This window comes from Macaca mulatta, chromosome 2 (assembly GCF_049350105.2).
Source record: "Macaca mulatta isolate MMU2019108-1 chromosome 2, T2T-MMU8v2.0, whole genome shotgun sequence".
Classification (NCBI taxonomy): domain Eukaryota; kingdom Metazoa; phylum Chordata; class Mammalia; order Primates; family Cercopithecidae; genus Macaca; species Macaca mulatta.
The window spans coordinates 90,481,278-91,057,993 of NC_133407.1; the positions used below are offsets into that span (position 1 = coordinate 90,481,278).

Below are 576,716 nucleotides of genomic sequence, written 5' to 3' on the forward strand. Positions count from 1 at the left end.
AGCAAAGTCGTGAAAAGATAAATTACTCTGTGTGCGTATCTGTGTATGTTTCTCCCACATGGGGTAAAAGACACAAAAGCTCAGTAGTGAATCACCATCTCTAGAACCAGTGAGTGCAGGCTTTAGGTCTAACTTCATTTATGTAGAAATGAGGCAGTTCAGCTATGCACAGAAATTAAAGTGTACAGGGGGAAAGTGCTAAACAAAATATGAATTGTAATGAAATCTAAAATGCCAGTGGTCCTATTATTGTGTGTTTTATGTGGCCGTGAGGTCAAACAGCATGGGTAATGAGAGGTCATGATAGCTAAAACTCAGAGCACTAATGGCTCTAACCCACTGGTGAAAGCAGTGATCTCACTAAAATGCAGCACTAATGGAAATAGCTCCATTGGGAAAAAGCCAGCATCTGTATCTTATGAAAATGGAGAGAAAGAGAGAAATCTTTTTAATCCGCCTAAAAATCTATTGTTTCAAAGAATAATGCTTTTAAAAATCGCTTGGGAAATTTCTCTTGCAAGTGCTTGCTTCTAATGCTTCCTCTACCCAGACTCCAATCTTCTAGCTTTCCCTCCAGCGAGCGAACCAGCCAGCTGTGTCAGTGCCATTCGGAAGTGCATTCCTGGATATGGCAACTGTGATCAACATCCCCATGATATGAGAGATCTGTGGTTAAGCAATGTACAAGGAGGCTGCCAGGAAAAAAGATGGCACTAGTTGGAGCTAAATATTTCCTGAGGCTTATAAGTATCCAAAAAGCCCCTGAGCCTCCCACCGCAGCCAAAACCAAATCAGTCAGAGACCCTCCCTGTTCCTGTACAGCCCATTGGAAGAGATAGCTTCCCATTGCCTTTTACTATTTTTTGTTTGTTTTGTTTTTGCTTTGGTACAGTTTTTACCTCATTTTAAGAGAAAAATGGTAAAGAGACCAACTCCAGGTTTTGCCCCTAGCCATGGAAATTATAAGAGGACCTCTACTTTGACCACTCTCTCTGTTCAAAGAGTTCTTACATGATACATTTCACTAGATGTTAGGCCAGGATTATTTCTAAACTTTTTAAAAAAGTTATCAGTATAATGTTCTCCATTTATTTAGGAGAAAGATGGCAAATGAAACATAAAACTCCACCATATATCAGAATTGCTGAGATAACATTTTTAGTCCCATATCATGGAAATTGAAAAAAATGGGAAATTTTAAAAGATAGTGAAATATACAGACAGGCACACAGCGAGAAAGAAGGAGGAAATGTATTTAGGAAGAAAAGAGATTAGATCCTTCTATTCCGTAGCATTCTGCCAGCTGTGCAATCGTGACGGGAGGCAAACATTAAGCTCATTTCTTACTCAACCATTCATTCCTTTCATTCCTTTTGAGAGTATGAAAACACATCCAATTTGCCTCTCTCCAGACAAACAGAGTGTTCCAGAGTCTTATAGTATGATTTATATTTTTATAAGACAGTTTTATATAAAAAAAAATTTCATATATTGTTTTAATCTTAAAACAATTATTAGCAAATTGGATGAAGAGGCATAGAGAAGCCAATGTGAAAAGTAAGGATGGGGAAAGAAAGATGTGATAAAGAGATCAATACCCAAACAAAGACTAAAAAGAAGAAACAGAGGGTGAGGGAGAAGAAGCAGAAGAAGAATTGAATACATTACAAATGGAGTGTTCATCAAAGCAGGTAAATTAGTTTTGTGAATTATTCTTGTAGCCCCTGTATTGTTTGCATAAGCTATTGAATGGCAAGGCAATGAGGATTAATACCTCTCTTAATAGTATTGTTGGCTAACTTGTGAAAACAGTCTTCAGTTGTCTTCCCTAGATCTTAAAAGGCTGTGTTCTGAATTATAGAGGAACAACAGTCCATCTGGAGTAAATTATTCTCTTGGTCTGAAAAACAGGGAGCAGAACATCACCCCACTTTCTAGCATATTGATTCTCAACCTTCTCCTTCATCCAATCACATAAGAATGTCACACTCCCATCACTCATGCAGTGATCCCCCTTGAGAAAGGATGGTGGGGGTGCAGACTCCTCAAGATGGAGGCTTCACAATTCCTGGGATGGACGCTGAGGGGTGTGGCAGGGGAGCAGGGACACAGTCATGTGGCTGTTGGAGTTTGAATCTCCTTGCTAGGAAAATCCCAGTGCTTCTAAAATAACCCCTACTGCTTGCCACACCTGGTTGTGAATTACTGTTGTAGAATTTTAGTATAAATCAAGATCCCCAGTTCTAAACTAAAGCCTGATATTCAGCCCAGAGGAGGCATGGAATGACGGAAGTTTATCTGGATAGCCAGAGGGCAACAGGAAAATGATGTTACCTTGCCTTGTGAAGAAAGGGAGTAGGGATACCCACACTGATTGCCTGAGCCGCCTGCCTTTTATTCATTCCCCATGTCAAGCCATCCCACCTATCTTCCCCAAATCTCCATGAATCATGGCACCTTCTCACTTAGAGCCCACTGTGTCAACGCCCTCAGTATAATAAAGCATCTCCATGAACTACCCCTACAACCTTCTCTAGCTTCACCTGCATAGTCTACCCCCTCCAAATGACCCATGACCCGGTCACTGTTCCCCACATGATTCCCCTGAACTTTCAGGCCCCCAAGCATTCCTCAAACTATTGTCTGCACAATTGAGCTTCCTTTCCCTCACATACAATTCTAACAATGTTCTTGCTATTATTTGTGATCTAGCTCGAATCACAAATCCTCTAAGAAATGTCCCCACTTCAAATCAAAATAAGTCTTTTATTCCATTTATGTTTATAGCACTATGGACTATATTTGTATTTTCTCTTTCATCCACTCACTGCTGTGGACTGAATTCCATTCCCCCCACAATTCCTATGTTAAAGTACTTACTCCCAACATGACTGTATTTCAGGAGGCGATTAAGGCTAAACTAGATCATAAGGGTGTGACCCTAATTCAATAGAACTGATGATGTCCTTATACAAAGGGGAAAAGATAGTAGAGTCCTCTCTCTCTCTTTCCTGCCCTCAACTCCAAGCACACAAAGAAAGAACAACCATGTAAGGATACAACAAGAGGGTGGCTGTTTGCAAGCCAAGCAGAGAGGCTTTCGGAGAAACCAAATCTGCTGGCACCTTGATCTTAGACTTCCAGTCCCCGGAACTGTGAGAAAATAAATTCCTGTTGTTTAAACCACTCAATGTGTGATATTTTGTTAGGGCAGCTGGAGAAAGCTAATACATTTAGCCAACTTGTGTTGGGAACCTAATATATATTAGACCTCTTGATCATGCCCCCTGTGTAACATTGCCAGCTGTGCATCAGTATAACTGCCCAACAGGAAGCTCTTTGTGGAGCGGTAAGGCTCAGAGTCAAGTACATGCCTTCTTAAGACTACAGGCTTACTCATCTTCTGAATTAAAACCAAATTTTGCTTAAACTACATGTTGGCCCTAGAGAAGAGGAAGACATTTGCAGTATGATAGACAATATTGCCTTTCCTCAGGGCACATTTCAGCTCCTCTTCTGAGCATCCCACTGCACATGTTTATCTCATTGTTTCTGCCTGAGCCCTCCTGGCTCTTGAACGAAGAAACTTCTAAGCTAACGGAGCACAGCCCATGAGTTGGTTTCTAACCATGGCCACGGCTGCTGGCTGGCTTCCTCTTACCACCTAGTCTAAGAAAGACAAATGCATTTGAAATCCACTTCTTTTTCTCCAATGTACACCCTCCTTTTCTTTGTTTTAATAATTCAGTTTGTTTTCACATTTGGAAAAGAACAAATGAGATGCACAAAATTCCCCCCTTTCTCTACTCCCTTTGGCTTTTTACACTGGACTGCAAAAGACTGTCCAAGTTCATGAAAATTGACTATTGCCATTTAAATAATCTAATCTCCACAAACCTCTTAACACCCAAACAATAACCTTTTAAGGCACAGCAAGATAATTAATACTGAAAATAGTCTCTGCAGGGGATCTGTGTATCTGCCTGCCCACATTTCCCATTCTGAAGAAATATCTAGCTTGTAGTTGTAAGTTTATGGAAAGATTTACCACACCAAACATGAATTATATTTTAATAGGCCTCTCCTTCCACATATTTTACAAATTGATTAACTTAACTGACCAAATACTAATTAAATATGCATTAGGAAATGGTTTGTATTCAACAGCTTCGCTAATATTCTTGCTGATGTTTTCGAACCCACTGAGTCGGAAAATCAATGCCATAGAGTCTGTTTCTCTGCCATATCCCTGCATACTGCACCAGCTCCCTGGTGCTGATGGGCAGTGCACTGGGAGGAAAGAGTCAAGCCAGGGGGAGGTGGGAAATCATTATTTAAAGGCCAGATGCCACCATTAGCATTGCTAGCAAATTCAAAGATGCATACGAGTATAGAGATAGCTCTCCCTTATTATTCACCTTGGTTTTTTTTGTGAATTGAGAGCATCCAATGGAACTGGAGTAAGACTGATAAAAATCCTATCTAGCAAGAACCCTTGTCCCTGACAATCCTGCAAACACTGCTCATTCTGAACACTACTCTTGCTGAGGAAACACCTTTTTCTCCTGAGTACCAGGCCCAGTCACACCCTGTCCCTAAAGCAGGAGTTCTTATTCTGGAGTTTGAGGACAGGCTTCTGGAAATCTGTGAAGCTGCTGAATTTTGAACGTAGAGCACATTTTGGAGCAAGGATCTGTTGAGCTTTCAACAGATCTTAAATATACCCGTAAGTTCAGAAACATCAGGAATGAAAATTCTCCCCAACTCAGTCCTATAATTGCCCTGGCTTATTGCCTTCCTGCAGATGGGCAGTTGCCTTCCTTCTCCACCTTACACCTCTTTCTGTACATGCCATGTCATATACCTAGAATCCTCCCCACCTCCACTGCCTGACTATCTCTTACTCATCCTTTGGATGTTTGATTAAACATTGGTCTGACCGCTCTGCTCCAGACCATTTCCCCTAATAATTTTCTTTGAAGGCACTTAACACAGTGTATAATTTAATATCTGTTCATTTAGTTCACTAATGTTTGTCTCTCCCCTTAAAACTATAAACACCATAAGGATAGAGACCATATCAGTTTTCTTTTCCATTTTATCAGAACATGGAATATTGTACGTGCTTATATAATGTTTGCTGTGTGAATGAAAAATACATGAATAATAAATACATAACAAATATATTATAATAAATATATATAATTACATGTAATATATAATAAATATATAATATATAATGTAATATATAATAAATACATAATAAATTAATGTGTATACCAAGCCTCATTCTCTATGCCTCCTACAGCTAAACTGGCTTATACTGTCCTCTTAATTTTCTGAAATTCTAAATTCTCAAGCACACAGTGACATCATTCATTTGGACAATGTTACTTTTTACCTGCCTGCATCATCTAAGTCTTAGTCACTCAGGTGACCTAAGAGTCCTTTGGGACAGAGAAAGGTCTTACAACCTTTGTGTAACTCCCATTTCACTTGGCTCATAATTGAGTGTGCATTAGGAAATAGTGAGATGCACGTGTTGAATATAATAAACTCAACCCAGATCTGCTGTCAAGTACCCCAAAGCCAGCCAGTCATATTTAGCTCATTCTGTTCCATACTAATTTACAATAATTGACAAGGTGTTAAGTATTTGGCCTGCCTTCCAAATTGATCACCAGCTTCCTAAGAGTCTGGATTCTTCCTTCTTTTCTAGGACATCTAGCGTGGTGCTGGATGCTCAATGGATTCACAATCAGCCTTATGGCTGACCATAACACAAAGAACAGGGTTAAACAGTCAGTAGCTATGTTTTCCATGAGACTTAAAAAAAATGTAAATGGGAAAAAAGTTAAGACTGGCCTGAGTTTTCTGATCTCCTTTGGTTTCCACAAGTTTTAGCTTCCCCATTGCAGAACGCTAAAGGACATCACACTAACTTCTGTCGGGAAATCTGAATGGGCATCCATTAGGGCTCTGGCCCTCATTTCTCACAGATGAGCCACTTTTTTACTGAATCACTTTATGCTGCTCATCCTGATGCCCTGACAATATTTTCTTCTCAGTTAGAAACCTGCAATATGAACTACAGGGGTAGTCCATATCCTTCTCATTCACTTCCCATCTGCTGTTCACCTTCAGGGCAAAGCCCACACACTTAATCAGACCTCACTGATGAGTAAATTTTGGACAGATTAGGGAGAGAAAAATTAAGATAGATTACTGTATCTGGATGCCCAGAAGCTCAGGCAATGGGAATATTTCATACATCAGTCAACAAATATCTGAAGGTAGCATCTGTTCAGTATCATTATTTATGAGAAAGGTAGGAGCAAAATGCATGGAGTTTGTGAAGCAAAAGAGATTCTGTTACATATTCTGAAAAGAAGCAATATTACAGCAACTATAAAATTGGTATTACCATTGTGCCTTTTGATGCACCATGCTTTTAGAGTTGGAACATGGCAACGGTATACCTCCTTTTGGGAGGTAATGAAACGAAACTGAGTGTCTTATATTAAGATCAGACACAACTCTATCTAGGAGAGCAAATAACACACATCAAAAATCTCCACGTTGAATGCTTTGTTGCAAAACACCCATAGGAAATCCTTTGTATTAGTTTGCTAGGGATGCCGTAACAAAATATCACGGCCTGGGTGGTTTAAACAACAGAACTTTATTTTCCCACAGCTCTGGAGGCTAGAAGTTCAAGATCAAGTTGTAAGTGGGTTTGGTTTCTTTGAGGTCTCTCTTCTTGGCTTGCAGATGCCAGCCTACTCTCCATGTCCTCACATGGTCACCCCTTGGTCTATGTGTTGTCTGTTTCCTAATCTCTTCTTTTTTATAAAAGATATCAGTCATATTGAATTAGAGCCCATTCATATGATATCATTTTACCTTAATTATCACTTAAAAGATGCTGTCTCTCGATAGTCACATTCTGACATACATACTGGGGTTAGGACTTCAACATATGAATTTTGAGGAGACAAAATTAAACACCCTAGTTTCTTGCAATAGTATTATCTCCTCCTAACCTGTCTCTCCCTACCTTCAGTACCTTTCTTCTCTAAATTATACCACGGCCAGAGATTTTTCCTGAACACAGGTCTTACCTTGTCATCCTCCTGCCTAAAAAACACCTTATTTTCTATAGATTATAAAATGAAATTCACACTCTAACTGGGCACACAAGGCCATTTCTTGTGTGTCTTATCTGTGACTCTTCCATTCACAAATTAATTGAACTCTGCCCTCTTCTCCGGATAGGTCTCCCAACTGACAGCCTATGGACCTTTAATTGTAAGTTTCCTTCTGCCTAGAATTCACCACCCACCTCTACCCCTTCCCAAAACACATCTACTCAACAATCCCAGACGCACCAACCTCCAGCACCATCATCATAAGCTCGATCTTTCTAAATCACAATTCTGTTCATTTTAAGAGAATTCTCAAATCCTTCCTCCTTTAGTAACTATGTCCTGATACCCCTCAATAGAAAGAAATCTCTTCTTTCTCCAAATTCCTATTGTGACCAATCTTATTGCATTTAACAACAATATAATATACAAAGAAATATGTTATCTTATTTGGAGACTGGATCTTCATTAGTTTCCTGAGGCTGCCATAACTTATTACCACACTTTTGGTGGCTTAAGCAACAGAAATTTATTGTCATAGTTCTGGAGGCCAGAAGTTCAAAATCAAGATACTGGTAGAGTTGCATTCCCTGTGAAAATTCTAGGATAAAATTAATTTCCTTTGTCTTCTAGTTTCTGGTAGCTGTGGGTATTTCTTGATTTATGGCCACATCACTCCAATCTCTGCCTCTGTAGCTATGTTGCCTCATTTGTTCTTGGAATTAGGCTTATCTTGATAATCCAGAAGTATCTCTTCATCTTAAGATTCTTAATTATATGTGTAAGGAACTTTTTCCAAATAAGGCTTTGGGAATTAGGACCTGCACATATCTTTTTTGGAGGCCAGCATCGAACCCATTACAGGATGCAATCTGATCCATTTCTATATCCCCATAGTGTCTAAAAGTGTCCTACATAGGTAGGTGCTCAACAGATATTTGTGGAATGGATGGATAGCAAGTAAAATAATCTAGTTAGTTCAATCCTAACTGTTGATAGATAATTCACTGAATGAACAACCTGTTACTCTGAAATAGCAAAATCAGTGGATTGTTTTAGTGTTTCCAAAGTAATGCTTTTGAGCATTGCCGTTGCAAAAAGGAAACAAAAATCATTGATGGGTTTCTAGTATAATTAAATGTCTTAGCTAGATAAACTACTTAATAATAACGTTTACATCAAAGACAATTTTTTATATGTTTCAATTAACATTTTCTCTCTGTTCTGTTGTATTCTAAATACCTGATATTTAGAATACATTTGATAGAATGATTCTTATGCAGAACAAAATAAAACTGACTTATAGTAAGTTTTAATTTCATACATTAACAAACATTTCTTGCAAAGCAACAGACTTGTATATTACTCATAGTCAAGTGTTGATCATTAATTATTTAAAATGGGGCATCATTTCTTCTGAAATCATTTATTTTGTGGCCAGATATTGCATGATATCATTTAGTTTGTGGCCAGATATTGCAAATAGCACACAGTGCAGCTTGAAGTATACGTTTAAAAGATAATGAAACTTACTTTTCTTTTAGCATAGCTGCATTTTTGCAATGTAGAAAAGACCTGTTTAAGTTAGCACCTTAACAGTGGGCAGCACTTTATGCTCTTTAAACTCCTTGCCTGTGTTGTATTATTTCATGAAATCACATGACAAGCATGAAAAGAAGATAAGACCTACTTGATTCAAATTTCTAATCACTGGTGAGGCTCTTTTCAGAATGTACTTTTGTAATGGGCAATAAAATCCCCTTCACAGGGAACAAATATTCACCAGGATCTATAAAGATAAAAGACTTTTATTTTTTTCTACAGAGCTTGCTAAAATCCATTCTGTCCATTTTGTCTGTAGATAAAAAAGACATGTGACCTAGGAATAAGCAAAGGAAAGCTGTATCTTTAGAATTATTGATTGTTGGCTTTTAGAGTTGGAAAGGGTCTTAGAAACGCTCTAGGCTTCAGACTTCGTTGAGTCTTACAGGGGTTAAGTGACTTTTCCAAGGTCACAGCATTCCCAAAAATTTAGGACTAGAACCCAAGTCCTTGATTCCCAGGCCTGTGACTACCGCACCGCAGTTGGAATTCTCAGTCATAGACTTTATATAAATATATATTATCAGAGTGTCACATGATGCAACCTAGATAATGTGATTTTGTAGCTCTCGTGTATTATGTGGGTTCAGGAAGATGAAAAACATCCAGTGGCAGCTTGTTAACGTCTGCTGTCAGCTCTGTGTTCACTGATATCACATTGGTAGTGTTTATACCATGGAAATCAGCAAACACTACAGATTAGGACTTAACTAGTGAGGAGGTGGGTATAGTTAGCTAATTTTTAAACATTTGTTAGTATATCGCTGATAAAATTCTCACCCTCCTCTGTAAGAACAACATTCACCTTTGATTCCCTGGATTCATCATAGAAAAATGGGCTTAGAAATACTATTTTTTCTTTAAGATCTGAATGTGAAATAACAACAGTTACTATTCATTATATGATTACCAATATGCCAGGAACTCTTCGTGGAATTTTACATGTTTTGCTCTTTAAATTTGCCCTGATAGTCCTTTAAGGTAGGTACTCTTACTACCCTCATTTCACATATGAGGAAACTGAAACCTAGAGTTGATGTATAATTTACCAACCTTTGCTGATAATAAGCAGAAGAACTAGAATTGAAAACCAGATTTTGCTCCAAAGTCTTTGTTCTTTCCTCAATGTTATATTCTTTTCATCTTAGCCCTATGAACTATATTCTTTGAATTAATAATTATAGCCACAGCTACTGGGTGTCTACTAGTGCCTGATGTTGTGTTAGGCCATATACAAATATAAATTATCTTGCAAAGTGGGTGTTATTAGCACCTTGCATTGTACTGATGAATAAACTGGCAGAAAGGTTAAGTGATTTGTTCTCAGTCACAAAGCCAGGATGCTGTGGGTAGAATCTACAGGAGGCCTGCCCACCCCAGACCTCTACTTCTCACACCCTCAAAAGGACTGTGAGCTGACAGCTCCAACCCATGATGACATTTGGTGAATGTGACTGATACACCACAGCTGTAACCTCCGCCAAAGTTCCACCTTTTGTTTTTTGATCCCCGTGTCACAGGCAATGCAGAGGCACTTTAGAATTCTTCTATAAAACAGAAGTTGTAGTAACATATGTATCAAGACTTTGGTGAAATTACAGAGCTGAGCAGAGTGACTATGATCATCCAAACAACGTGACCTGAGCCTTCCAAAAACCATCACGGTTATTGATAGACCTTTCATTTCTACTTGGAATGAGCATACAGCAATTTTTTTCTCTCACTCACTTGCAGACAGCCTCAGCACTCAGACCAAAAATGAGAACAATTTTTGCTGTTGCTATTATTTAGTTTTTTTCATAATCATAAACTTAAGTCTGCTATACAATTAGGTATGGAAGGGAATAAGGGAAACATGGAACCCAAAGGGAATGAGAGCACAAAGATTATAGAATACTGCAAACAAATGGAGTGGAGGGGTGCTCTCCTGACTACAGAAGGAATGGTCTGGTGGTTAAGGTAAAACACAAGTCAAACTTATTGGAATTGTCCACAGGCAGCAATGGTGATCTTCTTGCTGGTCTTGTCATTCCTGGACCCAAAGCACTCCATGGAGTCCACAATATTTATGCCTCCTTTCACCTTGCCAAAGACCACATGCTTGCCCTCCAACCACTCAGTCTTGGCGGTGCAGATGAAAAACTGGGAACCATTTGTGTTGGGTCCAGCATTGCCGTGGACAAGATCCTAGGACCTGTATGCTTCAGGATGAAGTTCTTGTTATCAAATTTCTCCCCATAGATGGACTTGCCACCAGTGCCATTATGGTATTTGAAGTCAGCACCCTGACACATAAACCCTGGAATAATTATGTGAAAGCAGGAACCCTTATAACCAAATCCTTTCTGTCCAGTGCTCAGAGCATAAAAGTTTTCTGCTGTCTTCGGAACCTTGTCTGCAAACAGTTCTAAGGAGACATGGCCCAAGTGCTTGCCATTGACAGTGATGTGGAAGAACACGGTGGGGTAGATCATGGCTGACAGTACGGGGCTACCAGTGTTGGTGGTGTCTGCAAAGCAGCCGAGAATGATTTTAAAATGCTCAGCCTCCCAAATGGCTTTTGAGGTCCAAGTTGCACAACACAATAGAGTAAATACTTTGAACTACAAAGAAGAAAAAACTTTATGCTTATTACCCATCACTGCTTCTGGCCTTACTCTACTCCAAATTTGTTGATAGTGGTGGTAGAAAGCCCAAAACTCACATGAGATATAATAGGAAATGTGAAAAATGATCATGGTGGATTTAAAAAGAAACACTTCATGATAAACCATGAGAACTGATGTAAGTGGTTAGAATGAAAAGGAGGACCTACACATTTTTCAGCCAAATATAAGTTATTAAGTGTCTGATGGAACTCAAATTTATGTCTCTAAACTACTTCAATTATCTGGCCAATTTATATGGCTGTATTTAGCCCCATATGGTTCTTCAGTGTTGTGTTAAGTACTAGGGAATGGCTGAGAATATGGGGAGTAAAGGAAACCTTTGTTTCCTAAGTATTATTTTATTTCCTTGTTATTGTAGTAGCTTATTATCTATCTAAGGACATAAAGCTAACATCTTCTAAACAATCTAGGAATAATTACATGTTAAATAGTGTGTCTCCATACAAGAGAAGTATGTATGCCGGTCACATGGGCTAAACTTGTCTGGATATCCTTGAGAGAAAATAACTAAAGAGTGGGAGAGACATAGGGCTTGACTGGCTGTTTAATAATGAATATCATTTACATAAGTAGTGAGCAAGTCATTCCAGCCATTTAAAGTGAAAACAAAGGGAAAACCAAAATCCTAGGTAGGAATGAGCCCACTGTGGTCTGGGAACATTTCTCAAATGTTATTTTCAAAGTGAGAAATCAGACTGTAGAGGAAACATGGGTCCAATCTGAAGGCCCCAGCTGGCCACTCAGGGGAGTTTGAGCTTAAAGGGCAAGGCATCAGGAACTCATTCTAAGTCTTCGAAAAAGAATAACACAATGAAGGTGGTGACTCAAGAAGAAAGGTCCATTCTGCCTCTGCCACCCCATGTCTCTACATGTTTGTCTCCCAGTGCTTTCCTGCAGCTCCTGAGCCAGTCCTGGCCAAAGCAGGCCACAGAAACCTTCAGCATTTGGAGCAACTGTCCCCTTAACCCTATTGGTGGATCTCGGCAATATTTTCCTTCACATTCTCAGTATTTCAACACTGACTCTTCACATCTTTCCCTAACCTGCCAAAAGGTGTGGATATCTGCTGATAACCCCTAGGCTCCTGGGTGACCCTCCACCCTCCGGGTGCCCAGGGACTATGCCTCCTAAAGTCTCTACATTGCCTTGTCACCATCCACTCCTGCAGAGGTAAGATGTTTACTCTACAGGCTTTTTTGGTGCCTAAGGCCTTGCAGCTTCATGTGCCATCTCTTAGGTGAAGACTGCCTGGATTTACCACCTCTGTGCTTTGACCTCCTGGGGACCTCTGACCTTTGGAGAGCTAATGCCTGTCATATATATTTGCTGTGATTTCACATTTTGTGTTTTCTGAAGCAATACTAGCCCACTTAGCTACATCTCCACTATTATAAACAGCTAGAGCCATCAAGCCTAGACCTCCTGATCCATCCTTCCTAGAATATCATTTTTTTTTTTTGGTCTATCAGTTAACCTGGTAAACATTTATTCACCTCCTGATATGGTTTGGCTCTTTGTCCCTACCCAAATCTTGTTGAAATGTAATCCTCAATGTTGGAGGAGGGGCTTGATGAGAGGTGACTGGATCATGGGGGCAGACTTCTCCCTTGCTGTTCTCATGAAAGTGAATGAGTTCTTATGAGATTTGGTTGTTTAAAAGAGTAGCACCTCCTTCTTTCTCTCTCTCTCTCTCTCTCTCCTTGTCCACCATGTGAAGATGTGCTTGCTTCCACTTCACCTTCTTCCATGATTGTAAGTTTCCTGAGGCCTCCCCAGTCATGCTTCCTGTACAGTCTATAGAATTGTGAGTCAACTAAACCTCTTTTCTTTATAAGTTACCCCCTCCAGGTAGTTCTTTATAGCAATGCAAGAACAGACTAATACAGAAAATTGGTACCAGGAAGTGGGGCATTAATATAAAGATATGTGAAAATGTGGAAGCAACTTTGGAACTGGGTAGCAGGCAGAGGTTGGAATAGTTTGGAGGGCTCAGAAGAAGGCAAGTTGAGGGAAAGCTTGGAACTTCCTAGAGTATTGTTAAACCGTTGTGATCAAAATGCTGACAGTAATATGGACAATGAAATCCAGGCTGAGGTAGTCTCAGATAGGGATGAGGAACTTTGGGAACCGGAGCAACAGTCACTTTTGTTATGCATTAGCTAAAAGGATGGAGGCACTATGCCCCTGCCCTAGAGATCTGTGGAATTTTTAACTTGAGAGAGTTGATTTAGGGTGAAGAAATCTAAATAACAAAGCGTTCAAGATGTAGCCTTGCTTCTTCTAACAGCATATGCTTATATTCATGAGCAAAGAGATTATCTGAAACTGGAACTTATATTTAAAAGTGAAGCAGAATATAAAAGTTTGGAAAAATTGCAACCTGACCATGTTGTAGAAAAGAAAAATCCATTTTCAGGGGAAAAATTAAAACTGGCTGCAGAAAATTACAAAAGTAAAGAGGAGCCAAAGGTTAATAGCCAAGACAATGGGGAAAATGCCAGGAAGACATTTCAGAGACCTTCACAGTAGCCATTCCCATCACAGGCCCAGAGGCCTAGGAGGGAAAAATGGTTTTGTGGGCTGGGCCCAGGGCCCCACTGCCATGCACAACCTCAGGACACTGCTACCTGTGCCCCAGCCACTCCAGCTCCAACCATGGCTCAAAGGGCCCCAGATACATCTCAGACCAATGCTCCAGAGGGTGCAAGCCATAAACCTTGGCAGCTTCCACGTGGTGTTAAGCCTGTGCATACACAGAGGGTAAAAGCTGAGACTTGGGAGCCTCTGCCTAGATTTCAGAGGATGTATGGAAATTCCTGAATGTCCAGGCAGAGGTCTGCTGCAGGGGAAGAGCCCTCATGTAGAACTTCTACTAAGGGAGTGCAGAAGGGAAATGTGGGGTTGGAACCCCAACACAGAGTCCTCACTGGGGCACTGCCTAGTGGGGCTGTGAGAAGAGAGCCATCATCCTCCAGATTCCAGAATGGTAGATCCACTGACAGCTTGAAGCTTTCACTGTGTGCATGGAAAAGCCACAGGCATTCAATGCCAGCCTGTGAAAGTAGCCACAAGGCCCATACCCTGTGGCACCACAAGGGTGAATCTGCCCCAAGGCCTTGGTAGCATACCCCTTGCATCAGTGTGGCCTAGATGTGAGACATGGAGTCAAAGGAGACTATTTTGGAGCCTTAAGATTTAATGACTGCCCTGCTGGGTTTTGGATGGATCCTGTAGCCCCTTTGTTTTGGCCAATTTCTCTCTTTTGAAATGGGAGCATCCAATGCCTATTTCCCTGTTGTATCTTGGAAGTAACTAATTTGTTTTTGATTTTACAGGCTCATAGGCAAAAGGAAATTGCCCTGTCTCAGATGAGAATTTGAACTTGGATTTCTGAGTTAATGCTGGAATAAGTTAAGACTTTGGGAGACTGTTGGAAATACATGATTGTGTTTTGAGATGTGAGAAGGACATAAGTTTTTGGCAGGGCCAAATGAAATGTTATGGCTCTGTATCCCCACCCAAATCTCATGTTGAATTTTAATCCTCAACTTTGGAGGAGGGATCTGGTGGCAGGTGATTGGATCATGGGGGCAGACATTCCCCTTGCTATTTTCATGATAGTGAATGAGTTCTCATGAGATCTGGTTGCTGAAAAGTGTGTTGCACCTCCCACTTCACTCTCTGTGTCTCCTGCTCTGCCATGTGAAGACATGCTTGCTTCCTTTTCACCGTTCACAATGATTGTAAGTTTCCTGAGGCCTCCTCAGCCATGCTTCCTGTAAAGCCTTCAGAACTGTGAGTCAAGTGTCTTTTCTTCATAAACTACCCAGTCTCAGGTAGTTTTTTATAGCAGTGTGAGAATGGAGTAATACACTGCCCAACTCATAGCTCGAGAAACCTCTGCCCTCCCTCTACCCCTCCAACACATACATGCACACATGCATGCATGCACGTGTGCGTGCATGCACACACACACACACATACACGCATTGCAGTTTAGTGCAGACCTCACCTTGTCCTCACTATGCCCTACTGGATCTAGAAAGTTTTGAGGGCAAACCTGTCACATTTCTCTCTCCCCCAGCAGACCAAGAGCCCTTTGAGGGCAAGGACATGAGAATTTCTTCCTTCACATAGGTGGAGAGTGAATTCCTTAGTGATGAATCCAGAGCCATGTCATAGCTCTTTTCTTCTCTCTGTATGACCTGAATTGATAACTATAACCAGTGATATGAAAGAACAGTGTGGTCCCAGCCTTCTGAAGGAACAAATAATTAGTAGATATTCAAAGGGAGCAGGGGAATACATTTCACACACTGCATTCCACTCTACTTAGGTGCCAGGGAAATAAGAAATGCATGAAAGAGTATATGCTCGCCCCTATGTTAGCAGTTATCACACTGTACTGTAATTTAATTATCTGTCTCCTTATTAGATTCTGGACTCCATGGGGTTCAGCATCATGTCCTTTTCATTTCTGTGTTCCCAGGCCCATCTCAATACCTAGCCATCTGCAGCTCAGTGCTGAGGGCTACTCTCCATCTCCTGCCACATCATGTGCTTACACCCTCTGCCCCTGGATAATTAGAGGGAGAAGTATTGGCAGGTTTTGAAGTGGGGAGTGATAGTACGCATTGATCTAAGCATGCCCCAAAATTAAGACCTGTACACTACGTGTGGCATAAACTCCATGGATGGCTGACCTCTTATCTTCAGTCGACATCTAGTAACTTACAGTTGGTTTTAAGGAGTAAGCAGTATCTTGGAAAAAAAGGTCTGTTAACTCCAGCAATCCCAGACTTCCAGTGAGCACTGGGACAGGAAGGTGACACAAGGTGAGGGGGCAATCTAAAACTTGACAAGAAGAAAAGAATATTTGGCTAATCTCCCAACTTCAGGAAACACAAAACCCTATCAGCCTGAAGAAACATTAGAAGTTTACGATGCAGAAATAAGTAGCTTGTGTGTGACACATTCCCAACTTATGTTAAGGCAGCTATTACAATGGAATGCTCTCCAATGGATGGGACCAGATTAGACTCCATTGCTACCAGCCAAATGCAGCTCGGGAAAATTGGCAATTGCATGCAAATGGGAAGTGATTAGTATTATCTCTGCCATTAGACTCTTCCCAATGGGAAGGTGACAGAGCAGTCTTTGAAATAGACTATTAGAAGAAGCAGACATGTGTCTGGCTTGTCTTTTAAAGACATTGTTTTGTCTCTGCATTTTTTTCCCCTGAATAGTGTTTAATTATGTATTCATTAATTTAATTAACATCATTGATTGAGCACCTCCCAGTACTAGGCAAAGTGCTCATCTCTAAAATTCTAAGATAGATAAGAAGATCCTTGCCTTTCAGACTAGTAGGGGAGAAGGGTGAAAACAGTTAAAATTACAATGATGTAGTCAGAAATGGCCAGCTGAATAAGACTTTGCTTTTCTGTGGAAAGGGTAAGAAGTCTGGAAGGTCAGACTTTCTGGTGAATCTTTTGTTATGCCAAGTCCTGAAGTGTGTACAAGGAGTGGGCAGGCAGAAGGTTGTTCACCAAGGCATGCAGGTAAGGGAGAAGGTCATGCTATGGGAGAACCTCAGGTCTTTCATTAGGGTAGGGGATCAGAGGCATGAGGCAGGAAAGAGGCAGTGCTAAGTTGGCTTGATAATCCAATCCAAGGCATACCTTAAGGGATTTGATCCTATAGAGATTTCTTTTTTTTCTAATGACAAGGAGAATGAAGTATTTATCAATCTCACTACCCAAATGAGGAGTTTCTATTGAGATATAGTCCACTTTTGTTCATTTGCTTTGCTTTTGGTGGAGAGAAGGGGAGTGGATAGATAATATTTTTAATCCTTTTAAGTATTAATGCTTCTAATCTAATAGATGTCAGCACTTCAAGGGACCTTAAAGATTATTGAATTCAATCTTGTTATTTTATAGATGATGAAATTGAGCTCTACAAAGGTTAAATGACTTGCTCAAGGTCATGTAAATAACAAAGAGCCTAGAGCCCACTTTTCTTGCTTTTTAAATCCTTTGAGTATATCACTGAAATTTACGAACCAGCCCAACCTTAACATACTTCACTTTTCAGAAAGCTCACCTTTTCCGTTGTCTCAATGTACAAGCTTTCATCTAGATACTGCTCTTTCCTGGCCTCTTCCCCACATTCTAGGGTTGTGCCCACTTTGTAGGCCATGAAACTTCTTCTTCCTCCTCTATACCCATCTCATCAGACCCCCTTGGTATGTGAAGAACATAGAAATATATTCTAGCCTGCCAGGTATGGCTCAAAAATGCAGTCTTCCAAGCTGTTGGGAGTGGTATGGGTATATTGCTTTAGTTTTTGTTAAATCATTTTGCTTTTATTTAAAAAAATTAATATTTAAGTAATTGTCCCTGACTTAAATATTCCCTATAAATATGATACTGACAGACCTCAGAAAACCACCATTTCTGGCATCAGCCATCAATCTTACCTTCTCTTTGTCTCCCACTTCTTCCAAACTCAGGATGTAGTCAAACTAAAATGCAAATATGTATTGACCTATTTTTCTTTATTTCACAACTTAAGAGATATCTTTACCAATCCTTGTAAAGTTTGGTACTATATCACAGTCATCACTAAAAGTGAGTCAAAATTCTTTTTGTTTTTTTGTAAACTATGTTCGGAGGAAGTGATTCAGATAATGGAAAATTTTAGCCAGGCTGGCTTCCTTTGACAAATCTCATATCAGAACCATATTCAATAGTAGTCTAAAAGAAACCCTCCTGGAATGATGTAAAAGTGTTTGTCTCCCTCAAGAAAAATGGCCAGAACTGTAGTGTATGCATCACTCCTAAGACATCAGCTGTGGACTTGACTACCGAAACTTGACCATGGCTTTCACCACCTTTTCCCAGTAAGTGAAGGCTGAAACCGGCTTAATAGCTATCCATGTTAATGCAGGCAGCTTGGGTTACTTCTTTACACATCACCTAAAACATAGGTGATCGAAGATTGCTTGAGTGATTTCTCCGTGCTACCTAACACAAGTGATCAAAAATCGCTTGTAGAAATGAATGAAATAAGAGTAGAAAGGAGACTTGCCAGGCTTGAATTCTTCTGTCATAGGGGTACTTTTAAGCCTAGGGTTATAAATGCATTCCTCTGGGACTATGTTTCTGCAAAACATGTCTCTTGAGACCAGGTTGTAAAATTGTTGCCATGAACCTCTCAGTCATGTTCACATCAGATGCAAGAGTCAAAAGTATGGTGGTAACTACTTCTATGTTGTTTTTAGACCAATCCACACCATTGTCTTGTATGAGAAAATGTTATCTTAAGAATGAGTATGGAACAGAGCGATATTACATCTCAAAAAAAAAAGAAGAAGAAGAAGAAGAAGAAAAGAAAAGAATGAGTGTGCTTATGCTCATCACGATGGAGACTTTTGATCCTCACTTTTAGAAAGCTCTCTGGGAAAATATTTGCCAGCTCTTTGGATTGGGAAATAAAATGGAGTTCATTAGGTTCCTCCCTCAAGTGCCATGCTCAAGAAACCATGTATTGATCAGGCAGTCACTTTAGAAATGTGACCTCCAAAATTCTCAGTGAGGAAGTAATCTATTGCCTAGGAGATGTTTATTTTCCACCCCTCTGATGATTAAATTTAAATCTTAGTCAAGGTTTAGGCTTCCTACCAAGTCATCCGACTATTAAAATAATACAACTGTGCATGGACGTACAGAGAAATATAATTTAATACAGGGTGGCAATTAATACAGTTTAATACAATTTATAATACATATGTGTATTTGTGGGGAGTGGATATAAGATTAGGAAAAGTAGTAAAGGATGAAGCTGAGAAATTAGGCTGGTGCAAGATCACAAAACTCCTTAACTCTCATACTTCAGAGTCTGGGATTAACTACTCCTGCCTTTATACTCTCCGTTTCCCAATCAGTGTCATCAGTGTATCTATAACATTCATTCATCTGATTGATTTATGTTTACCTTTCCTACTAGATAGTAAACAACACGAAGGCGGAGCCTATATCCAAGCAGTCTCTTTCTTCAGTGCTTGGCATCATAAGTAAGGGGACCATTCCAACAAATGTTAGCTGACGTCAACATGATTGTTGTACAGAATCAAAACAATGATTTTTTTTTTTTTTTGAGTCTCACTCTGTCGCCCCGGCTGGAGTGCAGTGGTGTGATGTCTGCTCACTACAACCACTGCCTGCCGGATTCAAGCAATTCTCCTCCCTCAGCCTCCTGAGTAGCTGGGATTACAGGTGCATTCCACCATGCCCAGCTAATTTGTGTATTTATAGTAGAGACAGCTTTTCACCATGTTGGTCAGGCTGGTCTCGAACTCCTGACCTCGTGATCTGCCCATCTTGGCCTCCCAAAGTGCTGGGATTACAGGTGTGAAAAACAATGATTTTTTAAAGTAAAAGCAAGAGTGAATGAATGAAGAATCTGGGTATGTGATCATGTTTCATTGCTTCTCATTGTGTTGTATGTCACTCTATAAGAGTAAACCACAAAGGAAAACTTCACTGACCCCAGGCTATCTCTGTCACCTGAGGCAGTTCACTTCAGTCATATAGGATGCAGAGCAAAATTCAATAAAGTCAACACCATTTGCTCATTGACTTTTACATTAAAATTAGATTAAAATGGGAGTTAATGGGCTCTGCTGTGTTGCTTGTGCTTATCAGCTCCTGAGGGAGTTCCAATTAGGCAGATTAATTCTATGAATCAGTATAAATTTAACCCATATAATATTCTAAGACTATCACTCCATATACTACTACAAAACTTTCTTCTATTTTATAAAATAAGAACAGATCTTATAGACTCTCTCTCTTACAGAAAATGTTTAATTCACAACTCAGCCAATAAGGAAATATATCATACCTTGGTATCCATGCGGTATTGATTCTAGGAATCTTCCCCACAATATCAAAATCCACAGAAGTCTCTTATATAAATGGTCAGTATTTGCATGTGACCCAAACAATCCTCCCATATACTTTAAATTATCTCTAGATTTCTTGTAATACTTAATACAATCAATGCAAATGCTATATAATGGTTATTTTCCTATATTGTTTGGGGAATAATGCCAAGAAAAAATTCTGTACGTGTCTGGTGCAAACACAACCATCCATCGTTTTTTAGTATTTTTAATTTTCAATTTTTTTTTTTTTTTTTAGAGAGGGTCTGGCTCAGACAGGAGTGCAGCGGCATGATTTCACCGCAATCTCCTCCTCCTGGGCTCAAGAGATCCTCCCACCTCAGCCTCCTGAATAGCTGGGACTACACGTGTAAGCTACCACACCTGGCTAAGTTTTTTTTTCTTTTTCTTTCTTTTTTTTTTTTTTTTTTGTAGAGATGGGGTTTAACCGTGTTGTCCAGGCTGGTCTCAAACTCCTGAGCTCAAGTGATCCACCTACTTCGGCTTCCCAAAATGCTGGGATTACAGACATAAGCCACTGCACCCAGCTAAAGTATTTTATTCCAAGGTTAGTTGAACCCATGGATATAGAGCCCCCGGATATGAAGGCCAACTGTAGATAGGTTCTAGGACTTCTTTATATTTGAGATTTTTGCCATTGAATGACAAATAATAATAGTAATAGCAATAACATATGAACAATAACAACCACTTTGGTCATCTGTTATGATTCAGAAACTTTTCTAGCTGCTGCTGAGTAAGAATATTACTCCTATTTTCCAGATAAGAAAGCCGAGTTTAAAAAAAAGTCAAAGCATTTGCATGAGAAAAACTAGTAAATAATTAAACCAGAATTAAATTCTTTGATCTATCCAGTTCCAAGCTTCAACTCTTTTCATTATGACACTTCCTTTTATGCATCCTTTTCTATACTTTATAACAAATGATTACGTTCAGGTCATCCAATTTCAGTATGAGTCAAATCCCAATGTGGATGCAGGCAAATGCACAAACCCCTGACAGCAAGCTTCTTGGCAGGACCATGAGGAATGAGCTTGTTTGGGGTGATATTATTATGATGTTACATGAGTCATTTGGCTAAATTGAGTTTAAAGGGGAACTAGATTTGGGGAGAAACAAAGAGGCATATGGGAAAAGAACAGGTGCTTTATTTGGTCTTGCCTATAATTTACAAAAGGCGACAATCCCATCAAAAGAAAAAATAAGCAAATCTGCCAGTACATAGAAGATAAATGGCAACCTGAGAATATGTGTCTCTTATGATCATCTCTGATACATTTACCTTAACAGATAGAGAATAGAAATTGTGATGGAGGAAAAGAGAGGAATGGTGTTGGGGAGGGGGGCTGGAGAGGAGTATTCTGTGTGTGTGCTCCCAACATGTTCACATGGTTAACAGTAAATGCAAAGAGCATATCACCTATGAAAATAATATCCTTTGAGGATTTGAAGCCAGTTATTGCTACTCTGAAACAATAAACCTGATTACATTAATAAAAATTCTTTTTATTTGTCCAAAATTTTGCAACTTTTTGTGATTTTTTTCAATTTTCTCACAATTAAAATCCATTGATTCTTATTCATATATAAAATTCTAAGTAATTAATCCAAAGTTTTAATTTTTATCCAGTCTTAAGTAGTAGAAAAACTATTCTTACAAATTAACAACTAAAATTTCTTAGTTTTTAAAAGTCTAAATAGAATGAGTTTTGAAAGGGAGATAATATAGGATGATATTAAAAGCATGGGATTTGAATGATACCAAGAAAGCCTCAGATACCCATCTGTTCTTCCCCAGTGTTCTCATCTACTCTGCTAACTTTTTATTGTCAGGGAGTCTTTGCTTCCCATTAAGTGTTGTACTCCACCCATCCTCTCTTGCGTATGTAAAAATATCTAAGAGGGACTGATATTACAACTCATTAATGTGAGCTTGAAGAAGCCAACTAGTCATTGGACAAAAGATGACAACTTGCTTTTACCTTGCATTAATTCGATCAATTTGAAACACTAGAGATTCATGTTGAAAAGGACAATGAAGCCAGACAGATTCTATGGATATGAGAGCAATGCCTGACCCACACCATGTAGCATGTCACTTGTCGAGTGCTTCCATGCCTGTTCCAATATGTTCATGTGGCAGAAGAGAAAACCTTAGCCCACACTAACGATGGTTTGCTGTCTGCCACATAGCCAATCTAGAGGTTGGACAAAGAAATTAAAAGCAAAGATTATCCAGCTCTTGAATCTGCAGGTACAGTGTTCCTCTTTTAAAAATATATTCATGTGTCTGTTGGCTGTATGAATGTCTTCTTTTGAGAAATGTCTGTTCATATCCTTTGCCCACTTTTTGATGGGGTGTTTGTTTTTTTCTTGTAAATTTGTTTCAGTTCTTTGTAGGTTCTGGATATTAGCCCTTTGTCAGATGAGTAGATTGCAAAAATTTTCTCCCATTTCGTAGGTTGCCTGTTCACTCTGATGGTAGTTTCTTTTGCTGTGCAGAAGCTCTTTAGTTTAATTAGATTCCATTTGTCAATTTTGGCTTCTGTTGCCATTGCTTTTGGTGTTTTAGACATGAAGTCCTTGCCCATGCCTATGTCCTGAATGGTATTACCTAGGTTTTCTTCTAGGGTTTTTATGGTATTAGGTCTAACATTTAAGTCTCTAATCCATCTCGAATTAATTTTCATATAAGGAGTAAGGAAAGGATCCAGTTTCAGCTTTCTACTTATGGCTAGCCAATTTTCCCAGCATCATTTATTAAACAGGGAATACTTTCCCCATTTCTTGTTTTTCTCAGGTTTGTCAAAGATCAGATGGTTGTAGATGTGTGGTATTATTTCTGAGGAACTCTGTTCTGTTCCATTGGTCTATATCTCTGTTTTGGTACCAGTACCATGCTGTTTTGGTTACTGTAGCCTTGTAGTATAGTTTGAAGTCAGGTAGCGTGATGCCTCCAGCTTTGTTCTTTTGATTTAGGATTGTCTTGGCAATGCGGGCTCTTTTTTGGTTCCATATGAACTTTAAAGCAGGTTTTTCCAATTCTGTGAAGAAAGTAATTGGTAGCTTGATGGGGATGGCATTGAATCTATAAATTACCTTGGGCAGTATGGCCATTTTCACAATATTGATTCTACCTATCCATGAGCATGGTATGTTCTTCCATTTGTTTGTGTCCTCTTTTATTTCACTGAGCAGTGGTTTGTAGTTCTCCTTGAAGAGGTCCTTTACATCCCTTGTAAGTTGGATTCCTAGGTATTTCATTCTCTTTGAAGCAATTGTGAATGGAAGTTCATTCCTGATTTGGCTCTCTGTTTGTCTGTTACTGGTGTATAAGAATGCTTGTGATTTTTCACATTGATTTTGTATCCTGAGACTTTGCTGAAGTTGCTTATCAGCTTAAGGAGATTTGGGGGTGAGATGATGGAGTTTTCTAAATATACAATCATGTCATCTGCAAACAGGAACAATTTGACTTCTTCTTTTCCTAACTGAATACCCTTGATTTCTTTCTCTTGCCTGATTGCCCTAGCCAGAACTTCCAACACTATGTTGAATAGGAGTGGTGAGAGAGGGCATCCCTGTTTTGTGCCAGTTTTCAAAGGGAATGCTTCCAGTTTTTGCCCATTCAGTATGATATTGGCTGTGGGTTTGTCATAAATGGCTCTTATGATTTTGAGATATGTTCCATCAATACCGAATTTATTGAGAGTTTTTAGCATGAAGGGCTGTTGAATTTTGTCAAAGGCCTTTTCTGCATCTATTGAGATAATCATGTGGTTTTTGTCTTGGTTCTGTTTATATGCTGGATTACGTTTATTGATTTGCGTATGTTGAACCAGCCTTGCATCTCAGGGATGAAGCCCACTTGATCATGGTGGATAAGCTTTTTGATGTGCTGCTGGATTCAGCTTGCCAGTATTCTATTGAGGATTTTTGCATCAATGTTCATCAGGGATATTGGTCTAAAATTCTCTTTTTTTGTTGTGTTTCTGCCAGGCTTTGGTATCAGGATGATGTCGTCATCACTGGCCATCAGAGAAATGCAACTCAAAACCACAATGAGATACCATCTCACACCAGTTAGAATGGCAATCATTAAAAAGTCAGGAAACAACAGGTGCTGGAGAGGATGTGGAGAAATAGGAACACTTTTACACTGTTGGTGGGATTGTAAACTAGTTCAACCATTATGGAAAACAGTATGGCGATTCCTCAAGGATCTAGAACTAGAAGTACCATATGACCCAGCCATCCCATTACTGGGTATATACCCAAAGGATTATAAATCATGCTGCTATAAAGACACATGCACACATATGTTCATTGTGGCACTATTCACAATAGCAAAGACTTGGAATCAACCCAAATGTCCATCAGTGACAGACTGGATTAAGAAAATGTGGCACATATACACCAGGGAACACTATGCAGCCATAAAAAAGGATGAGTTTGGGTCCTTTGTAGGGACATGGATGCAGCCGGAAACCATCATTCTCAGCAAACTATGGCAAGAACAGAAAACCAAACACCACCTGTTCTCACTCATAGGTGGGAACTGAACAATGAGATCACCTGGATTCTGGAAGGGGAACATCACACACAGGGGCCTATTATGGGGAGGGGGGAGGGGGGAGGGATTGCACTGGGAGTTATACCTGATGTAAAGGACGAGTTGATGGGTGCTGATGAGTTGATGGGTGAAGCACACTCACATGGCAAAAGTATACATATGTAACAAACCTGCACGTTATGCACATGTACCCTAGAACTTAAAGTATAATAATAATAATAATAATAATAAATAAAGATAAGAGGATTGAAGTGACTTAGATAAATTCCATAGTCTGACTTAGATTCTAGAAAATAGGTCAAAAGAGGGTAGGAGTGTGTTCAATGTGGTGGACCCACTTATATTACTTTCAACTGTGTAACATTTTTGTCAAATAGAGAAATTATTCTGCAATAACTGTTTCTCTTATTTCATTTAAACTTGTAGTGTTTCCTGAATAAGAGTTTAAATAATTTTATACTTCTTCTTACTGAGGCATATGTGGTGTTGGTATATGTAGTTGTGTTTTTTAAAAACCAACTTAAATGATTCATTAAAAAGTATATATAATGCAAAAATTCTACCAGTCATATGTAAAATTATGTATATAATATGTATCATGTATGAAATATGCTCATATTGAAATGTGACTGAATAAAAATGAGATTTTCTTTCCCTATGAAATATTGAGCAAAATTATTATCTCTGATCCCCAAATATGATTATATTTTAAAATAAATCAAAATTATATAATAAAAAATAAATAAACAAAAATATATTCATTTATAACACAATTTGATTTAATTGTGTATAAGACCACTTTTTACTATGCAAAGGGACACTGAATAGTGAAACTGGCAGAAGGAAAAAATGTAAAACCTCTGAAGTTTGGCGATAATTGTAGAATTCGTTGGCCTAAGTCTTTATAACGTACTTTAAGAAAGAAGACAATGAAATCCAAAAACACTAAAAACCCAAAGCCAGAGATGTAAGCTACTAATTTCTATAGAACTTCATATCCTGAACTGATGGAGCAATTTGTATAAGCAATTCAAGTATACAGAGAACATTACTTACGGCATTTTCTAGACAATTTATCTATGTGATAAGCCAGAAAATAAGGGAGAAATATTGCATGCCTCTGCTGAGCTGTCAACAATGAAACATACAGGAATCAAGCATTGTTAGAAACAGAATGGGAAATCCTGTATCTGCGTTTCATAACAATGGCTTATTATTGATGTACACATAAAGGTCTCATATCTAACTTCTGTGCATGATTAGCCACATTAGCTGATTTTGCAAAATGGACTCCCATGTTCCGTAGCTGAGAATCAATTGACTTGTCTTATTTATTTAACAATAGCACCATACTTAATAATCTAAAGTCCTGACTCAGAGCTTTCACAAGTGACACATATTTATCCTAGCTAAAAAAATCAAAAGTCCACAGTTTCAAACAGTGCCTTATTTGCCTCACAGAATCATTCCTAGGATTTGTTAGAAAGAAAAACTGACTCCTGTGGAGATGTTTGATTTCTGTAGCATTCCTTCTGTTCCTAATCTGTACCAACGTGAAGTAATAAGTGACACAGGAAGAGGCTGCCTTGAATCTCTTTCTAGGGGGGACACTTCTTGCTTGGCATGCCTGAGAGGGCTCTAAGACAGTGCAAGTATTGATGCTTCACCCTAGTGCAGGCGTCTCACTTAATTCCCTGAAACAAGCCTTAATAAGAACAGGAAATGTATTGACGGGCAGAAAAAAAAAAAAAAAAACCTATATTATCATATGCAATATGCCACATACAATTTTTTCACATTTAAACACAAACATTGGCCAAATGTGGTGGCTCAGCCTGTAATCTCAGCATTTTGGGAGGCCCAAGTGGGAGGATTATTTGAGCCCAAGAGTTAGAGGCCAGCCTGGGCCACATAGTAGGACTCTATCTCTACAAAAATAAAATAATTAGCCAGGCATGGTGGTGCATGCCTATACTACCAGCTACTCAGGAGGCTGAGGCAGAAGGATTGCTTGAGCCTAGGAGGTCGAGGCTGCAGTGAGCCGTGATTGCACCACTGCACTCCAGCCTGGGTGACAGAATAAGACCTTGCCTCCAGATTGAAAAAAAATAAAGAAAGAAACAAATGTAAACAGCAACTATAGTAACATGCCCAATGCAAACAATTGTTTACTTGATATGTCAGATGAAGAACAAATTACTAATTATTATATTATACAGCTTGGTAGAGCAGAAAGTCTATGGCTTTTATAGCAAAAGGTAAGTTTGAATGTCGGTTCAGTCACTAATCAGCTGCATAAGTGCGTAAGTGTGGGGACATTGCTCCACTTCCTGGAGACGGCTTGGCCTCTATAATATCTACCATGCTAAGTTTCTTTAAGTGTAGAAATAGTACGTAATGTTTAGCTCTTACTAGATACTAAATCTAGTACCTAGTAAGTATGTATGTAATGTAATGTTTAGCTCTTACTAGGTACTTATTTGGACATTATTGCTATTATGATTGCAGTATGATCCTGGTGTTTGTGTCCATATCTAGATGATGCGGGGGGAGGTCTGTATTGGTCTCAATAGGACAGGACAGGAACCCCCCCATCCCACCACCATTTTTTCTACCCTGCTCCATGCCTTCTTTGGTTGAATGATCTCTTTTCAGTTTCGATCTGACATTTTTTTGGTTCAGCCAAACGTTTGAAATCAAACGTTCAGCAACGGCTACTACTATATCTAATTTCAAAAATTTTAGCCATAGGCATCTTTCAAAAAAGTTTTAATGATACAAAACAGAAAAAAGTAGAAGTGTTCTGCCGGAAGTCTCCTCAACCCCATAGAGATTCGTAAGACGTAGGCAGAACGCCTGGCACTTTTTAGAGTGACCAGTGGTTCTCAGCCAAGGTGCTGGTGAGCCCTGGCATGAACTCGGAAATGTGTGTGAGCCATTACAGCTGTCACAGTGATGTCTGGAGTCACTGCTGGCATTTAACAGGAGAGAAACAGAAAAGCTAAATAATCTACAAGGAGAAGGACCCCCTCACTTTGGAAGACTATCACCGCCCCCAATGCCATTAGTGTCCCCACTGAAACATTTCAGAGCTCTGTCTCTTCTTTCTTTTATTTGCACAAGCCTGTGTGTGACATAAATGAGTCACTCTGGCAATGCCTTGTACACACAGCCTTCTGCTCCACTCTGCTTGAGTGTGAGAGGTGTCGTTTACCTCAGTGGCTATAGCATGGAGTGAAAGACTATCTTCTAGGCCAGATACCTCTCTTGTAGCCTCAAATTGTGAAAGTCATAATGACGCCAAGCAGAAGTCTGAAGCCGAGAGAAATTATATGTCTTTCCCAAGGTCACACACATAACACTGAGGAACTGGATCTACTGGACTCCAAAGCCCATTTCTGTAGTCCGAGAAACTGCCTCACAAGCCAGTGATACTAATCTCCATGTTATCAACAGATGCTCCCTGTTAAGCACGGTGCAAAGTCCAAAGTAAAATGAAGGCACAGTCTCTGCTCACAGGAAGTTCACAATCTGGCTGGATCCATGGGACATACACATTGGAAGCACAAATCCCAATATAGCAAAATTGCTGTGTGCCTTATAAGTTTAGAGATTGGAAAGCTCAGTAAGAGTAGGAATCATTCAGAGTGCTGAAGGGGGGAGGTGGTATGTTTCCCACTACCACTACTACTAAAGGTTGATTTAGAGGAATTAGAGGATCTGCAAACTTTACCTGTAAAGGGCTAGACAGTAAATATTTTAGGATTTGTGGACAATACATTTACTGTTGTAACTACTGAACTCTGCTATTGAGCAGAATCATAATGTGATAGCCACAGGCAATATGTAAACAAAAGGGCATGGCTGTGTTCCAATAAAATTTTATTTACAATAACAGATGGCAGACTGGATTTGACCTGAAGGCTTTTTTGTCAGCCCCTGGGTTAGACTGCAGATTTAGTTATAAACCTCTTAATCTGGACTTCAAGGCCTTTCCAATTGGACTAAAATCTACCTTTTCAATACCTCTGTGCTTCTCATCAGGTAGACCATTAAGGCAGGAGTTCCATTTGCACAAAGATGCAAGAATGCAAAAGTCATGTCCTAGGCAAAGAAATGTCAGCATGGCTAGGGAAGAGGATTCTTTTGAAGAGTAGAGAGAGTCTGGAAACATAGATTTGACTCCAATGGCAGAGTATCTGTCTCTTGAGAGTCAGGTTAGGGGATTTAGACCTGAACCTATAGGCAATGGAGATACTTTAGGCATTTAAGTAGGGAAGAGAGACATTTTTATAAGGTCAATATTTTTTTCAGATCAAGGTTTTTCTGACCTTCATAGACATCAGTAACATTCACTATATTTGTGGTAGATATGTATTTCTCCCACCCAGATCTCCCTTCATGGAAGAACTTGCTGTCCCCATGAGGAATGCAGTCTGTAGCTGGCCTTCCACTGTCTGCTCCTTCAGGGTCGCCCTCTACTTCAGAAACATGCCCCGTCCAAGGTCAAGTCCTTCCTAGCAGTCCACACCCAGTGACTGAGTGAGGCAAGGGTGTGAAGGCTCACAACTGCCTGTCGAAGGACACTCTGATGGGCAATATTTCTTCCAAAGCTCACTGCCAGAAGGTCCAAGGCTCTGGAGGCTCTGCATCACAGCTTAACTTCTTCCTCTGCCCAATGTCGCTTCTTCCTGCTTTCCTTCACATATATATGTCTTGTACCTTGTATGGGTTGAATTGTGGGCACCCAAAATTTGTGTGTTGACGTCCCAACCCCTAGTATCTCAGAATATGACCTTATTGGAAAACAGTCATTGTAGATGTAACTTGTTAAGATGAGACCATATTGGAATTAGGTAGGCTTTAATGCAATATGAGTGGTGGCCTTACGAAAAGGGGAAATTTTGACATAGACACACACACAAACACAGGAAGAACGCTATAAGAAGATGAAGGTAGAAATTGGGGTGATGCTGCCACAAGCCAAGGAAGACCAAAGAATGCCAACAAATCAGCAAAAGGTGTGTGGAAGTCATAGAAGAGAGCCTTCCCTCATAGCCCTCAGAAAGAACCAACCCTGCCACACTTTGACTTCAGATTCAGTCTCCAAAACTGTGAGACAATGCATTTCTGTTTTGTTTGTTTGTTGTTTGTTTTGAGATGGAATTTTGCTCTTGTTGCCCAACAAGTACATTGCTGTAGTGCAATGGTGCAATCTAGGCTCACTGCAACCTCCACCTCCCAGGATCAAGAGATTCTCCTGCCTCAGGCTCCTGAGTAGCTGGGATTACAGGCATGTGTCACCATGCCTGGCTAATTTTTTATGTTTAGTAGAGATGGGGTTTCTCCATGTTGGTCAGGCTGGTCTCAAACTCCCACCCTCAGGTGATCTGCCCGCCTTGACCTCCCAAATTGCTGGGATTACAGGCATGCACCACTGCACCCAGCCAAAGTCTCTGTTTTTTAAGTCACTCAATTTGTGGTACATTGTTATAGCAGCCCAAGGAAATTAATTCATACCCCAAAGTCTGTCTCAGTGTCAGAGAAGCCAAGCTGGGGCAATATTATCTTAATACAAAGATAACTTGAAAATGTTAAACAATAATGTAGCATGCCCTGAAGTAAAGAGTAAAACAAAATTAATAAAGAAGGTTTCACATAGACTTTTACATCAAGTATAAAACCTTCAAATTATTTTCATTTACAAAAGGAAAGATTTGTGTGTGTGTTTGTGTGTGTGTATTTGTTTTTCTAAGAAAAGTAAAATAAAAACAGACACCAGAGCAAAAGTAAAGAATCAGAGGCAAGAATGAGCAAAAGTAAAGATGCAGAGGCAAGAATATGGGAGGATAATAATAAGTATAACAATATTTTTATGAAATATTGAAAACATGGTTTAATTAGGTAACATAAAATTGTTGATTATGTGGAGTATCCACGATGCAGGGAAAATAAATGATCCAGGTGAAAGTTCTGCTTTGGTCTATCTTTAGATAGAAACCACTGTGTTCCAAATTTTTACTGTAATTAAATTATGAACTTCCTATTAAGCTTAATCTACTTGTTGCAATTGTGAAATATGCTTTCTTTGTTCTAAAAGGTATCTGGATTAAATCCAATGCAGCAAACATTCCTTTCTTATAACAAGACATTTTCTACAGATTTTTTACTTGTAACCTTTATTTACGCTTATATTATACATCAGTGACAAAGTTTGGGATTACCATGGCTTCAAAGATCTTAGTTTATCATAATGGTACCCAAACAGATCAAAGGTTAAAGCGAATGAGAGAAGCAGGGTACAGATGGAAACAATTAAACATGACCATCTGGACTTTACTCTCAAATCAACCTCAGATGAGGGTGTGACCTTGAGTAAAGTCTCTTCCCTACTTAATGCCTAAAGTATCTCCATTGCCTATAGGTTCAGGTCTAAATTCCCTAATCTGGCTCTCAAGATACTCTGCCATTGGACTCAAATCTGTGTTTCCAGACTCTCTCTACTCTTCAACAGTACTTGCTCTCTTTAATTGTCAATTTTCTCTTCTGTAAAAGTGAGGGTTAAACCAGATGACCTTTACGTTTTGAACTTTGTTGTTTTAAGTTTTGAAACAGTGGACGTACAATGAGCAAAAGAGTGAGGGATAGCCACAAATATAGGCTTCAGGAGAAGTGGTTGTAAGGCACCAGTTTTCAGCTGTAAGCCATACCCTTCTGTAGCACATCCCAAACACCCATGCGTTCTGGCATGAGAAGCGATACCCTCAGCACGCACTCAGAGTAAAAATTGCTCATTTCACAGGGCATCCCTTCTATACTGCTGTGATCATGTTCTCCCCTCCAGCAGAGAGGAGAATACACAGGCCTTTTAACAAGGTTGATCTGGGCTCAAGTCATACTTTTAGCATAAACAGTAAGTTCCTTTGTATATACAACATAAGCCCTATGAAGTTCTTTACCTTGCTGGTGAAAGGAAGACAACAGTGTGAATTATATATCAATAAAACTAGTTTTTAAAAAAAGATGACAGTAGCTGCCTTAAAAGGTCACTGAAAAGAGTGGTCATGATATGTGCAGAGAATCTGAATTTAGGAAGTACTCAAGTCAGCAGCTACTGATACTCTACTCTCAATAACATATGTTAACATGAGCATTTTAGAGTTTTCAATTCTCTTTTACTAGGATTTGCTTCTTTAATCTCCTCGGCAGAATTAATGAGTCTAAAAAGCAAATAATAAAGCTAGGGAGGTTTCTAAGAATGTACCCACAGAGCACGTAAAACCATGAAATTATCTTTCCTTTTCCCCTCATGCCTCAGCTGATTGGGGAAATAAATGAATCTTCGGTAAACATTCCTGGCATCAGATGATATTTCTAAGAATTGTATTATGCCTCCAACGTCTGTGTAAGTTAATTATCTTCATGAATATTGGTAATTATTTGGAAAGCGTGCTCCTAAATCTATTCAAACCATCATTGAAGACTCAATCAGGAGTCTATTCGCACTCAAAGCAGATGTGAAGTAAGTTATCTGCTATATGTGTACCATAGTCTTTTCACATGAAAATGGGGCAGTTATGATGGGGTGAGGGTAGGGGTGATGGTTTCATCAAAAAAGTCTTTGAGAGCCTTTAAAAATCATTTAGCATTAGACCTAGAGGAAAAATTAGAGAAACAGTAATTTAATCTACTCCTCATTTTCATTTGAAGTTACTGGGGCATAGAAGTTTAAATAATTTACCCAAAGCTACAACTTTGTGGTGGTGTAACTCAAACTAAAATCTTTATGGCCTAACTTCCACATAAATATCCTTTCCACATACTACCCTGCTTCACCATGGCAAAAAAAGATAGGAACAACAATAGACATGGGAGTGCAGCTATCTCTTCAATATACTGATTTCGTTTCTTTTGGGTAGATATCTAGCAGTGGGATTGCTGGATCATATAGTAGCTCTACTTTTAGTTTGAGGAACCTCCAAACTGTTCTCCAAGGTGGTCATACTAAAATAACATTGACACATACTTCATGTTACTGGGCACATTAAAATCCGGATGTTTAATCTTATCGTGTAAACATATATTTCCTCCCCTGCTGCCAGCCCAGAAGCTACAGAAAGTGAGAACATGCCAGAAGACACAAGTGTGCTAATATGGTTTGGGCCTGTGTCCCTGCCTAAATCTAACAACGAATTGTAACCCCCAATGTTGGAGTGAGGCCTGGTGGGAGGTAATTGCATCATGGGGGCAGTTCTTATGAATGGTTTAGCACCATCCCCTCAGTTGTGTTCTTGTGATAGTGAGTGAGTGAATTATCATGAGATCTGGTTATTTAGAAGTGTGTAGAACCTCTCTGCTCTCTCTCCTCCTCCTGCTCCTGCCATGTAAGATGTGCCTGTTTCACCTTCACCTTCCACGATGATTGTAAGTTTCCTGAGGCCTCCCCAGAAGCAGAAACCACTATGCTTCTTGTATAGCCTGCAGAACCATGAGCCAATTCAACTTCTTTTCTCCACACATTTCCCATCTTCAGGTATTTCTTTGTAGCAATGTGAGAATGGACTAATAAACGTGCCCTATGGAGCCCTGTGATATCATAGGAAGAATGCAGACTTTGACTCCAGAATGATAGGGGCTTAAATGACATTTTAGTGTAACTTTGAGTTTCTTACTGCACCAATATGAGCCTCAATTCCCTGTCATTCCAACAAAGTAGAGATGATGCCTGTCTTGAGGGATTAACAAGGAAGCAGAGAGTGCACATGTAAAGATTCTGGCACATAGTAGGCATTCAATAAATGCCACTTATTTATTACCTCTGAGGTTCACTCATGGCTCAGCCATTTTGTTCACCATCACCACCACAAGGCCGTTTGGAGAGGGCTGAGAATATCACGTTGAGAAAAGGCTTGAGGTCTAACTGCCTCCAGCTGCAATAGATATTGGAGCTTGGCCTTCCTCTTGCCTTGCTTGGTCCTTGGCTTTGGTCCATAAGTGGGGTCTACAGCCTGCTTTCTTCACCAGGTGGTGAGCTTTTGAGGATATCTTTGTTTCCCCAGTGCTTTTCCCAGAGGCTTACAAGAGTCTTAAATCAATCCATGTGTATGAAAGGAGAACACTGCAGAGGAATTCAGAGTAAGGGAGACCCACCTGTCCTGTCTTTCCCTTCTGTTTCAAGGAGGCATTCTCCTAACTACTCTGAACACTCTTGCTCTGAGGTGTCCGGGCATTTCATTGTCTGCATTGTTCTATTTCTAATACACACACCCTCACAGAAATCCACAGCTCTCACATGTTCAGTTTCATCTGAAAAAGTCACATTTTCTCAAGAAAACTAAGTTCATGCTCTCAGGCAATAAAAATACCTTGTTTGTTTATTCATTTCCTCCTCCATTCCCAAACCCCATATTATACGCCTTGATGTGATTCAAAAAAGCTGTTCTCAACAGCATTTCCCCTCCCTCCCCCATTTCTTCTTTGAAAATATAGCATGACATTACTAACCAAAAAGACATCTGCCATCTGGTGAAGTCCTATTTTTACTGCCAAGGAAGCCAAAATATTAATTACCTTAAAATAGTAACACCTTTTTTTTTTCCTACTGATCCTCTTTTTTTTAGTCTTTAACATTTATATATTTACTTATTTTTAAGATACAACACAGTTATATTATAATTATCTTTTAATTTGACACTTTTTACTTTTTAAAAAACGTTCATCTTTATTTTAGATTCATAGGGTACATGTGCAGATTTGTTACATGGGTATATAGTGTGATGCAGAGGTTTGGGGTATGACAGTCTCTGTCACCCAGATAGGGAGCACAGTACCCAATAAGTAGTTTTCAGTCCTTGCCTTCCTGTCTCTCTTCCCCTGGTAGTAGTCTCCAGTGTCCATCCACATAAAGACACATCCTATATTTATGTCCATGTGTACCCAATGTTTAGTTTCTACTTATAAGTGAGAACATGCAATATTTGGTTTTCTGTTCGTGCATTAATTTGCTGAGGACTTTTTTTTTTTTTTTTTAAGAAACAGGGTTTCACCATGTTGGCCATATTGGTCTCAAACTCCTGACCTCAAGTGATCTGCCTACCTTGGCCTCCCAAAGTGCTGGGATTACAGGTATGAGCCACTGCACCCTGTCCAAAGAACATAATTTTGTTCTTTCTTATAGCTGCATAGTATTCCATGGTGTATATTGTACCACATTTCCTTTATCCAATCCTCCATTGATGGGCATCTAGGTTGATTACATGTCTTCGCCATTGTGAATAGTGCTGCCATGAACATATAAGCACATGTCTTTTTGGTAAAATGACTTATTTTCCTTTGGGTATATACCCAGTAATGGGATCACTGAGACAAATGGTAGTTCTGTTTTACACTCTTTGAAAAATCTCCAAACTGCTTTCCACAGTGGCTGGACTAATTTACATTCCCATCAACAGTGCATAAGCCTTCCTTTTTCTCTTCTGCAGCCTCACCAGTATTTGTTATTTTGACATTTAAATAATAGCTAGCTGGGTGCAGTGGCTCATGCCGATAATCTCAGCTCTTTGGGAGGGCAAGGCAGGTGGATTACTTGAGCTCAAGAGTTCAAGACCAGCCTGGGCAACATGGTAAAACCCTGTCTCTACAAAAAATACAAAAAAAAAAAAAAGAAAGAAAGAAAGAAAGAAAGAAAGAAAGAAAGAAAGAAAGAAAGAAAGAAAGAAAGAAAGAAAGAAATTAGCTGGGCATGGTGTCACATACCTGTAGACCCAGCTACTCAGGAGCCTGAGGTGGGAAGATAAGTTGAGGTTGAGGCTGCAGTGAGCCATGATCGCACCACTGCACTCCAGCCTGGGTGGCAGAGCGAGGCCGCATCTCAAATAATAATAATAGTGATAATAATAATAGTAATAGCCATTCTAACTCGTGTGAGATGATATCTCATTGTAGTTTTGATTTGCATTTCTCTGCTGTTTAGTGATGCTGAACATCTTTTCATATGTTTGTTGGCTGCTTGTATGTCTTCTTTTGAGAAATGTCTGTTCATGTCTTTTGCACACTGTTTAAAAGGATTACTTTTTGCTTGTTGAACTGTTTAAGTTCCTAAGAGATTCTGGATGCTAGTGGACCCCTACCTTTCAGCATATATAAAAATTAACTCAAGATGGATTAAATATTTAAATGTAAGTCCTCAAACTCTAAAATACTAGAAGAAAACCTAGGAAACACCATTCTGGACATCAGCCTTGGCAAAGAATTTATGGCTAAGTCCTCAAAAGCAACTGCAACAAACACAAAAATTGATAAATGAACCTAATTAAACTAAATAGCTTCTACATGGCAAAAGAAACTATCAACAGAGTAAACAGACATGCTACAGAATAGGAGAAAATATTTACGAACTATTTATCCTCTTTTATAAATGTCTTCAAAATACGTTTATCAGAAACAGTCACAGGCTATTTGAGATTAAGAGGTGATCACCCAACCACATATGTCATAGATAGTCCTGTGATTTAATTATCACCCAAGTATTTAAATAAAATAAAGGTCCAAAACATGCATTTGGAGATTCAGAAAATAAATGACAAATTGCAACTTCTAGATTTACATAGATGGAGCCTTCTCTCTTTAATGCTGCCAGCAGACAGTCTGAATATTGAAGCTTTTGGCTCTTTTGAGCTTTTTAAGACATTTGAAAATCAACACCTTGAAAACCTTTAGACATTTTCCATCGTAAAAGGTAGAGTTGATTTTTATATATAAGGATTTGTGATCTCCAAAAGCGTCAGGGAATGTACCTGTCTGAATGAACTCTGCTGAAAAAAATGCATCTTCAACTCCATCATCATCTTCATTGTCACCATTTACCAGGAGTTTACTATATATCTGAAATTGTACGAAGGGCCTTACATGTTGCAATTCACTTAATTTTGACACTAACTCTAAAAAGGGTGTAATGTCAATCTTATTTTATAAGTGGGAAACTGAGGCACAGAGAAGCTTATTTCCCCAGTCATGCAGGTAGAACATAACAGAACCATAATTCAGATTCAGGTGAGCCCGGTTCTCAAACTCATGCTATCGCCACTACCAACCAATTTCTCACTGAAGTCTTGATGTCTGTGACTGATGAATTACGTCTTCTAGAATCTTAAGAATTGAGCTATTCATTAAAATATCTACAACTCATTTGTTAATAAAAGGAATTAATAGAATCATGGGATACTGTGAAAACCATGATATTCTAAAATAGAAAATGAAATCATGACACTAATAGATTTGTTGAGGCTGAGATTTTTTTTAAAAAATTAGCTAATATGTGCTTTTTAGACTCACTTCTTGGAGGGGAGCCTTCTCTAACTGTCAGGGGCTAGAGACTTCCTGCTGCTGTTGTTTGCTAACACCTTAGTCAGCCTGCTTAGGAACATGCTGACAACATTAAAGACGGGCTGGATGTACTCATGGAAAGATAAATTTTAAAAATGAGCTGGAGGACAGGAGTGAGGCTTTTGTTTTTCTTCTGTGTGTGTGTGTGTGTGTTTTCAGCACATGTCATTAGGCAAACAAATGATGCCATTTTCTTTGCTTTGTTTCTGAAACAAAAATGGTAGTGGGTAGAATAAATCACATCTCAGAGATCAGTAACTTTACAGTCAGAATCAGACCATTAAAATCCTCAACAGGCATCAAACATCAAAAAACAGAAACAGAACACTTGGAGACAATACTATGGTAAAGATGCTTCTTTCCCTCTAATCAAACCTACCCTGATAAAAGAGATTTACAGAATGAAGAAGATATGTCTGTACATTGTTGCCTTAAAAAATATTTGTTGGCTTCACGTTTCCCCTTACTATTAAATGAATGTGTGACGATATGAAAATTTGATCACTTGCTAAACTTTTAGTTCACTTCAACAGATGAGGCCTCTTGTAGGTTGCTGAAGGTGGAATTGGGCTTTTCGGGATGAGTCTGTCTCCATCATGGACCCTCAAGCAACTGGTACAAGCCAAAGAATAGAAAATGCTGGAGCTTAGCATGAGGTAATAACTTAAAGTTAGAAGAAACTTACTGTAGTTTATCCTCTGCATGTGAAGGGAGAAATGACCATGCTTAGTTGTTACTGGCAAGGACTTCTTTCTTATAGCTCATGGGAAACTCTCAAAATTCTTTTAAAAATATAATGCCTCACCGTGTGGTACACTATGGACTGCAAAAAGTTGGAGTTGCCTTTTTTCTAGTTAAATGCCAGACTTTTTTTTTTTTTACCTATTCACATAGATCTTGTAGTTATGTACTCATTTTCATTCATTCCTTCATTAAATCATTTCATAAGTAATTATAGAGCACATACCATGTGCCACGGGCACTTCTAGGTCTGAGAATACAAAGATGGATAGATGAGTAAGATTTGATCTGTACTTTCAAGAAGCTCACATTCTAATTCTATCCAGTGTGATTAATGAGCCTTTAACAGGGGAATGTACACAATGCAGTAGAGGCGAGTGTAAGGGATGTAACTCTACCCAGGAAGGTCAAAAAGGGCTTCACACGGAGTGAGGCTTCAGCTGAGACCTGACGGAAAAAGAACAGTTCGCCAAGTAGACATAAGGAAAAGGGGCTGTCCAGGAAGAAAGTGAATTTAGACAAGACACAGGGTGCAATGGTCTTCATGCACAGTCGGACCTTTACGGGTAGTAAACTTAAGGATTCAGTTATTCAAGAGATAATATGGGCTGAAAATTAGAAAACCTTTAAAATATTTTTGAAACTTTCTAAACAACTGACAATAGTTTAATAAAGGAGGCTAAGGAGGGTTGGGGTGCCTCCTGCCCTAAATAAGATTAGGTTTCTTCATTTTTAGATAACTACTCTCCCATAATGCATCCCTTATGGCTCACATTAGAAAGAGAAAAGCCATCTTCACTCTGCAAAAGTGATCAGAGTAGATGTCCTAAATAAATATAGACAGGTATTTAACCAGAGACATAATCCAAAGCTGAGAAGACCACAGGCTTCAAACTAATAATCCATATGTGATCTGTCCAGTTATCCCTCTAAGAGGAGGCGCACCTTCAGATTTTGCTCCATGCCACCTTCCTGTCGTGCCCTGCAGCACTCAGCTGGCTCTTCTAACTGCAGTGCTGCATTGCTGACTCACAGGCAATCTGATAACTACCCAGAAACTCACTGTCTTTTTCTGCCTTTCCACACATAGCTGGCTCTTTCCCCTCATAAATATGGGCACATATGAGCCTTCTCCCCATCCCCTGTCTTCCTCTGCTCCTAGTTAGAAACGAGTTTTCTGTATTTATTTTCTAAATCACCAAAGTCACTTTGAATTCTGAATCTATCTTTTATCAAAGTAATAGAGCCCAGTTTACACAGCCTTGTCACTGATATACTTAATAATCTCCATTGGTCTCTGCTGTGTCATTGATTGAAATGTGACTTACCCTGGTTCTAAGACTTCTTGCTACTGAACATCACTTGTATCTCTAACCATTAATTTTCAAAGACTATTCTCAGATTATGGTTTTAGGAAGATGCTATGTAGTTAGAAGTGTATGTGTTCTTAGGCATATTTCCATAAGGATCGATACTGTGCTGCAAACTCAATTTAGAAACATTACCAAGGTCAAGAGAAATGACATCCATAGAAACCAAAACTACCCTTCTGCCCTACATGAGACTAGGTTTTTCTGACAGGGCTTGATCTTGACAAGCAATAACCTCAAGACCAACTGGCAGTTGTAGTCTTTAGAGTATTCAAAGGGATTTTATACAGCTGAACCTAATGTTGATTCTGTGAGGTAGGTATTTGAAGTCCTATTTAACAGATGAGAAAGCTGAAGAACACAAAAGTTAAAGGATTTGCCCTGATTCACACACAAGTAAATGCCTAAACACAGATTTGAAGGCAAGTATTCCTAGGTCAAATCCTGTATCAACTCTAGGGTTCTGGAAAGATGAATTTTATAATAGTTTCCCCTGTTAAAAAGGTAGAGTTATAATCCTATAATTTTCCATGTCATCTCTAGGCACCTTCCTGGATTCCTATTAATTCTTTTTAATTGAGCTAATATTACATCAACAAAAGCACGTCATGGAATGTAAGTCAGCCCAGGTTTTCAAATAAGAAAATCAGTGAACCATGTCTGAAAACACATGTTAGCCTAGGGACCTAACAAGTGACGTTCAGTAGAATAAAGTCTTGCAGGCAAGGTAAGTAATGTTTGAGCGGATGGCGTCTCGAAGAGCTCAGACTACAGATCTTGTGTGACCATTCTTTGCTCCATTTCTTTTTCTGCCTTTTAGTTTGCTGTCTGCCCTTTTCTAAAGAACTTGTCTGTATTTTCTATCATGCTGAGTTTTAGCATATTGGTTCTAAAACGCTAAGCAATTGAAATTGAAAAATGGCAATAAGAAGATGAAATCAAAGTATGTGTAAATTTTTAAAAGCATTATACCAGATTTTTAATCTGTTTTTTTTTAAGATAGAAGGAATGAATTAGCCCCAATACTTTGATAGGTGAAGCTAATGGCATAAACTTAATTTAAGGTCATAGACCCAAAAAAAGCCTGTTTTATGTGATGAAGACAGCATCTTAGGGAACTGATAAGAGCTCTGTGTGTCAAATTTTCCAGATTATGGATGGATAATTTATTCTCTAAACTGCTTTTGATTACCCTAAAGAAGGAACGGTGGCAGTAACTACTGGAAGGCTTTGGAGAAATTAACAAACCTAAGAGAATAGTGATTGTGGGACCCCTAAATAATAGTGAAATGTGAGGGTTTCTAAGTCATTGTAGGCTCTGCCAGAGAGATAACGTTTGATCAGTAATCCACTACACCAGCAGGCATCAATCGACTCTCAGCAGAATATGTAGAGGGAGGGGAAGCTGAAACAACTTCCCAGCACTCACATGGGTCTATTTGAAGCCAAGTGAATTCTGTGACCTATCAAGGAAAGCAAGAGTTGGAAATTCCTTTGGAATTACCCAATATAGCTCTTATACAGACGGCCCAATTTGGTCAAATGCCACCTGTGTATATAAATATAAGGAATCTCATATAGTTTTGGGAGAGAACTAAAAAGTCCGTCAGCAAACAGTTTTGAAAAAGGATGCTGCGGTTATTCTATATGCTTTCCATTTGGTTATAACCTGACATAATTCCGTCTTTGAAGGATTACTAAAGCCTTGGTTATGCCCAGAAGACAAATCACTTTTATTATCCTTTTTAGAGTGCTCTATATTCTTTATGTGACAAATATTTTTTTAAAACAGCATTTAAGTGTACTAAATTAAATATATCATGTGACCTAGATGTATACATTGAATATGTCAAAAAGAGCAGAAGCAACTTTAGCAGCTTCGTTCTGCATATCGTTTTACATTTTATCAAATGCTGTCTTATTTGGTTCTCACTATACTTTTATGAGGTGGGGATACATATTAGTATCCTTATATTAGAAATGAGAAAGGTGAATGTACATGACTTTTCCAAGATGACATTCAAAATTACTCCATGCAAATTTCAAAAACAGCAGTCATGATACTGAAATCCACATTTCCCAACTATAAATACAGTGCTTTTGCCTCCTAGCTAGGCATCTAGAGAAATATCAGCAAAGTGGCCAGGTGCGATGGCTTACGCCTGTAATCCCAGCACTTTGGGTGGCAGAGGCAGGTGGATCATGAGGTCAGGAGTTTGAGACCAGCTGGGTCAGGATGGTGAAATCCCGTCTCTACTAAAAATACAAAAATTACCTGGACATGGTGATACGCACCTGTAATCCTAGCTACTTGGGAGGCTGAGGCAGGAGAATCACTTGAACCCAGGAGGAGGAGGTTTCAGTGAGCCGAGATCGTGCCATTGCACTCCAGCCTGGGCAACAAGAGTGAAACTCCATCTTTAAAAAAAAAAAAAAAAAAAAAAAAGAAGTATCACCAAAGATTGCTTATTAAAATTTTCCCTAGCACTGGTCTCCTTCATTCTTTAAGAACCCACCAACATGGATATAAAGAGTTCAAATGAAGGCAGTTGGTCAGTCAGGCTACCTGTCTCTGCTGAGCACCTGTTAATTTCTAAGCAATTGCTAACAGCATTAATAAACGAGATTATGGAAGTCAAAAGACATATACAACCCAACCTCATCTCTAGAGATACAAACAATTGTAATTAAATATGGCACATTATAAAATACTGACATGAATAAAGGAAGAAATCACAGCTTATTCTGGGTGGGGTCAGGTAAGATTTCCCTGAGAATACGGCACTTGAAATGAGTTTTGAAGTTGGAGGGGTGTGGCCTTACTTTCCATATGGTACATTTTACATGCCCTAATAAACAGGACAACTGACTATAAATTATACTGATTATTAAAAATTTTGCAGGTTGGCTGGAATTAGGAGAAAGCAGTTAAATATAAGCTACTAATTGCCAAGCATATTACCTATTCTTCATTCCCCTTGGAGAAGTAGCATCTGGAACAGATGTTTTAAGGAACGGTCAGCCAGACCCTCAACAATTTGATAACTAATGACCAGACAAATGAAAGGGATGACAGAGTCATGTTTACAGGAGAATAAGAAAATCTTTCACATCTGGGCCATGTAACAATGGCAGATGGCAAAGGCTAGAGTGAGAGACAAAAAAAAAAAAAAACCTACAAGAAGTGACAAGTTCTAGCAGCTGCAGAATCAAGCTCACCTACTGAACTCTTCTGAATTCATTCAGAAGAAATTTTCCCCTTGACAGCCTTGAGATTTGTAGTTAAAAAGATGCATGCTGCACAAGCAATGATTGTCAAAAGTGTTCACTGAGTCATCAGCCAGCAAAATACCATAGCAAAACACTAGAGAATTTGTATAAAACACCATGCAAAAGGTGAAGACTTCTTCTGGATCACTGAACAGGGCTTCTGGAACATCTCTGCCCCCACCCTCATCCCATTCTTTCAGGACACAATGGCAAGAACAAAGAAATGAGCAAGTAATCTAGCAGATATGGACACAGTTGGCAGTTCATGAAGTAGAACACGAATAAAATCCATTATCAGCACCATTTGTCAGGTGTGCATGTGGCCATAAAACAAAAGAACACAATTCATCCATTCACAAAGAGACAAGTTTTGTCATCATCAAGAATGGGCCTCTCAACAGGAAGTAACCACCATTGCTGTTACCAGGGGTAGTAAAAGCAAGGCAATAGAGGCTTTAGTATTGGTGGATTGTTCATCTCTTCATACATTGATTCAGTTAACTTTTATCGCACATGTTCTATGTGTCAGGCACAGAGCTAGATACTGGGTGTGCAAAGATAAATGGACCTCATTTCTGTGCTGAAGCAGCCTTTCTTATGAGCAATGCATGGGCATCTATGGGAGGGCAGGAGTAGGTCTTAAAAATGAGACATTCCCCAGATGGAAAAGAAAGGAGAAGCATGAGCAGTCATGGAAGGCAAAGAGGGCAGCATGAGCACAAGCAGAGATGGCAGAAAACATCAAACATGGGGGCTAGACAAAGATCTCAGTGGACAGTGACCTGTGAGTAACACAGTGAAGAAAATGAAGCTCCAAAAGGAGGCAGGGCCATGCAAGAATGCCTTCATATGTCAGGAAGCTTGAACTTCTTGATAGACCAATGTGGAACCAATCACGAGTTTTGAGCTAAGAATCCCTAACTAATTTCGTATTTTAACTGAAATTTCCTTAGAGTTTTACATTTAGAATATTTGCCATTGAATTTTGGAAAACAGTCTTTATTATATTTAAATTGTCTTTCTTTTTTCTTTTTTAATTTTTACTTAGAATTTTATTAGGACTGGATATTGACTTTTATCAAATGCCTTTTAATGTATTTTAATAAGATAATATGGCTTTTCCCCTTGAATTTGTTGAAAGCTTATATTGATAGATTAATAGATGTTGCATTTCTTGAATGAATCCTAGTTTGACACAATGCATTATTACTTTTTCCAGAGTAACTTTATTCTGGTTTGTTACTGAAGTCATTCTGACTTTATAGAAATCAAATTAAATGATTTACTCATTTTTTATGATCTGGATTAGAAATAGCTTTACAATTAAATATTCTTTAAAATTTAAGTAAAATTTCAGCTGTGAACACATCTGATCTTTTATGTGATGATTGGTTTATTAGCATGCTTGTTATCTAAGTTTTCACATTTTATTTTATTACTATTTTTTAGTGTATATATTTACAGTTATATATTCCTTCTATATTTTACAATTATATCTTCTTTCTAATTGATGTCATGTATTTGTGCTCATTGTGTTTTCTCTAATTGCACTCACAGTATCTCTATTTCATTAGTTTTTTTAAAGTTTTAGATTAATTTGTCTTTCCTTTCATTTCCTTTTTTCCTATTCTATTAATTGCTACTTCTTTTTAAAAATTGCTTTTCTAATCTTTTCAGATGTATACTACTTGCTTTACTTTCTCATCTTTCTTTTCTAATAGTACAGGCATTTGGAGCTGTATATTTTAAGAGTAGTAACTTACAGAATAAAGAGTCTCCCTTTGTAGTTCTTAGACAAATAATAATTTCCATTTGACTTCCTGTTTCTACAATGGTAATTCAAGAGCACTTTTTAAAATTTTATTTATAAGAAATAATCTTTCTTTAGCCACGTCTCATTTATTTATGCCACAAATTATACTTGACAGAAGACCATGGCTCATGGCTCACACCCAACTTTTAAAAATTTGTAAAGTTTTCCTTTGTTAGTCAAGTACATAATTATCACCATTATTATTATTACTATGATTATTTCATAATTGTAATTCTCCATTTGAAAGATGGAAGCTTTTTACAAATACTTACTGATGTATGATACTCTTCAATTGCTTTATGATTTTACTTATTTTTTGCCTATTTAATCTGTCCAATTCTTAGAGAGAGCTATCACTTCCTTAAATTAGCGTCACCTATTATAATTTTTTAAACGTTCTCAAATTTTTAATTGTTTTTGCTTTGTGTATTTAACTAGTTGATGTTTTCTAATTAGTGGGTAAATATAGGTTTATGATTATCATTACTTCCTTAAGTAGTATCAGTTTTATCATTATATAATATTTCTTTTTATCCTCTATAATGCTTTCAAGTTTAAATATATCAACTGCCACTAATATTATAACTTTCTATTAGCTTGCATTTGTATGATACCTCTTTTTTCACCTCTTTATCTTCAATCTTTGTTCACCTTTATCTTATTTTCCTTTAAATATGGGTTTTCTTTTAAATATGGGTTAAATTTGCTTTTACCCAATCTGACATCTCAGTCTTTCAAAGGGAAAATTTTGTCAAATGATATAGTAACCATTGTACTTGATTTTATGTCTTCCTTTACACTTTATTTTAATTATTTCTTTTAATTATTTTATATTACTTTTTTTTTCTTTCCCCTATCTTTGCTGATCATGCTATTATCTATTGTGGTTTTTCTTTTCTTTTTTTTTTTTTTTTCTTGTTAATTTGGGACTTTTATGGTACTATTATATCAATGATTATCTTTTCTCACACTCATTATTTTTGAGTGTTAAATGCACATTTTCACACCAGAACACACTGTACAATCAAGATGCTATATTTCCTCTCAATTTGCTCCCTCTCCTGTCCTCTACAATATGAGATCTTAAATGCCTGGCCTTCTCCTCCTTTACCCAGATAGGAAACCTTTGGAAAGTTTTTACGTATTCCCTCCCCTAGCCTGACTCCTAGTTTTTGCTGAGTCAGCCTAGAACTCTTGTTCTAAGCTTTTTAAAAATAATAATCCAAATTCCTCTTTCAGTAAGACTATTTATTCTACTTCAAGAGTCCTTACAGAGCACTGTTGCCACATAGTACCAGCCAGCCTTTTCCTGTCCAACATTTGTGTATGTGTCTGTGAGTGTGGATGTGTGTACCAAGTGTCACCAATCGCCATGTATTCTTTTCATCAGCCTCCACCAGTTGTTTGATTCTTTCAACAAATCCTGTTTTAGTAACCAAGGACCTATTGGAGTACTGCTCTTTTAAGACTATGATGAGAAAATTCAATAAATCCTACTTACAACAGGTTTTCAGTTTTACCTCTGCTGGAAATAATATCTTGTCTCTTTTTAAAACTTTTTCTTCTTCTGCCCCTATAGCTGTTTTTAGCTGTTCAGTTGTTTGGATTAAATCCTCAAGTCTCTTATCTTTTTCTGATTCTTTACATTTTTGCTCTGTGCCTCAAACTGTACCTCGCACTTGATCCTCACCTCAACAGTGACCAGCTTATTTGATATCTAATAAAAAGTGTAGTTGGAAAGTCATGTGTTCAGCTCTAAAAATTGTGTCCAGAACTTGAATTTTGTTATTTACACACACACACATACACACACACACACACACACACAGAGAGAGAGAGAGAGAGAGAGAGAGAGAGAATGTTGTATTTTGTCTCCTTTTGAAGCTCTATTTTGCTGATCATGTATTCAGTTTGTTTGGCATACTCATTTTCTTTCTAGCTGCTGAATCCTCTTAGATGGGTTGTTATTTTCTTTGTTAGCTGATTGGTATCACATATGATCCCTGGAGAATCCAAATGTAGCATTCTGGGAGTGTCTACTCCCATGGGCCCTTGACATACAAGTAGGCAGTGTTGCCCCCTCCTGAACACCTGAAGGAAGTCTCTTTGTTTTCAGGTATCTTCACATTCTCCCAGGCTCAGTGCCAAAGAGGAGACAACCCACATGTTTTGCTATTTCTTTTCCTGTTGGATTCCATAGAAACCAATCAAATTTTAATAAGGAGCTTCCCCAGGAATTTATAAATCCCATGGGTTAAGTCTTCCAATGATATGCTATTTTCTTGTCATTGCCCTGTGACTTCCAGCAGTAAGTTTCCAGGCATTCATCCATTCCTTGGAGTTTTCTTCACAGGAAATTCAACAGAGTTCAGGGTCACACCTGCAAAGGGCCATCAGTCTATTGGAGAAAGGAAAAGAGTGGAAGTGAGCCACACTCAACTAACTGTATCATAAAATCTCCTCTTCTTTGTTAATACATTTTTGCACTTACTATTGTTTTTGTTAAATAACTCACTAAACATTTCTTCATCATTTAATACAGCTGAGTAATTTGAAAATTAATATCACATACATGACCATTAATAATACAGTATTAAATAAAAATAGACAATTATCCAAGTTATCATGAAAATATAAGGAAAAAAGGAAAGTTAATCCTAATCCTTTTTAAAACACAAATTTGCCACAATTATTTTAGCCTGTGCTACCACTTCTCAGTTGAGAAATACAAGACTATCGCCTGTAGTCATGCAGGTTTTCTATGCTGTGATTCCAGAACTGCCATTCATATATGTAGACATCATAGTGTTTTTCTACTTATTGAGACTATTTTCTAACAGAAAGTTCATAAATTCTGATGAAGGGGTGGCTTTTTCTAATTTTTACAAAGTCACCATCTGGCCACATGCATGGTTAAGATTTCACCAAAGTGTCTCTATTTTATGAGCTTCATTTTCTAAGAGAAATAGGAAAGGTAACGCTTTAAACTTAAAGATAATGTGAAGTTGTTTTGAATGGCTTCTTTGATTTTGTAATGCATTCTAGTGCCTCTACCCAAGACTTTTTCTTGTAGTTGGCAAAACTCTAGTGATTTTTTTCTTCAAACATTCTGTGATTGTTTTTTAAATTTCCCTTCAGAAATGATAGATTCATGGAATGTTTATCCATTGTATTCTTGTATAAGAAAAAAGGTCATTCTCTATTTCCATAATAATATACTCAAATTTTAAATAAACATTTGGGTACATTCTACACTTTTTGACAAGTCCAGATGCTTCTCATTATGTATTTTCCAGACATAGTTGGGTCATGCTATCAACAAGCTTGATAGCTTGTTGCTATCAAGCACTTTGTAGAGAGCTTTAAGGATGTGAGTTTTGACACGTGTCAATAATTTCAGGTTATTAATTTCCTTCATTATCTTGCATATTTTCTCATATTTCAAGCTCATTTTTAAAAAGTTACTGTTTTTAGCTAGCCAGAGATCTATCACAGTTGAAAATATAACTTTAGAATTAGCATACTTTAGACATAAATTAGGTATGGCACTAGAATCATGCACACACACACAATTTAAGTTACTTCACTGGTAGAAATTAAAATAAAACAGGGACTCATTTAAATTAACATTTAATTGAATGCAATTTTAGCAAGATGTTGATCTGATTTGTATGTGGGCAGTTTTCTTATGTGTAACAACCAAAAAAATACTGAATCTTAGAAAGGAAATAAACTCTTTCTTCATATAGCAAGCAACATAAGTTTCTTCTAACTTGCCAAGAAATCGTATGCTCCCACCCTTTTGTATTAGCATCACAGTTCCCACTGAGGGCTTGTTTTCTGTTCATTTTGACTTATATCACAAAAGCTCCCTGAAGACAAAAAGCTTCCAGATCCCAATGACTCTTAGTTCATAAAATTGCTCTTTTTTCCGAGTTTACATTATTAATGATGTTGAATAACCTGATTTTATGCATCTGTTAAAAACTTTGCAGAACACAAAAATTCAAAACTCCTGTCCCTACAGTCTTTGATCAAATTCATTTTCCAGGAAAACGCACCAGATTTACCATATGGATTTGCATACATCAGAATCCCCTGGAAGTAGAAATACCCAAAGTTTTAAAGGACACAGTGAGGAAGAGATTCTGCTTTGAGCAATAGGAATAACATGAATCTAGGGACCAGACTTTGCAGTAGTTCTTCACTTTCCCTCTTCCCACAATAAGAATGAGAACATTTCTACTTCAAGAAACTGAAACAAAAATGCCAACACTAGTTATCCTTTTCTTTTGCCCCCTCTCTTCCCTCTTGTTATATGACGAGTGATTTCCAGTTTAGTCCCCAAAGCAAAAAGAAAGTGAAATAAACCTGTGTGGAAGATTGGAATAAAGCATTCTTTTCTCACCATGATGTCTCTTCTGCCAAAAGTAGAGTCATACTCCACTCATGGGACTATGAAAATACTACAACCCTTCAACAGAGCAATTCAGCAAGAGCATACCAAGACCCTTTAGAATGCTCGTACATTTCAGCCCAACAATCCACACATAGAAATCTATCCTAAAATAACGTAATTGGAGATGTAGACAAAGATTTTGGTACTAAGCCTTCAGCAAAGCCATTTTGCTAATGAAAAATGAAAATAACTTGTGTGTTAACCAATGAGGGTTGTTGAAACAAATTATAGAGATGCATGTGATAAAATACTATACTTTTATTTAAAAGATTTAAACATTTCAAAATAACATGGAAAGCATATTGTAAGGATAAGGAGAAAATAAATATATAAAACTCTATGTAATGAAATTCTTACTTTTTAATATTATAATAGAAGTTATCTCTGGATTGTGGGATCATAGGAAACTTAAAATATTCTTTGTATACTTTTGATTTTTATGTGTTTTCTATACTCTGATTTTTCAATACTGAGTGTATATCCCTTTTATAATCTGAATTAAACAAGGTTTAGGGATTTTTTGTTTTATTTTTAAGGAATAAAACAGGACATACAATGACACTACCATCCTATCTTCATGAAAACAACTTTACAAAAAGACTTCAATATACAAATATATGTGTTTATATCCATTTTGCTGATTCTTTTTCTAAGTAAATTATGAAACAAGGAAATATGTATTAAGACTTCCTAGATGCCTAGCATTTAATAAGCCCTTAAAAATTCTCCACCTAGCAAAGATACAATACATTTATCAGGATTATGCTATCATTTGGTAAAGCAAAACGTTTCACAAAAATATCCACATTTTGATAAAAAGCATTTTGTTTGTTAAGTGTTCCTTCTTTTACTCTAAGAATCTAGCAACATAAAATGAGCTAATAAAATATACACATGAATGTAAACACCAACGTACATATAAATTTTTGCGTTTTATAGCTAACCTTGGAGCTCTCTGCATACCAAAGATTTTTGTTTTTGTTTCATTTCGTTTGGAAGACAGATGTCTTTTAATTAACATGATATTGAAAGCAGCAGGTATCATATCTAATGCTATGTTGTATAGCAACCAGTATCATCTTCCCATTGATTGCACATAGATACACTGAGCCTGGAGTGCCACATTCATATAGTCCGTGTTTCCAGTAAGCAGGAAGACTGCAGCTAGGTCCTGGGAAGTAGGAGATTCTAAATGAAATAAAACCTCAGCAACTGTCAATCCTCTATTTTATGTTTTATTTTAAAACTGATTTATGTTCAGTACTCTGACAGGCTTCAGAAGGATGGTAATGAAGCCCCAATAAGCTGTCTGCCAAATGCAATGCCTCAGCCAAAGAACTATGGCTTCTGAAAGTGGTTAAACTAGCTTATTCCAGTGCTTTCTCATGGGATCCAAGAGTGGGCTCTGCAGCATCTCTATCTGTGTTTGGTGGGGAATCAGAGAGTGTTGGAGAGGGTGTTACTGTTCTGAAAATTCAGATAAAATTAATTAACATGTATATCATATTAGCACTTACCTCCTTCTCCCATTTAACTATATGCATACAGAATGGTAATAACACTACATAAAACCTGCAGGTAAGGCTAACTGCCACAAGGTTGGTGGTGGGGGTTAGGTTCTATAGGACTTGCTCTCTTAATTGTGGTAAAGAGAGACAGAAAAGCAGTCAAAGAATCCAAGAATATGACCCAAATCATGGTCTTACTGGGTGGATTTTTGCTTGTAGCCCACAGGTCAGGAAGTCCTGTGCAGCTGCAATTATTACAAAATGATTCAATATTGATTCTGTAATTAGAATGATTATGAATTTCTATAGCTTACCTTTTAAAAATATTTAGCAACTGTATCATAATTTGCAATAAAACAAAATGTTTCTTAAAAGCCATGAGTATTTGCCACATGGAAGGAGAAAATATATATATTTTCTAGCAATCTCTTATTTTATGCTTTTTTTCTGTAGTTTATTTTAAAAACTTTATTTTTTTAGAGCAGTTTTAGGTTCACAGCAAAGTTGAGAGAAAGACAGAGGTTTCCCACATACCCTCTCACTGTATTCCTTGCCTCACATATGCAGTGCCTTCCGCATTATCTACATCTCCCACCAGAGTGGTACATTTATTAAAATTGATGAACCTATACTTAATTTTAAAATTGTTGAACCTATATTTAGGTTCATCATAATTACTCAAAGTCCATAGTTTACATTAAGGTTCATGCTTGGTGATGTACATTCTATGGGTTTGGACAATATGGCATGATCCATCATTACAGTATTATGCAGACTATTTTCACTGCCCTAAAAATTTTCTGTGCTTTGCCCATTCATCCCTCCCCTGACCTCCCATCCCCTGCGATGATGATCTTTTTACTGTCTCCATTGTTTTCACTTTTCCAGAACATCAGGTTGCTGAAATTAGTATGTAGAATTTTCAGATTGGCTTACTTCACTTAGTAATGTGCATTTGACCATCCTCCATGTCTTTTCATGGCTTGATAGCTCTTTTTTTCAGTGCTGAATAATATTCCATTGTCTGGGTGTACCACAGTTTATTTATTCAGCTACTGAAGGACATCTTGGTTGCTTCCAAATGTTGGCAATTATGAATAAAGCTGCTATAAACATTTGTGTGCAAGTTTTTGTGTAGACACAAGTTTTCAGCTCCTTTGGATAAATACCAAGCAGCCTGTTTGTTGGATCATATGGTAAGAGTATGCTTTGCTTACTGTCTTGCACAGTGGCTGCACCATTTTGCATTTCCACCAGTAATGAATGAGAGTTCCTGTTGCTCCACATCCTCTCCAGAATTTGGTGTTGTCACTGTTCTAGATTTTGACCCTTCTAATAGGTGCACAGTGGTAGTGCGTTGTTTTAATTTGCATTTCCCTGATGACATATGATGTGGAGCGTCTTTTCATATGCTTATTTGCCATCAATATATATTTCTTGGTGAAGTGTCTGTTAAGGTCTTTGGCACATTTTTAAATCAGGTTGTGTGTTTTCTTATTGTTAGATCTTAAGTGTTCCTTGTGTAGCTAGGATAGCAGTCCTTTATAAAATATGTTTTGCAAATATTTTCTACCAGTCTGTAGCTTCTCTTTGTCTCTCTTATTTTTAAATTAAAAAAAAATCTTCTGCTGCATATATTTCTGAAGTAGAAGTTTTAACTAAAAAATATAGGACCTAGGTGAAAAATTTTATGAAATAAGAACAACACTGGATTATGATGACATACTCACAGGCTACATGATTGTAAAAAAATCATTAAACCTCCCTTATCTTCAATTTACCTAGATGGAAATGTAATTGTTAATATTTGCCTTATATTATATATGAGCAAATATACTCCAGAAATGTAAACTTTTAGAAATTATAATTTCATGAAAACTTTTTTAGAAAAATTTTAAATTTGAAGGAAAATTTTTGTGAAAAGTGATACAGACCAATCATTTCTATTTAAGAAATAAGATACTAGTTTAATGTTAGATTTTCTTCAACTGTTGTCTTTAATTGCCTTCTAAATTTATGCATTTGAGTTTATACTAGAAAATGCTTTTTGTATGCACCTAAAGTGGAATTGTAGATCACTTCAGAGTGAGTCAGCTTCGACATTCACAGAAATATAATAATAAGGAAGCAGTGTCTAAACTAACTTTCCTGTTGTTTCTAGAAAAATAGTCATAATAGGGCAAAAGCAGTTACTTGCTGTCTTATTCAGAGCATAAATTATAGACTCCAAAATATAATTAGCACTTGTGTCTGTAACAGATAGCTACATTTTCTGGTTATGTATCTATCAAATTTTCATTTTAATAGTGATGACTCATAATGAAATTATGCATTCATCGTTCCATTCATTAAACCATTTTACTAGCAGGCTGTGCATGTGAACTGCAAATTCTGTGCATGTGTGATCACACCACTCTCCCCCAGTCTCGAGTTCTTAACCTAGTATTGGTTAACACACACAAATTCTTTCCAGACCAAGTTCTCGGATGTACATTCAGGGAGCAGATGCAGTTGAAATGTTATCAAGTTACAGATGCACAAAGTATTCTTGCTGAATGTGTTTGGTAATATAGCTCTGAAATGTCACTTCAGACCCTGCCTTCTCCTGGCCCAAACTTCACTCTCCAGGGAACCATCCAGAAAAGTGATGCTAAGAGTTACTAAATTCACTCCTCAGATCAGCTGTTTTCAAAATGGTAGAATAAGCTTTCAACAAATTCAGCGTCGGTTTCTCTCTTGTTGAAGAAGGTATGAGCTTCAAAGACACTTTATTATCTGAAACTTCATGATAGAGGTAGAACTAAATCAACAGCTATTGAAATGTGATCCAGAAAACAAAACAAATGCAAGGAAGGGATTGTATCTTATATGATTCAACAGGAGAAATTTTTCTCTCTTCTACCTCCTCTAGAGAGGTTCTTTCCATGCTTCCTTTTCTTCCTATCTCTTTTCTCCTCTTTTTCGTTTTGTGGCCCTCTCCTCATCTTCAGTCATGCATCTCTCTCTTTCTTCCTGCTCTGTAATAACTGACATTTATTTCAGTACGTGGCCCTCTCCTCATCTTCAGTCATGCATCTCTCTCTTTCTTCCTGCTCTGTAATAACTGACATTTATTTCAGTACGTCTCTTTATAAAGAGCTTTACTCATACATTATGTCCCTTCACTCACATCACTGCAGTCTTAGAACAGCCGTTGCTATCATTTCATTCGATCATAGTGAAGTGTAAACAGGCTAGCAGACTGTTTCAAAGTCAGGCTGCCTTATTTCATACCTGTTCCCTCTTCCAACACCACGCTACCTCAATAAATTCTTTCCTCCCTTCCTCATAAATCTCTTTTCTCCTTTTTCTCTTCTTTCTCTTCCTTCAGCTTCCCTTCCTCGTTTCCTGCTCTTTCACTACCTCAACAAACCACCTTATGCTCCACCCCATTCCCATCTGAACACTGCTCCTTCCAGAAACCTCCTTTATTCTCAGATGGGTCGAGTTAGGCACTTTCTTTGCTCCTCCAGAAACAGAGCCTCAAGAAAGCATCACTAACAATCCCCGCCCCAGGCCCACCTTCTCGCTTTATCCCATTATCAAAATCTTATTCATTTATCTCTTGTATTTTTAGCCGCTGTTTTCTGAATTAACCACAGATAAAAATTGGAGGGAAGTATACAACTGGAGTATTTTTTCTGATTCCTCCTCTCTGCTTTCTTCCCCTCCCCTTTTCTCTTCTCCCTTCTCCTCTCCTTTCCTATTCCTTTCTTTTCTCTTCTCTTCTCTTCTCTTCCCTTCTTTCTCTAAATCATATAGTGGTGTTTAGGTTAGAATTTAAATATTTCCTTACATTTGAAAAAATAACTGTGATATATAATTTATAATATTACTTTTCCTTTTTTAATTATTTATTTATTTATTTATTTTTGAGATGGAGTTTTGCTCTTGTTGCCCAGGCTGGAGTGCAATGGCATGATCTCGGCTTATCGCAACCTCCGCCTCCAGAGTTCAAACAATTCTCCTGCCTCAACCTCCCGAGTAGCTGGAATTACAGGCATGTACCACCAAGCCCAGCTAATTTTTTGTATGTTTAGTAGAGACGGGGTTTCTCCATGTTGGTCAGGCTGATCTTGAACTCCTGACCTCAGGTGATCTGCCCGCCTCGGCCTCCCAAAATGCTGGGATTACAGGCATGAGCCACCACGCCCAAGCCCCATTATTTTTAAAAGAGAATATCGCAAATACTTTTGCGCTGAAATAATTTTTCTATTACAAATGTTTGGATTATTTGCTTGCCTATAAAAGACAGGATTTTCATAAAATCTTGAAGCATTGTTTTCCAACAATTTCTTTTCGGAGTTTTTATACCCTCACTTCAGTGGTGTCAGTTACTCCAATTATGAACTGTGAAGCTGAGGTACTAAAGAAAATAATTTTGTATTCCCTGGACTCCTCACAACTGTGAAAATTTAATTACTCTGGTGAGAAATAGTTCCTCCTGGATGACCATGAGGCTAGTGAAATGTCTTGGACACTTAACATGAAAGAATTTTTTTCTTTTACTACTCGGAAAACTGAACATTTGAAAAAATCTTTTTCTCTTTTTCCTACCAACTAAATGGGCAAAGTTTTTTTTTTTTTTTTTTTTTTTAAATTTTAGTTGCAATAAGTATTTTCTGACTTTGGTTGTCCCAGGAAAACCACTATAAAAGATACTCAAAGAGAATAAAATGTAATTATGGTTTGTGATACAAGGAAATTTTTCCTCTAAATCACATTTCATTCCTGAGAAGAAACTGAGCAGTCAAGCAAAAGCTAAAATTCACACACCATCAGGGCATATTCAAACTGACAACCAGGAGTCTAGAAAAAGAAAGGTTCGAGAACACCCTGGTTAACATAGTGGACCTCTGTCTCGAGAGAGAGAGAGAGAGAGAGAGAAAGAAAGAAAGAAAGAGAGAGAGAGAGAGAGAGAAAGAGAGAGGGAAAGAGAGAGAGAGAGAAAGAGAGAGGGAAAGAGAGAGAGAAAGAGAGAAGGAAGGAAGGAAGGAAGGAAGGAAGGAAGGAAGGAAGGAAGGAAGGAAGGAAGGAAGGAAGGAAGGAGGGAAGGAGGGAAGGAGGGAAGGAGGGAAGGAGGGAAGGAAGGAAGGAAGGAAGGAAGGAAGGAAGGAGGGAAGGAGGGAAGGAGGGAAGGAGGGAAGGAGGGAAGGAAGGAAGGAAGGAAGGAAGGAAGGAAGGAGGGAAGGAGGGAAGGAGGGAAGGAGGGAAGGAAGGAAGGAAGGAAGGAAGGAAGGAAGGAGGGAGGGAGGGAGGGAGGGAAGGAAGGAAGGAAGGAAGGAAGGAAGGAAGGAAGGAAGGAAGGAAGGAAGGAAGGGGAGAAAAAGAAAGAGAGAGAGAGAGACAGAGAGGGAGGGAGGGAGGGAGGGAGGGACAAAGGAGTGGAGGAAACAGTATCTTTGCTTTATCAGACATCTGAGCAATTCAGATATTCGGTTATTACATTAATAAAATAATGGATGCTATGACCTGATCATTAGAGCATTTCTAGATTACAAAACTACCAGTAATTAAATAGTAGTGATTTATAATCATTCTCTCCAAAATTTTGTTGTAGTAGTTTGTAGCAGTTTTTGTTTGTTAATTACTACTCATTTTTAGTTCTATAGGCCAGTATAATACACATCCGTCCATATTACATCTGCTGCTCTCTTTAACCCCTTCCCTGGAGCAGACCATCTAGTTTCCGTAGTAACTACTACAAAACTATTGCTCCTGGGGTAGAAAGAAGAAAGGAAATGCAGAAGGTAATGAATAAGTTGGGTAGTTGGAGGATAAAATGTTACTTGAGCTACTAAGAACTTTCTCTGCTTCCTTACTTGCAAAGGTACTTAACTTTTCAGAGTAGCACTTCCAGCAGACTAATACCCTCTTCTCTGACCAATGTTAAGAAATCCCTCTTCTATCTTCCATGATCATGACTGTCCAAAGTGGAGCAAGACAGTGTACACATTCCCATTCTTTCCGTCCACCATTCATTCTTTCCGTTTGACAATTGTGCCTGACATGTGATTGCTTCGGTCTGAAACACAAAGCTTTGCGAGTCAGCATAAAATAAACACTTTGTGCACTAAATGATCCATTCAGTCCAGTTGATCTATAATTTGAGATTTTGTGTACATGTGTACCTTAAGTCATACCTCAGTAATAATGAGAACTTTTCTTCTTTGGATTGATTCTCATACCTAACTCCAGAGAACACTTATTTTTGTAACTGGGAAGAGCAGGAATCCCTTACTGGGAGTAAGAGAATTGTTTGGAGAATCCTAGATTGTTTACTACCAAGTTCACTTTCCGTATCGAAAATACCTATTTGGCTGTCTCTCCTATAGTTAAGAAGGATTTGGAAATCTGATCCAGTGCAGGGCGATGTCGGTCTGGGAAGGAAGACTGTGAGCCCTCTCTCCCTTTTTAATATGAGAATTCGAAAGCAGTGGGGAAGTGATGTTGGACCTATCACAGCATTGCTAACAGACAGCCTATTACAGTATTTAATAAAAACAGAAACAGCATGCCTATCATAGGCTAATAAATCCTACCTCCTGCACGCTTCAAAACAGTATGAAGCAGCTTTAACGGAGCTCCAGATAACTAATTTCAAGCATGGCTGTCTAGCGTGCCTGTCACTCCTATTGTCCTTCCAAACTCTTTCAGACATTTTGAGCAGGGAGAATTAAAGCTATGAGTTAGAAAGGGTTGTGACATTAATGGTCCACAAAGGCTTTAGGCACAAGAGGTAATGATGATTACCGGTGGCTATTTGGAGGACTGCACTGGATCGCTGTCATTAAAAATTAAGCGTGGCTTTTGAGGAAGATGTGACAACTACCGGAGGTAGGATTTGCATGTAAAACAAAGGAATCTGTTGCTGTTTCATGCTTTTTTGTTTGCTCTGTGGCGTGCGGATCGTGAATTGCAGCCAGGTGCGGAGTGAGAAGCAGGAAGAGGAGGGAGAGGGGAGTGGGAGATGGTCTGCTTAGAGCAAAACACAGTGGCTACTATTATGTTTTATGGCAGAAATGCCTCCAGGACAAAGTGGCACCAGGCTTATAGCCTGCTGAGTGTACATTCCACTCTGCTTTTCCTGTGGAGTAGAATGTTTAGAGGTCACGAAGGAAACACTTTGCCTCTTATCTGTGGTGCCAGCTGGGCTATTGGTAGGGCTGAGTGAAGACTTTGGTGGGTGGAAGGCATAAAGGTCCAAGAAAAATAAAGAGGAAGCGGTCCTTAAGATTTGAAACCTGTTAGATAAATATTTTATTTCTACAGTCAATGTGTTTTGATGGTCAGAGTCTGATTTTTTCAAAGGGGAAATTGGAAGATTAGGACAAATTTCCCTGACAAAGAACTACTTCCTATGTAATCTATTATAAAAGAAAATTGGGTACCTTCGTCCGTTTTGCATATTGAAAGGCTGACCCACACTGTTTGGGTTCATGATTTTGCTAAGCAGAGCAAGAGTTTTCGACTAAAAGAAGGGGCTTTCTCTCGGTTCCTGCTCTTGCTTTTCAACAACTGCCGGGGCTGCAGATGGAAATGGTGATTTGGTAGAGGTTATGGACTTGACATTTTACCTATTTGTTTTGTTTTGTTTTTCAAATGAACAGCATAAAAACACAATTCTCCTTCAAATATGAGAGGGGCAGTTGGGTTCCAAAGTCCAGTGGATAATGGGTAGATTTACAAAGGAACTTATTATTACTGCTTTGTACTTTATATGGGATCGGTATAGCACAATCAGAAAAGGAAATGTCAGGAAATCACAAGCTGAGATTTCTAAGGCAAAAGTACAATGATCAGAAACCAGTGTTTTCTCAACTTGATCTATGGTGCAAATTTCAGTCTTTGTCATTGCATATGACCCTCAATGTGAAGTGGCAGGAACATAGTAAGTGAATTTCTCAGTGCTGTTGTGTTGTTTCCCCAGTGGACTTCACAAACTCTGAGCTGTAAAGATGTTGCTTTATATTCTGAAAAACTCTATATTCTGAGGCATAGATTGGTTATAACGAATGGCAGATACATGAAATAATTATAAATTTATAAAAGAATGCAATATTCTTCAAATGCATCTAAAACTTCCATACTAATGCAGAATTAACTAGAAATAAAAGTGTAAGACAATTAGAGTATGTTTGTTTTCAGCTAAATACTGCAATTAAGGATAAGTAGGGCTTTTGCTCTTCTCTGATGCAGTTGAGTTTGTGTATTTGTGAGCTTCTGTATATATACTGTAATCCACATACAAAGTTGAAATCATTGCCCCATAGTAGATGGCATCTATGTTAAAGTTTCCTGTTTGTTTTTCCTAACAGTGTGGTGGATTTTACTGAACCAGCCGAACTCTCTTGGCTGGTCTTTACGTGACCAGACCACATGTCCATGAAATGACTGTATGGAATTCTTGGTGCATTTGATAGCTATGACATCGTTTTCTGCTTCTATGTGGCCAGTGGAATGTGTGCCCTTGACCTTGTAAAGTCCCTTCTCCAGCCAATTGACCTCACCAGTCAAGAATGCATGTATAGAAAGAGAGAGCTCAAAATACACAAACAAAAATACACACATACATTTTACTTACTGTTGTTAGAGGTTTAAAAATCAATATTATTTCTATTATTTTCATTAATTTCATTAAGGGTAAAAGGACTTTCAGTGCCTCTAGTCTTACCAATATCTTCTGAATCTAATTGCATCAAGTATTTACTTTGGAGGCAATTCGTGCCATGAAAGTTGTCAACAGGAGAAATTATTTTGCTGTGGTTATGCTCATAACACTTTACTGATAAACTAAAATGAATTTTTACAATTTTCACAGATTGATGAGGAAAAAGTTTCCATATTAATTCTTGATGATATATGTGTCTGGACTGAACGCCCACAACATGAAAAATATAGAGGAGATATGGTGCTTGTTTTTCTTCTTTGTAAGCTGTGAGGAAAGCCAAACCAAGTAATTTAGTCAAAACAATCTACTTTGTATCACAAATTAATTTCATTGCCTGTTTACATTGGTAGATATCAGCCAAAACATTTTGAGATATCTTTTTCTTTCAGCTTCTGCTACATCTAGTAATAAAAAACAAACAATTCTCCAGCTATGCAAAAAGCAAGTCTGCAATCCCCCTTGATGTAAAAAATAAGCACAGCTTTAGTCAGTCCTGTTTCCTCAGTCCCCATGGATAACACAGCCATCGTATCGTCACCAAGACACTTAGAATCCAAAGTTGTCCTTGTTCTCTGTCTCTCTCATATACACAGACAGTCATCATCCTGCTTTATTGGAAGATATTGGACCAGATAATTCTCAAACTAACACAATCTTCCCTTGGATCATCTCTCCTTCTCATCAAAATGTAATTAAAAATAAATCTTCCAAAGATAAATTTCTGCTATTATATCAAATAAAAAAGCAGACTGCAAGAATGTATATATAATTTTGTTAATGCATATGTGTGTGTGAAAAAAAACTAGAAAAAAGGGCATCAAAATGTTAGCAGCAGTTATCTCAGTGAGGTGGAATTGGTGCATTTTATTCTCTTCATTCATTTGCACGGTTGCTATATTTTTTTCAAAGAGCATCTATTATATCAATAGCAAGAAGGCATGTCATAAAAGTTTATTTCTAGCTCCTGTTACCATCTTTGCCCATGATCCTCCTGCATATCATGTACTATGTCTTCACCTCAAATTCCAAAGTCATTTGCTTGTCTAAGCACAACTGATTAAAGATGCCATTCCATTGTCAAATCCTCTTCATCCTTAGGTTTCTTGGTACTTCATGAAAAACAACATTGTCCTTTTTCAGGGACTGACTCCTACCTCTTAACTCAGGTTTCTGAAATAAAAGGAAAGCGAGAGAGAGTGTGTGTGTACGTGTTGAGTATGTGTGTGTGTATCTGAGATTTCTCCCTATTTTGTAAATGGAGACTTTTTCAATCTCCTGCTGGTTCCTCATTATTTCCTAAATCTTTAAATGTTGGAGTGTTCCATGGATCAACTATAAATTTCTTCTTTATCTATACTTAAGCCCTAAATGAGTTCAATCTAGTATCAAGCCCTCAGAAACTTCCCATATACAGAGAGCTCACAAATGCTAATCTCTAACCTTGACTTTTCCTCTAACTTCCATACTTACATATCCAACTACCTATATAACATTTCCACTTAAACGTCTTACAGGCATCTCACACAGGATATGCTCAAAATCAAATTTCTGAATTGCACAAAATGTCCTCCTTCTATATTTTTCTCCATCTGGGTAAATGGGAACTTCACCATTGCACTTGCTCAGAAAAACCTTGGAGTCCTCGGTGATCCTCTCTTTCTTTTGCACATCACAGGAAATCCTAGTGCCTCTACCTTCAAACTATGCCTAGCTTTAATTGTTTCTTATCATTTCCACTGCTGCCACTCTGGGCAAGTCACTACCAACTCTCACATTATTACATATTTTTCACAGTTGGTCTCTTACTTCTGCCTCCCTTCTCGCACCCACATGTTCTATTCTCTACCCAATACCGGTGGTCATTTCAATATTGAAGTTAAGTCATACCTTCTGCTCAAAAGCCTCCAATGTCTTTCTGTATGACTGCAGATAGAAGCCAAGGTCTTACAGTGGCCCGTGTGCCCTGGAATAATCTGGTTCCTCCCTGTACCCTTCTGCTACCACTCTTTCCCATTCCACTGCCACCATGCTGGCCTCCTGGGCTAGGGCTCAAATCCACCAAGCACTCTCAAACCTCAGAGCCTTTGACTTGCTCTGCCTGCTGCCTAAAGAATTCTTCCCCTGCATAGTCACTTGACTCAGTTCTTTACTTTTTTTTCAGGTCTCTGCTGAATGTCAGAAAACTTCCCTGAAAACACCTTTCAAATCACAACCTTTTGCATACTTCTTATTCCCAGACAATGCTTTCTTTTTCTCTGCAGCATACCATATTATCCCCAGGACATTACATGCTAAGATTTTATTGTCTATCTCCCTTCTCCTCAATTGTAAACTCTATGAAAGCAGAAATTTTTATTTGCCTTCTGAAGTATTCATAGCACTTAGAATAGGGCCTCTTATGCAGTAGGCACTTAATGAGCAATTGTCAAATGAATGAACAAGTTGTTCAATGTAGGAATTAAATGTTTTCCTTCATCAAAATCCATTAGTAGCATTAGATTCCAAGTATAAGTTTTTCAACTTGAGAGTCAGAGCTCTCAACTTGAGTGTCATAACATTCTGTTGCTTTTTCCAAAGAGAAAAATATTGAGCACCTTCAAGAAAGTTAAGGAAATTCATTAAGATGGTTTTCTTTCCCCTCCCTGCACAGGAGGGGGGAAAAATCACATCACTGATTCCAATCCATGTCAAAGCAAATGAAAATTCAATTTGTCTGAATTTGATCTTATCCAAAAGATGACTTCTATTTCAAAAAGGACATTTTCACAGATCTCCTATACAAATGACTGTAAATGTTGACATGTCCTATATTTTCTTTGCTCTTCCCTGGTGATAAGGAAAGGAATGGTAAAATCAAGTTGGAAGGGATGATTGGGGTCAGTATGGCTTCCTAAGGGTACAAGCCCCAGTAGCCTGTGCAGCAACAGGAATCAATTAATACTAATCAATAATCGTACTGTTCATTTACACTTTCAAAATCAGCATTGTACAATCTCATGGTCTATTAAACAGTGACTTCTCTACCATTTATACATTTTTTTAATCAATTAAAATATAATACAATAATCTTATTGTACAAATTGGATGTAAATAATAATGTCCAATATTTCTAGAATGTTTTATAGTGTCAAGAGGTTGTGTGATGTGAAAAGGATGCAGCATCGGAGATAAATACAAGTATTAAGACAAGATAAACTTGGTTTGAGTCTCACTTCACGTTGTTAGATATGGGTTGTAAATTTCTTTTCAAAGAATTAATATCAGTATGTTCAATTCTTTGCCTTCTACTTTTAAACTTAACTTCCTCGTAAAGCAACCTTTTTTGATTACCTACTCCACCCTGACTCATTCTGATCACCTGCTCCACCCTAACTCATTCAGATTGCCTGCTACCTGCTCTTACCTGACTCCCGCAGAAGCACTCACCCTGTCATTCTCTTTAGATTAGCCAATCGGAATTAGTTTATCCTGTGCAGTCTAACCCTAGCCAATAGGGGAACGACACAGCAGCAGGGGCCACGTGTCGTTCCCCTCCCTTGTCCAAGTGTGCGCTCACCATTGCTCCATCTGTAAGGGTGCACCCTTCTATAGAAGTAACTTGCCTTGCTGAGAATTAAAAAGAAAATTTTACATTCGAGTGCTATTCCTTTTGCAGCACCAAAACTTTAAATATAACAATAGCTACATGATGTTGAGCAAGTTTCTTAAATCTTACTGAGCCTCAGTTTCCTTAGTGGTAATTGGTGACGGTAATAACTACCTGGTTGGGTTGAAGATTAAATGTCATAATATATACCACTTTCCCATTAGAGTAACTGGCTCAGAGGAGAAGCTCAAAAAGTAATAGTTATCTTATTACTATTGTTATTTAATCTTCACAGCATACCTCAGCAGTAGATATTATACCTTCCATTGAACAGATAAGAAAACTCAGAAGTAGGAAAGGTAATCAAATTGCTCAAGGTCAAAGAGCTACTGTGCTATCAAAATTTAGTCTCTATTCAGCTGTAAAGACTCCTGATAAATAGAATGTTAGATTAACCGTCTTTAATGTATTTGATGACTGAACGCTACCAGTGATTAGGGGGATTTTTTTTAAAGGAAGAATCTAAAGAATAGAATCGTCTTTCATATTTGAAGAATGCAGGTGTCTCATGTGCTCTTTCCCTAAAGAAAGTACACTCAAACTCCCAGGAAACAATTTGAATGAATGCAAACTAACAAATTAAGAAGGCCCTCTCTAGACACGCCGTATCATGGAGTATTAGAAAACCAGTTTCACAGCCCTGAATATCTTCGTTTGAATCCCAATTCTGCATCTTGCCTGAGTCTCCCTTTCCTCAGCAGGAATGTAGGTAGTAATGGTATATTATTCATGGGGTCACAAGGATTAAATGAAATAACCTGTGCCCAGGTATCAGCACCATGCTTGGCACAAATTAGTGCATAATGCCTTGACCCATTTGTATGAAACTATTATGATCGAAGATGAAACTATCAAGTTGAATTGTGTTTATTATTATAATACTGCGAGATTTGGTTTAAAAGTCTCCTTTAGTTTTTACTTCTTGGTATTTCATGTCTCCAAATTCATTCAATGGATGTCATCTAAGAGTCATTTGACCAGAACCAGAAACCAATTTTCCTGAAATGTATGACATTTGCTCATTTCTTATTAGACCCAAAATGAAAGAAGCAATTCTGGAAAAATCAAAGAAAATGTCTGCCTCTCTGAGATACCAAACCTATTTTTATAATTCACATACCTGGGACAGAACTTCAACCCAGTGCCTTCCGTTGGCATTGTCAGGCTTCAACTTCAACATGTCCAGTGTCTTCACTCTGTGGCTGCACTGACAGAAACCCTGAGAAACTGACCAGGTGAATGCACGATCATACAAATGACTTCAGTGCACAACGTGCGTGAAATTGGCAATTAGCCTCATCAGTTACTCTAGATTTAGCATGAATTTTTGAATCCAAAGGGTGTTTCATTTAATCACTCAAAAAAAATCACTACCTCCAATTAAGCTATTTGGAAACTTTCAAATCCTGGTCTACTACATAGGTTAAACTTTTCTTTGGTCAATTCTGAGCTTCATTCTGCACCAAATAACTTCTCAAATTTCTGATTCCTGAAGCTTGGTAACTAATGGTTGAATTTTGGGGGATGTTTTCCTTAACATTTTGTAATTTCTCAAGTCTTCCTCTGTAAGTGCAACTGGTCCCAACACTAATATCTCTCTCCAAAAGTGTGTATGTGTCACTGTCATAAAAATGTCACAGATTTTTAAGATTTGATTTTTTTTCTTAATCTTCACAATATGTTGCTCCTTTTTGTTGCAAGAATACTCTGTGCATGGCCTTTATTACACTTTGCTATGATCTTTGGTTCACTTATCTGCCTCCTTCCACCCCTCCTTAAACTGTAAGTCTCTGAAAGGTTAAGGACTAGGTCATCATCATCACAGTACTTTCAGTGCCTAGCAGAGTTCACGGCAGTAGTTAACGCTCAATAAGTGTTTCTTGAAAGAACAAATCAATCATATCTATAGTAGATTTCTTAGTGTCCAGTTTGACCTAAAAAGGGTAAATGCCCACATGGTCAAAAAAAAAATCATACACCGCAGAAATACAGTACTGCAGGGAATTATTTTATAATAATTAAGCCCTGGATCTGCCATGGGCTCACTAACCTCTCATTCACCTGTTCTCTCACCTCTTCTCTTTATATTCCCAGGCCCACATCAAATGCTCTTTTTGACTGTTTCTCCCTTCCTTCCTCTCTGCTGTCTGCCCACAGCCACTACCCTATTTTTCTAAAGCACATGGTGGGAACTTCCATTCGAAGCTGACTTTGAGTTTGACAGCCCAGACAGCAAATGCCTAAACCCCCTCCTCATCAAAGCCAGGGTGACAGATGAGCCTGGGTGAGTATTTCAGCTCTGGGAAGGGGAGAAAATGAATCAGCAGTCAAATGTCAAGTTTGCTGACTCTTTAGGAAAGAAAGAGAAGATACTTATAATACTGGACAGGAGGGCTTTGGCTTACATTTGCCAGCTTTATACTAAATAGGGAAAATGTCAGCTGAATCCCACATGTAGATTCCTTGTCATCTTGGTGTTTTCCTGAGTGTAAAATTAAAACTCCAAAAGATTCTGGACATGAGAGCTCATTTTCAGTTTTCAACAAATCTAGCTGATGAACAAAAACACAGGCAAGTAGTAAAATATGCAACTAAAATTTTAAAGTCTAATTTTTAGCCAGATAATTAGGTTGCAAACTCATTGAAAGCAGCAACGATGTTTTTATAAATCTCAGATGACTAGAACTATATTAAAAATATACAATAGGTTTTTTAAAAACAATTTCTTGATTAATATATGTCCTCCTCCTCACCCTATCCCCTAAGGTAAAGCCATGTTAGGGAAATCAAGAAAATGTCTTATCTTTATTTACCAGGCTGCTTGACTGGGGATTTAGGGTTCCAGAAACCACACAAGTTTTAATTCCACAGAATCTCCTTTGCACACCGTGGTGTAGAGAGGGCACTTATAGAAGGGGAAGGAGATTATAGAAGGGGAAGGAAAGAGCAGCATATGAGTTCTGATGTTGTCTGTTTGGTTGTGGAATCCTGTCACTCACAGGCATTTCTATGATTGGAAATCATTTACAAAATTAGTCCACATAGGATTCTTACTAAGGAGGATTCAATTTGGAAATTTCTTGAAATAAAGCCCTTACTACACTATGTGTGTCTGGGAATGTCACTGACATAGTTCAGGACTTCATAAATAATGAGTTTGGTTTTGTAAGACATTTGAAGTCTTTTCTTCATTGGATTTTTCACTGGAAAGCTGGTAAAGGTCAAGCACCTGACTCCATAACTCATCCACAAAGGTAAAATATCTCTCAAAGTAAAACTCTGAGAAAGTTAAAAATAGCCAGCAATTCAAATGCAAATCTAGAATCTTTCTTGCTTTGCATCAGATGCAGAGAATCATTCTGGACATGCTGCATAAGGCACTTTATGAGAAGGATAGAGAAGCAGTTGGTAAATCTTGCTCATGAGATAATTCTTGAATGTCTTCAGTTTGGTTCTGCATAAGCATCTGAAAATTTCAGACTACATGAAGAACGTATAGTCCATGAAATTGAACTCCTACAGAAGGATTCTATTTCTGTAGAAATGCTGGAACTATTGGTTGTCTCTGGATTGTTTGTTTCCTACTATATTTCAAATGAGGAAATTAGAAGAAGGGGAAAAAAAACCTGACATCCAGAAGAAAATAATACCTAACTTTAGAGGCCACATTTTAATCATGTTTTAACAGGATTAGTCCCATTTCTCCCTCTCTGTGAAGGTGATCATTCACTGGTTTAACTTTGCTTCATGGTGGTTTTATTTGGTCCTGTGTGGTGCTTGGGAACAGCCATGTGAGGCTCTCTGTGTAGATAACTCAAGGTAACTGTTTGCTTTGAAAACATAAAAATAGAACAGCACAGGACTCATTTCTCTGTTGGAATGAATCAAAAGAAAAGTTGAGATAGAGAAATAAAGTTTATGTATAAAGGAGAAGGAAAGTTTAGATAACATATACCCAAATATGAGAAAATTTTTGTGGGTATAGAAAACATAACAATAGAACTGGTACAAAGAAAACTGGCTAGAGAATGTCTGTAACAATCTGCTTCTCAATCTTCTGGGTCTATTTCCCCACTGACACGTGGATTTAGTGTTTGCTGAACTGAAAGTGAAAAATAAATGGTATAAAGAAAACGAATGTGCTCTGATTTACATGCCTATATGAAGAAAGCTGTCTTTTTTCATATAAGCATATAAAGTTGTAATTTTGATTTCAGGCACATGGTGGTATTTAGTATGTTCATTGCAGCTTACATCCTAATGAGAAGTAAAAGAAAATTAATAAACAAGATAAAAAGGAAGCTATTTACGTCACCTCAAGCTATGAATGTCCTAAGGTGTCTACACATTTTAAAAACTCATTCTCCATCCTACTACCCTTTAAATTATAGCCTATTACAGGGAGTAAGTGGGGACCATGCCCTGACAGAGTGTCAATGTGTCTGGAGAGCAAGGGTCAGCAGCATGTATTTGGAAATAAGGCTAAAAGGTAGAAAAGAGCCATGCTAGGTAAGACCTTACAGGTCACATTAATGAGTTTGCTCATCATTCTAAGAGCAATGGAAAGCCATCCAAGGTATCAGGCAGGGGGCTGACAAGGTAGTTGCGCTTTCCAAAGGTATCTATGACTGCAATGTTGTGATCAAAATGGAGAAGAACAAAAGTGGATGCCAAGAAGCCAGATGAAAGGCTACTGTAGTAATCCAGATGATGCTAGCCTAGCCCAGGCAGCAGTGAAATGGCGGAAAGACAGTCAGAAAAATATGTATCTGTAAAGTGCTATATTTGAATACATTCCCAATGATCATGTGACAGAAACTTAACCCCCAATGCAACAGTGTTAAAAGGTGGGACCTTTAGGTGAGTAGGTCATGAGTGCTCTGCCCTGAAGAATAGATTAGTGCCATTTTCGCCGGAGTGGGTTAGTTATTGTGGAAGTGGGTCCCTAATAAAAGGACGAGTATGGCCCCCTTTTCCTCCTTCACCTCTCTGTTATGTGTGTGCACTCTGTTGCTCTTCCGCTTTCCACCACTGGCCCTTGACCTTGAACTTCCCAGCCTCCAGGTGTGTAAGAAATAAATCTCTGTTCTGTATGAATTCCTGAGTCTCAGGTGTTCTGTTATAGCAGCATAAAATGAACTAAGACAGAAAATCACTTCATAGAGTTGCTCATAGACTAAATTTGAGAGGTGGGTAGAGAAAGAGACAATGTCAAGGATAACTCTATATTTCTGGCTTAAACAACTAGATAGATGGTGAGATTATGGAACACTGGAAAAGGACTAGAGTTCCCTTTCATCAAAAAACATTTTAAAATTACGTGTGTGTGTGTGTATGTGTAAGTGTGTGTGTGTGTATATATGTATATGTGTATGTATGTATGCATGTATGTATATTCTTCAAATCCTCTCTTTATTTGACTTGAATTATGTTTAACTATTTAACTTCCCAGGTTCTCTCCTACTTTATAGTTCTTTTTATCTTTTCTCCTTTCCTGGATTCTTTATCTTCTCTTACTCTTTTTTTTTTTTTTTTTTTTTTTTTTTTTTTTTTGAGACGGAGTCTCGCTCTGTTGCCCAGGCTGGAGTGCAGTGGCGCGATCTCGGCTCACTGCAAGCTCCGCCTCCCGGGTTCCCGCCATTCTCCTGCCTCAGCCTCCTGAGTAGCTGGGACTACAGGCGCCCGCCACCGCGCCCGGCTAATTTTTTGTATTTTTAGTAGAGACGGGGTTTCACTGTGGTCTCGATCTCCTGACCTTGTGATCCGCCCGCCTCGGCCTCCCAAAGTGCTGGGATTACAGGCTTGAGCCACCGCGCCCGGCCTCTTCTCTTACTCTTTAGAGCTTTTTTCAGTAATTGCAAATATCATCCATCCACACTTAAAACCCAAGCCATCTTTCCAGCTGCAACCTTGCTCTTCTAACCCAAGTCCTATGTTGTCTACTACCTATGTTGACATTTCCCTGCTGCTGCCATTTTTAGACTTCAAAATTCACTTGGCAAAATTAAACGCTTATCAGACCTAATAAATCTATACAGTCTCATGTTTCTATTCATTGTACCACAAATCTTCCAGCTATTAAAGCCAATAATTATCTTTGAATCCTCTTCCAATGATAGACCTAATTGACCTACTGATTTTTCCTTCAAAATATCTTTTGTTTCTGTGCCTTTTCTCTTCATGGACAAATAAAGTCCCTTTATTGGCACACTTTGGTTATTAAGATAGTTTGCTAAATAACCTCCTCAACTCTACTCTCATATTTTTCAAAGTGGTAGTTATTGAATCACCTGCGCAAGAATTATCTGGGGAGCTTTGTAGAAATATCAATTCATGTGGCCCATATTTAATCAGAATCTTTTTGTGTAAGGCCTGGAAATTTATCAAATACTATAGATAGATCTAGTATATATTATACATTTTGAGAAAAAAATGTTCCAATCTCTTTCTGCCCTGGGTTTCTTCTGCCTAGATCATCCAAATGAGTAGTTTCAAAGCATGACCTTAAGCATGGAACTTCCTTCATCACAGCCATTGGCTCTCACTTAACCAAGCAAATCAAGTCTCCTAGGACTAGATGTCAAGACCCTCCAATTTCTGATGGCCAGATGAATTTCTAGCCTAATCCTTACCTCCCTTCTCTCACTCTGTTACAACTAAACTATACTACTTGCCATATCTCACACATGCCTGTCATGTCTTTATACCTCTGTCCATGAGCCTCATGCATTTCAAACCTCCAGAAAAGGTCTCTTTCCCCTCTCATTTTCACCTGTCAAAATCGACCAGTTCTCAATGGTTCCTCTTAAATGAAGCCTCCCCTTAATCCTTTCCCATGTTTCCTCTTCCTTTTCTATTCCTTTCACTCCAAGCTAGAAGGAGCCTCTCCAATCTTTGAACTCCTTCAGCAGATTTTACCTTTTGGTACTTACTTGTCACATAATTACATGTATAAATAAGTTTTCCTTTTTCACTTCTACTCACAAAATTGAAGACAGGAACTATGTTTTATGAAAAGATGAATTGATGAATGGAAAGAAAGTTGACCTGAGTTCAAAATCCATCTAGTGCATGTCCTTGGGCAAATAATTGAGTTCCCTTATTAAGTGAGATTATGTCACTTACTTCATAGAATTTTGGTCAGTATAAGTAGAGGTATCTTATAAAAAGTTGAGCAACATGAAATGGCAAATATTTCATTTTCACTGACAAAATGGAAATTTCATTATACTTGGTGGTTCTCTACATTTTAGTATGTTTTTCTTTAAAATATTGTGTATACTATGCTTTACATCCACTTTACACATCTTGTGCACTGAATATATAAATGAACATAGTAATGCTATTCTTATTAGCATGAAGAGAGAGAAGAATTAGAGAGACTCTGAAATAGAGAGAAGAGAGAAAAGAAGGGAAACTCAATCTGCCTCAGGGCTTACCTTGCCTCTTCCTTTTTCTTTTCTTTTTTTTTTTTCTTGAGATGCAGTCTCACTCTGTCGTCCAGGCTGGAGTGCAATGGCACAGTCGTGGCTCACTGCAATCTCTGCCTCTCGAGTTCAAGCGATTCTCCTGTCTCAGCCTACCGAGTAGCTGGGATTACAGATTTACAGGCACACACCACCACGCCCAGCACTTTTTTTTTTTTTGGTATTTTTAGTAGAGACGAGGTTTCACCATGTTGGCCAGGCTGGTCTCGAACTCCTGACCTTAGGTGATCTGCCTGCCTCAGCCTCCCAAAGTGCTGGGATTACAGGCGTGAACCACCGTGTTGGGTTGCCTGTTCCTTTTTCAAAGCAGGTGAGCACACAGCAGTTTTAACAATAAGCTAAAGCAAGCTCTTTTCTAATGAGAAAGTTCTGTTAAAGAAAGGTCAGCAAGAAAAGTAGCAACACTCATTGTCTCTTGTTTATGGTCCATCTGAGCATCATGTAAACTTGCTCAAATTTCTCTCCTGTGCGTTGTTATTTTACCTAGAGTTTACCTAAATCACATTCCATTCTACCCTGGCTGGAATTCTTTGTCATTAATCAGAATAACAATAATGTTTCCAAATGTAACTTACAAGAAAAGTATGCATTTTTTTTTCTTCTTTTCAGCTATCTTTCCATCCCCTTGCATTATTTATGAAAAGAAAAATACCTCTTGACCAGTTAACTTAAAGGAAACTCTTACCTTGATAAGGTCAGTGTTGTGTCGGCTATACAAGTAAATTAACTAAGAAATTGATGTCATTTTCAGGTTCTCGCTTTAAATCTTCAGACTTTGCAACCCCAAGGAGAGATTCTTTGTCTAATACTTCCTTTGTTAAAAACTAATTTGCCCCACGAAGGCATTACATTAAAAGAGGTCCTTGAGGATTATACATTATTCAAGAGGTATGTCAAGTTCCCAGGAGTTAGGAGTGAGATAGTGAGACAAATACCATGCAAAGGTACACAGTGCTTTGAATATTTTCATAGAAAAAATGTTACTAACAGAAGCTAAGAAAAGAACAAAGCTCTAAGAGGGAACATCAGTATTAGCAGGGTTCCAATCTCTTTTTTGCCACTAGTGGGGCAATTACGTGATATTGAGCAAGTTAGCATCTCGGTGCCTCAGTTTCCTCCTCTGTAAAATGGGATCGGACTACCTGCCACGCAAGGGCTTCATGTAAGTTAAATGAAATCATGTATGCCACATGGCTGGCCCAGTGCAGCACATAGTAGCATTTCAATAAATGATTCCTGTTTTTATTATTAAGATGAGAGTGGGTAATCATGTCAAATATTACAGAGAATTCAAAGGAACGGCTTTGGATTTTGTGATTTGGGATCTGAATTCAATGTCAAAGTGGGAGACCATTTTCCACAAAGAGGATAAGCACCAAAATCAGGTTGCAATGACATTAAAGGACTGAGCAAGTGGTGAGGATGTGGATTATTCTTTCCAAGAAAAAATATTCCCCAAAAGGAAAGTAAGAGTGAGGGCAGTTGACAAAGGTCTGGTGAGGATGAAGGAACAGTACAGACGCTTTTTCTTCCCAGAGGCTGGCTGTGAGAGCCTTTTGGTAGTTGATGAAGTAATATCTTATCCTATTTTGTAGATTACACATTGAATTCACTCAAAATTTATCTTCTATTGTTCTCACAACTCTGTGTGGTGAGCATCACCATCCCCATTTAGGACAGAAAACTGAAGTTAAAAAGCATTGAAAGCCCTATCCCACGTCCCATGACAAATAATGGCAGAGCCAGGATTTCCACCAACTCCTCTAACATAAACTGCAGGCCACACTGCCTGACCTAACTATGAACCCATCACTTCTGCCTCTCGAACCTTCTTCACTAAGACATGTGCATTTCCGGAGGGGATAGGGGAAATCCTTGGAGAAATAGTTGTTTGTTCTAAGGTGGCCACTGCTAACAAGTCCTTAAAAATATCCACAATGTTACACAACATTTATTGAGCGCTTTGCAGATGGCAGACAGTTTACACAATAATATCAGTTATAGCTTGTGAACCTTTATTAAGTCAAGGACTGTACTAGGCATTTTACTTGCATTTGAAGTTCAGAACAGTCCTAAAATCCCTATCATGCACTTGAGAAATCTGTCACTCAGAAAGCATGATCAGCTTGCCCAGGATCCAATATTCAAGCTGAAGCCCGCCAGACTGACAGACTTTCAAGTATCCCATTTGACACCTGCTGGCCATTTGGCACACTTTCTCCCTAGGTACCAGTGTGCACAAGCCCCAAGTGTGCAGGCCTGGACTATAAGGTCCCAAGAGGGCCACACTCAGAGCTCCAGAACCCAGAAGAAAGCACATGACTCACACACAAACATCTGGGGCAGCTAACCCAGGCAATCTGCTTTCCTGTGGATCAAAATCTATCTTTTGTCTTTCTATATGCACAAGGTAATGCATGGTGCTGGTCCCCATCCAGACGCTGACCAAGGTTTACAGATACGATTCTAAATGTCGACTGTGGAAGAATGATGTAACAGCACTCCCACCACAAACTCCCACACTGAGGAGTTGTGAAAGAGAAAGAAGATTTCAGCAAAGAAGGAAAATGTTTTATAACAGATTTCCTATTCTTTTCTTAACATATCATCAAATTGTTTCTCTATTTTTCTGCAGTTTTATTTTTTGAATAACCCCCCCACCAAAATATTCTATTCTTTTGCCACCATCTCTAAGACAGTTCAGTTTGACAACCCATTTCAGACAAAATACAATTATGCCTCTATTTTATTTACCTAATAATTTCCATAACTCTGTATATCAATGGCAATATAAGCTTTATTTTCTTTCTGTCTCATTTCCCCAAAATCAGCCTTGATCTCATTAATGTGATGCATGGGCTGCTTTTCTGTAAAATCACCTTTCCCAAAACGAGGTAGAATTTAGACCACAGTTCTTTCCATCTCTATTAGTTTTTTAAATACGTATTTGTAACTGTTTTAACTCAAGCAAATATAATAAGTATCCTTCCTTTCGCTTTTCTCTAAATTATCGGAATTCAAACAATCTATTATTCTAAAATTATTATAATTTGTATTCAAAAGCAATGTCCTAATAAGTCACATATTTTAAGCCTCAGTAGTCTGCTAGATTTGTGAATAAATACCATAGTCACTTGTGACAGCCCCCATAATGATGCTTAGATTTCTCTCTTTGCCAACTAGTGCAGAGTTTGATGTTATTTGTGTTTCGAAGGCATAATAACGCCTAAAGGTTTCTTACTGGTAGTTCTACAATAAAGATAAGCAGAAAAAAACTGCCCTATGTTGTTATCTTAGCTGGATTTTTCTCACTGCTTGTCAACTTGCTTCCTCTGCAGTGATATTGCATTCATTCATAATCACAAAAGAAAATCAATTTTAATAAAACATTAAAATGAAATTTCACCCGAACCTTCACCTGAAACTTGAACTTCTAAATTGCAGGTCACCTAAAGTCAGTTAAGATTTATGACAGATACATAAAATGTGAGGAAGGAAACAGATTTCCTTTATTATCCTACCTAAGTACCATCTGGCACCATGCTAGAAAAGAACGCAAAATCCTGGTTTGCGCTAGTCTTAATCTGGATATGTTTGTAAGATTTGATTTAAAATTTTGAAAAATGAACTGAATATTGGCCAACACAGACTTTAACAATGCCCACTGAAAACAAAATTAAAAGGCATGGGCAAGCCACTCAAATGCAAGAAATTATGGGAATTGTGACCCAGACACAAAAAGAGAGCTTTTGGCTGAGGAATGTCACTCAGCACTGAGCGTTCTCTGATTAGCTTCAGAGAGATTCCTTTTTTTTTTTTTTTTTTTTTTTTTTTGACAGTCTCCCTCTGTGGCCCGGGCTGGAGTGCAGTGGTACCACCTTGGCCCACCGCAACCTTCATTTCGTCTCTTGGGTTCAAGTGATTCTCTTGCCTCAGCCCTCCCAGGGAGCAGGGATTCCAGGTGCACATGCTACCACGCCCAGACAATTTTTATATTTTTTAGTACATACTGGGTTTCACCGTGTTGGCCAGGCTGTTCTCAAACTCCTGACCTCAAGGGATCTGCCTGTCATGGTCTCCCAAAGTGCTGGGATTACAGGTGAGAGCCACCGCACCCAGCCACAGTTTCTATAGTACTGGAGGATTGTTCATATCAGTTTTCCTAAAAATAAAAGAGGGAATGAAGGTAAGCAGAGAAAACAAATGCAAATAATTAGACGAAACCATTGAAAAGAGATATACCAGAGCCAGATCGTTTTAACAAAACTATTCAGAGTAATAATAGCTAACGTTTACTGATGACTTACTATATTTATGTGTCAGGTGTTATGCTTACATGATTATCTCATCTCATCCTGATGATAAAGCTATGAGGTAGGTTTTTTTTTTAAATATCTGTTTCTCAGATGAGGAAACTGAGGCACAGAAAAGACCTTCAACTTCTTCAAAGTTATAGTTAACAAGAGTTACGGCCTTGATTCAAGTTCAGCTGATCCAGTCCTGATTCCAGAATGTATATACTTTATCCCTATTGTAATAACTTTCAAATCACTATGCATATAAAATCATAACCTTCAGAGGATATGGTTGTAGATACATTTGAATCAGCTTTTAATAAGAATTCATACGTGAAATATTTATCAGAGTCAAATCTCAAAACTTCATTTGGTACCAAAGAACCGTGCCTATTGTCATCTGGTGTTATAGAATGGAACTTCAAATCATAGTGATGTTTAGAGAGTTCATAAACATGTATGTTTAAAGAAGAAATTTTTTTCTCTTATCAGTGTCAGCTAGAACCTTATGAGAAATGACAATTCCTTTCTTTCTTTCTGATGTAGAACAAGTGACCTAACTTGCAAATTAATTTAATTCAATTCTTTTTTTTTCTTTCTTTTTTTTTAATTATTATTATACTTTAAGTTCTAGGGTACATGTGCATAACGTGCAGGTTTGTTACATATGTATACTTGTGCCATGTTGCTGTGCTGCACCCATCAACTCGTCATTTACATCAGGTATAACTCCCAATGCAATCCCTCCCCCCTCCCCCCTCCCTCCTCCCCATGATAGGCCCCGGTGTGTGATGTTCCCCTTCCTGAGTACAAGTGATCTCATTGTTCAGTTCCCACCTATGAGTGAGAACATGTGGTGTTTGGTTTTCTGTTCTTGTGATAGTTTGCTAAGAATGATGGTTTCCAGCTGCATCCGTGTCCCTACAAAGGACACAAACTCATCCTTTTTTATGGCTGCATAGTATTCCATGGTGTATATGTGCCACATTTTCTTAATCCAGTCTGTCACTGATGGACATTTGGGTTGATTCCAAGTCTTTGCTATTGTGAATAGTGCCGCAATAAACATACGTGTGCATGTGTCTTTATAGCAGCATGAGTTATAATCCTTTGGGTATATACCCAGTAATGGGATGGCTGGGTCATATGGTACATCTAGTTCTAGATCCTTGAGGAATCGCCATACTGTTTTCCATAATGGTTGAACTAGTTTACAATCCCACCAACAGTGTAAAAGTGTTCCTATTTCTCCACATCCTCTCCAGCACCTGTTGTTTCCTGACTTTTGAATGATCGCCATTCTAACTGGTGTGAGATGATATCTCATTGTGGTTTTGATTTGCATTTCTCTGATGGCCAGTGATGATAAGCATTTTTTCATGTTTCTGTTGGCTGTATGAATGTCTTCTTTTGAGAAATGTCTGTTCATATCCTTTGCCCACTTTTTGATGGGGCTGTTTGTTTTTTTCTTGTAAATTTGTTTGAGTTCTTTGTAGGTTCTGGATATTAGCCCTTTGTCAGATGAGTAGATTGCAAAAGTTTTCTCCCATTCTGTAGGTTGCCTGTTCACTCTGATGGTAGTTTCTTTTGCTGTGCAGAAGCTCTTTAGTTTAATTAGATCCCATTTGTCAATTTTGGCTTTTGTTGCCGTTGCTTTTGGTGTTTTAGACATGATGTCTTTGCCCATGCCTATGTCCTGAATGGTACTACCTAGGTTTTCCTCTAGGGTTTTTATGGTATTAGGTCTAACATTTAAGTCTCTAATCCATCTTGAATTAATTTTCGTATAAGGAGTAAGGAAAGGATCCAGTTTCAGCTTTCTACTTATGGCTAGCCAATTCTTTTTAACATCAATTACCAAGCCCCTTTCAGAAAAAAAAAGCACTTATGGTTTTCCTTCCTCTCAAAAATAAAGAACTCAAGTTTGCATTATTTCTATGAAATAAGTATAATTTACATGCAGAAGTCAGTAGGCTAGTAAGAAACTAAGGTTGATAAACACACTAGAAGATATGTTCCCTTACTCTCAAGTTGCTTGCAAATTAGTATTGATTACTACTCAAAAGAAAGCACTGTCTCGCTTTTCAAAAGCATATGGGTCTTGTGTAAGGATATGGGTCTCTGCTCTCTGCAAGTGACTTTATTATGGATAGAAGTTGTCTAGAGAGGACTTCAAAAGACTGTCAAACTAATCCTTCCTTAGCAGGTAGCTGATAAGAATATATGACCAAGACCACTGTTCTTGTCATTTACATTGGGATTACTAAAAGTTATGCCTTCAGGATGAAAAGAGAGGTGATAGAAATGGTGGCCTGACAGATCAGAGGAGCTGGCATGTTAGAAGAGTGTCCTCACACATGGAAAGCCCCCATGCTACCTGCTGCTCAGGTGGACTCTGCAACTGAGAAGTTCCAAGAGCAATGAGAGTCAAAAGAAAGACTGAACAGAACATTTTACTCTTTCTCAATAAAATAACTCTTCATCATCCACAAACCTTCCCCTAGCAAAAAATTTTCTTCCCTGTGCTGCCAACTCCTGTTATCTGACACAATACACAATTTAATCTAATGGAATCACATGAAGTTAAGAGTGTGAGCTTTCACACCTGGGATTTGGCCCCTATCCTCTCATTACTAGCTATGTCATCTTGGGTGAGTTACTTAAGGTTTTCAGCATCAGTTTCTACATCTATAAAATGGGTGCTCATAATGTTTATCTAGCAGGTCTTTTGGGAAGTTTGCATGAAATGACATATATAAGACATGTGCTCATATGATGGGTGAGCAATCAAAACTAGTCATTGTCATAAAAGCATGGGCTATGTTCACAAAGCCCTATTGTCACTGTTCACTTTATGGTGAATAGCCATTTCCACTGTATTGCAGTTTGTGGGGAGGAGGCCCAGTGGGAGGAAGAATGGGGAGATATTTTTGTTTACTCAGATAGATTGTAAGTCCCTGATCCTTGATACTAACTACATCCAAGAAAGAATATCATATCTGACATTAAGGGCCTAACCTAAGTGGTGGAGACTATACACCCGGTGCTGTATTAGAAAGTAGAATGTGCTCACTGTTATACCAGACTCACAAAGCACTTTGGGATCACTAAAGAGGGGAAAGCTAATTTTGACCAGGAGTTGAGGATGCCATCATGGAAGCCTGCATATTTGATCTGTGTCTTTTTTTTTTTTTTTTTTTTTTTTTTTTTTTTTTTTTTTTTTTTTTTTTTGAGACGGAGTCTCACGCTGTTGCCCAGGCTGGAGTGCAGTGGCGCGGTCTCGGCTCACTGCAAGCTCCGCCTCCCGGGTTCCCGCCATTCTCCTGCCTCAGCCTCCTGAGTAGCTGGGACTACAGGCGCCCGCCACCGCGCCCGGCTAATTTTTTGTATTTTTAGTAGAGACGGGGTTTCACAGTGGTCTCGATCTCCTGACCTTGTGATCCGCCCGCCTCGGCCTCCCAAAGTGCTGGGATTACAGGCTTGAGCCACCGCGCCCGGCTGATCTGTGTCTTAAACAAGGGATTGAATACAAATTAGAAATAAGAAGGAAATAGACACCTCAAAATTTCAAAAGCAAAACAGTCACAACTTGGGATGCATAGGATATGGAGAGTAAGTAGGAAAAAGAAGAGTGAAAGATAACCAAAATTTAGAAGCCCAGAAAACTGGAAGGACAGTGCTGACTGAAGTTCAGCAGGATGTCACAGAGAAGGGGTGAAATCAGTAGAAGATGATAAACTCAGGTTGAGTTTGAGGTGGAGGAAGAACATCCAGATGAGGATATATCCCAGTGAAGTATAACTTGTATAACTTACAACTCAAGGAAGAGATGCAGATTCCAGAGTCATTTTCATGGATGTGATCATTTAAACTTAAGCAATCATTTTAGGGAAGAGAATAAATCAATAATTTAATGGCAACTAGTATAGAACAGTAAGAAGCAGCTATGCTTTGGGGACTCATAGACACACAGTTTTGTTTGTTTGTTTTTTGTTTTATGTTTTTTGTTTTTTTGAGATGGAGTTTTGTTCTTATTGCCCAGGCTAGAGTGCAGTGGTGCAACCTTGGCTCACTGCAACCTCTGCCTTCCAGTTTCAAGCGATTCTCCTGCCTCAGCCTCCCAAGTAGCTGGGATTACAGGTGCCCGCCATCACGCCTAGCTAATTTTTTTGTATTTTTAGTAGATACAGGGTTTCACCATCTTAGTCAGGCTGGTCTCAAACTGCTGACCTCGTGATCTACCTGCCTTGGCCTCCCAAAGTGCTGGGATTGCAGGCGTGAGCCACCGCGCCTGGCCGACATATAGTTTTAAAGGAAACTGTGCAACTGGGAAGGAAACCAGGCGAATGTAGAATCACAGATGCCAAAGGAAGAGCGAATTCTATAGTGGCAAGGGTGATTGGGAATGTCAGGCCCTAAAGAGAACCTGAGTAGCATGAAGCATGAGGGACTGTGTATGCCACATGGTGACTGCATAGAAAGCTGTTTCAGGGCTACCAAGGAGCAGAACCATTGAGAAGGTAAAGTAGGAGAGAGATGCATAGAATCGTAGCTTGAGGGACAAGGGAAGGTGTTTTATTAGGATAATAGAAGCCTAAATACGTTTGCAGGTTGGAGGCAAGGAGCCAGTAAAACGGATTAAAACTGAAGAATTAACAAGGATTAATTAATCAATCAAGACCTCCAGAGCACTGTTTGTCAACCCTTTCTTAACATAAAACTCACCTAGGACCCTTATTATAATACTAACACCTGCTCCTGATTCTGATCAGGATTATTTACTAGTTTTCCCAGGTGATTCAAATCTGTATCTAGGTATGAGAGTCACTGACGTAGAAGAACTGGACATTGGATTAAGACCACTATAGATGGTTATTTTGCAATGACAAAGTTTCTCTTTTTCCTCTGAGATGAGGGTAGTATAGTACTGGGGTGGAGGAGTAAGAAAAGGATGAATTAAGAGCAGAAACATTTAGAAAGACTTTGAAAGAACTCTTGATGAATGGCTTCAAACTGAGAAAGTAGAAGGTGAGATGCTTACATTAAGGGTGCAAAAGTAAGATTGGGCCATGAAAGAAATTTAAAACATTTCAAATAACTATTAAGATTTCCACAGAGATAAACAAACTGTCCAATTACTGCTTTATTCTCTCTACCCTTATTAGTTGGCCATGCCTTCACAAATAAAGGGCATTACTGTGTTTCCTGTTACTCTTATGAAAAAGTGAAAAAGAAATATTATAATTGGGGAAGAGCTAGAACAATAGTAACGTTAATAGAGCCTTAGTGAAGACTTTAAGTAAGGGAATCAACAATAAGGAAATCTAAGCAGTGCATTGAGATCTCTGTGAAATCACTGAGAATTCATCCTTGATGGGATCTTGGAGATTATCTCACCCATCTCCTCCCATTTAAATTATGAGTAAACTAGGATTCAGGGAGATTCTGTGATTTGACCACCATCAAACAGCAAGTTAGCAACACCAAGAGACGCTGAAATGAAGCCTTGGAGCCCCACACCAGTGCCTTCAGCTCCTGCACACACTTGGCCTCCTGACCTCTGTCATGAGGTTCCTGGTTAGAAATGGCTGTCGTTCTTTTGGGAGGATTAATAAGAAAATCTGTATGTTGCTTTTAGCCCTTCACAAGAGAGAGAAAAAAAATATGTTCGATTTCTTCTTTATTGCTGTTATTACGTGAACCAGATTGAATTGCTGCATCTCTGAAGAGTTTCTTATGACTAGTGTGAAGTGTCCCATTTTAACCCACGTCAATTTTAAATTGCCCATAGAATACACAGATAACTGACTGTAATAATTCAGTTGCCACACTCAATACATTGTTTGAAATCCAATGAAAGGCAAAAGGAAAACTCGCAATCCTACAGAATCAGCAGGATAGATCCTGCAAGCTGTAACAGGACTTATTTGAATTAATTAAAAAGGAGCTAGGTGTGTAGTAACAAGATCAGTGGGTCTCCTCTGCGTGGCTACAATACAAGGGTAGGAACTGCAATCCTCTGGGCTTGGGGTTTTTTAAATCTGTAAAACAAGATGAATAAGCTAGAACACTTCTTCCAGAATTAAGACTCTCATTTTTGTCTGTATTTTAATTTTTGTCATCCCTCCACCAACATTTCTAAAATAGTTAAAATCAAACTATAAAGAATATTTCAAGGATCACAGTTGCAGGTTTTTTAAATTACAAATAAATTTATGGCTCAATTTCAGGTTCCTTATCTGTAAAATAGAGGAGCATTGGTGTAAATATTCTAAACTCAGCTCTGTGCTTCAGTGGGCTTTTCACTACCTTTAGTTAGTTGCACTAGGCTGGTTGCTATTTACTTTGCATGGTTGACTGCTCTCTTCCCACATTGTGTGCCAGGAAGGGCACTGCACCTTGGTACAAACACTGCTGGGCACCTTTCTGTTTTCCTTCTTTGCTTCATCCTATACAAGTATGCAGTACACTCTTGGGTTGTTTCATGAGCCCTGGGGGCACGTTGGAAGGAACTGAGAGAAAGAGCAACAAAGCGGCGAGTGGTGTGACAGGGCAGCATGCACTGTGGGTAAGCTGGACTCACCAAAGAACTGTGTTTATTTTGCATTCATCTCCATGAATTAATAAAAAGAACTGGTGACACACAAAGAGAGGAGAGGCTACGATTTAAAAGAGCTGTATTGGTTTAGATGTTTTGTAAAATGATTACGTTATGGAAAAGTGTAGAAAATGTGATATTTCCTGGCTTTGGAACTATCTGTATGACTATAAAGTCAGGAGTGAAGGCACATAAGGACTTGTAGGAATGGTTTCTTTCACAGGAAAGTGATTTTTCTTTTCTTAGTTGGATTTATGGTTATTCTTGATTCTAATGCATATTTTCTCATATTTTAAAAGATTGCATGATGTTAATTCACAAGTCTCAGATTTCAACTCTAATATAATACATCGGAATCATGACTTTTCTCAGCCTTTCAAATTCTCAATTATTTTACTATCAGAATTTTCTTGTATTTGAACAATTTTTTAGAAGAAGCTCTGTCTAGACATGAAAACTGAGTTGGAAAATGGATATAAGCATCTAGATGACTCTAGAAAAAAAATCTTAATTGTTTTAGGCAACAAGTGTCTAGTCTTCCCTGATGTTAATTATCCAAATATGTATTTTATATCACTAATTAACTTTTCACAACTATAAATTGTCTTACAAAAACATTTAACAACACTATTATTTTCCAGGACTCGTTTTTCCTCTGCATACTAGATCACAGTATTTTTAGTGATGAGAAAATGTATACAAATTCAAACTGACAGCAATTCATGAATCTCTAATATTCCAATATGCTCTGGTATATGTTGTCCACTTTGCAAAAATGATTATTAATAGCCTGACTGCAAAATTGTTTAAGAAACATTTCATTTTAAATTAGCCATAATTAATTTTTTCAGACTATACAGATGCATGAAGTTCATTTTCCTTGCCCATATTTAGTTTTTCCTGTTTAACAAAAATTATATATAATATATATAAAATATATATTAAAACAATATATGTATATTTATATATTCCTTTATGTGTATGCAATATATTTATTATATATATTATACATATCCCTTTTATTAAACAGGGAAAATGAGTATATAAATTACTAATATATATAAATTACTTTATATATATATATATAAAAAATTAAGAACTACAAGAAAAAAATTGGCAAGTAATTAGTCATTTCATTTGATTATTTTAGATCACCAAACAGAATACTTCAAGTTTTCCAAGATACTTTGTACCGTTTGGTTCAAATGTTTCCTCTGAGAGGCTAATTTATTAGCAACAACAGAGTGAGTTAGAGATAAGAAAGGGTGAGAACCCAAGTAATTGACATCCAATCAGGAGGCCTTTGTCTGAGAACCTGAGGTGACTAATAAAAACTGACAATCTAAGGGAGAGAGACTTCTATCTGGAGAGTATTTCTCATGAAAACAAATACTGCACAATTAAATTAAATATATCACCCCACTGAAGCAATTGCTATTCCCAACTTTATCCTTAGAATTCTTTTTCCAAGCTTGAGATTGTTGTATGGGCAAATATTCTCCACTGAACCACACAAGCACAACTAAATCAATCAACCAGTAGTCAGTCAATCAATGAAATCTATCTAAAGCCAAAGTTTTCTTCTCCTAAATGTAGCGAGATAATTGACTGTGCTCTACACTGTGCTTTGAAGATAGAGAGTTCACTGACATAAGGTAATAAAGAATTTAAACATTAGCTAACAATTTTGAGCGCTACGTGTCAGGGATGTGCTAAATGATTTCTGTCTCGTTTTTTATCAGAATTTTTGAATTAACTATATGAAGTTAGTGCATTTTTGTCCCCAAATGTGGACACTAAGGCTTGACTACAGTTGCTTGCCCAAGATAACACAGCTGCTAAACAACAGAACCAAGATGCAAACCCAGGGTGACCTGATTACCACACTATACCATCTTCTTAGGCACAGCACTGTTTTGCTTCAGATGTTTCTGGACACTCAGAAGCACAGAGCAGAGTATCAGTTATCTGAGGCTAAAAGGCATGCCATATGTTGCCTCTGCATCCAAAAAAGTGCCAATGATAATGCCACACTCAGAGTGTTGTTTGAAAAATATCTATTGAATTGTATTCACAAATGAAAACTCTTTTCTCTAATGATGTATCATCTCACTCTGCTAAGAAATCAAGTATGGTTTCATAAAATTTTAGTCATAAAGATAATGTTATTTGAACAGGAACAAGATGGCATTATGAATAATAGATTTCAATCTATTAAGCACAGAGCTACAGCAACAGTTTAACAGGATAATGCAAGGATTATTATAAAATTTTTAGAGATTACTGTAAGTAGCACATGATCCCCTTTGCTATTAATAAAAACAAAACAATGCTGAGAAATAGGCCATTTTGTGTACTTGCTTTTACATGAAACCTGTATGGAGTTGTGCAACTAGACTAGGGTTAGGACAGCCGAGTTCTGGTCTTGGTTCTGAAACTAAATGGCTCTATGACTCTCAGCAAAAGACTGACCTTTTCAGGCCTAAATCTCCTCATGGTTAAATGTAGGGAAGGATCAGATGAGATAATTTATAAGGTCCTTCCAACTCTAAAATCCCATCATTCTGTAATAGTGCTACATTAGATTCCAATGTTAGCATAGTTGGAAATGCTCACTTCACAATTTTTTACCTTTTGCAAAATTCCCTGTATCAGGAGATTCAAAACATACTTTATGACAAAACTCAGAAGGGAAAGAAATACAGCAGCCTTTTAGCTATAATCTGGTATGCAGCAACTATAGTGTATGTGCAAGGTGAAGGAAGAGTGACAAAGTGAGACTAACAAAAGGAAAAACAAAACTGTCACCATTACAGGACACCAGACCAGCCAAGACATGATGAAAGACATGGCAAGATTCACACAGGGAATTAGAGCAATCTGAGCCATTTTCTAGAACTTTCTCATAACACAATATTAATTGGGTTTACTTAAAATTCAGTTATCCACTTTGGTGTACATAAAATAAAATCTAAAACATTATAATCAGGACTTACTGTACTTACAATTAGTGACAGTTCCTGTACAAATACAGTTTCTAGTAACATTGTATATAAAGCAATGCTATATATATAGACCTGGAACCCTCAGTGCTCGGTTCTGTGCCTACCTTTCTATAATTAGCTGTGTTATCTTGATTAATGAATGTGACCTTTTTGACAGATACGTTGCTTAGCTCTAACACAACTGATCTTATACTGATAAAAAAAAATATGTTTTGGTTATTGCAATCACTCACTGACTTCTAAGAAGTAGGTCCTGGTAAGTGGAGGGTCTGTTGTTAGCTGAGGGGATGACAAATGTGACCACTATGTTTGGCACAGCTGGGCCAAGACTGCATAATAAAGGGAAAGAGATTGAGAAGCCCCAGAGAGAGGATTCTGGGAAGGGAATCAAAGTAGACTCTTTAATGTTGAATCATTCAAAATAGAAATCCGTGTCTTAAAATCCCCAAAACATAGAAATGAAAAGCCACAACAAGAAAACTGAGAAGACATCTGCAAAGTACTTTTAAAACATTGAGATTCTGGCTGGGTGTGGTGGCTCACGCCTGTAATCCCAGCACTTTGGGAGGCCAAGGCAGGCGGATCACGAGGTCAGGAGTTCAAGACCAGTTTGACCAACATGGTGAAACCCCATCTCTACTAAAAATACAAAAATTAGCCAGGTGTGGTGGCATGTGCCTGTCATCCCAGCCACTCAAGAGGCTGAGACAGGAGAATCCCTTGAACCCGGGAGGCAGAGGTTGCAGTGAGCTGAGGTCGTGCCACTGCACTCCAGCCTGGGTGACAGAGCAAGACTCCGTCTCAAAAAAAATTGAGATTCTGATTACAGTGGGTACCATATGTCATAGAAGGACAATGATTAATATATAACAATAGTGACTAAAACAAACTGTGACTGAGACAAGAAATACAGTACCGATGTAGGTCTGAATATCATAGTACTGAGAACGGGACATTTAATCTGACTGGAAAAATTGAGAGGAAAAATCAGACCTACCTAACAATTGCATGTTGTTGCTTTGTATAAAGTAGAGTAGTTAGAAAGTAAATGGATGGGATTAGAGATTTATCAAACACCCACTTCTGGTGAGGCACAGTGCTAGGTGATGTGCATGCATTGCCTTATCTAATCCTCATATTAATCTTGAGAAAAAAGGTAATTTATTCCCATTTCTGCACAAGAAAATTAGAGCTCAGTTTTAAAAACTTGCCCACCTCTCATAAACTTGATGGAGTATAAGTCAATACAAATGTTTGGGAGGGTAATTCATCCAAATCTATCAAAAAATTTAAGAAGCAAAATTATTACCTCAGCAATGAGAGTTTTAGCCATTTATTCCTCAGAAATACTTTTTCATGTGTGCAAAGATATTATGTGCAATTTTCCTCATTGCTGCATTATTTGTAATATTTAAAATTTTGGAGGCAACCTAACAGCTATTTGGTAAAACAACTTATGATACATCTATATTCTAGAATACTTTAAAGGAAATAAAAATATTAAAGTATAAGAAATTAAATTCATTTGGAAGAATATTTTAGTAAATTTCTTAGTATAAAGATCAAAATACAAAAATATAATAAGTAGCAAAATTAACTTTTTATTAATAAAGTATATATCCATCTGTATGGATATAGTGAACGATCTGGAACACTACATGCCAAGTGATTAACAGTAGTTACAGCTATAGAATGAGATGAAGAGCTAGAACAGAAGAGACCACATCCTACTTTCTGCTGTTCTGTATCATTTGAACTATCTCCAACAGAAAAGTACCATTCCATTAAAAAAGGTGGAAAGGCATAATGAACCCAAAGTCACACGAGCAGCCACCAGCATTTGGGACTTACAGTTCTTGCTTCAGTATTTGACTTCTAAGTTTACATTTTGGGATTCCTCTTCTTCTGAAATGACATTACACTGTCTAGAGTGGAAAATGATGACGCGCAGCAGAATTATGTGAGAGAATAGAAAAAAGTGTCCAAGGAAAATCAATTAAAGCATGGATGAAGGCCATGGCAACAGCCACAAACTCATCCTTTTGCCAAGAATTAATATATACCTCTAGACATGAAGATTGATACAAAGAAAGTGTTGTGTCACATGAGTTTGTTTTTCTAAGAGTGTCATTCTTTAGAGCAGGTCTAACTATGTGATTAAATTACCCCCAGAAGACATGGTCAGGGACACACAGCTATCATTGATAAAACCACTTTCAAATTCTCTACCAATGCATTTATAGCTCCAAACTTAAATCTTCAGCATCTCCTCTGGCTTTTCTCATATAGTATCCTGCTGAAAATCAGGATGCTGATCAATCACGTCCTCACAATATAAATCTCATACCAGGAAGAAGAGCTGGATTTTTAGAAACACTACAATATTTAATAACACTGATTATAATTATTAATGAAATCTAGAACCCAGAAACAAGGTAACAAAGAGTAAAACCTAAATATAAAAAATTCAGAAATATGTCCGAAGTTCCATGAATATTGAAGGTAGACAAACTAAATGACAGTAATTTATCTCTTCGAATCTTACTGGCAGGTTCTTACTGGCAAGGGGAATATCATGAGAATAAACTGAAGCACCCAAAGATGGTTGAACCAGATGTCCTCTAAGGTCTTTTCTTCTCTTATATGCATTTCTTCTAAAACATCTAGGTAATAATACATGAAGTCTTTCAGATGAAAATGATCAAGGCTGATCTGCTAAGGTCTATGGTAGTCTATAACTTTCTCAAGGTATAATTTTAGTCCAACTTTTTTCTGGCCTATTAAAAAACAGGATAAAACCACGTTTAGAATGTGCAGTTTACTAAAGGTATTAATTTTCTATTAGATACTTTTAGAGGTAGGTCTAAATACAAATTGAATCACATCTGTAAAGTTCAATGGTCTCAGCACTTGAGTGGCAGTATCTGGCTGTATCACACAAACACACACGCACACTTGCACATGTGCACACACATGTGTGTGCACACACACATACACACTCCTACTTGGCAATGTTAGCTCAGAGAAAACTCATAAATACTATGACACACAAGCCATTCAAAAACTTTCTCCAAAACCAAATCAAAAGAAATATCAGTCTATCTAGACATTACATCCTGTCTTCTTCAAGAAAACCACTGTTCCTTTCTTTTTTGTTTTGAACCCAATGTCAGAGAGGAATAGCATATTAATTTAATTTTTTAAATCAAGCAAACATAAAAAAATCTATCCCTTACTTTAAATTTAGATAAATGTGTACAAATACAGAAAACTCCATATGAATGTTACTCAAGTGGGGGCATTTCAGTAAAAATTCATTTTACTAAGGATACATTCACAATGCGCGCTTTGCAAAAGTTACCAAATATTACTATGCTTAACAATGTGCATTCATATTGTATGAATTAACCACCTAATGGTTCCCCAGGAAATACTACAGCAAAACACATTGATGTTGGTATAATTGAGAAGCATTCATTTAAAGAAAAACTTCCTATCTTTTGTAGCTCTAGGTACTGAGGATGCATTATGATGAATAATTACACAGATTAATAAGATGTCTTCAAACCTTCTGGTACTTAATGAGAGTAGTTAGATTATTTCCAAACAAGCATATTGAGACTCTATTGAAGGTGTACTTTGCATATCACTATTCTAGGTTTTCTCATTCTGATCTTTATCCTTGCCAGTATCTGACCAGAAGTAGAAAGATCAATGGAAGTAATGTAAGTTTCTGAGTATACATGTAGATGAGAGTACACATGTGTGAGAGTGTGTGAGAGTGTGTGTGTCCAAATAGCTCACTTAAGCATGGTATCATTTATCAGCCAATATCTGTTTGAAAATTACCTGCAATGTAGAAAATAGTTGAGGGGGAAGTCCTGAGTAACAAATAGAAATGTCTAAAACTGGAGATTAAGTAGACACGTATGTAATACAACTAGTGGCTTAGAGAAGGTATTCAATAAATGATCACTATATTATTATCATCATTATTCCCTCGGCATGGCTACACAGAGAACCTGAAATCACTAGCAAACTTATTTAGCCTTAAAGCAGATAAGAAGCAATCAGCTGAAATGGAGGACACATTTTGCTATAGTCAGGCCTGCTTATAATAGCAAAGAGTTACAGCTAGCATTCTAACAATAAAGAAAAAATATAGAGAAAATTATCAAAGACAGACATAACTTAAAGAGCAGCATGTGCCAGGACATTTGCACCAGGACAAATAGTTTAGACTATTTGTAGCCAGAGAGAGCATCATTTACTATTTGCAAAACACACACTTTATGTTCTTAATGATGACACTGTTAAAAATAGCAGCTGTGGAGTCAGACCTATCTGAGTTCAAATCCCAGCTCTACCACCCTGTGGTTTTGTGATCTTGGCTAAGTTACTTAACCATGATTCTCAGTTTACTACTCCCTTAAATAAAGAGTCCGTCTCTTCCTCACAGTACTAAGTCTAAATGAAATGGTGAATGTAATTGACTAACACAGGGCCCACCACATGGATTCCATTTAGGTAACTACATTATTATTACCACATTTTGCTTAAGAAAACACAAAAATGTGTGATTTAAGATCCCTTTCAAATATTTTAATGTTACAAAACAATGTTTTCACTTAAAGAGGTAGTTTTTAGTTATCTAGAAAATTAACATATGGAAAGTCTAATTTCCACATGACACTGCTGTTAGACTTGGTTTATAATATATACTCAGACACAGATAAGAAGATATGTAATCAAAGACAGAAAGAAAAAGTAGTTTCCCTTTCTCCTTTTTATCTGAGTCAAAGCAAGTTCATAAATGTCTCAGATTCTAAAGGCTGTTGACTAATTGTTGAAACAGGGCCAGCCACTACACCACTGTGAGTGTAACTACACCAGTTTGGATGTATGTTTCTGCTGTGTTTCTTTCATGATACCTTCCTGTTTCCCTTTTTGAAACAACAGACAAAATCTGGATCCCTCCAGAAAACACATTCATAAATGCCAGTGATATCTTGAACACTCACAATGTCAGAGGAAGGAATTCCACTTGGAAAGAGCACAAAACCTTCTGATGACATTCATGCTATAATCATGGGGAGAGTCAATCAGTTTAACAGTCACAGTACTTCATAGCTCTTGAGAGGAATGATAAAAGAAAAGGGAGAGAAATATATCATAACCAGCACTTTTCCAGTGCTTAGAAGACACTCAATGAATACTTATTGAACTAATAAATGCATTTATCCTACCTGGAATGCGTAGAGAAATTTTTAAGATGATAGATAGATAGATAGATAGATAGATAGATAGATAGATAGATAGATAGATAGATAGATGGATACATAGACTGAACTAGGACCTTGGTTCAAAAGAACTGAGTCTCTGTATTATTCAGAACTGTTTTGGATATAACTGACAGAAACACATTTCAAATACATCCCACCAAATATTAATTATACTGGCTTACATAAGTAAAAATATCAGGTGTTGACTGGCTTAGCATAGCTGCTCAAAAGTGTTCTCTCTTTATTTCTCGGCTCTTTTTCTTTTGGGTTGGCTACATTTTCCAGAAGTTTTCCCCCATGTATTAGGAATAGATAGCCACCAGAAGCTTCAGAGCTACACAGACTTTGCCCTCAGTAGGACAGAGAGGCTCTCTCTTCAAACATCCAAATAATTACCTTAAAAGAGGACTTCAAGTGGCATGACCCTGCTTAAATCTGATTGGCCCCACACGATCATGGTGGCTAATCACAATGGTTAGAAACATAGCACATTCTAATTTACCACTTTGGTTCATGTAACCACATCTATGGTGTAGAGGGGCGCACTACCCTTTGATGGATAGCCTCATCCAAATCATGGTAAGAGAAATAGGCAATTTCCAAAAGAAAGGATGTAGAAGAAACAAAATAATATATGTCACCTACAGCTTCCTCCATAAATTACTTTTACATCCTTGGTTGGTTCCCTCCTGGAGCCTCCACAGTACTGTAGTCAGTTGTTTACAACTGCCAGACTGCCTCAGGATTTAAACATTCTGAGCAGAAAAACATGTTTTCCTCACAACCTGATGTGTTGAACACCATCTGCACTCTTTAATTTCAAGGGGTAACTTATGCAAAACCACTTTGTAAACTGTAAAGAATTATATAAATGTAAATATTTAGGATAACTAAGTTAATTGTCTTCACCCTTCTGAAAGAGTTAAAAAGTCTGCCCTTCTATCTCAAAATTCAGTGATTTTCAAGGGATAATGCATAACTGCTTCCAGCAATAGCTTCTGCATCTATGCCTCCTTTACCTTATATCTGTTTATTGTATGCCTTTTTTTTTCCTGATTTATATCAAGAAGGGGCTGAAGATGAAATTTTAAAACTGTGTTATTATCTTGAAACATAACTCCTGTAGTATTCATTGTAATATTGTTTCTCTACTCCTGGCACGGAGCAAGATTATTTGGAATGTAGCCATGTCTGTTTTTCTTTTCTTTTGTTAGTAATGACATCTAATCTGGTATGCATTGGCCCTTTCTCCTGTGCATGTTATTTATTTTAATCTTCAGAATGAAGTAGTTTGTTTTCAATACTCCCCAATTTATTTGTAGTGTCTTACAAATCATCACTATCTTGAAACTTCCGTCTCTCACCCATTGAAAATGGTTTCCTAGTTTTCATGTATTTTTAATTATGCTGGGAGACAAATCACAACCCTCTCAAGGAGGACTATGTTTTATACATTTTTAAAATCACTCACAACGCCCTGCAATAAAAAAAGTCCCCCACAATTTTTTAAATTTAGTCTGAGAAATTAGGAAGTCATTAGACAAAATGTGAAAATATTTAAAGAAAGACTAGAAACTTATCTCATCAAAATGAACCCAACTGCAATAGAAGGTCATTATAATTAAAATATTTCCAGTCCCTTCTTGACAGTGACCAATAGTAATGATGCCTTTTTTTTTTTCTCTTGGTAAATGTTTCCTTTGTTAATAACTCAGTATAACAAAGACTTTTAGTCCTCAGTTCTTTTCACATAATTGTCACTAGCTATTGTGGAGAGGAAAAAACATAAACTCTTGATTCTGGAACGAAGAACAAGTGAAAAAGGAGCAGAAGGCACTAGCTAAAAGAGCAAAAACCTGGCAAAGAAATGACTGCCAAGAGAAATACGAAATGCAGCAATTTTTATTCTCACAAAAATGGGGGTAAAAGGTAATATCATTATTGAACTCTGGTAAGAAGAAAAGGAGCTTTGACCACAAACATATGCTATCTTACTTTACAATTTACACCAAAGTTTTATCTGTTTTGCCTCATAGGATGTAGCCATTCAACAATGCTTTGAAATAGCTATTATATGTTCATCACTTTGGGATTAGGAAACTGTGTTTCAGACTTAAAGTGGTTTTTCCCAAGAAAGCAAGGTTAGCCGTATTCTGATGTAAACATTTTGTACTGTTTCCAGAATGTCACAGACGTTTCTGTTTTCTTCCACAAATTAACTGTAAACTTTTACAACACTGAATTACTATCTGTATTTATACAATCTCTAATTTATTATAATTGTATTCTTTCTACTTTTTAGTTGCTCTATATATGTATATGTATGTGTAGCAGAACCTTTTGTGATTTTTTTTTTTTTATTTATCAGGCATCATGGCTTTCCCTGGCTCTATTGGTCAAGAGTGTTTTGTTGTTGTTGTTGTTGTTGTTGCTGTTTTAACACAAATGACTGTTTTGAAACTGACAGCTTTCACATTTCCCCTTTTGATCAAAATCTAATAATGCATTACATAAATATATTTATTTATATTTATGTAATATAAATAAAATAGAAGGAATAAATAAATAAAATAGAAGGAATATTTGTAAGTAAGGCAAATTCTGTGGATCTGCCTTTTCCTTATGGATATATATTTTTTTCTGTTTTATTTATTTATTTATTTATTTATTTTAAGTTCTGGGATACATGTGCAGAACATGCAGGTTTGTTACATAGGTACACATGTGCCATGGTGGTTTGCTGCACCTATCAACCTGTCATCGAGGTTTTAAGCCCCACATGCATTAGGTATTTGATCTAATGCTCTCCCTCCCCTTCCCCCCAACCCCCCGACAGGCCCTGGTGTGTGATGTTCCCCTCCCTGTGTCCATGTGTTCTCATTGTTCAACTCCCAATTATGAGTGAGCACATGCAGTGTTTGGTTTTCTCTTCCTGTGTTAGTTTGCTGAGAATGATGGTTTCCAGCCCATCCATGTCCCTGCAAAGGACATGAAGTCATTCCTTTTTATGGCTGCATAGTATTCCATGGTATATATATGCCACATTTTCTTTATCCAGCCTATCATTGATGGGCCTTTGGGTTGGTTCCAAGTGTTTGCTATTGTAAACAGCGCCACAATAAATATACATGTGCATGTGTCTATTTGTTTCCCACTCTGTAAATTACTGTACAAGTGTAAGAATTTATTTTTTGAATTTTAAATTCTGCCATTCTGAATATTTCGTTATTTACCCAGTAGTCATTCAGGAGCAGGTTGTTCAGTTTCCATGCAGTTCTGTGGTTTTCAGTGAGTTTCTTAATCCGGAGTTCTAATTTTATTGCACTGTGGTCTTAGAGACTGTTTGTTATGATTTCTGTTCTTTTGCATTTGCTGAGGAGTGTTTTACTTCCAATTAAGAATAAGTGTGATGCGGTGCTTAGAAGAACATATATTCTGTTGATTTGGGGTGGAGAGTTCTGTTCATGTCTATTAGGTCTGCTTGGTCCATAGCTGAGTTCAAGTCCTGAATATCCTTGTTAATTTTCTGTCTCGTTGATCTGTCTAATATTGACAGTGGGGTGTTAAAGTCTCCCATTATTATTGTGTGGGAGTCTAAGTCTCTTTGCAGGTCTCTAAGAACTTGGTTTATGTATCTGTTTGCTCCTGTATTGGGTGCATATATATCTAGGATAGTTAGCTCTTCTTGTTACATTGATGTTTTTACTTTTATGTAATGCCCTTCTTTGTCTTTTTTGATCTTTGTTAGTTTAAAGTTTGTTTTATGAGAGACTAGGATTGCAAACCCTGCTTCCTTTTGCTTTCCATTTGCTTAGTAAATATTCCTCCATCTCTTTATTTTGAGCCTTTGTGTGTCTTTGCATGTTAGATTGGTCTCCTGAATACAGCAAACTGATGGGTCTTGACTCTTTATCCTATTTGCCAGTCTGTGTCTTGTAATTGGGGCATTTAGCCTGTTTACATTTGAGGTTAATATTGTCATGTGTGAATTTGATCCTGTCATTATGATGCTAGCTGGTTATTTTGCCTATTAGTTGGTGCAGTTTCTTCATAGTGTTGATGGTCTTTATACTTTGGTATGTTTTTGCAGTGGCTGGTACCAGTTTTTCCTTTCCATATTTAGGGCTTCCTTCAGGAACTTTTGTAAGGCAGGCCTGGTGGTGACAAAATCTCTCAGCATTTGCTTGTCTGTAAACTACTTTATTTCTTCTTCATGTATGAAGCTTAGTTTGGCTGGATATGAAATTCTGGGTTGAAAATTCTTTTCTTTAAGAGTGTTGAATATTGGCTCCCACTCTCTTCTGGCTTGTAGGGTTTCTGCAGAGAGATCTGTTGTTAGTGTGATGGGCTTCCCTTTGTGGGTAACCCGACCTTTCTCTCTGTCTGTCTTTAACATTTTCTCCTTCATTTCAACCTTGGTGAATTTGACAATTACATGTCTTGGGGTTGCTCTTCTCAAGGAGTACCTTTGTGGTGTTCTCTGTATTTCCTGAATTTGAATGTTGGCCTGTCTTGCTAGGTTGGGGAAGTTCTCCTGGATTATACCCTGAAAAATGTTTTCCAACTTGGTTCCATTCTCCCCATCATTTTCACGTACACCAATCAAACGGAGGTTTGATCTTTTCACATAGTGCCATATTTCTTGGAGGCTTTGTTCATTCCTTTTCATTCTTTTTTCTCTAGTCTTGTCTTCATGCTTTACTTCATCAAGTTGATCTTCAATCTCTTATATCCTTTCTTCCACTTGACCGATTTGGCTGTTGATACTTGTGTATGCTTCATGAAGTTCTTGTACTGTGTTTTTCAGCTCCATCAGGTCATTTATGTTCTTCTCTAAACTGGTTATTCTAGTTAGCAATTCATCTAACCTTTTTTCAAGGTTCTTAGCTTCCTTGCATTGGGTTAGAACATGCTCCTTTAGCTTAGAGGAGTTTGTTATTACCCACCTTCTGAAGCCTACTTCTGTCAATTCATTAAACTCATTCTCTGTCCAGTTTTGTTCCCTTGCTGGTGAGGAGTTGTGATCCTTTGGAGGAGAAGAGATGTTCTGGTTTTTGGAATTTTCAGAATTGTTGAGCTGGTTTTTCCTCATCTTCATGGATTTATCTACCTTTGGTCTTTGATGTTGGGTTGCAAAGACCATGGGAAAAGCACAGTATCTGGGCCAAGTGCATGGTTCCTCATAGCACAGTCCCTCATGGCTTCCCTTGGCTAGGGGAGGGAGTTCCCCAATCCATTGTGCTTCCTGGGTGAGGCAATGCCCCACCTTGCTTCTGCTTGCCCTCCATGGGCTACACCCACTATCTAACCAGTCTCAATGAGATGAGCTAAGTACCTCAGTTGGAAACGCAGAAATCACCCACTTTCTGCACTGATTTCACTAGAAGTTGCAGACCAGAGCTGTTCCTATTCAGCCATGTTACCAGCCATCCCCCTTATCTGATTTTGTGTAAGCTTAGAGTGATGTAGGAAAGGTAGCAGGACTGAAAATATAACCTCTAAAACTGGGACAATTTTCTGACTTAAAAATAATATAATAATAAGTAAGTTCTTTGAAACTGATGAGAACAAAGACACAGTGTACAAGAATCTCTGGAACACAGCTAAAGCAGTGTTTAGAGGGAAATTTATAGCACTAAATGCCCACAGGAGAAAGCAGGAAAGATCTCAAATTAAGTCCCTAAGATCATAATTAAAAGAACTAGAAAAGCAAGAGCAAACAAATTCAAAAGCTAATAGAAGACAAGACAAGAAATAACTAAGATAAGAGCAGAACTGAAGGAGATAGAAACATGAAAAACCCTTCAAAAAATCAAAGAATCCAAGAGTTGGTTTTCTGAAAAGATTTAACAAAATACATAGACCACTCTCCAGGCTAATGAAGAAGAAAAGAGAGAAGAATCAAATGGACACAATAAAAAATGATAAAGGGGATATCACCACCTATATCACAGAAATACAAACTACCATCAGAGAATACTACAAATACCTCTATGCAAATAAACTAGAAAATCTAGAACAAATGGATAAACTGGACACATACACCCTCCCAAGACTAAACCAGGAAGAAGTCGAATCTCTGATTATACCAATAACAAGTTCTGAAATTGAGGCCATAATTAATAGCCTACCAACCAAAAAAAAACCCAGGACCAGATGAATTCACAGCCAAATTCCATCAGAGGTAAAAGAGAATCTGGTACCGTTTGTTCTGAAACTATTCCAAAAAATAGAAAAAGAGGGACTCCTCCCTAACTCATTTTAGAAGACCAGCATCATCCTGATACCAAAACCTGGCAGAGACACAACAGAAAAAAATGAAAATTTCACGCCAGTATCAGGCCTGATGAACAATGATGCGAAAATCCTCATTAAAATGCTGGCAAACTGAATCCAGAAGCACATCAGAAAGCTTGTCCACCACAATCAAGTTGGCTTGCATCCCCGGGATGCAAGGCTGGTTCAACATATGCAAATCAATAAACATAATCCATTACATCACCAGAACCAACGACAGAAACCACATGACTATCTCAATGGATGCAGAAAAGGCCTTCAATAAAATTCAACACTTCTTCATGCTAAAAACTCAATAAACTAGGTACTGATAGAATGTATCAAAATAATAAGAGCTATTTATGAAAAACCCACAGCCAATACCATACTGAATAGGCAAAAGCTGGAAGCATTACCTTTGAAAACTGGCACAAGACAAGGATGCCCTCTCCCACCACTCCTATTCGACATAGTATTGGAAGTTCTGGCCAGGACAATCAGGCAAGAGAAATAAATAAAAGGTATTCAAATACGAAGAGAGGAAGTCAAATTGTCTCTGTTTGAAGGTGATATGATTATGTATTTAGAAAACGCCATCACCTCAGCCCAAAATCTGCTTAAGCTGATAAGCAACTTCAGCAAAGTCTCAGGAGACAAAATCAATGTGCAAAAATCACAAGCATTTCTATACACCAATAATAGAAAAACAAGGAGCCAAATCATGAGTGAACTCCCATTCACAATTGCTACAAAGAGAATAAAATACTTAGGAATCCAACTTACAAGGGATATGAAGGACCTCTTCAAGGAGAACTACAAACCACTGTTTAAGGAAATAAGACAGGATACAAACAAATAGAAAAACATTCCATGCTCATGGATAGGAAGAATCAATATAGTTAAAATGGCCATACTGTCCAAAGGAATTTATAGATTCAAGGCTATCCCCATAAAGCTACCATTGACTTTCTTCGCAGAATTAGAAAAAACTACTTTAAAGTTCATATGGAACCTAAAAAGAGCCCGCATAGCCAAGACAATCCTAAGCAAAAAGAACAAAGCTGGAGGCATCATATTACCTGACTTCAAACTATACCACAAGGCTACAGTAACCAAAACAGCATGGTACTGGTACCAAAACAGAGATATAGACCATTGGAACAGAACACAGGCCTCAGAAATAACACCACACATCTACAACCATCTGGTCTTTGATAAACCTGATAAAAACAAGCAATGGGGAAAAGATTCCCTATTTAATAAATGTTATTGGGAAAACTGGCTAGCCATATGCAGAAAACTGAAACTGGACCCCTTCCTTACACCTTATACAAAAATTAACTCAAGATGGATTAAAGACTTAAACATAAGACTTAAAACCATAAAAACCCTAGAAGAAAATCTAGGCAATATCATTCAGGATGTAAGCATAGGCAGACTTCGTGACTAAAACACCAAAAGCAATGGCAACAAAAGCCAAAATTGACAAATGGGATCTAATTAAGCTAAAGAGCTTCTGCCCAGCAAAAGAAACTATCATCAGAGTGAACAGGCAACCTAAAGAATAGGAGAAAATTTTTGCAATCTATCCATCTGACAAAGGGTAATGTCAAGAATCTACAAGGAGCTTAAACAAATTTTCAAGAAAAAAGAACAACCCCATCAAAAAATGGGCAAAAAATATGAACAGACACTTCTCAAAATAAGACATTTATGCGGCCAACAAACATATGACAAAAAAGCTCATCATCACTGATCATTAGAGAAATGCAAATCAAAACCACAATGAGATACCATCTCAAGCCAGTTAGACTGGCAATCATTAAAAAGTCAGGAAACAGATGCTGGAGAGGATGTGGAGAAATAGGAATGCTTTTACACTGTTGGTGGGAGTGTATATTAGTTCAACCATTGTGGAAGACAGTGTGGCAGTTCCTCAAGGATCTAGAACCAGAAATACCATTTGACTCTGCAACTCCATTACTGGGTATATACCCAAAGGATTATAAATCATTCCAATATTAAGACACATGCTCATATATGTTTATTGCAGCACTGTCACAATAGCAAAGACTTGCTAGCAACCCAAATGCCCATCAACGATAGACTGGATAAAGAAAAGGTGACACATATACACCAGTGAATACTATGTAGCCATAAAAAAACGATGAGTTCATGTCCTTTGCAGGGACATGGATGAAGCTGGAAATCATCATTCTTGGCAAACTAACACAGGAACAGAAAACCAAACACCATGTGTTCTCTCTCATAAGTGGGAGTTGAACAATGAGAACACATGGACACAGGGAGGGGAACATCACACACTGGGACTTGTCGTGGGTGGGGGACTAGGGGAGGGATAGCCTTAGGAGAAATACCTAATGTAGGTGACAGGTTGATAGGTACAGCAAACCACCATGGCACCTGTATACCTATGTAACAAGCCTGCACGTTCTGCACATGTATCCCAGAACTTAAAGTATAAAAAAAAAGGAAAAAAAATCAGATAGGGAGCATAACAAATATTTTAATTTGTTTCCTTAAGACATGTCATGTAACTGCAAGATAATGGGTTGTCTAGTTTTACAAATACAGGGCAAATCATTCAATAGGTCACTTTTTTGATTGACCTCTTCCCACATCTATCACTAATTTTCTTTAAAAGTTAATTTACATTGAGCTTTCCCTCCAGAATAATTATTTTTCTATACCCATTGTCTGTATCTTTCTTAGGCCTTCCACAAATAGGAAGACTTTGCATATTATTTTGTTTATATGCCCATTTATAAGAAAAAAATAATAATGTCACTATGAATCAGCACAATGCAGAAAAAAAGACCTTGGATTGAATATTATTTTTACTGCTAAACTATTGAGTGACCATGAGCAAATTATTTAACTTTTCTGAGAATCAGTTCCTCAATAGTAAAATTGAAGAAGGAAAGACATGGTATATGTAAAACTTCTGGCATAAAATAAGAATCTAATGATATTAGTTCTCTTTAAAAATGGAATAATCTTCTAGAAGTTCACTTGGTTATAAGAGGAAAGAGAATGTGCTTTGAGTTCAATATAATCTATGTCTTAGGACTTCAAGTGAACAGTCGTAAAGTATACATTATTCACTTGAGGGATGAAATGGCAACCTAGAGTTGTTAATACATATTAAAATGTATGTTTCAGAAATAAAAAAGTTACTATAAAAATTGCTAATATACTTATAGGGTAATTGACTGTTTAAAGTATGATCCATTTGTCATTTGCATTCCACACAGTAACAGGAGCAATTACATTAGATTATACTAGTCATTGGTTAAATCTTATTTTCTTATTTAAATCAAAATTAAGTTATACAAATATAAAAAGGGAACTTAATAATGGCAAGTTTCTATCTCTTTTTGGCTGGGAATTCATCAGAAACCTTTAATTCAGTAATTGGAGGTGATATTCTATAGTTGTAAATAGTTAAGAACTTTAAGCTATTTATTTCAAATATGACTGAGTTACAAAATATAAAAACAATAACTGTTTCTCACTGATTGGATCTTTTACCATGATGTCCTCAAGAAGACAGAATATAAAAGCAGCATAAAAATTTCCTTTTCACAGCTAAAATCTACTAGCTGTGTAATCCTGGCAAGTTACTTAACTTCTCTGAGGCACAGAAATTTTTATTCCTAAAAGTGGGAATAATACCTTATTCTCTTCACAGAGATGTTTTGAAGAACAAATGAGATAATGCACATAAATGTACTCAGAAACACTAGGTCAGAAAGGAAGGAACTGACCAGAGTTAATGGTTCCTTTCTTTGAGTTCCAATAGCAGGCTGTTCACTGCACTCCACAGTATAATAATTACCTGTTCTCATGGCCTGAAAGTGATGCAGTAGCAGGTGGAAGAATTAACCGGAGGTCTGTGAAGCTCCACACTAAGCTATCTTCCCTGTTAGGAAAACTTGGGTTAAATCATTTATTTAACCAGAAATTGTGTTATTTTTGTCATGTTTTGTAATGTCTAACTTCTCCAAGGGTGCTGGCAAAGGAGATGTACAGAAGACAAAAGGCAGCTAGCCAAGGGGTTGTCCTAACTGGCAGAACTAACACGTCTGCTTTAAAAAGATGATGAAAGGGATGGCTTATGTATCTGGGTATGGCTTTTACATCCCAGCCCACACACAAGTTTAGTGGCTCCAAAGCAGCTTGCTGCTCACCTTAAAAAACCCTGAATGAGAATGAGAAACTGATCCAAGGTTGGTGTATTAGAGGATTCTTACATGTACAGACTAAGACAAATTAGGGAGGCTTAGTGAGAGACAGTGCTGGGTACTTTGCCACAGGCAATAGTTGTTCTGACTTTATAGGAGAGATCCTGCCCAGTCTCCCACAGGTGCTCTTTCCCTCCTTCCCTCCCTCTCCAAAAGAAAAAGTTTGTACGAAAAGTCATCCTTATTATTTTTGTTTTGGATTAAGTAGTCAAATTTCTACTATATTAATATCATGTAAGTGGCAGCCATTTAAATTCACTCTCTTGATAGAAAGGTGAGTTGATTATCACACCTGCTATTTTTTTTCACTGCCAAAAGATTGCAATAAGCTCCCTCCATCACCCTCAAAAAACAAACAGAAAGCATCTGAGGCATAGCCATTGTTTACATATTGTATTTGTGTGCAGCTATCTACAATGTTCTTTCTTCTAAGAAGGAGTTTATCTGCCAGTATTTTTGGCTTTAGTAGCAGCGCTCTTCTTGATAGACTAAGAGAAGGATCTACAGAAAAGTCATCTGATTAAGGTTTTGGGTCAAATTAAAACTCTCTGGACAGGATCCTCTTTCCTTCACTTAGATTTCTGCAAACAGAAAGCAGATTATTCTCCCGGCAAATAGCAACTCTAGAAACGCTTGTGGTTTTCAGACTTTGGCAAAACTTGTTGAAAACAGCATCATCATAATACATTTGTACAAACGCGAATTTCAGTGGCTCTTTTGTCCCACATGATGCATGATGACATTTATGAAGGTCTGTTTTATCCCCTCAGGGTCATTTCTTTTGTGTTCCTACAGAGCCAATCGGCTTCATGTAAGTCCAAGTTATTATATTAATCATCCCTTTCACTAGACTAGAGAACTTCTTTTTCATGGTCCATATCATGGCCACAATGCATCAAAGGTAGGATCATTGTTTTCCACTTATTTTTGCTACTAGAACCCCAAATTCTAATAAAAGAAATTTTTAGGGTTGGGAAGGGGAGAGAGACAGGGGCCAGAAACAGATTCCATCATCAGCGATCTTGTCTGGGTATTTGAACATACCAAGCCTGGGATACTTCCTGTAACACTGTGTTCAGGGTTCAGTCTGACTTGCTTTCTTCCAGATGTAAGGTGGGCTGACTTGGGCTTGATCCAGAGACTTAGGCATCTGATAAAAGCTGCCTGAGTAGTTTTGCATTTTTATTAATAAAGCAATATAATGCTGGTTTTCTAGGGCACAGTAGTCTCACTTAAAACATGTATAAACTGCTTTATTAGAGATTATAGCACTATTGGGAGAGAAAATAAAAGTGATCATTTATATGATAATGTGAGCTGATAATTTGGGAATGATTCATTCTCATTAATGTTCGCACACTGCCATGTAAGTTTATTAGTTAGTGTGTGTGGTAGAACAGAAGGTAAGGCCTTTGATAAAACAATCTTTAATTGAGGATTTTTTCTGTATAGTAGAGTGGTATAGAAAACTTAGTGAGATTGTAAGGTGCAGAAACAGCCACTGCTCCCCTTTTGCTGTTTCTCTACCCTGTCCCTTGCTCTTTGCCTCGTTTACACAGGCTGGGGCAACTGCGATAAGCACATGGATGTGTCAAGAGGGGATTTTGTGGAGGAAATTCAAGTTCAGGATGGAGGATTTGACTAGATGAATTCTAAGATTCCTTCCATCTTTGACTTTCCCTTGGCCTAAGCAGGAGGTGGAAATAATTTCCAGCTGCAAACACCAGCAGAGAGCCAAATTAAAAAGAAATTTTGTGATATGCCACTGGACAGGAAAAAAAAAAAAGAAACAAGTAATTGTGGTAACAAATCCAGCATGTCAGGAAGTCTAAAGATGAGCTCTTTCAGTCAACATTATATTTTAGCATAAAATAAATCTTGTGTCTTTAAAATTTACTTTTTGAAGACAGTCTCTCACATTATATATATGTGTGTGTGTGTGTGTGTATATATATATATATATATACTTTTTTTTTTTTCAGAAGAATAGAAGGAGGGCAGGAGAGGGCACTTTTTTTTTTTTTTTTTTTTTTTTTGAGACAGAATCTCACTCTGTTGCCAGGCTGGAGTGCAGTGGCACGATCTCGGCTCACTGCAACCTCCGCCTCCAGGGTTCAAGCGATTCTCCTGCCTCAGCCTCCTGAGTAGCTGGGCTTACGGGAACACGCCACCATGCCTGGCTAATTTTTGTGTTTTTAGTAGAGACGGGGTTTCATCGTGTTGGTCAGGCTGGTCTCAAACTCCTGACCTCGTGATCCACCGACCTCAGCCTCCCAAAGCTGGGATTATAGGCATGAACCACTGGGCCCGGCCCAAAATGCCAATCTTTTCTCTTGTGGTTTCTGGGTTTGATGTCAAGATTATAAAACTATTCTCCTATGCTTTTTCTAGTACAATATTGTTTTTTATGTTTACATTTTTTAATCCACCTGGACTAAAATGTGGATTAAAACCACCTTTTGGATACCAAGGAGGAGTATACTTTTATTTTTCTCTAAATATATGTAATAAAATAGTCTCTTTTTCCTTTACTGATTCAAAATGCCACATTTACTGTGTGAACATAGTAATTGGGGAAGAGGACATGATACGAACTCTATTCTGCTCGATGGGTCTATTGATCTATTCCTCTTTTGTCATTAAATGGCTCTTAACTTCTTCAGTTTTTATACTATATTTTCCAATTTCCTAGGGAAAATCTTTTTAAGGTATTTTCATTTATTCATTTTTACTAGATAATCCCTAATAAATTTTCCAACAGAAATGGATTATCCCAAGCTGACTTAAGGCCTGGGAAGTGTTGGGAAACAGAGAGTGGAAGAAGGACCCCTGGAGTCCAAGGACCTTTCTCCTCCAATGAACAGAACTCAGGGGATTGATCACCTTTGCCAGTAATTTTTTTTTTTTTTTTTTTTTTTTTTTTTTTTTTGAGATGGGATTTCCCTCTTGTTGCCCAGGCTGGAGTGCAATGGCACCATCTCGGCTGACTGCAACTTCTGCCTCCTGGGTTCAAGCAGTTCTCCTGCCTCCACCTCCAGAGTAACTGGGATTACAGGGATGTGCCACCACGCCAAGCTACTTTGTCTGTGTGTGTGTGTGTGTGTGTGTGTGTGTGTGTGTGTGTGTGTGTGTTTGTGTGTGTGTTTAGTAGAGATGGGGTTTCACCATGTTGGTCAGGCTGGTCTCAAACTCACAACCTCGGATGATCCGCCCACCTCGGCCTCCCAAAGTGCTGGGATTACAGGTATGAGCCAGTAATCATTTTATCAGGGGCTCTGTCTGACCTGCTAAGAGATGGTAGGTAACAGAGCACCTGTATAACATCAGGCACTGTGTCAAGGACTTCACTGAGCAGATCAACCCTGCCTTTAAGAAGTTCATAGCCTATCAGAGAGAGGTCCCCTCTGAAAAAAAAGGCCTCATTCCAATGAGAGGTTAAAAGCTCTGTCACCATTACCCGAGGTGGAAACAAAAGAGTCCTATCAGTGTATAATTTATTTATCTAATGGGAGATTTACAATTTTCATGGAACTTTAAGCGGGGAGATGGTAGAAAGTAATTAAAATTCTGCCTTAAGAGAGTGTTAGCAAGCCTCAAATGAAAGCTTCTTCATTTACTTCTCACCTGTGTCATGTCATATATTCCTCTACAGAAGCAAGTTTCTCATTGTAGAAAGGTGATCTCTGTTAATATAATGCTATTTATCAAATGTTTTTCATATACCAGACACATACATACATGCATATATGTGTGTGGGTATATATATAGTTTTTAATTTGATTTTTATCTATATTCATAAATATCATATGTATATATGTGTGGATATCACATATTGTATATAAACATGTATACATATACACGTATTCCTGACAACCACTCTGGGAGGTAGCTATTATGACTTCCGTTTGAAGACACTGAACCCAGCTACCCAGCATCATTACACCACTTATAAAACCTTGGGCAATTACCACAGTACTCTAAGTCTCAGGCTTCTCATGGAGAAAATAAGAGGGGCCATTCAAAGGACTATTGTGAGTAATTTATGAGATAATGGATATCAAACATGGAGCAAGGACCTGGCACAAAGAAAGTGCTCGAGAGCTAATGACTGTTCAGGTCACACAGCTATTAAGTGGTTTAACAGAGCCTGTGTGAATGAAGTGATTCCCCTCAGGCTTAAATCAAACACTAAATACTTAGTAGGGTTGCTTTTTAAAACCATCTTCTTTGGCCCTAAAAAAGACTCCTCACTAAAAAGAAGGGCAAGTTTATCTAAGTAGAAAATTACCTAAAACATATCATCATTATCAAATAAATGTAATGGGTTTCTACTCCAACATTTTAACAGCTCAGCTTCCCCACTTCCAAGCCCTCCAATTAGAAAATAGCAGGTTTGCGGAGCCCAAATTTCTGACAGAAATAGTAGGTGCATTGTAAAAATCACTGAATTTTGTTAGCACGTTTGGTTCTGCCTGAGCTCACATGCAAACACCACAGCCAGTGCTAATTCAATGAGATCTGTCTCCACACCCCACTTCCTAATTCCCAATTATGGTGTCTCAGAAACAACCAGCAGATCATAGGGACTCACACCATGGTTTTTTTTTGGGGGGGGGGGCGGGGGTTGTGTTTTTTGTTGTTGTTGTTTGTTTCTGAGATAAGGTCTTGATCTTTCACTCAAGCTATAATGCAGTAGTGCAATCATAGCCCACTGTAGCCTTGAACTCCTGGGCTCAAGTAATCCTCCAGCCTCAGCCTCCCAAGTAGTTAGGACAAGTGTGTGCCACCATACCTGACAAATTTTTAAATATTTTTGTAGAAACCAGTCCCTTGCTGTATTGCCTACGCTGGTCTCAAACTCCTTGACAATCGATTTATTTCAGCCTGATCCCATCCAGGATTCCCTCACATTTGAAAAGAGATTGTGTGAGGCCATTTGGAAGGGTACTGACCTGTCCTAGATGAAGTTTTAAAACCTGGACCCAGCGTAATTAACCATTCAATAAATTCTTGCAGGTTAATTCACTGAAGTTGCAAGACCAGGTAAAAGTGAGATCTCAAAACTCTGTTCTGCAATCCCCTAAAGAAAGTCATAACATTTTAAATTGTTCACCCTGAGCTGGGAATTTTTTTTTAATGGCCTACCATGTAAGACGAGATCAAGTCAGATCTGTATCCATAACAATACACATAAAATTACTGGCCCAAATGTATGACAGTGAGAGGTAAGGTTTGGTATGAGACTAAAATGTTATTCCATTGAGATTGGGGAAGGTTTAACCAGAAAAATTGCATCTAACCATTTTTATTCATCTTCTTCCACTTATCCTCCTCCCTTCTCTCTCTTGTTTAGTGCTGGAAGGTCATAGTGACAAGTATTCATTGAGAAGAAAAGCAGGAGAATGGGTATTTGCAAAAAGAATGGGTAGAACAATTTTAACTGTACATTTTTTATACTTTTTTCTCCCCTTCATATATACACTATTCCACTAAAAAAATTGAACCTCATCTTAGTTATTGTTGACTTTAAGGGAAAAAAAGAGCTTTTCAACATTTTCAAATTTCAAAAATTTTTACTTTTTTTTGTATTTATGAATTTAGTTTCTGTCATGATGTATCATATAACATAATTGCATTAACTTTTTTAAAAAAATTAAGGGAAAAAAGCACTCATTGTCCTACCACTTGGAAATAATAATAGCTGACATTTATTGAGCACTTTGTATATTCCAGGTACTTCTCCAAGAGCTGTATGCATTATCTTGTTTAATCCTCATCAACGCTATGAAGTAGGCACTACTAGTATCTCTGATCTATGGTTGAAATTAATGCACAGAACAATTAAGTAACATGCCTTGAGCCATACAGTTTGTAGTTGGTGAAAACACTACTCAAACTAAGAGTACATCGTGACTGATCATGATTGAGTATATCATGCCAGTGCCCAGCCCCTCCACGACTCTACTTTTATATAATACTTTAATCACTTTTTAAGGTAGAGTTAGGATCCTACTGCACTTACAATTTTGGAACAGCACTAGTAAATTCTTTTACCCCCAAAATTTCCTCCTATTGGAATGAAAAAGAAAGCAAGTCTACTAACTTCATTTCAATTTTTTTTTATTATGTTGCATCATCCATGAGCCACTAAAAAACAAAGCACAGATTAGTGACCGAAAGCCAGTTACTTCAGAATTTGGCTCAGGAAACTTGTAAAACAAAATGGTGTAATCTGCAATGGAGAGGAAGCTAATATTTCATAAGTCACATTTTGAAAGGTCTTTAGTTCTCATCCTCTCACAGTTAGATCGGAGGACTCCAGTAGAAAAAAATCCCAAACATCCCTGTATATAATCAATACTCAATGGTTAAGACTAATAAATACTCATTTGAGGAATCAGCATATACATGAGTCCACCAAAAGAAAGAGCTGTTTCACATTCCTTGTCTTTCATTGCACAGATCACTAGGTTTTCATTGCTATTCCCTTCTTCGGGGCTCATTCTGTCTTTTTCTAGAACCAAGTGCTCTACCAGTAAGATTCAAAACATGAGGAACTCATCATTTCCATTTTCTTAAAAACTTTTTGCATGCTCATCCGCAAGCCTTCTCAGGAGGAGGTAGCACTCCCCATCTCTCATTGCTTTAGATCAGTCTTCCCCAAAGAAACCCACATTGAAGAAGGTGGCACTCAGCCAGACTGTCACATGACTATAAAGAGGCTATAGATGCCACTGGGACCTCCATTGCTGATGGTGTGTTTTTATAATCTGACATCCGTATCAAGGAGTGAGAGGCAGCTTGGCCTTCAGAGAATAAGGGCTGGTCCCTGGACTCCTAAGTTTAACTTGAAGACTCCAGCCCTTCTTGCTATAGGCAAATCCCTAAATGTCTTTGGTCACAGTGCTTTCCTGTGAAACCCTGGGACTCTGATGTAGAATATCAGGTTGGTCAGTCAGCAGGTTGAAAAGATCAGGCTCAGCTTTTCCCTACTCCCCTGGCTTCATTGAGAGCAGCTCTACTTTATTTTTTTTTTTAGAGTTCTATATAAAACTTTGTTTGAAAACAGGACTTTCAAACATTTTTTTTCTTTTTGGTAAAAATTACTGAATAAGATGATTCCTAGTGTTGGTTTTAGTCCTATGTGAATTTTTATAATAACCCAGTTCAACTTTGTATCTTTCCATGTGAGGGCAAAAGTGCATTCCCTTCGTATATGTGGCATATATTGCTTTCCATAGGATTTTCTTCTTTGCTATAACTGGCAGTATTTATGAATGGTCTGAATTATCTTAATCACACCAGCAGTTGTAAATCATGTTCAGGTTGCATAATGTGTGATCTCTCACCCTTAGCCCTCAAACAAAGCATTCCTGAAAGGCATAGTTTGTCTGCATTATTTCAGACTATGGGAATGTAAGAGTGCAGGTGGAACACAAAGGTAATACAGATGAGCTTCTGCCTCCCACAAGAGAGCAACCACATCTGTTTTCCTAAGCCAGAGGTCCATTGAGGACAAAGACATCATTTAATACTTATGTTTATCTCACACTCTGTTAAGGAATGATGCCTATGTGAAATGCATCGAAATCAGGAGGACTTGATTCACAAATGGTTGAAAAGGGATAACTGTATTTGCAATTATTATGCTATGTTGGCATCAGCCACAAAGGGCTCTATGATGGCCTATGTGTGCTATGTGTGCTTTCCATAAAAAGAGATGTTCATAGAGAACTAATATCTATCAACCTGAAATCTGGGTTATACTATAGTCTCTTTAAAGTTCTGGTAGGTCTATATGTTTTGGTAAACTCCTGGTTTGTGTCTGCTTATTTTGTTTTATGGGAGTCATTCTTAAAATATGACACATAGACCATCTACATTAGCATCACTGCAGTGAGGTATTTTTTTAAAGTGAAGCTTTCTATGGAATCAGAATCTCTGTGAGAAGGGCCCGGTTTGTTACCATACTCTCTGGAGCTTCTAATGCACACTGAAGTTATTTTCTTTTTTCGTGTGACTCTTTTGCTTTAATATGGCCTCAGAAAATACCATTTAATATTCCAAATGTTTTGGTCACTAAAGGTATAAAGTTTGACAAGTCCTTTTACCCTTCAATTTATTTGTTTAAGAAATGAAGTAGGAGCAGAGGGAAGGCGGCTCTAGTGTTAGGAGTGGGGTGTTGTAGATGGTCTCTATGGGTCCTGCCAACTAACATGCCATTCCTGAGTTTTAGGTTAACTTAAGCTTGGAGGCCAGAGCAGTTTGTTACCTAGGTATTTTTGGAGTTATTATCCATTATATGGCACCTACTCAACCTGGAGAAACAGAAACTTTTAAAATATTTATGTACATATTTATGACGTGTAAAATGGAAAATGATACATCTGGGAACAAGTACCAAAAATGAAATAAGTGTCTAATAAAATAAGCAAACCAGTAAGAAGTCATATATCACCTGACTCAGTTCCTTCTACAGGGACTAATCAAATGAAATGCATCTTGAAATCCACAATTAAACATGCCACAGAGTCTAGCCAGGGAAGACTGCATTGAAAGACGTGATTTGACTTTTATGAGTTCACTTTTTCATTGGATAAGTTAAATTTTGTAAACTGATTTCAAAGTGGTTTTGGAGTCTTAAGCTGAATTCTCCCCACTGAAGTCTACTCTGAAAACTAACTGGTGACAAAGTTTTATTCTATTGATTTTGACCAATGCTTATTTTGTTGACCAATAGTTATTTAATGTCCATAATATGGCATGTTCCACTTCCTGGAATGACCTAATCACCTCCCGTCTCTATCCCTACCAATTCCCCGGCCTCAGATTGGGCTTTTGTCTCTCTTTCCCATGTTATCGCAATGTCCTTCCAACAGGTCATCCTTTTCCTTTCAATACATCTCCACCCTAGATTCTTAAAATGCAAGTCTTATTATGTCAGTCTTCTGCTTGAAACTCTTTATTGGCTACTCTTTACCTATTGGATAAAGTCCAACCTCTTGGTCATGGCATACCAGACCATTCATTACCTGACTAAGCCTTTATCTCTAATCATGTCTGCATGACCCCAGAGACACTGAAATTCCAAGCAGGCAAGTTCTTTGAGAGCCATAACTTTGAAAATGCTATTTTGTCTTCTGGTATGCCCTCTTCTCTATCTCCCTCCTTACCTACCCAAGAGTGCCTGGTGTATTTGAGGAATATCAGGAAGACCACTGAGGCAAGAGTAAAGTGAGTGAAGGGAAGACTATTAGGAGATTAGGTGGGAGGCAGAAAATGGGGCAGATGATGTAGGACCTTATACTTTGAGTAATATGGAATGTCACTGGAAGGATTCTAGCAAATAATTGGTGTGATCTGTTTTGTATTTTAAAGACTCACTCTGGCTTCCATGGTGAGAATGTCTGTGAGAGTGAGAAGTGTGAGAAGAGCAAAAGCAGAGAGACCAATTATGAAGAAATTACACTGACCTGAGCAAGAAATTAGTGTGGAAGCAGTGAAGATGGTGGGAAGTTGCCAGAATCTGGACGTGTTTTGAAACTAGAAGCAATAGGATTTGCTGGTGAATTGATGTAGAATACGACAGAATGAAGAAATCAAAGATGACCCCCATGTTTGGGGTCAAAGGAATTGGAAAATTAAAGTAGCCATTTACTGAGATAGAATAGAAAGAGCATATTTGCAGAGGATAGGAGCACATTAGAAGTTCAATCTTGGAAATGGTGAATTGAGATGCTTATTAGACGCTGAAGTGAGGATGCCTTATAGACAATTAGATGTTTTAGTCTGGAATTCAAGGGGGAGGCTTCATCTAGATAAATTAACTCAGAAGTTGTCAACATATAAGCATTATTTATAAGTGAGCATAGATTTAAAAAAGAGGAATGTTAACACAGAAAAAGCACTAAAAATGTGAAATGAATAAACAAGATCCCAACCTGCACAACAATACTAAAGTCTCATATCAGTATCATTAGAGAGATTTCATTCTTCACCATACTCTCTTATGAAAAATCTGTTTGCAATTCTCGTTTCCAGTGACACACTACTAATGAAGTTATTTATTAGGCTAATATAGACATGGACATACAATTATCTGTTTGAATATTGAATTACTAATGTCTTATTATCCCATGCCTTAGTGGTCATATACAGTATTTGGAAAAAAAAAATCAATACATCAATATGATGAGGCTGTCAACTGTTAGATGGCTATCACTGCTAAAAGAGATATTTTGCAATATTAAAAATTTGTCACATCCTCACATGATGCCTAACAGTTTCCAGTGTGCTTTATCATCCATTATCTCTGTTTGACTTTGAACCTCATGACATCCAAACACTAGGTAGGTCAGTGTTATTATCCCTGATTTAAATTTTGAGAAACTAAGACTCAGGAGGTGAAGTGATTTACTTGAGCTGATGAATGGGTCATCATGGTTTGAATCCTGGTAGTCCAAGTGACTGCTCCTCTTCAATTTGTCACCTGAAAAGCCTGAGGTCCTGCTCATCCTTAGCTGCTGATATGGTTTGGCTGTGTCCCCACCCAAATCTCATCTTGAATTGTAGTTCCCATAATCCCCATGTGTTGTGGGAGGGACCAGGTGGTGATAATTGAATCATAGGGGGCAGTTTCCCCATCTTGTTCTCATGGTAGTGAGTTAGTGCTAATGATATCTGGTGGTTTTTATAAGGGGCTTCCCCACTAGATGGGCATTCATTCTCCTTCCTGCTGCCATGTGAAAAAGGATGTGTTTGCTTCCCCTTCCACCATAATTGTAAGTTTCCTGAGGCCTTCCCAGCCATGCTGAGCTGTGAGTCAGTTAAACCTCTTTCCTTTAGAAATTACCCAATCTCTGGTATGTCTTTATTAGCAGCGTGAGAACAGACTAATACAGTTGCCAAACCAATAAATGGCGCAGGATGGCAAGTAGCATAGGTCTTTTTCACATTTCAAATTGAAGTCTAAGGAAATGAATGGTCTTTACTGGGCACCATTCAGTAGGTCAGATGCTCTGTGTGAGGATCTGGGTTTAATCACTAGAAACCCTCAGCCAGGGGATCTTGAGCTTTCTGAAGAAGTACTGAAGGGAAGGAGAATTATGACCCCAAGAATGTGTTTGGACTCAGCTTGAGACGCACCTTCCACTCAACCACCTCACCCACTTAGCTCTTGCACCTTTGAGCTGAGATTTGTTCCCACAGATGCCAACACATTGACATTTTATCTTGCTCTTCAATCTTAATCACTTGGATGCTTTCCTTCTATTAGCTAAGTTTCTAAGTCCTACTCACACATTCCCATGCATCCAGTTGCAGATTATCTATTTTCAATTTTAATGGCCTCTCCTCAATAATGATGGTTCAGAATAAGAACTTATATCATTGATTTTATACTTTTATATACACTTGGCCTTTGCTGATGTTATTTAAGCTGCACAACAATCATATTAGAAAGGCATTCTTTTTGTATTTTAAAAATGAGAGAACAAACTCAGAAAGACTAAAACATTCTTTCCTTTGATCACAAAGCTACTAATAATTGGAAGAGTTGGGATACAAACTCAATGAACATATAAATCCAAATTCCAAGCTTTCCCTAACTACACTACCACCTCCCCTCATCATGACCCTATGCTCCTTTCCAGAAGACAATATCAAACATAAGCCAAATTGTAGTCTATTTCATCCTCTGGATGAGATTAATTTGCTTCTTCTTTCTGCCTTAAAAGAGTCAACAAGTTTTTCTGTGGTCCTCTCCCATCTTCTAGCCCTACATTCCCAACACCACCCCACCACCCTGCCAGGGACTGCCAAACCCTGATACCATTAGTGAAGTCCAGGAATGAATGAGATATCTTTACAACAGCCTGATTTAAAGAAACTTCTATTCTTCTAAAAGGCAAGAGATTCAATTTTGTACTAGACACTAAATCTCAAACAGGACCCACAAATCTCTACCAAAACTAAAAGATATAATTTATTGGAGAACCTTTTTCAGTTAATACATCCAATCCATTGTCTGCTTCACATTTAAGGTTTCTATGTGGCATATGGCTGGAGAGGAGAGAAGAGGGTGGCTGGAGTTTCCATCCTGAGGTTCAGCCTTCACAGGTGTGCCTGCTGCTCTTCTCCACACAGATGCCATGCATGCATGCTGAGGAGACTCATAAAAGAACAGGGTTAGTAATGCACAGTCTAAGGCTACCTGACTTAAACAGGCATCATGGGGAGAAATTTAATTCACACACTGGCATTCTTATGCCTCTTTTCTATAATGGGTTTTGATCACATCATAAAGGAGCCCCTCAGCCAGTTGAAAATCATTGCCTTGCTAATGAATTATGATTGCGGGCACTCCGGAATGCTATGTTGATTGTGATGTTAATAGGTACAAAGATATACAATGTACAGCTCAATAACCATTCCATTAATGTCTAGTTTAAAGTTTATTTCGGATATCATCATTATGAAGGAGAAAGTGACCCACAGGACAGCCACTGGGAAAAGTAAAGCTCACTTATAAGCAGGCAGGCATCTAAAAGCCATTTGCCTCTCCCTAGCTTCATTCCTCATGAAATGTGCACAATATTGAGTTTGCACAGTTAGGCCCATTGAATAATGAAAGAGAAGGTTTCACTTGGATAAAATTGGCATGCAAAGCATGAGTGGGAACAAAGTCACATTGTCATTTCCACTTAGTGACACAGTGATACAACAAACACATTATTCACCATGAATTGCATTAAGACTCCTGAAGCAGAAATACTGGATGGAGGTGCTCCAGTATCACAGTGTCAGTAATTTCACACAAATATACTCAAATGATGTGCTCTTCACCATTCATTTTCCTAACTACCGTGGGTTATGTTTGACAAGGTTATAGGCAAGATATTTAGATGGTGATTTTCATCTTTCCCTCTCTGAGCAAGTTATGCTAGTAAAGAGTGGTCCTGTTGGTAATCTCCTTGGCTACAACTTCTTCTTTTGTGTTGGCTCTGAAATATCTCAAATGTTAAAAAATTGGGGTGGGAGGAAGAAATGCCCAGAAAAGTGAAACATGGAGCCTTAATAAGAACTCAGATTTTTAAACTGTTAGAAAACAGTTTGATGATCAGGAATTCAGGAAAATGCAGGACAAAAAAAACAAGAAATACAGACTTCTAATTAGAGTTTAAAACCAGCCTCAAAACTTGCTACAGGAGCTCAGGTACCTGACCATTTGCTATAACCCCTCCATCTTAACCTCTAAACTCTCTAACCTGGAGAGTAGTTCCGTATATAAAAGCGTTTGTTGGGATGAGCTTGGGATTTGTAGAGAACTCCAGGTTTGAATCCTGGACATAGCCACACAGCAGCACTTTTCTGCGATGCAAATCATAGACACTAAAGGTCTGTAAAGCACTGAGAATATGAATTGTTATATAGAGAGACAGTGACCAGATTTCTTAGCAAGCTAATAGGTATTATGATTATTTATTTATTTATTCACCCATTCACTCATTCATTTATGTACTCATTCTGGTAAGGAAACTTTTCCCAGTAATTCACATCAGTAATGAACTAAACAGAGAGAGAGATTTGTTTTTTAGAAAGAAAGCTATGATGGCCGGGTGCGGTGGCTCAAGCCTGTAATCCCAGCACTTTGGGAGGCCGAGACGGGCGGATCACGACGTCAGGAGTTCGAGACCATCCTGGCTAACACGGTGAAACCCCGTCTCTACTAAAAAATACAAAAAACTAGCCGGGCGAGGTGGTGGGCGCCTGTAGTCCCAGCTACTCGGGAGGCTGAGGCAGGAGAATGGCGTAAAAACCCGGGAGGCGGAGCTTGCAGTGAGCTGAGATCCGGCCACTGCACTCCAGCCTGGGCGACACAGCAAGACTCCATCTCAAAAAAAAAAAAAAAAAAAAAAAAAAAGAAAGCTATGATTACAGTAGAGTTTATTCATTGGTTAGAAGAAAGGGGGAAGGAGGGACAAAGGAAAGAAGGAACCGGTATGGAACTGGTGATGTTTGAGCTGTGTTGTCAAGATGGACTCTCAGGGGTCAGAACAGAAAAGGCCAGGCCCAGGGGGAGCAACCTGAGCAAGGAGGAAGGGGTTAGAGTGCACACGTGACCAGGGACCTCATTTGATCCATATATGGGGCCATGTTGAAGTTAAGCATGACTGGGGAAAGATCAAATCTTGAAGCTCTTGTGTGTCATATTAAGGAGTGTGTGCAGTCTTCTCTAAATCAGTCAGTCTTCATTCTCGCTGCACATTACACTGCAGGAGTTTTAGAAATACACTCAGAACCCATCCCAAAATATTTGATTATTTGGTTTGGGGATAAACTCAAGATTGGAATTTTCAGCTCTACTCACAGACAGCTAGGGATCACCGCTATGCTACACAGATGGAGTTATGCCGAGGATTTTTAAGCAAAGACATGTCAAGGTCAGTTTTGTGTTTTACAAGGACAAGTCCAGCAGATGTGTGGAGAGTGGATCGAGAGAGGGTGAAAACCAAGTAGGAGATTAACATAGTGTATTATAGCAGTAATTTTCAAACTGTGGCTCACCAAAGCTCTAAGGTTTTATGGAGTTCTGCAAAGGTTGTAAAACACTTGCTTTCAATTTTATTTTTAAAATATTTGCTTAATTACTATTAAAAAGAATAATTGACAAAAATTCAATGTGATATGGATCAAATTTTAATACATCAGGAATGGTTGAATTTATTTTTCCAATTTAATTCAATAAAGATGCTCCTGAAATCTTAATTGATGAATAGCTTGGAATTATATGGCAAGCTACTAAAAAAGCAGGAAAGAGAAAAAGTCATCAGGCTATGGGATTTTTAAAAAAATATGTGCTATCAAAACAATACACATCAAATGTTGACGACAAATCACAACACACAATTCCAGATTTCAAGTATTTTGTGTTCCTCACACTCATTGTCCTTACACATGACTTTTTTTTATCTTGTGCATTTCTTTAAGAAAGTGGCAATATACACATAAAATTTTATTTTTGTGTGTATTCATTATTCATTTTATGCATACATAATAGTATTATGCTTATTAGTATTAAGCACGTTCACTTTGTTGTGCAACTAATTTCCAAAACCTTTTGATCTTACAAAACTGAAACTTTATACCCATTAAACACACATCTCATTTCCCTCTCCCCTGCCAGCACTGGGAACCACCATTCTACTTTTATGTTTCTATGAATTTGACTAATCTAGATACTTCATACAAGAGGTGTTCTGCAGTATTTCTCTTTTGGTGACTAGCCTTTTTGTTGAGTTGGAGTCTCACTCTGTCACCCAGCCAGGCTGGAGTCAAGTGGCATGATCTTGGCTCACTGAGATCTCCGCTTCCTGGGTTCAAATGATTCTCCTTCCTCAGCCTCCCAAATAGCTGGGATTACAGGTGTATGCCATCATGCCCAGCTAATTTTTGTATTTTTAGGAGAGATGGGGTTTCATCATGTTGGCCAGGTTGGTCTTGAACTCCTGACCTCAGGTGATCCACCTACCTCGGCCTCCCAAAGTGCTAGGATTACAGGTATGAGCCAGTGGGCCCAGTTGTGACTAGCCTATTTTATTTAGCATAATGTCCTTAAGATTTATTCATGTTGTATCACATGTCAGAATTTTCTTCCTTTTTAAGGCTGAATATTCCATTGTACATATATGCCACATTTTGTTTATTCGTTTGTCCATCAACAGGCATTTGGGTTGCTTTCATGTCCTGGCTATTGTGAATAGTGCTGCTATGAACGTGGGTGTGCAAATATCTCTTCAAGACCCTTCAATTACCTTGAATAGATAACCAGAAGTAGAATTGCTAGATCATACAGTAACTCTATTTTTAATTTTTTAAGAAATACATTGACTTTTAATAAGTAAAAGCTACGTATTGGAAAATAAATATATCCATATAAAAAGCAGCCTTATCTATTTTATAAAACAGAATTCTACATAAGCATTTGTTTCATAAAGGGTAGGAAGGGATCTGCTGCTTTGGAGAGAAAGGAAAGGGAAGATGGGGACTTCAGGACAGAGCTGGTAGGAATGAAGGACAAGGGCAGACATTGCTCAGAGAGGTTAATGAGGTGATTTTGCTGGTTCCAAGTCTTTGCTAGTGTGAATAGTGCTGCAATAAACATATGTGTGTGTGTATTTTTATAGTAGAATGATTTATAACCCTTTGGGCAGATACTCAGTAATGAGATTGCTGGGTCAAATGGTATTTCTAATTCTAGATCCTTGAGAAATCACCACACTGTCTTCCACAATGGTTGAACTAATTTACACTCCCACCAACAGTGTAAAAGTGTTCCTATTTCTCCATATCCTCCCCAGTATCAAAGATAGACTAGACAAAGAAAATGTGGAACATATACACCATGGAATACTATGCAGCCATAAAAAAGGATGAGTTCATGTCCTTTGCAGGGACATGGATGAAGCTAGAAACCATCATTCTCAGCAAACTAACACAGAAACAGAAAACCAGACACTGCATGTTCTCACTCATACATGGGAGTTGAACAATGAGAAGCATATGGACACAGGGAGGGAAACATTACACACGGGGCCTGTCAGGGGGTGGCGGGGGTAAGGGGAGGGATAGCATTAGGACAAATACCTAATGCAAATGATGGGTTGATGGGTGCAGCAAACCACCATGGCACATGTGTACCTGTGTAACAAACCTGCACACTCTGGACATGTATCCCAGAGCTTAAGTATAATAAAAATAAATAAATAAATAACAATTTTAAAAACGAAGGTGATTTTGTTAAGATCTTTAAGACCTCCCTGCAACCACCCCTGGTCTTTTTAATGAATGTGGCCTTGTGAGGGGTTTTTCAGTTGTATGAAAACAACGCAAACCTCTTTGGATAGCATAATCTTGAAGTCAGTGAAGATCCCTGTCCACAGCTGACTCAGAAAGAACACTTCTACAAGAAGTATAGAAAAACTAAACATTGCATCACTTTCCTGGCCTTTCCTCAGCAGGGTCCCTCCTTTTGAGTCACAGGGTAAAGGAAGCGTACAGAAAAGTTCCTCATTCTATTTTACCTGGAAGCCTTGGTGGCTTTTTTGATATTCTAAAAGTTAGAGAACCACCAATAAATTCTGCATTGTGCTGTGAAAAAGCAGATTACCTAAGATTTCCATATTAGTACACAGGGTTTCTGTCAGAAAGAGTTGAAAACTAACAGTGGCACTCTCAAGCAATTAGTTGGGGCCACAAAGGAACAAAGGCAACAAAAGAAAAGCCATTATGCAAATATCTGGCCAGTAATTGTCTGACCATTTTGAAGAGCCTTGGCAAAGAATTGGAGGAGAGTAGGTAAATTAAAGGGTTTTCTGCCAGACTGAATTATTAGATCTCTCTATAACTAATAAGAGGCTTCTGCATGATTTTTCCTCAACAGGCTTATTGACAGTCTTGATATGATAGAGGAGAGAGTTATAAGAAGGACGGATCCAGGATAATACCCTAAGCACCGCTCAGATGACTTAGCTGGTGTGGCGGAAACCTGGAATATAGGGGAAAGTATGACTTTGGAGAATTAGAAGAGATTGCCAATCTAGAGTAACTATCTCCTATGGCTGTAGATCAGCATGAACCCAGAGGGATACAGGGCTGAAACCAGAGTCATTCATCCCCCTCCCCCCACATAAAAAATACATATCGATTTTTTTTGGTGATTTACCTACTGTATGCCTGAATAATTCTGGTTTAGTTAATAGCTTCAGTGAAATAAAGCTTTAGGAAATGGAGTAAACACAGTCCAAATCCTCAGAAAGTTCCTAGAGAATGTGACAGACAAGGAATCAGCAATTACAATAAAGGGGACAATAAAAAATAACCATTACTGCAGAGTCCTGTGGGACACTTAGGACAAGCCCTACTACAGCTCTGGGTACTGGGCGGTTCCAGGGTGGGGGGGGGGGCGGGGGTTGAGGAGGGTCCTGCAGCTGGAGAGAGGAGGCAGGGTGAGTAAAGGACTGTAGCTCAGTAGGACAAATATGAAGTGACTGGATTGAGGTTGATGAGGATCTCATATTTTACAAACACCAAAGCCATCGGGAGGGTTTGTTAAAGCACAGACAGCTGAGTCCACCCCCAGAGTTTCTGATGTCATAGTGCTAGTGAATTTGCAATTTGAACAAGCTCCCAAATGATGCAGATGCAGCTGGTCCGGGGACCACATACTGAGAACCACTAATGTCACTAATGTAGAGAATATATTGGAGTTAGAGATTGGAGGGGATGGGAAGCACATCTTCCAAAACAGGTGGCCATTATAGTAAGAGATAGTGACAGCCTGGACGAATGACGTGGGAGACGTGATAGACTGTGATCAAGGTGTAGAACTGAGAGTTCTCAGTGACTAACTGGATATGGCAGGTGATGAGGTGTTTGAAGTGTGCAGTCAGAAGGATTACGTTATTCCCAGAGGCAGGGAAAAAAGGAGGAAGAGATTTGGGACAGAAAATGACACTTGGGTCCTGAGGGTGGTTCTTATAAGTCTCATAAGTAGAAAGTAATAATCAAATGTAAGTTATTTCAAATGTATATATCAGATTTCTACAAAGCAGTTAGTTAAATATATGTTATTAAGGAGCTAAAAGAAATGAAAAAAATAGACACAGACACAGGTCAGGGATCTGGGAAGGTATGGAGATAGAGATTAAAGCAGTAGAAATGCCCCAGAGAGAACATGTAGATAAAAACAGAAGCCCTAGAACAAAATTTTGAAAAAAGAAATGTGCCATTTGAGAAAGGGGCAAAGGAAAGAAGGAAGAAATGGGCAAAGAAAGGAAAAAAGGAAGACCCAAAAGGTCAGGAGAGGCAATCAGAAGTGCTCAAGAAATGAACAGAATAGAAGAGAACATTTCCAGGAGGGGGGGATGCTCTACAACTGCAGAGAGGACCAACAAGAGAGGGTCACAGACATCCATTGTCTTTAGGAACATGGGAGAGTTGAGACCATAGGGAGAGTAGGTTAGGTGAATGACAAGCACGGTAACCAGATGCTGATAAGCAGGGTAACCAGTACTGACATGATGATACCATATTCTAGGCAGTGGAGGGTCTGTTGGGAATTGGAAATTCTACTGCTTATTCTCAAGTTTAAGCATCTTCATTCTGTGTTCAGGGACATTTGAAAATTTCATGTCTAGGGGAAAGCAACCATGAAGGCTGGTAAGTGAAACTGCCATTACACATATATTCGTCTAAAAGGAAGAATATCAGTGACACAGTCCAAAGCGCTGGAGCAAGAATTCTCACACTGAGGAGACACCACCATCCCAAGGCAACTGTGGCAGTTGCTTTCCAGAGAGATTCAGCAGGTTACCCCAACATGGCTCTGCTCACCTCTTTCTCTAAAGGGCTTCTTGTTTCTGGTCTTAGTCTTTCATCACCTCATCCTCGGCATGTCCTCATTCCCTGCCCACCTCCCCGCAATAGTCTCACCCCTTTGGAACAAAGCAAATGGGAATGCTGTTCCTTTCCAAATAAGCACTGTTTGCAGGTGAGAAAGAAAATTAAACCACAGAACTGACATGCAACTGGAGTGGAGTACGAGTAGCATGAAGACAAGATGGACAAAGTCAGATATGATCAAGATAAATTACAAGATTAATTCCAAAATACGGAAAATAATGCTACAAACAAAGTTTGAGTAAAATTCAATACAAAAAACATTCTGAAAGAAGCAATTAGAAGAGGGAAAAAAAAAAAAGCACACAGTGTAACCCAGAACCATGAATATTTTATAGCGTGCAGCCAGCAGCATTTCAAATTGTCTGAAATCCACATCATTTTCTCCTCAAAACCTAAAATTACCCTATGGTTTTAGTGCAAAAATTCAAGTCTGATTTTAAATAGTTTATGAATATTTTCAAATGAACTAAAGAAATGTAAATGGAATTTACAAGTTTGGAATTACAAGATTTGGTTTTTAAAATTATGAAAATCCAGAAAAATCTCATTTTCACCAATACCTGCTAGCATTTCCCTTGCTAAATCATTCATCTGATTTATTAGTGATTAATGATACTCATTCTGAAGTTACTTGCCTTGTATGAGAAAGCATAGAATCTGGTCCTGCTGCTGGCTAACTTATCTGACACAAAGTAAATCATTTAAATCAATCAGTTTCCTTGTAAGTAAAATTATTCAATTTGATTAGACAGTCTGTAAGTTCCTGGCTAGCCTAAGAATTCTGAAAACATGACACATTATACTGATCATTGTGATACAATAGCTTACAACCAACAGAATCATAAAACTGATGAAAGCTTAGACAATATTGAATTTGACCTATTTGTGTTACTGATCTATAAAAAGAGGTCCCCAAAGATTTATGCATTGCCTAAGGCCAAGTAGTTTTTTTAGGATCTGCTACAGACTGAACATTTGTGTTCCCCTAAAATTCATGTTTCGAAATATTATGGTATTAGGAAGCAAGACCTTCGGTTGGTGATTAAGTTGTGAGGACCAAGACCTCATGAAGGGGATTACAGCCCTTATAAAAGAGCTCTGGAGAGCTCTCTCACCCTCTTTCACCATATGAGGACACAACCAGAAGATGACCAGACACTGAATCTGTCGGTGCTTTGATCTAGGACTTCCCAGCCTCTAGAGCTGTGGAAAAATAAATTTATGTTGTTTATAAAAGCTGTTTAGTCTATGGAATTCTCTTACAGCAGCCCAAACTTACTAAGACAGAAAATTGGTCCCAAGAAGTGAATGTGCTGTTGTAACAAATACCTTAAAATGTATCTTAAAACTGGATAAAGGGTGGAGGCTGAAAGAGTTTGTATGTACATGCTAGGAAAAGTCTGCATTGCCATGAATAAATGTTTAAAGGTGATTCTGGTACAGGCTCAGATAGAAAAGCAGCAGAGAAAGCCTCAGTCTTCCTAGGAAATAGCTAAGTATCATGAACAGAGTATTGGTAGACATATAAACAGCAAAAGTCAGACAAAAATGAGGAATATTTTATTGGAAACTGGAGGAAAATTGATCTTTTTCATAAAGTGGCAAAGAATTTGGCTGAATAGTGTTTATGTTCTAGTGTTTTGTGGAAGAGAGAACCTGTAAGCAATAAAATTGGATATTTAGCTGAAATAATTCCCAAGCAAAGTGTAAAAAGTACAGCTTGGTGCCCCCTGACTTCTTACAGTAAAAGCTAAGAGGAGAAAATGACATAACAATAGAATTGTTAGGCAAAAAGGAACGTTCACTTAAATACTTGGAAAATTTGCAGCCAGATTGAGAAAAAAATGTTTGGAACACGAAGGGTGTGGCCTAACGACCATTTGATAAGATTTGTGTGGGCATAAACTGTAGACTTAATCAGTCGCCCCAGAAGGAATACCACCCGTTTGAACTGAAGGGGAAGGAGATAGGAAGGAATGAAGGGAGATTGTCAGACTTCTTACATCTTATAGGATATGACCTATCTTATAGATACGTTTTATAGAATGGGACCTATTCAGCTGCAAATGTGCACTGTTGAAGACAAGGGAAGAAGGACTCCAAAATAAATTCAAAGATCATCAGAGATGCCTCTTCAGTTTCAAAAAGAGGAGCCATTGCCTGGGTTTCAACTGGTTAGACAGGTTCTGCCCAAAGCTGTGGGTCCATAGAGAGGTACCTCCCCAACTAGTGGACCTGGAGGACAGAGCCACAAGCCCAAGAGGTTTATTCTGGAGCTGTAAGGCCTTGGAACCTGTTATGCCTTTCTTCTTCCTTATTTCTTTTTCTAGTGGAAATTTCTATCCTTTGTCTGAGCCATCTTTGTATTTTGGAAGTACCTAACTCGTTTGGTTTCAGAAGCTCACAGCTGGAGAGCAATTTGTCTCTGGATGAATCATACTTTGAGTCTCACCCATCTCTGGAGCTATGATGATGACTTTAATGTATTTTTCATGTAAGAAGGATGTGATTTGGGGGTGGGGGCAGAAACTGAATAATATGGATTGAATGTTTGCATCTCCCTCCATCAAATTCATATGTTAAAATCCTCATCCCTAATGTGATGGTATTAAGAGGTAAGGGCCTTTGGTAGGAGAGTAAGTTACAAAGGCAGAGCCCTTATGAATGGGATTTGAGCTATAGAGAAAGCTTCAATCTCAGGAAATACAAGATGAGATACCAGAAATCTGTCTCTCCCCTTTCGCCATGTGAAGACACAGCAAAAAGACAGCCATCTATGAACCAAGAAGCAGGCCCTCACTAGACATTGAATCTGCCAGCACTTTGATCTAGGACTTCCCAGCCTCGGAACTGTGAGAAATACAATTCTGTTGTTTATAAGCAACCCAGTTTATGGTAGTTTATTAAAACAGCCTGAACAGACTAAGACAGGACCAGCTCCAAGGTCAGATTTAGGATCAGTATTATTTCCACTGGAGCATATTCCTCTTAAAGAGAGGTTAGGACAACACAAAGAACTGAATATAGAAACTTAATGGTGATTCAGGTGTAAAACACATCAGGGCGGGTACACTGTGCAGTGACAAATGTGTTAGATCTCCTGGAAGAAAGATATTTTGACTGAGCCCTAAAAAATCTGAAACATGTGGAATGGCTAAGTTGATAATAAATTAAGAAATCAAAAGACAGGCAGGATTGTGGATGGAATATATCAGTGGTGATTTAAAATCCATGTTTTTGTTTTTAAAATGCCTGCAAACCTTTTCAAACCTCTGATTACAACAGCCTGTTAACTTCTTGTTCTAGACTGCCCAGATTTTAGGACTACAGAGTTGTGTGTTTCTCAATATCTGTAATGTAGGCATTTTATCTTATTTGACAGTTTAGATACAGATTGCCAAGGTAGTGATCACAGTAAATGCAATTGTCAATTTAATTAGCATTAGTCCCTCCAAATTCATTGTGCGTGTGTGTGTGTGTGTGTGTGTGCATAAACACATACAAGTTTGTGTTTCAGATTTGCTAACTGGTAAAGACAAAGCCTTAAGAAAGCATTCGTAATTTCTCAGGTCAGCTACTGAGTATCTAACATAAGTAATTTCCTTCTATGCTCTGTTATCTTGTTAATACAGTCATTTAAAATGAGATTTTATTTATAGGTTTTAATGAAAAGAACAGATCAATTTTTGTGGGATCCATGTTCCTACTCAGCTAGCAAGAATGAATACCACTTCTCTAGTAGTTCTAAAATTCTTCCTTAAGTAAAATTGTAATGTTTAGGAGACACAGAGCACACAAAGGGAGTAAGAGAGCTTAAAAACGTGGGTTTATATTTTATATTTTGAATTATCCTAAACAAGCACGGAAATATACATCAGAGGAAGTAAAATCATAGTCACGGGGTAGAGAGGCTTTGAAAGAGGTAAGAGCAAAATAGATGAGATAAGAAAATTAAATTCAAATATCTAAAGTAAAGATACAGACACTATGAATGCTTTGGAGAAAAATTGGACTTTGTGGGATTTTTAACCCACGAAGGAAAGTATACAAGGATGCAAGAGTATTTTATAATTTTACCCATGTAATTTTAGGATTATTAAATGATTATTATATTCCTGAAGGATGTGGAGTTAAAACTGAAATGCTCAAACTGGTTCTTAATTCTCTCATTAAAACTGTCTTAAAATATACATAGGGTTGGTTTTACTTTTATCTTTTTTTTTTTCATTTTTATGGGTACATATTTGGTGCATATATTTATTGAGTACCTGAGATGTTTTGATAGAGTCATGCAATGTGAAATAAGCACAATTATAGAGAATGGGATATCCATCCCTCAAGTATTTATCCATTAAGTTACAAACAATCCGATTACACTCTAAGTTATTTTAAAATATACAATTAAGTCATTATTGATGATAATCACCCTATTGTGCTATCAAACAGTAGGTCTTATTTATTCTATTTTTTGTAACTATTCCCACTGTCCCCTCAGCCCTAAACTACCCTTCCCAGCTTCTGGGAACCACCCTTCTAATCTCTGGGTCCATGAGTTCAATTGTTCTAATTTTTAGATCCCACAAATAAGTGAGAATATGCAGTTTGTCTTTCTGTGCCTGGCTTATTTCACTTAACATAATGACCTCCAGTTCTACGTTGCAGAAAATGACTGTATCTCATTCTTTCTTATGGTTAAATAGTACTCCATTGTATACAGAATACCACATTTTCTTTACCTATTTATCTGTTGATGGGCACTTACGTTGCTTCCAAATCTTAGCTATTGTAAACCATGCTGCAACAAACACAGGAGTGCAGATATTTCTTCAATATACTGATTTCCTTTCTTTTGGGTACATGCTCAGCAGTGGGATTGCTGGATCATATGGCAGCTCAATTTTTAGTTTTTAGAGGAACCTCCAAATTGTTCTCCATAGTTGTTGTACTAATTTGCATTCCCACCAACAATGTGCAAAGGTTCCCTTTTCTCCACATCCTCGCCAGCATTTGTTATTGCCTGTTTTTTTTTGGCTATAAACCATTTGCCTGTTTTTCTGGTGACATGATATCACATTGTAGTTTTGCATTTCTCTGATGACTAGTGATGTTGAGCACCTTCACATGTGCCTGTTTGCCATTTTTATGACTTCTTTTGAGAAATGTCTATTCAAATCTTGTGCCTATTTTTGATCAGATTGTTAGATTTTTTCCTATACAGTTGTTTGAGCTCCTTGTGTATTCTGATTATTAATCCCTTGTCTGAGGTATTTTTTTCCCATTCTGCCAGTTGTCTCTTCACTTTGTTGTTTATATCCCTTGCTGTGCAGAATCTTTTTAACTTGATGTGATCCAGTTTGTCCATTTTTTTGTTTGGTTGCCTGTGCTTGTAGGGTATTGTTCAAGAAACCTTTGCCCAGACCAATGTCCTGGAAATGTTCTCCAATGATTACTTGTAGTCATTTCATAGTGTGAGATCTTAGACATAAGTCTTTAATCTACTTTGACTTTTTTTCTGTGGCAGATTGTCCCTCTGTCACCCAGCCTGGAGTGCAGTGGTGCCATCTTAGCTCACTGCAACCTCTGCCTCCCAGGCTCAAGCAATCCTCTTGTCTCAAGCAATCCTCCTGTCTCACCCCAATGAGTATCTGGGACTACAGGCATGCACCATGTCCAGCTAATTTTCATATTTTTTGGTAGAGACTGAATTTTGCCATGTTGCTCAGGCTGGTTTCAAGCTCCTGGGATCGAGCAATCCACATGCCTAGGCCTCCCAAAGTGCTGGGATTACAGGTGTGAGTCACCATGGCCAGCCTGGTTTTATTTTTGTGTATGGTAAGAGATAGAGGTCTAGTTTCAATCTTCTGCATATGAATATCCAGTTTTCCAGCACCATTTATTGAAGAGACTACCTTTTTTCCAGTGTATATTCTTTGCACCTTTGTCAAAAATGAGTTCACTGTAGGTGTGTGGATTTGTTTCTGGGTTCTCTATATTGTTCCATTGGTCTATGTGTCTGTTTTTATGACAGTACCATGCTGCTTTGTTTACTATAGCTCTGTCATATAATTTGAGGTCAGGTAATGTGATTTCTCCAGTTTTTTGCTTAAGATAGCTTTGGCTATTCTGGATCCTTTGTGACTCCGTATAAATCTTAGCATAGTTTTTTAAAATTATTTCTGTGAAAAAATATTGGTATTTTGAATCTGTAGATTGTTTTGGGTAGTATGGACATTTTAGCAATATTGATTCTTTCAATACATGAACATGAAATATGTTTCCCTTTTTTGATGTCCTCTTCAGTTTCCTTAATCAGCATTTTACAGTTTTTATTATAGAGATCATTCACTTCTTTGGTTAATTCCTAGGTATTTAATTTTATGTGTGGCTATTTTAAATGGGATTACTTTATTTCTTTTTCACATTGTTCACTGTTGACATTTAGAAATACTACTGCTTTCTGTACATTGATTTTGTGTCCTGTAACTTTACTGAATTTGTTTATCAATTCTAATAGTTTTCTTGTGGAGTCTCAACGTTTTTCCAAATCTAAGATCATCTCATCTACAAACAAGGATAATTTGACTTCTTTTTCCAGTCAGTATGCCCTTTGGGTCTTTCTCTTGTCTGACTGCTCTAGCTAGGATTTCCAGTACTACTTTGAATAGTATCCTTGTCGTGTTCCAGATCTTAGAGAAAAGACTTTCAGTTTTTCCCCACTCAATATGATACTAGCTGTGGGTTTGTTGTTTATGGCTTTTGTTATGTTGAGATATGTTCCTTCTATACCCAGTCTTTCTGAGGGTTTTTATCATGAAGTTATGTTGATGTGTTTTTTCTGGTTTTGGTATCAGGGTAATACTAGCCTCATAGAATAAATTTGGAAGTATTCGCTCCTCCTCTATTTTTTGAATAGTTTGAGTAGCATTGGTATTTATTATTCATTAAATATTTGGTAGAATTCAGCAGTGAAGTAATCAGGTCCCAGGCTTTTCTTTACTGGGATACTTTTTATTACAGCTTTGATCTTGTTACTTGTTATTGGTCTGTTCACACTTTGGTTCAATCTTGGTAGGTTGTATGTATCTAGGAATTTGTCCATTTATTCTAGATTTTTCAGTTTATTGGCATATAGTTGCTCATAGTAGCTACTAGTAATCCTTCGTATTTTTGCAGTATCAGTTGTAATACCTTCTTTTTTATTTCTCATTTTATTTATTTGGAACCTTTCTCTTTTTTTCTTAGTTAGTCTGGCTAAAGGTTTGTCAATTTTGTTTAACTTTTCAAAAACTCTCCAGGCTGGGCGCAGCGGCTCACGCCTGTAATCCCAGCACTTTAGGAGGCTGAGGCGGGCGGATCACGAGGTCAGGAGATCGAGACCATCCTGGCTAACACAGTGAAACCCCGTCTCTACTAAAAATACAAAAAAAAAAAAAAAAATAGCCGGGCGTGGTGGCGGGCACCTATAGTCCCAGCTACTCCAGAGGCTGAGACAGGAGAATGGCGTGAACCCAGGAGGCACAGCTTGCAGTAAGCCGAAATTGCACCACTGCACTCCAGCCTGGGGAACAGAGTGAGACTCCGTCTCACAAAAACAAAACAAAACAAAAACAAACAAACAACACCACCACCAACAACAACAAAAAAAAATATATATATATAGTTGCCTTGATTATATTTTCTTCATCTTATTTATTTATTTATTTTTGTACTAATTATGGGTATGACTTGCTCTTGCTTTACTGGTTTTTTTTTTTTTTTTTTTTTTTTTTTTTTTTTTTTTTTTTTTTTTTTTGAGACGGTGTATCGCTCTGTCACCCAGGCTGGAGTGCAGTGGCCTGATCTCGACTCACTGCAAACTCTGCCTCCTGGGTCCACGACATTCTCCTGCCTCAGCCTCCTGAGTAGCTGGGACTACCGGCGCCTGCAACCACTCCCGGCTAATTTTTTGTACGTTTAGTAAAGACGGAGTTTCACCATGTTAGCCAGGACAGTCTCGATTTCCTGACCTTGTGTTCCGCCCGCCTCGGCCTCCCAAAGTGCTGGTATTACAGTCCTGAGCCACCGCGCCCCACCCTTTACTAGTTCTTTAAGCTACATTGTTAGATTGTGGATTTGAAGTTTCTTCTCTTTTTTGATGTAGGCACTTATAGCTATAAACTTCCCTTTTAGTTTGCCTTTGCTGTATCCCACAGGTTTGGGCATGCTGTGTTTCCATTATTATTTGTTTCAACAAAATTTTCAACTTCCTTCTTAATTTATTCATCAATCCACTAATCACTCAAGAACATAGTGTTTCATTGTCACGTATTTGTATGTTTCCAAAATTTTTCTTGTTATTAATTTCTAATTTCATTTCATTGTGGTCAGAGAAGATTATTGATTTTATTTTAATTTTTGTAATGCTGTAAGACTTGTTTGGTGACCTAATTCATAGTCTATCCTTCAGAATGATCCATGCTCTGAGGAAAAGATTGCGGGTTCTGCAGATGTTGGATGAAATGTTCTGTAAATATCTATTAGATCTATTTGGTCTACAGAGCAAATTTAGTCTGATTTTTTTTTGTTGATTCTTCTGTCAGGAAGATTTGCCCAATGCTGAAAGTGGGGTATTGGAGTCCCCAGCTATTGTTATATTGGAGCCTATTTCTCTTTAACAATATTTCCTTTATATATCTGGGCTGCAGTGTTGGGTGCATATATGTTAAAAATTGTTGTATCTTCTTGCTGAATTAACCCCTTTATCATTATATAGTGACCTTTTTTGTCTCTTATAATTTTTGTTCTGAAATCTATTTTGTCTGAAAGAAGCATAGTGACTCCTGCTCTTTTTTTTGTTTTTTATTGTTATAAAATATCTTTTTTCCAACCCTTTATTTTCAGTCTATGTTTGTCTTTATAGGTGTAGTGTTTCCTGTAGGCAGTGAATCAATGGGTCTTGTTTTTTCATCTGTTCAGCCATTCTATGTCTTTTGATTAGAGAATTTAGTCCATTTTACATTTAATGTTATTATTGATAAGTAAAGACTTAATGCTGTCATTTCGTGATCTGTTTTCTGCTTGTTTTATGATCTTCTTCCTTCTTTTTTCTTTCTGTTTTCCTCTACTGAAGGTGATTTTTCTCTGATAATATGATTTTGTTTCTTACTTTATATTTTTTGTGTATCTATTGTATGTTTTTTGGTTTGATGTTACCATGAGGCTTGCAAATATTATCTTATAACCCATTATTTTAACCTGATAACTTAATACTGTTTGCATAAACAAAAAACAAGCAAACAAAAAGAACACTAACAAAAACTCACCATGACTTTGTCCTTCCACTTTTTAATATTTTATTATTTCTATTTATATCTTACTGTAATGACAAAAAGTTGTCAGGCTGACAGCAGTGCCTCATGTCTGTAATCCCAGCACTCTGGATCGCCAAGGTAGGAGGATTACATGAGGTCAAGAGTTCGCGACCCACCTGGCCAACATGGCAAAACCCAATCTCTACTAAAAATACAAAAATTAGCTGGGCATGGTGGTGGGCATCTTTAATCCCCACTACTTGGGAGGCTAAGGCAGGAGAATCTCTTGACCCTCTTGACCCAGGAGGCAGAGGTTGCTGCGAGCCAAGATTGTGCCACTGTAGTTTTCACATGGTTACAGTGTATTAATATTCTGTGTTTTTCTCTGCACTTACTATTACCAATAAGTTTTGTACCTTCAGGTGAGTATTTATTGCTCATTAATATCCTTTTCTTTCTAATTGAAGTATTCCCTTTAGTATTTCTTGTGGGACAGGTTTGGTTTGGTATTGATGAAATTCCTCTGCTTTTGCTTGTTTGGGAAAGTCTCTACTTCTCCTTCATGTTTGAAGGATATTTTCAAGGGTAAAGTTTAGCAGTTTAAATATGTCATGCCACTCTCTCCTGGACTGTAAAGTTTCCATGGAAAAGTCTGCTGTCAGAGGTATTAGAGCTCTATTACGTGTTATTTGTTTCTGTCTTCGTGATGCTTTTAGAATCCTTTCTTGATCCTTGACCTTTGAAGTTTGATTATTAAATGCCTTGAGGTAGTCTTCTTTGGGTTAAATCTGCTTGGTTCTATAACCATCTTATACTTGGATACTGATATCTTTCTCTAGGTTTGGGATGTTCTCTGTTACTATCCCTTTGAATAAGCTTTCTAGCCCCTCTTTGAGGACAATAACTCTTAGATTTGCCCTTTTGAGGCTATATTCTTGATCCTGTAAGTGTGCTTCATTTTTATGTTTTTCTTTTGTCTCCTCTGACTGTTGTATTTTCAAATAGTCTTTCTTCAGGCTCACTAATTCTTTCTTCTGCTTGATCTGTCCTGCTATTAAAAGAATCTGGTACGTTAATTAGTATGCCAATAGCATTTTTCAACTCTAGAATTTCTGCTTGATTCCTTTTAATTATTTCTATCTCTTTGTTAGATTTATCTTATAGTATTAGTCCGTTTTCACACTGCTGATAAAGGCATACCTGAGACTGGGCTAATTTATATATATATATACACACACACACAGATATATGAAGTTTAATGGACTCAGTTCAACATGTCCGGGGAGGCCTCACAATCATGGCAGAAGGTGAAAGTCATGTCTCACATGGTGGCAGACAAGAGAAGAGGACTTCTGCAGGGAAACTCCCCTTTGTAAAACCATCATATCTCGTGAGACTTATTCATTATCATGAGAACAGCACGGAAAAGACCTGCCCCCCATGATTCAATTACCTCCCACCAGGTCCTTCCCACAACATGTGGGAATTGTGGGAGCTACAATTCAAGGTGAGATTTGGGTGGGGACACAACCAAACGATATCACTTATAAAATTCTGAATTCCTTCTCTGTGTTATCTTGAATTTCTTTGAGTTTCCTCAACACAGCTATTTTGAATTCTCTGTCTGAGAGGTCACATAACTCTGTCCCTCCAGCATTGGTCCCTGGTGACTTATTTAGTTCATTTGGTGAGTTCACGTTTTCCTGGATGGTATTGATGATAGTAGATGTTCTTTGGTGTCTGTGCATAAAGTGTTAGGTATTTATTGTAGTCTTCACTGTCTGGGCTTATTTGTAGTTGTCCTTGAAAAGGCTTTTCAGATATTTGAAAGGGCTTGGGTGTTGTGATCTAAGCCATGTCTACTTTTGGGGGTACCACAAGACGAGTAATGCTGTGGTTCTTCCAGACTCATAGAAGTGCCGCCTTGAGGGTCTTGGACAGGATTTAGGAGAATTATCTGGATTACCTGACAGAAACTCGTTTCCCCCTTACTTTCTCCCAAGCAAACAGAGTCTCTTTCTCTCTCTGTTCTGAGTCACCTTAGCTGAAAGTGGAGTGACACAAACACCCCTGTGGTGTTTGTGCCACAATGACTGCACTGGATCAGTTCTGAAGCAGCACAATGCTGCATCTCACCCATGGCCTGCTGTAATCATTCCCTGACTACTGCCTATGTTCACTCAAAGTTCTGGGGCTCTACAGTCAATAGGTGGCGAAGACAGCCAGGCCTCTGTCCTTCCCTTCAGAATGGTGAATTCCCCCAGGCCCCAAGTGGGTCCAGAGATGCTGTCCAGGAGTCAGGGACCAGAGTCAAAAATATTAGAAGTCTAACTGGTGTTCTATTGTATTGTGGCTGAGGTGGCAATCAAACCACAAGATGCACTCATTCCTACTCCTCCCTCCCCTTTCCAAAGGCAAAGGAGCCTCACCCTGCAGCCATCACCATCCCAGGCTACAAGGGGAACTGCCAGACTACCAACCAATGGTCCCTTTAGCCTCAAGTGCTCTTAAGTCAGCTTGTGATGAGTGCTGCCTGGCCTGGGACTCACCTGTCAGAGCAGTGGGTTCCCCTCTGGCCTAGGGCAGCTCCAGAAATGCCATACAAGAGTCAAATCCTGGAGCGGGGGAACCCAAAAGCCCACCTGATGCCCTCCCTCACTGTGACTGTACTGGTGCCTGAAGGCAACAAGTCTCAGAGGCTTACCCAAGGGCCTTGATACAGTACCTGAGTATCATTGCTCATTATTCAGGGCCCAAGAGTTCTTCAGGTGGCAGGGGATGAATGCTGCCAGTGCTGGTTCCTTTCCTTCAAGGCAGTGGGTTCTCTTCTGACCCAGGTGTCTAGAAATGTCATCTGGGGGCTAGGGCCTGGAATGGAACTCTCACGACTCTGACTGCTGCCTTATCTTGCTGTGGCTGATTTGGTATCCAAGATGCAAAATGAAGTCTTCCCCACTCTTCCCTTTCCTCTCCACAAGCAGAAGGAAGGTCTCTCTCCTGGATCTGTGAGCTATGCATCCTGAGGTGAGAGGAGGGATGATGCCAGCAATCCCTTGGCAGCCCCAGCTGATGTCTTAGTAAGCAGGTGCCCCCAAAGTCCACCATCTCTGAACCTACTTTGGCATTAGGACTCACGTAAGAGTTGCAGTCCTTATGTCCTAGACTGCCTTTCAAGTTTACTTGGAGATATAGAGTGCTATAGCCCTCAGTGGCAAGGTGTTCAGGCACTGAAGTTCACACCACTGGAATCAGAAATGGTGCTCTGGCTAGGGCTAGTTTAAATGCTCCCTCCTTGGGTGGGTGTTGGCAAAGTTTTGTCTGATTTTCTTTTCTGCTCTAACAGGATAGTAATGTATTCAGTGCCTCAACATTGCTGTGTTCTCCCTCCCCCAGCACCCAGAGACACTGCACCCAGCCTCTGCTGCGTGGGGTGGAGGAGGGGTGGCGTCTGCAATTCAGGACTGTGTTTTGCTTTTCTGCAATGCCTTTGTCAGCGACACAAAGTTAAACCCAGGTACTATGAGTGCTCACCTGATTTTTGGTTCTTATGAACCTGTTTTTTCTGTGTGGATAGTTGTGAACTTGGTGTCCTTGTGTGAAAAACAATTGGTGGAAGCTTGTATCCCACCATCTTGCTCTGCCTCCTGTGGGGTTGGTTTTATAATCCCCATTTCATAGATGCAAAAAAAAAAAAAAAAAAAAAAAAGTAAGTAAACTTCCATGATATGCCTACAGATTCATACCAAATCATTTGTAAAAATGGAAAATGGAATCTAGGTGTCTTATCTTCAACCCATTCCTTTTCTACTTGATCAGGCTGGATCAATGACCACAGGGATAACTCCATTTACTTCCCTGTAGAGATTTTAGGGCTGCATAGACATCCATCTGTCTCACTGGGGAAATGTGGTATGGGCAGAGGAGATACAGAGGTTTTATTTTTGGTTTTGTTTTTGTTTTTTGCCTAGATTGTAGTGCTCTTTAAGATGATTTTTGTTGTGTGTGTGTTTTATTTTTAAAAGAACACAGTAACAAGTAGCAATTGTTCAAATTCCTACCACTCAGAATTAATTATTACTAGAATGTTGAAATATTTGCTTCTAATTATGATTCTTAGCTTGTTTTAAAATATTTTTATTATTCAAAAGAAATATTACCATCTAAAAAAATACAGTACAGGTGTGGTGGCTCATACCTATATTCTCAGCAGTTTGGGAGGCCAAGGCAGGCGGATCATGAGGTCAGGAGATCAAGAACATCCTAGCTAACATGGGGAAACCCCTTCTCTACTAAAAATATAAAACATTAGTTGGGCGTGGTGGCTGGCACCTGTAGTCCCAGCTACTAGGGAGGCTGAGGCAGGAGAATCGCTTAAACCTGGGAGGCAGAGCTTGCAGTGAGTGGAGATCGCATCACTGCTCTCCAGACTGGGAGACAGAGTGAGAGTCCATCTCAAAATAAATAAATAAATAAAAACACAAAGGTGAAAGTATTGAAATAACGCAAAAGAAAACCCAACACCTGGCCGGGCGCGGTGGCTCACGCCTGTAATCCCAGCACTTTGGGAGGCCAAGGCAGGCGGATCGCAAGGTCAGGAGATCGAGACCATCCTGGCCAACAAGAAGAAACCCGTCTCTACTAAAAATACAAAAAAAATTAGCTGGATGTGGTAGCACGCACCTGTAATCCCAGCTACTCTGGAGGCTGAGGCAGGAGAATCGCTTGAACCCAGGAGGCGGAGATTGCAGTGAGCCAAGATCATGCCACTGCACTCCAGCCTGGTGACAGAGCAAGACTCTGTCTAAAAAAAGAAAAAGAAAAGAAAACCCAACATCCAAAAGCAATCATCTTTCATATTCAGAAAACACATTTCTGACATATTTCATTGTAGATATGCCTATGGACAAAAAAGATATGCAGACAGATTTTTAATAAACTTAGAATCATTTTATAGATAGTATTTTTAAGTAAAAATAATACATTTTATCTTATTTCCTATAGGCAATATATAAGCAAAAATGAGGGAAAAAAAACTTCAAGCAATATCAAATTATGGTTCCACAAGCTCAAATTCTTACTTTTCCACATTATTATAAAAATAAATAAAAGCAAAAATAATACAGCTTTTTTGGTGTGTTTGTGTGGATTTCCTTCTAGTTATTACCATTACCATTATCATTATCATCATCATCTATTACTGTCCTAATTATTGGCATTATTTACGGCTCACAGTGTGCCAGATACCTTGCCAATGTTTTCTTTACATGAATTTTTTATTTTATCCTCATAACCCATCTGCCCACAGAGACTGTGTGCTGAATCATCCTGCCCTAATCCTTCTCTGTCTTCACCCTACTTCAACAGAAAGACCAAATACATAGCAAGAGCCTCATTCTTGCATTTAGGGGTCAAGCATAAGGAGTTTTGACACTTCCTTTTACTCTCTTTATGCCTCCTTTCACTTACAACTCAAAAGTGAGAAGAGAGGAGGTAAAGGGAGGGGAATCCATCTGATTGGCAAACAGAAACCTATTTTTGTAAAATGACAGTTACTGAAAGACATAAAGAAGTTTAAAAAATTCTCAATGCCCTTTCCATTTTCCCATCTTTCTACTGCTTTTTATAGCCGTTTACTTACGTAGTTTATTCTCTTCTGAATTTAGCCTCAGATAGAGGAGAGGCTAAGAGAATTTAAAAAGGAATGTGAATTGGGATGTCTCAAAAAGGAAGGAAAGATACCTTTTATGGTGCATGTTCTATGTGCCAAGCCCACTTACACATATTATTTCCTTTAGTCCTTAGGTAAGAATTATTTTTTCACTGTAAGATAAAAAATTGGGACTAGAGAATACAAATCACCTGTCCGGGAACGCACAGCCAGTGATGGTTTGAAAACCCAGCTCTGTTTGATCCCAAAGCCCATGTCTTAAAAACGTTTCTCTAATAGAATGAGGAAACACCAGCCATCGTTAATTCTTTCAGCCAATACTTACTGAGCAGCTGTCATATATCAGGCACAGTTTAGGTTCTGAGGGTACAGAGTAGAGCATTATATGACCTCTGGATTTGAAGAGTTTGCAGTCTAGTAGGGGAAGGAGAGTGAGACTGGAGGGCCTTACATACTATCTTTCTTTAGCTGCAGGTACGGCAGAGATATTTAAAATAAGAAACTGTTCATCTCCGCTAAGAATAAATGTCAGAAGTCACATGGAAATTGAACTATAGAGACTAGAAGGGTCTCAAGCAGCCTGCTCAGTTTTGATCAAGGAAATAAAAACCTAAAGAAACACTCAAAACACTAAACACGTAACTTTGAGTAAAAGATGGCTGCAACATGAAATTATCAAAGATTTATAGACTCTAAATACCAAGAGGATTAAAATGCTCTTGGACTTGCAATCAGATTGGGAGTAATTGGATAAAATTACTCCCTTTAAATAAAATAAGACTCCCTTTAACTCAATTTATTATAAAGATTTATTAGAGTATGAAAAACTGAGGCCTAAAGATATTTCTGCTTGAGACAGTTAAACCAAAAAAGTCTAAAGTCAATCCATGATTATATATGGAAATAAGGACCACAGAAAGCAAAATGAATTTCATTTCCATCATCTTTAAACCACATTTTGCTTCCAACCTTTTCCTTGATCCACAAAATTGCTAAAAATAAAAATGTACATGTTTTGGATAATTTTTACTGAGTCTTGTGAGAGAAATGGAAGCCTTTTGTTTCTTGTGGGCAGAATAGTCTTTGTTTTTAATAGGCAAAGAGAAGTTCCTCATATAAGAGCTTCCTCATTCTTACCCCTATACACTCCATCTTTCATCTGAGAGCAGATGAATCCTAAGGAAATTTTTCAGCAAGAGAAAAAGAACAATGATTATTACTTACTGAACATCTACTATGTCTTAGTTCCTTTTGTAAGCTCTTTAATATGTTTCTCATTAACCTTCACAATAATGCTGGAAGATAGGCATTCTTATTGACTTACTCTATGCATAAAGAAACTGAGGCTCCCATAGGGGAATGTTTATATATATTATGATATGTTCCTACACTTGAATATTAGGCAGCCCTCAAAGTAATATTTTTAAGGACTTGTTATGAACATGAGATTATAACAAAAAGTATATAAAAATTAAGTTCTCAATATTCATAAATATAACTAGAAAAATATGTCAAAATGCTAATAGCTGGATAAGTTAATAAAACTATGAATAGTTTTTATATGCAGATTATAAATTGAAAAAAATTTAAATTTTTTTTAGAAAAAAAAGTATATACAGGAAAGATATTTTTGTCCATTAAGCTGCTGTAAGAAAATGCCATAGAATGAGTGGGATATACACAGCAAAAATTTATCTATTACAATCTATTACAATTCTTGAGGCTGAGAAGTCTAAGATCAAGGTGCTGGCAGATTCAGTGTCTGGTGAGGTCTTGCTTCCTGGTTCATAGATGGTGCCTTCTCATTGTGCTCTTGCATGTTGAAAAGAATGAGCTAATTCTCTGAGGTCTCTTTAATAAGAACACTAAGCCCTCATGACCTAACCTCTTACCAAGTTCCTACCTCTTAATACCATCATTTTACATGTTAGGATTTCAACATAATATATTTTGGGGAAACATGAACATTCAGACCACAGCAAAAAACAACCAAAAAGGTGTAGGATTTTAAGGATGAAGATCTAACTCCTGGCAATATGATAAGATTTGATACAACTGCAAAAGATAAACAGGACTTACCAGTGCCAAGACTGGATAGAAAGGGGAAAGAAGGATGCATTCTAGGCAGAGAAGGGCACAGCAAAATTAGTAAGAGTTTTGAGTATGTAAAGGAAGTTGTGAGATATAAGACCCAAAGCGGCTTGAAGCCAGGTTGAAATTACCACTGTATGCTTGGCTAAAGAGTTTGGAATTATTTTCATAGGCAATGGCAAACTTTTGAAAGTTTTTTAGTAAGGCAATGCCATGGTCAAAGGGATGCTTTAGGACCTTAATTTGCCGGGAATATGCACAATGAATAGAAGACGCAAGAGAGTACAAACAGGAAGAATAATTACAAAGTCATTGAAATAATTTAGACCAGAAATAATAGAGCCTGAATTTACATGATAGCAGTGGAACAGATAACAAGGCAGGAACAGATGGAGAAGTTCCTCTTCTGCCTCTCCAACCAACCCCCTAATTCCTGCTCCTCTTATTCTCTCTGTTTTAGCTATTCTGGCCTTTTCTCTTTTCTGGAAGGAACTAATCTAGTTACCCAATGTCCTTACACATTCTGCTTCCTCCACCCTTCTCTCTCTGACGTCTTTGTTCATTATTTCTTTGGGTCTGTGCTTAAACATCTGCTTCCTCCACCCTTCTCTCTCTGATATATTTGTTCATTATTTCTTTGGGTCTCTGCTTAAATATTTTTTCCAGGACTGTTTTCATGCCCCTCTAGGCCAGTCTAGACTAGGTCTTCCTGTTTTACTCCCTCACAGCACCTTGCAGTTTTTTTCCATTGCACTTATTGTCATCAATAACTAAAAACTAATATTTACTGTGCATTTGTGAGATACGTTACTCTGTTAAGTTTTTTTACAAGGATTATCTCCCTTTATCCAAAACAAAAAAACAAACAAAAAACACATAAGTAGACATTAGTATTATCCCCTATTTTCCAGAGACGGGAACTCAAGATAATAAAGGCTAGTTAACTATGGAATTTGGAAGTGACTGCTCTTACCTACCTAGGTGGATGTTCTGGCTCAAGTAAGGGAGGTAATTTGATGTAGTGATTATTAGGTTAAGCATAGAATCTAGAGACAGACTAATTGGGTTATGATCTTGCCTCTGCCACTTACTAGCTGTGAAATCCCTCAAGCAAGTTGTTTAAGCTCTCTGAGGCTAAATTTCCTCATTTGCGAAATAGGATATTGTTGTTTCTCTTATAGGATTGTCAGGAATACTAAATGAGATAAATGCTTAGAACAAGACTGGTATATAGGAAGTGAAGTATATCTGAAAACTATTACTAGTCATGTAATAAGTTGTTTAAAACCTGCCTTCTCATCTATTCTGTGAGGGCAGAATCTATCTGTAAGAGGTCGAGAATGTGTTTACCACTATATATCACAGTGCCTAGCACAGTGCCTGGACACAGTGCGTGTTTGATAAATATTTGAATGAATGAATGGACAAATGAAAAGCTGAGTGTGCAGATCTTACTGCCTAACATCACCACATGCATAGAGCACATTAAAATGTATTGTACCTGTTTCATGACCATTTTATTTCATTTTAACCACAAAGTCAAAGAAGGCAAGGAAAGAACTATTTTCCGCATTTTACCTTTGATAATGTTGAGTCTCAGAAAGTTGTTTGCTCAAGGTTATATAGCCAATAAACGGTAAAGCCAAAGGAAGATCCTGACTCTCAAACCTCCCAAGGCCAGAGTTATCTTAAAGACAACCCAGATGAGAGTCACCACAGGCAAGGTTGAACCATTCACAATGTGGAATCATTTACAAGGTTGAATCACCATTCACGATGCCCTCTTGAGTTGCCCCAGTTCCGAACCTTGATCTTGCCATGATTCCTGCAAACCTCTTTACCTGCTGCTTCAGCTTTGTTAAGTAGCCTCTCCCATAGCATGTGGTGGTGCCTGCTTGGCCAGGCACCCCTGCTGACTTCACTGGCCACCCGAAATCTGAGTACAGCATCACAAACCAAGCCTGACACAAACGTAGGGTGCTTTAATTGGACCATAACAAGGTGGGACACTGATTTTTTGTTGTTGTTGTTGTTGTTGAATTTGAAAAGAGATTAAATGAGTTAGCTAAGTTTCAAGCCCAGCTAACCAGGAGAATGACATTGACACAAATAGTCAATACAAGAGTAGTCTGTTTGAAGGAACATAGAACTATTCAACATTAGACATGTCAAGTTTGGGACACCAGTAAGGAGTCTAAGTGAATAGCAAATAGAAATGGATTAACATTCAGGAGAGAAATAAAGCCCAAGAAATCATCTACACACACAAAAATGGTTAAAGCCACAGAACTCAAATCCTGCACAGTGCTATTTAATGTGGGGCTTTCCTGTGTTTGATGGTGTGCTGACATTCCCTAGAGGGGCAGCAGTGTCCGGCTGCCTGGACTTGGGTTCTCAGATCCTGCTTCAAACAACATAGGGCCACATTTATGTGATTTATATTGAATCTGTGTCAGAGTTAGTTTGATAAACAAAATTAGCTAAAAGAAATGTTTGAAGCATTAATTTAGTAGGTATTCTCTCTCCCTATTCTGCTACCAAAGCCTCTGTTATAGTGTCTCTACCCACACCCAGATATATGGCAGGGAGAAATCATCAACTTGAATTTTAGTTCTGACAGTGAACAAGCCAGGAACTCTCAACTAAATAATATTCAGTTGACTCATGTGTGATTTAGAAAATATTTTGATGTTCTAGTCTGGTTCCAGTTCAGTGAATCAGTGACAGGTTCAAACTGGTTCACTGCAGTTTAACTAAGAAAATAAAATAAAATAAGCTTTGTTTTATTTCTCAGTTCCACAGAAAATAAAATAATAATGTTTAGTATTTGAGTTAAAGTTCAGCAAACTTTTATAATTTGTCCCAGGTTTTTGTTTATTGTTTCCTTCTGCATCAACTCCTCCTGTTTTGGAAACATGCCCTGTAGATAGCTACAAATCCATATGGGTGGACTGTATTCAAGGCCTCCATTTAAAATGATGAGTCACAGCTATTTATGATGTCAGGGGTAAACCTCAGCTAGCCTTCTCCTTGAGTGCTGGGCAAGACTCAGGCATAATCTCATTGGAAGAATACTTGCCCAGGAGCTCTCCTGAGAGAAGGTCCCAGGCCGCAGGACACCTTAAGGACAATAGTGTCACAGGGATGAGAAATTACATCAGACACAGCTGCCCACTTCAGTGCCTCAAGTTTCACGTGGATTAACACCTACTTGCTGTGTGCATCTGGGCCCAATTCCCAGTCTGTTAACTAACCCAAGGCCCCTAACCCAAAGGAGAGCTGAGCTGAGCAAATTGCCACAAGCATTCAAGTAAGGGCAGATTTCAGCTTTCTTTTAAGCAAACCTCAGAGAATTAAAAAAAGAACAAAACAAACAAAAAACTTGCTTACAGGATTTTTTTTTTTTTTTTTTTTTTTTTTTGCCTTTTTCTGGATTGATACTCAAGGCATGAACAGCTCAACTTAATAATAAAAGTTTCTCATTATTGCCTGGGATTTTTGAAAATACACAAATTCGGGTTTTGTAGATACAAAATATCTGTACTAAGATGTCTATACTAAATAGCTGACTTCCACTGTGGAAAATGTGTAATGTTGCATAAAGTCAAATTTTTCTCTTTCCAACATACTCGTTGAGACAATACATTATTTATCAAGTGTGATCCATTTGACCTCTAATTTGTTAGTAATTTCATAATATCTTGAATTGGGGGCTTTTAGAAAGATTCAGCAGCTTTCTATGTTTTCCTTTTTTTTTTTTTTTAAGGCATTTAGTTTGTTCTCCTCATCAGTTTCACTTATATTTTCATGGTTCACATTTGCCAATGCCGCTCCTCCCCTTACAGTAGTTAAACGTGTAGTCTCACTTGGGGGCACAGGGAGGAGTGGGGGCTCGGTCCAGGGTTGGGAAGGTGTTGGCACTTCGTGGACAGGATGGGCATCCTGTCCTGCATGAAAGAGGTGTGGGTGGGCGGCCAGGGAAGGGGAGTTGGCAGGGGAGGGCTCCACAGTCTTTTCTCTGGTGGTCGGTGATTCTCCATTCAGATTCCTTCCTGGCTGCCCAGAGTAGGGGAAACCATGCAGCTTAGGAAGGGCAGGGGAAGAAGATAAGGTAAAAGCAGCAACTTGCTCAGGGGAAGGGATAGGGGGTGAACGGCAGGGCAAGGGGGGCACAGGAGTGGCTCCTGGGGTAAGGCACAACCCTGTCTTTGGCTCTCCTGGTGAGGAGTTTCCTCCCCTGCATCCCCTGTCTGGCCCGTCTTCCCCCGATCACCCCCCAGACTGACACCAGTGCCACAGGGGTTCGAGGAGGGACACCCAAGCAAAAGGCAGAGAGGGGCAGGCAGGAGCCTACCCAGGACAAAGGGGTGGGGGAAGAGAAGACCCCAGGCCCAGGAGCTGCACCCCCACCCCAACTAAGGCCTGGAAGGTGGGGAGCACCCGCTTCTTTTCAGGGGTCTGGCTGGAACTCCAGCCCGCCCCTAGGCCTCCATCAGGCCCAGTCGCTTGCCAAGTGACCAGGGCATTGCACTTTGGGGTCAATGCCGGGGTGGGGAGGCAGGCCAGGAGGCCAGGGGAGAGGTGGGGCGACTAAGGTGCTGACTATTTTCTAACTCATACCAAAGTCTATCAGGAAGATAGAGAACAGAAATTGCCACAAATCAAGCAGTGAACTATTACATAGTGTAGAACAGTGGAAAATAGGGAAGAGAAGATGAGTCATGGAGTTAGACAGCCCTAGGTTCAAATACTAACCCTTCACCTACTTGGTAGGCAAATTTGGTGAAGTCATTAAACTTTTCTGAACCTGTTTCCAACTCTGCAAAATGGACTATCATCAGTGTAGTATATGCTCAATATACATTTGTTCACTTTTCTTACCTTTCTTTCATAAATCAGGAGTCATGTGTTCATGTTCTTCCAAATGCATCAATGGCAAAAAGTAAAACTTTGACATGATTCACCCTATAGAGTAAGACTTGATCTCGCCGTAAGTATTAGTGAAAGACAATCCCCTGTCTCATTTATTATACAGTGAAATAGGCCTAAAGGACACAGAGTATTTTTTAAGAAGAAATTGATCAGGGAAACTATTTTAATGAGTGTCCAGCTGAAGGTTAATTTCAGAATGCTCTGGTGCCTGAGTTCATGCTCTCATACCACTGAGGAAAATGGAAAATGATGGGACAAAATGCTTCTGTAAATTTCTATTGTTGGCATTGCTCTCTTGTGCAGTATAAGAGATCTTGCAAAAAGGCAAAGGGGACCTGGAGTCAGAGAGACTTGAATTTGAACACTAGTACTGTCATTAACTGTCAGACCTATGCAAGTTATTAAACATTTCTGAGCATTAATTTCTCATTTATTAAGTGAAAATTATAATAGTGTACCTCACAGGCTTGTGGGAAAAAATTAAATAATTTAAGTAAAATGGCTTGCAAAGTGCCTGACACATGGTAAGTATTCAACAAGTGATCTGTATTACTAAGTATTAGTCCATTTTCACACTGCTATAAAGAACTGCCCAAGGCTGCATAATTTATAAAGAAAAGAGATTTAATTGACTCAAGTTCCACATGGCTGGGAAGGCCTCAGGAAACTTACAATAACGGCAGAAGGGGAAGCAAATATGTCCTTCTTCACAAGGCAGCAGGAGAGAAAGGGTATGTAGTGAAGTGGGACGAGCCCTTTATAAAATCATCGTATCTCATGAGAAGTCACTCACTATCACGGGAACAGCATGGGGTAAACTGCCCCCAGGGTCCAATCACTCCCCACCAGGTCTCTCCCTAGACACATGGGGATTATGGAGATTATAATTCAAGATGAAATTTGGGTGGGGACACAAAGCCTAACCATATCATACTATAACTAGGCTAACTTACACTGGCCAATGGCAAAATCCAAGGTTATAAAAGTTATTTACAACGATAAATGCCTGTCTCCTGTGTAAAAGTATTAAGGGCAATTAATGCCATCTTAGTAATGGCCTCATAGAGGTTTAAGGATTTGAGTTGGCTAGGTTATCTGTAAACATTGAGATTTATTTTATTCTTTCTGTGTTAAAAGCCTAAACTTCTGAAGTAACCAGAAAGAAAAGTTGAAATTCTTTAATTTCATTCATGATTGGCCTTACATTTTTGTTATCTGGTAATATTTTTCCTTAAATGTACAACTACAAAGAAAATACTAAGACTAATTTATACTGTTATTCCATTAATTTTACCTTTGAAACAAGAATTTGAAGTCTGATTTTGTGGCTTTGAACATCCATTTAGGATTATAGTAGAATGTCCTAGGAGAACAGTTTTATGTATAGTCCAGAGCCTTTTCAGGACTGATGCTGAAACCTAACACCCAGTTCTTTTCTGAAAGAAACCTTTTACATTTGTTCTTATAAAAGCATGTAAGCAATGATATCCCATTTTGACTCATTCCACTTTCATAATAACATTCTATATGAAACAACTTTCCTCAAAAAATGTTCAGACACTTTCTCAACTTTGTCCCTGGAAAACTTCTCTTAATTTTCTTTCATCATGGTGACCATTTGATTTAAGGTCACAGGGAAAAGAAAAGACCTGAAGCTGCTAATCATGCTGCTCTATCTCCACCTGTATTTTATGAGCCATCTCAGCCTTGATTATGCTAATCTGATAAAATTGTATTGAAATAAGTTGTTGCTTCTCAAAGACTTGAATAGTATTATGGGGACAGCAACCAGTTCAATCAAATATTCTGTTCTTGTATTTCAGTCACTGATTTTCCAAAGAAGAGCAAAGAATATAAATTCTGATGGAAGGAAAAAGTGAAACTTGAACACCCAGAAAATGCTAAAAAGAGGCAGCTGTAATTGTGTGCAATTGACTAGTGTGAATTTCCTGGCTAATGACAATGAGCGCAAACTAACCACTTAGCCTAGTTTTAATTAAGAAAAGGACTTCACTCTAAATTAATTATATAAGAGTTTGTTTCATATTTTTAACAGTTTCAAAATATACTCATAAACAAACTTCTAATTATTAGAATTATCTTAGAGGTAGATTATTGTGTCTCATAGTGTAACTCTCCCCAAGCCCCTCTCCCTTCTTGTCAACATCCATCTTCCTAAACACTCCTTTCTAGGATTCTGCTTCAATGTTTAATGCTAAAAGGAGGACTGAACGCAAGAAGACAAGAGCACTTGGTTTTCCTTTGTGAATACCAGACTCTAGTTCCATTTGATTTTGTAAGTAAATAGTTCTTGAAAAGAAATCCTATGAAAGGAAAAATAATGATCCTGGTTTTCACCAATTAAAGTGCATTTAACTCAACGTTTTACTTCCTATAACACAGAACTTGAATTGGAGAATAAATGTAATCAAAATGCTGGAGAGGGTAGGCTAGCCATCGTTTCTGAGATTAGAGAATGAGGTTTGATGATTGTGATCTGGCAATATTTTCAAGGAATTGCAGTCTAAAACTATACAGAAAATGATGGGCCTTTTGTAAGTATCCAGCTCAGGGTTTGAGTTAAACGAACTGAAGAATCATTATGGGAAGATGTCACTGCAAAAGACCCTCTAGGAGTACATGTGATAAACTTTACCACAGAAGGATATTTTCTGGTATTTATATTAAGGACTACTGTGTAGTTTCCTGGGATTTAGGAAAGAGAAAATCATTCTTAAAAATGGTAGAGATGTTCAAATGCCTAAGTCTTTTAAAGAATTCTGGTTGGGCTGCTCTGGAGAGAATACTTCCAACTGTGTGTATATTATAGCTATTATATTTATATTTAGGAAAACACACACTTAGTTTTAAATTGCTCATGGCCCAAGAACATGGACTACTTTTATCATAAGACCTCTGTCTACTTAAATATCTTCCCCTGATATCATCTCAAAAATATAAAAATGCTTGTTTAACTTAAGCAAATTTAACTACTAAATTTAATGTATGGAATGAATATTTTCATTCAGACCTCTCCTTTTCTTTAATATTTAAAATGGTTCCTAATTATCTATGTTACAACCCCCAATTCCCTATTTCAGTTCCCAGTTAGCTTTCCAAATTTCTATTCTTTTACTCCTTCCTGTATTTTAATTCCAGCCATATTAAGCTACTCATTGTCTTCTATACATGGTCTTAAATTTTTCTACATTTATATATCTGTTCATTCTACTTACCTGGATTTGTTTGATTTGTTTATTATAAATGGTGTGTTCTGCCGGGCGCAGTGGCTCACACCTGTCATCCCACCACTTTGGGAGGCCGAGGCGGGCGGATCACAAAGTCAGGAGATTGAGACCATCCTGGCTAACACGGTGAAACCCAGTCTCTACTAAAAACACACACACACAAAAATTAGCTGGGAGTGGTGGCGGGTGCCTGTAGTCCCAGCTACTCGGGAGGTTGAGGCAGGAGAATGATGTGAACCTGGGGGGGCGGAGCTTGCAGTGAGCCAAGATTGCGCCACCACACTCCAGCCTGGGCGACAGAGCGAGACACCCCCTAAAAAAAAAAAAAAAGTGTGTTCTAATTTTAGAGCAAACAAGGATAAACTAAATGCAATCCTGTAGGAAAAATTAACAGGGGCAAAAAAGGTGATTCCTCCTGAAAAGGAGAGTGGTGAAGGGCAAATTTCTTATTAGAAGTCTGAGGGGCTGGGTAAAGTTGCAAGGCATAAGAGGTGTTATAATCAGAAGATTCAAAACAATATAAACAGAATCCTGGTCTGGAAAATGAGGTCACCAATATTCCAAGAGCACAATCATCATTGTACTTTGTTATGTAATAGTCACAGAGCACCTCTTACAGTAAAAGCTTTGTGCCAGACACAAAGATACACAAAGATCAATAAGACAAACTCCTTGACCTCAAATAAATACACAACAAACGCAAATAATTCAATAAATAAAATGTCAAGAAGGAGAAGTAGTACGTTTGTGCTCATGGAAATGAGTAGTCAACCAGCAGTTTCCAAATGGAATCTCCTCATTAGTTTGGGTCCATTTAGGGTAAGGTAAAATGCCCTACATACCTCTGTACTTTCAAAGGGCATTTCTGCAATACAAACTACAGTAAACTGTATAGGCTAGCGATGGTTCTTAGATTTGGAAAGATGAGACAATGTTTAATGTACTGCCAATGTTACCTGACACTACCAACAGACTAACAGTTACAGTTATGCCCAAATGACAGTTATGAATCTCCACTGCTAAGGGAGCATCTCACCCTGACCCAGTGTCCACCATATTGCTTTTATTCCTGCTTTTACTTCCATGTATAAATGACGGCAAAGTCCATTTCCCTGGTGCTTCTTTTAAGAGACTCTCTGCTACAGTTGAGCCATTTCTGTTTACACAAAGACTGTGACAAGAAAGATGGCATCAAAGGATGGCTTGACTGGACTTTAGTCCCCTCCCTCTCCCACAATTTTCAGCAATACTCTCCTAGAACCTACTGACAAATAAACATACAATCTAAATTCAAATGTGTGTTGAACACAAAATCATCTTCAAAATAAAATAAGTGTTCCAGTATCTCCTACCAACAGGACTGCCACCAGTAAGCTGTTCCATATAAGAATTTTGGAACCACCATTAATGCCAAGGTCGTAAACTGTCTCAAGTTCTGTTTCTGCCAGTCACACACAGAACAATCTCTTCCAAATTCTTTGCTATACTTTGCTACCTGGTCCCTAACTAGACTTATATTGGGTCTGGAATATCACAAATTCTTTCTTGAAAATGGTTGTGCCAGCTTCTGGTCTTTATAAGTATACTGTGGGCACCACAGTGTGGCTTCTAGTTTATAGTAAATTCAAGGAGGTGAGAGGGCTACAGATACCATTCCATTCCCTCCTCCCTCCCCCTTTTCTTCTTTTCCCCATCTCTTTTTTTCAAGATACAAAGATGCTATTATATGCAATAATATATACAAATTGATGTGAGGAATGGAGACCTGAACTTCTGTCTTCTAAGCAAAATGTTTCATTCACTAGTGGACTCTACTCTTAAGAACAGAAATACTGGAATTGTTTTTAGGAAAATGTTATCCAAGCCTAACCAGCTTTAGCATTTTAGAAAGCAACTTTCAATTATCTGGAAAAGTGATTTATGTGAAGCACCTTATTTTTCAGTAATTCTGAATATGTTAGGCATTATTTATAAGCAAAAAAACAAGTCAGACAACTTAATAAAACTATGTAACATTTTTAATACAAAGAAAATGTTTCTGCTCTCCCGGATGGAAGCTTATCTCTTAAAAGGATTCAGATTGATAAACTTTAAGAAAGGCAGAGACCCTTCCTACCTCCTTAATATGGTTCATTGGGGTAAAAATTACTCCTTACTCACTACCCAAACCTCCACGTCATCTTTCCACTTCATATTCCTTCCTCTCTGTGACTGATTAACTGCTCAGTACTTTCTGAGATTCCTGGTAAAGATGGCATTCGCAGTGGTGCTTGCTGCCTAACACATGGCAAAAACAGACTGACAGCTTATAAGTGCTGTCAGTAACAGCTACACTGAGACTGAAAAGGCTAGGGGACCCAAGCCACATAGCTATTAATAAAAGGACATGAATGCCTTTTACCCCACAATCCATGATATGACAAAACTACCCAGCTTCTGCCTATTCAGCTGGCATTCCGTGATTCCCTTTTGCTGCCCATGGTTAGGCACAAAAAACATATGGTGAACACTTGATGGGGGGGTGGATGGATGGGTGGATGGATGCATGAATGGATTAATGGATGAAAAGGTGAATAATTGTTCCTTGACTATAGCCAGGGTAGACAAAGAATGAGAGAGGGAAATTCAAATCTCAGGTGTGCTACTTGTCGCAATTCAGATTAAAAGCTGTTGCGAGAAAATGGGACTACAAACTAAAATTCAAATTATGGATTTCATCTTGTTTTGCCACTCCTTTGGCTAATTAATTTAAATTGTACTCAAAGTTAAGTGCACTAACAATTCTCAAGCCACAGAAGCATATCCAGCATAATGGATCCAGATGTTAATTCTCATCTGGAGAAAACAGTGATTCTAGCCACAGCTTCACATCATGCATGGTTTCCACCTTTACTACAAAATACTTTCAGTTAAAATAGAAATATGGGCTATTTAATTTGCATTCACTGCAACAGGTTGACAGTGCAACAGGTTTGGAAGCAATTTAATTGAAACTATAAATTATTCTGAGTCATCTGGAAGGCAAGACCATATTAACCTGATGCTTTTGTTTCCTTTGGAAACAGGAATAGCACAGTGCCTCAGGAAATGTATACATCTCAACACAGAGGCTGAAACACACAGGGCTTTATCTGACTGTTGGATATGTCCCTCTGCCTTTATCTCCACAACAAACAATAACATTACAGAAAAGAGTGGCTAGATCGAGGAAAAAAGATAGCACACACAGTATGCTCTTTATCCCTCCGATCAAACTAAGACCCATGGTGTATTAGTCCATTCTCACACTGCTAATAAAGACATACCTGAGACTGGGTAATTTATAAAGGAAAGAGGTTTAATTGACTCATATTTCAGCATCACTGGGGAGGACTCAGGAAACTTACAGTCATGGTAGAGGGGAAGCAAACATGTCCTTCTTCACATGGCAGCAGCAAGGAGAAGTGCTGAGAAAAAGGGGGAAAGCCACTTATAAAGCCATCAGATCTCGTGAGAGTTTACTATCATGAGACCAGCGTGGAGGTAACCACCCTTATGATTCAATTACCTCCCACTGAGTCCCTCCCATGACACATTGGGATTACAGGAACTACAATTCAAGATGAGATTTGAGTGGGGACACAACCAAACAATATCATTTCACCCGTGGCCCCTCCCAAATCTCATGTCCTCATATTTTGAAACATAATCATGGCTTCCCAACAGTCCCCCAAAGTCTTAGCTCATTCCAGCATTAACTCAAAAGTCCAGGTCCAAAGTCTCATCTGAGACAAGGCAAGTCCCTTCTGCCTATGAGCCTGTAAAATCAAAAGCAAGTTAGTTACTTCCTAGATACCATGGGAGTTCAGGTATTGGATGCCCACAGTATACCTATAAAGACCAGAAGCTGGCACAACCATTTTCAAGAAAGAATTTCTGATATTCCAGACCCAATATAAGTCTAGTTAGGGACCAGGTGGCAAAGTATAGCAAAGAGTTTGGAAGAGATTGTTCTGTGTGTGACTGGCAGAAACAGAACTTGGCAGTCCATACACCCTTTCCAAATAGAAGAAATTGTTCAAAACAAAGGGGCTACAAGCCCCATGCAAGTCCAAAATGCAATAGGGCAATCATTAAACCATAAAGTTACAAAATGATCTCCTTTGACTCCATGTCTCACACACATCCCGGTCACACTGATGCAAGAGGTAGGCTCCCATGGCCTTGGGCAGCTCCACCCCTATGGCTTTGCAGGGTACAGCCCCCCTCCCAGTTGCTTTCACAGGCTGGCATTGAGTGTCTGCAGCTTTTCCAGGTGTACAGTGTAAGCTGTTGGTGGCTCTACCATTCTGGGGTCTGAAGAATTGTGGCCCTCTTCTCACAGACCCGCTAGGCAGTGCCTCAATGGGGACTCTGTGTGGGGGCTTCAACCCACATTTCCCTTCTGCACTGCCCTCGCAGACGTTCTCCATGAGGGCCCCAACCCCTCCAGCAAACTTCTGACTGGACGTACGGTATTCCTATAAATCCTCTGAACAAACCTCAGTTCTTGACTTCTGTGCACTTGCAGGCTGAACACCACACGGCAGCTGCCAAGGCTTGGGGCTCATACCCTCTGAAGCCATGGCCCAAACTGTACCTTGGCCCCTTGTAGTCAAGGCTGGAGGGGCTGGGATGTGAGGCACTGAGGCCTGAGTCTACACACAGCAGTGGGGTGGGGGGTGCACCTGGACCTGACCCAGGAAACCATTTTTCCCTCCTAGACCTCTGGGCCTATGATGGGAGGGGCTGCCATGAAGGTCTCTGACATGCCCTGGAGACATTTTCCCCATTGTCTTGGTGATTAGCATTTGGCTCCTTGTTACTCATGTAAATTTCTACTGCTGGCTTGAATTTCTTCCCAGAATATAAGTTTTTCTTTCCTATCACATCATCAGACTGCAAATTTTTCAAATTTTTATGCTCTTCTTCCTCTTGAACACTTTGCTGCTTAGAAATTTCTTCTGCCAGATACCTTAAATCATATCTCTCAAGTTCAAAGTTACACAGATCTCTATGCCACTAGTCTCTTTGCATACAAGACTGGCCTTTACTCCAGTTCCTAACATGTTCCTCATCTCCATCTGAGACTACCTCAGCCTGCACTTTACTGTCCATATCACTATCACAATTCTGGTAAAAGCCATTCAACAAGTCTCTAGGAAATTTCAAACTTTCCCACCTCTTGCTGTCTTCTGAGACCGCCAAGTCTCCAGAAAGTTCCAAACTTTCCCACATTTCCTATATTCTGAGCCCTTCAAATGGTTCCCACCTCTGCCTGTTACCCAGTTCGAAAGTCACTTTCACATTTTGGGGTATCTTTACAGCAACACCCCACTCTCTGCAGTCCCAATTTACTGTATTAGTCTGTTCTCACACTGTTAATAAGGAAATACCTGAGACTGGGTAATTTATAAAGGAAAGAGGTTTAATTGACTCACAGTTCAGCATGACCAGGGAGGCCTCAGGAAACTTAAAATCATGGCAGAAGGGGAAGCAAACATGTCCTTCTTCACATGGTAGCAGCAAGAAGAAGAGCCAAGCAAAATGGGAAAAGCTTCTTATAAAACCATCACATCTCATGAGAACTGACTCACTAACATGAGAACAGCATGGAGGTAACCACCCCCATGATTCAATTACCTCCCACCAGATCCTTCCCACAATACGTGGGGATTATGGGGACTACAATTCAAGATGAGATGTGGGTGGGGATACAACAAAACCATATCACACGGTTCGGTCTAACAGAGCAAAACCCAAGACTAGACTCCTTCAAAAGCGTAAGTGAACATCTGCCATCTTTCTGATGTGAGATCTCAGGGAGAAATGTTTAAGAAGGCAGAGGGGAATAACCAAGATTAAGTTTATGAGTACCTATGACCCTGAAAGCCTCTATACCTCTATATTTGTTTGAATTGTTTGAGCTCTGAGGAAAAGGGCCTTTGAGCAGAAGGTCTTGCTCATGCCAGGCCTGGGGTAAAATGGGAGAGACGGAGGCAACATGGGGTGCAAGGGTACAAGTCTGAGTTCAATGGGGAGGAAAATTTTCCCCTTTCCCTGGCCCATATTGAGGCTTCTGGACTGTGGGGATGGAAGGGAATTGAATTCTGTTTTGGTATGACTTTTCAGCTTTGAGGCATAGCAGGAGGCAGCACCCCAGACAAGGTAGTGCTTCTCTGCAATGGAAGGGCTGGAGAGGAAACAGCAATGCCCAGTACACAAAGATTTTACTGCACTCAACAGCCTTGGAAATGAGCCAAAATACCAGCCAGAGGAGGACACTTTACCAACCTGCTTGAACTAAGAAAAGCCAAGAGCCAACACCATTTGGATACAAATTGCTGATTTATTGCCTTCCTTACCAGTAGGCTAGTGAGGCCTGGGGACATACATGTTACTAAGACAAGTATCCAGCAGTTATGGGATCCTGGTTTGCAATCATTATAATATCCCTTACACAGGTGCTTATGTACACACGCGCGCGCGCACACACACACACACACACTCCCTTCCTCACAATAGGCTCAGCTTTGACACCAGGCAGAGGGAAAAGCAACAGACAACTTTAGATGTAGCTGCAGTGGAATAGCTCTGAAATCTCTGTGTCACAGTTTTCTATGAATGAATAAAAGTGTCATTTGGCGTCTTGCCACATTCTCCTCAGCAGTCTCATCACTTGCTCTGCAACTCTGCCCAGTTTTCTGTGTCATAGTCCTTCTTCATTCAGGCTGTGTGGTGCCGTCAAGAGCTAAATTTATATTCAGGTATGCATTCTGTGTTTTCTTCACATACCAGTCATTCACCCCTGTGTGTATATGATGACATTTAAGAATTTATATCTGGGCATGAAATTATCTTTTAGCTTATTATCATTTTAAAGATCATTGCCTGGTAAACTATAATGATTACAAAAATTCAATATTTCAGTTCTTGTTCATTACCCACTAGTTCATAATCATTAGTACCACAAATACAATCATTATTAACCAAAAGCCAGAGTTTCATAATTTCTTTGACATCGCTGTGATTGGAGATGTAGAAGACTTGTTTCACCTGTGCACTTCATACTATGTATGGTTTGGGCATTTTTCCCAAGTTAAAGTAATTTTGAACTTTGATTTTAAATTAGATATAACATAATTTATTGTTTGAGTACTTGATGTCCCTGAAATCTGTGTCTCGGATATGACAATAAGTCAGTGTCTGGTTTCTTCCAAATTTTCCAACCCCAGCCCAGGGAGTTACAGAAAATTGCTTCTCAAAAAAGATCGCTTCAGCATAAAAATGATACAATGGATTGTAGGAACTTGGGTGGAAGAATGGGAGGGGAGTGAGGGATGAAAGAATACAAATATAATGTAGTGTATACTGCTCAGGTGATGGGGGCACCAAAATCTCACAAATCACCACTAAAGAACTTACTTATGTAACCAAATACCACCTGTACCCCAATAACTTATGGAAAAAATAAAATAAAATAAAGTAAGAGGCACAAGAAACATTTAAAAAAATCCCTTCAACTTAGGTGAATTATGTTTTTCAGGCATGTCATTTAAAAACAAAACACAAATAGAGGGACCCATGTCCTAATTCATTGCCTTGTGATATCACTGTGCATTGGGGACTTAATATATAATCAGAAACAAAAGCTGCCCTCACTCTCTTAGCTCCTGGGCACCTTGAAGCTTCCAGCATTCTTTTCATCCTCATGTGGGACAAATATGCAAAACTGCTTGATCAAGCTCTCTGGGACCTCTTTCCAAGAGCTCTCTTGGAAATTGGATTCTCTTCTAAGCATTGCTTTTATTTTCTTCAACTTTTAAGTACGGGGATACATGTGCCAGATGTGCAGGTTTGTTACAGAGGTAAACACGTGCCATGGTGGTTTACTGCAAAGACCATTCCACCACCCAAGTGTTAAGCCCACTCCCACAACAGGCCCCAGAGTGTGTTGTTCCCCACATGTGTTCACGTGTTCTCAGCATTCAGCGCCCACTCATAAGTGAGAACACATTGTGTTTGGTTTTCGGTTCTTGCGTTAGTTTGTTAAGGACAATGACTTCCAGCTCCATCCATATCCCTGCAAAGGACACGCTCTCATTCTTTTTTTGTGTCTGCATAGTATTCCATGGTGTATATGTATCACATTTTGTTTATCCAGTCTATCATTGATGGGCATTTAGGCTGATTCCATGCCTTTTCTATTGTGTATAGTGCTGCAATGAACATATGCAAGCACGTATCTTTATAACATAATGATTTATGTTCCTTTGAGTATGTACCTAGTAATGGGATTGTTGGGTCAAATTGTATTTCTGCTTCTAGGTCTTTGAGGAATAGCCACACCGTCCTCCACAAAGGTCGAATTAATTTACACTTCCACCAACAGTGTAAAAACATTCCTTTTTCCCTGCAACTTCACCAGCATGATCAAATCATCTTTGTTTGCTATTTTCTTTTCTTGAGGTTAGGAGTTCCCGTGACACAGGGATGGGCAGAACTATCTCATGACACAGCAGAACTTGGACACTGGAAGTGGTGAGCAGGTTCTTCATTAGCATCTAATAACATTTAGAAGATAGTCAATTACATTGATCTTTAGTTTCCCAATCTATAAGGTGAAATTATAGAACAAGAAAATTTCTGAGGTACCATACCTGTTGTTCTAATTCAGTAACTGAATGTAAATGGTCTAACACAAGTGAAATGAAGGTCACACAAGGATAGGTGGTTTATGAAGAAACCACTAACAAACTCATGGGGCAAACCTGAAGATACTAGGTAGTCACAAGCATGGTAGAAGAAACCCAAGGCTCCTAACAAACCCTGCATATGGTAGTTATTTTCTGTCTCTAATAGACCATTCTCCCTTTGCAACATCTTACTGGACATGTTTCTATTTGGGTGTTCTAAAAGATGAATTCAAACTTATTAAGTCCCACAATGATTTCAGTATTTCTGTCAATCCTGAATCTTCTAATACTTCTGTTTCTATTAAGGAGTCCCAGCACCCTCTTAGTCATACAGCTTTCAGATTTACTAAACTCCTTTCTGTTCCTGGACACTCACCTAAACAGGGCTCAATCCTGCTGATTCAACTGCCACAATTCATCGCAGTTATGTCCTCTCCACCATCAGCACTTTGATTCAGACCTTGCTGTGAATTTCCACAATACCTAATCCATGGCCTCACTTTTTTTCTGTCTTCCAACCCATTTTGGAAATAGCTACCAGAGTTATTTTTCAAAGGATGGGGAAAAGCCTACTATTCTTAAACACATTTAATAGTACCCTTTAGCCTGTGCATAAAATTCAAACTCCCTAGACTGTTTTTTGAGATTCCCACAACCTCATTTCAACCAAACTTTTTTTGGTTCATTTCCTTCTAATCTCTTTCAGATACACTTCTAACTCACTGAATTGCATGGTCCTTCCTTTATATTTTCCTGCTTTTGGTCCCCTCTAGATTGCTTTCCCCATTATCTCTACATGTCTGAATCTACTTTTGTGTCAAGGCACTAATGCCACCTCTTCTCTAAAGCTTTTCCCCATCCTCCTGCTGGAAGGAATCTTTTCTGCCTCCAAACACCTCCAGTGTTTTATCTCCAATTCTCTTATGGCACTTCTCACTTTTTATGATAAAATACTTACTTAAAAGACATTCTTGACAACAATGTAAGCTTAAATAACTCATGTAGTGTCTTGTATATATTTTGGCCCCAATTCATATGAATTGAGGTTGAAGTCTCATCAGAGGAGACAGATATGAAAGAAATTACATTTTGACCAAGAAGTATTTTCTTAGGTAGTAGAAGGAACATATCAATTAGAGAAGTGGTTTGGATGGGCTGTTCAAGTACAGACTACCAAATGCTTGTAGACTTCTTTCATACATGCCTTTTAAAATACCGTTAGTCAATCATTTCCTTATGGATATTCAAAAGCTTAAATTGTTAAATATATTTTTTAACATCCATGTAATTTATATTTATTCTAGTAATATAGACCATTGACTTAAGGTAGGTTTCTACATTATACAGTGGTCCTACAGATTTCATGTGTAAGATGTCTTTCTACTCTTGTTTGTTTTATCAACTTTAGCTATACTAGAGTTACTCTTGCATAGATTTTTTCTGATTTCTGTAAATCCAAGTAACGTCTTCAAATATTGTTTGCTGTTTATGACAGAAGCAAATCCATGTTAAAATAATTCTAGCTGATATGTATTGATACGTTTTATATACCTTGTAATATATTAAAAGCTTAACATTAACTATCTCAGTTAAGTCTCACAGCAATCTGATGAGATCATATCACTATTTTCAAGATGTGAGCATTGAGGCACAGATAGGTTGAATAAATTAGCCAAGTTTAAACAGCTAATAAATGAAACGCACAGAAAGAGATCAAAGTAATTTGACACTGGAATCTACCTACTTGATCACTATACTGTACAATCCATTGGCTGTGGAGTTAGACAAGGAGTAAATCCTTCCTCTGTTATTTACTACTAGTTGTGTGATCCTGAGCAAAGTATTTAACCTCTCTGAGACTCATTTCATTATCTACAAGATGGTTAAATAATACTTACATGAGAAAATTGTTAACAAAAATAAATAAAATAATATCTATATAACCTAAATCCCAGGCTTCTTCATCCTCAGGAGTAACTTTCCCCTTTGGGAAAAAAAGGCTCTTCTCAAACTAATCCTAAATTGTCCATTCTCCTGTTGCGTGTTCCTTTCCATTCTTCCACTCTCTGTGAGTTATCACTCACTTCTAAGGCCTCTTGGAAATTTTTTAAAAATGGGATTCACTATAGCACATCCACACCTATGTGTATGATGTGGTTCTATACAACATCAGAAGGACATTTAAAATTAAACAGTTTTTTCAATTTTTTAAATCAAATTCTTAGTTTGCATGTCTCACATAACATTCTTCTATTATTTCTGTATGGAGTGAGGGATGGAATCATTGTGAGCATGTATTAACCTCATGGCTAAAAGTGGGAAAGAAAAAGATTTCCTCACACTGTTATGTATGTGTCTAGTACAATGCCTGACACAGAACACATGCCAATAAATATCAAGTGTTTTCCCTTGTCCTAGAAAAAAAAAGAATGCCATTAAATATTAAAATGTATTTTAAACTTCACATTCTTGTGGACTTTATATATCATGACTTACTACAACACAATGAAATGGGCACAAGATGCTACTATCTCTATTGGTAACTGTATTAGTCTGTTTTCACACTGCTATAAAGAACTACCTGACATTGGGTAATTTATGAAGAAAAGAGGTTTAATTGACTTATAGTTCCACAGGCTGTACAGAAAGAATGACTGGGAGGCCTCAGGAAACTTCACAATCATGGCAGAAGGCAAAGGGGAAGCAAGCATGCCTTACCATGGCGGAGCAGGAGAGACAGAGCAAAGGGCGAAGTGCTACACACTTTTAAACAACCAGATCTTGTGAGAACTCACTCACTATCACAAGAACAGCAAGGGGGAAATCCGCCCCCATGATCCAAACACCTCTCACCACGTCCCTCCCCAACACTGGGAATTACAATTCGACATGAGATTTGGGTGGGGACACAGAGTCAAACCATATCACTAAGTCTCTATGCCTTGAAAATTTTCCTCTTTTTCTTGTTTATATATATTTGAAAACTCATCTGGACTAAAAGTTAATTATTTCACAACCAAAAATTAATTCTCAACTCATGGAGCCAAAATTCTCATTTTTTAGTAAAGATCAACTTATTGATTTTTCTTTTCTTTCATGCATTGTGCTTTGGGGGTTGTACTAAAAACTCAGCACCAAATCCAAGGTCACCTGGATTGCCTCCTATGCTTATTCCAGAAATTTTGTAGTTTTGCATTAAGGTCGATGATCCATTTTCAGTTAATTTTTTTAAGTAATAATGTATCTGGGTCTGTGTCTAGATTCTTCTTTTTTGCAGGTGGAGATCCAATTTGTCTAATACCATTTGTTGAAAAGACTACCTATCCTCCATTGAATTGTCTGTGTTCCTTTGTCAAAGATCAGTTGACCATGTTTCTTTGGGTCTGCTTCTGGACTCTGAATTTAGTTTTAATGATTTCTGTGTCTATTAATTTACCAATACCACACTGTCATGATTTATTTAACTTTATATTAATTTTTGGAATCAGATAGTTTCAGTTCTCCAACTTTGTTCTTCTTCAGTATTGTGTGACTGATTGTAGATTTTTGCCTTTTTATAAGAGCTCTAGAATCAGTTTGTCAATATCTACAAAACAGCTTCCTGGAATTTTGACTGATATTGTGTTAACTTTATAGATTAAGTTTGAAAGAATTAACATCTTAATATTAAGTCTTCTAAATCAATAAATGTGGATATCTCTCCTTTATTTTGATTTCTTTTCAAAGAGTTTCATAGTTTTTCACATATAGAACCCACACATATTTTGTCAGATTTATACTTCAGTTTCACTGGTGTAATTTTATGTGGTACTATTTTTTTAAAAAAATTTCAAATCCATTTGTTTATTGCTGGTGAAAGGAAAGCAATTGGATTTTATATATTAACCTTATGTTCTGAGACCTTGCTATAATCACTGATTCATTCCAGGATGGGTTTCTTGTTGATCCTTCGAGATATTCTGCACACACAATCATATCTGTGAATAAAGAAAGTGTTTTTTTTCTTTTTTCCCACTTCGTATGCATTTTACTTCTTGTTCTTATCTTACTGCAGTAGTTAGGACTTTTGGTACAATGTTGAATAGAAGTAGTAAGACATAAATTTTTCCCTTGTTCCCTAGAGAAAATGTTCTCTTTCTCTTCAACATCATGTTAATTCTAGGACATGTTCCTTTCAAGTTGAGAAAGTTCCTCTCTATTCTCTAGTTTCTTGAGAGTTTTTATCATGAATGGGTAAATTGCATTTTTAAAAACTTGCCTTTTAACTTTTATATTTCATCTCAATATGTTTCTAAATTATGCTTACTTATCCATTTTATTTTTATACCCTTAGTTTCTAAACTGGTATAATTAAGCCATCTGGAGATTTTTATAAAACTCACCAAATAGCTAGGATTTTGCCCCCAGGTAAAATAAATTACTGCAATCATATGTAATAATGTGCAGCAGTTTATTCTAAGCATCTCTAAGATTTGTTTGGGGAAAAACAATCAAGATAGAGATTTTGTTTTTTACACACATGACTTTCAGCAAGTGATTGCTACAGAAATACATATATGGGATATTTTGACATTGGGATTGTAAAGGTCAAATGATGGAAATAGTCCCCAAATAAAAAAGCACAGATTTCTCCTTTTCTAGAAAGTGTTTCTTTATCCGTGAGAAATAGGGTGAATGTAGAATGAAGATCAGAATTCTACCAGGTTTATTAATTAAGTAGTTGTGCAATCTTGGACACAGAAGACACCTCTGTGGTTCTGTTCTTTTATGTGTCCAGAGAAATGACAGTAACACCCACCACCAGCACCACCCTGTGCTACCCGCCTTCCTCACAGTATTACTTCAATACTAAGCACAATGCTGTGTATGAAGCTCTCATTTATAATTTTCAACTGCAATAGAATTGAAAGGTATTAATATTATTAGAAGTGTAAGTTAGGGAGAAGATGTTCTGAGATCCTCTGATCAGGTTTTTATACATGAAGTCCATCATTAATGCAATTTCATTTCCTGGGATTTCAAATTTTTTGTTAAACTCCATTGCTGGGGTAAAAATCTTGTGGTGCAATCAAGACATTAAAAACTGAAGTTTTCAACTGTATCACCAATTTAAAATTTGGCCTGATCATGGCAGCGTGCAAATGCAGTTGTTGTATCATTTGGTCTTATTTGATCTACTTCTTCATCAGTCAAATGAGGTGACTGGTCATTTAAGTGGATTCATGGCAGTGGATTTCAATCAGAAGGTCAAAACAATTACCTGTTTTTAATGATATGGAAATAACCAGCTTCAACTTTCCCCACCTGCAGAAGATGTTTGACACAGCAAGTTATTTGTACAGTCAGTTATTCTCTTATGTAGCTGACACTGAGCTCCAGCTATGTGCCAGGTGGGACAAGGTCCCTGTGGTACACAATAGCATAGAATACAACTCAACAATAAAAAGGAATGAACCACTGCAGGGAATAACCTGGATGAATCTCAAGGAAATTATGCCAAATGAAAGAGCCGGTCTCAAAGGATTCATTCTTTGTGATTTTATTTATGGAACATTCGTGAAATAACATAATTATGGAGCTGGAGAATGGGTTCGGAGTTGCCAGGGGTTAGGGATCAGAGTAGAAGGGATAGAAGTGGTGACTATAAAGATGGCAGTCACATGACAGAGTCATGTGATGATGGTACAATTAAGTACAATTGATTGTAGTAGTGTTTACACAAGGCTAAACATGATAAAGTTGTATAACCCTAAATATACACACACATACATGCATGTATAACTGATGAAAACTGAATAAGCTCTACAGATTGTACCAGTGTCCATTTCTTGGTTTTTATATTGTATTACAGTTGTGCATGACACTAATGTTGGTAAAGAGTGGGTGAACGGTGCGTGAGACTTTCCTGTGCATTTCTTTGCAATATACTGTGAATCTATACTTATTTCAAGTTATTGATAATCTTGTCATAAAAGATAAGTTCACTGCTCTCCAGGAGCTAAAAGTCAGGCATCCTTGATCTCCCCAGCCTATAGGAAACAGTAGGTTCCAGTCATAGAAATGCCCCAAATTTCAAACCCTTTAGCCTGACCTTCTTAGGGACTTGCCCTGTTGTTTCTAGGTACTTTCAAGGATTCCTCAGACACGTTGCCTTCTTCTTTCTCAATCTACATTGCCTGTCATGATACCACTGTCCAGTTCACAGAGCTGTCTGAGAATGCCGAGTCTTTCTTCAATATAATCATCCCTCAAGAGTTTAGACCTTGCCCATGGAACTACCAGAAGGATATAGAGGCATATGCCACTGTCTTTTCTATCCCTTTTCACACTTCACACCTTTAGATATCCAAACAATAGCCTTCTCACAGACAATATCTCAGAGACAAACCAGCACATTAAATACTCCCCCAGTTCCACCACATCACTAACTGTACCTGGTTTTCAGGAGTCCTTTTAGGATATGAAAGGAATGATAATACCCTCCGAGCAGGGCAAAAACAAAGTACTCCACCAGAATGTCTAAATCAGGGAAGGCTCCCAAGAAGGTGGTACTTGACTGGGACTTCAAGATATAGGAGAAACTCTCTAGGTAGAAAGGAGGCAAGAAAGAACTCCAGGCAAAGGGCACCAATGTGTAAAGGCACTGAGAGAGCACATTTAGCCAAGGAAGAGAGGTGGGTCATTATTGGAGTGTTGTTGGAGAGGGCCGGGGAGAAGACATGAATTGGACCACAGCCCTGCTAACTTTCAAAGCCCATGTCCTCTATGGCGCCATGTGACTAAGTATCATCCCCAGACACAACTATACAAGAACCACTGCACACTGTCACACGGAGGGCTTACGCTCACCTGAGACACCTGGAACTCCACCTGCCTGGCTTAGCAGGCCCTCTGCAGCAGTGCTGCATCTGTGAGATGACTGAGGAAGGCTAAGATGGGGCCACTTTTGCCCCAATGTGCTTACATATTGTCCTTAAGCTAAAGACATGTGTATGTGTGCATCATCAGCTTCTCCTCTTGGCTTTGCATCAGTTTCTGCCATAGACCCATGCTTTCATTTTCACCCTACCCAAAATTGTGAGGCAGAGTAGTAGGCGAACATTGTGTTATGGAAGAAGTACTGAACTTGGAGCCACACAATCTCAGTATGAACCAAAGTTCTACATCCCTTACAAACTACATGAATTTAGACAAGTTCATTTTGTAGAGCCTGAGTTTACCCACCTATAAAATAGGGATAAGAATGTACCAAACAGAACTAGATTAGATTAAATTGAGTTAAAAGAAAATGTATATGAAAATGCCTTTCAAGGTCCTTAGCACCTAAGACATAGGTACTTGTTTTTTAAAATGTTGCCTTCTTTTTCTAATGGTAGTTCCCCTCCCTTGTTTAAGATCTAAGTTTTTTTTTTTGGTTTTTTTTTTTTTTAATGGAGTTTTGTTCTTTTTGCCCAGGCTGGAGTGCAATGGCACGAACTCAGCTCACCACAACTTCTGCAATCTGGGTTCAAGGGATTCTCCTGCCTCAGCCTCCTGAGTAGCTGGGATTACAGGCATGCGTCCCTATGCCCAGATAATTTTGTATTTTTAGTAGAGATGGGGTTTCTCCATGTTGGTCAGATTGGTCTCGAACTCCCAACTTCAGGCGATCTGCACGTCTCAGCCTCTCAAAGTGCTGGGATTACAGGCATGAGCCACCACGCTCAACATAAGATTCAAGATTCTTTGTTTTCTCTCCTTGCCTTTCATACTTAGAATCCCCTGAAAGCAACCTCCTGAGACAATGATCCCAGTGCCATTCATTTCTTTGGCAGGGGAAATAAACATCTGTAAGGGGGATGCAAATTAAGTCCAGGAAGGAAAGGCAGTCAATGAAGGGGAAAATATCAAGTCAGCTACCTCTGTGGGCCACTGATGCGCAATCCACCAGGGCAACCCTGGGAGCCAGTGTAGGAGAATAGCTCAAAGAGAGTGGAGGTGTCTATTCATTCACTGGTTGGGGTGTTCCTGGATCAGTGTTAGTGGCACTTCCGTTCTGCCAACCAGGCCACAGAGCCGGCTCTGGGGGCCTGAGAAAGCCCTCAGGCAAGACAGACCAGTGCCCACAGCAGGCAGTTGGAGGGTGTGCTCTGACTGAGGTGGGGAGGGAGGGCATACGGGTGAGGCACAAGCATGAAAGGGTCTACGAAACATATATGTGTCCAAATGTCCTCATGTGCCTATTACCTTTTAATGGAATAAAAAGCATTAGGCATTTAACAAATCTGATAGAATGTCTGGTGCTGCTTGATGGGGGACAGGAGTTTTATGAGGTCCTCCTGGAATCACATAATGAGGGCACATATTTTTTTCCACTTAGAAGTAAGGCAGGCCCTAGCGTCTCGCATCCATCTGCATGCAGTTACCTGCATCCACGGTTATCAAGAGAAACGTCTCATCTGAACACAAGAAAATGCAGCTCGGAACAAAAAAGGTGACAGTGTCCAGAGAAGTGAGCTTGAGAACATTTATTTCCTGAGGGTATCTGTGTCCCTGCCTAGATGATAGTCCTGGAGAGATAGTTTGAAGATCACAGGGAAATCAAACAGCTGTAGGGGAGAGCCCAAGGTTCATTTCCATCTGTGCTGGGCAGTGGACTCTTAAGGACTCTGAAAACAGGCAAATATCTGACAATGGCTCAACATCTGTGACGAAGGTTTTGATGAATCATCAGCACATTCATTTGTTTCCTCTACATTATAAGTTTGGTTTAATTACCGGCTTCATTTTGGCTCAAACTTAGTGTAATTTAGCTATGCCAGCCAGAAAAGAATCGACTGAATCTCCCAGGGACAAAGGGCATCTGTTTCTCTGACTTACAGGAAGATGAAAGGGAAACAGTTATGGGGCCAGAGATGTTGATGTTGTAGTCCAGGGAAAGCACGACACTCACTGTAAAGAAGTAAGAACCTGCTATTATAAGCACAACTGAAACAATCCTTTTCGGCCAGTAGGTCTGAGAATTAGTTAGGACTACAGAAGGCAGGCTGATGGAAGCATTCTCTGGCATCCATCTCCCAAGCCACAGCTCTGGATAGTAAGTTAATAGTGTGTCGTGCTGTTAATGAACTTGGGCTGGTCCTGGTGACAGAATTCATTAGAGAACATTTATCCTCCACTCAATAAGGAGAAAAATGACTTCAATAAAAACTATGCCAGCTCTACAGATAAATCATCTTTATTAAAACAGCATTTTCAATAGTAAATTCATTATACAGCCGTATAATTAATCTCTTGAATCAACTTCTCCATATATATTATTGTTGGATAAATGCTAAGAAGCTTTAAGAAAAATAAGTATGATCTTAGAGCTATACTGTAATTGAAAATAGACACAATAAAGAAGACAGCTATGAAGGATGTTTCTATGTTAATTCTGCTACATCAATTTATAATCTATCCAGTTCTAACTTAAGTCTCAGCTTGCCTGCTGCTGGACCTCTCTGGTTTGCATGTCTACTAATGCCAGTTGTAAGGATAAATATGCTTACCAGCCTGTCAGAAAGACCTCTCCACAGGCTGCAACCCTTTATAAGACAGAAAGTTCTCCTTCCAAATTAAAAAAATAAAAACAAATAAATAATAAATAATGAAATACAGGGAGAAAATTCCTATTAGGCAGATGAAGTTCATTACCTGTGTGCTTTTTTCCATCTTTCCCTTTTTAATTCTAGAAATGCACTACAGAAAAAATTGCAGATGAAAATAAATGAGAAAAAGAGTTTAGCTGCTTTCTACTAGAATTTAGCAATGTCTTGTGATTACTCACCTGCTTCCAGAGCCTTACAAGAGTGCACTAAAATCATAATAACCTGAGTTAAAATCCTAATTCCATCACTTATAAGCTTAGAAAAGTTATTTAAATTATCTGAAGCCAAGTTTTATCATCTATAAAATGCAAACAAGAAAGGCTACCCCATAGTGTTTTGGTGATTAAATGAGAATACATGTTATTTACCTACAGAACATTAAGTACTTAATAATAGTTAAGTAGGCTTCCCTTCATGGTTTTTGGATAATCAAGGCAGTTTTATTTATTTATTCATCACACCTTTACTGAAAATCCATCATGGTCCAGCAATAACGTTTTAGGTGCTGGGATATAGAAATGAGCAATGTGGACACAGTTCTGAACATACTAAAATATAGTAGGGCATAAAATCATAGAACAAATATTTGCTAACAATTCATGAAAAATAAAAGTCTCATTTTAAGTCAAATGATGAAAGACAGTTATTACTTTCAAACATGAGAATATCAGTAATGTTTTGACATAATTATATACAAATAATTAATTTCATTTATACAGTACATATTGTCTTTTGTTTTTCCTTCTGACTTCAAGTGCACAACACTGAATTAATCACATTTCTTAGCTCATGACACACTCTCATCAAGTTCATACAAAGCCCTATTTTTCCCTTTGTTCCTTACCAACACTCTTATTCTTTGCACCATAGGTATCCACACTAATGAATTTAATACTCTACTTTCACACATTCATTCGGAGCTCTATGTATTCTTAAAATATATATTCCCATATATGATATACACAAAAATATTATGTTATAAATAAGTTGTTTTGCCAGGCACAATGGCTCACGCATGTAATCCCAACACTTTGGGAAACTGAGGCAAGGGGATCACCTGAGGCCAGTAGTTTAAGACCATCCTGGGAGACATAGCAAGACCTCATCTCTACAAAAAGATTTAAAAATTAGCCAAATGTGTCGACGTGCACTTGTAGTGCCAGCTACTTGTGAGGCTGAGGGGAAAGATCACTTGAGCCCAGGAGTTCAAGGCAGCATGCTGTGAGCTATGATCGTGTCACTTTACTCCAGCCTGAACTACAGAGTCAGAGTCTGTTTCTTAAAAACAAAACAAAAACGACATAAAAAATAAGTCATTTCTTTGTTCTCTTAACACTTCTTGAGTGAACCATTCTGTTTCATATAAGCCTAACTTGTCTGCTTTAGTATCCCATGGAATGCATAGATTGCATTTTACTTATCTGTTAGCCTAGTTGGACATTCAATTTGCTTTCTTTCCTTGCTGCCATAACAAATAGACATCAAATTCATATAAGTCTGTTAAAGATTTTTTGGTTTATAGACATATCTAAGCATCAGGATTTGCATATTTGATGTCACTGATAGTTTGCTGCATATTTTTCCAATTTTCCAATTCCCCATATCCTTGGCAAAGCATGGCATTATTTGGTGTGCTAATATATGTTATCTGATGGATGTGGAGTGGTATTTCATTGCTTTTTGAATTTGCACTTCTCTGATAAGTGTGATGTTGCTTACATCTTAATGTTATTATTCATCATGTCCCTCAGTTCATAGACATAGGTAGCCCATTCTCTAAATTGCCTAATCATGGTATTGCCCATTTTGCTAGGTTTCCTACCATTTCTTACAGATTTGTAATTCCCTATATGATTTAGATGCTAGTTTCCTTTATCTGCTTTACACTTTGTAAGTAATTTGTCTTAGTTTTCTATATTCTCTTTCCTATATCCTCTTTCATTGAATATAATTTACTTTTTGATGTAGATCAATCCATCATCTTTGCCCTTTATGTTCTAAGCTCTTTCAGTCTTGTTCAATCAATTCTTCTCCACATAAAAATTAGAGATACTCATAAATATCACCTTCTATTCTTTTTATATTTTCACTATTCTTGTTTAGAAGTTATTTCAATTAGAACCTTTTTGCATATTCTGAGGTAGGTATCCAGCTTTATTTCTTTCCATATGCTTCAACAATTCTCCCAACATCGTCTATAGAATCATGTATTTTTCTTCTTTGTACTCTGGTAGAATTCGGCTATGACTCTGTCTGGTCCTGGGCTTTTTATTGGGGTTGGTAGCCTATTAATTACTGCCTCAATTTCAGAACTAGTTATTAGTCTATTCAGGGATTCACCTTCTTCCTGGTTTCATCTTGGGAGGGTGTATGTGTGCAGGAATGTACCCCTTTCTTCTAGATTTTCTAGTTTATTTGCATGGAGGTGTTTTTAGTATTCTCTATGGTAGTTTGTATTTCTGTGGGATCAGTGATGATACCAGCTTTGTCATTTATTTGCATCTCTCTGATTCTTCTCTCTTTTATTCTTTATTAGTCTGACTAGGGGTCTATTTTGCTAACATTTTCAAAAAAATCAGCTCCTGAATTCATTGATTTTTTTGAAGCATTTTTCATCTCCTTCAGTTCTATTCTGATTTTAGTTATATCTTGTCTTCTGCTAGCTTTTAAATTTGTTTGCTCTAGTTTCTCTAGTCCTTTTAATTGTGATGTTAGGGTGTTGATTTTAGATCTTTCCCACTTTCTCCTGTGGGCATTTAGTGCTATAAATTTCCCTCTGAACGCTGCTTTAGCTGTGTCCCAGAGATTCTTGTACATTGTGTCTTTGTTCTCATTGGTTTCAAATAACTTACTTATTTCTGCCTTAATTTCATTATTTATCCAGTAGTCATTCAGGAACAGGCTGTTCAGTTTCCATGTAGTTGTGCAGCTTTGAGTGAGTTTCTTAATCCTGAGTCTAATTTGATTGTGCTGTGGTCTGTTTGTTATGATTTCCATTCTTTTGCATTTGCTGAGGAGCATTTTGCAATTATGTGGTCAATTTTAGAATAAGTGTGATGTGATGCTGAGAAAAATGTATATTCTGTCGATTTGGGGTGGAGAGTTCTGTAGATGTCTATTAGGTCCACTTGGTCCAGAGCTGAGTTTAAGTCTTGAATATCCTTGTTAATTTTCTGTCTCGTTGATCTGCCTAATATTGACAGTGCAGTGTTAAAGTCTCCTACTATTATTATGTGAGAGTCTAAGTCTCTTTGTAGATCTCTAAGAACTTGCTTTATGAATCTGGGTGCTCCTTCTGAAACCAGAGGGACTCCTCCCTAACTCATTTTATGAGGCCAGCATCATCCTGACACCAAAACCTGGTGGAGACACAACAACAAAAGAAAGTTTCAGGCCAATATCAGGCCTGATGAACATCGATGCTAAAATCCTCAATAAAATACTGGCAAACCAAATCCAGCAGCACATCAAAAAGCATGTCCACCATGATCAAGTTGGCTTCATCCCTGGGATGCAAGGCTGATTCACCATAGGCAAATCAATAAACCTAACCCATCACATAAACAGAACCAATGACAAAAACCACATGATTATCTCAATAGATGCAGAAAAGGCCTTTGATAAAATTCAACACCCCTTTATGCTAAAAACTGTCAATAAACTAGGTATTGATGGAACACATCTCAAAATAATAAGAGCTACTTATGACAAACCCACAGCAAACATCATACTGAATGGGCAAAAGCTGGAAGCATTCCCTTTGAAAACAAGCACAAGACAAGGATGCCCTCTCTCACCACTCCTATTCAACGTAGTATTGGAAGTTCTGGCCAGGGCAATCAGGCAAGAGAAATAAATAAAGGGCATTCAAATAGGAAGAGAGGAAGTCAAATTGTCTCTGTTTGAAGATGACATGATTGTATATTTAGAAAACCCCATCATCTCAGCCCAAAATCTGCTTAAACTGATAAGCAACTTCAGCAAAGTCTCAGGAGACAAAATCAATGTGCAAAAATCACAAGCATTCCTATACACCAGTAATAGACAGAGAGCGAAATCATGAGTGAACTCCCATTCACAATTGCTACAAAGAGAATAAAATACCTAGGAATCAACTTACAAGTATGTGAAGGACCTCTTCAAGGAGAACTAAAAACCACGGTTCAAGGAAATAAGAGAGGACACAAACAAATTGGAAAAACATTCCATGGTCGTGGACAGGAAGAATCAATATCGTGAAAATGGCCATACTGCCCAAAGTAATTTATAGATTCAGTGCTATCCCCATCAAGCTACCATTGACTTTCTTCAAATAATTAGAAAAAACTACTTTAAATTTCATATGGAACCAAAAAAACAGCCCATATAACCAAGACAATCCTAAGCAAAAAGAACAAAGCTGGAGGCATCACACTACCTGATTTCAAACTATACCACAAGGCTACAGTAACCAAAGCAGCATGGTACTGGTACCAAAACAGACAGATAGACCAATGGAACAAAACAGAGGCCTCAGAAATAACACCACACATCTACAACCATCTGGTCTTTCACAAACCTGACAAAAACAAGCTATGGGGGAAAGGATTTCCTATTTAATAAATGGTGTTGGGAAAACTGGCTAGCCATATGCAGAAAACTGAAACTGGACCCCTTCCTTACACCTTATACAAAAATTAACTGAAGATGGATTAAAGACTTAAACGTAAGACCTTAAACTATAACAACCCTAGAAGAAAACCTAGACAATACCATTCAGGACATAGACATGGGCAAAGACTTCATGTCTAAAACACCAAAGGAAATGGTGACAAAAGCCAAAATAGACAAATGGGATCTAATTAAACTGAAGAACTTCTGCACAGCAAAAGAAACTATCATCAGAGTGAACAGGTAACCTACAGAATGGGAGAAAAAATTTGCAATCTATCTATCTGACTAAGGGCTAATATCCAGAATCTACAAGGAACTTAAACAAATTTACATGAAAAAAACAAACAACCCCATCAAAAAGTGGAAGTTGAACAATGAGAACACATGGACACAGGGAGGGGATCATCGCACACTGGGGCCTGTCCAAGTTGGGGGGCAAGGGGACGGATAGCATTAGGAGAAATAGCTAATGTAGATGACGGGTTGATGGGTGCAGCAAACCACCATGGCACGTGTATATCTATGTAACAAACCTGAATGTTCTGCACATATATCCCAGAACTTAAAGTATTAAAAAAAAATCATGTATATTTTTCATCCACTGATTTGTGAAGCTATTGACACATATCTATGATATTGTAATATGTTTTAATGTTTAAATTTAATTTAATAATGTTGTTTATTTGATATTGGCAAGGTAATTCCTCCTCTTAGCGCCTTTTTCTTTCTTAGCTATTTCTAGACTTCCTTTTTCTTTTTTTAATAGGTATTTCTATATACTTTTTTATTTTTTATTTTTTTTGAGATGGAGTTTTGCTCTCGTCACCCAGGCTGGAGTCCAATGCTGCAATCTCGGCTCACTGCAACCTCTGCCTCATGGGTTCAAGTGATTCTCCTGCCTCAGCCCCCCATGTAGCTGGGATTACAAGCATGTGCCACCATGCCCGGCCAATTTTTTTTTATTTAGTAGAGACAAGGTTTCACCATGTTGGTCAGGCTCGTATCAAACTGACCTCAGGTAATCCACCTGCCTCGGCCTCCCAAAGTGCTGGGATTACAGGCATAAGTCACCGCGCCCGGCCCTCTATATACTTTTTTAAATTCAACTTATTAGGATTGCCCTAAAAACTTTGCAGTGTTTTAATTAAATTTATATCCATATATTAATTGATATATTAATTTAAGAATTATTAACACCTTTACAACAGCAACTTATCCATAAACTAATACTACCACTTCATTTATTCAGGTTTCTTTTATATTCTTCAGTAGGACCTTACACTTTCTCCATAATGATCCTATGGATTCTTTGTTAAGGTAATTTCTATTTAGGTAGTTTATATTCATGGCCCTTGGATAGTATCATATTTTCTTTCTGATTTTTGCTAATATAAAAAATACTAAGTTAATATTTTATCTAGTAAACTTGCTAAACACTCATATTAGTTTTTATCATTTGTGAATTCTTTTTTATGTTAGATGTCAATAATTACATCGTTTTCAAATAATAATAGCTCTGTCTCTTCCCTTCTAATTGTTATTCTTTATTTATTTTCTTATAGCACAGCAAGGACACTATGTACTGTACTGAATAGTAGTAGAGATAGTGGCCATCCTTGTTTTGTGCCTGACCTTAAAGTATCTCAATTAAGTATGATGTTTTGCTCTAGCCTTTTGATATTTAGCTTCTATAAAGTTAAGGAAGGCCTGGCCCTCAAGGATATTTTTAGATACCATAAATCTTCATCAAGTGTTCTTGATATTCTTTAACTAAAGTAGCAATGGATATAATTAATTTTTCTCCCTTTATTAATTCATTGAATTACATTAATATATTAATAATATCAAATATTCTATGTTTTAAGATTAAATCATGCTTAATTATAATTTTTATAAAATATACTGTTAAATTTGGCTAGCTGAGATTTTGTTTGCAACATCTGCATCAATAGCCATCATTGAAATTGGCCTACAATTTTCATATGTGTCCTGAGCTTATGTGTCCTTCATCTCAGTATTACACTGGCCTCATGAAATGAGTTAGATAATCTTTTTTTTTTTCTATTTTCTGAAAACTTTTTCATAAGATGAAATCTACCATTTCTTGCAAGTTTGAGTGAGATAATCTGTGAAATGGACTGAACCTAGAAGCTTTAAATTATAGATCTAGCCAAGTCTCTTCTTGAGCCAATTTTAGCACTTTTTACAGTTCCAGAAATTTGTCCACTTCATTTAATTCAAACTTATTGTCATGCAGTGATTTAGAATATTATTTTATTATATTATAAACTGATTTTATATTTGTGACTATTTCCCTTATTTCATTCTGGATTTTATGTATTTTCATCTATCTTTAAAAATTAGCCTTGCCATAAGTTGATTCTTCTTGTTTGTCTTTTCAACAAAGAAGATTTTGGTTTTATTCATGCACATTTATAAATACTTTAAACTGAAAGATAGTAAAAGCATCTCATGCCAACATGTGAGGGACACAGATAAAATAGTATTTACAGGAAAATTTACAGCGTTGAAGATATTTATCACAAAACGAAGATGATCAAAAATTTGAGCTGAACATTCAGCTCAAAGGAGAAATAGAGCAAACCCAAAGAAATGAGGAAGAAAATAATAAAATTAATGGCAAAAATGAATGAGATCAAAAACCACAACAAAAATTGGTCAAAACTGACAATTTATACCTTTCAAAGAACTTTTACATACATGTTATCTCTTGAGGCATAGCCTTGAACTGTATTCCGATACTTACACGTTTTTTTAAAAGCTGGGATTTTTATGTGTTTGCTTTTGATTTTTGTTCTTTAAGTGTAGAGGTTTTGGTGAGGAAAACACAAGAGGCAAAGACATTTTGAGGTGAAGGCATTTTGACTAGCAAAACGGAAGGTGGAGCTGTACTGTTCTTATTGAAAAATGGTATCGCATACTTGTTTAAGGGAGTAAGCGCTACAGTCAGCCTGAATAGGTTCAAGTTTTGGCTCCTCCGCTTATTTGCATGTTATCTCAGGCTAAGCATCAGTTTTCTCATTTGTAACATGGAGATTATAGTGGTTTCTACCTCAGAGAGCAGTCATGAGAATTAAATGAGATCAAATAAGGTATATAACATGCTTAGTGTGAAGTTCAGTAAATATTAGCTCTCTCTCTCTCTCTTGCTCTCTCTCTCTCTCTCTCTCTCTCTCTCAATCTCTCTGGACTTAGTGAAATGAATTATATTTAAATATACTTTCCATGCCCAAGAAAAGAAAATCTTGCACAAACTAGGAATGAGAAGTTCAGTATTAATTTTAATTATCTCAAAAATGTACGATAATTATTGTATTATGTATTAGTAAGAGTTTACCCAAATTCAGACTTAAAGCAGTGTAAGGCAGTCTCAAATCACAGGTGAAAACTTTAGTGACAAAAAGCTGATATAGAATGATCTCTGGGTTCTGTCTATAAGAAGTAGATAAAGGAATTGGAAATTAAACATCACAGCTGTAGCCCAGATGGAGTGCTGAGAAATTAAAAGAGAAAGCTTTTAGAGTAACTGGTAAGAATTAAGCACCTACAAGGACAGTAAAGATTTCCCCTTGGTTGACTTGCCTTTGAGCTTTCCCAGTCTTTTCTAAAGAATATTCTCCAAAAAAGACAAAACAAAACGGAGAGAAAATGCAAGGAGAGAGTTAGCCCTGTAGAAGGAGCAACAATGCTGTGGTTTACTGGTCTGAAGAGTGAGGTTTCCAGAGGCCAGGAACGCCCAGGCCCTGGGCTCTGGGCAGCACCAGCAAACAAGACCCTACCTGCCACACTTCTAAGCAGACAACTTGGTCTTCTGAGGATTTTCCCAAAGCCTGATGCGTGAAAGTTATTCATATAAAAGTAGGAGCTTCCCAGACTTCCTGAATTCACAACCTCTCATCAGAATTTACTTTTATCACAGGGAAAACAAGAGATCTGAATCACAATAACCATCAGCCTTCTTTTACTGGGGATGGAACAGCAATGAAACCAAGTGGGACTCATGTATTCTCCATAAAGGAGGCCCACAAAAGGCCTTTTCTCCTTTAGTAAAATGAAATATTTTTCCTCGTTGAAAGTGGCAACAATTTTCTTATATCCAGACATGTAAATAAGACCTAAACATGATAGAAAACAGGCTTGCCTATCAATATGACCTAGGAAGAGCTGAGTGGGACCTCAATTATATTACATTAATGTAAACGAACATGTATATTTAATTTCTTCTGAGATATCTTCACAGTCTATTAAACGCAAATAGAATTATTTCTAACAACTGAACTCCAGCAGTCCAGAAATGATTCTCCAGGAACAGGCAAGCTTTCTTTCATTAGCTAATAGGCATTCATGCTAATGAACGCTGAATTCAAATGATATTCCTATAAAGTAGAAATTATCACCTGAGAATTCTTGAATAATGATATTATAGCATATGTCAGAAATGTGTTAATCAGTGTAATAGCAAAGGTAACAGGATGTTCTTGCAACCATCTAAAGAAATGCTATACTCAGGCTGGGTGCAGTGGCTCATGTTCATAATCCCAGCACTTTGGGAGGCTGAGGTGGGCAGACCACCTGAGGTCATGAGTTTGAGACCATTCTGGACAACATGGTGAAACCCCATCTCTACTAAAAATACAAAAATTAGCCGGGCGTGGTGGTGGGCGCCTGTAATCCCAGCTACTTGGGAGGCTGAGACAGGAGAATCACTTGAACCAGGAGGTGGAGGTTGCAGTGAGCTGAGATCATGCCACTGCACTGCAGCTTTATCAACAAAATGAGACTCCGTCCAAAAAAATAAATAAATAAAGGAATGCTGTACTCATTTTGGCCTATATTCTACGCCTTACGTGTGAAGTTTAAACAGCACGTATTACCATGATTAAAACATGTGTTTGTTGGCGGGACGGGGGAGTGGTAAAGGAGATAAGTAGGTGTCGCTGAAGTTAAAAAAAAGAAAAAATTCACTCAGTCAAACCCAAATGCAGGGTGTGCCTTTCAGGGTTTTTGTTGACTGAGCACCTACTATGTGCTGGCCCTCCGCCACTTCCCTGCTAGTTGCTCTCTGTCTCTCAGTACCTCAGTTGTTATTACATTCCTGCAAAATGAGGGAAATAGGGTGCACAAGTTGTCTTAAGTCTACACAGCTAGTAAGCAGCAGAGGCAATATTAAACCTCAATCTGACTCCAGAATCCATATACTTCCCCTGCTGCTATGATCTCCACAAAAGAGGTCCTGCACCACACAGGATAGCTCTGAGTTCATTTCTTCAGGCAGCTAGTGTTCTCTCTTTCTTGTTCTGAATTCTTTGAAAGATATCTCAAGGTTCTCTTTCATTGTTGATTTTTAGTCACTCCAGCCTGGAGTTGAGGGCTCTTGCTCTCAACATAGGGCCTAGCCTTTGAAGCTGGACTGACCTGGGAACAAACTCCACCTCTTAACCTAAGTGACCTTGTTCAAGCTATGTCATCTCTCTAAGTCTTGGGTTTTCACCTGTAAAATAAGGATAGTTACACTTACCTCGGATGAGACCTTTTCGAAACGAGGTAACAGTACACAGCAAGTTTACCATCAATGGATAAAAGCTATCCTGATGTCTGTGGCCTTTCATCAGTTATGGTTTTTCCCCTATAATTAGTGTTTTGTACCACACTGTCTTAGCCTGTTTTCTGTTGCTATAATAGAATACCTGAAACTGGATAATTTATAATGAAAAGAAGTTTATTTGGCTTACAGTTCTAGAGGCGGGAAGTTCAAGACCTGGGGGCTGCATCTGGTGAGGGCCTTATGCTGTGTCATAACATGGCAGACGGCATCACCTGGCAGGAGCACGTACAAAAGAGAACAAACACAAGAGGCAGCCTCACTTTATAATAACCCACTTTTATGGTAACTCATCCAGTCCCACAAGAACTAACCCAATCCCACACAAAGACAAAAATGCATCCTAATGACCTAATTGCTTCTTAAATACACCACCACCCAACACTGCTACACTGGGAACCAAGTGTCAACATAAGTTTTCATGGGGACAAACCATCTTTTAACCATAGCACTTACTCTCTCAAGTATCTGACTTTGATCCAGTCCTATTTTGCCATTACTTCTATCTTGGTATTGGCACTTTAGAATCCCATCCTGCTTAAATGCATGGGATAAGTCCAGGAAAGAGAAGTAAGGAAAGAAAGAGAGGATAAAGATAGAGACAATGAGAGGGAAGAGACAGCCATCATTGGCTCTGAAACTTAAGATCTTGTCAAAATAATGCCATTTTTTTCATACCAGTTGTCAAACTTCCAAAGTGAGCACTTTAAGAAACAGGTTTCCCTCATAGTAACAAGGGGTTAGTCCAGTAAGCTGCTAGTTTTTTCATCATTGAGAAATGAAGTCAAAACCATCTGTTCATGAAAGTTAAATGAATCTTCATTATTTAATCAAGATAAAGTTACCTCTTCTTAGTAGTACTTCCTCCCTTTTCTCTAGCACGCACATTTTATGCTCTCAGGAAAATTCATCGTCCTAATTACTCCAAGAAGCTTTTTCTCACTCCTGCACTGATCCCTCTCTTCCTTTACTTTTTCTTTCCTCTGAACTAAGATATCTGTGTCACATTCTCCTGAATCGATATAAAAGATGAATTTTTTTCTGATTAATTAATGTGTGGATGGTTGCCTTCCAATCTAGATAGAATGTATGCCAGCCAATGAACAGAAAGCCCAGAGGGCCATGCCTTCTGCTTTCTTTACTTCATCCAGACTCCTCTAGCTAGTACCATACCATGACTATAATATATTACTCAGTAAATAATGCTCAAAATAATAATACACGTGAAGGACTGCTCAGATTATTACATCAAAAGCCTACAGAATGCTCAGAATGTTATCTTCCTGAATTAGGATAATCTCATCAAGTCTGGCATGCATAGTGTTGAGTGAACATGAATGACATACTTGAGAGACAGCTCCCACCTCCATCAAATTATTAAGAATACCAGGTTATCTCTTCAGGCAAATGCCTGAGCTTGGGCCTCAACAGAAAGCCAACAGTAAAGTGAAGGGGCTCTCAGAAGATGCACATTTCCTTCTGGCCTCTACTCTGGCTAAAGGAGCTTTCCCAAAGCAATAGGCTAAGGATATTTTCAACATTTCAAATAGCAAAGTCAGCTCATGCATGAAGCAGTCACTATGGAATTCTGTGCATGTCTCCAGAATGGAGGCCAGATCCGATATGACAACTGCCAGGTGAGAATCAAACTGCATATTATGCAATTTGATTTCAAGGCAGAATGTTCTGCATCCTCAGGTTTCCAGCCAGACAAAACATTTGTGAAGAACAAACCCACACTTAGATATAGAGGCCCCTCACATTTAAACGTTTGTATGAATATTGTGAAGCTTGAGAGTTAAAGCCCTCGACATGTTCTTTAAAACCATAATTGTAAAAGTTTGATTTTCTCCAGATAGTGATATTAGTCAACTTTGATGTCAATTTCACAGAATCCTAAAAGGTTGGTGTTAGAATATCCATGACATATTTTCTGGCACAATTTCCTCTGTTTACAGGTAAAGAAATAAAAACTTAGAAGGGTACATGATTATCTCAAGTTCACTCAGCTAACCTCAAAGCCAAGACATGGCCCCAGATTTGGTCAATTTCTGCACTGTACAGCTTGGCTTACATGCACCCTCTGATATATAACGCAAGCCACATGGGCTTCATGAGCGAGTTACTCAATGCCTCTTAAAATAAAATGAATAACTCCTATTTCATAGGAAAGTTGTGTTAATTAAATGAGATAGTGTGTGTAGCACATGGCCCATTAAATGAGATAGTGTGTTTAGCACATGGCCCATTATAGTTCTTTATAAATGGCAACTTTTGCTATGATCATTATCATTACTATTATTATTATTATCCAACCTGCAGTTTAAGCTCCACACAGTTTCCCACCTAATCACAGACATCCTGGCTTTGTTTTTAAGAGACCACTTTCAGTAAATGGAAAATGGTGTTGAAGTTGGAGTTTTCACAATTGGCTGCATTCCCAATAGGCCTAAAATCAGCCATTCCTTCTATCCTGCAGCATGAGAGCCTCATAGCCAAGCAAAAAGAGCATAAATTTTGAATCACAGTCCTGGATCTGAGTCCATTTCTGCTACTTATTACTTGATTGCCCTTTGATTAATTGCTTAATTTTATTGAGCATCAGTTGTCTCATCTCTTAGTATTTACGTTGCAGAGTTTGCAGAGGATAGTAAATAAGAAAATGTATTCAAAATACCTATTACAGCACCAGACAATGGTAGGCATTGAACAGCAAATAGTCATTATTTTTATTATTATGAATATTCTCTATCTGTGTGATAAGGCTTTTGTCTCAGATTCTGAAGTATTACCATCAGGACTAGAACTCTGTCATGAAGCCCAACCCACTTGGCTGGGACTGAGTTCTCACCAGGGCCCCTTCCCAAGAAGGACTACCTGGAACCAGGAAACAACCACCCACTTGACCCTGAGCATCACAATAACTTAGAAATTCCAGCCATGTCTCTCATAGCTGACAAGACCCTCTTTGCTTAGCCCATGCCCTGGTAACAGTTATTTTATTATCTACTCTGTGGCAGGTTATATGTTAAATATCTTTCATACATAATCACTAATCTTCCAAGGGAATCCAAGAGTTGGTTTGGTGAATGCTATTTTACAGTTGCACAAACTAAGACTCAGAGAGGTTAAAATGACTTGCTCAGGGTCACAGAGCTGCTAAAGGGCAGGTCAAGACTTCAAATCCTGCACACTTGTCATGAGGTCCCATTGCTTCATATACACAGGGCCTGACACTGACACTTACTCCCAGCATCTTCTTTCTACATGATGGTCTAGTGGGATCCAATAAAATAACCTGATTCCTCAGACAGATCCTTCTATGTCCCTCTAGCAGCATTATATTGCCCCTTCATGATGTTACAAACCTTCAGTGTCTTTTTTATATATATATATATATTATATATATTATATATATATTTATATTATATATAATTATATATTATATGATATATTATAGTATATATTATATAATTATATAGTATATTATATATACTATATATTATATATATAGTATATTATATATACTATATTATATATATATTATATATACTATATTATATATATATATTATATATACACACACACATATTATTGTATTTTAAGTTCTGGGATACATGTGCAGAACGTGCAGATTTGTTACATAGGTGTACACATGCCATGGTGGTTTGCTGCACCCATCAACCCGTCATCTACATTAGGTATTTATCCTAATGCTATCCCTCCCCTAGCTCCCCACCCCCCGACAGGCCCTGGTGTGTGATGTTCCCCTCCCTGTGTTCATGTGTTCTCATTGTTCAGCTCTCACTTATGAGTGAGAACATGCGGTGTTTGGTTTTCTGTTCCTGTGTTAGTTTGCTGAGAATGATGGTTTCCAGCTTCATCCAATTCCCTGCAAAGGACATGAACTCATGCTTTTTTATGGCTGCATTGTATTTCATGGTGTATATGTGCCACATTTTCTTTATCTAGCCTACATTGATGGGCATCTGGGTAGGTTCTAGGTCTTTGCTATTGTGAATAGTGCGGCAATAAACATTTTTTTTTATAAAGAGACAGACACTAAACAGCTTTATGAGCTATACAGTCTCTCTTGCGGTCACTCTACTTTGCCACTGTAGTGCACAGATATAGACAGTAGATAAGCAGGTATAGACAGCAGACAAACAAATGATCTTGGCTGTGTTGCAGTAAAACTCTTTTACAAAACAAGGCAGTTGACTGAATTTGACCCATGGGCTACAGTTTACCAACCCCTGATCTTTATGCTTGCTACTCAAAGTGTGGTCCATGTTCCAGCAGCAGTAGAATCACTTGGAAGCTTGCTGGAAATGCAGAATCTTGGATCCTGCCCCAAATCTACTGAATCAGAATCAGACTTTTAACAAGATTCCCCAGATGATTCGTACACACATTGAAGTGTGAGGAGCTCTGCTCTACATGTCGTTAATTCATTGAATGCCTCTTATAGTCCAAGCATTCTTCCAGGCACAATACACACTGCTAGATCTATAGTCCTCACAGCAGGATAAGGTGGCTGTTATTATCCCATTTTACAAAAGCTCAGAGAAATTAGACAAATCAAGGAGACAGCAGATGGCATTGAAATTTAACTAGAAATTAAACAATCTGTCATGAAATTCACTTCAGAAATGGTATAACTAAGGTCACACAGAATATTCCATAGGTATAACCCTAGATGTGAATAAGTATTGTTTTCATGATTATAAGCACAGGTGTTTATATCCCAAAGTATTGAAATGATTGCATAGCCACAGAAATAAATTTCTATTCTCAAAGATAATCCTAAAAGTAGAAAGCGCTTGTTAAACTGTTTTCTTTGCATTTTCTCTTCACAAGTTGCCATTTTCTCAGCTTTACCCAACATCATAAAGTATTCAAGGAGCCGTGTCATTACTTGGGCAATATTTATATAAATTTTATATTTTTTCTTTTTTTTATTATTATTATACTTTAAGTTCTAGGGTACATGTGCATAACGTGCAGGTTTGTTACATATGTATACTTGTGCCATGTTGGAAACCATCATTCTTAGCAAACTATCACAAGAACAGAAAACCAAACACCGCATGTTCTCACTCATAGGTGGGAACTGAACAATGAGATCACTTGGACTTGGGAAGGGGAACATCACACACCGGGGTAAATTTTATATTCTTTTTCTAATGCCTCAAAAAGTTTTGAAAAAGGATTTGAGATAGCTTAGAGACAAATAAAATGCAAAATAAATATGATGTAAACAATGGTACAGATCACTGAGGGTTATAAAATATGACCAAGGATGAAGACTGTATACAAAATTCACACCACTATGGTCTTATACATTTTCTGTGGTATAAAAAGTACAAGAGCTTGTATCATCTGTTATAAGGTGCAAAGAGCCCAGGCTTAGAAAACATTTGCTTGTCAAGGATATGATTTAATTTCCACTTGTTTAAATATAAATTGTGGATAATAATATCTCACAGAGAAAGTGTGAGTATGAAATAACAAATATGAAAAAAATACATTTTTTCACTGCAAATTTAATTTTTAATTATAATAATTCCTGATATAAAATATAATTATAACTAATATTTATTCATCATATATGCTAAGATTTCTAAATGGATTATCTCACTATCTTCACAGCAACCTCAAATTACTAAAATTATCCCAATTTACTCACAATAAAGCAGGCCTAAGAGAAATTCAGTAATTTGGTCATCCAATGTATCAGTTAGCTATTATTATATACAAAACCACCCAGAGACACAGTGGCTTAAAAGAATAATTATTTATTTGTTCCCAGTTCTTTGGGTAAGCAATTTGGACTGGGCTCAGCTGAGATGGTTCATCTCTACTCCATGTGGTGTTGGCTAGGCTTACTTATTATCTGGGAGAGCTAGGACAGCAGAGCCTCTCTCTCCGTTGGTCCCTCATCTTCAAGGAGACTGACATAGGTTTCTTCAGTTGTTGCCAAATGGGTTCCCAGGGAGGAGTAAGAAAGGGCAAGCCTCAATGAATAAGCACCCTTTAAGCCTCTGCTTGTGTCACATTACCAATGTCCCAAACCTAGGGTTAATATGGAGAGACCTCAGTAAGGGTATACATACAATAGGCATGATTCTTTGAGAGTCACTGTAGTAATAAGGTATCTTATCCAGAATACAAAAGTGTTCCAAGTTTGAACTGAAGAGCTGCAAATTCATATCCCATGCTCTTAACCATGACATCACACTTGCCTCCAAGAAAATTTCCCCTAATGTTTTCTATGTGATATCAGTTTCTCTTTTAACTCTTAAACTGCCACCTTATGAAACAGCAAAGATATTCCTAATCTCATCTCCAAATGATCTGTTTCTGACTCAGAAAATCCCTTGAATCTCATGGTAGGCTTAGCAAAGCACAAGTTGAAGACAGATTATGTTTTCATTCCTTAAGTCATTTGTATCACTAGAAAGATTGAACTTTACATAGCTGCTCTCTAGGGACCTAGCTGATACCAAAGTGACACCAATGCATTAAAAGACAACACTATTACCTCATTTTTGTATAACCCTTTACTATTAGCACAGAACTTTCAAAATGAATATAAAACTCATGTACCTGGGCTTTCCCTATGGGCATCTGGAAGCTATTGAAGCTATCTTAGCATGGTACAAAGGAGTGTTTTAAGGGTGTTAAACTGATGTGAAAGAAGTACTGTAGGTGAAACACTGGTGGCAAGAAGACTAATCCAGAGATTGTGGCACAAGTTTGAAAGAGTTCTGGCAATGAAACAGATACAAGACTTCACAGAAGAAGAAAAACTGGTCCTTCTAACCATCTAGAGGGGAGGGAAGAGAAAAGTTGGGGTGTTCAAGGATTACTGTTCTTTTAAATGTCCTTAGACTTGGCACTTTTCTGTTTACATAGTACTTTTACCTCCTGATGGTTGGGGAGGACAGGAATGCATGCTCATCCTCATTCAGAAAAGTTTCATGTGGTACACTGGGACCCGCAGGAACTCACTGCAGCTAGCCCTGTAAGTTGTAAATGTCCAGAAATGGAGGAGGAGGGTCAAGATTAAAATTTTAATAAAAGTAGAGAACAAATGACATGATTAGATTGGAATTTTAGAAACATCTCTCAGGCAACAGAGGGAAAGATAGGTTGGAGAAGGCAGAGATAAGAGGGAGAACAATTGAGAGACTTTTATAGTAATCTGGGTGAAAGGCTATAAAAATCGAAGTCTGAATGACAGAGGGGATGATTCTAAAGTCAAACAACCTGGGTATGCACTCCTCTTTGCTACTCTATTATATACTTTTTTTTTTCTTTCCATCAATTTTGGCTAGAAAATATACTTGTGATGGTGTAAGGAGGGAATTATGAAGATTGGCTTGTTTACTCTGTAAAATCTATAATTATCATTCATTCTTTGTACCCAGAGGATTAAGGAAGGCCTCCCTGTATCTGAAATACTCATTTTTTTCTACTTCTCTTTTTATAAATAATCCACAGTCAAAAGAAAGGAGAGATGAAGGAAGGAAGAATGAGAAGAAAGAAGAAAGGAAGGGAGGGAAGAAGGTAGGGAGGGAAAAATTGCATTTTCGTGTAAATAATGGCATCCTTCTTAAAGAAAAATTTTTCAAAAATGTAGCATTAGATGAAGTTGTATCGGCATAATTATAATCATACAGTGAAATCCTAAAGAGATATATTGTGAAGATAATTTTTCTTGTCACAAAGGACAATCTATACAAAAGAACAAAGGAAATAATTTTAATAAAACATTTTGCCCTGAGCAAGAAATATGCTTCATGTATCATACATGAGAAAGGATAGTTGTTTGACATAAAATGGAACTGTGACCTTGCTATAAGAGTTTTTATTACTTGATGCCATTGAAAGGAAATTAATGGACTCCCAAAAGGTGTAAAATTCATTCTGCTTTGTGGCATTTGTTTGCTGACAGACAAGTTTAAAAGGAATCTTTTCATGTGATTATTTAAACAAAGAGCTTCTAGGAATTCTGATCAACCTTTAAGCTTCCACCAGAGGACATTTCTCATAGACAGGATTCATTTGAGGGAGAAGTCACGCTTTTAAAAGAGTTTATTAACAGGAGAAGAGAGGATCATGTGCTATCTGTAAATTCGACAATTTTTGCTTTCAAATATAATTTTGTTTTCTTTTAGATTTCTCTAAAGAAGTTCAACATTTTTTTAAAAATGATAAGCTTTTTAAAAATACTGAGCTGGCAACCCAGGAAATAAACTGGTTTTTTAAAAAGCTTTTTACTCCATCAAGTCTGAAGTCCTTACATAACATTTTATTATATAGTGTTTATTTATTGTGTTTCAAAACAACATATATTTATAACTGTTTAACTTATCTTTGCAAGCTACTTTGCAATATACAAATTGCCTTTATGCCTTTTTAGTTGTTCTCAATGACTCTGATTTTAGGCATAACAAATATTGGTATTATAATTTGACATACGAGCAAGTTTAACCTCAGAGAATCTGTCACTTGCTTAATATCAGGAACTGCTCTGATGGTTGGCAATAGAGCAGCACACACGACCGGCAAAGTTTCTATCCTTGTAAAGTTTATCTTCCAGAATGAGATACTCATGAATGTGTGAATAAATAAATATGTAATATAATGCCAGGAGAATAACAAATGGCGACACTAAGACCATACAAGTGACCAGTCTCAAATTTCAGAACTATGCCTAGCACCTTTTCATCAGCACAAATCCTGTCAAGTGAGGTTGTCCCAGAATAGCATCCCCATTAAGCCTTTCTATTATGCCTCCAACTAATGCTGATAAGTATGTATGATGTGGCTTTCCTGGGCACATGAAGCAGCTATGGAGGCCTCTACACTTTAGCTCTACTTGTCTATTCAATGTAGATGTGTGCATGTCATTGGAGAGCAGCAGACCGGGGACGTAGGTGTAAATGTTCTGAAAATGTTACTTAAATCATGGTTTGTGAACACTTAAGAGCATGACATTTACTAGACACCAGCATGGTTCACTGAGAACAAGTAAGACCAGCAGATCAACACTACTTACGTTTGCAAGAGAGTCATGAAAGAGATAGATGAAGACAATGCAATAGAAACACTGTGTCTGAATTTTAAGGGCCACCTCAAATCATTTTTTAGGAATCAGTTTTGTGATAAGCATATAAAAATCCATAAATACACTTGGTAAAATAAACACATAACAAAACATCTTTGTAGAGGCATGTGACCTGCATGGCAATATAGTTAGTTGAGTTTAAAATTAGTGAAATAAACCTACCAAAAATTATAGCTATTGCCAATCCAGAGGAAGGGTGTACAATGAAAGGCCTTGATCCTTGATCCTGTGCAGTGTTTTCTAAAATTATTTAAATCAGCATGTCAACAAAATGCTGATAAAACTTGCATATGAAATAAAGGCCAAGAGGGAAAGCTTGCATGTTGAAAAGACATAACCAGAATCTTATTTCACTTCTAAGTAAAGTCTGTCATTTAATTCCAAAAGATTTATTAAATACCCACCATGAACAAGGCACTGTGAAAAATGCCAAGGCAAGGAATAGCTCCTGCTCTCCAGAGTTTCTTGTGAGCAACCACTGCTGTCCCAATTACCACCTTGTTAACAACTAAATTGTATCCCCCACGTCCAAAGTTCATTTAACAAAGTCCTAACTTGCAGTACCTCAGAATGTGATTGCGCAGGGATTTGTTCCAGGACCCCCTACAGATATGAAACTCTTCAGATGTTCAAGCTCCTTATATAAAATGATGTGGTATTTGCACATAACCTACGCAAGTTTTCCCAGATATTTTAAATCACCACTAGATTACTTATAATACTTAATACAATGTAAATGCTACATAAATAGTTGTCCATTATATTCTTTTTGATTCGTAGTGTTTTTATTGTTGTATTTATTTTTTTAAAACATTTTTAATCCATGGATATGGAGGGTCAAATGTACTTACAGATAGAATCACGAAAGAAGTAACTAAGTTAAAATGAGGTTATTAGGATGGGCCTAATCCAATCTGATTTGTATCCTTATAAAAAGAGAAAATTAAGACACAGACACACAGAGAAGACCATGTGCTACAGTTTGAACATGTCCCTTCCAAAGTTTAGATGGTGCCAATGTGAGAGTGTTAGGAAGTCAAGGCATTTAAGAAGTGAGTAGGTCATAAGAATTCCTTCCTCATGAATGGGATTATTACCCTAGTAAAAAAGTCTTCACACATCATTTAGCTCACTTTCCCTTCTACCTTCCACCTGTGAGGACACAGCAAGAAGGCCCTCCCAAGACGCCAGATGCTGATGCCTTGATCTTAGACTTCCCAGCCTCTACAACTGCGAGAAAACACATTTTCATTTCTTATAAACTACCCAGTCTCAGGCATTTTGTTGTAGCAGCACAAAACAGACTAAGACACCATATGAGGACACAGTGAGAAGGTGGCCTCAATTTACGGCCAGAAAAAGAGGCTTTAGAAGAAACCAATCCTGCTGACACCTTGATCTTGGATTTCCAGCCTCTGGAATGTTGAAACAAAATTAATTTCTGCTGTTTAACCATCCAGTCTGTGGTACTTTGTTATGGCAGACCTGGTAAACTAATACACCCTACCTCTCCCATCAAACCTCTACCACCCAGGACTCTGCCCCCTAAGGCCCCACTCTTGAGTATCAGCTTTCCTGTCCAAACTTCCATTCCTTCCCCTACCCCAGGTTTCTGGTCAGCCAAGGCTGACAGACAAACAGTCCACAGTGGGTGGGGGGGGGGGGGAATAATTACTGTGAGGATGGTCCTCTTTTGCCCCCATGAGATTTTGAACAGGGGAAGTATGTATCTCTTTTTACGTAAAAACCATATTATACATGTATCAGTCATGTTGGGCTAAACTTACTTATAAGCATCCAGAGGAGAAATCATTATAAGGCAAAGATCCTTCTTTCAATTTGCAAGGTCGGTTGTCTGTTCATTCATGGAACACGTATTTGCTGAGCCGCTTCTCTGCAGCAAGCCCTCTGCTAGTCCTTTTCACATTTATCACTTCATAGGAGGAAGTGGGGTTATGTCAAGAGGAGATAAGGAGACGGGGGTGAGCAGAGTCTTCCAGGAAACAGGAGGCTTTTGTTCAGAGGGTCCAAGGCACAGAGGGGTCCACAGTATTTTCAGGGAAGAGAAAGAAGTTTGCTGTGGCTAAAGCGTGTATTGAATACGGGAGCCAAGAGATAAATTTGGGTGGAGTGTAAGAGCTTTTTCTGCGATACTGAGGAGTTGCAGACCCCAAGCTGTATACAATGGAGACTGTGAAATTTTTCAGGATATGAAACATAGGATCATCTTTAAAATTATAACCCTAGCAGAAGTGAGGTTAGATAGAGGTAGGAAAAAAGAAATGTCAGGGGGCTAAGCTTGGAAGCTCTTTAAAGTCATGAAGTAATGAATCTCTTCCCTACGAGGTCCTAAAGTTATGGATCTGTGCATCAATCTAATAGTATTACTACAGTGTGTGAATCTGAGTTACAACTACTATTTATATATGTGTGAACATTGTGTATTTGTGGGCAGATCCAAATGTAATTCAATTCATCAGCACTAAAAATAAAGCTATGATTACTTAGGACTTACTGCAATTGTCCATATCTTCTGTTCTTTAATAGCAAGTAATTATAACATTAAATGCTTTATATATCACCACTTTTAATAAAACACTTAAGACTTTATAAAATGGCACATTCCTATGGTCAAATCACAGGGACAGAAAGTTCATCTTTCCTTCAGTAATGAAGCGCTCATCTCCAGCGGTCCAATTCATAAAAAGATATTTACATAGCTCAGAGGGATTTCCCCCTGTCTTCTGCTTCTTATGAGAAGAGAGAAGTAAGGAAAGAATCTAAATCAAATGTAAAATTAAAGCCAGGACAAAAATGAAATGAAAATTCTCAATGATTGGTGTTGTGTGTAGGGTGGGTAGTATGATAGGAAAAATGTAAATCACCTGGGCTCATAGGAAGCACCTCTCAAACATAAGTGAAGATGGATGGGCATGTGACCCGCAGGGGAATTCAGGACTGCTTCTTATTTTATAAATAGCAGCTGCAACCTTTTACTGCATTCCTAAAATAGCTTGCATGTTAACGGAAGAGGACAGATAAATGAAGTATATCACGGCAGATTTCATCAGTGAAAATAATTAACCTTCAATAAAAAAGAGGAGAGAGGAGAGAAGGAGAGGGCACAATAGGACATTACAAATGTAATACTTAGGAACGTTAAAACAGGAATTCTAATGCAGGCCTAGGGACGTCCTGGGCAACTGCAGTAAACATGTAGGGGTGGAGTGTAGTCACGGGAACAATACTGTAATTCACCAAGTGTCGGTTGAAGCCTCACTGTATGCAACACATTGGCTAAATTCTAAACATAATTCAAAGGTGAGTAAGAGCCAATCCCTGCCTTCCAGGAACTTAACATTTAGGAGAAATGATTACACAAATATGTCAATACTTGTGGTACAGGGCAAGACATGAGATACATCATGAAACATAAAATCATAGGCTCTTGGAGCCAGCAGTAAAAAGGAAACTTTTGGGTGTTTTGGCAAAACATCAGGGAAGGAACCATGTGTGGCTGGGGTCTTAAAGGATGAGCAGAGTTTTAGTAGGTACAGAAGTTGAAGGGATTAACAGCAGAGGGATCCCCTATCCCAATAGTGGGTAGAGTGTGAAGCAGCAGCAAACCACAGAGATAAGAGAAAGCAAGCAAGAAGTGGATATACAGCCAAGAAAAGTTTCATTTTTAGGTGTCTGGAGCTGGTTTTCGCTGATTCTTCTTGACTAGAAAACGCATATACATATTGATTGATTTGCGAGAAAGGATTCAAAGTTGAGCTTTCTCAGTGGAAAGTGAAGGATATAAAACAGGACTTACTGCCCTCCTCTATAACCACTTATTGAGCCAGAAGCATCACCACCGCCAATAAATACTAATTTGGCAAAGGAAAAAACGCATCACCAAAAGACACTCAAAGCAGGTTTCAATCCTCAAGAACAGGACAATTCTTTGTTGACGGGAAGCAGGGCTGGCCTGTGCACTGTAGGACATCTAGCAGCACCTCTGGCCTCTACCCACTAGATATCATTAACACAGTCATGACAATCAAAGAACTTCTGCAAAGGTGGGGATTGTAGAAGCAAATGGTATTAAAACAAACAAAAGAAAATTTTAAAACTGGGAGACTCTTTAGATGTCTGTTAGTAACAACAACAGTAGTGAACACTTTTAGTGTTACATGCCGGTGTTCTGAGGTCTTTATTGTATTGGTGTTAAGCAAATTTAAAATTAGCAGAATAAGCCTACCTAAAGATGATGGCTCATTGCTCAAATCCTAAGAGGGTTGCACAACAGAAGGCCTCAATCCTTATAAACTATATGCCATTATTATCCCCATTTTACAGGTAATAAAACTGAGGCTCAAGTCATTCAGTTCTTAAGTTTTGAATCCAGGCTTTGAACCAGATCATCTGACTCCTAATCAAAAGTCTTAACCACTCTGCTGCATTGCCTCACCTGTAAGGCAGCTCAATGTGCTTACTCTGCTACACAGGAAGCTGAAGCTGGGACAAGTGATGTGATTTGTCCAAGGCTACTCATTTGTTGGTAACTGCTCTGGGTATAAAATCTAGGTCTTCTAACTCACACTTCAGATGCTTTTCTGATACCTAGAGGCCTCTGGGAATGTACAAAAGGGAGATTGATTCTTCCCACTGGGAGACCTGGGTGTAGCAGAGGTTGGAGCAAATAACAGGTGACATTAGAAATAGTTCTAGAATATAAAGAAGTTTCAGATTCAGTCTGATTTCTGCATTAAAAGATTAACTCTTGAAAGTCAAACACCACCACTGCCCCCCTCACCACCCCTGCCCCCCAACACACACGGACAAACACACAGGCCTCAAGGAAATAGGGCATTTGGTTGATATTGGTTTGAACCTGCAGAGATCTAAAGAAATCAAGAGAATCAAAATGCCTGTATTGTTTCCAAAAACTTCTAGGCCCATTGAAAGAAAATTGCTCTAATTAAAATTTCCAATTCAGGGATAATTTCACTAAACTACAAGAAGAAGCACTTTTCAGTAGCTTTGAGGGTTGATATAAGATGTTTTGATTCAAACTCTCCCTTAATTGTGTAACCTTGTGGCATTTGGAAATAGAAAGAGGGTCCAAACACACCACTACTGCCCACCTCTAGAGAGGCAGTCTGCCCACACATGACCAGTGCTCCCATCTGCTTGGCAGAGCAAATGATCAGTCTAGACTCATTATCTCAGCCCCCAGTGTCTCAGAGCAGCAAGCTCTGAGCTTAGAGAGAAAATACAGAATACAGAGAGAAGGTGAAATTGATGATCCACAGCACAGTTTTCTGCTCAAAAGGTTGAGGGGCTTAACAGAGAGCAGAGAAAGGCTGCATTGTATTAGACAGCATGCATTTCAGCCCACGTCACCCGCTCTGCTGTCTGTCCTTGCTTCCCTGCAAACAAACAGCCTCAGAACAGTTCCTTAAGTGCACTTTTCTGAAACAGTAATTTTTGTGCTTATAAATGAGTATTTATCATATCTGTGTGTTCTAGCTTAATCAACATGTAATACAATCATGTAATCATTGACAACATAGGGGCTGGAACTAACAACACTGCTTCAGTTCGTTGGGTAACTATGGAAACGGAGACACTGCATTTCCTGGGCTGTGCATACAGAGAGGTGCACACCTTTGGCTAAGAGAACTCATGAAATCTTTCCTAGTAATAACATTCTTTCATCATCTCTCACTGGGCATGTTACCAAACTGCTGGAGACTCCCGGAGAGTCAGCTTCCTCCTAACACCCTTTTTCTCTGAAGGACTGCAGCACAGGACTGGCTGATGTGGAAGTCTGGCACTCTGGAAATAACACAAACATGAAGTTTTAATGCCTTCATGCAACAGCAATTAAAATGTATAAAGCATTTTCTACATCCCAGGACTCTACTGAGCACCTTCTATGTAAAGCCTTGTCACATGGATTCCTTACCACTGCCCTGTGAGGGGTGCAGGAGGTAGTGGGGGGTAATGTCTCCATTTTACAGATAAGGAAATGGCCATAAGTGTCTTTTCCAGAAGTATTTAGCTAATAAGAGGTAGCTGGAATTACAACCTAGGTCTTTCAGATTTCAGAATCAGTGTTCTCAACCATTATAAGTAACAAATATCTATTGAGCACTGTGCCAGCCTTTAAGGTTACTATGACTAATAATACATCCATGTCCTTAAGGAGCTTGTAGTTGGGTAAGGGAAGCAGATTAAAAAGATGACTGCTGTGTAACTGATAGCCTCGAGGAGATAGTTTGCTTATGAAAATGCAGAGGAGAGGCACTGAATATTCACAAGGGTCTATGCTAACATTGACTTCTTGAGTTCATACACCCACAGCAAAGTGCGGTCATGAACATTTGATTTGAGGAAGCTGATGGTGCATCCTAAGCTAATGTCTTCAATATTTTTACTAGGGAAATTCTTTAAATTCATAGTGACTTCAATGTCTGCAAGATGAGACTTCCAAAACTCTGGCCTTTCCATTTCCAAAACTGCTCTCTTCTAGTGATATTGTCCATCTTCCTATTTCAGCCACTCACTTCCAGGGTCATACCTCCAGGCTTGTCCTCCAAAGCTGCAAAACACTTAAAATCTAAATTTGAAGCATCCCATTCTCTGACCACCACTTTCTGTATCTCTGGTTCATTTGCTCTTACACATTACCAAAAACCATCAATGGCCCAAAGAGCCACAACTCATTGATCAGACTATTCTTTTATTGTCCCTTGCCTCCTTATTTTCCCTTCTCTCTTACCAAACTTAAAGTGCATAGCCAATTATGTGTATCCCTCCTTTGCATGTACTCTCAATTCTCTTGCCCCTTTTATACTTCATTACAATCATTCAGCAAAACCTCAACCTTAGTTAAATTCAACTCTCCACTTAATCTGTACTTGTACCCATGCAGTTTATTATGGCTGGACACAAGCATACAACAATGGAAAGTCTCACTTTTTATTCATGGCCATAAACCTCAAGTGGGCCTAAGAGAAAACATATTATTAATACACTTTCCTAGTCTATTACCAAATGCAATATTCTTCTGTTCATATCTCAATATTTCTTATGTCTCTGGTTCTATTCCCATATCTTCACTCTCAGCTAGACCTTCTTATTTTACTGAAAAAAAAAAAAATAGAAGTAACCATAAGAGAACTCCTTCAAGCTCCCACCGTCATACTTACCCATTTACCAGCATCTGTGCCTATAAATTTCACCTTCCCTCCTCTTACTATAGATGAACTGTAAGGGCACCTGTGGGAGAGCAACCCCTTCACTTTGCACTGGAGCCCATGCCCACCCAAGACAGTGCTCCAACACTGTACGATTAAATTTTTCTTCTCTATGGAAACTACCATCAGCCTAAAGGCAGGCACAGGCTAATTCTCCAGTCTTTCAAGAATCTTTTCTTGATTTCACTTCCCTGCAGGAACTGCCTCATTTTTCTGCTTTTCATTACAGTAAGGTCCTTTAATGTCTGCTTCTCATTATAGTAAGGTCCTCATCTGTAAAAACCGAACAAGCCTCTGCCTACACTCTCACCAATTCTTTCTTTCCCCTTCGTTCTTAAATTCATTTCAGTTAGACTTTTACCCACATGTTTTAATCAAGTTTACTAACCACTCTACCAACTGTTTTAATCACGTTTACTAAACCTCTACTCGTTAAACAAAATATCAATTCTCAGGCCTCCTTTTCTTTATATCTCAGAAACGTTTGACACCATTGACTCTGTCCCTTCTTCATCCATCAATTACTTTCTTGACTTGCTTCCAGAATGCTATGATCTTCTGATTTTTTTTTTTTTACCCCACTGGCCACTCTCTCTCACTCTCCTCTGCTTTACTCCTCATCTCTTCCACCTCTTCTCTTCTCTTTCTACACTCACTCCTTGGATGAACTTATCAGTGCCATGGCTTTAAATACCTTTTGTAAACTCACAACTTCTTATATTTCTACTCTGGACTCCACTCTAGCTTTCTACTCAGCATCTCCACTTAGGTGTCTTATATATATATATAAAATATATATAATATATTTATATATATCTTTAGCTTAGCATGTTAAGTTAAATATCTGGTCCCTCCAACCCATTTCACCTACACTCATGTCTTCACCATTAGTGGTAACTTCTCAGTTGCTCAAGATGAAAGTCTAGAAGACATCCTTGACTCCTCTCTCTCTCTCATTTCCTACATTTAATCCATCAGTATGTTTGATTGACTTTACCTTCAAAATAGATCCAGAATCTGACACCAAGACTTCTGCCACATTAATCCAAGCTACCATTATCTCTCACATCAATTATCGCAGGTCTCCCTGATTCTACCTTCCCTAACAACCCCATCATGGCCTGTTTCCAACAAAGCAGTCTCAGTGACCCTAACAGGCAAGCCAGATCATGGTTCCCCTCTTCTTGATACCCACCTCTCTCATAATAGAAGCCAGTGTTTGCAATGGTCTCCCAGTCCCATCACCATCTGGCCACCACAATCTGAGCTCTTCCACTGCTCTCCCTTGCTTGGCCCAGTTTAGCCACAATGGCCCCCTTGCCATTGCTGGAACAAACTGGACATTGTTGCAGAAAGAGGGCTTTTTTCTCCTTGCCTAGAATGCTCTTCTCCCAGAATGCCATGTGGTTCCCTCTCAAATTCTCAGCAAGACTTTCTCTGACCACAGAATTATAATTGCAGCTCCTGCACTTCCTATCCTCCTTTCCTACCTAGTGTCTCCTTATAACACTTCCCATCCTCAAATGTAACACATCATTTATGTATGTCCTCTGCTAATTGTTAAAATAGAAGGCAAGCTTCACAAGTACAGAAATATTTTTATTGCTTTTAATCCTTAGCACCATATCCAGCACACGGTAGGGATTCAGTAAATGTTTGCAAATGTTGAATGAAAGATAATATAGTTTTAAAATATAATTTTGATTCTTTTTAATTCAACCATCGGCATGTCCTATTATACAAGCTATTCAGTATTTAAAAACCTAATGAGCCTCTTAATAAGCACTTGTGAAAAGCCTGGTGTATTTAAATTGCTGAATAGTAAACATCAGCCCAGACTTGCAGAACCTGATGAGGTTTAAAGCAAAGGATCTTATCCTCAAACTTGCATCAAGCTAAGTACCAGTTACCACGTTTCTGAGGGCATTTCAAGGAGACTGAGGCGATGTTCAGGTGAGAGGGATGAACTCCCAGCTTTCCCACAGGGCTGGATCTGTTAGTGTCAGAACTTCCGACACACCTGCTTGGGGTGGACTCAGGGCAAAATCTGATCAAGGGCAAACCTAGGTAAGTAAAGATTGCAAGTTAGCATCTGACCACTTTTTCCTTAGAAATTAAAAAAAAAAGTTTTCTTTAATAAATGTGAAAAATATTTGATCAACATTCACACATTTTCTTGGAAAAGCACTTCTAAAAGTGGAACTATCTGCTCTTCTCGAGAAACTTCTAGGGGCAAGAGAACAGAATAGCCAGAACAGAGACCAGAGTATAAGTTAGAGGGCTGACAGCATCATTACAAAATGAGGATTGGTATCTAAAATGCTAGAGTCGGTGGCTAAAGGAGTCTCTCGCCTCCTGTCAGACAGAGAGAAACATGCTTGTTCCCAGAAGTTTCTCCCCCTGTGCAATAATCTTAATAATATCAATCAGTTATAAACAACATATTCTGTGTTGGGTCTGGTAGATACTTTATCAACATTATTTCGGAATTGTTCGAAATACTTATTACCCCCACTCTGAAGATGAGAATACTGAGGCTCAGAAAGGTTAATCAGCTGCCTAAAATCACCCAGCTAGTATGAGATAGGGTCAGTATACAAACTCAAGGCTCTATGACCTCAACCCTGTGTTACTCCTCTAATACTAGGCTGAAGCTGAAGCTGGGGACTAACTCAGCAGGCACAAATGATAAGGGCTTCACTCCATGGTTAGGACTACTGTCTAATTCTTGGCAGAGAGGTGAACTGACTGACAGACATGTGGAGATACTGACACAGATGGAGAGGGACAGTGCAGGGCTGGGACTGACAGGAAGTACCTTTACCACTCTCCTCTCTCCCTAATATCCAAAGTCCGTCTTCACATCCTCTCCAGCCATCCTGTTTTCTCCTCCAGCTCCACCATTTCTCGAAGCATGCCTTAGTGGCTCTACAAAGGGAGTGTCCTGGGTTTGAATTTTACCACCTTCTGCCTCCCAAGAAGGCCACTGAGCCCTAAGCTTCAGTTGTTTTATTGTCACCCACATAACGATAATCCATAAAAAGGCAGAAAATAAGCCACTTGGAGGTAAAGTAACCTGTCACAGCAAATGTCCTTACAGTAGTCTTTAGAGCCTGACACATGGACTTTAGGTAGCAGAGTCAATATACTTACACGCTATGCAAATTTCTCATGTTTTGCCTGACACTCACTTATTCCTGACCTTTCCATACTAAGGAAACACAGTACCTCCCATTTGTTTAGCATTTTACAGTTACCAAACACTTTCCACCGCGTTACCTCACCGAGCTCTCACTAGAGTGTGGGAGGCATAATCCCCGTGTCAGATGAGGAAATTGAGCCTGGGAGAAGGTGAATAGTCCACCCTAGGCCACAGGAGTGGCCAACCTCAGACAGCGGTCAGAACCCAGAGCCAGTGGTCTCTATTCTGACCCTGCCCACCTGACCACAGCAAAAGAGAGAATCACTCCACCTGCAATCGAAGTGAAGTCTTCTTCAGCCCAATTTCATTTCCTCATAGCGTAACCTTTGCCTCAGTTAATATAAGTAAAACCAGCTAAAACAAAAGCACTTGCCACAACTCTGGGAGTGAAACTCAAACTCCCTGCGCTGACCTTAGTTGACAGAGGGCCTCCTGACTCAGAGATTTCCTCCTAACCTCTACATATTTCTATCTCTTTTTCTAATGAAAACACGGGCAGCCATAAGGAAGGTATTTACACAGAGGACAATTTTAGACTGTGAACAACCCAAAGAAATGAGGAATACAGGTCATGGAAAGGACAAGAGACAAGAAGACATGAAGAGGGACTCACACAGATAGCCTGGGCATGTGGGAAGTCCCTGCCTGACGCAGACAGCGCTCTTCATCGTCAGCCCTTTGTGCGGGCCCAGATGACGCTCTGCATCCAGCCTCCTTCCCCTGCTGCCCTCAGCTCATTTGTTTTGTCTTCCCACCAGGAACATGTGTTTCACTTCCCAGCCTCCTCCTGACACCCCTGGCCTGTCATCTGTATACCGTGTAAAGAGAACCAGGTGTCAACTCAAATATCATGAGCTTTTCACAAATTCGGAGAGCAGACTTTATATCTTAATGAGGGTTACACCCTGAGAGGTGATCATTTTGATAGGCTGGGAAGCATAACATCTAACGGAGAAAGCAAGCAAGCCCTTCAAGGGGGAGAAGGATGAGACAGGAATTTATACTGAACAGGTTGGTCAAGTATGCATATTCAACAGGTTATTGGAGGAGCTATGAATATTCAGGAAGGGGGTCCTAATCCTAATGGACACATACTAAATAATCATGTAGGTTACATGTGACCCATGCTCACTTTGGGGTAGAGACTTAACATTGAAATGCATTACAATTAGCCTGTATGCGTCAAAAGATAAAAGAAGGACATGAAGTTTCCCAGCTCAGTTCAGACCCTCTATAAAGGAGCCAGAACTAGTTCATCATCAGTGGTCTCTAATTAGGAGAAAGTTGCTGACATCAGTCTCTTGTCCAATCAAAACGGGAGTTACAGCTTATGGAACAGGAGGATGAGTTAGTCAGTGCCAGGGTCAGCGAGCTGCAATTGTTTTAATATTTTTTTGTCTTGAGACCAGTGCTTGTTTAGCTGTCAGAGGAAAAAACAAAAACAGAAACTGTGGCAGTTAGAGCATAGTTTATTCTTTAAGTGAGAGGGAGGGGGGTGGTGCATTAATTAACCCTTGTCCGACATGGCCCATTTATAATTTGGAATCTTATTGCCACAAAGAGCCCATTCCCTCTTGCCTGTAGGCCTAAGTGGATTTATTTTTATTTTACACAAGTAAATAAAAAATTAGCCAAAGAGACATAAAAATAAGAGGAAGATAGAAGAGAGGAAACCTGGCAATAAAATTCTAGCATAGCAGAACTTGATTTGTTTACCTTCAGTCTTATGTGAATGGCTGATCAAACTGGAGTTGCCTTGGAACACATCTTGTGTAGGCTGATAACCTCACTTCTGTTTATTTTTTTTATTTATTTATTTATTTATTTTTTTTTTTTGAGACGGAGTCTGGCTCTGTCGCCCGGGCTAGAGTGCAGTGGCCGGATCTCAGCTCACTGCAAGCTCCGCCCCCCGGGTTTACGCCATTCTCCTGCCTCAGCCTCCCGAGTAAGCTGGGACTACAGGCGCCCGCCGCCTCGCCCGGCTAGTTTTTTGTATTTTTTAGTAGAGACGGGGTTTCACCGTGTTCGCCAGGATGGTCTCGATCTCCTGACCTCGTGATCCGCCCGTCTCGGCCTCCCAAAGTGCTGGGATTACAGGCTTGAGCCACCGCGCCCGGCCAATAACCTCACTTCTGACACAGTCCAGTACCCAGAACACTGAGAACCACCAGCAGATGAAAACTCAGAAGACGTCACCTATTGGCGATGCTGCTGTATCCAAAGAGAAAGAAGAGAAAGATACGCAAACATTTTCTGTGTTCAATGGGCAAAGCATGCCAGTGAGTGGAGAAGAGGAGACCAACAAGTCCTAGAATAACATGGGTACCATGTTGTCTTCTGTGGGCTGCAGGCTTCCCCTAGTCACTAGCATGGTTACAGCTTTCTCTTCACATTACTGGGCTCAGTGTAAAAGAGATCCAAAGACCTTTCCTGATCTTCTTTCTAAATACACTACATTAACATTAATCACTAGTGTGATATTAACTAAGGGCCCGATTCTCAATTTCTCCTTTTTTTTTTTTTTTTTGGAGATAGGGTCTTGGTCTGTCACCCAGGCTGGAGTGCAGTGGTACACTCATGGTTCACTGCAGCCTGGAACTCCCGGACTCAAGTGATCATCCTGCCTCAGCCTTCTGAGTAGCTGGGATTACAGGTGTATGCCACCACACCCAGTCTATGGGTTCTATTTGTATCAGTGGAATGAATGAATGAGTATTAAAATCTTTAGCACAGTGCCTGATTTTTAGTAGGTATGTCATATACCCAAGTTTTCCTCTCAGAGCTTTCCAACTGTCTGTTGGGGCTTGCACAGATAAATATATGATTCTACACAAAGCTCAGAGTGACATGTTGATTTAGATCTACAAAAGAAGAACTGGTAGTGAAGATTAGGTTCAAGGACAGTCTTAGGTATGGCAGTAGGGGCCACATGCACATTTCAAGGATCTTTGGAAACAAAAGGAAATTACACCCAAGTTCATGCCCACTTGCCCTGTACCCTTTGACCTCTGGGGGTGTTGGTTAAAATAAAGATGACCAAAGGCCTGGTGAGAACTAACGGAGACATTAAATTTAAAAACTCCCCAGCGCAATAAAGCCTAACCATTCCAGAGTGCCTATCGTTTGATTTTTGTATGTATTTCCCTTATTTTTTTCCAACAAGGATTTGAAAGAGGGTGAGTAAAAATGCCCCCATTCACAAAATGCTTTGTCCTCAGAAATGTCTCCTAAGGATACATTTCAGAGCTTTTCCTCCAAGCAGTTGGAGGACAGCATAGAGTCTGACCTTGGCCCGTGACAGTGGGGAAAGATCTGCCCCAGACTCCAGGGTTGTTAGCAGACAACTCTCTGGAGACCCCAAGGAGCTCAGGGGCATCCCTCTGCACATAAATTAGCAGCTGATTGTTTCTGCCCCCCACTTTCTTGTCTTCTTGAATGAGACTGCACACGTCTTCCCTAATCCCAGTAAAGTTACTGCAAAGCCTGTGGGAGAGAGATAAGGTGAGGGAGAGCTGGGGAATGCAGAGGGGCTGTGCCTTTTCATTTAATCTGACTCTACCAGCACCTGCCTAGGGAGGCCCAGAGGTCTCTTTAGGGCCTGTCCAGCTAGAAGCACACTTTTTCCATGTGCTCCAGCTACACTTACAGCTTCTACAACACCTACCTGGGCTATCTGGAGGCTGGTTGTCACTCACACAGGGTATTCTTCATCCAAACATTTTTTTTCTTTATTTCCAAAGATTTTTGTTTCATTATTTCGGGAATTGAACATGCAGGAAAATCAAGACACAACTAAAACTCTTTATATTACATTTTACTGAAAAAAGAAATGTTATAATCCAACTCTAATGTGAGGAATTTCTCATTTTCCTTCTTGGCTTTTGAAGTTACTGAGGTCATGTCTCTGATATCCTCCACCAGAGCTCTCTGCTGGCAACTGTACAGATCTAATCTAGGTGTCCACAAGGGACACCACGCTCTCCTGGTTTTGCTCACTCCTCATTCAACAACCTTGCTCAGTGACTTGTTTTCTCAACCTTGTCTTTCTATCTTCTCTCAGCAAAATGTATTCCAGTAAAGAAATTTTAGACTTGGAGTCTGAAGACTGTTAGAATAAGCCTCGTAGGAAACGGGCCCCCCAATTCCCTAAACAGATGCCCCTGAAGATAAGTGTCTGAAGGACTGTCATTGAAAGATTTTCAGGCTACCTCTGTGTCCCTGCAGGGTAGGATTGGGGCCAATCAGTAGAAGCTCCAGGAGGCAGATTGTGACTATTCTCACAGTCAGAGCTCTGAGTTGCCTCACAAGACAACTCCTGTCACCAAGGAGCTTCCTTAGCTTAGCTGCCTATTAAAATCTCTGAAAATTTTAACAGATCTACAGATACTCCAGACCCAGAGAATCAGACTCTGGGGGTCAGAGGCCAGAGTGCAGAACCTGAGTCAGAGAGCACAGATTTCAGACCATCATCTCACACTTACTAATTTCAGATCATCATCTCACACTTACAGATTTCAGATCATCATCTCACACTTTAGATCATCATCTCACACTTACAGATTTCAGATCATCTCACACTTACTAATTAGAGTCACTGAAACCTGGAGCTGCAGTTTTCTTGTTAGTAAAACAGGGCTAACAATACCAACTTTACAGGATTGTTGTAAGCAGTGAGAATTAGTTATGTGCTCAATAATTTGTAATAGCTAATTCACATTCAGGTGCTTCTGGGAATGAGTTAGAAGCCTGCCATCTGTGGACTTAATAGTAGCCCCCCAAAAACAGTGGGCCTATATCTGTCTAGCTTAATAACATCTAATAAATGAGTTTTCAAGTCAGGTATGGCACTTGACAATTCACAAGGCACATTAATATATATTGTTTCATTTTGACTTTGGGTCTTACAACAACCATGAAAGGTGGGCTAAATAATGTTATGTCAAGTTTACAGATAAGAAAACTGAGCATTAGAAGGGTTAAGTAATTTGTCCAAGGTCCTACTGCTAGTTATCCAAAGGTCCTTAGACGAATACCTAGCTGGATACTGTCATATCGACTACCTGAAGCTTTGTTACCACTCAATGGATTCAGAGGCGTACTTCTTGCCTTCTCATGTAGACAAAGGACTAGAAAATGTATTTCGTTGTGCTTTTTGACCCCATCATCCTGTCTGGCACTGTCTTGCATATAGTGGGAGTCCACTAAATGTATATTATTAGAATGGATTTATGGAATGATTTGTGGGGAGAGCAGTGCTATTTCACCAGCATAACCCTCAACTTGAGACTTAGAACTTTTTCTCACCACTCTCAGTATCCCCAAGGCTTTTGGTCCTAAGGTTTATTTAAATATCTTCTTTCTTAACTGTTTGCACTAGATTTTTCTCAAAGCCTGCTAATTTTTGTGCTGCAGTTTTCTAAATGTTCCCCAACCCTATAGGTATGTCCCCAGTATCTCTGCCATTCTTCTCCACTTCCCTCGTCAAGTGGAAGGACATGGAGTATACATGAGTTTGAACCTCCAATCTTATTTCAGTGGTTAAGTAATTTGAGGAATGTTACTTACCATTGCTAAATGTCATTTTTTTCGTCTGTGAAATACAAGGAATACTTACATACCAAGGTTGTTGTGGAGATAAAGAGAGATAGTGGACCAGTGTGCCAGACACATAGTCACTACACAATAATTGCTGTTGTTCATCTCTTCCCTCCAACTGCTGTCTTCTCTTTGCAAATTTTTCTAAGCTGCCACAACCACAAGAACATAATCCTCGAGTATAATATTGATTTTATCACTTATTTACTGAAACCTTCTATTCAGCATCTCCTAAGCAATAGTCCTGTCAAGTTCTAACTCTAAATCAACACTGTCCAATCGAAATTTGATGCATGCCACAAATGTGACTTATATATGTAATTTTTAAATCACCAAGTATCTACATTAAAGCAAAGTGAAAATAAATGGCTAATTAATTTTGATGATTTAATTTAATTCAATATATCTAAAATATTATCATTTTCTATAAGAAACTTAAACAATTGAACAAGCCAAAAAAAGCCCTATTAAAAATGGGGAAAAGATATGAACAGACACTTCTCAAAAGAAAGCATACAAGTAGCCAAAAAACATACGAAAAAATGTTCCACATCACTAATTATCATATAAATGCAAATCAAAACCACAATGAGATACCACCTCACACCAGTCAGAATGGCTATTACTAAAAAGTCAAAAAAACAACAGATGTTGGCAAGGCTATGGAGAAAAGGAAATGCTTATACTGTTGGTGGGAATGTAAATTTGTTCAGCCACTGTGGAAAGTTATCTCATTATCAACACAGTGATCTCATTATCGGGTATGTATCCAAAAGACAATAAATCTACCAAAAAGACACATGCACTTGTGTATTCATTGCAACACTATTCACAATGGCAAAGACATGGAATCAGCCATAGTACCCATCAACAGTAGATGGTACAAAGAAAATGTGGTACATACGCACCATTTAAAAATGATAAAAAATGAAATCATGTCCTTTGCAGCAATATGAATGCAGCTAGAGACCATTATCCTTAGAAAATTAATGCAGAAACAGAAAACAAAATACTGCATGTTCTCAGTTAAAAGTGAAAGCTAAACATTAGATACTTGTGGACATAAAAAGGGCAGCAATTAAGACTGGGGACTACTAGACAGAGAGGGGAGGGAAACAAGGCTCGAAAAACTAACTGTTGGGCACTATGCTCAGTACCTATGTGGCAGGATCATTCATATCCCACACCTCAGCATCATGTAATATACCCAGGTAACTAACCTGCACATGTACTCACTGAATATAGGATAAAAGTTGAATAATACATGAAAATTATCATTTTAACATGTCATCATATAGAAATTACTAATTAGATATTGTACATTCTTTTTATGCGAAGTCTTCACATTCAGGTGTGTGTTTTATACTTATAGGACATCTCAGTTCACACTAGCCACATTTCAAGTGTTCAGTGGCGACACGTGCCTAGTCATTATTGCATCAGACAGTGCAGCCCAATTCTCAGTTTAACCTTCACTCATCAACTGCTCCTGTTTGCTAGTGGCTCTGATTTCCCGGGCTTATCAAATGCTTAGCAAAACACTCATCTGCCTGGTTTTTATCAAAAAGTCAAAAGGTAAATATTGGCAAAGGTGTGGAGAAAAGGGAATGCTTGCACCTTGTTGGTAGGAATGCAGAATGGTACAACCATCATGGAGAACAGTATGGAGGTTTCTAAAGAAACAAAAAAATAGAACTACCCCATGATCCAACAACCCTCTTCTGGTCAAATACCCAGAGGAAATGAGAAGTGGAGATACTCACCACTATACTTATAGGGACAGCCCAGAGGAAAGGAAATCACCACTTTGTATCCGCACTCACATGTTCACTGCAGCATTATTCACAGTAGCCAGGACATGGACACAACCTAAATGTCCATGACTAGATGAATGGATACAGAAACTGTTCTACATACATACAGTGAAAAATCATGTATCCCTAAAATATGAGATATTGCCATTTGCCACCACATGGATAAGTCTGGAGGATATTATGCTAAGTGAAATAAGTCAAACACAGAAAAAAATTGCATAAACTCACTTTTATGTGGAATCTTTAAAATCTCAAATATAGAGAGATAGAGGACAAAACAGTGGTTGCCAGAGTAGGAGGTGGGAGAGGAAATGGAGAGATGTAGATTGGAGTATACAAAATAGCACATATGCAGGATGAACAAGTCTAGAGATCTAATGTAAAACATGAGCACTATAGGTAATAAAATCATACTGTGTATGGGATTTGTGCCAAATAAGTAGATTTTAACTGCTTTTGCCAAAAACAAACAAAAAAATGAGTAATTATTTGAGATAATGGGTAAGTGGCCCAGCTTTGTGGTTCACGCCTGTAATTCCAGCACTTTGGGAGTCCGAGGTGGGTGGATCACCTGAGGTGAGGAGTTCATGACCAGCCTGACCAACATGGAGAAACCCTGACTCTACTAAAAATACAAAAAAGTTAGCTAGATGTGGTGGCACATGCCTGTAATCCCAGCTACTTGGGAGGCTGAGGAAAGAGAATCACTTGAACCTGGGAGGCAGAGGTCGTGGTGAGTCGAGATCGTGCCACTGCACTCCAGCCTGTGCAAAAAGAGCGAAACTCCATCTCAAAAAAAAAAAAAAGATAATGGGTATGTTATTTTGCTTTGTTATAGCAATCTTTTTACTATCTCCATATATTCCATAACATCATTTTGTATACCTTAAACATACACAGTAAAATTTATTTTTAAAACACTCGTATGTGAAATTTTCCCTTTCTTACCTAAACAAATGCATACATCTTTTACCCATTTGGAAGGCCCTCCCTCCTTCCTCTTATACTCTGCTATTTCAGAACCTTGAGCACTGGACAGCTCCTCCGGGTCCCATGCCTACCTAACTCCACCTGGGTGAGAGGCCACAAACTGAAAAGAGAGATCTATTGATTACAAGGTAAAAACTGATCTGGTGACAAGCAAGGGCTTGAAGTGAGGCAGGCCTGGCTTTATGTGCATGCCTAGCTCTGCCATTAGCTTCCCTTGATAAATAGGGGTGAAGGTGGGGCTGGGACCAGTAGCTATCAGTATTTTAAAAGCTCCTGGAATAGGCCATAATCATCAATAATAATAATCTAGTTTAGTCCAAAGAATCCACACTTGAGAATGCCTTTTGATAGCATCTTTGCTTTTTGGCAAGATCTTTCATAGGTACCTTGAGGTTTCTATTGTCTCTTAACATTAAGGCATGTGGTTACAACTATATTTTGGCCTGTGGGTGTGAGTGCCATCCAAAGGCAGCCAGAGATCAAGGTGACTATTGCTTATTCTTGCCAAATCCATCAGCCACATCAACACTGATTCTGTTTTATATTTAGAAATTAATATTTAATACTTTAGCCACCTTGCTTTTATATAACATCATCCTATTGCCTTGAAGGGCTATGCACATGGGAAGCTTTCTGTTAGGAAATTATTAACTCCAAACCTGAGCAATTGTTTTCTCCTCACCATGAAGTTAATCAATAATGTTCCCACAGTCTAGCAAGTGCTTCTTTTAAAATGGTGTCATTCTGAAGGAATAAGCATTGATAGATAGAAACCAGAAGAAAGCCCAATAAAATATTTAATAGTTCAGTTAATACCTTCTAAGTAAGTTATTCTTTACTTTTTAAAAATAGAGGTAAGAGGCATCCAAGTTGCAAATTCTTGTTAGTCAAAGTAAAATGTCCTCCAGGCCTCATGAAAAAGCACTTACTACCACAAACCGTGTTCTTGCAATATCATTATGAAATACTCTTTAGAAACTCTAGTATTCTTTCATAACTGATTTCATTGTGTGTGTGTGTGTGTGTGTGTGTGTGTGTGTGTGAGAGAGAGAGAGAGAGAGAGAGAGAGAGAGAGAGAGAGAGAATAAACCTTGATGGTCCCATACTTTTGCAAATAGTAAACTCACTTTTTAATATAGATAGGATGAGAAATATGTTTTTCTCAACCATTCTACATTGATGGCTGAGGCCCCTATAGGCTGAGCCCCTGTAAAGAAAGAAAGATTAATGAGAGAAAAGCATACACATTTATCTAATACAAATTTTACATGGCATGGGAGACTTCATAAAGAAATAAAGACCCAAAGAAATGGATAAGCCTGTGCATTTTTCATACTAGGTTTGGTGATGAAGTTCGTAGTCATGAAGAAATATGACTTAATTTTCTGTAAAAGTGATCTATTGGTAAAAAACTGTAAAGAATTTAGTAAGAACTGTTTATTCCAATTCCTCTCTGTGCCCTGTGTCTTTAGAGGTAAAGATGTTCTTTTCTTCCGAGTATAGGGAGGGCACCTCTCAAATGAGGGCCTTATAACCTGCTTCAGGCCAGAAAAATTCTTCCTATGTTTTATTACCTGCTTCAAAGGAGGAGGGAAGGTGAGAGTGACCTTCCTGCTTTTGCTGTTCTCTCAAATTCCAAGGTATCCTATTTGGTGATACCATGTCCTAAATCCCATCAAGTAACACTTCTTTGTGTATGTAAGCACCTAAGTCCATGTCTGTATATGGTGTACAACTTTTAGCTACTTCTCTTAAAATTTTAAAAACTTTCCCAACACCCAAATAATCCAAAGAGGAAAGTGTAGTTACCACAGAGACTCCCTGATGAATCAGAGAGTGGTATCTGGACATACTGTCTCTTCTTCATTCAGGAAACCTTACATTTAAAAGAAGAACAAATAATGTTCCAACCAACTGTAGATCCAGAATTTCTACTGGCAAGAAGTGCAGACAGCTTTTATTTATCTTTTTAACTATGAAAGCAAATTAGCAAGTATCTCTATACTGAATCCATTAATAGGTTTAGATGGACGGGAAATTTCTCTTGAGCATGCTTGATTTAGAAAAACAAATACCATCCAAGGACAAAGTGGTCCAGTAGGTGTGGCTAAGGATAACAAAGGCATTTTGCATTTCCATCCAGGAATCCATATGAGGATGTTCTTAGAAATAGGAACTAAGAAAAATACATCTCTGGCTGTAGCCATGACATTTTCCAAAATAAAGGCAGTGCCATTAAAAAAGGGCTGACCCAGATTTACTTTCACATGACTGGAATGAACTGCATGAACAATTCAAAAAGTCAGATCAGATTTTTTGGTTCCTATCCTGATAAAAGGAAGATTAGTGTTTACATCCAAAAGTTTCCTCATTGAGTCTCATCGTATTTTTGTAATATGCTTCAGTGTACTTATGGGTCTGGAGTTTCTACATTGCTGCCCGATGGGAATGAAGTAGCTTTTAAAGAAAGACTTTTGCAAAGATAGCATGAGAAAAACATATCCAGTTGAATGCTGAACTGTCCTGCTGCTTATGGGAATTAACATAATGCTCAGGAATCAAGTGAATAAAACAAGTGGAGGATGATACGCAACAGCACTGTAGGGCAGAGGAAGAGTTTCAAAATTGTGGAGGTAACCAGGACTTTGTAAAATAAAGTTTGAATGCAGAACTTCAGTTATTATTATTATTTATTTATTTAATTTTTTTTTTTTTTTGAGACGGAGTCTTGCTGTGTTGCCCAGGCTGGAGTGCAGTGGCACAATCTCGGCTCACTGCAAGCTCCGGCTCCTGGGTTCACGCCATTCTCTTGCCTCAGCCTCCTGAGTAGCTGGGACTACAGGCACCCGCCACCACGCCCGGCTAATTTTTTTGTCTTTTTTAGTAGAGATAGGGTTTCACCATGTTAGCGAGGAGGGTCTCGATCTCCTGCCCTCGTGATCCTCCTGCCTCGCCTCGGCCTCCCAAAGTGTTGGGATTACAGGTGTGAGCCACCACGCCAGGCCTATTATTTATTCTTATGACCGCTGCTTTTGTTCATGAGCAGCCAAGAGAAACTACTAGGAAAATATTCTAATTTTGACACTTTTAGTACTTTCATTATTATTTTTTTCTTCTTGGAAAATGCCTTCAAAAATTTGAGTGAAGAAAAAGAAAGAAAAAAATTCAAAACTCCTTGGAAGCGGAAGATTTCTGCAAACTAATTTTTAAACAGACTTTCTTCCAAAAGGTAAAACTATAAATGAATGCAACTGAAAGGAAAAATATCTTTGCCTGACAAAATTGAAACCTTCTTACCAGAAACTTTGGGTCCACTGTTACTAAGGTAACTCAATCAATGAAAGTTTGGGAAATATTCCTGAAATTATTAATGGAATATAGGAGGAGGAAAGAGATTAGGTTTTGGGTGAGAAAAATTGAGAATCAAGGATTAAGTGGGTTGCTGACAACCCTGTCTTTTGCTTTTGCATTTCAAATAAGAATTTTCAGAACTTGCTGATTTGAAAAGATAAAGAAACTAATGAGATTCTGAGTAATCCGGTGAAAAATATTTTATAGGACAATAATTGAGGTTTAATGTTATGGCAAACTTTGCTACTTTATCACTAGAAAAAATAAAGCTAGTGATAGCAGTTATAACCTGAATTTTAAAATCAAGTATGTGGTCATATTTTTCTGACAACTTTATAAAATTTGTCATCAAATCGTATTGATTTATGATACATCGGGTTCTAAATTAAGTAAGGACACAATAAATAACTACCTTTTTAATTAAAAAACAAGTATAACGATGAATTTATAATGGGAAGAGACCAAGAAATAGAAATTGTGCAGCACATAACAAATAAATATGCTAACTCTAAGCTGGAGACTCCATAACAATGCTTTTTCACTTGTAATTTGTTCTATTGTACATGGAGGATACATATCCCAGAGGCCTGAAAAGGTTTTGCCCAATCTGCAATTTCAGGAAAAATGAAAGGACAAGCAAATAAAAGAAAACTCTAAAGATAGATTATCTGATGTTTGATTTTTTTTTAACCATTGAGTTTCCACCTCAAATTTAAAGTTTTTGTGGACTTTGTATTTACTTATATTTGCACAGGCTTTAATTTTTGTGGAAGGGCCAAAGGAAAGTTATTGAACATGAGGCAAAGAAAGACAGATTTAACTAAAGGTGGTAAATGCTCTTCATATTTCTATCAAATAATTTGAATATCTATATGTACCAGCTTTGTTACCAGTATTTATTTTTATTTGAACAGCAAATGTTTCAGTAAGTATTTATACATAAAAAATACTCTTTGGGAATTAAAACTATAAGAAATAGAGAAAAGAGAAAAGAAACTAAACTTATCATCAGTTTTGGCTTAAGTCAAATCAGTCTTCAGAGAAATTGCTGTGTATCATAAAATTTTAAACAAAGTAACATTCAGAAAATCTTAAGAGTCTAAAGAAAATACTGTTGTTTATTATAATGTAAATTTCTATTGTTATAGTGAATTTGTGCAGTCTCTCCTCAAAAATATGTTAGTTTAAAAAATAAATATACATTGACTCGATAATGATGAGCGTCTTTATAACCCTGGACTTTTCATACCATATTTTTTTAATCTCCTTTTATGGAGCTTTGTATACTGTTAAAAAGGGTGTTATTAGCCAGAACCGCCTTGCATTTGCATAGCACCTTAGAAGTTATGGGCCTGGAGCCCTGGCTCACACCTGTCATCCCAGCACTTTGGGAGGCCAAGATGAGCCGATCACGAGGTCAGGAGATCGAGACCATCCTGGCTATCAAAGTGAAATCTGGTCTCTACTAAAAACACAAAAAAAGTTAGCCAGGCGTGGTGGCAGGCAACTGTAGTCCCAGCTACTCGGGAGGCTAAGGCAGGAGAATGGCGTGAATTCGGGAGGCAGAGCTTGTAGTGAGCTGACATTGCGCCACTGCGCTCCAGCCTGGGCGACAGAGCGAGACTCTGTCTCAAAAAAAAAAAAAAAAGAAGTAATGGAAGAAAGACATCCAAATGATCTGATTTAATACCCAAATACTCTGGAAAATACCTAGTTTTCCTTTTCTTTGTCTAGAAAAGAAAACGTAGACCTTGCATTGATAAGACTTAAAGTGAGTGAGTAGTAAAATTGTAGTTTGAACTTGGGTCTTCTCACTCTAGTGACATATTCATGCACTACTTTACAATATCTCCACTGAAACAATGCAATATTACTGTGGAAACTTACCAAAGAAAAAGAGAATACATCACCTATGCTTTCTTCTCCAGACAAAGGAAGGGAGAGAGACCTTAAAGTGTAGTGTAACTGACATTTTACGCAAATTTAGATTATGCAAATTTGAAATACTGTGATATAAAATATTAAAATCACTGTATACACAAAATTTTACACAATAAAATATGTTTTTAAAAGTCAAGAAACGTATTATTTCTGAAGTAGAAAGCCAAGTGAATTATAAACTGTATTATGCAGTCACCAAATGGCAAAATAATTTATCCCTTGCCAAAATCATGTGGATCTTATCATTGTACGTATCAGAACTTTGGCAGATAATTCTGGTGACTATTTGACTGTTAGTGTGATGCTCACTATTATGAATGTATGTAGCCTTTTAATATATTTTAATAACATTTCTAATTATTCATCAAATCATAGTGCTAGGGCAAAGAAAAAAATCTCCAAAAATAACAACTTTGGGACAAAGGTTAGATATGCTAAAACACTTTAAAGAGGACTAGATAACTGCCATGAAACAATGAGCTGCTGATTTAGGAAAGAAGTGTGACAAATAATACATAATTTTGCACCTAAATATATAAAAGCATTTTTGAAGGAAGGGGAGAGGGATAAGAGGAAGAGGAGGAGAATTAGAAGGAAGAAGGAAGAGAAAGAAGAAGGAAGTGAGGGAAGAACTGAGACCATGGGGGTATAGATTTTTATCCTCTGACATGCACTCTTCTTCTTTACACTTCCTACTTTGGGAAAATTAGCCTTGGATTATTTAAATTATGTTTTTATGCAAAGTCATTAATAACAAACCACTCACCTAAAATAAGATTTCCCTTTATAAATCAATGCACCCAGATTCAGCATTGTGGATAGTTCACCCATGGAAGATTCAGTCATATGGTGAACTCAAGTTGGAAATGAAGCTTGGAGTTCTTCTGCTTCAAACGTTTTGGCAGGGAATCTGTGAAATCATTTTTAAAAGTGACTCAAGTGATCTAGAGATCTATAGGTCAATTAGGCCTTTGAGTTTGCAAAATATTTTTATGTTTATAATCTTTTAATTTTTTTTAAGTTGGGGGTCTCACTGTCTCCCAGGCTGGAGTGCAGTGGTGTAATCTCAACTCACTGCAACCTCCGCATCCCGAGTTCAATCAGTTCTCGTACCTTAGCCTCCCGAGTAGCTGGAACTACAGGTGTACAGCATAATACCCCACTAAGTCTTGTTGTTTGTTTGTTTGTTTGTTTTTGATAGAAACAGGGTTTCACCATGTTTCTCAGGCTGGTCTAGAACTCCTGACCTCAAATGATCCACCTGCTTTAGCCTCTCAAAGTCCTGGGATTGCAGGTGTGAGCACACCTGGCTTTTTAATTTTTTTAACTTTTGTTTTAAGTTCAGGAGCACATGTACAGGTTTCTTTTTTTACATAGATAAAATTATGTCATGAGCATTTCTTATTTCATTACCCAGTTATTAAGCCTAGTACCCATTAGTTCTTTTTCCCAGTCCTCTGCTTCTTCCCACCCTCCAACCTCTGCTAGATCCCAGTGTGTGTTTTTCCTGTCTATGTGCCCATGTGTTCTCATTATTTAGTTTCAACTTAATAAGTGAAAACATGCAGTGTTTGGTTTCCTGTTCCTGTGTTAGTTTGCTAAGGATAAAGGCCTCCAGCTCCATCCATGTCCCGGAAAAGGATACAACTTCGTTCTTTTTATGGCTGCATAGTATTCCATGGTGTATATGTACCACATGTTCTTTATCCAGTCTATCATCGATGGGCATTTAGGTTGATTCCATGTCTTTGCTATTGTGAATAGTGCTGCAGTGAACACACACACGCATGTTTCTTTATGATAGAACAATTTATGCTCCTTTGGGGATATACCTAGTAATTGTTCAATGAAATGGTATTTCTGTCTTTAGGTATTTGAGGAATTGCCACACTATCTTCCACAATTGTTGAGTTAATTTACATTCCCACCAACAGTCTATAAATGTTCCACTTTTTTCCACAACCTCACCAGCACCTGTTATTTTTTGACATTTTAATAATAGTAATTCCGACTGGGGTGAAATGGTATCTCATTGTGGTTTTGATTCGCATTTCTCTAATAATCAATGATGTTGAGCTTTTCTTTATATTCTCATTGGCCACATGTATGTCTTCTTTTGAAAACTGTGTATGTCTGCCCAACTTTTAATGGGGTTCTTTGTTTCTTGTAAATTTGTTTAAGTTCCTTAGAGATGCTGGATATTAGACCTTTGTCAGATGCATAGTTTGCAAAAATTTGTCTCCCATTCTATAGGTTGTCTGTTTACTCTGATGATAGTTTCTTTTGATATACAGAAGCTCTTTAGCTTAATTAGATCTCATTTGTCAAATTTTGCTTTTGTTGCAATTGCTTTTAGCATCTTCATCATGAAATCTTTGCCCATGCCTATGTTTTGAATGGTATTGCCTAGGTTGTCTTCAAGGGATTTTATAGTTTTGGGTTTTATATTTAAGTCATTAATCCATGTTGAGTTAATTTTTGCATATGGTGTAAGGAAGGGGTCCAATTTCAATCTTCTGCATTTGGCTAGCCAGTTAACCCAGCACCATTTATTGAATAGGGAATCCTGTCCCCATTGCTTGTTTTTGTCAGGTTTGTCAAAGATCAGACAGTTGTAGGTGTGTAGCCTTATTTCTGGGCTCCCTATTTTGTTCCATTGGTCTATGTGGCTGTTTTTGTACCAGTACCATGCTGTTTTGGTTACTTCAACTCTGTAGTATAGTTTGAAGTTGGGTACTGTGATGCTTCCAGCTTTGTTCCTTTTGCTTAGGATTGTGTCAGCTATTTGGGCTTTTGTTTTGTTTTGTTTTACATAAAGTTTAAAATAGATTTTTCTAGTTCTGTGAAGAATCTCAACAGTAGTTTAATAAGAATAGCATTGAATTTATAAATTGCTTTGGGCACTGTGGCCATTATAATGATATTGATTATTCATATCCATGAGCATGGAATGTTTTCCCATTTGTTCGTGTCATCTCTGATTTATTTGAGCCATGTTTTTCAGTTCTCCTAATAGAGATCTTTCACCTCCCTAGTTAAGTGTATTCCTAGATATTTTATTCGTTTTGTGGCAATTGTGAATGGGGCTACATTCCTGTTTTGGTTCTTGACTTGACTCTTGGTGTATAGAAATGCTTGTGATTTTTGCACATTTATTTTGCATCCTGAGACTTTGCTGAACTTGTTTATCAGCTTAAGAAGCTTTTAGGCTGAGACTATGGGGTTTTCTATATATAGGATCATGTCATCTGCAAATTAGGATATTTTGACTTCCTCTCTTCCTGCTTGGATGTCTTTTATTTCTTTCTTTTGCCTGATTGTCCTGGTCAAGATGTCCAATACTATTTTGAATAGGAGCAGTGAGAAAGGATATACTTGTCTTGGGCCAGATGTCAAGAGAAATGCTTCTACCTTTTGTCCATTCAGTATGATGTTGGCTGTGGATTTCTTTATACGGCTCTCATTATTTTGACATATGTTCGTTCAATAATGAGTTTATTGGGAGTTTTCAACATGAATGAACACTGAATTTTATTAAAAGCCTCTTCTACATATATTGAGATAATTATGTGGTTTTTGTCTTTAGCGCTGTTTATGTGATGAATCAGATTTATTTATTTGTGTATGCTGAACCAATCTTGTATTCCAGAAATAATGCCTACTTGATCATGGTTAACAAGTTGTTGATATGCTGATGGATTCGGTTTGCCAGTATTTTGTTGAGGATTCTTACATTGATATTCATCAAGAATATTGGTCTGAAGCGTTTTTTTTTTTTTTTTCTGTGTCTCTGGCAGGATTCAGTATAAGGGTGATGCTGGCCTCATAGAATGAGTTAGGGAGGAGCCCCTAGTCCTCAAAATTTTGGAATAGTTTCAGTAGGAATAGTACCAGCTCTTCTTTGTACATCTGGGGAAATTCAGCTGTGAATACATCTGCTCCTGGCTTTTTTTTTTTTTTTTTTTTTTTTTTTGTTAGTAGGCTATTTATTACTGCCTCAGTTTCAGAGTTCATTATTGATCTTTCCAGGGATTAAATGTATTCCTCTTTCAGTCTTGGGAGGGTGTGTATTAGTCTCTTCTCATGTTGCTAATAAAGACATACCTGACACTGGGTAATTTATAAAGGAAAGAAGTTTGACTCACAGTTCAACATAGCTGGGAAGGCCTTAGGAAACTTACAAGCATGGCAGAAGGGGAAGCAAACATATCCTCCTTCACGTGGCAGCAGGAAGAATGAGTAGACAGTGGACTGGAAGCCACTTTTAAAACCTCATGAGAACTAACTCACTATCACAAGAACAGAATGGGGGAACCACCCCTGTGATTCAATTATTTCCACCTAGTCCCTCCCATAACATTTGGGGATCATGGGAACCACAATTAAAGATGAGATTTGGGTGGCGACACAACCAAACCATATTATTCCCTTCCTGTCCCCTCCTGATTCTCCTGTCCTTATAATTCAAAACACAATTATGCCCCTCCAACAGTCCTCCAAAGTCTTAACTCATTCCAGCATTAACTCAAAAGTCCAAGTCCAAAGTCTCATCTGAGACCAGGCAAGTACCTTCTGCCTATGAGCCTGTAAAATCAAAAGCAAGTTAGTTACTTCCTAGATACAATGGGGTACAAGCATTGGGTAAGTACACCCATTCCAAATGGGAGAAATGGGCCAAAACAAAGGACCTCAAGACCCCATGCAAGTCTGAAATATAATAAGGCAATTTTTAAACCTTAAAGTTCCAAAATTATCCTTTTAACTCCATGTTTCGTATCCACATAATGCTGATTTAAGATGTGGGCTCTCAGGGTTTTGAACAGTTCTGCCCCTGTGACTTTGAAAGGTACAATCCCCCTCCCAGCTGCTTTCACAGGCTAGTGTTTAGTGTCTGCAGTTTTTCCAGGTGCACAGTGCAAGCTGTCAGTGGATCTACCTTTCTGGGGTCTGGAGGATAGTGAGCTTCTTCTCACACCTCCACTAGGCAGTGCCCCAGTGGGAATTCTGTGTGGTGGCTCCAACCCCAGAGTTCCCTTCTGCACTGCCCTGGCAGAGGTTTTCCATGAGGGCTCCACCCCTGCAGCAGGTTTCTGCCTGGACATCCAGGCATTTCTATACATCCTCTGAAATCTAGGCAGAGATTCCCAAACCTCACTTCTTGTATTCTACACACTACAGGATGAACACCACATGGAACCTACCAGGGCTTGGGGCTTGCACCCTCTGAAGCCACAGCCCTAGGTGTACCTTGGCCCATTTTAGGCATGTCTGGGGCAGCTGGGATACAGGGCACCAAGTCCCCATGACACAGAGCAGGGGGGCCCTGGACCCAGCTCAGGAAACAATTTTTCCCTCGTAGGCCTCCAGGCCTATGGGAGGGTCTGCGATTAAGGTCTCTGACATGCCCTGCAGACATTTTCCCCACTGTCTTGGTGATTAGCGTTTGGCTACTCATTACTTATGCAAATTTCTGCATTAGGCTTGACTTTCTCCCTAGGAAATGGGTTTTCTTTTCTACTGCATCATCAGGCTGCAAATTTTCCAAACTTTTATGCTCTATCAACTCTTCAATGCCTTGCTGCTTATAAACTTATTCCTTCAGATACCCTAAATCATCTCTCACAAATTCAATGTTCCACAGATCTCTAGGCCAGGGGTGAAAAATCCACCAGTCTCTTTGCTAAAGCATACCAAGATTCACCTTTATTCCAGTTCCCAACGAGTTCCTCATCTCCATCTGAGACCAACTCAGCCTGGATTTCATTGCCTATGTTACTGTTAGCATTTTGGTCAAAGCCATTCAATACGTCTCTAGGAAGATCCAAACTTTCCCACATCTTCCTGTCTTCTAAGCCTCCCAAGTCTCTGGAGTTCCAAATTTTCCCACATTTTCATATCTTCTTCTGAACTTTCCAAATGGTTCCAACCTCTGCTGTTATTCAGTTCCAAAGTTGCTTCCACATTTTTTTGTTATAGTTATAGCAGCACCCCGTTCTCCCAGTACCAATTTACTGTTGTAGTCCATTCTCACTCTGCTAATAAATACTCACCTGAGACTGGGTCATTTATAAGATAAGACGTTTAATTGACTCACAGTTCAGCTTGGCTAGGAGGCCTCAGGAAACTAACAATTGTGGTGGAAGGGGAAGTAAACATATCCTTCTTCATATGGCAGCAGGAAGGAGAAGAATGAGTGCCCAGTGAAAGGGAAAGCCCCTTATAAAACCATAAGATCTCATGAGAACTAACTCACTATCATGACTACAGGATGGGGGAACCATCCTTATGATTCAATTATCTCCACCTGGCCCCTCTCATGACCTGTGGGGATCGTGGAAACTACAATTCAAGATGAGATTTGAGTGGAGACACAGCCAAACCATATCAGGTGAATGTGTACAGGAATTTATCCATTTCTTCTACATTTTCTAGATTGTTTGCAAAGATGTGTTCTTAATATTCTCTGATGGTTGTTTGTATTTCTGTGAGATCACCGGTAATATCCCCCTTGTCATTTCTGATTGTGTTTATTTGAATCTTTTCTCTTTTCTTCTTTATTACTCTAGCTAGAAGTCTGTCTATTTTATCAATTTTTTTTTCTAAAAATCAGCTCCTGGGTTAGTTCATATTTTGAACGTGTTTTCATTTCTCAGTCTTATTCAGTTCAGTTCTGATTTTTGTAATTTCTTATTTTCCGCTAGCTTTTGGATTTATTTGCACTTGATTCTCTAGTTCTTTCAGTTGTGATGTTAGGTTGTTAACTTGAGATCTTTCTAACTTTTTGATGTGTGCATTTTGTGCTATAAATTTCCCTTTTAACATCACCTTAGCTGTGTCCTGTAGATTTTGAAATGTGGTACCTTTGTTCTCAAAAGTAAATAATGAAACTATTTCCCAAAAAAGTAAATAACTTTTACCAAAGTACTTACCAAAAAGTAAACAATGAAATTCAGAAGGAAGTTATTAAATTTCCTTGTAATTGCATGGTTTTGAGTGAATTTCTTAGTCTTGATTTGAATTTGATTGTGCTGTAGTCCAAGAGATTGCTATCATTTCAATTCTTCTACATTTACTGAGGAGTATTTCACTTCGATTATGTGATCAATTTTAGAGTATGTGCCATGTTGTGATAAGAAGAATGTATATTCTCTTGTTTTGGGGTGAAGAGTTCTGTAGTTATCTATCAGATCCATTTGATCCAGGGCTGAGTTGAGGTCCTGAATATCTTTGTTAATTTTCTATCTCAGTGAGCAGTCTAATATTTTCAGTAGGATGTTAAAGTATCCCATTATTATTGTGTGGAAGTCTAAGTCTCTTTGAAGTCTCTTTGAAGAATTTGCCTTATGAATCTGGGTGCTCCTGTGTTGGGTACATATATATTTAGGATAGCTAGATCTTCTTGCTGAATTGAACCCTTTACCATTATGTAATGCCCCTTTTTGTCTTTTTTTGATCTTTGTTGATTTAAAGTCTATTTTGTCAGAAACTAGAATTGCAACCCCTGCTTCTTTCTGTTTTCCATTTGCTTGGTAGATTTTTTCTTTCTCCACACATTTCTTTTAAACCTATATGTGTTATTGCATGTGAGATGGATTTCTTGAAGACAGCAGTCCAACGGGTCTTAGTTCTTTATCCAGCTCACCTCTCTATGCCTTTTAATTGGAGCATTTAGCCCATTTACAGTTAAGGTTAGCGTTGACATCTGTGGATTTGATCCTGTCATAATGTTAACTGGTTATTTTGCAGACTTGTTTGTGTGGTTGCTTTACAGTGTCACTGGTATGTGTACTTCAGTGTGTTTTTGTAGTGGCTGGTAATAGTCTTTCCTTTCCATGTTTAGTGCTTCCTTCAGAAGTTCTTGTAAGGCAGGTTTGGTGGTAACAAATTCCCTCAGCATTTGCTTGTCTGAAAAGAATCTTACTTGTCCTTCTCTCACGAAGCTTAGTTTAGCTGGATATAAAATTCTGGGTTAAAAGTTCTTATTTTGAGAATGTTGAATATTGGTCCCCAATCTCTTCTATCTTATAAGATTTCAGCTAAGAGGTCCACCATTAGTCTGATGGGCTTCCCTTCGAGGTGACCTGACCTTTCTCTCTAGCTGCCTTTAACATCTTTTCTTTCATTTTTACCTTGGAGAATCATGATTACATGTCTTGGGGTGATCTTGTGAAGTACATTACTGGGGTTCTCTGTGTTTCCTGAATTTCAATGTTGGCTTGTCTAGCTAGTTTGGGGAAGTTCTTATGGAAAATATCCTGAAATAAATCTTACAAGTTGGTTCTATTCTCCCCATCTGTTTCAGGGACACCAAGGAGTCATAGATTCATAACACCAAGAGTCACAGATTTGTCTCTTTACATAATTCCATATTGTTTGGACGTTTTGTTCATTCTTTTCCATTCTCTTTTCTCTATTCTTGTCTGCTTGTCTTATTTCAGAAAGCCAGTCTTCACGTTCTAAGAGTCTTTCCTCCAGTTGGTCTATTCTGCTATTAATACTAGTGATTGCATTATGAAATTCTTGTGTTTTTTAGCCCTGTCTGGTCAGTTACATTCTTATCTATACTGGCTATTTTGTCTGCCAGCACCTGCATTGTTTTATCATAATTTTTAGCTTCATTGCATTGGGTTTCAGCATACTCCTGTAGCTCAGTGAATTTCATTCCTATCTATATACTGAATTCTATTTTCTGTCATTTCAGCCATCTTAGCAGTTCAGAACCCTTGCCAAAGCAGTGATGCAGTTGTTTGGATGAAAGAAAGCACTCTGCATTTTTTAGTTTTCAGACTTCTTGTGCTGATTTGTTCTTATCTTTATGAGCTTACCTCCTTTCAGTCTTTGAGGTTGCTGATTTTTTATTTTTTTCTTTTATTCTATTTGATGACCTTGAAGATTTAATTGTGGTATAAGGTGGATTCAGCTGACTGACTTTGTCTCTAGGAGATTTTAAGGGGCCAACCCTCAGCTTCCAATTGCTAGACTGCATGCTCCAACTCTGGGGGACTTGTATTCAGCCCCGACTTTATTATCTGACTCTTCAAGGTTTTGGGTCCACTGTGCTGGGAGAGCCGAGGTGCAGCAGCTGCAGCAGAGTGCTAGCAGATGCAGGGGTTCCTGCCTTCCTGTGGGCATCCACCACAGTGGTGGGGACAATGCAACCAGGGGGTACAGAGGACCCCTGCTGGAGCCTGTGTGTGCTGTTGCACTAGAAGTGGTGTTGGCTTGGGGCTGGATGCTGACCAGCACAGGCCTGGGTGCCTTCTCCCTGCCCAGCAAGCAGGATCACTCAGGTCATGGAAGGATCCATTGTTGTCTGCACAGTGTTAGTGCAAAAGCAGGACTCTGGTGGGGGTGGGGCTTGCTGGCTCTGTGCCAGCCAAGGATCCCTGCAATGGTGGTTAGTGAGTGAAGGGGAGTGGACTGCACTCTTGCATCCTGATGGGCAAAATAAAGCAAAACCCACCCCTGATGACACACACCAGCAAAGAGACGTGGGGAACTGGTGTGGGCTTGGGGGAAGCTGCAGTATGGGGAGGGGGCATACAGGCTGGTGTGAGGCCATAAGGGTTGGCTTACTGGCGCTCTCCACCAGTCAGGTAAGGTCTGCCAGTGCAGAAGCCATGGTCTGAGCCCCCCAGGCACCCAAAACTGCCCTGTAAACTGGCATGACCAGGCTGGGGCCCTGGGAGAGGCCAGGAGACCAAGGGGTGCTCAGGTCAGCCCAGCCCTGTCTGATGTCCAAGACCACCCTGCGGAGATCAGAACTGACAGTTCCCCTAGGGCTAAAGTCTCCCATGAGAGCAATTTGAGCTTAGGGGGATGGCTGTCCCTGACCATGCTCCACTACAGACACTCCTGCCTGCTCCAAACTCTCTGGGCTTCACATCAGCTGGCTTGCCGTCCCACCACTTCTCTAGGCAGCTCTTGCTGCTGCCTCAAGTGCCATGTGGTGGTCGAGGGTTCCCCTCCTGCCGGGATTCTAGAGGCCTGTGGCAAGAAACAGTTGCTCCTTGTCAATTCAACTCACCCATTCCCCTGGAGCTGTTGTGGTTCAAAAATGAGTCCCAGTGTGCGGTGGCCCGTGCAAGGTCGGTGCCTTTCCTCTGAAGATCTGAAAGTTCTGGCCTTTTTCCAGCAGCTTTAGGCATCTATCCAAGCCAGTATTACCAAGAAGACTGAGAATTCTTGACTCAAGCCTACAGAAGACACTCACTTTGCCTCTTTTCATTTTCAGAATAATTCTGTGCAGATGTAATTACATTAATTTTACAGTGCAAATATTAATGCCCATGTTAGTTGCTGTGGATACTAAACTAGCTAGAAAAAGACCAGATCTTCTCACAACCAATTCAGTACTTATCTACTATCAACTAAATAATTCCACTTCACTGTCTAAAACATTTACAGGATTTCTTTAAAATTCCATTTTAAGCCTAAAGCCTTAATAAAGTACACATATATTTTGGAAAGTATATACACAAGCTCTCTTATAGCTTCCCATCCCTAGCCAGGGAGGTAAATTAAATCCCTAGACCTCTGGAACTTAGATTCAGTGAAAGGACTTTTTCGGGCCATACAGTCATGTGGGGCTAGCCCAATGCCCTTCTTTCTCAAAAGGAAAACAAGCCCAACAAGGTGAAGAGATATGTTCTGGGTCACCACGTGGCCATTTCCTTACAGAAAATAAGAATTCTAACTATTCTCCCATGCCTAATATGACTGAGATTTAGGAAGAGATCTGAGAAGATATTTGCAACATATATTATTCATGACATAGAAACAAGAGCTCATTACTTTTTCCAACTAACTCATCCCCAATCACCAATATCTTTTTGATGAGTAGTGTTTTAAAAAAAACCAACAACAAGAAATTGTTGATGCTTTAAACTACTCTTCAAACAGAGTTTTAAAGCTGTAGAGAGAATTTGCCTGGTTGAGTGTGAAACTGAGCCCCACTCAGCCGTATTACAAGAGCCAAAGGTCCTCCCCTACAGGATTTTACTGTGACAGCCTATCTAAACTCAATTAATGCTGCTTACAATCTACATAGACTTTTCAAGCAAAAATAGATTTCATCTAATGATTTTTAAAGCTCCAATAGCATTCACATCTATACAAATATCAGTGCTAAAAAACTGTTAGTCAAGGGATATGAACCGAGTCTGAGACCATCACTGTCAAATCGTTGTTCATGGAAGCAGGTGGAGTTACGGCAGATACGCCAGACATTCTTCCTTACTGAAAGCATCTAGTCCCACAGCCTGATACAAAGTGGGTTCTTAACAACTTTTTCCTTTACTTCTGCTTAAGTAGCTTTATCTTACCTGTTTCCTGCAACTTTATCATCATGTATATAGTAATGGGCTTGTTGGCAGGGATGTATTTTTAGGCCAAGGAAAGGTTGGGAGACAAGAGGAGAAGGATGAAGATTAGTTATGTTGTTAATTGTACAGACAGCCTTATTCCCTTAAAGTTTTAAGATAGTCAAGAAAAATGTTTGAAAGGTGATTAATATTAACATGAAAAAAGGGAAAACGAAAAGGGAAAGAGGATCGGTAAATAAACAAAAAAGAGACAGATGATGACAATGACCATGAGTTCTTAACCAATAATATTACTAATTATCTATTCAGGAGCTCCTATTTGCTAGGTACTGAATACATTCTTATCTCTGTCAGGTACTCATAGACTCATTTTGCAAGTGAGAAAAGGGATTGAGTGCAAGGCCACAGAACTGGAATATTTTTGGAGTTGGGATTTTTCTACATGCTTTCCACCATTCCATTATTCCCAAGGCTTTTAGAAAAACAGAAATGGCTGGATAAAGGGGGGGTAAAAGGAAAAGTAAGATATTTCATTTTCCATTTGTACTCCTCTGGCCTCCTGCTGGTCACTTCAGTTAAGGTGATGATATGGAGACCCTGGTAAGTCCCATTCAGGCACCCACCCCCCAGAAAAGTAGCTGTTCATGTTCATTATTCATGTTGAAATTGATAAAGAAACCAAATGTTTTCATCACAGCAAAGAGAAACTGTTATTCTTTAGCTAACAGTGCTCAGCTAATGCTGGACCAAAATTATAGGAAAATATATATAGCATAAATGAGTCATAAAAACTTTGAGAGTCACATGAATGTATGAACATTCTCCACAGGCCTTGTTTATGTAATCATGGATCTACTTACATGGGTGTGTTTATCTTAGCTTTTCCATGTGGAACATTGCTTGCTGTAGACCCAATCTCTTTCTAAATAGTGAGTAATCAAAAGGAATTCATCTGTGAGTAACTTCACACATTTATTATAAGATGTTAGAGTGAGGAATAAGGTGGTTTAAATGATGGCATAAAGTAACACGGTTCCCAGAGTTTTAAGTCTAGAAAAAATTCAGGAGTCAGGTCTGTGGTGAATCTCTCAAGCAATAAAGAAAATGCTGTCATTTATAGACCAATTAACATGAGGACTTGGAGAAAGGAGTCATTTCACTTTATAATGCTGGAATTTGAAAGATATGGCATTAGTAGTTGATAAAGTCTTTTTATGTTTAATTTTATTTAAAATCTCCATCTTCCAGGGAAAACAACCAGGTTTCAAGTGTCATTGTAAAAATTGACATGCCCTGTGACACTCCCAAACAAATGTTTTCCGATAGTTCAAACTCGTGATGGCAGCTCCCAAGCAGAGAGGTCAACTAATAAGAGATAGTCTCTTCTCTCTTTTATGCTAGCTGTAAAATATTCTGGGTATTACCCCTGCATACATTCCAAACCTAGAAGCATACTATGTTTCAAATTTATCTAGACCTAGATATCTGTCTAGATATGGTAGTCATTAGCCAAATAAGGCTAAATTAATTAAATCCAACAAAATTAAGAATTCCAAAATTCTGTCTCACTAGCCATATTTCAAGTGTTCAATTGCCATATGGGGCTAATGGCTATTGTATTTGTCAGCACATGGTTATATAATATTTCTACTGTTGCAAAAAAATTTTCTTCATCAGTGCTTCTCTAGACAAGTATCTTCCCTTCACAAAGATGGAAATCCGTTTTTAAAGATACCTTGTTGGAAGGGAGAACAAGAAAGCAATCACCTTACTTCCTCTCCTACAATTTAAGAACATGAGACTCAAGAGGTTAACTGGCTTTGTCAAACTCAACACCAGTTAATGAGAGAACCAAGACTAAAGTCCACCTTTCTTGCATCATGCTCATTCCCAGGCTATTCCAGGGTCATTTCATTAAACGCTATGAATAAATGGTATATTTGAATGGCCAAGTATTTTCCAACCATCTTCAGTTCCTGACTCCTATCAGATGAAATTTTCACAAGTCTCCAGGCTCTTTCGTTTCTATTTCTACTTCTCTAAGTACACACCACCACCACCACTATCATCCTTTCCTCCTTTTCAAACTCAAATCCAAGTTAGCATAAACTCTCCTGTAAGCTCCTTTGTAGGGTTCTCTAAGCCAAAAACCCAGGCTCTCTCCCATAAATCATGGTTCCACATCTCATGCTCCCAACCCCAATCCTCAAGCTGGTCTAAACCAGTCATATCCTGGGAACCTGCCCACTGACTACATCCCTATACAGCCCTTCTGGTAGCTTCACCTCAGACTTTTGAGCAGAGGCCTATTCTGACTCCCTGAACAGTATCGGTGGAGGGGTGATTCCTTGGACAGTTTTCTAGGTGGTCACTTCCTGTCCCAAGCAGCAAAGAAGGGAATGAATCTCAGGCCTGTGAAAACCATGCTGTCGCTGTGCAGCAGCTTCTTGGGGGTAAGAGATAATATCCTCACTTGTCCCTTAGGTTGTTCCATAGGCTAAAGCTGGCCTAACCAAGAGCATGTATCAGGTACTGTGAAATTATGAAAAGTTGTTTCATTGTCTCCCTTCAAGTAATACAAATGAGAGAGTGGGTTTTATTTTCATAAAGTTAACGATTACAGAAATGTTGTTCAAATTAGAGCTTAATCACACAGGAAAGAATGCTTAAAAATGAGTTCCAGATATACACACACTCCAGAAGGGTTATGATGTTTGTATTTTGGGAAAAACTTTAAAAAAGAATGCTTTTTATAGTTGTCTGTAATAGCCTTTTCTTTGCCAACAAAACTTTTAAAAACTATTGTTATTCATTCCTATGCTTTTGAACTGTAACTTATATTCAGCATATCTGAAATAATCATAGTTAAAAGGAAATACCAAAATCAGAGTCAAAGCCATCTCCTCCAGGAAACAGAATGTCAAATATCCTGGAGTCAGTGGTAGGAGAAATAAAACCCCATCTCCTTCAGCCAAAAACATTACATAGAAACATAGATGTGGAAGCAGAGGAAGAAAGGCACAAATGTTTGGCCTTCATTCTATGAAGCTCCTACTTCTACCACCCACACATCAGACCAAGACACACCTTTAAATGTATAGGGAGGGAGAGGAAAATGTTGTCTTGTCAGAGCTCACAGTCAGTTGCCCAAGGCTGAACGTGAATAACCACTCCAAGACATGCACTGATGACCCATATTTCCTGCCTTTGGTGTCAGCAACCAGAGGCAGAAGGCATTTATTTGCCTACTTCTCAAATTACCAGCTGCTTGATCTTCCACAAAGTACTTAGTCTTGGAGATTCAGTGTTTCTATTTGTAGCAAGGTCATGATAATTCTAAGCTCATAGGAATTTTATAATAATTAAATGAGATAATGTATGCAAAGCGCCTGGCCAGGGAAGACCTCCCCCGATAACAGCTGACGTTCCTTTGTGCCATTATATGCCCTTGACAAAGGTAAGGTGACATTAGCAACCTTCACCATCTAGTCTTTGATTGTGCAGAAACAACCACATCTGGAGCATTTAGAAGGTCCCCACTATTTCCCAATCTGTGCAGATGAAATTTGACTTGACACAATGTCTTTCTAACCTCAAAACTTTCAACTCTCAATCCAAGCCAGCACTACTGAACCCTCAGGAACTTCATAAAAGAGAGGAAGTCATTCTTTCTCAGTTTGTAGTCCCTCTGCCAGGCCCCAACTTTATCCTTTGATTATTAAGAAAAGTTCTCTCTGCACCCCAGACTCTACCCAACTCTAATATAACTTGCTATCTGCACCTTCCCAAACCCCCAGTTTTTTGCAAGTGCACATTATAGTCCACACCAATGTTTCTGTGCCTCCAGGAAAACACCAGACTCCTCTACCAAAGAAGCTTTACAGTTAGCTTGACTCATTTACCATATCAACACGAAACCAGCCATCAGAGGACCCACAGAAAGAATACAAATACCTAATGTGGACGACGGGTTGATGAGTGCAGCAAACCACCATCGCACATGTATACCTGTGTAACAATCCTGCACGTTCTGCACATTTATCCCAGAACTCAAAGTATAATAACTATATATACACATACAACCAAAAAAAGAAAAAAAGGAATACTTAGTTCTTTTCATTTGCAAGTGCAAGTGGAGACAGAAGGAGAAAAGGCCTAAGGGAGGATATGAGTGGCAAGTGGTACTGATTTTCAGGGTCAAATTTCAGGGCATCTGGTATAAACTTTTAGGCGAGTGGAATAGAGACATCTACTACTTACCAGCTGTGAGACATTGGGTAAACTGATTAAATACTCTTATCATTAGTTTTCTCATCTGAGTAAAGAAGAGAAAAGTAGCTCTCAGAGTTGTTGGGATGGTTAGATGATATAAAATATTCTAAATAAATGAGAGCAATTACTGTCAGTATTTGTATGCCAGCACTACTACTTGGAAAAATCAGAAGTATTGCTACTGTTGCAGGTGGTACTCTGAAGTGCCATGCTCTTGGCAGGGGTAGAGATAACAAGGGTAAGAACCTCACAACTCCTCTCAGATACTTGTGCCAATTTTGCAGTAAAGATGATCAGGATCAAGTGCTGATTACCTCACAGTAATTCTGCACTTGGCTGCCCATTAAAATCATCTGAGAGCTTTAAAAATTCCTGATGCCCAGGTGATGCCCTGTGCCAATTCTCAGAATCTCTGGGATGAGAAGCCAGGCATAAGTAATTTTTAAAGGCGATGCTAATATGCAGCCAAGAGTGAAAACTGTTAAAATCATTAAATGGGAGCCATTAGACTGAGGTGATTCTCGCACCCTGGGTTCCTACCTAAGCAAACAGAAACTTAGTTCAGATTCATTTCATGTAAGGGACTAATTTAAAAGAAAACAAAACTTCAGCTCAGCCAATCATAGGAGGCCAACTAACCGCTGTTATATCGTCTTGAACTTCCCACCAGGACAGACCAAGTAAGGCAATTGCTCAAACTTTAACCAATCGAATAATTTATTTGCTCTACTTCCACATTCAACCTATTAAATCCTTCCCTTTGTGCCTCTTGGGCAGAGCCCTAAATCACTTCCAGTTTGGAGCTGGCTGATTCATGAATTGCTATCTGTTCAAATAAACTCTTTAAAATGTTAATGTGCCAAAGTTTATATTTTAAGAGAACCATAGTTTCAGTGTCTGCCTTAGGAGGTTACTACTCTTATTGGGGTTTCTAGGGCTTTCTGTTTGTAACTCTATTATCATACCCGTCCCCTTCTAGGTAATCATTTTTAAGTCTGCTTCAGTGAATGCATATACCCTCACAAGACTGCTCAAGAACAGGGACCATGGTTTATTCATCTTTGTACCACCAGTGTGGTAATATGTAATAATGGTAATGGTGATGGAAGCCAACTTCCACGGAACACTAGCTCTCTGTGCCTGGCATTGGGCCATGCTGGTAAAAAATATTCTCTTTAATTCTCTCAACAATCGGTGGGGTAAAATGCTATTGTTTACCTCATTTTACACCTGAGGAAACGGATGCATTGACAGTGTAAAAAACTTGCTTAAAGCTATACAAGTAGTCTGATGGCAGAGCTTATGCTCTTCCATTAAGGTATAGAAACCTCCATATCATAGTGTGGACTTAGAGTGGGACTTTGCCAACAAAAATAACAACAGTAGCAATAGCATCACCTACAACTTATTGACAGCTCCCTCTATACCATGAGCTATGTCGATCCCTTTACCTACTTTATTTCATTTAATTCTCACCAAAAAAAGCCCCTATAACACAGTTCCTATTATTATTCCCTTTTACGAAGAGGATATTGAAGCTTAGTCATAGGTTAAATAACTTCAAATGTGGTCATTCAGGCAGATAGATTTGAACTTAAGGGTGTCTGATTTCTGGCTCTTAATTACTAAACAATACGGCATGCATTTGTTAATTTACCAATCTGTGGGTGAGAGAACAAATGGATGAATGAGTGAATGAATAAATAATACTCTAAAGTCTCTTTCTAGCTTTACCTTCTTTATCAACATTCCCAGCAAGCATTTCTGGTTTATAAGAAGCTTAACTCCTCTTATAGGTTAAAGGAGGAAAAAATAGCAGTGTACTAGTTCTATTTAGGGGAAGAAGAAGGGAAAATCAGCACGAAGAAAATGAGTCTCTGCAAATTCCCAAAGATTTGGAGCCGAAGCCAATTTGTTAGTTTGCAAATGAAAACGTTGTTTCCACTTTTCACTACTCTGTTTCATGCCTTTAAAATTCAAACAGGAGGATTAACATCTGCTATGTGTATTGGAATATCAAGAGGGCTGTGAACACTAAACAGAAAATGTACTGGATATTTTCAAATGTTTCCAGTTGCCAGGCAACAGTCTTCCTGCTTTCCAAGCATCGTGGCTAAATCACCTGGGCTCCAGCTCTAGGGAAGTCTTGAATTAAACTTCTAGCTATAGGCTATGGTAAAGTATTGAAACAGAACCATAGAAGATGGCATTTAATTTTACACTGGTTTTCTGAGATTGTCACTAGCAGTGGTCACTGTCAGTGCTAGGTCAATAGCAAAAGATGGGTTAACACAATGTGGGGTTTTAAGACTGTTTTATACAGTACAATTCCCTAACTCAAACATCCGAAAGGGCACATCTGAAATGGTAAAAAGTATAAATTGCAGAATATTTCACAGAATGGAATTTTGTTCATTCAGTTAAGTTCAGTGACTTCAAATGAACTCACAAAATTTTCAAGTAGAAATTTTGTTTTAGTGGAAGTTGAGAATTTTTAAAAATTAACACATTAAGACACCAGTTTAAGCAATTCTGGTATTTGTTTCCCAGTCTCCCCCAGATTTTATTTGTACTGCTCATTTAAGCAGTTCCATGTACATCTTGTTTCATCTCCACTACAATTCTGGGGGGAAAATATTTTCACTGATTTTACAGATAATAAGCAGCTGAGATTGTATGGATAAGATCCCTGTGTGGAACATAGTTAGGGTCCAGAAACTTTCAGAGAAGCCCAGGATCAAAAGCACTTTCTACCGAGCACTTAAATCTCCGTCGAAGCTCTGGAAATGCACATTTACCTTCTCTGAACTCTGAAACTCCTGTGTGTACCTATCCATTCAGATAACCTCCTATCCCTGACAGGTAGCCTCCAGGGACCTGAAATAATATAGTTAACCAAAAATTAACTATATTAATTTAGTTAATATAAAGGTTTGTTTCCCTACCACTGGCAGGAGGAACCCAGACATGAACTCAATGGCACCCTGAAGCCACTGGAGTCAAGCAGGGGCTTACTTCAGCTCGTTCTCAGAGCAAGGCCTTCTCAGGGCCCAGAGGTATATTCATCCCTGAACGTCCCTTGAGGTTTTTTTTTTCTTTCCCCATTGTAAGAAAGTACTACCTTGAACTGCCCATATTCAAACTGGGGGAAGGAATGCAGGGCAGTCTCGGACTTTAGAGAGAACCTCATTAGGAAGACACAATTCTCAGGTGCCTTATTCCAAGCCTCAGACCTCAATCATCCTAAATTCTAGATTTGCATGACAGCTAAAGGAAACCATACTTGTGTTTCTCCTCCCCATCCTATATGAACCCCTGTTTAGAGAAGGCTATAACTAAGCCCAAGGCCTGGAGGCAGGTTGTTTTCAGAGGTTCCCCCCACTCATATGTGTATGTGTGTGTGAGAGTGGGTGTGCGTGTCTGTGTGTATAAGAGGGAGGCCAAAAAAAAGCATTATGCAGATGAAAGCCATTTAAAACATTCGAGTTCTCCCTAGTACTAAATGGGGTAGAAAGCACTTTGAAAGTTTTCCTTGAGGCTCTTACTAATTTTATTTTAACATTAAACCTCCTTATAGTATTGATATTTTACTTCATCCTCCTGATCTGAGGTCCTTCTAATGCTTCTTCTGTTACATCCATTATACATTTATTTATTTATCCAACCCCACAGTTAATATTTGCTGAGTGCCTACTCTACAGAAGGAGCTGGAGACACAGGGCTGAATTGAATGGACATGGGTTCTGCCCTCAAGGAGACTGCTGTCCATGGGACATTACTTGAGTGCTTGCTCTGTTTCAGGAACTATACCTATCCCTTTATAGTTTATTCAATTTTCATTGCATTCAATTCTCACAAAAATCAGCTGAGGTAGATATTATGATGAATATTCTTTTTACAGATAAAAAAACTAATGAGAAAGTGGCACTTGCCAATAATGAGTGAAAATTCAAGCCAGGGTTTTCCAGAGCGCAAACTCTTCACCACCATGCCATACTGCATTTATTTTAATTGTGTATATTTGCAAATATTTTAGTTATAAAGATTAAATATCACAGTAGAAGTAAAAACTCTTAATATTGTGCCTGGCATTTGGTCTGCAGCAATTTGTTTTTATTCTTGCATCCTGCACGGAGAGAACTTCACTAACCCTGAGCTCCCAAAACTTCTACCATACCCATCACCCCTTAATATTGCTCCAGACAATCATTCTGGCCTTGTGCTGGCTCTCCCATCAAGACAGATTTCTACCTATTCTTTAGGAACCAAGAGACAAGATTTGGTCATAAGACAGTAAGAATGCAAGATAAGAACCAACTTCTGAATTAGATTTAGTTGGGACTGGGAGCAGTCTCAGTCAGTAAAGCCACTTCCTATATGAAACCCAGAGAAAACAGAGTCCTTAGAACAGTCCAGAAGCCCCAGTTAAAATTAAAGGCAGGCTAAACATCACTTCCACCATCATCTCTGACCAGCCAGAAGAAATAAAATAAAACTTTCTTAAATATTCTCCACTTACGGAGAATTTCCTATGTGCAGGCTTAATGTAGTGCAGAAAGGACTGGTTTTGGATAAGATGACCTCCTTTCAAATTACGTTGTTTCCTTGGAAAATTATGTAATTTCCCTGAACTTCTGATTCCACATCTGTGGAGTGGAAAGTGTAAAATGCTGTGTTGTTATAAGGATTAACTAAAATCACTTATCTGGTCTCTGATGACATGCAACAAATGTTGGTTCCCTCAGTTCCATCCACTCTCCGTCAGACAGAATGTTTGCTTCTGTCACTGTGACTAGGGAGTATTCAATTCTGTGTTTTCTACTCTGATGTTGTGAGTTTAATCCTTGTATTGTGCCACCCAAGTTTGGAAAGATCTCTACCTTAGCATGTCTGTTCAAACCAGGAGGTTAATAGTGTACTGTTAGCGCCATACCACTTTTTTCCTAATAGAAAATAACAAGAGTAACATATTTACAAGGGGGCCTAATCACCTGCGTGCCATAACAGGTAGATGTTGTGTATAATGGGAGGAACTTGGAACTGATTAGAAGTTTACGTGTTGTTTTGAACACCTATCCCAAGATATTCTCTAAATATTGTTCAGTTCATAGTGCATGCAGTCTAATTGAAGGAGGTTGCAGTCATGTGAATAAGTGTGGGGTTATGTTGACTCGACAAATATTTATTGAATGTTTCCTAGGTGCCAGCCAGTGGTCTGAGTGCTGAAGATGTTGAACAAGACAAACAGTGTCCTGGCTCTTGTAGCATGTGACTCCAGTGAAAAAATTCTGCCAATGATAGCTGACATTTATTACATGCACACTGTATGTGAGGCACTGCAATACTAGGTGTTGTTGACGTGTGTTATTTTCTTAGGAACCCAACAAGCATTTGCTGCTTTTATTATCTTTACGTTACAGATGGGGAATCTAAAGCACAGAGAGGTCAGTTAACTTGCCCGAGATCGTACACATGATAAATATCAGAGCCAGGATTCAGACGGACTCCAGAGACTTCTGCCTCAATCACAGTGCAAACTGCCTTTCTCTATAATCTGGAGTTTTGAGTGGTATTTTGTATTATTCAAAGATATTTTATATTTTATTCTGTGAACTTTGTAACACATCTGTGAATTGGGAATACTAGGTATTACAAATCCCCATTTTAGAAACTAAAACCAAAAAGAAAGTTAAAGCAACTGGAAAACTCATAGCCCTAGTCCATAGGGGATGGAAACAAGAACCTAGGTTTCTCATACTTTTCGTCTTTAGTATTCCTCTTGCTACATATACATACACATTTAGTTGGGAAAAGAGAGGAAGAGTCTGTTCAAATATGAAATGAGCTGAGTGATCTTAGACCATGCTCAGTCTCCTCCTTGTAAAATAAGGTTAAAACTGTGGCTTTGGATTGGTTATTATAAGGACTGACAAAGCATGTATAGTGATTAGCATGTAATGATTACTTTGTAAATGTTAGAGCCTCTTCATCCTGTGATTACAGATTCGTGTTTTTATTCTTTCACATTGGATATGAGCAAATACTCAGAAAAATTGCATTTCATTCTTGGGAAATTTCTGAACAGTCAAATCACTGTTAATTATAATACAAAACCAGCTCTGTAAAGCGGGTCCACATGAATGTTTAATGGGCAGACAAAATAAGAAAAATAATATTGTAGCTGAAAATTAAGAGAAAGATTTACTTACTCCTGAAGTCACCCACTCATAGAGCAAAAATATTTCTCAGAGATTACTTTATAGATCTGGTTCAACAAATCTAGAAACCAAACACAGATATGAACTGTTCTGTCCAAAGTTCCACATCCAATTGGGGCAACATCTCGCACTAGACTCCTGCTCTGCCAGCCTGCCCCCTACCTCCACTCTTCACCCCACCCCCATACGTATGGTCTGTGCCACACAGAAGGACTTCCCCAAGGCTCTCCATGGACCCTACAAAGCCACCTGATGAGCCATGCTCTGACACTGCTTCCACACAAAGCCACCTTCACATGGTCTCTCTTTAGTACAATTTAATGAATGGAGGCCCTTGAATGTGCTCTGAGAATGACCCTCATTATAAAAATCTCAGCTCTGTGGAGCAAACCTACGTGGAAGCTCCCGTAATAGAGCCCCTGAAATGCATGAATCCCTCATTATTAACCCTGTGGGAAAAGCATTCATGTTTTTTTACTAGTCTGCTCATGTATTTAAGAAAAATTCCCCTTGTATATAAAAAGATTATCATTATCTTATTAAACTGTCAAATATTTGTTGTCTGTGAAAAATAAAACCTTTCAGAAAAGTAGCTACTGATCAGAAAACTTGGTATTAATTTTTCAAGGAATCGATTCCTGGTTATACTTGAGCTGCATGCCTCTTCTGTCAGTCGCACGCACACACACACACACACACACACACACACACACACACACACAGTGGAAATACCAGACACACTCTTTCTTCTTCAGTGCTCCTGGACTTACCATGTATTTCATTGCAATATTTTTTCATTTATTCATTGAGCAAATATTCCTTCAGATCTGCTATGCATTAGGTCCTATGCTAGACATAAGCTACAGTTCTTACTCTGGAGGCATTCACTGGGGAGAGAGACCCTCAAACAAGTAAATTACAAGTGCTCTCCTAGACTCATGAGGAGGGACACAGTGTTGGCTAAGGCAGCAGAAGGAGCAGCCATCTCTTCCTGAGACATCTGCGAGGCTTCACAAAAGAAGTGACTTTGCACTAGGTCTTGGAGGACCAGTGGGAATTTGCCAGGTGATGACTGGGGAGGGTTTTTGGAAGGGAGAAGAGCATGTGTAAGGATGTAGACTCGGGAGAAAGCACGATATGGTTAGCGAATGACAAGGAACAGTGCGCAGAAGTGAGCGAGCCCAGTTTGGAAAGATAGGTTGCAATCATAATGAGAAGGCTCTTTTGGGTCAAATGAAAGCATTTGAACTTGTTCATGGGTAGGTAGGCAGTTTTGCTCTGGTGAAGGCTTCTAAACAGTAGTGAGCAGACTCAGGGTCATTTTAGGAAAATCTAACGTTCGTCAGCCGTTGGTAAAGCTTGTGCCCCTGAGGCTGGGTCCACTTTCTTAGACTTTGAGAAGAGATTGAACATGGAAATCACGGCTCCACCAGTCTCCTGTCTAGAAAAACATCTAGACTTCTGTTTAGAAAAAAACATCTAGTTGCATCTGCAGCTTCCTGAAGCTCTTCATTCTTGAATATGAAATTCTATATGTCTACCCGGGCATTTTTATAGCACTGAAAAGAAAAAAATATCTGACTACTTTGTTTATTTTGGAGGAAAATTACAGAGAGATTTTGAAGGTTCCAGCCTACTTTTTCAGTTTGAGGTTTTAAAAAGAGAGAAAGAGAGAGTTTGGGTCTGATTTGAATAACGGCCTGTGTTCCCGAGAGCTTTGTGCTTTGGTAAGCAATGTGGGCTGATTATTGCCTCATGCTTTTCTGAAACAGCTGTCTGTCTGCTTTTAGAGCTCTATTCTAGGGGGATTGCAGGAGCCACAGAAGAAAATTTAACTCCTAAACACTCACATTACTTGGGAAGAAGAGATCTGAAAGAGCAGTGGTGTGGTTTTGTCTATTGGTTTGGTGGTGGTGGTTGTTGTTGTTGTTGTTTTGGCTTCAGAAAGTTCATGGTTGGTTGAGGCAAATAGTGAAAGATTCCTTCTGTGGGCTCACATGGAAGGTTTACACAAGCCATTCCTCTGAAGTTCACCTTCTCAACATTTTGATGTATGTCTCCCTGTGTCTTTGAGCTAAGTTTTCAGCTAGGATTCACTGTTTCAGGGAGGAACAAGTTAGGACCTATACCACTAGGCTGCTTTTCTGGTTTCTGAGTCCTACTGTAAATCAAGCATATCTGGAAACCATACCATGCTGCTGTCATGGGTTTTATTGTTATATCCAACTTGGACCTGCCTCTTCCTCATTTGGTGATTATTTACTAAACACCATGTGCCGTTGGCATTTGTTAAGTACTGTGTGTGTTTAGTTGATGAAGTTTGTTTCCTATCACTGGTGTAACAAAGGGCCCTTGGCTTAGTGAGCTTCCCTTTCATGGTAGGATGACAACTAAACAGAGCTGACCAGGAGACCAGGGCCCTGGGTGAACAGAAGTGAATTTTTCAGGTAGCAAGTCCAAGACCTATAGTGGTCCAACAGCCCTGATTGAGATCTGGATAAGATGCCAGAACTGCCTGCCCTTCTCTTATGCTTTATAAGACTTTCCTGTCATTGCCTCCGACCCTGTGAGGTATCTTCCCATACTGTCAGTTATTCCCAACTGAATACACAAATCTCTCTAACCAAAGCTTACAGTTCAGTCAACTCCCAATGGTTCTTCTGAATTAACAGAATTAGCAGAACATTCTGCAGTTTGATCATACACACACCAACAGTGAGTTTAGCTTCTCTTCCACATTTGATATTTCTGAATTTTTCTGAATGCCCACATAATGTACATAATAATGTTGATAATATCAAATATTTGTTGAGCATTTGCAATATGTCAGGGTCTCATTAAACATTCATGTTATCACATTTATCTCCCTCACAACAACCTCATGGGCTACATACTATTGTCCTTTCCATTCAATTGAGAGAAAACTGAGTCTCAGAAAGATGATTCATCAGTGGTCACAGAACTGGTAAGAGGTGGAGCCACAACTAAAACTTGCATTTCTTTTTTTTTTTTTTTTTTGAAACAGAATCTTGCTCTGTTGCCCAGGCTAGAGTGCAATACAATGGTGCAATCTTGGCTCAGTGCAACTTCTGCCTCCCGGCCTCAAGCGATTGTCCTGCCTCAGCCTCCTGAGTAGCTGGGATTACAGGTGCGCTCCACCATGCCCAGCTAATTTTTGCATTTTGAGTAGAGATGGGTTTTGCCATGTTGGCCAGGCTGGCCTTGAACTCCTGAACTCAAGTGATATGCCCGCCTCGGCCTCTCCAAGTGCTGGGATTATAGGCGTGAGCCACCACCCCTGGCCAAAACCTTCATTTCTTGATACCACAGGCCTTGAGAACATCTCAGGGACAGGTTTTCCACATATTTGCATATTAGTAACTGCAGGAAGTTGGGCAGAAGAGGTCCCTGGACCAAATTATATTTCACCCCCAAGCAGAGACTGAGGATATTCCAGGGACACCCCTTCTTTCTCCAGGATATCATTCATATCCACAGGTCATAGTAGAGTCAGTCTTTTGGCATTGCTTAAGAAAACATAAAGCACTGCCTTTTTGGAATAAGTTAAATGATCAACTTGTCAGGCTTATGCCCATGTTTTATGTTTGGGCAAATTTCAGCAACTTAACAAAAAAAAATGAATTATTCAAGTTCCAACATGTCTAACCTAAAATAAGTATATGTCAACATCAAGATGTATCCATACATAAATGGAAAATTAAAGAGAATAAAGCTAGTGTGTTTCTATTATATTTTTTAACCTCAATCTAGTTTGACCTGGGCTTTTAAACTGGCCACCTGTTTCCAAAGCATGGACTTCCAGCACCACTGTGTTCACGAACAATTTACCTTCATCCTGCCTTGCATCAGAATTTTTTTCACCCATTTTTAACCTCCTCAGATCCTGCCCAGGGCTTCACATTCATACTTTGGGTCCTTTGATTATGTTTTTCTTAAGCTGACATTGATTTCCTTCCTTAGCTATAAATTGCTAGAAAACTGCTTCCAGGTCATCCAGTTAATGATGAAGCCTAATACAACCTCAGAATAGGATGCTGCCCAAGTGCCAGTCTGCCACGTCCAAACTCCCCTGGGTTTGCTTCAGCTCTCCCAGAGAGAATGGGACAATTGAAGTTAAACACCCTTTCTGTTCACATCAAGCGTGATAACTGACTCCCGGAATTGAAATAGCTTCAGGGAAGCATCTTCTCAAGAGACACAATAATTCCTTACGTGGCTCTTTAGAGCTTACAAAGTCAACATTATCAACTTATTCAGCAAGCATTTATTGAGTACCTGCAGTATGCTAGGCACTTTACTAGAGTAGTCTAATAAGTGATACAAAGATGAATAAGGCAGCCTTGGGATAACCTGGGGAGTAGGTGGACAAAGTAGATAGTGATGGGAACTTACGCAGGAAGGAGGACCAGAGTCAGAATTTTGTCAGTACTTTGTTTACCAAAACAAACAAACAAAAAACAAAAACAGACATCTTCACCTTTTGTGACTCCTGAGAATCTGAAGTGAGATCACCATTCCTAAACTGTATCCATTTCTAGAGACTTACCTGTTTTGTTTCAAAACTGCTGCCATTTCTTTATCAATAATAAATGGATATGACCTATCCCTTTTGTAAATAGATTTTACTTTCATGCGTTTCCCTCTGAATAATCAACTTGTCAGGCTTGTGTCTTGTCACTTGTTAGCAAGTGTTTCTCACTTGCTGTCCTTCTAGCAGCAGTCTCTGATCTGAGCCCCTTTGTGTCAGCCGCTCTACATCCCTTCTGTGGTAGAAGTAGATCAGAAAAACACTTAACAAATTACAGGTATTTGGGATACAAGTGTCTTGCAGCTTTGTCCCTGAGAAGGGAGTTTTCCTTATAATTTTCTCTCCAGTAGGTGTTGTTCCATTGCATTGCCCTGCATGCAGGTAAAAAACCAAACAAGAAAATCTTACCAAGTCCCTGAGTTTTTTTGTGTGTGTATCTATCTCTGTATGTATGTACGTATGTGTCCAGCTAGCTAGCTAATATTCCTCTCAAGGAAGTAAACTTTTTCTCTCAGAAGTTAGGTAGGCCTGCCTGTAAGACAAAAATTATTTCCTTACATGTTCCCTCACTCTGGAATCAGAAGATCTGAGCTAAAGCCAGTATGGCACTAAATGACAGTGTTACCCAAGACAAGTCATTTTGTCTTTCTGGGACTCAGTTTCTCGGTTTGAGATCAGAAGTGGCATAGATTAGGTGAGCTGTAAGTTGGAATACAGTGGGAGATTGCTCTAGACCACATGTTGAGTTGGGATAGAGCAGGGGTTTAGACCAATTCCCACTATGTTTCCACGGTCCCATACCTTCTCAGAAAGTCAAATCATGAAGCACTTCAGCACACTTTAGTCTGATGTTTTTTCTCTATATTGTATATGCATCTTACTAACCTAAGCAAATATATGGTCATACCAACATCATAGGGACACAAATCTCTGTCTCATTCTAAACTCATAGTCCTGGATTTGGAAGCCCAAGTCTAATGAGATCTGTCCCATCACAGAAGCAGCCAGACCCCAAGTGGCTATAAGATGGGGTTTAACACGAGCTATGGACAGCTAGAGGTAGGGCTGGGTCTCTAAGCGGATGAGCTCTCACAGCCTCCAGCCCAGCCCTGTGACGTTTTCAAAAGCATCACTGCATCAGTCTGGACCTATTGTCTCTTGATTAGGGCTGCTTATAGAGTACAACATTTTACAGCTTAGCCCAGCTTCTTGCATTTTCAACACTTGCTTTATTCTTTTGCTTAACAATTACTGCATGTCAACACCCTTTCTCCTGTCGGCATACCAAATCCTGCACAGGAGGCTGGCATTGTTCCAAGTAGACTAAAGTTGGGCTTTCCTCTTATTACAATCTTTTAATCCCAAGAGAGTTGCAGGATCTTTGAACATTCCTGGGGATTCCATTTCAAGATACTTCCCTACAGGCTGTGGCAATGCCACATTTAACCTTGATCCCCAGAAACTAGGAATGGTCTAGCTTTATAACTCATAGGTGATGGCTTATGTGACTCTGCTCTGGGCCTCTTAACCACTTCTGAAGTGATTAACCTGTTATCAGAGGGCAGTGGGAAGCATTTGGCTTCACTGTATTCTTTCTCCAAGTTTGGTTCCTTTTTCTTTCTTTTTTGCTTATAAAACCTGGCTGAAGAATACTTATAATTTTCAGGTGGAATAAACTCATGATTTTTATGTTCTCTCCTGTCCCACATCAAAAATACCTTTGCAAACTGGAGACATAAGAAGATTTTTCAGCTTCTACCATCTTGATGTCCAAATATACATTGTTTCTCAGTTAAAAAAAAAATAGCATACAGTAAAATTGACTCTTTTTTGGTGTTTGGTTCTGTAAATTTTAATACATGTATTGTGTCATGTAACTATCACCACAATCAGGATACACTGTTCTCTCAATTCCCTCAAATTCCCTCCTGCTGTACTCAAATCTCTGCCCTTTGCCCAGTATCTAGCCCCTGGCAACCACTGTCCTAAAGCTTTCCCTTGTCCAGAATAACATAAATAGAGTCACGGGGTATATAATCTTTTAAGTCTGGCGTATTTCAATTAGCATAATGCATTTGAGATTTACTCTTGTTGTTGTTTGTAGAGTTTGTTACTTTTTATTGCTGAGTAGTATCCCATTGTAGAGCTGTAGGACAGTGGTTTATCCATTCATCCCTTGAAGGATATTTGAGTAGTTTCAGTTTATGGTGATTGTGAGTAATTTGCTATAAACATTTGTGTGTACATTTTATATGAAACATAAGTTTTTATTTTTCTGGAATGAAAACCCCAGAGCACAATTACTGGGTCATGTCATAAGTGTGTGTTTAGCTTTGTCAGAAACTACCACACTGTGGATGAGTGGGTGTACCATTTTGAATTCCCATCAGCAATGCAAGAGAGTTCCAGGTTTTCCACATTTTTTCGAACACCAAGTATTAATTGTCAGTGTGTTTCCATTTTAGCCATTTTAATCAATGTGTCATACTATCTTATTTTGGTTTGAACTCACATTGCCCAAACAGCTAATGGCATTGATTACCTTTTTATGTGCTAATTTTCCATTTTTAAATCTACTTTGGTGAAATGTCTGTTCAAGCCATTTAACCATTTAAAAATTTTGAATTTTTAGAATTTTTTTACACATCCTTCTTACAAGTCCTTTGTCAGATATGTAATTTCAAATATTTTCTCTTAGTCCATAGCTTGTATTTTTTATTCTCTTAACAGAGTCTTTTTCAGAGCAAAAGGTTTCATTTTGATAAAGTACAATTTATCGTTTTTGGTGTCATATCTGACAACTCTGCTTAATTCCAAGTCACAAAGATTTCCCTGTTTTTTTCCTAAAACTTTATAGTTTAATGTTATAGCTTTTACCTATCATCTATTTTTAGTTAATATTTTAATAAGAGGTTTAAATTGAGGTCCTTTTTTACACACATGTATACATATATAATTGTTCCAATTGCTTTGTTGAAAAGACTTAATCGGTTTTGTGTTGCTAAAACAGAATACCACTGACTGGGTAATTTATAAAAAAAATAAAAAATTTTAAAAAAAGAAATTTGTTTCTCACAGCTCTGGAGGCTGTGAAGTTCAAAATCAAGCTTTTGGCATCTGGCAAAGGCCTTCTTGCTGCATCATCCCATGGTGGAAGGCAAGAGGGTGACAGAGGATAAGAAAGCACAAGAGAGGGCTGAACTTATTTTTATAACAAACTCACTCTCATGATAACGAGCCGACTCCAGAGATAACAATATTAATCCATTCGTAAGAATTCTGCCCTCATATATTAGTCACCTTTAAATGGTCCCACCTTTGGTGGGGCACGGTGACTTATGCCTGTAATCCCAGCACTCTGGGGACTGAGATGGGCAGCTGGCTTGAGCTCTGGAGTTCAAGACCAGCCTAGGCAACATGGGGAAACCTCATCTCTACAAAGAACAAAAATTAGCTGCATGTGGTGATGCATGCTTGTGGTCCCAGTTACTCAGCAGGCTGAGGTGGAAGGATGGCTTGAGCCCTGGGGGCAGAGGTTGTCGTGAGCTGAGATTGCACCACTGCATTCCAGCCTGGACAACAGAGCAAGACCCTGTCTTAAAGGAAAAAAAGGTCCCACCTTTGCATTGGGGATTAAATTACCAATACATGAACTTTAGGGGACACATTCAAACCATAACAGCGTCCTTTCAATATTGAGTTGTCTTTGTATCTTTGTTAAAAAAAAAAATCAGTTGACTATAGTTGTGTGAATCAGTTTCTGGACTCCATTCAATTTCATTCATCTATGTGTCTATCCCTTCACCAATACCACATTGTCTTACTATAGCTTTATAGTAATCTTAAAATCAGTAATATAATAATTCCTCCAACTTAGTTTTTCATTATCACATATAATGGTTTTGGCTATTCTAATTCCTTTGCCTTTCCATATAAAATATAGAATCAGGTTGTGGTATCTTTAAAATATCCTGCTGGAATTTTTATTGAAATTGTACTAAATCTATGAATCAATTTGGGGATAATTGACATCTTTACTATATTGAGTCTTCCAATTCATTAGCATAATGTGTATCTCCATTTATTCATGTCTTTCATCAGCATTTTGTAGTTTTCAGCAAATAAAATAGGTAGAATGCTCTTTAGAAGAGTCTTTTTAATGTCTAAATGTTTGGAGATTTTCCCCAATATCTTTCCTTTTTTTATTTTTTGTTTTATTTTAGATTCAGGGAATACATGTGCAGGTTTATTACCTATTACATTATGCTGAAGTTGGCGCTTCTAAGGATCCTTTTGCTTAAGGAGTGAATATAGTACTTGATAGGTAGTTTTTCAACCCCTGCTTCTCTCTTTATCTCCCTCCTTGGAACCCGCAGTGTCTATTGTTCCCATCTTTGTGTCCATGTGTACCCAATGTTTAGCTCCCTCTTACAAATGAGAGTATGTGGTACCTTATTTTCTGTTTCTGTGTTTATTTGCTTAGGATTATGTCCTCTAGCTGTATCCATGTTGTTGCAAAGGATATGATTTCATTCTTTTTATGGCTGCATAGTATTCCATGGTGTATGTATACTGGTCTTTATCCAATCCACTGTTAATGGGTGCCTAGGTTGATTCTCTGTTTTTGCTATTGTGAATAGTGCCGTGATAAGCATACAAGTGCAGGTATCATTTTAGTAGAACTATTTATTTTCCTTTGGGTATATACCCAGTAATGAGATTGCTGAGTTGAATGGTAGTTCTGTTTTAAGTTCTTTGAGAAATCTCCAAACTGCTTTCCCCAGGGGCTGAACTAATTTGCATTCCCACTGACAATGTATAAGTATTCCCTTTTCTCTCTAACCTCACCAATGTCTGTTTTTTGTTGTTGTTGTTTTACTCTTTAGTAATAGCCATTCTGACAATTTTGAGAAGGTATCTCTTTGTGATTTTGATTTGCATTTCTCTGATGATTAATGATGCTGAACATTTTTTCACATGTTTGTCAGCCACTGGTATGTCTTCTTTTGAGAAGGATCTGTTCATGTCCTTTGCCCACTTTTTAATAGGGTTATTTGCTTTCTTCTTGTTGACCTGTTTAAATTCCTTATAGATTCTGGATATTAGTCCTTTGTCAGATGCATAGTTTGCAAATATTTTGTTCCATTCTCTAGGTTACCTGCTTTCTCTGTTGACAGTTTCTTTTGTTGTACAGAAGCTCTTTAGTTTAATTAAGTCCCGTTTGTCTATTTTTTATTACCTTGCATTTGCTTTCAGGGTCTTCTTCAGAAATTCTTTGCCTAGGTCAGTGTCTAGAAGAGTATTTTCTAGGGTTTCTTCTAGGATTTTTATAGTTTAAGGTCTTACCTGTAAATCTTTAATCCATCTTGCATTAATTTTTACATATGGTGAGAGGTATGGGTCCAGTTTCTCTCTTCTGTATATGGTTAGCCAGTTTTCCAGCACCACTTACTGAATAGCATACCTTTTCCCCACTGTTTATTTTTGTTAACTTTGTCAAATATCATTTTGTTTTTGGTGTGCAGCTTTATTTCAGGGGTCTGTGTTCTCTTCCATTGGTCTATGTGTTTATTTTTGTACCAGTACAATGCTGTTTTGGTTACTGTAGCTTTGTAGTATGGTTTGAAGTTGGGTAATCTAATGCCTCCAGCTTTATTTTTATTTTTTATTTTTGCTCAGGGTTGCTTTGGCTATTGAGGCTCTTTTTTTAGTTAGAAATGAATTTTGGAATACTTTTTTCAAATTCTGTTTAAAATGAAATTGGTAATTTGATAAGAATAGTATTGAATCTGTATATTGCTTTAGCAAGTATGGACATTTTAACAATATTGATTCTTCCAACCCATTGCATGGAATACTTCTCCACTTTTTTGTATTATCTCTGATTTCTTTAGGCAATGTTTTATAGGTCTCCTCTTAGAAATCTTTCATCTATTTGGTTACATGTAGTCACAGGTATTTGTAAGTGTGTGTGGCTATTGTAAATGGGATTAGATTCTTGATTTGGTTCTCACCACTGCTATTCAACATAGTACTAGAAGTCTTAGCCAGAGCAATCAGGCAAGAGAAAGTAATAAAAGGCACTGCCCTCCCCCCACCAGAAAAGAAAAAAATTATCACCACTAAAAATATGATCCTATATCTAGGAAACCCTAAAGATTCTGCAAAAAAGACTCCTAGACTTGATAAACAATTTGAATAAAGTCTCAGGATAAAAATAGTCAATATATAAAAATCAGTAGCATCTCTATACACGTGATATCTTTCAAATAGATTTTCTAGTTTAATTCTACTATGGTCAGAGATAATCTTTTATTATTTCAACTTTTTAACTTGTTAAAGTTTGTTTTTCCCAGAATCTAATCTATCTTAGTGAATTTCCCATTCACACTTAAAAAGGAATATTTCATGTGCTTTTATTGGATGGAATGTTGTCAGATATTAGTATAAACATTTCCATTTACTTTTGATTAGTGTTTTCATGATGTATCATTTTCTAACCTTTTACCTTTAACCTACCTATATTATTTCCTTTGAAGTGAGTTTCTTGTAGATAGCATGTAGTTGGTTTATTTTTTTAATCCATCTATCCTGACAATCTGTCTTTTAGTTGGTATATTTAAACCATTTGCTTTTAATATAATTATTATGAATTTAGCTCTCCCATTTTATTTGTTTTCTCTATTTTTCTTACCTTTGTTTTCTATTCCCTGACTTTTTTGGATAATTTAGATATTTTAATGCTTAAATTTAATTTATCTAATGTGTTTTAATTATCTCAGTGAATAATACTTTAGTAGCCCTTTTAAAGTTACAGTCTACATATATAACGTTTCATAGTCTATGTAGAATCAATATTTTACTAGTTCAAGTAGAATGTAAAACTTTCACCGCCAGATAGGTTCCTTTATCTTCCCCCTTTATCTTACAATTATTTTATATATGACATCTGCACATACTGAGAACCTCATATGACAATATCCTAACTTTTACTTTCAACCATCAAACATACTTAAAGAATTCAAGACGAAAAAAATAATCTACTGTGTTTACCATTTCTGTTGGTCTTTTCTCATTTGTGATGTTCTGAGTTTCCTTCTGGTATCATTTCTCTTCTGTCAGAAGATTTTCTTTACTGATTCTTTTAGAGTAGGTCTGCTGGCAACAAATTCTTTTGGTTTTCCTTTAACTTGACTTGAAAGTGTTTTTAGTTTACCTTTGTTCCTGAAGAATATTTTCCCCGTGTATTGAATTCTGGGTTGACAGGGTTTTTTTCAAATATTTCTTTAGATATTTTTTAGATATACACTGACTCTAAACAACACTGGAATTGCTTTTACAAACCAGAGTCTGCTCCATTTTTTCTCTTTATGATAAGAATATGTATGGTAAAATAGACATTCAAATATATTACTTATTTGCACTTCTGCACTTGCCTTGAAGATTTCAAAGTAGAAAGGTTTCTATAGCAAACATAAAATGTTTACCTATGAAAACATGAGACATTGAGCCAATGTAGCTCAAGATCACAGCCTGTCACTATTTTTATTAATTAGTCTTTCTCCCATAATTTATTGAAAAGATGTATTGTCTTTTTCATTACAGTTTCAGCTGTTGTTTCATTTGATTTTTCCATCCTGTTGTGATCACATTTTCGTTATTGCCCTGGCTAGAGACCTAAAAAGCAAACAACAAACTCTATCTTCATTAATAATACCACCTGCTTCCCTCATCAAGCTGCTGATTAAATTACAATAAGTAAGCTAATAATAGCAAAACTCTTGGCTATTTAGGTGTGTATTGAAGTAACAGGAAATAGCCATATACCCTTTTGAAATACTAAGGAAGTATCTATTCTAGCTCTCAATGTTCTTGAATCTATGTACTGGCCTCAATTCATAGTGCTCTCATCTAATCCAAAGTTCCCATCTGGTCAAGATTCTCTTCCCCATATTTTTCCCCTTTCCCTATTCACCTGAATAATTTTAGTTTTGTCTTTTAGGACTCAAATAAATTGTTACCCCCATTTAGAAGGCTTTTATTCATGTCCTCTTTCTTCACTGCGGTAGGCAGAGTAGTAGACCCCCCTAAAGATGTCTATGTCCTAATCTCTAGAACCTGAGAAGATGTTACCCTACTTGGTAAGAGGAAATTTGCAGATGTGATGAAGTTAATAACCTTGAGATTTGGAAATTATCTTGTATTATTCTTGTGGGTCCAATCTAATTAAATTAGTTTTTAGAAGTGGAGAAAACTTTTGTTGGCTATGGTCAGAGAGAGACATGACTAAGGAGGAGAAGTCAGAGAGATGCAACGCTGCTGGCTTTGAAGATGGAGGAAGGGAGTCATGAGCCAAAAAATGTGGGCAACCTCTAGTAGCTAGAAAAGAAAAGGAAATGGTTTTCCCTTAGAGCCTCCAGGAATGAATGCATCACCGCTGACACCTTTATTTTAGCCCCATGAGACTTGTATCAGAATTCTAACCTCTAGAACTATAAGATAATAAATTTGTGTTCTTTTAAGTCACTAAGTTTGTGGTAATTTGTTACAGTAGAAATAGAATACAATAGAAAACTAATGTAATCCCCTCCAGGTCAGGTCAAATGCTACTTTTAAAAGTTCTTGCCACATTCCATACATATTGCTAACAATATGTGCATAGCACTTACCATACAGTATTGATTCCATTTGCTTATTTGTCTGTTTCTTGCAATAGACTATGAGTGCCTTGGAAAGAGGTATAGGCCTTATACATGGAACTGGATATCTGTGAATTTGTTCATTAACCACCCAAAATTGTTGTTGCATCATCACTCACACCAGGCTCTGGGATAGACTCTGATAATGGCAATGCATGTAATATTGCCTTTTCATTCCAATCAGTGTCCTTCCTGTGATTTTTCTTTAAAGAGACTGGGCAGGAATCAGACGTAATAAAGATGGGTGGCTTCACCCAGGCATGGACCCTAACAGTATTCATATCTTTAGATCTAGCAGTCAGAGAACATAAAAGACATACTTGTATCCATAAAATCTTTCCAGTGAATCAGTGAGGTTATTTTGGGAAACATGATGGGCCAAAATGGGGGAGAAATTGCAGAAAGGAAATGCAGTTGCTTATTTTTCACACAAAAAGTGTGGGCAGGAGGCATCAAGCAATGCTGCCCATGACACCACCAGACAGATGACTATTTCTAAGCCAAGTTATGAATCACGTGAGCTCTGTCCATCCAAGAAACAAAAGAGATGAGATCAACTTTGGGATGAATCTGTATTCTTGACAACTCTTTGCAAGAGACACCTACCAGTCACCTCCATTAGCCTCAGGTCTAGGAGGGTTCCATTCTCTCTCATCCACTTTCTCCCTCTACCTGTGTTGTCCTTTTATACACAGGGTGACTGCCTTGATCCAAAGTTGCAATTATGCTTCTTCAAAGTGAGTTTTTCTATGGGGACACACGCTACCTACAAAAAATAATATATGTACTTGAAACTCGGTATCTCACCCTCTATTAAATTGAGAACTTTTCCGCCCCTGGAAAGTTACGCAGGGATGTGATCTTATTTCTTCATTTGCACTTATCTCCTTTTTCTGGAAACCTGCTTAGTCTATTCTCAACATAGAACCAAAGAATCAAGCATTGGTAAGTTGATACATAGCCCTAGTTAACGTTTTAGGAGAAAGCTCTGTGTGTTATTCTGGTCTATCACATAATTTTCCAGATGAAATGTAAGATAAACAAACAAAAGGAAGTTAACCATGTGATACCAGGTTAGAAAATCTTCACAAACATTGCAAAAAAACAAAAAAAGTAAAACAATTGCTAGTCAGGTTTGTTAACCGAGAAGACACTAGGACGTGGAGAAGGAGGAAAGAAATGGTTCCTCAGTACTGTATTTTTGTCAAAAAAGGACCCAGTTGTGAATCAGAGTAAGTTAATAAGTCAGGCAAAATATATAATGGTGTCTAGGTCTCATCAGCTTTTCCTGGGCTCTGCTTCATGTACCACACAATCAATTTGGTCCCAGCTCACAGTATTGATTAGGAAGATGGCCAAAATGGTTGTACCTTCCCGAATCAGGTTCAGCAACTGTAAGCAGACAAAAATCCAGTTAAGTATGTCATTCGCTCTCTATCTTCTCCTTCTAAAGTTTTTTAACTCCAGCACAATCCATGATCTTGCAACCCTTTATCTCTCTGAGACATTCTGTTTCTAGGTTCCTGCTATCTTGACTTTTATATTTTATGTGGTAAGATTTTCAATTAGCCTGGTGCTGTAGCGAAGTCACTCAGGTCAAAGATTCCTTCCAAAAGTTCTTTTACTAATAAATAGACTAATAAAATGACCACACTGGGCAAATTACAATTTTATTTCATTTCCAGGCATATTTTACACTTTGTGTATTTCAACATACAATTAACAAGCTGGGATGAAGCAAATGGTCTTTGAAAAGTTGTCTTTCTCAGGTACTTCCTGGAAGACGGTTTATTTTTCTGTCTTTAAGATTTTGCTTTTATGCCACATACCAATCATCATGGGCTAGATTTTGCTGCAGTTACAAACAAATCATCTAAGTTGATTAAAACAACAGAGGTTTACTCCTTACTCAGGCTACATGCCCACTGCTGGCTGACAAAAGGCTCTCTTCATTGTAGTCACTGAGCAGGAAACTGAGACTGACAAAGTAGCCATAATCTCACCGTCTCCATGGAAAAAAAAGATCTCTAGAGAATCTTGCATTTAAAATTAAGTGCTCTAGCCTAGTTTGACACATATCACTTTCATCCACAACTCACTGGCCTCAACCAACCACAAGAAAACCAAGAAGACAATTCTATCATGTTCCAAGAAGTTAGAGACTCAAAATATTGGTGAATGATCCTAATAACAATCACATACTACTAAAATGTTTGTGCTCTGAGGTCGCCATATGATCTACAGACTATCAAATTGCACACCCTGCTCATGATACAGATGCTTATTATCATAATAACCTACTACATATTTAAGGTAATTGCATGTATAAAGTCAGAACATGTCTGTATGTTACAATTTTTCATATTTTTTTATCACTATTGTCACTACTGTCCCCCATCTCACCCCTCCCCCGCCCCGCCCACCCACACACACACACATCCCCTCATCCAGTTCTCAACTACACCAATAATTTCCTGACTGGTCTCCTTGTTTCCACCCTTGCCCTGCAAAGGCCATTTCTTCACATAACATCCAGAGCACTTCTTTGTAAAATGTAAATCCAGTCACGTCTTCGCCTACTAAAGACCTTCCAATTCCTTTCCATCAAACAATAAAATGGGAGCTCTTTGCCATGACTTATGAGAGCTCAGTCTTGCCAACTTCTTCAACTTTACTTGGTACCATTTCTTCTTGCCCACTCTGTTCTAGCCACAATGGCCTTCATTCTGACCTTTAAATAAGCCAAGCTAATGCCTCCAGTCAACCCTTCGCATTAAGCCTTCCCCTTGCCTGGAATGCGCTTTCCTCAAATCTTCACATGACGGGCACCTCCTCGTCATTCAGGCTTTATATCAATGCACCGTCTGCAGGGAGGCTACTCCTGACCATGCAATCTAAAAGTACCCCCTTCAATGCTCACTGTTATTCATCCATTTAACAAATATTTAAGGGTTAACTATGTGCCAGGCGTATTCCTGCTTTAGTGGGGGAGACGTACGATATACAATAAATTTATTAAATTATATATTTTATTAAAAGATGAATTTTAATAAAGGGAAAAGAAAAAAAAAACAGGAAAAGGAAGAAAACCAGAGCCAAGCCGAAGCTTATATGAATAGGCTCCCATTGGCCCAAGCTGGAACAATATTGAGCATCACAGTCTAAATCAGACCACTTCTATATGATTTGTACCTCAAGATACTAGAAGTTTATGATTAAAATTTGAGGAGAAGTTTCTCTAATATAAAAGTATTTCAGCTAATCGGTGGAGCAGAAATGATAGAGTATCACCATTTTCCAACATTTCGGGCTGGATAATTCCTTGTTGTGAGGGACTTTCCTGTGTATTATGGGATAGTTAGCAGCCTATATGGTCTTTACCTTCCAGGCATTGCCAAACGTCCCCTGTGGGAAGAAACGTATTGTCCCTGCTTGAGAACCACTGGTCAAGGAAATGAGCATCAGTGGTAATGTATATGACTAGATGAGAAACAGGCAGATATTATGTGCTCTCTGATGGAAGCACAAAACAGCCTATAAGCAGTCTTGCCAAAAAATAAAAATAAATAAAACTTAAATATGATTAAGCCTGTAGGTCTAACTATGAATATACAGGAAGTACAAGTGATAGAGGACCTTACTAGACAATGCCAGAAGAACGACAAGCAAAATCCAGACTGTGGGAAAAAATCTGTTTCTGCAACCAAGGATCACAAGGTAAAAACAAGACAGAAAAAAGACAAAGAAAGGTAGAGAGAAAGTGTACAGATTAAAAGAGATTTAAGATATATTTTAAAAAAAAAAGCCAGATGCAATGACTGGATATTTGATTATACTAAGGAACTATTAAAATTTTTGTAAAATAATAATACTGTGATTATGCTTTTTAAAAGAATCTCTGTTGAAAATAGATAATAACCTGCAGTAGATTTTTATTATTTGCAGATTCCATATTTACGAATTTACCTATTTGCTATACAATTTATTTGTAACCTCAAAATCAACACTTGAAGAACTTTCACAGTCATTCAGAGACATGTGCAGAGGCAAAAAATTTAAGTTGCCTGAAGTACACATTCCCACCTGAGGCTGAACAAGGCAACAGGCTGCCTTCTTGTTTCAGCTCTCATCCTATAAACTATCCTTTTTATGATCTATTTAGTGTCACATTTTTGTGGGTTTTGTTGGTGATTTTATTGTCTAAAATGTCCCCCAAGCATAGTACCGAAGTGCTTTCTAGTGTTTCTAGGTACAAAAATGCTGTGATGTGCTTAATGGAGAAAATACATGTGTTAAATAAGCTTCATTCAAGCAAGAGTTATGATGTTGCCCTGAGTGCAATGTTAATGAATCAATAATGTATATTATATAAAGTGCATTTAAACAGAAATATACATGAAACAATGTTGTGTATTGATCTATTGATGAAAATGTGACCAGAGGCTCACAGGAACCTAACCCTGTATTTCCTCCAGGAGTCATGGTTTAGTACCCGCTGGCTCAGTGTTCACAGTAGCTTTTTGGAATGTAACTACCACAAATAATGAGACAAGACTGTCTTACAAATGTAATTATATGACTGTGGGATTCACTTTAAAGTAATCTGGGATGAAGAGTAGTGATTGGGGATAGATAGTAAAAGACTGGCCATAGTTGATAATTGTTAAAATTGGGCAATAAATATTTAGGGTTTAATTATCCTCTACTCTTGTGTATCTTTGAAGTATTCTATAATAAAAAGTCATAAAAATAGAGTAGATAAATGGGGTAGAAATTTTAGGAGGCAGGCAGCAAAGTTTACAATTTCAGTTAAGACGGGAAGGTGACATTTCAGAAAGAGGTAAGAGAGTTGGCTACACAGATAGTTGGAACAAGAGCAATCAAAGCAGAGAGAATTGTCGATGCAAAGACCCTGAGGCAGGACATTGCTGATATATTCCAAGCACAGCAAGGAAGCCAATGTGGCTGGAGTAGAGTGAGCCGGGGCAGATGAGATCAGAGAGGTCATGAGAAGCCAAACACAAGACATCATAGACCTTTGTAAGGGGTTTGACTTTTACTCGAATTGGATAGACAGCCAATGGAAGGTTTTGAGAATAGGAGGGATGTAATCTGATTTAAATTTATTTATTTTATTTTTTATTTTTATTTATTTATTTTTTTGAGACAGTCTTGCTGTGTCGCCCAGGCTAGAGGGCAATGGTGCGATCTCGGCTCACTGCAACCTCCGCCTCTGGGGTTCAAGCAACTCTCCTGCCTTAGCCTCCCTAGTAGCTGGGACTACAGGCGCATGCCACGATGCCCAGCTAACTTTTGTATTTTTAGTAGAGATGGTGTTTCACCATGTTAGCCAGGATGGTCTCGATCTCCTGACGTTGTGATCCGCCCGCCTCAGCCCCCGAAAGTGCTGGGATTACAGGCGTGAGCCATCGTGCCCAGCCCTTAAATTTTTAAGTGATCATCTGGTTTCTATATTGAGTCTAAACTCTTAACTATGAAGAATCCACAATAAAAGCAAAAAGATTCAGAAGAACATTGTAGTAATGCAAGTAAGAAATAATGGTAGCTGTATTGAGGTGTTGTAGCAGTGGAGGAGGTGAAAAGCAATTTAATTCTAGGTGTATTTTAAAAGCAGAGCCAATAATAGGATTTTCTAACCAGTTGGATGTGGGATATGAGAGAAAAGAAGGATCAAAATTCTGTAGCTGAGCAACGGCTACAGGTTGAGTAGCCCTGTGTTTGAAATCTCAGATTTTTTCAGGTTTTGAAGCATTTGCATATACATAATGAGATAACTTGGGAGGGTGCCCAAGTCTAAGCCCAAAATTCATGTATGTTTCCTCTGCACCTTATACACATATCCGGAAGGTAATTTTAGACAATATTTTTTACTAATTTTGTGCATGAAACAAAGAAAGCTTGTGTTCGTACTTATGTTTGAAGTTTTCCACTTGTGGCATCATGTCTTCACCCAAAACTTTTGGATTTGGGAGCATTTTGGATTTTGGACTTTCAGATTAAGGATGCTCAAGTGTATCTTGTTTATTTTTATGCTTCCTCAGTCTCCCTTCACTAAAATAAAAACACCGTTAAGTGCAAGGACTTTAGCCATCTGGTCCACTGATAGACCTCTGGCACCTGGCAGAGAGCCTAGCACATGGTAGGTGCTTAGTGATACTTGTAGAAAAAAAATAGCTGCACAGCTTCTCTGCTTGAATGTTGGCATGCACAATTCTAGAGTTACCCATTATTTTGTGCAATCTTTAAATTCCTGACCCAAGGCATGAAACCACTTGCCTGCGTTCAAAGAGTATGTTAAGTGGCAAAACCGGGTTTTAGATCCAAGTCCTCTGATTCCAAATTTGGAGCCAGATTCCAGAAGAATCCTCTATTCTAATCCCACCTTCTTCCTACAAGTCAGTGAACTGAGTTAACTGCTGTCTTCAATCAATTGATTACAGTGTATCTATTAAAAGGCCTACTAAGAACCACTTTCGTATCATTTTTAATGACTTCCAAAGATTCCCACAAACTCTCACTAACGTTCATATTCAAGTTTTCGGAAAATCCTCGTTCTTGTACACCAGCTAAGATCTTTTCACCTTCATAAATCTCTGCCACAATTAACCCATTATCAGATCAATATCCTCCTCAAGATTTGTCTCTGTAAAGACAGAGGAGAGTAGTGAATAAGACTAGGCGGTCAGATTTACCTTCTTGGCAGCTCTCCAGCCCTGAGTTAAACAAGATGCCCCAGCATGTTGCCTTCTGCTACAAGCTTTAGTATCTGTCTGTAAACACACCCAAGTAAGGTTGAAAAAAACTTGTTATGAACTAAGACAGCCAGAGAGTAACAGGGATGCCACACCAGAGAAGCTGAGCAGTCTGCCCCTGGGTAGCAGCCAGTCTGCCACCCGCCAACTGGTCAGAACTAAGGCAGGGCAGAGGGATGCAGAAGATGGCCTGGATCACAGTTCTCAAAACAGTATGACTTCACTCCAGGGTGCCAAGACTGGCTGTAAGGAAAGGCACCAAAAATAAAAACTAGTAACAATAAAAAACCCAAAGCCTGCAAATCGGAGTTGCTTTCTACCTATAAATAGAGCGGATTATCTGCATAATATTCAGTTCACTCGTTAGTATGCGAGCCGACACACACTCTGAAGGGTCCTGTCTTAGGGGTTGAAAGCCCCGTTTTGGAGGGTGTATTTAAAACAACTGAGTTGAAGTTCCAGATCCTTCACAACTCACTGTGCCCTGACTTTTTCTAAGCTCAGTTTCCAATCTTTACATATCTAAATCAGTACATATCTAAAGTGGAAGTAAGATCTATTTCTGAGCATTGTATACCTTTTAAGTGAGATGATATGCATGCCCGGCTTAGTGCTGGTACATGTAACTCCTTGATAAATTGTTTTATGGTTATTGTTACATCTCAAAAGACAGAGCAGAATCAGTTAGAAGTGCAAGCTGAGAGTAAGGATTAATGGAGAAGGGGTTGGATAAAGAGATTCACTTTTTCTATGTAATGAGAGTCAGCACCATGCTTGATGACAATAGCACAGAGGGACAGAGATAATCCCAAGAACACAAAATATAGATGTGTCCACCATCAGGGATAATTCAACTATGTCCAGTAAAATGTTTATAGGAGTACAAATAAAGCCCGCCAGTTTTTGGTGTCTGCTACACATTTAGCACATTTCACACATCTTTTTTAATACTCATTACATATCTGAGGCTCAGAGGAGACACAGGGATTGCCCTGGGATTCCAGACTAGTGAGTGATAGAGCTAGGCTGCAAACTCAACACTTCCTTGGACACTGAATAAATGTCTTTTCCAGAACAGCATGTTTATTTGAAAGTAGTGTTTCAAATATGGCAATAAGAAAGCTTTCAATTACATTTAGTAAAATGGAACAATCCATGTCATGCTGGTTATGAGGACTCAATAAACTTACTTAAAAGATAACCCATCTAAATGGGTTAATTAACTGTTTAAATACCAAGACCATGATGAATGTTGGCTTTAGATCTTCAAAGGGCCTGCTTCCGAATTCTGTACCTGTTTTGCTAGACTGAGACTCCTGCATTCACACCCACTCAGACTTTCTTGTCTTGCTCACCAAAGAACAGACTGTACTCTCCTTTCTAGACCTTGCCATTCTGCAGCTAAAGAGGAATGTCTAGGACTAAGCCCCAAAAGCTATACAAACTCCTGACACAATGCCAGAGGCGCATTCACCTCCGCCCACGCGGTAACCAGTTTGATGGATGGCTTTGGATGACATTCAGAATGGGCACCAGCTTTCAGAAGGAGGGCTGATAAAGGAGCCTCTTTAGAAACATAGACCCTGAAGGCTCCTAATGGACGTACACAGGTGCCCACCAAGTAGAGTTATAGGAAATAAGTTGAAAAGTCTGAGAGAGAATTGATGCTAACGAAATATGTTTAAAGCTAACAAAAAAATGTTTAATGTTTTAAATTAATTTAAGTGCTGATGCCAAAACAATGATATATGATGCGTAAAATGTCCCTGGTCAGGTAATTATACAAGAAGTCTATGGATGAAAGACTGTCTAACCAATTTTATCAAAGAACAGCAAAAGTTAAAGTAAGACTAACACCTGACTTTTTCCCTCCCGAACTCTGTAACTAAACTTTGTTACAATAGCATTATGGGCCAGGCACAGCAGCTCATGCCTGTAATCCCAACATTTTGGGAGGCTGAGGCAGGCATATCACTTGAAGGCAGGAGTTCAAGACCAGCCTGCCCAACATAGTGAAACCCCATCTCTACTAAAAATACAAAAATTAGCCAGGCATGGTGGCACCCACCTGTAATCCCAACTACTCAGGAAGCTGAGGCAAGAGAATCACAGGAACCTGGGAGGCAGAGGTTGCAGTGAGCCGAGATTGTGCCACTGCACTCCAGCCTGGGCGACAGAGTAAGATTCTGTTTCAAAAAAACATTACATTATGGAAAATTTTAGTTCCATCTCTTCCCCCAAGATAAACCACTAATGGTTGTAGGTATGCACTTCAGAATGCAAGAATAAAAACAGGGTTCTTTTATTTGTTTGTTGGTTGGTTGGTTTTTTACTTTTTAACAAACTACAGCCTAAGGGATTTCAGTTTAGGTCTCAAACTTCGTCTTTATTACTTTCTAGGAAATGTTCCTACATTTACATTACAGCACATTGTTAGTAGAATAAAAAATGAGATTGAGGAATATCAAATTTAAAAGTTGTCTATAATATCAAACACTCAACCAACAACCATTAGCTAAAGAATTTCCAAGTGCTAGACCTGATCGACACTTAGGAAACAAAGGTGAATACAACATGGTCCCTGTCCTCCAGAAGCTTCCAAAGTAGTGATGGAAACAGACAAAGAATGTATACTTTAGTATGAAAAAAAAAGACTCTAATGGCTTTGGTATAGTGGCTTAAGAGAGCTACACATAAAATATAAGTTGAGGGTATATCACGAAAGACAACTCAGAGATGAGGATTACTCAGGATTTGATTAAAACTTTTCTAAGTGGATCCTCAATGTTATCACTTTTTCCAGTGTAACCTAAGATACTCACTTTGAAGAAGGCTGTTAGATATCTGCATTTGCTAACAGCACCGCTATTTAGCAAATACTCACCTAGGTATCAGTAAGTGTTTACTGACTGAATAGCTAAAAACTGTCAATATCTTCCCCCCCACCGAAGAGATCAGAAGGTATTGGTGTTTCTATTGTCAAGAGAAAGTCAGTGTGTTTGCTGATTGATTAACCACTTTCATTAACCTTTAGTACTAATTTCCTTTCCTCCAGAACTTTTCTCCCTCCACTACTCCTTATCTCAATGAGCGACACCACCACTACCCAAGACAGAAACATAGCAGTCATCCTAACACCTTCTCACTCCCCATCGTTAACCCCATACCAAGTCTGCTCTCCAACTTCATTCTTACCGTTAGTCCCAGCCACCGGCATCTCCAGTCTTCTAACCTGTGCTCATCTATCGGGCCCTCCCTCCATCAATCTATTCTACGCTAGCAGCAAGATGGATGTTTTCACAATTCAAATCTGATCGTGTCACTCCCTTGCTTAAAACTATTACTAACTCCACATTGTTTTCAGAATACTGGCAAAGATCCTCAGCATGGCCCCAAAGTCCTACATGACCTGGCATCTTCAGGTTATACAACTCTTCCTCATTATTCAAGCACGAATCCACTGGTATTCTCTAAGTTGTCTCCGTAAGCCAAACTTCCTTCTGTCCTAGGCCCTTTGAATATCTTCTTTCCTCTGCCTGGAGCCCTCCCACCCAACTTAAAGCCCCATTTTTGACGCCAGGACAAATTTCACTTCCTGAGAAGAGCCTTCTCTGACTCTCCATAGTAGATTCCTTCCTAAACCCTAATTCTCCCCACTCACCCTCCTCCCAGCCTATTAAGACCTCTCAGTACTTTTCCTTCACTGGAATATAAGCCCCTGAGGGCAGAACCTTTGTCTAGACCGACCAGCATCTATACTTTGTAATTACACACCTCGTGTTTATGTGACTGATGTCTGTTCTCCGTGCTCACCAGACTGTAAGTATAATGAAGTCAGAGACTACGTCTAGTCCATGATGTGCCTGCAATGAATACCTACTGAATCAGTTTGTTTCCCAACATGTAGAAAATAATGCTGTCCAGGACAAGGGCATATATTTTTATAAAAATATATAATTTCCAGTGGTCAGTTGATATGTAGTTAGGAAAACATTCATAAGATGAAAGGCTAGGGGTCTCTAGCTTAGAAAAATTTCTCTAAATTACAGAAAAAAAAAAACCACATATGTCAGTGAAAGGTAGAAAGAGCATAAAGAGAAGAGTTAGAAGTGGGTCAACCCCACTTTCATAACCCACAGGCTGTGTGACGTTAGGCTCTGTCACTTAACCTCTCAGTCAGCTTCCTCATCTATAAAACTAGAAAAAAAACACTTAACCTGCTCACCTCAAGTGAGAAGCTGAAGGAGAGACTTCTATGTCAAAGGAAAAAAGTTATACAAAAGTAACAGGCCATGATCATATAGCCATGGAAATCATATCTTCTTATTCCTGCTGTTTGAGTGTTTCAAAGAAGGTACCTCTGCGGACAACTCCAGATTTTTTTATTGCAGAGATGAAAGAACTCCTCAAAGGCAAATGAATTATCTAGTTCAACATACTGAGTCTGACCAAAATTTCCGGCAAATGATCGTGCTTGGTAGAGGCTCTCCATAGGGCAGATAGAACTTAACACGACATTGTCCTTTCCTTGAATTCAAGAGTGACTGTTGAATGTAGTTTCTGAAGGTAGAGAATTTAAATCTTTCTGACCTCTAAATCCTTTGGAAAACAGTGTGCTACTGAAACATAGTCTATGGGAAAAAGACACCCATAAAAAGAGGTCACAAACTCTAATGCTTACAGGGGCAGGCAGGTAACATAAAGGTGAGAGGCAGTGCAAGTAGGCTTGGAGCATACGAGAGATGAAGGGAATACATAAAACTTCTCCAAATCAGAAGAAAAGAGGATGCTACTAATAATGATGCTAGGTCAGTGGGCACAAACCAAGCTGTCCCAGGAAAACCAGAACATAGACTCACCCTGGCACTATGTAGCATAATCCTGCTGACAAGGGACAGCTACTACTCAGCTCCAGCTGATGTGGGAACACTAACCTACTCTTAACAAATCTTCTTATTTTTCAAGAAGATGCAGAAATTTAGAATTTTATGTAAATTTTTTTATTTTAAATGTTAGCAAGTGATTTTTTTTTTCCTTCTGCTGCTGCTTCTGCTTCGTAAACATTTTTTATTATAGATATTAGCAGTTGGTTAGATTTTCTTTATCTGCCCATGATATTCATAAATCAGTGCATCCACTATAAATAAGAAAGAAGAATTTGTTAAAGTTTACATGTATTCTTCCACATAATAATCTTAGGAGCTATTGTTAATCTTAGTATGCCACACAAAATACATCTTTAGGAAGCCTACTTGTGCTCTGTCTTTAAGGATTTTCTCCATCATTATCACCATCATCACCATCGGCAGAGCTATTGTTCTCCAAGGAGACATTCTCTGTGCCACTTTCTGCTTCGGAGGGAGAATCTTTGGTGACTACCTTAATGAACACACATGTTGAGCACCTGCCATCTGTCAGGCACTGTGCTCTTTCACATATATTACCTCATTTAAACTACCCAACATTACGAGAGAAAGATTCTTACTATCTTCCACTTTACAGAAGAGAAATCAGAGGCTCAAAGTAACAACATGATTTAATTTCCTGAACAGCAGACCTGGGATACAAAATCATCAATTCTTCATGAGTGACAAATTTAAAAATACTTAAAAGGATATAAGGCTTAGAGGCAAGGAGAGGAGAGACGCATGAAAGCCCAAAAGTAAGGAGTGAGAGAGAAATATCCTCGACTGTCTGGCAGACAATAGGGCTCAACATTTGTTGAATTAACAAATGAACATGTTTGTCAATTTGCACTTGAGGTCTTGGCATCTGTCATGTAAAAGAGAGTGTGTTTGGAGACGAATACACCTGTGTTTGAACATCACTTTTACCATGTATTGGAATGTGAATTTTGGTAGATATTTAACCTTGCTCACTTCATTCTCCCACCTATAAAATGGACATAACATCGACTTACAGGTCTGTTTTAAGAAAAAATGGAACATCTGTGAAATACCTAGGACACTGTGTGGCACACAGCAGAAACCCAATGAATATTTATTTCCTCCCATTCCTCCTAGAAGGAAGGGGAAATATTCTTGTTTTTCTTTTTTCCACTGGCTTTATTAGTTTTCTACAAAGACCTCTTACCTCCATCACATTTATCCCTATCCCATGCTTCCTTTTTTACTTTCCTCCCCTTAACTGAATCTGGCTTACCGCCAACAGGTCATCCCTCCCAGTCTTCTCGCAGGAAGACTCCTCTCCCCACAATCCTTTGCCTCTAGGCTGAGGTTAAAAGGGGAGGACGTTGATCCTCTCCGGGCTTCCAAATGTCAATTTCAGACCAGGGGTCCACAACCTTCCTTCAGCTATGTGAAAGCAAGTTCTTCAAGGGTCATGTTGACTTATTCTCCTCATGTTGGTGAGACTACCAGCCTAGGGTATAGTCTGGTCAACAACAGACCTTAGTAGATGCCTGCTGAGGGAATGAACTTGCCCTTATGAACGATTTAAATATTTATCTTGTAAATCCCAACTCTGCATCTACCCAAGGCTCATAGGATAGATTTAGTTTTCTATTCATTCTGGAGAAGCCCAACATTAATTGGTAATGAATAAGCACCTATCTAGCTCCTAAGATTATTATGTGGAAGAATAAATGTAAGCTTTAACAAGTTCACCTTTCTTAACTATTATAGATGCACTGATTTATGAACATAATGGGCAGGTAAAGAAAGTCTAACCAACTGTTAATATCTATAATAAAAATACATTTGACTACAGAATGATAGCATTGAAAGTCATAGAACACCTTATAAAGGCAGTTTCACTGTCAGCATGTATTTCATGGAGTACAGCCATTAAAACTACTCTACGGTTAATGGTTAGGAAAATCAGGCTCATTCATTTAGAAAGATTCAAATGATACTCACATTCATAAAACCTCTAATGGAATAGCACATTCTTCCAACAGGGGTGGGGGCTTTGTTCAAACGTGTTCTACACCTGCACTCCTAGGTCTTTGCTCTATAAAACCCCTCTGATCTGAGGCTTATTTCGTGCTGTAAGGATCATGGCTGTGGCAAAGCAAGTAACTCTAAATAACATTGGATTTGTCTCAAATTTTATTTCCATTTGACCCCTAATACATCACTATACAACTTACAGGAATAATAATAATTTTTTGATCAAGGCAAAACTTAAGCCAAAGTTTAAATATTCTTTGTTTAGATTTCTCAAACTTGAGACAAAGATGTCAATTAATCCCTATTAAGGCAAGTCTGTCACTGGTATAATTAACACCTCAGTTGAAACCTGAGCCTCATCTCTCTCCTGCCTGCACAGCAACAAGGCAGTCATTGGAGAGCCCTTGTCAAAAAAATTCCCAAAGTGGTAAAGGCAGAAAAACGTACCTGTAGCACCAAACATATGGCTGGGGATAGGGAAATCTCTCAAAGGGTTTTGAGTTGATGGTCTCACACATCTTGGAATATTGCTTCAATATGGCTGTGGGGTATTATTTTTCATCACTGTGCTGTGTGTACACTGGCCAATAAATATGCAATCCAGTGACCTGACAGAGGGAGACTTGGTAAACATCACTAGGGTCTTGTCCAGGCTGTCTTAGAGGCCTGTGTGGTATTCAGGGTAAGGTAAATTGATTGATTTTTTTTTAGTCTGGGGCAGTTACAAGAAACACTATTTTAAGGGAATACCAAGGACTGTGGGCAAAATGAGAGGGATTCCTAGAAGGGAAAGTAAAGCGAAGAAAAGGCTTAAGATAAGACACTGTGCCCTCCATAGCAGTGTAGCAGAGTGTGCAGAAAAGGAGTCCTGGGGCCCTGTGACCATATCATGTAACAATGTTCTTGCTTGTCACACGCCCTCTCCCCAAAGTTTCTGTCTCCTAGAAAAAAGTTGTAAGTGTCTGAAATATGCTTGGATAAATCTACTGTAGAAATTGTACACATAAATTTATATTTCTAGTTTTTGTCAAGACAGATACAAAAACAGATTACGATGGTAAAACCTATCATGGCCATTGCAGATGTCAGATGACGCCCACCACTCTTCCTCCTTAAAGCACTATCCTCTGAGGATACAGAGGCTCAGAGATACTCAGAGCAGCTAAGCCTTCTCATCTTCTGAATTTTCCCTGAGAAAAAGCACGCATAGACTCCCAAGTACTACTACAAGTGGCCTGACTCCCCAGGCTCCTGCTGTGTTGACAAAATTCTGCAAGCACAAATGGACTTGGACAGAAAGAGCCCTGGTTACTGTAATTCCCTAACAGTGACATTTTCCAATCTCTGTGTCGCGCCGATCACAAAGTTCCTCTGACAGTAGAGTGTTCTGATAGCAAACTGTTTCAGCTGCCATTGGGGGGAAACACAAACACAAAAGCCTGGCAGAAATACAGCCTGAAAGGTTGACTTTTCATTTACTTCTATCTCTGGAGCTCAGGGCGCTGTAAGCTCCAGCATTAAATTTTAAGCATTTGATGCAGGAGGATCAAGGGGAAGCCTGAGAGATGTTTGGCTTCATCGACCGCTGGTCTTGCTATGAATTTTCTGCAAGAAAAAGAGAGGCATTGTTTGAAGAGAATGTATCATTGGACAGAATTAAAGCATCTATTTCTGGAGATTTGTGAAATAGCATTAGCAAATTTTAGTTTAGAGGGTATAGGCATATGACCCTCAAGAAGGTCAGTATTCACTAGAATATGATTTGCTGTAGCGATAGAAGTTAAATCTTATTTTAACTACCGGCAGAGATGGAAAGAGGCTATGAGCTCTTTGAAATTTCTATGATTAGGATGAAATACACATAATATAGTAAGTTAATAACACAGTATTTCATGTTAAATGAAGCTATAATGGGGCTTTTATTGTTAGGCATTATGCCTGATAAATTGTTGACATGATAAATATAGATTAATAACCTGAAATGCCTTTTTGCTCTCTCAGTCCTTCAGGTAATAGGAATTTGAAACACTTATTTTATAAGTATTGTACAATTCCTTCTGTTTTTCAGCAAAAGGTCATTTCTCTATAACTATGTAGACTACTGCATGAGGAATTAGTCATTGAAAGAAATAGTCATATCAGCAATTAGAAGAAAGAAATGCTTTACATTTGTTTTACTCCAGTTTTTTACTCATTCTCTCAAAAAGTTATTTCAGGAACCCCTACTATGTGCTATGCTAAATGTTAGGTGAATGATGATGACCAAACCAAACAAATCCCTGTTTCCATGGAACAAAAATCTTTGACAAACCTTGTTTCTTCAAGACAGAGCAAGTGTTGACACCCAGTGGCTCAGTGTCACGCTTGGAACAGAGGCTCAGTGGAGCCTTCTCCTGAAACAGCAAACTTCCTGCAAGGACACATAGGATCTTGTAGGATCCAAAAAACAAAGGATCAATCATGGCCAGGCTTCCCAGGACCTGCAATGAACCCAAGGTCAGCCATAAATCCCCACAGGCTGATTTTGCTCTTCTTACACAAGTTGTCAGCCACCTCTAGGGCTCAGCCCTTCCTATTTGCCTGCTCTACACTCCTCTTGCTGCTACTTATCAATTATAGAGAAGTAGAAAGAGCCCTGGTTACTGTAATTCCCTAATAGTGACATTGTCCATTACCTTCTACTGGTAATGGTGAACAAGCAGACTCTGAAACCATAAAGCCCTACTTCAAATGTCAGCTCTGCTACCTACTAGTTGTGTGACAGGAAGATGTTAATTAACCTCTGTGTGCCTTAGCTTATTCATCCACAAAGTGGAGATATTAATAAAATCTTCCTCATAAAGTTATTGAAAGATTCGTGGACATAAATCATATAAACACTTAGTATGGTACCTCTCAGGTAATAAGACAAACACTGATTGTATTAGTCCATTTTCATGCTGCTGATAAAAACATACCTGAGACTGGGCAATTTACAAAAGAAAGAAGTTTAATAGGACTTACAGTTCCACGTGGAACTGTACAATCATGGAGGCCTCACAATAATAGCAGAAGGCAAGGAGGAGCAAGTCATGTCTTACATGGATGGCAGCAGACAAAGAGAGAGAACTTGTGTAGGGGCACTCCCCCTTATAATAACCATCAGATCTTGTGAGACTTATTTACTATAATTGAGAACAGCACGGGAAAGACCTGCCCCCATGATTCAATCACCTCCCACTGGGTCCCTCCCACAACGGGTGGGAATTCAAGATGAAATTTGGGTGCAGACACAGCCAAACCATATCATTCCACCCTTGGCCCTACCCAAATCTCATGTCTTCACTTTTCAAACCAATCATGCCTTCCCAACAGTCCCCCAAAGTCTTAACTCATTTCAGTATTAACTAAAAAGTCTACAGTCCAAAGTCTCATCTGAGAAAAGGCAAGTCCCTTCTGCCTATAAGCCTGTAAAATCAAAAGCAGGTTAGTTACTTCCTAGATACAATGGGGGTACAGGCATTGGGTAAATACAGCCATTCCAAATGGGATAAATTGGCCAAAACAAAGGGGCTACAGGCCCCATGGAAGTCTGAAATTCAGCAGGGCAATCAAATCCTAAAGTTCCAAAATAATCTACTTTGACTCCATGTCTCACATCCAGGTCACATTGATGCAAGAGGTAGGTTCCCATGATCTTGGACAGCTCTGCCCCTGTGGGTTTGCAGGATATAGCCTCCCTCTCAGCTGCTTTCATGGACTGGTATTGAATATATCTGTAGCTTTTCCAGGTGCACAGTGCAAGCTGTCAGTGGATCTACCATTCTGGTGTCTGGAGGATGGTGGCCCCTTTCTCACAGCTCCACTAGGTGGTGCCCCAGTAGGGAACCTGTGTGGTGGCTCCAACCCAACATTTCCCTTCTGCATTGCCCTAGCAGAGGTTCTCCATGAGAGCCCCACTCCTGCAGCAAACTTCTGCCTGGACACCCAGGTATTTCCACACATCTTCTGAAATCTAGATGGAGGTTCCCAAACCCCAATTCTTGACTTCTGTGTACTGGCAGGCTCAACAGCAAGCAGCAGCTGCCAAGGCTTGAAGCTTGCACCCTCTGAAGCCATGGCCCATGTTCTACATTGGCCCCTTTCAGCCATTGCTGGAGTGGCTGGGACACAGGGCACCAAGTTCCTAGGCTGCACACAGCAGGGGCCCAGCCCACTAAACCATATGTTCCTCCTAGGCCTCTGCACCTGTGAGAAAAGGGGCTGCTGTGAAGACCTTAGACATGCCCTGGAGACATTTTCCTCACTGTCTTGGGGATTAACATTTGGCTCCTTGTTACTTATGCAAATTTCTGCAGCTGGCTTGAATTTCTTCTCAGAAAATGGGATTTTCTTTTCTATCACATTGTCAGGCTGTAAGTTTTCCAAACTTTTATGCTCTGCTTCCTTTGTAAAAGTGAATGCCTTTAACAGCACCCAAGTCACCTCTTGAATGCTTTGCTGGTTAGAAACTTCTTCCATCAGATACCCTAATCATCTCTCTCAAGTTCAAAGTTCCACAAATCTCTAGGGCAGGGGCAAAATGCCAGCAGTCTCTGCTAAAGTATGAAAAGAGTCACCTTTGCTCCAGTTCCCAACAAGTTCCTCATCTCCATCTGAGACCACTTCAGCCTGGACCTTATTGTTCATATCACCATCAGCGTTTTTGTCAAAGCCATTCAGTAAGTCTCTAGGAAGTTCCAAACTTTCCCACATTTTCCTATCTTCTTCTGTAGCCTCCGAACTGTTCCGACCTCTGCCTGTTACCCAGTTCCAAAGTTGCTTCCACATTTTCAGGTATCTTTTCAGCAACATCCCACTCTACTGGTACCAGTTTACTGTATTAGTCTATTTTCATGCTGCTGATGAAGACATATCTAAGACTGCACAATTTACAAAAGAAAGAGGTTTAATGGACTTACAGTTCCACATGGCTGGGGAAGCCTCACAATCATGGCAGAAGGCAAAGAGGGGCAAGTCATGTCTTACATGGATGGCACCAGGGGAAAGAGAGAGACCTTGTGCTGGGGAACTCCTCTTTATAAAATCATCAGATTTTGTGAGACTTATTCACTACCATGAGAACAGCATGGAAAAGACTTGCACCCGTGACTCAATTACCTCCCAAGGGGTCCCTCCCACAACATGTGGGAACTCAAGATGAGATTTGGGTGGGGACACAGCCAAACCATATCACTGATGTAGAATTAGAAAAATGCCAGCCACTGTTCTACAGGTTTATTATGTATTAATTAAAATCCTCACAACCTTATAATGAAAATTATTTCCATTTTACTATTTATTTACTATTATCTTCATTTTACTGACAAGAAACCAGAACCTTAGAGATGTTAAGTAAATTACTGAAGATCACACAGCTAATAAGAATCCACATTCATTTCACTCCAAAACCTATGGTCTCAATGACTATGCTAATGTAATAACTGACTTAGTCTTGTCTTTGAGTCTATAAATCTTTTCTCAACCTCAATGTTACTTGATTGAAATGCTCCTAACTTCGGCTCACCAAGACTTCTCTTGGCCCTGATTCTACCTCATGGTTTCACTCTGTTTCCTATTTCAAATCCAGTTCTTCTTTTTGTGATAAACCTCCTCAAAGTTAGCTAGTCCACCTTATGACAGGTGTTCACACTGAACCAGTTTTCTGTTGCTGTAGGCAGGAAAGTCACTTGCTTGAAACAGCACCAAATAGAGGAGTCTGTTGGCATGGCAGCAATATGATTGACATTTCTAATGTACCCATTCTGCAGATTCGGCAATCAAGGTTTTTAAAAGTCTGATGACTAACCCAACTTCATTCCATTAATTGTCGCCAAAGATAGGACTTCAGTTTGGAACTTTTTACTCTGGAACTTTTTACTCTGAGGCCAGTGAACCTTCCATATTTCCTCTTGGATGTTTCTCTCTCTGTTTCTAGAGGCCAAATTCTGCCTTGTTTGGAACCATCACATCACTCAAAGTGACTATAGTCAAAATTATATTCAACAATAGCAAGTTAAAAAAGGAAACTGAGAAATATTCCATATCCTGGAGTTTAGTCTACTGTAAAATAAGTGTTTTGTTCACTTAAATATAATAAATTTGTTCTAATAAACATTTTGTCTTTCCTTTTATTGATTCCTGTATCAAGGTTTCCTGCTTATGTGCTAAGAAGAGAGAAACTTTTCACAGCTCTGCCAACTCACAGATCTATAGATCTTAGCTCACATAGTCAGATGCCATTGGAGTGTTAGAGAAAAGACTCCCAGAATCTCCCAGAATAATCTGTAAAAATTCAAAGTTTAGAAAAGAACATTGATGGCTTATGAATGGGAGTAGGAATTAGGCAGCATGAGATACAATCCTTTTTCCCACTCCTAAGTGGAGAGTTTGTTTAAAAACTAATTCTCTATAACAAGATTAGACTTTAGTATGTACCTTTTCTTACAGGCCAGCAGGAAATATTCTGAACTTTATGCTTTTAACAATTTTGGATTAATGTTCACAAATAGAAGCTAGTTATTGAAAATTGAGAACACTTGGAGTTACCTTAGAATACAAAGTATTTCTTAACTATCCTGAGACTTTGTGTCTTGGTGACACCGTGTCCACTATGTTGAAATATTGACTGAGACATGTCCTCTGCTAGGGGAAGCAAGACAGGTGCTCATATTTAAGAAACTCAATAAATTTATCTCTTGTTGACAAGTAATTGTGACCATAACAAAACAAAGATTCCAGTTTAACAAATCAATGGTTTGTAATCTCAAGGAGAGCACAAGGAACTTTATTAATGACTTTCTTAATGGTTGAACTCTGTTTATCAAGTGACCCAGAGGCAGTGTGGTTTAGTGGTTTCAACGGCATGGTCCCGAGAGTCTGACAAACCTCAGTTCAAATCCTTCTTTTGTCTTCACTTAGTTTTTCTTCCTGAGATTTAGTTTCTTCATTTTTAACAATGAGGATATTAATATCTATCACATAGTTGTCATGAAGAATGCATATATTAGAATGCCTACAGAGAAAAAGGAAACAAAAAAATGTTATTGCTTTCCTTTCTTTTCTCATGAGAGATGTTTTGTAAAACAAATTTCTACAACAACAGTAAAATTTGGCATCCATGATAATCTTATCTCATTTCAACTGGTAACACCTAGCACAAAGCTATAAGCCCCTAGAGATCTAAGAGAAGTTATACAATAATAATTCTAGTCCAACTTACTCAAAAGCTGGTTACACTTTTCCTTTGAACCTTCCCACTTTTTCAATAAAGTAAAAGAGGATGTTTCTGGATACCTGTATCATAGTTGAGAGGGAAACTTTAGATATTGTTCTGTGCCATCTGCTCATTTCGTATCCAGCACAGCTCTGTGGAGGGCAAGGAAGCTCAAGTCTTTGAAGATACGATGCTGGCACTCACCAAGAATTTTTATAATTCGCATCTAGGAAATGCTTAAAGCAATACACTTGGATAATTAACTAACTTGGCATTGCTCAAAGTTCTGAGTGTGGAGAATTAATTAAAGGCAGCATTTCAAGTGTTAGCAAGGGGTAAATTGGGGTGAAATTGTGACAGCTGAATTGAACAGATTGGAGGATAGATGTATGAGTACAGAGGTAACTGAGAAGTGTTTCTAACCTCTGGGAAAGCTGATTGAATTTACCACTCAGCATTATCTTCTGCTCTTAATTTGGTTTTGAGACCCAGAGTAACTATGTAAGATTGAAGACAGAGGCTCTTTCCCATGGGCATGGACATGAAAATCACAATAGAACTACAGGAGAGCTTCCTTTAAGTAAGTATGTTGTGTGCCTTTAAGACACTAAATTGTAGGGAGAGACACATCCATTAACCACTTTTAGAGCTCAGATGTGGGAACTCTTTCCTTATTGCTGAGGAAGTCACTTGGAAAAGAAGTCAAATGGGAATTAAAATAATCCACTTACTTTGCCAGTAAGATACCATGATCTTAATAGTCAATAACTTTGGCAAAAAAAAAAAAAAAAATTAGAAAATAGGGCATGTTGATGTAGGTGTTTTGGGAAGGAAAAGAAAAGGAAGTAAAGTTTTGACTTTGACTTTTTTTCCCACAAATGAATCTAAAGTACCTAATTATGATGTCATTTCATGGTATTATTTTACTCTGTGACAGCCTTCTACAAAAAAAAAAAAAAAAAAAAAAAAAACCACTGCTCAGTCAATTCAGCTTTAAACACTCTTCATTGATAAGGGCAATATAAAGGCCAGTCAGGCCGGGCGTGGTGGCTCACGCCTGTAATCCCAGCACTTTGGGAGGCCAAGGCGGGTGGATCACGAGGTCAGGAGATCGAGACCATTCTGGCTAACACAGTGAAGCTCCGTCTCTACTAAAAGTACAAAAAATTAGCCGGGTGTGGTGGTGGGAGTCTGTAGTCCCAGCTACTCCGGAGGCTGAGGCAGGAGAATGGCGTGAACCCGGGAGGCGGAGCTTGCAGTGAGCCGAGCTCGCACCACTGCACTCCAGTCTGGGGGACAGAGGAAGACTCCGTCTCAAAAAAAAAAAAAAAGCCAGTCAGCCGTTCTACTCTGAAGGGAGAATCTAACAGCATCTGATTCCAGAGTCTGGTACATGGAGTTTCCTAGATATCTGCCCTTGCCCTCGTCTAATCTAATCTGGGCGGAAGGAGTCAGCTTGTCTCCTTTAGACTCACCTTGTCATTCAGCACACACTGCCCAAAGCATCCAGACAGACTTTCGCACCCACATGGACAATAGAGTCAGTCTTTCCAACAACAATCCTCATTTTGCACTGCTTTTCAGACAGTAGGAGCTTATGGGGTACCCAGTTGGCAGAACCTCGTTAGGTAATAAGAGAGAAAACTTTTCACCCTGGCAGTCCTAAAGAGATGAATAATAATTCCCCAGTGTTACTTCCTCATCAACTCCAGCAGGCAAATTAACTTCCTGCTTCATGTAATGCTCATGTTCTTTTAAATTCTGCCTGAGTACACCACAGCACCTTCTTCTCAAAGGATCTACTTCTTCTTTAAGGGAGGAGTAGATTAATCTACCCCCAGATATTAAAAGACATTCTCAGATATGCTGCCTAGAAACTCAGGCTAGTTTTGCATGACTAATATAGACAACTCACATAACTAAACAGTTTGCATTTTTTTTGCCTACCAGGAGCATGGAAGCCATTCACTTATTCCCCACTTATTGAGTCCACAAATACTTATTTATTGATGTTATACTTCAAGCATTATACTCTGCAAGACTGAGGCTTTCTTTTATGTTCCAAGAAGACCAGAGTAAGGGTATACAAAGAAATAGTTTAGAGACAAATAGATAATAATAATCTTTTAAATCCTTCAAAATTAAAAGTAGTTACAGCCAGGCACAGTAGCTCACGCCTGTAATCTCAGCACTTTGGAAGGCCAAGGCAGGTGGATCACAAGGTCTGGAGTTTGAGACCAGCCTGGCCAACATAGTGAAACCCCATCTGTACTAAAAATAGAAAAAACAAGCAGGGTATGGTAGCAGGCGCCCGTAATCCCAGCTACTTGGGAGGCTGAGGCAAGAGAATCGCTTGAACCTGGGAGGCAGAGGTTGCAGTGAGCCAAGATCACGCCATTGCACTCCAGCCCAGGCGACGTGTGAGACTCTGTCTTAAAAAAAAAAAAAAAAAAAAAGCAGTTACAAGACACTACTGAGTAGATTATTTTAGAGCAAATGGAGACATGCTGGCAGTTCACAAAGGTACAATAGGGAAGAGGAAATGTTTATTTGGAGAGTATGCTAGAATTAAACTGCACACGTGTTTTATTATGGGAGACAATCAATCCCTGAGACTGGATGTCTCGTGCCAAGACTCAGTAACATAAAATGTTGTGCCAACTTCAAATATAAAGCAACCAATCAATGGCTACCTTTTTTGAGATTCTAACATATCCAGTGCTTTGCAGATGTTACTTCTCTTAGTCCTCATAGCAATCATTGGAAAAATGAATTAGAATAGCTTCCTTTTGGCCACCTGCGCAAGGATGTTAACTGGTAGAAGCAAATTTAAAGTTAACACCCTAAATACAGAAGCAAACTCGTGTTGCAAGTGGTCACTGCCTGTCAAAGCCAACAGTCTATGTGGCCAGATAAGCCCTACATATTTAAAAAGCTAAAAATATATGACATCTATGCTGGTTGTTATATAGCTACAAAGATGAATTATTTTTTTAAGTTCAAGGAATTTCCAATCTATTCTATAAAAGGTAAACTACTTATCTCATAATATAAAACAAATAAGTGTCAGAAGAGAATTATAGTTTGAACATAGAATTGTTCCAAATAGCAATTAATTTTAGTTCAGGATAATCAGAAAATGACATTGAGCTGTGCCTTTAAGAAAAGCAAACCTTTTAACAGGTGGAATTTTTGACAAGAAGGTAGGGTGTGTGTCCTGGGAACATGGGAGCATATGACCCATTTTGGGAATAGTAAAGAGCAGTCTGGTGTGGTTACAGTATATATAATTAATAAGGAAGTATGATGGGAAATGGTGTCCAAGGAGCAGGTTGGGGTCACATTGTGGAGTGAGTTTATGGTCTATCTTGGAGGTAAATGGAAACCATTAATGACTTTTAACAACAAGTGATAATATCAGATGTGCATTTCATAAATGTAAATTAGAGAATGGAAAATTGGAGGAAAAACTGGAGAAAATACAGATCATTCCCTAAGAGGCCAGTTAGAAACCTGTTACTGTGGTGTAATCAAAAATACTAGAGTTAATGGCAGTCAGAGTAGAAGAGAGGGAATATCTTTCAAAAATACTTAGTGGGCAGGATTTAGCCACCAATTGCAGGAAAGTAGAAATTAAAGATGACACGATATTGTCTAGCTTAAGTACTAAAAAGGATATATTTGAGAGTAAACATAAAGTCAGTGAATAATCAGTTTGTATAAGAGAAACTTAATGAAAAATCTTTTGGGGGGCCGGGCGTGGTGGCTCAAGCCTGTAATCCCAGCACTTTGGGAGGCCGAGACGGGCGGATCACGAGGTCAGGAGATCGAGACCATCCTGGCTAACACAATGAAACCCCGTCTCTACTAAAAATACAAAAAAATTAGCCGGGCGAGGTGGCGGGCGCCTGTAGTCCCAGCTACTCGGGAGGCTGAGGCAGGAGAATGGCGTAAACCCGGGAGGCGGAGCTTGCAGTGAGCCGAGATAGCGCCACTGCACTCCAGCCTGGGCGACAGAGCGAGACTCCGTCTCAAAAAAAAAAAAAAAAAAAAAAAAAAAAAATCTTTTGGGGAAGCAAAAAACTAACACTGTGGGCCAAGGCTAGTAATCAGAATTCACCCAGAATTAGTCCAAATACTATGGACCCAAGCATGAGGATAATAAAGCAAAGACTTCTTTATTTCTAGCTTTCCTACGGCTGAACTTGCATTTTATATTAGCATTCATTGCTCAACTCTCTGATCAGATGCTTGCTCTCTACATGTTATTGAGCACCAACATTAGTAGAATGATGAGACTTCCTTCCTCCGAAAATGTTACAGGATGTCAATGGCAATCATGTAGTAATAGTTATGTCCGTAGTAAGTAATAATCACTTAACCTTATAAAGCACTGTAATCCTTTTAAAACACTGTAACACTCATTCATTCAACAAATATTTCTGAACCTCATCTACCACGGGAGGTAGCCACGACGATCACAAGTGTATGTTCTGGAGTCAGGCTGCCTGGGATTGAGTCCTGGCTCTGCCACACACTGTGTGACCTTGAGCAGTTCTTAACTCCTCTGTGCCATTTTCTCATCTTGTCTATAAGATAGCAACAACCATCGTATTGGAATAATGACTGAATGAGTTAATTCATGTAAAGCATTTACAAAAATGCTTGGGAATGTAAGTGTTCGATATGCTGTCATTACTTTCTATGAGACATTCTGGTGAACGCTTTAAAATGGCCAAGGCAGTTATCAAAAAAAGAGATCTTCTCTTATGAAGAAGCACAAAGTTATTGGGAGAAAATTAGATGGAATATAGAAAATTCATAATATATTTTAATTGATAACTAAAAATTATATATATTTATGGCATACAATGTGAAGTGTTGATATATGTATGCACTGTGGAAAAGCAAAATCCAGCTAATTAACAAATTCATTACCTCACATATTTATTTCTTTTGCGGGGTAAACACTTAAAATCTACTTTCATAGCAATATTCAAGAATACAATACATTGTTATTAACTATAATCACCATATTGTAGGATGAATCTCTTGAACTTATTCCTCCTCCTAACTGAAATTCTGTGTACTTTGACCAACATTTCTCCACTCTTGTCCTGTCAGACTCTCATAACCACCATTCTACTTTCTGCTCCTATAAATTCAATGTTTTTAGATTTCACATATAAGTGAGATTATGCAGTATTTATCTTTCTGTGCCTGTCTTATTTCACTTAACATAGTATCCTCCACGTTTATTCATATTGTCACAAATAACAGGATGCCCCCTTTTTATGGCTGTATAATATTCCATTGTGTATCTATACCACATTTTCTTTATTCATTCATCTACTGATGGACACACAGGTCAATTCCAGTCTTAGCTACTGTAGTAATGTTTCAATGAACACAACAGACAGATATCTCTTTGACATACTAATTTCATTTTAGTTTGTATTATTTTTAAACCAAACCTTCAAGAACTTGGTTATCTCTGTACCTGATCTCACTACTCCACCCCTAACTACCACTGAAGTACTTAGAATAGTAGCCAGAATAAAGTGGGCACATCTAATAAATGTTTGCTAATATATTACATGTCCAAAGAAAGATGCTATTAAAATGCCAATAGAATTCAAAAGGGAAGAATCTGTTCAGTTGGAGGAATCAGAAATGCCCTTTGGATGACCAGAGAGGAGGCAGCATTTGTGCTGCACTTGGATGAATCATTGAGATTTGATGTTATGTCATGCGTCCCCACAACAGGGGAGGTAGGTATATCACATTCTCTAAGCTGACTTTTATAGATGATACTTTGCTGTTACAAAGCATGAAGGTGAAGTGACTTGCTCAAGGCCACACCACTGTAGTAACATCAGTGGGCTAGGAACTGAGTGCTCCCAGCCTCTAGACCAGTTCCATCTGGTTGGGATGGCATAGACCCTGCAGCTTTACAGACAGCCTGTTTAGCACATTTGGCCTTCATTCTGGGTTATGGGCTATAAACAGACTGACTAAAGTTCCTCTCCCCCAGCCTCTAAGTGCCACTGCGCACTCCATGTGCGGGTATCAATCTGCCTTGCAGCCGTCACTGGCAATGAAATTAAAGCTCAGCGCAGAGCAGATGGACCATTTCCCCATTCTGGCAGGCACACATTAGGCTCCCCTACCTCATCTAGGAGATGCTAACACCAGCAGCAAAGGAAGGGAAGCATGACCAACAGCTATGAGAGCGCCATTTCCACGGCAGGCAGTGTCAGCAACTCCTCCATCTGGGGCAGCAGCGACAAGGAGACATGCCTGGGCACCTGCATAGCAGGAGCACTCAACAAACGCCCCGTGAAGGAACAGTTTCGAGATAGCCAATATGAGAAAAATCATAGTGAGAACTTCCTCACACTTACTGTACAGTTTCACGTTATGTTTATTTTCAATTACGCATCACGCTGGGGGTGGGAAGCACCGTTGTCTTTTCAGGTTTGACCCTTTAACAGTTGTGATCTGTTCCAATTTTCGTTCAAAGCTTAATGTAGAGTGGGAAAATGTATTTTACTATCTTTCCTTTGGTTGAGGTTGTTTTAAGAACAAAAATATTTCTAACCTCAGTAGGACCATAGCCACCCTTTTGTATCAAGCAGGTAAAACAAAATGTCAATGTTATTGTTATGATATTTTCGGTTTTGCCCAAGTTATTTCAAATATTAACTTGGGGCAGGCAGTGAGATTATTTGGGTATCAAATTTTTGATATATCCTAGGCTATGCAAAGGACGCTCTCTGGGTTATTATTCCCTCACTTTTTAAAAAAAAACTTTCGGCTATTGGAAATTTGACAAATTTAATTTCTGGGCATGGCTGTATCAACTAAATACAACCATTTTCTGAGTTGCACTCAAAACACTGCTGTCAAAGCCAGCAGAACTTTTCAAAATTAGCCTCATGCCTACAATATGATATTTCAAGTCACCCAAGGCAGAAATAGAGAAAGAAATTATGCCAGATATAGAATGAGAAACACAGCAATGAAATGAGGAAGACTTTCAGACGATACTCAGTTGAGGTCAGGGTTCAGGCACTGCTGAGGAGGATATAAATTATTACAAACTTTCTTGGTGAAAATTTGATATATTCATAAAATGGAATAAATGTTATGCAGCCATTAAAAATTATATGACAGAAATCAGTTCATCTGGAAAGATGATCATGATGAAATGTTAAAATAGAAAAAAAGCAAATTATAAAATTGTGACAAGCATGATCCCATTTTAATAAAATATACATATTAAAGGATATATATAGTATATGTTTTCCACATATGGGTGTGTATATGTATGTGTGTGTGTGTGTGTGTGTGTGTGAACTGACAGGGAAAAGTATGCATATGGGCAGTCGATTCTCGTTATTTGCATTATTTATGTTATATAAAGTCACATGAACACTGAATTGGCCACTGTTCCTATGAAAAATAAAGAGTTAGGTTTCTGTGAGCCCCTGGTCACAATGTTTCTGTCAATCAATCAGCACAAAACCTTGTTTTATGTGTGTTTCTGTTTAAAATATGACTTATTTCTTTATAATAACATACTAGTCAAGAAGAGTTTAAATTTGTCCTGAACCTGGGTAAAATGAATGTAAATTCTCTTTCAGCCTCAGAACAATGTTGTCCATTATGCCTATTTTTATCAGGCATCATCTCATGAATCCCAAAATCAGTCATTTCTCCATCTTTTCCATAGCTTTATCATGCACTATTGATGCTTCTTTAGCACTTTCCAGAGCAACCTCACCTACATGCACGTATCAGCCAATTTCCTCTTTCTTTCTCTGGATGTACCCTATTGTGGATTGCTTAGCATTGAGCTTAAAGTTAACGGCACTAAAACTCATGCCTGAATGAGGTTTATCTAACACATGCATTTTCTCCATAAGGCACATCACAGCTTTCTTGAGCTTACAAACACTGGACAGCACTTTAGCAGTACTCTTGGGAGTGATTTGAAACAGCAAAATTGCCAAAAAAAAAAAAAAAAAAAAAAGTACAAAAATGGAAAGAAGTGGCACTAAAGTGACAATGAAAAAACACTCTTGGAAATATATGTATATTTCAAAGCCTTTCCTCACTACACCCATCCTTGCTTACCTCTCTTTCATTTCCACCGTGTCTTTGTTTCTTCTTTCTCCTTAAATTTACTTCCTTCTTGTAAAAGAAAATTTAGCTAAGATTGATAGGTTCAAGGAGAAGTAAAAACCAAAAAAAAAAAAAAAGAGTTACAATCAAAAATTACCAGTGAAAAGTGTGGTGTGGATATATATATGTATATATATACACGTGTGTGTGTACATTTATATATATCCAAGAGGTATATACACACATATATGTGTGTGTGTGTGTACATATCCAAGAGGACATATATATATATAAAATCCTTGGTTACATATATATATATCCATATCCAAGAGGTATATATATGTGTGTGTGTGTGTGCATATCTATATCTATATCTATGTAATAAAGATAGATATAGATATAGATATCTATAATATCTTTGTAATAAAGATAGATATAGATATAGATATGCACACACACACATATATATACCGATATAGATATAGATATCTCCAAAAGCTGTGTGTGTGTGTGTGTGTGTGTGTGTGTACCACAATTTTCACTGGTAATTTTTGATCGCAACTCCTCTTTCCTTCTTTGTTTTTACTTCTCTTTGTACCTATCAACCTTAACTAAATTTTCTTTTAGAAGAAGGAAGTAAATTTAAAGAAAAAGAAGAAACAAAGATGCAGTGGAAGTGTAAGGGAGGTAAGCAAGGATGGCTGTAGTGAGGAAAGGCTTTGAAGTTGGCCCAAAAGCAGATTTAATAACAAATATAGTCTCTAAAGAAAATGTTTATAACCAGTTTCTTCCTTAGAGACAAGTAACAAATAGAAAAATACATACAAGTGTTGGCCATTGAAGGAGAGAATGATTATAGAAGATATTTAGTGTTTACTTTTTTACTGTTTATATCGTTTTCTGATCAAAATGTTATCTAATAACTTGATTTACTAATAACAATATGCACCACTTGCAATTCTGGGCTCTAGGGCCTCAGCATCAAGAAATTGGATAAGGTCTTTAATCCCTTGAATTTCATAAAAAATGGGAAGGTGTGAGACCTTCAAGGTGTCACATCTTTAATTACTCAGATACTTAAGTTGAGGTGTGGGCAGTTTCTCTGAGTCTGCACTAACTCCGAGTCTGAATGAACTTTAACTTAATTTAAAGAAAATCTCCATGCTTAGACAAAGAGACTAGAAATGAATCACAGTGAGTGACACACTCTGATTCTCATTCCTTGTCTCTCTGATGTCAGTGTTTCAAGGCAGTTTCCTGTGATGCCAGAGCAATAGTAGCATCGTGCATTTTTCTCAGGTCATCACCTGGAACAAGCAATAGAAATCCAATATCATTTTTTAATGCACAGAAGAAATAAATTTATATTTCTTCTATGCAACATCATTTCCCCATAAATCTTTCTTAACAGATATTATTTATCTGAGTCAACACTTCCTTACAGTCTATCCACATCCTATTAGTCCTAGTTTGGAGTTGGCAAAACAAAAGGTAGATTTTCATGTGGGAAGAAGAACTGTTGAATGGCAAATGTAGCCAAGATGGCTTGTCATTTTGCCTTTTGGTGCCCAATACAGCTCACCTGTGTCACTGATCAGCTAAAGCAAATCCTCCCATCCATAAAGAGTAGAAAGTGTTGTACCACAGTAAAGGAGTCCTTTATGTTCATGCGCTACTCAACAAGTATTCTTTTCGAGAGCCTAGCATCTCTGAGAACGATGCCAAGCACTGAAGAAAAGCGATACAAAAATATAGACAATGTCCCTAATGTCATGCATTAGCCCTTTTGTTGAAGGAGATACACGATAAACAAACAGACACACAAAGTAATTTCAGATTGTGAGGACCTATGAAGAAAAAAAATTTGACAACAGAAAGTAATTGGAAGAAAAAGGAAAAGCAGGTGGAGCTCTTAGAAAGTGTGGTCATACAAAGAATACATGCTATTGAGCTGAATACAAAAAGGTGAGAAGAATCCAGCCAACCCAAGAGTAACGAATGGAATATTCCAGGACATGAGAACAGTATATGCAAAAGCCCCGAGAAGACGTGGCATGTCCAGTGTGGCTATATCCCAGTAAGAAAAGGAGTACAACATAACCGCGTTAGAGAGAACATGCAGGGCCTATGGGGAATTCAGATTTCAAGAGCAATGGAAGCCTATTAATGGATTTAAAACAAGGGAAGCCCTGATATAATTTCCTTTTTTAAAATGCCTCTCCATCTGTTGCAGGGTGTAAAATATAAGGGAATAGTCAAGAAAAAATAATACCAGTAATGAGGCAACAACAGAGATCCAGATGAGGGAAAGGTTGAAAGTTGAAACTGGGGTGGCAGTAGTGGTAATGAAGAGAAATGAACTGGTTAGAGAGATATATTGGAATTAGAAGCAACAGAGCATAGAGATTTCTGGATTTAGGAAAGCATGATGAAACAGAGAAAGAAATTAAAAGTTATTATGACATTTTAGGCTTGAAAAACTGAGTAGATTGTATGATCACTTACTGAGTTGAAAAAAACATGGGAATGAGTACCTGTCAGGAAAGTAATCAGAGTCCTTTTGGGATGTGTCAAGTTTTGGATGTCTAGTAGATACTTAAATAGTGTCAGGCAGAAGTATATGTGAGTCTAGAGTTTAGGAGACAAATCCAGAGATATAAATTTGGAAGTCACTTAGCGATAGATGATAATTAAAGGCCTGGAACTGGATTAGGTCATCTAGGAAGGAAGGAGGTATAGATTTGTGGTGGAAAAGGCAAGCTATTAGTTAACGAACTGAAAACTGTGAGAGGTTTGACAAGAAAGGTGAAGATATGAATTAATTGTTTCAAAGAGAGAAATCAAACTCATTAGGGAACTGTAGGTGATGGTTGAGTACCATTTGAAATGTATAGTCATTCTTTAATGTGAAGTCAGTAAGCCAGGCTTTGTGATTTTCTTCAGTAAAGGTTGGCTGCTGCTGTACAGGACGAGAAAAGATAGCTGTTTTCACCAAAGGTTGGGGTTCAGTCAGACAAGGACAATAAAGGGAAAATGAGGCAAAGGAGTTAAGGGTGACTGCAAGGGAGGGATTATAGGAAAAGACTATGAAATCGATTTAGATGAGGAGAGAAGCAAAGAGAGGAAGTGAAAAGTTGATAGATAATGAAAAGTAGCTGTGCCATTGGGGTGGAAGATTTGGTAAGATCCAAAAGCTATTGCACAGAGAGTCTTAGACTAAATAATCTTCAAGTTGAATGCTGTTGACCAGGAGTAAGATGTTGAAAATCAAGATTTCTGAGATGGTGCAGATACTAGTGATGATACAATTTAGGGTATGACCATGGGAGAGAGTGGGTAGGTAGAGACAAAATTTAGATCATGTCTTTTGATACACAGCAATTTCTTGTGAGAGAATCAAACCAAACACACCACTGTGGAGTGGTAGAACAAATATTCTTTTTTGAAGTAGAAAGCCACAGGTTATGTTATACTTCTGTCGTTTACGGGTGGCATGTCTTGGAAAAGCCTTCAGTGGCTGTTTCATGATCTGAAAAAATGGGGCTAACAATAGCTAAGTTAACATTCACAGGATTTTTGTCATTGTTAAATAGAATGACATATATCAAACTCATTTTAAAGTAGAAAACCACTATAAAATGCAAGCCATAATCAGCATTATTTTATAGGTAAGAAGCAAGGCTCAAGAAAACTAAATGTTCAAGGTTAGATGATAAATGAAGGACCTAGAATTAAAACCCCATTATCTGATTCATAGTCTACAGCTCTTTCCACCACACTATTTACAATTTTGTCAAACATAAAATCTACATCTCATTATTAAAAACAAATAACTTTGCACATTTTGATCTTTGTGCAAATACATTTATTATAACAAGAAATGCGGTGGCACACTGAATTATAAACTGATTTTTCATGAATTGTCACCCAAAAAGCAGATATTCTTAATACCATACCATTACAACATATTACATTCATGCACCTCTTTTCTGGTCAATGATGAACTATATATAGGACAATGGTCACATAAGATTATAATACTGTATTTTTACTCTACATTTTCTATGTTTAAATATACAAATACTTACCATTGTGTTGCAAGTGCCTACAGTGCTCAGTAGAGTAACAAAGTTCAGATTTGCAGCCTAGGAGCAATAGGCTGTACCATACAGTCTAAGTATGTAATAGGATATACCATTTAAGTTTGTGTAAAATACATTCTGCATTACTCACAGGACAAAATCAACACATTTCTCAGAAAATATCCATGTCATTAAGCAGTGCAGTGTGTGTACTTCCTTGAGTCAAAGAATGAGACTCAGAACAACTCATTATTTTGCATACTAATGCCCAGTGCAGATCCTCTTAAGACCGGTGTGGTTGCAAGAACAATCTACATTATGAACACTGTAAGTTTTTATGTTTGCATTACCCAGAGTGACACACATATATAGGAACTAAACTTTGTCCAAAAATAAAATAAAATAAAATCTCTCTCCTGGCCCAGAGCATTGTGTTAGCCACAGAAGAAAATGGAAGAGTATTTAAATAGCTATTTAACTCACTCAGATAAATGAACTAATACAAGTAAAATGTAATACTTTGTGTGACTCTGAAAATGAATCAATAAGAATAAAAAACTAAATTTAGAACAAGGAAAAATATCGCATATTTATTACTCTTCTTTGATGTCTAGAATGAATAATGTAGTTTGGGAATCTTCACTAAATTACAGTGTAAACACATCCAACCTAAATTGTGCACTATTTCTCACAAATTATACTTTGCTGATCAGGTAATGGTGCTGTGTCTTCTTACAAAGTAGGTACCAAAAAGTAGTCATCTCAGCATGTGAGACCGGGTATGGACTCCTAGAGTTCACTCTTTCTTTCCCAAAGCGCATTGTTGTCGCAACTACCCCTCACACACGTGTTATCAACCGCCCACTAGAAAAAGATGCCTATCACTGGTCAACTATTATAAACCCGTCTTTAAGATACGGGGTAATTGTCTGCGAGAATACGTACTACAGCCTGGCTCTTTTTCTGTTTTATAAAATAAAACCACCTCCCATTTCTTGCTGACTTTCACTTTCTACCTTTTCTTCTTTATTTTTCCAAAGGGAGCCTGAGGCCAGATTTTTAAAAGTGTGTTTACTTCAGCAAACACGATTTGGCCTTGCCACCCACACAATCTGTCACTAATTCTTCTTCCACAACCCCATTCACGTTCTCAGCAAATGCCTAAGTGGGCTTCTAGATCAGTTCTGCTAGAATTTGTGTGTGTGTCTGTGTGTGTGCGAGTGTGTATGTGCATGTCCACACGTGTGCATTGGAGAAACAAGACTGAAACCCTATACTTTCTGGTTTTGTACAAGACAATACTTTTATTAATCACCTGTCTGTTCCCTAGTACCTGTAACTCCTTAAAAATTGCTATTCTAGACCACCTTCCTGCTCATCAAGCCCTCAATCCCATCTCTATTCTCCTTACATTTAATTAAATGCCTTTTCTCCTACTTCTACCAGAAGATGGTGATTGTAAGATACGAACCACCTTATCTTTCCTACTCCGAATATTCTAGAGTCTACTTTCCTCTGTTCCTTTGATTTTCTTCCTTCTTAATCTAAGATCTTCTTTCTTCCCCAAGACACTGTGCCTACAATATAACCAAATGTTTTTCTACCTCTCCACATCTCCACTCCTATTTGCCTGTCCAAGTCTCATTGAACAAAAAGAACCACCTCAAATCCCACCTCCTATAGGAAGACTCCGCTTACTTTTCCAGAAGAAAAAAGAGATAAACCCCTCTTCCATATTCTTATCACAAGTTTTGTTTTTATTTTCATTTTGAGATAGGGTTTTGCTCTGTCACCCAGGCTGGAGTGCAGTGGTGCCATTATAGTGCCCTAGAACCTCAAATTCCTGGACTCAAGTGATCCTCCTGCCTTGGCCTCCCAAGTAGCTAAAATTAGAGGTGTATACCACCACACCTGGGGTTTCTTTTTTTATTTTTTTTTATGGTAATGAGTCTCACTGTGTTGCCCAGGCTGATCTCAAACTCCTGGCCTGAAGTGATCCTCCTGCTTCAGCTTTCCAAAGCACTGGGATTCCAGGCATAAGATACCCTGCTCAGCCCACAAATATTTTTCATACATGTGATTTGGCAGTTAACCTAATTCTGCCTTGTGACAATTGCATAATTACCTTAAATTGCTGTTTTATTTTCCTATTTTGTTATTTAACTTTGTGCATATTTCTGATATGCCTTCCCAACTAGATTTTAAATGTTTTAAGGAAGACACTATAATAAACATCTCTTTTCACAATTTATTAAATATGCATAGAATTATTCACTTGATTCGATATGTGGACATTACTTTAGATGCAATGTCAAATAAAAACATAAATGGTTTTAAAAGAGTATCATGATATTGATATAATTTCAGAGAGTAATTTAACAACTTAGATGCCCTGAAACCCACAATTCTGCTTCTAGATGTTTGCCCTAAGGAAATGCTTACATGTGTGTGCCAGGAGCATGACCAAGGAAACAATGCATTATTGCTTGTCATAATGAAAAATTGGAAACAATCTAAGGCAATAGTTCTCAATATGTGGGTTGCCCTCCAGGGGACATTTGGAAATGTCTGAACATATTTTCTGTTAGTCATAATTGATGTTACTGGCATCCAGTGAGTAGAGGCCAGAGAGAGTACTAAATATCCTACAATGCACCCAACAATCCCCCGAAACAAACAATTATCTGGTTCAAAATGTGAATAGTGCTGAGGTTGGGGGACCCTGATCTAAGTGTTCATCAGCAGATAAGCAACTGTATGATATCTATTCAAAGGAACAACACTAAAGCAAATGAAACAATGTGTGTCAAAAATAGGTAGATCTTGAAACACAATGTTGAGTGAATCTAGAATGCGGTGAAATAATGTACACACATGGTCTGAATGTTTGTATATTCCAGAAGCACTCAAAGCCATGTTATAAATAGAACATGAACTGGAAAGGTATGAATCAAATTCATGATTTGGGGCTGCTTCAAGAATGGGAGGAAGAAGAATGGACCTAGAGAGGATGACTTGAAATAGATTTCAATTTTATTATATTACTTTATATTTAAAAAATCAACCAATATTCTCTAAAGCCCACATAAATCTGTTCCATCTTGTGGTTAATGTTACCAAGATGTTGTTGCAAAAAGAAATGCAAATTAAACTGCTAAAAACTAATTATGAGTGTAAAACGCTCAAAAGAATGCCAAAGGTAGAAACTCATTTTATAAGGAGATGATGCCCCAAAAATCTTCTTTATTCGTCTACAAGCCCTGTGAGTGGGACTATTTGAGGTTGGTGCCACAGCTGTACCGCTGTGACTACTGGTCCCTTTCCAACTTCTCTCTCTCCTCACTCACATGTCTCATTCAAGGCCAACCTGACATCTACAGCCCAAGGCTGAAGGTATTGTGTAGATTTGTGGCTCTTCAGCCATGGATGAAACACTCCTTATCTACACACACACACACTCCATACTGGGCCAATCCATTGGAAAGGACTTTTGTCAAGACACTTTCTTCTTTAATCTGATCATTTCCATCACCACAGGCTGCAGTGTTCTCATTTGACGTTGGTTCTTGCCCAGTCTTTTTTTTTTCCAGGAATGCTATCTTCCCCCACTACCTACTATGTGCAGATAGGAATTTAAGTGAAGATAGATTCCCCAATAACAATTTATTCAAAGATTATTTTAGCAAATATTTACTCGGCACTTGCTGTGCTCCTGGACATAAAATCTTGATGCCTGGGCCATCTGCTGCCCCACTGCTGTGGCAGCATCTCTTCTAAGCTCAGTTTTCCCCTGATTCCCTATGCTGCTTTAGCTAATGAGTTTCTACCTGACCCTACTTCTTCTCCTTCTCCACTGACTTCATAAGACCGAGATCATTACACTCACCCCAGCCCATTACACTCCCCATCATACTCTCCATCTTACAAATTGCAATGCCCTTGAGCATTTTAAAGCATCAGAGCAAGTGAAGACTATACACTGTACTCTAAATGATAATCTCAAATCAAAGAAATGGTTTGAGAAAAAATATATATTCAGTATGTTTTTGTTTTCTATAGTACACACTATGGAAAGTAAAACTTGACAAAATGTTCTTGGCAGGCAGAAAACAGAATAAAAAGCACTGCAGGAGGTATGGATTTTCAAAGGTCAAGAAGCCTTGCTCTCAGGACACCTGCTTTGCCATTTCACTTCCCTAAAGGAGCTCTGCCCATGTCTAGAGAGAGGCAGCGTGCAATTACTTGTCAGGCAGATCTGCATTTTCGCCTCATGGATCTTACTGACCTATGTCTTATTTCCCCCACATAAACAATAAAAGTAATAAAAAAGAGCCACATGTATATTTCACAGAGCAAATAAAAAACCAAGACACACTTATCAATTTGGTGTATCTAATTTTCACATTTTCCTTTAGTTTCGCATGAGTGAAATCTAAAAGGAAGAATACCCCATAATGTACTAACATTGCGCAGTGAAGTGATAGCAACATTAGAGAGCTGTCTAATGTTCAAAGCAAAACAAACCCAGCAAACCCAACCCAATCCCTCCTCTGAGGAAGAAACACATTTATGCCATCTACTGAAAGTTCACCTGCCACTTGGAGTGCAAGACACTTTTCAGTTTTCTAAATGTGTCTTCTTTTATTGACTTGATCAACTTAGTTTTTCATTCATGGTGTATATGGTCTCTGATTTACCTTGAATTCACTGGAACCATTTGATGTTTTGGCCATGATTTTCCCATTAAAGTATATATTGCGTAAATGGATTTTCAGGTTCACTGAGAGTACAAAAAGCTTTCACTGCTTAATGAAAGTGCGTTCTATCATGTCTTATGGTTAGTGCCTACGTAACCAGTTCTTGCACCAGGACAGGGTAAAATGGGAAATACCAGCACCCTCTGCTGGGGTGGGGTAAGAGGGGGGTCTGACCCAGCTGTTGACACTAAAACACGGTGCAGTTTGTGCAAGGCATAGATCCAGCATAAGGTAAAAATAAAAACTACGGGAGAGAGACAAAGAATCCTACCAGTAGGGTACCCCAAAAGGTGGACAAAGAATAAGAATTGCAAATCCATTAATAATACTCCAGAACAAGAAGGTAGGAAGTATAAAAATACTTGATTTCGTAAAAATGTTGATTCTCCCTAAATTAATTCAAAAATTCAGAGAAATTCCAATCAAGATCTTAAGAGAATTTTTAAACTTATAAATGTGGCAAACTGTTTCTAATGTTTATCTGGAAGAAAAAGTGCTGAAGAATAGCCAATAAATTTTTATGAGAAAAAATTACAATGATGGTCTAGTGTTAGCACATATTAAAATGTGGCATAAAGCTACAGCAATCAAAACCTTGTGGATGCCAGAACATGCAAATTATATAAATAAATTAGAGTATAATTTAAAAACAGATCTATGTATTACATAGAAATGTAGTCTCTAGTAAAATTAGCTCTTAACAGAAAAAAAAAGTCTGTAACTCAGTCAATAATTTATACAATTTATTGTCCAAATCAGAACAATTTGAGAGTAAAAAGGAATACCAATAAGATGATAGAACAACAGCCAAATATTGAACTGTCCTATGCAAATCTTAACATATGGTTACATAGTTACCTACAGGGTTGTTTCTGCATAATTTATAGCTCCTCATTTCACTCTCAGAGCCAGTTCAGGCACTAAATTTTTCAGTTGCCCAAGTGATAGAGCCTGGTTTCCAGGCAGGTGTTCAAGAGCCAAGCTCCAGGCTCTAAGAGAGGTGATGCCAAGAATAAGACAGGACTCAGATTCTCAGACATGATTGGAAGTTAATATCTAGGTTACATCTACAGGAATTTGACAGCAATCAAGGCAGAGATCTAGTTTCAATGACTTGAAATACAAGAGATAGGAGCTTCAGGTTATCTCGATGTTGAGCACCAAAATGCTGATCAAGAGGGACTGCCTCAGGTTTGGTGTGAACAGAAGATGAGGACCAAGTGCAGTATTGTACAACAGACAGGACCTAGAAGAGTTTTCACTTTACTTTTACCTACTTCATAAATGTCATGAATTTTTAGGGAAATTCTTGAGACAAACTGACCATTATTTCTACCAATATAAAAAAGCAAACTACCATAAAATGATTCTCAGTAAGAAAGCTTCAAAAGTTAAAATCAAATAAAATATGTGAAAATGGTGCAGAGGGCTGCCAAGAACTCTGATAGAGTCCGTACACATTTTACTATCACTGAAATTTACATAAAGCAGTTATTGCTGTACACTTTACATGCACTATCTCCTTTAACCACAGCCACCACTCCAAGCTATTGTATTAGCTTCACCTAAGACAAGCTGAGGCTTCCAGGAGAGGTACCTCACATCCCGGCTAATTGGCAGAGTCAGAACTCAAGTCTTTTGGACTCTTAGCCTTTATGTCTTGCTGGTATCAGGATTGATTTGGGGGTAAATGAATAGATATGCCTGCCAGCACAGGATAAGTCCAACAGATACTCTCAGGAAAAACAATTGCACAAAATCTAGTCAGTTATGTTTTAGTTTTGAAGAAAATACTCATTAAATTATAATTATTTGGCTTATCTGATAACACCAAAATCACCATATCAATCTTAGAATAATCCTTGGCTCTTCTTTTATTCACACACTCTACAATCAAATCCTGTCAGTCCAGTCTTAAAAATAGATTCAGCATCTCCATCGCTACCCTACTGCTCCACAAGTTCATCATCTCTGTCCTGACTCTTTCTAAATGCAACCTCAAAATGGGTCTCTCTGCTCCAACCCTTGCCCACTGCAAGGATTCAACCTATAAGCCAGAAGGACTCCATTAAAAGTTACATTGATCATGTCCATTAGATGCTCTAAGCCCTGCAGCAACTCTCCACTTCACTCCAGGCAAAAGACAAGTCCTGGACATTGCCTATAGGTCTTTTGTGATCTGGCTTTCTGCTGACTTTCTTTTTCTTTCTTTCTTTCTTTCTTTCTTTCTTTCTTTCTTTCTTTCTTTCTTTCTTTCTTTCTTTCCTTTCTTTCTTTCTTGGACAGGATCTCACTCTGTCACCTAGGCTGGAGCGCAGTGGCTGCTCACTACAGCCTCGACCTCCTGGGCTCCAGCAACCCTCCCAACCTTGGCCTCCCAAAGCATTGGAAATATAGGCATGAGCCATGGCATCAGACCTCTACTAACTTTCTAATGCACCTCGCCCACTTCCATGTGACTCACTTTGCTTCTTTGCTGTTCTTCAAATGCAATAAGTACATTATCACCTCAGGGTCTACCTTTGCCATTCTCCTGCCTTGAATGGGAAATCCTCTACTTGCTTACCTCACAGCCAGATCCCAGATCTCCTTCCCTCACCACCAAATCCCTTACCCCCTTATCTCATGGCCAGATCCCTTATTTCTTTATCTCTTGGCCAGATTCCTTACCTCTTTATCTCATAGCTAAATTTCTTACCTCCTTACTTCATGGAGAGATCCCTTACCGCCTTACCTCATGACCAGATCCCTTACCTCCTTACCTCATTGCTAAATTTCTTATCTACTTATCCCATAGCTAAATTCCTTACTTACTCACCTCTAGCTAAATCCTTTACCTCCTTCAGGTCCTCATCAAAATGTTGGTTTATTAGTGAGGCCACTAATATATTAACTATCAACCCCCTCCTCCCATGTATCTTCTTCCCCTGAATAATATTCTCCCAGGCATTATCACCAGCCAACATAATATATGTACAGTCTTAATTCATTATCTGTATCTCTTTATCACACTTGAATGTATTAGCTTGAACCATATGACATTGCCTCTTATGTAGGTAGAAAATGGTCAAATGTCTATAATTTCATTTTGTTTAACTTAGTAGTTGATATGGTTTGGCTGTGTCTCCACCCAAATCTCATCTTGAATTGTAATTCCCATGTGTCATGGGAGGAGCCTGGTGGGGCGCAATTGAATTATGGGGGCAGGTTTTTCCTGTGCTGTTCTCGTAATAGTGAATAAGGCTCACAAGATCGGATGGTTTTAAAAAAAAAACAGGGGTTTTCCTGCACAAGCTCTCTTGTCTTGTCTGCCACCATGTGAGACGTGTTTTTCACCTTCTGCCATGATTGTGAGGCTTCCCCAGCCACTTGGAACTGTAAGTCCAATAAACCTCTTTCTTTTGTAAATTGCCCAGTCTCAGGTATGTCTTTATCAGCAGTGTGAAAACAGACTAATACAGTAACTTTATAATGATCTGTTTTATACACTGCTAAATTTCCTAATGCAGATAACAGTGCCTAGCATATAATAGGTGTTCAATAAATAATTGTTTTAAAATGACTTGTTTGGCACAAGTTTTAAAAAACTGAAACATGTAGGAGTAGGTAGATGTCTTGTCTAACCGATGGTAATTAATTTCCTTCTCAGCCCAATTTAGTCCTCAATTATAACATCTTATATACCCAGTTAGGAAATTAGTTCAACCTGAACCACCCTTGTGGTTTCTTTGGAACTCAAAGCTAGCGATATTCACCCCACTTGCCTCTGTCACTTCAAAGACTTCAAAGCTCTGAGTTTTTCCTGTTGACAGTTTCCAAAAAGATGAAGTTATCTATTACTTTTTGCTCTTGGACCTCACCTACATATTCCACACTTTGGAAGGGGAACCTGGCATTCTGGGGTCCCTGGCAGGCTGTTCCCGAATCACAGAGTCATGGCAACTCTTTACTGAGCTAAGAATAGGAAAAAGGTAGAAAAGCCAGTCGTCCTCCCTTTCTGCTCTCTTTGTTCAAGACTTAGAGAGTCTTGATCTCCAATCTTAATATATACTAAATAACATTTTATTTCCAATTCATTATTTTCTTGCAATTTACTCTTAACTGCTTTCTTACTATTCAACATGACTTTTATATATTCCATGGAAGATTATACATTTATAGCAGTAAATGCTCAATAATATTAATATCAGGCCTGCTTTTTCCCCCTTTTTGAATCTGGGTCCAAAATAATCAAATAGGCTTTACCCTATTTGTTCTGTCAAATGTATTTTTACTGGGTCTGAGACACTAACACAGAGAACATAATCATTACTGGAATGTGATGAGGAGAATGTGCATAGCTTGGGAATTACCATATATGCATGTTCACCACCTCTTCCTCCCCACTCTTCCCACTAACTCAGACTCCAGATCCATATTCCTTTTTGGGACTCCAGAAATTCACCAGGGATATTCTTCCAAAGGTTATGATACCTCCTTTTCTCTTGCTAATATAATTGCCAAGCTGCGTGACATAAGGAGCTCTCTATCCCACCAGTTCTCATTTACAGACAGAAAGCCATTACATCTTCATTTCAGCCACAGACCAAATGTTCAGTGTATCTTATTTAAAAATATTAACTCAAAGTTGTTTCATTACAGAACTTTCTGTTTCAGTTACTGTCTTAGTCCATTTGTGCTGCTATAACAAAATGTGACACACTGGGTAATTCATAAAGAACAAAAATGTATTTTCTCACAACTCTGGAGGCTGGGAAGTCCATGAAGAGGTCTGAGCATTGGTTTCTGGTGAGAGACTGCTCCTTTGATGAAATCTTTGATGGTAGCATCCTCACATGACAGAAGGCAGAAGTGTGGAAAGGGTCAAAGGCTATGTGAAGCCTCTTTTTTTAAAGGCCCTAAGCCTATGAACTTGGGCTCCACCTTTATGACTTAATCACCTCATAAAAGCCCCACATCTTAATACTATCAGGCTGGTGAGTAAGTTTTAGCAGACGAATGGAGAAAGAGGCATTCAGACCCTACCAGTTACAGTCCTACTTTTCACGTCTACACCTTTCTTCAGACTGAGCCTTGGGAAGATACAGGTGCAAAAAAAAAAAAAAAAGGAAAGAAAAAAAGAAGAACAGGATAGGAAACGTATCTATAGAGCCCTTTCTATGTCCCAGGTTCCTGTTCCATATATTGCCTTGTTTCCATCTCATGGTTTTGGGGAATCTGTTAAATCTGGAGCAGGTGAGTAAGAAAATACTTGAAGTCAAGGAATTAAGTAGTCTAAGACAGTGGCTGTGTGGGAAGTTACATGGAGATGGGCTCTGAACCATCATGGGGACTGTGAGCACTCTACTCTCATTTATATTCCAGCAGAGTTGTGGACATTCCTGGTCAGACCTGTGTAACAGAAGCCAGGAAAAGCACACACTGAGGGCACCCCCACTCTGGACTCTAATGAAGGCAAAAGCGTTAGGCTTGCCAAGAAACACTTCTACTTCCTTTTTCTCCATTTAAACTTGAAATGACTTCACTATACTTCTTTCCCCCTTTGAAATTTAGGATATATCCAAAACGAGCAGACAGTAAGAACAATAGCTCTAAATTATACCAACAGTTTAAATATCATTTTAACACTTAGTGCAATTTTAAATGTTATGCATTCCTTCTACCTAGCATCTCAGTATTTTCCTTGTTCCTTTGACCTTAGTTTTGACTAGAAGCTCTTCTGTGAGGTAGCAAAAGAGTTCAACTTCTGGAGGTTACCAAGCCTCCCAGAACCATCTTTACACAAATGCAGGTATAGATCTGCTATCAGAAACAGATTCACTCTCTTTATGCCACAGGATATTAATATCCTAATTCCAGAAATGCATCTAAAGTTCAAGGACGTATTGTAGCATTTTGACTTTCTGGACCAAGAACTAATATATGAGTCACACAAAAATAAGAATGCTATTAAAAATTGTCTACAATCTACCAGTTAATATTCACTGCCAAATCATAAATTACATCATTGTTTTTTTAAACACTTGATTTCTTTTAAGGTTTACCATATTCTTGATACTGTCTGAAAACAGGGAATTAATCCTTCACATCTAGTGTGATATCTGACACCTACTATGTGTTATATAACAAATGTTATATAAATAAATTCATCAGTAAATAAAAAGCCCAGAGAAACTGTTTTAAAGACAAAGAAAAGGAGATTAACTTTTTTTTAGAGAAAATATTGAGGAGGAATGATCTAACACTTATACTCTAGATAAAATATAATTTTAACTATCGTTTTACTGAAACCTAAACTTCCTGGATTTTCACACTAAAAATACTAGATTCTTAAAATAGGAGTTCTTTTTCTTAAGAGATAATCACTTATCCTCAGATATACTATGCAAAACATGTCCATTTCATACTAAATAGCTACCCTTCTAGAGTATTTGGAAAACATTTTGATATAATGAATATGGCTCTTGTCAAACATATTATTCTCTATCTAAATGCAAATTCATTTACAAATGACAAGAATAAAGAAAATTAGAATCATTTTTGCTTGAGTTTTGACACAGGAAGTCATCAAGGACAGCTCAGGGACTTTCTCCTCTGGGGCTCCCAAGAACAAAAGCTAAACTGCCGTACTCTCTCTCTATCTCGAGGGAGATTACCTTTCTCCAGACTGGTTTAAGTCAATGGATCCTGCTTTCACTTATAATTTTCAAAGGTATCCCGTAACTGATGCTTCTCCTCAGGGTTCCACCTTAAGCACCACTTCCCTTCTCACCCTGCATCATTTTCTTAAAAGCTCTTACACTCCGAGGTCTGTATCTACAACCAGGACCTTTGTTCTGAGTTCTAGCATGTGTCAACTGCCTATAACACTTTCCCCAAGTGTCCTCTTTGTCATTTTCTTTACCTTTCCCAACCACTCCCTGCCTTCCTCAAAAACTCCACAACTCAACCCCTGCTCCAAAGAACCTCTCATTTTATTATTTTATTATATTTCCCACATTGGTTAATAATGACACCATCTACACAGTCCCCAAAGAGAGTCTAAAAATCATTTTTAATTCCTTCCTCCATCATCTTCACTCTCTTTAGTCCAATCAGTCACCAAGTCCTGACCCTACATCTTCTAAATACTGCCTGTATTTGTTCATTCTTGTCACCCCTACCCTTGGTTGGACTATGGCCATTACCATCCAATTCCCTGCTCATCGTTTCATCTGCTCTAATTTACCCTCAACATTACGTTCTCAGTAGCATTTCAAATACGTAAATATGATCATGTGGCTTATTCCCTTGCTTAAAAATGTGTGATGAAGTTCAAATTTTTAAAAAATTATTTAAGTGTTTAATGAGACACCATCACCTTTCAAGATAGAGCCTGGTACCTCTGCATGGTCTTCACAAGGCAGGTGGGGAATTTCAGAATCTGACTCTTCACTCACAACTTCCTGTACGTATCATAGACGACCATGCCAGCCAGGAATGTTGACATGATCATAGAATACATAAATAAAAGGAGGTGATAGTTTTGCCATTCTCAGAAGTAAATAGATGCCAACAGAAGTTGTATATTCAGAAAAACAGAATCGTGCAGTGTTTAAAAGTGTAGACTCCTAATGTAGACTGCTGGAGTTTATATCCTGGCTCCTCTACTTACCACTTTTGACCAAGTTATGAAGCTATGCAACCTTCATCATAAACCTTCATTGTAAAATAGGAATAATAAAAACCTTCATTGTAAAATAGGAATAATAAACCTTCATCATAAAATAGGAATAATAAAAATACTATCTTATAGGGGTTTGTGGCAACTAAATTAATTAAAGTATATAAAGCAACATGAAACAATAAATGTTAATATTGTAATGTACATAATACTTTAAGAGAGATATTAACCAATGGAGCATAGCCTGACAAGGGGACCAGAATACGAAGACAAACTGAGATTATGCTATGTGAAGAATAATTGTAGTTATATGCAGCTCACGGTAAAGAAATGTTGGCCAGGCGCGGTGGCTCATGCCTGTAATCCCAGTACTTTGGGAGGCCAAGGCAGGCAGATCACAAGGTCAGGAGTTCAAGACCAGCCTGGCCAACATAGTGAAACCCCATCTCTACTAAAAATACAAAAAATTAGCTGGGTGTGGTGGCTGACACCTGTAATCCCAGCTACTCAGGAGGCTGAGGTAGGAGAATTCCCTGAACCTGGGAGGCAGAGGTTTCAGTGAGCCAAGATCACGCCACTGCACTCCAGCCCGGATGACAGTGCGAGACGCCATCTCAAAAAAAGAAAAAAGTCAGAAATGTTGTCAAGACATTACATGGCAAGATGTACAAAAATATCTGGAAAGCAATCCAGAGTGCTGAACCAGGAACATTAGTGGAACTCTTGGGAAACAATTTCTAGCTCAAATTCTAGAAACACTTTTCATCAAACAGAAATGTATAACAATAAGAGGGGTTGTCTTCAGAGAAAGTGGGTTCCCATCCACTAAAGGTGTTTAACCAATAGCTGGATAACTCCTCATTTACAATATTTCAAAGAAATTGATCAAAAAATGCAGGGGAGAAAAATGACTTCTAAGGGGCTTAGGAGTCTCAGATGACAAAGGACTTAATACATCACCTAACAGTAAATAGGTGTTTATAGTATTATTTTTAGTAAATTCCATAAAGCATAAATAGTCACGGCACAAGCTTAGGTTGATTTGTCATCAAGTTTCCCTTAATAACCCTGTTTACCCAGTGATGAGTAAAATCCAGCTCTAGGGATGCATCACATCATCTGAAATTATTTCCCCAGCTCCGTGATTCATCATGGACCACTCTAGACAAATGCTCCCTGGCTACTGCAGCTGCATTTCCTTTGTTCCCATGGAATTTTCTTGAAAAACACAATGACCATTTTTTACCTCTACAATTTGCTTGCAGTGTTTCTTTTCATTCATTTAACATGCTTTGAAAGCAATATGCCAAAGGGAATTTGAAAGGAGTTTTATTTTGACCCTATGTATCAGTTTCAAGAAGGTGAAAAAGTTCAGAAACAAAGAAATTGAGTCATCTTTTGACCTTGATACAACTGAAAATTTAAGATAAATCCATTAAGAAGAGCTATTCGGTTGAATTCCTACTATGTACCAATAACAATTCTATTTTTAAAAAAAAAAAAAAAAACAGGCTAAGACAGGCTTAATGGCCAAGTCAAAGCCACATTGTCAATAAGGAGGAAAGCTGATAGTCAGTCATGTGAATCTAATGTCAAATATACTATGCCTGATTCCTACCCTTTAGGACACACACACACACACACACATACACAAACACACACACACACCTGTTCCAGACTCATTCCCTGCATCATACAGTCAAGCATGTCTCAAATCTTGAAGGTAGGAGAAGTCAGTGTACCATTCTCTATGATCCTGAACCATCTTTCACCCTGAGGAACACATCGAGGTCAGTCTGAATTGGCATATAATATTTGATGTTAGAGTTTGTACCTGCACGTTACTGTTTGGCCTGGATTTGTCTACTGGCTCTGGACTAACCAGTTAAGGTCTCCCTCCCTGTAGCACCAATACCCTCCAACCGGACTCCTGGCACTTGACCACTGGGCATTTCCTTACCACCACCTGCACAAGAGTGATGTTATAATTTAGTCATTTAATCATCCATTTCAGTTGAAGTGTCAAGACATCTTATGCTGTGACTGGTTATGAATGGCACAGCATAAAGTTATGCATAACTGGGAGTCTCTCCGTCAGCCTGACCTTCAGCATCTGGAAATTCCATGGCATGGACTACAAGAAAATGTGTGAAATGTGAGCGGAAAGGATGAAGAAAGCATCATCTCGTATTGATACTTAAGGGGCAAAAGGAATGTACAGTGATGAATCCCACTGTACCAAGGACCAACTCCTCCCATACCCAAGTCTGGATTTTTCACAGTGCGTTATTCTCCAGCTGCACAACACAGACCTTCGACTTGAAGAGGCCCCAGCCTCCCACCCAGCCTTCACACAAAAGGCTCACATCAGTGAGCCTATATGATGGCCTTTTCCAGACAGTCTTCCCACTGTTATTCATTTTCTTTGGCTATCAATATCCACCTCTTCCAGGAGACCATCTCTAAAGTTTATACTTATGGTCGCCTCCTTGAAGTAAGGCACTGCAAAAATCTTTCTTGGGTTTACTTACAGATGATGGGAAGCCATTGATGGATATACGAAAAGAAGTAAACTAGAAGAATTGTAATGGCATAGATAAAAATTAAGAAGAACAAGGGAGAACATGACTTTTTTTCTTTACAGTGTGTAAATTAGAATTTGAAAAAGTGCAAACATCATAGTCAATATGTCCTTTAAGTTACATTTAATTTATAGATTCTTTCTCCAATTTATCTTTGCAATTTATTTATTAAAGGCTCCACTTTGTAGTGTAGAGTTTCTCAGTATCAATTTTGCTGACTGACTCCCATAATATTTTATAACATGTTCCTCTGTCCTCCTTACTGTCTATAAATCGTTCATAGGATCTGGGGGATTGATTATATTCGGGTTCAGGTTTTTTTGTCAGACTAAATCATAATTGATATTGTGGTTGTTCTCTTTTTGATAATAAAAATCATTCATGATCAAGGTCTCAGTACATTAACCCATTATGAGTTGCAAAGTGATGATAGTTTAATTCTACTATCCCATCCTCATTAACTAAGTTAAATACTTCTACAAAGAAAACCTTTACTTCACCTACTATTTGGTTTCCCAGTGCTTTAGTTAATAAAAGAAATATAGGATAAATGATGGATTCTTTTCCTATACTTACCAGGTTTCAGTATAATAAATTGATTACCTAGCATCTTCTAATGGTGACCAATTAGTTCTTTTTAAAGCACTATGAAATTATGGGTTAAATATATCTGCTGGATTTCTATCCATTTCAGCTGTCATCCTGATTGATACTTAGATTGCCCTTTCTTTGTTCCATCTTCAAGTTGGTCCCTGAACTCTTTTGAAGCAATCCTGATAGTCTTTGATAGATGCCCTGCTAGTTAGTATAATTCATCTTTCATATTTCCTGTCCCACATCTGGAATCAGTCTTCTCCCTAACGAATCTTTATTCCTTATAGGGACAATGCTGGCATTTTCTCCAACAATCTTAATCCATCCTGAATATCTATTGCATTTCTGCACTTGACCCCAACCCCATGCCTCCCAGTTGAGGTTCAGGGATGCAAGGAGGGATTGGAAGTTCCTCATGAATATGATGACAAATAGGTTTAGGCTCAAAGTATCAATTTTGCTGACTGACTCCCATAATATTTTATAACATGTTCCTCTGTCCTCTTTACTGTCTATAAATTGTTCATAGGATCTAGGGATGTCCATGACATGAATGACTTGGTAGAAATAACAAAATAATGGTATTACAATTTCAAGTGGCTACTACGACACAGCCATATCAAAATGTCCTGCTGTAAGGCAAGCCAACCAGTTAGGAGGCAATTTGATTATTACAGGAAAAGCAGCATGATTGGTATTGGAGTCAAACTAACTTGGGTTTGAATCCCAGATCTACTGCTTGAAAATCTGCATGACCTTGCACAAATTAGTTAACCTCCCTAAGCCTCAGCATCCTCATTCATAAAATAGAGTAGTAATAACACATATCTGATAGGGTTATCAATGTAATACATATGAAACATAAGACCTATTACATACCAAGTGCCCAATAAATAAAAATAGTGATGATTTTTGACTTTTTATTATTGTTGCTAGAATTTATATATTGACAGACAGCAGATTCTAAAATAGTGCAAAATAGTAGCCACTAGCCACAGGTGACTACTGAGCACTCCAGATGTGGTTGGTCTGCATTGCAAAGTGCTATAAGTATAAAATATGCACTGACTTTCAAAGCATTGGTGAAAGTAATGTAAATTATACCTTTCTTTATTTTTATTACATGATGATATTATAATATTTTGGGCATATTAGGTAAAATAAAATATAATATTAGAATTAATTTTTCCTGTTTCTTTTATTATTTTAATGTAATGCTAGAAAATTTAAAATTATATGCGTGACACACATTCTACTTCTACTGGACAGAGCTTCTCTAGAGATATTAAGAAGATATTTTTGTTTTGTTTTGTTTTGTTTGCAGCGAAGGGGACCAAATGAATTAAGAATATATGATGGGCATGGTGGCTCACACCTATAATCCCAGCACTTTGGGAGGCTGAGGCAGGCGGATTACCTGAGGTCAGGGGTTCGAGACCAGCCTGGCCAACATGGTGAAACCCCGTCTCTACCGAAAATACAAAAATCAGCTGAGCATAGTTGCACATGCCTGTAATCCCAGCCACTCAGGAGGCTGAGGCAGGAGAATTGCTTGAGCCCAGGAGACGGAGGTTGCAGTAAGCCGAGATTGTGCCACTGCACTCCAGCCTTGCCAACAGAGCAAGACTCTGTCCAAAAAAAAAGAATATATTATAAGCAAAAGTTTGGTGACTGCTGGGATGAGGGGTGAGGAACAGGGAGGAGTGATGGACCACCTCTAGTTTTCTGGCCTAAATCATTTCTTTCATGGAGCCTACGCACCCGACACCTTCTAACATGAAGCCACTTTTAATGAATGCTTCTTAACAGACTGATGTCTATTTTCCCAAGAAAACAACTATCTGTATTGGCTGCTTTCCCTATGGGCAAAGAGGCAGTTCTTCTGGGTCTTGATAGCAGATGTTGGACAAAATAACCAAATCTGTTCTTTTGGGAGAAATAATTTACATTTATTAGTACCTACCATGTTCCAGACATTTAAAATGTCTTCTTGCATCATACCAAAACAATTGTTGGAGGTAGCTATTACAACCTTCATTTTTACAGATAAGGACAATGAGATTCAGAGGTTAACTAGCTTACCACATGTCATATAGCAAGGAAGGAACAGAAGTGAGAGGTAAAACCAAGTTCATCTGCTTTCTTGATCCATGCTTCCTCGTTGTAAACTGGGTTGTCTTTTAGGAGTACATGTGTGGATTGAAGAATTCAAGATCCCAAATTCTGTTAGTCACTCATCTAAAGTGATTTCTCCTAATCCTTTGGGTTCTAAGTCCCTAATTTAGAACTCAAGAATCTATATGCTACAAAATGTAGGAGATGCAAGCTCTGAAACTATTCTAAGTTATTTATGTTATTTATAGGGCTTCCTTGGCACCAGAGTCATCTTATCAGACATTTTCCAGGCAATTCTGAAAGCACAGATTTTTTTAAGGGGGTATCTAATTTAATATTTCTCAAGAGTCTTTCACCATAGAATCCAAGCAATTTCACCTGACCTGGTTTTTCTTAGACCTGTAGCCATCCAAAGAGAATCATTATTCCTGTTAACTGATTTTTTAAAATATATCTTTAAGTATAACCCTTCAATGAGTCAGAGTAGGATTTAGAATTTAAAATACATTTTCCTTTATCTGCTTAATGTCTTTTGCATTGTAAAAGTCTGCTTTTACTATTGGATCCATTTGCTTCTAAGTGGACTTTTACCTGAAGCCTTAAAAAAAACTATCCAAGAAACCCAAAAAGTATCCACTCTTAATGTTGGCATCTGGCCCAGAATATCTCTGACGAATGCTAATATTCAATGATTTCTCTGAATTATGTCTCAAATCCCTTCAGTCAGGCTAATGCTGTTAATTTAGCATGCTAGGAATCAGGCAGAAATATGGCCAAAAGTCTTAAATGAAAAAGAATTAAAGATGAAAAAATATTTTTAAAAATCTAATAAACATCTAAAGAGATAATAAACATCATTATTAATCAAAGAAATGAAAATGTTCAGTAAGATACCATCACACACTCACTAAAATAACTAGAATGAAAATTTAGGCAATGCTAATTTTTTGAAAGATTTAGAGTAACTGTTAACTATTGTGCTCAATAAGTTATAATATAAATTTGACAATCACATAGGAGAACTTTTTGGCAGTTTCTAATAATAGAATTTAAAATACACATATTCTACATCCTATGAATTTACATGACAAAATATACAGTAATAACAATAATTGGTAATTGCCATACAGAATGACATTGAGGAATATTAAAAATATAAAACTACAAACATAATATTTCAAATATAACATTACAAATAACATTATAAGATAGAAAAACTACATATTGACTGATTCAAATTTTGCAAAATTTAAAAATTTATGAAATGAATATATAATATTTAAAAACCAGAATAGTGGTTATCCCTGGAAAGTAAGTAGAGAATGGAAGGTGAATAAAAAGGGGTTCTGTGATTCTGCTACAATTCTGTTTCTTGACTTAGATGCTGGTTTTACATGTGTATTTGGTTTGTAAAAATTTATTCAACTGCACACTATGGTTTATAGAATTTTCTCTTTTAAAGTATATGCGCATATAAAGTTAAAACATTGGCATGTTAGGTATATTAGGATATACAAAAAAGCATATTCATTTGTATACATATAAATCAACAGCTATGTGTAAATAAATAGCTACTAATAATGTCAGGCCTATTATTTTAATTAATCTTCACAAGAAATTTTAAAGGTTGCATTAACAGTCTCATTTTAGAGACAAGAGTATTAAGACAAAAAAGTTAATTGGCTTGCGCCCAATGTAATACTGGTAGCAAAAGAACAGAAATGGAATTCAAACTCAGTCATCTCTATCTCCAGAGTTTCTTACCACAATTGCACTAAGCAATAAAAGACATGAATAAATCAAAGGAAGTTTTGTCCTATTGCCAAAAAGAAAGGGCTGAATGACTCACTTTCAGGCTGAGAACACTGAGTTCAGTATGCTGGTTCCCTTCAGGAATAGAATTTTACACATATTATGAGTTCAGAGTGGCTGTGGACAAATTTAATTATAGTTCATCCAATAACCACCACAGTTGGATACAATAGGTCCAGTGAACCATATTTTCTTGGCCACAAAATACCTCCCTTACCAACTTGCTATAACATTTAAAATTTCCACAATTAATCATTAGCTCCCCTTTGGGATGCAGTAGTAGTTTATCCATTGTTTTAGAGATGGGGCTCCGTGGGGAAATGGAATAGGGTGAGGAAGAAACAAGTTACAAAAACGTAGTTGGATCCTAACACCATAAGGTTTGTGCCCAAGATGCCCAACTCTATAGAAATGCAGCCTATAGAAATCATTAACAAGGATCAATGGAGGGCTTTCATTTTGCCTTCCCATTTGATGCTTAATCTTTCTGCCCTCAGCTTTACTGGATTTGCCATGAGCATTACTGAATATTCATTTAAGAAATAAACAAAATGTAAAATAGAAATTACATTTAACCAAAGACAGATTATAAGTCAAATAAGTTGCAGGAACAGACCTTGATTGCAACTTTCCAAAGTAGAACATAAGAAAACTTTTCAGGTGAAAGGAACCTTAGACTCATCTTTTTCAATCCCACATGTTACATATAAGGAATAGGAGACCAGGAGGCAAAAGGACCCCAGTTACAGATGAGTTAATAGCAGAGCTAGTGCTCTTCCCACGGTTCACTCTTTTCTTCATGCCTTTCTCCATAAAAAATTAAAGATCACATCTATGAATGTCTGCCAAATACATTTAACTGTGTGAACCTTTACACCGATTTTGTCTTTCAAATCTAATATATATGTAACTCATTCTTAAGTGGTAATAGCATATACTTACTGCTTCCCATCTTACAGACATTTTTCACACATTAACTCACATATATATATCATATATATTCAGGTATTAACATATATATGTATTAACTCATATATATTCATGTTACATATAGTAGGTACTGTTACATATGCACATATATGGTATAAAATTATCGCATTGTAACATCACAAAGTATACCACATATGTTAACTCAATCTTCACAAGAACTGCATGAGGTATATACTGTTATTATCATGCTAATTTTACAGAAGAAAAGACAAATGTAAAAAAGTATTAGAAATTGTCCAAGACCACTCAGATAATAAGGAGCAAAGCCTAGGTTTGGGTCCATCTGTCCATATTCTTACCATTATATTTTATTCTCTTGTCCTTTTCTCAGCCTGCCACAGTCTTCTATCATCCCTCATTTTCCCTCTCTCTCTAAATTTTGTGTCATGAAGAATTAATGGAAGAAATAAGCTGAATGTTGCCATCATCACTTAACAACCATTATTTCTTTGATAAGGGTTTTGGTACTTAATTTGCCTAGCAAAAATGTACTGGTTGAGGGAACATTGGTTTTGAAGTTGTACAAGCTTGGATTGAAATTTTATCTTCACCAATGAACAGCTATGTGACCTGAGAAAATTAGTTTTCTGAATATCAGTTTTTTCTTTGGGTAAATAGAGTTCTCATAATAGTTACTGTCAGAATTAAATGACATAAAGCATATAAATGCATTATGTACATAGGTCTAGAGAAGTACCTCACATCTTCATGTCTATTGTTGTCATCTCTAATTCTTCTCCATAAAGAGCTCTTCTTACAGTTTAAATCCCTTGATTATCAATTGAGATAGAAGCAAGAGTTAAACCACATTCACCATGAAGGAAAGGGTGGTTTCAACATAAATCTGCCATTTATACTGATCTAGGAGGAACACGTGAGTCATGAGCAGGTTTCCTCACACCAGTTGGGTACGTGTGATGCCCAAAAGAGTGAATGTTTAACAATTAAGCTGGTTTTAAATGTGTAGCATGGAAGGAATCAAACTGAATGTCGGTTGTGATTATTCACTTGTACAGCGCATTAAAGGTAAATTATCAAATAGTGAACGAATTAAGATCATGTAAAAATGTGTTTTCCATTTCTTCAGAGAGCTTTCGGGTTCTTTGGAAAAAAATCAAACAGAAGGGCTTTATGTATTAGTATGGCCAAATTTTGAAAAAAAAAAAAATCTGCTATTTCCCCCAAATGGAGGAAATTAACATTTACTGAGTACCTACTGAATACCATATATATTATTTCAAATAACTGTCACATAGAAATCCTATAACATCTGCTATTACTCTAATTTTCTTGATGAGGAAAATGAAACTCAGGGAATTTAACAATGTATTTCTGTCATATAATTACTAAATAATGGAGCTGGGATTGCACTCTGAATCCAATTTAAAAGTGCTTTCAACTAAACCCTGAGATGGTCATTTCTGACAGCTGTGATGACCAGAGAAGTGATGCAATGCAAAACTTATTTTATTATTTATGAACGTGCATAGCAATCTTATATTAAAGATACCCATCCACACTTGCCTGACCTCCTTGTCTACTCCTCTAGACCAAAGTTCTATAAGAGTAGAGGCATTGTCTGATATGTTTATCAATATGTTCCCAACACCCAACTTGGTGCCTGCCACCTAACTACAAGTTCAGTAAATATTTGTTGGATAAAGAAGTGAATGCTGAATTGATTAAAAGAATACAGATTAGCTCCACACTCATATTTTCACAGATGGTGAAACTGGGGGAATAGCGGGTGTTTTGTCTGCAGTTTACTATTGCTCGGTGACAGAGTGAAGATTAGAAACCCAAAGCTCTGAATAAAAGCCCATTGTTGAGTCTAATGAACCAGGTCAACAGCAGGCTAAAGGACAGGTCCATTATTTAACTTAAGCTGCTGTCCTCCTGAAACAGATGTCAATGTGTCATGATTACATGAACAACAGTTGTTTTACATAACACATGACGGAGGTCACAAGTGACCACCACACCATTGCCAGTCAGAGGAGTCCATACATGGTTGCCCCAGCTACTGAAAAGCAGGTTGCAAGACAACCAAATAGAACCCTCCAGTGATCCCCACCACTGTCAAGCCATAGGAACACCAAATTGAAAGACTATCCACACAGGAAAATGCCTTCATAAGGAGCAAAAATCAGGTGAGCAATCACAGTACCAGGTTTTAACATCATAGCAAGGAAAGATACATTGAAAAGGGTAGGAAAACCAGTCTTGAATTGCCCACATTGCCACCTCCATCCCCCAGTAGAAGCTGCATGGCACAGAGACAGAATCTGTGTACCTGGAAGAGAGTATAGCGATTGTGGGACTTTGCATTGACATTCACAGCTGCCCTGTCACAGTGGAAAACATGGGGGCAGAACTCAGCTGGCACCACCAGATGGAACATTTAAACAAGCCCTAGCCAGAGAGGAATTGTCTACCTCAGTGGTCAGAGCCTGAGTTCCAGCTAGCCCCATTACTGTGAGAAAAAGTGCTCTAGGGTCCTAAATAAAATTGAAAGGCAGTCTAGGCCACAAAGACACAAAGACTGCAATTCCTGGGCAAGTCCTGATGCTGTGCTGGGCTCATAACCAGTGCATTTGGTGGGCACACAACCCAGTGAGACACCATCCGGGGCAACTAAGGGATTACTTGCGTCACCCCTCCCCCAAACCAGGGCAGTGCAGCTTCCAGCTCCAGGAGAGACTCCTTTCCTCTGCTTGAGGAGAGGCCGGGGGAGAGTAAAGGGAACTTTGTCTTGAAACGTGGATACCAGCTCAACCACAGTGGAATATGGCACCTGGCAAAGTCCTAAGGACTCTATTCCAGGCCCTTGATTATGGACGACATTTCTGGATACCCTGTGGGCCAGAAGGGAACCCACTGCCTTGAAGGGAAGAACCTAGTCCAGGTAGGATTTATCACCTGCTGACTAAAGAGTCCTTGGGCCTTGAATAAACATCAGTGATTGCCAGGCAGTACTTATCACAGGGCTTAAGTGAGACCCAGGGCCATGCTGGCTTTTAGTGTGACCCAGCACATTCTCAGCTGTGGGGGCCATAGAGAGAGACTTCTGTTGAGGAAAGGAGAGAGAAGACTAAAGGGCACTTGGTCTTGCAGCTTGGGTACCAACTTGGCCACAGTAGAGTAGGGCACCAAGCAGGCTTCTGGGGTCCCCAGTTCCAGATCTTGGTTCCTGAAAGGCATTTCTGGACTCACCCTGGGCTGGAGGGGTGATCACTGCCATGAAAAGAGATGCAGGCCTAGCCGGGTTCACTATCTGCTGCCTGAAGGGATTTTGTCCTTGAATGAATATCAGCAGTAGCCAGACAGTGGTCACTGTGCACCTTGGGTAAGAAATAGTGCTGTGCCGACTTTGGATCCAACCCAGTGCAGTCCCTGTGGTGGTGGCCACAGAGGTGCTTATGTCACCCCTCCAACAGCTCCAGGCAAATTGGCACAAAGAGAGAAACTTCATTTGTTCAGGGAAAAGTAAAGGAAGAGAAGAAGGGTCTCTGCCTGGTCATCCAGGGAATTCTACTGCATCTTACCAAGACAATCAAGGCAGTAGCTCTACAAGTCTGCAAAAGCCACAGTGTTACTGGGCTTGAGGTACCCCATAATGCAGATACAGCTGCAGTGACCAAAGATTTAGATCACAACACTTTATACCTCTTGAATACCTGGAAAGCCTTCCCAAGGACAGATACAAACTACCCCAGACTGCAAAGACTATGATAAATAGCTAACTCTTCAATGCCCAGACATTGCTGAATATCCACAAGCATCAAGATCATCCAGGAAAACATGACCTCACAAAATGAACTAAATAAGGCATAAGTGTCCAATCCCAGGATGACAGACACATGTGACCTTTCAGACAGAAAATTCAACATAACTATTTTAAGGAAGCTCAGTGGAATTCAAGACAACACAGAGAAGGAATTAAAAATCCTACCAGCTAAATTTAACAAAGAGATTGAAATAATTTTTAAAAATTAAGTAGAAATTCTGGAGTTGAAAAATTTAACTGACATACTGACGAATGTATCAGTCTTCCAACAGCTGAACTAATGAAGCAGAAGAAATCATTAGTGAGCTTGGAAACAGGCTATTTGAAAAGACAGTCAGAGGAGACAAAAGAAAAAAGAATAAAAAACAATGAACCACACCGACAGGATCTGGAAAATAGCCTCAAAAGGGCAAATCTAAGAGTTATTGGCCTTAAAGTGGAGGCAGAGAAAGAGATAGAGTAGAAAGGGTATTCAAAGGGATAATAACAAGAAAATCTCAAACCTAGAGAAAGATATCAAATATTCAAGTACAGGAAAGTTATAGAACACCAAACAGATTTAATCAAAAGAAGACTACCTCAAAGCATTTACCAATCAAACTCCCAAAGTTCAGGAATAAAGAAAGGATATTAAAAGAAGCAAGAGAAAAGAAGTAAATAACATACAAACACATTCCAGTATATCTGGCAGCAGACATCTCAGTGGAAACCTCTCAGGCCAGGAGAGGGTGGCATGACATATTTAAAGGGCTAAAAGAAAAGAAAAAAAAAAAACTTTCGTTTTAAAATAGTGTACCCAGCAAAAATATCTTTCAAACATGAAAGAGAAAATATTTTCCCATACAAAGAAAAGCTGAGGGATTTCATCAATACCAGACCTGTCCTATGAGAAATGCAGTTCTTCAGCCTGAAAGAAAAGGATGTTAAGCAAGAAAAATCATCTGAAGGTACAAAATCCACTGAAAACAGCAAGTACACAGACAAACTCAGAATATTATAACATTGTAATTGTGGTATACAAAGTACTCATATCTTGAGCAGAAAGACTAAAAGAAAAACCTATCAAAAATAAGAATTGCAACATCTTTTCAAGACATAGTATAATAAGGAATAAATAGAAATGACTAAAAGTTTAAAAGTGGGATGAATTGAGTTAAAATGTCAAATTTGTATTAGTTTTCCTCTTTCCTTATTTTTCTGCTTGTTGTTTTTGTTCGTTTTTGAAATCAGTGCTGTCATCAGCTTAATGGGTTATAAGATGTTGTTTGCAAGCCTCATGGTAACCTCAAATCAAAAAACCTACAACACATATGCAAAAAATTAAAAGCAAGAAATTAAAACATACCATTAGAAAAAAAATTACCTTCACAGAAAGGAAGATGGGAAGAAAAGAAGGAAGAAAGAGAAGACTGCAAAAACAACCAGAAAGCACATAATAAAATCGCAAGAGTACATCTTTACTTGTCAATAATAACATTGGATGGAAATAAACTAAAGTCTTCAATCAAAAGACACAGAATGGCTGAATGGATTTAAAAACAAAAAAGACCAAATGGTCTATTGCCTACAAGGAACACACTTTGCCTATGTATACCCATAGGCTAAAAATAAAGAAGTAGAAAAAGATATTCCATGCAAATGAAAACCAAAAAAGAGCAGGAGTAGCTATATTTACGTGGTATGAAAGAGATTTCAAGACAAAACTAGTGATGGACTAAGAGCTCCAGCTGGGGAAGTGCCACTGCCAAGCCTGCAGCCTGACGCCCTCTCAGTAGTGCCTGCATTGGGTGCCACAGTACCTGTCTGAGCACTGGGCACACCCATGCTCCCACCCAGCCCTCCCATCTTGGCTGGTGCTTGGAGCCTGCACTGCCACTGCTGCCCTTTCTCTCAGGCCACACAGCCGAGTAAACAGCCACAAGCTACACCGACAGTGCCCATGTTCTGCTGCTGAGCCACCATGGAGTCACTCAGCCCTTGGAGCCTAAATGTACACAGTCCTGCTCTCAGACATACCACCATTAGATTTAATAGTCAGCTTTTATCAATACTAATTTTCAGCTATGGAATCAAATATATACGGCCCTACTCTGGGACACACCTCCACTGGATTTAATTCCTCACTAACACTTTCAGCTGTGGAATTGCAGACAGGTGATGACAAAGGAATGACATTGCAAATGAATATCAAGTGAGGGGAGCAGAATGATGTCCAAGGGTAAATGTTCTAAAACATGACAAGAATTTTCTCTCAGTGATGACATGGCAGATAAATAAACTAGGGAAAAAAATGATAAGATAAAGTTTCTCTAACCAAGACCTCAAAGCTGGACTAGAGTGTTGGAGGGAAGGAAGTGAGAGAGCAAGCCACCAAGCAGAAGCTGCTCTTCACCATGGGGGCCAATGGAGAGTAGAAGGACTCAGATACAGATGCCTCCAGCCCAGTCTCTCTTGTGGGACTGCAAGGCTGATACACTCCCTGAAGCACCATGGCATGAGGTGGAGGTTCCTATAGCCAAGAAGAAAGAGAAGCAGGGTTCTGAGAAGAGGATTAAGAAGGAACCTGTCATCCAGAAGTCCAGCCTGCTATTTGGCATGGGGCTATCTGGGATCCAAGCCAACTACCTCATCTCTGAACACCAGCAGGTGGCTCTTCTCATGCAGATGACAGCCAAGGAGTCCGAAAACAGCCCAGAGGACAAAACACCAAATCACCCCTCCCAGTCTACAGTGTGTTGGAAGGGAATAGCTAACTCTGCCTCAAAAAACAAAGATAAAGGGAACAAGAGAAACGAACAAGGAGAGACCTTTCTGCACTGAGCTGCCATCCGAAGGGATATCCAGAACATCAAAGGGCTCATATGTGAGTGAATGGACATCAACACCAAGGACTTCACAGGCTGGACAGTGGCGCATGAAACATTTAACCAGGGATATTACAAGGTTGCAAAGCAGCCACTGGCCCCAGGTACAAAGGTGAACACCAAAGGCCTGGACGGTAATACGCCTTTGCAGAACACCACCACCAACGGGCATGACAAGGTTGGCATCTTCCCTTGGCCCTTCACATGTCTGCCATGTCCTGATGTCTGGGTCATTCTGTAGCTTCATGTTCCCCTATCCTAACTAGTCTCATGGTGCTGGGCTAGTAAGTCAGTCTCATGGTGCTGGGCTGAGGAAGTACATTTTTGCCTCCCGGACCTCAAAGGCCAGCTGTCCCCTCTATCTGCCCCCAGCTTTCTCACCTTGGATCAACACCTGAACAGCCTCTCATAGTATTCACAACAAGCACCATCTAAAAAAAGGCTTGTATCCATGAGACATGTAGGTCTGGTTGTGTTTTATCAGGCGAAGGATTACACCAAGTGGAAGGAGGGCTGCAGGGGTTGCTACTGGTCTTTGTTACTGTGGGACTGTTAGACCTGCAAGGCAGATCCATCCAAGTCTGGAATGAGGAAATACCATTCCACAGGTATAGCCAGTGCATAGGATGATAGAATCAAGATTAGACAAAATGACCATTATAACCAGCCCAGGAGCAGTGAGCACTAAGAGGACTCAGCCTTCATGGGGAAGTGACTGCTTCTAGGTCTGAAGCAAGGAAAAACATGATGTATTCAAAACCCTCTGTCCTGCTGGAAAGGAGGGCTGGTAGTCACAGGTGGGAGGGTCTTAAGTCATCACCAGAGCTCTGTGAAGAGCTCCCTGGTCATAGACAGTATAGTTGGAGTGTGGTAAGGACAAGGCCAGAGGGACAAATGAGGCCACATTTGCTTGCATCCATCATACTTTATGGCAAGTCATGCCTGGCCATTGTGGGATTCCCTAGGTGCTGGAATCCACAGCACCTAGGGTGTAAAAAGCATTTGCGAAATGACAAGTTACTGTGGGGGACGGAGGGGACTCTGAATTAAAGATTTCTGTGACAATCAGGGAAATCTGAACTGATTCCATATTTGATGTTGAAAAAAATTCCCATTAAATTTTTAGGTAAGATAATGGCATTATGGTTTGTTTTGTTTGTTTTTATAAGGACCCTTCCATAGAAATGTACTGAAAAGGTCTATGCAATGTGATTTGCTAAACAATACCCAGAAAGCAGACAGGTGTGAGTGGAATGGCACTGGCTGTGGGCTGACAGGTGATGCAGCTGGGGCAGGGGGCATCCTTTGAGTTTTTATATGTTTGTAACTATCACTTTTAAACTTTTTATTATTGAGAATGTCAAAGACTCTGTAAACATGGTGAGGTAAATAAGATAATGGTCCCCAAGTGCCTATGTCACGACCCTGGAAGCTATGGGTATGTGACTTCACATGGGAGATTATCCAGGATTATCTGGGCTGGCCTAGGGTAATCACATGGGTCCTTGAAGTTTAAGAGCTTTTCCTGGCTAAGCCACAGCAATACCAGAAGAAGCTGAAGACATTAGAGCCTGAGGTCCCTCCTCAGGCTTCTTCTGGTATCTGGCCTTGCTGGCCTTGGAGTAGGAGGCCGAGGAATGTGGTGACCTCTAGGGGCTGGGAACAGGAACCTCAGTCCCGCTCCTGCCAGCACCTTGACATCAGCCCAGTTAGGGAGGCAGATTTTGGACCTCTGACTTCCAGAATTGTAGCCTAAGAGTGCAGTGATTTGTTGTAAGTTGCAATAGAAAACTCATACACATAAAAACTATGTGCTGATTAAATAATATAAAATATAATATACTAAATAAAAATAGATTATGTGTATGACAAGACTCTATATTAAACCTCATTACAGATTCTTTTAATGCACTAATCTCAGACCTAAATAAAGTTGAGATTAAATTTAATATTTGTACTTGAGTTATGTCCTGGGTGTATGAAACACAGTTTGCTGATGATAAACAGCTGGACAGAGCTCTGGAAATGTCATCATGGGTGTTCCTGCCACTAATATTACCACTCTTATGCTTGTAAAGCCAAACAAGGAAGATACCATCTTACATTATAATGTAAATGAAAATGGAAAATAAACCAGCTTACAAAACTTGGAAAAAGAAGAAAATTTATAAAAAGAGACAAAGAAGGTCATTATGTAATGATAAAGGGGTTAATTCAGCAAGAGGATATAATAATTATAAATATATATGCACCCAACACTGGAGCCTCTAGATATAAAAAGCAAATATTATTAGAGCTAAAGCAAGAGATAAATCCCAAGGCAATAATAGCTTCAACACCCCACTTTCAGTATTGGACAGATCATCCAGACAGAAATCAGCAAAGAAATATTGGATTTAATCTGCACTATCACATAAATTGACCTAATAGATATTTACAGAACATTTCTTCCAATGGCTGCAGAATGCACATCTTTCTCCTCGGCACATAGATCATTCTCAACGATAAACCATATGTTATGCCACAAATAAGTCTTTAAATATTCAAAAAAAATTGAAATAATATCAAATATCTTTTCTGACCACAATGGAATAAAACTATAAATCAATATCAAGAGAAATTTCAGAAACTATACAAATGTATGGAAATTAAACAATATGCTCCTGAATGACCAGAGGGTCAATGAATAAGAAGAAAATTAAAAATTTTATTGAAATAAAAATGGAAATACAATATACCCAAACCTATGGGATACAGTGAAAGCAGTAGTAAGAGGAAAGTTTATAGCAGTAGACACCTACATCAAAAAAGTAGAAAAACTTCAAATAAACAACCTAATGATGCACCTCAAAGAATTAAAAAAGCAGAAGCAAACCAAATCCATACTTAGTCAAAGAAAAGACACAACAAAGATTAGAGCAGAAATAAAGAAACTGAAATGAAGAAAAACAACACAAAAGATCAATGAAACAAAAAGTTGGATTTTTGAAAAGATAAAGTTGAAAAACCATTAGCCAGACTAAGGAAACAAGACTCAAATAAATAAAACCAGAGAAGAAAAAGCAGGCAGTACACCTGATACTACAGAAATTCAAAAGATCATTAGAGACTACTATGAGCAACTATATGGCAATAAATTGGAAAATTTAGAAGAAATAGATAAATTCCTAGGCACATACAATCCACTAAAATTGAACCAGAAAGGGACTCAAAACCTGAGAAGACCAACAATAAGTAATGAGATCAAGGCCCTAGTAAAAATTTCCTGCAAAGAAAAGCCCAGGACCCAATGGATTCATTGCTGAATTTTACCAAACACTTAAAGAACAACTAATACCAATCCTACTCAAACTATTCAAAAAAATAGAGCAGTACAGAACACTTCCCAACTCTTTCTATTAGACCATTATTACCCAGATACAAAAACCAAAGACATCAAAAAAAGAAAATGACAGACAAATATCCCTGATGAATATTGATGCAAAAATCCTCAACAAAATAACAAATCAAACTCAACAACACATTAAAAAGATAATTCATCATGACCAAGTGAGATTTATCCCAGAGATGCATGGATGGTTCAACATATGCAAATCAATCAGTCTGATACATCATATAAACAAAATGAAGGACAAAAACCATATGATCATTTCAATTGATGTTGAAAAAGCATTTAATTCTCTGAAGAATGTCAATGGTAGTTTAATAGGAATAGCATTGAATCTATAAATTACTTCGGGCAGTATGGTCATTTTCACGATATTGATTCTTCCTGTCCATGAGCATGGAATATTTTTCCATTTGTTTGTGTCCTCTGTGATTTCCTTGGGCAGTGGTTTGTAGTTTTCCTTGAAGAGGTCCTTCACTTCCCTTCTTAGCTGTATTCCTAGGTATTTTATTCACTTTATAGCAAGCGTGAATGTGAGTTCATTTATGATTTGGCTCTCTGCTTGCCTGTTGTTGGTGTATAGGAATGCTTGTGACTTTTGCACATTGATTTTTTATCTTGAGACCTTGCTGAAGTTGCTTATCAACTTAAGAAGCTTTTGGGCAGAGATGATGGGGTTTTCTAGACATAGGATCATGTCATGTGCAAAAAAAAGACAATTTGACTTCCTCTCTTTCTATTTGAATATGGTTTATTTCTTTCTCTTGCCTGATTGCCCCGGTCAGAATTTCCATACTATGTTGAATAGGAGTGATGATAGAGGGCATCCTTGTCTGGTGCTGGTTTTCAAGGGGAAGGCTTCCAGCTTTTGCCCATTTAGTATGATATTGGCTGTGAGTTTGTCATAAATGGCTTTTATTATTTTGAGGTATGTTCCTTCAATACTTAGTTTATTAAGAGTTTTTAACATGAACGGATGTTGAATTTTATCAAAGGCCTTTTCTGCATCTATTGAGATAATTATGTGGGTTTTTTTTTTTTAAGATCCGTTTATGTGATGAATTACGTTTATTGATTTGTGTATGTTGCACCAGCCTTGCCCGGGGTTGAAGCCAACTTAATTGTGGTGGATAAGCTTTCTGATGTGCTACTGTATTCGGTTTGCCAGTATTTTATTGAGAATTTTTGCATGTATGTTCATCAGTGATATTGGGATATAGGTTTTCTTTTTTTGTTGTATCTCTGTCAGGTTTTGGTATGAGGATGATGCTGGCCTTATAGAATGTGTTAGGGAGAAGTCTCTCCTTTTCAATTGTTTGGAATAGTTTCAGAAGAAAGCGTATCAGCTTAGTACTTCTGGTAGAATTCAGCTGTAAATCCATCTGGTCCTCGGTTTTTTGGGTTTTTGGGTTTTTTGTTGTTGTTGTTGGTTGTTGTTGTTGTTGTTTGTTTGTTTGGTAGGCTCATTGCAGCACTATTCACAATAGCAAAGACATGGAATCAACCCAAATGCCCATCAATGATAGACTGGATAAAGAAAATGTGGTACATATACACCATGGAATACTATGCATCCATAAAAAGTAACAAGATCATGTTCCTTTCAGGGACATAGATGGAGCTGGATGCCATTATCCTAAACAAACTAATGCGGTCACAGAAAAGCAAACACCGCATGTTCTCACTTATAAGGGAGAGCTGAACAATGGGAACACATAGACACAAGGAGGGGAACTACACACACCGGGGTCTGTCAGGGAGTGAGGGGAGGGGAGGGAGAGCATTAGGAAAAATAGATAATACATGCTGGGCTTAATTACTAGGTGGTGGGTTGATAGGTGCAGCTAACCATCATGGCACATGTTTACCTACGTAACAAACCTGCACATCCTGTACTTGTACCCCATAACTTAAAAATTAAAATTAAAAAAGAAAAAACAAAAATAAATTAAAATAAACAATGTGATGTTAGTCACTGACTCAAAAAGAAAGCACTTAATAAAATACAATATCCCTTGATGATTAAAAAACTCTCAAAAAACTAGGCATAGAAGGAACATATCTCAACATAAGAAAGGCCATATATGACATACCCATAGCTGATATCATACTGAATGGGAAAAAAAGTGAAAGCCTTTTCTCTGAGATCTGGAACACACCAAGGATATCTACTTTTACCACTGTTATTCAACATAGTAATGGAAGCCCTAGCTAGAGCAATCAGACAAGGGAGAGAAATAAAAGACATCCAAATTGGAAAGGAAGAAGTCAAATTATCCTTGTTTGAAGACTACATAATCTTATAAAAACCCTAAAGACTTCCCCAAAAACCTATTAGAACTGATAAACAAATTCAGTAAAGTTGCAGGATACAAAAATCAACACACAAAAATAGTGGAATTTCTATATGCCAACAGCAAACAATCTGAAAAAGAAATTAAGAAAGTAATTCCACTTACAATAACTACAAATAAAATAAAATATCTAGAAATAAACTTAACCAAAGAGGTGAAAGAACTCTACAATGAAAACTATAAAACAATGATGCAAAAAATTTGAAGAGTTCACAGAAAATGAAAAGATATTCCATAGTCATGGATTGGAAGACTCAATATTGTTAAAATGTCCATACTACCCAAAGCAATCTACAGATTCAATGCAATCCCTATCAAAATACCAATGACATTCTTCACAGAAATAGAAAAATGATCCCATGATTTATATGGAACCACAAAAGACCTAGAGTAGCCAAAGCCATACTGACCAAAAAGAGCACAACGGGAGGAATCATATTATCTGACATCAAATTATGCTATACAGCTATAGTAACCAAAACAGCATGGCACTGGAAGAAAAAGAGACAAATAGACCAATGAGACAAAATAAGAACCCAGAAATAAATCTACACATCTACATTAAACTCATTTTCAACAAAGGTAGCAAGAACATACATTGGGGGAAAAGATAGTCTTCTTAATAAATGGTGCTGGGAAAACTAAGTATCTATATGCTGAAGAATGAAACCAGACTCCATCTCTTGCCATGTGCAAAAAACAAATCAAAATGGATTACAAACTTAAATCTAAGATCTCAAACCATGAAACCACTGTAAGAAAACATTGAGGAAGCTCTCCAGGACATTGGTCTGGGCAAAGATTTCTTGAACAATACCCCCAAAACACAGGAAAACAAAGCAAAAATTGACCAATGAGATCACATCAAGTTAAAAAGCTTCTGCATAGCAAAGAAAAGAATCAACAAAGTGAAGAGACAACCCACAGAATGGGAGAAAATATCTGTAATCTATCCATCTGACAAGCGATTAGTAACCAGAATATATAAGGAGCTCAAACAAATCTACAGGAAAAAAATCTAATAATCTGATTAAAGAATAGGCAAAAGTTCTGAATAGACATTTCTTGATAGAAGACATACAAATGGCAAACAAGTATATGAAAAAGTGCTCATCATCACTGGTCATCAAAGAAATGCAAATTAAAACTATAATGAGATATCATCTCACCCCAAGTTAAAATGGCTTTTATCCAAAAGACAGGGAATAACAAATGCTAGTAAGGATGTGGAGAAAAGGGAACCCTTGTACACTGTTGGTGGGAATGTAAATTAGTACAACCATTATGGAGAACAGTTTGGAGGTTCCTCAAAAAAATAAAAATAGAACTACCATATAATCCAGCAAATCCGCTGCTAGATAAACCCAAAAGAATGCAATTCAGTATATCAAAGAGATACCTGTACTACCATGCTTGTTGCAGCACTATTCACAATAGCCAAGATTTGGAAGCAACCTAAGTATCCATCGACAGATGAATACATAAAGAAAATGTGGCACATATACACAATGAAGTACTATTCAGCCATAAAAAAATAGATCCTGTCATTTATTCCAACATAGATAGAACTGGAGGTCATTACATTAAGTGAAATAAGTCAGGCACAGAAAGAAAAAGTTTGCATGGTCTCACCCATTTGTGGAAGCTAAAAGTTAAAACAATTGAATTCATGGAGATACAGAGTAGAAGGATGGTTACCAGAGGCTGGAAGGAGAGTTGGAAATGGAATGAGGATGGTTAATGGATACAAAATATAGTTACATAGAATGAATAAGATCTAGTATTTAATAGCACAACAGGGTGACTGCAGTTTACAATAATTTATTGCACATTTTAAAATAACTAAAAGAGTAATAATTGGATGGTTTGTAACATGATGAAATGATAAATGCTCAAGGTGATGGATACCGCATTTACCCTGATAGGATTATTACCCATTGGATGCCTGTATCAAAATAACTCATGTACCCCATAATACATGCAATACCATGCACCCATAAAAATTAAAAAGAAAGACAGAAAAGCAGTCTGCAATAAAAATCCAAAGAATATATTATCTCTTATTTCATTCTTCTCAAAAGACAATAGTGTTCTGCAATTCACTCTTCTTTTCCTCTACAACTGGGCAGCAAGCAGGGCTATTCACTCAATCTTCTAGGCATCAAATTGGGAGAGAAAAGTATTTTTCATTCTTATTATGAAGCATTATCAAGAGACTATTCAGTGGTACTTACTATTTCCCAAAATTATACTGACATTTAAGAGGTAGGTAGAGAAATAAGAATCCACAAAAGAAATTGAAGGAGCAGCTAGATAATGAGAAGGAAAGCCGAGAGAGATCATTGTCCTCTAAGTCAAGGTTGCAAAGCATTTACAACATTTCTCTTTAGAGTAGAAGTAAATGAGCAACAATATCAAATTCAGCAAGCTGAGAGCTTAGGTAAATGTGGAGAGACAACATTATACATACCTGCTGGGAAGTCATAGAAATCTTAGAAGGGAGCTGGTCTGGCGTAGTACAGATGTTGATTTGTTATTCTGACTCTTCCATGGACTGCACTCCTTAGAAGCAGATCTGAATGTTTTGGTCCCCACAGTACCTAGGACAGCACCTGGAATGTAAGAGGGACTTATAAATGTTTGGCAAATGAATGAACTAAAACAAAGTAAAGTATGTAGTGGATTTGGAGGGAAAATATCCCAATGACATTTAAAATAGATTGTAATAAGATGCACCAATATTTTCTTAATTAGTCTAAAATTATCACCATATATTTAGCTTCTTCCCTGAAGGTCCTGAAGCCAAAACAACTCAATTCCTAAGGAGAACATATAATTTACCGCCTACAAAGATAAAGTCTCATACATTAGAAGCAACCCTAAGTTTCTGTGCTTAGAGTGACCTTTTGAGTTGCCAGAGTGATGTCATTAGTGTTACAGTTTTATGCAAGATTAGGCATGTAATTATGTGTTAAATAGTTCCATGGGCTCCTGCTTGCTCATTTAATAAAGCAGAGTTCATTAAGATTATCCCAAATGCGTAACTCAGGGCCACTGACACCAGAAAACTGCAACCACTTTGTTCTTTTCCTACCCCATATCTCACTTGCCCTTGCAGCTGTCACCTTGAGGCCTCAGCACTGGTAGGAAGTGAGAAGCCACTGCAAAGTGGCACCCAGCAGAAGCTTCTAGAAACAGAAAGAGTATCCATAAATAATAAAACTTAAATGAAATCAGAACCTGAGAGGTTATAGTCGTGTTTCTCGGCTGCCCATCACAATTACCTGGACAGCTTCCAAAAATACATTAATGCCAGAGACTCACCCCCAGAGGTTCTCATTGGTCTGGAGTGAGACCCAGGCATCAGTATTTTTTAAAAGTTCTTCCAGATAATTCTAATGTGTGGCCAGCATGTGTGGCCAGCATTCAGAGGCACCGTCTTTATGTTTTTCTCTCTCAGAATGGGTATCCGAACTTAATGCTAATGAGAAAGTACTTCAGATTTTATCACCCTATATCTCGGAAAACCACTTTTCCTCTATTGAGTGCCACTGACCCATAAGAAAAAAAAAAAAAGTCAATAGTCTAAATGTACAAGCACGAAGTGACTTAATTGAATTTTTTACAAAAGGAAAAAATTCAATCCATTTGTTTTTAAGTTTAATAATGGGGTGAAAAAGAAGTAACCTATCGGTTAGTGTGTGCCACTAACCAATTATTATGTTATTATGTTTCATGGTCTACTTTAAACACTTTTACATGTATTGTTTTATTTAGTCTCCCAAGCAACGTAGAAAGGCAAATATTATTATTCCCATTTTTACAGTCAAGGAAACAAAAACTCAGAGATGTTAAATTGACTTGTCCAAAGTCACAGAGTTGGCATATGGTGATGCCAGGAGGCAAACAAACAAATGGCCCCATCTGCTGCTCTCACTCATCTCTTTTCATCAGGCCATGCTGCCCTATCTAAAGAAAACCTTAGTGAATGATACTTCACCAAGCAATAGAAATTTTCTCTCCAAGCCAATGAAAGGGATAGATGGAGCTGGACAATCAAGAGAAGGAAAGAAAAGAAGTAGAGTAAGAAGAATGAAATTCAGTGCAAGCTAAGAGAAGGATCAGAAAGGAGACATCAACTGCACCCAGCAGATGAGTCACAGTGCATGAGGCCAAAGTCATACTAAATGGCCACATTTCCCAATTGCTACTTAGATGGTCAAGGTAGCAAATACAACCAGTGTGATACCATGTGTCCTGGATTGTGCTATAAGGGTGAATAAGACAGAGTCCTGCCCTACAGATGCTTATAACCTAGCATGGGAGGCAGATTTGCACACAAACAGGATAGATTTTGCCTTGCCTTAGCAGAAGTAAGTACCGAGAACTGGGAGTAGAGATGAAGAAGCTGTTCATATGGGTCAGAGAAGACTTCACAGAAGAGGGTCATCTGAGATGGCTTTGAAACAGGGTAACTCATTCACCATGAAGACAGAAGGAATGGCCGAACCGAATCATGGAAATAGAAACTAGCAAGGTGTGTGTTTGAGAAATGGAAAGGGCCCTTTATAAATTTCTGAGACAGGGAAATGATCCCATTCCCACTGACTCCCTCCTTTTACTCAGGGCTGAGATTGTATCTTCTAGCTTTGAATTTTCACATCATACTCATCTGCAGTTATATAGGAATGGTTCTGCCAGGTTCACTCCAGTTCCTAGATCATTTAATAGTGGAATTAGATTCAGGTTTCCTCTCCTCACTGCCCACAGCTCTGTGCAGCCACTATACAACGCATATCTCTATTTTATGTTAGGATTCCAAATTACAAAATTGTATAAAGTACTTTCTTTTTCGGTCTCTATATCCCTATCCTGATCACAATTCAAATGAAAAGTTTCTTGTCCTATAAAATGAGCAAAATTGAATTAATTTCTTAAGGTGTTCAGAAGAGCTGTCTTTGAGCTGGGAAAGAACTTCCAAGCCAGCTTCCATTAACACATTTGGAATTCTAGGTGTTTCTTTGAAGCCCGGAAATTTTTTTTTAACCTGCACAGAACCTTTACACTATTGCCTTTAAAGCAGATACTTCCTTTTGTTTTAATTAACAATGACTTTAGCAGGTTTTAAATAATGGTTTGTCTTTATGAAAGAAAACTAGGGTGGAAACACTCCAAATCCACTTTTTGGGATAAACTGAGGAGTCATTAAGTCCTTTCCAACAAGATTTAGACAGTTCATTAGAATAAATATATTTTCATCTCCCACTTTCTATATCATCTTAAAACAGAGCAAAGGTACAGTGCTGGAATAATGACACACAGTCTGAAAAATATTCTAAATGTACTGAAATCACTGCAGTGCCTTTCACTTTGTAGTTTCAAAACACTTATAATTTGTATGATGTGTCTATTAAATGCTGCCTAATAGCCAGGAACAGGACAGCACTCAGGAATTTATTGGTTTACCTAGACTCAAATTGTGACCAAACCCTGTGAAGGAATGACTAAAGCAATCAGAGGATTCTACTGGAGTCCAAGTTGAAATAACTTCTTGAAAGTTTAAGCCAATCCTCATTCTTATGAAGTAATTCATTCAATTTAGATTAAAAGTATTCTTATTTCCTGAAAGTTAACTGGTTTTAATAATGGATGTAGTCCCTATTCTATTTGATATTTTAGAGATGCTCAAAAAGAAACATAAATGACTTTAAACAATCCAGACCTAAGCCATTTAAACAGACAGCAGATGTAATTTCTATGTCTTTCTAAGTCTAGAGTCTAGGACATCCATTCAGGTGAATCCTTTGATTCCTGCCATTATCCCAGAACAAGGGTAGATGTATGAATTCTTGCATCTATACTGGTTACTAAACTCCCAGCCTCTGTTCTACCTCCTACAGTCTCTGTTCCTCATAGCTCTGATGCTGACCCAAGGGTTATAAAAGGAGATCAATTCCCACACCTAATCCCAGAAAGTAAATACACAACAACAGAGTATATGCTTAGATCCATTCTTCAATTTATTGAATCACAAAATATTGGCGCTGAGAGGAATCTTAGAAGCTAACAGTTTCAAACTCTCCATGGTACAGAGTAAGCCCTAGAGATGTTAAGTGACTTTCTCAAGGTCACACAGCTAGTTAGTGACAAAACTGGGCCCATAACCAACCACTTACTATGAGTGCATGCTCTGATCCCTTGCTACTCAGTGTTGTCTGCAGACCAGCAATATCAGCATCACTTGAGAGCTTGTTAGAAAGGTAGGCTCTCAGGCTCCACCCAAGACCCTCTAAAGCAGAATTTGCATTGTAACAATTTTTTTTTAAACAGGATGTCCCTGTGTCATCCAGGCTGGAGTGGTGCAGTGACACAACCACGGCTCACTGCAGCCTGGAACTCCCAGGCTAAAGCTATCCTCCCATCTTAGCCTCCTGAGTAGCTGGCACTACAGGCACACACTACAACACATGGCTAACTTTTTTATTTTTAATTTTATGTAGAGACGGGATCTTGCTATGTTGCCAGGTCTGGTCTCAAATTCCTGAACTCAAGTGATCCTCCCTACTAAGCCTCTCAAATTGCTGAGATTACAGGCATAAGCCACCACAACTGGCCCAAATCTTTAGGTCATTCATAGGCACATTACAGAGCTGAAGCCAAGCCAGGCACATTGGCAAGAACCTGTAGTCCCAACTACTGGGGAAGCTGAGGAGGTAGCATTTATTTTATTTATTTATTTAGTTAGTTAGTTAGTTAGTTAGTTTTTGAGATAGAGTCTTGCTCTGTCACCCAGGCTGGAGTGCAGTGGCGAGATCTCTGCCGCCCGGGTTCATGCCATTCTCTTGCCTCAACCTCCCGAGAAGCTGGGACTACAGGCACCCACCACCACGTCCGGCTAACTTTTTCTTTTTAGTAGAGACAGGGTTTCACCATGTTAGCCAGCATGGTCTCGGTCTCCTGACCTCATGATCCGCCTGCCTCAGCCTCCCAAAGTGCTGTGATTACAGGCGTGAGCCACCGGGCCTGGCCAGAGGTAGGATTTCTTGAACTCAGGAGTTTGAGGATGCAGTGAGCTATGATTGTGCATGGGAATAGCTGCTGCATTTCTGCCTGAGAAATGTAGCAAGTTCTCATGTCTAAAGAATATATTTTTAATTTAAAAACTAAAAGAATTGAAGGCAAGTAGATGTTGGTTTGAAGCATGGCTCTACCTGTTCCAGCTGTAAGCAAAAATCTCAAACTCCTGAAAGCATCATTTAGAATCTGGAAATGATATCACTACCCACCTTGCAGAGTTTTCATTGTATAAGCATAACATAGATATATGCATATGCATTTCATGAAATACGTATGTGCATAAATAATATATTCAAAGTGCATGGCATATAGTAGAGAATATGGTATACAGTAGCTAATGTTATTTCCCGTCTCACGCTTATCATTAGTATTGTGCTTAACCATACTGAAAGCCACTAATGACTGCATCCATGAAGGAATCACCAGTCTTCCTTCCTTGGTTCTAATGTGTTAAATATCATTTTAACTTTTATATATGATTAAGACTTCTTTATTTAATGTTCATAACTCCCAAGAAAATTATTATTATGTGGAAAACAAATAATAATAGCTAACTACTTTTAGTGCTGTGCTTAGAGAGGAAAGAACATCTGCCAAAGCCAAGTCATAGTAACAATTAAAAAAAAAAACCCACAACATTCTTAATATATCTTGACTCTAGATCCTACAAACCTGGCTTCTCCAGCAGCCAGAGAGTATCAGCTGCCACTGATGCTGTAATTTTCTTAGGCAGAGACTCAACTGCCATGGGCAGATGCCACAACAGCGGCAAAAGTGGGGCACGGTTAAAAGATGACATTTCATCACCAACATGTCACACTTGTCAGCATTTAAAAAAAAAAAAAAAACAGATTGAAAAGAAGAAGTCAAATTTTAGTATCCAAATCTGAACTAAAATTTTGGAAAAATACAGCATAGTAAAGAGTGTGAAACTGTACCAAAGTGACATTTTGAAGGAGATATTTTGGGGAAAATGTGACTTTAACATCAATTAGAAAACCATGTTTTCCTAAGGCAGTAATTCTCAATCCCAGCAGTGCATTACAATCAGCTAAGGAAGCTTTAAAAAGATTGAATGCAAATTTCTGAGAGAGGACCAGGCTCCAGTGTTTTTTTTAAAATTCCCAGTCAATTTTAATATGCAGCCGGGATTGAGAACCACTGCCCCTATGGCACCACAACCCTGTTGTTAAGTAAGAGTCCATCCACCGAGAGCTATTCGATGCTGTTAACTTCCGTGTGTACCTCTTTTAGGTCTTTTTGCCATTCCTCCAGGACATCCACCGTAAGGAAAGGAGACCCTGGACCAACATTCTCTAAGATGTTTATATGGACCAGTGGCCGGACCTCTTCATCTTATAGACATGATGAAAAAAGGTAAATACACTGGGATTCTGGGAACTTTTCAGAAGCATTTAACCTGACTTTCCAAAGAGGATACTGACAGGAAAGTAGTAGGCAACTGAGCCTTACGCTTTGCAATGTGCGGACGGACTCTACACTACAGGAGTAGGGTTTCAGACACTTCGGCCTTCCTTCTCTTTGCACTTTACATGTTTGCTTTCAGCACATACCCTTGCAAAAGTTGTTCCCTGTCAGAAATTCCCATGTCACGAGCTCTTTGCTTAGCTAACTCCAGCTCTGCCTTCAGATATCCAATGTGAACCACCACTCCCATCAGCCTCTTTAGCCAAACAGACTGTGTTGTTGAATTTCCAGCACCTAGCACTGTAACCTGGCACACGGCGTTCAATAAATACTGAGCACCAAATGTATTAATAATAATTTATTAACTGAATTAATTTTATTAATGAATAATAAAAATTAAATAATAAAATATAATTAATAAAATAATAAATACTGAGAACCACTGGCAATTCAGTTTCTTCTTCCAAAGTGATGAAAACTGCATTTCTGGGTACTGGACATACGGCAGGGAAGGAAAACAGAAACTATGAGAGGAAGAAAAGAGGACAGACAAATCCACTGAGCCCTCAAAAATCACTGGAAGAATAGTCTGGGGGAAGGGAAAAATGAGGGAATAAGAAGAAAGATAAAGGGCAAAGGCAGCATTAAGAAAAGACAAGATGACCATTGTGCAACTCAATCCAGTCCTCTCACTTGGGTTTAGGGAGTAAATGTATTCATAAAATTCTCTAGTCATTTTTAAATATTTAGTCTTCCTCTTTCCCATGACCTTGCACTATTATTTGGGTTAAGTGAAGCTAAATTTTAAGTATAACTGCCTTTACCAGCATATTGCAACAGAAGCAAGTTGCAAATCAGGCAGAATCTGATAGAAATCAGGATCAATTTGGTTGAAGGAAATTTGTGAAAAACTGATAACAAAATAAAAATTAAAATTAAATAAAAATTAAAAAATACAATTGATAAAAGTTGGTAAGGCACAAGGAGAAGAATCTGAAGGAGGTTTGCCTGAATACTGTTTTCAGAGCTGATACTTTTATTCTCCTTCTAAAACCTCAATTGCCTCACAGATAAAAATTATTTTAAAAATTTCAAAAGCAAAGTTGTTCTTCACAATAATTATATATTACAGCAAAAGTTGGGAAGCGACTTGAAAATTCACAATAGAAAATCTGCTAAATAAATCACTGAATGTAATATACCACTTAGCACTTTAAAATGCTTTGACATAATATTAACTGAAAAAAGCAAGTTGAAAATTTGCATACAAACTATGATTGCAGCCACAAAAAATATACATAGGCAAAAGCCTGGAAGAAATAGCATGGTTTTTACTGCTCTACTTTCCAAATGCTTTGTAATATATTGTTACCTTAATTATGGAAAAAAATAATTATATGATATTTAACTAAAATTATAGCCCAGAAGGCAACTAATGTTGCCTTGTCAGCATTTAAAAAACAAGTCCCAGTGCTCATCACGACACCAAGCAAATTAACTGAAAATTTACGTTACTTGATCATCTCTAGGTTTTCACTGCTTTTTCTCAAGGTTTAATCAAATTATTTTTCATTTGCTTTCAAGTTGAATCATCTTTCAGCAAGATCATTTCTTTAACACTGTAAAATTTCACATGTCATTTCAAATTCTATATGTGAAAGTGCAGAAAGGCAGAGATTTGGTCTTGCAACTTCTGTCCCAGGACCAAATCCAAGAGTTTTGTTGCCCTACAGGAATATGGTAATTGTCAACAGCCAGCTGTCCTGAAATTCTGAAGGCAAGTGAAGTGTAATGCATTTCTTTCACCTTCTATTTACTCTCAGCAAATAATTCAATACATTTTGCTACTTTTTATGAACAAAGGAATTAACATTTAAGAAGCAATTACTGTGTACTGCAGGTTTTAATTGTGTTCTCTTAAGATAGAGATTATTATGCCTGCTTCACAGATGAGGAAACTGAGACTTTTTAAATAACGGAGAGATTTTCAACAACTTCCAAAGGCCCAACAACTAGCCAGTGATGAAATCAGGATTTGAACCCAAGCTGATGCTCTCTCCCTGTACCCCAGTACCTGTCCATGCTTTTGTCAAACTTGAAATATTTGGAGTGATAGTGAACAGCCAAGCCCACAAGGGGAAAAGTATGTTAAAATAGAGTTGGATATTGCATATCAAAGAAGATAATAAACATGTGACTGACAAATTGGTAATATTTGTGGAGTTTGAAAGGCGTGAACAATTAGCTTACTATATTCTGCATCAATAAAGTTCTATGAAACTGAAATTACTGTTTTAATTTTTTGTTTTTAAAGTATGATTTCACGACTATGGGATTTATAATAATTAAAATATTGACTATGAAGAAATCATTTTTCAGCAAGCTTTATTTATGGGATGGCGATGCAAAAGCTGATTAAATAAGTCTGCATGGCGAAAAAGTACAAGCAATAGAATCTGCCATTAAGCTGGTATCCTTAGTTTAATGTTGGAAGTTCATTTGCCTGTGCTTTTTTTCTTGACCACATCTTCGTCTTTGCTGCTTAATTCACAAACTCTTGGAAGATCCGACTCAGATTTTAAACTGACTTTGAGCAGTATCTGTGGCTCTGTTTAAGGTGCTCTCGGTGGCAGTAAACATGGTGATAATGAAGATGATGATGGCTGATAATTAATCTACATAATTAAGGTCCTCAAGTTAATTATTTGGAAATAAATTAACCAGATTGTCTGACAGCACTGCCTCAAATTGCTGGTAATTCAGTTTCTTCTCGTTCTGCAAACCTGGCCTCTGTGTATGCCTGGTTTCTCCAGCTGTGTTCCCACAGCAATCCCAGAAGCCAGGCCGTCCAAAATCCTCAGCTGCTCTCCACACCTCCTCTTCCTGAGAACAGGGCCAAGTATGTCAGGATATTGGATTCCCTGGGATTACTCAAATGGTAGAATACCAGGAAACCAGCTTAAGGGCAGGCAGAGCAACTTAAGAGGAAGGAAAAGTTCACTGAAAATTCTGAAACCAAATGTTTTCTTGCTCAGAAGAGATGGAAGTCAGTTTTACTTTTTTTTTCTTCATTTTAATTCCAAGCCAGATCTTTTTCTGATCATCTTCTATATGCAAAACATAAGGTCCTATCTTCATCTTCCATTCTGCAACCCAGCAATATGGAGAAATATTTTTTTCTTCTCACAACAAACTTCTTTGTTAGTTGAACTTACTTTAATCCCTAAATTTCTTTTTTTTTTTTTTTTTGAGATGGAGTCTCGCTCTGTTGCCCAGGCTGGAGTGCAGTGGCGCATTCTCACTCACTGCAACCTCTGCCTCCCGGGTTCACGCTTTTCTGCCTCAGCCTCCCGAGTAGCTGGGACTACAGGCACCCGCCACCATGCCTGGCTAATGTTTTTTGTTTGTGTGTGTGTGTGTGTGTGTGTGTATTTTTAGTAGAGACGGGGCTTCACCATGTTAGCCAGGATGGTCTCGATCTCCTGACCTCGTGATTTGCCCACCTCAGCCTCCCAAAGTGCTGCGATTACAGGCGTGGGCCAACATGCCTGGCCTGATCCCTAAATTTCAAGCAGCAAAACAACAGAATAATTAATTTAGAAATTTAAAAAGAGAGAGGTTTTTAAGCTAAGAGCATTACAGACTGTTAATCAAATATTCTTTAAATTGTTTATATTAAATATTGAAGTGATACAAATGAATATTTATTACACATGTTAATATAGAAAGAATGATATTATAAACATCCAGGTACCCATCATTCAGCTTAAAAAACAAAACAATCAGAATTTTTGAAGCTCTGGAGGATGCTTTCCTAATACTATTCTACTCCCCATCCCAGCCCCCAACCCAGAGATAATCAATATCCTGAATTTTGGGTATATCGTTCCCCAATTTTTTTTCATGAGTTTATCGTATTTGGATCTTCAAACAGTATATTGTTTACATCTGAATGTTTGGAGACTTCATATAAATGGAATCATGCCATATTTATTCTGCAACTTGCTTTTTTAACCAAACATTATGTTGCTATGATTCGCCAATGCTGGCGTGAGTCGCTGTAGTTCCTTTTTTCTGCTATGTAGTATCCCACTACATGAACATACTACCATTTAATCATTCAGTCCACTGCTAAGGGACATTTGCATTATTTTCCAGTTCTTTTGTCTTTGCCAACAATGCTGCTATTCTTGTACATGTCCCTTTGTGCATATGTATGAACATTTCTTAAGATTTATGCCGAACATGGGAATGGTTGGTTCAAAAGTATACACAGCTTTAATTTTACCAAGTAATGCCATGGTTTTCCAAAGGAGCCATACATGCGATTCCCATTGCTCTACAGCCTTGTTTAGAGTTTTCAGATTTCTAATTTTCATTAATCCAGAGGGTATTGTTATTTTAATTTTCATTTCTCAGATTAGTAATGAGATGGAATCAATTTCCTTAGTCCTTTTTTCTGAGTTCACTGTTTAAATATTTGGCCCAATTAGGTCAAATACTTGATCGTTCAAATAATTTGCAATTATTTCATTAGATTTATACTTAAGTAACATTTTGCAGCAATTATAGTCATACTTCTACCATTTTTCTACTGGATCGTCTTTAACTTGACTTGTAGGAATTCATTATAAAAGTCCATGTTAATTATTTATCTGCTATATGTGTGCAAATAGCTTCTCCCAGTTTGTGGTTTGGCTTTTCACTTTCTTTATCATGTCTTTTGATAAATATATTAATATGTTCTTAATTTTAATATATCCTAAGTTAACAATTTTTGGAAAATTTTGAAATCCCATCCTACTCCAGATTCAAATAGACATCCTCCTGCACAGTTTTCTAAATTTTATGTAGCATTATCTTTCACAATTAAGTATTTAATCATCTGGAATTGATATCCAACATCCAGTCTTTATATGGATAACCAATTGCCCCAGCACCATTTATTGGAGTTTATCCTTTCCCCATTGATCTAAAAATCACTTGTCATTTATTACATTTCCATGTGTACATGGATATGTTTTTGAATCTCTATTCTGTTCTACCAGTCAGTTTTGTCTACCTCAGACAAACACCACACATCAGTTTAAATTTTTAGCATTGTGTCTGTTACACATCTTGATATTTAATAGGACTAGTCACCCATCTTGTTATTTGGTAGTCAGAAGAGTATTTACTATTCTTAGCCACTTGCACTTCCAACTAAGTTTTAAAATCAGGTTGGCAAGTCACACCTATCGTACTTCCCAAAAAAACTCTTGAGATTTTTAATAGAATTTTATAAAATTAATTAATTTGTGATAAATTTACATCTTTATGTCAGAAAGTCTTTCTCTGAATGAGTACGATTAACCTTTACATTGGTTTGTCTTCCCTAATATCTCTTAAGAAAGTTTTGCATTAAAAAAAATTGTACATCATTTATTAGATTTATTCCTAAGTACTATCTTTTTTATTGAAATGGCATTGAATTTATTGAATAACTGAATTGTTTTAAATATTGAGTCTCCACATCCCTGAATATAATTCCTTATTTATCCATGACTTTTATATTTCATCCAGTATCATTTTGCAATTATTTCATTAGATTTATATTTAAGCAATATTTCGTGGCAATTATTATCATACCTCTTATGTTATATATGTATTTTTACTGCTGATGTATAGAAATGCTACCGCTTTTGTAATTACTGATTTTTTTCTATCAATCAACCTTGTGGAACTCAGTATGTTTTTAAGTAGTTGCTGATAGATTTGTATGGATTTCCCATATTTGTGTTTTCTTCAAATAATAATATTGTTTCTTTGTTTCTAATCCTTATGGTATTTTTCTCATGTGTTACATTCTTAATCTATTGTCAGGGACTTTCAGCATAATATTGTAGAGTAAATCAATTATGATTATTACTAATATATTTGGGCTGCCTTTTTCAAACTCAAGTGACTTTTTAACTCATCATTTATTTGTTTGTGTAATTTTGGTCTGTTTAATTCAGCCAAACTAATTAAGTCTTTAAAATTGTATTTTATTTTCTCCCATTTGGAAATTTGGATATTTCATTTATGTTTTTAGATAATTACATTTTCATATGTGTGCATGAATTGACCAATATGAAGATAATTAACGCTTTCATTATCCTGCCAAAAAATAAAGAAACTTCAATGACCCTACTCTCATAACTTCACTACTTTGTCGTTTTTGTTGTTGTTGTTGCTGCTGTTGTTTTTTTAATCTTAGACTCAGAAGGTACATGTGCAAGATTTGTTATATGAGCATATCGAGTCATACTGAAGTTTGGGCCTCTATTGAACCCATCATCTCAAATAGTGAACCTAGTACCCAATTCGTAGTTTTTCAACTTTTTTCCCTTCCTCCCTGCCCCTTTTTGGAGTCCCCAGTGTCTATTGTTTCCAGCTTTATGTCCACATGTACCCATTGTTTAACTCCCACGTATAAGTGAGAACATGCAGTATTTAGTTTTCAGTTTCTGCATTAATTCACTTAGGATAATAGCCTCCAGCTGTAAACGACATGATTTCACTCCTTTTTACGGCTGTGCAATATTTGATGGTGTATATGTACCACATTTGATGAACACTTAGGTTGATTCTATGACTTTGCTATTATGAATAGTGCTTGGATAAACATATGAGTGCAGATATTTTTTGACAGAATGATTTCTTTTCCTTTGGGTAGATACCCACTCCAGTAATGGTATCAATTATGGTTGCTGGGTCAAATGGTAGCTCCATTTTTAGTAATTTGAGAAATCTCCACACTGCTTTTCATGGAGGTCGAACTAAGTTACATTTCCACCAACAGTGCCTATGTGTTCCCTTTTCCTCTCAGCCTCGCCAACATCTGTTATTTTTGACTTTTTAATAATAGACACCCTGCATGGTCTCATTGTGGTCTTAATTTGCATTTCTCTAATGATTAGTAATATTGAGTATTTTTTCATGTTTATTGGCTTGCATATATGTGTCTTCTTTTGAGAAGTGTCTGTTCATGTCCTTTGCCCACTTTTTAGTGGGTTGTTTTCTTCTTGTTAATTTGTTTAACTTCCTGATAGATTCTGAATATTAGCTCTTTGTCAGGTGCAGAGCTTGCAAATATTTTCTCTCATTCTGTAGGTAGTCTGTTTACTCGGTTAATTATTTATTTTGCTGTGCAGAAGCTCTTTAGTTTAATTAAGTCCCATTTGTCAATTTTTGGTTTTGTTCCATTTACTTTTGAGTGATCTGTTTTTTTTGTAATGTGGAAATTACACTATTTTTGCTAATATATAAAAAGGCAATTGACTATTGCATATTGCTTTGGTTTCAGCAACTATACTAGTTTTTGTTTGTGCTTTGTTTTTTGTTTTGTTTTGTTTTTTGCAAGAGGGTCTTGCTGTGTCACACTGGCTGGAGTACAGTAGCGTAATCCTGATTCACTGCAGCCTGGAAATCCTGGGCTCAAGCAATCCTCCCACCTCAGCCCCCAACCAGCTGAAACAACAGGCATGCACCACTACACCTGGCTAATTTTCTTTTTAGAGATGGTGCCTTGCTGTGTTGCCTAGGCTGGTCTGGAACTCCTGAGTTCAAGTGATCCTCCTCCCACCTCAGCCTCCAAAGTGTGGAGATTACAGGTGCAAGTCATCACAACCAGCCTAAATTTTCTTATTAATAATTTATCTGTAGATTCTTCTGTATTTTCTTCATAATTACATCATTGGTGAATAATAAGTTTTTATTTCTTCTTTATCAGTAAATATACTATTCATTCATATGTTATACTGCTAGTAAATCAGTAAATTATGAATAAAACAGGTAATAATGGACATCTTTACTTTTGTTTCTGCTCATAAAATGCATTCTGTCAACATTTCACCGTTAAGTATCAAGTTTACTATAGGTATTTCTTCTATACCATTTATCATATTAAGGATGTTCCTGTCTATTTTTAATTTGATAGGAGATTTTATCATGAATGAATGTTAAATTTTGTCAAATATGTTTCTCTACATTTATTACATTATTATATGATTATAATCCTTTAATATATTTATGTAATAGATTACATTAATAGTCAAATAATAACCCACATTATAAATTCCTGGGATAGCCACAGCTTGATCATGGTATATTTTCATTTTTATACACTCCTAGTTTAACTTGTTTTTAAAATTTCACATTTATATTTGTGAAAGACATTGACCTATAATTTTTTTATTATATTTTAAGTTCTAGGGTACATGTGCACAACGTGCAGGTTTGTTACATATGTATACATATGCCATGTTGGTGTGCTGCACCCATTAACTCGTCATTTACATTAGGTATATCTCCTAATGCTATCCCTCTCCCATACCCCCTCCCCACAATAGGACCCAGTATGCGATGCTCCCCTTCCTGTGTCCAAGTGATCTCATTGTTCAATTCTCACCTATAAGTGAGAACATGCGGTATTTGGTTTTCTGTTCTTGCGATAGTTTGCTGAGAATGATTTTTTTGTGTGTATTTTTCTGATTTGGTTTTAGTATCAAAGTTTACTAACCTCATTAATAGGTTGGGTAGCATTTCATCTTTTTCTATGTTCTGGAACAATTTGTATACTATAAGTAGAGTTTAACTATAAATCATCAGAGACTACTGTTTCCATTATGGTGATTTTTTAACTGATGATTCAAATTTTTAATGATTTATAACTATTTGAGTTTTCTATTTATTTCTGAATTGGTTTCAGTAAGTTATATTTTTGAAAACTTTGCTGTATATTTCAGGAAGTTATATACTTCAGAGTTTCCAAATGTCTCATTATATAGCTATTTTCAATATTTTCTTTCTAATCCATACCTTATCTGTAGTTATAGTTTTTAATTCCTTATACTTATTTGGCCCTTTTCTACTTTTTCCCTGATCAGTTTTTTTCAGTTTTTCATTAATCTTTTCAAAAGAAATTAACCTTTGAACTCATTAGTGCTTTAATATAGTTCATCTATTTCATTTATTTCTGCTCAAGTTTATTATTTCCTTCCTTATACTTTCTTTTAGTATATTCTGTTAATCTTTTTCTAACTTACTAACTTGGATGCCTAGTGCATTAATCTTCAGGCTTTCTTCTTATCTAATATAAGTATTTAAAACTACGTATTTCTATCCATGTATTGCTTTAGCTGCATCCCACTAGTTGCTCTATAGTGTTTTTCATATCATTTAATTCTGATTTTTAATTTTTGTTGGATTTTATTCTATGACCCATGAGTTCTTTGTACTATAGTTTTACTTTCATCTGTAGATGTCATTCTAGTTATTTTTTGTTACTTATTTCTAGCATTATTGCATTAGAGCCAAATAATGTGGTCAATATAAAGGTCAGTACTTCTCAAAGTCTCTCTAGGTTATAACACCCTCACTTATCTAGACAATTCACATAATTTCCTGTTTCCTTCTATATCTTGCATTAAAGCTTTTCATAAAATTTAATATGCTAATTGGTCCAACAAAAATAAATATGAATTAAAATATTAAGATGTCATTGGGAGAGTATGTTATCTAATAAGCTAAAGGCAGGACTAAAAAGAAATAATTCCAACCTTCATTTCTGTAATTTTGTTCTCACTTTTAGTGTCTTACCCCTAAGACCTGGGTCACAGTGTTACAAGACTTCCTGGGAAGTCTCGTGAATTAATACGTTGGCAATAATAACGTTAAGCTCGTGGACAAAATCCTTCATGTTAATGACATATACAAACATAAATGAAGTGTGACTGTCATTTCTCCCCAAACTCAAAAACTCATTGCTCCCGATGAAATGTACACATTAAAAGACCAAAAACGATAATAATAATTAAACTAATCAAATTGTACCATAAAATATATACCTACCAGCTCAAGGAAAAATCCATGAAATCTGAAACTAATTGAAGATGAAGACAGATGTAAAAGGAGCACATCTCAAAAATGGAGGAGGCTGTGGTGGACAGAAGGCAGAACAATGGTTGTGTTCGTCAATGCCATGCCTTCTCTGCCATATGAAATAACAGATGTGTTCTCATGGGGCAGAGATGTATAGCAGCTCTGCTCACTGAAGCTCTGAAGGCACTCAGCAATCCATTGCCCCACAGGTTCACCTTAAGATCTAACAGAAGAGCATGTTTCCCTAAGTCTGGGAACTAGAGGGTTCAGTGCCTGGAGAGTTTGATTTTTTTCTGGAAAGAATACTAAATTTGTTGGTGGTAGAGTCCAATGGACACTAATGGGAAGACAGAAACTTGAGGTATGTTCTAGCCATGCTTCCCTGATTTATTTAGTTTTAGTAGACCATTCAGCTTCCCTATAACTGGCTATTTTACAACCTAGGCTTGTTGTAGTCAGTCTAGTCCAAATAAAAGGAACATATCTTATAAGCCTAATAAATGCAAGAGACTGAACTTACAAAGATGTGGTCTGTCTTTAACTCTTGAACAGCTCAGTATTCACTGGGCCAGAGAGGCACAAACATAAATATTCGGCACATGTAAGTTCTGGAAGAGCTCTCAGCCAGGTAACTTCAGATATATTTAATTCTTCATTTCTAATTAATGCTTTCCCTACTTCTCTTCCCTACACCCACCAGGTGACCCATCACATATCTGAGAGATTCAGGATTCTGCAGAATTCTCTTCTGCCCTTTCCATGTTTTAGTGGCCATGCTGTCCTTTGTTTCTCTACCTAGAGAGTCTCATTAAAACCCATAGTGTTGCTAGTTCTAGACACAAATGATGCCCAGATCTAAATCTGTTTGCTTTTTTTGTTTGTTTGTTCTTAAGTTCTGGGGTACATGTGCAGGATGTGCAGGTTTTTTACATAGGTAAACATGTGCCATAGGTGGTTTGCTGCACCTATCAACCCAGCACCGAGGTATTAAGCCCAGCATGCATTAGCTGTTGTCCCTAATGCTCTTCCATTCCCACTCTTCCCCAGCACACCCCAGTAAGTGTTGCTCCCTTTCCTGTGTCCACATGTACTCATCGCTCAGCTCCCACTTTTTAGTGAGAACATGTAGTGTTTGGTTTTCTGTTTCTGTGTTAGTTTGCTGAGGATAATGGCTTCCAACTTCATCTAAGTAGATCTAAATATTAATCTCCTCTATCACTTCTCTTTTTTTAAACCCCTCTGTATCTAATACCTGAAACATTGGGAGAGTTTAAGAATCAGTCCCTTTGTCTCCATATGTAAACATTTCTAAACAACCAGCCACATTAATACAAGTGATCTTTCTAAAGCACGTATCTAATCATTGTACTTGCTTAATTCCTTTAATCCCCTCTCTAACTTCAAAAGACATACAAGATCCTTTTTCTCTGGCCCCTGCCTGTCTAACCAGCTCACTGTCTGACATTCCCCACCCACAATATCCTGGAATCCAACCACACTCTGCTACCTCTATTCTCTCATATTCTGCCTGGATACTCTTCCCTTCTCAATCATTTGCTCATCCAAGACTTAATTTGGTCTGTCAAAGGACACTTAATCATCACGATTTAAATCAAGTTATGGTCCCTAACTGGCAGGCTTCCTAAACCACCTTTGTGCTTGTAAATCATAGCCCTGGGCCAATTGAATTCATAACGTGTCTGTAGTTACGGTTTTCAATTCCTGACATTTATTTGTCCCTTTTGTTTTTTTCTTCTACCATCGATCTACTGAATGTTCATTTTAAGGAATGCCTGAAAAAGTAATGGCCAATGTGCCTGAGGCCAATTTGCCAAAGAATCCATTTGCCATCAGTCATTTTGGTGAATTTATCGAATTTCGCTATACACCACAAATTTGGTATGATCATTGTAACCCTACACAGTTCTACAATAAACCACACTAAATGGAATGAAAACATTTACAAGGGGGCCAGATTTAGGGCCTTCAGACTCTCTCCACTCTGTCTCTCTCTGCAGCCATTGTCTCTCAATCTCTCTGCCCCTCTGTCTTTCCATCTCTTGTCCCAGACACCCACTGTCTCCAGTCTCCCTTTCTCTCTGTCCCCTGTTCCTCCCACCCCCATACCAGCCATGCCCTCCAGCTTCCTCTGCCCCCTAGTCTTCCCTCCTCTGTCCTCTGGGTGTCCCCCTCTCTAGGTCAGTGGGCCAGACTTCGTGTTTCACTGATTCTTCTTTTCAACTTAGCAGAGGGTCCTACTATTCTTACCACAACCTTTATCAATGAGTACAAGAAACAAATTTTGGTTAATTGATAAAGTTGATAAATCCATCAAAGTGGTCGCAATGTGAAATTTGCCACAAGAATTTCAATAATACTAAAATATTAGGAAAACAGCCAATGACTCTAAAAAGAATTTGAAAACTAGTAAAAATTGAAAGGCTCCCACATGAAATGCCAAATTTTTGTTATATTTGTTAGAAGGATATATTCACAAACATATTCAAGAAAGGCATATTTATAAATATATTCATAAGAATATATTTACAAAGAGACTAAGCCTCCCTAGAAAACTTAGCTTTCAAAAATATCAAACTGATCCTAAAATACTGCTAAGATGAATACATCTGTAAGAAAAACACACTTTATGATTGAACAGATTTTTAAAATATAGTCTTAAAATATTCATACACAAATTTATTTATAATCCTTTACTATATTTAAAACAATACTCCTTAAAAGAAGTCTTTGTTAAATCTGTAAGTGTGGTAAAGTTGGCAAAATATTTATGTAGTAAGCTGATCCTTCAGTAAATTGGCTTTTGGGGAATTAGGCATTGAGAAACTGATCCTTTAGCAAATTGGCCCTTGGTATATCAGTTTGCTTCCCTTGTACACACCTCTCTAATCAGTCTCATTGCCACACATTGCAATGACTGACATCTCCCTCAGCTCCCTTGGGACACTAAGTCTTATTTATTTGGTATTGCCAGAACTTAGCACATTGTGTTTCATCTGATGAAGACTTAGAAATGTTGACCAATGAATAAACAAATTAATTCATAAATGGCCTTTATGCTGCCTTAACCTGAGGACTTCTCTCCTTCTCCTTATGGGATAGATACCAAGGGAATCTGAATTTAAATGGGTGACAGTCAAGGAGGAAAAATTTTCTTGCACATTTTACTCTTTATATCCATATTTGTATATGCATAGCCTCATAAATAATGAGCCCCAATATCAAATTTCAAGAAACTATACAAAAGGAGCTCAAAACAAAATTTTACTAGGTTGACTATTACTTGGGGTAAAATTTATTGAAGCCTTACTAAACAATTGAAAATATTTTGTTTACAAGACATTTACCACAAACACTTTTGTTATACTTGGATTTGCCCTGTAGATATATTAATAACTTCTGTTCTCCAAAGGCTTTGAGCAGAATGTTCCCTATGTATAGTAAAGACTGCACTATATCTACTATTTGTTGTTGTCAACATGTGGTTCACCATGAAGCCAAGACTATCTCAACAGGCCTTAAATGTGTCCTTGCAGGACACATCAAGGCTAGATCAGTGTCAAACTTATAAAGTCAAATTCCTGCTCTACGCCCACTGCTGGGCAGCACACTTAGCCAAAACTGAATTTATAGTCATACCCCAGACTCATTCTTCCTCCTGAGCTCTCTACATCAGTGAATTGTACCGGCCCTCATTCCATTATTCTCAGAACTACCACCTCCACCCTCAACTCCTCTCAGATAGATTCATAAAGAATAGACAGAAAGAACCAAAGGGTGATGAGCTATCAGCCTTGTTAGTAGTTACACAGTAACTCATACATTACATGGCTTCCTAGTATGGAAAAGGACGCATAGGCCTGTGGCCCAAATTATGGCATCATGCTCCTTCCAGCTAACACTGAAGACAACATGGTGTAGAAGAGGCCAACTAACCCACTCTGTCTCAGGCTGGGAACACCCTCTTTTCCAACTGAGACTTACTACCCTTACTATCTGGACATGCAAAAAACCAAAGCACACCAGGCCTGTACAAACACAAATCCAAAATGATATATTTTTTTTACAAAAATTATGCCACTCATTAGCAATGACCCAGAAAATAGAGGTGGCCCTCTGACTCTGGCATATCTCACCACTGAGATTAGTCACTCCTCTGCCTGTACTTAGGACACTAAACCTGTGGGAAGAGAATCTATAAATGTACAATCACTTTCTTCCTCTTTAGCAAGGTCAGCAGAAGTCACCTCTTTGGATCCTGGAAGAGCAGGGAAACAGAGAAACAAGGATCTCACCTTACTACTCTCCACCATTTCTCCAGTCATCCACACCAAGTACTGGAGCATAAATCTAAACTACATCACTTTTCTTGCTTCCTCATCATCCACTGTATTCTATCAGCCACCAAATCCTGAAGTTCTGTCCCGTAGATATTTCTCCATGTACCGTTTCATCTTCATACATCCTACCTTGACCCTAGATCCAGCCCTCATTGTCCTTTGCCAACACTACAGTAATAGTCCCCCCATTCCTCTCTCTGATTTAAGCCTTATCTTGTTTCTTAAACTCTGCACAGAAGCCAGAGTGATCATTCTGAAACTCAGTCATGTCACCCTCTGACAGATTCCCATTCACTACAGAGTAAAGGCCAAGCTCTTTAGAATGACTTACAAAACCCTTCATGGCCTACCTACCTTTGCAAACTCATCTGCCTCTTTCCCTGTCCCATAGGCATCTCAGTAATATTAAAACAGTTATAGTTTCTGATATTCACCATGCAATTGCAAGTTTCCATCGCTTTGCTCATGTGAGTCCTTCTGTCTAAAATACCCTTGACTCTGTCTCATTTGGTTAACCCTGATTAAAACTTGAATATTTTGTTTAAAGTGTTTCTCCTTCAGGAACCCTTCCCTAAACTCAACCCTGGCTCTCCATCCTGCTTCCTCAGGCTGGGGTATCCTCCCCTCTTCTCTATTCCCGTAATACTCTGTGAATTGCTCCATCATTATATTTTTCATCCTATGCTGATATTTATATACTTATCTGTTTTCCTTTTGGGCAGGGCCCATATCCCCAATAACAAGAGGTTACCAGCATTCAGGAAAAGTTTGTGAACCTAAACTGAACTCTTTGCTCTTCCAAATCATGTATTCATTTCTTTATTTTCCATTAATTCGATCATCATTTACTAATGAATTCCATGGGCACAGCCCACTCCACTCACCCACTTTCATTTTGCTGGGTAGTATCCTGATTTCTCAGATATTTTGGGGGCTCTATGAAAATTGTTCACTTTTCCCCTCTCTATACATTCCAGAGCATATCAAAAACATTTGTTAACCACTTTCAAATTGTGATTTGTTTTTGAATTACAGGTTTGAATCATTTTTATATGCTTCTTGTTCTGATGACACAACTGACTGATTACACTTCTCTTTTATGGGTATAGGCTGACATAAGTGATGCTATGTGACAGTCTAATACCCTGGAATTGTGAGATTATGCTCCCTCCTTGCTGTCTTCCATCTGCAGGAAATGCAGACCTCGATGGCAGCCATCAGAGTTAAATACATGTTGATAAATAACATTAGTGAAGTAACAGCAGATTATTATTTTACAGCAGGTCTTTGAAACTACTCAGACTCGGCCTGTCTCTTCCTGATTCAGAAAAGCTTTCAGCCCACTGGCTTTAGCCACTAACGGACACTGATTTTTTAAAATTTGAGTTCATAAAGGGTGAAGTTTTGAAAGCTTTGATGTAAATCCTACAATTTCCAAACAAAATCTCAAAAAAAAATGAAGAAACACAGAGGGTGGGTGGTTGCCAGTCTGTGGAAGTCAAAAGCAGGGCAGGCCAGCTAATCCAGGGGCACTGGGATTGGGAGCTGGGGAACAATGAAAGATGTGGGCTCTCCAGGCCTCTGGTAATAACCATGAGCAGCCAAGAGCAAGTGACAGCGGGAAGAAGCCAGGAAGGACAGGGACATGAAAAGATGATAAACAAAGGCCTGTATTTAGCTCCGACTCTCCTACTACAATGAGCTGACTTCGCAAGGAAAGAGTAAGATTTATATAAACCACCTCATAAAGAGAACTTTAAAATAATAATAAGAAGCTAATCAGTTAATTTTGCACAACCAATACTTAGATTAATAAATACTCAGCCCTACAACCTCATGGAAATATATTAAGTACAGACGCACTCTATCACCTCTATAAGGAATCAAAATATTTAGCAACCAGCCCAGAATGATCAGCCAATTAGAAGAGACATTGGTTATAGACACCAATCAGGCCATCCTCGAGCACAAAGCTAAATATAAGCCCTGAATAAACACACAACTGCACAAACAACAGGCATATCTTCCCTCCCCTGCAAAGTTCCACTTTAGAGTCTACTCTGGTTCCTCTCCCAAGCAACAAGAGTGATTAGCGATAAAAATTTGAATGAAAAATCTGAAGTTATTCTTGTGCATATTGGTTTTTGCCTGAAGCTAAAAAAAAAAAAAAAAAATGACTTAAGAGTTTCTTTTTCCATTTTCAGCATTTTATTTGTCCTCGCTGTTTCTAGGCTCTAAAGGCCAGCGATTTTCCCATTTCCACTGCCCTGCAATCCAAAGCTCCCTCCTCAAAATAGACACCGAGAAATCATGAGCTGTTTCTTGGTCGCAGGCCTTGCAGGAATTCCTGAGCACTGCCTTCCTACTCAAGCTTCTCTTCATCTCACCCAGCATCCAGCACTTCCGCATTTCTTTTCTACCTTCTCCTCCAGACCTGGTTTCAAATCCAATCCTCCATCCCTAATCTTTATACACTATTAATTTTCTTGCAGTTTTGTCCATTAGAAATTCTTTGGAGAATAGTAGCAATTTTAGGGTTTTCTGATGTCCGTGTCATTGAGCTGTAGCTCCCCACTCCATTTTTTGAATGGGAACATTTATTACTAATCTCATGTCAGTCATTCTCTTAAATGATTTGCTTGTATCATGTCACTTAGCCATTAAAATGCATTTAAACATTATTTTCACTTTGCAGGCAACTGGGGATCAGAAAGTCTAAGGAACGGCCGGGCACGGTGGCTCATGCCTGTAATCCCAGCACTTTGGGAGGCCGAGGCGGGTGGATCACGAGGTCAGGAGATCGAGACCATCCTGGCAAACACGGTGAAACCTCGTCTCTATTAAAAAAATACAAAAAATTAGCCGGGCGTGGTGGCGGGCGCCTGTAGTGCCAGCTACTCGGTAGGCTGAGGCGGGAGAATGGCGTGAACCAGGGAGGCAGAGCTTGCAGTGAGCCAAGATCACACCACTGCACTCTAGCCTGGGTGACACAGTGAGACTCCATCTCAAAAAAGAAAGTCTAAGGCACTTCTCATTGATCACACAGCTAATAAGCAGTGAAACCAGTCTGAACTCAGGAGACAGTTGATTTCAATTTCTTGTTTTCTTATCCTACATTGCTGCTCTAAAATAAAAAACAAAAATACTAATAAAACTGTCCAAAGTTATAAGGTCTGGCCTCAATTTGAATGACACTTTTCTAACTCAATCGAATGTTTTCACATATAAGAATAGCTGGGTCACCACTCTACATCTTCACACTGCTTATCAATCTCAAGCCAACAAAGCCCTAAGCAGCCCTCAGCTTGAGAAAAATGTTAACCAAAATAACTTCTGCCTATCATTACTGAAGAGAAATGAAAGATTAATTTGATATATTCCAAGTATATGTTGCCATTTATTTGAATCAATGCTCCATTAGGTATTCCAAAATTATTTAAAAATCAATAATGATCAGCTTTGGGTTAAATGGTAAAGTCAACAAACCCAAAGCATTATTTTGAGGGTTGAGGGGATTGGTTTCTTTCTTTAGAATTAGATAGAACGAAAATTAATTTACAGTTAGACATTGGCCCCAGAGTAAAGAAGGAAGGTTTATTTCTGCTCAGGACTGGTACATGTACAGGCGTGCATGTGCTTGTGAGTGTGTGTGCATGCATGTGTGTACTTGTGTGGGAAGTAGTGGACACACAGTGAGGTCCAGCTGCATTGAGGCAGGTTTGGAGGGCCCTAGGAAAGCATGGACAGAAACTGGCCTCCTCTCTAGGGGCATGCTGATTAACTAAACTTTATGTAAGATCATATTGTTTTCAACCTCAGAAATATTTACCAGAAAATCAGAGACCATGACCTCCTGGACAAAAGGAAAACAGTCACAGCCCTGAAGGCAGGAGAGGACCGAGCCATTCTCCTGGGACTGGCCATGATGGTGTGCTCCATCATGATGTACTTTCTGCTGGGAATCACACTCCTGCGCTCATACATGCAAAGGTAATACCACTGGGAGGGTGCAACCCTGCTGTTTGTCTCCTCCTCCATCCTCCCCCATCACTTAGGCAACCCTAAGGTCATCTTCCTCGCCTTCTTTCCTGATAAGAATTTTGAGAAGTTCCTGGTAAACAATACTTTTCAATAATGTTATCTAATAATAATAATAAATATAGCTCTATGTATAACATGGATACCAGGCGTCAAAGACTTGTACTTGTTTAATTATCACAATTACTCTATAAGGTTAAGTATAAATATACTCATTATAAAAATGGCAAAACTGAGGCTCAAGAGAAATATGATTTCCTCAGTGTCTTACAGCTCTTACTTGTGGCAGAGCTAAGATTCAAGCCCACATCTCGCTTATTCCAAAGTCCCTATTCTTGCCACTTCACACTTCTGTCCGTTCCCCATCCTCCTCCCTTTTCCACCCCAACCAACCCCTCCATCACCTTCCACGTGAGTGGTTCTCAACTGCATATTCCAACTTCCCCAGAAACTCTAAAAATGACAATACCCAGCCCCCATCATCGTCACCCCAGAAGGTCAGATTTAATTGGTCTGGAGTGGGACCCAGTCACCAGTATCTGTTAAAGCTCCCCAGGTGATTCTAATGGGCCTTCTAGGCTGAGAAACACTGCTATGCATCTACTTTTAAAAATAACAGATTTTGAATCTTTTCATTTCAATATTTGCCGTAGGTTTACTGAATGGATAGGGAGGCAAATAAATTGTGAGACAGCAAGTGTACTCTCGCCCTCGGTAAGCCACGTGGTAAATCCCACCAGCATCTCTAGCTGTTGTCCATAAATTGGACACTCTAAACACAGGCGAGCCCAGCCTTGATGTATCGAATGGGGGGAAGTCTCACAGCAGTTCAGCTTAAAGAAACAAGACCTTTTCTAATGAAAAATTGAGGTTTCAATCCAAAAGAAAATGAAACAATTTTGTGGCATTTGTTTCTCCATCTAAATTAATACTTTCATTTTAGAAGCAAAATCTAGCTGAAATACAGTAATTTGCTGAAATTAAGGCATCATCTTTCACATTTGTGGCTGCTCTGCTCTGTTTCTCTGATGGCCTTCAGCTGTGCTCATTTTCAATGAAAGTGCTGATGCCTCAGGCCCCAAGTGGTCGCTGATTCCAAAATGCTTTCAGATCTTCACATCTGCTTAGAACCATCAAAGATTTTTTCCTCAGTATATAAGCAAAATGTGACCACCCATGTTCCAGGAAAACACAATTTGCCACACCGAGGGAGGGGATCAGGTCTAGTATCCTGCTTCTGGAATAAAACTTCACACATGCAAAGGGGCAAGATGCTGTGGATGCCTGTCTAGCAAAAGGAAAGGGTATCAATCTGCAAAGAAAACACGTTTCTCATTGCTGTGGTGATCAGCTTATATCCAAAACCAAACCATTGATTGCTGGTGTGTTAATTCCTAATTACAAATGTTAATCTTGATCATAAAATTAAAGGTATATTAAAATGACAAGTTGACAAATGGGCAGCTGGATTCTTCCAGGTGAGAGGTAACAGGACACCCTTATTCATCCATTAGTCTGCATAAAAGAGTTTCTTTTCCATTGTGTTTGTGGGGAGACAGCACAACACAATAGAATGAGCCTGCGCCTTAGAGAATTACAAGATTGGGTGGGATCACAGTTTCCATCACTTACTGCCTATATGTCCTTGCATATGTCATGGGATTTCTCAGTTCACTCACTTTTAAAAAGAAATTGCTTCCCAACTTGCACAGTTGTTGAGAGAACAAAAGAAGGTATTATATATGAAGTACCAATTAGGGTGAAAGGAATGTGCAGCAAGTGACTGCTCATGATATAACGAAAGGGTTGAGTTATCCTTTTTCCCTTATTAGAAAGACCTTAAGGCATTCTGTCACTGTCGTTCCATCTGTCAAGCTGGACCACACAACCCTCCACTCCTTTGTCATCTCCCCGCTCCTTCTCCCTCACACCTTCTGTGCCTGCAAACGGGGCAGGGAAGGGATCTGGGATGCAGAAAGTACAAAGTAAAACATACAGAGGTAGGGGCTGGAGCATGTCAAGAAGCTGCCTGCAATGTGTAAATACAGGGTGAGGACAGGTGATGATTTTAAAGCATGCTTCATGTTACCAGGGAGTTCAATAAGGGAAAAAAGAACTTAAGTCAAATACCAGAGAATACCATATAAAATGGAAGTCACTGAAAACGTTCTTGCGTGTCCAAGTTTGTCTATGCTATATGGTAGTTTGCTTAAAGCTGTTCTATACGAAGGCCTAAACTTTACACAGATAGATCATATTAGAGATTTAGAAAAGATTTTTCAGCTTCAGGAGCTGAGAAATAATTCCCTCAGATGATGCCTTTCTCACTATTAGCTCTTGGGCCTGTGTTTACTCTCACCCCTTTCTCTGTAGCGTGTGGACCGAAGAGTCTCAATGCACCTTGCTGAATGCATCCATCACGGAAACATTTAATTGCTCCTTCAGCTGCGGTCCAGACTGCTGGAAACTCTCTCAGTACCCCTGCCTCCAGGTGTACGTTAACCTGACTTCTTCCGGGGAAAAGCTCCTCCTCTACCACACAGAAGAGACAATAAAAATCAATCAGAAGGTAAGAACTTGGCGCGCTGCATTTCAGTTACCCCACAGAGCTTCACACCAGGCTCTCCGCCTCTGAAGTTCCCCTTTGCCAGCATTTCAAAGGAAAATACTTTCAGGAAGCAGAGCCTGCCTCTTCCATTCAGAGAACTTGCTATGTGACTCTTGCCTAGAAAATATTTATTTTCTGTGCAAGTTGTCGGCAAATCATTCCTACATTTGTGGTAGTGCAGATTTGGCTTTCACTTCCATTTGAAAGGGTAAATATTAACATATCTTTACACAAATAGACTGAGTCTTTCAAAGCAACTATGCAGCTTAGAGATGTACAAGACAAAACCATGTGTTTATCCTGTACCTGGGAACCACCAGCTAAAGGTGTGTTCTGTTGGTCCATGGTCATTGTCATTTAGTTCTGTGACCTCAGGGATATAACTTAACGTTTCTGATCCTCAGCTTCCTTTTCTCTAAAAAGCAACAAATGGACACCTTGCAAGGTCCTTATGAAGATGAGACCTCAGCATATACAATGTTGAGCAGAGCATGCTACTTTCGACCCATGGTCACTGTGTGTGTGTGTGTGTGTGTGTGTGTGTGTGTGTGTTCTTCTTCACATATGTCATATTCATAGAGGCTGAATTTTCCAGCACTAATATATTCAAGTCCACGTGGTAGATATTCAACAAATGTGTATTTTATTAAAGTTTTACATAAAATTTACATTTATAAGGTCTGGAATGACCAGGAAGGTGTCAGCAGACCAACTTGCCATTACAATTTTAAGTTAAATATATTGAGTGTTGGATTTGTGGTAACAATTAGATATGCAGAATAATCTCATATGCGAAGACAACTCAATGCCACTCTTGGCTCTTATTACCAGGATAAACCCTTCTGACCTCTAATCTTTCTTGTAAAAGCTTTTCTTTTCATTACATTGTCAGCATTTAAATGATATAGCTTACGGTTATTGAAAAAATGCAGTAGATTCAAAGTTCAATACTAGCACATAGAGAGTGAATAGGATTTGTTTCTGATATATCGACACAAAGTAAGGAAAACAACCTTGAACTTTTGTTGCAATAACTTAAAAGAACTCTTGCAAATATCTCTGAGGACTCAACATAATAAATATTTCAGAGAATGTTGTTTGAAAATGCTGGCTCTGATTTTCTTTCATTTGTAGTAGCCACAAATAATACCAGTCCCAGTGCTGTGCTGCAATATGTAAAGCCTAGCTCTCTCACAAAGTGTTTGTCTTTCATGATCTTCGCTTAAGTCAGATTTTAAAATCAAAGCTGACCGGTAATGATGAATGCCTATAAAACTCTTAAACCTGAATAGGCATCAAAAAATGGGACATATTTTCATTTCCTCATTTTGACAATTTATCACTACAGCCCTGTGAATGCATTATTTAGGCTATAAACAGAGAGGGAAGCTACCAATAAACTGTCCCAGTTATGTATTCAGGACTGGTATCTTACTTGCTCTCAGCATAACACTAGGTCATCATTTGGTTTATTGGTCCCACTATCTTGTTTTTTCAAGTAAATTATAACATAGAGAACTGTGCATGAAATGAAAAAGTACAGCTCAAGTATTACAAACAGATTCATGACCACCATGTAACCACCTTAAGGTTCAAGAAATACAACATTTTCTGTACCCCAAAAACACCCTACATGCCCCCTCTCAATAACTACAGGCTCTGCGTCCACCAAAGACAACAACTATCCTGACTGTTTATGGCAATTACTTTCTTACTTTTCTTTGTACTTTTATCACCTAAGGATATATCCTTAAACACTAAATATTCTATTAATAGTTTTGCCTCATTTTTAAACATTATATAAATGGAATCACATAGAATACTTTCTGTCTGTTTTTCTTCACATAGCATTATGTTTGTTAGATTTATTCTATTTGGTTACAGTTCATTCATTTTCATTACTGTATCATATTCCATTGTATGAATATGTCTGTTTATTCATTCTACTGCTGATGGACATTTTGAGTTGTCTACAGTTTGGGACTATTACAAGTAATTCTACCATGAATATTCTCATATATGTCTCTGGTGCACAAGCACACACACTTCCATCAGTTATAAACCTGAGAATGGAATATTTAAATCATAGAGTATACATATCTTAAAATTAAGTAGATAATGCCAAGTAGTTTTCCAAAATGTATATGCCAATATACATTCTCACCAACCCTGTGGGTATGAGAGTTCTTACTGCTCCAAATCTTTACCAACACTTGGTAACATCTGTAATTTTGATTTAGCTAATGTATATTTCCTCACGATTCTAATAGCTAATGTTATCAAGTGCCTTTTCATTTATTCATTGGCCATTTGGATATCCTTTTTGTGCAATGTCCATGCAAGTTGCTTGCCCATTTTTTTATGGAATTGTTTCTTCTTTACGTTCAATACAGGAATCATTTAAACATGAACCTCTGTTGGTTATACGTGTTGCAAATATATTCTCCCATTATGTGGCCTTTTCACTCTCTGAATGTCTTTCAATGAAAGAAACTTCTAATTTCAGTGCAGCCAGATTTTGTCAATCTTTTTCTTTCTGTTCAGTGCTTTTGCTGTTCTGTTTAAGTCTTATACCCACCCTAATATCATAAAGTCATTCTCCTAAATGACATTCTAAGTATATTATTGTTTTCCCTTTCATGTATACAGTAAAATCTGACTGGAATTAATTTTTACGTAGGGATCAACTTTCTTTTTTGTTTGTTTGTTTTTTCATATGGACACCGACGTGCTCCAGTCCATTTTTGAAGAGACCACACTTTTCCTCACTGAATTATTTTTATAATCTCATTTCTTCCTCCATTTTATCAGAAGTTATCTATTCTGTTACTATTCTTTTTAAAGTCAAAAAATAACAGATGCTGGCGAGGTTGCAAAGAAAAGGGAATGCCTATCCACTGCTGGTGGGAACATAAACTGGTTCAGCCATTGTGGAAAGTAGTTTGGTGATTGCTCAGAGAACACAAAGCAGAGCTACCATTCGTCCCAGCAATCCCAGTATTGGGTATATACCCAGAAGAATACAAATTATTCTCCCACAAAGACACATGTACATATATGTTTATGGCAGCACTTCTCACAATAGCAAAGATGTGGAATCAACCTAAATAAATGCCCATCAACAGTGGAAAGGATTTTTTGCTTCTTTCTGGATACATCCTATCTTCTAATTCAGCAATTCTTTACTCTGCAAATCAACTGTTAAACCCATCCATTGAGTACTTAATTTCTCTTACGGTATTTTAAATTCTAGAATATCCAACTGAGTCTTGTTTTATCATGTCCAGTTCTCTGCAATATTTTAATTATTGTCTTTTAAATCCTTCAACATAAAAAGTAAAATTATAGTTGTTATAAAATCTATTTTGATATCATCACTATTTGAAGCCCCTATGTACCTGTTCTGTTTTTGTTTTCTCTTGTTTGTTTTCATGCTGTCTTGTAATATCTGACTATTTTTATTAGGTTTCAGATATTATATTTGTAAAATTTTTATAAAAAATAACTTTAATCCTAGGATAATGTTATAATGTCATCATTTCCAAAAATTATTTCCATTTGCTTCACCAGCCACAAGCCATTCAGCATCACCTCATTCTAACTTCATAAATTGTGATACTCAAATCAGAACTGAAGTCCCTATGAGGACCTATCTATTTCAGGCTGACTATTCTCCCAGGATGCAACCCTTCAGAATCCCAACCCAAAGTGAATAGGGGAATTATCAAGACCCCAGCTTGATAGGCCCCCAATAATAATTCCTGCTCATAGCTCTGCAAGGCTGTCAAAAATGCCAGTTAATCTCCTAGGCTCTCACCCCCTCTTCTACAATCAGCAAATGCTCCCAGGGAAAAAGGCAGCAAACATTTGGCTCACTTTCCTGGCCCAGTGATTCTTCACTTTCTGGAAAGCTACCCTCTGCTTTTAATCTGAAATATACGCACTGAAAATACACAATTATCTCTATGTCAAAAGGTCATTAAACTGTCTTCATGCAAAATGAGGAATATTCAAGATAATTATGGCAAAAACATAAAAAAATTTTCAATGTCAGCTCTCTTTCCTGTTATCCTTCCCAGGCTCACCAAAATTAATGGTCTCCCTCACAGTTACCAACAAATAGGCATGGTTATATTGAGATACATCAGGCGCTGTTGATAATAACTGTCCTAAGACAATAGGAGGTGAAAGGATATTAGTCAATCTGTCTGCATCTTGGTAGAAAGCATTTTATTTTTACATTTTTACCCTCTCTCATATAGTTTTTCTTTAGCCTTTAAACCCAGTGACCAACCTCTTGTCAACATTATGACCGAAGCTGCTTAAGCTGATAAACTGTCATGCTCTCCTAGAGCCACTGGCTGACTAATGGGCCCTGGGAGCTACAAGAGGGCTCAAGGGTCCCTGCCTCCCTTGGCTACAAGGCTGTCACTAGCATCATAAAAAACAGCAGCTGAGTATTAATTCACTATGGTTGTTGCTTGTGAATTCCTCAATGCCAATCTCCTTCAGGATTTTAAAACCTCTTTTCCTCACCAGGAATTCCCAAAACATGCCCCTATGGTTTGAGGATAGATTTAAAATGTAGTTTGGTGCAAAAAAAAGGAAACTATACCCATTTTTTTTGGTATATGGCATAATGCTATATATCTGGTCTGATGATGTAGAAAAATCCCAATTCAGTTTCTCCTACTATACTCTCACAACACACTGCCAAATCCAGGTGTGGGGGGGCTTTTCCCCACACATACTGAAGGTGAGTTCAGAATAATAAAATAATTTTCCCAGAGTTACACATTCACTAACTAATTATGTCTGAATTAAAATCTAAGTCTTTTTACTTCATCATCCTTGCTCTTAAAGAGTAAAACATTAGAGCATCCCCTTGAGAGAGTAAAGACAAGAGTTCTGAAAAATCCAAATTCTGTGAACTATTTATCCTTCTGATAGATATTTTGGTGAACAGGTGAGAATCTACATCTTTCCATCCTATTCCAAGAGGCACTTAGGATCAAGTAAGAAACAATGAGCAAAGAATAGAATTATCTGTGATCCATAGGTAGGATTAGGACTGTATATTCAGCACCAGTTTATGTAGAGTGGATATTAAACAGATAGAAGCTTACCCTGAAAGGGGTAAAAAAAAAAGTGGGGGTTGGAGGTGGGGAATATGCCCTGAAATTTGGCATTTGACATCGCATAATTAGCATTTTAAATTTGAGATATTTCTTAGACATTTCCTGAAACTGCCGGCAGACCAGAGATTCAGAAACACTTTTGTGATTGACAAAGTTTAGTCACTCCTTACCAAAGTTGAAATCTGGGAAAACTGAAGAGAGCACCTTTGTGTATAAGCAAAAGAAAGAATGTGCCATAAAGAAGCTGATACTGAGCATCAAAAAGGAAAGCAGGGGGAAGGAACCTAGTGCTTTTCAATTGCCAAGAGGGAGGCGCGTGGTGAAGACTCAAGGTCAGATTAAATATCTGCCTCACTTTAGGACTAATTGGATACATCAGAATCCTAGGGACTCTGTGGTTTAAGCTTTCTGGATATTGTCTAATCCCAAAGCTCCAAAAAGATTCTATCTCCTTAGTCAATTTCCTAGGTCTTTCAAGTTTCTTCTCTACTCCACATCAAGCAGAAGTGTCATAATAGATATGAGACCTGTGGGCAAATATAGGAAAGGAAAATCTCTCTGTAATGGGACCTTTGTCTCAATACTGAAAGAAACAGTCATGCATAGCAGTGTGAATTCTATTTTCCTTTTCACTACTAAATACTTGGAACAGTCAACTTGCCAAAATCAAGCAGATACTAGATATTCAAACTAAACAAGTCTAAGGTAAACGTTGTAGGATCCACTTTTTTAAAAAGTGATGGTAAAGAGCATGAAGTCTCAAAAGGAGTGGGAAGAAATGAAGTCTCAATTTACTTTCTCAACTCATCTGTTTATCACTAATGTTCAAAAAATTCAAAAGTTGAAAATATATTTGTGAATCCAAGGCTACCACCTGGTGAACTATACATTCTTTGAACATTCAAGTTATGTCCTGCTCTCGAGCATAGAATGCAAAGTCTGGTACATTATATATGCTTAATAAATATGTGCACAATATTCATTATTTGAGACTACTAGAAAAAGTTCCATTGACTTTGGAACCAATAATATTTATGTTTCACATGAGCAGTGTTTTTTTCCATTTTTGGTTTTTGTTTGTTGTTTGTTTACTTCATGGACATTGTGGACTAGGACCTGGCTACTAAGGAGTTCTGACAGTACATTTGTAACCCACCTCTATGATTGTACAGTCTTTATTGAAAGGCTTTTTAGCCACATTCTCATCCCATTTCATCACCCGTCTGTGTTTTTTTTTTCTGTTTCTCTCTGTACATTCTATATTGTTTATGTTTTTGTCACCTATATATAACATGCTACATGGTATATTGGAGACAACAAATATTGAATGGATTTTATTACATTTCTAACCCCATTTCAAAAATAAGATACTTCCCTCTTTATAAAAAGGCAAATGAAGAACACACCCTTCCCTTGAAGTGATCTGAGAAATTGATAGCTCCCTTCCTACCATCACAAGGAAAAGGAGGCTGACAGTGAGGTTATTCAGCCCAAAACACTCTCTTATTGCCTCATCCCTTCCCCACATCTTTTATTTTTAAGATGAAGGCATGTCACTCTTTGCTTCACACAAGCCTAGTAAGGCATGTCTGAAAAAAAGCCCAACAGGTAGTTTCTTAAAACTTCTGTCCATCATGAGAATAAAAATAACTGTTCTAAAGGATTCTGGAAGAGAGGCTAAGGAAAAAAAATTTAGTCAGTTCTCCAAAAATTGGAGAGAAGATGCAATTGCTGGACCTTCATGGCCCAGGTAAGGGAAAGGATGATCAGGAGACATAGACAGGACCCAAGGTTTTTCAGCTGGGAAAGGAAAGAGCATGATCTTGGGTCCATCCCTGTGGTTTTCAGTACTAAAGAGAAGTTTCTGTCTGTCAAGAATTTAAGGATTGGGAAAAGCAGTAAGATTTTATTAACAAAACTCAGGATTAAGAGAGATGTAAGTCTAAATCTTCCACTGAATGGCTGCTTCAGAGGTTTGATAGATTTATATAATCACATGTTAAGGCACAAAAGAAAAAATTACCTATAGCCATAGTAAAATATTAACATATTTTTATCAGTACTAAAATATATTGTATATATAAAATTATTACTCATATGTTCTTTCTGTTAAATATCATACAGAATCTCAAAGCTAAATCTTCCCCTTCCCACACCTCCCACCAAAAAAGAAAGATCTAAAAACGATAGATGTTTATTTTCTATCTAAATTACATTTTTCCAACTAAGTGTATATCTCACTTAGTAAAGTTTTGTTTATTGAAATGCATTCTATGTATTCGAAACCAAAGACATAAAAATGCCCTCTGAACACATGATAAAATCATGAGATAACTAAATCTTCACTCTAAATTCACACCTGCCTAAGAAACATACTCATGACTATTGTTTGAGCCACAGAAACAAAAACCTAGGCTCCTAGTGTAGAATTCAGCATAATGCAAATCTCCTAAGACAAAAAGGCAAGGGACATGAGATGACAGCCATTAAACAGGACTGCTTCTGTGAAAACCATGCAGCTAGTAATTTTGTTCTTCTTAGAGATTCCATAGTTTAGTATGTGATGCTTGATTGAAGACTTTTAGAAGACCATGTGGATATATGTGAAATTCCAATAGAAAAACATGTTAATGAAAATTTATTGAGCCTTTATGCATATTCATCATTTAATTGTCACAAAAAAAAATCCAAAAAAAAAACCTGCCATGATGGCTCTATTAATCACATTATATAGATTTTAAAAATTTATTCTGCGAGGCCACATAACTTGCCTACAGTCACACAGTAACCAGATCTCCTGAGCACAAGTCAGGAGCTTGTTATACTACTCATACATTCATCATCACCAAAGGACTTATCACCAAAAGACATATCAATAATAAAAGTAGATGATCACCAAAGGACTTATCAATAATAAAAGTAGATGATTGATTGACAAATAGTAGAATTTTAATTCTCAGGGACGGTTAATGGTCTAGTGACAGCTGGTTTATATGTGTGTTAAAAAAATGACAAGATGAGAAAGAGCTAAAAACACCAGGGGAGAGGACCTTTTCTCCACTGGTATCTGCCTGTTGCTCATATGTGTACCATTGGCCCTGAGGTCCCACGATCAATCGAGTATGGACCATGCCTCATCCGTCCAGCCCACATGCATGTAATGAAAGTCCAATGACTTTCAACTTTAATTAGCAGCTCCTGTATTACAGTTCTGCCAGATGGTCTCAATGGTAGTTTATATGAAGAATCTTACCTAGTGACAGAATTATTGCCATTTGTCTGACAAATGTTTATTTAAAAATATATATTTTTAAGCTGAATCAGTTTACAAAAGCATAAGAAAAAGAAAAACTTCACTTTCAATGGAATGCCATTCTTACTGAGATCATTTCAATAACTTAGCACTGTTCACCACTGAAATTGCTACTATAAACTATCTTGGCACAGAAATATACAGATACCTGAAGCATTCATAATCTAAATTGGTTTGGTTTAAATTCAACCAGAAATAGTTTGTCTGTTATTTTTTAAATGCTTTGGTTCAAAAAACATTTCTAAAAACATTAAAGCAATGATCAGGGCATCTTCGAAGATGTCGATCTTCGAAGGACAAAAATTAAGGTATTCCCACACTGCCTTATACCCTTTTGATCCAGAGGCATTCAACTGGTAGGAAATTTGCTTCATGACAGTCAAAGTCCAGTTGTCATACTAAATTATAACTGACTGAAAAATTCCGCTTTCTTGGTGATACTTTCACCCCCTTAGTGCCTTGCTAGTACCAGGGAATTCTCTGCTCCACTCACCTATACAAATGTATTCACATTTATTCTTAGCTGGTTAAATTTTAAGGTGTCAACCAGACCTTGCTACAAGAACATCACATTAAACATGGTTTATGATAAATGCCAGCATGCTCATCCTTCATTCTTAACTAATCAAAGAACCTTCCTGCTGTTTATAGTCAAATAATTCAATGACTACAGCTCAGTAAAAAAAAAAAAAAGCAAGGTGCCTGTGTGCTCACTGATAAAGTCCAGGGAAAGAGTAATTCAAATATATTTCATTAGCCAAAACTCTTTGTTTTTTAAATATTTTGTTTCTGGGAAATCTACTGGTCTACATTTTTCTGAAATTTCAGGCTTCTACCCCAAAACCTGTATCAATGTACCTCAAAGCTCACCTTATCTGTGTCTCTGCATATAGTCATGGAGGTTGTGCATTGCACAGAGGTTCTAATCACATTGTAAAAGTCATATATGTGAATATTTACAGTTACAATTTGTAAATTGGTAAATGACAGTAAGATGTGAGTTTTATAAATAAAATAAATTTATTAGGATAATTTTCCAACTGAAAATGATAATGTTTTGAAGAAGGAGCATAGTGTTTCAGCTCACACTAAAACACTCTATAGATAAGCAGTGATTCTGTCAGAAAGTAATTTAATTCTGATAAATCAGATAAGTTAATCATTTGATTATATATATATATGTATCAAGGGGCAGGACAGTAAAAAGTCTATTGAGAGGTTCTTACCAATAGAGAAGAGAGTTAGCCAAAAACCCAAACATCTCCCAGAAAAGCGATTTAAATCACTTTTTCCAAACTTAAAAAAAAACCCTCATTATTATATCAGTTTTGTCATGGCACATTTATAAACAAAGGAATATAAGTCACAGAGATTTCCTCAGAGATAGCTTTTTAAATTAAAAATGTGTCCAACTATATAACATAAAATAAAAAGAAAAACTACAAGAAAGGTATTTAATTCCATCTGTATCTAGATAAGAAAGAGGAGAAAGGGAAGAGTGAACAGGAAGAGGAACAGAGAGAAAGATTTAAAGCCAGGTGGGGGTTGAGAGAAGGGCAAGGAAGGAAGAGATACAAAAAAAAACAAAATGCAAAGATATAAGTGTGTATTAATTTGTTTTCACATTGCTATAAAGAACAACTGAGACTGGATAATTTATAAAAGAAAAAGGTTTAGTTGACTCACAGTTCTGCATGTCTGGGGAGGCCTCAGGAAACTTACAATCATGATGGAAGGCAAAGGGGAAGCAAGGCATGTCTTCTCATACTGGCAGAAGAGAGAGAACATGAGGGCGGGGGTGCTGCCAAACACTTTTAAACCATCACATCTCATGAGAACTCACTCATTATCATGAGAATAGCATGGGGAAACCACCTCCACGATCCGGTCACCTCCCACCAGGTGCCTCCCTGACACCTGGAAATTACGATTTGAGATGAAACTTGGGTGGAGACACAGAGCCAAACCATATCATTCTGCCCCTAGCTCTTCCCAAATCTCATGTCCTCTCTTCCCAAATCTCATGTCCTTTGTACATTTCAAAACCAATCATGCCTTCCCAACAGTCTCCCAAAGTCTCAAATCATTCCAGCATTAACTCAAAATTCCAAGTCCAAAGTCTCATCTGAGACAGGGCAAATCCCTTCCGCCTATGAGCCCGTAAAATAAAAACCAAGTTAGTTACTTCCAAGATACAATGGGGGTACAGTTGTTGGGTAAATAGACCCATTCTAAATGGGAGAAGTTGGCTAAAACAAAGGGACCACAGGCCCCATAAAAGTCCAAAACCTAGCCAGGCAGTCATTAAATCTTAAAGTTCCAAAATAATCTCCTTTGACTCCATGTCTCACATTCAGGGCATGCTGATGCAAGAGGTGGGTTCCCAAGGCCTTGGGCAGCTTCACCCTGTGGTTTGGTTCTGCAGGGTACAGCCCCTGCAGTTGCTTTCCCAGGCTGACTCTGAGTGCCTGCGGCTTTTCTATGCACATGGTGCAAGCTGTCGGTGAATCTATCCTTCTGCGGTCTGAAGGACAGTGGCCCTCTTCTAACAGCTCCACTAGGCAGTGCCCCAGTGGGGATTCTGTGTGGGGACTCCAACCCCACATTTCCCTTTTGTACTGCCCTAGCAGAGGTTCTCCATGAGGGCTCCACTCCTACATCAGAATTCTGCCTGGACACCCAGGCATTTCTATATATCCTCTGAAATCTAGGTGGAAGTTCCAAAACCTTAACTCTTGTCTTTTGCACACCTGCAGTCCCAACAATACCTAGAAGCTGCCAAGGTTTGGGGTTTACACCCTGTGAAGCAATGGCCTGCACTGTACATTGACCCCTTATAGCCACAGCTGGAGCAGCTGGAAAACAGGGCACCAAGTTGCAAGGCAGCATAGAGTAGCAGGGCCCTAGGCCATTTTTCCCTCCCATGCCTTCAGGCCTGTGATGGGAAGGGCTGCTACAAAAATCTCTGACATACCTAGGGACATTTTCCCCATTGTGTTGGCTATTAACATTCAGCTCCTCATTACTTATGCCAATTTCTGCAGGAGGTTTGAATTTCTCCCCAGAAAATGGGTTTTTGTTTTCTACCAACATGGTCAGGGTGCACATTTTCCAAACTTGTATGCTTTTAAACATAAGCTCCAATTTCAAATCATCTATTTGTGAATGCATATAACTGCACATTTCAGGAAAAGCCAGGTCACCTCTTGAATGCTTTGCTGGTTAGAAATTTCTTCTGTCAGATATCCTAATTCATCTCTCTCAAGTTCAAAGTTCCACAGATTTCTATGACAGGGGCAAAATGCTGCTAATCTCTTTGCTAAAGCATGGCAAGCACAACCTTTGCTCCAGTTCCCAGTAAGTTTCTCATCTCCATCTGAGACTACCTCAGTCTGGACTTCTTTGTTCATATCACTATCAGCATTTTGGTCAAAACCATTCAACAAATCTCTAGGAAGTTCCAAATTTTCCCTCATCTTCCTATCTTCTTCTGAGTCCTCCAAACTGTTCCAACCTCTGTCTGTTACCCAGTTCCAAAGTTGCTTCCACATTTTCAAGTTATCTTTATAGCAATACCCCACTGGCCTAGTACCAATTCTCTGTATTAGCCTATTTTCACACTGCTATAAAGATATTACCTGAGACTGGGTAATTTATAAATGAAAAAGGTTTAATTAACTCACAGTTCCACATGGCTGGGAAGGCCTCAGGGAACTTACAATCATGGCAGAAAATGAAGGAGAAGCAAGGCACATCTTCTCATGGTGGCAAGCAAGAGAGAGAACATGAGGGAAGAACTGCCAGACAGTTTTAAACCATCTAATCTCATGAGAACTTACTCACTATCATAAGAACAGCGTGGGGGAAACTGCCCCCATGATCCAATCACCTCCCAGCAGGTCTCTCTCCTGACACATGGGATTACAATTCAAGTGAGATTTGGGAGGGGACACGGAACCAAACCATATCAAAGTGTGTAGAAATAAAGAGAGGAGAGACATGTAAAAGAGGTAGCCAAAGAAAAGAGAGGTGAAAAGATCAAAAGAAAGGTAGCGTAAGTTCTCAGGTGAGTGGTGATTAAAGAACTGTTTTATTCTTCCTTGGCTTATAGGAAAAGCTACTTTGGCATGCTAAATGGGTCTGACCCACTCATCTCAGCTTTTTAACTATTCAATATTCCTACACATTACAGATTTCTTTTTCGTAATTCAACAGAAGTGTGGCTGTTTTTTTTTATGACAGTTGCAAGGTAACCAAATAAAATGAAACCAAGAAAAAACGATAAGAGTAAACTACTTTCCCCGAGAGAACTTTTATGTTATGTGGACAGATGTGGACAGACAAACTGATGGCAGAGTTGACATTCTGATTCCAAAGAGAAGTATGTTCAATAGAAAATAATTAAAACCGATCATACCTAGCTATGGCAAAAAGAATCCTGGGAATCATTTAATTTATTTTATGTACGCAACATGGAATGATTAAATCAAGCTAATTAACATATCTATCATTTTATTTCAATCAATAAATAGTATATGGGTGAGCAATCAAGGGACATCTTGGTCAGATACCTTAAAACATTGTTTTAATCAATGTGTTATTTATTAGGATTTCCCAAGGCACCAGTTTGAATATGAAAAGAATAATCACCATGGTTGTTTCACAGATCACTAATTTGAACACAATACTCCAACCCCACCTAGAGTCTGAAACACACAGAATATCTTCTAGTAACAGTTTATCTTATTCTCCACAGTGCTCCTATATACCTAAGTGTGGAAAAAATTTTGAAGAATCCATGTCCCTGGTGAATGTTGTCATGGAAAACTTCAGGAAGTATCAACACTTTTCCTGCTATTCTGACCCAGAAGGAAACCAGAAGAGCGTTATCCTAACCAAACTCTACAGTTCCAACGTGCTGTTCCATTCACTCTTCTGGCCAACCTGTATGATGGCTGGAGGTGTGGCAATTGTTGCCATGGTGAAACTTACACAGTACCTCTCCCTACTCTGTGAGAGGATCCAACGGATCAATAGATAAATGCAAAAGTGGATAAAATAATTTCTTTTAAAGCTCAAATACTGTTTTCTTCCATTCTTCACCAAAGAACCTTAAGTTTGTAATGTGCAGTCTGTTATGAGTTCCCTAATATATTCTTATATGTAGAGCAATAATGCAAAAGCTGTTCTATATGCAAACATAATGTCTTTATTATCCAAGAGAATAAATAACTGTTTTGTGTTGGTTGGTGGTTTTCATAATCTCATTTCTGTACTGGAACTAGTACTTTCTTCTCTCATTCTGCCAAAATAGGGCTCAGTTATTCATTTGCCAAGCTTTGTGGAGGAATGTAGGTGACATCAATGTGAAAAAGTCTGTGTTCTGAGTTGTCAGATCTCTTGAAGACAATATTTTTCATCACTCATTGTTTACTAAAGCTACAGCCAAAAATATTTTTCTTTTCTTATTCTAAACTGAGCCCTATAGCAAGAGAAAGGACCAGACTTCCTAATTAAAGGAAGTTAGGTACTTTCCTTGTATTTTTTACCATATCACTGTAAAGAAGAGGGGAAACCCAGCCAGCTACTTTTTTTCATCACTTTTTATTCATAACTTCAGATTTTTAAAACTGATTTCCAAAATACAAGCTGTTTTCATTAGCCAATTCTATAATATCTTCCTGTGATTTATGTAGAAAATGAACAGACCCCTTTTCCATTTAAGACCCTTCTACTGTGTGAAGAGATGATACCTACAAGGAGTATCATTACCTGTGAGTTGACTGAATGTTGGTAGGTGCTCCATTACAATCCAGAAAAGCCTGTGTTACTGATAGTTTGTGGAAATCTTTATTTCATTTCAATTTACCTGTTAGATGGTAAAATTAAGATGCTACTTGCTGGTAAAAATGGGTGGACTGGTTTCAATGGGTAAATCTGTTGTAGCAAATTAATGTGTTGGAATATTGCTCTTTGGGAATTTGTGTTTAATTTAATGAATGTGTAGTATCTCCTTCTGACAAGTGTTCCCTATTGGAATTTTAAAGCTATGTGCACAGAATACTAGTCTCTTCTACATGTTTTATTTTTCTATTTACAACTCCCTTTTTTGTTGTTATATTTTATACACAGAATCGATCTTTTTTCTAACACATATTTGAACTGAATAACAGACTTAAAGAAAGCCTTTGTTCACATTACTATTTACTTATTGTGTTTGGGGGAAAATATGAGGGATTGATTTTAAATAAAAAGCATTCCATCTTTCATTCAATATCAATATCAAAAGAAGAAGACAAACATCTATCTTTCTCATCTATATTTAAGTACCTTTTTGTAATGTAGTATCAAAGTATTTTAGGTATTGCAAAATTTTACAAATCATTTGTGGAATGAATGGTAAAACTAATCTGATGTGGAAAATTATTCTGCAATATTGTAATTCATAGTTTGACTTTTCATAAGCAAATAAATCCTTAGGATGTAATCAGGACTTCAAATGTGTAATTAAAATTTCTTTTAAAAAATCTATTAAATTGCAAGATTTGAATACTTCTTGCATTCTGAGCTGACCAGCCCATGTTAGTCCAAAAATTTGTATTTCACTACCTTTAAAAATATTTTGAGTGATGACAAAGAAAGTTTCTTTTTTTTAACACCCAAACACATACACATAATGTTGTGACCATTTGAACAATAGGATGAAAAATTCTTTTATTTCTACTCTACTTTAAAACATATAATTCTGAAGATACTAAAGAATTACTTGAGACTATAGAGCTGAAAATGTGCAGTCTTTAATGTTTTTTAGGCTTCCCTTCAAGTGATCCAAGGGTGAAATATATGTGAGTGAAATTATCAGATGGGTTATTTTATTTTTACTTAACTCTGAATTTTTATTAAAAATTCCCAAATAATGTTTAAGATAACAATGTACAAATTTTTAAATAATGACACCAAAAAGATTAACTGGTGCCTTCTAGAATCCCAATACAGCAACAGCCCCTTCAAGAAATTTAGATATATACACAATTAATGCTCATTATTAAAAGAGAAAGATCTGGGACTAATGATGTTTTAAATGCTTTGCACATGTTAACTAATTCAATCATTTAACAACTCTATTGGAGGAGGTATTGTTATTATCTCATCCTACAGATGAGAATGTTGAAGCTAAGAGATGTTAAAGAATTTCCCCAAGGCTATACACATACTAAGATGGTGAAGATGTAAGAAAATAGTCTGTAACTTCCCTGCTATGGTGACCATTTCCATGACTTTGGCATCTTTTAGATAACACTGGGGGAATCTGAGGCTTTGAAAAAATTATAGGAGTGAAGAAAAAGCATTGAACTGGAAGTCAAAGACTTCACTGGAGATATGGTGACCAGATGACTTTAAAGTTCTCAATTAGTCTTTTGACTCCTTTGACTGTAAAATTAGGAGATGAGGTCAGCTGATCATCAAGGTACCTTTTAACACAAACATTCCATCCTAGGTATGTGGAAGGAGGAATGAATACCATTTGCTAACCTTTGGAGCACAGGTCTGATCCTCAAACAGAATCTGTATATATTAATCTATGGATTAAAAAACAGCTTTTCTATTGATATTGCTAGTAAGTCTTTCATTTTTAAGTCCTAAAGCTGTATTTCCGTCTGCTAGAAGCAGAGCTCTGATCTCCATATTATTCATCAAGAATGACTTCCCTAAATGGTATAAACGTTTACACTTTCAAATCACTTTCATTATCCAATTGGCACATCCCATCTAAAACTTTATTGATTTCAGAGTCTCTGAGTTGCAATTGTATTAAAATCCAGAAATGGTAAATGTACCAATGATTGCTTGGAAATAGCTATAATAAAATACATGATTCTGTAGAAAGCTACTGGCAAAACACTAGCTGATGGTAATGACAGTGTAGGCAATCATAAAATACCTCTTCTGTAGACCACGTGACATTTAGAGTTCCAGCAGGCTACCCTTTCCCATTGCTGTGAATGACCATGCTGACCATGCTGTGAATGCATGGCATTTATAAAGCAAATATTATTTTCAGGATGTCAAGCCATAAATTTCTTACCACATTTCTGTGGGTGAAACAACACTGTAATCATTCCACTGGCATTAAAAGTGAGGCCAGCAGGATAGCAAAAACAATATGAGTAATTCACTCAAGTGAGTTAAAACAATAATTTTAAAGCAAAGGTTTGTTATAATACAAGCATAGTTAAATTTCCTCTCTCCTCCACCAAAACACTGAAATGAACAATGTTTAAGTAAGTAAGGTGGTTCTCATTGTCCGTATAAGGAAGAAGGTATGATTAAAGGGTGGACACTGTTCCTTCTCTTCTTAACTTCTGCTCTTTTCTCTCTCCCTTGTAAAATAATTTAGTAAGAACAGTCACAGTTCTACAATAACCACTTCGATGTGTGGATCATGTAGGAAAGTAAACTCAAGAAAGAGTTTCAGGACTCCCCCGAAAAGTTTGCCAGCACGATAAGCACAGCAGAACTGAAGAAATAACTTCTATGTTAAATCTGTCCCACCTTTTCATATTTGAAATAACTGTAAGAAATAATACAAAGTATACAACACTGCCTTATATTTTAAGAATACCTTTGTAATCTACTAGAAGGCTCAACAAATACACATGAAAAAAAATAGAGAACAATTAGGTATCTAATCCGCATGGGTGGGGATAATATTTACAAAGTATTGATATGGGGCTTAAATGGCTTATGTATGTCAATATCAAGCATTGTATACAGCATATAATAGACATACTAGTAATAATAGTAATTATAATTAATAATAAAGGTACAAGCGGTATTAGTATATCCACTAGTAGTATATAGTCTCTTGGAGCTAGAATAGCTCTAAAATGTCATTTTGCCCAAAACACACATCAATAAATTCCTTCCACAAGATTTTAAGCAGGAATCATCTAGCAATATAAATGGTTACTACCTGAATCCTGCCAGTGATGGGATAGGTCACCACTTAATGCTAAAATGTTTTCCTCCTAACAAGTTGAAATCTGTCTCCCTGTAATATCTACCAACCAAATCCACACAATAAAATCAATACTCCTGCAATGACTTATTTTATTAGCGTTATTTTATTGAAATGAAGGAGGGGATGGGGAAGAGCAATTTCCATTTGTCTCAAACATAAGACCAAGAAAAGTAACCCATTCAGACAGAATTGTGACATAAAGGGAATTTATGAAGGTAGTACAAAGGGCATCCATTTTAAAAGTTAAGAATGTACCCATTAGAACCTAAATATTCATGTATGAGTTAAACTGATGAACTAGCTAACTCCTTCTGATGTCTATATTAGTTTTAATCCTGCACCATCTCTAAAGTATGATTTGGCCTTCTGAAAAGTAACACTGCTGAAACTCTACAATATGTTCTAATTCAATTTGGTAACAACCAGATTCATATTACTTGAGAGCACAGCTATGCTCCTAACCAAATATTACTACAATTGCCGTGGTTTTGTCTCGGCTAAGGTACTATGAATTCTGCACTGCAGTGCCAAAGTATTGGAAGAAAATGTCAGTCTGTGAATTCCAGTTGTGACTTTGTGATAAGTGTCTCATTTAGGTGGAAAAAGAAGTCATTCTCTCAAACAATATAATCACTTAGGGTTTCCAGAACTGTTTTTTTAACCTTAAAACAAATTTAAGCCCCAAGCCCTTGCAAGTTGTAGTATAACTTGTTACCAACAAAGTATATGAAGAGACCACAGAGAAAGCTTCAAAGTCCTCTATACCCTCTACACAACTTCACCAACTAGTATATAGCATTACTAAAAATTTGTTTAGGTAGCAGACAAAACTTACCTTCATAAAATCCTCTCACTCTCTCGCTCTCTCCGCCTCAGTGTTTTTCCTTCTTTTGATCACACCTTTAATCACATACCAGCAAAGATAATCTCCAGCAACTACATGTTCACAAAATCACTATTTCTATAGTTACAGAAGGAGAAAACCCCAGTATTAATATCAGTCCTTGCAAAAGCCAGATCCCTTTGTATCTCTTGTCCACTACTGGGCCTACCAGTATGGCTCAGAGGATAGTAAAGTCTTTTGGGCCAGACTTATCGCATGGCATTACATGCCCACTTCTCTAATGATGGAGGTAGGGCATGTGATTAGCTGCCACACTAAGTGGAAGTCAGATAATTCCTCAAAGGTCAACTGGTGTATGTAAAGAACAGAAGAAGGGATGCTGGGCAAGTAAGAACAACAGATGTCCACTACAGGAAATGTGGGGAAAAAAAAAAAACTTACACCAGATTCTTGTCCTAAAATCTTCTGCCAGATTTTGGTTGAAGGTCCCACATGTATGGGAAGGAAAGCAAGTATTACTAAAAGCGTAAAAGAGCAAAAGAACCAGTGCTCAAAATTTACTTTGCAATTTTTCCATGCATGAGTCACTCAGTAATCTCATACAATGTAAATGGGGAAAAAGCATTTCTGATTTTCACTAAGTGAAAGATGCAGGAATATTTTTATTTTAGCAGAAGACAAGAAGTTCCCTTAGAAAAAGATAGTGGGGGGCAACCGATATAATAATAAGAGTTTATAGGAAATGAAAACTAGTTTAAGAGAAAGGAAAGGAGTGATAATATATTAGGAAAGATTCAGAACTTTAAAACTCTAATTTAAGCAACCATTGCTATTCACCAGATGCTAAGGAATTTCTCTGCATTTTTCTTAAGGCTGTTGTCCCTTGGGTTGAGTAATACCTATTTGGTCTAGCAATTGCCCTGTTACCTGCTTATTTTGGAGTAAATCAACTTTAAGGAGCACAAAGAAGATGAAGGAATGAATTATCTTTCTCCCTACCTCTTAGTTTTTTTCCCACATCATAACATTTAAGCAAGTGAGTCCTCCTTGGACCATCTAGTGATATTTCTTATCCCAGATAAACCAACAGAAAGCATTACTCACCAGCTGGAACCCCACCTACTATTTGCAACACTGGTTATTTCAGCACCTCATCATCCATATGATAACCTCATGTGAGGTCTGCCCAAACCTATCAGCCTCTTCTAGTTGGACAATCATCACATTTCAACCTTTTTACATGCTGCATTAAAATTCTAACAGTTTCCACCAGGCAGCTGCAAACCCTGACACTTAGTTCCTTCTCATGGTGAGCAAATAAAATAGGACCTCCCTGTGCCTTCTGGAGCATGACAGAAGTATTATTTCAGAACAATTGACAGTGTCTGTCTCTAACCAAAAGCATTCAGCTGCTGTAGCTAACAGCTAGCAATACTGAGAAGAAAACAGGGAGTTCAGACTGGTGACTGATGTAAAATAGGTCCCTTCCTTTCCAACAGTTGTGACAGATGCAGAATTTGGTGCCAATTCTACACTTAGGTCCATCTCCAGAAAGTCATAATCAGCTGTGAAGTCTCGGCATTCCTAGAAAAAGTGAATGCTCTAAATACAGCTCAGGTATATGCCAACAGAAATTCCAGGAGCCAGATCTAGGCTGGCCAGTCGGGGCCCCTTGTTACTGATTCGTTTTGTGCTAACACTAACAGAGGCTTTCCCTTTTCCAATTCTCGATTTATTTGAAGATGTCACACTATCTGGCTGAATACATAACCCTTTGAATACTAACAATCCTCAAGTTCACCTGGCAAACATCCAAAACTGTTTAGAAGCTTTCACTTGGTATGTCTGAGAAGCCACAGGTCCAAATTATCCAACGTGAAAATACACAACTGTCTCCTCTCTTAAGAAGGAAGTCTTTTAATAGTTGAGTAGCTCAGAAACTCCTGGCGTTAACCATCAAACTTGATTTGCAAAAATCCCAGGGAGAACTGGAACAAAGGAACTCTGGAAGACCAGGGAAAGCCAGCAATTTAATTTACCTCTGATATCACTGTAGTCCAAGATCCCCGAAAAGCAGCCACTGGAAAATTAAAAGCTATCTTCATGTGGTCATTCTTGCCATTTTCATTTCTGTTTTATGGGAAGCAGTAAGTCAAACCCAGCCCAAACTCTTGCGTTTGCAAGAATCAAAGCAAGCTAAAAGGAGGAGATTTCTCATTCAACAAGGGACTGCAGACCAGCCTTTATTAAGGAAGACTTACACTCCTAAGAAAAACTACTAACGTTTTGCTGCTGCAGATGACTTGGATTGTGCAGGGAACTGGCCCTTCAAGTCTGTTTCCCACTGTCACCTTATACCTCAGCCATTCCAGTCAAAGGCCATTCCCAATGTTCCAAATTTTTCACACCTCTGGGCTTTTGCACTTACTGTTTCCTCTGCTTCAGCCTTCTCTGATCCCCCTTCTCTCCACTTGGCTAAATCATACTCATCCTTTAAGGTTTAGCTCGAACCTCATTTGCACCAAGAGGTGATTCCTAACCTCCTGTGTCCCAGGCTAGTTGCCTATCTTCTATGTTTCACAAACACCGTGTTGCAGTGCCTCCAAACTCTTTGTGTACACTCTTAAAAATAATAATAATTATATATCCTGCTGTATTCGTCTGTTCTCACGCTGCTAATAAAGGCATACTCAAGGCTGGGTAATTTATGAAGGAAAGAGATTTAATTGACTCAGTTCCAAATGGCTAGGGAGGCCTCACAATCACGGCAGAAAATGAAGGAAGAGCAAAGGGCCATCTTACATAGCGACAGGCAAGAGAGTTTGTACAGGAGAACTCTCATTTACAAAAACATCAGATCTCGTGAGACTTACTACCTCGAGAACAGTATGAGGAAAACCACCCCCACGATTCAATTATCTCCACCTGGCCCCACTCTTGACACGTGTGGATTATAACAATTCAAGGTGAGATTTGGGTGGGGATATATAATTATTATTTTTTTAAGAAAGTGCACTAAGAGTTTGGAGATCAAGTAGAAAGATGCACACAGCATGTTTCACAACAATAAAAGATTCTTATGAAAACTTTCATCTCTCCTATAGTTTTTCCTAGGACTGCCCCAGCCTTAGCTCTGCCAAATAGAATCTCACAACTAAGGTCAGTTTCAGGAAGATTTAACAGCATCCAGATCAGAGGAATGGGGATGAGTCATCAAGAGACTAATGTGGGTTTTTATCACTTGCTCCCAGTTCCTTTCAGGGAGCAACCTCTGAGGAGGATTCCCACCCACTGCCCCAAGTGGTGAAAGAAGGGATTTGGTCCCAGTATTGGATCTCATCTGGCATGTCTGAAATCCCAGAAACTATTAACATAGAGGCATGAGGCTAAGCAAGGACGTGTCTGAGTTTAGAAAATTCAGAGTCACCCAAAAAGAAAACAAGAGGTACAGGGAGAGATGCAGATGAGCAATAGAGAATGAATATATACATTTGAGCCAGGGTTGTTAACAACAAGGCTATATGCAAGAGTGCCAGAGATTGAACCCAAGTTCCTCTGTTTTTTCCCCAGAAAAGAGTCAAGAACTGGGCTCTGGTTAAACACACACTCTAAGTATGTTCACACTTTTATGCAAGGATTATCCAGCATTTATTTTAACTTCAGATTCAGGGCATAAACATGAGCTATCAATTCAGAAAGTGAAAATATTATTTATCCTTTACTTTCTCTCTCCAATTTCTAACAAACTGAAAAAAGTAAGAAGAAAATTACCTGATATATGGCTAAATGTTATTATACTGGAAACATCTTTACTCTCCTAAAAAGAAAGAAGGACTATAGATGACCAACATTTTCTGCATATGATGAAACACTTTCTGCTCTCACAAAAATAATTTGATTACTCAGAAAGTCTGATGTGGTGGGAAAAGGGCCATAGTGTTTCAGAAGTCTACATAAAACACACACACACACACACATACACACACACTCTGGAAGAAATGACTTATTCATGTTTTTCGCTAGGCAGGACACATCTACATCCTGAATGAGTTGCAGCTGCTCTGTTCTACACACTTTGAAGAGGGTGAAGGTAGGGGATAGAGGTTTCAGAAACTGTCCCTTCTTATAAATAAGTCATGATTGATTACTATCATAATTAAAATATAGAATAAGAAAACTCTGATGTTCAAAGAAAAGGATCAAGATAGTGATGTTTTTCTGCCTAAAAGGAAATCAGTCATAGGTTCGGACATCAGTATAATTGACTGGAAATTAAATAAAATAGCAAGAAGCTAAAAACACACCAGAAGTGTCATACCACAATCTGGGACCATTTTTCCCACCAGCTTAACATAAGCTTCAAGAGTTGGGAAAGCGAATTGCCAGCCACAGCAGAACATTACAAGCCCTTTCTGCTCTCTGTGGGTTCGAGCTGCTCCATTAGTCTGTTCAGCTGGGTTCTGGCATTGACTGCCCAGGGACGGAACGAGGGCCTGACTCACTTATATGTATTTGACATTGTCAGGATTTTTTCTTCAAATAAATAAAATATGTCACAAGTCATGTAAGTGTTTAAATGTCACAATTTGTCACATAACAAGGCCTCTTCTGTAACATTTTTTCAAATGTCAGTGTCATTTCCTGGGCAAATAACAGAGGGAAGCAGGTTTCCCAACATCCTGGCCAAAACTGGTTGAGTTCCTAGGTGGCTCCATGTCAGGGTCCTTTCCTGACATGACTTATGGTACTATTTGGAGAGTGCTTTCCTCATGTCATAAAAGGTGGACAAGGAAAACCTCAGAAAGATTTGCTCTAGGCATTCAGGATGTCCACTGAATAAACGTCAATTATTACAGCCTAAAACTTAATCCTATAGAGTAAGGGTGGATGTTTGGCACATGGTCAAAAATAATGAAAAAGGAGACAACCCCATGGTGACAGGTGATGTAGAAACAAATGGACCAAGCAAAATGCCCCAGTATTAGCTGAGCCTCTGGGAATTCACCTTCAAAGAAAGCACTCCCCTGAAAAGTGGGATTCAGTGTCATCTATGCCCAGGTGCAATCATTGACTTAAGGGTATGTCCAGTTATCAGTAAATAAGTATAAATTACAGAAAAGAACATTACACATCATGTTATGGCATATGCCAGGTTTCTACAATACAATACAGATATATATATATATGAAAAATACAACACCTTGTCTTAAAAAGAAACTTTCCTAGAGAATACCTAAATCACTCAACACAGGCATGCAAATATATTTTGAGATGTCACCAGTGTGGTGGGATGGGGAGGGCATTGGACTTGGAGCCAGTGGATCCAGTCTTTGTCTCAGCTCTTTCCCATCTCCAGCTAAGGAAGTAAGTTTCCTAACCTCTCTCATGTCTCAGCTTTCTCCCTTACAAGATGATGATGAAAATAATCTCTTTCACCCTCGTCGTAGATGATTATTATGAAAATTGAATGAGATAATGTGCTTGAAAATATGGACTGTCCACAGCAGGTTTTTTGCCTTTTGGAGTTTTCAAGGAACTCCATTCATGCCCAGGGCTTTAATACCTTCAAATATCAAGTGACATCCCCAAATTTGTACATCTAGTTGTTGCCTCCTCCCTAAATCTCAGAGCTCTATTTTCATCTGCCTCTGGACATCTTTACTTGGATAGCCTTCAGGCACTTACAACTTAGTATGTCCAACTGAAATAGTCCTTTTTCTAAACACACACTCTCTCACACACCCCAATCCCTGACCCCAACATATTCCCACCACAGTTAAAGTCACTACCCTCCACCCAAATCCTCAGATTCACCCTACATATCTCAATTTCCTTCAAGTAGGCACCTAACCACAGCCAGTCACCACGTGCAAAGCAGCTTCACTGTGCGCTGGTTATCAAATTGTCTGAATCCAGTGATACAGAACCCTCACATATAATAAGTTACTTACAAAGAGGCAGCAAGGGACAACAGGAGGCTAAGATTCATTGTAAGCTGGCCCCCCAAGGCTCAGGGCAAATGGAGTCATGATCGCACATGCCCACTGGCGCCAAAGCTGAGGAACTCCAGAAAGCAGCCCACCCTAGATTTTATACCTTGGGGTCATGTGATTTGCTAGGCTGAAGCATTGAAAGACATCCAGTTTCTAGGAGAGACTAGAAGAGAGACTGAGCTGTTCCAGCCAGTCCCTCCTTATCTCAGGATGTTGCATTCTCAGCACATCCTATAGTTATTCTTGAGAACTACAAGTGGCAAAGATGGAGAACTGAGTCAGTCCAAGGCCATCCACAAAAGTGCCCTGCACCATGTAGCACTGATCCTATGTCCTAAGGGCCTGTCAGGTCAGCCCCTTCTTTTCTATATAGACTGTTGTTCTCCTAGTTGCTGTAGCCTCAAACCACTCATCCTACCTGCAATCTCTCCACTGTCCCTTATTCCAATTCATCCTCTACATTGTCACCAGAATGAACTTTTGTAAATATATATCTGATCATATATATATATTGATCAATATATATATATATGATCTTTTGTAAATATATCTCTGATCAAACCCTGAGCAAAACCATGCAGTGACTTCCCATTGCTTTGCGATTTTGTTTGAAGATCTACACGAACTTCATGCATTCATCCCACGTTACATGTTTGATTTCATCTCCCTACCCCTTCCCCATACCCCCACTCCCCAGACGGCTCTGTTCTAGTCACACTGAACTTTCTTCAAACACAGATGACTTTCTCAGCCTCTTTGCCTATCCTGCCCCCTAGTGTCGGTAAAGGGATTGGTGAGAGCATACGCTCAGGGGTCCAAAGGCTGGGTTCAAATCTACCCTGGGTGTGTTACTTCTTTTGGTTTGGATTCACGCACAACTTTGGATTCACCCAGAAGCAGACTGAGACAAGGATTCAAGGGCTAGCAGTTGATTTGAGAAGCTTGGAAAATACCAGCAGGGGAATAGGGAAATGAGAAAGGGAAAAAACTTTGGAACATTATCATGCCAGCTACCTCTATGACGGCTGACATTTTATCCCGCAGGGAAACTGTGCAATAGCAAAGAACTTTTGCCCCAGAGCTATCCCACCTAAGAGTTAGCCACCTGAGAGGCAACGTTCCTCAGTTACTAATACACCAGTTCCTGTCAGCCACTGGTTGAGGGTGAAACTAGTGGATGGAGGTGGGGGATTGGAATATGGGCCTCTGCCATATTCGTAAACCTCTCTATGTCTCAGTTCTCCCACTCCAAAAGCTGTCATAACACTAGTACCTACCTTTTAGAGTTATCGTGAGGATTACATGAGCTAATATATGTAAAGTACTAATGACAGTGCCAAGAACTTAGTAATCACTACATAAATTTTAGTTGTTGCTGTTAGTATTAATCTCTTACTGTGACCTAGTCTGTCACATTAAACATCTGCTGGCAGGAAAATACTCTCCTAGCTCCAAATGCATGTTCCTATCCTGGCACTTCCCACCTTACTTTTGATCATATTTGTAGGTGTCTTTCTTTTCTACTAGATAGTGTTCCGAGAGAAAGCTTTGTCAAATTCTATGCCTAGCACAAAGTAGACACTCACTAAGTGTTTGTAGAACTGAGTTGAACTAAGTTGTCTTTCAATAATACTTGTTTTTATTTTGTGCCAAAGAAAACAAGAACGCAGGAAAGAGTTATAGCCAGAAAAAGCACCAAAGAAAACAGAAAGGGAGTATTCACTCAACATGCATTAATAGTAAGGGCTCAGTTAATATTTGTTGAATGAATTTAAATGTGAATGTAAATTGAGCCCCTCTGTGTATCAGGCATTATGCTAGGCACTTAGACTACAACAATGATTATATCAAGGTCCCTGACTATGAGAAGATGAGAGAGGATACACAGACTAACAAATGAAAGGAATAGACATCGCTGAGTTAAAGAGAAGTTGGGAAAAGACAAGGACAGCCAAGGATAGTCATTGGTTTGGGTCAGTGCTCATGAGCTACTATGTGTTATACAGTCATGACCAAAACTGGACTGGACTCTGAAGCTTCAGGAACTTTCCTGGCATCCTGATGGCACAGGTTTCCTTCTCAGGTACTGAGTATTTCTAATTCCATGGGGTCAGCTCAGCACATCAGCAAATACCACCAGTTCAAGTCCAGACGTGCCCCTTTGTTGACTTTCACTTAAATCACATGACCATAAATTCAGTCTGGTCACATCATACAAAAGAATAAAAAATATCTTGAAAAGATGTGTTTTCTCAAAACTCTTCATGCACTGATACAGAATATTTGCAAGAGATTTATTAAGTAAAAGAAGCAAGGGAGAAGCCAGTATGTAATTCTGGCTTCAAGTACATAGGAAGATTGTGGATGCCACTCAGCCTCTTTCCCTAGCCATTCCCCATCACCCAATGGGCTCATAAAAATGTGGTCATTGAGGCAGAGATTAAATTTATGCGTAGGTTCAGTAATATAAATTCCAAGCTACAGCCACCAATGAATGCCCAATCTGCCAGCATCAGAGAACAACACTGAGTCTCTGACATGACACCATGCATAGGGTGATCAATTTGGTTGCAGGTTGATTACCCTGGACCACTTCCATCATCATTAGGGGCAGAAATTTGTTCTTACTGGAATAGAAACTTACCCTGGATAGGAATTTGCCTTTACTGCACAAAATAATTCTGCTGAAAATGCCGTCTTTTGACTTACAGAATGTCTTATCCCTAGTATTCTACTCTCCAGCATTGCTTCTGGTTAAGAACTCACTTTACAGCAAATGTAGTGCAGCAATGGCCCCGGGCTCACGGGATTCACTAGTCCTATCATGTTCCCCACCATTCTGACCAGCTGGTTTGACAGAGCGGTGGAATGGCCTTCTGAAGACTCAGTTACCACACCAGTTGGTTGGCAAAGCCTTGCAGGGCTGGGGCAATGTTCTCCAGAAAGTTGATTATGCTCTGAATCTGCATCCAATATGTGGTGCTGTTTCTCTGATAGCCAGAATTCAAAAGTCCAGGAATTAAGGGGTAGAAATGGGAGTGGCATCACTCAAAGTTAGCCCTAATCATTCACTAGCAAAAAGTTTGCTTTTCATCTCATGACTTCCCATCCCCAGCAGACCTCTGCCCTGCTGGTCCAAAGGTCTTAGTCTCAAAGAGACTACAATGCTTCACTACACTGTATGATTTCACTACACTGTCAGTTAAGACTGGCACTCAGCCACTTACTACTCATGGCCCTGAATCAACAGGCAAAGAGGGATTTACTGTACTAGCTGGCGAGATTGATGTTAATTACCAAGGGAAAAAAAAAAGAATTGCTATTACACAATGAGTGTACAGAACAGTATGTGTTGGAATACAGGCGATCCCTTATGGCCGCAGTCTCCAACCTTTTTGGCACCAGGGACCAGTTTCATAGAAGACAATTTTTCCACAAACTGGTGGAAGGGGGAGGCGGTTTCAGGATAATACTGTTTCACCTCGGATCATCAGGCATTAGTTAGATACTTATAAGGAGTGTGCAACCCAGGTCCGTCGCATGTGCAGTTCACAATAGGGTTTGCGCACCTTTGAGAATCTACTGCCACTGCTGATCTGACAGAAGGCAGAGCTCAGGCGGTTATTCTCCTCACCTGCCACTCACCTCCTGCTGTGCAGCCCAGTTTGGTCCATGACCTGTGGATTGGGGAGCCCTGCCTTATGGCATCTCTTAGTATGGCCATGCCCATTGCCTTAAATCAGTGAAAAACTACAACAGCCCATTTCAGGCAGGATAATGGCCCAGATCCTTCAGGAATGAGATTTGGGTCTCCCCACCAGGCAAAGAGCCAACATAAACTTAGGTGCTTGCTGAGGGCAAAATGGCAATGGAATGTGTAATGTGTAGTGGAAGAAGGTAGCAACAAATACCAGTTATGATCATATGACCAGTTGTAGAAATGAGAACTGTGATAGTTATGAGTAATGTTTTCTCATTTTGTTGTGAATACATTTGCATATATTTTAACCAAATATATTTGTTTTCTTCCCGCTCTTATTCTCTTATTATCTAATATAAGATGTATTAATCACAGTTAACTTTACCTCAGTATACTTAAGTTGCAAGATATTAAGAATAAGAGTGAACATCACCCAAGGATTTGTGAAATAATTAGCATTCTGGGAAATAATTAGCATATTTTTATTCTACACAGGATAGTCGTAACATGTTAGGTGGAAGTATGACTTTGTCACTGTCTTTATTTGGAAATTATGTATAGTTTAAGGAGGTATGTATGAGTGCCAAATTGACAAGCAGTGGACTTGTGATGATCAGTTTTATGTGTCTACTTGACTAGGATATGGTCCCAGTTATTCAATCAAATACTAATCTAAGTGTCATGTGAAAGCATTTTGTAGACATGATTAGCATCTATGATCAATTGACTCTAAGTAAAGAAGGTTATACTAGATAATCTGAGTGGGCCCGTTTCTATCAGTTGAATTGCCTGAAGGGAAGAAGTGAGGTTTCTATGAAGTTCTGCCTGTGGCCTGAGAGTTCCCGTTTGCCCTTCCTGATAGCCTGCCCTAAGGTATACAGATACATATAGGTACAAATTTGCTTACACATGACCATCTCTGCAAAATGCACAAAGAACTGATATTGTTGATTGCCTTCTAGGAGGGTACTTAGTGGCTGGAAGTTGGGGGATGCAAAGCTACTTGTCCCATATATCCTTTAGTAGCATTGAGTTTTGAACTATTGACTATATTACCTATTCAAAGACTTTTAATTTCCTTATTTTTAAGAAATATAATTCTCCAAAAGAATTTGATTCTAATTCTCACTTATTTTCTCTTCCATTTTTCATATACTCTTACATGTGAAAAGTTCTTATCTATGTCCACCTAGGTAGATTGGGCCAAAGAAAGTCACTTGAACCATACAATTTTCAAAATGTGGACTCCTTAAAAACTGTACATGCCTTGAAAAGTTCAATGATCAACATAATTTTAAAAGACTTTGAAATCATTCCAAATAATCTATCTTTGCCAAACTCACAGGCTACAAGCAGAATAAAGGAAAGGAGAATTTCCCAGTTACCTATCTCATGTATGAAAATATTGTTGAGATCCACTTTGAAATGGGCAAAACATCAAAGAAACAGGTGAGTACTCAATTGCAGCCCAACAGGAAGCCCCATTATGCTGTGTTACATATTTTATGCTTTCTGGCATTTGGGGGTGTTATTTGAAGTCAGGTAACTTGATGGTGATGCATTGCCCAGAACCAATTTTTGCAGTGTGAAAAGGCAGATGCTGTTATAAAAAATACATACACAATTTCCATAGCAGATATCATCTCCGATTGGGATCCTTACATAACAGATAAAACTGGTGGGAACTAATTCTCAATCAACAAAATGGCAGGAAATAAAAAGCCAACATACAAATGATACAAAGAGAGACTGAGAAACAGTCCATCACCAGCATGATACTGAAAGTTGAGACTGAGTTTATCTGCTGACTGTTTGCTTCCTTTGGCATTAATTTTACTGTAAGTAAAAATGCCATGTCTGTGAATTATAGGATGGAAAATATGGCACTGAAGAAACTAGCTTCTGATGCTTCCAGAAGAAAATAAAATAACAGCTCATTGATTAGTAAGCACAGAAAAGTTAAAAAACTTAAAAAAAAAAAAAAAAAAAAAAAGCTAGGCATGCTGGCACACACCTGTAGTCCCAGCTACTCAGGAGGCTGAGGTGGGGAGGTCGCTGGAGCCCAGGAATTCAAATACACTATGATTACAACTGTTAATAGCCACTGCACTTCAGCCTGGGCAATGTAGTAAGATCCCATCTCTAAAAAATAAAATACAATAAAATCTAGAGAGCTCAGTTCTTTCAAAGCTCTTTGAGAACAAAGTATGTGGAAAATCATAACTACAGGCAACTATCAAGCCAGTGCACAGTCATCCAGGTTTGCTAGCACTATGGTGATCAAATATAAACTCTTTGCTAAAAATATAAAATCAATACGTTTTCTATTTCATAGCCTATTAGAAAATAGGTAAGACCTTCCTAAGCAAGGCACAAAACCAAGAAGCCATAGAGGAAAATATTAACAGATTCAAGTACATCAAAATATTGACAGTCAAAAAATCCATAAAACAAAATAAAATAAAGTTCACAAGCAAGTGAAAAACACAGGTAAAATGCTTGTAATTCATATAGTAAACAAATTAACAATATGTTGAATAAATTAGCTCCAAAAAAGCAATTTAAAAAGGCACCTCAAACAAGAATCAGCAAAGGATAGGCACAGGTAATTCATAGGACAGGAAATAAAAATGGCCAATAAATTCTTGCAAAGATGTTTAATATAACATTAATAATCAAGAAAAAATAAACCAAAACAACAAGGATATTTCATTCCCCCACCCCCAATCAGGCTGAAAAATATTAAAACATTACAATTCTCAATGTTGACAAGGGTAAGGATGAATGAGTACTGTACTCTGTGGTTGGGTGAAGACAAATGTATAGCCCTTATGAAGAACAATTTAGGAGCATTATCAAATATTAAAATGTGAATTCCATTTGACTTAGCAATTCCACTTCTAAGAACGTCTGCTAGAGACATAATCATTCTTAGATAGGTGATTAAGGGTTACGCACTGTAATAGTGTTTTTCATAGTTTAAAAAATGAAAATGATGGTCTATCACTAAGGAAAGTAGTTAAATGTATTATGAGACATCCATACCTTGGACATCTATGCAGATAATTCTTAAAAATTGAAATAGACCCATATGTACAGACATAGAAAAATTTTGAGACATAATATTTTTAAAACAAGTCAAAATTGTAATACATATAAAATAGATTTATGCATATATGTGTATATTATGTGAATCTATAAATACATGAGGGAAGGTCTGAAATTATAGACACCGAACAGTTAACAGTGTTTCTTCTGGGAAGGAGAATAGAATAGGGGACAGAAAATGAACTAAGAGCTTTCACTTTAACTCTTCATCCTTTTATGCTATCTAAATCTTAATTTTTGTAATATGCAATAATATATCAAATGGTGCCCTCATAGATATAAGTCCTGTGACACATATGTCCATTTGGCCAGGCTATAGTACTCAGTTATTATTCATAAACACTAGTCTATGTGTTGCTATAGAAGTGTTTCATAGACATCATTAAGATTTAGTTAGTTGACTTTAATTATCTTCAATAATGTGGGTGAGCCTTATCCAATCAGTTGAAGGCTTGAGAAAAAACTGAGGTTTCCCAGAGAAGAAGAGATTCTGCCACAAGACAGCAACATCAATTCCTGCTTGAGTTTCCAGCCTGCAGGCCTATCTTACAGATTTTGGACTTGCCAACCCCCACAATCATGTAAGTCAATTCTTTAAAATATGTGTGTGTGTGTGTGTGTGTGTGTGTGTGTGTACTTCCTATTAGTTCAATTTCTCTAAAGAACCCAGATTGATACAAATAAACATCATCTTGAAATAAGAAAATCATCCTGTAGGCAGAGCCCTAAATGTCATTTCAAGCATCCTTATAAGAGCAAGGCAGAGGAAGATTAGACGGAAACACATAAGAGAAGACAAAGACAGAGGCAGAGATTGAGGTGATGTGTCCACAAGCCCAGTTATGCCAGCAGCCACCAAGCAGGAAATGGCAAGGAACAAGCTCTCCCCTAAATCCTCTGGTGGGAGTAGCCCTGTTGACACTTCTATTTTGGTCCAGTGAAACTGATTTTAAACTTCTGATTTTACACTGATTTAAACTTTTCATGGCTTCTCTAAAACTATGAGAGAATAAACCTCTGCTGTTTTAAGACAGCAAGTTTGTGTTAACTTGCTACAGTGTCAACAGGAAACTGATATACATGCACATTTCGTGTAGCACTTGTGTAAAAATATAATAATCCAAAACTTCCGTATGACCAGGGAAGTTACCATGGTCTCACAGAAAGAATGAGATCTTTGGATTCAGAGAGACTTGAGTTCTGATATCATACACCATCACTAGCTACATGGCTTCAGGAAAAGCACTGAAATGCTGAGTCTCAGTTTCTTCATCCATGAAATGGATAATAATACCTGCTGTGGTAGACAAAGCAATGGCCCCCAAAGATGTTCACATTTTAATCCCCAGAATGGGTTAATATGTGACTTTACAGGCTAAAGGAACTTTGCAGATGTGATAGAGTTAAGGATACAGAGGACCCAGTGTAATCGCAATGGTCCTCATAAGAGGGAGAAAAGAAGGCTCAGAGAAGATGCGACAATGGAAGCAGAGGTCAAAGAACAAGAGATGTGGAGATGCTATGTTGTGAGCTTTAAAAATGAGGGAAGGAACTATAAGCCACGGAATACAGACAACCTGTAGAAGCTGAAAGAGGCAAAGAAACAAATTTTCCCCTAGATCCTCCTGCCTCTGCCAAAACCTTGATTGTAGCCCAGTGAAACCCATTTCTAAACTTTAAGGCTATAAGGTAATAAATTTAGGTTGTTTTAGGCCACTAAAATTGTGGTAATTTGTTGCAGCAGCAATAGGAAACTAACATACCTTTTTACAGAGCTATCATGAGATTAAAAGTATTCTTTTAATTATGGCAATGTTTATTATTAGAAAGGCTATTTTAAAAAATGATTCTGAGAAATGAGTTATCTATAAATAAACTATCTCTGTAAGCCAAAAATGGTCATATTCAGTCATTCCAATTTTCACAAGTCTTAACTACAGGGTTCATTTTTGTGAATCCAGTTCTCCAGATGTGGGGGAGATTTGCTTCTCAAATGTCCCCACAGGATTAAATAAATTTTGTAAATATTTTGTTTCCTGACTTGCTGACCTTTAAGTCTACATTCAAAGAAGACATTTGGCCAAGAAAATTGAATGACCTCTGTGAATTCTTCAGTTTTATCAGAAGGACACAGACCCAAAGTTTATTTCTTTTTCTAGTGAAGGTTTGCCAAGTTTTCCTTGAAAAAAATACCTTAGTTTTGTCCAATAAGCCAGTATCTCTCAAACTCCATGAGAGTTAATGTGAACTCTAGCAAGATGCAGTAAAATATCCATTACAACATCTGCCTATACCTAATTTTTCCATTCCCTAGTCTCATTTGAAGCATTGCTTGATGATTTCCAGCTGGACCTCATAGTCAGTTATCAACAATGCTTTCCCTTGCCCCAGATCCCTCTTCTCTAGACCTTCTACTGTACCTTATTGCCGGTTCCAGCTCTGGAGAAACTCCCCTGCCTACAAGTTGGGCACCTTCTTTCTTCCCAGAGAGCTTTGCCAATGTTAGTCTCATAACTCACCATTTGGATGTATGGTCCACCATAAAATCAGACTACCATCAGCAGACCCACAGAGCCTAGCTGTTTATCTTGTCTTGGGTTTTCCTTTCATTAATTTTCCACAGCAGATGCCACGACTATTCAAAATCATTTCTCCTCTACTAAGCCCTTAAACATCTACTCCATCCCCATTCTCTCAGCAAATAAATTTACCTCTGAGTTTTCACTCTTAAGGTTAGGATCATCTAGCAAGCTCTTTCCCTTCTTTGTACTCTGCCTGAAAAAGGCATGGCTGGCCAAGGCCTTCTTCCTTTCAGCTTTCTGACCTGACTCTCCTCTCACACCTCCACTAACCACCTTTTATCTCTTCTACACCAGTATGTTCCTTTACATTTACCATTTTACTGAGCCTATAAATGTCCTCAAGTTTTTTCCGTTCTTCAATTACCTTTACCTCTTCCTTTCTCAAAAATATCTAAATTTACTGCCTCAACTTCTTTTTCTGCAGCTAATATTTATTAAATGTTTCTTGTGGGTCTAGGACTGAGCTAAGTTTTATAGGCATTATCACATTTATTCCTCCTGAGGTAGATACTGTCATAAGTTCATTGGTAAAAATGAGGAAAGTGACTTGGAAAGTTTAAGGAACTCATCAGAAAGAGCTAGTAAATAGCAGGATGTAGAATTGGACCCAGACCAGCTAACTGCAAATGCCTGTGCTAACCACCCAGCTAGACTGTCTCTTCCCTGATTGCCCTTTCCCTTCTCAACCCCTTGTCGTCTGACCCTGCTCTTCCCACTCTGCTGAAACTGTTCCATTCATGAATTCTTTGTTCCAAAAGCCAGTAGGTTCTCATCAGGCTTTTCCTGGTTCTCATCAAAATGGCCGTTTGCTCACCTGACTTTAGGGAGGCTGCAGCCTATGATTTCCTTCCTCTCTGATTTCTGTAACTCTGCCTCTTCTAGATCTTTTTCCTGCTCAGGTATGTTGTTTTCTTCTTTATTTTTATATTCTTGCCTTTTTCTGGCAGCCACTCCCAATAATTCAAAAACCAGTCCTATTTATAGGAATCTTTAGTAATTCAGCAGCAATTTGTTGAGGATTTCCCCTTCTGGTCCTGAAATGTTTATGCTGACAAACATGGAAGCTCTTCCAGGACTTGGCTATAGTTTGCCAGCTACCACCTGGTGAAGGTAATGTAGCTAAATACACTATGACAGCTTTGAAGGTTCTGAAATGTGCACGAAACACAGGCACTAGGAAGGTTGCTCTCTATTAAGCTTTCAATTTAGGAAAGAATCTCTTTTTCTCTACATGTAAAGTGGAAGTAAGACCATCAACTCACATCAGTAGCATGTGGAAAGTCTAGAGCATGATAGCGGCTCTAGAGCAACAATAGATGTTCAAACAACAGGACCAAGTAAATGCATACATTTTATATATATATATATATATATATATATATATATATATATATATATATATGCATTGCACTACACACACACACATGCAAATCATAAAGGAAGAAGTAAAGGACCAACAATGGATGTCAAACACTAAACCCAAGTAAAATGCTCCTGTTCAGCCTAATTAGCCCTCATCACTTACAAGGTTACTCATATAATGTGATGTTGTTTTCTGTCTGGCTCCTCTTTCAGTTTGTATTTATGTTAAATTTGGTGGGTATTTTGTGTGCTTTCTCAGGTTAAGCAAACCTAGCTGAAACATGTTTTCTGGCAAATGTTTCAGATGACACCCAATGGACTGACTCCAATAAATTGTACTAAGCCAAACTGTAACAAAGTGATGTTTATTTATTAGGTTGGTGAGCAGTTTTATCTGCTCATTTTGCATTAAGGGCCTTAATTCTCCTCTTCTGGTTCATGAGAAAACAACAACATAATTCCCTGAGGAACACAACCCTCAGCCCATTATCCAAAAATATTTTCAAAAATGTCCAGGCCTTTTCTTCTCTAGAGCATCCTTCAGCTGTCATTGAAAGATTCTCACGGATGTGGTACTGGTGTTGGCCACAGAAAGGGAACTGAGGTGAAGAAGGTCAAAGGCATGCACATTCAAGCTTTATTGGCTCCATTTCTTCCTGAGCTTTGGCAATGCCTCCATTGTCATCAAAATGTATTTATTAACTTCCCTTTTTTTGTTTGTTTGTTTTGTTTTTGAGATGGAGTCTCACTGTTTTGTTTTTGAGACGGAGTCTCACTCTTGCCCAGTCTGGAATGCAGTGGTGCGATCTCGGCTCGCTGCAACCACTGCCGCCCGGTTCGAGCGATTCTCCTGCCTCAGCTTCCTGAGTAGCTGGGATTACAGGCACCTGCCTCCATGCCTGGCTAATTTTTGTAGTTTTTAGTAGAGACGGGGGTTTCAACATCTTTTCCAGGCTGTTCTTGAACTCCTGACCTCGTGATCCACCCACCTGGGCCTCCCAAAGTGCTGGAATTACAGGCGTGAGTCAACTCGCCTAGCCTTCCCTTTGTATTTCTAACAACCTTAGTTTTTACAAAAGAATTACAGGAGTCCACATGGCCACCAATCCTTTTATTTTTTCACTATGCTTGTAGAAACCATGGGTGAAGGGATTCATGGGCAATTTTCTCATACACACTCTAAATTTGGAAATCAGAAAATTAAGGGCAACTTCTGAAATTTAATCAAATTAAATCAACACTTTATAGGAGGAGACAGAAAGTCTCCCTGTCCCTATAGAAAGACTTACTCTTCGAGAAACAGCTTGCTAGCTTTTTCAGTAGTAAGAACGTATCTAAAGGAAGAACGTGGCCAGGTGTGGTGGCTCACGCCTATAATCCCAACACTTTGGGAAGCCAAAGTGGGTGGATCACTTGAGCTCAGGAGTTTGAGACCAGCCTAGCCAACATGGTGAAACCTCATCTCTACTAAAAGTACAAAAAAAAAAAAAAAGGACATGGTGGCCTGTGCCTGTACTCCCAGCTACTTGGGAGGCTAAGGCGGGGGGATCACTTAAACCTGGGAGGCCGAGGCTTCAGTGAGCCATAATTGTATCATTGCATTCCAGCTTAGGCAACAGAATGAGACCCTGTCTCAAAAAAAATCCAGAAAAGAATATACATGTATTCAAAGTTGGTGATATGGTTTGGCTCTGTGTCCCCACACAAATCTCACTTAGAATTGTAATCCCCATAATTCTCATGTCAAGGGTGGGATCAAGTGGAGGTAACTGAATCATGGGGGCAGTTTCCCCCATGTTGTTCTCATGATAGTGAGTGAGTTCTCACAAGATCTGATGGTTTTATAAGCATCTGGAATTTTCCCTGCTTGCACTCACTCCATCCTGCTTACCTGTGAAGAAGGTGCCTGCTTCTCCTTTGCCTTCTACCATGATTGTAAGTTTCCTGAGGCCTTCCCAGTCATGCAGAACTGTGAGTCAATTAAACCTCTTTCCTTTATAAACTACCCAGTTTTGGGTATTTCTTCATAGCAGTGTGAGAACAGACAAATACAGTCAGTGACCCAGAAAAATGATGGATCTAGAAGGTGAATCCATTAGGAGTATGTCTCTAGCACTAGGCAGGATAATAAAAATTGCTCAGGATGAAATCTAACATCTGGACCTGCAGAAAGTATTTGTTCCCTGCTTCAGATTTGAGAAAATCCATCAATTCCAATATGACCCATCTGAAATGAACTCCAGTTCCATTGATCTTCCTGCTCTCCAAGCAAATTTTTCATTTTAATTTTATTTCCTAGCTACCTCAAAATAAAGAACAAGAGTGCCTTGTATTGAACCATGAGATCATTCTCATTCTTACAAAGGGATGACTTTTCTTGGTATGTTAATGAGTTATCATTCTGGTTTATCCATTAGTCTCCTGCTAATGTGGATTTTTATCGATCTGTTGGGGTATTGGTGAAGGTACAGTTTCTATAACTACAGGACTAAAGTTTATAACCCTATTAGTGGCCAGTCAGTTGCCCCTTCCCTGGTTCCTAGGGCACTTGCTTTCCTCTCTAAGACACCAAAGATGATCTCATCTATTAGAAACAATAAGCAAGATTAGGAGGTGGCCAATATGTAATAAATGTAACAAAAATCTATCGCTTTTATCTATACCAAGTCATTCCAGCTATAAAATATAATAAGAAAATCCCTTTCTTGGAATTATTATATTATATATTATACTTTATAATTCTATTATATAGTATAATATATAATTATTAAATATATTATAATATATACTAATTATAATATATAATATAATTATATTAATTATAATATATAATATAATTATTATATTAATTATAATATATAATACAATAATAATTATTTATACTATATAATTAATATAATTATATTATATATAATATATTGTATTATATTATATATAATATATTGTATTATATTATATATGATATTATTATATTAATTATATATTATGTAATTATTCTTGTGTTATATTATATAATATAATTATTAATATATTATATATTATTGTATATATACACAATAATAATCTAAATGTATGTCTATGTGTGTGAAAATGAATTTGTTGCACACTGATGAGATTTTTAATTCAGTTTGAAAATAATAAGTATAAATACAAATAAGAAAAAATATTTGGTTAGACATAAAATTTTTTTCAGTCATTATTAGGTAATTTTATTATCTTTTTTATTATCTTCTTTTTACTCATCAATGTATTCTATTGTTTTGCATTTTAATTTTTCGGATCTGTTATATTATTCTCATTCCCTCTCTATCCCCTATGCCTATATTACACCCATATCACACTCTATCCAATACCTCTCCATCCTCTATGCCTATATTACACCCATATCACACTCTATCCCATACCTCTCCATCCCCTATGCCTATATTACACCCATAGCACACTCTATCCCATACCTAAATGTTGTGAAATGGACCAGGCACAGTGGCTCATGCCTGTAATCCCAGCACTTTGGCAGGATGAGACAGGTAGATCACCTGAGGTCAGGAGTTCGAGACCAGCCTGGCCAACATGATGAAACCCCATCTCTACTAAAAATACAAAAAATTAACCAGGCATGGTGGCAGGTAAGGTAACTGTAATCCCAGCTACTCAGGAGGCTGAGGCAGGAGACTCACTTCAACCCAGGAGGCAGAGGCTGCAGTGAGCCAAGATTGCACCATTGTGCTCCAGCCTGGACAACAGAGCAAAACTCCATCTCAAAATAAATAAAGAAATAAATGTTATGAAACACCTTCTGTGTTCAGGGAACTTTTCCTTATCTTCAGAGTTTGCCAACCTCTTTATGTATGTTTTTTAAAATAAATAAATAAATAAATAAATGGGGATTAGGATGAAAAAAGATAGGAGTAGAATAATTGGTTGAATAATTGGATGAAAAAAGATAGGAGTAGAATAGTTAGTTCCACCAATAGCAATATAGCCAGAATCAAGTGATTTAGTAAGCATAGAAGGCGGCAAAAAAGCAGGCATGAAACTACTTCATTTACGAAACGATGAGACAAAGGAGCCCAGGAAGGAAGAAGTGGGAGGGCTGCTAAATCAACTTTGGGGCCCAGAACAAGAGAAATGCCTCTGCTCTCATCCTCAACCAAGAAGCTATGCTCCTTCCTTCTCCCAACTCACTCTCCACACACCTGCCTGCACTGTTTTTTGGTCAACTGCCTTAACTGTTACAGCCACCATTTGCACCCCATCTCCCCAGCTCTCTCTTCTCACTCTGTCCTTAGAAAGTGAAAAAACATCCATAGTAGTCAATTGTTAATGACTTTGTTTAACTTTTGCAGGAATGGAGACACAACAACGGAGCTCACGCCATCTTTTACCACCCAGTCAAGTCCTTCACTTTGTTTAACCCCAATATCTCCTCTTTTAATCAAAACCCTTCTCCCTCTCTCTGTCTTCTGATGACCTGAAAATCAACTGGTCGGCATCTTCATAAACACCATAATTGAAGCCATGACCAAATCACCTCCTTGGATCACTTGACAGTACCTTTCCAAAATAAAGTTTCAGAGGTAAATAAAAGGGGAAGAGTGAGACAAGCTCTTCATGTATAACATGCACAATTTAAATGTGTTTGGTTAATATTTTTGTTTTGTTTTATTTTGTTTTGTTTGTTTTGTTTTGTTTTGAGACAGGGTCTTGCTCTGTTGCCCAGGCAGGAGTGCAGTGGTACAATCACAGCTCACTGCAGCCTTGATCTGCCCAGTCTCAAGTGATTCTCCCACCTCAGCCTCCTGAGTAGCTGGGACTATAGGCACCTGCCACCACCTCTGGCTAATTTTTTTTATTTTTCATAGAAATGGAGTTTTGCCATGTGTTTGGTTAACATTTACTATGCACCTGCTGGGCATGAGCAGGATGCTATACTCCTGATTTTAGAGCTCCAAGCCAGGGTTCATGAAATATGTTCATGAATAAACTAAGTGCCTGGCAGAAATAGGCACTGAGTGGTATCCATTAACTATTATTACCATCATTATATTATTTATATTAATTCTCATCTGCAAGAATAGTGCTTCATATATATTTAACAATATCATATAATACTTAGTATTATACATATTTATATAAATATTTAATAAATATTCATTAAATATTTGAGAATAAAAGTTAGAGAAGGAATGAAAATGAGGGGAAAAGGATCAGAGAATTTTCTTGCCCTAGACATAAACTTTCATAAAATATGTACTACTAATACTTCCCATTTGCAAATCTAGATCTTCAGAACAAAAGTGGTATTGCCGTCGAATTCCGAACCCCTCATAGAGGGATTCTTCATAGAGGAAGAAGTCAAACTTTAGGATGATTATACTTGAGAAAAAGCAGTAAATAAAATAACAAATATCAAGTTTGTGTAATTTAAAGCATAATTTGACTCTCTTTCTTAGAGAAAGAAAAAATTAAGTTTAAAAAAATCAAAATATTCCTGCACACCAGTTGGGCTGTCTCCTGGTAACACTTAGCATATGCTTAGCTAAGTTTATTCACGATCTGAATTGCTAGGCATAGTTCAGCAAATTATGATAAAGAATGACACTGTGGAGAGAATTCAAAAAGGTGGAACAAAGGTAATTACTTCAAATGAATTGTTTTAAACTTGCCCGACATTTCCCCATTCACAAATGCTAAATTCAGGCAAAATGCCTTTCCCTGAGAGTGCTCGCTTTTGCTTGCATTTTGAGTCCTGCCACCTAATTTGTTAACATATGGTCTGAGAGTTGGACAGTTCGTGCTTAGGAACTCAAAAATATATCAGGCATAAGAAAAACAGAATGGCTGTGATCTTGATGCAGAACATGTTGCCATCTATTGTTTGTCAGATGGAAAGGGATGCAAATTTCAGAGCCTAAATGAATAAGATAAATCAGGATCTATGTGGCATTTGCTCATAAACATTCCAATGGAAATGAAGAACCAAGACAATCCATCAAGGTTTAAAAAAAAAGAAAAGGAAAACAGTTTTAGTTTTTCAAAAGATGACTTATGACCATGGAAGTTTATAGATGAGTTACATTTGAAGTGCGAGATTTAGAGATAGAGATGTTTAAGGCATTTGACCAGAACGGTAATCTTAAGGTCAAGGCTTCCCAAGCTTTTGGTGATGGGCTTCTACAATTCCTTCAGTAGATGGAAATGGGTTTTTAATGTGTGCTGAAAACCAGAGAAATGGAATTCTCCTTTACAATTTATGGAAATCCACCCAAAATGCTTCAAGAAAATCCTCAACAAATCTAGAGATTATTTTGAAAATATAAGCTCCATGAAGACATCAGTTTATATACCTTTTCATTGGCTGTATTCCTAGTGCCTAGAACCATGTCTGGAATATAGTAAGTATTCACTCAATACTGTATACTTGATTCTATAAGACTTAATATTATACAGCAAGGAGTAAAACTAGAAGTTCCTAGACTCCTGAGTTAAAAAAGGAAGGGCATGAATGGAGGGAGGAAGAAAGGAAAGAAAGGAAGGAGAAAAAGAAGGAAGGAAGAAGAGAAAAAAAGGAATGGAGGAAGGACCATTTATCTCAGTGAATAGAAGAAATAGCCCATTAAATACTGTGTAGTCCATCAAAATACCATCACATTACCCTATTTGACTCTTTGGGAATTTATTCTAACCCAGTTATTATGTCTGCTCACGGGGTCTGAAAGCTCAGATCTAAAGTGTTTGAATTATGTAGTAAATTGCTATAAAGTAGGAAAACAAATAGGACAATAGCACATAAATCTCTTTCTATTGTAACACTTTCACATATGTTTTTCAAATTTAAAATACATCATGAAAAAACACAATTAAAGTAATTACCTGATAGAATATTTAGCTCACTTTAGGGGGAAAATTTAAGGAGGTCTTTGTGGCATTATATGAAGAGCTTCTATTTCTAGCACTCTTCATTTACATCTGTAACTTCTGGGTAGCACATTATTCTTCTTGTCAGTGACGACCATCAATAAAGGGTGACTCTTAGAAATAAATTTTGTTCTTATACAAGTGGAATACTTACCTGAAAAGTAAAGCTTTTCTTTAAATGCTAATATCCTGAAATCAGCTTCTTCATGCTGGAATTGGAAGGCTACATTCTACCAGTCTTTCTTTTAGGATGGTTTTCTGGTTATTGGAAATTATAAGAATCAATTAAAAGCATAATTTTAAAAGTAAACTTGTCCCTCTAATACCAGGTTTTTTACTGAATAATGATAGTCATTGCCTTGTCCTGTTATCCCCAAATGTCCCCGCAATATAGGCAGTCTATTGACAGGATAACCAGGTGGAACAGTTGATGGATTTCTTTTTGTTTTTTCCTTTTTTATTTCAATAGGTTTTTGGGGAACAGGTGGTGTTTTGTTACATGAGTAACATGAGTAAGTTCTTACATGAGTAAGTTCTTACATGGTGATTTCTGAGATTTTGGTGCACCCATCACCTGAGCAGTGTGCACTGTACCCAATGTATAGTCTTTTATACCTCACCACCCCCCACCATTTCCCCCAAGTTCCCAAAGTCCAATGCATCATTTTTATGCCTTTGCATCCTCATAGCTTAACTCCTACATATGAGTGAGAACATACGACATTTAGTTTTCCATTCCTGAGTTACTTCATTTGGAATAGTAGCCTCCAATTCCATCCAGGTTGCTGCAAATAGCATTATTTCATTCTTTTTTATAGCTGAACAGTATTCCATGGTGTGTGTGTGTGTGTGTGTGTGTGTGTGTGTGTGTGTGTGTATGGTATATATATATTGTGTGTATATATATATGGTGTGTGTGTATATATATATATATATATATATATATATATATACACCATGGAATTTCTTTATCTACTCATTCATTGATGGGCATTTGGACTGGTTCCCTATTTTTGCAATTGCAAATTGTGCTACCATAAACATGCATGTGCAAGTTTTTTTGTATAATGTCTTCTTCTCCTTTGGGTAGATACCTAGCAATGTAATTGCTAGATCAAACAATAGATCTACTTTTAGTTCTTTAAGGAATCTCCACACGGTTTTCCATAGTGGTTGCACTAGTTTACATTCCCTCCAAAATCTATCTTTTTTTTTTTTTTTTTTTTTTGGTGGTCATACTTACAGCAGTGATGTATCGTTTTGTAGTTTTGATTTGCATTTCCCTGATCATTAGTGATGCTGAGCATTTTTCCATATGCTTGTTGGCCATTTGTTGTATATCTTCTTTTCAGAATTGTCTTTTCATTTCCTTAGCCTACTTTTTGATGGGATTGTTTGGTTTTTGCTTGCTGATTTGTTTGAGTTTTTGTAGATTCTGGATGTTAGTACTTTATTGGATGTATAGATCGTGCAGATTTTCTCCCACTCTGTGATGTATTTCTCACAGGGGCAAATGTGCATAGCCATGCCCAACAAATCCAATCTGTTCCTAGGTTGGATCCACCTTGTTTCCACTTTGGCTACCAGAAACAATGAACTGCCACACTGAGCCCTTTCTCTGAACTTCCAGGAGTCACTTTTTCTTCACAATGTGAAGCCTCTGTTCATGTTGAAGAGCCTCACAATATTGTTACAGAAATTAGATAATAAGCACACCACCTGTGGAAGGAAAACCAAAGAGGCCAAACAATGCTTCACCTTTTGTGCCTCCTTCAAGGCTCAAACTGATCTGCAGGCAACATAGAGAGCTAGCTCTGGGAATATTTTTAGGAGTCCTACAAGAGGGCTCTACTTTTTTTCTCCCACTCTAAATAGGCATCTTCTGGTGACTTGCCAATAATTAAATTTCTTTCACAAAGGAAGAACGTTTTTAACTAACTTCAATATGTGTATTCTGAGGTAGGTATTGTATACCCTCCCAATACTTAGAACCATATGAAATAGACATTATTGTCCTCATTTTATAGCAGAAGAAATACAGACTGAGAAGGGACAGAATGCTTCTCCAGGGTTGCATAGATGATAGGGGGAGAGTCATATTTTCTAATCCAGATTCATTATATTATGTCATCCTACACTAGGGCATGGTAATATAATAAGTCCATGCTAAGGAAGCAATGATGAATATACAATTTTTCCCTAAGATCAGTTCTCAGTGGGAAAAAAAGAAGAAGTAATATTTGGTGACTGTAAGAGGAGACTGTAACACTCAAAAGGAGAACAAAGCACATAAAAGGAAACTTGGAGCACCCAAGACAACCTCCCCCTATACCCCAAGTGTTCCCTGAACACTTCTGTGGCCTTGGAATGGATATGAGTAGAAATGTGTTAAAAGAGTTGTTTATTCTAGCTGTGAGAATCAACTTTGAGTTCTACCCAAGGACCATAATAAAACAGGTAAATTCTAAAGTAAAGTTTTGTTTGTTTCCAGAAAGCCAAGAAACCTGGGTCAGCTCATTATGCTTGGGATTGCCCTATTCCCAAATAAAAGGGTCAAGGTCAGGCAGAGGAAGTAAACACAGACAACCAATTGTGTCCTCATAGAGCTGTGCAATAGAACTTCTGCATGATGGAAATGATGTGCTAGCCAGTATAGCAGCCCCTAGCCATTTGTAGGTATTGAGCAGTTGAAATGTAACTAGCACATCTGAGAAACTGAATTTTTAGTTTTATTTAATTTTAAGTCACTTAAATGGAAATAGGCATATTTGGTTAATGGCTACCTTATTGAGCAGATTAGCTCACCCGGCCACAAGGACCCGCACATTACCATGCCATCCTCCCTCGTGTGTGGATCACCCAGCTTCAACTCAAGCCAAATCCAGACCCAGAAGTCTGGCCTGGGCTGAACATGGATTGGCAAGTGTCATTAAGGAGAAGAGATGCAGAAAGATGAGAAACGCACAGAAGAATCAATAATAACTATTGCATTTTATCTGTTTGACCCCCTAAAATTATCAATTTGTTGAGCACAATTTTCTTCAGTGCAGAAGTAAGACACCGTGTTGATCTCTAGGTCACAGCTAGCAGGGACAAAGATGATGCTTGAGGCAAGTAGAAGCTGACCAGGCAAGGAAGTGTAGAAAGAGCCTAGGTGCATAAAGCCAAGAAGTGAGAGCAAGTAACGCCCATTTGGAGAACTGAGGGTAATTTTGTGTGATTGGAGGATGGGTGTTGTTATGAGCTGAATTACATTCCTGAGATTCATATGTTAAAGTTCTGACCCTCAGGACCTTTGAATGTGACTGTATTTGGAGATAGAATCTTTAAAGAGGCAACTAAGTTAAAATGAGAATCCTGGATTAGGGCTCACTCTACTATTCTCATTTCAGTGTTCTCATTTTGTTCTTACAAGAGGAAATTTGGACAAAGATGGGCAGAGAAGGAAAACCATGTGAAGACAAGGAGAAGGCAGTCATCTATAAGCCAACAAGAGAGGCCTCAGTAGAAACCAACCCTACTGATTCCTCAATAACAGACTTAGAGCCTCCAGAGAAAATAAATTTCCATTGCTTAAGCCACCCAGTCTGTGGTACTTTGTAACAAAATCCTTAGCAAACTAACAGATACACATGCAAGAAATGAACCCAGAGAGTTAGTTTTGGACCAATTCATAAAGAATCTTTGTATCCTAGTTAGGAATTTAAGATTTATTCTGAACCACTGAAGGTGTTTAAGAAGGGACGTGTCAAGATCTGGTTTGCTTTTTTTTGTTTATTTTGCATTTAAGTTTAAACTCACCTTGACCCTCCCTAGTGACTTGCTTATATTTGACTTGCTAGTCTCCAGTCTTGGTTCTGATTTGACTTTAAATACTTCATGATGGCAGGTACAGCTGCAATAAAACAGACAGTTATTCCTTAACTGTCTGTTAATTCCTCTCTGATGTTTGCCATGGGTCAGTAGACAACCCTGTCTTAACATGTTTTAAAAGCCTGTACTTGCTGTGTCTGGGTCAAACATGATTATATTGTATTCACTGAATAAAATTCTGTAAGTGCCTAAGTAATTCTAAGGTAGAAGGAGTTCGGCAAAAGGGGAAGCACATTAACTCTTTCAGGTCACTAGGCTACCACTTAATGCATTATTGCAAATACACTTTTGAATAAATAACAGGTTGTAAGAGGCATTGAGACAATTAGCCTCATTAAGCTGACTTAAAAAAAAAACATGAGACAGACAGCTCTGAGCTATATGCAGGATGACTATGATGTAATGAGGCTTTAAAATAAAAATAGATGAGAAAATTTACATGCAAATGAGTTTTGTCATCTTGGGAGTCAATTTGCTTATTCCAAAATTCCTTCTACTTACTTAGAACACTTTAGAAATCCTCCTTCTCAAGATGCCTTCAGAGCTAGTTGATGAGACCTCCAGTCCTCTGATCTCACTGGGGATCCAGTCTACAGTCAATTTAAGGGAGAATTTGCCCCATCTGGGGAGCAGAAAGTACACTTCTGGGCATTCTGGAAGCAGAGACTTCTGTGTTATGAGAACCAGGCTTTTGAGAAGATGGAGGACCTTTACATAATCATGCTCCCTATCACCTGCATCTGGAGATTAGGTAGAGTCCCCTTAAAGAATAAAGATTCCCTGTATTTACATGGCATCTTCAATGGCATGTTGCTTTCTTAATTTCCACAATAACCATGTCTTAGAGAAGGATGGGCATTGAGGAATGGAATGAGTGAATATAAATAAGTTGCATCTGAACACAGGATTGTGGCTATACCGTGGCACATCTATGCTTGATGAGAGGGCAAATGCTATTCCTTCTGAATCCCTTACTTCCACCCAGTGAACTGAACCCACTGTTCCCAACTTGTACTTCTCTATTTCTTTGACTTTTCCCCCATACACTTTCCTTCAAATGTATTATCTTCCTTTCTCTGCATGATGAAGCCCTGCTTCTTCTCTCAGACCCATTCAATTGCTACTTCCTTGATTAAATCTTCTCTAATCTCCTCAGCAAGAAACAATCCAGACTTGCTCTAAATTCCCATAGCCTCCCTTTCACCCTTGTAATACAGTCATTTATAGTCTTCTACTAAAGGAGAAGTTTCATCAAGTCATGGTCTATATGCCATTAATTTTGGTATTGCAATACTAAAACAATGCCTGGTGCAAAGTTTAAAAGATTTCAAATTAATCCATTAAGAATAAAACCAAATCATATTAGTACTAGCCAATGTCATCTTCTCCAAAAATCAGCATGAAGAGTTTGAATAGACTGTGATAGCATAAGATCAAGACCCAGAAGGACAGAAAGAAAGGGGTCAATCGAGCTAAAAGGCCATGAAGCCATAGCCATGATCTGAGCCAGAAAAGCAGACATGGACTGGAACATCTGAAAACTAAAATCAACTGTTAGGGTATAGAACACAGAAACAAAGGAAACTTTAGTAATAATGCAATTTTTTCTTTCAGACCCAAGTCCTTCTGTTATCTGGAAGATACAATAGGAATAAGTTATGTTACAAGTGTTCTTTTCATATGATGGTTTTTTAGAATTTAGAATATATTTTCACAGATAAATGATGTTAAAATGGAAATAAGTTATCCAGACACCCCACAACTCTACTTAATTCATAACAAACCTGAAGGACACAACAAATGAAATGATTTAAGCTGTAACTGATTACCACTTGCAGAATAAACAAATGCTTTGAAAAAATAGGGTGAGGCTTCCAGCTTGGGTTATCATAAAGTCAACTGTCTCTCCCATGAATCACAAGTAAAAAACTCTGTAAAGAATACATAACAACCCAAAGAAAACTACCTCAAGGCATTTAATAATCAAACTCCCAAAAGTCATGGATAAAGAAAGAATCGTAATAGCAGCAAGAGAAAATAAATAAATAACATACAATGGAGCTCCAATACATCTGGCAGCAGACTTTTCAGTAGATATTAATACTTTACAGGCCAGGAGAATGTGACATTACATATATAAAATGCTAAAGGAAAAAAAGAAAAACATTTGCCCTAGGATAGTATATCCAGTGGAAATATCTTTCAAACCTAAAGGAGAAATAAAGATTCTCCCAGACAAACAAAACCAGAGTGATGTCATCAACACAAGACCTGACCTACTAGAAATGTGAAAGGGAGTACTTTAAACTGAAAGAAAAGGATGTTAATGAGCAATAAGAAATAATCTGAAGCTACAGGCCAGGTGCAGTGGCTCACACCTGTAATCCCAGCACTTTGGGAGGTCAAGGTGGGCAGATCATGAGGTCAGGAGATCGAGACCATCCTGGCCAACATGGTGAAACACAGTCTCTACTAAAAATACAAAAAATTAGCTGGGCGTGGTGGCACATGCCTGTAGTCCCAGATGAGGCTGAGGCAGGAGAATCACTTGAACCTGGGAGGTGGAGGTTGCAGTTACCAGAGATCATGCCACTGCACTCCAGATGGGGACAGAGCAAGACTCCATCTCAAAAAAAAAAAAGAGAAAAAAAATCATCTGAAGGTAGAAAGCTCACAGGTAATAATAAGTGCATGGAAAAACAGAATATTATAACACTATAACTGGGTGTGTAAACTAGTCTTAAGTTGAAAGACTAAAGGATGAACCAATCAAAAACAATAACTACAACTTTTCAAGACATAGGCAGTACAATAATATATAAATAGAAACAACAAAAAGCAGACACAAAGTGTAGAGTTTTTAATCAGTTTTCTTTTTGCTTGTTTGCTTCTCCAGGCAGTGTTAAGTTGTTATCAGCTTAAAATAATGGGTTATGAGATAGTATTTGCAAGCCTCATGGTAACTTCAAATCAAAAAAACATACAACGAATAAAAAAGAAACACCAAGAAAGGAACACCAAGAACCCTACCACCAGAGAAAATAACTTTCACTGAAGGAAAGACAGGAAGGAATGAAAAATGCGAAGATCACAAAGCAACCAGAAAACAATAAATAACAACATGGCAGAAGTAAGTCCTTACTTATTAATAATAAAATTAAATGTAAGTGGACTAAACTATCTAATCAAAACACAGAGAGTGGCTGAATGGATAGAAAAACAAGACCCAGTGACCTGTTGCCTACAAGAAACACTTTACCAATGGTAAAGGGTTGAATTCAACAAGAAGATCTAACTATCCCAAATATATATTCACCCAACACAGGAGCACCCAGATTCATAAAGCAAGTTCTTAGAGACCTACAAAGAGACTTAGACTCTCACAAAATAATAGTGGTAGACTTTAACACCCCACTGACAATATTAGACAGATCATCAAAACAGAAAATTAACAAAGATATTCAGGGCCTGCACTCAGAACTGGATTAAATAGACCTGATATGTATCTACAGAACTCTCCACCCCAAAACAACAGAATATACACAGAATATACATTCTTCTCAGTGCCACAAGGTACTTACTGTAAAATTGATCACACAGTCAGAAGTAAAACACTCCTCAGCAAATGCAAAAGAACTAAAATAGTAACAGTCTCCCAGACCACAGTGCAATCAAATTAGAAATCAAGAATAAGAAATTCACCCAAAACCATACAATTACATAGAAATAGAATAACCTGCTCCTGAATAACTTTTGGGTAAATAATGAAAATAAGGCAGAGATCAAGAAGTTCTTTGAACCTAATGAGAACACAGATGCAACATAGCAGAATCTCTGGAACACAGCTAATGTAGTATTAAGAGGGAAATTTATAACATTAAATGCCTAGATCAAAAAGTTAGAAAGATCTCAAGTTAACAAGCTAACATCCCAACTAAAAGAACTAGAGAACCAACACCAAACAAATCCCAAAGCTAGCAGAAAACAGGAAATAACCAAAATCAAAGCTGAAGGAGACACACAAAAAATTCAAAACATCAATGAATCCAGCAGCTGGTCTTTTTGAACAAAATTAATAAAATAGATAGATCACTAGATAGGCTAATAAAGAAGAAAAGAGAGAAGATTTAAATAAACACAATCAGAAACAACAAGGGGAGTATTACCACTGACATCACAGAAATACAAACTGTCATCAGAGAATTAAGAATATCACTATGCACATAAACTAGAAAATCTAGAAGAAATGAATAAATTCCTGGACATGTAAACTGGCCCAAAACTAAACCAAGAAGGAAACTGAATCCCTGAATAGACTAATAATGAACTCTGAAATTGAGGCAATAATAAATATTTTAACAATTAAAAAAAAACCAGGACCAGACAGATTCACCAGATGTGCAAAGAAGAGCTGGTACCATTCCTACTGAAACTATTCCAAAAAATTGAGGAGAAGAGGGACTCCTCCCAAACTCACTCTATAAGGTCAGCATCATTCTGATAACAAAACCTGGCAGAAATACAACAAAAAAAGGAAATTGTAGGCCAATATCTTGATGAACATTGATGTGAAAATCCTCAACAAAATACTGGCAAACTGAATCCAGCAGTACATCAAAAAGTTTATCTACCACAATCAGTAAACTTTATCCCTGAGATGCAAAGTTGGTTTAACATATACAAATCAATAAATGTGGTTCATCACGTAAGCAGAACTAAAAACAAAAAACCATATTATTGTCTCAATAGACACAGAAAAGGCTTTTGATCAAATTCAATATCCATTCATGTTAAAAACTATCAATAAATTAGGCACTGAAGGAAATATATATGAAAATAATAAGAGACATCTATGACAAACCTATAACCAACATCATACTGATTGGACAAAAGCTGGAAGCATTCTCCTTGAAAACCAGCACAAGACAAAGATGTCCTCTCACACCACTTCTATTCAACATAGTATTGGAAGTTCTAGCCAGGAAAATAAGGCAAGAGAATGAAATAAAGGGAATCCAAATAGGAAGAGAGGAAGTCAAACTATCTCTATTTGCAGACGACATGATCTTATATCTAGAATACCCCATAGTTTCAGCCTAAAAGCTTCTTAAGCTGATAAACAATTTCAGCAAAGTCTCAGGATACAAAATTAATGTGCAAAAATCACTAGCATGCTTACACACCAACAACAATCAAGCTGACAGCCAAATCAGGAATGAACACCCATTCACAATTGCCACAAAAATAACAAAATACCTTAGAATACAGCTAACTAGGAAGGTGAAAGATCCCTACAAGGAAAACTATAAACCACTGCCCAAACAAATTAGAGATGACACAAAAAAATAAAGGAACACTTCACACTCATGGATAGGAAATGGCTATACTTCCCAAAGCAATTTATATATTCAATGCCATTCTCATTAAACTACCATTGAGATTCTTCACATAACTAGAAAAAATATATATTTAAAATTCCTACAGAACCACAAAAGAGTGAAAATAGCCAAGGCAATCCTAAGGAAAAAGAACAAAGCTGAAGGCGTCATGCTACCCAACTTTAAACTATACTATAGGACTACAGTAACAAAAACAGAATGGTACTGGTACAAAAACAGACATATAGACCAATGGAACAGAATAGAGAACCCCAAAATAAGACTGCACACCTACAACTATCTGATCTGTGACAAGCCCGACAAAAACAAGCAATGGGGAAAAAAATTCCCTATTCAATAAGTGGTGCTGGTATAATCAGCTAGCCATATGCACAAGATTGAAACTGGACCCCTTCCTTACACCATATCCAAAAACTAACTCAAGATAGATTAAAGACTTAAATGTAACACCACTATGGAAAACAGTGGGGGGATTCCTTAAAGAACTAAAAGTAGAACTACCATTTGATCCAGCAATCCTACTACTGGATATCTACTCAGAAGAAAGGAAGTCATTATACAAAGGATACTTGCACACTCATGTTTATAGCAGCACATTTGCAATTGCAAGAATGTGGGACAAGCCCAAATGCCCATCAATCAATGAGTGGATAAAGAAATTGTGAGAGAGATATATATAATTATATATAACATACATATAATTATATATTTTATATATAATATATAATTATATTTTTTATATATAATGATATATAATATATATAAATTGCATTATATATTTTATATATATATAAAATGAAATACTACTCAGTCATAAAAAAGGATGAATTAATGGCATACACAGCAACCTGGATGGAATTGGAGACTATTATTCTAAATGAAGCAACTCAAGAATGGAAAAGCAAACATTGTACGTTCTAACTCATAAGTGGGAGCGAAATTATGAGGATGCAAAGGCATAAGAATGACACAATGGACTTTGGAGACTCAGGTGGAAAGGGTGGGAAGCGGGTGAGGGATAAAAGACTACAAATTGGGTTTAATGTATACTGTTCAGGTGATGGGGGTACCAAAATCTCACGAATCACTACTAAAGAACTTACTAATGTAATCAAACACCATCCATTCCCCCAAAAACCTATGGAAATAAAATAAATAAAATTTAGAAAGAACCAAAACTATAAAAACCCTAGTAGAAAACCTAGACAATACCATTTAGGACATAGAAATGGGCAAAGATTTCATGACAAAGATGCCAAAAGCAATTGTAACTAAAGCAAAAACTGACAAATGGGACCTAATTGAACTAAGAGCTTCTGCACAGCAAAAGAAATTATCAACAGAGTAAAAAGACAACCTACAGAATGGGGAAAAAAATTGCAAACTATGCATCTGACAAAGGTCTAATATCCAGCATCTATAAAGAACTAAACAAATTTACAAGAAAAAAAAATCCCATTACATTGGGCAAAGGAGATGAATAGACACTTTTCAAAAGAAGACATACATGTGGTCAACAATCATATGAAAAAATGCTCAACATCACTGATCATTAGAGAATTGCAAATTAAAATTATAATGAAATACCATCTCACACTAGCCAGAGTGGCTACTACTAAAACGTGAGAAAACAACAGATGCTGGTGAGGTTGTGAAGAAAAGGGAACACTTATAGACTGTTGGTGGGAGAGTAAATTAGTTCAACCATTGAGGAAGACAGTGTGGTGATTCCTCAAAGACCTAAAGACAGAAATACCATTTGACCAAGCAATCCCATTAATGGGCAAATACCTAAAGGAATATAAATCATTCTATTGTAAAGACACATGCATATGTATGTTCACTGCAGCTCTATTGACAATAACAAAGATATGGAATCAACCTAAATGTCCATCAATGATAGACTGGATAAAGAAAATGTGGTACATATACAGAATGAAATATCATGCAGCCATAAAAAAAGAATGAGATTATATCCTTTGCAGGGACATGGATGGAGCTAGAGGCATTATCCTTAGAAAATTAATTCAGAAACAAAACACCAAATACCACATATTCTCATTTAAAAGTGGGAGCTAAATGAGCAGAACATGTGGACACATAGAAGGGAACAACACACACTGGGGCATATAGGAGAATGGAGGGTGAGAAGAGGGAGAGGATCAGGAAACTAGGCTTAATACCTGGGTGATGAAATAATCCATACAACAAATTCCCATGACACAAGTTTGTAACAAACCTGCACATGTACCCCTGAACTTAAACGGCAAAAATAAAAATAGAAGAAAGAAACCCACTCTACCTATAAAGACACAAAAAGACTGAAAATAAAAAGATGGAGAAAGGTATTTCATGCCAATGGAAACCATAAAGAGCAGAGGCAGCCATACTTATATCAGACAAAATAGGTTTCAAGACAAAACTATAAAAGGAGACAAGGAACATCATTATGTAATGACAAATGAGTCAATTAAGCAAGAGAATGTAACCATTGTAAATATATATACACCTAACACTGCAGCATCCAAATACATAAAGTATTATTAGAGCTAAAGAGAAACATAGATCCCAATGCAATAATAACTGGAAACTTCAACACCCATTTTCATATTGGACAGATCTTCCAGACGGAAAATCAACAAAGAAACATTGAACTTAATCTGCACTATAGATCAAATGGACCTAACAAAGATTTACAGAACATTTCATCAGATGGCTACAGAATACATTATTTTCCTAAGAACATGTGCTATTCTCAAGGATAGACCACATATTAAGTCATAAAACAAGTCTTAAAATATTCAAAAAAAATGAAATAATGTCAAGCATCTTCTGTGACCACAGTGAAATAAAAGTAGAAATTAATAACAAAGGGGATTTTGGAAACAATACAAACACATGGAAATTAAACAATATGCTCCTGAATGATCAGTGGGTAAATGAAGAAATTAAGAAAGAAATTGAAAAACTTCTTGCAACAAATGATAATGGAAAGACAAGACACCAAAACCTATGGGATACAGCAAAAGCAATAACAAGAGGGACATATAAACCTACAAACACCTACATCAAAAAAAGAAAAACTTCAAGTAAACAACCTAATGATGCATATTAAAAAACTATAAAAACCAGAGCAGAGCAAATCCAAAAATTGGCAGAAGAAAAGAAATAATAAAGATCAGATTAGAAATAAGTAAAATTGAAATGAAGGAAACGATGCAAATCATCAACAAAACAAAAAGTACATTCTTTGAAAAGATAAATAAAATTGACAAACCTTTAGCCAGACCAAGAGAAAAAAAGACCAAAATAAATAAAATCAGAGGTGAAAAGGGAGCCATTACAATTCATACCACAGAAATTCAAAGGATTATAAGTGGCTACTATAAGCAACCATATGCCAATAAGTTGGAAAATCTAGGAGAAATGAATGGGTTTCTAGACACATAAAACCTACCAAGATTGAAGCATGAAGAAATCAAAAACCTGAACAGACCAATAAAAAGTAATGAGATCAAAGCTGTAATAGTCTCCCAGAAAAAAAAAAAAAGAAAAAAAAAAAAGCCCAGGACCCAATGGCTTCACTGCTGAATTCTACCAAACATTTAGAGAACAACTCATACCAATTGTACTCAAGCTATTCCAAAAAATAGAGGAGGAGGGAATACTTCCAAACTCATTCTACAAGGCCAGTATTATCAATACCAAAACCAAAAACACATCAAAAACAAAAAACTATAAATCAATATGACTGATGAATACTGATGGAAAAATCCTCAATAAAATACTAGCAAACCGAATCCAACAACACATTAAAAAAATTATTCATCATAACCACGTGAGATTTATCCCAGGGATGCAAGGATGGTTCAACATGCACAAATCAATCAAATTGATTCATCATATCAACAGAATGAAGGAAAAACCAAATGATTATTTCAATTGCTGCTGAAAACACATTTAATATAATTCAATATCTGCTCATAATGAAAATGCTCAAAAAACTGTGTATAGAAGAATGTACTTTAACATAATAAAAGCCATATATAACAGACCTATAACTAGTATCATCTTGAATAGGGAAAAGGTGAAAGCCTTTCCTGTAAGATCTGGAACATGACAAGGATGCCCACTTTCACCACTGTTATTCTGCATAGTACTGAAAGTTCTAGCTTGAGCAATCAGACAAGTGAAAGAAATAAAGGGCACCCAAATTGGAAATGACAATGTCAAATTATCCTTGTTTGCAGATGATATGATCTTATATTGAAAAAAAAACTAAAGACTCCACCAAAAAACTCTTCATACTGAAAAACAAATGAGTAGCATTTCTATATGCCAAGAGTGAACAAACTGAAAAAGAAATCAAGAATGCAATCCCACTTACAATAGTTACAAATAAAATTAAATACTAGTAATTAACCTAACCAAATAATTGAAAGATCTTTACAATAAAAACTATAAAATATTAATGCAAGAAATTAAAGGGGACACAAAAAAATGGAAAGATAGTCCATGTTCATGGATTGGAAAAATCAATATTGTTAAAATGTTCAGACTACACAAAGCAATCTACAGATTCAATAGAATCCCTATCAAATTACCAATGATATTCTTCACAGAAATAGAAAAAAAAATCTTAAAACTCATATGGAACTACAAAGAAACCAGAATAGCCAAAGCTATCCTAACCAAAAAGAACAAAACTAGAATAATCACATTATCAGACTTCCAATTATACTACAAAGTTATAGTAACTAAAATGGCATGATACTGGTACAAAAACAGACACATAGACCAAATGGAACAGAATAGAGAACTGAGAAACAAATCCACACATCTGCAGTGAACTCATTTTTGACAAAGTTGCCAAGAATGTACATTGGGGAAAGGACAGTCTCTTCAATAAATGGTTCTGGGAAAACTGGATGTTCATAAGTAGAAGAATGAAACTGGACCACTATCTCTCACCATATGCAAAAATCAAATTACAATGTATGAAGGACTTATATCTAAGACCCCAAACTATGAAACTACTATGACAAAACATTGGAGAAACTCTCCAGGACATTGGAGTAGGCAAAATTTTCTTGAGTAATGCTTCACAAGCACAGGCAACAAAACAAAAATGAACAAATGCAATCACATCAAGTTAAAAAGCTTGTACAAAGCAAAAAAAAAAAAAAAAAAATCAAAAAAATGAAGAGACCACCCACAGAATGGGAGAAAATATTTGCAACCTATCCACCTGAAAAGGGATTAATAACCAGAATATATAAGTAACTCAAACAATTCTATATGAAAAAATCTAATAATCTGATTTAAAATGAGCACAAGATGTGAATAGACATTTCTCAGAAAAAGACATACAAATGGCAAACAGTCAGATGAAAATGTGCTCAATATCATTGATCATCAGAGAAATGCAAATCAAAACTCTGATGAGATATTATCTCACCCCAGTTAAAATGGCTTATATGCAAAAGACAGGCAATAATAAATGTTGACAAGGATATGGAGAAAAGAGAACCCTCATACATTGTTGGTGGGAATGTAAATTAGTACAACCACTATGGAAAATAGTTTGGAGTTCTTCAAAAATCTGAAAATAGACCTATCATAAAATGCAGCAATCCCACTGCTAGATATATACTGAAAAGAAAGGAAATTAGTAAACTGAAGAGATATCTGCACTTCATGTTTGTTGCAACACTATTAACAATAGCCAAGATTTGGAAACAAACTTAGTGTCCATCAACAGACAAATGCATAAATAAAATATGGTACATGTCCACAATGGAGTACTACTCTTCCATAAAAAGAATGAGGTCCTGTCATTTGCAATAACATGGATGGAACTGGAGGGCATTAAGTGAAATAAACCAGGCTCAGAAAGATGAACATCACATGTTGTCACTTATTTGTGGTAGCTAAACATTAAAACAATTGAAGTCATGGAGACAGAGAGTAGAAGAACAGTTACCAGAGGCTGTGAAGTGTAGTGGGGCTGGGGGGTTCAGGGCATGGGGATACAAGAATGGTTAATGGATACAAAAAAATAGAAAGAATGAATAAGACCTAATATTTGCTAGCGTAACAGAATGACTATAGTCAAAAATAATTTAATAGTACATTTTAAAATAACTTAAAAGTGTAATTGGATTCCTTATAACATAAAAGATAAATGCTTGAGGCATTGGATACCCCATTTACCATTATGTGATTAGTACACATTGCACTCCCATATCAAAGTATCACTTGTACCTCATAAATATGTACACCCTGTTCTCACTCATAGGTGGGAACTGAACAATGAGATCACGTGGACTCGGGAAGGGGAACATCATACACCGGGGCCTATCATGGGGAGGGGGTAGGGGGGAGGGATTGCATTGGGAGTTATACCTGATGTAAATGACGAGTTGATGGGTGCTGACAAGTTGATGGGTGCAGCATGCCAACATGGCACAAGTATACATATGTAACAAACCTGCACGTTATGCACATGTACCCTAGAACTTAAAGTATAATTAAAAAAAATAAAAAATAAATTTAAAAAAAGAGGGAGGAACAATAAACCAGCTGAAAAGAAAAAAAAAAATGTACACCCATTATATACACACAAACATTGGAAATAAAAATTAAAAAGGGAGAAAAGCCAATAAATTCAATTACAATACTAAATAAAATAATAATAATTCAAATAATCCAAAAGAATTCAGGAAAGGAAAAATATACACATTAAAAATAAGAAAAACAGTAAACAGATTTTAAAATGGTAGGCTTAATTACAACCATATTATTAACTACATTGAAAGCAAATATTCTGGATATACCAATTAATATGCAGAAATTGTCAGAGTGGATATATTTTAAGACTATAGGGTAAAAGTAAAATGATGGTAAAAGATCTACCTGGAAACACTATTCAAAAGAAAGCTGCAGGACCTTTATTAATATCAGACTAAAAACAGATTTTAGGGTATGGAAAGTTACCAAAGGTAAAGAAAGACACTGCATGAGAAAAGGGTCAATTTGTACCAAGAAGACATAAAAATTCTAAATTTGTATGACCCTGAATACAAACCTTAAAAATACACAAAGCAAAAACTCACAGAACTGAAAGGAGAAATTGACATATCATTTATATTAGGAGTCTTCAACATTTCTTTCTCAACACTCAGTAGAACTAATAGAAAAAATTAGAAGTAATATAGAAGAATTGAACAACACCATCAACCAACCAGACCTAATTGACATTTGTTTAACATCCCACCCAACCACACTAGAATACATATTATTTTCAAGCACACATGCAACATACACCAAGATACATCATATCTCATCTTGTAAAATGAACTTTAACACATGTTAAAGAACTGAAATCATATAAAATATGTTCTCTGACCATAACGGAATTAAACAAGGACTCAGTAACACAAATATCTGGGAAAAAAAAAAAAAAAAAAAAACCCTGAATATTTGGAAGTTAAACAACATACTAATAGAGCTCGAAGAAATCGGAAAATATTTTGAACTAAATGAAAATGAAAATACAACACATCAAAATTTATGGGATGAGGCTAAATCAGTGCTAAGAGGTCAAATGGATTGTACTTAATGCTCATATCAGAAAAGATGAAATATTTCAAAGCATTAAGGTGCACCTCCACTTAAGTTAGAAAATAAGAGCAAATTAAGACCCCCAAAAAAGTACCCCGTAAATATATACATAAGTGGAAAAAAAGAATTAATTATTATAGCACTGGAAATCAATAAAAATGAAAAAAGAAAACAGAAAATTAATGAAAATGGGTTCTTTAAAAAAATAAAATAAAATTGATTAATCTTTAGCCAGACAGGTCAATAAAAATAGGAAAAAGATAGAAATTATTTATAACATAAATGAAACAGAATGTGTCACCACAAATCTCACATTAAAAGGATAGTATGCTGGGCATGGTGGCTCATGCCTATATTCCCAGCACTTTGGGAGGCCAAGGTGGGTGGATCACCTGAGGTCAGGAGTTCAACACCAGCCTGCCCAACATGGTAAACTCCCGTCTCTACTAAAAATACAAAAAATTAGCTGGGCATGGTGGTGGGCACCTGTAATCCCAGCTATTCGGGAAGCTAAGGCAAGAGAATTGCTTGAACCCGGGAGGCGGAGATTGCAGTGAGCCGAGATCACACCAGCACACTTCAGCGGGGGAGTACGAGAGTGAAACTCCATCTCAACAACAACAAAAAAAAAGATAGTAAACGAATACTAAACACAGCTTTGTAGCTGTGAATTCAACAATGTAAATAAAATAGAGCAATTCCTTGAAAGAGTCAAATGACCCAAAACCTACTCACAAAAAAATAAATAACCTGAATATTTATATTTTTACTAAAGAAATTAAATTTGTAATTAAAATCCTCCCAACAAAGAATTTTAGACTCAAATGCTTTCACTGGTGAATTCTATCAACTGATTTTGACAAAAATGCAAGGAAAAATTCAATAGAGAAACAATAATCTTTACAAAAAATAGTGCTAAAACAAATGTACATATATATTTTTAAACCTTGACCTATATCTAACACTTATGCAAAAAAGTAACTCAAAATACATCTTAGATTTAAATGTAAATTATAAAACTTTAAACTTTGGAGGAGAACACAGAAAAATTTTCTGTGACCTTGAGTTAAGAGTTGTTAACTGGTAAATCAATCTTCATCAAAACTAAAAACTTTTGTTTGGTGACAGACACTATTAAAAGAATAAAAGCACAAGCTACAGACTGGAAAAAAATATTTGCATATCACATACCTGAAAAGTGACTTATATTGGGAATAGATAAAGAACACTTGAAACTCAACAAGAAGATGAAAATTAGGCAAAAAATAAAAAATAGACACTTCACCAAAGAAGATGTGCAAATGATAAGAAAGCAAATGAAAAGGTGCTCAATGTTAGGCAAATGCAAACTGAAACCATAATAAGATACCAATGCAATTCTAGTGGAATGACTTTTTTTTTTTTTCAAGCAACTGATACGGTTATAGGTTGGTGGTAGGAATGCAAAATGGTATAGCCACAAAGTTTGGCAGTCTCTTACAAAGTTAAACATACACTTACCATATGACTCGAAGTCAACAATTCCACTCCTACTATTTACACAAGAGAAGTGAAAATTTATGTTCACTCATTATCAGACACACAGATCCAACCAACGTAGACATGTGACTGATCAGGACCAAAGTCCCTCCCTGAGACTGAGATAAGGACGCTGGAAGAAAGAAGATTCCTCCCCTGTGAGATGACTGTTGAAAAGATGTGAGGGTAGAAATATTAGTGACCATCTTCTTTTTCTCTCGTGTCATAGAAGGAGGAAGTCAAGAAGACAAGGTGTCACGTAAGAGTGCTGACAATGTCATTTAAGATCCTGGATCCAGCTAGGCCTGAATTCTCTGATTATGCGGCCAGATAAATTTATTTTTGCTTGAGATACTTGGATTTTGCTTCAGTTCAGTTGGGGTATTTGTATTTTTTTGTTGAGTCTGCATCAGAGAGAAGACTGACTCCCCATCACTATCATCACTATTATATGGCATTCAAGTTCCTTCACACACTGGCCCAAACTTGTACTTCTAGTTTTTTCTGTCACTGTTCATCTTCATATACCCAACAACATGGTAATCTTAACTACAGAAAACTCCTCCAACCAAGAATTTCCAATAAGCAAAGTTCAACTTATACCTATTTCCAAATACATTTTTGATAATCAATTGGTCAACTTGTTAAGAATAATTAGAAAATATAAGAATCTCACACCAGTCTAGGCAACGTGATGAAACCCTGCCTCTACAATAAATACAAAATTAGCTCAGAGTGGTGGCACACGCCTGTAGTCCCAGCTACTCGGGAGGCTGAGGTGGGAGGATCACTTGAGCCTGGGAGGTCAAGGCTGCAGCGAGCCAAGACTGCACCACTGCAATCCAGCCTGGGCAACAGAATGAGACCCTGTCTCAAAAACAACAAAAAAAGACTCTTGGGATTAGAAACAGATATTTTTAAGTGGGGGAGGGGGTTTTAAGGCAGATGGCAGGCAGGGGAAGTGGTTTTTGCAGAGAAGTTTTGAAAGCTAAAGGAAGCCAAAAAATGAAAACCTGGAATTGGCAGCATATGCCTTGGCATGACACTAAATACCCTACGCATGGGGGTGAGGTATCTGAGGACTTCCTAATCAGTCATGCCAACTAAGTTAAATAAAGTTTATCCCAAGATGTATCTATCCACTTTACCCTTTGGCCACAGGGAGACCCAGGAGTCAGCAGTCACAGCCTCTCTGACTAACAGGCACTGAACGTTTGTATAGAGAGCCTGGCATGGAGGAGTGCCCTTGTGCACGAGAATTGTGCACTGACTGTAATAAAACGAAGCCACCTGTAAGCATTTCACTGTAAGGGGTGGTGACAGCCTGCAAAATAGCAAGAAGTAACTGGAAATTCACTGTGGCACACTGCTCTTACCAAAATAAGAATTTTAAGTTTCTTGAACACAGGAGCCATATCTGATTAATCATTATCTGGAAACGGGTCCTTGGTAGGAAGACAGATGCACTGTCTGATACGGACCAGCAGGACAAGGAGTGGGGAGGAGCAGCAGAGATCCCCCACCAGCTGTGACCTGGGGCATGGAACATCCCGCCCACGTGATCCCATTAATAGTTGACTAAACCAGAGATTGTTTCCAGGTACACACTCTCTTTCAGTAACCACTTCAAAGCAATTACGATTTCTCAGCCCTATTCTGCAAATGGGAAGAATGCAGATCAGGAGAGTTCCACTACTTTGTCCCCTGTCACATACCCCTGGCTATCGGCAGAAACCAACAGCCAAGCCCTAAACCAGCTGCTGTCCTGAAAATGAAAATGCCTTCCCCTAAAAAGAAAAAAAGAAGTCTAAAGTGTACTCAATAAATTTATTCTTCGTGAAAAAAAAATTTATGTTCACACGTACATACACAAAATTTGACACAAATGTTTATAGCAGCATTTTTTATAGTCACCAGGAACTGAAGACTACCCAAGCGTTCTTCAGTAGAGGAATGAATAAACAAATGGTGGAATATCCATACAATGAAGTACTGCTCAGCAGTCAAAACCAAATATAAACTATTCATATGTAAAACAACATGGCTGAATCTTAAATCCATTAGCCTAAGTGGAAAAAGCTAGACTTGAAAGACTACACACTCTATGATTCCATTTTGTTGTTGTTCAAGTTTATTAAGAAAGTAAAGGAATAAAAGAATGGCTACTTCATAGACAGAGCAGCCAATTCCCTTTTTTAACACTTTAGAAAAGGCAAGACCAGACCAGTCTGGCCAACATGGTGAAAACCGTCTCTACTAAAAATAACAAAAATTAGCCGGGCATGGTGGCGGGCGCCTGCACTCCCAGCTACCGGGTAGGCTGAGGCAAGAGAATTGCCTGAACCCAGGAGGCGGAGGTTGCATGAGCCGATATCCTGCCAGTACACTCCAGCCTGGGTGACAAGAGTGAGGCTCCGTCTCAAGAAAAAAAAAAAGAAGAGAGGAGGAGAGGTGAGGGGACGCGAAGGGAGGAGAGGGGAGAGGAGGAGACGGGACAGGCAAGACTGTAGGGACAGAGAACACATCAGAGATAGGAGAGAGTTTTAATATAAGGTGCAGTAGGAGGAAATTTGGGAGAACAAGGGAACTCTTGTATATCCTGATTGGGATGTGGGTACACAGTTTTTTACATTTATCTAAATTTGTAAATTGAAAAATAAAATATAATGAAATAAAAGTAAGGGGAAGTAAACTTCAAAAGTAATAGAATCTCTACTTCTCTCTTCCTTGCTCACTTCTCACCAGCAATTTCCCAGAAATAGATTGAGCACCAATAGGGAAGGGAGCAATTAGGGAGAAATGGGCTGATCTTTGCACATTCTACCTCTCTGTATTTTCATTGAAAAATATGTTTTCAGTTCATTGATCCTTTCAGTAGTCTTTAAATGGGGTCTAAAGTCCAACTGTCCCTAGAAGAGAATAAAAAGAAGCATCTGGTCTTGTCTGCATAGGCAGATTCTTCCTAAATTAGCCATTCTTAAATTAGAATCTACCTGTACTTCTTTCAGTGCCCGTGGGCAGGACTGAAACCATCTAAAACTTAATTCTACTATTTAATAATTAAAAATCTGTTGCTGCATTACTAAAAATCTTTACAAAAAAAACTTTACAACACAAAATCCTCTCCTTACATCTTGGTTTTAAATTGAAGTAATTTAAATACTTCTATTTATTTTTCATCCTATTGTATTTTGTATATTTCTGTAAATTACCAGATTTTATTTTTGAATGAGTAGCATAATTTGTTTTATATTTATGCCTCTGGATCTTTCTTGTTTTTGTGTTTAACAGCCATTTGTGTGCCTATATGCCCTATTATAGTTTGACTACCTTGATCTTACAGGTTTGGAACCATAATTTTCTATTACACAAAAAGGGGTTCGTTTCTGCTGTCTTTTCATACCCTTAAATAGATTTTGGTGCAGTAAAATTATTTTTCCTTGATTTAAAGCATTTTACAATGTTGTATAGCACTGAATATTCACTTAGCACAATCTTATGGAATGAATTAAAAACACTTCTACTGTAGTTTTAATTAGCCTGAAAGCTCTAAAAACTGACATTCTTAACATCTCTCCAGTATTCAATCTACAAATCAAACTAATAAATCAGAGGCTGAAGTGGGTCGGATTATATTATCTTTGGCTAAGATCTTGGAAACACTTCAAAGTTGATATATTGTGAAACAGAACTAATAAAAATGCAATCGAAGTTGTCTCACATGACTTTAACCAAGCAGCAAAACCTAAAGAGAAAATGAAATCTCTCTCTGAACTTCACACACATATAAAACAGAGTGCAGGTTTATAAGACATGTAGACAATTTGCTCAAAAATAGAGTCTGATTAGGAATGTAGAAATCCATAACTGGCACTGAAAAATAATGGAGGTAAACTGAAAAATACTTGGAGGAAAACTGTATAACTGAAATTGCCTCTGGATCTTCCTTTTTTTATTAACAGGGTAAACATGGAGATGAACTGATTCTTTCCCTTAATTCAAAGCTATAGGATGAAAGGCTATTCTCTTTCAGAAGTTCTTGAATACTGACTGGCAGGTAGGTCAAAGGCAAAGCAATTGCTAAGTTGCTTTCCATTCATCCAGCCCTCCTTTCCCACTTGGGACATGTCATCATTCTTGGTGTGATCACCTCAACCTCCGGTTGTGTTCAGAAATCACTAACCCTGGCAAGTTTTTTGTTGCTTTTATTCTGACAGATTCCTCAACTGTCTCATTGAGTATCCATAGAAGGCATGATATATAAAAATGATTATCAAAAATAGTAAATATAACACAACAACTACTACTCATACCTATTTATTCATTTAACAAATTTTTTTTTGAGATGGAGTCTCACTCTGTCGTCCAGGCTGGAGTGCAGTGGCACAGTCTCGGCTCACTGCAACCTCCACCTCCTGGGTTCAAGCCATTCGCCTATCTCAGCCTCCCAAGCAGGTGGAACTTACAGGTGCCTGCCAGCAGGCCCGGCTAATTTTTGTGTTTTTAGTAGAGACAGGGTTTCACCATATTGGTCAGGGTGGTTTCGAACTCCTGACCTCAGGTGATCTGCCCGCCTCAGCCTCCCAAAGTGCTGGGATTACAGGTGTGAGCCACTGTGACCAGCCAACAAATATGCTTTAAGCTGCTTTTATGTGTGCAGCTTCTCCCAAAAGCTAGTGACACAATGAAGAACAAGACAGAGAGTTTTCTGTTCTTGTGAACTATAAATCTGCTATGGAAAAGAGACATTAGGAAAGAATGACACAAATAACTATTGGCTGTGATGTATGCTCTGAAAGAAAACTTCAGGGTGACATGAGAGCATGTAACAGAGGGACTCCTTTGTCTGGAAGGTCTGAAAATTCCTAGAAGAAGTAACATTCAACAAAGTGAAAACTATTTAAACTGTGACTTGAAGGGGAAGATAGGTAAAGGAAAGTGGGAAGAAGGAACAGAATAGGAGAAGCAAAGCGAAATAAGTACCCGGAAGTTGATGTATGTTATCTTATTGAATATGCAAAATAGAACTTTGCATGTAATCAGAGAAAAAGTGTTTCCAACCCAGCTTTGTCACTTAACTGCCATGTAATCTTGAGTAATTCATGTAATATTTTATATTTTCAGTATATTCCTCTATAGAATGGGGATATAGCAGCCCTGTACATTTCACAACATTGTAAATACCATCATTTAACAGTGGCTGGCACAAACAGAGGTTCTACAATTTTTAATGGTCTGAGTCATAATTTCTGCCAAGTTTTGTACAGGCATGAAGAATACGGCATAAAAAGACCAGGCACATAGCTTCTACTTTCTGCTTTCCACTCGTTCTAGGCTTTTGTATAGCGTATTCTTCAGTGGGAGCTAGCTCATCTCTGGAATCGTCTCTCCTGTCTTCTTAGCAGGTGGTGAATAGTTTAAAAATAGAAATAGGATCAAAGAAGCGTCACAAAATAGAGGTATTTAGAGAAACTAAACTTCTTCCTAGAGAAATTCCAAATATAATTTGAGACTTCCCCATGGCTGGAAGTCTTATGTGTCTAAGCTACTCTGAATCTTGACTACTAGAGACTACAAGTAAAGAGGAGAAAATGGCAGGAGACACATCTTCTACAATTCATCTTTTTTTCCTACAATTAAGTTAATGGTACAAGTTAAGGAATGCAGGGTAATACTAAACAGCAGATATCGATAGTGACCATCTGAGAAATCTCGACCGAGACTTTGTTTTGTTTTGTTTTTGAGATGGAGTTTTGCTCTTATTGCCCAGACTGGAGTGTAATGGTGTGATCTCGGCTCACTGCAGCCTCCACCTCCCAGGTTCAAGTGATTCTCCTGCCTCAGCCTCCTGAGTAGCTGGGATTTCAGGCACCTGCCACCACACCTGGCTAATTTTTGTATTTTTAGTAGAGATGGGGTTTCACCATGTTGGCCAGGCTGGTCTCAAACTCCTGACCTCAGGTGATCCACCCACCTTGGCTTCCCAAAGTGCTAGAATCACAGGCATGAGCCACAGTGCCTGGCCTGGACTGAGACTTTGATCTAGGAAGAAAACTTAATGGATCTATGCTCCCCTATCCAAACATTGGCTGAAAAAAATCACAATAATGACAAGACCGAATAGCATATTTACCTGTCCATGAACCAAGTTTCCAAAAGACTGCAGAACATAGCCAGCAACTCAGAGGAACCTCATTACATGAATAAGGCAATGAAAAAGCTACTATTTTGCAAGGCAGATGCATCCCCTTTATGTCACCTTAGTAATGGCATTAATCTTTTAGCTTTGTGTAAAAGATTCAAAATTGCTTTCTGAGTGACTGGCTATTTTACAAGGATTCCAGAGAGATAAAGCCTTTTACCTGTAACTGTTCAGAATGAAGCAGTAGTGCCTGAAATTTACTACCATTTAAAAGTCAAGTGGTGACCTACGTGAAACAAAAGATCACTTAATATAATGCCACATAGGCAGGCTTCAACAACTCGGAGTGACATTTGAGCCAGTGATGCAAATGGAACAGCTGGAAAACATGGAAAGAGTTAAATCACTCTGGCTGGGTACCTATTTTTCAAACAAATACAAGAAGGAAATTTGACAGGCCATAATTACAAAGTAGATAAACAGAGGAGGATTATTTGATGTTTCAGAGATCACATGACTCACTCTCTGGGCACCAGCTGTACCTACACTTTCTCAAATGTTTAATGCATGAGGCTCCCTATGCATGTACACACACACACTCTCTCACACACACACACACACTCTTGGACAATCCGTTGTTGTTTTCTTCCTAGTGAATTTATACTTTTTCTTAAGATCATCTCTTGCAGTAACATTCTGACTCTTCTGAACCGTAAGGGTGACCTTTCAGCTATTATATCATCAAGAAGAATCCGTCAGGAAAAATAAAAATTAAATGCCCATCTTGATCCTTTTATCATCCTCTTGAAAGGGAGTTTCTACATCTACATTGTTCCTCTGCATCAAAGAGCCCTGATGCTTATCTCAATAGGTGGGTTCTGCTAGATGGAAAGACCTAGTGGGATGTTGGCTGATGGGAAAGCATTGAATCAACACTACATTCAGTCTCACTCCCGTTCCACTGAAACTGCTTTTTGAACTAAAACAATAACAGAGTATCACTGAAAAAATCTCCTGCTATTCTTTTAATAGACCTCTAAAGGCTAAAGCTTTAAAGAAGAATGTTTTACTTATTCTGATGATAGAAGCATCTTCATCCACAAATACTATAATTGTATGATCTTGTTTAAACAAAGATAGATATTGTTATGGGTTGAATGTCCGCTCCAAAATTCATGTTGAAATTTAATTGCCATTGTGACAGTATTAAGAGGTGAAGCCATTAAGAGGTGATTAGGCCATGAAGCCTCCACCCTCGTGAATGGATCAATGTCATTATTATTGGAGTAAGTTGTTATAAAAGTGAATTCAGCCCTTTCTTGCTCACTGGCTTCTGAGCTGTCTTGCCCATCCGCCTTCTGCCACGGGATGTTACAGCACAAAGGCCCTTGCCAGATGCTGGCAACATGCTTTTGGACTTTCCACTGTTCAGAAGCATGAGGCAAATAAATTTCTGTTCATTACAGATTACCCAGACTGTGATACTCTCTTAGAGTGAAATAAAATAGACTAAGCCAGAAAATTGGTCTCAAGAGGTGGGGCTGCTGTTTACAATTACTTGAAAACGTTGAAGTGGCTTTGGAACTGAGTAATGGATAGAAGCTGGAAGAAATTGGAGGAACGGAAAAAGCCTAGATTCATGAATGGAGCATTAAGGGTGATTCTGGTGAGGGTTCAGAAGAAGAGAAGAACTGTAGGGAAGTTCAAAACTTTAAAGATAAATACTTAAGTGGTCATGGTTAGAATGCTAGTAGAAATATAAACAACAATAAAGGCCATTCTAATGAGGTCTCAGGCAAAAATGAGAAATATCTTTTTTTTTTTTTTGAGATGAAGTCTCGCTCTTGTCACCCAGGGTGGAGTGCAATGGCACGATCTCAGCTCACTGCAACCTCCACTTCCTGGATTCAAGCAATCCTCCTGTCTCAGCCTCCCAAGTAGCTGGGATTACAGGCACCTGCCACCACGCCTGGCTAATTTTTGTATTTTTTTTTTTAGTACAGACAGGGATTTCACTATGTTGGTCAGGCTGGTCATGAACTCCTGACCTCAGGCGATCCACCCGCCTCAGCCTCCTGAAGTGCTGGGATTACAGGAGTGAGCCACCACACCTGACCCAAAAATGAGAAATGTCCTATTGGAAACTTGAGTAAGGGTCATCCTTGTTTTAAGTTGGCAAAGAACTTGTCTGAACTGTATCCATACTCTACAGCTTTATGAAAGGCAGAATTTCATAGCAATGAACCAGAATATCTAGCAGAAGAAATCTGTAAGCAAAATATAGAAGGATCAGTGTGGCTACTTTTAACTGCATACAGTAAGATGCAAGTGGAAAGAAACGACTTCAATGTGGAATTTATACACTGGATTTTACCCAAAAGGCTGAAAAGCAACGTTAAATATGAAATTTATCATGAAAAGAGAAGCAACCAAATTTTGTTTAAACATTCTGCCTGACCATGGAAAGAATGAGAAAGCATATTCGGGAGAGCAAACTGAAGGTTTGGCCAAGTGACCATCTGCTAAAGAGATTAGTACAAATAGAAGAGATCATGAAGATCATTAAAAGATCATTACTACAAGTAGAAGAGATCATGAAGACAAGGAAGAATGGTCCTAAAGGCATCCATCACAGACTCGGAGCTCTAGAAAGACAGAATGGTTTCAGGGGACAGAACTGGGGCACCCTCCACAGGCTTACTGCCCAGAACCACCTTGGTCATCTGCTTTCCACATTCCAGCACAGCACTCCTCAACTGCCCCAGCCATAGCACAAGTGGGTCCCAACGTGGCTCAACCTGCCAGTCCAGAAGGTATTTGCCACAAGCCTTGTGTAAAACATTGGTCTTGAACTCCTGACCATGTGACAATAACTCTACAGCACACAGAGTACACAAGTTGTGGAGCCATGGTAGCCTCCATCTAGATTTAAAAGGATGTCACAGACAGCCAGGGGTGCAGGCAGAGACTCATCACAGTGGTGGAGCCACCACAGAGAGCCCACACTAAAGCAATGCCCAGTGAAGCCATAGGAACAAAGTCTCTGCAGAGAGTGCCTACGAGAGTAATACCTAGTTTCTAATAGGTCAATACTTACTACGGCAATATCTAGTAGAGGCATAAAACTAGAGGTGCCCCCAAGATCACAGAACTGTAGGGCTACCAGCATACAACTCAGCCTGGGAAAGCTGCAGGCACAAGACTCCAATCCATGGGAGCTTCTGAGTGGACTAAGCCCAGCAAAACCATAGGGACACAACTCCCCAACCCCATAGGAACCCAATCTTTGCCCCAGTGTGTCCAGAAAGTGAGACATGGAGTCAAGGAAGATTATTATGGAGCTTTAAAATTTAATGCTGTTTTCCCTTTTGGGTTTTAGACTTACTTCAGGCCTGTTACTTTTTTTTCTTGCCTATTTACCCCTTTTGAAATGAGAATATCTATCCTATGCCTACCCCACCATTGTATTTTGGAAGCATATAGTTTGTTAATTTCACAAGCTCATAGCTGGAGAGGAATTTGCCTCAGGGTGAATTGTGCCTTGATCTCATCCACATCTGAATTAGATGAGGCTCTGGGTTTTGAACTTTTGAGTTGTTGGAATAAGTTAAGACTTTTGAGGCATTGGGATGGAGTGAATGTATTTTGTATGTGAAAAGAACATGAGTAATGGGGGACAAGGGTAAAATAATATTGCTTGAATGTCTCCTCCAAAACTCATGTTGAAATTTAATTGCCATTGTGACAGTATCAGGAGGTGGGACCATTAAGAGGTAGGACCATTAAGAGGTGATTAGGCCATGAGGGCACTGCCTTCATGAATGAATTAATTCCATTATCTCAGGAGTAGGTTCATTATTAAGAAGATGGATTTGTTATGAGAGTGAGTTATTATAAAAGTGAGTTTAACCCTATCTTGCATGATTGCTTTTGTACTCTCTTGCCCTTCTACCTTCTGTCATTAGAAGATGCAGCACCAAGACCTTCACCAGATGCTGGTGCCATTCCCTTGGACTTCCCAACCTATGCAATTGTGAGCCAAATAAATTTCTATTAATTATGGATTACACACTCTGTGGTGTTCTATTAAATTAACATAAAACAAACTAAGATAGATTAGATAGATAGATAGATAGATAGATAGATAGATAGATAGATAGATAACTACAGTTATAAAAAGAGAGAAAGAAAGAAAGGAAGAAAGAGGGGAAGAAGGGAGGAAGAAAGAAATTTGCAAGCCATTTATGGATATACAATGTACATTCATACATACATACACACACTATGTAAATATAGTATTTCTACTTATGTTGCCATTTATCTAAACCAAATGGTTTGATCTAGGATACCTCTCAATTCTGAAATGGTTTCACTTTGGAAAATAACTCCTTTAGCAATATTTCTTTAATGTTTTTATTAGCTTACTTCCTGTTGAAATTGCATACATGAAAAAGATATTATTTTTCCATTGTTTAATCTGATTGATATCTTTAAAAATCTGTGACATAACATAAAAGTATAAGAAAGTGGTGTTGCAAAAATAGTACATTTTCATCCTGGCATTCTACAAAGAAGAAAAACTGTTGCTGTAGATGTGAACTAAAGTCTGAAGCTTATAACTAAATACGCCAACTAATAATTGAAGTAGGAAAAAAATAATTAGAAAGCTTTTGAATTATTCTTTTGTTTATGCCACAATCCCGAATCTGTGAATGAAATCTGGGACTGCCACCACTCAACCATTCCTACTTTACCCGTACTTTATCTCTTTAGACTGAACCTCTGACTATATGTTATTTTCTCACCAGCGTAAATGCCAAAGTTGATTATATCAATGATAATCTCAGAATAGTTCATTAAAAATAACAGAACACAATGTCTTCTTCACCTTTTCATAGCAATAATTGAATGTCAGCTATATTAATCCCTGCACTTAATACTTTGCCCGATATGTAGAAGGCAATCAATAAATGCATATTTGATGATTGGGTGAAAGAATTTAATAACAAATAGATGGAAGAACAATGAACCTAAGACCTCTGGAAATAGAGTAGATGATGATGAATTTGTTCTTGCTGATCCTAGTATTGAAAGCAGCAAGAAATAAGTCAAAATCAGCATCAAAGACAGAGAACATGGTCCACATTATCTCTAGTATCCCTGTCAGCTGATGGTTTTCCTATTTGAGAAATGGAACTCATGAAATTGATGGAGGCAGCATTGGTGACCTTGCACATCCCCCTCTAAAACCCATGTATCCCAGGTTAAGATGACTTTGAGCATGATCTCTAAAGGACTGAGACTTATTTTGTATTTATGCTTAAACCCTCCCACAAATAGATAATCACAGAACTTTTTAAGTCTACCTTATCATTAAAATAGATAAATTTAAAGTAAGATATTTCCATAAATCTGCTTTCCCGCCCCCACCACAAAATCTATTATAGAACAAAAATGTTCATGCTATAGTGACCCTGGCAAAAATTAAATTATGTGATAGGACTACACAACAACTGCAGCTCCCCAAACCATGGAAAATGACTCTGAGAACCTAGATATCTTTATGCAAGAGTTCCTCCAGAGGTGGAAGTCAACTTGGTTTCTACTTAGACCCTGTAAGTAAAGGGCAGGTACACAAAACACTCAGCCTTTCCTTAGCAAAGGATCCAACCCAGAGTGACCTACAAAATTATGTTAAGGAAAAGAATAGATAGGCTCCCACCAGTAAAACAAGGCAAGCAGTTCTCTTCTCTTCTCTTCTTTTCTCTTCTCTTCTCTTCCCTCTCTCTCAAACACACACACACCTTACACACACACACACACGCACACAGCTCAAGTCACTAGAGTCTAAAAAACCACTCATTGACTTTAAGGCCCATATCCAATACAGTTGGCACAAACCCTGGAAAGTGTATGCTTTTGAGCTGAAGGTTTTCCCCAATCTCAGAGTATTTGAAGGGGTCCATATCACCTATTTTGTCTTGTCAGGCCAAAAGAGTGCAAAAGCAAGCAAGCAAGAGAGGGCTGAACTCACTTTATAATAACCCACTCTCATGCCTCCACCTGCTAGCCAATGAAGACCACCTGTAAATAAAAAGCAATTGCCTGGCCTGCAATCTAGGAACTCCTGTAGCTCAAAAGCCCACACTAGAATGCACCCCTTTGGGTGACATCCCCAGGCCTGATAATGTCACTGCTATTATTGTAATTTGACATATAGTCTCTGGTAGAGGCCAATAAATTTTCTCTCCAGGCCTCCTTCCCATTCCAATATTCTAAAACCTCTGAACTCTCCACATTCCTTAGAACTTAGCCAGCTCTAAGACACTGGTTTTGGGTATCCAGCCTTCCCTATTACAATTTAACCTTTTCACTTTCCATTCTCTTCCCTTCTCAAAAAGAGTCAATGGTCACCATTGGTTTTTACTACATCAAACTTAATTTTACTAACTTTCAAGGCCTTTCATAAACGGTAATACCCCACCTGGTCAACCTGATTTCCCACAATTTGGAGTGCTCTAGTCAGGCCCATCACTTCACAGTCCCAGACAGCCACTTTATTTCCAAGGTTTTCTGAAGCTGTATCCTGGAGCAAAAGAGAAAAATATTCTTCTGGACTGATATATCGCATTACAACAACTTCGTAGTGGTTTTTCAGTAATTAAGACGGTATAGGGTCTTGATTACAAATAAGTTATTTTTAAGTGATTGCTTGAAATGCAAATTAAGGAGACTAGTTTGACTATTTAAATATAATTCTGGCCAGATGCAGTGGTTCATGCTAGTAATCCTAGCATTTCAAGAGGCTGAGGCAGGCTCAGCCTCAAGAGTTCAAGACCTGTCTGGGCAACATGGTGAGACTCCATCTCTAAGATAAAAATTAGCCAGGCATGGTGGCATGCATCCATAGTCCCAGTTCTTGGGAGGCTGAGACAGCAGGATCGCTTGAGCCCAAGAGGTTGAGACTGCAGTGAGTCATGACCATACCACTGCACTCCAGCCAGGGCAACAGAGCAAGACTCTGTTTCTAAAATTAATTAATAAATTAATTTTAAAATTTTTAATTTAATATGTTATGAGGTGTTTCTTTTTAGATAATATAACTACTAGGTTGTGTTTATTGTTTGAAATGAGAGCTGGTGGGACTAAGTTAAATAATCACAAGTAATCTTTAAAATTTGGCCCTCAAACTTTAGCTAACATCAGAATTGCTTGGAGAGCCTGTTAAAATGCAAATTGCTGGGCCCCAGCCTGAGAGTTTTTGACTCAGTAACTCTGTGATGGGAACAAGGCATTTTCATTTCTAACAAGTCCTCAGGTGACACTGCAGCTTCTGGTCTGGGGACCACACATTGAGACTCTGACCACACTTTTGAGACTCACTATCCTAGTGTTTACTATGTCTCAGGACATTTTCTACATTATTTCCTTATATTATATCATCTAATACTTACAATAAAAACCTATGAACCTAGAGGTCATTATGTTTAGTGAAATAAGCCAGGCACTTAGAGACAAATGCCACATTATCTGTTTCATATCTAGATTCCATAAAATCTGAAAAAGTCAAACTCATAGAAATAGGGAGTAGAATGGTGGTTACAAGAGGATTTTTTTGGTGGGGTGAGGTTGACAGGGAAAGGGAAGAGGTTGTTCAACAAATACAAAGTTTCAGTTAGATAGGATGAATAAGTTCTGATGTTCCACTGCATAGCATGATAACTATAGTTAATAAAAATATATTGTCTGTTTCAAAATAGTTAAAAGAAAGGAGTTTAAATGTTCTTACCACAAAGAAATAATAAATATTGGAGGTGATAGTTATGCTAATTAGCCTTATTTGATTATTTCACAATATATATGTGTATCAAAACATCATATTGTAATCCATAAATACATATAATTATTATTTGTCAATTAAAAATAAAATATTTTTTAAACTATAAGGTTTGTGTTATTAATATTTGTATTCTACAGATAAAGAGGTTTAAGTAACTTACCTAGCTAGTAAGTGGTAGACAAAGCACTCAAAACTAAGCAATCAACTCCAGATCCTGCATGCTTCACTCCAAGGATTTAACTATGTATTGATAGGAAAGTATCCATTTGAAATCAGTAAATGGATTGATTCCCTTTACAAATTTATGTCCCCAGAGAAAAGGCAGAGGTTACATTAAAGCCAGCATTAAAAGGGCCACGTTGTTCCAACCAAAATAGAATAGTTACCTAGAGCAGATCCATGAGGACTAGTCACTGAGGTCTTTCCAAAGAAAACAACCCCAGCTTCCCTCCACTCCTAACCCCTTTAGAAGGCAACCTCAAGACCTCCAGAATGTAGTGATGAGTGATGATTTAGACAATTCTCAGGCAGAGAAAATCCTGTACTCAAGGAAAAACTGTATCACATGGACTTCTGATTCCCACTCCTTGCTTACCCAGACTTCTGTGTTTTTAAACTTCTTCAGGTGATTCCAGCGTACAGCAAATTTCATAACCAGTGCTCCAAAGCAATCGCTGGATCTCCCACCACAGCTTGATTCTTTCTCAGGCAATAGAACTTTGACCAAGTTCATCTCACCAACCTTCTCTGGGTTACTGCTTCTGCTGTAGTCATTAAGACGGCCCTTCATCCGGTCTGCATACATACTAGGTCTCTCTCAATACTCCATATGCCCCTCTCTAACCCCGGGGGCCCTGTCTAGGATGTAGTAGGTCTTTGAATCAGAAGATCTATGAACAACTACAAAATTATTACTGTTCATCATGGGGGCTGGGAATACTGACAAAGAGAGTCAAAATATTTATTTTGGAAAAAGTCTGTCTCAATGTACACTGGAAAGTTCTACTTCATATGAAAATACTAAACAGATGGCACCTTCCTTTGTTTTAAATCATATTTAATATTTTCATACAAGATATTTCCTTATAATAGAGCCTGATTCACATTCAAAAATACTTGTGGAATGCAAGCCATTTCATCTATTAATGGTAATTTCTGGGGCAGCATTTTTAAAATATATATATCATGTATTTTCTGCCTATTTCCAAAAATAAATTTGAAAAAATATATAGTATGAAGATACATATGAAACAAAATAGATGAAACAGATATAAAGTGATGATTATTAATCATTAGAAAGGTGAGGCTGGGCACAGTGGCTCATGCGGTGGCTGCCAGCACTTTGGGAGGCCGAGGTGGGTGGATCACGAGGCCAGGAGATCACGACCATCCTGGCTAACACGGTGAAACCCCGTCTCCACTAAAAAATACAAAAAAATTAGCCGGGCATGGTGGCGGGCACCTGTAGTCCCCGCTACTTGGAAGGCTGAGGCAGGAGAATGGCGTGAACCTGGGAGACGGAGCTTGCAGTTGTTTTAACATATAACAGTAAAACTTATTTTCATGTTAGGCAACAGAGTACTTTCTTAGCACTCTAAGTGTGGGACATCCATCCTTTGACCTGCTCCATGAAAAACATTCCATGGTCAAATACACATATATTATGTTCTTCTCAGATATTTACCATACTCATTAGCTCTGATAAAGAAATGTTTAAAAGCATGAATGCAGCATTTTCTAACTTATTTAACCCTATATCTTTCCAAACCCCAACCCCATCCATTAGCATTCCACAGTCCTGCAAAACACATTGAGGAAAATGTTTGCTTCTGAACATTCTTTTACTCACCTATCCTGGTGCTATCACTCAGAGCTGTATACTAAGTATGTTACATTCTTCCTCCACTTGATGAACCTTCAAGTATCTGAAGATAGCTCTCATATTCCTCTGAAACCCTCCAGAGGCTGGTTGCACATAAGCTGAGAGAAACTTTCATCAGACCAAACAGGCAGCCTACAGAATGGGAGAAAATTTTTGCAACCTACCTGTCTGACAAAGATCTAATATCCAAAATCTACAGGGAACTTAAACAAATTTACAAGAAAAAAACAAGCAATGCCATCAAAAAGTGGGCAAAGGACATGAACAGACAGTTCTCAAAAAAAGACATTTATGCGCCCAACAAACATGAAAAAAAGCTCAACATCACTGATCATTAGAGAGATGCAAATCAAAACCACAGTGAGATACCATCTCACGCCAGTCAGAATGGCGATTATTAAAAAGTCAAGAAACAAAAGATGCTAGCAAGGCTGTGGAAAAATAGGGATGCTTTTACACCATTGTTGGGAATGTAAATTTTTTCAGTCATTGTGGGAGACAGTGTGGTGATGCCTAAAGGATCTAGAACAAGAAATATCATTTGACCCAGCAATCCCATTACTAGGTGTATACCCAAAGGAATATAAACCATTCTGTTATAAACATACATGCATGCATATGTTCATTGCAGCACTATTCACAATAGCAAAGACATGGTATCAACCCAAACATCCATCAGTGATAGACTGGATAAAGAAAATGTGGTACTTACACACCATGGAATACTATGCAGTCATAAAAAGCAATGAGATCATGTCCTTTGCAGGGATTTGGGTGAAGCTGGAAACCATTATACTCAGCAAACTAATACAGGAACAGAAAACCAAACCCCACATGTTCTCACTCATAAATGGGAGTGGAACAATGAGAACACATGGACACAGGGAGGGTAACAACACACACCGGGGCGTGTCGTGGGGAGGGACAGCATCAGGATAAATGTCTAATGCATGCGGGGCTTAATACCTAGGTGATGTGTTGATATGTGCTGTAAACCACCATGGCACAGTTTACCTGTGTAACAAACCCGCATGTCCTGCATATGTATCCCGGAACTTAAAATAAGAAAAAGTAAGTGGGAACCCTAATGGCTTTGGAGGCACTGGCGATCTGTAAGTCCATGGATCTTTCTGGCACACACACCCAGAGAAATTTACAAAGGATGTTAAGCAAAGAGAAATCTCCAATGTCAACTGGAGGTCCTCCAACCAAAGAACACTGAAATATCCAGCAATCCTGAAAGAAAGTGTAGGGATATTTTTAGCAGTTGTTTCACCAGATTAATTAATTGCTTCTGAAAGAATAATTTTTTTTCTTTTTCTTTTTTTTTTTTTTTTTTTGAGACAGAGTCTCACTGCTCTGTCACCCAGGCTGGAGTGCAGTAGTGCGATCTCGGCTCACTGCAAGCTCCGCCTCCCGGGTTCACGCCATTCTCCTGCCTCAGCCTCCGGAGTAGCTGGGACTACAGGCACCTGCCACCATGCCTGGCTAATTTTTTTGTATTTTTTAGTAGAGACAGGGTTTCACCGTGTTAGCCAGAATGGTCTCAATCTCCTGACCTCGTGATCCGCCCGCCTCGGCCTCCCAAAGTGCTGGGATTACAGGTGTGAGCCACCGCGCCCGGCCAAGAAAAATTTTTAAACAAAGCATCACTTACCTTTCCCCGCTCTGAAGACCCAAAACAAAAAGAGAAAGGAAATGGAACCCTGATTACTATTCCGGTTGGGTGAACACTTCTAAATGTTGTTTAATGAAGAGGAATATTTCAAAGAGGGGCAAACTGGTCAACTCCAAAAACCTTTTATTCAGTATTAATGAAAAGGAACAATGAATTGTATGGCATAAGCCTTTAAGCAGTCTTTTTCTCAGCTAAATAGAAATGTGTTTGAAAAAAAGATCTCTGCCAGGGTTTTCTTTTGTCTTTATAGATTGTTGCCCTAACTGCTCTGGGGGAAAAAAATTCTAAAACCATAGGTGTCTTTGCTGCTTTTTCAAAAGGAGAGAGCATGGGAGTTAAAACAACACCAACAACAAAAATGACATGAGCAAATAAAGGGAAGGTTTATAGAGGAAATATAACTTGGAATTACAAACGGACACTCTTCAGACCTGTGCAGGGTTTTCACAAAGCTCTTGATGAATTAGTTTACAGGTAACATAATTCAAAACACTTGAGGTAGGGCATACAATAATAAAACTCTTGAAATCACTGTGCATCTGAAGAAAAGATCTTTCCATTTGAGAAAATAACAAGAATTACAGGTGAACAATGAAGGAAGACCATTCAGAATTCTTTTAGACTTTACCCTGCAGCAAACCAAATAAAATTAAATATTTAATGAAATCAGCCTAAATCCAACCAACGCAAGCAGAAAAATGCCAAGATGGCTTTTAAACTTAATCCTTAACTCTCCGTCATTCACCCAGGGATATTGCTAATGGTGTGACAAGTGAAGCTGAGGAAGGACTAACTTCTGGGGCAACTCAAAACTCATGCATACTCAAAGCTACAATTCTGTATCAAATAAGTTTTAACCAATCCTAGGCTGCATTGGCTACAGAAAGGTTTTCAAGTTGACTAATGCCATGTAGTGGCTTTATGCCATGAATTATTAGTATAGAAAGGACTGGCTTTTTTATGTTGTGCTTTGGAACAAAAAAAATAAAATAGAAATAGAAAAACAAAACAAATGAGTAAAAAATCCTCCTACTCAACCCAAAAACTCAATGGGAAAAAGGTCAGGGAAGAGCAGTCATTAATAGCCCATCATATTAAACTCTCACATGATGTCTCCCCATGGATTAATGAAATAGCCTCTTCAAAGGGACTCCTTGCCAACCCTCCAACTCACTGCAATCCATCTTTTACAGCAAAGCCAATGTAAGATTACAAATCTGATTGAAATTACTTCCTTGCCTAAAGACTTTCATTGGTTTCCTACTGCCTAGGGGGAAAGAACTAACTTACTGGTTTAGCATTAAAGCCCTTCCCAATTTCCCCTTGTGCCACAACTCTAGTTGTATCACTTGCCATGCCTTCCCTCATCCCTAGCTCCAGCATTCATCCAAAGCCCCATGTACAGTACATTTTCTATTCTCTGTCTCCCACCTGAGCCTTTGCATCAGCCTTTTTCTTCTTAGATTGCCCTCCTTCCAACCCAACTTCCGGGAACATACTCATTGATCAAAACTCTGCTCCAGTATCATGGTTTCTATGGAACTTTTTGCAGCTCTCCTGAGCCAAATTAATGCTTCCTTCCTCGTGCGTCCAGGGCACTCTTACTCTAAATAAATAATAATAGATGAAAATCATTAAGCACTTAACTATATGCCAGGCATAGTTCTAAGCACTTTTATTCATTTAATTTAATTCTCATTTAATCCTCACAACAACCCCATGAGGCTGGGACTATTATTATTATCCCCATTTTTTAAATGAGAAAACTGAGGCACAAAAAGTCTAAATGTCTTGGATAGGGTCATATAGCCAGTAAGTGGCAGACACAAGATTCTGACACAAGCAGCCTTGTTCTGAGGCATTCATTCTTTACCACACCACATTGCCTTGCATCAGTCTGTTCCCCTAACAGACTGAGAGGCTCCTGGAATCAAGTTGAAAGGGAGTCCAGGGATTGGGTTGGCCAAAAAGTTTCTTAGAGGTTGGAGTCAACTGAGGGAACCACAAAAATCAGGAAAATAAGCAGGGCCAAGAATTGAGAGGGAAGGTGAATCAAGCAACCCAAAATGGTAAGAGTTCATAAATGCCCCAAATCAAGGGACAAGTGCAGATGTCAGAAGCTGGCTGTGCAGTCAAGGATAAGAGAGCCAGGACCAGGCTGGTTCCAGAAGCAGGAAATGTTTTTATTCTGGAACCACAATCATTCAACTCGGCACTAGACTAACCAGTAAGGCCTGCTGCCAGGGCAGATCCTTTGGCCCACCCAGCTAAGGCATCTGGGTGGGTCCAGGGCATCTGTGTTGGTCTAGGGTGTGGGAGTTTGGTGGTCCCCATGGTCACCTGCTGGGCTGAAAACCCCAGATCGCCCTCTTCTTTTGAGCAGGTTTAGTGGTACAGGAGAGGCACCTCCGCTCCTACATGGAGGGTGATACCAGCAGCCTGAGAGCTTCCCCTAAATCTCCACCGAGGTCAGCATTTACACCTGCCCTGGAAAGCTGAGTTGCAGATTGCCCAATGCAGCCCCAACCAGCTTTATTCCCTTCAGCCACCTTGGCAGCAGAGCACAGAAACAGGATGGGACCCCTGAAAGTCCCATGACCTGCCAATCAACAAAAGGTCAAGTTAAAATTCCACTGCCATTACCATAACTGCCTCTCATCTGAAAGTTCTACCTACTGGTTGGGAAGTCAAACTTCAGGACCCACCATAACTGTTGACATCTTTGTACAGTGCTCAATGACGTTTACATGCAAGCACCAATGACTAGCCTGTAGAGTAAACTGCACAACCCAATATAATTCCTGCTGACAGAATTGCATAGCAGTGGGAGATAACATGAGCCTCCTGAGATCTCTCTTTTCCCATCTCTGTAAGAGATAGTGAGCCTGACCACACATACATCACTGCACCACTACAACCTACAAGCTACTAGAATTTGAGAAAATAACTACACCAAGGCTATCTATAACCAAGGAATTCATGCAGAGCCGTGGCCCTCTAAAAGCACATAGACACAAAGCCTAAGAATCCTACTCAACATATACAACAGTCACCTCTCAGGGAGGAGAGAAGAAAAATCCCACCCCAATGAAAATAACTTCAAAAATAAGAAGTGACAGCTTCTACAGATGAGAAGAAACTAACATAAGAACTCCAGCACCACAAAGAAACAGAATGTTGTGACATTCCCAAAGGACCACACTAGCTGTCTAACAATGGATCCTAACCCAAATGAAAACTTTGAAATGACACATAAGGAATTCTCAATACAAATTATAAGGAAGTTCAATGAGATCCAAGAGAAAGTTGAAAAACCACAAAAGAAACCAAAAAAAAAATTCAAGAGATAAAAAATGAGATAGTTATATTTTTAAAAACCAACCAGAATTTCTGGAAATGAAAAATTCACTGAAAGAATTTCAAAACACATTTGAGACCTTTAACAACAGACTAGACCAAGCAGAAGAAAGAATTTCAGAGCTTGAAGACCAGCCTTTCTAATTACTTCAGTAAGACAAAAACAAATAAAAAGGAATTTCTAAAAAATGAACAAAGCCTTTGAGAAATATGGGATAATGTAAAGTGACCAAACCTATGATTTTATAGGTATACTTGAGGGAGAAAAAATGTAAGAAGTTTGGAAAACATATTTGAAGGAATGGTTCAGGAAAATTTCCCTGATCTTGCTAGAGATATAGACATCCAGATACAAGAAATACAAAGAACATCTGGAAAATACTATACAAGATGAACATCACCAGGATATATAGTCATCAGACTACCCAAGGTCAATGTAAAAGAACAACTCAAAGGCAAATACAGAGAACATAACAAAACCTCTGGGATATAGCAAAAACAGTGCTAAGAGGGAAGTTTATAACATTAAATGCCTACATCAAAAAGATAGAAAGATCTTGAATTAACAACTTAATGTCACACTTCAAGGAACTAGAAAAACAAGAACAAACCAAACCCAAAGTTAGCAGCAGAAAATAAATAACAAAGATCAGAGCAGAACTAAAAGTGTCTAAAAGGTTGGTTTTTATTTTTTTTAAGTTTATTTTAGTTTCAGAGGTATATGTGCAGGTTTGTTATATAGGTAAATTGCATGTCACAGGGGTTTGATGTACAGATTATTTCTCCACTCAAGTAATAAGCATAATACCCAATAGGTAGTTTTTTTATCCTCATCCTCCTTTCCTCCTTTCCTCATCCTCCTCCACTCTCAATTTCCCAGTGTCTATTGTTCCCTTCCTTGTGTCCATAGGTACTCAGTGTTTAGCTCTCACTTATAAGCGAGAACATGTGGTATTTGTTTTTCCATTTCTGTGTTAGTTCACTTAGGATAATGGCCTCCGGCTCCATTCATATTGCTGCAAAGGACATAATTTTGTCCCTTTTTTTGGCTGTGTAGTACAGAATGTCTATTAAAACGTCAAAATCAGTAGATGTTGGCAAGGATGCAGAGAAAAGGGAACCTTACACATTGCTGGTGGGAATGTAAATTAGCAAAATGTTATTAAAAATAGTATGGAGATTTCTGAAAGAACTAATAAATAGAGCTACTATTTGACCCAGCAATCCCCTACTGGGCACTTACTCAAAGTAAAAAAAAAATCATTATACAAAAAAGACACTTGCACTTGTATGTTTATCTCAGCACTACTCACAATAAGCAAGTTATGGAATAAACCCAAGTGTCCCTCAACAGTTGATTAGATAAAGAAAATATGGTGTATGTACATCATGAAATACTATACAGCCATTTAAAAAATGAAATCATGTTCTTTGCAGCAAACTGGGTGGAGCACAAGGCATTTTTCTAACAGAAATAACTCAAAAATAGAAAACCACATACCACATGTTCTCATTTATAAGTGGGGGCTAAACAATGGGTACATATGGATATAAAGGTGGAAATAATAAATACTGGGAACTCCAAAGAGGGAAGAGTGGCAAGGGGGGTAAGGGTTAAAAATTCCCTATTGAGTACAGTGTTTACTATTTGAGTAATGGGTTCACTGGAAGCCCAAACCTCATTATTGTGCAACATATTCATGTAACAATCCTTCCCATATATCCCCTGAATCTAAAATTTTAATTTAAATTTTAAAAAATTCTTATTCAATTTGTGTTTCTAGAGCTGAGCTCAAACAAGTTCTTTTCATTTGAAGAGATATAAATAAATTTAGTTGTGGAGGTGCTTCAAACTTCTTCTCATAGAGCTGGGTTCCATAAATTGGGCTGTTTCACTCCCTAACATGGGATTGCAAAGGTCAAACATTAAGATGATCCTAATTCTGATAAGCCTAGCTGAATAGCACACTCCCAAAATAACAAAACTGGGATTGAAGTCTTTTGTTTATAAAACAAAGACTACTGACTCATAACTAATATCGGCTTATTTGTTATTTGTTCATACCTTCTTTTTCATTTCAGGTCAAAACACACTGAAATTTCCTCAACACTAATGGTCTTCCCCTGATGCCTCAGTCTCTACAAGGTTGCTTTTTCTCCAGAGATTTAACTTGCAATGCTCTGACTTAACAATTTTTCAACTGTATGGTGGTGCAAAAGCTAGATGCATTGAGTACACTACTCAATTTACCACCATGAGGCTAGGTCTCCATAAGCCCATCATGGAAGCATCTGTATTTAAATCCCTGTTTTACAAATGAAGAAATCAGGGCAGAGAAACATTAACAAACTTGTCAATGCATTTAGACTGAGGTCACGTGCCCAATGGGTGAGAGCAAAACAAGGAGCCAATTACAATGATGTGTGCCTCTTCTGAGCTGAGGCATTTAAAAGTAGTAAATCTCAAAGCCATGAGTTGAAATGGTACACTCTTGAAATACAGAGCCTGAATTCATGAGACACTATGTAGAAGAGGGTTACTGTGAGGAATCATGCGATGTGCATTAGACTTTCTGAAAGCAAGAAACAAACCTTTGTTATGTTAATCCCCCAACACTCCAGAGATTTTCTGGTTTTGTTGTTCTTGTTTTTGTTGTTGTTGTTGTTGTTGCTGCTGCCACAGCATATTCTTGCATTACCCTAATACAGACCCCAAAACCTGTCCCTCAACCCTAAAACTCTTTTTCCAATTTGTCTTTTCAGAGTACTTATCTAATGTAAGGCAGAGAAAAGAGATGAGGAAATAAATACATTGAATGCTACCATTTTCTTCAACAGGGATGTGGGAATAAAATATTTGTGAAGGAGCCACATGAATACCAGGAGGAGATCATTAATAACTTTACAAGACACCACAACAGAACTGGTATCATGAGGGAGTCCACACGTTGGCTTGGAGCAAGAGGAGAAGTGGATGAAATACAAATAGGCTGTGGCATTATTCTATGCCAACAAAATCCTTCTTCTTCTTGCTACCCACACTAAATTTACACTTTTGATTAAACTTTAATAAATTTTCTGATACGCTGAAGATTGTCATACGCTGGAATACAAGATTCCATAACAAAGAAAGATTTTAAAGACCCACAGAATGGCTTTTAGGTGCAGCACAGATTCTATCATCTATTCTAGGAAGTTTCTACCTACTCTTGGTGGAACAAAGCGTGAACTTCTTTCTCTCAATTCATTTATATTTAGGCATCCTCTTCTCCATTGTCTTTCCCATGCATTATACAAAACAAAAGATATACTCTCCTTCCAGTAATATTAAACTTGTAAACAATAAATGTGCTTACCTTTCTTCCAGTAATTTCCCCCTGAATTTACACTACTCATACAAAATTCAAACATATATACTTATAAGTTCATGGCAGCATCATTTATAATAGTGAAAAAGTGGAAACAATTGAAATGTTCATTAACAAAATACTGGTCATATTAGTTATGGTATTTACCTGTAAAAAAATATTTTATGGTTCACAAAAAGTATTTTGTAGCTCTAGATTTGCTGATATGCAAAATAAAAACCCATGCCAGGTTTGTGAGTAAAAACGTACATTATAAAAATATCTGTAGTGTAATCCTATTTATAAAAAACTGGGAAGGAGTGGCCAAGATGGCCAACTAGATGCAGCTCTCATGGAGAGGAATGGAAGGGGTGAGTAAATACAACACCTTCAACTGAAACATCCAGGTATTTGCATTGGGACTAGTCAAGAAAAACCTTGACCCATGGACAATGAAGAAAAGCAAGACAGGATAACAGCCCACCCAGGAGCAATACAGAGCCAAGGGAAACTCCCCCACCCATGGAAGTAGTAAGTAAATATGGGACCCTGGGAAACCATGTTTCTTCCACAGATCTTTGAAACCCTTGGGTCAAGAGACCTTGTGAACCTACTCCACCAGGACCTTCAGTCTGATAGATAGATATGTGGCATCTCAGCCACTCAGGCTCACATGGAGACCCTAGAGCCTTAGATATTTGGACTATCTGGCAAAAGTAGCTAAAGTTCCAGCAAAGTGGGAGGCTAGACCCCTGTAAATACCCCTAAGGCAGAGGCTGAATCCAGGGGGTTGAGCAGTGACAGGCTGCAGGTCAGACTTCCATGGCACTTCATAAGATAAGACCCACTGGCTTGGAATTCCAGACAGCCACCAATAGCAGGATTGCACCTCCCTAAGAAGGAGCTCCCAGGGGAGGGACAGGCCACTATCTTTGCTGTTTGGGTGCCTCAGCCATTCCAGCCTTCAGGCTTCAGAAAGCCTGAGCTGACCAGAGGTGGAAGGTATCCCCCAGCACAGCACAACTGCTCTACCAAAACATGGCCAGACTGCTGCTTTAAGCAGGTGCCCAATCCCATTTCTCCTCACTGGGCAGGACCTCCCAAGTGGGGCTTCCAGTCATCCCACTTGTGCTCTCCAGCAACAGAGATTTAAATTCTCCCTGAGACTGCACCCCCAGAGGAAGGGACAGGCCACCATCTTTGCTGTTTGGGCAACTTAGCCCTTCCAGCAACAAACCTGTACCACCCTGGAACAGAGTTCCCAGAGGGAGGGACAGGCACCATCTTTGCTGTTTCAAAACCTTCACTGGTTATACCTCCAGGTACTGGAAAATTCAAGGTGACTAGCAACTCAGGTGGGCCCCAAGCATACCACAGCAGCCCTACAGAAAAGTGGACAGACTGTTAGGTGAGTGCACATTCCCATATGCCACCTTTGGACTTGCAAAGGAACAAAGACCCTAAGTGCCTTATCCACACATCCAACAAGCTGCAGTCAACCCGAGGAGAGGAGACCAGTCCATCTCCCATGGGTCCCACATACCCACCACTGCTCATCACCAGACAGAGAACCCCTGGCTTGGGCCCATGGGACAGACCTTCCATCCTGAACTGATTGCACTGAGTAATTGCTGACCTTCATCTTTCTGCGGTGGAGACCCTAGGAGATAAGCAAATGACCCTAGACCACAACCACTAGTAAGATCCTTTTCTCTGCTGCCTCCTAGTCAGAGAAAGAAAATAAACACTGAGATCACCCCAGAGCTGCAGTGGGCAGCCAGGAGTGCCAAGTCACGATCTCAAGGGGGAGAGGAACTCATGCTTTCAGAGTATTGAGAGGGAACATGGCTGCAACTGTGTGGAAACATAGGGAAGCCACACAACCAAGCAAGAGTCTACCAATTGACAAAGAAGGCTGAGTACAACCTGCTGGATCACACCCCAAAGCTTCAAAACCACAAATATCTCACTAATACACCCCCCTCTGAAACCAGAGACAAGAAAGCAGCTTCAAATAAAGATCCTGCACAAAACCTACGCCCAGTGAAAACATGCAGAAAAGAAATCTACTGACTGTATTCAATCTACACTGCAGGTAAAGGAACACTCACACACAGATATAAAAAAGAACCAATGAAAGAATTCCAGTAACTCAAATGGCCAGAGTGTCATATGTCCTCCAAATACCACACCAGCTCTCCAACAAGTGTTCTTAACCAGATTAAGGTTGGAATGACATAAAAAGATTTCAGAATATGGATAGGAACAAAGATCACCAAGATTCAGGAGGATGGCAAAACTCAATCTAAGGAAAAGAAGAATCACAATAAAGTGATACATAAGCTGAAAGATAAAACAACCAGTATAAAAAAAGAAGCTAACAGGTCTGAAAGAGCTGAATAACACAATACAAGAATTTCACAGTGCAATCACAAGTATTAACAGCAGAATAAACCAAGCTGAGGAAAGAATCTCAGAACTTGAAGACTGGTTCCCTGAAATGAGACAATCAGACATAAATAAAGAAAAAATAATAAAAAGGAAGGAACAAAACCTTCTAGAAACATGGGATATGTAAATAGGCCAAGTCTATGAACATTGGCATCCCTAAAATGGAGGGGAAGAAAGCAAACAACTTGGAAAACATATTTCAGAATATCCTTGGTAAAAACTTCTCCAACCTTACTGGAGAGGCAAAAGTCAAATTCAAGAAATATGAAGAACTTCTGCAAGATTCTACACAAGAAGATCATCCCCAAGACAAACTGTCTTCATATTCTCCAAGGTCAAAATGAAAGAAAAATGTTAAAGAAGCTATAGAGAAAGGGCAGGTCACCTATAAAGAGAACCCCATTAGGCTAACAGCAGACCTCTCAGCTGAAACCCTACAAGCCAGAAGAGATTGGGGGCCTATAATCAATGTTCCCTAAGAAAAAAATCTCCAATCAAGAATATATCCAGCCAAACTAAGCTTCCCTAAATGAAGGAGAAATAAGACCCATTTCAGATAAGCAAATGTTGAGGGAATTTATTACCACAAGACCTGCCTTACAAGAAATCTTGAAAGGAGTACAAAATATGGAAAGGAAACACCACTACCAGCTAATACAAAAACACACTTAACACACAGACTAGTGTCACTATAAAGCAACCACACAAGTAAGCCAGCATGATAACCAGCTAACAGCACAATGACAGAATCAAATCCACACATATCAATACTAAATGCCTCACTTAAAAGGCATAGAGTAACAAGATGGATAAAAAAGCAAGACCCAATGGTATGCTGTCTTCAAGAGACTCACCTCACATGTAATTACACTCATAGGCTCAGAATAAAGGGATAGAGAAAAATCTACCAAGCAAATGGAAAAGAGAAAAAAAGCAGGTGATATGGTTTGACTCTGTGTCCCCACCCAAATCTCATCTCGAAATGTAATCCCCATAATCCCCATGTGTCTAGGGAGGTACCTGGTGTGAGCCTATTGGATCATGGGGGCAGTTCCCCCATGCTGATAGTGAGTAAGTTCTCATGAGATCTGATGGTTTTATAAGTGTTTGACAGTTCCTCCTTCACACACTGGCTCTCTTTCTCTCCTGCCACCTGTGAGGAAGGTGCCTGCTTCCTCTTCCACCATAATTGTAAGTTTCCTGATGACTCCCCAGCCATGTGGAACTGTGATTCAATTAAACGTCTTTCCTCTATAATCCACCCAGCCTCAGGGAAGTTCTTTATAACAGTGTGAAAGAATACTAATGGGTTTCAATCCTAATTTCAAACAAAGATCAGAAAAGACAAGAAGGACATTACATAATGGTGAAGGGTTCAATTCAACAAGTAGACCTAACTATGCTAAATATATATGCACCTAACACAGGAGCACCCAGATTCATAAAGCAAGTTCTTAGAGACCTACAAAGAGACACAGACTCCCACACAATAATAGTGGGAGACTTTAACACTCCACTGAGAGTATTAGACTAATCACTAAGGCAGAAAATTAACAAAGATATTCAGAACCAAAATTCAACATTGGACCAAATGGATCTGACAGACCTTTACAGAACCCTCCACCCAACAGAATATACATTCTTCTCATTGCCACATGGCACATACTCTAAAATTGACTACATAATTGGATATAAAACAATCCTCAACAAATGTAAAAGGACCAAAATCATACCAAACACACTCTCAGATAACAGTGCAATAAAAATAGTCAAAAAAAGTAAAGACTATGGAAATAGCTCAAAGCCATGCAATTACATGGAAATTAAACATGACATTCCTGAATGACTTTTGGGTAAAAAAATGAAATTAAGGCAGAAGTCAAGAAGTTCTTTGAAACTAATGAGAACAAAGATACACATACCAGAATCTCTGGGACACAGCTAAGACATTTAGAGGGAAATTTATAGCACTAAATGCCCACATCAAAAAGTTAGAAAGATCTCAAATTAACAACCTAATTTCCCAATTGAAAGAATTAGAGAAGTGAAAACAAATCAACCCCAAAGCTAGCAGAGGATGACAAATAACAAAAATCAGAGCTCAACTGAAAGAAATCAAGACACAAAATAACATTCAAAAGATCAATAAATCCAGAAGTTGGGTTTTGAAAAAATTAATAAAGTAGATAGGCCACTAGCTAGACCAATAAAAAAGAAAAGAGAAAAGATCCAAATAAACACAATTAGAAATGATGAAGGGAATGTTACTACTGATCCCACAGAAATAAAAACAATCATGTATTAGTCTGTTTTCACGCTGCTATAAAGAACAGTCTGAGACTGGATAATTTATAAAGAAAAGAGATTTAATTGACTCACAGTTCCACATGGCTAAGGAGGCCTCAGGAAACTTACAGTCATGGCAAAAAGGGAAGCAAACACATCTTTCTTCACATGGTGGCAAGAGAGAGAATGAGAGCCAAGTGAAAGGGGAAGTCTTTTATAAAACCATCATATCTCACGAGAACTTACTCACTATCATGAGAACAGTACAGGGGAGATTGCCCTATGATTCAATTATCTCCACCTGGTTCTGCCCTTGACACATGGGGATTATTACAATTCAAGAGGAGATTTTGGGTGGTGACACAGCCGAACCATATCAAACCACTGGAAACTGCTACAAACAACTCTATGCACACAAACTAGAACACCTGGAAGAGATGGACAAATTTCTGGACACACACACTCTCCCAAGACTGAGCCAGGAAGAAATGGATTCCCTGAACAGAACCAATAATGAGCTCCAAAACTGAATCAGTAATAAATAGCCTACCAACCAAAAAAAGCCCATGACCTGATGGGTTTACAGTCACATTCTACCAGATGTACAAAGAAGAGATGGTACCATTCTTACAGAAATTATTCCAAAGAATTAAGAAGGAGGGACTCATCCTCAATTCATTCTATGAGGCAAACATCATCCAAATACCAAAACCTGACAAAGACTTAAGAAAAAAAGAAAACTACAGGTCAATATCCCTGTTGAACATTGATACAAAAATCCTCAGCAAATTACTGGCAAACTGAATCCAGCAGCACATCAAAAAGCTAATCCACTGTGATCAAGTAGGCTTCATCCCCAGATGCAAGGTTGGTTCAACATACACACATTAATAAACGTGATTAATCACACAGACAGAACTAGAGACAAAAGCCACATAATTATCTCAATCGACGCAAGAAACGGTTTCAATGAACATCAATCCCTTCATGTTAAAAATGCTCAATAAACTAGGTATTGAAGGAACATACTTCAAAATAATAAAAGCCATCTATACAAACCCATAGCCAACATCATGCTGAATGGGCAAAACTGGAAACATTCCCCCTTGAAAACCAGCAAAAGACAAGGAGGCCCTCTCTCACTACTTCTATTAAATATAGTATTGGAAGTCCTGGTCAAAGCAATCAGGCAAGAGAGATAAATAAAGGGCATCCAAATAGGAAGAGAAGAAGTAAAACTATCTCTGTTTGCAGACGACATGATCTTAGGTTTAGAAAACCCCATGGTCTCTGCCCAAAAGTTCTTCCAGCTGATAAACAACTTCAGCAAAGTTGCAGGATACGAAATCAATGTACAAAAAAAAAATCACTAGCATTCCTGTACACCAACAACAGCTAATTTGAGAGCCAAATCAGAAAGGTAATCCCATTCACAATTGCCACAAAAAGAATACAATACCTAGGAATACAGCTAATCAGGAGGATGAAAGATCTCTACAATAAAAATTACAAAACACTGCTCAAAGAAATCAGAGAAGGAACAAATAAGTGGAAAAACATTCCATGCTCATGGACAGGAAGAATCATCATTAAAATGACTATACTTTCCAAAGCAATTTACAGATTCAATGCTATTCCTATCAAACTACCAACAACATTCTTCAGAGAACTAGAAAAAACTATTTTAAAATTCATATAAACCAAAAAAAAAGCCTGAATAACCAATAAAATCCTAAGCAAAAAAGAACAAAGCTAGAGGCATCGTGCTACTCAACTTCAAACTATATTATAGGGCTATAGTAACCAAAATAGCATGGTTCTGGTACAAAAACAGGCACATAGACCAATAGAAAAAAATAGCCCAGAAATAAGGCCTCACATTTATGACCATCTAATGCATCAACAAAGCTGACAAAAACAAGCAATGAAGGAAAGATTCCCTATTCAATAAATGGTACTAGGAAAACTGGCTAGCCATAGGCAGAAGATTGAAGCTGGAACCTCTCCTTACACCATACACAAAAATTAACTCAAGATGGATTAAATACTTAAATGTAAAACCCAAAACTTATAAAAACCCTGGAAGACAACCTAGGCAATACCATCCTGGACATATGAATGGGCAAAGATTTCATGATAATGACACCAAAAGAAATTGCAACAAAAGCAAAAAAAAATTGACAAGTGGGATCTAATTAAACTTAAGAGCTGTACAGCAAAAGAAAATGTCAACAGGGTAAATAGACAGAATGGGAGAAAAATTTTACAAACTATGCATCTGACAAAGGTCTAACATCCAGCATCTAAAATAAATTTAAACAAATTTACAAGAAAAAATACCATTAAAAAGTGGGTAAAAGACATGAACAGGCACTTCTCAAAAGACAACTTACATGCAGCCAATAAGCATATTTTTAAGAAGGCTCAATATCACTGATCATTAGAGAAATGCAAATAGAAACCACAATGCAATACCATCTCACACAAGTCACAATAGTTATTATTAAAAAGTCAAAAAATAACAGATGCCGGTGAGGTTGTGGAGAACAGGAAACACATATAGACTGTTTGTGAGAGTGTAAATTCATTCAACCATTGTGGAAAGCAGTATGGTGATTCCTCAAAGAGTTAAAAGCAGAACTACCATTCAACCTAGCAATCCTATTACTGGGTATATACCCAGAGGAATATAAATCATGCTACCATAAAGACACATGCATGCAAATGTTCATTGCAGCACTACTCACAATAGCAAAGATGTGGAATCAAACTAAATGCCCATCAGATTGGATAAAGAAAATGTGGTACATATATACCATGGAATACTGTGCAGCCTTAAAAACAAATGAGATCATACTAGGCCAGATGCAGTGGCTCACACCTGTAGTCCCAGCACTTTGGGAGGCCAAAGCAGGTGGATCACTTGGGCCCAGAAATTCGAGACCAGCCTGGGCAACATGGTGAAACCCTGAAAAAGAAAAAAGAAGAAAGAGAGAGAGAGAGAGAGAGAGAGAGAGAGAGAGAGAGGGAGGGAGGGAGGGAGGAAGAGGGAAGGAAGGGAGGGAGGAAGAGGAGAAAGGAGGGAGGGAGGGAGGGAGGGAGGGAGGAAAGAGAAAGAAAGAGAAAGAAAGAAAGATAGAGAGAAAGAAAGAAAGAAAGAAAGAAAGAAAGAAAGAAAGAAAGAAAGAAAGAAAGAAAGAAAGAAAGAAAGAAAGAAAGAGAAAGAAAAGGAAGGAAGGAAGGAAGGAAGGAAGGAAGGAAGGAAGGAAGGAAGAAAGAAAGAAAGAAAGAAAGAAAGAAAGAAAGAAAGAAAGAAAGAAAGAAAGAAAGAAAGAAAGAAAGAAAAAAAGAAAGAAAGAGAGAGAGGAGGGAGGGAGAGAGGGAAGGAAGGAAGGGAGGAAGGAAGGAAGGAGAAAGAAGGAAAGAAGAAAAAAAGAAAGAAAAAGAAAGAGAAAAAAGAAAGAAAGGAAAGAAAGATGAAAGAAAGAAAGAGAAAGAAAGAGAAAGAAAGAAAGAAAGAAAGAAAGAAAGAAAGAAAGAAAGAAAGAAAGAAAGAAAGAAAGAAAGAAAGAAAGAGAAAGAAAGAAAGAAAACAAGAATATGTTTTTGTTTTTGTTTTTGTTTTTGTTTTTGCAGGAACATGGATGGAGCTGGAGGCTATTATCCTTAGCAAACTAACAAGGGAACAGAAAACCGAATACCAAATGTTCTCACTTGTAAGTGGGAGGTAAATGATAAGAACTCATGAACACAAGGAGGGAAACAATGGACACTGAGGCCTACTTGATGGGGGAGGGTGGGAGGAAGGAGAGAGGCAGAAAAGAGAACTATTGGGTACTGGGCTTAATACCTGGGTGATGAAACAATATGTACAACAAACACATATGACACGTGTTTATCTATGTAACAAACATTCACATGTACCACCAAATTTAAAATAAAAGTTAAAAATAAAAATACTGTACACATGCAAAAAGGAAAAAAAAAGAAAAACTGTGTATGTCTGGTTTTGTTTATGAGTAGAGAAGGCTTTAAAAGGTATACTCCAAAACGTTAACATCAGTTCTCTTTCCTTTGTAGGTTTTGGAGTGTACTTCTTTCATATACTTTTCTGCAGTGCTTCAGTTTTTAAATGTTCACATACTATATTTACAATCATAAAAGTAATATAATTTTTATTTGGGGGATAAATGTTTAAACTGTATAGTAGCTATCACTTTCCAATCCTCCCAGAATTCTGTTTCTCTTTTCCTTTTTTTAATTATTATCAATATTATTTTTGTTTGACAAATTATAATTGTATAAATTTATGGAGTACAATGTGATGCTTTGATTATATATACAATGTGGGGTGATCAAATCAAGCATATTTAACATGTCCATCATCTAACTTCGTTTTTTTGTTGTTGTTGGTTTTCTTTCTTTTTCTTTTTTTTTTTTGAGAAAAAATAGCAACTCTCTGTTGTTTCAGATTGTCACTCAGATTGTCACTCAGTCACTCTGTCTCACTCTGTCACTCAGATTGGAGTGCAGTGGCACAATCTGGGCTCACACTCCAACCTCCGCCTCCTGGGTTCAAGCTGGGATTGAGTGCTGGGATTACAGGTGTGCACCACCACACCGGCTAATTTTTGTATTTTTAGTAGAAACGGGGTTTTACCACGTTGGCCAAGCTGATCTCAAACTCCTGACCTCAAGTGATCCCCCTGCTTCAGCCTCCCAAAGCGACGGGATTACAGGCGTGAGCCACCGCACCCGGCCACATATTACTTTTTTATTGAGACGCTTGAAATTCACTCTTTGTTATTTTGAAATATGTAGTACATTACTATAGTTCCCTTGCTATGCAGTGGGTCTCAAAATTTATTCCTTCTATCCCACTGAAACTTTATAACATTTGACCAGCAACTCCCCATTCACTTTCTTTTCTCCCCAAACCCCAGCTTCTGGTAGCAATCATTCTACTCTCTACTTCTATGAATCCAACTTTTTAGATTCCACATATAAGTGAGATCATGAAGTTTTTGTCTTTCTGTGCCTGGCTTATTTCACTTAGCATAATATCCTCCAGAGTCACCCATGTTGTCATAAATGACAGTATTTCCCCCTTCTATTAACGCTGAACAGTGTTTCATTATATGTGACACAGTTTCTTTATTCATCCACTGATAGACACTTAGGTTAATTCCATATCTTGGCTATTATGACTGTATTAGTCTGTTTGCATGCTGCTGATAAAGACATACCCGAGACTGGGTAATTTATAAAGAAAAAGAGAGGTTTAACGGACTCACAGTTCCACGTGGCTGGGGAGGCCTCACAATCATGGTGGAAGGTGAAAGGCAGCAGACAAGAGAGAATGAGAGCCAAGTGAAAGGGGTTGCCCCTTGTAAAACCATAAGATCTTGTGAGACTTATTCACTACCATGAAAACAGTATGGGGAAAACCCCTCCTATGATTCAATTATCTCCCACCGGGGTCCTCCCTCAACACATGGGAATTATGGGAGCTACAATTCAAGATGAGATTTGAGTGGGGACACAGGCAAACCACATCAGTGACTATTCCTACAATGAACATAGGAGTACACATATCCCTTCAACATATTGATTTCAGTTCCTTTGGGTATATACCCAGAAGTGGGATTGCCAGATCATAAGGTAGTTCTATTTACTTTCTTGAGGAACATCCATGCCATTTTCTATAAAGGCTGCTTTAATTTACATTCCTACCAACAATGTACAAGAGTCCCCTTTTGTCTGCATCTTCACCAACACTTATCTTTCATCTATTTTATAAAAGCCATTCTAACAGATGTGAGGTGATACCTCATTGTGGTATTAATTTGCATTTCCCTAAGATTAGGAATGCTGGGCATTTGTTCCCATGTATGTTTTTGTCATTTGTATGTCTTCTTTTGAGAAATGTCTGCTCAATTTCTTTGCCCATTTTTAATCAGGTTGTTTGTCTTCTTGCCATTGAGTTGTTTGAGTTCTTTATATATTTTGGATATTAACTTCTTATCAGATATATGGTTTGCAAATATTTTCTCCCATTCTATGCATTGTCTCTCCATTTTGTTGTTTCCTTTGTTGTGCAGAAGCTTTTTAGTTTAATGTCTTCCCACTTGTCTAATTTCGTTTCTTTGCCAGTGTTTTGGGGGGCAACAATTGTTGCCCAGATCAATATCATGGAGTTTTCTCTTATGCTTTATTCTTGTTGTTTTACAATTTCATATCTTATATATAAGTCTTTAATCCATTTTGAGTTGATTTTTGTATATGTTATGAGACAAAGGTCCAACTTCATTCTTCTGTACATGGATATCCAATTTATCATTTATATGTGATAAATGTGAATCATTTATCACAGAGACTGTTCTTTCACCCATTGTGTGTTCTTGACAACTTTGTCACAAGTCAATTGACTGTAAACGTGTAGGTTTATCTCTGGGCTTTCTAACCTGTTTCATTTGTCAATGTGTCCGTTTTTATGCCAATACCCTAATGTTTTGAATACAGTTGCTTTGTAACATGCTTTGAAATTGAGGAAGGTGATGCCTCTAGCTTTGTTCCTTTTTCTCAAGATTATTTTGGCTATTTGGGGTCTTTTGTGGTTCCATACTGGTTTAAGGATTGTTTTTGTATTTCTGTGAAAGATGACATTGGAATTTTGGTAGGGATTGCATTAACTCTGTAGATTGCTTTGGGCAATATGGACATTTTCACAATATTAATTCTTAGAAGCTATGAACACACCCTAGCTTTTCATTTTTGTGTGTTTTATTTAATTTTTTTCAACAATGTTTTGTAGATTTTAGTATACAGATCTTTCACTTCCTTGATTAAATTTACATCAGATTAATTTTTGTTGCTATTGTAAATTGGATTTTTTAAAATTTTATCTTGAGATGGTTTTTATTACTGTATTGAAACAGTGCTAATTTTTGTACATTGATTTTGTACCCTGCAACTTTACTGAATTTGTTTATCAGCTCTAACAGTTTTTTGGTGGAGTCTTAAGAGTTTTTCTATATATAAAATCATGTTGTCAGCAAATAGAGACAATTTCACTTCTTTCCATATTAGGATGCCTTTTATTTCTTCTCATGCCTAATTGTTCCAGCTAAGACTTTCAGTACTATCTTGAAAAGAAGTGGTGAGAGTGGGCATTCTTATTTTGTCCCTGATCTAAGAGGAAAAGCTTTCAACTTTTTACCATTGAGAATAGTATTAGCTATGGGTTTGTCATAGATAGCCTTTATTGTTTTGAGGTACATTCCCTCTATACCTAATTTGTTGAGAGTTTTTATCATAAAGAGATGTTGAATTATGCCAAATGCTTTTTCTGCCTCTATTACGATGATCAAATGGTTTTTGTTCTTCATTCTCTTAATACAGTGGATCACATTTATTGATTTGCATATGTTGAACCATTCCTTCATCTCAGAGATAAATCCCACTTGATCGTGGTGAATGATTCTTTTAAAATGTTATTAAATGCAGTTTGCTAATATTTTTTTAAAGATCTTTGCATCTATGTTCATGAAGGATATTGCCCTGTAATTTTCTTTTCTTGTTGTGTACTTGTCTACCTTTGGTATCAGAGTAATTCTGGCCTTGTGAAATGACCTTGCAAGTAGTCCCTCTACTGTGCTTTTTTGGAAGGGTTTGTAAAGAATTATTATTAAGTCCTCTTTAAAAGTTTGGTAGGGCCTGGCACGGTGGCTCACACCTGTAAGCCCAACTTTTTGGGAGGCTGAGGTGGGTGGATCACAAGGTGAGGAGATCAAGACCAGCCTGGCCAAGGTGGTGAAACCCCGTCTCTACTAAAAAATACAAAAATTAGCCAGGCATGGTGGCACACACTTGTAATCCCAGCTACTCAGGAGGCTGAGGCAGAGAATTGCTTAAACCCAGGAGGCATAGGTTCCAGTGAGACGAGTTCATGCTACTGCACTCCAGCCTGGGTGACAGAATGAGACTCCATCTCAAACAAAACAAACAAACAAACAAAAAGTATGGTGGAATTCAGCAATGAAGCCACCTGGTCCTGAGCTTTTCTTTGAAGGTAGAATTTTTATTACTGATTCAATATTCTTACACATTATTGGTCTGTTCAGATTTTATATTTTTTCATGATTTAGTTTTGGTAGGTTGTATGTGTCTAAGAATTCATTCATGTCTCCTAGGTTATCCGATTGGTTGACATATACTTGTTCCAGAATTGCATAATGACATTAGTTGAGGTGAAGAGTCTGTTTTCCAGCAATCAGGTCTGCCTACAGTTTTCATCCCAAGAGTGGTATCTGCTTACTCAGATAGTACTCAATAAAAATAATGATGCGTATATAAGAGTATGTTGAAAATTGTTGTTTTAGGAGTGCTTACATCAGACTCTGACATTCAAATGTGAAGGTAGATAGATCTGACAGAGAGAGGGGATATAAATCCATTTCAGTAAAATCTTCAGGTTATTTAACTTCTTGTTGCATAACTGGAATTCCCTAGGTGATCAAGGTTTTTTATCTCCACTCAAATCTCCAGTTTATGTGGGCAGATGTTATGACATCATTAGGTTGACTGGCTGTCAAATAAAGAAAAAATAAAACTGATTCTAAACTATATCTTTTAACACCCTCAAAGCTATCACAGGAAAGATATTTTGAGTTAAGTTTTCTTTATTTCAAGCTCTCCTCATCTGTTAAGTAAAGAGTTTTGTCAAAAAAGAATTTAATAAAAGGCAGAGTCAAAATATGCTGTCAACATTTTTATTTTAAAAACTGACACAAAGGCCAGAATTTAATAACTAAGATTCAAATAATGGGAGGATGAGAGTAAACAGGAGATGGATGACTTCAAAGTTTTAATGAATTTCAAGATGACAAAAATCCACTGGAACAGTGCTGTCATAGGGATATTCCACCAGGAGATGTTATAAATAAAGTTTGATTTTTAGAGGTATCCCATCCCTTGAATATATTAGATTCTCAATAAAAGTTTGCTGAAAAACTGAAAGTTGTGTTTTATTCAGAAAAAGATTAGTTATGCTACTATAATAAATACACCCCAAAATCTTAGAGGTTAAGGCACTAAAAGTGTATTTCTTTCTCAAATCACAGTTTAATGTGTTTGGGTAGCTATTCTGGAATGCTCTCATCCAAGTGGTGACTCAGGGATGTAGGATTCTTCCATATTGCAATTCGTCATTTGAAACATGTAGCCTCCAAGAGGCTGGGGAATCAAATCCAGGGATATATGGACAGACCTAATAGTGGTATATAACATTCCATCCATACTCTTCTGGCTAGAACTCAGCCACATGTTTGACCTGGGAAATATACTCTTCCTTTGTGCCCTGGAAGATAAGATGGATTTGTGAGCATGCCATATGCTGATGTGTTTACATGTTAACTCTTTTAATGATGAGCTTTCTACAACATATTATAATACTACCTTGTTTTCTTAAAGACAACAATAAACATTACACTCTCTTTTCTTCGTACCTCAAGTTCATAATTACAAGGATCACTCACTATTCTGAGCTAATATACGGACCTGGAAGTTATGTTCCTTCTTCCCTTTCGCAGTGCTCCCACAGTTAGTCATCCACATTCACACTTAGTAATGACTCAAATGTTCAGCCTTTGCTTTTATCCCCTCCACTGTCACCCAGTTCAGGTCTTCACCAACATTCTCCTGGAAGTTATCTCTGCCTTCACTCTTACCTCACCAATAGCTAATCCATCCAAAATACTACTTCCACATGAATCTTCCTAGAACATGCTTCCACCACCACTGAAACAATAAACTTTTATTTTGGTATAGTATTATTATTTCCCTTTATCTTTCCAATTTTTACCTTGGCAATAAAGTTGGGTGCAAATGCCTTAGCCTCCATAAACTGAGACCACCTAACTTTCAAATTTCCTTTAATATTCCATTTCAGCCAACTGTGTTGCATTTCCTCCTCCCTGACATTGTTCATTTGATTCTTCCTGTCTGAGATGCCCTCAGCATTTTCTGTAACTGTCTATATTCTACATATCCTTCAATATTCTGTTCTAGTCTCACTTTTTGTATTAGTTAAGTAACATAAGCTCTATGACACAAAAACACCAAAATCTCAATGGTTTATGTATTGGTCCATTCTCACACTGCTATAAAGAAATAACTGAGACTGGGTAATTTATAAAGAAAAGGGGTTTAATTGGCTCATGGTTTCACAAGCTGTACAGGAAGCATGATGCTGGCATCTGCTTGGCTTCCTGGGGGGCCTCAGAAAACTTAACAACCATGGTGGAAGGTAAAGGGGAAGCAGGCACATCTTACATGTCAGGAGCAGGACCAAGTGAGAGATGGGGGAGGTGCCACACACTTTCAAACAACTATATCTCTCAGGCCCTTACTATCACTAGAGCAGCACACAGGGGGAAATCCGCCTCCGCGATCCAGTCACCTCCCACCAGGTCCCACCTCCACCATTGGGGATTACAATTTGCCATGAGATTTGGGTGGGAACACAGATCCAAACCTTATCGGTTTAACACAATTGAAGTTTATTTCTTGCTCTCATAAAGTCTAAATTGGGTATTCCTATTAGTCACATGTCTCTCCTCCAAGTGGTGATTCAGGAACCCAGGCATCCTGGCTCTTCCATTTGATGGCTCTGCTATCTTTAACACTTGGCTTCCAATGCCACTGTTGCACAAAGAGAAAGTGTATGGAGAAACATGCATGAGAGGACCTCATGAACTAGGCCTGGAAATGGCACAGGACATGGCTAATATTCCATTGGCTAGAACTCATTCACATGGCCACATCTAAGATGGCAAGGGAAGTTGTGGGCCTAAGGATAAGATGAAATAGTTTTGATAAAAAGTTATCAGTGTCTGTTGTACTTGCTTGTGATTCCTTTCCAAACCAATCCAACTTTCCATAATTCCTCCTTCCTCTGAACTTTTCTGTACTTTCCATTATCATATAGGCTGTAGTAACTTGGTTTCTTTCTCTTTTTTCTTTTTTTTTTTTTTTTTTTTTTTTTTTTTTTTTTTTTTTTGACACATTTTCTATGTCAACCAAACTTTAGGGCAGAATCTGTGCTAAATATTTCTTAGTATCTCCCGCAATTAGAACAGTGCCCAGCACAACCTAAGAGTTCAATAAATATTAACTGATGAGAAAGGTAATAATATCCATACAATTATGTAGAACACTTCTCCATACACAAAATGGCCCCACACTGCTATGAAGTTCCTGGTCCATACTTTCGGGTTTTCTTTCTCTTGCCTTATCATCAGAATTTAGTTACTGCTTTTCGTTGCCTTCTGCATGTTTGCTGCTTCTATTCAGCCATCCTTACTCTACTTGTAATTTACTGTCTGTAATTACAGGGTTTTTGAATCTTAACAATTGGATTCTTTCTACAAATAAAATTGCCCATGGAACTCTAATAAAGGGAACAAATAATAGCAGAACTGTTGAGATTGTGGCAGGGAGGGGCATGTTCTTACTTAGCAGCTGCCTGGCCCCAAGGAGATACTCAGGAAACATGTCTCCCTTCCTCTCCTATCCTTGTCTCAGTATTACTGTGTGTTCATTGATAAGCACTTCAGTAGGCAATCTCATCTGAGAGTTCTTATTAATGCACAAAACCGATTAATTTTGTCAGCAGTTCAACCTTACACTATCCCAATAAGCTAAGAAAGGAAAGAGTGAGGAAGAGGGAATAGGAGAGGAAAAGAGTTTTAAAAGCTTTTTGGATAACAAAGTTGATAGTTGTCACAAAGATTTCCCAGACTTTTCAATGACATTCCATTTTTTCCCATGAAAATGTTCCATCTCGAGTAGCTCACAATGCCTCTTCTTAAATGCCACTTAAGGATGAAATATATGTATACAAATCTATATATTCATCACATATACATCATATATATTTATCATATATATATGTGCTTCGAAATGTCTTCATGAAGAACAAATGTGACTAGTCATAAATGTTCATTCAAACAAGAAGCATAAACATCTCTTTCTAAAATGAATCTGGATGGAGTCTGATATGGTTTGGCTCTGTGTCCCCACCCAAATCTCATCTTGAATTGTACTCCCATAATCCCCACATGTTGTGAGAGGGACCCAGTGAGAGATAATTTGAATCAGGGGTGGTTTCCTCCATACTGTTCTCATGGTAGTGAATAAGTCTCACAAGATCTGATGGGTATTAAGGGTTTCCACTTTTGCTTCCTCATTTTCTCTTGCTGCCACCATGTAAGAAGTGCCTTTCACCTCCCACCATAATTCTGAGGCCTCCCCAGCCATGTGGAACTTTAAGTCCAATTAAATTTCTTTTCCTTCCCAGTCTCAGGTATGTCTTTATCAGCAGCATGAAAATGGATTAATACAGAGTCATATATTTTTTTAAACAAAAAAAAGTAATAATTTACATGTTAAAAAGTATGAGAATTAGTTCAATTATTTCCAGTTGTTAAAATCTATGGGCTCAGTGAAAAGTTCCGTGTGCCAACATCAATATTATTGTATATGTTAATGTTTATAATGGTTGTCATTTTGAATTAATTCCTATTCCCCTGGGCCACCATTTTATTGTCACCTTTGATTAAAGTGACTTCAATTAAGTGTTAACTGAATCTAGTTTGAAACAAAGTAGAACAAAGTTTCTTTAAGCCACACTGACCTCTAGAGACAGAGGGATTACAACAATGTTCCAGTAAAACCAAAATCCACTTTCACAAAATTGCTGCAAAACAAAAGAATTTAATCTTTGGTATAAGTGTGGACTATCCTTTCCTCTCCATGCTATACGCCACTGACTAAGCATACTGCATTTCATGTTATTACAATTTCACTGCAAAGATAAGAAGAAAGAGGCAAAGAGAAATCATTTAAAGCTAAAAAGAAAAATGTATGGAATGCAAAAGTTGTTAAACTGTGCATTCAGAAATCTGAGTTTTGACTCTATTTCTCCCACATATACCTGTGTAACCTTGGGCAAGCCACTTTTCTCCCTGAAGCTTCACTTTCCCCATCAGTTAAATGAGGGTTTGACCCAAATTCTCTGATTCTCTATGCTAAATTCAAACTAAGAAATTCTAACAATTTATTTTCTAACCTGAAAAAAAAACCTAAATCACCATTTTTAGAAAACATCCTCTATTATTGACGCAATACAATCATGCATCACTTAACAAAGGGGATACGCTCTGAGAAATATGAACATCATATGTACTTACACAAACCTAGATTGGGAAGCCTACTACATACCTAGGATGTATGGTATAGCCTATTGCTCCTAAGGTACAAATCTGTACAGCAAGTTACTGTACTGAATACTCTAGGCAATTGTAACATAATGGTAAGAATTTGTGTGTATAATATATCTAAATATAAGAAAGGTACAGTAAAAATACAGTATAAAAGATAAAAAGTGGTACACTTATATAGGGCACTTACTGTGAATGGAGTTTGCAGGACTGGAAGCTGCTCTGGGTGAGTGAGTGAGTGAGTGAGTGGTGAGTGAATGTGAAAGCCTAGGACATCACTGTACACTACTGTAGACTTTATAAACACTGTACACTTAGACTACACTAAATTTATTTTTTAATTTTGTTATAAACCAACCTTAGCTTTCTATAACTTTTATTTTTTTAATTTTTTGGCTCTTTTATATAACACAGCTTACAACATGAACATATTATACAGCTGTACAAAAAATATCTCATTTCCTCATATCCTTATTCTATAAGTCATTTTCTATATTTAAATTTTTTATTTTTATTATTTATGTTTTAAACTTTTCTTGTTAAAAACTAAGACATAAACACACACATTAGCCTAGGCCTACACAGGAGCAGGATTACCACTATCACTGTCTTCCACCTCCACATCTTTTCCCACGGAAAGGTCTTCAGGGAAAATAACACACATGAAGCTGTCATCTCCTATGGTAACAATACCTTTTTCTAGAATACCTCTTGAAGGACCTGCTTAAGGCTGTTGTACACCTAATGTTTATTACATGTAGAAGAAGTACATTTTAAAATAGTGGCCAGGCACGGTGGCCGACGCCTGTAATCCCAACACTTTGGAATGCTAAAATAGGATGATTGTGAGAGCCCAGGAGCTGGAGATCAGCCTGGCCAACATAGCAAGAACCCATCTCTACAAAAATTAAAAAATTAGCCAGGCAATAGGATTGCTTGAGCTCAGGAGTTTGAGGCTGCAGGGAGTCATGATCATGCCACTGCACTCCAGCCTGGGCCACAGAGTAAGACCCTGTCTCAAAAAACAAAAATCAAAACAATAAAATAATAACAAAAAGGATAGTGTAATTAAATACACAAACCAGAAACACAGTCATTGACATGGTTTGGCTGTGTCCCCACCAGATCTCATCTTGAACTGTAGCTTCCACAATCCCCATGTGTCATCGGAGGGACCTGGTGGGAGGTAATTGAATCATAGGGGTAGATTTTTCCTGTGATGTTCTCATGATAGTGAACAGGTATCACAAGAGCTGATGGTTTTACAAAGGGCAGTTCCCCTGCACTTCTCTCTTGTCTTCTGCCATGTAAGACATGCCTTTGCTTCTTCTTTGCCATCTGCCATGATTGTGAGGTCTCCACAGTCATGTGGAACTGTGAGTCCATTAAACCTCTTTCCTTTATAAATTACCCAGACTCAGGTATGTCTTTATTAGCAGCATGAGAATGGACTAATACAGTCATTTATTTATCAAGTATGATGTACTGTACATAATTGTATGTGCTAGACTTTTATACAACTGCTAGAGCAGCCAGTTTATTTATATCAGCATCACCACAAACACATGAGTCACACAGGCACTAAAACATTAGGATGGCTATGATATCACTAGCAAATGGGAATTTTTCAGCTTCATTATAATCTTATGAGATCATCATTGAAGACATCATTGTACAGCACATGACTGTAGTTAGACGGGTCCATGTAGTACATTACTGGCAAAGATTATTGCATTCGTTTCTTAGGGTTGCTTTAACAAAGTTCCAAAAACTATGCGTCTTACAGAAACAGAAATTTATTTTCTCACAGTTATGGAGGCTAGAAGTCTGAAACCAAGGTGTTAGCAGGCTATTCTCCCTCAGACTGTGGATAGAATCCTCCCCTACCTCTTCCTAGCTCTAGGGGCAGCCAGCGTTCCTTGGCTTGTAGCTGCGTCACTCCGATCTCTTCCCCTATGGTCACATAGGGTTCTCCTGTGAGTCTTTTTTCACATTATCTTCCCTCTCCTTATCAGGATGACAAACATATTGGATTAGTGGCCTACCCCACCTTGATATTACCTCACTTTAATTTAACTAATTACATGTGCAATGATCTTATTTCCAAATAAGATCACATTCTGAGATACTGGGGTTAGTACTTGAACATCTCTTTTGGGGGGACATATTTCATAACAGAGATGATGGGGAAAATACATAGTCAGAGAAACTTGACAGTTTTAAAAACAAAAGCAAAGCCATTTGCTGAATTGACCACTTATAGGACAGGATGTGTACAATGAATCACTTCCTATTGAATTTTACTGCTAAAAAATCAAGTGGCTAGGAAAGATTTATTCAGTACATAAATTACAAGACCTGAGGCTGGCAAAGGTGACTCAGACAAGATCCTGGAACACTGTCAATGAAGGTAGGAGGAGTCCCAGGTACCTATGCTTCTGTGTAGTGCAGACTCAAATTCAGAACCAATGCCTGAGGGTTTATCCTGTAAAGGTAATAACCATGAAGAAACCACTGAAACTCAGCCTTACCATTCCTTGTCAGGAAAATTATTAAGAAATGTTTGTATTTTCCTCTTAAATTTTGATACCTGAGAAGGGAATATAAAAGATAAACCCGAAAAATCTTTCTATTGATAGATAGCAGGAAAACTACCAAAGACTACTGAGGTCAAGTTGAGAGGACCTAGGAGTCAAGAAGGGCTTGCACTGGCCAAAGATGGGGAAATTTCTACATGAATAAGAATAATAACTGCATTGGATTAAAACACATCAAATTCATTTAAATCCTATGAGTTCCCAATGACACTTGTATTAGGGTTCTCCAGAGAAACAGAACTAATGAGATATATAGAGAAAGAGATTTATTATGTAGGCCCATATAATTATGAAGGCTCATATAATTATGGAGGCTGAGAAGTCCCACAATCTGCTGTCTGCTACTTGCAAGCTGGCAGAAAAGCTGGTGGTGTGGTTCCACTCCAAACCTGAAAGCCTAAGAACCAGAAGTGCTAATGTTAAGCACAAGAGAAGATCGATGTGCCAGCTCAAGCACAGGGCAAAATTCACCCTCCTACCACATTTTGTTTCTATTCAGGCCCTTAATAGATTAAATGGTGCCCACGCACATTGGTAAGGGCAATCTTCTGTACTCAGTCTACCAATTAAAATGCTAATATCTTCTGGAAAGACCCTCACAGATGTACCCAGAAATAATCTTTTATCAGCTCTGTGAACATCCCTTAGCCTAGTCTAGTTGACATATAAAATTAACCATCTCAATAATGAATAAAGAAGTGGGGAGTCATTATTGATACTCTTGAGGCATGATAAGAAACCAACTCATTATTCTGAAAACTTGTAAATAAAGGGAAAGAATCAAATATTGATCCTACTTTTACTACACAAACTCCAGCAAATAGTGAATGAGGGAATTGCCATGGCTTGAATGTACCCTCCAAAACTCATGTTGAAACTTAATCCCCAATGTGGCAATACTGAGAGGTGGGGACTTTAAGAGGTGATTGGATCATGAGGACCTTCATGAATAAATTAATCCATTTCTGAATCATAGAATAAAGGGTAAATGAATTAATTGGTAAGGATTAATGGGCTATTATGTGAGTGGAACTGGTAGCTTTATAAGAAGAGGAAGACAGAACTCAGCCCCCTGGCCATGTGATGCCCTGTACCATCTCAGGGCTCTGCAGAGATTCTGCCAGCAAGAAGGCCTTCACCAGATGTGACCCCTTGGTCTTGGACTTCTCAGCCTCCAGGACTGTAAGAAATAAACTCCTTCTCTTTATAAATTACCCAATTTCAGGCATTCTGTTATAAGCAACAGAAAACAAATGAATATAGAATGTTTCTCTTTACAGAAATATTCCAGCCAGATGAGGATGCAAAGGCATAAGAATGACACAATGGACTTTGGGGACTCGGGGGGTGGGGGGGTAAGGGGTGGGAGGGGGGTGAGAGATAAAAGACTGCAAATTTGGTACGGTGTATACTGCTTGAGTGATGGGTGCACCAAAATCTCAGAAATCACCACTAGATGACTCACTCATGTAACCAAACAACACCTGTTCCCCAAAAACCTATAGAAAAAAATAAAAATTAAAAATAAAAAAGTATTCTAGCCAGTAAATTTGTAAAAAGAATAGAATTAGAATATCACTATTCTACAATCCCTAATGAACTAAAGGGTCTAGGTATTGATCGCCATCAATTGTTGCCCTTTTCAGAAAAACAGTGAGAGGAAGAACTAGATATTCTGTCTGAGTCTTCTTATGGAAGATGAATGACCATAGTCCAATCTGTGAGGTAGTCTCACCAAAGTAATCTAACTTGAATCTGATAAAGCCTGTAGAGGTAACTACCAATTTACAGAAAATACCAAGGACAGAGGAACATATTGAACTACTGAACTATATCACAGGAATTCAGCAAGAATAATCAGATGTGGAAAACTCTAGAGGACAAACAAAAACTAGAAATAAAAACGGATGCAGAGGGGAACCCATAGATTAAAAGACTTTAAAAATGTGTCAACCAATTAGCAGTGAGAATCTAGCCAGGATCCTGATTTTGAGGGGGAAATAAAGGAAAATATATCCATGACATTCATAAGACAATTTGGAATTTTAATATTATTAGCATATTTTATGACATTAAGAAACTACTGTTAGATTTTTAACAGTGGCAATAGTATTGGGCTTATGTTTTTCTAATAAGAATCCTTACCTTTTACAGGTACATATTAAAATATTTACAAATTAAATGATATGATGTCTGGGATTTAATTCAATAATATGGACTGAGAGGGGAATGGATGGGACAGAAGCTACCATAGGTTGATTGTGGGTGAGCACATGGGGTTTATTCAAGAATCTTTCTTCTGTAGTTTGCTTTTTTTATTTTTAAATGTGGAATAAGAAAGACACTAAGAACTAAATTTAATTTTTCTTGGAGAAGTAGGAAAAGTTGGTGACCAGCCAAACAATTGTCAGGTTTGTGTCATAACCAGCTGAGGGATCCTGGGTAAGTCATACAGTAACAGATCCTATTGACAAAATGTGGCGGTTGAATTAGATAGATTATCCCATATTCCTCTAAACTGAGTTTCACCACCAAACTGTAAACTTTCTGGGTGCAAGATCTGTTTTATTCATCTTTGTGTTCCTGAAAAATACATACAGTGCTTCGTGTATCATAGACATTCATCACATTCATGCCGAATTAGGTTGAATTTCTCCCTAATGTATTATGTTACGCAGATAAAGTAATTACTTAAGCCACTTAAATCAAGGGTCTTTTCGGAATTCTCTTTCCAGTGTGACCTCTAATCTTGTAAAGTAGATACTTTTTCCCGGGGACCTTTGACACCCCTCAAATGTAATCATAAATGAAGCCATTTACTCAACCCACTTACAAAATCTGCCCTGCACAGTTAATATACTGTTATCTAGTAAGGTCTAGAAATGAGCTTTCTATTTTAGTTAACAGAGAATCTCAGCATACATTAAATATAGATTAATATTTTCCAAATTAGAATTTGATTTTTAAAATATCCTACATTAAAATCATGCCAGAAAATCCAGGCATGGTGAGAGCTAATACAGGGAGGCCACGTAAGCCAGGCTCAGCCCCTCCAACACTACAGTCCACACAGGCAGCAAACAGATCTGCTTTTTCTGTTTAATATGGTGATTTCATATATGATTTCATTTTTTAAAGGTTTCCACTCACTTTTCAAAATTAGAAACCAATTGCTTAGAAGGGATTTAGTGATCTCACAATGCCTCAGGGGATCCTTATTATAAATTTTCTTGCCCTGTAACCTCACAGAAGTATCAGATAATGAAACAATGGAGTAACTGGCATGTTAGAGAACAGAACATTTGTTGAAAATATTCTGCACACAATGCAATGCTTTTTTCGGTAATTAAAAAGCATACTTATTTTTACCTTCCTCTATAGATGTCACTGTTTATCCCAGGTCATTTCTGCTACTCTCCTGTCTTCTTAATTAACGCCAGTGTAGAAATAATGTTCACAGTTCCTTGTAGGTACTGAACATGGAAAGGTCCCTGTCACAAAGTAAACTCTGTTAAAGAGTAATACCACAGTGAAAAAATCTCAGAGCAGAGTACTCTTTGTACAGTATTCAAAGCCACTTCACTTTTGCCAGAAATATACCCCTACAAGACTATGGAAACTCAAGATCTACAAATATTGAATATTTTTTTTCAATTTTTGTTACTCAAATAGGACCTCTAACTCTAGAGAACTAACTGCAAACTTTAAGATGTAAAAACACTACTTTTAAGTATGAAAACAGGTCCAATAGCTTCTCACTGGAGAGAAGGAAAATGTCAGCACACTAAAGCAGAAAATGAGAGATGATCCTAAAATTGGGAAGAGATAACAGTGAAATATGAAAGGAGGCAAAGGAGGTCTAAGAAATCAGATCAGCTGCATCTTAATTACCAAGATTCCAAAATAAATCTACGCACATATTTCTGAACACATCCCCAGCGGGTTTTATCTCTGTTCCCCTTTAATTTAACTCAATTGTGCATTGTTGTCAGAACATATCGATCTCATCTGATAAATTATATTTTAACTAAGTCATTACACACTGTTCAAGAAGATTTGTCATTCTGCTTTAGCCACATTTAAATAAGTGACTTAATATACTATAAATATTTCTGATCATAATCTAAGCAAATAATCCTTACCCAAACAAGAAGAGAGCATCGTCACTGAGCCACGGTATGCATATGTCAAATACCTTGACAGAATATCAATGGCCTGTTAATCAGAGCACATGTTAAATGGCCCCACCACCTGCTCTACATCAACATTAATATTCTTATTAATTATTTAAAGAGAGAAGCAATGTCACTATCATCCTACACCAACTTGAGCTTTCAGAATGAAAGACATTGGGTCAGTTATCATCTATTTTAATATAGTATTAACAGTTCAAGATTTTAGCAACTTAAAGCATGAATCTAAAACCTAAGTACCAAAATAAATCACTGTCTCCCAGAATTAAAATATTCAATTATGTTTTTAAAAATTTAACTCCTGAGTATTTTCTTTGATTCCTCAGTGCACACGGTACAGCAGAAATTACACTGTACTAAAATCTATTGACAGCATTTAGTGATTGAGTACCCACTGTGAACAAGGCTCTGGGTCTCAGCAGTCATTGAGAAACACTGCCTTAGACATCATATTGCTTAAGGTGTAATAAGCCCTGGGTTCTAGTCTTAGATTTACCACTCAACTCGAAGTTAGTTACGTGATCTTGGACAAGTCACTTCATTTCTCAGTCTCTTTAGTCTCATCTGCAAAATATAGAAGTTGGGCTAGATTCTGTCTAGTAGGAAAATGCTATGAATATTTATGCTGCTGTCACTAATCAGTTATACATCAAAGGAAGCTGATGAAAGTACTCATTACCCACATGTCTAACTGGATAGTATAACGCTGACTGACTTGTGCTTAACTATGAATGTACAGGTCAATTATATCTTCAAAGTTTCACCTGAGATAAGATTTCGAGTCCTTGAGAGACTGTAGGGAAAGGCATCCCAGGTAACACACATAATATTAAGAACATTTAAGAGCTTCTTTCATAAGGTAAGAAGCTACAGTAGAGGAAACAAATAATTTATAATTGTGAAAATGTAATTCATGTCTTTAGCTATGAACCTGAGCATAACTGTCCTTTCATCCGTATAACTTATTCCAGCCGGGTATCTGTGCTGCTACTGATTCATCCAAAGGTCAAATGAATTGAAACTTGCAAAAGAAGAATATAGATTGATTCCCTTTTCTTTGATTTTTAAATTATTATTTATACTTACTTAGCATTATGTAATTACTGGGAGTGAGAATTCAGAATTAGGAGCTATAATGTGAAGTCTAAAGTTTCTGGATCTAATTAAAATCAAAGATCTTCAAATGCAGAGGAAATTCAAGTTTAAGTCCCTCACTCTAGAGGTCATATACATATACATACAAATTTACCTATACATACAAATATAGCCCAAGGAATTAACTGATTTTCTCAATATCTCACAGCTAAAAAGTGACATTAAGACCTTGAATCCAGGCCTTCTATCTCCAAGCCTGGTGCTCTTTCCAGTATAGTGCATGATTGTCCTCAATCTATGCAGATGACAAAACCATCTCCAGAATTCTTTCTGGGTCTAAATTCCTAGGCCCCTGGGAGAGGGTTAAAATCCAGATAGCTCACTGTCCTATTGAAGACAATTAGATCTTCTATTTTCTGGGTGAAACTGAGAAGAGTACTCTATGGATCGGCATTCTGAGTTGCGAGTAACAAAAAGACTGGCTCATTTAAGAAGGAAAGTATTTTCTGTACGATTTCTGGGTAGTTTTCAGAATCACCAAAATATGGAGATACAGGCTAAGAAAATAGACAGGAATAGGAGAGACTAGGCAGCGACAGGAGCAAAAATTAGCTCACAGACTAGATTGGTGGGCTCACCTCCCCTGCAGCTGCTGCACTCTGGACCCTGGACCTAACTGCAAGCCAGGTTGAGGAACATGCATCTGGTCGTTTCAGCTTCTACCATGAAAGTCAAGTTCGGCCATGGGACTTCCCAAAATAAAGGAAGGGGTCCAGACCCAGGGAAGCTAGCTAGCTGAGAAAAACAGCTAGATTAGATAGATGGATGATAGAAATAGACAGGCTCTTTTCCACAACAAGTAATATATTTGAGAAACTTAAAGTATAAATTCATGTCTACATAAATTAATCCCCCTTTAAAAGTGGCTGAAAACTTATTGCTATACAATATCTCAACTAATATCAAGAATTTATCAATAATAGTGTGAAAGCTTATTTTAACATGATAGACATAATATATCTAGGAGGATTCACATAAAAATGTTTATGCTGGCTGGTTGCAGTGGCTCACGCCTATGTAATCCCAGCACTTTGGGAGACTGAGATGTGTGGATCACTTGAGGCCAGGAGTTCAAGACCAGCCTGGTCAACATGGCAAAACCCCATCTCTACTGAAAATACAAAAGTTAGCCAGGTGTGGTGGTGTGCACCTGCAGTCCCAGCTACTTGGGAAGCCCAGGCAGGAGAATCACTTGAACCTGGGAGGCAAAGGTTGTAGTAAGCCGAGATCATGCCACTGCACTCCAGTCTGGGTGACAGAGTGAGACTTTGTCTCAAAAAAAAAAAAAAAAAAAAAAAAAAAAAAAAAAAAGGTTTATGTCATTAACTTTGGTTCATGGAAAATTAGTGATTTTCTTCTTTATTTATAATTAGCTAAGTTGAGTGCTGTGGTCCTAGCTTCTTGGGAGGCTGAGGTGGGAGGATTAATTGAGGGCAGGAGTTCAAGTCCAGCCTGGGCAATATAATGAAACCCCATTTCTGAGAGAAAAAAAAAAATCATACTTAGCTAGAGCTTCTAAATTTTTCTGCAATTTATATGCATTACATGCGTAATAATTTTTTACCAAAATAATAATGGAGTGAGGATCTTTCTAATTCTACTGGTAATTTTATATGACGCCAGAAATTTTAACAATATATGATGCCTTCTAAGAAAGTACATATGGTTTTTTATGCCATTCACCAAAAACACCTTTTTATTTTATTTTATTTTATTTTATTTTTCCATAAGTTATTGGGGCACAGGTGGTATTTGGTTACATGCGTAAGTTCTTTAGTGATGATTTGTGAGATTTTGGTGCACCCATCACCCAAGCAGTATACACTGCACCATATTTGTAGTCTTTTATCCCTCGTTCCCCTCCCACTCTTTCCCCCAAGGACCCAAAGTCCATTATATCATTCTTTATGTCCTCATAGCTTAGCTCCCACACATCAGTATTTTCTCCTTGAGAAAATACATTGTTTGGTTTTCCATTCCTGGGTTACATCACTTAGAATAATAGTCTCCAGTCTCATCCAGGTCACTGCAAATGCTGTTAATTCATTCCTTTTTATGGCTGCGTAGTATTCAATCATATATCCACAGTTTATTTATCCACTCGTTGATTGATGGGCATCTGGGTTGGTTCCACAATTTTGCAATTGTGAATTGTGCTGCTATAAACATGCGTGTGCAAGTATCTTTTTCAAATAATGACTTCTATTCCCCTGGGTAGATATCCAGTAGTGGGATTGCTGGATCAAATGGTAGTTCTACTTTTAGTTCTTTAAGAAATCTCCACAATCTTTTCCATAGTAGTTGTACTAGTTTACATTCCCACCAGCAGTGTAGAAGTGTGTTCCCTGTTTACCACATCCACGCCAAAATCTACTGTTTTATGATATTTTTATTATGGCCATTCTTGGAGGAGTAAGGTGGTATCACATTATGGTTTTGATTTGCATTTCCCCGATCATTAGTGATGCTGAGCATTTTTTCATATGTTTGTTGGCTATTTGTATATCTTCTTTTGAGAATTGTCTATCCATGTCCTTCGCCCACATTTTGATGGGATTGTTTGTTTGTTTGTTTGTTTGTGAGACGGAGTCTTGCTCTGTCGCCCAGGCTGGAGTGCAGTGGCCGGATCCCAGCTCACTGCAAGCTCCGCCTCCCAGGTTTACGCCATTCTCTTGCCTCAGCCTCCCAAGTAGCTGGGACTACAGGCGCCCGCCACCTCGCCCGGCTAGTTTTTTGTGTGTTTTTTAGTAGAGACGGGGTTTCACCATGTTAGCCAGGATGGTCTCGATCTCCTGACCTTCTGATCCGCCCGTCTCGGCCTCCCAAAGTGCTGGGATTACAGACTTGAGCCACCGCGCCCAGCCGGGATTGTTCGTTTCTTACTGATTTGTTTGAGTTTGTTGTAGATTCTGGATATTAGTCCTTTGTCAGATGTATAGATTTTGAAGATTTTCTCCCACTCTGTGGGTTGTCTGTTTACTCCACTGACTATTCCTTTTGCCATGCAAAAGCTCTTTAGTTTAATTAGGTCCCAGCTATTTGTCTTTCTTTTTGTTGCATTTGCTTCTGGGTTCTTGGTCATGAAATCCTTGCCTAAGCCAATGTCTAGAAGAGTTTTTCCAATGTTATCTTCTAGAATTTTTATATTTTCAGGTCTTAAATATTTAAGTGTTTTATCCATCTTGAGTTGATTTTTGCCTAAGGTGAGAGATGAGGATCCAGTTTCATTCCTCTACATGTGGCTAGCCCATTATCCCAGCACCATTTGTTGAAAATGGTGTCCTTTCCCCACTTTATGTTTTTGTTTGCTTTGTTGAAGATCAGTTGGCTGTAAGTATTTGGGTTTATTTCTGGGTTCTCTACTCTGCTCCATTGGTCTATGTGCCTATTTTTATACCAGTACCATGCTGTTTTGGTGACTATGACCTTATAGTGTAGTTTAAAATCAGGTAGTGTGATGCCTCCAGATTTGTTCTTTTTGCTTAGTCTTGCTTTGGCTATGCAGGCTCTTTTTTGGTTCCATATAAATTTTAGAATTGTTTTTTCTAATTCTGTGAAGAATGATGGTGGTATTCTGATGGGGGCTGCATTGAATTTGCACATTGCTTTTGGTAGTATGGTCATTTTCACAATATTGATGCTACCTATTCATGAGCATGGGATGTGAAAAACTCCCTTTTAAATGCTAATTTTATTTATGCAGTTGTTTTGTGAATATAAGGATTTCAATTTTCATATATAATACCCTTAAAGAGTGAAATCCTTTGAATTATTTTTTCAAAAACAGGCAGCACAGTTCTGATACAGAGGGAGTTTAGCATCTTGAAACACCTTATATTTTCCTTTTTACCAATTCATACATTTCCATTCCTGATGAGCTTCATTGCTGTCAATTGCAGTTGCCTATAGCTTTCCACGCTTTTGTTCCTGAAGGGTTAATTTCTAACACTTGGATTTCTTGGCACGCTTTCCTTTCTTTTTTTCCCCAAATACCCAAGCCCTATAACCCTTAATTTTGCTAGTTGATTTTGTGCCCAGTCGCTATTTATAAATGGAGATAATCCCAGATTCGGACAGCTGGTCTGGCCCATAGTTCTGAGATCTGTGATCCCATTTAGTTTCACCACATATGACCCTAGGCCACAAACACGTTGAGGGCATGTATATAAACAAATAAGTTTAACAAAAATGAAACGTGCAAAAATGCGGATCCTATACTATAGAGTTTGCATACCGTGCTTTAAGGGAAAAGGAACTTACAATACAGCTAAGAATACGTGTTTTTATGCAGGAGTGAAGCTTCCCCTCTATGCAGATAGGCTCCTAGCATCCTGTGAGTAGACCATACTCATTTTCTGTTGTATCTTTCACCTACAGCATTTTCCTTGAACCTCTCCACGAGCTGAAGTATACATGTTTCTCAAAAAATAGTCTAAATTCTGCCTTTTCCCTGAGGGATGTACAGACATGTGGCTAAAAGTAAAAAAGAAGACTACAAATCTTAAAGACAGTCATAAATAATTATCATAGATAACCACTGCTACCAAGTACCAGACTTACTCCTCCAAACAACCATATAAGCATGGATTGAGGATACCTGCTATGTTATAGGTATCATTATCATTAAGGTAAACATCACATAATCTCAGCCCTCAGAGAATTTGTTCAGCCTCATAGAACCAAAGATAAGCAAAAATAATTAACACAGTGTCTAAGTGCAGAGATAAAGGGAAAGTTTGCCTAGAGAACAAAAGTTTATTACAGACTGGATTCAGGAGAAGGCTCCTTCAAGGAAGCCCATTTTACAGATAAGAAAACTGAGGTTCACAGAGGTTAAATGTTTATGACCACAAACTAATAAGTTGTGGAGCCAGAAATCAGAAATAGGTCTCTTAGCCCAACATTCCCACAGGCTTTCCACTTACGGGAAGTTGGCCTAATTGTAACCTAATTAATACACCAAGTGTGTTAATTTCCTAAGGCTGCAGTACAAGTTACCACAAATTTGGTGGCTTATAGCAATAGAAATGAATTCTCTAACAGTTGTGAGGACCAGAAGTCTGAAATCATGGTATCAGCAGAGTTGGTTGCTTCTGGAGATTTAGAGGGAGAATCTGTCCCACACCTCTCTCCTAGCTTCTTGTGGGTTCCAGCAATTCTTGATGTTGATGCATCATTCCAGTCTCTGCTTCCATCTTCACATGGCCTTCAACTCCATGTTTATCCTCTTTGTCTGTGTGTCTTGAATCTGTCTTTCCATTCTCTTATAAGGACAACATGCACTGGATTTAGGGTGATTTAGAATGATCTTATCTCAAAAATCTTAATTACATCTGCAAAGACTCTATTTCCAAATAAGGTAACATTCACAGGTACCAGGAGTTAGGACCTGAACTTATCTTTGCAGGGGACAATATTCAACCCAGTATACGAAGGACACTGTTTACAAGCCTATTCCAGCTTTGACTTCCCCCTGGACCTTTCTGGCTGAAGCCCTCATGTTCAGCCAAGGATTTGTGGATAACTCCTGAGAATGTGCACAGCCTTGGGCAGTCTCCCAAATCATCATGGATAAGTAAGAGTTTACCAAGTCCCACTATGGCTGTCTCTCTGTTAAATTTCTCACCGGTTTGCTGATGTCTTGCTGGTCTTCTGCTTCTTACCAAAACCAGGATCATAATGTTGGGCTAGCTGCAACATTTGTTTGCTATTTCTGACAATAAATACTCAGGAGTGTGGGGTTTTCTGCTCCCCTCTCCAAACCAAGTCAGCCCCCACCAGCAGCTAAGTTCCTCTTAGCTGAGTAGGGCTTGCCCTATTCTGTCCAAGCTATCACATGATGGGGCTGTGGGAGGTAGAAGGGAAGCAGCCCAGGTTAACACAGCACAGACTCTCCTCGTTTGTACCCATAGTTTAGTAGATGTTCTTAAATAAACACTAATCAATTTTCTGAATGTCCTTTGTCAATTCCAAGATTTCTCAAGTGGTTGATTTTTAGAGTCTTGTTTAGTGTTATTATTGTTTTGGGAAGAAGAGGATTTGCTATATTCTTCACTCTCCCATTCTGAAAGTCCCAATTTCTAGATACTAACTAAAAAAGAGCCATTGCCCCATTGCAACCTGCAGCTGGACTGTCATCAGTGAAAGGAGAGGGGCAGGGAAGTCTCTAGAAATGTTCACTCTACACAGGTGGGATGGGACTACGTGGAGCAGGAATTTACAACAAATTAGTTTCTTCTTCCCTTTAAGCGTATTTGTTGTCTAAAGTTTCTCAAAATCTGATAGTAAAAGAGAAGAGTAGAATTGCCTAAACCTGTGCTTTTACAGAATAAAGGAAGAGTTCAAAATTCTAGATAAAATAAGCCACCCATCAAAATGCAAATTGCTACAACAATTGAAGATTGAAGATTATCCGGTAGGTGAGAAAAAGACTCACCTATTATGATTGTCCGTAGATTATATCAATTCATTTTAAATATTTAGGAAGTTCATTTTTTACTTTATATATCTATAAGCCCATTATTATCACTTTCCAGACCTTTTATTTCTCTGACTTGAAAACCACTGCTACTTATAATACAATCCAGTTAAAGGATGATAAATGTAATTGTTCATTATTGACTTCAGGCTATTGTGGTACAAAATAACTCTATCTATTTTCCCATCTATTATTTCACCTGCACATGCCCACAAACACAATTACAAGATAGATACCCTTTCTTCCAGAGGCTACAAACCAGTAACCTCTGACTGAAAAATAGGCTTTATTTAGCTCTTATTGTACCTTTTAAAACATTGAGCTGACAATTAAAATCTACGTATTTTACACAAAAATATGAGTACCTGCCTTTTCTTGAGAAAGGATCTGGTAATAGTTCATAATGACTTTTCTTTTTAGAAAGTGCAAGTAATTTCCAGTATGGTGCAGTCCCCCCTGCCTGTATTGTCTTCCTAACACTGACAATGAGTGTCAGCTATCATCAATTATTTCACTTGTACTCTTTTTCTTTTTGTGGTAGGAAAATATTTTTCTGTAAAAATGTCTTTACGTTAAATACATTTTGAATTAAAAATGGAAAGAAAAAGTAGAAACTAAGATTATCCTTCTGATTATCCTTCACCCAGTCTTCCGTACTCATTAACACTACTTGCCTGCACCCCCATAGGAATTTGAGTGTGTTGTGTCTGTTTTCATCCTTAGATTAGAACCAAATAATCTCTTGAAATAAAAATAATTCAAGACTGCAAGGTTCTTGCTTATCAGATTGGCCTAGTCCAGAGGTGATCAAGAAGCTGGCCAAAGGTCAATTGATTATATACTATAGTGGGGAAGTGCTCAAATTCTTCTAGAGTCAGATTATTCAAGTTCAAATCCTCACTTTGCCACTATTAGTGCTCAAAAAGCAATGCCCCCAAAATATGGTGCTTTGGCATGCTGGCCGGGAGAAGCAGCCTTAAGTTCTCTCTAACCTTCTACCTCCAGCCCCCTCCCTCCGACCCCTGCCTCCTTATCCCTCTGATCCTCTTTCCCAAAGAACTAAGAGGGACTCTCTTTGGAATTCTTTATCTGACTAAGAAATTTTTCTTTCTTAAGACAATACAATTGTCTTAAGACCTCTTACCTAGGATCTCATCAAATAACCAGGAAAGATTAACCACTGGAAAGAGAAGAGACTGGGGGTCATGATTACAACCAGACAGACTTTTCATATATTTTTCTGAGGACAGCTCTGAGAGACTACCTGGGGGACTTTATCTTCATAATAAGACAACCTTTGTTCCTGTGAAGTTCTGCCCCTCTGCATTCTGTAACCTTGTCATCCAGCTTCCAAAGAGAATCATTTACAAAATAATGTCTGCCTTCTGTGTCCATACATCTCTCCTCTATGAAGACAGCATTTAAAAATCAAACATCTGGCTCCTCCTTAAGTCTCATATTTTGTGTGTAGCTTCTGTATTTACGCATGTTGAATACATTTTGTGTGCCTTTTTCTTCTATTAATCTGCCTTTTATCAGTTCATTTTCAGCAAACCCTCAGTGGACAGAGATGAAGCGCTCCCTTCACTCCTATGCTACCTATGGATTTTGTGATCTTTGGTAAATTACTTAATGTCTCTGAGATTCTATTGTTCCGTCTATCAAAGGCAGATAATAATAGCATCCACATTATGGGGTCATTTGAGAGTGAAATTAAGTGCTCAGAATAGTGCCTGTGTGATATAATAAGAAATATATTTAGTCTTTGATCCTAGTTTTTGTTGAAAGCCTTCTAAAATTTTTGGAAGTCCTGAGTGATAGGAACATCTTTAATTATTCATAATGATCCCCTTTATAATAACACTTGAGTTCATGCTAATGAGGTGACTTAGATAACCCTAGATAACCTCAGAATGGGGCCAGTCCCCAGAAAGACCAAGTGATTAAGGGATTGGAGGGTTGGAACTTTCAGCCTTGTGGACTCACCTCCAGGAAATGGAGTGGGGTCTAGAGATTAAGCTCTACAAAAGCTGTTGAACAACAAAATTCGACAAGCTTCACAGTTGCTGAACGTGTAGAGGTGCTGAGAGGGTGGAATGCCCCTCACGTCTATACCCTGCCTGTGCATCTCTTCCATCTGGCTGTTCTTGAGTGGTGCCCTTTATAATAAATGGGTAATTGTAAACAAAGTGTTTCCCTGAGTTCTGTGAGCCCTTCTAGCAAATTACTGAACCTGAGAGGGAGTCATGGGAGCCTCCAATTTATTGCTGGCCAGTCAGAAATATGGGGGGCCCAGAATGGAGATTGGCATCTGAAATGGGAGCAGTCTTGTGGGACTGAGCCTTCAACTTGTAAGGGCTATTCAGGTAGACAGTGTCAAAATCGAATTAAATTGTGGAAGACCCAGTTGATATCTGCTGGAGAACTGCTTGAAGTATGTGAAAAGACCCATACACATCTGGTCACAAAAATGTTCTGTGCTGAGAGTACACTAGGACAGAACAGTCTGTTGGTTTGTGTGTTTCCCAGTCTGGTAAGTAGTAAACACTATATACATGTTTGCTATTATTATTATAAGAAAGCAACTGCCCCCTAGAAACGCTCCTGTATGGTACAGTGTTAATGAAATTGACAACTGTGCTTTGTGAAAATAGTCTATCCCCAGAATACTTATGTCATGCCATACCTTTATTGACTCCAATAGGGATGACACTGCATCTACGGGCTGAAGAAGAGACTTGGAGACGTGAATAAGACATAGGGCATATCAGGGGAACTTACATACAAAGGCAACTTGGAAAAGAAACAACATGCATTTTGCTGCCTTTAAAGTGTTCACTTAGAGAATAAAACTATCTACAAAAGCATAAAACAAACAACACAGAAGCTAGGTATGGTGGCACGTGCTTATAGTCTCAGCTATTCAGGAGGCTAAGCAGACAGGCTCACTTCAAACCAAGAGTTCAAGGCTGCAGCGAGCTATGAACTCACCTGTGAATAGTCAGTGCACTCCAGCCTGGGCAACACAGTGAGACCCCAACTCTTAAAAAAAAAAAAAAAAGCAACTCATATGTGTGAGCAGAGCAATGTAAGAATTCCATAAATTTATGAATCCGTGCAAACTTTCAACCAAACAAGACTCAGAGAAAAGAATGTGGACTAAAAGGTAAAAGACTGGTCTATACTTCTGATTTCTCATGCTCACTGCCTGTGTAACCCAGGACAAATCAGTGCTACTCTCTGGGACCAGTAATTAAAGTGACTAGGTTAGACTGAAAAGTTTCCTTTTGACTCTGTCTAAAACTTAATACAAAGAATATCAAAGAGTATCAAAAGGTTTGTTGCTACGTTCCGTAACAGTTATGGTTTAAATTATTAGGTAAGTCCTGAGGTTTTCATTCTAACAGTATTTATTATGACAGAATATAGAGTAAAAACTTGATTAGCATAAGGTAGAATTAAACATGGAAACTTCCTGGAGTTTTAACCCAGGAAAGGTAATTTGATTAAAACTTCAAACCTCCTCTAGAAAAATACACAAACACATTTTGCATAAAATTTCAAACATTCACTGATGCTTAGAAAGATTTAATTTTGAGAAAAACTGGGATTCGAACATGAGGAGAAGAAGAAAGGAGGAGTTACCCTAATTAACTGGTTACCTAGCCAATAGAAAAGAAGGATATCCAGGCCGCTCTTTGTTTAAAATCTAAATGCACTGTATTTGACAGCCACTTTATAATACAATTAATCTTTTTATAGCTAGTCTCCAACTTAAACTCTGAGGTCTCTTGAAACTAGAAAGTGAATACAGCTTTTCTACTCATAGTTAAGCTTTTAAAAATATTAACAGAGTCTTCATTCATTCATCAGGAAAAGGAAGTGGCTTTTCATTTTCATTCAAAAGCCAGTTTCCTTTTCACTCTTAAAAAAATAAATAAATAAATTTGGCATAAGGAATGGTGAGGTGCCCTCTTCTGTTTCTAAACAGTTAATGCAGGCTTTTTGAATACTAGTAATTTGAAGGATTTTGCATTAAACTTTGAACACAGCAAGATTTTAAAATTTGAAAGCATTTCTGTTGACCTCCGGTGATTGGAATATCTCTTTATGCAGCAGAAGTTCCTCTTGGCCAATTAAAAAGTCCTCATTTCTCTCTGTGTAGTAGCACACCCTGTTCCTGGCTGAGAAGAACACAAAATTAACCTTGGGCTGGCGGCTGTGCTGCCTGATTTCCCTGGGCGAGTGAATGAGCTCACCAAATGTATGAATAATGTGCCCAAGTCTCCTTGTTGTTCAGTTTTTTTCATATTCATTGCCCAGAAGCCTTGAGCACAATTCCAAACTGCTAATGTGTTAATACTTTCACCGGAGCTTGATTCCAGTTGCTGAAAAAACAAATAGAAAACAGTAAACCCAGAAGGATGACCCAAACTTCCTGTTCTTTATTGGCAGAATTTTGGTGTGCAACTTACAAAGTCTGACAAATTACGCAAAGAAGCAAATGTGAAAGGACAGCTCTGAGATCCAAATTGAGGTGCCGGAGCACAGTTGTTTTAGCGGAACTACCACTGGGCTGCTGCCAGTCGCATCTGGGCAGGAAGGAAATGCAAATTAAAAGGAAAAATTAGGCCATTTTAGAGCAAAGTGAATTTTCAGCAAAAGCTCAGTTGCTAACACTAAAAAATAAAGAAGGTATTATTCCGTTTTAAATCGGATTGATTAGTTCTTTTTCTTGGTCATTCTAAAGTGCTTCTTTTGCTCTTCCCTGAGGCACTGAGGTGTTTTGATAAGGACTCATTATTTTTGCAGCACCAGTTCTTATCTTTGTGACTTCATTCAACCTCTTTTCATCTCATTCAACTACAGAAAGTGATTTTGACCTTCTATAGGACCCATAACCTTTACTGAAATCAAAGCTAATTGCTTTTCTTTTTAAATGTCTCTTAACCACCTTCAAAACTAAACAAATAACTTCAATCTAGAAAAATCAGACCTTGGAATCAGAATGAAATGGTAGACATCCTCTTCTGCTTAGCAGTCCTGTGAACCTGAGATTCCTCAGCTATTAGGTCCAGAAATACCTGTGCATTTATGTCATCAAATAGTTGTTAGGATAAAATGAGATTACATATGGAAATATACTTTAATAGCATTTATTGAGTACTTAATATGTATTAGGCACTATTCTTAACCCTTATTATTTACTAACTCATTTACTGTTCACGAGAACTTTAAGAGAGAGAATTTTATCCCTACTTTACAGATAAGAAAACTGAGGCAGAGAAGCTAAGTAACCTGCCTAAAATCTCCTAGCTACTAAATGGAACCTGAAATTCAAACCCAGGTAGTCTGACTCCAGAGCTCACACTCTACAACCATACACACCACCTTCCAGTGTGGATGTGAGTGTGGTTATTCATTCATTAATTTATCAGCTGTTTATTGAACATCTTCCATGTGCCACACTCTGTTGGATTATTACTGGAAAATAATCAAACCTATAGGATCCACTCTTTACTATCTTCACTCTTTTTGCCCTATAGGAAATGAAGAGGAGAGGGTATAAGAAGAGAAAAGAAAGAAAATTCTAAACCTATCATTAAGAACATTTTCCAAATAGTCACATAGAGCCTTAAGATGCCATAGTTCAAATGAGAGAACTCCTCCTCTCTGGCATAGACCCAGAGACCACGGATAAGAGATCAGGGGATGAGGAGACAATGGTGCAAAGCAGACCCCAATCCTCTTCACAGGCAGGGGCAGAGGGATGATGGGAGAAGCACAGACGAGATGAGTCAGGACTAGAGCCTTGAGCTCATTGAATGGCAGAGTCACTGAGCGGCAAACTCCAAACCCGCATGGCTAATCCTCACCGTTCACTTCAGTTGCTGTAAGACCTAAGAAAACTTCTGCAAAAGCACTTCCTGGATGGTGAATTTATCTACAATGTCAGAGGTAATGTAAAACCATTAGGAGGTGACTTCTGTTGATCTCCAGCCCCAAAAAGGACTCCAAAATTGATAGCTGCATATGAAAGACATAGATATTTAATCTGCACATATGCATTTAATTTTTTAAATGGGGGAAGAGAGACTCAAGTCCCAGAATTTACTGATAATCATCTATAAACAATTATTATTTAGAAGAAGGATAATTAACAGTTTTAACACTAATAGGTCTTTTTCTTCTAAAGCAGTCTTCTCCAGAAACTTCAAGTAGTTTAACTTCATTAGCTAATCACCTTCTTCAGTAATAAGCCGTCATTGTTATTATATATTCTATTTGTAAGAAGGAAAAAAATTAAATAAAGCAAGAATAATTGGGACATTTAGGCATTTCTATACAAAGCCACAGCATGTCACCTGCCAGGAAGAATGCCTCTATGAGGCAACATGCACATTTTCTTCCACTTGAAGGTATCGGTTCCTCTTTGAAGATGCTAGCTAAATGTGGACTCTATCCTCTTCCATAATCTACCCCTCTAATAAATACAGCATTAACTTGGAAAGCTCCAGCCCCTCTCTCATCATACGCTTTACGCTTAGCCCATCTTCTAGGACACCCAGAAAGGGGAGGATCATAGGGCCTATTGTTATCAATCAGTTCTCTATTACACACCAGACACACCACAGACAAACATACGCACTGTGTATGAATGTTTACACACCCTCCTGACCCTGACCTTGCTGGTCATTTTCATGGACAAAGATGAAATGAGTAAGAGGTTCACTAAATTAATGGTTGTCAACTGGGCCAACCAACAGTAATCCCAGGCCCCTGAGTTCAGATGTTTACTCAAAAGAACAACTTCAAAATCATTTCAGAAGTGAAAGAGTAGACAGAAGTGACTACAGACATTTTTCAAAAGTAAAGTAGAAGACTGAAGAATGTCTATGATTGCAAAGTAGAAAAGAAGGAGAAGCTCCATCGTCAGTTTGCTTTTCTGCCCAGCAGGTCTGTTATTTAAGTCATCGAAGGGTAATGGAAGTCATCAATAACGTGGTGGTGCGGGGAACTTTTCATATTCAGCTTTGGAAAGACAGATTGGCTCTAGAAGAAGGTTCCATATATCAAGGGAGATTTAGGTCTTATCTGAAAAGGCACTTCCAAACAGAAATCCTGGCTATCAAGGCTTAAAAAGAGAAAGTTGTAAATTCTGTAAATTCATGCAATATATGTCTTCCAAAGGCTGAACTAACTAAGTGACATAGGATTAAAGATTCCTGGAAAATATTTTAAAAATGTAGATTCTTATTCCAGGTCAGCGAGGCCCTATACTCTTTCATTGAAAGTTTCCAGTGTCAAGAAGGTCACTACCAAGGCAGTCTTACATTTTTTGAATACTAAGTGCTGGGGCTCACAAAGTGATATCCCAAAAAAAAGGCCTCAGAAGCCAAAGTTTTTCCTCTAACTTCCTACCCTCCTATCTTTGCCTTTTTATTCTCCCCTAAGGCTAGTCATAGAAACTAGAATTCTTCTCCAAAGTGGACTATAGAAACCAGAACCCTTTTTCCCCACAGCCAGCCATAAAATCTGAACATATTGCTCTAACTTTCCTCCCACCTTTCTATGTAAAACCCTGCCATAGAGAAATTATCTAGCCTAGTTGTTCAATCATAGGTTATAAGACCCCACCCCCAATTCCAGAGAGTGTCTTGCCCCACACCCGGAAGGAAGGAATGCATGTATAGAGAGGCCAAGAAGAATCCAGACAGGCCGGGCACAGTAGCTCACGCCTGTAATCCCAACACTTTGGGAGGCCAAGGCAGGCAGATCACCTGAGATCAGGAGTTCGAGGCAAGCCTAGCCAACATGGTGAAACCCTGCCTCTACTGAAAATACAAAAATCATCCAGGCATGGTGGCCGGCACCTGTATTCCCAGCTACCCGGGAAGCTGAGGCAGAAGAATCGCTTGAACCCAGGAGACAGAAGTTTTAGCAAGTTGTGGTCACACCATTGTGCTCCAGCCTGGGTGACAAGAGCAAAACTCCACCTCATTTAAAAAAAAGAAGAAGATGGCCGAATAGGAACAGCTCCAGTCTCCAACTCCCAGCGCGAGCGACATAGAAGACCGGTGATTTCTGCATTTTCAACTGAGGTACTGGGTTCATCTCACTGGGGAGTGCCGGACGATCGGTGCTGGTCAGCTGCTGCAGCCCGACCAGCGAGAGCTGAAGCAGGGCGAGGCATTGCCTCACCTGGGAAGCGCAAGGGGGAAGGGAATCCCTTTTCCTAGCCAGGGGAACTGAGACACACAACACCTGGAAAATCGGGTAACTCCCACCCCAATACTGCGCTTTAAGCAAACAGGCACACCAGGAGATCATATCCCACACCTGGCCGGGAGGGTCCCACACCCACGGAGCCTCCCTCATTGCTAGCACAGCAGTCTGTGATCTACCAGCAAGGCAGCAGCGAGGCTGGGGGAGGGGCGCCCACCATTGCTGAGGCTTAAGTAGGTAAACAAAGCTGCTGGGAAGCTCGAACTGGGTGGAGCTCACAGCAGCTCAAGGAAACCTGCCTGTCTCCGTAGACTCCACCTCTGGGGACAGGGCACAGTAAACAATAACAAACTTGGCAGAAACCTCTGCAGACGCAAACGACTCTGTCTGACAGCTTTGAAGAGAGCAGTGGATCTCCCAACACGGAGGTTGAGATCTGAGAAGGGACAGACTCCCTGCTCAAGTGGGTCCCTGACCCCTGAGTAGCCTAACTGGGAGACATCCCCCACTAGGGGCAGTCTGACACCCCACACCTCACAGGGTGGAGTACACCCCTGAGAGGAAGCTTCCAAAGCAAGAATCAGACAGGTACACTCGCTGTTCAGAAATATTCTATCTTCTGCAGCCTCTGCTGCTGATACCCAGGCAAACAGGGTCTGGAGTGGACCTCAAGCAATCTCCAGCAGACCTACAGCTGAGGGTCCTGACTGTTAGAAGGAAAACTATCAAACAGGAAGGACACCTACACCAAAACCCCATCAGTACATCACCATCATCAAAGACCAGAGGCAGATAAAACCACAAAGATGGGGAAAAAGCAGGGCAGAAAAGCTGGAAATTCAAAAAATAAGAGTGCATCTCCCCCGGCAAAGGAGCGCAGCTCATCGCCAGCAACAGATCAAAGCTGGACGGAGAATGACTTTGACGAGATGAGAGAAGAAGGCTTCAGTCCATCAAATTTCTCAGAGCTAAAGGAGGAATTACGTACCCAGCACAAAGAAACTAAAAATCTTGAAAAAAAAGTGGAAGAATTGATGGCTAGAGTAATTAATGCAGAGAAGGTCCTAAACGTAATGAAAGAGATGAAAACCATGACACGAGAAATACGTGACAAATGCACAAGCTTCAGTAACTGACTCGATCAACTGGAAGAAAGAGTATCAGCGATTGAGGATCAAATGAATGAAATGAAGCGAGAAGAGAAACCAAAAGAAAAAAGAAGAAAAAGAAATGAACAAAACCTGCAAGAAGTATGGGATTATGTAAAAAGACCAAATCTACGTCTGATTGGGGTGCCTGAAAGTGAGGGGGAAAATGGAACCAAGTTGGAAAACACTCTTCAGGATATCATCCAGGAGAACTTCCCCAACCTAGTAGGGCAGGCCAACATTCAAATCCAGGAAATACAGAGAACGCCACAAAGATACTCCTCCAGAAGAGCAACTCCAAGACACATAATTGCCAGATTCACCAAAGTTGAAATGAAGGAAAAAATCTTAAGGGCAGCCAGAGAGAAAGGTCGGGTTACCCACAAAGGGAAGCCCATCAGACTAACAGCAGATCTCTTGGCAGAAACTCTCCAAGCCAGAAGAGAGTGGGGGCAATATTCAACATTCTTAAAGAAAAGAATTTTAAACCCAGAATTTCATATCCAGCCAAACTAAGTTTCATAAGTGAAGGAGAAATAAAATCCTTTACGGATAAGCAAATGCTTAGAGATTTTGTCACCACTAGGCCTGCCTTACAAGAGACCCTGAAGGAAGCACTAAACATGGAAAGGAACAACCAGTACCAGCCATTGCAAAAACATGCCAAAATGTAAAGACCATCGAGGCTAGGAAGAAACTGCATCAACTAACGAGCAAAATAACCAGTTAATATCATAATGGCAGGATCAAGTTCACACATAACAATCTTAACCTTAAATGTAAATGGACTAAATGCTCCAATTAAAAGACACAGACTGGCAAACTGGATAAAGAGTCAAGACCCATCAGTCTGCTGTATTCAGGAGACCCATCTCACACGCAGCGACATACATAGGCTCAAAATAAAGGGATGGAGGAAGATCTACCAAGCAAATGGAGAACAAAAAAAAGCGGGGGTTGCAATACTAGTCTCTGATAAAACAGACTTTAAACCATCAAAGATCAAAAGAGACAAAGAAGGCCATTACATAATGGTAAAGGGGTCAATTCAACAGGAAGAGCTAACTATCCTAAATATATATGCACCCAATACAGGAGCACCCAGATTCATAAAGCAAGTCCTTAGAGACTTACAAAGAGACTTAGACTCCCATACAATAATAATGGGAGACTTCAACACTCCACTGTCAACATTAGACAGATCAACGAGACAGAAAGTTAACAAGGATATCCAGGAATTGAACTCATCTCTGCAGCAAGCAGACCTAATAGACATCTGTAGAACTCTCCACCCCAAATCAACAGAATATACATTCTTCTCAGCACCACATCGTACTTACTCCAAAATTGACCACGTAATTGGAAGTAAAGCACTCCTCAGCAAATGTACAAGAACAGAAATTATAACAAACTGTCTCTCAGACCACAGTGCAATCAAACTAGAACTCAGGACTAAGAAACTCAATCAAAACCACTCAACTACATGGAAACTGAACAACCTGCTCCTGAATGACTACTGGGTACATAACGAAATGAAGGCAGAAATAAAGATGTTCTTTGAAACCAATGAGAACAAAGACACAACATACCAGAATCTCTGGGACACATTTAAAGCAGTGTGTAGAGGGAAATTTATAGCACTAAATGCCCACAAGAGAAAGCAGGAAAGATCTAAAATTGACACTCTAACATCGCAATTAAAAGAACTAGAGAAGCAAGAGCAAACACATTCGAAAGCTAGCAGAAGGCAAGAAATAACTAAGATCAGAGCAGAACTGAAGGAGATAGAGACACAAAAAATCCTCCAAAAAATCAATGAATCCAGGAGTTGGTTTTTTGAAAAGATCAACAAAATTGACAGACCACTAGCAAGACTAATAAAGAAGAAAAGAGAGAAGAATCAAATCGACGCAATTAAAAATGATAAAGGGGATATCACCACCGACCCCACAGAAATACAAACTACCATCAGAGAATACTATAAACACCTCTACGCAAATAAACTGGAAAATCTAGAAGAAATGGATAATTTCCTGGACACTTACACTCTTCCAAGACTAAACCAGGAAGAAGTTGAATCCCTGAATAGACCAATAGCAGGCTCTGAAATTGAGGCAATAATTAATAGCCTACCAACCAAAAAAAGTCCAGGACCAGATGGATTCACAGCTGAATTCTACCAGAGGTACAAGGAGGAGTTGGTACCATTCCTTCTGAAACTATTCCAATCAATAGAAAAAGAGGGAATCCTCCCTAACTCATTTTATGAGGCCAACATCATCCTGATACCAAAGCCTGGCAGAGACACAACAAAAAAAGAGAATTTTAGACCAATATCCCTGATGAACATTGATGCAAAAATCCTCAATAAAATACTGGCAAACCAGATTCAGCAACACATCAAAAAGCTAATCCACCATGATCAAGTGGGCTTCATCCCTGGGATGCAAGGCTGGTTCAACATTCGCAAATCAATAAACATAATCCAGCATATAAACAGAACCAAAGACAAGAACCACATGATTATCTCAATAGATGCAGAAAAGGCTTTTGACAAAATTCAACAGCCCTTCATGCTAAAAACGCTCAATAAAGTCGGTATTGACGGAACGTACCTCAAAATAATAAGAGCTATTTATGACAAACCCACAGCCAATATCATACTGAATGGGCAAAAACTGGAAAAATTCCCTTTGAAAACTGGCACAAGACAGGGATGCCCTCTATCACCACTCCTATTCAACATAGTGTTGGAAGTTCTGGCTAGGGCAATTAGGCAAGAGAAAGAAATAAAGGGTATTCAGTTAGGAAAAGAAGAAGTCAAATTGTCCCTGTTTGCAGATGACATGATTGTATATTTAGAAAACCCCATTGTCTCAGCCCAAAATCTCCTTAAGCTGATAAGCAACTTCAGCAAAGTTTCAGGATACAAAATTAATGTGCAAAAATCACAAGCATTCTTATACACCAGTAACAGACAAACAGAGAGCCAAATCAGGAATGAACTTCCATTCACAATTGCTTCAAAGAGAATAAAATACCTAGGAATCCAACTTACAAGGGATGTAAAGGACCTCTTCAAGGAGAACTACAAACCACTGCTCAGTGAAATAAAAGAGGACACAAACAAATGGAAGAACATACCATGCTCATGGATAGGAAGAATCAATATCGTGAAAATGGCCATACTGCCCAAGGTAATTTATAGATTCAATGCCATCCCCATCAAGCTACCAACGAGTTTCTTCACAGAATTGGAAAAAACTGCTTTAAAGTTCATATGGAACCAAAAAAGAGCCCGCATCTCCAAGACAATCCTAAGTCAAAAGAACAAAGCTAGAGGCATCACGCTACCTGACTTCAAATTATACTACAAGGCTACAGTAACCAAAACAGCATGGTACTGGTACTAAAACAGAGATATAGACCAATGGAACAGAACAGAGTCCTCAGAAATAATACCACACATCTACAGCCATCTGATCTTTGACAAACCTGAGAGAAACAAGAAATGGGGAAAGGATTCCCTATTTAATAAATGGTGCTGGGAAAATTGGCTAGCCATAAGTAGAAAGCTGAAACTGGATCCTTTCCTTACTCCTTATACGAAAATTAATTCAAGATGGATTAGAGACTTAAATGTTAGACCTAATACCATAAAAATCCTAGAGGAAAACCTAGGTAGTACCATTCAGGACATAGGCATGGGCAAAGACTTCATGTCTAAAACACCAAAAGCAACAGCAGCAAAAGCCAAAATTGACAAATGGGATCTCATTAAACTAAAGAGCTTCTGCACAGCAAAAGAAACTACCATCGGAGTGAACAGGCAACCTACAGAATGGGAGAAAATTTTTGCAATCTACTCATCTGACAAAGGGCTAATATCCAGAACCTACAAAGAACTCAAACAAATTTACAAGAAAAAAACAAACAACCACATCAAAAAGTGAGCAAAGGATATGAACAGACATTTCTCAAAAGAAGACATTCATACAGCCAACAGACACATGAAAAAATGCTCATCATCACTGGCCATCAGAGAAATGCAAATCAAAACCACAATGAGATACCATCTCACACCAGTTAGAATGGCGATCATTAAAAAGTCAGGAAACAACAGGTGCTGGAGAGGATGTGGAGAAATAGGAACACTTTTACACTGTTGGTGGGATTGTAAACTAGTTCAACCATTATGGAAAACAGTATGGCGATTCCTCAAGGATCTAGAACTAGATATACCATATGACCCAGCCATCCCATTACTGGGTATATACCCAAAGGATTATAAATTATGCTGCTATAAAGACACATGCACACGTATGTTTATTGCAGCACTATTCACAATAGCAAAGACTTGGAATCAACCCAAATGTCCATCAGTGACAGACTGGATTAAGAAAATGTGGCACATATACACCATGGAATACTATGCAGCCATAAAAAAGGATGAGTTTGTGTCCTTTGTAGGGACATGGATGCAGCTGGAAACCATCATTCTTAGCAAACTATCACAAGAACAGAAAACCAAACACCGCATGTTCTCACTCATAGGTGGGAACTGAACAATGAGATCACTTGGACTCAGGAAGGAGAACATCACACTCCGGGGCCTATCATGGGGAGGGGGGAGGGGGGAGGGAATGCACTGGGAGTTATACCTGATGTAAATGATGAGTTGATGGGTGCAGCACAGCAACATGGCACAAGTATACATATGTAACAAACCTGCACGTTATGCACATGTACCCTACAACTTAAAGTATAATAATAATAAATAAATTTAAAAAAAAAAAAAAAGAAAAGGAAAAGAATCTAGACAGACAGGCCTTACTGGGCTTCCCTACTCACTCTATTAGCATTAAATGATACCCTTTTTGTCCAATCATATTTCCACATAGTTGTCCATACTTTGTTAAACCTAAGCATAAAACTGGACAGTTTCCCCTGCTTTGGGTCTTTATTCTAAAGGTTCCTGTGTCACATAAAACTGCGATCAAATAAATTTGTACATCTTTTCTTCTGTTAATATGCCTTTGTCAGTGATTTTCAGTGAACCTGCAGAACGCAAAAGGGAAGCCTTCCCTTGGTCCCTACATGAGCTTAAAACCAATATTTTTCATTTGTTTCATAGGACTAGACTTTCTTATGTAATCTCAATACTAAAATCTTGCACATATTCCTGATTTTTTCCAAGTAAAATGTACCTGGGAAGATAGTTAATATGCTGAATCTAAATGTTAATGCTATTTGAAATAATCGATTGGATAAAATATTTTGTCAATTCTGCCCTTTGGGAACATAACTAAAAGGTACATTAACTTTGATGTCTAAGTGAGTATGTTTTATATGTTACACAAATCAGAATTGTGAAAGTTATATTTGGATTTTTATCATGATAGGAGCAAATAGAATTCAAAGGCAACCTTTCAGGTCCTGACCTGGTTCTGCCTGACAGGCAAAATCCTAACAGCCTAAGAGTATTCTTATGCATTATTTTATTTTTAGGTGAAGTTTTTCTTTACTCTTATTATAGTCTTTTAAAAATGATTTACTCTTTTAAAATGTAATTATTTTATATACATTTCCTCATTTTTGATCAGAAACCACCCTACCAATATCATTGATAAACTCCAATGTCACAGGTTATATAAACAATTACAAGATCCTCTTCTGAAAAAAGTAAGAGACAAAACAGATTCAGTTTTCAAGCAGGATCAAATGACAGGAGACACAGTGTCCACCTAGCAGAACAGTGAAGTGGGAAGTAGAAACTCCAAGTGCAGGTATGAGTCAGGAACAAGACATGAAGCAAGATCAAATTGCTGAGGTGAAACTACTGCTCAGCTCTGCTTATCAGCAATGTCATGGCAAGTGATATGACACGCCCAACAGCAGTGAGGCCTCCCCATGGGCAAGGACAAGTGTCCATATCAGATTCAGCTGTGACAACTAGAATAGAGTCTTCACTTGTCCCTGATCCAAGCAGAGAAACTTAGGAAACTAGTTCAAGAGCCAGATGTTCAGACACGCCAAAAAAATGTTTATGAAAATAAAATAGAAGATACTATTATCAACATTTGTTTGTTTGCTTTTAGCTTTCGTTTTTAAATAATTACAGGTTCACATGACATCACAAAAATAGTTTAAAGAGGTCCCATATACCCATCAGCCAGTTTTCTCCAAAGGTAACAATTTATAAAGCAATAGTATAATTTTGAAATCAAGAAATTGACATTGGTACAACCCACAGACCTTATTCAGATTTCACCTGTTTTATTTTCATTCACTCATTTGTATGTGTTTCCGTGCACGTGTGTGTATAGTTCTGTGTAATTTTACCACATATGCAGATTTTTATATATTATCAAGCTTTATATCTCATGAATATGGTGAATTACTTTTTAAACTTCCATGTTGTTGGTGAGTTTATTAAATTAGCATTGTAGTGAAATTCAGCCTCACTACTAAAGATACCCTATTTAACATTTGAAAACATTCTTTCTTCCTCTTAAATCAGCAACAGTTTTTAAGTAATAATATTCAACTTCAGAGTTTAGTAAGTCTGGCATTCTCGCACATTACTTTTTGGCGTCAAAATCGGTACCATCTTTCTGCAAACAAATATTTATCAAGGGGCTTTAAATGCTTTTATACTCTCTAATCTAGTAACTCCCCTTCTAGAAACAGACCCTAAGAAAACAATTAGAGAATTGGATGCATATTATGAGTTAATGTTCACTTAGTGTTACCTATACTAGTGACACTAATTTAGACTAAAATGGTCTAAATGTCAAAAAATAAATAAATAAGGGATCAGTTGAGTAAGTTAGAGCCCATTGATCCAATGGTATATTACACAATAATTTAAAGGAGCATTTTTTCAGGAACATATAGTCTAAAGAAAAACCCCATAATAAAATTTTAAGTAAAAACAGCCACTACAGCTCATAGTTTACATTTGTTTTGTGGACATATGTGTTTTAAAAGCTCCGGACCTCTGTTTCTGGGAGGAAGGCAATGTGCTTTTTCTTATTCCTCCTGCTAATATAACTAAAAGCCCTGGATATTATATGTAAAACAAATGTAAGAATACTCATAAAGGAGGAGAAAAGAAGGCAGACCCTGAGGTCTGGCTAGGAACCTCAAGACTTGAGGAATGACATGTTGAGTATCCTGGTCTTTCTGTTTTTATGTATCCCAGACTCAGAGCTAAAGAAGACAGCCACACAGTAAACACCAAGTGTAGATTTTTTTTCTTAAAGCCCCAAAATGTATGCTGTCTAACCAAAGGACCAGGAAAGGAGCAGGCAAGCAAGACAGAAAATGCTCAGATAAAAACTGTTTTACTGCAGCCAAACACAACAGAAAAAAACTGTACCCCAATCCTATTCATGCCAACAAAGGCTGAATGGGGAACCTGGATTTCCACCATCACCGGGCTATAATAATGTATCCCAACACCCCTACCAGTGTTGCATCAGAGAAGGCCAAGCAGGGAACCTGAACTTTCACCCCCACCGGCCAGTAATGAGCACCCTACCTTCCCCACTGGTGAATGTGAGATGAGGCCAACCACTAAATCATAATTTTCACCAATGCCCAGAGGTAACAAGGCCACCTTCCTCCCATGGTGTCAGTGAAGACTACGTGAGGAGTAACATGGCACTCCTACCCCTTCCAGGTAGGCAAATATCAGAAGAGATCTAATGGGAGCCAGAATTTTCACCCCTGACCAGCAGTAATAGGGCACCCTTTCCCTAAGTGTCAACAGGTGTCAAGTGGGAAACCTGGACTTCCAGCCCCACCTGGCAGTAACAAGGCTCAGCCTCCCTTTCTCTGCTAAAGCAGTGTTTCAGGAAGCCAGCAAATATAGAAGGCTTAAATAAGATCCACACATTCTTATAATACCATGAATATCCAGATTTTTATCAAAAGTCACCTGTCATATCAAGAAACAGGAAGATATCAAACTGAATGAAAAACATAATCAAGAGATGCCAACTGTGAGATGACACAGATGGCAGAATTATCTGACAAATGTTTTAAAGCATCAGTCATAAAAATGTTTCAATGAGCAATAACAAACACACTTGAAACAAATGAAAAAATTGAGGAGACTTAGTGAAGAAATAGAATACATAAAGAAGTAAAATGAAAATTTTAGAACTTAAAAAATGCAATAGCTAAAATGAAAAAACTCAGTGGATGAACTCAGCAGCTGATATGGTTTGGCTGTGTCCCCATCTAAATCTCATCTTGAATTCCCACATGTTGTGGGAAGGACCTGGTAGGAGGTAATTGAATCATGGGGGCAGGTCTTTCCCATGCTGTTCTTGTGATAGTGAATAAGTCTCATGAGATCTGACAGTTTCATAAGGGGGAGTTTGCCTGCACAATCCCCCTCTTTGCCTGCTGCAATCCATGTAAGATGTGACTTGTTCCTCCTTGCCTTCCACCATGATTGTGAGGCTTCCCCAGCCACGTGGAACTGTAAGTCCATTAAACCTCTTTCTTTTGAAAATTGCCCAGTCTTGGGTATGTCTTTATCAGCAGCATGAAAATGGACCAATACAATAGCATAACGGAAAGGACAGGGGAAAGAACTAGTGAAATGGAAGATAGAACAATAGAAATTATCCATTTTGAACAACCTGAAGGAAATACAGTTTTAAGAAATAAATATGGCTGGGCATGGTGGCTCAAGCCTGTAATCCCAGCGATTTAGGACGCAGGTGGATCACCTGAGGTCAGGAGTTTGAGACCAGCCTGACCAACATGGAGAAACCCCATCTACTAAAAATACAAAAATTAGCTGGATATGGTGGTGGGTGCCTGTAATCCCAGCTACTTGGGAAGTTGAGCAGGAGAATCGCTTGAACCCGGGAGGCAGAGGTTGCAGTGAGCCAAAATCATGCCATTGCACTCCAGCCTGGGCAACAAGAGTGAAACTCTGCCAAGAAAGAGACTGAAACTCTGCCAAGAAAGAAACAAAAAATGAAGAAAGAAAGAGGAAAGAAAGAAAGAGAGAGAGAGAGAGAAAGAAAGAAAGAAAGAAAGAAAGAAAGAAAGAAAGAAAGAAAGAAAGAAAGAAAGAAAGAAAGAAAGAAAGAAAGAAAGAAAAGAGGGAGGGAGGGAGGGAGAAAGAAGAAAAGAAAGAAATAAATACAGCTTCAGAGACATTTGGGAAAAAACAAAAGATGAAACATTAGTGTCATCAGAGTTCAGAAAGGAGAGAAGAAAGAATTTGTGCAGAAAAAAGACTCAAAGAAATAATGACTAAAAACTTCTAAAATTTGGCAAAAGACATAAACCTACAAATTCAAGAAGCTGATAAAATCCTTAACAGGATAAACCAAAGAAATCTACATCAAGAGACATCATACTCAAACTTCCAAAAACAAAGAAAAATAATTAAAAGCAAGGAGAGAAATGACATTTATCTACAGGGGCAAACAATTTCAATGACAGAATGTTGTGTCACTCCCTTCTGACCATGGTTTCTTGTACTAGTGCTAGTAAAAGGACGTATACTAGTAAAAGGACATTTTTACTAGTGAAAGTAGTACTAGTAAAAAGATACTTTTACTAGTAAAAGGACTAGTACTAGTAAAAAGATACTTTTACTAGTAAAAGGACTAGTACTAGTAAAAGGACACTTTCATTAGTAAAAGGACTTGTAAAAGGACAATTCCAATAAACTGACGTAAGTTATTCCATGGGTGCAACGTTAGTGTAATATCTGAAAGTCAATCAATGTAGTCTACTGCAGTAAGAGACTGAAGAGAAGAAACCATATCAATCAATGCAGAAAAAGCATTTGACAAAAATTAACACTTAGTTATAATAAAAACTCTCAGCAAAACAGAAATAGAGGAATCTTCTTTTACCTTGATTTAAAAAAAAATCTATTAAAAAAAATGCAGCTAACATTATGACTAATGGTGAAACACTGAGTTTCTTTCCCTTAAGATTAGAAACAAGGCAGCTCCACTACTCTTATTCAACTCAGTAATGGAAGTTCAAACCAATACAACAAGGCAAGAAAAGGAAATACAAAGTATACAGAACTGGTGGGGAGAAATAAAACTGTCTGTATTTGCAGATGATGTGATTATCTACATAGAAAATTTCATTGGGACTACTAAAAAGTACTCCTAGAACTAGTAAATGAGTTCAGCAAGTTTTCAGGATACAAGATATATATATTAAAAATCAACTGTTTTTCTACATATTAGCAATGAATATATGGACACAGATTAGAAATATAAAATCATTTACAACAACCTAAAAAATGAAATACAAATACTCCTTGACTTATAGTGGGGTTACCTCCTGATAAACCTATGATAAGTCAAAAATATCATAAAGCAAAAATGCATTCAATGCTGGCAACACAGCAGACAGTCCCCTATTTACAATATTTCAACTTATGATTTTTCCACTTTACAATAGTGCAAAAGCAATAACGTATTCACTAGGAATAGTAATCCCATCATAAGCTGCAAGAAGCTCCTCAATTTATGATGAGGTTAAGTCTTGATAAACCCATCATAAAGTCCAAAAATCATAAGTAGAAGCATCATAAATCAGGAACCATCCATACTGATGTTTATATAAACCTAATAAGTTATGTACAGGACTTGTATGCAACAAACTACAACATGCCAATAACAGAAACCAAATAACCTAAATAAACAGAAAGACATTTTATATATCTATGTTACCTGCTGACCACTAAAGCCATTTGAGTTTGCCACTCTTTAGATGTATATGTCTGTTAACTTCCGCTGTATAACAAACTGCCTCAAAACCTAATGGTTTAAAATAACAGCTGGGTGTGGTGGCTCATGCCTGTAATCCCAACACTTTAGGAGGCCAAAGCAGGTGGATCACCTAAGGTCAGGAGTTTGAGACCAGCCTGGACAACATGGCAAAACTATCTCTACTAAAAATACATAAATTAACCAGGTGTGGTGGTGTGCACCTGTAATCACAGCTACTCGGGAGGCTGAGGCAGGAGAATCACTTGAACCCAGGAGGCGGAAATTGCAGTGAGCCAAGATTGTGCCACTGCACTCCAGCCTGGGCGACAAGAGCGAAACTCCATCTCAAAAAATAATAAATAAAAAATAAAATAAAATAAAATAATGAAGATTTATTATTGCTCATATTGTGGGTGGCTGGACACCTCTGGTATGGGCCATTCAAGATGACTTTCTTTACATATCTGAGGCCTCAGCTGGGAAGGCTGGGATAGCTAGAACAGTGGGAGCCTTTCTCCACATGGTCTCTCATCTTCCAAGAAACTAGCCCAGGGGTTTTCACGTGGTAATTAATGAAAGGGTTTTCAGCAGCAAGAGAGGCCAAATCTCAATGCACAGAACCTTTTGAGCCTCCGCTTACTTACATCATGTTTGATAAAGTACCATTGGATAATAACAAGTCACATGACCGTCCCCAGAGTCAAAAAGTGAAGACATAGGCTTTACCTCTTTCTGTGAGGAACTGCAAAGTCACTTGGCAAATGGCATGCATATAGGAATACAATAAATTTATTTCTTTTTCTGCAGGTTTCTGCAATGTACTATGGTTTATTTTACCATTTTCCCGTCATGTTCTAATGTACATCCTTGTATGTAAATCTTTGTACATCTCTGATTACTTTTCTTTATGAAAAGCTCCTGGTTTCATAAGTGAGGCAAAGGATTAATATATCTTGACTTAAAATTCCAAATTTTATTCCAGAAAGGCTGTGCTAATTTACTTAAGATATACAGCCATGCACATTTATCCAATATTTTCATCAGTATTAGACATTATTAATTTTTGTATGAGACAGGTTCTCACTCTGTCACCCAGGCTGGAGTGCAGTGGTGTGATCACAGCTCACTGCAGGCTCAACCTCCCAGGCTTAGGCGAGCCTCATCTCAGCCTCCCCTAGTAGCTGAGATCACAGGCACACCTCCCAACTTCTGGCTAATACTTTTTATTATTTTTGTAGAGATGTGGTCTTCCTATGTTGCCCAGGTTTTCTTAAAAAAATTATTGCCAATATGAAAGATTTTTAAATGTTAACTTGTTGTTTTGGTTTATTTTTTCATTTTTTTTATTACTGTTGAAGGCAAATATTTTTATAGGATTATTAGTATTTGTATTTCCTTTTTATGAATTATCTGTTTATATTCTTTATTCCCTTTTCTACTGTAATATTTGTTTTCTAATTTACTTATTAAAATCCTGCATATGTAAAAGAGGTTAATTTTGGTTTGTCATGTATCCTATGGCTATTATTATTAATAGTATGTTTTAAAACCTGTTTGAAGCAATCTGGGGAGGGTTTCAAGATGGGCAGGCCTATGCAAACCTACCCCAAAGTCCAAGGAGGCTGAAAGGCCAAAGAAAAGAGACTGATGTATCCAGTTCCTTAGAAAGAAACATTTAATAAGGACTTGCTAATAGAAGCTATGTCTGTGTCTCAGGTGGTAGTGAGACAAGATGGAGGATCCTTACACCATTATCCATCAGACCCAGGGCTTCTATACCATAGAGAAGGGGTGGTTCAGAAGGAATGTGTAAGACAGCTGAAGTACGATAACACCAAGGTTGCTTGACCTAAAGGCAGGATTTACAGTAAGTAAGTGCTGTTACACAAGGAACAATAGATAAACTGGAAATCTGAGAGGCCTTCCCAGAACAGGGGTTAGTCAGAAGCGAACATGGTGGATTCCCAAGAACCCCCAAGATGGGATTGCTTTGTCGTCTACTGGGAGTACAGAAACTTTTCATTTTCATGGAGTTCACCCAATTTTTCTTTCTTCTCTGAAGTAAGATATTGAGCATATTTTATTCAAGTTTTTATTGCTTAATATTTTTACATTTATCTCTCCAATATACTAAGAATTTATTTGATTTATAGCAAGAACTAAAATCTAATTTTCCTCTTGTTTAACAAGTTGCTCAAGCACAACTTACAAAACAATGCAGCCTTTCTCTAGTGATTTGGATGCTACTTCTATCATATGTGAAATTCTTTTACTGTTTTGTCTGCTTCCAGGCTTCCTATTCTATTCTACTGGTCTGACAATTACTAATTATTTTAGTTTTAAAATATGTATTAATACATAGCTGTAAGACACCTTCCATCCCCTCCACTCATCATTACTGTTCTTTGTCAACATTTTCATGACTATTCTTATTTATCCACTTTTCATGTGAAATTCAGAATAATTTTGTCAAAACTCCCTCTAACATTTCCATCAAAACATCGTTAAATCTATAAATTAATTTTCCTGTCATAGACATGGTATGTCTCTTTCATTTATTTGTTTCTTACTATCTCAAAATTTTGCAATTCTCTTCAGATCACATTTTTATTATTTATTGGTTTGGGGACAGGTTTGTGCTCTTATCACCCAGACTGGAGTATAGTGGTGCAATCAGGGCTCACTGCCGTCTACTGCCGTCTCAACCTCCTGGGCTCAAGCAATCCTTTCACCTCAACCTCCTGAGTAGCTGGGATTAGAGGCTCATGCCTCCACACCCAGTTATTTTTTTTTTCTTTTGTAGCTATGGCTCTCACTGTGTTGCCTAGACTGGCCTTAAACTCCTTGGCTCAAGCAATCCTGCTGCCTCGGCCTCCCAAAGTGCTGGTGTTACAGGCATGAACCATCATGCCCAGCAATTTTCTTGTTGGTGAGTCTGACAAGTGGTTTATTGATTTTGTTTATCTTTTCTAAACACCAATTTGTCATTCTGTTGCTTCCTTTTTTTTTTTTAATCTTTATTTCATTTTGTTCTGCTCTGATTTTTATTATTCCTTTCCTTCTACTAATTTGAGGTTTGGTTTGTTCTTGCTTTTCTAGTTCCTTGAGGTGCATTATTAGATTATTTATCTGAAATCTTTCTACCTTTTTGATGCAGATGTTTATTGCTATAAAATTTCTTCTTAGCATTGATTTTGCTGTATCCCATAGGTTTTGGTAAGTTGTGTTCCAAATTTCATTTAAGATTTTATTAATCTCCTCCTTGTTATTTTTCTTGACCCAGTGTCACTCAGGAATATATTGTTAATTTCCATGTATTTGTATAGTTTCCAACATTCCTCTTGTTGTTGCTTTCTAGTTTTATTCCATTGTAGTCTGAGAAGATATTTGATATGATTTTGATTTTTATAAATTGTTGAGTTTGCTTTGTGTCCTAACATCTTTCCTATCCTGGAGGATGTTCCATGTGGTAATGAGGAGAATTCTGCAGCTGTTGGATGCAATGTTCTGTAAATGTGTGTTACATCCATTTGATCTAAAGTGCAATGTAAGTCCAATCTTTCTTTGTTAATTTTCTGTCTAGATGATTTGTATAATAATCACAGTGTGAGGCTGAAGTCCCCAACAATTATTGTATTGAAGTCTATCTCTTCCTTTAAATCTAATAATATTTGCTTTATGTATCTAGGTACTCCAGTGTTGAGTGCATATATTTTTTTTCATAGTAACCTTTTAAACAATGCATGCATGTTTAGAATTTTATTCTCTTGCTGAATTGATCCCTTTGTCATCATGTAATTACCTTCTTTCTCTTTTTTGCTGTCTTTTACACAACGTCTATTTTTATCTAATGTATATATATAGCTACTCCTGCTTGCTTTGGGTATTTATTTGCATGGAATACTTTTTTCAATCCCTTTATTTTCAGTCTGTATGTGTCTTTACAGGTGAAATGAGTTTCTTATAAGCAGCATACAGTGGGGTCATGTTTTTATATTCATGTATTCAGTCTATATCTTTTAAATGGAAAGTTTAATCTGTTTATGTTCAAGGTTATTATGTGAAAGTTTATTTCTATCATTTTATTAAATGACAAATAATGCAAAACAATATCTCTGATTGTTTTGCATATCCTTTTTTCCTGTTTTTCTCTCTTATTGTTTATCATTATGGTTTGGTGGTTTTCCCATAGTGTTAACATTTGTGTTGTTTCCCTTCCTTATTTGTGTATTTTCTCTACCTATGATTTTTATAATGTCAGATGTTTTCATGATGGTAAATAATGTTCCTTTACTTCCAGGTATAGAACTCTCTTCAGCATTTCTTGTAGGGCCAGACTAGTAGTGATTAATTTTCTTGGCTTTTGTTTGTCTGGGAAAGACTTTCTTTCTCCTTCATTTATGAAAGATAATTTTGTTGGATATAATATCCTTGGCTGGCAATCCCTTTTCTTTCAACACTTTGGATATATCAGATGGTGTGTGCATGTTGGTGCCAGTTGTCATGGTAGTGGCAGGGTATATAGGCCCAACCTCAGGCCCCCAGGAGGAGAACTCAGGTTCCAACAGTGGTGAAATGAGGCAGGCAATCCCCAGGTCCCTAGACTGCATGCTGTGGCATGGGGGAAGGGGCAGGCAAAGCTAGGATGGGTGCGTTTGTCTTCCTTGCTTTCAGTATTTCCCATCACTTTTCTGCTGAATTCCAGTGTTCTCTTTTGAATTACCCATCTGAAATGTAATTATCTACTCACTAGTTTGGTTCTCCTTATTGCTCAATGCATATTTCTTTCTTTTCTTTTTATTTCTCAATGCATATTTCTGAATGAGTTGAGGAATCTGAGTGGTCACCACCAGCCTGAGGACTCTGGGAAATCTAAACTTTATTACTTATAATAATACTTCAGTTGATAAGCATATGAAATGTTTAAATAATATCACAAACCAATGTATCAGCAAATGAATACGTATGAATTAGATGAAAATGAATAGAAATAAAGAATGCTAAGGATACAGGTAAAAATATTACAAAAACTTAGCCATCACCACATGCTAAAACTCTCTCAGAGTTAACTAAATTAACATACTGGAAACAAGCAAATTAAGATGCAATAAAGTTTAAATGTATGCCAGCATATAATTAGAAATTAGGGGAGAGAAAAAGCTACTCTACAATATGTTTGATTGCCAGGCTCAGGGAAGATACAGTAAGCACTTATTAAGTATCAGGCAGTATTGGGGAATTTCCTATCAGTTATTGCAGTGGCTAACCATATAACACTCTGAGGTAGTTATGACACAGGTTCTGCTGATGAGGAACCAAAAGTTCTGAGAGTTTAACTTACTCAGGATAACACAGTCTGTAACTGGAGGGCCTGAGGTTTAACTTGGGTCTAGTGCCAACATCTACACACTTTCCACTACACCATTGACCTTTCAGATCCTTTAAGGAATAAGAAAAGGTATTTGGAGAAAAATAAGTGAAATTCAGCCTTCGAAGAATTTAACAGATAAAAATATAGCTTAGCAATTTCCCTTAGAGTTAACATTCTATAAACTTGAAACTCCATACCCTTCCCTCACAGTGGCTTCTCTTTCAGGTTCAAGATTTACCACCTCAAAAATGAATAAATCTCATTTAAAGTACCAAAATTTTGGAGGTTTCTCGTTTTAATAATTCCAGCAATAAGTTCATTTAAGCATTAAAAGAACACATTATTTTCATTTGCTTTACTTTTAAAACAAAATATTCTCTCTAACCAGTGTGGGCCCCCTACATCAAGGTTACTTGTTGTTTGTTCAAAATGCAGATCTCTGAACTCCAGCCCAGGTTTACTTAAACCAAATCACTTGGGGTGAGGCTAAAAATGTCCTGTTGTGAGCAGGCACCCAAGGATCCTAATGCACACTGAATTTTGAGAACTACAATCTCAATCTCAAGAATTCATGAAGCCCAAAGAGCACTCTCAGTGTCTTCGGAACTTATCTTTTATTCTTCATTCTTATTTTATCTTTTGTAACATCAGATGAGTTAAATCAAATGACAAATGCCTAAATACATAGTCCAGTGTCTGACTCCTAGAAGACATTGAAAGAACAAAAAAGTAGCCATATCTAAATCTCCTTGCTATTGAAAGGCTTCTAGAGATAATTGCCACAACTGAAGAGCTTTTAGTTTTGTTCCATAATAAAAGGATTATCTAGTAATACTATGGCAAACAATTTTTTGGCAAAACCAAATACAAAAAACAGCCACAACTGGGAAGTTAAAAAGCGCAATTTTCCTTTCCAACATTTTCTTTTCTTTTTCAGTTTTACATTTTCTTTTTATTATTAAGTTCTGGGATATATGTGCAGAACGTGCAGGTTTGTTACATAGGTATACACGTGCCATGGTGGTTTGCTGCACCCATCAACGCATCATCTACATTAGGTATTTCTCCTAATGCTACCTCTCCCTTAGGCCCCCACCCCCTGACAGGCCCTGGTGTGTGATGTTGCCCTCCCTGTGTCCATGTGTTCTCATTGTTCAACTCCCACTTAGGAGTGAGAACATGCAGTATTTGGTTTTCTGTTGCTGTGTTAGTTTGCTGACAATGATGGTTTCCAGCTTCATCCATGTCCCTGCAAAGGACATGAACTCATCCTTTTTATGGCTGCATAGTATTCCATGGTGTAAATGTGCCACATTTTCTTTATCCAGTCTATCATTGAGGACATTTGGGTTGGTTCCAAGTCTTTGCTATTGTGAACAGTGCTGCAATAAACATAGGTGTGCATGTGTCCTTATAGTAGAATGACTTATAATCCTTTGGGTATATACCTAGCAATAGGATTGCTGGGTCAAATGGTATTTCTGGTTCTGGATCCTTGAGGAATCACCCCTCTGTCTTCCACAATGGTTGAACTAATTTACATCCCCACCAACAGTGTAAAAACATTCCCATTTCTCCACATCTTCGCCAGCATCTGTTGCTTCCTGACTTTTTAATAATCACCATTCTAACTGGTCTGAGATGCTATCTCATTGTGGTTTTGATTTGCATTTCTCTGATGACCAGTGATGATGAGCTTTTTTCATATGTTTGTTGGCTACATAAATGTCTTCTTTTGAGAAGTGTCTGTTCATATCCTTTGCCCACTTTTTGATGGGGTTGTTTTTTCTTGTAAATTTGTTTAAGTTCTTTGTAGATTCTGGATATTAGCCCTTTGTCAGATGGATAGATTGAAAAAAATTTCTCCCATTCTGTAGGTTGCCTGTTCACTCTGATGACAGTTTCTTTTGCTGTGAAGAAGCTCTTTAGCTTAATCAGATCCCATTTGTCACTTTTGGCTTTTGTTGCCATTGCTTTTGGTGTTTTAGTCATGAAGTCTTTGCCCATGCCTATGTCCTGAATGGTATTGCCTAGGTTTTCTTCTAGGGTTTTAATGGTTTTAGGTCTTATATTTAAGTCTGTAATCCATCTTGAGTTAATTTTTGTATAAGGTATAAGGAAGGAGTCCAGTTTCAGTTTTCTGCCTATGGCTAGCCAGTTTTCCCAACACCACTTATTAAATAGGGAATCCTTTCCCCATTGCTTGTTTTTGTCAGATTTGTCAAAGATCGGATGGTTGTAGATGTGTGGTGTTATTTCTGAGGCCTCTGTTCTGTTCCATTGGTCTATATCTCTGTTTTGGTACCAGTACCATGCTGTTTTGGTTACTGTAGCCTTGTAGTATAGTTTGAAGTCAGGTAGCATGATGCCTCCAGATTTGTTCTTTTGCTTAGGATTGTCTTGGCTATATGGGCTCTTTTTTGGTTCTATATGAAATGTAAAGTAGTTTTTTCTAATTCTGTGAAGAAAGTCAATGGTAGCTTGATGGGGATAGCATTGAATCTATAAATTACTTTGGGCAGTATGGCCATTTTCATGATATTTCTTCTTCCTATCCATAACCATGGAATGTTTTTCCATTTCTTTGTGAACTCTCTCATTTTCTTGAGCATTGGTTTGTAGTTCTCCTTGAAGAGGTCCTTCACAGCCCTTGTAAGTTTTGTTCCTAGGTATTTTATTCTCTTTATAGCAATTGTGAATGGGAGTTCACTCATGATTTGGCTCTCTGTTTGTCTATTATTGGTGTAAAGGAATGCTTGTGATTTTTGCACCTTGATTTTGTATCCTGAAACTTTGCTGAAGTTGCTTATCAGCTTAAGGAGATGATGAGGTTTTCTAAATACACAATCATGTCATCTGCAAACAGAGACAATTTGACTTCCTGTCTTCCTATGTGAATAAACTTTATTTCTTTCTCTTGCCTGACTGCCCTGGCCAGAACTTCCAGTACTATGATGAATAGGAGTGGTGAGAGAGGGCATCCTTGTCTTGTGCCAGTTTTCAAAGGGAATGCTTCCAGCTTTTGCACATTCAGTATGATATTTGCTATGGGTTTGTCATAAATAGCTCATCATTTTGAGATATGTTCCCTCAATACTAGTTTATTGAGAGTTTTTAGCATAAAGGGGTGTTGAATGCATCTATTGAGATAGTCATGTGGTTTTTGTCATTGGTTCTGTTTATATGATGGATTACGCTTATTGACTTGTGTATATTGAACCAGCCTTGCATCCCAGGGATGAAGCCAACTTGATCATGGTGGTTAGGCTTTTTGATGTGCTGCTGGATTTGGTTTGCCAGTATTTTATTGAGGATTTTTGCATCAGTGTTCATCAGGGATATTGACGTGAAATTTTCTTTCTTGTTGTTGTTGTTGTTGTGTTTCTGCCAGGTCTTGGAATCAGGATGATCCTGGCCTCATAAAATGAGTTAGGGAGGAGTCTCTCTTTCTCTATTGTTTGGAATAGTTTCAGAAGGAATGGTATCAGCTCCTCTTTGTACCTCTGGTAGAATTCAGCTGTGAATCCAAAAATCTAGAAGAAATGGATAAATTCCTGAACACATACACCCTCCCAAGACTAAACCAGGAAGAAGTCAAATCTCTGAATAGACCGATAACAGGTTCTGAAATTGAGTCAGCAATTAATAGCCTACCAACCAAAAAAGCCCAGGACCAGACAGAGTCCAACATTTTCTTTTCCATTACCCACACACATATGCATACACACTTTTAGTTTGTCTGTTTGTTTACTTCAATTTTGTTTCCTGATTATAGTTTTTAAACATAATAAGTTTGCATATTATATCCTTGAATTAGACACACCATCCTTCCATCCCTCCACAGATCTATATTGTTGCCTATGTTGAGGTAAATCTGTTGTGAGTCTGTAATGGTGGGATGGTTATGAGATTATAAAAGCTGCAGATATCTGGATTAAATTACTTTTGTCAGACCCAGACAAAACAGGGCCAAGAAGGCCAAGAAGGGAGGCTCATACTTACATGTCTAAGATAAGAACTGTTCCCAAAGACTTTCTAAAAAACTTTCATGTCCTTCATGCCTCTTTTCTTTTGGTATAGTTTATCACTAGATATTCTTTAGAACTACAATAATTCATATAAGATGTTCTTGAAAGAGCTTTTGCCTAGTAATGGCATCTCCACAAATGAACTGACAGCAACTCTAGCTTTGAACCTCTAGATCCAATGAACTCAGTTTCTAAGCAGCTTATGTAAATCTACTTGTCTGCAAATAAATCTCCCTTTTTCCTTCCCTCACTGAATGCACTAGTGGCTTGCCATTTCACACATTCCAAAGCATAATCCTCATTTCTATGCCAGAGTAAAGCCAACATATTTAGAGATAATTTTCTCTAGTGTCTTTTTTTAGGTTGACAAGATGATAAAAAGATTTCCACAGACATCAATGATATGAAGTTTCTTCAATGGTAGAGAATATAAAAATTTCAAAGCACAAAGCAGGTGTAAGGGAGCCAAAAACGACTTCCCTCTACCCTTCTAGGTTCTTTGGCTGGGTTACAAATTAAATTAATGTGAGGCAGATTAATAGGAGAAAACATGTATTACATACATATGCATGGGAATTCCACAAAGTATGAGACTCCAAGAAAGCTTACACAGTGCCTGAAATAAAGAAAAGAGGCCGGGCACAGTGGCTCAAGCCTGTAATCCCAGCACTTTGGGAGGCCGAGACGGGTGGATCACGAGGTCAGGAGATCGAGACCATCCTGGCTAACATGGTGAAACCCCGTCTCTACTAAAAAAAATACAAAAAACTAGCCGGGCGAGGTGGTGGGCGCCTGTAGTCCCAGCTACTCAGGAGGCTGAGGCAGGAGAATGGCGTGAACCCGGGAGGCGGAGCTTGCTGTGAGCTGAGATCTGGCCACTGCACTCCAGCCTGGGTGACAGAGCGAGACTCCATCTCAAAAAAAAAAAAAAGAAAAGAAAAGAATAGGCACTGGGGCTTCTGAAGTGGTGGTGATACATACTATGTGACAATGAGGGGAGGAATTGTATGGTGAATAAGGTTGTTTTGTTATGCAGATAAAAAGTCTCTCAGGTAATAAAAGGTGTCTCTGAGTAAAACTGTCTTTGCAAAAATTACAACAGTGAGAGACATCTGACAAAGCTAACTCCACCTTGCTTCTGACTTCACAAGCTATCTTTGCTTATTCCTGGGCATAGGCCAAGCTAACTACGGTAAGGATTTAGTTTATAGTTTAACTTTAAAACAAAAGCCACCAAGGCTTGGGGTTTGTACCCTCTGAACCAATGGCCAGAGCTGTACTTTGGTCCTTTTTAGCTACGGCTGGAGCTGGAGCAGCTGGGACACAGGACACCAAGTCCCAAGGCTGTGCAGAGCAGCAGGGCCCTGGGCCTCACTTACAAAACCAGTTTTCCCTCCTAGGCCTCCAGGCCTGTGGTAGGAGGGGCTGCCACAAAGATCTCTGAAATGCCCTGGAGACATTTCCCTATTGTCTTGGCAATTAACATTTAGTTCCTCATTACTTATGCAAACTTCTGCAGCCAGCTTGAATTCCTCCCCAGAAAATGGTTTTTCTTTTCTACCATGGTCAGGATGCAAATTTTCCAAGCTTTTACATTCTGTCATCTCTTGAACGCCTTGCTGCTTAGAAATTTCTTCTTCCAGATACCCTAAATCATCTCTTTCAAGTTCAAAGTTCCACAGATCTCTAGGACAGGGGCAAAATGCCACCAGTCTCTTTACTAAAGCCTTTTGCCTTAGGAAAGTTCCAAACTTTTCCACATCTTCCTGTCTTCTTCTAAGTCCTCCAAACTGTTCCAATCTCTGTCTGTTACCCAGTTCCAAAGCCACTTCCATATTTTTAAGTATCTTTATAGCCGTGCCCAAACTCCTGGTACCAATGTACAGTGTTAGTCTGTTCTCACACTGCTATAAAGAACTGCGTGAGACTGAGTAATTTATAAAGAAAAGAGGTTTCATTGACTCACAATTCTGCATGACTGGGGAGGCCTCAGAAAACTTACAGTCATGGCAGAAGGTAAAGGAGAAGCAAGTACCTTCTTTACAAGGCAGCAGAAAAGAGAGAGAGAGCAGGGGAAACCTCAGATCTTATGAGAACTTATAAAACCATCAGATCTTATGAGAACTCACTCGCTATCACAAGAATAGCATGGAGGAAACCACCCCCATGATCTAATCACCTCCCACCAGGTCCCTCCCTCAACACATGGGGATTATAGCTCAAGATGAGATTTGGGTAGGGACACAGAGCCAAACCATATGAAAGAGCTGTGGAAAAACAAGACCAAGACCAATTTACCCTTTATACTTCATATTCTCACTAGGCAAATTTAAATTGGGTCATTGCTTCCTATAATCATATCGGCTGGCTTTGTCTCCTGCTTCATTAAGAAAATTTAGACCAACAGACAGAAATCATCTCAGTTTTATTTTCCCTACTTATGTATTTTCTACATGAGCTTCCTTTAACAAACCTGCACATTCTGCACATGCATCAGAACTTAAAGTATAATAATTATTAAAAAAAGAAGTGGTAAGTCATAGTGATCAGAAGCATAGACTCCAAACAAAACCACACATCTACCTGACTACCCACCAGCTGTGTGATCTTGGGCAAATTACTCAACCTCTCTGTACCTCACTTTTCTAATACGTGAAAAGAGGGTAACAATAATAATACATACCTCATAGGATCCTTGTGAGAAAGAAAGGTTAACATTTACTAAATATTTTGAAAGCACCCAGGATAATGCCTGGCACATAATAGGTATAGGTCAGTGTTTGATATCATTATTCTAATCTCAGAAAATGAAGAATTCTTTTCTGTAGGTAAGCTCCTACACTTGCACCCTGATGCCATTACCATCATCTCCAACAAGAGCTGGCTCTATCAGTGTCTTTTGCTCTAACTGCAACCTCTCACTCTCTTCTAGTTCCCTCTCTTTACCTTTAAAGGTGTGCAGGTGTGGAAGAATTAGGGACGGGCTCACAGAGGAAGGTCAACTAAAACTATTCCCAGATGAAACTGAGGGTCAGGCTGCTTTATCTCATGGCCCAATAACGAGATGCAGATGAACTGGGAAAGGAGGGAGTTTATTTCTGTAACTGAGCACAGGAAGAAGGCCTGGAAAATATCACCAGACCAACTCAAACTTACAAAGTTTTCCAGAGCTTATGTGCCTTCTAAGCTATATGTCTACTTGTAAGTGTGCGTTCATCTAAAGACATAAGTGATTAACTTCTTCTAATCTGTAACTAAGATCTGAGTCCTGAAGACCTTCCTCTGGAGCCTTAGTAAATTTACTTAATTTAAATGGGTCCAGGTGCTGGGGTGATTACCCTTATCTTGTATCCTGCTAAATCATGGAGGTTTGGGAAGTTCCTTCAGACCCCAATAAACTTGGCTGTGGAGGCCTGGGGAGTTTCTTCAGACCCCCAGTAAAACTTGTTTAATTCTAAATGGGTCCTGTTAAGAACTCATTTGTTATCTTGTCAGGCCTCAAGGCCCAGGAAAAGCCTGGCCAAAACTCTTCGTGGGCTTTTGTTCCATTCCAGCCTTCGTATAGGGCGCTGGCTCTTTCAGCTTTTAATATTTAACTTCAGCATTCGGTCAGTGCTGAAACAGTTGTTATGGAGGCCTGTCTGTTCAGTCTTTAGGGAGGCCCGGCCTGCCACAAAACCAGCCTTGAAGACTGAATAGGATTTTGCTTGATAGAAAAAGAGGTAGCCTGGAATCAGTGGGTAGCTGAGGGGACGGGATTTCCAGCAAGAGAAATAGCTTTGATATTGCGTGGAGTATTTGAGGAGTTGCTAGCAAATAGCTTTGATATTGCGTGGAGTATTTGAGGAATTGCTCAGGGTAATAGTTGCACAGAAGACCTGGGACTAGTTCCTAAAGGTGAGTCTCTAAGGTAGGTCACAACCTCAAATGCCTATAGGGTCATGAAGGTAAACTGACTGAGTCAAGTAAGCAGGTTAAGAAAACAGGGAAGGGATGGGTTCCCACCTAAAAACAAAGGCTTTCAACAGGGGCTTACCTGCAGAAAGCTTATTTTAGGAAGTGTTCCCAAGAAATGAGAGTGAGGGACTGAAAAGAGCAAAAAGGAGAAGGGGAGAAAGCCAGTCCAAGGGTGAATGTGGATCAGGTTACTGCTGTGGAAAACTGAAGCTCTATTCCCAGGGGTACTCTGAGAAACTATGTAGGATATACCTTGCAAACATCCATCTGAGACACAAGAGTGGGGAGTATTTATTTTTCAACTGTTATCAACTGACTCTTCATCCTTATTGCCCAGGGGTTACCCTATAGGATATTAGTTTCTCACACTTCCCAGGTTGCATGTGCATCAGAAAGGCTGGTGAATTCCTACATACAACCTACCCTGAAGTAGCAGGGGAAGCTCTAGGGGGAAAAGCAATATTTACAAAGGGAAACAGCAGCTCAATTAAGAAAGTAGTCCTAGGGGAGTCCGATACAGGGAGGACTGTTGCAAAGTGGAAGAGAGCTCATGCCCCTTCCAAAGAGTGTAGCCACAACTTCTTTCACCTGACCTATACAGAATGTTGGCCAAGATGACCAGAAACCCAAATTTATTTATTAAATCCCTTGACCTTAATCTCTTGGTAATAAATTCTAATTTTTCTAAAACACTGTAGGGCTAGGCAAAACATATCTGCCAGCCAAATTCAGACCTAGGCTCCTGGTTTGTGACCTCTGCCAATAGAATTTAAAGTTTAGGCAATGAGAAACCCATAGAAGTTTTTAAGCAAAACGACGTCATGACCGGATTTTACTTGGAAATACTCCCCCTTTTCGAGTTTGTCCACTTTCAAATGCTTTGCTCTTATTCTTTAGCCCATCGGTCCATGAATCCAAAGGTGGCAATCACATGCAGTAGGACAGTTATGAGGCAGCAGACAAATCTCTCTTCAAATCCAGCATAGCCAGTTTTCCTAACTGGTAGTGACTTTGCAAAGTCCTTGAGCCCAAAGATGAATTTCCTGTTTTCCTCCTCAATTACCAAGTGATAAAATGATGATCACACGCAAAGAAACATTAAGCTCTCATTCTCTTTCCGTGGCCCACTAAGAAAGACTTGGTAGGAGGGCATATTGAAGAAATGTATAATGGCATTAGACAACAGTCATTCCGAGAGTGTCCATCTGCCGAACAGAATGGATATTTCCTGCGGCTCTTTCTAATAGCTTGAACCCAGTGGCTGGATGCTGTCCTGCCAGCTCTCTGAGAGAATTCTCTGAACCAAATTCATCAGTCCTCCTGCACTGGTAGAGGAAGGAAAGGGAGAAGGAACAGCATCTCACTCAGCAAATAAAAATCCCTCAGGCTACTGACTAAAGAAGCCACTAGCACTTAGAAGAAAAGGAATCCAAGCGCAAAAATAAGGCGCATTCCTCACCCCCAGGAAAGGCCTCATCCTTACAATGTTATCCATCTAAAGCAGGAGATACATAGATGTTACTGCCTGCCTTTTAGAAATATAATTCTGATATAGCAGTGAACTCTTCAACTTTGGTAATTTGTTTCAATCCTCTGCAGTGTGTTTTTAAGCTGTATCCTGAGTAAATAAATTCATAGCTAGGATAACAAATGGAAGAGTTTAGCAAATCTGGGAGAGAGGTGAGAAAATACAGTTACATAAGAAGCACTATAATTAATATTAAAAGCGTAGAGTTTAAAATTCTTCTCCAACAAAACAAAAAATTACATATGTAGAAATACACAGAAAAAGATTTGAAAGGATACACATTATGTCAATAATGCTATTTACCTCTGGGAAGGGGAAAGCAGGATTAGGGAAATAGGGAGTTAAAAGAGGCTTTTCCCTTTCAAAAGTGTTTGTTTGACGGTGAAGATGTATGTATGTTTACTTATGTGATTACATATGAATTTAAGTAACAAAAAAATGAACTTTCAGTTTTGAAGTTTCCGTTTTGATATTTGAAATCCAGTTGTGATTTAACTGCTCTGTTCTACAATTTATGTGCAAAGATGTGGAGTGACTGCAGAGATTAATAATTGCTCAGAGACTCCACTGAAAGATCAGGAATTTTCCCAGGGTTAATCACAATGACATTGCAGTGTTGGGCAGAAAAGCTCCAACCACTGAATCAACAAAATCCTGAGTTCTCTCTTCCTTTGTGTACTGAAAGTCCGTGCCACATCCAGGTGAGTGGGTGGCAGCTTTTCCTATGGCAGGGTCCAGACTGCATGCTGAAAGCATACTGCTGCACATTCTCACTCAACATCAAGCAAGGGAACCTTACCTTCCTTCAGTGTATTATTTCTTATGACTAATGTATTCTGACTTTCTGATAAACTGGACCATTTCATTCAAAATCTCAACATCTTCTTAAGTGGAAAGGAAATTTTCCCACAAAAATTAAGTTAGATGATGTTAGTAACGTGTTTATTAGATTACCTGATATAGAGTTAGGGGCTTGCTAGTGTTTGTTCAACTAAGAACTAATTATACTTAAAATAGGACAAAGCATTTTGATAAGTTACTGGAAGTTCCATCTACCTATCTGCTCTAGCCACTTATGGGTAAAACTGTTCTTTCTAGAGAGGCATCCCAATAAAAGCCATGCGCCACACACACTGCAGCCATAGTAATTTCAGTCCAGTGGTCATGGCTACATATTAGAAACATCTAAGGAGCTTTTAAAAATCCCTGGAGGCCGGGCACAGTGGCTCATGCCTGTAATCTCAGCACTTTGGGAGGCCAAGGCAGGTGGATCACGAAGTCAGGAGATCAAGTCCAGCCTGCTAATATGGTGAAACCCCGTCTCTACTAAAAATACAAAAAATTAGCCAGGCATGGTGGCACACACCTGTAGTCCCAGCTACTCAGGAGGCCGAGGAAGGAGAATCACTTGAACCCAGGAGGTGGAGTTTGCAGTGAGCCGAGATCGTGCCACTGCACTCCAGCCTGGGTGACAGAGACTCCATCTCAAATAATAATAATAAATAAATAAATAATCCCTGGAGACCCAGGCACATCCTAGAGTAATTAAGTCAGGATCTCTTCCCTGGCTTAAGTTGTTTTGTCTTATTTTGGTTTTGAACTTCTCAGGTAATTCCAATTTGCTACTAAATTTGAGAACAACTGCTCAAACTTTAATAAGCCTATGGTTCACCTGGGGATCTTGAATAAATATAAATTCTATTTCTGTAAGGTCTTGAGTGGGTCCTAGGATGCTGCATTTCTAACAAGCTCCAAGGTGATGTAACAAAGATTTACTCTCATGCAAATGTCTATGGAGATTATGTATCAAAACATTCACTGCAGTGTGGTTTGCAATAAGAAAATATTGAAAACCACCTAAATGTCTATGGACAGAAGGATGAATTAATTGTGGCATATTCACACAATGGAACTCTACATGGCATTTTAAATAAATTATGGCTTCCTGTATCATCATAAATAAATCTCATAAACAATGTACTGAGCAAGGTGTCAGAGCCCCGGGAACAGAAAGTGGTTGACTTGTGGGTTGGTAAGAAGAATTTACCAATAACAGTGTATGTTTGAAAAGGAAAGTTTTATTAGATAGAAAGTACATTGCAGAAGAGCACAGCAGGGCACCTCAACAAGAAAAGACTGAGCGCACCACTGTGGATTTTTACTTAGTAGTATTTATGGACCTTAAAGCAGGAAATTAAGAAGGGTAATTCGGATCATATTACCCATGTAGCTCATGACAAATGATTACAATTTTGGGCATTTTGGTGCCTTAATGTCAGCAAGGGTTGCGAAATGACTTTCTTTATGCATGCATTCTGGAGACATATAGAAATTCTAGTTACTTATAAATTTTTGGAAAAGAAACCTGGAACCAGATGCCTGCTCTAGATAATAGGGAAGTCTAATTACTTCTGAGTTCCTGAGATCAGGAGTTTTGCCTCTGGCTGATCTGCTTCATGGCCACCAGGTGATCTTTGCTCTCTTCACAATGTTGAGTATAGAGATCCCATTTATATTAATTTTGAAAGCATAAGTAACAATACTGTGTATTGTTTATAGATACCTATGGTATTAATACTGATATGAACAGGAGACAGGAAATACCAGCGAGAAGATGGCAGTTCCCTGGCAAAGACCCCATCTTCAAGCCTGGATACTCATGGCCCTAAATGGGAATAGGCATTCCTGTTTTCACACCCAAAAAGTTGCCTTTTGGCCTCCCATGACCCTTATCCTGTACCCATAATAAACCCTGAACCCAAGGTTCCAGAAGGAGATCAACAGATGAGCAGGCAAACAGCAGAACAGAGAAGGAGAGAAGAGAAGGATCATCTGAACACCAAAAGGAGTTTGGCTGGGGATGATCAGAGAGGGATCGGCCACTGGATGGCCAACCTCCAGGGGAAAATCATCTTCCCACTTCACCCCTCTTCCAGTGCCCTATCCATCCCACTGACAGCCACCTCCACCACTCAATACAACTCCTACTTTCTCTCTTCAAGTCCGTGTGTGACCCGATTCTTCCAGGATGCTGGACAAGAGCTCAGAATATGGCAAGCTGTCACATTGGCCCCCTGCCTTTGCAAAAAGGCAGAGGGCCCTCTGACCTGGTTAACACTTAAGCCATCTACAGACAGCAAGGCTAAAAAGGCACATTGTAACACATGCCCACTTGGGCTTTGGGAGTCACCGACACCCACCCCTAGACGCTGCCATGAGGTTGGAACCCAAAAGCATTCACCCCAGTTCCTGCGCCTACCGTCTGTATGCTCCCCCTCCCGTAAGTGGTTTGAGCTCATGGTGGCAGAACAGAGGGCCATGCTTCTGTTGTACATCCTGTGAGGGGGCCCTCGGAACTCTCCCATTTCAATATAACAATACACATGGAAAAAATAAACAGAAACTCAAGATTAGGGGCTTATCTGGGAAGGTAGACAGGAGATTGATATTGGAGAGGGGTGTAAAATAGGCCTCAGCTAAATCTGTAATGTTTTGTTTATTTTAAAAATAGAATATGGTAAATGTAGAATAAAATATGACAGAATCTTAGATTTGATAGTGCTGGGGAGCTCAGTAGTGATATATGTATGTTGATTTGCTTATCCCCAATACTTTTAAAGAAAATCAAGAATATTTCACACCAAAATATACTTCTTTGACATATTTTGAGATGACTCTTCAGAGGCCCTACAAACACAAGAATCAGCCTGCAAAGCTGTCTTTTGTGGAAGATATTTGCATCTGTAGAAGAAATAAAGTGAAGTAAACAATAGATTCAAACAGGATTTCTCTGAAGTCCCCATTGCCCAGATCTGGGAAAAATTAACTGAGAGCCAGATACCTCTAAAGGTTTTATAGAAACATCTACCACAGGCTCCCACCTGTTCTTCCTGAAGGCTGCTACCTGTGAGATCACCTGCATAACAAGACCACCTTTGCAGCACTCCTTGCCTCATCTCTCCTTCCCATAACCTCTCATGCCACCGTAGCCTGTCTTGACAAGCTTCAAGCCCCTATTCTTTCTGTACTCTCGAGATAGTATTAAAACCAACCATCTGGCCATTTGTTTGAGTTTCTCACACTTTGTATAACTTCCATCTGATATGCACATAAATAAATTTGTATGCCCTTTTCTCCTGTTAATCTGTCCATTATCAGTTTGTTTTAGAGACTCAAATTAGTAAAATTTCACGGGAAAATTTTCAACTTCCCTACAGTCTTGGTGGTGTCAGCAGGATAACAAATCACTCTGTTCTGGAGCCTATGGATGAGATTTGGGAACAACTGATCACAGCCAGCAAAGAAAGGTAAGAAATTTTTTCCCAAGTCACTTTTATCAGATCTTTGCCTACAGCACTCAGATCAAATGAGGGAAGTAAGAATCTGTCTTGTTCCCTTTCCAAGTTGGATTAACAGGGGTAAAAAATGTATGGAAACTAGTTCACTTTTGGAATAAATAAATTGGCTATACTTAAAATAAACATTTTTAAAAACTTTTATCTTAAACAGCTATCTTATCAGTACCTATGAAAAGATACAAAAGGAATATAGCTTTAGAAACTCCCTTGGCAAGATAAAAAAAAAAAAAAGGAAAGAAATCAGATTTAAACTTAAAATCTTTTCTATACTCAAACTGCCTGCTTTGGATCCCCTGTAAGATTTGCAAAGAAGGGCACTCCACCTAGTAGTCTGCTAGTTAAGATTCTGCACTTTCACCACTTCAGCCTAGGTCTGATCCCCATCAGGGAACCAGTGTCTTGGTAATGTAAGTCCTTTAACTCAGGAGGAAAAAAAAAAGAGAGAGAAACATTTATTAGGAAATTTAATTGGGTCAGGCACAGTGGCTCAAACCTGTAATCCCTGCCCCTTGTGAGGCCAACGGGGGAAGATTGCTTGAGGAGTTCAAGACCAGACTGGGCAACATAGCAAGATCGCCCCTCTACAAAAAAAAAAAAAAAACAAAATGCATGGTGGCTTGCACCTGTAGTCCTGTAGTCCTACAGCTACTCAGAAGGCTGAGGCAGGAGGATCCCCTGAGCCCACGAGTTCAAGGATACAGTGAGCTATGATTGTGCCACTGCACTAAACCTGGGCAATAGAGAAAGACTCTGTTTCTAAAAGTAAATAAATAAAAATTGGTGTAATATGTGTGTGATTCTTGACTTTTAGGGGTATCCATTTATTTTTTTATTTTTTTGAGATGGAATCTCACTCTGTTGCTCTCAGCATGGAGTGCAATGGCGCGATCTTGCCTCACTGCAACCTCTGCCTCCTGGGTTCAAGTGATTCTCCTGCCTCAGCCTCCTGAATAGCTGGGATTACAGGCACCTGCCACCACACCTGGCTAATTTTTGTATTTTTAGTAGAGACAGGGTTTCACCATGTTGGTCAGGCTGGACTCGATCTCCTGACCTCGTGATCTGCCCGCCTTGACCTCCCAGATCCTTTTCCCTTCCATGGACAGCTTCTGACCTTTCTTATTGACATTTTGTCTCTTTTAATCCTCCATCTATGGGGTATACAATTGTATGTACAATGTGTATGCTGATGGTCAGTTGAGAAGCTGACATCCTAGAGAATATTGCTGGACAGAAATGCAGATTGTATCCCTTTTGTAGCTACTAAAACTTTCCTTTCTTTGACCTTTCTTGGGGGTGGTTTTGAGATGGTTGTGAGGATGCTTACTCTTAGAAGATGCCTCATGCGTCTTTAGTTAAGTCATAAAAGGCTTATTGGCTTTGGCTCTGAGTCACTTGGAAAATACCTTTGGTTTAAAATCTGATAGTAAAAGATTTGAAAATATTTTTAAGAGCTCTGTAGGCAAAAGTCAGCTTAATAAAAAGCTGATATTCTGGCTATATATATATATATATGTATATATATATATTTTTTAAAGGTCCATCTGCTTTTTTCTTTTGGATCTTGTTTCTGCCTAGAAGTTTTTCTGTTGAATGAAACCTTTTGCAAAAAAAGTTATATGTTCCATCCCTTTGTTCACTTTCTTTCTTGTTGGTATAATTTTTGCTGAGAAAACAATGTGAAACTTAATTGGTTTTTGGAAGGTTTAAAATCTTTCCAAATTGGTTGTTCTAAGACTTGTTTTCCCATTTACTTCTACTCCTTCCTTTATTGTGACATTCAATACCACATGAAGGGATCTAGAGGGGACTTCTCGTGGCCCTGAGACCACTTGAAGAACACAGAAAATGGCAGCGCATACCTCTTTGTTAGTGAGAGTTTTCTGACCCCCTCGCAGACCATGTGACAGGGGTGTGGCTCATCCATCCAGTTGCCACTGCTGCCCAAACCCCTTATGGGATGGGGAGCATGTAGATGGACAGGCACAGAAGCTGAAGCACTGGGCTTCAGCCTCACAGCAGCATCCAGGAGTGGGAGTCTGTGACTCCCAGATCCCAAGTTGGCATGTGTTACAGTACACTCTTTTAGCCTTGCCATCCACAGACAGCTTAATTGTTAACCAGCTCAGTGGAACATCTGCCTTTTTGCAAGGGCAGAGGGCCAGTGTGACAGCTTTCTGTCTCCCGACAAAAGTCCAGCATCCCAGAAGAAGTGAGTCACACATGGGCTTGAGGGATGGTGAATGTGGGGTTTTATTGGGTGGTGGAGGTGGCTCTCAGCAGGATAGATGGGGAACTGGAAAGCGTATGAAGTGGGAAGTTGATCTTCCTCTAGAGTTATCCAGCCAATTCTCTGACCTTCCCCAGCTGAACTCCTCCTGACATTCCTTCTCTTCTCTCCTCTGCTGCTTTTCTGCTCTTGTTTGTCTGCTTATCTCCTGCTGGAGTCAGGGGTTTGGGGGTTATATGGGTACAGGGTAGGGGGTGTGGTGGGCCAAAAGGCAACTTTTGAGGCATGAAAACAGGAATGTCTGTTCCCATTTAGGACCACAGGTATCCAGGCTTGAGGGTGGGGTCTTTGCAGGGGAACTGCCCTCTTCTATCCAGTATTTTCTTGTCTCCTGTCCATATCATTAGGGTCTTCTGTATTCCTCATGGAACCCCAAGAGTCCTGGACAGGCTGCTGTCAGGTCTAGAGCCCTACTCCATTTTGCATTGAGTTTCCCAGTCTCCTTGGCTTTTAGGAATACCAGGGGTTACTTTTTACTTGAAAGAACACTTAACCTTTGGGGTGTTCAATGGTGATAGGTCCCTGCAGTTTTAGAGGTGGCTGACAGTTGTTCAGTGAATGGGTATTACTGAAGTGAGGCTAATTGTTTGAGTATTTAGATAAGAAAAGCACAGTTTGGACACTTGGAGGCTGTAGGAACACTTGCTACCAAGGTATAAAATTCCCGTGGGGGACAGGCTGATCAGGGAGTGGACTAATTGGCATTAGGTTTCCCAACAGCCTCAAAGAAAATGTCCTTGCAGTGAGGTGTACTGTAGAAGTGCTGCCCCGCCTAACCCCATGACATTTCCCTCTTGACCTTTTGCCTCAGCTCGTGGGCACCTGGGATTCAGTGTAAAAATGGGATCCTTGGTTTCTGGGGATCTAGGTGCTCCGCCTTCCAGCTGCGCCTACTTTCCACATATAAAGTACTGGGCCCTGGAACCTACAAAAGCCTTGTCAGTCCTATTCACTGCCCTGAGCTCCATGGTCCGGTAAAAACACAGAAACTAAATTGGAAGTTACATATCCAACTAAAATTGGTCTCCTTATAAAGTATGTGATGAATTCCTATGATTTTGTGTTATCTTGATATCTATTTTTAAACTTCTTCTGTGTCTGTAACGCATACCCAAACTTTTTCTTGAAAAAGCTTAAATTCTCTCTGGTTTGACAGTAAATTTGCTACCCTGTTTCCTTTAAACTTAGTAGGGACTTAAACCATGTGGCACAGATAAATTTTAACTTGTTACATTTACAGAGGCACAGTTCAATCCAACAGTCCTTTTAAACTAGGGAGTTCTACCTGTCTCACGGCAAAATTTTAAAATCAAATCTATAAAATATGTGTTTGTCTGCATTTTTATGTATACATTTGTACATTTCTCTGTTTATATATTGTCTACATGGTACAAAATTGACATAAATGATCCCTCATAAATTCAGTAAATAAGCCCAAATGATTTTCAAGTTCACATGACTAGCAATCTTAGATAAATATAGCTAGTTTTTAAATTGTTGGTATAATAAAATAGAAATGTCTTCAGAATTTTAAGAATTTTTGCATGGGTCTACTGGTCAAACCAATTTATACTGTCTCTACTACATGTTTTAAAGTTATAAAACTTTTGCTTCTGTGATTTTTTTGACTTTTTTTTTTGTATTTGTACAAATTTACAGGGTACATGAGAAATTTTGTTATATGTACATATTAGCGATCAAGTCAGGGTATTTTGGGTATCTACTACCTGAGTATGATACCCTTTTGCTAATCGTCATCCTACTCTGCTATCAAACATTATAGAATAGATTATACATATATATATCTCTTACTGTATGTTTGTATCCTTTAGCCCACTTCTCTCTATCCTCTCCAGTTTCCCTCACCCTACCATTCACCCTTCCCAGCCTCTGTTATATTTTTGTACTATACCTCCATGTATTCAAATTACTTAGCTCCCACATTTTGATACTTATTTGTCAGTGTGCTAAATCTACGTGGGCTGGCTTCTGGGCTCCCCCAAACCCTTGCACACAACTTGCTGTGAGTTTATGTCCTTGATTTTGAGCCCTTAGATTCTAGAGTCTAGACAGGTGGCCATGGTGAGGCCTGGGGAAATATGAGTGTCCACAATGTCTGGGCTGCAGAACAGAGCTAAGCCCAATATGGCCCCATCTTCCCTGGCCCAGCTTGGTCTCCTGGGAAAGTTGGGAAATGTTGAATCCTTCAGGTGTTGTTATCACAGCTCTGTCTTCTGTCCTGGGCTCTCCATCTGGTACATAACAATTGAAATTTCTAACTTTCTTGATATTGCACTGGAAATGAGGGTTACTCATTAGTAGTAGTTAAAATTATAGTTAATATATATACTTTAAAATACTAGATATGATAAAAACAATTCTGTATGGAAAATATACAAGATAGAATGTGTTTTTGGTAGGGAAGTTTATAAATAAGACATAAAGATGTGGATTTTGTTCATGGAAATGCAATTTTGTCTAGTTTAGAGGTTATTTAAAGGTTATTTCACATTGAAGGAATAAAAGAAGAATGACATAGATAAAACAGAATGAGGATTGGAGGCAGAGTAAGATGGCAAAATAGAAGGATTCACTGATCGTCCCCCCAACAGGAACACCAATTTAACAACTATCTACACACCAAAAGGCATCTTCATAAGAACCAAAAATCAGGTGAGCACTCAAAGTACCTGGTTTTAACTTCATATCACTGAAAGAGGCACCAAAGAGGTAGAAAAAGCAGCCTTGAGTTGCTGACACAAAACCCCTCCATCCTCCAGCAGTGGCGGCATAGTGCAGAGAGCATTTCTGTGTCCTAGGGAGAGGGAGAGCACAGCAATTGTGAGGCATTGAACTCAGTGCTGCTTTTGTTACAGCAGAAAGGAAAACTGGACCAACCTCAACCAACACCCACCCACAGAGGGAGCATTTAAAACAGCCCTAGTCAGAGAGGTATCTGTGATCCCAGTGGTTGGAACTTGAGTTCCCACAAGCCTCACCACCATGGGCTAAAGTGCTCAGGAGATCTAAGTAAACTTGAAAGGCAGTCTAAGCCACAAGGACTGCAACTCATAGGAGAGTCCTACTGCTGAGCAGGGCCCAGAGACAGTGGACAATGGGAGTATGTGACCTACTGAAATGCCAACTGGGCCAGCTAAGGCAGTGCTGGCATCACCTCTCTCCTAAACCCAGGTTGAACAACTCATGGCTCCAAGAGAGATCCCTTCCTTCCACTTGAGGAGAGGTGAGGGAAGAGTGGGGAGGACTTTGTCTTGCATCTTGAATACTAGCTCAGCCACAGCAGAATAGGGCACCAGTCAAGGTCGTGAGATCCCCACTCCAGCCCTAGCTCCCAGATGACATTTCTAGGCACACCCCGGGCCACAGGGGAATCTGCTGTATTGAAGGAAAGGACCCAGACCTAGCGGCATACATCGCCTGCTAACTGAAGAGCCCTTGGGCCCTAAACAACCAGCAGTATCACTCACTTATTATGTTGAGGGCCGTGGGTGAGACTCTGAGACTTACTGGCTTCAGGTGAGACTCAGAACATTCCCACATCTGATGGCTACAGGTCAAAACTCCATCTGCTTGAGAAAGCAGAGGGAAAAGTAAAAGGGACTTTGTCTTACACTTCAGGTACCAGCTCAGCCACAGCTGGGTAGAGCACCAAATAGGCTCTTGGGATCCCGATTCCAGGACTTGGCTCTTGGATGGCATTTCTGGACCTGCCATGGGCCAGAAGGGAGGTCACCACCCTGAAGGGTGAGTCCCAGGCCAGGAAGCATTCACCACAAGCCGACTAAAGAGCCACTGGGCCTTGAGGGAACATTGGCAGTAGTCTGGCAGAACCCCCCATGGGCCTGTGGTGGCAGTGGCCATACAGTGAGACTCCTCCACCTTTGAAAAGGGGAGGGAAGAGTGTTAAGGACTGTGTCTTGTAGTTTGAATGCCAGGTCAGCTGCAGTACAATAGAACAGCAGGTAGCCATCTAAGGTTTTTGACCTCTAATCCCTGGCACCTGGATGGCACCTCTGGACTCACCTGGGGACTGGGGAACTCACCACCATGAGAAGAAGACACAGGCCTGGCTGGCTTTGCCATTGGTTGATTGTAGAGCCCCAGGGCCTTGAGTGAACATAGGCAGTGGCCAGGGAGTGATTATAGCAGGCCTTGGGTGAGACCCAGTGCTGTGCTGGCTTCAGGTTTGACCCAGTGCGGTCATAGTGGTGGTAGCCATAACGGTGATTTTGTCACTCCACCACCAACTTTAGGTGGCTCAGAACAGACAGAAAGAGAGAGACTCCATTTGGCAGAAAGTAAGGGAAGAGTACAAGAGTCTCTGCTTGATAATACAGAGAATTCTCCCAGATCTTGTCCAAGACCATCAAGGCAGTACCTCTATGAGTCTGTAAGAATCACAGTGCTGCTGGGCTTGGAGAGCCCTCTCAATCAGGTACAGCTTAGATAATAACATCCAAGTCATTTCAAATACCTGAATGCCTTCACAAGAAGGATGGGTACAAACAAGCCCAGACTGAAAAGCCTATAATTAATACCTAAGTCTTCAATGCCCAGACACAGACAAACATCTGCAAGTATCAACACCATCCAGGAAAACATGACCTCACCAAATGAACTAAATAAGGCACCAAGGACCAACCCTGGAAAAACAGAGGTATGTGACCTTTCAGAAAGAGAATTCAGAATAGCTGTTTTGAGGAAACTCAACAAAATTCAAGATAACACAGAGAAGGAATTCAGAATTTTTTTTTTTTTTTTTTTTTTTTTTTTTTTTTTTTTTTTTTGAGGCGGAGTCTTCACTCTGTCGCCCAGGCTGGAGTGCAGTGGCATTCAGATAAATTTAACAGAGATTGAAATAATTTTTAAAAATTAAGCAGAAACTTTAGAGTTGAAAAATGCAATTGGCATACCGAAGAATGCATCACAGTCTTTTAATAGCAGAATTAATCAATTAGAAGAAAGAACTGGTGAGCCTGAAGACAGGCCATTTGAATGTAACCCTTCAGAAGAGACTAAAGAATAAAACACAATGAATAATGCCTACAGGATATAGAAAATAGCTTCAAAACAGCAAATCTAAGAGTTGTTGGCCTTAAAGAAGAGGTAGAGAAATAAATGGGGTAGAAAGTTTATTCAAAGGAATAAAAACATAGAACTTCCCAAACCTAGAGAAAGATATCAATGTCACAGTACAAGAAGGTTATCAAACGCCAAGATTTAATCCAAAGAAGACTACTTCAAGGCATTTAATAATCAAACTTTCAAAGGTCAAGGATTAAAAAAAAAAGATCCTAAAAGCAGCAAAAGAAACAAATAACATGTGATGAAGCTCCAAAACATCTGGCAGCAGACTTTCCAGTGGAAAATTTACAGGCCATGAGAGTGTGGCATGACATATTTAAAGGGCTAAAGGACAAAAACACTTTATCCTGGAATAGTATATCCATGAAAATATTCTTCAAACATGAAGGAGAAATACTTTCACAGACAAACAAAAGCTGAGAGATTTCATCAACACCAGACCTGTTATGCAAGAAATGCTAAAGGGAGTACTTCAATCAAAAAGAAAAGGATGTTGATGAGGAATAAGTGATCAACTGAAGGCATAAAACTAATTGGAAATAGTCAGTACACAGAAAAACAGAATATTCTAACACTGTATGGTAATGTAAACTACTCTTATCCTAAGAAGAAAGACTAAACAATGAACCAATCAAAAACAGTAACTACAACAACTTTTTAAGACATACACAGTACAATAAAATGTAAATATAAAAAACAAAGAGTTAAGAAGTGTGGAAACAAAGTTAAAGTGCAGAATTTTTATTAGTTTTCTTTTCGCTCATTGGTTTGTTTCTTTATGAAAAGAGTGTTAAATTTTTATCAGCTTAAAATAATGGGTTATAAGATGGTATTTGCAAGCCTCACTGTAACCTCAAACCAAAAAACATTAAAAATAGATACAGAAACTAAAAGCAAGAAACTAAGTAATATCACCAGAGAAAATCACCTTCAATAAAAGGAAGACAAGAAGGAAAGAAAGTTGGAAGAGAAGACCAGAAAACAAATAACAAACTGGCAGGTGTGAATCCTTACTTATCAATAATAACAGTAAATGTAAATGGACTAAACTCTCCAATCAAAACACACAGAGTGATTGAATGGATTTAAAAAAAAAAGAAAGAAAAATACCCATTGATCTGTCACCTACAAACACACATACACACACACACACACACATTTACCTATAAAGATACACATAGACAGAAAAATAAAGGGATGAAAAAATCTATTCCATGCCATTAGAAACCAAAAATGAGCAGGAGTAGTCACACTTATTTCAGACAAAATAGATTTCAAGACAAAAACCATAAGAAGAGACAAAGTAGGTCATTATATAATAATGATAAAGGGGTCAATTCAGCAAGAGGACATAACAATAGTAAATATACATGCACCAAACACTGGAGCACCCAGATATATAAAGCAAATATTATTAGCGTTAAAGAGAGAGAGACTCCAATACAGTAATAGCCAGAGACATCAATGCCCCATTTTTAGCACTGGACAGAAAATCAACAAGGAAATATATTACTCAGTCTGCCCCATAAAACAAATGGATCTAATAGATATTTATGGAATATGTCATCCAATGGCTGCAGAATACACATTCTTTTTCTCAGCACATGGATCATTCTAAAATATAGATCATACGTTAGGTCATAAAAAAAGTCATAAAACATTCAAAAAAACTGAAATAATATCAAGGGTCTTCTCTAAAAACAATGGGATAAAACTACAAATCAGTGACAGGAGGAATTTTGGAAACTATACAAATGCATGGAAATTAAACAATATGATCCTGAATAACCAGTGGATCAATGAAGAAATTAAGAAGGGAATTGAAAAATTTCTTGAAACAAATGATAATGGAAACACAACATACTGAAAGTTTTGGGACACAGCAAAAGCGGTACAAAAAGGGAAATTTATAGCCAGAAACATCAAAAAAGTATAAAAATTCAAACAGACAACATAACAATGAATCTTAAAGAACTGGAAAAGCAAGAGCACACCAAACCCAAAATTAGTAGAAGAAATAATAAAGATCAGAGCAGAAATAAATGAAATTGAAATGAAGAAAACAAAAGATCTTTGAAGCAAAAAGTTGACTTTTTGAAAAGTTAAACAAAATTGACAAACCTTTAGCCCGACTAAGAAAAAAAGAGAGAAGATTCAAATAAATAATATCAGAGATGAAAAAGGTGATATTAAAACTGATACCTCAGAAAGCAAAGGATAATTAGTGGCTAGTATGAGTAACTATATGGCAATTAATTGGAAAATATAGAAGAAATTGCCAAAATGCTAGACACATACAACCTACCAAAATTAAACCATGATGAAATCCAAAACCCAAACAGACCAAAAAAACAAAAAACAAAAAAATCTCCCAATAAGGAAAGCTCAGGACCCAATGGCTTCACTGCTGAATTCTACCAAATGTTTAAAGGAGAACTGATACCAATTCTACTGAAACTATTATAGAGAACAGAATACTTCCAAATTCATTCTACAAAGCCAGTATTCCCTGATGTCAAAACCAGACAAAATTCATCAAAAAAAAAAAAAGAAAACTACAGGCCAATATCTCTGATAAATATTAATGCAAAAATATTCAACAAAATACTAGCAAACCGAATTCAATAATATATTAAAAAGATCATTCATTATAACCAAATGAGATTTATTCCAGGGATGCAAGAATGACTCAACATATAAAAAATCAATCAATGTGATACATCATATCATCAGAATGAAAGACAAAACTATATGATTATTTCAACTGAGGCTGAGCAAGCATTTGATAAAGTTCAACATTCCTTCATGATAAAAACTCACCAAAAAAAACTGGGAATAGGAGAAATATACCTCAACATAATAAAAGCCACATGTAACAGACCCACAGCTAGTATCATATGAATGGAAAAAAAATGAAATGAAAGCCTTTCCTCTAAGATCAGGAACACAAGAATGCCCACTTTCAGTACTATTCAACATAGTACTGAAAGTCTTAGCCAGAATGATCAGACAAGAGAAAAAAATAAAGGTTATCAAATTGAAATGGCAGAAGTGAAATTATCCTTGTTTGCAGATGATATGATCTTATATTTGGAAAAACCTAAAGACTCTACCAAAATACTATGAGAACTGATAAATAAATTCAGTAAAGTTGCAGGATATAAAATTAACATACAAAAATCAGTAACATTTCTTTATGCCAACAGTGAACAATCTGAAAAAGAAATTTAAAAAGTAATCCCATTTACAATAGCCAAACATAAAATTAAATACTTAGGAATTAACCAAAGAAGTGAAAGATCTGTATAAGGAAAACTATAAAACATTGATGAAATGAATTGGACACCAAGAAATGGAAAGAAATCCCATGTTCATGGATTTGAAGAATCAATATTGTTCAAATGTCCACACTACCCAAAGCAATCTACAGATTTAATATAATCCCTATTCACATACCAATGACATTCTTCACAGAAATAGAAAAAACAATCCTAAAATTTTTATGAAACCACAAAAGACCCAGACGAGCCAAAGCTATCCTGAGCACAAGGAACAAAACTGTAGGAATCACACTAGCTAACTTCAAATTATACTACAGAGCTATGGTAACCACAACATGGTACTGGCATAAAAACAGACACATAGACCAATGGAACAGAATAGAAAACCCAGAAACAAATCCATACACCTACAGTGAATACATTTTCAACAAAGGTGCCAAAAGCATACATTACAGAAAAGACAGTCTTTTCAATAAATTGTGCTGGGAAAACTGGATAACCATATGCAGAAGAATGAATTGTATCTATATCTCTTGTGTTATATAAAAATCTAAGATTAAAGCTTAAATCTAAAACCTCAAACTATGAATGTACTACAGTAAAACACTGGGGAAATTCTCCAGGACGTTGTTCTGGGCAAAAATTTGAGTAATACCTCACAAGCACAGGCAATCAAAGCAAAAATGGATAAAGAGGATCACATCAAGTTTAAAAGTTTCTGTATATAGAAAAGGAAACAAGCAATAAAGTGAAGAGACAACCCACAGAATGAGAGGAAATATTTGCAAACTACCCATCTGACAAGAGATTAATAACCAGAATATATAAGGAGCTCAAACAACTCTACAGGAAAAAATTCTAATAATCTGATTAAAAATAGGCAAGAGATTTGAACAAACATTTCTCAAAAGACACAAATGGCAAACAGGCATATGAAAAGGTGTTCAATATCATTGATCATCAGAGAAATGCAAATCAAAACTTAACTAGGGTAAGATATCATCTTACCCCAGTTGGTGGGAATGTAAATTAGTAAAATCACTTTGGAAAACAGTTCTGAGATTCCTCAAAAACCTGAAAATTGAGCTACCATGCAATCCCATTGCTAGGTACATATGCAAAAGAAAGGAAATCAGTCTATCAAGGAGATACCTGTATTCCCATATTTGTTGTAGCACTGTTCACCATAGCCAAAATGTAGAAGCAATCTAAGTGTCCATCAGTAGATGAATGCATAAAGAAAATGTGATACCTATACATAATGGAGCACTCTCCAGCCATAAAGAAAGAATGAGATTCTATTATTTGCAACAACATGGATGGAATTGGAGGTCAATATGTTAAGTGAAATAAGCCAGGCACAGAAAGATAAACATCACTTGTTCTCACTATTTGTGAAATCTAAAAATCAAAACAATTGAACTCATGGAGATAGAGAGTAGACTGATGGTTACCAGAGGCTGGGAAGGGTAGTGAGGGGAGGGGAGGAAGTGGGGATGGTTAATGGGTACAAAAAAGTAGTTAGAATGAGTGAATAAGACCTAGTATTTGATAGCATACCAGGTTGACTATAGTCAATAATTTAACTGTACATTTTAAAATAACTGAAAGAGTATAATTGGATTGTTTGTAACACAAAGGATGAATGCTTGAGGTGATGGATAGCCAATTTTCTATGATGTGATTTTTACGCATTGCATGGCTGTACCAAATATCTCATGTACCCCATGTATACACCTATGTACTCATAAAAACTAAAAAAAAAAAAAACAAAACTACAACACAGGAAAATCTGCCAGATTGCCACTGCCTGTCTGTTTCAACTGAAGATGTTTCTAACCCAAATCTGGGCATCTTCTCAACTGACTGCCCTCCAGACTCTAAAGAAACTAATTTTTAGGCTGTTCCAAATGTTAACGTTATTTTTCCTCTGTTTTCATAGAAATGTCTCTTATCAAAGATGTTTGGCCTAACTTTGAGAGCCCAACTGCAATGCCACCCGTTGCAATGGGAAACAAGTTTAACTGATGTAGTATCACAACTAAGAGATGGATTCAAGAAGATATGCCATGACATACTTATATTTGTTCTTCTCTGCTTATCACAATTTGTTTTCCTCCCTCTTATCTCAAAACTTCTAACCCAAATCTCTCCATAGCTACTAATCCTACTTTAATAAGTGAAACTATTTTTTTTCCTGAGACAGGGTCTCTCTCTCTCTCTGTCACTCAGGATAGAGTGGCACAACCTCAGCTCACTGCAACCTCCCCTTCAAGGCTTAAGTGATCTTCCCACCTCAACCTCCTGAATAGCTGGTACTACAGGCACATGCCACCGTGCCTAGCTAATTATTATTATTTTTTCTGTAGAGATGGGCTTTTCCATATTTCCCAGGCTGATCTCAAACTCCTGGGCTCAAGTGATCCACCCGCCTCAGCCTCCTAAAGTGTTGGAATTACAGGCATGAGCCACTGCGCCCAAACATTAATAAGTGAAACTTTCTGAAGTTTCAAGTCGGGGACTAAAGGAAACCAAAAAATGTTTCACTCCAAAATATAATTCTTTGACATATTTTGAGATGACTACTCAGAGAGCCTGCAACACAAGAATCAGCCTGCAAAGCTGAGTCTTTTACGGGGATTTGCATATGTAGAGGAAATAAAGTGAAGTAAACAACAGATGCAAACAGGCTTTTTCTGAAGCCCTACCTTGCCCAGAATAAGGAAAGATTGAGAGCCTGACACCTTCAAAGGTTTTATAGAAACATCTACCACAGGCTCCCATCTCTTTTTTTTTTTTTTTTTTGAGATAGAGTCTTGCTAGTCGCCCAGGCTAGAGTGCAGTGGCATGATCTCAGCTCACTGCAACCTCCGCCTCCCGGGTTCAAGCTATTCTGCTGCCTCAGCCTCCAAAGTAGCTGGGACTATAGGCACCCGCTACCACACCCAGCTAATTTTGTATTTTTAGTAGAGACGGGGTTTCACCATGTTGTCCAGGCTGGTCTCGAACTCCTGACCTCAGGTGATCCACTTGCCTTGGTCTCCCAAAGTGCTGGGATTACAGGTGTGAGCCGGCCTCCCATCTCTCCTTTCTGAGGGTTGCTACCTGTGAGATCATCTGCATAACAAGACCACCTTTGCCGCACACCTTGCCTCTTCTCTCCCTCCCATAACCTCTCATGCCACCATAACCTGTCTTGACAAGCTTCAAGTCCCTATTCTTTCTGTAACATCAAGATAGTATGAAAAGAGTTGTGAATGGAAAATAAAATTTTGGGACCCCATATTCTCCATACCTAAGGGAAAAAGTCAAGCTTGAGAACTGAGTCACACAAAACTGCCTCCCATTTTGTTCCTCAACAGCTACAAAGATGAAAGACTACCTACATACCTCCCTCCCAATTTGCTCACAAGGAAATTTTTTGTGGGCCCCCAAGATCCTTACCCTAAAACAGTTCTGTTGAATTTCACCCTGACAATAACTAATAATTTATCTTCAGAGGAACGGGACAAAGGATAGAACCAGAAGTCATACCTCTGATCACTTAAGACAGATGCGTATTTGGCTGCTTCCTCTATTCTGTTTACTTATCTTATGTAAAAATGTAGATTCACTGAGCATGAGACAAATGCCTCTACCCTCTCCTTTCACATGTAAAGTTTGGATCCACTGAACGCTGATTAAACCTTGAGAAGATTGCAATTCCTTGCCTCTTTCATCTACCGTTCTTTTCTCTCCTGCCCATGTTTTCCCCTTTAAATACGGAAGCACTCAAAATCCTCTTTGGAAAAAAAGTGTGAGCCACAGATTCTACTGTGACTAGTGTCTTTTTTGCCTGGGTGTATCATCAACCTTGGCAAAATAACTCTAAATTGATTAAGACCTGTCTCAGATACTTTTTGGTTTACAGCATCAGCTGTCTGGACATTTCTTTGAGTTTTTCGTATTTTGTATGACTCCCATACCCATATGCACAATATTAAATCTGTATGCCTTTTTTCCTGTTAATCTATGGTCAGTTTGTTTTACAGACTCAAATTATCAAAGCTTCAGTGAAAAATAATTAAACTTTTATACACTTTGCATATATAAAATAATTTATAATTTTCCAAGTCTTCAGCTATGTACACCTATGGTCACAGTAGCATTATTCACAATAGCTAAAGATGGAAGCAACGTAAGTGTCCATCAGCGGATGAACAAACAAAATGTCATCGATACGTGCAATGGGATATTATTCAGCCTTAACAAGGAAGGAAAGGTGATAAATGCTTGAGGCAATAAGATACCCAAATTACCCTGATTTGATCATTACACATTGAATGCTTGTATCAAAATATCACATGTACCCCATAAATATGTACAATATTATGTATCCATAATTAAAAATAATTTTTAAAAATGAAGGAAATTCTGATACATACAACAACATGGATGAACCTTGAGGACATTATGCCAAGTGAAATAAGCCAGGCACAAAAGGACAATTGTTGTATGATTCCACTTATATGAGGTACTTCAAATAGTCAAAATCATAGAAACAGAAAGTAGAATGGTGGTTGCCAGGGACTGGCGAGGAGAGAATGTGGAGTTATTGTTTAATGGGTCAAATTTCAGTTTGGGAAGATAAAAAATTTCTGGAGATGGAGAGTGATTATGATTGTACAACAAAGTGAATATACTTAATGCCACCGAACTGTACACTAAAAAATTGGTTAAAATGGTAAATTTTATATATTTTACAACTTTTAAGGGTTTAATTTTTTAAATTATTATTACATAAATGTCCATCAATAGCGGATCAATAACAGAAATTTTAGAACTCATACAACGAAACACCACAGAATGAAAAATAAGGAAATAGAAATCCACATGTGCTGGTATGGAATGCTTGCCAAGGTCACACACACACACACACCCCCCACCCCAAGGTGATGAACAGAGGGGATGGAATGCCTCCATTCACGTTACATAGACTATATCTGGAAAAGACTCAAGGAACTGCTAACCGCGATCAATTGCCACTGGGCACGGGGACATGGAAGCATGGAGTTCAGCGGTGAGTTCGGGACTTATGCATTCAAAAAAAAAAAAAATCAATTCTTTTTGAAAACATCAAGCTTCTAAATTATCCATAGTACTGAGAAAGGAATAAAGAAGAAATAACTAGATCCACCCCTAATGCCCCAATTATGGGGATCTGAATTTCAAGAGATCAAGTGACAAGCCAAGGAACACACTGGTGACAGAACTGAGACCAGTTACCCAGTATGTACTCTTTCTGAATGTTTGAAATATTTAATAAAAATACTTTTTTGAAAAAAAAGTCTCTTTCTTCATTGCTAGCTTATTAAAGCAGAAAATATTGTTTCTCCCCAAAATAAACTATGTTTGGGAAAACTTTAATATTTTATAGTTTAATTTTTATGTCAGCAAGATTTCCATGTTTGGTAACATCTGCTGCTGTATATAATTGTGTTTTAAACTTTTCAAGTCTTCTTTGATGAAAGATTTTTCTAGTCCTTCACTTCCTGGTTGGGGCTTTCATTGACCATTATTTTAATTTCCATGTTTGCTGCTGTTCACATAACCAAATATGTAGAGAATATATTTTTTTAAACAAAATAGACATTTTTAAATAATCACAAAAAATGAGACATTCACACATGCCTGTGCAAATGTATCTATACATACATATATATGGATCCTGATTTCCAATTCAACACTTTCCCACTCTGTCATCCTTTAGCAGCTTAAGCTGTAAAAACAGTCCTCAGTATCTCTTAAAGACATGACTTCTTTGTTTTATTTACAGATAAAAACTCATATCCTCCACAAGGTGGTTTTCAACCAAACATCCTGCTTTAAAGTTAGTTCACCAACCACAAACTGTTAACTGTAAAATCTAGAGAGTCCACAAGGTGGCACTAGATACCGTTGGTCAAAGTCCGTAACCTAGTAAGGTGTAAGGATTTCTAGAAAACAGGGTTAGAGAGGTGCCTCTGGCATCAGCAAAGATGAAAAATTGAAGCTAATATGAAAGACATCTTGTTCCTGTCTAGAGAGACAACTTCCAGCCAAAACACATTTGAAGTCCTAATTACATACTTTAAAGATTTATCCAAAATGCCAAGCCTAAGCTATAGACTGCCTGTGGTGGAGTGTATTTCTTCCAGTGGCAAATTTACATCTGTTCCTTTGGACACACTTCATTATTAGCATTTGATCATCTTAAAACGTATTTCCATTAACTCCCTCCTAGTATACATGCCCCCTAAATATACGTACACACATACACACACAGACTTGAAGATAAAAACAATGAAATGTATTTTTAGGGGATTTTTTTGGTAAGAACTCATAATCAGATCCCTTTAAAATAATATTCACATTACACAATAGCTATCTGTCTTCATCTTTTTGTAATTCTTAATTTTCAAGTTATGAAGATCCCACAATTAAGAATAAAACTTGGTGGTTTAAGCCTCAACTCAGATAAAAATCTTAAAACTCATCACAAAAAGATCTATTTCTGATCTTTATAATCTTCTATAAATTTATCATAGACTGGGAAACTTTATCACTAGCCTTTTAAGAAATTATAAAGGATAACACCCAGCATTTCATCTTGAATAGATTTTCAGCCAATGAATGAGCCTCAGAAATGCCTTTAAAAAGGCTGAAAATCTGAAATCATTTAAGACTTTTTTGGTGCATATTATCGTGGCTTTTTTTAAGCTAAGAATCTCCTGGAGATGATTTAATAAAATGAGCTGATGCCTTGAGTACTTTACAACACACGAATTCAATGTGATCTATTCACTTCATTCAGAAACATTTTTTTTGTGCGCAGACCCAAGAATTTTTCCCACAACAGTAAGGGTATGTGTCTTGCATCCTGATGTATCAAAGCATAACAGCATCTTACAGCCTATAATCTACTTTTTTGAATGAGCATTTATATTCAAAAGTACACTGTATACAGAAAACCAGGCTGTGTAAAGGACCACATCTCAATTATGTTGCATATATAAATTGATTATATTTGTAAGAGTATTTTATATGTGAAACACCCAAAACACTAATGGGTATATGCTTTTTAATAACGTGTTTATTTTCAGCAGTGTTTATGGTACTAAGGCCAACTTTCTTAAAATTTGAAGGGAAAATAAATATTAAAATCTATCAACAAAATTGAGAACTCACTCCAGTTCCAGGCTAACTCCAGTGATGGCGAGAACAGGCAGTGTGAGCAGCTAGGTTGATTCTACTGCCAACCTAAAAGCTTACTGTACTTTGCATGATTTCCAGAAGAGCATGGCAGATCGTGAGGAGACTGATGAATGGGGAACCCGTAGTCATGGAGAATCGGCATCAAAATAGTGTCTCAGTGTCGACAATTTACCTTCTTCCCTTGATCTTCAACTCATAACCAAACAATTTTCAGACAAGACTCAGAAACCATTTTATTAAATTGGAACACAAAATGCCTGTTATAATAATGTCAAGCCTTTATCAGAAATCAGTACATAAGTCAGGATACACAGCCAAAATGAGCCATCAACAAAAGCAGTATAAATTTTAAATAAGTTTCAGATTTCTATACTCAATGTGCTAAAGAAAATAAAACCGAAAGAGCAATTTCAATTTCACAATTCACAGTTGATTGGTTTTAATCCCATGACACAGGTGTCATTCTGCAGCCCCAGAACACAGATTTCCAAAGCAGTGACTGGCATTCTGACCCAGCAGCACACACACATCTTAAGTCCCTGGATGACATTTAGAGAAAATTTTAATCAACCACCCTAATTACACACAGTTTGGGCTGACATTTTTTAGCTATATCCTTTACCAAAGATAGTTCTAGTGAAATAGCAAAAGCAGTTTTAAAAGTTTGCCATGCCATTAAATGAAGGGTTCTAAAGTCTCCCTTGGTTTTACATTTTATTCTCTAATTTAAAACAATAAGTGCATTAAAATGCAACCTTAATGGAGAAAGCAAAATCAGTTTTGCTTCTGAATCTAGAGCACATATCCAAGGAGAGGCAACTTATTGTCCCAGCAGATAAATGGAATGCTTTAAAGCAGGATCTGACATACTCCAGTAAGGCATTTCAAAGCAGACACATCATACCCAAACTAAATCATTATGGTCAGTCAAGGGTACCACAGGTGAACACCAAGTAACGCAGAGTTAACGTGAAATTCTTACAAATGACACACGATTTACAAAACCCCAGAAAGGTACTCAGGTACCAAAAGAGGGCAAAACAATGACCAGCCACTCCAAAAGAGTTTTGTTACTGTACATGCCATATTTGCAGAGTAGAAATAAACTGCTCTATATGCGCTCTGCCCTAGGATATCACTCATTCTGACATGTGGAATTACTTTTCCTTAAAAAAATATATCATGTAGAGAATACACCAATAATAAATGATATAGAACATTTATTATTTTCACTAGTGAGGGGGTCGCTTAAGCACTTACAAAGACTTATAAATGAATCATGAAGGTCATCAAAATGCAAAAACATCTGATAAATGCTGCATTATTAGTATTCAACAGTGCAGCAAGATTTTTAGTAACTGCATCGGGCTTAATTTGGAACTATAGCCATGAGAATATCTTTAAGTTCAAACAACTGCCAAATGTCCAAAAATAAAAGTGTAATTAGTAAAAATATGTATTTTCCCTCCAAGTGCCCAAAGGAAGTATTCAATTACTTTGGAAGCCATGAATTTTATCAAACACACACAAGAATATGAATCTGGAACACTTCAATTCTGATTCAATTCTACCCACTGAATCTTCATGACCTGAAGAAAGTCACTTAAATTCTTTAGATTTATTCACAAAAAGTGGGCATAAAAATAAAGGCATATGTAAAAAAAAATTTTCTAAACATGACTACAGTAAAGCTAAAGATGGTTACTAAGGCTTACAATTTCAACAACTCATTGTACAGTACAATCATTTTTAATTCTGCTAATTATAGTTGGAGGAAACATGGATAATTACAATTCTCAGAGAATTCAAACAGAATTCTTTAGAAAAATTAATAGCTTCAACTTACTAAGCTACTAAATCTGTTCTCCGAGAGTTGTTTAAAACAGCTAATTATATAGGGGTTTGACCCTTACTCCCCTCTACCTTCTGGTAGAGCAGCTCAAAGTAGTGAAAGGAGAAGTGACAAGAGGGAGAAAAGCAGCAACAGATTGAAATGAGGTATTCGCTGATTTCATAAACCCCAATCAGTAATTTACAGTTTTTTGAAGAAGCTGCATAGTTTGGCAAAAATACATCATCAGAAGTAGGGAAAAGAAAAATTATATTGAAATTTTAAAATTTATGACAAGCATTTAAAAATGACCAATTCTAAAATAAACTTGTATTTGAGAATTGTCCTCCCTCACCGTAAGCACACACAAGAAGAGAAACTGGAAGACAAAAGTCCAGAGGAGGAAAAAAAAAGTGTATTAATTGGCTCAGGTTATCAACTTCATACATCGCTTTCAAAAAAAGATATTTAAATGAATGTTAAACCTTAATTAATGACACCCATGCTAAGAATTTAGGGCAGTGTATTGCCTAAAATTTACTTTGGAATGTTCTTTTAAAAAAAAAACAAAAACCTGATCGATCAATGGATGAAAAGAGGGATGGAGATATGAACAGACAGGTGGCAATACACGTATAGTCAAATGTTGATGGCAGAAACTAGCAGTGGTTATACTGAGAAGTTTTTCCAACTTTGATATACGTCTGAAAATTTTCTTGAGAAAATGTTGAGGAACATGTTAACATTTCTATAATAAAATTAGTCTAGCAATGTGTTTCAAAGATTCTAAGTACTCAATTTGGAATTTTAAATTAATTAAACTAGGGAAATTTTTGCTTTTAATGGCCTCAAACCTGATTCGTGAAGATACTTCATTTAACATAGAAATGAACTAACACAACTAATAATTATTGTGCCAGTCTCTTCATATGCTTTAGTTGCAAATACGTAATTTTCCCCTCTCTACAGAAAAGACAAGTTTGAAAATGACCACTAGAATAAAGAATTTTTCCAAACATCAGTGTCAAGTTCTTCCAATCGACCACACTGCCATTCACCGAGTACAAATGCAACACAGATCAAGGTGAAAAATGATCTATGTCTGCTGCCAGCTTGGGACAACTGGATTCATTTTCAGAATGTATGGTTTCTGATAATAATGACAATAGTTTTACTTGATATCAAATTGAGATTGCATTAAGAAAGGGAAAAAAAAAGATATAGAACAGAATTCACACAGACCTTTGCTATTCCAAGCTCCTATTTATGAATGGTGATTAATAGCAATAATTCTGTCATCTCTTCTCTCGGTGAAATGCTAATACTTGCTAAAGGCACTCAGATTCTGGGCTTAACGGAGACAAGGTCACATGGGACCATTAGCCAGTACGTTTTTTGGTAGCTACCCAGAAAAGGAAGTTTACAAATGTTCCTCCCATTCGTAATGGGAAGAAAAAGTCAAACAGCTATCAGTAGAAATGGTTTATGAGAAGCTATTTACACAGCTATTTGTCCATTCAGCTAGAGTGACAGTAACAGCTCACAATGGTAGGGGTTCTCCCCTGCCAAGAAAGCAAAAACAACAACAAAACACTTTTTTATCATATATGAAACTCCTGTACAATGATTTGGCTAGAAGAAAAGAAATAGTTGGTAAGGTCAGATTTTTTTGAAACATCTGTTCAAAAACCTGCATTAAACTTTTATCTGTCCTGACAAAACATGTCTCAATTTCTTTCTAAAGCAGCTCTATTGGCCTAGAATATTCCTCACCAAGTTCTTTAGAGAGGATTTCCAACCTAAGTTCTGACAATGAGGACATAAAGTAGGTTAGGTTCCAAAACCACCCTTCCTAGTCCTCTCTGTAGAAAATACCATGTCACACAGTTACATGTGTCCCCTGACACAAACGAGACTCATTTTACGTAGGTCACTGAACCTCAAACTGTTGTTGCTTGCTGTCCCAGCCAATTTAGGAGTGAAGGAAGATGTAACCAGACATACATATCTCCCTTTCTCCCTGTCCTAACTGTCGATAGGTAGCTATAAGCAAGCATATAGTTCTGTAGAAAAGCTTTCTAAAAGGAGGCGGAAGATCTCATGCTTCTTGTTAGCTTTTTAAGTCAAGGGGACGTAAGGATAATGTCAAGTAGCCACTATTCTTCTTTTAAACTCAGAGCTTCAAAAATCCTAACTGGTTTTCTAAGTTTACCAACTAATTAAAAGGTGAATAGTGAGGAAGAGTTGGAGGAGGAACTTTTTCCAAATAAATGGTATAAAGAATTATTCACCTTGCAGAATTTAGTACAATAAGAGACAGGCAGACAAACATAAACAACATGCACATATTTACAAGTTGCAGGACATGATGTACAAAGTCAAGACCAACAAAGTATTTTCAAAGTATCTTCGGTGTACTCAAAAGGATTACAGGGCACACTCAGTTTGGTAACTGAACTTTTTTTACAAAAGCACTTCAAAGGTATATGCAATCCAATCTTTTAATTGAAACACTAATTCTCTTTCTTTACAACTTCTTACCCTCAATACCTAAGAAGAATTCTAATTGTCATCTTCTAACATTGATTTTTTATGACAACTTACACAAGATATTATTCACAGAGAAAAGAGACTGATGGTATGCGTTCCTATGGATGATTACTGAAATCTAAGTTTTCTGGGTTTTTTTTCCTAATTTTTTGTTGTTGTTGTTTAGGCCTCTGTCCATCCTTGAAGACAGCATAGATAAAGACACTAACATAATTCCTGGGGAGCACAAGGTGCAAATCCTAAAATATGTTACAGAGCCAGACTGAGCTTCACAAAATGAAACCAACAAAGATCACATATCACTGACTCAGAAGAAACAACAGTCTGCTTAGACAGAGAAAAAACACTGTCCATGGAATACATGAATATGAGAAATTGTACCATGCAGAGATGTATCTATTTAGGCATTTCCTGTCTGATAACCTCTGTCACCCTTTGTTTTCACCTATGGAACAGAGAAGAATACTGCAAGGTAACAAGCTCAAAACACACGCTACTGTCATAGAGATTTGTGATTTTTTTTCAGATGTGCATGTAACTTTTACAAGTGATCATGGAAGTTATTTATCAACTTCCCAGAGTTTGGAAATTAAGAAGCAAATTGAGTTATTGTAGGCAATACGGTACTAAAGTGTCATATAAAACAAATACATAGTTCTTTTTTAGTGCAAAGAAATACAGCAAGTAAGAAATAACACTATAAATCTAACTTCTTTCTTTAAAAGAAAATGCGCTTATGCATTCATAATATCCATTAAGGGCACTGGGAAACTGGAAACCTGAATACACAAGGCCTGAAAAAACATCAAGCCCTTAAGTCCGCTGCTTTTTCTATGTATATAATGAAATTGTTAAGTGGAGAGAGCAAGGGGAACCCTTCTTTTAAAACTATTTCCAATGGAAAACAAAGGGGATGAATACTATTTTTACAAAATATAAATTCATGTTCGTATCTTCTACTGTTATTTGAAATAAGGGTTGAAATACCTCTCTATGGCAACATACATGTGCATGTGTGTGTCTGTGGGGGGGGTGTGCATATACAATCTACCTACAGAGAAAAAAAACTAGATTTTTAGGTAATCATAGAACCAAGTGGCCAGCACTATAATGTTAAAATTAATCAAAAAATTACACTTAGCAGCAAAATGAATAACCCTACTGGCCAATAGGAAAAGCCCTAAATTGCTCAAAACTAAGCAACTCTACTTCATATATTACTGCAAAAAAATAAAAAATAAAAGGGTTATTATACTAAGAGTCACAGGTCTAGATAGAATCCTAACAGAATAGTAGTTGATTCTTCTGTTTCTGGGAGAAAAAAATGTTACAAAATAATTCTACTTCTCAAAGAACCACCACTTCAATAGAAGACAGTAACTGGATACTATACAAGGGTTAATCATACAAAACTCATTTTTAAACATGGGTCTGATTTGTTTAAAAATTGTCCCAAAGTATTACAGAAAAAGAATGATTGTAATTTGCCTTCCCCATCTATTTGCCTACAGAATTCTCGAGAAAAAATAGAAGTTGTATCTCTAATTAGTAAAACAAGCAATCGTATGTGAACTGACCATTGTGCAAATATATTGCTTAAAATATAAACTTCCTGATCAAGAGGCCTTTCAAAAGAAATATGGATGACCACTAGTCTTACCCATATAAAATATAGTAAATAGATAAAATGTAGTTAATGAATATTCACAGAGCACTCCATTAGTTAATCTAGATACACATTACAGCTTTTTTTTTTTTTTTTTTTTTTTTTTCTTTCTGATACGGAGTCTTGCTCTGTCGCCCAGGCTGGAGTGCAGTGGCATGATCTTGGCTCACTGCAACCTCCACCTCCTGGGTTCATACAGCTTCTTATTTTAAACACAAAAAAATGAAAATAATAATACTGATATAATTATCAGATGTCAAAGTGATCTATCATATACTTGTTAGTATCTTCAAGAAAGCTGAATTACAAAGAGTAAAACCATAGTTCGTATATATTTCTACTGGAAACGAAGACAGTGAAACTTTATTTGCTTTTTAAAAAATTCCTCTCTGTATATGAAACAGCAGGTGGTGATATTTTTCAGGACGGCCAACAGACTGGCAAGACAAAGGAAAATGTAAGTAAAGCGTAAGAATCAGATTATCAAAAAAGAAAGCGGCAAAACAAAATGTCAAGCAATCTGAACTTATGGTTTAGATCATGATATAAGTGCATGTTACTATCAATGAAGAAGTAACTCTAAAATCGAAAAATCAAACATACCTTTGTTTCCTAAAATCCACTGGAAAATGTATTTTTTTTAAATCATATCCATCTTAAACTCATTGAATATTCAAATATGAGGTTTGGAAAACCCACAGCACAGCTGGGGCATGAAAATGAGCTTGTTAGACAAGCTGATTCAATGAGGGGGGAAAAAGAGGAGGGAAGAAGGCAGCAATTACATGTATGAAATCCACAACTGGAAATCAAGTTTAGCCGTTTGGAAGTATACAAGCTCAGTGGGAGTATTTGAATTCAACAAAACTTGCATTTCAATGATGGGGAGACATGATACAGAAAAAAAAAATGTCCTGGGAAAGACCCTAACAGTTTATAATAATGTATCCTACTGACAATGCATTGAGGTGGCGGTTCTGGTTAAGCCCTGGGAAACTGAAATCTCTGCTGACCTATTTTTACTTTGATCTAAAAAGAATTCAATACAATTCTTTAACAGTACATAAAACTACAACTACAAAAGAAAATGGCAGAAAAAAAATGTCCCAGGAAAGACCTTAACAGTTTCTAATAATGTATTCTACTGACAATGCATTGAGGTGGTAGTTCTGGTTAAGCCCTGGGAAACTGAAATCTCTGCCAACCTATTTTTACTGTGATCTAAAAAGAATTCAATACTATTCTTTAACGGTACACAAAACTAAAATTGCAAAAGAAAATGAAACTTTTAAATAGTCAAATTCTAAGCAGTCAGGCTACCAGTTGATCAGAACTCGGGCAAGTTATTTCTGATGGGGTAGGTAGGTCACATGCTATGAGCAGCTCAACACAATTGACCCTGCAAAAGCGTTATGACCTAAGAGAAGCACGTTCTCCACACCCGCCTCCCCCCACCCCGCCCCCGGACCCCCAGGTTTTGACATCTTATGGTACCACCATGGGTTACATGTATTAACATTAAGCAGAGGAATGTACTCATATCAAAAGGACCACAAAGCAGGGCAAGTTGACAAAAGGCAAACAACAGGCAGAGCGAGCTGCTCTATCTTAATGTGATAATCACTATACATATCCCAGATTTTCCATCTCATTCCTGTACCGCTGTTCCGACACCTTGCTCTTATGTTGCTTGCTCTCTAAATGCTGCCGGAATTCCATCTCTTCGCCAGCCCCAACATTACACATTGAACAGTAAAACTGGCCACTTGGAGTAACACACATGGCCAGATCACGTGGAATTCTCTGCCGAGAGCGGGGATTGAAGTAAGGACCTGCTAAAGCAAGAGATAAAAATAATATATTCAAAATATTCATTAAGTGAATGACAACCTGACCAATTATCACTGTAATTTGTAATTCTAAGTTCAAATTACAAAATTCACAGATTCTTAGCCTTAAGTGAATGTGAAGTTAATGGATTTTTTAAATTACAATCTTACACAGGTTTGATCTAAAAAGATAAAATGATTCCTCCAACTATTGTCAGAAAAATTGCTATAGAGTCAAACCCAAATTCCAAATGGCTGTGTCTCTAAAAAAGTGAATACACTTTTAAAAAATACTTTAATTTCCAAGCATTATATCAGAAGTCTTATGCTTATGTTACCCCACTAATCCAAAAATTCTACTTGTAAGAATTATCCTAAGAAAATATTAAGAATTTTCACACTGAGATTTAATAGCAATATGTTTACCTCAGCAATGATTATAAAAACAAAAATTTAGGGGGAAGGAGAGATTCAAAAATAGGATTAAAGAAAATATGGTAATGAATGCAATGGAAAACTATGCAGTTGCTAAACATAATAATGCTATAGAAAACTCTTATGCTATTAAGTAAACTATGAATATCCCAAACTAGGATCCCATTTCTATTTTAAAGAAGTCATATATATGACGAGACTAGAATGAAATCTGCAAAAGCGTTGGTGACATTATTGATCATTTCATTTTCCTCTTTCTACATTACTGATCTCATACGCTGGACCCTTAGAGTTCATTAACTTTCTGCTTTTCACTTCCACTATAATAATATCTGTGTAATGCTTTTCTCAAAATACTGCTTTCACTGCATCCTACAAGTGTTAATATATGTTCATTACTGTTTCATTGTAAGAATTTTTAATTTCCAGTATAACTGTTTCTTTGAACCATGAGTTATTTAGAAGTGTTTTTAAATTCCCAAACAAATGGAAATTGTGTTTGCTTTTCTATTTTTGTTGTTGACATCTCATTTCATTCTATTCATTGCACTGTCAGAGAACATAATCTATCCTAAAATTTATTTTTCTGATATTAATACAGCTATCCCAGCTTCTTTCATTTCAGATAGATTTCTTTCATCCAATTTAACATTTTTTGGACTTTGGTAATTTTACTTTTATTATAATTACTAATACATGTTTAGACTTTTATTAATCATAATGAATTGTGCTTTTCCTTTTTTTTTTTTTTTTTTTGAGACAGAATCTTGCTCTGTCACCCAGACTGAGTGCAGTGGTGCAATCTCAGCTCACTGTAGCCTCCACCTCCCAGGTTCAAGCGATTCTCCTGCCTCAGCCTCCCAAATAACTGGGATTGCAGGCGCATGCCACATGCCCAGCTAATTTTGTACTTTCAGTAGACATAGGGTTTCACCATGTTGGTCAGGCTGATCTCGAACTCTTGACCTCAGGTGATCTACCTACCTCAGCCTCCCAAAGTGCTGGGATTACAGGCATGAGCCACCGGCGCCTGGCCTGAATTGTGTTTGCTATATGTCCTTTTTATAGTAGGCCTCTCTGGTTTTTCAGTTAGCTCTGTTTTCTATTTCTTTCACTGTTCAAGTAAATGACCTCTGCGGGCATGTGCATGAATCAGACGCTGAAGTAGAGGGGAGGGTGAGGGACGACTCAGCCCACTCTCCCTACTGAAGACTATCAGAAAATGCAGAATTTATTCCTATAAATCAGTGTTTGTGAACTAAATGTGTATATCAGAAGCATCAAGTAAGCATTTTCAAAACACACATATGTCTGGGTCCCACTCCAAATTTACTCGTTGAAAATCTCTAAGTCATGGTTCAGGCATTTTGTAAAGACTCCTCGGGTAATTCTGTTTCACTAGCCTGGTTAAAAACCACTGCTTTAGAATCTTTTTTTTTTTTTTAACATGGTACAACTTTAAACCAAGTAGCCCATTTTTATCATGCCTTTTATATTTCTCAGCTGGCAAATATAAACAAACATAAAGGGACAATGTTAAGAGATCCTAAAACATAGACTATGGTGTAAAACCAAAATAAATAATATATTTAGTATTTATAAGAATAAATAAAATAAATGAGACCTGAAATACACACCAGCCTAGACTAATTCAATAAAACACAGACTTAACTCCAAATTCTCAGGGCTATCTATTATCATTAAAAGAAACAAAAACAAAGGAAACTATGTACAGAATGTCGCCAAGGCATGTGGAAACAGACAAGATACCTGAATTATTCTGTACTGTATACATATTTCTCCTGTTAGGCATCATCTTAAACTCATTCCCTTCTTTCCTGGCCCGCCGTTGACCCAGCTCTGAGGATTCCCTGGAGAAAAGAAGTTTAAAAAAGAGTGAGTCTTCTAAACAAGAATCCCTTTCTACTCTTTTTCTTTAAAGACAATCAATCTCACATAACACTTTGGCCTCAGAGAAAATGGCAATACCTACGAGAATGAGTTACTCTGAGCTTCCGCCAGCCGCAGCCTCTTGGCATGATTCTTCCCTTGATAGTGAGCCTGAGCCACAGCCGGGGAACTGAAGGAGGCGTCACAGAGCTTACAGTAATCATTCTCTGTGGCCAGGATCACTCGGCCTCCTGGCTTAAAGGAGCCCATCTGACATCAAAGACACAAAAAGAAACAAGGTTAAAAAAATATGGAGCTTCCTCCTTCTCCTCAAAGGTCTTTCTAAGAGCTGAAAAACAACCAAAGGATATGGCATGACCACAAGCATTAAGCTTCATCAGGAAAACAATTCATTCCAGGAAAACAAAAAGGCTGGGAGATACTTAATCATGGTTTTGCATTATAATCACACAGGTACCCAATTAGTGAATGGCTCATTGCTGTCGCCACTGAAGACATTTTTTAAAAGAGTTTTAAAACCTTAGATTTAGGACAGTAAGTCATGGGTAAATAGGTAAGGCCTAAAACCACATTTCGGGAAAGAGTAAAGTCTATGCAGAATCCATCAATAAGCATTTACTGACTTTTAACTATTTATTAGGATTGCTGTCTAGTCCAGAAGGGATATGTAGTCATATATTTTTTTAAAAAGAGCCCCTGTCCTCAAAGAGTCTACAAACAAGCTAGATATAATCAGGAAAAAACTAAAAATGAGTAGCAAATCCAGACAACTGTATTCAGGTTGAGGAATAACATGTTAAAGAGAGCCTAACAGAGGGCCCAGAAGGTAGTAGGCACTCAGTAAATATTAGGTTAACCAAAAAAAATGACACACTAGGTTTTGGCCAAAAGAGAATAATATAGTACACGATAAAGATCTGGAAACCATATATATCAGGAACAGTTGCAGAAAATAGCATCATTTCACTTGGAAGGGAAGATTTTTCTGGGGTGTGCTATAAAGAAAGGCTTAGGCTGCCTGCCCAGGAGGGTGGAGCCCACTGAAAACAGCCCCCACTGCGGGGGGCAGCTATTCAATTCCAGAGCAGCCTTCAGAAACCAGTGACAGGAAAACTATGCAGCTTGAAGATCTCTCTGGGTATCTTCTTGTTCTCTGATTTGGTTTTTTATATATCTCGTTTTCCCCACAAATCCCCAACAGCCAGAATTGCTACCCACACTTTTAAGTACTAAAAACTAACACTCAGAAAAGTAAAATGATACAAGCTGGTTAGGAGTAAAGGTCTAAGATCAAAAGAAATTCTTGGGCCAGGTGCGGTAGCTCATGCCTGTAGTCCCAGCACCTTGGGAGGCCAAGGTAGGTGGATCACCTGAAGTCAGGAGTTCAAGACTAGCCTGGCCAACATGACGAAACCCTGCCTCTACTAAAAATAACAAAAATTAGCTGGGTGTGGTGGTGGGCACCTGGAATCCCAGCTACTCGGGAGGTTGAGGCAGGAGAATCCCTTGAATCCAGGAGACGGAGGTTGCAGTAAGCCAAGATCGCGCCATTGCACTCCAGTCTGGGCAACAAGAGCAAAACTTCATCTCAAAAAAACAAAGAAAAAAAGAAAGAAATTCTTGTTCCACCACTTTAGAAAACATGTAACATCATGGAAAGTTACTTAGCTCATCTAAGCTTCTAATAAACTTCCAGTGAGGCTGATACTACCGGACCATGGACACCAATTTGAGTAATATGGCCAATACCTCTAAGTTGTTGAAAGCATTAAATGAGGTCAGGACCTGGGACTAAAATGAAGCAAGTGAGACACTTGTCTTGGGTTCAGAATTTAACAGAGCATCAAAAAAAACTCAGTAATTAAGACAAATAATACTTTAATGGAGTATTTTTTAAATTAAATTTTCTTTTTATTTTTTTGAGACAGTCTCGCTCTGTCGCCCAGACTGGAATGAAGTGGCACAATCTTGGCTCACTGCAACCTCCACCCCCCAGGTTCAAGTGATTCTTGTGCCTCAGCCTCCCAAGTAGCTGAGACTACCGGCATGCGCCACCACACCTGGCTTAAAAAATTAAATGTAATGCAAAAAAATTAATGATTAATAAAATACCAAAATTTTACATTCAGAATCAGTAACAGAGCCATGCCAAGTCATATTGCAGCCTGGGACAAAAGGAAAATCAGTAATACTTAAGTTTTTAATGTTTTGTTCACTACTATTTTACATCAGTTTTATATTTCTAAAATGTTACATTAAATATCTATCTTGATTACTGAGTTTTTTGGCTCCTTCTTAAATTGTATGCTCAAGTTTAGTGCATCCATCACCTCACTGAAGTCTCAGCCCTGAATGAAACAACGTATGAAACATTCTCAGCACAGTGTCTGGCACGATATGTACTCAATTATAACTATTATTATTTATGACCACTGTATTGTTTTACAGATATATAACACTTCAAAGACAGATTAAGAAGTAGACTCTATGTTTCAGAGATAATTAAGGTACAGGAATATCTTGCCTAAATCACCTGTTCTATCTTCCAAAGAGCAAAAGAACATGGTTTTCAAGTCTGTTTCATAATAGCAAGGTCCAAAACATGTTTATACAGGCTCTCTGCATAGAGGTAAGTAATAAGTAATCTCAAAAAACTAATTTTGCAACTGGAAGACAAAATCTGAAATAAATGAGATGAACTGCAATAAAGGAACACATGTTTGAAAATCTCTTCATTTTGGGGTTAGCCTAGACATTCAGAATCATTTAGCCCAGAATTTTTTTTTTTTTTTTTTTTTTTTTTGAGATGGAGTCTTGCACCGTTGCCCAGGCTGGAGTGCAGTGGCGCGATCTTGGCTCACTGCAAGCTCCGCCTCCCAGGTTCACGCCATTCTCCTGCCTCAGCCTCCTGAGTAGCTGGGACTACAGGTGCCCGCCACCACGCCCAGCTAATTGTCTGTATTTTTAATAGAGACAGGGTTTCATCACGTTAGCCAGGATGGTCTTGATCTCTTGACCTTGTGATTCGCCCGTCTCGGCCTCCCAAAGTGCTGGGATTACAGGAATGAGCCACCGGGCTCGGCCCATTTAGCCCAGAATTTTAAGAAATGTATAAAGAATCATGTAACAATGGCCTGCATTAAATCCAGCACTGTAGTTCAAGGAGTTAAAAGTACCAAGCAGCATCTTTCAGGATTATTTTCCCAACTGTACCCTGATGGACACATGGACGACAAATGTCATCCATAATCATTTGTGCATACTACAGCTTCCACCCTAATGCTGCTTCACCCTGACATATGTGTCTCACCTGCGGAGGGACTGGAACAACTGGAGTAGCTGCAGGCTCGACCATATTGCTCATTCTAGCAGGAGGAGGACAGCTATTTGCTGCATAGTAATTTCGGAGTTTCTTACCATGATTTTTACCCTAGAAATAAAAATAAAATGAGTACAGCAGTCCCCCCTTATCTGCAGTTTCAGCAATTTCAGTTAGCTATGGTCAACTGCGGTCCAAAAATATTAAGATATTTTGAGAGAGAGACCACATTCACATAATTTCCATGACAGTATATTTTTATAATTGTTCTTTTTTCTAATTAGTTATTGTTGTTACTCTCTTACTGGCCCAATTTATAAATTAAACTTTATCATAGGTTATGTATGTACAGGAAAAAAAAATGCATATGGAAGGGTTCAGAAATATCACAGTTTTAGGCATCTACTAGGGGTCTTGATATCTCCTACGGAAAAAAAGAAAACTGTAATCACCATGAGAAAGGGTGTCAAACTGAGTTAATAAATGTATTTACTTAATCACTTAAAAAAAAAAGAAAAAAACACAAGTAATACTAACTACACCTTATTCCTTCATACATACACAATCCTGGGGGTAAAAAGACTACTAGCTAGATTTGATTGCTAGATCTCGAAGTAAAAGAGCCTACTCTTTGGCTCTAACAGAATGATTAAACTTATCTGGGAAAGATAAGAGAACAAAGGCAAAAGAAATTAATTTCCTATATGTTTCTTAAAAAGTATCACATTGGCTGGGCGCGGCGGCTCATGCCTGTAATCCCAGCACTCTGGGAGGCCGAGAAGGGTGGGTCACCTGAGGTCAGGAGTTCAAGACCAGCCTGACCAACATGGTGAAATCCCGTCTCTACTAAAAATACAAAAATTAGCTGAGCGTGGTGGCACACGCCTGTAATCCCAGCTACTCGGGAGGCTGAGGCAGGAGAACCATTTGAACCTGGGAGGTGGAGGTTGCAGTGAGCTAAAATCACACCACTGCACTCCAGCCTAGGCGACAAAGTTAGACTCTGTCTCAAAAACAAACAAACAAAAAAAGTATCACATTTTCCAGTGACCTGCGTCCTCACCCAAGTTCTTGCAATTTATATGCCACAGTTAAATATGAATTTCATGACACTCTGATCTAATATACTTATAAGTTAGTAATGAAATGGATAATTCAATTATTCTTTAAAAATTGCACTTACAGAGTATCTTTTTACTTACAAAGGATGTTAATTGCATTTATTCATTTGCTGCTCACAAAAATCTTATAAGAGGAATTTGTTAATATTGTACATTTATGACAGCCAAGGAACTGCGATCCAGAGACTGTAAGGAACTTGCCCCCAGCTCCCTTCTCAGGGGCTAAATGGCACAGTCAAAGCCTGAGACAGGCCTTCCAAATCAAAGAATGGCCCTTCTCCACTACAGCATGATGGCTTCAAGTTGCACTAAAAATCTCTGCTAACATGAATTTGCCTTTCTCATCACATTTTAAGTTATTAGTCACATGATTATATTCCTTGAACTGACACAAACTAGTGGCAAGGGCCAACACTAGGAAAGCATTCTACATAAGGGTAAAACAATAAATTATTCTTTAAACTGCATTGTAAAACTAAAACCTGCAGGCAAACATTTATTCACCATCTATTTATATGCTAAGCCTTAGAAATAAACTAAGGACTAGCACATAAAGGAGGAGACAGATACGTAAGCAGCTAAATAGAGTAATGAACTAAGATCCATCTTCTCCTCACTTGAATACCCTAAAGGTGCTTTTACCATGGTCACAGTGAACTCCAGAGTCAAATCCAGTGTTCACATATGTGCCTTCATCTTACTGGAACTCAAAGTAACATGATACAGTTCATTTCCTTCTTGAAATATTCCTCCTACTATCATCTATAGTCTTTCTTCCCGCCCCACCTCTCCTCCTCTATCAGACCTCTAAACTCCACAATGTCCAAGAACCCACCCTTGGCCCTCTTCTACTCTCTGACTCTAGGTTATTTTACCCAGACATATAGCTTTCAAATACCATGAGTAAGTTGGTGACTCCCCATATCAATCTCCATCCTTGACCTTTAGAACCATATATCCAACTTTCTCCTGGTCATCCACACTTTCATGTCTTAAGAGGCATATCCAACTTAAAATAACTTTTGATTCCTCCTCCATAGAACTTTCTCATCACCACCATTACCACCACCACTAGTCATCCACAGTAGGTAAATGGCACCACCATCCACAAAGTTACTCAAGAAAAGTCAAGGGGGCCTTTTCCTGATTCCATCCTTCCCTAAGCCCAACACATTCAACCCATCAGCAAGTCTTGTCATTCAAAATACATCCCACATCACTCCACTTCTCTCCATGGATACTACAAATACCACAGTAATCCAAGGTACCAACATTTTTCGTTTGCAGTAGGTAACAGTGGTAATCCAAGGTGCCAACAATTTTCATTTGCAGTAGATAACAACTCCTAATTGGTCTCTGCTGTTAATCTTGTCCTCCTAGAATTCTGCTCATTATAAACCAGGGTAATAATTCTTGACATGAATCAGTTCCATGTCACTCCCTCACATAAAACTCTTCCAATGGCTTCCCGCTATACTTAAAATTGACACATCTTACCTATAAGGCCCTACATGACCTGGCCCCGTCTACCTCTTGGGTCTTATGTCAGACAAAACTCCTTCCTTTCCCCTGCACATTATGCTCCTGGCTCACTAGGCTGCATCTGCTCCTTAAATATGCCAAGCTCACTCTAGCTCCAAGGTCTTTGTACTTAACTGTTCCTTTTGCCTAGAATGTACCTCTTGCAGATCTCTGTATGGCTGGCTCCTTCTAGAATCTTTCAAGTCTCAACTCAAACTGGACCTCACTCACTCTCAAGTGTCACAACCATTCCCCCTCCCCACACCACACACACACCATCATATTACCACACTGTCTGGTTTTATTTTATCTTAGTACCACTAATCACTGTCTAAAATAATAGTTGGTTTACTTGTTTTTTTTTTTTTCCACTTTCCTCCGCTCTGTAATGTAGACTCCTTGAAAATAAGGACCTTATCTGTCTTGTTTACCATTCTAATCCCAATGCCTAGAATGGTTTCCAGAATATAGCAAGCAAGCAATAAATAACTGTTGGATAAATGAACCAAGTATTATAATGAAGCTAATAAACTGCTAGGAGAACACAGAGAAGGAATTGCTTACTCCAGCCTGAATGTATCAAGGAAGACTTCCCTGAAAAGGGGGCCACTGACTCATCTTTTTAAATGAGCAAATGTTTACAGGGGAGGTAAGAAGTAAGGGAAAAGAAAACTGTGCACCAAGAAAATAGCATGAGCAACAGCCCAGCCTTCTGTGTTGAGGGACCACAAGGAGAGATAACGGTCTTCTAGATCCTTTGGAGGAGAGGCACAAATGGAAACACACAGGGGGCTCATTCTTAATGCCTTTGCCCACGATAAAGAATTTGGACTTCAGAGGCAGCAGGGAGCCTCTGAGGAACTTTAAGCAAAGCAGTGCACGACTTGATTGCATTTGATAAAGATGAGCATCAGGGTAGCAGACCAAGCTGGAAGCTGGGAAGATACACAGAGGAGAGTCAAGGACAAAATCCTAGGACACTACAATATAGAGTCTAGTAGAGAATGAAGATCCAGAAAATAAGATTGAGAATGTGTAGTCAAAATGTAAGACAAAAATCAGATAGTGTGTTATCATAGAAGCCCACAACTAAACTGGAGTTCAAGAGTGTGGTCAGGATGAAGACAGACTCTCAGGAACGATCAGAATGTGGATGGTATTTAAAGCTATGGAGCCAAAAACCATTACCTAGACAGAGTGGAGACAGATAAGAGCTTGCAAAATAGGCCTGAAGCAAGATCATGGCTGGATAATGGAGAAAGACACAGGAACTATGAAGAAGGTAAGAACAAGTAATAACATATTGAATAAGAAGGCAGAAGGGAGGTGAACTGCAGGGTAGATGGAAATATTTATGAAAAATTTTTAAAGGTGTGGGGAAGAAAAAAGGCTTTGGGGAAGAAGATAGAGTCAACATACTGAGATTGAGACAACAGAAAGACATCTCGATGAATCCAAGAGACAGTGCAATGTGTGGATTAGTGACAGCAACTGGAGACAGACAAATTCCTAGGCAGACAGGGATGGGTCCCTGTGAAACCCAACCTTCAAACCAAAGACAGTTTATAGCCTGAAAACTGAGCTGCCAGTTCCAGGTAGAGTCCACAACCAGAGTGAGAACTTCCTCGATGCCTTTTACGCAATTAAATGGTGCTTTTTCCAAGCCCACTCGTGAACCAATCAGCACACACTCCCCCATTCTGAGCCCATAAAAATCCCAAACCCAGCCCCCACAGATGGCAAACCTCTTTTGGGTCCCCTCTTAAACAGAGGGCTAATCACTCTTGGGCCCCCTCTCCGTTGAGAGCTTTCCTTCTGTCGCTCAACAGAATTCTTCTCCACCCTACTCACTCTCCAGTGTCCATGTACCTTATTCCTCTTATTCCTCTTGGTCGTGGGACAAGAACCCAGGATACGCCGACCTGTAACGCACACCCGTTCACTGAACTGCAGGTGGTGGGACCAAATGAGCTGTAACATGCCCCTGTTCACCAAGCTGCAGGTGGCGGGAACAACAGAAAGCTGCAACATTTCTTGGGAGGTCAGATCTTGGGACTCCCTGGGTGACAGTTGTAACACCCCTTGGGACTCCGTCATTGCTGACATCTCTGAGTTTTCGGGCACCACCCACATTCCCCTCATCTAAATGACGACACCCAATGCAGAAGCTGCTGGCAACACACCCAGTGGAGCCACGGGCTGAGCATAGATCCCTCAGCGGGCACAAGATCCAGATCAAGGCACAAGCCAAGCACAGCCTGCCAGGCTGAGTGGGCGGAGTGAGCTCGGTGGAACGAGGCCCCAGGCAAAGGGCACAACAGCCACAGAGATCTCCAGCTGGTGAAACAGCACCAAAAGCATCCTTACACTGCAACCCTCCCTCCCGCTCACCAAGCAACCGGGGAGAAAAGGCCAGTGTGCCATTTCCTCCCACTTGCCGAACTACAAAAGCTGCAACATTAGCACTAAGGAAGTCAAGGCTAAGAAGGTTTAGGAATCTTCTAAAAACAGCTGAGAATTTGAATCTACAAATCTGGCGGAAGATAACGGGGTTAAATAGTTACTGACTACCCTCTATGTTCTGGCCACCATTCTAAGAAAAGGAGATAAAACAGTGAACAAAGGCAAAGTCTCTGCCCTCGAGAAACTTTTCTAGGGAACATAAACAGAATACATACATACATATATACATATATGTGTGTGTGTGTGTGTATGTACGCACACACAACCAAAGAAAAAAGAGTGACTAACAACTGCTCTGCAAAAAATAAGACAGGATGATATAACAGATAATGGACAGGGAGAGGGTGAGGTGGGCAGATAAGGCTTCTCTGGGGAGATACACGTCAACTAAAACCTGAAGCATGAGATGGCTCCATGCAATGTAGAGAAAGGGGGGAAGCGCTGGGCATCAAGAGACCCACTTGGCTGTGTTAAGTCTGAGATCCTTTTCAGATGTCCAAAGAGAGACCAACCTGGAGTTTACAAACGAGGTCAGGTTACAGATAGAATCTGAAGAGTTATTAGTATGTAGGTGGAATTTAAAACCATGGAACTAGGGCCAGGGACAGTGGCTCATGCCTATAATCCCAGCACTTTGGGAGGCTGAGGGAGAAGGAACACTTGAGTCCAAGACTTTGAGACCAAACTGGGCAAAATGACAAGACCCTATCTCTAAAAAAAAAAAAAATAAGCCAGGCATGGTGGTGCAAACCTATGGTCCCAGCTACCAGGAGCACTGAGGTGGAAGGATTGGTTAAACCCAGAACGTTGAGGCTGCAGTGAGCCATGACTGCAACACTACACTCCAGCTGGGTGACAGAATGAGACCCTGTCTCAAAAACTAAAATAAAATACAAGATGGCTGAATAGGAACAGCTCTGGTTTGCAGCTCCCAGCGTGATTGATGCAGAAGATGGGTAATATCCACATTTCCAACTGAGGTACCTGGTTCATCTCACTGTGACTGATTGGACAGTGGGTTCAGCCCACAGAGAGCGAGCTGAAGGTGTCGCCTCACCCGGGAAGCCAAGGAGTCGGGGGATCTCCCTTTCCTAGCCAAGAGAAGCCGTGACAGACTGTACCTGGAAAAATGGGACACTCCCACCCAAATACTGTGCTTTTCCAAAGGTCTCAGCAACCGGCAAACAAGGAGATACTCTCCCGTGCCTGGCTTGGTGGGCCCCATGCCCACAGAGCCTTGCTCATTGCTAGTGCAGCAGTCTGAGATCAAACTTCAAGGCAGCAGCCTGGTTGGGGAAGGGGCGTTCGCCATTACTGAGGCTTGAGTAGGTAAACAAAGCGGCTGGGAAGCTCAAACTGGGCAAAGCCCACCGCAGCTCAGCAAGGCCTAATGCCTCTAGACTCTGCCTCAGTGGCCAGGGCTTAGCTGAGAAAAAGGCAGCAGACAACTTCGGAAGAGTTAAACGTCCCTGTCTGACAGCTCTGAAGAGAGCAGTGGTTCTCCCAACATGGCATTTGAGCTCTGAGAATGGACAGACTGCCTCCTCAAGTAGGTCTCTGACCCCCATGTAGCCTAACTGGGAGACACCTCACAGTAAGGGCCGACAGACACCTCATATAGGTGGATGCCCCTCTGGGACGAAGCTTCCAGAGGAAGGATCAGGCAGCAATATTTGCTGTTCTGCAGTATTTGCTGTTCTGCAGCCTCCGCTGGTGATACCCAGGCAAACAGGGTCTGGAGTGGACCTCCAGCAAACTCCTGCAGCTGAGGGACCTATTAGAAGGAAAACCAACAAACAGAAAGGAATAGCATCAACATCAACAAAAAGGACATCTACACCAAAACCCCATCTGTAGGTCACCAACATCAAAGACCAAAGGTAGATAAAACCAAAAAGATGGGGAGAAACCAAAGCAGAAAAGCTGAAAATTCTAAAAATCAGAGTGCCTCTTCTCCAAAGGGTCACAGCTCCTTGCCAGCAATGGAACAAAGCTGGAAGTAGAATGACTTTGACGAGCTGACAGAAGTAGACTTCATAAAGTGGGTAATAACAAACTTCTCTGAGCTAAAGGAGCATGTTCAAACCCATCGCAAGGAAGCTAAAAACCTTGAATAAAGGTTAGATGAATGGCTAACTAGAATAAACAGTGTAGAGAAGACCTTAAATGACCTGATGGAGCTAAAAACCATGGCATGAGTACTTCGTGACACATGCAGAGGCTTCAATAGCTGATTCGATCAAGTGGAAGAAAGGGCATCAGTGATTGAAGATCAAATTAATTAATGAAATAAAGCAAGAAGACATGGTTAGAGAAAAAAGAGTAAAAATAAACGAACAAAGCCTCCAAGAAATATGGGACTATTGAAAACACCAAACCTACGTTTGATTGGTGTACTTGAAAGTGATGGGGAGAATGGAACCAAGTTGCAAAACACTCTGCAGGATATTGTCCAGGAGAACTTCCCCCACCTAGCAAGGCAGGCCAACATTCAAATTCAGGAAACACAGAGAACTCCACAAAGATACACCTTGAGAAGAGCAACCCCAAGACATGTAATTGTCAGATTCCCCAAAGTTGAAATGAAGGAAAAAATCTTAAGGGCAGCCAGAGAGAAAGGTCGAGTTACCCACAAAGGGAAGCCCATCAGACTAACAGCGGACCTCTTGGCAGAAACCCTACAAGCCAGAAAAGAGTAGAGGCCAATATTCAACATTCTTAAAGAAAAGAATTTTCAACCCAGAATTTCATATCCAGCCAAACTACGCTTCATAAGTGAAAGAGAAATGAAATCCTTTACAGACAAGCAAATGCTGAGAGAGTTTTGCCAACCACCAGGCCTGCCTTACAAGGGCTCCTTGAAGGAAGCACTAAACATGGAAAGAAACAACCTATATCAGCCACTGCAAAAACATGCCAAATTGTAAAGACCATCGATGCTATGAAGAAACTGCATCAATTAACGGGCAAAACAACCAGCAAACATCATAATGACAGGATCAAATTCACACATGACAATATTAACCTTAAATGTAAATTGGCTAAATGTCCCAATTAAAAGACACAGACTGGCAAAGTGGGTAAAGATCCGTCAGTGTGCTGTATTCAGGAGACCCATCTCATGTGCAAAGACAGACACAGGCTCAAAATAAAGGGATGGAGGAAGATCTACCAAGCAAATGGAAAGCAAAAAAAAAAAGCAGGGATTGCAATCCTAGTCTCTGATAAAACAGACTTTAAACCAACAAAGATCAAAAAAGACAAAGAAGGCCATTACATAATGGTAAAAGGATCAATTCAATGAGAAAAGCTAACTATCCTAAATATATATGCACCCAATACACAAGCACCCAGATTTATAAAGCAAGCCCTTAGAGACCAACAAAGAGACTTAGACTCACACACAATAATAATGGGAGACTTTAACATCCCACTGTCGATATTACAGATTAACGAGACAGAAGGTTAACAAGGATATCCAGGAATTGAACTCAGCTCCGCACCAAGTGGACCTAATAGACATCTGCAGAACTCTCCACCCCAAATCAACAGAATATACATTCTTCTCAGCACCACATCGCACTTATTCTAAAATTGACCACATAACTGGAAGTAAAGCATTCCTCAGCAAATGTAAAATAACAGAAATCAAAACAAACTGTCTCTCAGACCACAGTGCAATTAAATTAGAACTCAGGATTAAGAAACTCACTCAAAACTGCACAACTATGTAGAAACTGAACAACTTGCTCCTGAATGACTACTGGGTAAATAACGAAATGAAGGCAGAAATAAAGATGTTCTCTGAAACAAATGAGAACAAAGACACAACATACCAGAGTCTCTGGGGCACATTTAAAGCAGTGCATAGAGGGAAATTTATAGCACTAAATGCCCACAAGACAAAGCAGGAAAGATCTAAAATCAACACCCTAACATCATAATTAAAAGAACTAGAGAAGCAAGAGCAAACAAATTCAAAGGCTAGCACAAGGCAAGAAATAACTAAGATTAGAGCAGAACTGAAAGAGATAGAGACACAAAAATCCCTTCACACAAAAAAAAAATCAATGAATCCAGGAGCTGCTTTTTTTAAAAAAAGATCAACAAAATTGAGAGATGGCTAGCAAGACTAATAAAGAAGAAAAGAGAGAAGAATCAAATAGATGCAGTAAAAAAATGATAAAGGGGATGTCACCACCAATCCCACAGAAATACAAACTACCATCAGAAAATACTATAAACATTTCTAAGCAAATAAACTAGAAAACCTAGAAGAAATCGATAAATTCCTGAACACATATACCCTCCCAAGACTAAACCAGGAAGAAGTTGAATCTCTGAATAGACCAATAACAGGCTCTGAAATTGAGGCAATAATTAATAGCCTACCAATCAAAAAAAGTCCAGGGCCAGACAGATTCACAGCCGAAATCTACCAGAGGTACAAAGAGGAGCTTGTACCATTCCTTCTGAAACTATTCCAATCAATAAAAAGAGGGAATCCTCCCTAACTCATTTTATGAGGCCAACATCATCCTGACACCAAAGCCTGGCAGAGACACACACACACAAAAAAGAGAACTTTAGACCAATATCCCTGATAAACATCGATGCAAAAATTCTCAATAAAATACTGGCAAACCAAATACAGCAGCATATCAAAAAGCTTATCACCACAATCAGGTCAGCTTCATCCCTGGGATACAAGGCTGGTTCAACATACTCAAATCAATAAACATAATCCATCACATAAACAGAACCAACGACAAAAATCACGATTATATCAACAGATGCAGAAAAGGCCTTCGACAAAATTCAACAGCCCTTCATGCTAAAAACTCTCAATAAATTAGGTATTGACGGAACGTATCTCAAAATAATAAGAGCTATTTATGACAAACCCACAGCCAATATCACACTGAATGGGCAAAAACTGGAAGCATTCCCTTTGAAAACCAGCACACGACAAGGATGCCCTCTCTCACCACTGCTATTCAACATAGAGATGGAAGTTCTGGCCAGGGCAATTAGGCAAGAGAAAGAAATAAAGGGTACTCAATTAGGAAAAGAGCAAGTCAAATTGTCCCTGTTTGCAGATGACATGATTGGATATTTCAAAAATCCCATCGTCTCAGCCCAAAATCTCCTTAAGCTGATAAGCAACTTCAGCAAAGTCTCAGGATACAAAATCAATGTGCAAAATTCACAAGCACTCCTATACACCAATAACAGAAAAACAGAGAGCCAAATTATGAGTGAACTCCCATTCACAATTGCTTCAAAGAGAATAAAATACCTAGGAATCCAACTTACAAGGAATGTGAAGGACCTCTGCAAGGAAAGCTACAAACCACTGCTCAAGGAAATAAAAGAGGACACAAACAAATGGAAGAACATACCATGCTCATGGATAGGAAGAATCAATATCATGAAAATAGCCATACTGCCCAAGGTAATTTATAGATTCAATGCCATCCCCATCAAGCTACCAATGATTTTCTTCACAGAATTGGAAAAAACTACTTTAAATTTCATATGGAACCAAAAAAGAGCCTGAATTACCAAGACAATCCTAAGCAAAAAGAACAAAGCTGGAGGCATCACACTACCTGACTTCAAACTATACCACAACGCTACAGTAACCAAAACAGCATGGTACCAGCACCAAAACAGAGATATAGACCAATGGAACAGAACAGAGCCCTCAGAAATAACACCACACATCTACAACCATCTGATCTTTGACAAACATGACAAAAACAAGAAATGGGGAAAGGATTCCCTATTTAATAAATGGTGCTGGGAAAACTGGCTAGCCATATGTGTAGAAAGCTGAAACTGGATCCCTTCCTTACACCTTATACAAAAATTAATTCAAGATGGATTAAAGACTTAAATGTTAGACCTAAAACCATAAAAATCCTAGAAGAAAACCTAGGCAAAGACTTCATGACTAAAATACCAAAAGCAATGGCAACAAAAGCCAAAAGTGACAAATGGGATCTAATCAAACTAAAGAGCTTCTGCGAGGCAAAAGAAACTACCATCAGAGCAAATGGGCAACCTACCGAATGGGAGAAAAATTCTGCAATCTACCCATCTGACAAAGGGATAATATCCAGAATCCACAAAGAACTCAAACACATTTACAAGGAAAAAACAAACAACCCCGTCAAAAAGCGGGCAAAGGATATGAACAGACACTTCACAAAGGAAGACATCTATGTAGCCAACAGACACATGGAAAAGTGCTCATCATCACTGGTCATCAGAGAAATGCAAATCAAAACCACAATGAAGATACCATCTCACGCCAGTTAGAATGGCAATCATTAAAAAGACAGGAAACAACAGATGCTGGAGAGGATGTGGAGAAATAGGAACACTTAACACTGCTGGTGGGAGTGTAAATTAGTTCAACCATTGTGGAAGACAGTGTGGAATCCCTTAAGAATCCAGAACTAGAAATGCCATTTGACCCAGCAATCCCATTACTAGGTATATACCCAAAGGATTATAAATCATGCTACTATAAAGACACATGCACATGTATGTTTACTGTGGCAATATTCACAAAAGCAAACACTTGGAACCAACCCAAATGTCCATCAATGATAGACCAGATTAAGAAAATGTGGCACATATACACCATGGAATACTATGCAGCCATAAAAAAGGATGAGTTCATGTCCTTTGCAGGGACATGGATGAAGCTGGAAACCATCATTCTCAGGAAACTATCACAAGGACAGAAAACCAAACACCGCATATTCTCACTCATAGGTGGGAACTGAACAAGGATATCACTTGGACACAGGGTGGGGAATATCACACACTGGGGCCTGTCAGGGGGTGGGGGTCTAGGGGAGGGATAGCATTAGGAGATATACCTAATGTAAATGACAAGTTGATGGGTGCAGGAAACCAATATGGCACATGTATACCTATGTATCAAGACTGCACGTTGTGCACATGTACCCCAGAACTTAAAGTATAATAAAAAATAATAATAAATAAAATTAAATAAAACCATGAAACTAGGTAAGTTATCGAGACAACTCAGTGATAGAGAGCAAAGGACAAACCTCTAAGACACTACAATATCGAGTGTGGTGAAGAATCCAAAAATAAGATTGAGAATGCCTGACCCACGAAATAAGATAAAAACCAGACAAGTGCAGTGTCATAGAAGTCTGGAACAAAGTGGCTCAAAAGAAGAGTCTAGTTAAATACATTATGACCCAGGAACTCTACTTTTAAGTATTACCAAACAGAAACACACATAGGAGACATCCATAAGGATGCTCCTAGAAGTACTGTTTGTAACAGCAAAAAAGGTGGAAACAATTTAAGTGACCACCTACAGGATAATAAATTGTAGATTATTCATACAGAGGAACATTACACAGCAGTGAAAGTAAACACTCTAGGGCCATGCATGGAAACATGAATGGGTCTCATAACAAAATACTGAATAAAAACAGTAAATTGCAAAAGAAGATATGTAAGAATAATTTTTAATATAGGGTCTCAAAATACAAAAAACAACACTACATACTTATATAGGGGAACACCTATGTAGCAAATATAAAAAACAATGTGTGATAACAATACATATCAATCCAGTATAGTGGCTACATCTAGGGGCATAGGATAGGGATACAACTGGGAAGGGATATATGGGACTTCAGTTGCATTAATAATTTTTACTCTTTAAACTAAATGGCAAATACAAATGTTTATTATATTTTTGGTACCTTATATCTGAAGGATTTCATAATCATTCAACACAACAATAACCAAAAAAGGGAGTGGTTCACCAGGACAGAAGCTACTGTAGATAAAGTCAGGATAGAGAAGTGATACTTGGATTTGCAAAGACAGAAGTCACAATTGGCCTAAGTAAGAAACACTTCAGTAGAACAGTGAGAGAGAAAAGGTCATGTGAAGTGGTTTAACTAGGGAAACACCCAGTACAGGGAACTATGCAGAAGAGTTCTATGACAGCGAGCAGAGAAATCAGGCATACAGCTAGAAAGAGAAATGGGATCAATGGAAAACTCTTTGAAAGATGGGTTTTACAGGCTTGTTTGTATGATAACAGGAAGAAGTCACTAAAAGCAGAACAGCTGATATAGGAGCTGAAGAGCTGAAGAGCATGACTACAGGAACACAGTCCATGAAAAGGCAGAAGAGGTACCCAGTACTAGCGGAGGGGTCAAGGTTAGATAGTATCAGGTGTTTTATTTCCAAAGCAGCATCCCCAGTAGTATTCAAGCAGATATTGCATCCACAACATAGTAACAATAATGGCAACTAAGAAAAGGATGCAAATTTGCAGGGAAAATAGCAAACAAGAGGCAGGACTAACTAGTAGCTCAGTAACTGCCCACTCAGATGGACAGAGCAGTGTGTGGAGACCCACATCATGAACTTTGGCTCCAAAAACTACAGCAGGAACATACCAGGAAAGCCAAGGGTATCTGCGGACCCTTTGAAGGAGGCAGATTGCCACTGCAGGCTCTGTGGGACAGCTGAGGAACTAAGTCTGCTTGCTTTCTCAACTGGGAGGCTTGTGGTCTGGGGCAAGTTCTCAGCCCTGCCCACTAGCTGCCTGGAAATGAACTCAGTGCCGCAGAGGGGGGCACAGTGGGAGGCAGACCAGCCTTTCAGGCTGTGGGATGCATGCAAGCTGGGTGAGGCCTGTAACAGCCAGCTGTCCCCCAATTCCCAGGTGACCTGTGTGACACAGCAGAGGCAGCCATAATCCCCCTGGGAACATAACTCCATTGGCCCGTTCACACCCCTAACCCCTACAGCAGCTGCAGCAAGCCCCACCCAAGGAGAGTCTGAGCTCAGACATGCCTAACCCTGCCCCCACCTGACGGTCTTCTCTATCCACCCTGGTAGCGGAAGACAAAGGACATAAGCTCTTGGGAGTTCTGGGGCCCCACGCACCGCGTGATTATCGCTATACTACCATAGCTGATGCACTCTTGAAAGTGCCACCTCCTGGCTGGAAAACAACCAACATAAAACCAGCACACTTAACAAAAACACAACCAAGGACCCTCACACTGAGTCCACTTCACTCCCCAGCTACCTCCACCAGAGTAGGTGCTGGTATCCACAGCTGACAGGCATGAAGATGAATCATATCACAGGACTCCCTGCACACACTCCCCAGTACCAACCCAGAGCCTGACAGATCCACTAGGTGGCTAGATCCAGAAGGAAAATAAAAATTACTGCAATTCAGCTCTCAGTAAGCCCCATCCCTAGGGGAAAGGGGAGAGTGCCACATCAGGGGAGCACCCTGTGGGACAAAAGAATCTGAAGAGCAGTCTTTGAGTCCCAGATCTTCCCTCTGACATAGTCTACCCAAATGAGGAAGAACCAGAAAAACAATTCCTGTGATATGACAAAACAAGGTTAACACCCCCAAAAGATCACCCTAGCTCACCAGCAATGGATCCAAACCAAGGCGAAATCTCTGAATTGCCAGAAAAATAATTCAGAAGGTCAACTACTAATCCAATCAAGGAGGCACCAGGCCGAGCGCAGTGGCTCACGCCTGTAATCCCAGCATTTTGGGAGGCCGAGGCAGGCAGATCACCTGAGGTCAGGAGTTCAAGACCAGCCTGGCCAACATGGTGAAACCCAATCTCTACTAAAATTACAAAAAAAAAAAAAAAGCTGGATGTGATGGTGCTTGCCTATAGTCTCAGCTACTCGGGAGGCTAAGGCAGGAGAATCGCTTCAGTCCAGCAGGCAGAGGTTGCAGTGAGCTGAGATCATGTGACTGCACTCCAGCCTGGGCCAGAGCGACATTCAGTCTCAAAACAAAAAGGGCGGCAGGGCACAGTGGCTCAAGCCGGTAATCCTAGCACTTTGGGAGGCCGAGGTGGGCAGATCACGAGGTCAAGAGATCGAGACCATCCTGGTTAACACGGTGAAACCCCATCTCTATTAAAAACACAAAAAAATTAGCCACGTGTGGTGGCGGGCACCTGTAGTCCCAGCTACTCGGGAGGCTGAGGCAGAAGAAAGGCATGAACCTGGGAGGCAGAGCTTGCAGTAAGCCAAGATCGTGCCCCACTGTACTCCAGCCTGGGCGACAAAGCGAGACTCCATCTCCAAAAAAAAAAAAAAACAGGGCTACCCTCTTTGGGTCCCCTCCCTTTGTATGGGAGCTCTGTCTTCACTCTATTAAATCTTGCAACTGCACTCTCTTTTGGTCCATGTTTGTTACGGCTCACGCTGAGCTTTCACTCCCCGTCCACCACTGCTATTTGCCACCGTTGCACACCCACCACTGACTTCCATCCCTCCAGATCCGGCAGGGTGTCTGCTACACTCCTGATCCAGCGAGGCACCCACTGCCACTCCCGATCGGGCTAAAGGCTTGCCATCGTTCCTGCGTCTAGGTGCCCAGGTTTGTCCTAATCGAGCTGAACACTGAAACTAGGCCTCATAAAACTAAGAAACTAGGCCTCATATAGAAAAAAAAAAAATTAACACCAGGTGGCTCTGGATAGTCCCACCCTGCCTCGATAAGGTCCTACTCTGATAAGGTCCCACCCTGCCAATTCCGGGAAACAACCTCATGGGGTCCCACCCTGCCAATTCCGGGGGTCCCACCCTGCCTCGAAGTTCCCGGAATCAGCAACTCCAAGAAAAAAACCTCATAAGGTCCTGCTCTAACCAATTACAACAAGACACCTTGCTCAGGCCATAGCTAGACCCAATTACCACGCGCCTAAAGCTTTGTTTGAATTTCGCGCCTTAAGCTGTGTTTGAACTTGTGTTTGCCTATATAAACAACCTGTAACAAGCACTCGGGGTCCCAGGGCCAACTTAGAGCTTGGGACCCTAGCGCACTAGTAATAAATAACTCTCTGCTGTGAATCTCGTGTCGGTGATCCTTCGCGGCGACCCCTGCCCAGGAAGGAATCGACAGTTCGGTTCCAACATTTGGTGCGTCGGCCGGGAAGTGGGGTCGTCCGAGGACCCCCGACCCATCCGGCGGAGACCCATCTGGCCCGGGCCACGGACTGCTGACTGAACGGACCTACCAGGTACTTTCGTTTTGTTCTGTCTGTCTTGCCGGCTAACTCTGAACTCTGGGGAGTACTCCTTCTGAATTAAGTGGGGAAGGGGGACAGACGTGTCCAGCACCTTCCCACTTATGCCCTCAGGGGATGCCCTGGCGGTAGTCTGGGGAAAGGCTGACGACTCAGTCAGCCTTCTTAAATCCGTAGGCAGGTCGCTCCTGCCGTCTGAATATTTTGTGATCCTGTGGCGCCACTCTCTGGCCGCGCGGCTTCTCCTTACTTGTCTGGTCTTTGTTTTTGTTTCTTTCGTTTTGTCCTTGTTATACGTGGACGGAATAGGACAGACGTTGACGACTCCTTTGTCTCTAACCTTGACTCACTTCCCTGACGTCCGGGCTCAAGCCCATCATCTCTCTGTAGAAGTCCGTAAGGGACGATGGAAAACATTCTGCTCGTCCAAATGGCCAACCCTCCATAGGGAGTGGCCCCGGGACGGAACATTTAACCTCTCAATTATCTTGCAGGTTAAAGCAAAAGTGATGGATCCTGGGCCACTCAGACACCCGGACCAGGTGGCCTACATAATTATTTGGGAGGATCTGCTCCGAAATCCTCCCTCTTGGGTGAAACCCTTCCTCCATCCCCCTTCCACATCCCAATCTACCCTCCTTGCCTTAGAAGCCCCAAAGAATCGGAATCCGGACCCGCCTAAGCCAGTCCTCCCAGATGAACCCCAGAGGGATCTCCTCCTTCTTGACCCCCTGCCTCCTCCACCTCAGAACCCCCTTCTGGGACCTCCACCTTACGCTTCACCCTTGCCCCCTGTCTTGTCCCCAGCTCTTTCCTCTACCACCTCGGCCCCTACCCTTTCTCCAACTTCTCCCTCGGCCCCTCCCTCCACCCCGTCTCCTTCTCCAGCCCCGCCCAAACTCACCCCTCGGACGCCGCCGCCGACACCTCCTCGTCTCCGCTTGCGGCGGACTGAGGACCCAGAGGGCCCTTCTACTTGGCAATCCTCCCTTTTTCCCCTCCGTACTGTCAATCGCACGGTCCAGTACTGGCCCTTCTCTGCCTCTGACCTCTACAACTGGAAAACCCATAACCCTTCCTTTTCCCAAGACCCCCAGGCCCTAACCTCGTTAATAGAATCCATTCTCCTCACTCACCAGCCCACTTGGGATGATTGCCAGCAACTCTTGCAGGTCCTCCTAACCACTGAAGAAAGGCAGCGAGTCCTCCTGGAGGCCCGGAAAAATGTGCCAGGACCAGGAGGCCTCCCAACCCAACTTCCCAATGAAATAGACGAGGGATTTCCCCTCACCCGCCCAGACTGGGACTATAAAACGGCACCAGGTAGGGAGAGTCTCCGAATCTATCGCCAGGCTCTGTTGGCGGGTCTCAAAGGGGCAGGAAAGCGCCCCACAAATTTGGCCAAGGTAAGGACCATAACTCAGGAAAGGGATGAAAGCCCGGCAGCCTTCATGGAAAGGCTTCTGGAAGGGTTCCGAATGTATACCCCATTCGATCCAGAGGCCCTAGAACATAAGGCTACCGTAGCTATGGCATTCATAGATCAAGCTGCGTTAGATATCAAAGGAAAACTCCAAAGACTAGATGGAATCCAAACCTATGGATTACAGGAATTGGTTAAGGAGGCAGAAAAAGTATATAATAAGAGAGAAACCCCTGAGGAAAGGGAAGCCAGGTTAGCAAAGGAACAGATGGAGCGAGAGGATCGTAGGGACCAAGTGAGAAATAAGCATTTAACAAAAATCCTGGCGGCAGTTGTGAAAGAGAAAGGACCAGGGAGAGAGGGAGAGAAGCGAAGGCGAACAAAAATGGAAAAAGACCAGTGTGCCTACTGCAAAGAACGGGGACATTGGATCAAAGATTGCCCCAAGCGTCCTAAAGACCAAAAGAAACCTGCCGCTGTCCTCACCCTAGGTGAAGATAGCGAATAGGGGTGTCAAGGCTCTGGAGCCCCCCCCGAGCCCCGGCTAACTCTCTCTGTAGGGGGGCAACCCACCACCTTCTTGGTGGACACAGGCGCCCAACATTCAGTTTTGACAAAGGCAGACGGGCCCCTGTCTTCCCGCACATCCTGGGTGCAGGGGGCAACAGGGGGAAAATTGCACAAGTGGACTAACCACCGGACAGTTAATCTTGGACAAGGAATGGTGACACATTCCTTCTTGGTGGTACCTGAATGCCCCTACCCCCTCCTAGGGCGAGATCTTCTGACCAAGCTCGGAGCCCAAATCCATTTCTCCGAGACAGGGGCCCAGGTATTAAATCGGGACGGTCAGCCCATCCAAATCTTAACTGTGTCTCTGCAAGATGAGCATCGGCTTTTCGACGCTCCGGTCATCACTAGCCTCCCTGATATTTGGTTGCAAGATTTTCCCCAAGCTTGGGCGGAAACGGGAGGACTCGGGCTAGCTAAGTATCAAGCCCCAATCATAACTGATCTAAAGCCCACGGCGGTGCCCGTGTCTGTCAAGCAATATCCCATGAGCCGAGAGGCTCATATAGGAATTCGGCAGCACATTAACAAATTTCTAGAACTCGGAGTGTTGCGACCTTGTCGCTCGCCCTGGAACACTCCTCGTTTGCCAGTAAAAAAGCCTGGTACTCAGGATTACAGGCCTGTCCAAGACTTGAGAGAAATTAACAAAAGAACCATGGACATCCATCCCACGGTCCCCAATCCTTACAACTTACTCAGCACCTTAAAACCAGGCTATAACTGGTATACAGTATTAGATTTAAAAGATGCTTTCTTCTGTTTACCTCTGGCCCCCCAAAGCCAAGAACTCTTTGCCTTTGAGTGGAGGGATCCTGAGAAAGGAATTTCGGGCCAATTCCCCGAATTGGCCGGATTCCCCAAGGATTCAAGAACTCTCCCACTCTCTTCGATGAGGCTCTTCATCGAGACCTGACCGACTTCCGGACCCAAAATCCAGACGTGACTCTACTCCAGTATGTGGATGACCTCCTCTTGGCTGCTCCTACAAAGGAAATCTGTATACAAGGTACCAGGCATCTACTCCAGGCACTAGGTGAAAAAGGATACCGGGCATCCGCCAAGAAGGCACAGCTCTGTCAGACCAAGGTAACATATCTGGGGTATATCCTGAGTGAAGGGAAAAGGTGGCTCACCCCTGGGTGCATAGAGACAGTGGCTCGCCTTCCACCACCACGAAATCCCAGGGAGGTACGTGAATTCTTGGGAACTGCTGGGTTCTGTCGCTTGTGGATACCCGGTTTTGCTGAACTGGCCGCCCCCCTTTATGCACTCACCAAGGAGAGCACCCCTTTCACCTGGTAGACAGAGCATCAATTGGCTTTTGAGGCACTAAAACAACCACTCTTGTCTGCCCCGGCCCTTGGGTTACCGGACACCTCAAAGCCCTTTACCCTCTTCCTGGACGAGAGGCAAGGAATTGCCAAAGGGGTCTTGACCCAAAAATTAGGGCCTTGGAAAAGACCGGTAGCATACCTGTCTAAGAAGCTAGACCCTGTGGCGGCCGGCTGGCCCCCGTATCTCCGTATCATGGCAGCCACCGCTATGCTGGTCAAGGACTCTGCTAAGTTAACCCTTAGGCAGCCACTGACTGTTATTACCCCACATGCTCTAGAGGCCATAGTGCGGCAGCCTCCGGACCGGTGGATAACCAACGCACGCCTAACCCACCACCAGGCCCTCCTACTGGACACGGATCACGTCCAGTTTGGCCCTGCGGTCACCCTAAACCCTGCTACGCTGCTGCCGGTACCAGAAGACCAACCAAGCCCACACAATTGTCGGCAAGTACTGGCTGAGACCCATGGAACACGAGAAGACCTTAAAGACCAAGAACTCCCAGACGCGGATCACACCTGGTACACAGACGGCAGCAGTTACCTTGACTCAGGTACCCGGAGGGCGGGAGTGGCAGTAGTAGATGGTCACAACACCATTTGGGCACAATCATTACCTCCTGGCACGTCTGCACAGAAGGCTGAGTTAATAGCACTAACCAAAGCCCTAGAGCTGTCCAAGGGAAAGAAAGCTAACATTTATACTGATAGCCGATATGCCTTTGCAACGGCTCATACTCATGGAAGTATCTATGAAAGAAGAGGTCTCCTAACCTCAGAAGGAAAGGAAATCAAGAACAAAGCTGAAATAATCGCCTTATTAAAAGCCCTTTTTCTTCCTCAAGAAGTGGCTATAATTCACTGCCCCGGGCATCAGAAAGGACAGGATCCAGTCGCAGTAGGAAATAGACAGGCTGACCAAGCGGCCAGGCAAGCCGCCATAGCGGAAGTACTGACCCTAGCCACAGAACCTGACGAAACCAGCCATATAACTATTGAACATACTTATACCCCAGAAGACCAGGAAAAAGCAAAAGCCATAAGGGCTATAGAAAACAAAGACACTAAAAACTGGGAAAAAGGAGAAAAAATAGTCCTTCCCCAAAAAGAGGCCCTGGCAATGATCCAGCAGATGCATGCCTGGACACACTTGAGTAGTCAAAAGCTAAAATTACTGATTGAAAAAACTGACTTTCTAATCCCAAAGGCAAGTACCCTTGTAGAACAAGTGACATCTGCCTGTAAGGTCTGTCAGCAGGTAAACGCTGGGGCTACCCGAGTGCCAGAAGGGAAACGAACTCGTGGTAACCGCCCAGGAGTCTATTGGGAAATAGACTTCACTGAAGTAAAACCTCACTATGCTGGATATAAGTACTTACTGGTGTTTGTAGATACCTTTTCAGGATGGGTAGAAGCCTACCCCACCCGGCAAGAAACGGCACACATAGTAGCCAAGAAAATTTTGGAAGAAATCTTTCCTAGATTCGGACTTCCCAAGGTAATTAGGTCAGATAACAGGCCGGCCTTCGTTTCTCAGGTAAGTCAGGGGCTCGCCAGGATATTAGGGATTAATTGGAAATTACATTGTGCCTATAGACCCCAGAGCTCAGGACAGGTAGAAAGAATGAATAGAACAATAAAAGAGACCCTTACAAATTGACCTTAGAGACTGGTTTAAAAGATTGGAGACGCCTCCTATCCTTAGCTCTGTTAAGGGCCTGAAATACGCCTAACCATTTTGGGCTCACTCCATATGAAATCCTCTACGGAGGACCTCCCCCTTTGTCAACCTTGCTTAACTCCTTCTCCCCCTCCGATCCTAAGACTGACCTACAGGCCCGGCTAAAAGGACTCCAAGCAGTACAGGCCCAAATCTGGGCCCCCTTGGCAGAACTGTACCAACCAGGACATCCACAAACCAGTCACCCCTTCCAGGTAGGAGACTCTGTCTACGTTAGACGGCATCGCACTCAAGGACTAGAGCCTCGGTGGAAAGGACCCTACATTGTTCTCCTGACCACGCCCACAGCCATAAAGGTTGACGGAATCTCCACTTGGATCCACGCATCCCACGCCAAGGCTGCTCCAGGGACGCCCGGACCAACACCACCTGAGACATGGAGACTCCGACACTCCGAGGACCCGCTCAAGATAAGACTCTCTCGTATCTAGCCCCTTGCTTGTTACTAGCCCTCCTTCCCTGCGTCGCTGGCAGTAATAACCCCCACCGGCCATATAACCTGACCTGGCAGGTAACTGATTTTAGTACTCATGAGGTCTTAGATAAAACCTCAAAAATTGCTCCTATAAGGACTTGGTTCCCTGACCTCTATTTCAACCTAGACAAAATAGCAAAGATAGGTGACATGGAAGGGGGAGAATGGAGAAAACAGGCTAGAAGGGTGTCCGTAAGCTGGAACGGGTTCTATGCCTGTCCCGGATTCAGGACAGGAGAAATGAGGAAAACTTGTGGAGAAATAGATGCCCTGTTTTGCGCTAGTTGGTCCTGTATAACTACTAATGATGGAGAATGGAAATGGGCCACAAAACCCTGGTACATAACCATGTCCTTTGTCCAGCGCTGCACCAGAACCCGATATTCAAAAACTTGCAATCTGGTCCGCATCAAGTTTGAAGATGCAGCAAAATCTGATAACCGTTGGATATCCGGGTTAACATGGGGCCTATATTTATACCAAAAGCCACTGTATGGAATCCCTATCCAAATCAAATTAATAGTCAACCCTATCACAGCCCCTGTCGCGGTAGGACCAAACCAAGTTTTATCAGAAACAGGGAAGCCCCTGGTTCCTGCATCGAGAGAGCCCCAACCAAGAGCTCCTAAAAGCACTTCCCCGCCCTTAATCTCCACCTCCTCTAAATACACACCCTCAGCCCAAAACGTCACCCACGGGCCCCTTGACTTAGGAATAGGTGACAGGCTCCTAAATCTCATAAAAGGCTCCTATTTCGCTTTAAACCAGACAAAGCCAGAATTTACCTCCTCTTGCTGGCTATGTCTGGCAACAGGCCCCCCTTACTATGAAGGCATCGCCTCCACTAATAATTTCACTAACGCCACCAATCCTACTGGATACGCATGGGAACAACAAAGAAAACTAACCCTGGCTGAAGTTTCTGGGTCAGGAACCTGCATAGGCCAGGTGCCCCCTAGTCATCAGCATCTTTGTAATGTAACCTTGACAGTACCCAGCTCCAATCACTATTTGGTCCCCTCCGAGACGGACTGGTGGGCTTGCAACACTGGGCTCACCCCCTGTGTATCCACATCCGTTTTTAACAGCGGCACCCACTATTGCGTATTGGTACAAGTTGTTCCCCGAGTATACTATTACTCTGGAGACTCCTTTGATCTCCGGTATGAGCAAAAAACTCATACTAGACCAAAGAGAGAACCTATCTCCCTCACCCTCGCCGTTATGTTAGGAATTGGGGTAGCGGCTGGAGTTGGGACCGGGACAGCAGCCCTAGTGCATGGTAAGCATCATCTGCAACAACTTAGAATAGCCATAGATGAAGACCTTAGAGCCATAGAACAATCTATCACAAAACTTGAAGAGTCCTTGACTTCTCTGTCTGAAGTTATATTACAAAACCGACGAGGACTAGAAATTGTCTTTCTGAAAGAGGGCGGGCTCTGTGCAGCCCTGAAAGAGCAATGTTGTTTTTATGCAGATCATTCAGAAGTAGTTAAAGATTCTATGGCAAAACTAAGAGAAAGATTAGACAAGAGAAAAAAAGAGAGAGAATCTCAGCAAAATTGGTTTGAAAATTGGTACAACCAATCCCCTTGGCTTAGCACCCTAATCTCCACCATCTTAGGACCCCTCATCCTGCTTACGCTCATCCTGACTTTCGGGCCATGCATACTCAACCGCTTACACCCTTATTAAAAATAGATTAAACATAGTACATGCTATGGTTCTGACCCAACAATACCAGACCCTCAGGACTGAAGAAGAGGCTCAAGATTGAGCCTCTGACACAAAAAGAGGAGGGAATGAAACTAGGCCTCATAAAACTAAGAAACTAGGCCTCATATAGAAAAAAAAAAAATTAACACCAGGTGGCTCTGGATAGGGTCCCACCCTGCCTCGATAAGGTCCCACCCTGATAAGGTCCCACCCTGCCAATTCCGGGAAACAACCTCATGGGGTCCCACCCTGCCAATTCCGGGGGTCCCACCCTGCCTCGAAGTTCCCGGAATCAGCAACTCCAAGAAAAAAACCTCATAAGGTCCTGCTCTAACCAATTACAACAAGACACCTTGCTCAGGCCATAGCTAGACCCAATTACCACGCGCCTAAAGCTTTGTTTGAATTTCGCGCCTTAAGCTGTGTTTGAACTTGTGTTTGCCTATATAAACAACCTGTAACAAGCACTCGGGGTCCCAGGGCCAACTTAGAGCTTGGGACCCTAGCGCGCTAGTAATAAATAACTCTCTGCTGTGAATCTCGTGTCGGTGATCCTTCGCGGCGACCCCTGCCCAGGAAGGAATCGACAGTTCGGTTCCAACAACACTAGTCACTGGGTTCCACGGTTCTCTTCCATGACCCACAGCTTCCAACAGAGCTATAACACTTACTGCATGGCCCAAGATTCCATTCCTTGGAATCCGTGAGGCCAAGAACCCCAGGTCAGAGAACACGAGGCTTGCCACCATCTTGGAAGCAGCCCACTGCCATTTTGGAAGCGGTCTGCCACTATCTTGGGAGCTCTGGGAGCAAGGGCCCCCCGGTAACATTTTGGTGACCACAAAGGGACCCCCAAAGCGGTAATATTGGACCACTTTGGCTTGCTATTCTGTCCTATCCTTCCTTAGAATTGGAGGAAAATACCGGGCACCTGTAAGTCAGTTACAACTGATTATCGTGGCCGCCGGACTTAAGACTCAGGTGTGAGGCTATCTGGGGAAGGGCTTTCTAACAAACCCCAACCCTTCTAGGTTGGGGACATTGGTCTGCTGGAGCCAGCTTCCACTTTCAATTTTCTTGGGGAAGCCGGGGGCCGACTGGAGGCAGAAAGCTGTCGTCCCAAACTCCCAGCATTAGCCGGCTGAGATCATGGCGCAGCCAGAAGCCTCTACTCAACAGTCGCCCATGCATGTGCCCCTACCTTTCCTTCTGACCCATACCTCCTGAGTCCCGACCGCAACTTTCTTGAAAGTGTAGCCTCAAAATTCTCCTTACCTCTGAATTTAGTTCCTCTGATCCCTGCCTCCCAGGTACTGATGGTTCAGACTTTCATTTCCTCTAGCAAGTTGTATCTCCAAAGGGATCTAAGGAAGCTCTAGGTTGTGTCCTTAGGTATCCCGATGATAAACCCAGGGAGTCTTATCCCTGATGTCCCTCCCAATTTAGGTATACAGCTCTCAACATGGGCAGTAATTATGTGTGACCCATTCCCCACCACCCTTGCCAGGGCCCCAAGTTTGCAATGGCTAAGAGGAGAGAAAGAGACAGACAGAGGAGAGAGACAGAGACAGACAGAGGAGAGAGAGAGACAGAGACAGAGGAGAGAGACAGAGACAGACAGAGGAGAGAGAGACAGAGGAGACAGATGGAGGGGAGAGAGAGAGAGAGACGGAGGAGAGAGATGGAGGGGAGAGAGAGAGAGAGACGGAGGAGAGAGAGACGGAGGACAGAGAGAGAGATGGAGGAGAGAGAGAGACAAAGATGGAGTCAAAGAGAAGAAAGAGAAAGAAATAGTGGGGGAAAAAAAACCACTGTGCCCTATTCCTTTAAAAGCCAGGGTAAATTTAAAACCTATAATTGATAATTGAAAGTCTTCTCTGTGACCCTATAATACTCTAATACTACCCTGTTGTCAGTGTAAACAAGGGTATAGCCTGAAAACACTGAGACCACTGACAGTAGCTTTCCTTTCAAAAATCCTTAACCCAGTAACCCACGGATGCATTCAATCTGTAGCAGCAACTGCTTTGCTAACAGAAGAAAGCAGAAAATTAACTTTTAGAGGAAACCTCATTGTGAGCACACCTCACCAGTTCAGAATTATTCTAAGTCAAAAAAGCAAAAAGGTAGCTTACTAACTCAAAAATCTTAAAGTGTGGGGCTATTCTGTTAGAAAAATGTAATTTAACACCAACCACTGATAATTCCCTTAACCCAGCAGACTTCCTAAAAGGGGATTTAAATCTTAATTACCATACAAAGGTCCGACCAGACCTAGGAGGAACTCCCTTTAGGACAGGACAATAGATGGTTCCTCCCAGGTGACAGGAAAAAACCACAATGGGTATTCAGTAATTGATAGGGAGTCTCCTGTGGAAGCAGAGTTAGAAAAATTGCCTAATAATTGGTCTCAAACATGCCAGCTGTTTGCACTCCGCCAAGTCTTAAAGTACTCACAGAATCAAAAAAAGACTATCTTAATACTGACTCAAAAGGTTACCTACACCCTCCCTGAAATGAATTTGCGTAAGAACTGTTTATGGGAATGCATCTTGATGGGGCAGCTGGGTTGTTATGAAATACTCAGGAACCCAGCCCAGCTCTAGGACTCACCCCTGAGCACAAAGGCAATGTTGGGCACACTGGTAAAGGACCACTAGAATCCAGCAGCCAGGACCCCTTTCTTCGTGGTCAAGAAAGGCAGGAAAAGGGGTGCAGGACTGCTATATCGGTGAGCATAACTAATCCAATAAGCAGAGGTCCATGGGTGGTTACACACCCCAGAAAGGAATAAGCATTAGGACCACAGAGGACGCTCTAGGACTAATACTCATCGGAAAATGACTAGGGGTGCTGGCATCCCAACTTTGTTTTTTCAGATGGGAAACGTTCCCCCAAGGCAAAAACGCCCCTAAGATGTATTCTGGAGAACCGGGACCAATTTGACCCTCAGACGCTAAGAAAGAAACTACTTACATTCTTCTGCAATACCGCCTGGCCATGATATCCTCTTCAAGGGGAAGAAACCTGGCCTCCTGAGGGAAGTATAAATTATAACACCATCTTACAGCTAGACCTCTCTTGTAGAAAAAAGGTAAAGGAGTGAAGTGCCATACGTACAAACTTTCTTTTCATTAAGAGACAACTCGCAATTATGTAAAAAGTGTGATTTATGCCCTACAGGAAGCCTTCAGAGTTTACCTCCCTACCCCAGCGTCCCCCCCACCCCGACTCCTTCCCCAGCTAATAAGGACGCCCCTTCAACCCAAACGGTCCAAAAGGAGATAGACAAAGGGGTAAACAGTGAACCAAAGGCGCCAATATTCCCCAAGTATGCCCCCTCCAAGCAGTGGAAGGAGGAGAATTCGGCCCAGCCAGAGTGCACGTACCTTTTTCTCTCTCAGACTTAAAGCAAATTAAAACAGACCTAGGAAAATTCTCAGATAACCTGATGGCTATATTGATGTTTTACAAGGGTTAGGACAATCCTTTGATCTGACATGGTGAGATATAATGTTACTGCTAAATCAGACGCTAACCCCAAATGAGAGAAGTGCTGTCATAACTGCAGCCTGAGAGTTTGGCGATCTCTGGTATCTCAGTCAGGTCAATGATAGGATGACAACAGAGGAAAGAGGACGATTCCCCACAGGCCAGCAGGCAGCTCCCAGTGTAGACCCTCACTGGGACACAGAAATCAGAACATGGAGATCAGTGCCGCAATCACTTGCGTGTTACAAGAACTAAGGAAAACTAGGAAGAAGCCTATGAATTATTCAGTGATGTTCACTACAACACAGGGAAAGGAAGAAAATCCTACTGCCTTTCTGGAGAGACTAAGGGAGGCACTGAGGAAGCATACCTCCCTGTCACCTGACTCTATTGAAGGCCAACTAATCTAAAAGGATAAGTTTATCACTCAGTCAGCTGCAGACATTAAAAAAACAAAACAAAACAAAACAAAAAAAAACTTCAGTAAGTCTGCCTTAGGCCCAGAGCAAAACTTAGAAACCCTACTGAACTTGGCAACCTTGGTGTTTTATAATAGAGATCAGGAGGAGCAGGTGGTACGGGACAAACGGGATTAAAAAAAAAAAAAAAAAAAAGGCCACTGCTTTAGTCATGGCCCTCAGGCAAGCAGACTTCAGAGGCTCTGGAAAAGGGAAAAGCTGGGCAAATGGAATGCCTAAGAGGGCCTGCTTCCAGTGTGGTCTACAAGGACACTTTAAAAAAGATCGTCCAAGTAAAAGTAAGCTGCCCCCTCGTCCATGCCCCTTATGTCAAGGGAATCACTGGAAGGCCCACTGCCCCAGGGGATGAAGGTCCTCTGAGTCAGAAGGCACTAACCAGATGATCCAGCAGCAGGACTGAGGGTGCCCGGGGCAAGCGCCAGCCCATGCCATCACCCTCACAGAGCCCCGGGTATGCTTGACCATTGTGGGCCAGGAGGGTAACTGTCTCCTGGACACTGACACGGCCTTCTCAGTCTTACTCTCCTGTCCGGGATAACTGTCGTCCAGATCTGCCACTATCCGAGGGGTCCTAGGGCAGCCAGTCACTAGATACTTCTCCCAGCCACTAAGCTGTGACTGGGGAACTTTACTCTTTTCACGTGCTTTTATAATTATGCCTGAAAGCCCCACTCCCTTGTTAGGGAGAGACATTCTGGCAAAAGCAGGGGCCATTATACACCTGAACATAGGAGAAGGAGCACCCATTTGTTGTTCCCTGCTTAAGGAAGGAATTAATCCTAAAGTCTGGGCAATAGAAGGACAATATGGACGAGCAAAGAATGCCCATCCTGTTCAACTTAAACTAAAGGATTCCGCCTCCTTTTCCTACCAAAGGCAGTACCCGCTTAGACCCGAGGCCCAACAAGGACTCCAAAAGATTGTTAAGGACCTAAAAGCCCAAAGCCTAGTAAAACCAAGCAATAGCCCCTGCAATACTCCAATTTTAGGAGTACAGAAACCCAATGGACAGTGGAGGTTAGTGTGAGATCTCAAGATTATCAGTGGGGCCGTTGTCCCTCTATACCCAGCTGTACCCAACCCTTATACTCTGCTTTCCCAAATACCAGAGGAAGCAGAGTGGTTTCCAGTCCTAGACCTTAAGGATGCCTTTTTCTGGATCCCTCTACATCCTGACTCTCAATTCTTGTTTGCCTCTGAAGATTCTTCAAACCCAACATCTCAACTCACCTGGACTGTTTTACCCCAAGGGTTCAGGGATAGCCCCCATCTATTTGGCCAGGCATTAGCCCAAGACTTGAGCCAATTCTCATACCTCATACCTGGACACTCTTGTCCTTCAGTACGTGGATGATTTACTTTTAGCCGCCCATTCAGAAACCTTGTGCCAGCAAGCCACCCAAGCGTTCTTAAATTTCTTCGCTACCTGTGGCTAGAAGGTTTCCAAACCAAAGGCTCAGCTCTGCTCACAGCAGGTTAAATACTTAGGGCTAAAATCATCCAAAGGCACCAGGGCCCTCAGTGAGAAATGTATCCAGCCCATACTGGCTTATCCTCATCCCAAAACCCTAAAGCAACTAAGAGGGTTCCTTGGCATAACAGGTTTCTGCCGAATATGGATTCCCAGGTACAGCGAAATAGCCAGACCATTATATACACTAATTAAGGAAACTCAAAGCCAATATCCATTTAGTAATATGGACACCTGAAGCAGAAGCGGCTTTCCAGGCCCTAAAGAAGTCCCTAACCCAAGCCCCAGTGTTAAGCTTGCCAACAGGGCAAGACTTTTCTTTATATGTCACAGAAAAAAAATAGGAATAGCTCTAGGAGTCCTTACACAGGTCTGAGGGATGAGCTTGCAACCCATGGCATACCTGAGTAAGGAAACTGATGTAGTGGCAAAGGGTTGGCCTCATTGTTTACAGGTAGTGGCAGCAGTAGCAGTCTTAGTATCTGAAGTAGTTAAAATGATACAGGGAAGAGATCTTACTGTGTGGATATCTCATGATGTGAACAGCATACTCACTGCTAATGGAGACTTGTGGCTGTCAGACAACCGTTTGCTTAAATATCAGGCTCTATTACTTGAAGGGCCAGTGCTGCGACTGTGCGCTTGTGCAACTCTTAACCCAGCCACATTTCTTCCAGACAGCGAAGAAAAGATAGAACATAACTGTCAACAAGTAACTGCTCAAACCTACGCCGCTCAAGGGGACCTTTTAGAGGTTCCCTTGGCTGATCCTGACCTCAACTTGCATACTGATGGAAGTTCCTTTGTAGAAAAAGGACTTTGAAAAGCGGGGTATGCAGTGGTCAGTGATAATGGAATACTTGAAAGAATCCCCTCACTCCAGGAACTACTGCTCAGCTGGCAGAACTAATAGCCCTCACTCGGGCACTAGAATTGGGAGAAGGAAAAAGGGTAAATCTATATACAGACGCTACGTATGCTTACCTAGTCCTCCATGCCCATGCAGCAATATGGAGAGAAAGGGAATTCCTAACTTCTGAGGGAACACCCATCAAACATCAGGAAGCCATTAGGAGATTATTATTGGCTGTACAGAAACCTGAAGAGGTGGCAGTCGTACACTGCCGGGGTCATCAGAAAGGAAAGGAAAGGGAAATAGGAGGGAACCGCCAAGCGGATATTGAAGCCGAAAGAACCTCAAGGCAGGACCCTCCATTAGAAATGCTTATAGAAAGACCCCTAGTATGGGGTAATCCGCTCTGGGAAACCAAGTCGCAGTACTCAGAAGAAGAAATAGAATGGGGAACCTCATGAGGACATAGTTTCCTCCCCTCAGGATGTCTAGCCACCAAAGAAGGCTTTTTCCTGCAGCTAACCAATGGAAATTACTTAAAACCCTTCACCAAACCTTTCACTTAGGCATTGATAACACCCATTGGATGGCCAAATCATTATTTACCAGACCAGGTCTTTTCAAAACCATCAAGCAGATAGTCAGGGCCTGTAAACTGTGCCAAAGAAATAATCCCCTGCACTGCAAGCCATACATTTTAATCCCTGTATCTTTAACCTCCTTGTTAAGTTTGTCTCTTCCAGAATCAAAGCTGTAAAACTACAAATAGTTCTTCAAATGGAACCCCAGATGCAGTCCATGACTAAGATCTACCATGGACCCCTGGACCGGCCTGCTAGCCCACTCTCCGATGTTAATGACATTGAAGGCACCCCTCCTGAGGAAATCTCAACTGCACAACCCCTACTATGCCCCAATTCAGCAGGAAGCAGTTAGAGCAGTCGTCAGCCAACCTCCCCAATAGCTCTTGGATTTTCCTGTTGAGAGGGGGGACTGACCTGTTGAGAGACAGGACTAGCTGGATTCCCTAGGCAGACAAAGAATCCCTAAGGCTAGCTGGGAAGGTGACCGCTTCCACCTTTAAACACGGGGCTTGCAACTTAGCTCAACATCCGACCAATCAGATAGTAAAGACAGCTCACTAAAATGCTAATTAGGCAAAAACAGGAGGTAAAGAAATAGCCAATCATCTATTGCTTGAGAGCACAGCAGGAGGGACAATGATCGGGATATAAGCCCAGGCATTTGAGCTGGCAACGGCTATCCTCTTTGGGTCCCCTCTCTTTGTATGGAAGCTCTGTTTTCACTCTATTAAAACTTGCAACTGAGAAAAAAAAAAAAAAAAAAAAAAAGCAGGCACCACAGAAAGGTGAAGTCCAATTTAAAGAAATCAAAAAATAATACAGGTATGAATGGAAAATTTCCAGTGAAATACCATAAATAAAAAAAATCACAACTTCTGGAAATGAAGGACATGCTTAGAGAAATGCAAAACACACTGAAAAGTCTCAGCAATAGACTCGAACAAGTAGAAGGAAGAACTTCGGAGCTCAAAGATAAGGCTTTTGAATTAACCCAAACCGATAAAGACAAAGAAAAAAGAATTTTTAAAAAATGAACAAAGCCTCCAAGAAGTTTAAGATTATGATAAACAACCAAACCTAAGAATAACTGCTGTTCCTGAGGAAGAAGAGAAACAGCAGTTTGAAAGACATATTTGAGGGAATAATTGAGGAAAACTTCCCCAGCCTTGCTAGAGATCTAGACATCCGAATACAAGAAGCTCAAAGAACACCTAGGAAATTCACTGCAAAAAGATCATCACCTAGGCATACAGTCATCAGGTTACCCAAAGTCAAGATGAAAGAAAGAATCTTAAGAGCTGTGAGGCAAAAGCATAAGGTAACCTATAAAGGAAAACCTATCAGATTAACAGCAGATTTCTCAGCTGAAACCCTACAAGCTAGAAGGGACTGGGGTCCTATCTTTAGCCTCCTTAACCAATTATCAGCCAAGAACTTTGTATCCAGTGAAACTAAGCTGCATAAATGAAGGAAAGATACAGTCTTTGTCGGACAAAAAAAATTCTGAGATAATTTGCCACTTTATCAGCCAGCACTACAAGAACTACTAAAAGGAGTTCTAAATATTGAAACAAATCCTCAAAAGACACCAAAATAGGATAGCCTTAAAGCATAAATCTCACAGGACCTATAAAACAACACAATGGGGAAAAAAAAAAACAAACCCCAGGTATTCAGGCAAAAAAAACAAAAAACAAAAAAAACACAGCACAAGGAACAAAATAGTACTTCACGTCTCAATATTAAAATTGAATGCAAATGGCCTAAATTCTCCACTTAAAAGATTCCAAATGGCAGAACGGATAAGAATTCACCAACCAAGTATCTGCTATCTTTAAGAGACTCATGTAAACTTAAGGTAAAGGGGTGAAAAAAGATATTCCATGCAAATGGACAACAAACGCGAGCAGGAGTAGCTATTCTTATTTGAGACAAAACAAACTTTAAAGCAAAAGCAGTTTAAAAAGACAAAGAGGGTCATTATGCAATAATAAAAGGACTAGTACAAAAGGAAAATATCACAATCCTAAATATATATACACCTATCACTGGAGTTTCCAAACTTATAAAACAATTACTACTAGACCTAACAAACGAGATAGACAGCAATACAATAATTGTGGGGGACTTCGATACTCCACTGACAGCACTAGACAGGTCTTAAAGACAGAAAGTCAAAAAAGAATGGATTTAAACTATACATTAGAAGAAATGCACTTCACAGATATTTACAGACCATCCTACCCAAAAACTGCAGAATATACATTCTATTCATCGGCACATGAGACATTCTTCAAGATAGACCATATGATAGCCACAAAACAAGTCTCAACAAATTTAAGAAAATCAAACTTATAGCAAGTACTTTCTCAGACCACAGTGTAATAAAACTGGAAATCAACTCCAAAAGAAACCCTCAAAACCATGCAAATACATGGAAATTAAATAACCTGCTCCTGAATGATTGTTGGGTCAACAATAAAATCAAGATGGAAATTAAAAGATTTTTGAACTGAATGACAATAGTGACATAACCTATGAAAACCTCTGGGATACAGCAAAGGCAGTGCTAAGAGGAAAGTTCATAGTATTAACTGCCTACATCAAAAAGTCTCAAAGAACACAAATAGACAATGTAAGGTGACACCTCACAGAACTGGAGAAACAAGAACAATCCAGACCCAAACCCAGCGGAAAATCAGTCAAGATCCGAACAGAACTCAATGAAACAAAAAAAATACAAAAGATAAGTGAAACAAAAAGTAGGTTTTTTGACAAGATAAACAAAATTGATAGACCATTATTGAGGTTAGCCAAGAAAATAAGAGAGAAAATCCAAATAAGCTCAATTAGAAATGAAATGCGAGATATTACAACCCATACCACAGAAATACAAAAAAATCATTCAAGGCTACTATGAACACCTTTATGTGGATAAACTAGAAAACCTAAAGGAGATGGATAGAAATATACAACCCTCCTAGATTAAACCAAGAATACATAGAAACTGAACAGACCAATAACAAGCAGTGAGATTGCAATGGTAATTAAAAACTTACCAACAAAAAAGTCCAAGACCAGCAATATGCACAGCTGAATTCTATCAGACATTCAAAGAAGAACTGGTACCAATCCTACTGACACTACTCCAAAAGACAAAGAAAGAGGGAATCCTTCCTAAATCATTCTACGAAGTCAATATCACCCTAATACCAAAACCAGGAAAGGACATTACAAAAAAAAGAAAACTACAGACCAATATCCCTGATGAACATAGACGCAAAATCCTCAACAAAATACTAGCTAACCAAATCCAACAGCATATCAAAAAGATAATCCACCATGATCAAGTGGGTTTCACACCAGGGATTCAAGGATGGTTTTACCTCTAGGGATAGTTTAACATCCTTGAGTCAATAAATGTGATACACCACATAAACAGAATTAAAAACAAAAATCATATGATCACCTCAATAGACAAAGAAAAAGCATTTGACAAAATCCAGCATCCCTTTATGGTTAAAACCCTCAGCAAAATCAGCATAGAAGGAACACACCTTAAGGTAATAAAAGCCATCTATGACAAACCCACAGACAACACTATATTGAATGCAGAAAAGCTGAAAGCATTCCCCCTGAGAACTGGAACAAGACAAGGATGCCCACTTTCACCACTTCTATTCAACCTAGTACTGGAAGTCCTAGCCACAGCAATCAGACAAGAGAAAGAAATAAATGGCATCCAAATCAGTAAAGAGAAAGTCAAACTGTCACTATTTGCTAATGAAATGATTGTGTATCTAGCAAATCCTAAAGACTTATCCAAAAAGCAACTGGTACTGGTAAATGAATTCAGCAAAGTTTTGGGATACAAAATTAATATACAACAAATCAGTAGCTCTGCTATACACCAACAGTGACCAACGACCAAGCAGAGAATCAAATCAAGAACTCAACCCCTTTTACAATAGCTGCAAAAAAAAAAAAAAACGGGAATATACTTAACCAAAGAGCTGAAAGACCTCTACAAAGAAAAGCACAAAACACTGCTGAAGGAAATCATAGATGACACAAACAGAAGCACATCCCATGCTCATGATGGGTAGAATCAATGTTGTGAAAATGACCACACTGCCAAAAGCAATCTACAAATTCAATGCAATTCCCATCAAAATACCATCATCAAATTCAATGCAATTCCCATCAAAATACCATCATCATTCTTCACAGAACTAGAAAAAAAAATGCTAAAATTCATATGGAACCAAAAAAGAGCCCTCATAGCTAAAGCAAGACTAAGCAAAAAGAACAAATCTAGAGGCCTTACATTACCTGACTTCAAACTATAGTATATGGCTACAGTCACCAAAACAGCATGGTACTGGCATAAAAACAGGCATTTAGACCAATAAAACAGAATAGAGAATGCAGAAATAAAGCCAAATACTTACGGTCAACTGAGCTTCAACAAAAGAAACAAAAACGTAAAGTGAGGAAAGGACACCCTATTGAACAAAAGGTGCTGGGATAATTGGCAAGCCACATGTAGAATAATGAAACTGGATCCTCATCTCTCACCTTATACAAACATCAACTAGAGATGGATCAAAGACTTAAATCTAAAACCTGAAACCATAAAAATTCTAGAACATTGGAAAAAGTTCTTCTAGACATTGACTTAAGCAAAGACTTCATGACCAAGAACCCAAAAGCAAATGCAACAAAAACAAAGATAAATAGATGGGACTTAATTAAACTAAAAAGCTTCTGTATAGCAAAAGAAATAATCAGCAGAGTAAACAGACAACCCACAGAGTAGGAGAAAATCCTTGCAATCTATACATCCAACAAAGGACTAATATCTGGTCTACAAAGGATTCAAACAAATCAGCAACAAAAAACAAACAATAGCATCAAAAAGTGGCCTAACGACATGAATAGACAATTCTCAAAAGAAGACATACAAATAGCCAACAAACATATGAAAAAAATGCTTAACATCACTAATTATCAGAGAAATGAAAATCAAAACCACCACGTGATACCACCTTACTCCTGCAAGAACAGCTGTAATCAAAAAATCAAAAAATAATAGATGTTGGTATGGATGTGGTGAAAAAGGGAACACTTTTACACTATTGTTAGGAATGTAAAATAGTACAACCACTATGGAAAACAGTGTGGCAATTCCCTCCTTAAAGAACTAAAAGTAGATCTACCATTTGATCCAGCAATCCCTCTCCTGGTTATCTACCCATAGGAAAAGAAGTCATTATATGAAAATGATACTTGTACACATGTTTATACGAGCACAATTCGCAGCTGAAAAAATATGCCCATCAATCCACGAGTGGATAAAGAAAATGTGGCACATATTAATATATACTATGGAATACTACTCAGCCATAAAAAGGAACGAAATAATGGCATTTGCAGCAACCTGGGCTGGGCGGGGTGGCTCACGCCTGCAATCCCAGCACTTTGAAAGGCTGAGGCGGGTAGATCACATGAGGTCAGGAATTCAAGACCAGCCTGGCCAACATGGTGAAACACTATCTCTACTAAACATACAAAAATTAGCCAGGCACAGTGGCGGGCGCCTGTAATCCCAGCTACTCCGGAGGCTAAGGCAGGAGAATCGCTTGAGCCCAGGAGGCGGAGGTTGCAGTGAGCAGAGATTGCACCACTGCACTCCAGCCTGGGTGACAGAGGGAGACTCTGTCTCAAAAACAGTAAAATAAAATAAATCAAAATAAATAAAATTAGAATATAGGTACAGATATAGAATATATCTATAGAAATAAATATAGAATATATCTATAGATATAGAAGATATATAAAACAAAATTAGAATCCATAAATCCACAGTAATATAAATAACTGAATAAATAAATGCAAAAATAGGAAAGATCTTTCTTAAAGTAAAATTCCAAGTAACAAGTTTAGAAGGAATGATTAAAACAGAAAAATCACCAATTGGCAAATACCACTCTAATAATTATTGGAGACAAGAATCATCACTGACCAAAACTATGACGAGAAATAAGATATTCACAGTCTTAAAGCACCTCCCCATATAACATTTGTTGAACACAAAAAGAAAAAGAGTAACTTTGCAAAGGAGAACCATGGCAGGCACCAGCTTAAACGAGTGATCAGAGTTAACAGCACCAGCAATAAAAGATATTCACAACACATCTTTGTTGATATGACACACTAGGAAGAACACAGTATCATTTCTGTGGTATTCTTGCTAAAAAACACATAACCTGAATTTAATCAAACATCAAACAAGCCCAAATTTGGGACATTCTACAAAACAATTCTTCAAAAATTGCAAGATGATAAAAAGCAAAGAAAAACCAAGGACCTAGCCAAATTAAAGGAGACACGAAAACTACCTGCAAAATTTCATCCTGGATTAAATAACTGGAATCAGGGAAAGGCCATTAGTACACAATTAATGTAATATAAACAGTATATAAACAATATTATTTGAATCTGTGTTAAATTCCTGATTTTGACAACTATACTGTAGTTATGTAAAATGTTCATGTTTGGGAAGCCTGAATAAGGCGCATACAGGAATTATTTGTACTATTTTTGGAACTGTTTTGTAAGTCTAGAATAATTCAAACTAAAAAGTTGATAAAATAAAAATAAAACTTGTCAAATGCCACAATTGTCCAATGCAGAGCTGGGACAATCTGGTTCCACTGCACCTTGGGAACACTCAACACTATCAAGGACTATCTCAGGTACCAGGAACTCTTCTAAATGCCCTACACATATTAACATGCAGGTATTATTAGTATCATCCTTCTCCTCATCATCTCCTTCTTCATGAAGCAGAGAAGGGTTAGGAAATGTTTCTGATATCATACATCTAGCGAGTGGTAAGACCACAAGATCTAATACTAGTCTCACCCCAAAGTCTGTGATTTCAGGTTCCTAATTAATATCCTATAAAACAGATGCTATGAAATGAGAATAAGAAATCCAGAAGTCTTATTTATTTAAATCAGTGTTAATTTCCTGATTTTGACAATTGTACTGTCATTATGTAAAATGTTAATGTTTGAATGTAACATTTAAATTTAAAAATTAAAAATACGACTGTCAAATTTAAAAATTCAATATGAGATTAGAAGTTAAGAACATGTCTCAAATCAAAAAAAAAAAGAATGATAAAAGATAGCAGAGACAAACAATATAATCAATCCATCAATTATACTTCAATAAAGCTAGAAAAATAAAAGAGAATCAATCCAGCAGAACCATGATAATGGCTAACAGGATTCCTAGAAGGAAAGACAAAAAATCTAGAGAATAGTAACTAAGAAAGAATATTTTTTTCTTTGGGAGGCCGAGGCAGGTGGGCCATCTGAGGTCAGGAGTTTGATACCAGCCTGGCCAACATGGTGAAACCCCGTCTCTACTAAAAATACAAAAAACTCAGCTGGACATGGTGGCAGGCACCTGTAATCCCAGGTATTCGGGTGGGTGAGGCAGGAGAATCACTTAAACACAGGAGGCAGAAATTACAGTGAGCTGAGACCGCGTCACTGCCCTCTAACCTGAGGAACAGAGTGAGACGCTGTCTCAAAAAAAAAAAAAGAATATTTTTTAAATTTTCCAGAGCAAGAGAAACAGAAGTACACAAACTGAAATGATCTACTAGTGCTGACCAGGACAAATGAAAAAGTATCCAGGGGAAAACAAGACACAACCATCATTGTCAGATCTCAGACTACAAGGATAAAAAGGAGAGCCTAAAAGCTTCCCGGGGAAAAAAAAGAAAGATACAAAATTAAAACAGGTCACCAACAAAAGAATAAGAATTAGAAGATTTCTCTTCAGCAACATTAGATAAAAACAGAAAATAGAGGGCAGCTGTTAACATTCCAAAGAAAAATAATCTTCAACCTGGAACTGAATTGTCAAATATGAAGGCACAACGCAAATATTTTTTAGAAACACAGGGCTCAAAAAAATTTATTCCCCATTACTCCCTCATTTTATTTCAAGGAAAAAAATGTGTTATACATTTATATTCATTATTTCTTCCTTAAAGTAATGTGACAATATACTCCAACAAAGCAAGATTTAAAAAAGAAAACACATATATTTAGAAAATAGTGGTCCAACCTAAAGAGCAGTAAGTCCAAAGTTGACAAAGCTGTGCAGCAAACCAAAAAGACGCCAGCTGAAAATGGAGCAAGGAGATAGAGGAATCTAGGATAAAAGGAAAATTCCATACAATAAAAAGCGGGGTTGAGACTTAGGAGTGGAGAGGAGAATGGTGATATGAAAAATATAATGCTAGAAAAACAGGGGAGAAGAAAAGCAACTAAAAACTCCAGGAAATACAAAAACCTACACTCTGGGAAATACAAAAACCTACACAATGAAGTAGTGATTCAAATATAGAACAACTAATCCAAACTAGAAAAACTAGTCAAAATCAGAATCAGAAAACAGTAGGTTTCATGAAGATAAATGAAATGGGTTGTAAGCAATATAAAGAAAGATTGAGATGCTAACAGCTTTTTTGTAAGGCTTAAGAATCTTCTCTCTAGTTTTTTTTTAAAAAGTACCAGAAACTCAAGGAAAAACAAAGTTATTTCAAAGTTATAATCCACATATGAAGCAAACTAAAATAGACACACTTTTGAGCAACTGGTAGCATTCAGGAAAGAGTTACCTATTTGAATATCTCTTGTGAGTAGCATGAGATCATGACACTGGAAATATAGGGAAGGAAACAGCTCTGCAGTGAACAGTATTTCCCCACTCATAATAATGCAAAATTCCCTATTCACAATAATGCAAATGCTGAATGTTAATTTTCAACAATTGGCATCAACCTGCAAATAGAGCATGGAAAACTTAATTTGATGACAGAATGGATAAAAACATGATCAATCTTGACAGTGTCAAAGTAAAACTATAGCCAGCTCAAGTTGGGAGGGAGTCAGAAAGGAGAAGAGAATGGAGAGGGGAAAAAAGGAAGGGAATGGGTGGAGAACAGGTAATTACTACTTTCCATTATAAACCCTTTGGTTCCTCAGGCATTATTTTAAATAAAAATATTTTTAAAATTTTTTAGGAGAAAGTTGTTACCACTGGCTAATGCTACAAAGGGGTCAAGTGAGAAGGAGTTAGATTTGGCCTGTAAGATCATGGTGACACTGGAAAGGACCATTTCAGTGGCCTATAGGAATGGAAATCAGCATACGGTGGGCTGGGGAATGAATGGGAAATGAAGACCTGAAGAGAACAATTATACCCAGCAGAATGCTAAGGACAGGAGAGAAGAGGAGAAAGGTTGCTGACAGCAGGGATTAAAAGTAATGGGAAGGTTGCTGCTGGTATTTTTATTTATATAGAAGAGACTTGAGCACAGTTTTTGATTGAGGTGAAAAGGTGATGAAATCCAGAAAACAGGATGAGGAATCAAACTTGGACAAAAGAAAGGGTATCTATCATTTTGAAATAAGAAGAAATGAGGTAGGGGTAGACTAGAGGAGGAGGCAGAAAACTGGCAAGATCACAGAGAGCTTCTGCCCTCTCAAATGATCAAAGCAACAGCTAGAAAAGCCTACAGAGGTGGTGATTTCAGAGAGCAGAACAAGAAAACCAACAAGAATTGATTCTTGGGTAAATGGACTAAGCTGACAGACGAGTAGTATGGTTGAAATTTGAAAATCATTTTATTTGAACTTACATTTGAAAATCATTTTATTTTGCCTCATTTGTTGGTTGAATTATTCTTCATGAGACTCTTTTAAGGTAACCTGGTATCTGGATCTGAAAGAGTATCTCTGGAGAACGATCAAGAAAAACAAAGTTTTGCTTATTTACACAAGGTCCTACAGCAAGTTACTATCAAGGTAGTAACAACAGTAAGACAGCTGTGTACCATCTCATTCTGCTCATTTGAGACCCAAACACTTCTAAACAATAGCAACCTATTTCAACCAACCAGGATTTATTAAGATAACACATGCAATTCTCACAATACTGCACAGGAAGTACAATGACCCCTACTTTACAGATATTGAATAAAGAGAGATTCAGTGTCTTGCCTAAAGTAACTGAGCCAAGATTCCAGCCCAAAGCTGTTAGATTCCAAAGCATACATGCCACGTGTAAAGCACATGCATTAAAACCAAATCTGAAGTGTGTTTTAGCCATTCTCAGTCCACTGTAAGTCCATTTGGAAAAAAGTCAAATCGGAGAATTTTGAATACATGAAAATTAGCTGAGATTTAATTCACTGATCCAAACCTGGGTGATCAATATTAAGATGTAAGTGCCAAAATCAGTACTTTAAATTTTGGGAAAAATCTAACAGCATTCTCTTCATTATGAATTATGAATTAAGACCACTACACTCAGCATCCTAATTCTAAAGCTACTCTTTCACCTGTATTCTCTTTCTCTAATCAATCTAATTAACATAGTAGGTTACTATTTGACTACTAAATATTACAAATAGAAAGCCATGTTTATGACAAATTTTATAAATGTAATGTAAGTACATCTTGTCAAATATATACATGCAAATTAGCAAATAAACTGGTGACTTTAAACTGTGGATGCCTTAGCAAAATTCATCCATGTTTTTTGCTTTTTTTATTTCTGTTAATAACCTTCCATGCTAAAGCAGTTCCTCCTCTGGGTATTTATGCTGATGAAACAGTGGTATGTTACCCCATGCCAGCCTTGCCCTAAGTAACCTGAAGCCTGCAGATAGACTTTAATAAAATGAAAGTATGTTTCTCCTCCAAAGATTGGATTTTAAATTAAGTTATACCCAAAGCCCTAATTTTAAGAATATAAAATTCGATGGCTTCATTAAAAATAAAACAACAGCTGACGATGTTTTGAAGCCAACTGATCAGTCTTAAAAAGTACTTGGAATAAAACTAAATCTCTAATGACTACAGATACACATGGGTCACTGCTAAGGTAGCCCCAGCTTGGGAACACTGGGACGTCAGGAAAAAACGCTAGTGAGCTTAAAGGGAAGTATTTATTGGGTAGTTTCCACTGCATGTCCTGGATTACTGGAACATGATACAGTCCGGCTCCAGTGTAACCACCGTTGTTTACAATACCTGAGGCAATTTGAAACTCCACGATTTCAACAATGGCATCAACTGACTAAAAAGTTTTGAGTAATGTAATCACAGTGATTTATCACTTCTCACAAATGCATTTCTAGCTCATAAACAGGCTACCCATGACCCATTTTATCTCACACATAACTGAAATAATGAAGATACAGTTTGGTAATGCTCTGTATTAAAAATTAGAAAGTAAGTTTTTAGTCTTGAAATAAAATTGTACAGCCATCATCTCATTTAACCCTAAACCACTTTGTTGTATTAATCTACAATCATTGGCATTCTACTTATTCCTGTGCTTGGTAAGCCTTACTCATTGGTCTTACCCTTCTCTTTTTTGTATGTTTTGTTGTTGTTGTTATTGTTGTTGTTGTTGTTGTCTTTCTTTGCTGGAGTACAGTGGCATGATCATAGCTCACTGCTGCCTCAATCTCCCAGGCTCAAGTGAGCCTCCTGTCTCAGCCTCACGAATAGCTGGGACTACAAGTGTCTGCCACTATGCCCACCTAATTTCCTTGTATTTTTGTAGAGATGGGGTCTTGTTATGCTGTCCAGGCTTGTCTTGGACTCCTGAATGCAAGCAATCTTCCCACCTCAGCCTCCCAAAGTGCTGGGATTACAAGTGTGAGGCACCACACCTGGCCTGGTCTTAGCCTTGTCTTCAGTAATCTTTCTTTTATTACTGCTTATTCATGTACACCCTCTGATGCATCTTTTTGGCTAACATTTCTATGCTTTCCTTCTTTGGTAGCTCACCCACTTCTAGAGTTATGTTCACACTCTGATTGTTTATTATCCTGAGCTACATTTTGGACTATACACTTTTATCTTGACCATTTCTATCTTATTAAAATCCAGATTTCACTTCTAAGATGACCTTTTTTCTATGTTCCCCTAATGTAATTGCTCTGTATTTTTACACATGAACTGCTTTGCCTTAGTTTAGTTCTCTGGTAAAAACTTCTCTCTTTAAGAGTTACCAATAACATCAGTCTCATTCGAATCTTTGCTTCTAAAGTCTTAGCAATATACTTTATTATACCCAAACTTTTCATTTTCTGTAAGCTTCTACTTTCTGATTACTAGCTTGCCTCTTTTCTTTCCCATCTTTACGCTGGTTTTTAGCTGCTTAAGTTGTCCCGTTACATCCTGTTCTCCTTTAACCTTTCCACTTAAAAATTCTGATTTTTGAGAAATTTACCTAAATTGTATTTCCCTTTTCTTATATTTTCTAATTTATTTATTCACTGTACCATTGAGGAAACTGAAATTAAGTATAATTACTAATCTTGCCAACTAAAAAGTTTAGAACAAACATATGCAAAAATGTAAAATAAAAGAAAAAAACAAATGTTGATTCCGTTTATCTAGTTTTAGCCTTATAATCCAATGACCTTGCATCAAACTCAATCTTCTCTATGTATCATCAGTAGCACCTTTCAAAGTCCATGAAGTCAAAAAGTTTTATTAGGAGAAAAAAGAAATAACGTATATGTATAATCAATGGACATGTTAAAATTACACACTGCCCAAGAGTTTTCCCTCATAAAAGTAAACAACTCTTCCTTAAAAGGGAATTACAGGCTGGGTGCGGTAGGTCACTCACGCCTATAATCCCAGCACTTTGGGAGGCGGAATCTAGCCAACATGGCTAACCTCCATCTCTACTAAAAATACAAAAATTAGCTGGGTGTGCTGGTGTGCGCCTGTAGTCCCAGCTACTCGAGAGGCTGAGGCATGAGAATCGCTTGAACCCAGGAGACAGGCGCTGCAGTGAGCCATTATCATACCACTGCACTCCAGCCTGGGCCACAGAGCAAGACTCTGTCTCAAAATAAATAAATAAATAAAGGTAATTATATATGTGTATAGCATACAAGTGGGTTTGCTCCCAAGTTAATGATTTGTTAGGGGCTTTATACGGCTAATAATTAAACCTTGAGAACTCTGGCTTCTTTTTTCAAAGTGAGTCTTAGGCTGTAAAACTGAACATTCCGTAGGAATAAATGAAGAAAGCTAATACAGTCTTGGAGTTGAGATGAATCATCCTAACAGACTCTGCTTGAATGGTAAAGACAGGCAAAGGAAGACCCTGTATCAAACAATTGTACTGCACAGCAAGGTGATGAGAGTAGATACTGGGGAAAGGGGGAAAACGTAAAAATAAAACCAGAAGAGGCCTTTAGGAACCAATGATGACACAGGTCAAGATCTGTGAGATACAATTAACTCAACTCTCTGCACCTGAGGGCAAAACAAAACCACATAATGGGAACTTAAAGAAGGCAACATATTATGTCTTCCCCTAAATACCAGAGAAAACAACTGACCATCAAAATACTTCCAACATATAATCAAAAAGCAACACAATAATCAGTCTTTGGGATCAAAGCAAAACAGAAGACTTAACACCCACAGTAAACAAAAACTTTAAGTTGGAGAAACTTATGGTGCACAAGAGAAGAAACACCTGTGTAACAGTCTTCTACCATACTCTCTTATTACTAGAGATTTTCATGCAGATAATAAATAATCAAATCAATGATGTCCCAGGAAGACATCATTCAGTGGGTTTTGTCCTTGATTATTTCCCAGGTCTCTTTTCTCCAAAAAAGGAAATTATTTAACTTTATACAGACGTCTAGAATAAAAAGAAATATTGTACCCTCTCTTTAGAACCAAAGTTTAATTTTCCATTTGTTCTTAGGTAATATTACCCTTTAAAATGGTCCTCTCCACTAGCTATTCAACATGGAGGTGAAAGCTTTAAATCTTAAAAACCAGTATTAGTTTACACTAACGGGCTAAAATAAATTAGAGTATGCTTATTATGAATGAAGGATAGGGCTTAATATTCCAATGTCATTTTATTCTCACTATAAAAAGATACCTGTGTTTTCCTTACCAGTGATAGGATATATAAGAGTTATAAGTCAAAAATGGAAAGCATGAGAGTCATGCACAGAGATCACCTTGAAATGATGCAAATTGTATTAGCTTCTGAACAATTTTACACTGAATTGAGTTTGGTACATCATGGGTTTTTTTTGTTTGTTTGAGATAAGTCTTGCTCTGTCGTCCAGGCTGGTACATCATGTTTTAAATACTTGTTCTTCTTAAGACTACAGGTTCAAATGCCAGCATAGATAATTTACATTTGCCTACAAAGACTGGTAAGCTATCGAACGCCACACAGCTTAGTGTAAGAGGTTGAGATCCATTCTACAAAAAGTGATACTTATTTTTAAAGTAAAAACATAAGGCTTTTAATCAAACAAATTTATACTTAGTTGTTCTCTAAGCCATCTTGATATTCCACACACGGTCATATCTAGAGAGACAACTGCTAAACAGGAAGAGCCCTGAAATGTTCACCCCACTAAATGCCTGGTTTTCTTTTCTCCCTTTACCTGATAATGAGCCTGGGCTTGCTGTGCAGAGTTCAAGGTGACATTGCAGAGTTTGCAGTACAGGGGCTTACATAGCTCCTCCAGGGCACAGTCTTGCTCCCCTTCCTTTGATAACTCTTCTTCCCCTGCAAGAGGCAAGGAAGCCTCCTGCCCAAAAGGCTTCTGTGGTGGAAGCTGCAAGGTTCCTGTAGACCTGGTGGCCAATGACATAGGAGGCGAGGGTGAGGGCTGCTTAGGTGGAGGAAGCACGGTGTGTTGCAAGAGGATCATTGGGTAGGAAAGCCTTGGGCATAATCCAGTGGGTGATGAGAAGCAAGGTCTTCAAATCTGAATCAACAGCAAAAAAAAAAAACAAACCAGAAACAAAAAATTCACTTAAAAATGAGACTTCACAAGATAACATGTAAATGACAACATAATCTGACCCTTTCTTCTACTTCTCCAAACCCATCCTTGGGACTTCTTTCCTTTGGCCTCATTTAGCAGACTTCCCCTGCCTGTTAATTCATGTTAACGTGGTGCTCTTCCACTGAGAATGGCTTTATAGATTTGGCTTTATTTTGCTTGGCACCGTTCCAACTGCTATCCCTCTGGCCCATGAACATTAATAGCATTGCATCCAAGGCTAATTAAATCCAAAAGTCACATGGCTGAAATGGACATCAAAGGTCACCTAGTCCAGACCCCTTCCCTCAGGCACACTAACACTTAAACACTCTTAATGATAATCACGCACAGACAAAAACACCATGAGCTGTCCAGCATGGTGGCTCATGCCTGTAATCCCAGCATTTTGGGAGGCCAAGGTGGGTGGATCACCTGAGGTCAGGAGTTCGAGACCAGCCTGTTCGAGACAATGTGGTGAAACCCTGTCTCTACTAAAAACACAAACATTAGCTGGGTGTGGTGGCAGGTGCCTGTAATCCCAGCTACTCCGGAGACTGAGGCAGGAGAATCGCTTGAATAGGGGAGGCAGAGGTGGTAGTAAACTGAGATCATGCCACTGTACTCCAACCTGGGTGACAGAGCAAGACTGTGTCTCAAAAAAAAAAAAAAAAAACCACCAGCTAAAAATCTTAGCAAATATCTCTTCCAACCAACCAATATCAAGAAGAGTGAATAAAAAAAAAATCACCTTGCAGAAATTTCAAGGAACTCTAGGAATAGCCTAGAGTTAAAGTATGACAGAAATAAATAAAATATGCTCCTTCTGATCAACTAGCAATATTTAAGTAGTTGAGCCAATGTATAGCAGAAGTGGCAAGCAGCCCGTGGGCCACATACAGCCACAGATGTGCTGTTTGGAATATACAGTTTTGTTTTCATTTTTTAAGTTGAATGAGTTGTTAACATTCAAAAATCAAGAGATTCGTGGCTTCTCTTGAAAAAGGATGATCTGGCATCACTTGGCCCACATTCCTATATGGGACGCAATTAACTAGTTAGTGCTCAGAGGCACAGTGCCCTCTAGCCAGGCCCGCCATCTCTGGGACACCTCAGTCCCCACTCAGTTGCTGCCTGTTCTTGATACTTGCCTGTTCACTGTGGGCTCTTGAGTATACCTCATACAGCCTTAGATTATATTCATCAGTCCCCTGTAAAATCCAAATTTTTCCTCCTTCTCTAGGTAAATTACCTACACAAAATAAGGTATCAAGGAAATGTCCAATGGAATAATGGATCACACCACCAAAAGCCACAGTATAATTCCAGTTCCTCAGTCTTGAGGCTATTTTCCTCCCCCTTCTTAATAAATAACTGATAGTCTCTATTATAATTCCCTCAGAAAAGACCCAAAATGTTCCTCTCCCTCTTCAATCTTTATCCATAATTTCTCCTGCCTCCCCCTACAGATGGCATCGTCTAACCTGAGTGTCTCAAAATGAACCACAGTACACCCTTTGGGTTCCCAAGATTCTAATTAACCCAAATTAGAATCCTTATTTCAAAATCCACAATTCCCTACACTCTCTCAATACAGTATTAAAACCTCTTCTCTTGGTCAATAGAATATAGCTATTTTAAGCTGCTGAAAATTTCCATCTGCAATGGAAATGTGTACATTATGGCAATAATAGAATTACTAAAATGTATCAAGTAAATTTTGAAAAGTTAAAGTCTGTATTACCACATTTGATAACTACACAGCACCTGAAAATCAAGTAACAACTTTCATACGAAATTTGGGGTGGGGAGGCAACAAAGGAAATCAGCGTGATGGGAAAATAATGTAGTTAAGGGTAAAATGCGTAAGTATTAGTCATAGAATTTAACAATACTTCTCATTAATCACAAAATTTAGAAAAATGATATTATTTCATTTTTAAGCAGAAGTGTACTGCCCATATCTTTGGGAACATAAAGAAAAGCAATATAGAGTTTGAACATTTAAAAAGTCAGGTTCTCTGTGATGGTATTATTTCTCTTAATCGAATCAAGTAAAGATATCCATAAAGCAAAAACAGATATGGTCATTTTAGAAAAGGGAACTAAGTAGACAAAGAACAGCCTTTTAAAAAGTTTAACTACCTAATTATAATAATTCATAATGTTAAGCTACTGACGTCAACTTGCCACAAACATGCTGCTAGTTCATTAGTGAAAAGGTGAATGGGGGTGTGAAAACATCTGGATAAAGGAAACCAATATAAACAGAAAATCAAATGCTACCAATTGCCTAGGCATGTCTGGACTTGTTTTATGAAAGCTCACTTTCACTTGAGGAAATTCTAGCATGTGTCTCCCCCAGTGTTATCTACAAGTTTCCCTCAAAATAAAGGTCCTTCTCAAAGCACAGAGGTACAAAAGGCCTCCTACCAGAGGGGATAAAGTTACCTGATTTAAAGAAAAAATTCTTGCCAAACACAGATTTACCCATTATCGCTTTGATCTTATAATTTTTAAAGAGCAGCTTGATATCCCAAATTTATTTCTTGTTATATTTAACAATCAACACAATGTCGACTCCTCAAAAAAATCTATGTATGACAACTGCATCAAATATTAGTACATTTGCAAACAAAAATTAGCATAAAATATAAATCTTAAAATGAATAAAACCAAGTCTTCAGTGAATGCATGAATGATGGAATCCATAGACCCAAAACATGCAACTCAGATCTGTTCAACTGTTGCATTGGTTTAAAAGGGACTAATTTGAAGACTGGCATAAATATTCTTCAGATCTTAAAAACCACTCACTCTGATGCTTGCAATGGCATAAATGAAGGATTCATGCTGGTTAATGTCCTGGTTTGGAAAGGACCTAAGACGACATTAAAGAAAATCAAAGCTTCGCAATGTACCCTGTTTAAAGAAAATTAATTATCATAGCATACTTAGTTTTCATCACTGGACTGGGGCCTACTCTTCACATACTGTGTTAAAGACAATCTCTTTCTCATTTGGAGAAATCTACAGAGGAAAGAGAATAGAATAAAGGAACAGGTTAGCAGCACCTCCGCAAACTAGGTAAGTCTGTAATTGGGAATTCTGGAAATGCGGGAAAGGCGGCGAGCATTACTCAGAGGTCATCAGAACGCAGCAAGAAGGAATGAGAGGGAGAAAAGTTAAAAAAAAAAAAAATCACTTGAGGCAAGGTATATCCTATAAGGCAGGCTCGAAAGAACGCAGAAAACTGTGGAAGAGGCCTTGGCGAACTGGCGAATGTTTTTCAGTCCCCGCTGTGACGGTTCCTAATCCTAGGGAACTGTTTACAGATTTGAATCAAAGCTACAGACACTTCAGCGTCGCCCACATCCACCTTACATTCCTAAGATGTGCATGCATACACACGAACCCACACACGCACCTCAACCCGGTAAGGATGCCATCACGAAGGATGGAATCCCCAGACTCCCACCGGGCGGGGGCAACTGAGAGGGCCAAGGCAGCGGCACCCACAGATGATCCACCTGGTCCACGTGAAATGCCTGAAACGAGGTAACTAAACTGATAAATAGAAGCAGCGCAAGCCCTGTCACGTGGAAGGCAGATGGAAAGAGCATCGGAAAGGAACCGCTAGTCCCCGGCGCTCCGGGGCTTGTCCTGAAAGCCCCGCGGCTCCCAATCGCCTGCACTTACCGGAACCCCCGGGACGCGCCGGCAGTCTCGGCGCCGCGTCCGCCCGGGACGCCCGCGACGCCCGCCCTGCGCGCCCGGCTCGGCCCAGCTCGACCCAGCCTCTCTTCGAAGCAACTTTCTCCGCCGGCCGCCGCCGAGCCCCCTCCGCAGCCGAAGGCTGACTGTCAAAAGTCAGTCCAACCCGACCCACAGGGAAACAGCTGCAGGAAGTGACTGCGGAACCGGGAGGCGGTGGAGGAGGAGACTGAGGGCGCCGGCTCGGTGTCGCCACTGCGCATGTGCCTGGCGGAGCAGGCCAGGCAGCGGTAGCAGCGGCAGCCGCGGCGGCTCCAGCATCCCCGGCGGGCGGCGCGTGGGTCAGGTGCTGTGGCCGCCAGCGCAGGGGCGCGGGGTTGGGCCGGCGTGGGGAACAAAGGCACGAGTGAGAGGCGGGAGGCTCCCACCGCCAATCTCAGCAGACAGCCCCGAAGCAGATGCCCTGGAAAGTTCATCCTTGGTAGAAGCCTGGGCAGAGCTTTTGCAACTTTCATCTCCCGTCATTGGGATCCAAACATTGTTCATTCTATTCCTCCCTTCGCCTCCTGGTTGGCGGTTGAGGCGGCCGAGTGGATCCTTTAAACTGCTGCTCTCCCCACTTCCGCCCCAGGAGGGAGGAAGAAGAGCGTGGCTGCCTGCCCAGTAGTGGCCGCCTCCCTCACACAAAGTGCCGTTTCCCGCCCCCCCTCCCCCGCACACACCTTCCCTCTTCCTACACGAAAGTGAGCAGGAGATAGAGGAGACTTTCTCCTGACCCCCAGAGGCTCACCTACAAGACAGGAAGGACCAGGAAAAGAGTGGCCAACGCTAGGATGTCGCATCCTTCATAACCAACCTGGACATCTTCAGGGTTAACATTGAGTGATGAGCTGAGGAAATCCCGGCTCTAAACTTGCAGCGTAAATTAACCCTTATGAAGATCTGCTGGGGTATTATTTTTGTGTGTGGCAAACGATAACAAATTTACTACTTTAAGAGTACAGGGCGGACGCGGTGGCTCACGCCTGTAATCCCGACACTTTGGGAGGCCGAGGCGGGCAGATCACGAGGTCAGGAGATCAAGACCACCCTGGCTAACACGGTGAAACCCCGTCTCTACTAAAAATACAAAAAATTAGCCGGGCGTGGTGGCGGGCGCCTATAGTCCCAGCTACTCGGGAGGCTGAGGCGGGAGAATGGCGTGAACCCGGGAGTTGGAGATGGCAGTGAGCGGAGATCACACCACTGCACTCCAGCCTGGGTGACAGAGCGAGACTCCACTCCGTCTCAAAAAATAAAAATTAAAATTAAAAAAGTACAGTTCAGTGGCATTAAGTACATTCACATTATTGTGTGGTTATTCTTTAAAACACGAATTAAAATGCCAAGGAGATCTAAGTATAGTAAGATGTGTCCTAGTAGTAGGGAAACAACTGCAGGAAATTAAGGCTGTTTCTTTGGCTGAAACATGCACCAATCCAATACCAACAACAGCAAACCATGAAAGACTTCATAAGTACAATGATTGTTTAACAAACGTATACACAGTGTATACCAGCCATTTGGGGAGAGTAATCCATCATCTGAATTGGTTTTCCAACTGTATATGTACATTTACTTTATGTGTCACTATTTTAAAGGGCTATATTATTTCTAAAATAATAAATACTGCTAAAATCCACTCTCCAGCCCCTTTTCTATATGGTCTTTAGCCAGTCTTAGAACTTCACAGTCCACACTCCTTAGCTAGGACCACAACCAGGCCTTAGGGAGCCTTTCCCATCTGACCTTCCACCAGTCTCCTCTCCTCATTTCACTCACACCCCCATCCATGCCCCTTAATTTCCTGCCTCTGTAATTTAGCTCTATCTGCATCTTGAGTGCAAAATGCTTTCTCTCCCCTCCCCTTGCATTGTCAGATCCTACCTATCCTTCCAGGTCTCTTCTTTCATGAGCTCCCACAGCACTTTCTCTGCACACCTTGATGACACATTATTTGTTGTCCCACATTATAATTACTTAAGAGATATTTCCTCTGCCCTATAAATACCTTGAGTCCAGGAAGGATAAATGTCTTGGAGTTTTCAAGTTTTATGTTTGGTAGTTTGATGCATTCTTGTCCATCAGGATAAAAATCTGAACAATCCCATGTTCTCTGCTCACATACTCTTCTCAGACAGCTAGGGCATTTCCTTCCCTGCCTCGGGGAGAAAGAAAAGTCAAATCTGATGCTTGTGTAATAGACATTTGAAGCTCATGGCTGTGACAGTAGTCTCATAAGTCAGTTTGTAGTTTAGAATTAGCTGGACTTCATGAGTTTCAGCACATGAGGTGAAAGGAAAAAAAAAAAAAGCCACAAACAATATATTCATCACTTTTGCTGTTGGAAAACAAAAATCACAATGGCTGACAGCCACAAAGGTTTATTTCATATTTGTATTACATGGTGGGTCAGCTGAGGTTCTGCTCCATGGGTCTCCTCAATCCAGTGCCCAAGCTGAAGAAGCTGCCCCTATGTGGGACTTGGCAATTCTCAAGGGAGATGGGAAGAGCCGGAGAGCTGTTAGAAACTTGCGGTGCCTCTTAAAGCTGCTTCTCCAATGTCTCATGATATGTCTACTCAAATCCCATTGGCCAAAGCCTTTCATATGGCCAAACCCCAAGTAA

General features: G+C 38.6%; 3 protein-coding genes and 1 pseudogene across 9 annotated transcripts; 3 read left to right on the forward strand and 1 right to left on the reverse strand.

Annotated features, from left to right (window-relative positions):
• The first annotated feature begins 56,902 nt into the window (after positions 1-56,902).
• KCNMB2 (potassium calcium-activated channel subfamily M regulatory beta subunit 2) lies at positions 56,903-352,141 on the forward strand. Of its 3 annotated transcripts, XM_028843331.2 has the most exons (6): positions 57,103-57,378; positions 65,016-65,142; positions 316,081-316,203; positions 334,335-334,505; positions 336,927-337,122; positions 350,369-352,141. In XM_028843331.2, exons 3-6 carry the CDS (start codon positions 316,148-316,150, stop codon positions 350,651-350,653), a joined length of 708 nt encoding a protein of 235 aa, XP_028699164.1. In that variant the 5' UTR covers positions 57,103-57,378; positions 65,016-65,142; positions 316,081-316,147; the 3' UTR covers positions 350,654-352,141.
• LOC106996994 (ankyrin repeat domain-containing protein 11-like) lies at positions 300,684-302,248 on the forward strand (annotated as a pseudogene).
• Positions 352,142-517,785: 165,644 nt separating the features above from the next.
• Positions 517,786-574,249, reverse strand: ZMAT3 (zinc finger matrin-type 3). Of its 5 annotated transcripts, none has more exons than XM_015131554.3 (6): positions 574,035-574,249; positions 569,952-570,278; positions 525,065-525,184; positions 521,837-522,003; positions 521,614-521,714; positions 517,786-519,411 (listed from the first exon to the last, which is right to left on the reverse strand). In XM_015131554.3, exons 2-6 carry the CDS (start codon positions 570,219-570,221, stop codon positions 519,203-519,205), a joined length of 867 nt encoding a protein of 288 aa, XP_014987040.2. In that variant the 5' UTR covers positions 570,222-570,278; positions 574,035-574,249; the 3' UTR covers positions 517,786-519,202.
• LOC144339052 (uncharacterized) lies at positions 541,105-543,207 on the forward strand. Its single transcript, XM_077991690.1, has 2 exons — positions 541,105-541,259; positions 542,405-543,207. Exon 2 carries the CDS (start codon positions 542,717-542,719, stop codon positions 543,194-543,196), a length of 480 nt encoding a protein of 159 aa, XP_077847816.1. The 5' UTR covers positions 541,105-541,259; positions 542,405-542,716; the 3' UTR covers positions 543,197-543,207.
• Positions 574,250-576,716: the final 2,467 nt, after the last annotated feature.

Coding starts and splice junctions, on each gene's coding strand:
- ZMAT3 (XM_001109218.5), bottom strand. CDS start 570,221: ATGATCCTCTTGCAACACACCGTGCTTCCTCCACCTAAGCAGCCCTCA. Junction 522,004..525,064: donor TTGTTCCAGTCCCTCCGCAG/GTGAGACACATA, acceptor CTTTGATGTCAG/ATGGGCTCCTTTAAGCCAGG. Junction 519,415..521,613: donor TACAGTACAGAATAATTCAG/GTATCTTGTCTG, acceptor CTCTTGCTTTAG/CAGGTCCTTACTTCAATCCC.
- LOC144339052 (XM_077991690.1), top strand. CDS start 542,717: ATGGAAAGGCTTCTGGAAGGGTTCCGAATGTATACCCCATTCGATCCA.
- KCNMB2 (XM_015131555.3), top strand. Junction 334,506..336,926: donor CTGCGCTCATACATGCAAAG/GTAATACCACTG, acceptor CTTTCTCTGTAG/CGTGTGGACCGAAGAGTCTC. Junction 337,123..350,368: donor CAATAAAAATCAATCAGAAG/GTAAGAACTTGG, acceptor TATTCTCCACAG/TGCTCCTATATACCTAAGTG.